Source organism: Dermacentor silvarum, chromosome 4 (assembly GCF_013339745.2).
Source record: "Dermacentor silvarum isolate Dsil-2018 chromosome 4, BIME_Dsil_1.4, whole genome shotgun sequence".
NCBI lineage: Eukaryota > Metazoa > Arthropoda > Arachnida > Ixodida > Ixodidae > Dermacentor > Dermacentor silvarum.
In genome coordinates this window covers 45,363,427-45,900,926 of record NC_051157.2, presented here as the reverse complement: position 1 = coordinate 45,900,926, position 537,500 = coordinate 45,363,427, and the positions used below count along the sequence as shown (strand labels likewise).

Sequence of the window (537,500 nt, the reverse complement as noted above, 5' to 3'; positions counted from 1 at the left end):
GCCATACTGCTACAGTCAGGCAAGGTAGTAGTAATGGCGGCGGTTCGCTGCCCTCGCCCGCTGCGCCGAGAAGGAAATCAGGATCGCGCGCGCGCGCGTGTCTTGCGGCGGCATTCAGGGAGGGGGGTACAGCGGTGGGGGGGTGGCCGGATCGGCCTGATAGAAGAGTGCACGCCCATACTGGCGCTCCCATTGGCTGCCAAAGAAGCCGCTGCTGCAACTTAGACGCCTCGCGGCTGGTGTGTTGCCGGACCGCGCCCAGTGTACGCGCTGCTTGCTCCTCGCCCCCAGGAGCGCGACCGCCGCTGCCGCCTTGCTGCCTCTCCAAAGCCAGCAGCGTCGCGTCGGCAACGACGACCACCGGCAACTTTCCCCCCCATTCAACGAGAAAGAGCGCGCGCGGCCGCGCAACGTTATCGTCCTCGAGCGTAACGCGTCTCCGAGGCGTCGGTCAACGGCTGAAACGCCGTCCGCTGCTGCCGCCCCCGTCGCCACGGGATGGCCGCCGCGCGTTCATGAACGCCAACGATACTCGCCGCGCGACGATCGCGATGAACTTTATGGCGCACGTGCTCCACGTGTTAGACTGACTCCTCCTCTCCCTCCTCCTCTTGTGATTGTAGTGCCGACATTTTCGTCACCTTCTCAACCAGCACTGCACACAACCTCACCACCTTTCCTGTTTCCTACGGTGCCTGTTGAACAGTGAAATACCTGCTGCCATTTGTGCTTCAGAACTGGCATTCTTGTCATTGGGTAACCACGCACCTTGCGAAGGAGTGCTGCTTCTGCTTGTCACAACGGCTGGCACCGTTTCGTGCTCGGGGAAACTGGTTGCCCTGTCCATTTGCGGCTGCGGTGCTCTCCTGAAGTGCAGCGGTCGCCGCAGTGACGTGACGTTGGATTTCGCGTGGCGAACGTGAAGGACTGTGCGCACCGCCTTTCAAGGACGTCCACCAGCTATGCTGGACCGCTGTGGATTTCAGCTTACACCAGGGATGAATAACTTCGTTGCCCCCGTGCTTCCAAGGGTGAGTGCCTCCAAACTCTATCCTGCAATGCCGTACTTATGCTTAATGCTTAATGTCGTGCTTTCGTACTTAATGTGCTTAGCAATGAAGGTGAAATCAAGAAGGCAACTAATATGTGTTTTATCAGTATGTATCTCACGACAAAGAAACAATTTCGAAACAATGCTTTCCCGCGACTTAAAAGCAATAAAGAGTTTACCCAAAGATTATAAACAATTTGCAAAAAAAAAGAAAAAAAAACACTGATGCACACTTATAATCACCAAAATATGAACACCATTCATTGGTAGCTGCGAGCTCCATCGTCACATATCCGTCTCGAAAAACCCTAGAATATTAAAACTTGTATTGAACTGACAGCTAAAAAATAATGTTTAAAACGTTTCCCACAGTGTGTGATGCTGTAGAGGTTACTGAAATCATTTTGCACAATAATATCCAATCACTTTACTTGCAATCACATAAATAGCTGAAATCTCACGGCACACTTTGCAACTACAATATGCTAGCTGTTTCCCCGCATCGATCATCGTAACATCAGGCACACTAATGCTGCCCCAAGTACGCTGCGCCATTTTTTCTTCGTTGGTTGCATTCGTCATCACTGAATGAAGCTGAAGACCGTCATTCAGATTTCCACGAAATATCGTTTTTCTGGTTGTTATGCTTGAGATCTGTAGTACAAGTTAGCTAAGAAATATCAGCTCTGCTTTGCGATACCAACGTTGCCCACTAGTCTCCGATTTATATTGTTAAAGATACACTGAAGCTCATGCGACACTGTCAAGAAATCAGTTATATGAACAGAAATGAAGCCAGGAACTTTCGATTCGATACAATCGTGTCAAGCTCATTTTGAAGATGGATGCTTCCTTTAAGTAGAGCAGAAACATCTTCTGGCTACAAAATCCGAAGTTACCAATTGCTTCGCATTGATACTTATTCAAATTCAATATTTCACTGTCGCATGCCGCCAATCCAGTATACAATACTGCATGCGGTACCGCCTGTACAAGCACTTTTCACATACGGCCAAGCTAATGGCCACGCTCTATGTTATTGTGGCCTTGTGCGTAATGATGCACACCACCCACTCTGCTGCACTATTGTGCAATACACTCATTGAAAAGCTATCTTAAGAGATTCGGAGGACGGCCCATCATGCAGCCTCATAAGTATACTACGTACACGTCCGAAAAAAAGTACATAGCGAAAACGAGCACCGATCTATGAATTAAAAGCTGGCGCAGATATATAAGATATAAACTGTAAATTCGTATGCCAACTTGCTCAGTTTTCTATTTTAATAGCTCCTGAAAAAACAATTGAGTAACACCACATATTGCCATTTAATATGTACAGGTTTCATGAATGAATGTAAAGAAATTGCCAGCTGTCTCTTACGTCTTATTTCGTTGGTTCTTGTGCTTAAGTTGTACTGTATGCTTATTCTGCGGGTGTGAACTGAGTGTTTGTCCCTCTGCTTATTGACTCCCTCTGCCACTTGTCTTCAATATGCCACCGAATCACAATGTCGTGACATTACGTAAAATTTGTGAGCACGTCTCGGTCGCATACCAAAGTCGCTAAATCTGCGCGCGTATATATATATAATAAATTACTGCACCAGTGCCGCCAGTTGAGGGATTTCTTCACACATATTGTATCAAGAAGAAACATGGGACCGCTTTTGGCAATTCACTACGAGTCGCTGTTGCATCTTCTGAAATGCGAACAGCTTGAACTAAGCGAATTTCTGCATGACGCATAAGGTGACCTCGAGTGGAAAGCAAACTTGTGATGACACACTCGTACTTACTTGGCTTAAACGCTGTTTAAGCAGCCTGAAGCCCCAAACCCTTGCGGTTAGCTTAAGGGGCTTAAAGCCCCAACGACGACTTTTCGACGACTTTTCGGCGTCGGCCGGCGTCGTCAAGAACAATGCGACACTGGGGGCCGTAGCGCCAGCGTCTATAGTTGTGTAAAAAGCGACTATTATGGTGGTTGTTGGAACAAAGAAAGGAACGGGAGAATCTGCTGACCGCACCCGTGACGACGGTCAACAAAAGTGGGCAGCCTGAAAATTTCTATAATCTCACTTCTGGCCGTTATTCAGAGAGAGTGTGACTGTAGAGAGGAAGAGGCGTAGAAAATAGCGCCTCTTTCTCTCTACAATATCTAGGAACAATGGCGAGTAGTGAAATTCCAGAAATTTGCAGGCTGCCTACTTTTGTTGACCGTCAGGTGTGGAGGCGCTTTTGAAGTGGACAAACCACTTGCCTTATCTTCCACCACCTCTCCCAGGCGGGTACGCCGATATCTGGCGATAGTCTCTAGGCAAGCACAGATCAGCATAGGAGAGAGAAAAAAAGCTTCGTTGTATGAAGTGGCTCGGTTGCTGGAGCTTTTTGCCCAGAAATAACAGAGCTTTAGTCTATGGTGCCCAAGTGCATGAGGGGCTCAAACCATCGGGCGCACAAAAGAACGTAAAGCCAGCACAAAAGGAGTGCAAAGGTCTCACTATGGGGTTGGCGTCCCCAATGTTTGTGTGTGGTTTTTGTACCCCTTTCTAAGGCTCTAGAATAGTCGCCTTTTCCACAATCAGACGCTAGCTGACGGCGACAATCCGTCGGAAGCTTGTTCCTCGTGGTTGGACCTTTAAAAAGAGTGGTTGTTTGCCAACTGCGACAAACTTTGCGAAGTGACGACTCTGGCATCGCTTGGCCGCATGCTTCGCATGAGCATCGTAAATTCATTGTTTGGACACATCCATAGAATGTGCTGAAAATTTCCTTTCAAGGACTTTAAAGGGACAAATTTCATGTATTTTCGCGCGATCCTCTGCACTATGCATAAGGCACCATACTTAAAGGTCTACGGTAAGCTGAAAGTTTTAGCATTCGTATACACCCAGCATAGATTTGTAAATCTAGCCAGTCTTCGGGTTTTCTGTGGTTGAAACGCTATCGAGCCGTTTTGCGATACTCTCCATATTCCTAATATCGGCTCCGGGAATCGACATTTTTCCTGAGTACACTCAGCCCGAAATACAATGTTTTGGTCCGGCTAAGCACCATCGTGAAGGTATACCCGTAGCATTATTTTCTGCAACCAAGGGGGGACCCCACCAGCTCCGACGAAAAAAAAAAGAAAGAAAGGGCATCAAACGGTGGGACTAAATAGTGTAGTCTCACAAATACAACAAGAAAAAAAAAGAAAACGGGGAGCCAACACTTATACGACCAATAAGTTTTCCGCCACCTAAAATGTCCGGGAAAGTGGCGCACAGAAGCAAGCACACGCCTCCAACTACGAACGATGCAGGTGCGCCTCCTGGTTTACCTTGGCGCTCGCAACGCGCACCCAGCGATCGATCGCCAAGCTGTGAGTGTTTCAGCGGTCGCTTCAAGGATTTGTTTGTGCGGAAACGAAAACAACGAACAAGAGAGAGACGTCTGGGGCTTCTGGGCGTAAGGAATGACCGGCATGCCAGCCACCGTGTTACTCCTCCACCGCTACCGCGCACTTTTCCCTCATCATTCGACGTCTTTGCAGGTGCGCGCCATCCGCTCTGGAGTCGAAGACGGGGATTCCCCGTTTCCGAGGCAAAGGCTGTAGACAAGAAGAGCTCGAACAGAAAGATACTTGCCGCATACAAGCGTGATTACACTATCGTTTACGTACCGTCGGCGCTTACTGGGATCCGTGGCAACAGACCGTTAACGGGGTGGGGTGATGGCATGCGAATGCAAGGGCAATATTGTTACTCGAAGCCGTTGCTCTTCTCTGTATGTCTGCTCTGGTAAAACGCAAGTGCCCGACACGAAAGTATACTAAACAGTAGGCTTAAAGTTTGCTGGTCCAGTTAATGGTTTATTAAGCTAGACGATTCAAATTGCAGTAGATAAAATTAATAAGCACCAATTCCCCATCATGAACATGACGAAGAGTGCGTTTTGAGTATCTACGTAAAGCATGCCTCGGGACACTCATTGTCACTACCGGAGGGCCAACCATTAACATCCAACATACAAACAGTAACAGTACAACGTATACCAGGTGTTCAAAACTAAGGCAGGTAGCATAATTCTTATCGTTAAGCTGGCTTATTCGAAGAGGCGGACATTAGTAGCATGAGATATCGAATCGAAACACACATTCAACTAAGTAACGAAACAATCGACTAATGAACTTCTTAGTTAATTACTTTACGACACATATTGCAATTTACGAATTGTAGCCGGTGAGTTTGCAAGACGCATCCACTTGAAATGAATTCCCAGGATGACACCACTTTCGAGATATTATTTCCCAAAGTGTGGCACCTTTATGCATTTGTTTATTCATTGGCATCTTCAGTGTCCCGTGACATTATTAAGCATGCTATTCGGTGCATTTTCATTGGCAAGTACAACGGTAGAACCAAACCAGCTACCAGATTATTCGTAACCTTGTTTGGTAGAGTCATTTTTTCGTGCGATAAATACTGTATTCAATAGCTGCCTAACTTCCCTCTGTGCATTTACTTTTTCTACATAAAGTGTGACAAAACGTGTACGTGCTGCGATTCCTGCGCTTCCAATGCGAATGCTCTAGATGTTTGATACTTGTGCTTGTTACTTGTGCATGTTACTTGCGCATGTTGTGTGGTGTCATTTGATGCATCACCAATTTCGCCTGCAGCAGCCAGACGTAAGGCTACGCAAACATCTTCATCCCTCATTAACGAGAGTGCCTCTCTCTCTAAGTGTGTGTACTACGTCATGAATTTTCTTTAATGCACACCTGCCGGAGTTCTCGGCCTCCAACACTGCAAGACCCCAAGTTTCGCGCTGCCATCCTTTTCACAGGGCATATAGATAGCGCGCAAGTTCATATCTAGTGAATTTCGCGCGTTTTCTGATCGCAAACGACAACTTCAGTTTGCTCTAGAACAATTTATATTATACTGCTACTCTCTGTCTTTTCTTGTTTCTTTCTTTTTGTTGCGTGAATAATTTATTAACGAGGAAAAACAGCGATTCAAGGCTAAGCTTCGCTTTCGCAGTTTCTCTAGCGCTAAAACTAATCAACTTCTTCACAAGTTTGCATCATCTACCAATCGCCCCTGCTTTGCACTTGCTATAAAAAAAGGAAAGGACAGAATAGAAAAGAACAGAAGTGTACATGGTATACGTATAATGCATCTTCAGGACGACCTGCTGCGCGTTTATGTTAAAAACGCAGTCGCTGTGCTCTTTCTCAGTAACTAGGCTCGAGGTGTTGCATGAACATTTGGCACCTCGAAGAATTGCCTAAGCGCAGGCGAACGATTATTCACAGCGGGGTGTCGATGACAGGGCATGCATATGCATACCTTGTCGCGTATGCATATCGCGCTCACAGTTTCTATACATGCTCCCTATTGCAAAAGTCACCGCTGGTCAACCTACTGCCACCACGTGCGTCCTTCAGAAGCCGGCAAAGTATTCTAGCTGCTACATTGATAAAGCGCACCGTCTGAAAAAGGGTGCCGTATTTATCGATATCTGGTCAGAAGGGTTTTTCATTCATTTATTTTTCATTCATTTATTTCATTTTCATTTATTTCATTCATTTATTTCATTCATTTATTTTTACAGCGAAGCTGTCTGTGCCTAGGCTGAAACACTCGTGGTCCGACCACAGAAACCCTCCGGCGGAAATAAACCTATAGAAAACCTATCGAAAACTCGCGTCTCGTTCCCTTGGTATACGCCAAAATTGCCGTGGAAGGGTAAGAATGTATGGCTTACATGACTGATAGGTCATGACATCAATAACTTCGCATGGTCGTCAGTTACGTCACGATTAACGATAATAAAATCATGTGTGGTGCATACCCGCATTGGATATGCGGATATGAGACAGGGACAAGAAAGAAAGAAAGAAAGAATGAATGAATGAATGAATGAATGAAGAAAGAAAGAAAGAAAGAATGAATGAAGAAAGAAAGAAGAAAGAGAGATGAAGAAAGAAAGAAAGACGTCATGAAGCATTTCATTGAAAACACATGCATTTTATCTTCAATATTCTGAGGTTATTAGAACGCGCAAAACAATATCAGTGCTCACAATCTGGAAGTGATGTATTTTCACTGGCACCGCTCTCTACAGGCAGGGCAGTGACGCCTGTGAGATGTCATTACAGGCCCTACACGGCGTGTTAAAAGGCCAGAAATTTAGGCACGCCCACTTTTGTCGCATCCGCGTATAGTATGTCCGATGAACTCAAACGTAACGCTAAACCTTGTTGTCGTTTCCTTTTTGTTTATTTTTTTTTGTCCTAGATACACAACAGTGCATTCTGTTAAATCGGACTTTAATGTCGCTTTGAAGTCAACTTTGATGGCGCTCAGCTCAAAATCAGTGCTTGTTTCGAAATTCGTTCCAAGTGAACGAACCTTGAGCACTCATTGGCTTAATTCCGCCAATCTAAATATGTGCCCGAAATGAATTAGCCCAAAATTTTATTAGTAAAGTAATGATAATTTCTTTATTATGCTTTTCAATTTCCTGGGTCAAGTAATGTTCGCCTCTTCGACCATTCCAACGCAAGAATTAGAACGTTGCCATCTACCACAAGCGATTCCTGAAAATTCTGGTAACTAAGCTTTAGCCAAGCTTTAAAAATATGCAAATACCACGTAGCAGGACAGAACCGAAGTAGAGTTGTTTGCCGTGGCTTGGAGATAGACAGATTGTTTTTTATTATTTTTGCATCCACCTAATTAGATAATTAGTCTTAAGTTATCAACTTCCCAAATATTATGATTGGATGAAAAGTGTCAATGCGAAAATAATAGAGCAACATGAAAGACTCCCAATACAGCTTTCTGTAGCTCAATACGTGCTACAGAGAAGCATTTTTCCGAGCGTGAAAGAAGCCCGCGAATACCCGGAAAGTTCTTTGAGCGGCTAGTCGCGCGGCAATTTAGCCTGTATTCGCGGGCTTGTTTCGGGCTCGGAAAAACACTTTTATGCAGCACTTATTGAGCAACAGAAAGCTGTATCAGGAGTCTTTCATGTTTCTCTACAATTTTCTCATTGACACTTTTGATCTATGATCATAATATTTGAGAAGTTGATTAATTAACTATAATTATGTAATTAGGCGCAGTGCAAAAAGTACTCTGAGTATCTCCAAGCGACGGCAAACAACATAATCTTGGTTCTGTCCAGCTACGTGGCATTTGCATATTTTTATTGTTTCGCTAAATTTACCTGGACACCCTGCACAAAGAGAAACGTTTAAGTGATAAGAAAGGCAGTGCGGTCTATCTGAGGTACGCACCTTCTAGCCAGTCACTCTACTCTGGGAAAACATGGAAAGAAAGAGGAACAAGATGCCTGGCGATGACGACAGAGCGAACCTATAGAGGTAAAACACATAACGGGCAGGTCCAGCGTAGAGGGTCCGGGCCCGTAAATCACGAAACTTCTCACAATGACGTATGCATGCTGGCACAGTTAAGCACTTGATACAATTTGGCTACTAAATCATGCCACTGGTACCGAGTTGTCATTCTAAGAATCCCCTACTCGCCCCCCCCCCCCCGCCCTTATACCCCCCCCCCCCCCCATCCAAACACACGTAAACCAACATGCTGGCGCAGTGGCGGCATCACCCTGAAATATTAGGTTCGCAAGTATGCAGCGCACGGACCCACGTCGTTGAATAAAACACTCGCCATCGTTGTTATTCCTATCCACGAAGCAAGCAAGCAAACATTCAAAGTGCCATGTTCCATACGATGTAGATGATTAGCGGGATGATGATGCATGATTTAAGCAAAAATAAAGCAGCTTACAGCTGCTTTATTTAATCAATTTGATACGCCGAATTGCAAACGTTAATCGCTGTACCATTTCAATTCAACCAATATAATTTTTATATGAAAGCAATATGGTTTCCATCATATCACTGTAGTTATACGTAACTTCGCTTCCTTTTTTTTTTTTCTTTCTTTCTCAATTTTGAAGCCATGTGCATTCAAGAAGACGGACATGGCCCATGGCTTGAAAAAGAGGTCCCGCACCTTTTCACGCTGTCTGATCCGTTGTTCCCACGTACAACCGCAAAAGAAGTGTGCCTCCGGGCAACAGGCGTGACCTTTTCATTTCCTTTCTGCTCACCTCGCGTGCAACGCGATAAGGGCGCCCAGTCGGCTCTGCCCGAAACCGAACAGCGCGAACACCCTATGCGGTTTCCCCGGAGTCTGAAGGAAGACATTTCGACATCTGGCGTTGCCGTCGACAGCAGATGACGTTTGGCTTCTAGTTGCGCAGTTCAGCTCGCGAAGGAACATCGAAGAAAAAAAAAACGAAAAAAACCGTAGAGGGTCAGGATCCTCCACAATGGCGCATCCTCCGTGTGGGCTCCCAAAACAAGAACATGACGATGCAAATTCTGACTGCGTTCTCGCTCACCCTGCGGGCTTTACACTGTATTTCTTTTTTTTTTATTCTCTCTTTCTATATAAGAGAAAGAGAGAGAGAATAACGTCGTGTGTGCAGTGGCAAAACGTATTCTAAAGTTCGTTGACCTCAGATTTAGTCGACGCAGTAAATTGTAGCTGGCATAAACGCGCAATATATATATTCTGGAAAACACGCATACAGAAGGCCAATCATTGAACAGTCTTATTGGAACTTACCTTTACCGCACGGTCTTTAATAATAGTATAGCTAAGAGTGATGATAATAATAAGAAGAAGGCAGTGTGTTTTGCAATGAGCGGTTAGGGTGTGGAGGCCATAACGAACGGTTTACGCCATTTTACATCGTCGTTCCTGTTCTCGGTGATTTGAAGTCAGAACGAGAGATTGTGGAAGCCTATTAATAAAAAAAGTCGCAGTTTCGCCCGAAAGGCGAAGCATCGATTGTGATAGCAAATTAGTAGACAGCTATACGAATTAAGGATAGTAGGCTTATCGGCCGCATAATCTTGTAAACGTTCGCTTACTAATTAAATTAACAAGCATTGTGTCACGCGCGCACCAGCAAACATGAACACATCTCACTCAATGACCGCGCACACGCGCTGTCCAAACGCTGGAGTGAGGAAGCGCGGCAGCAGCATCGAGCGAATTGACCTTCGTGCTGCCTCTCGCTTCAACGTGAACTAAGCGGCGAGAACAAAGCGCACACAAAGCTATCAGCACTCGGCGCATTCTGTCCCCATTGCAGATCGTTCTCAAGATAGGGCCCGTGCGGCCAAGCGCGGCTGCACCATACGCAGCCACCGTAAAGAAAAACGCCTCCCCCCCCTCCCTCCGGTGCCTTGCGAACGACGAAAGACGGCGCGCTTCCTCCCCGCTTTCCTCCATTGCGCGCGCAAGATTGAGCCACCATCGTCGGCTCACCCTCCCACACTTTCGCTCGCACATACAGCATACGGTGCGCGGAGACGATCTTATAGCCCTTGGACGGAACACCACGGCGACGACGACGACGGCAGAAATGCGCCTGGAGTGCCCATATAATTGTTATTGGAATAATAAAAAAGGCGACGCGTGTGTCAGCGAACCGTCCCTGCGTCTTCTATAGATAGTGAATATAACCTGCCGCAAAAATCTGGTACCATACCCCGATGAATTTCAAGCATCTGAGCAAGTCGCGCGCACATGTGCGCTAAACTAACCGTGGTTATCTTCTTTTTTTTTTTCGCTGTTTCATAATAAATTTCGGTTTGAAGCCGGCACTCGTCTTTTTTTCTTTTCGTCTGTCCTCGTTCTTCGGCGCTGTTCAGTTATTTCATCATGTCTTACAAGCGCGCCCAAGCTTCCGTGCTTTTAAAGAAGCAGTGACTTGGCGTTGAAATACTTGGCAGCGTGTGGGAACGTATGAATAGAGAGATAGAGAGATGCTCTTTATCTGAATTCGGAGAGGTTTCCCGGCGTATTCACCTACGTGCTACTCGGCAAGGGAACCGTAGAGGGAGGAGATAGACAATTGTTTGAAACTTTACGTGAGGTAATGATCTAGTGGTCGTCCCATATTAGCAACATATACAACGCTGTACCCGTGTTTGTCGCCATCCACCGAGACCTCTGATGGCAAAAGATTCTGGATCATGCAGCAAGCCTGCTGCAGTGCTCGTGAGGCTCATATATATAGGTAGCACTCAAAGACTGAGAGCAGCTTTTTGAAGTTTATTTAAAGCAACGCTTTTTTTGTACTAAGTGTGTAACGCAGGCATATACTTGTAAATAAGCGTAAAACGAAGTACAAATACCCCTTGCCGACCTTGAGGCTCTGAGGTGCCATAGATCATGTGGTCGTCAAGGGTCTCGATAGCAGCAACAGGCACAAATTCTATTACTTTACCATACACACGCCGCTTGTAGCAATGCTTGCAAGACCGGTTCAACAACAAGCTGAATAAGACGAAAATAAAGCTTAATGACAACAAAAATAACACGAAAAACAGTAAAATGACGACATTTTATGTACCGTATACCTGAATAAAAATGTTGATAGACGCAATAAACAATGGAAGTAAATCGTTTGCACGTAGTTGTGTGTAGATATATAAGTTGTACATTCGACATGCATGGTCACACCGCAGCATTAAGTCATATGTATGGTGTAAACATATGCACAGCATATATAAAATATACTTGTGAATGCGGTTCCGATAAAAGGTTGTTTTGTGGTTGGCGCATCATAGCCTCAATTGCTTTTTCGCCATAAAAGCCTACATAACTAACAAAAGGTTGCTGTATGACGATAATGTTTGTGACCTCCGAATTGATACTGCGTTTGAGCTTCAAGAACACCACATCTGAAGTTCAACCCGAAAGCACTTTGACCTTGACGAAAAGAGACTCGAAAACACCCTCTTATAGTGAAAACTGTACAACACTTGCATACAGATTCGTGGCGACGACATAAAATACTTGAAAATACAGTCATGGCGACAACCATAACACATTCGCAGTACAATCTAACGACATTCGGCAGTGAACTGGCAGTGTTACCGTGTCCCGCAATACAGCAGTTATGCAATCACACGCCGGGCGGCCAGTGCAAAACACACTACAGACGATGCCTCCTTGCTGTGGTACACTATAGTCGGGTACAACTTTAGAAGACAGGAGGAGGCCCCGCCCAGTTGACCGAAGCGCAGCAGCCAATTCCTCCGCGACTAAAGAAATAGTCCCACTCAAAAAAATGTGACTGCTTCTAAAACACGTATTTGTCGGTATAAATAAGATTTGTGTATCTTGACGAGTGGTTTGGTAAAACTCTCATGATGGAAATGCTACCGCACTTGCCGGATCGCGAGAGAAAAATAACTCCGTGCCTTCTACAACGCTGTGCGTCGTCTGCTACAGAGCAAGATCGACGGCACCGGGCGTAGCAGTCGCTGGCTTAATTGCATAAGATTCATATATACTTTTTGTGTGTTTGCACAACCTTATTTTTTTAGTGTGTTGGGCTTATTTTTAATTAATATTTTTTTCTTTTTATTTCGCGGTTGCGAACCTCCGATCTCGTGAGTTCGCGAACGATCGCGCGCGGCATTCCGTGCCAGTTTTCCGCCATGGAGCCCAGCGAGGTGACATCGGAACGCGATCCTTTATTGCCGAACGAGCCTTGTGTCGCCTCGATGACCACACCACCAAGGAGCCTCGGCAAGAACAAGAGCGGCCACATCCTGAACAGCGATTCACGCAACATGATCTTCCACTGCTACACGTTTTGGCGTAACAGGCAGCCTGAACGCAGCGTGGAGGACACGAGCAAGTTTGTCGCCGACATGCTTGGTGTAAGCGAAAGGACTGTGTTCAGGGTGAGGCAGGAAGTTAAAGCTTCGCATTTTTCGGGTGGCAAACTGACGACGCCCTCGCGAAAGCGCCCACGCAATGCGGAGAAGAGGAGACGCAGCGCGAAGTTTGACAGCTTCACGTTGTGCGCGCTGAGATCATGTGTGCACGATTTCTTTCGCCGCAACGAGATACCGACGGTCGAGAAGGTAACTACCGAGTTCTCGGAGCGTATGGAACTACCATCACTAAGGCGGTGTACTGTGCGTCGCCTGCTTGCCGAGATCGGCTTCAAGCACGAAAAGAGAAGCCGCAACTCGCTGCTTATCGACCGGGATGACATCACCGATTGGCGGAATCGCTACCTCCGTGACGTGGAGCGCTACCGGGCGGAAGGCCGAAAGATCTTCTACCTGGACGAGACATGGGTGACGGCAGGACACACTCGGTCGATCGTGTGGACAGACACCGTGGTGCAGAAGCGCGGACGCCTGTTCGCTCGAGCAAATGGCCTGACGACGGGTCTAAAACAACCTTCTGGGAAAGGTCAGCGCCTGATCGTGACGCACATCGGCAGCGAGGATGGTTTCGTCGACGGCTGCTTGGATATATTCCGAGGCCAAAAGACAGGCGACTACCACGAGGAAATGGACGGCAATCGCTTTGAGGGCTGGTTCAATGACGTTCTGCAGAAGTTGCCAGCTGGTAGCGTCATTGTTTTAGACAATGCACCTTACCATAGCCGGCGAGAAGAGAAATTGCCGACGACAGCCTGGAAGAAGGAAAAGATACAGGAGTGGCTCACAAGCAAGAACATCACTTACGGTGAAAGGATGATAAAGAAGCAGCTGCTTGAGCTGGTGGCATCTGTAAAGTCACGCTTTCTGAGCTACATCGTAGACAACACAGCTGTAAAGGCCGGTTGCATTGTACTCAGGCTCCCGCCGTACCACTGCGAATTTAATCCCATTGAGCTTGTGTGGGCCAAGGTCAAAAATGGCATCGCTGCGGACAACAGAGACTTCAAGCTGTCCACGGTCGACGTCATCTTGAGGGAGAAAATCAAGCAGGTAACGGCGGAAGACTGGAGGAAGAGCATTCAGCATGTGATGGACTTGGAGGCAAAGTTCAGACTTGACACGTCTGGGAGTGAGCACATTCAACCCATCATCATCCAGCTGGGTGAAGATGACACTGAAGAAAGCGACTCCGACTGCGAGCTGTCTGGCATTGAGCCACTCGATGAAGCATAAACGCTTCTTATTAACAAAAGAACAGCCCTTATTAGGGCTACCAAAATTTTGCCGGTGGGTTCGCAACAGCCAACCATCCATTCCGTGACCTCTCAAATAAATAAGCAGTTCCATTTATGGCATATTGCTTATAATAGAAGCTCAATTCTGATAAGCAACGTCCTGCACACATTGTGCTCGATTTAAGTGGCATAGAAACACATTTAAATGCTGGCATATCTGAATTGAAACACTATTGTTAACCCTGATTATCGTTGGCGGGCTCAAAATGCTCATTCGGGCAGCCATTCATGTGGTTGCATTGTTTATTTTGTTATCTGGCTCACACAAGTAATGCGATTAAGAGAACAAATATAAAACATCATTAGCTTAGAGAGGCCCAAAAGGCTCATTCAGGCAGCCACCGTCGAGTTTGACGTGCCCCATAGTGAAATAGCAGTAGTCAGAGCCCTCTTGATGGTTCTGTTAGCAGTCTGCACTGTAAATCACAGTCATGTCATAGCAAGTGGTGGTGAAATAGCAGCAGACAACACCACACTGCCACTGTCAGCAGCTTGAATGCCAAAGCACGTTCATGTGGTTGCATTGTTTATTTTGTTATCTGGCTCATACAAGTAATGTGATTAAGAGAACAAATATAAAACATCATTAGCTTAGAGAGGCCCAAAATGCTCATTCAGGCAGCCACCGTCAAGTTTGACGTGCCCCATAGTGAAATAGCAGTAGTCAGAGCCCTCTTGATGGTTCTGTTAGCAGTCTGCACTGTAAATCACAGTCATGTCATAGCAAGTGGTGGTGAAATAGCAGCAGACAACACCACACTGCCACTGTCAGCAGCTTGAATACCAAAGCACATTCATGTGGTTGCATTGTTTATTTTGTTTCTGGCTCACACAAGTAATGCGATTAAGAGAACAAATATAAAACATCATTAGCTTAGAGAGGCCCAAAATGCTCATTCAGGCAGCCACCGTCGAGTTTGACGTGCCCCATAGTGAAATAGCAGTAGTCAGAGCCCTCTTGATGGTTCTGTTAGCAGTCTGCACTGTAAATCACAGTCATGTCATAGCAAGTGGTGGTGAAATAGCAGCAGACAACACCACACTGCCACTGTCAGCAGCTTGAATACCAAAGCACATTCATGTGGTTGCATTGTTTATTTTGTTTCTGGCTCACACAAGTAATGCGATTAAGAGAACAAATATAAAACATCATTAGCTTAGAGAGGCCCAAAATGCTCATTCAGGCAGCCACCGTCGAGTTTGACGTGCCCCATAGTGAAATAGCAGTAGTCAGAGCCCTCTTGATGGTTCTGTTAGCAGTCTGCACTGTAAATCACAGTCATGTCATAGCAAGTGGTGGTGAAATAGCAGCAGACAACACCACACTGCCACTGTCAGCAGCTTGAATACCAAAGCACATTCATGTGGTTGCATTGTTTATTTTGTTTCTGGCTCACACAAGTAATGCGATTAAGAGAACAAATATAAAACATCATTAGCTTAGAGAGGCCCAAAATGCTCATTCAGGCAGCCACCGTCGAGTTTGACGTGCCCCATAGTGAAATAGCAGTAGTCAGAGCCCTCTTGATGGTACTGTTAGTAGTCTGCACTGTAAATCACAGTCATGTCATAGCAAGTGGTGGTGAAATAGCAGCAGACAACACCACACTGCCACTGTCAGCAGCTTGAATGCCAAAGCACATTCATGTGGTTGCATTGTTTATTTTGTTATCTGGCTCACACAAGTAATGCGATTAAGAGAACAAATATAAAACATCATTAGCTTAGAGAGGCCCAAACTGCTCATTCAGGCAGCCACCGTCAAGTTTGACGCGCCCCATAGTGAAATTAGTCTGAGCACGCTTTATGGTTAGCAGTCTGCACTGAAAATTGAAGTGTTGTCATAGCCAATTTTCAATTTATTAATCTGACTCGAGCAAGTAATGTGAATGCAAGCACAATTACTAACGTGATTAACTTTGCTAGCATTTTTTGTCATATTTACGTACCGGAAAAAAGTTGAACGTGTTTTAGTGAGTCACTTTGTTCATTACAAGCCGTAGGCAAAGTGACGGACAGATTCAGACAGTGATATTGGGGAATAAATGGTGAAAGTTGCAAAAGCTCTCACAGCACTGCTTCGCTGGACTCCATTCACTAGAAAACTGCATTTGTAATGATGAAAGCGTCATGACAGGAAATGATACCCCACTGCACAATGTTATATATGTGTACCACTACATGTGACGGGCAGCAAAACCATCTGTTTATAAAGACTGAATGCAACAACATAGCAAGGTGCTGTTTCACAATATGGCACCTTTTCATGTGCACTTCTGGTAAGCTACCGTATGCACTGATGCATAAACACATTAACAGGGGAAAGAGATGAAGTAACTGTGGAAGCCACGTGATGCTTTTAACATTTTGTATCTGTCAATGTTTCTGTTGTCACAGCTGATAGAACTTTCTTTGGTGCAAGTTGATTAATCACGTTGCAGCAACAGCACAAGAAGCAAGGTCAGAATAGTAGGAGAAAACAAAGCAAGGTGGCAGACTGAGGAGGCAAGGTAGACAAGAGAGAATAGCTTTAATGACATTGAAGAGACCAGCCCTGCTATTCACAGGACTTGGTGCTTTGAATGAGACGAGTTAATGGAATTGTCGAAAGTCGTGGCTGCAGCATGCTTACAAGAACAAATGCAAAAATAAAAGGATAGAAATAAGAACAAATACATACACGCACGGAAGAACTCACATATTCACACACATGAACACAAACGCGAAAACTAAGATCTAAAATACAAAAAAGGGCAAAATAACAAATATACACAAACACACAAGAAAACACGCACACACATTTAATGCAGACACGAGTAGAACTATTAGGAGTCAGTTCACAAGCAGCTGTGCCTACTTTGTCGTACTTCTTTTTAATGTACATATTGGCTCTGTTGCCTTCACTGTCATGGGAATTTTTTAGTAGCGACATATCACGACAAATCGCAAAGCTGTGTTGTGGGAAAGCAAGTCGAGCGCTGACAGCACAACTTATGCGCGATTGTGTCACAGCAGGCTTTCTACAGCTGGCGCGTGCAGTGAGCGAAGAGTTCTAAGCCACATAGCGACGCGAATTCATGCCAAGCTCCCTTGCAACGGCACCAGTGTATCAGTCATAATTTTAAATTAGCATTCAGGCTGACATTAAGGAAACAAACACTGCTTCCAAACGCCTGACCGTTAACAATCCAATGACATTCACTCAAGCAGCGCGTGTTAGTCACTGATTGTTAGCATTGGTGGAAAGCAATCAATCGACGGTGCTACACAACACTCGAACGACGCCGCTAGACGCTCGGCTATCTTATCACACTGCTGCCAACGATCGGTCGTTTGCACGCTGAGCTGGCAGCAACGAATCTTTGCGTTGGAGGTTGCTTTCACAAATCTTTTCTGTTTAGAAACTCGCAGGTTGGTTTCATCCGCGCACGCTTCTCATTTATCCTGATAATGGTTTTGCTCCATCACTTCACCACGTCCGACGAGAAACGCAGGGGCACAGTACACAAACACACCCGCCGCTCACAGTAGGTACCAGACTTTGGCGAACTCTCCTCGTCATAACTTCACTTAGGAGCAAAACAAAACACCACGGAACAAACACGTACGATGTTTGTTTGCAGCGGTATGCCGCCGCGGGATCTTGTTTCCACACGAAGCGCAGGGCAGCGCCACCGATGTTCGCTGCAATCTTTCTTCGCCGGCTCAAGGCTCAGAACAAACGCACGCGGCACAAATTGTGCATCGTAAGCTCACAATAATATTTCCGGCATGACAGACCACCACAAACCATTCGAATTCACTCTGACGAAGGGAGACGCACAGAGCTGACGCGACTCGGCCCAGTTCGAAGCGAGGGCGGCCATGTTAGGCATGTTCTCTGTCGGCGGGGACACCGGCCGTCCGGCTCATGACGTCACCTGAAGTGCGCGCCTATTGGTGCCGGCTCGTGTCCATCCGCCTTTGAGGGACAAATGCCGCTGTCTTCTAAAGTTGTATCCGACTATAATCTGGAATTACGGCGAGAAAGCTCGCACGATAAGCACGCAAATGACGTGCTCGGTTTCTCCAAGTCCTCGCAGGAAGTGGATACGTGCACGTCAGCTATATCGAGAATAGGAACGAAGATGCAATGAGGAAACAACTACATGCCTTCCTGTTCGCTTGAAATTAATTCGTGGATCACGCCCATTTCATTATACTCCACAGTCCGTGGTTTCCTATAGGTAAGGTTAACTGATGTCTAACTGAAGAGGTTGAACGCAGCATACATTCTGGCCGCGGCTGTGACAGGGATTGATGGCATATGGTAATGGACAGTGCGTCCACGGTCCCTTATAGCCTGCGAGAACACATAAGCAGCCCTCGAGCGGCACAATTTTCATGTTATCATGGTCGACTTTCTTTTCACCACTTATCTTTCTATCAGTGTGGTACTCAACGTCAGTGTCGTTCTTACGTGGTTCCGCGAACTTCGCTAATGAAGGGACGTGCACTTCGTGTTAGTGAAGCGAAATGCTATGGACATCAGCACCAAAAAAAAAGAAGAAAAAAATGAAAAAGAAGAGAGATGAAGTTCCAGAATTTTGACCCGATCGCGATTTCACATCAGTATATCTTGTTGTATGCGTCTTTTGCACATACCTTTCCCAGTCAAATCCTTGTCTTTATGAGTGATGATTTATAAATGAAGTCAGCACCAAAAACATCCCTCATAGATCGTAAATCGCACCAAATGAAGGGAGCATTACATTTAAGCCTCTCTGATAGGGAAAAAATTAAAAAAAAATTGTGAGGAAGAAGCCGCAATTGTCAGTCATTCGCAATGCGTCTGGCCGGGCCGGTATACAGTGTTCTTTTCAAGAAACGAAAGCCAAGGTTTCAAATCACAACCCTTCTCTCCCGAGGCAACCTTTTGCCATTGGTCGTTTACAAGTTTTACTGATATCACGTCCGTTATCAGGGTGGGCAAGCGCCTATTTTCACAAACTACTCTTGCGGATACGAACCTCTTTGTCAATACGGATTCGGAACCAGATCACGCGCTCGCCAGATGTGGCGACGAATCCCTAGAAAACATTTGCTTCGCGTTACGACGCGAAAGAGTAAGAGATCAAGACCGGACACGGTGTCGGGTCAAGATGGCTTACAGCTGCACGCACGCTCTTGATGCGCTAGCGGCCCTCATTAGGACACATCTATCGGGCAGGAGCGGAGGCCACACGCTTTCTTCCCTTTTCTGCATTTAGCACAAGCCGATACATTGCCGTGCCAGTGAACGATAAGACAGCAGAATCTGCTTAGCGAGGGGAGTTTCTCGCTGCACAAGGGGGCGTGTCGAGTGCGGGCGCTGCCTGACACGAAATGACATCCATCCATCTATCTCGGCGCCGCGTACCTAATGATCCCGCGAATGCGCACAGTGACTGCAGGGTAAGACCGCGCGAGAAATCCTCATGGGTTCGCCACACGCGACAGCTCCGGGGCAAACCACGCCCCGAGTGTCTTTCTCTTCGCTTCACGTAATTGGCGGTCCGCATGCTCCCGATCGCGGCCTCGAACTTTGCGGATCCGGGAGTCAGAGTGCATTCGTCAGTTTGTGGTATCGTTGACGCACCACGCAGCAATGTCTCAGATGGCGGTGGATGATACTTTTTTTTTTCTTGCGCAATTAAGATTTCCCTGATAACTGTGCCGTTCGCGTGAGCCAATGCGCAGCACGCGCCTGTCCCGCCTCGCTGTGATCTCGCAGAATTCCTGCAGCGTATATATACGCGGTACGTGGAGATGCATTTGTATAAAGTTGTGGTGTCGTTCACGAACGCTATAATCTAAAGCGGTTCTGCTGTATACAAACTATGTATATGGTGACGACGTGCGAGGCAGTGCCACAGACACTGTGACGTGTGCGACGCGACACGCGAACCAAACTGGGACACTTTTGTTTATTTGCGAAGTGTATGTAAGTGAAGTATCCTTACTATGTGCCTACTTACTATCTGCTTTCTATCTTCTCTATGATCCTCATTCACTGTGTTTTATACTCCTACTCCCCCACCTCCCTCAGCTAGCCGTCGTTCAGGGGTCAGTCCTATATAAATGATAAACACATACTTGTGCGGAAGTTAACTCCATTTTCGAGTGTTCTTGTCTGCCGGCCCAATTGAGTGCACCTGAGCACAAGTGAGCGTATATACTTCATTGGCGGGTGCACGGAAATTGGGTTAAGTATATGTGAGAACAAGTTAAGGACCTCACAAAGAGTGATGGAACGAAAAATGTTATGCGTAACGTTAAGAGACAGGAAGAGAGCGGTGTGGCTGAGTGAGCAAACGGTGATAGCCAATATTCTAATTGACATTAAGAGAAAAAAAATGGAGCTGGGCAGGCCGTGTAACGCGTAGGGTAGATAACCGATGGACCATTCGAGTTACGGAATGGGTGCCAAGATAAGGGAAGCGTAGTCGAGAACGGCAGAAAACTAGGTGGGGTGATGAAGTTAGGAAAATTTCAGGTGGCAATTGGAATCAGCTAGCGCAAGACAGGGGTAATTGGAAATCGCAGGGAGAGGCCTTCGTCCTGCAGTGGACATAAATATAGGCTGATGATGATATGTGAGAAGTTACTGTGCAGCCCAATGAGTTCCCAGCCTATACGAGCGCGTGTCTCCTTCTCTAACCCCGAAATGGCTGCCCATGGCTGTCCGCCCGGCCGATCGCATACGCGACCCACTCACCGTATCATAGAGATTATCTGCGGCGAATGCAAAGTTTGGGTGATCAGAAATGGCTCGCCGCTTCATGTGCGCTGTCTTCACGCGCGCATTGTGTTGGAGGTAGCGTAATCACAAGTTAAAGGTAAGCGGCAGCCCGCGCTGGTCGCGCGCTCATAAGCAGGTTGGAGCATATCTCACTATCTCCAAGTCCTATCCCTTTTGTACATACTGATGTTTTTTTTTTTTTCAAATAAATGTATTACTCCAAATTTTACCGTACAACGCTAGCCCTAATCGTCTTTATCGCTGTTGCAAGACACCTGTGTACGGAGTAATAGCAGAATTTGTTTATATAAAGGCAGTAAGATCGGACCGCGCTTGTGTGTTCTAACCTGCCAATCTGCACATGGGGAAAGGGGAACAAAATAGGGACGGAGGATGATGGCAAGAATAGGGGTGTGGTGAGGCTAGTCGTCAACGAAGCAGCATACTTAACGACTTGAAGCTAGTCCTTGCGTCGTGTAAAAATTGTATAGCATGGCCCATGTGCAGTTATTGTTGCATATCTCCGACTTCATTCTCAGGGCATCATTTGGGACTGGGTCCCAAAATGAAGTCCTCCGAGAACGGCACGGCGTCGATGTTTGTCAGAGAAGACACCTGAGACTGCGTTTTATCACTGGGGTAACTCAGGGCTCTTCAATTACGCCGCAAATAACGCGTTGTGACGCACTGCGGTGAAGTGTCTACCATGCGTTGCAATGTTCATGAAGAGGGTGAGAGGGAGGAAGACAGGGAAAGAGGAACAGGAAAATTAGGGCTAGTCATACTCCTGGCATGTTTCTCCACATGTTCAGGGAGAAAGATGCAACAGAAGAAAACAAATAGTCAAACAATAGAACTTAGTACACACAAAGGAACCAAGGACATTCGGAGGACGCGGTTGACTCCTTAGGCACAGAATTTTTTTTTTCTTTAGCGAATGCTGCCTTCGTATGGGATTATAGTTTGCTCACCTTATTTATATGCATTCGTTTAAATAACATTGCAGTGTTTATTATGCATATATCTCTGTGAAATGTTTTTTCTGTTCTTTTTGGTCAAGTCTTGTTCCCCCTTCGTAATGCCTTTATAACGATGTGGGCATGCTGTAAATAATTAACTAAAATGATTAAATTAAAAACTTAGCGTAACTTGCACTAGAGGCGCAATGCTAAAGAGACAGCGGAGCTGATGGGCGCCTAGCTAGTCCTGGCTTTTGGGCTATAGCTAAGCACTACCAAGTCATCCCCAGCATTTTCCGGATTTTATTGATTATTGATCGATTAATGATTATTTTTTTATTTTTTTATTTACGATACTGTTGGCCATAAGGCCGTTACAGGGTGGGTTTTAAGGCATCACAAAGAGAATTTCGGTGTTACAACAAAAGGTTATCAAAGATACAAACTGGGTGTTACAGCAGTAAAATACATCAATAATGTGTCAGTCATAGAAAACGGGTAAACACATAATTTGAACAGCAGTTATCAAAATAGAAGCTGGGTATTACAACAGTAAAGTACGTCAACGAAGTGTCCGTGGTAAAAAAAAAATAAATGAAATAACACGTAGAATGACAATTTGTACAGGAGTCTAGCACTTCGGCAATAAATTTTGTAGCCTCCAATTCATAAGAAAACTCTAATTCATAAAACAAACCATACATGGTATATGGTAGCAGTTAACACAAAAAAGGGGAAAAGAAGCATGTGTATTATGTACAAGAATGAAGGCAAACAATCATTCAGGTTTGTAATGATGTCATTAAACATTTTTCGAAGGTTTCAACTGAGGTGCACTGAATAACGGATGATGGCAGTGCGTTCCAGTCTTTTATGGTTCGGGGTAGGAATGAATTTGCATATGTGTCGATATGTAGCTGTGGCAAAACAAACGTCGAGTCATGTTGTTTCCTAAGAGTTCGCTTTTTTGCGGGAGCTAAGTAATCTGAAATATCGATGTTAAAATGGTGTTTAGAAAGCAAAAATAGGAATTTTAGTCTTGCCACTAGACGCCGCTGTGATAGAGGGGGTAGTTGAAGCTGATTTAACATCTCTGTTACCGAGTCGGCGGAGGAATATTTGGACAAAATAAACCGTGCAGCCTTTCTTTGTACCCTTTCGAGTTCGTTTATTAGACCCACTTGGAACGGATCCCATATAGTGCTTGCGTACTCTAACGTTGGCCTCACATAGGTTAGAAAAGCGGTTAATTTGACTGATTGAGGCGCAAGCTTCAACTTTCTGCGCAGAAACCAAAGCTTTTTTTCGGCAGTGCTCGTGATACTTGTGATGTGTGTTTTCCAGCTTATGTTCTTGCTGATAGTTATCCCTAGATATTTCAGTGTATCAACTGTAGCGAGTACTCGGGAGTTCACAAAGTATTTGTGATCCAGGACATTCTTTATCTTGTTTGATACCCTGAAGACAACTGTTTTTTGCTCGTTTATCTTCATTTTCCACTTTTCACACCATATTTCAATGGCAGCAAGAGCGTCACTCAGCGATTTTTGATCATTAACTTCGTTAATTTCCCGGTAAAGTAAACAGTCATCTGCGTACAAACGAACGGTGATGTCTTCACTAATACCGGAACTGATATCATTAATGTATGCCAAAAATAAAACAGGACCTAAAACAGACCCTTGCGGCACGCCTGAGCTCACAGCTAAGGTGCTCGATCTTGTGCCACTTATCTCTACATACTGCGTTCTACCGGACAGATATGCGAGGATCCATTCTAACAAATTGAGATCAATTCCCATTTGTGCCAATTTGCTGATTAACAGAGAGTGAACGACCCTGTCAAAGGCTTTAGAGAAGTCTAGGCAAATCGCATCAAGTTGTCTTTTGTTGTTCAAAGCACTAGAAAAGTCGTTGATGGTTTCCATTAGCTGCGTGGTAGTAGAAAGGCGTTGCCTAAACCCGTGTTGATTTGGAAAGAAGATTTTGTTATGTTCAAAGTAAGTGTATATGGATTTGGATATTATATGTTCGAGTAGTTTGCAGCAAACACAGGTCAAAGATATGGGACGATAATTTCCAATTTGCTGCTTGTCACCTGTCTTATGTATTGGGATTACTTTTGCCACTAGCCAATCGTCTGGAAGTTGTTTTTGAGCGATTGATGCAGTAAATATTATTTTCAAGTAGTGGGCTACCAATTCCGCATATCTTCGTAAAAATATGTTAGGTATTTCGTCCGGGCCAACAGATTTCTTTTCATCTATGTCTAAAATAAGAGACAAAATTCCTTCGTACGTAAGTGTTATGTCAGACATTGGTGTGCAATGGCTCTGATATCGAGGAAGAGGCAATGAACCCACTTCATCTGAGACAGCTATTGATTGGTTATCGATTGGCTATCGATGACTGACTAAGCTTAAGTAGTCCCAACCATGCTTTGCTAGACTTAGCTTCGCTAGTTCACAGGGGTATGCGCCATTGCGCTTGGACTCTTTCTGCAGTACCGCCAGGATCGGCCCACATTATTCAATCAACGAGCACGGTTTTACGGATAGCTTAAACAGCTTCGCTGTTAAAATTCTGCTTGATAAGAACATCTAGTTTATGGACCCCTTTTACAACTCCCGCGACAGCTTTGGAATCCCGGCCACCTTATCGCTATACCCAATACAGTCGACTTCCATTAACTGGTCTCTTGCAGGCCTGCAAGATTTGGTCGCTTTATAGGAAATGTCGGATTAGCAAACGGCGACAAAATGAATGAATGCAAATCTTTTTTATTGCTTTAAGTAGCCTTTGATGTATTTTTGTTTCCCTTGAATTAGCGGCGACTCAACTATCATGAGGCGAAGAGAGCCGATATGTTTAAAAGCTGCTTCAGTGTGACACGACGTGAAACAAGAGGGACGAATGGCCTCACGGGCGGAATGAGTGTCGGCCACTAAAAGAAAGAAAGAAAGAAAGAAAGAAAGAAAGAAAGAAAGAAAGAAAGAAAGAAAGAAAGGAATCTTCACGTCTAGGGAAGCAGTAGCATCGTATGCAGAATTTCTTGTGTTTTCAAGATTTTAGTAATCGCTGCTCCCAATAAATACATAAATAAGTAAAGAAAGAAAGAAAGAAAGAAAGGAATCTTCACGTCTAGGGAAGCAGTAGCATCGTATGCAGAATTTCTTGTGTTTTCAAGATTTTAGTAATCGCTGCTCCAATGAGGCAGCCCCTGTGGGGGTCGAATTAACCAAAGCGGCACGCTCGTGAGTTCGAACTCAACGATTTTTTTCTTCTATAGCAACGTATGGGTTTTTGCCGGGGCTTTCCAGTTCGTTCTAATTAAGCGAAAAGTCGAATAAGCCGAAGCCGAATTAACGGGAGCCGACTGTGTGTCCAAAGTAGGATTTGAAATTTGTCATGTGATTATTATCTGCTGTAAAGATCACTGTCATTGCAGTGCATCTCCAGACATCAAGTTTCCTCAGAACCCTATTCTTGCTGATAGAGCCTAAAATTTTCCAAGTCCGCAGTGGTCTGTGCACCTACATGAAGATTCCTGTATTTTTCTTTGTTTCTTCGTTTTTTTTTTTTCTGCAAGGTACAGCGCGTGTTGCAAGCAGACAGGATGCGAACCTTCTGAAAGGAAAACTGATTGCATGTGCGGTACTGAGGATGCGAGACAGCAGAAAAAAAGCTGGCGAAAACAAAGAAATCACCCCAATGCAGGCCTCCTGCTCAAGCGAGAAGACGTCGGTTACATGATATCCTCTTTTCAAAGTCCCGCACACGCTCGGTGTCTTATCGCCAAATACAGGATGAAGCCTATACCACCTGGCAGTCGCATCTCCTTGTTGACGAATTCTTAAAACAGAAGCTCTGCATTTTTTTTATTATTGTTTTTTTTTTGCGCTCTCGACGCGTGGCAGCCTTTAGAGAACTCAGGTAATTGGCCTCGCTTGGTTGGCCGACCGATCCTTGGCCACGTGATCGCTGGTAGCCACTCTGCGCTGTTACTCTCGGTCCAACTGAAGCTTACGAAATAGTTCCTCTAAGGCTCAAAAAATGTAGCAGATCCCACGCACTGTGGAAATCGATGTTATGCGAAGCACTTTGCAGGTACCTGGTTATCTCGTATCGTTTGGGCTTCTGCGAAGCAGACTTTTACGTTTTACAGAAAGTGATCGATTATAATTACGTCATTCCAAAATTTAAATGATTACAGCGGCCAACTACTGCCCCGCGGAAGTAGTCGAGCAATTACTAAAATTCATTACTTCTCGGCGAGGTGGTACGATGACGTTAGAGCGGCGTCCCCATCCGTTTCTTGTTGTAGCGTCTTTTCTGGCTTATGAACAAGAATGGCTTTTAATGCGATAAGCGTTCTTTGGGAACTTGGCTCAATTTTCGGTATAGGATGTCCGTTACTAACTTCTTTCACGCCAACTTGTGCAACTGGCTATATATGTGACACTGGGTATGCGCCCGAATATACAACTTGGGCCATTTGGATATGCGAAACTGGTCCTGTGACACTAGGTATGTGGACGTTCTCGGACAATCTTCCAGAACGGGTATGTATCAATGGGTGGGTGCTCGTATACACAGAGAAGCTGAACAAGAGGCAGGAAGTCAAGGAGTCGGCCCGAAACGCAGCCGAGTGTGGAGAAAGAAGTGAAGTCAGCAGAATGGGACCAGAGCGTGCATTGAGCGAGGAGCGTTGAAGATGTCGGTAACAGAAAAATGAAGTCGGCTACACAGAGGTAAAGAATTTGGCAATACGGTATGTCGATGTGTTGCTTCAACGCTAATCGCATAAACGTCGATATTCATTGTGAGATGGGTTCTGGCGGACATTTTTCAGGCAGTTTTAGAGATATCACTCGAACACAGCTCAACTTAGTTTCCTGTTTGGTGCCTCGATCTGTAAATGCCATCTAAAGCAGCGAGTAGCTGCCCCTACCGAATCCATGACAAGATCAATGACAACGCACGAAGACGGCGATTGTGAGGTCAAGGTCAACGACGGACAACCACGACGACGACACGACGTATCGCAAGTCACCAGTTTTGGATCAAACACAGGGCGCGGAAAGGTTCTTTATACTGTATGGTAAAAATGATGCTGTTCAACATGATACCTGCCACAGATTTTCCCCGAAAGTTCTAGTACAGATGTCGCTGTTCACCCGGGATACGAAGCAATTGTTAGAGCAGCCTGTATACAGTATATACGTCTTCTCCTTTTGTTTTTCTGAGACCTCACTGCGTGAGCGCTGGTCATAAACACTCCTCTCACGTCACCAAATCGCAGATGATCAGTTACCAGTGGCGCACTGACAGGGGGGGGGGGGGGGGGGGTTGTAAGCTCCCCCCCCCCCCCCCGAAGGCCGACTTAACCCCCCTCTTTTGTTTAACCCCTTTTCTTTCCTTGCGCATTTGAGCACTGCAACTAAGATGTAAGACGCGCAATCGTCTGCACACTCACAAAAAGCGTATTTTTTTACAATTTTCTGTGTAGAAATTGAAATTAGTGCTATTTAAATGGTATTGGCAAACTGTCAACCCCCCCCCCCCCCCCCCCCTGGCAGAGATCCTGGGTACGCTACTGTCAGTTACATAACACGCTGTCAGGTAAATCTCAGAGCGAGTTTCTTGAGTGTTATAGTTTGTTTTCCGTGAGGAAGTTCGCAGGCAACGTCACTCCTCGGACGAGAACTATATATATGACAGAACGAGAAACCCACGTAAGGGCTGCAGCCACAAAACGGGGAGTTTCCACCCCATTGTTCCCGTTCATGCACTGTTCGTCACCTGATAGCGAAGTGGGCTTGATTCGATGGAAGCCCCGAAGCGTCAAAGTGAGCATCCCAGCAGGGCGGCACGGTGCCTTCACTGGGGGCCGTTGTCGGCGTCGAACCTTTTGTTCCCACCCGGCCGCAACATGGCATGCGTGCGTGCGAACGGGGTTTAATTTTCTATTTAAAAAAAAAAAAGAAAGGAAAAGAACGCAGGCGGGCCACCAATGCCTCGCGCGCGCGATCGACACAAAGACTCGCCAAGCGTGAAACTGCACCGCCTCTGTTCGAACCAAATGAAGCGTGAAAAAACGCACGCCCCTTCGACGCCACCCGTGCCACCACGCCAGCCTGCTGCCTACACTAACCTCCCCGCAAGCGTTCTCGGTATACAATGCTCGCCGCCAAAGGAGCAGCAAGCGTCGGAAGAGACAAACCTTTCTACGAGGTTTATACTAGTATACACGCAAACACAAGTGTATAGCGCGTATTCTGAATATCCCAAGGCATTATTCTCTTCCTTCCTTTCTTCCTATTTTTTTTTCCCATCTCTCTTCCCCACTCTTCTTCGCCTCTTTCTTTTCATTTTCTCAATCAATCGACACGCAGACGCTGGTCGAGTTTCTTTTATTTTGTGCCCATTCCTCGCCTGGCGGTTCGATCTACAGAGCGGCGCCGGGGGAAACGCTATCCCCATTTCCCCATTTTTCGCCTGCAGGGAGGAAACAATCGGGCGTGGCGACAGACCTGTACGCCACAGAGTGGTTGTCGGGCGCTACACTATACATATAGGCAGCCCTTTCGCGAGCAAGGGGCGGTGTGTTAGGAGAATTGTATCGCCAATAGACTTCGCTCGGTCAAGTTTCCCGACTTTGCTGGCTTCGACAATGGGCTTTGATCAGTTTTCTGCTTTTTTTTTTTAGCCCGTCTCTTTCTTCCCTGTTTCTTTTCGTCTAAATCGACTTATACCACCCGAACTTCGCCGGTCTCGTGTCCACCTCACAAAAGAAGCATTAGCGCTCTTTTGTGATTTGGCCAGTTTTATTACCCGGCTGGTTGCTCGTGCAGAATGTCACAATGAACTTGGAAAGAAGAGTAATGTCCGCAAGAATAGTACACCATTCATCGAGCAACGTTCGTATTCGATCTACTGTACTCCTGAAAAAGAAAAAAAAAATGAGGAAGGCAGCGGAAATTCAGTAAGGCTAAGCCGGCCGCCATTATTAAAGTCTTAGCTGGCAATCATTATTTGGGAGGAGGGAAACATTTTTTTTTAACAGACCTGAGATTAGGCCCGAAAGTTTTTCATTCTGACAACGTTTTGTAACGCCCATGTACCCATGATGGCACTCGTCGCTCAAGCCAAATTCGAATCAAAGCTTTTTCTTCATAAGTGCTCGTCGGCATTGGCCGTCCGCATTTGCTAATAATGTGAGCTACATCAAATTTGGCTGAGTATGTGCTCTTTCTTACCCGGAGGTCTAGCGTAAGAACATTTTTCGTGTAATGGGCCCAGATTGACGCAGTCGAATTACAGCCGCTTAGACTTATCTACATGTACAGAAGAGTCACAGTCTTCCTGCCGTTCCGGTGCACCACTGATGATACCTCTGGTGAAAATTGAGCTTTTAAAGTAGTGCTATTAAATACCAAGACCCCTATTCACAAAATGAAATACTTTTCTTACGTAACCGCAGTCCGCCATTGGTCATCGCCGCGACGTCGTCCGTATCGGTGTCATGATTATCCTTATCATGAGTGGTGGTCTCCTTAGAGCCAGCCAATGAGGATATGGTCAGAAGTGCTCTTACGTAAGAGAGGTTTTGTTAATACATAGAAACCCAAATTTCTTAGAATGCGTCGTATATACATGCTGCCGGTTAAGACAACGACATCAAAACTAGGTATAAAGTTCGAAGTAGACGCGAACGCTAGCTGTAAACTACTGTTTTTTTTTCTGGTTTAACAGTAAGAACAGTCATGAGCCAGTCTACCATTAAAATGCTACAGAGCACATGCAGTTCGTCGAAATTATGAATCCTTACGTAAATCTTATAAATCCAGAAGTGGTCAAGATTCGTCCTCGATGATTGCTGTTTCGTGCGTGAATTTGAACTGCATCAAACTACCATAAATAAAGAAAGAGGCCACGAGGGCAGCTACCAGAAATGGGAGCCATGTCCGTTCCTCTCCTGTACAGCCACCTCGACTTCTTTTTTACCCGCCTGTCCGACAATATGACAGCAACCCAAAAATCACTGTCATCGCGTGTCTATCGAGTGACACCTCCGGTGACGAGAGGCACTGCGCAGTATTGCGTAATGGACAGCCAGCGTCAAAGACACGACATTTTTGTTAAATTTTGCTTATACTATACGACCCCTTATGCAACCTTCTAAGACGAGTCCGTTCACACGCATGCCATCCATCGCCTTGTTCTCGCAGAGTCAGAGATGGACGTTAGTTGACTGCATGACGTACTGCGCGAAAGAAAAATCAGATTAGCCATACCTAATGCGAGCGTTCATATCTGTTCTGCCTTTAAAAAGATCTTGAGATTTGAGAAAGTGGGAGCGGAGAGGACCATTGGTCATCGGGTCCGGTAACGGAACACGCGTGAAGCGGTCGCCGCAGCAGCCGTTCATTTGAATAGACGCACCCGTGTCGTCCGAAGCACGCGCCTGGCGATGTTATCGCCGCTGGTCACAAGGGACGCTGAAGTCTGGACACTTCGGGGAGTGCTTCTCAAAATACCCATTCGCATTTGACGCGAACCGAACGCCTTCGTAACAGGCTGCTGCCATTGTGTCGCGCTGAATTGATGCAAAGCCAGCTGCAGATTGAAAGACGTTGGAAATACTAAACTGCTTCTTAAGGGCTTCTGAAGTTATCTCTCTATTCGGCGTCGTCTTCAAACACATCAGGCCATTCGCCTGATCTGTTTCATACGCTGGCGGCTTTCGTCGAGCATGTTGCTCGTCGAAGTACTGTCAACAATTGCGCTCACATTGAACGCAACTCAACGAAGAAAATGGATTGAAATGAACTCCCTATTTGGGGGCCCTAGGCTTCGTCAATGTGTAAGAAGTGAAAGCCGCTTGAACTTCATTGTGAAATATTAACAACGTTACCCTTTCGCGTAATAATACATGTGATTATTGTCTGAGCCACTTCCGTTGTGTTTTTCGGAAGCCTATAGATGTGGCCAAGAGTGAGGTCGGTACCCAGTCCTGTATTGTCTGTCCGGTTTTGTTGTCAATATATGGTTCGTTTCATCGATGTTCCAGGAGGCCATCACATACTTTACCGTCTGCTTTCTTGTCAAACCCCAGAAATAAAAGAAACAAAAAGTATGAAGCTCCTGCTTTATTTCAAATGCGTTCGCGTTGTGCCCTTCTGGACGTTACTTATATGTCAGTGAGAACGTGTACTGACTCCCTGCTCTTTCTCTCGCTCTCTTTTGCTAAAACTTGGAGTATAGAAAGCTGTAAGTCAGAGTCATGGGCGAGGCCCGCACACAATGACTCCTCGCATTCTTCCACAATTTCTCTCGCTTACATTTCCACGCTCCGCGAGGATGCGCACGTATGCGCAAGCCATACCTTTCCATCTCTTTTTCCTCTCTCATTCTCTACCCAACCGGCAAGCTAGGAGCAACCGTCGGTCGCCTCTGTGAATCGCACCGGGAAAGGAACTGTTCCACGCGCGCGCCAAAATGAACGCTCCACAGAATTCCTTGGAAAGCAAAAAAAAAAAAATAATAATAAATCGAGAGACGGGCCAGTTCTCGAGGAGGCACTATAGACGGCAGTAGGCCGACCAGGCGTACGGCCCAGAAAGAGAGCGTTGAAAAAGACTCGGGTCCGAGGAGCGAGCAAGAAAGGACGCGGACCCGTGGCGGCCGAGGAAAAGAAAGAAGCGTTGAAACGTTTATACGCCGGGAACAACGGGCGCCGGCTCCAAAACAAATCGACTGTACTCCTCCTGCCCGGTGAAGAGTACGCGAAGCGCATGCAGAGGGAGATGGAGAGAGAGAGCATCTTCCTCAGTAAACAACAAAGCATCAGCCGCCAGCGCCTCGGACTGGCAGGGCAGGCCTGCAGCTTCGCTCGCACAGACCGTCACGAAGGGTCCGCGCGCCGCTGCCGGACTCCCTTCGGGGCTCTCATGGCGAAGAGTGTCGCGTACAGCGGCAGGTATGACGGCGAGGAAAAGGAGAGGAGAAAGAGGAAGGGAGAAACAAGATTTAGATTTCCTTCCAGAAGCCGGGGGTCCGTCCCGCGCAACCTCCGGCGAGGCTTGCGTGTGGAACGGTTATTAGGGAAGACCGGGACGCGCGCACGCGGGCACACAATGGCTAGCTGGCCAAACAATGCGCTGCTATATGGGTCCCTGGGAAACGGTGACGCGGCTCTGAAAAGAGGGAAGAAAGAAGGGAATAGAGAAAGAAAGGGGGTCCGGGAGAAACGGTGGGGCCGTGCAGGCCGAAAGGAGAGCAGAGAGGATATCGAAAGCACAAACCAAGAACGATGCGAGTAAAGAAACACCAAAATGCAGGGAAGAACGTGTAGGCAGCTTCCAACTCCTCTTTCGGGAGATAAAGGCCGAGAAAGAGAGGCTCGCATCGGCGACGTCCTCTCTTCCGGCGATAAATCCAGCGGGCCATCTTCGTATAGGGGCCCACGGCCGTTCAGGTCTCATCATTTCTTTTCGTTTCTTCCACTAAACTCGATCTAGAGACGTGGAGGACCACGCAGACCGGCTCATCTTCCTCTCAGCGACGTCTACGCGGGCGCACAAGAAGCGGACGATTTCTTTGTCGGGAGATTAGGGCATCGAGGGAAGAAAAAAAAAGGGAAGAAGCGCACCTTCCTCCTCACTCACGCAGTTGCTCTCAGAATGGTTGGCGAGAGAGCAAATGGCACCGTTTCCTCCACCGCCTTCCCCCACCGGTGTAAAAGCACGCGTGCGCGAGGAGCGCGAAAAGTGAAACTCAAATATTGGGCCGGCAGGCACAAGTATATAGTGCAGCAGCATGCAGAAGACCGAGACGGAGCAAGGTCACGATCAGCGCATTGCGTTTCGAAATTTATGGCTGCCGCATGCAGCCCGAGCCGCGCGACGACGATCAGCCTTCAACCGAGCCGATGCGGTTTTCTTTCAAGCCATGCCCCCGAGACGGAAGCTTTCGTTTGCTTTCGGCGCGTTAAGCGCGTTCCTCCCCACTGCCTTTCCACCCTGCAAGCTGAACCAAAATCCTCAGCGGAGGTGGTAGACGGTTCTGGCGCGTACACAGTTTGACTGGATGCGTAGCACCCCGCCGGCACGGCGAACAATTTGTCAGCGCCAATGGACCGGACGGATCTGGGTTTACGACGGCGGAACCACCTTCGTCGCCGTCGCCGCCGCCCGCACGGCATCCCTCTTCAAACAGGACACTTTGTGCGGGAAATAATGTTTAAACCCGCAAGACCCCCGAGTGTTTGCCGCAGGGGTTGCTCTGCGCGCGTGAGATGCTGTATACACCGAAGGAGATGACAGGTATATGGGAACTCCTTCCTGGAGTCACCACGGAGGAGACACAGGCGCGCGTGTTTTCGCGGTTTCGCGGGACCCATTCGTTGCGCGTGGAGCGTGTGTTGGTCCCGCGATGGGGCATCTGCGCGTACTTTAGGGAGACGGTAACTCACGCTTAGCGACGGTCAATTGCGCTCCGAAAGAGCGCGCGTAAACGGCGTCTGAGCGCGGACTCCATCTGTTCAACAGGCATTCGCAAACTCCGACGTGCGTGTGCACATGCGTTCCCGCAAAGGTGACCGTTTCCTCGCTTCCGCAAATTGACGACCAACTAAACGAACGCTTCCTCTGGAAATCCTGGCCATTCGTATAGTAGCGTAACGTACAGTAAGCTGAAGGCAAGAAGGATGAGGCTATACTTGTGTTATCATATGTGAGATAAACGCATATATAGGATAGCATATATATAGAATAAGGCACAATTTGAAAAGGAAAGAAATATTTGATGGCAATTGAAGTCACTGCAGTCTGATGATTCATTCCTGATGTGGAATTTGTTTGTCTTTATGGTGATTCTCTGGGTAAGGAGGCATATATAGGGCCTGAAATGATAGAGGGAAAGAGATAGAGCAGTTCTTTAGTGAAAGCTGAAGAGATCTGCCTGGTGTCTCGCCTAGCACTCTACTCAAGCTGAACGCCATGACGTATAAAATGACACGCAGAACACACCACACAATATACACAGCCACGGTACATCTAAGGCTATACAGTGTTTTTGACGCTATTTAGTCATGTTCAGGCAAGCTGAGGGCGTTTTCGTAATAAAGGGTGATACGTTCTTGAGGCGATGGTGGATGATCAAAGTTTTTCGTACGGCTCAAAGCGTGATCCATAACGTATGTGCAGTGTGGTTATTACGGAGGGCCTGTGGGAAGCTGAAGCGGCTGCGAAAGCTGATTAATCGATCCACTGTACCACAGTCGTGTTGCACGAACAGACCAGTAAAGTTTTCATAAGAAGCACTTTGTTCTTGTAATGTTCGGACAATGCGTATGATCACTCTGGTCAATCAGAACCCTGACCTGCGGAACTCGCATATTGTACCCTAAGGTCCGTACTACTACTACGAGTCAGTCCAGATAGCATCATGACAGAGCAAACAAAAGCTTGTTCGTGAATTCCACAGAAAAGTGTGGGTCCTTCAGAAATAGCTGCTTGATGCTTAACCAGGCAGTGCATTCAGCGGAAACATTGCCCTCTATGCCTTAGTGAGAGGAGTAGCCACTACTGTACGACATTACACAATACCCCAGATTCATCAGAATGCAGACAGTTTTTGTCGGCAATATGAACCGCACACTTCCGTTCAGAAATTTTGTTATTTCTTTACTTTACATATAAAGATTCTTGTTAGCACAAGGAACGTGTAAGCAGTGGGTAAGGGGATATAGACCGAAATCTCGAATGCTAAGTGCTCTCAGCTCCTTTGAAGAGCCTTTCGGCTTCCCTCCGAAGCAAAACTACATAACAGCGCTGTGAAAACGGCGCGAGCATGGCGCAGTCAGCACGTATTTCATTTTGGACGTCACGCAGCGCGCAAGATGAACGTCTCCCCGTTCCAGAAGTAGTCGAAGCCGTGTATATACGACGTGCCGCGAAGGCGTCGTTGCGTGTTGAATGCGCGCATGCCAGGGCGCTCATCGTCGTCGTGGGTGGGCCACGAGCTCCGGCGAACGCTCTTTTGTTCATCCGCCGTCTCAATTAGAGCCGCCTGACCGAGAAGTGTGCAACCAAGAGATGAATGCAAGGACGACGGCGACAAGGCGCGTCCTCTGTGCTCGGCGAGTTACGTATAGGTTCCTCGAGCATATTTGTTGCTTCTCAGCATATGCTGAAAAGCAACAGGGTGGCGGCTAAAATATTAATTTCGGAAGCGCATCGGGATATAAACTTACGCGCGTGCGTGCTTCACCGGTCTGAACATTGCACACGTGGTCGATCGTTTCGGCAACGTCATCGTTTCGCATGCTTGGGAACCGCCACATCGTGAGGTTTTATACAATCTTCGTATGAGAAAGAATGTGGGCACACCTCGGTACGAATTGCCGTCCACGCTTTAGAGAGAGAGAGATAGTCATGAGGGAAAGGCAGGGAGGTTAACCAGGCTGGGCCCGGTAGGCTACCCTGCACTGGGGAAGGGGGAATGGGGATTGAAAGAGGAGAAGGAAGAGAGAAGTTCACACTTCCAGCTTTACTGTACATAGTAAGAATAAAACTAGCGTACAGTTCTGGTGGGAAAACACATTTCTGCGCTCTCCCGCAAGGCAAGACGTATACCACAGGCTAATTCTATATTCAAGACATTCGCAGCGCCTTATGTCCTATAAGGTTTTCGTAGATCTCCTTCCCTACGAGCGTACATCGACGAGGCGCGTATAGGTTCCTTGGCATCTGAACTTTGCGTTTATTATAATTATGAGGTTTTACGTGCGCAAACCACGATCTGATTATGAGGCACGCCGTAGTGGGGGACTCCGGAATAATTTGGACCACCTGGGGTTCTTTAACGTGCACCTAAATCTATGTACATGGGTGTTGTTGCATTTATCCCCCATCGAAATGCGGCCACCGTGGCTGTGATTCGATCCCGCGACCTCGTGTTTAGCAGTCCAACACCCTTTGCGTTTATACATATAGCTATACTTGAACGCTTTTAGATCGCCTTATACTACTGGATTCTAAACCTTAGACTCCTAAGCCGCTCACATAACTCGCAAGTTCTATTCCAGGCAGCAGAACTAGAATACTATAGACGACCTTGGTAAGTACCCCGATCGTAACTTCGGATCGTCATTCCAAAATAAAACAAGATGGGGGCAGGCATGTCGCAATCGAGCAGAGTGAAAGAAAAGGATATGATGTGATCCCCCCAGACATATTTTCTCGGAATTCATACATCCACCCCGTCAGCAATAATTTTAGAAAAAGAAAATTACTCTACAGAAACAACTGTTGAGGTGAGCGCCGCAAACGGAGACCAACTCGTGCGCGAAACAATCGCCGCAGTGGGACGTCCCGTCTAGCGGCGGCTCTCTCGGGATTCCGGCCCCCGCGGCCGGGCGCTTGTCACACGGCGTTTAGTCAAATCGATCGTGGCACCGTTTCGCCATGGAGCGCACGTGCGCGTGGGTTGCCACTACACGCAGGCAGCGGTAGTAGCGAGCGACGGTATAGGGGGGAGTTTGGTTGGCTGGCTGCGCGCAGCGACGCGCGATGCGTGCCGATTGCCCCTGTGAACCACCTCCGCCGAAGCATCGGCGCGCCGACGGCACCAATGGCGAACCGCGTAGTCGGCGGCGGATTTCAGAAATGCGCATCGCATTATTACGCCAGGCCCGACGGTCGGGTCGATCGTTCGCGTTGCGGCGGGGAGCCAGAGCCGAGTCGAGAGCGGTGCGTATGTACGTACGCACACACGTATACACATACATATGCGCGGCAGGCATATGAACGTACACGTGACTCCTCCTGTCCGAGGAAGCTAGAGCTCCTCTCTCTCTCTCTCTCTCTCGCACCCGCACGCACAGACGCACGCACCAAGCCGAGCGCGAGTAATCTCCCTTGTCAGGGCGACATGGGATCCATTTAGGACCTTCCCAATTAGCATAACGAGTCCGGCGGCAGCGAGAGACTTGCGTTCGTTCGGCCGTCCGGGTCTGGCTAGCCTGCTGCCATCGGAGAGTCGCTGATGCTGCTGCTTGCTTGCTTGCTTGCTGCTGGCTCTTGTCGGGCTACAGCGCTGGAAACTTTGCGGGACTCCCGAAGGCAGGAGGTGGCATTACGCCTGTTTGCCGCTGCCTGCCTCTGCTGCTTCTCGGCCAAACTGGTTCTTGCGCTGTCCCTAATTGCCGTCCTTTTTTGGGTGTCTTTTTGTTTGAGCTGTCCCCCCCCCCTCCCCCCCTTCTCCTTCTCGCAGCGGGGCGTCTCGAACGAAAATTGAAAGCCCCGGCTCGCGGCTTAGCGATCGGTCTTGTGTGAAGCTGCTTATAAAGCTGCGCTTGTGGTCGCTGCTGCTGCTTCTGCTGTCGCCGTTGCTCGCTGCTGCTGTTGGCGCTCGGGACCGAGAAGAAAAGACCCTGGCTCGACGGCTGGGCGGTCATTTTCCCCCTTTTTGAGCACGAACGTCTAGGTGCGTGCGCGTGTCGATTTCCTTTTATCTCTGGCGCTTATCTCCTCGAGTCCGTAACCTCTTTGCACTCGAAAGAATATACTTCGAACACACGATGTTCGTGCGTGCGTGAGTGCGCGCGCGCCCTCTCTGCTTGCAGACTTCCCGGGGCGTTGGTCTTGTCGTGCGGTAAGTCGAGCGCGGCGCTCGAATGTATCACGCGAAGATCACGCAGTCAGTCATGTGTTTATGGAGCGCGAGGCCGTGGCCGCTTTCGGTGTTTGCCCCGTGCGCGTTTATCCTCATACTTGCTTTGTGTTTGTTTACTGGCAGGCACCCTGAACAAAGAGCGCGAAAGAAGTCCAGAATTCATTTGAGACAAAGTAATGGCCACCTGCTGCTAGTGCATGAGAAACCTCTGACGTTGTTTATCACTACTGGCGCGGCACTTATTGAAAGAAATCTGCGCATGGCATTCGCTGGAAACGTAATCATTACGTTTCTCTGCGCCAATTCATCACATTTCGCCACAACAATCGCCTACTATAACTAATCGACTCAGAAAGACCGGGTGCCTTATTCTGTAACGATCTCATCTCGTTTTCTTTTATTTTCGACCTTCGTTAATGGCGCTGACACAGTAAACTTTATGCACCTTTATACCCTATCGTTAATCCATGTAAGCTAACCAACTTTCAATATTGCTGATACTATGTCCGGCAAGGTGCAGAGTTAGAATGCCAAAACAGACCAAGAGAGAGGATAAAAAGGGAGAGAGGTTAACCGGAGTAACTCTCCGGTTGGCTACATTACACTAGGGGAAGGGATATAGGTTAGAAAAGATGGGAAAAGAAGAGAAGATACGAAAAGAATTCATTCGCCCAAAACACCATGAAGGTAACGGATAACGACTGCAGTCTTCATACAACAACGCTCATAAAAAAAAAAACCGGTGCTTCCGAAGCAACTCGGGCTGATATCGTCTAAGACCATGGCTACAGGGATTCTACTTTCCGTAAGGCGGTTGTCAAGTTTGTCGAACGTGGCGCAGAGCGCTGTTCTTTGTGAATGAAGAGACGAGAGACGAAAGAATTAAAAGAAGAAAAAAACTGGGAGGTTAACCAGGACAAAAATTCGATTTGTTACCCTACTCGGGAAGTGAGGAAGAGGGCGTGTCTCGAACGGTGGCAGCAACCACTGCAAGGGCGACAACAGGAGCAGGAAGCTGCAGAAATACAGCGTACAGTACGGGGTTAACACAAAGCTTACTGTGATGACGAGCTTCTCAACTGAAGACAATGCTTGTCGTTTGAAACTACCACTATTCGGAGTTATACATAATATATGCAGATAAAATAGCTGACTCAGAAGCAAGTACATCAGCATGCCTCGTTCCTACCATAATATTTAGTATAAAATATAAGCGTTTGCATTTGCATTCAATCTGTAGAACACAACACAATATAAAGATACGTACCCACGCGATTCCTTTCTTCATCCTGAAAACCTTTAGTAACAACACTTTAATTATCTAATGATATAAATAAATGCAAAATACAAATTTAAGCACTCGTACAGAAAGCCCATAAGTCACAGTTTTGCTATGATTTTTAGAACCTGCAATGAGAATACAGCCTTTCGCATATAACGTCAAATAATTATTATTTTGCAATAAGATTCTGTCAATGCACGTTAGGCTTGGGCAAATAGAGAGAAACGGGGGGAGTACGGGAGTACAACACCGGTGTTATGCTTCAGTGCTAAACACGTCTTTTGAAGTTTCGACATATAATGCGCTTTTTCTCTCGGCCGTTCGCTGGCTCGTTAGTTCGTTCGCTCACTCACTCACTCACTCACTCACTCACTCACTCACTCACTCACTCACTCACTCACTCACTCACTCACATACAATCATACACTCACTCGCTCGCTTACTCACATACAATCATACACTCATACACATACACTCACAGACTCACATACAATAATATACTCACATACAATCATGCACTCACACTCACTCACTCACTCACTCACTCACTCATTCGTAACGGCCTCACAACCATGATTGTAATCTTCGCGTGTGTTCCTTGTGCTTTGCGTCAAAGCAGCTGTTTTTGCCTTCAATGAACTGTTGCGACTTATACAGATCATCTTGTTCAGAAACGACCGCAAGTCATGGATCATAGCACGGTCATGGTTTGTCAGTAGAGGAGGTCACAGTTCGTCGCGTGCAGATAAAAAACAACTTAAGCGGTACATATACGCTTTTTTCTACAAGGGAAAGTTTGTAAACGCGGTTGTCAAATGACATCTTCAGTTAATGTATAATTATCTCCTAGATTCCTGCACATGATAATTAATGAGCGATTTGGCGTCTCGAAGTGGTAGTAAGGGGTAAGTGGATGTTTAGCTGTTTTTACAAAAGTATACCTAGTACAGTACCCATGAAGTTTACATGGAAACTTCATTGAAACTTTATGTGAACTTTATGCATTAGAGGGTTCTGGCGTTTATTCGCATTCGATTATATTATTTTATCTCGTTTATTTGTGACTTTAAACTGGCCTGTATGTTTGCTATGTACTGTTTGCCTAAGATATAAGGAGTAGTGGTCATCACCCATGCGTGATGATAACCTCTTCCACACACGCATTTATATAGTATACGGGGTGATCATTTATAAGTGTTACGGAATTTTAGAAATCCCCTGTCGGATATAACATAATCCTTGTCCTTGAGCTGGATTATTAGAGGAGGCGGACATTACTAGCACGAAAAATCGAAACAGATATTCAACTAATTAAAAAAGTCACTAATTAACCTCCTAATTAATTACTTTACGGCACATATTGCAATTCCCGCATTGCAGCCGGTGTGCATTGTAGCCGGGGAGTGGGGGGGTAAAGGAAATAGAACAGGGACATTGCATTTCCTCTGCCAACCAAGTGGCGCGCCTCGCGCTCTTCCTCTCGTAACGCAGTTTTATTCAGTTTTCACAGAGGAAGTGCACGTATCTGGCGCATTAAACGGACGCGAATCGAGCGGATACGCATCGACTCTCTGACCCTTTTCCTCCGTTGCCGTGCAGCCGTTGCCCAAAGTACGCGTCCCATTGTGGGTGCGGCCTGAGCTATTGACTGACTGCGTAAGGTGTAGATATGCCTTTAGTTATATACACTTGCATCCGCTCCGAAGCTCCTCTGTTAGTTTGTGCAACTCCTTCTCCGCCTCTAAATAAACACAGCGAAAGTGCTGCCTGTTAAAGCTCTTTTGAAGCATGCTCCAAGTTCGGTACTTTGGACAAAACTGCATGTAGGAATATACATATATCGCTGGTCAGATTCCTTTCTGAAACAAAAGGCAAAGCTGTACTGGCAGTAAACTTTCTGTAGTACTCGATTTTTACTTAGCAAGTTGCTCTTCGACAGTGTGCTTATGAAGACACGGACTTCATAAAATTAATTATAGCGCGCGTATACTACCTCCGTCCTAAGCGGAGAGAGATAAAGAAAGAAAGAAAGAAAGAAAGAAAGAAAGAAAGAAAGAAAGAAAGAAAGAAAGAAAGAAAGAAAGAAAGAAAGAAAGAAAGAAAGAAAGAAAGAAAGAACTGCAGGCAGTTGAGTCAGGTTGCTCCTGTCATTCCATACCCATTATTTAGAACATTGCCTCTTCAGCCATCTGTCGAGCTTCACCGCAATGCACCAGCGTAACAGTGTTTTGGTCAGGATGCACACTTGGCTATAACGCAGCAGAGAAGTCAATACTAAGTCCCGTAAATGCGTGTGTTAATAAAAGGAAGTGCCCTCTCGACGTTGCTAACTGAAAGTTGTTGAAATTCGGCCGATCTTTTTAAAAGACTGCCATTAAATTATGATGATGCATTGCGGTGAAGTTCGACATATGGCTGAAGGGGGAATGACCAAAATTTCGGGTCATGAGCGTACGCACGGCGGGGGAGGAACTGGGAAGAAAGAAAAGAAATGAAGAAAGAAAAGGCAGGAAAGTGTCAACTCGTATTTCTATAATGCGGATCCGATTGATGTAAACTGTGCATCCATAGGCGGTTGTACACTCCTGCGTTCTTTAAAAAGCGCAGCAGAGGTCAAGTAACCTTCTCTGTGAGGATGACGCTCGAAACGAAAGTCCCAATTTCTGATCTGCGTAAGCGCTGGGTTATGCATGGGCATGCACAATGCTAGCTTAAATTGCATTAACGGCTGTTTTAGAAACTTCTGAGCTAGCTTTCCGCAACATGTCACGCCCCTCAGAAGAAAAAAACTATAGCAGTACAAAAAGTACTCAAAGACGAGTTCCCACGAATATTTCACTAGTGGCGACACACAAGCCAAATGTTCACAAGCCAGAACACAAGCCCAATGCGGTCAGCTCACGTCTGATTTTGGAAGAGGCAACTATTATTTCAGGCCAACAAGCTCCTGCAACCGAGCCACCACGTACAATAAAGTGTTTCCTTCTCTCCTCTGCCGACGCGTTTTGCGAGCGGAGATGCACGATTGGCGCTGTACCTGCTAGATGTCGGCGTGCTTACCTGGAAGGATAGAGGAAGCAAAGGCAAATTGTGTTTGACAAAAAATTCATGGTTCATGATTTGTTACCCAACAACATTTGCCAATAAAGGCACGCAATTCAGCAATTTTTTTTTCATAAGTTTTATTGCAATTCGCGCAGCAATTATATATCCGCCGCCAGGGAGGTCTGTTGCCTTTTTCTTTAATGAACATATAAAATTATTTTTCATAATTTTGTGTCACCTGAAAAACTGAAAACCGATAGAAAAGCAGAGGGGCACGCACCTAGTGGTCCCACCTCATGTCAAGAACGTGAAGTGCATTCAGCCATATAACCCTATAGTACGCTAACGGCTTTGCAGTACCCAAAGGGACCTTTGCTCACCCACAGCGCCACTCCCTGTTGGTATATTTTTGTACGCGTTTTGCTTTCTTTTGTACACCTTCTTGCATCCTTTTGTAAAACCAGCCATTTGCATCCCCAACCTTCGTGTGCGCAAAATCAAAAACCCCCTAATATCTTTAACAGTCTCTTAACTAAAAGTGAACGTGTCGCATAAAGATTTCACTTAGCTACGTCACAATTTATTGGTAGCTGAAGTCGGCGTTTATTGTAGAAGTGAATAATTTCACGTCACTACCCACTGTGATTAATGCCGCCTGTTTGGGTGAGCTACATTTGGTTTGAAAAGGGTTACAAGTGAGCAGGTAATTTTTATTATTGTGTTTCGTTTGTCCTTGTGACATGTCTCGTGTGACATGTCTCGCGCGTAAAAGAGGAAATCGCCGTTTCGGATGTCATAGGAAGCGCAGTTTCAGAATTGCGATACCAGTTTTTTTCGGGCACTTGATGCACTGATGCACTTAGCGTTTCTCGCAAAAAAAGAAAAAGGCGAAAGATTGCCTAAATAAAAAAAAATAATTAGCGTAGCTTGGCCTGGAGGCGCAATGCTAAAGAGGCAGCGGAGCTGATGGGCACCTATAGGTAGTCCGGGCTATTGGGCTAGACTAAGCAGTACCAAGTCATCCCCAGCATTTTCCGGAATTTATTGATTATTGATCGATTATTGATTAGTTATTCATTGGCTATAGATTGGCTATCGCAAGGTATTGACCACGTATTTGGGCTAGGCTAAGCACTACCATGTCATCCCCAGCATTTGCTGGAATTTTCCGGTTGGCTAATGATTGGCTATCGATTGATTATCGATGACTGACTAAGCTTAAGTAGTCCCAACCATGCTTATCTAGACTTAGCCAGGCTCAGCTTCGCTAGTTCACAGGGGTCTGTGCCATTGAAGTTGGACACTTTCTGCACTGCCGCCAGGATCGGCCCACATTTTTGGATTCAGCAGGCACATTATACGCCCGGCTTAAACAGCTCCGCTGTTAGAAAGGCTTGTTCAAAGCTATCGCTGCGGAAACATTTCTTTTTCCAGAAGTGAAGCTTCGATTTGCGCAGTCAAGTCCACTAAGATCTGACTGCATAAACCTGATTGGCTTCCGACAAGGCATGTGGCTCAATACTCGTTCTTCACACATCCTCGAATAACTTTCGCGCAAAACTGCGGTGCTTGGCGGAATCAGTGCAAGAAAAAAAATTTTAAAAAGACGGACCATAACATTTCTCTCAGTAGCCCATATCCGCGCTATCATCTACGATTACAGTACGAGGAGCGTTCTGCTCTCTCAGACGCGTCTCCCACAAGATAACGTCATGATGTGCGCGCCTGACAATTGCTTTCCTTGCGCTTGACTTCTTTCATGCACGCCGCTCCTGGCAGACGTCAGGTTTCTGGCCAATGCTCGCTAAGTATATGGTAGGGACAAAAGCATCGTGAGGTAATAAAGTACGGCTTATAATTGCCATGTATGTAGCATGTTTGTAAGAGAGATAGCAAGAAGAGGCAAGGCAGGGAGCTCAACTAAACGAGCGTCCGGTTTGCTACCCTACACTGTAAACTGTGCGTTTTTTTAAAAGCACGTATGAGTTAATAGTTGAAAGCAGTCTGCGAAACGACCTGCTTCCTTGGTACACATCGATAATGGCGAACAACGACGCCACTATCTTCGCAAACCATGAAATAAAATAAAATCACAGCGTCGCATTGAAGACGAGAGACACCTCCACTTGCACGCGTGTGTGCGCATTTGTCAAGATACCTCGACGGCTGAACATCCGACGGAAGCAACACGCGAATGGAAGTATCCGCCCGAGTTGTGCGCCATGTCGCGATTGCCGGCGGGACGCGCTGGTCGCGCAATATAGTTCGCTAACGTCAGCGAAGCTGTTGAAAGGAAATAAAATAACAAAAAAGGTTAAGAAGTCACAGTGCAAGATATGATTATAAGAACTACGCTGTTCGGTCGCCAGAGGTCTGACGATCGAGCACGGTAGGTCTTAAAAACCTAATTGCACCATGTTAGGTAACTTTTTTTCTTTGAACAGCCTGGCTAACTTTTATCCGGGACACACTATATACAATAGTATACACTTTGCCGCCCACTGCCGCCACCGCGCAGCTAGTGATTCCTGCGTTACCCGGTTTGCTGTGACTCAGGAGATGCTCACACGGGAGAACGTACGAAGAGCACGCAGAGAGAAGAGAGAGAGAGAGGCTAGCGCAACCTCCTCCACCAATCGGATGCAACCTGCGGCACTAGTGAACGAGAGAGAGATAAAGAGAGAGAGAGAGAGAAAAGGCGCGAGGAAGAGGAGGAGGAGGACCGTTCTCAGTCATCCGACGGGCTTTCGGTGGGAGAGAGGAGGAGGAGGAGGAAGCGGCTGTAAAGAAAGAGGAAAGGCAAGCGGCAAGAGCGCCAGCGCGCGAGGGGGAGAGAAGACCGGAGAAGTCTCGGGACTCTCGCGAAGCAAACAAGAAAGGGCCATTCGCGCGTCGCGGGACGCGCTGCTAACATCTCCGGCGCGGCAGTTCGCGAGCGTGTGCGTGCGCATGTGCGTGTGTTTGCCATGATTTCCTATCTCGAGGGCCCACCGGACAGGAAAGAACACCGTGGTTTGAACTCGGCGCGGAACTCGTAAAAAAGAAGAGAGTCAATCGGCTGAGAACTGCGAACTCGCGGAGGAGCGATCGAACGGAGTACCGCTACAACCGAGCGTAAAAAAGGAACTCGGGGACGACAACGAGGAGGGCCCGCCTTCGGCCACGACGACGTTCGCATGCCGGCCGCCAATGGAGACGGCGACAGCGGTGTTAACGGATTGCCGACCCTGTGCGGAGGAAGTTCTGTGCGATGACGCTGTCTTCGAGGAGGACCAGATTGTGCCCGACTGCAACTCTCCCGTCAAGACCGTCTGTATGTTTAACCAAGACCTAGTGCCTACTCCGCCTGCAGCGGAGCATCGCTGGAAAGTGCAGGTACGTCGTATGGCGCGATAATTAGTCGCGGCGAAACCGTTAATTATCGTCGCGAAAATTGGCGATGCGGTCGGCGGAGCATTGGGAGAGAGGGTCGTGGTACGGCGGAATCCAGATCGGTAACGAGTTGCGTCGCGGCTACTGCTTTCCCACAGCGCAGCCGGTAAACGAACCCCGATCGTAATCATGCAAAGCACTGTAATTTTCGAAAGTGTGTAATTCGGAAGACGTGTAATAAAAATATATGCCAGCGCTGAGAATGCCTCTTCAAAAGTGAAGAGCTTCTTGGAACTGAGAACAGCATTTCTCATGGTTTATTTTATTTTTATTCTGCTTTATTCTTTGTTTTATTTACATTTACTTTTTTGTAGACATAATAAGTTTGTGTTTGTAGTATATGTGCGCGTATTTATGGGGAAATTTGTAGTTAACATTTTTTTACTGCGTTTTGGGACAGGTGGCCCTATAATGTAGCCTACCTTCCTATTGGTGCTCACTTTTAGATAACTGCTATGCAACACTACTACAAATAAACCACAAAATCGTGTGCCGCGCATATAGCAACGACTGCGCCGGGGAAGATATCGAACAGTTTGGACTCTTTGCGAATACTACACTCGTCACTAATCATGTTAGAGAAGAACCTACGCAAGCGGAATTTGCTGATGGGTGAGGTTTCGCAAAGCGTTGAGAATGAGTAGTGTGCCGATTTTCTCAGGCAGCCGGGTGTCGGCAATAAGCGGACCGCGTTCGATGGCCGTGTGCGTTGGTGTACAGAATTGGCCATGAGGCCTGGGTCCAAGAACATAGCAAGACCATTTTCTCATGTTCTTACGGGTCGTCCGGAATGCGCGGTTGTAATGACGCTGTTAGCGATACACGGGCGACATATGCATGTGGTCGCTGCAGTGTGCTCTAATGGGTCGATATTTCAGCTTTCGCGCGAGAAATATTGGATTAATGAATGACGTGAATTAGAAACGCACGCTATACCGGTTGCGCATGCTCAAGTATAATGTACCATATATTGCGCAGGTACTTTAAACCGACGTCAAAAAACTTCGATTCGTCATACCACACCTTTATAGGGTACTGCGGCGGTTTAACAAATACGGGGTGCACCTGTTTTGCTCACAACATTCTATCGTAGATGCAAATGTAAAACCTTGCACTCTTGTTCTATCATAACTTGTTACCCTCTGTTATTTTGCTATGTACGTTTAATAGCGTAACTTCTTTTTGTGCCCACGGACAAGACCGGAGCATGGATCTTACCCGGAGAATATTTAACTCCGTGGTGAACTTTATACGTGATTGATGTGCGGCATGAAAGAATTGTGCGTGAAGCGGTCTGCTTGGGGGGGGGGGGGGGGGGCTTTTGGTAGGACTGCATGCCTATCAAATCTAAATGTCATAGTCTAGCCAAAAGCCCTTTCTTTTTATTTCGCACAGATCATCTGACAGATCGAATCCAATCAAGGACTTACGTAGGGCCATGAAAGGTGGCTTGTATCAGGTGGCTTTAGCAGTAGCTGGCACTATACGACGTCGACATTGCCGAACATCAGCCATCACCAATCATTTGAGAGCTACGTGTTAACAAAAACGGTCACAAACGGCACGATTATCACTTTTTCAGGAGTGACAGGCACACTCGAATAAAATTGAAAATAACAAATGACTTATAATGCTTTATCTAAAAACAAAACTCTACACAAGCGTGACCAAGCAGCTCGGGCGCTAAGTTTCGTTTTTTCGCATCAATTATGCGTTAGGGAAACGCCCACCACAAGCAGTAATCACGTCGAAATAAAGAAAGATGGTTCGGTTTGTGAGGCCCAGACCAGGGGGGAGACGTTAACAGCTGACGTTTATTGTGCACCTGGTCTCCCGCGCTTCTTAAGCGCCGAGTTTCAGTTTCCCAGAGAAAAAGTGAGAAACTTTCTGGTGCTGCAGGGCCCAGGACAAGGAAACAAGTGCTTTCCGCGGGATTTGCAAACTTCTATGAGATCACGTCGTCAGTATATCTACAATCTTTATATGTCAGCAGCCACATACGTGCGCTAATTAAATATATCAATTATCGTATCGAACTAATTCGCGAGAGAAATTGGAAGGTATAACATATTTCCTGATGCGCACCGTCTCCGATAATACGGTTTCTAAAATACATACAAAAAGCTCTCGCGCTAGAATTGTTGGTACGTGGAGAACTTTCGGCCAATCCTGACGCTAGACATATCATTAGCAAAGGCGACCGGCCAATGACAAAGGAATACTTATGAACGAAAACATTCGTGTATTCGACCCCACATCTTTACCTTGAGCACTCTCAGGAGTTTTTGGCAGTCCTCAGTCGCAGTTCCGCCCGTGGAGCGGAGCATCGATTGCGATAGCAAATTAGTAGACAGCTATACGAAGTAAGATAGTAGTTTTATCGACCGTATAAACTCGTAAACATTCGCTTGCTAACGAAATTAACAAGCATGGTGTCAGGTGCGCAGCAGCAAACATGAACAGCAGCAGCGAGCGAATTGACTTTCGTGCTGCCTCTCGCTTCAACGCGAACTAAGCGTCGAAAGCACAGTGCACACGAAGCTATCAGCACTCAGCAGCGCACTCTGTCCCCATCGCAGATGGCTTTCAAGATAGGGCCCGCGCGGCCGCGCCACAAGCAGTCGCCGCCGTAGTGGAACGCCCCGTTCCCTCCTCTCCTTCTGGTGCGTTGCGCGCGACAGACGACGGCGCGCTTCCTCCCCGCTTTCCTCCCTTGCGCGCGCGAGATTGAGCCACCATCGTCGGCTCACCCTCGCACGCTTTTACTCGCACATACGGCGCGCGGCGACGATGTAGACTTTATACGGATCACGGCGACGCCGACGACCACGGCAGAAATGCGCCTGGAGTGTCCATATAATTGCTATCGCAATAAAACACGCGGTATATTGGTGATGGAGCTCGCTGTAATGATCATCATCACACCTTGGTGTCATTGAAAACTTGGGATAAAAGTATTTTTGTTTGAAATTTTGTTTACTTTGTAAATATTAACTCGGACCATGTGGAGTAGAGAGGTTGTATCTAAGAGGAAATTTTGGGAAGTCGACCGGATATGAGTTATATTACCGTTACTGGTGTAATGATTGCGTCCAACTGCATTTTATTTTTGCCTGATGGAGAGAAAGGGATGGAAAGGCAGGCAAGTTAACCACGTTGCACCTTGTTTGGACGGAAGGAAGGAAAGAGTGGAGAAGGAAAGGCAGGGAGGTTAACCAGTTCAGGACAACCGGTTTGCTACCCTACACATGGGAGCGGGGTGAGGGGGAATGAAAGATGGGGAGGAGAGAGAGAGAGAGAGAGAGCACATAACGTACACAGCACACACATCGTCAGTCGCAGTCCGTCACTCTTGCGTGGTACGTGACATCACTGTCATAGCCGCCTGTCCAAGCCGGGCTTGGCACCTTGTTTGGTATGCCTTATACAATATACAGGAGAGGGGCACGCGAGAAGAACAGGACATTCATAAAAAGTGATACGCGCGTACTCACAACAGCGTTCTCTGCGGATTTAATGACATTCGAAAAGCCGTAATGTCGTAATTGCACTCATGAATATTTCACGCTGCCGAGAGTCTAATGCGAATTCTTCCCCCAATAGTGCCGTTTCTCTACGTTGAACAACATTTTAAAAAGTGTATGGGTGCGAGTTGGATTCCGACAAACACTTTAATCGGTGTAATTACATTTACAGTGCACCTACTCCCCATCAGACCACAACCTCGCTACACATTCGTTTAGGACACATTCAAGGCACTATTGCACTATTTTCTGTACACGTCTCTTCGAACAGCATAAGCGCATTCCTAACATGAACGCTTCAGGCTTTTAGTGTTGTTGTGGTTTTTTTTCGGTCCTTTCTCTCCTTATTATCTTTTTGTCTACATTCACGAATTCTGAATCATCATGCTAAGTAGTATTTCGAAAGCCCCCATCTTATTTCCTGCAATAGACATACTTTGCAAGCGAGCGCGTCCAAAGCAGGCAGCCGATGGAGGAGGTAGCAATAACGGTCGACCGCTTTGTATGCTAAAACTCTTTAGTATATATCTCCGGCAACGCGATGATTAGTCGCGTTTTATTTGAGTTACTTGTGCATCAATAACGCTGACAGTACGACACATTCATAAGACCCAGGCAAGCAAACATGAATTTTTCTTATCGCGAAAAATATTAATGGTCAGTGTGGGCCCAAGTGCTGCCGCATTTTCGCGTCATTGCACCCCATAGCGTTATACAGGGTGCGTACATATCGTCTGGACACCTGGACATGCCTCTCTCCGTGGTAATGAAAGGCTAACGCGGTAGTCCGAGAGGTCACTACCGATCGCCAATGGAAGAGTTGTCCAGCCCAGACGACGCGCCAACAGAACCCACGAACTTCAATGAAGCTCTACAGCGTTACATACATAACAGTAGACACTTTCTTCGGTCATACCATTCCCTCAACAGAGTAGAAGCCGTAGCCCGTGGTGACAACCACAAACTAATTCACTCCTCTGTCTGTTTATCCTTCGCATCTTTCAAACTACACAACTGTCTCACCTGGGAATGCCCACAACCTCCTCTGACCAGCTCGCATAGATTTAACACTGAACTCATCACAAGCTTAGAGCGAGAAAAACGAAGATATGTCATTTTAAAGTTGTGACGGCACACCCCGACCATGGTTTCGGAAAGAAACCGAATTTGTTCGTTATTGAGACACGCAAACAGAAATCGAGAAGTGCACTAGAAAGTTTCCACTGCTAAGGAACTTTAAACTGCAGTCCTACATTTCAAGTTACATTCATAGGTGGAGAAGAACCCCCGATCCGCATACTCTTGCTCAAAAGAGTAAGCTTACAGGGCACCTGTAGTAATAATTTGGCGCATCCTCCTGTTTTGTTCACATAGCACACGTTCGTTTAGTTCTGTCCCCACTAAACTAGCAAATTAAAATCAACTTCGGAGGTCTGAGTGCTAAAACTACGATCTGATTATAAGATACGTCGAGGTGGGGCACTCCCGATTAACTTGACCAACTTGGGTTCTTTAAAAGAACGTGCACACAAATCTGAGTACACGAGCGTTTTTGCATTTCGCTCAAGTCGAAATGAAGTCGCCGCTGCCGGAATCGAACCCGTGACCATCGAGCGCAGTGCGATAGTCACTGGGCTACAGCGGTGGATGATGTCAAACGGCCGTCTATCGAAATAAATGCCGTAAGTCAGCAGCGTCGGGCGTAAGGTTGGCAGTTTAGGAAAGGGAGGAAAGATGTATCTTGCAATCGCCGCATGCGGCTGCTGGCTTGAGAGCCCTGGCGCAGACAGCACCAGTGCTCGCCTGAGCCTTTGATGGCGTATAATCTTTAGCCGCCCTTACTCGTCGAAGTTGGTCACTCGCTTGCGTTTTCGCGAACGCCCACGACGCTAAAAGGTCCCGTTCTCGATAGTAGGTCTGCTTCTGTCTGAGTGAGTGCGCACGCTTTCTCATCTGTGTCGCTGATAAGATGTTTATTTACTTAATCTAGCCCATCTGCATTTCATATGCGCATCGTGCGTCGCGGCGGAAACGCTTATCTATGCGCAGAGTGCCCCACGGTCCCCCTCCGCCACCAGCGGTTCCTCTAAGGGGTCTTGTTTGACACTCGCTGATAACGGTCGCGACGTTTGGGCACCCACTCGTCTCTCACTATCGCTCTGTTTTGGAGACGTTCTTGGCGAACCTGCTCCACACTAACCCCTATAGCTCGTACATTCGAGATGATAGGTGCCCTTAAGGTAATATAGTGAACTTAATGCCAGACTTTGCCTATATATGGTGCACATACTTCAACGACAAAGATACAAACTTCCTACATGCGTCCTGCGCTCGCCCGCACGTTGTACCCTTCACATTGGTGGCGGGAACCCAGTGTGCGCACAGGGTGTCATTATACAAGCGGTCTATTGGTTGCAACCCTACCCTATGTTAAGTCATTATGGTGATAGCTTCTAGCTTGTTCATCTTGTTTCTGTCGACAGCTTTTCATAAATCAATGCACAAGTCCCGTCAACCTGCCTTCGTGAGTTCACTCAATAGAGAGAGAAAGACTATGTATTGTTTGATCTCCTTGGAATTAAAAAAAATGATGAAAACAAGACACTCAATCAGTTATTCTGTCAGAACGACGCGAAAAGCAAAGTTGGAGTAACGAGAGAGCAACAGAAGAGAGCAGCATGAATTACGTGCGGAGGATCGTCCAGCCATAGAACCACCTAGAATCGTAATAACTGGTCCGATTCGTATAGCAATTTTCGGATGCGCACATAATTGCATAACGTGCGCCACTGCATGTATATAGGCAAACCGCCCAGTCAGAATTTCACCTCGATTGTGCCATCGTGTGGATAGACGGCATGCCAAGTGAACAATGCGCATGTCGCATCACATTGAATACATCCAGAAGCCTGCAATGTCATGTGAAATGCAGTGTAAATTAGCAAATATCGCAATGGTTGAATGATAATTCCCCAGATGTATTCTACACAGTAGTGTAATCCTACGATTCTCTCGAACAGTTGCAGCTCCTCAGATGAAGAACGTTGTATTTTAACTATAACGATATATCAGCGCCTGATACTGTGTATATTTCTTATAACACAGACAGCCGTCATTAGATCGGGTCTCACGACATGACGCTTTTTCACTCAACGTCACATAAATAACAAATTACTGTCATGTTACTTTGACTTTACTGCGCACAACCGTCACATATACACACCTTTCAAGACAAGAGGAGTAAGTTCTAGCAAAATTAATCCAAAGTAATCTAGCAGAATTATTCCATATTTTTGCCATCCTTCGCTGATTAACTCGTCTTGCCCGAATGGAAGATGGGCACCGTATTTGGCTGACCTCACTTAAGCTGTTATTTAAACAGTTTTTTTTTAACTCGTTCATTTAAACGGAACCTTTCTCTTTGTGTTTTTTTGTTGTTGCTGTTCGTTCGTTTTTAACGGAACCGACACGGAGAGCATAACTGTGACCTGCGCTAGCTGTTACATTGGAGAGAAATGCAAAGAAGCAGCAGTAGTACGCAATCTGTGTGGGAATGCAACGCCGAGGAGTCAAAGAAACACATTCCATCAGACAGTTGATACGCTGCGGCGTCAGCGACTCCTCTGCACCATTCGCTTTGTTCCTCTCATTAAGCGCGCCGTGATGGGAGCCATGATATAGCGGCTGCGCAAAGCGCTTACGCTCGCTTTGATAATGAACTTAAACAGATTGATTAATTACGTCGAAGTGGCGACAACTGGGACAGCGGAGAATAGCAGAAGCCTTTCTGGTGACGGTGACCCAGACAGCTCAGTTTGGACGCAGCACAATTAAACCCACTGCAAAGGCACGGGGTCAAAATTATTCCAGGTTACATTGAAGAGAATGGATGAGCAGAATTCCTGCCCACATTTTTCGCTAATGCACACATTTGTGCGAAAGCTTCTGCGAAAATTGAAGCGGAACATTATTTCCACCTCCTGAATGTTAACACTATAAGCGATTTGCATACCCATCACTCAAGGTAAAATTCCCACCAACCAACTATTTTTTTTCTTTACTCGTAGAGCTTCATTTGAGCGCACTCTACGATGCATCAACAAACTTGCGTAAGGAGCGCTTCCCGTGATCTTTATACGAGGGAAAGATAAGCTGTTAAGATTGCAGCTTCCTCCTGCACCTTTTCGCAAGTGTAAAATCGTCCCTTGCCCGGTGTCATCCTCTGTTCTGCGGAGTACATTTCACGGCCAAGAGGCATTAGTCATGTGTGGCAAGCGTGCGAAGTAGAAAAAAAAAAAAGAGGTGTCCTTGGAAGAGACTCGCGGAGGCAGTGGCCTCCGAGGCCAGAGCACGCCGACGGCAGGCATCGCGCACGGCATGTGGCCCTGCGCGTATAGCATGGTGGTTCGTCATTTCCAGACCGTTCACACGGTTCTCGCCGTGTCGCCAGACAAATCTGGCATTGAAAGACACGCGTTGTGACAGATCACGTGACGAGAGCGTCGTCGACCTGCCACGCAGCGTCTGTGAAACAAAGGAGGCACATTCCTTTCGGTACCGACAATGTTTGCTGCATACTGCAAGCCCTGGAGAAAGAGTATTTGCACTAGATTGCAGCTGTCGCTTGTAATTTGGTATACAGTAGCTAGTGAGAGAGATATATGTATATGGAAAGAGAAAGCTGTTTTAATTGAATCTGGAAATGTTAGCTTGGCCACAGGCCTGCATGCTTGACATGCTAGGTTCCTGTGATTAAAGAGTGTGTGCTTAAGAATCTGCAGGATGTTTCTTGTGAGAAAACTGGAACTCAAGCAGTTCTGTTACTGTGATTTTGTGGAAATTGTAATTTTTGCCAACTCATCGAATCGCCGCTTCTCCACAAAGAATAAAATGTTCAGTGATCAAAGCATCAAAACAAGTGGTAATGTGAAAAACGTTCCGGCAATAAAGCACACATGGCAAACGTGCTTTAACAGTGAACACCCGCAGTTCTCAAGCGACAGTAAATACTGAACTTTTGCCGACGACCGAGCCAGTAAAAAGAAAAGACAAGAAAAAAAAAAAACAAGGTAAAAGCTATAATGCCAGGAGGCGACGGCGCATAAGATATTCTGCACTCGATTAAGTATCGCTGCCTAAAATAACAAAAAAGAGGGGGGGGGGGGGGGGGGCAGAAGAATGGGCATTCATTGTCTCCCCTACAGTAAGCGAGATGTATTCCGTAGTGAAGAATTAGTACAGAGAGAGAAAGAGAGAGAAAAGGTAAAGGAAAGACAGGGAGGTTAACCAGAGGTAAAGCATTAGTACAGTTCACTGAGAAGGTCAGGTATCTACTAAATCCGAATTTATTTTCTCTCGTTGCCCATTCAAAAAGAGCCCGGAGGCCTTTGCAAATTGCACTGTCTCGTTAAAGTCCCAATATTAATTCACGACCCACCGCGACTACAGGCGATGCGCGTGACCGCAGCAATCTATCGCACTATACCGCAACAGACTTTCACTTTCTCTATTGCGCGAAGAAAGTGAAAATGCGACAAAGGCAGTGATCCACTTTTGCGGCTCTTTTTCTCTAGATATGTATATGGCCAAGAAACACGCAGAAAACAAAACTGAAAAGAAAATAGTATCGGGACTAAGTCTTATCTTGCCTCGTAACGGAAAAGACGCCGAGAAAATTAAAAAAAATGAAGAAGAGCAGAAGGAGAATAAGAAAGACCTCGAAGAGAAAGGTGCTGAGACCCCACGTAATGCCCAAGAAGGGAGCCACGGCCTCTCAAGACAGCTCACGGGGGCTCCCAACAGCGCCCGCCGAGATATTGTCAATTTCCGGGGAGCCGACGGAGACCGTAGACCCTCGGCGCAAGACCGTTGCATCGGTGGGGAGTTCGAGCAACGGTTCGCCGATTCTCACGCTGCCGGGCTGGGCCGTCGAGGCCCGGGCGAAGTCGACGAGGAGGAGGAGATAGGAACCTCAGAAGGAGACCTGTTGCCTGCCTCGATCGAGGCGCTCGCCTACATTACCCGAGCCATCTTCGTCCGGAGCACGTGAGCAGGGGAAGCTCGAGGGAGAAGAATGTAAAAAAAAAAAAAAAAAAAAAAGGGAAAGGAGAGAGGGGGGAACGAGATAGTGACCGTGCATAAATTTAAATCCCGACGCATATACGAGCTGTGTGCCGTGCGTGCGTGTGTACACACACTCGCGTGTGGAAGAAGCCGTTCCTCCGCTTGCGGCTCTGTTTGCGCCAAGAACAATGCCCCCTCCGCCGCTGCTTCAACTATGGCGCCCCTTCCTACCGGCTTGCCTGCGGTCCCCGCTGACGTGCCGTCGTTTCTTTCGCCTCTTTTTTTTCTTTTCTTCCTTTCTCCTTCTATGGGCGGCTTACCGCGCTCGCCGCGGTTTTATTATCCATCCTTTTTCTGCAAGTTTTACGGCTCGGATGAAACGCACCGACGCCGGAAGGAAAGGAAGCGGAGGCAACCGAGCTCACCTCGCGCTCCGAACGTCGAAGTAAAAGCGATAGAAACGGATTCGGCGGGCGTAGGTCGGGACCGGGTCGTGAGGTGGTTGTCTCGACACTGGCGAAGGCATCGGGGGGAGAGCAGACACCAGGCGACCGGGCGCTCGGCTACGACCTAGACATGAGGGAAGACTAGAACTCGGGCACCGTGCGAAGCGGTGGAAGGTGAAAGTAAGGTCGAAGAGCAATGCTCCGGGCTTTTTTTTTTTTTTTTTCGAGACAGGAAGGCGCAAACGCCAGGAGAAAACGTCACGGCGAACACCTGTCAGTTTCTTTTTCGGTGCTTTTGCGTAGCTATTCGGCTTCTTGGAACGACTGCTTTCTCTAAGACTGCGACGAGTTGCAAAGCGCCGACGAGAGAAATGCAAATGTGTGCCTCGTCTGCAGGCATGCGTAGTAAGATGATTATAGGTAACCAGTCAGAGATACTAGTCGGTACATGCTACTAGCGTGTACTATGGTTACTACTTGCGTCAAGCACACACGTCGTATCATGTGCGCCTGAGAGCCAATCGTGTAACTATGTATGTATACGCTGCAGTAACTACTTGCTCCTCGCCGTCTAAACGCCTCCGCTTTACTCTTATATAGCCCAAAAATGACTTCTCCGTCGATACACACGCGTCTTAATCCCTTCGTGCGTCAACTATCTTCCCCATTAACTTTTTCGCGTGGAGGAAGTCTCTCCAAAGACCATGGGCAGGGGTGAACCTTACACGTTCCCTACACATTCCGTAGACAGAGCTTGTGGTCCAACGCCCGCAGACCCCGTGATTGCGCCAAAGTGTTGTGCTCTGGCGGAGGATGAGGAGCAAATAAACTTATTGAGCATCAAAAACAACATACGCTGAGGCTTGTTTGAAATTACCGAAACCTTATGACATCAGAGTTGGAATTATTACCGCTCTACTGTAACAAATCTTTATTTGAATTTATCAATGGATTCCAATTAATATTCACGCCTGGCTGCCGCCGCCATTTCTATATTTTCGTCAGTATTGTTTTGCACCTGTGACGCATATGAGCAACATTCAATGTACACTGTTGCTGCGCTGCTGGGTAAGACTTTTCAGTGCGCAGTAAAGGCTTTTATTGACGTCTGGTGTTGTGTCCCTATTGCGCAGGAAAACCTTCGACCAGGACCAAACAACATTGGTTGGCAAGTTACCAGGCACCGGGACCCTGCGTGGCAGGGCAGATATCGGGTGAGTCATGCTGTATAACTGTAATAACAGCTTTGATTCGTGCTATAGGTGTCCGCTCCACCGAACTGCTTTAGTGTTCCTCGGTGCCGTAACCGTTACTTCAGACAATAAGTTAGAAAATAGTGCGACATACTTGTCAGGTGGCCATCGGAACAACCGAAAATTTTATTCGGTCGGCGGGATGGCGCAGTGCAGATTACACTGCACGGCAGAAATATTTCTGATAGGATGGTTATCGAAATGCGTGCAACTTGTACTATACGTCGCTTTACAGGGAACGTTATCTCTGGTCTCATTGTCATCGCAAGCGATAAACAAAGCGCATACGCCATAAGAGCGCGTTTGGCAGCACCAACGGCGTTGTTTATCATATATCGCGGTGTGAGACGCGACTGTCTGCAAGGTTAGGCGAACAAAAGGTCTATATCGCCTGGGCCACTTAGGTTCGAAGAGGACACGCTAAGCGAAGAGCACTCGCAACGATGCACTCGATTCGAATATCCCGTTATGTAACGTTGGCGCGACAACCGCTCCGCACGAACGCTGAGCGACGGGGAGGGGAAAAGGATGCGATGGAAACGTTCGCGATTTCAATGGAAATGGAACGCATCGCGACGTAATATGTCGAACGCGTGTATGTACAGGGGCCAACAAAGGCGCCGTTCCCGTTGTTGCGTAACCGGGTGTTTATACTTTCAGGACGGCGGGGTCGATGGAAGGTTGGTGGCCGCGAACAGCTGCGAAGCCCCGTTCTCTCTCTCTCTCTCTCTCTCTCTCGCTTTGATCGGCCGAGGAGGTTGTGGCAGTGTGATAAAAAGAGAGAGAGAAATAAGGAAAGGAAGAGAACAGAAAACAAACTCTACTTGAAGCGTAGTCGGTGGAATTGCTGTGCGCTAGAAGCTAGAACCGAACAGACCGTATATAGCATAGTACTCCCGTTTGGTTCTTGGAACATCGTTTTCTCCACCCGTCTCTTTCTCTCTCTCTTTCTCGCCTCGGCAAGAGAACGCATAAAAAAAGCTGCGCGCGCAGAAAAATTTCCGCTTGGCGCACGCAGCCTTCACTCTCAGTTTGTTTACGGCCTCTGGCTTTTTTGTGCCTCGACCCGCTTGCTTACGTTCTCTGCCCATTCATAAAAAAGAAGCTGCGACCACCATTTCTTTCTTTCTTTCTTTTCTTAAAGCCTTTTCACCTCCCCTGCGCTAGCGATCGACGCTGCGTTGTTCAACTGTGCCTTCAGCGTCTTCTCTCTCTTTTTTCTTGAACTCTAGATTTCGTGTTCCTCTCCTCCTCTTCTCCGCTGGGCGCCCTTTAAAGCTATGTCGTAACTTTTTCTTATCCGCTCGACCCTCAGCAATCCCCCGCCAGCTTGCGCTCTTTTTTATTTATTTTTTTTCCTCATGCTTCTCACTTTCCATTGAACAAGCGGCATGTTACTTCGGCAGACATTTTTTTGCTTCCTCCATATTTCCTCCTCCCTTGAGCACCACCCCGACGACTTCGCTGAAGAAAGCTACCTCAACGTAGAGCAGCAGCCTTAGGGGTCACAGACCACAGCGTGCGTTTCTTTATCTAGATTTTCCTTTTCTATCTCTCGCAATACGGCCGCCGTACCTGGCGGCCGTAATAGAAAAACAAAACAAAAACTCGCAGAAGGACAGTAATAGTAGTATAATATTGAAAAAAAAAAGAAGGGAGAAGTAGAAGCAGAACTGAGTCAAAACACAGTTCGCTGCCATGCATTGAGACGCCGGCCGGCCTCGGAGCAGAGACCGCACGTTCAGGTCTGCTGCGGCGAAGCGGGAGAGAGACCCCGTGACCCCGGAGGAACACAACATGTCTAGCGTGGAGTGAAAAGGTGCGGGGGGAGACCCGCGCTTGATATCGCGCCGCGGGACCACGTTCTGCATGCGGGGTCTCGTCCTGCTTCTAAATAAAATAAGAGAGAGAAACGGGCGATGAAAAGAAAGGGAGTCGCTTCGAGAGCGGGCGGTGCACCTCTCGTTGTGTCGGGGTTGCGCGGAGTACGCGGCGTCAGATGGCAGGCAGCGCGCGCCCCGCACGTGCACCTGACACGTCGCACTATAAAGCCTCCCCCGCGAGCCGCGTTGTCTCGGGGTCAGAGTCCCGAGTTGACCTCCGAGGTCAGGAGCCAAGGCGGCGACAAAGGGGACCCTAAACGCGCGCATAGACCCCCCCCCCCCCCCCCCACACACACACACACACACGCACATACCTCTGCCACCTCCTACGCCGGTCGCGACTCGCGCAGTCCGAGCGGGAAGCACGTTGTGACTCCGCGAAAGCCGCACGAATGCTGCTGTCGCTGAAGGTCGCGCTTTACGGATACTTTTTTATTCCGGTCAGCAAATTGCTTGTTGCGCTCGAAGTGTGGTTTCTGCGAAAGCCAGGTAATCATTATAGTGCAGCGCAAAGTACGACAGGTCTCATTAGTCGCTATGACCAGCAAATCATGCGGTAACTTGATCTAAAAAGCTGGAAAATCTATTTGTGTTGTCGCACCTAAATCTCCGAGCGTTATGGCGTAGAATTCTTCGGACTATGGCGACGTCGTTGCGAAAGACACGTGCCTTTGCAATCTTTGTAATGATTGATTGCTTGATTGATTGGTTGCTCGATCGATTGTTTGATTTACGGGCCTTCCGGATTGGGCTCCTAGGTGTCGGTGCTCCTGGATAATTGACAGAAATTCGTAACGTGAATCTTCCCTTCCAGCGGTCACTATAGCTGGAAACTGGCGATGAAACGGTGCTTCTCGAATATCTGCTATCACAGAAGTAGCAATTGGTAATGCAGTCGACGAAATTTAATGTACGAGCACATCACTCCAGTACCAGTACTGTTATTCGTGGCACAATTTTTTTGTAAGACATGTGTACGAGAACTAACAAGCGTCCGCGTGGTGACTCACTAGATTCGTGCTGAAAGGACTGGTCCTGCGATAAGACTAACGTGAGTTCACTTTGTTAACCCACAAAGCCCGAGCGCCATTGCACAATAAGGAAAATTAAAACTACTTGTTCACCTTGATTGCTCGCCATGGAAAGTACGTTCGCACTAACATAAAAAAAACAATGAAATGTTGTTTAGAAATATTTCGTGTAGTAATGAATTCGTAATTGGGTTTCTGGACTAGCAACAACTGAAACTTTGCTCCGTATCAAAAGCACTTTCCTGCTCTTAAATCAGAATGTTGAGGTATCAAACTCGGCGTATCAAAAATGATATGTTGGGCTTTGTGATGGTAAATTCAACAGTTGTGAGCGAGAGAGAGAGAGAGAGAGAGAGAGAGATGCACTCTTTAATGGATGCTTGAGATGTCTCCCTGACTTAGCACGCTCTCCAGATGGCAAGGTTGATACTCGAAATTACCCATTCATATGAGTATACACACGCACACAACATACACATGCGCGCGCACACTGTATAACACCGCGGGTAACCGCATGCGTAACACACTGAATTTCTTACCTGCAATGGCACTGACCAGATATTCACCATTTGGTCAAAAAGAAGTGATTCATTTACGTCACTGTCTGTGTCGTCATGTTGAATTTCGAACTTAGGAGTCCTAGAGTAACGGCGCACGCTCTACGAGTTGGTGGCGGAGTGGTAGAAAGTAAACGTTTCTGAGGTGTCTTGATTGTTTGTTGATTAAAGTATCAGCAGGTGGGAAAGTAGGGTATCGAAGGGCCGGCTATCTCGATCAAAAATAAACTCCAACGACTAAGGAATGTATGGAATATACAAAACAAACGAGAAATGAAAACAAAGGAAATCAAGGAAAGAGAAATAGCGGGACAACAGAGTATCACTTAACTCCGGCGTAGCTTGCTATACTCTAGTCTATATTAGTCTAGAGCGCGCTGAATCGGCTACGTGCAAGCGTCCAGTCACAGCGAGCGTTATACCGAAACAGCCTCGATTTGTACAGTCACGGCATAAAAAGCAAGAAAGTAATAAACAAAGTAACGTTGGTTTCTTTTTCGCTTAAATGTCTTCATCACTTCCTTCCCATCAGATCGAAGCCTCTGTGTCATCGGTTTCACATCTTACGCTGGAACAGGATACGAGAAATAAGTATATATCTAAAGAGTGAAGCGTAGACACTCGAGAACGATAAAATAAGAGAGAGCATTGTCCTCCCGTCTCCGCCGCTTCCCGGCGGCGGCGACGGCGCGGCTTGCGAGATCCGCGTTTCCCATGGTCGCAAACCGCGAGATGCACCGACGACGAGCAGCGCATCCTCCTCGGACGCGCGCATACAGCCTCCCAGAAACACGTGCGTCACATTTTCTCGCGGTTTCGTCTTTCTCGCCAAGACGAGGCCAACCGCTGGGTCTTTCTCGCGCGCGACGCCCCCCTTCCCCTCTGTGTCGTCCGAGCGCGGAACTATAATACTATAGGCTGACACACGAGAAGACACAGCTGCGAGTGTTGGGTTTCCGCTCTCCCATTGTTAGCGCCTATTCAAACTCTCTGCTTCGTTATTCTTTCCACATCCCCCCCCCCTCCCCCCCACCCCCCATCCTCCTTGGCCATCCACTCTCGAGCCATCCTTTTTAAAGGAACACTATAAAGAGACATTTAAAGTGTAGCTAGATTAGTGTGCTGCATTTTTGGAATAACGAAAGAGGACAGCAAAGATATTTGAAAGGAAGCTATAGGAGCCGCGCGACTAACGACGGAACGGAAGATGATAGCGGCATGTTTAAAGAGATGGGAATACAGGGCAGTACGAATAATGTACAGGAAACTCGGGAAGCTGATATATTTCAGCTGAGGTTAATAGGAAGAAAGGAAGTTGGCAATGCAATGTAGGGCGTCGAGCATTTTGACGGGCTAGTTGGTCCATTTTAAGAAATGTTTTGCTAATTTCGCAAGCCGGGAAAAGGACAGCACCACAAGGAGGCACACAGAAAGTTCGAGCGCAGTTATAACTGTCTTTGTGTGCCTTCTTGTGTGTTTCAGTTCCGGGCTTGAGGATTTAGCAAACATTCGTTTTAGTGCAATGCGTAAAGAAGATAGCCGCTGGTCTGTTAGAGCCGTGCAAAGTGTTCCAAGCGAAGCGAAACGAGCAGTGACTCAAGGAACAGAAGATGGCGGGGGAATATTCAGAAAGATAGGAAGACGGCTGTGCGAATATAAGAAAACGCTGGAAGTTGATGTATTATAAAATAATACGTAATAGAAGTGGATAGATGGAGGCCATAAATTGCGCAGACGATTTAACAGGAGGTCTGTAAGAGTAGTAATCCAGGCGCCAAAAGAAGTGAAACACAGTCGAGGCCGGCATGCAGTGTATTAGATGGAATGCTAAGATTAGGACCTTTGAAGACATTACAGTTGGTGCCAGCTGACATACACAGGAGAGAAGTATAAGCGGAGATTCCTGGGAGCGAGCTTCGGGCACTATTTGTGATGTCCCAGATTTGACAGTGTTCGCTCGGAGCTAAATTCTTACCAGTGAAAACTGACGGCAATACCTTAGAAAGTAAGCAGATGTTTGACCTGGAATCTTGTAAGAATGATGTCTCTGATAAAACGTCCCTAATGCAGAAATCTGGCTCGATATCATTGGCGTAACATTGATATAAGAAGACTGGTCCAGAATGAAAAGCAGTAGTTTGTTCTTAGATTACAGTAAATTGCATCCACTAATAATGGAAATTCTTCCGTCACAGGTGCGTAGATACAGTTTTGAAAGAAACTAGACAGAGAGGAAAAACTAGAAATATTCCAGACAGATTCGGTGTTTCTGTTCAGCGTTCTTTCCGGCTAAGCAGGAAGGAACAGTTAGCTTCTTGCGGCGCCACTCAAGCTTGCGCCCAGAAGGGAAATCAGCCGTATTTATTCGCGTCCTGTTTTCCCCTTCAAACGCCGTGCGCGTGGAGTTTCCGTGACGAGTAAACAAATACCACGTGCTTCTTGTCTCACGCGGTCGTATCTTCCTCGCGGTGATAAGGTCTCTTCGCCGGCGACTCGCCGATATCGACACCACGGGAGCACGTGAGAAAAAACGGGTGCCAACCTTGTTTGCGCGAGCCTTCTCGGTCGTGGCCAAGTCGGCAATAAAAACCTTCTGGCGATTACTTATGCGTCCTTCACACGCATATGCTATCGATATGCAACTCCCCTCGCGCAGCGGTGACCACTGGGTTGAAATGACCGCGAGTTAACGTAGAGAAATCAGTCACAGGGCATTCAAGATGAGATCGTCGAACGCTTTCATTTCTGCCTCGTAATGAACTTCCAGGGACGGCCAACGAACCGTAATTTCCTCCCGTCGACCCAAGTGTCCCACGTCTTTTGAGTGCAACCCCTTCGCCGGAAGGCAGGCAGGCAGGCAGACATGCGCCGGGGCGACAGAAGCAAGCGATGATGATGAGCACAGTGTTTCCGCTCTAGCATTTGCGCACGGCCGACCGGGAACCGCCAACCACCACCGCGGCCTCGCTTGTCTCGGCGCTATGATTGCCGCCACAATCCCCGCCGACGTCGTCGAAAGACGTCGGCGGCCACCAGATGCACGCGTCAGCGACTCGCCATATGGAGTCGGCCGCTGACGTCACCCGTCCGGCGCCATGAGCTTCGATTCCGAGAGGAGAACGTCGCCGCTTCCTATACAGGCCTGCCGCGGGCGCGAAGTGAAAGACGGAACGTCGTTATGCAAGTGGAAAAACGAGCCAGAAGAGATCGCGGAGGGGGAGGCACGAGGAAAACGGAACTACACGGACGCTTCCGGCTGAAGAAAGGCTTGTGAATGAAGAAGCCCCGGGCGGCTCGCGCAGAGAGAGAAAAAGTAAAAAAAAAAAAAAAAAAAGCCTTCGCTGCGCTTCGCACGCGCTGGGCGAGGTGATAAAATCCGCGCAGCGAGAGACGCACGCGAGTTGCGGAAAGGAAAAGGTCCCAGGAGACCGGAATGGCGCCGTTGGGTCCACCGACGGCCCGTGTCCCTCCCGGAGCGAAAGCGTCAGGATGACGAAGTGCCACTATAGCACCACCACCGCCACTGCTCGGAGACTCGTTGCGGCTCTAGTAAACTACGGGGCCTTTCCCTCCTGCTGCTTTCGTTCTTTTCTTTTTTTCTGCGCCGTGCGCGTACACACACTTCCTTCTTCCTGGCGGTTCCGCAGCGAGCTGCAATTTCCCGACGTGCTTGGCCACGTGTGTGCGTAGAGTAAAAATAAAGGAGAAAAAAGGCGATAGCGTGCGTACGTGCAAAGTAGAGGAACGCGCAAAAGGGGGAGAAAAGGCTTGTGCTTCGGCTTCGTTATACTGAGGAAAGTCTCCAGCCCGGGGAGCTCCGGGTGGGCAACACGCGAAGCTATTCGCGCAGCCCCGGTACACTCTTGTTGACCGAACGTGCTTATACACGGGGCATACGGCATCGGCGTTGTCCAGCGCGAACCGTGCTCGCTTCCCCCCTGCCGCCACCAAATACTCTCGCTGCCATTCACGAAACGACGGACAGAAGAACGCGGCTCGTTTACGTGTCCCTTCTTTTACTATACTGCCCCGTTTCTCCCCGCACTGTGCCCTGCTAGTGAAGTTCTGCACGTACCGTAAAGAACCGCGTGGCTTCCTGGAAAGCCATCCTCCCGTTTTACGTTTTCTTTTTTTCTGAGCGGGGCAACCCACAAACACACTGACCCTTTTTCCGTCCTTCGTCTTCCGCGCACAGCGGTATGCCCCCGGTGCCCGTCCGGGCAGAACGGACTGGGAGATCCATTGTCGCTTTCCGGTTCGTCTTTGCTTTCGCTCTCAGCGTTGCCATTGGCAGCAGCGCACAAGGTCAGCCGGGCCTGAAAGGGCTACGCGCTGTGCGGACTCCTGTGGCCGGCCGCTGCAGTGCCAGAGAGCCCTTTGTGCCCGTGCCGCGGCCTTGAACGACGGACAGCCGAGTGTGCCCTCTTCTTTTTTTGCTGTAAATACTTTCTTTCTTTTCGGGTCTTCAGCAGGGCCCCAGCTGGCCTCTGGGCAGCGCGGTTCTCCCTTTGTTCCGCCACCCGGCGAAACTGCCCCGGAATCTTTGGGGCAAACCGGACCCCGAGCCCGCTACGCCAGGTTTTGCAGCCAAAGTCTCGCGTACATTTGGTTTCACAGAGATCACCCTTTTGGGACAGCGGCGTGCCGGGTTTCGCCAGAGGAAACCCCTGCCCCACGCGTGATAAAGCGCGGAACACGCGGTGGAGCCTGCTCCGTTGAGAACGACTGACGCATCATTGATGTGATTGTGAAGAGACGAGTGCGCAAAAGAGTCCGATGAACATTCCCAAACTGCGGGGCCTTCTAAACGGCACTGTGTACTCCCATCGCATGAACGCCTTCTGTTGGGACGCGATTTGCTTCCCGTGATTCGAGAAGCAAGAGTATCCCGATTCGTAAAGCCCCTTGTATGCGATTGCTGCGGGATCGCGTGCTAGGATGGTCAGCGATCCAATTACCAATGGTTCTTATACGGATAAGGGACCCAATTCACCATGTATATTGTTCGTAAGGGCTGCTTGTGGTTTCCCGGCCGGCCTTAGGTAACTATAGGTTCAATATCGTTATTCGTCGACTCCCTTTTATGTTAGCCACTGTAGCGCACGAGGTGCTTCGTTAATTCAGCCCAATAAGTTTTGCGAATCCCTCTACGGTGTTTTCAACGACGGATACTTACAAGACGCTTCTGGAGGCGAATGCACTGCTGTTTTTACTGAGGAATCTGTTATCTATAAAATAGTTGAAGGAGGGAAAGGTAGACACTCTCTGGATCACGCGTTCTGCGTAATTGTCCTTCGCAGTATGATTTCACTCCATAAGTTCTTTGGGACAGAGAAGTTTGGACGAACTCTCCACAATGACACCTTCCGCATAAAGGAACTCAGAACATAGCTAATCTTTTCGTCTCTCTTCTGGGTCTTTCAAACACTTACGTCATGGCCCGTGGCCGATTTCTGTTTTATCCTCCATCTTACGCAGTAAAAGCTAATGACTGCTCCAGAACTGGTTCTCGGTGTAACCCTCCTCCGTATTTAATCTCGGCGCGACAGTTTTCTTGCGCACTGCGACCTTTCGTTGTTTTGCGAAGACACGCAGGGTCGCGCTCTTCCAAAATGCGTATCTGTTGTTACACGCGCTGCGCCAAATAACAACAAAAGAACGGAGAACTAGCGATCTGTCTCGTCTTGTCTCGTGTGCATTTCGGAAACGCGCACACCAGGGGTCCCTCTCTCTCCTCGCGTAACCCTCGACGCGCATACACGCGGGGCCGTGCTCTGGCCTTGACAGAAGCGCGGAGAATAAACCGCTTCAGAACCCTGAGAATAATAATGAGCTGAGGAAGGTTGCGATGGCAGAAGAGTAAGGAAAAGGGAAGAGAAAGATAGAAAGAATGAATGAATGCTCTCTGGCTATTTTCGCGGTAGGAGTGGGACGAACGGGTCAGCTTCGCGCTCACAGCCACCGGCGTGGCTTGTCTCGTAGCCGACAAACACACGCGCGCACGCACTCTCGAGGAGGCAGGCCCCCATGTAGCGCTGGTTGCGTGTCTCGAATGCGAAGTGCCTCTTCTCAAGACGAGGTGCTCTGGATTCAGGGAACGCGGCGGCGGTGGCTGCAGGCGCCGAAACAACGAGAGGGTATGCGAAAAGAATAAAAAAGATACCGAGCTCGAATGAACACGGCGTAAGAGAAGAAAGAATTGCTTTCCGAAGATGTGTCGCCTCCTCGATCAGCACTTTCAACGCACCATGTCAGGCGCTCGGGGGCTCTGCACCACCACTGCTTTGCGCTGAGCGGCCGCGTAAGCGATGGCGCGTTTCCGGTGTTTCGGCAATGGGAGGGAGGATATGAAAAGGGGGGGATGCGCGGGATAGAAGAGAACATCTTGCAAGGGCAGCGTTTAGTGGCGGCGGGTTTCTGGTGCTGAAGGCTGCAAACGAATTGGCGAGCAGTTGGAAACTGAACGGAAAGCAAAAACGAACTCAGAAGCGATTGTCGAGGGAACTTGTATCGGAGGCAACGTTTCCCGCTGCGTCGAATTAATGGCTCGGCATTTTTGGTTGTTTCGCGTTCGCCTTTCTGTTCTTTTCTTCTCTTCGTTTCTTCTTGTTGTCGCTCTTTTGAAATTGTCGTCCAAGAAGCAGCCGCGTTGCGACATCGGCTAATGTCTGCGGCTTTGGCTTCGGAAGCAGGCTCCTCAAGAGGCGCGAGAACAAAGTGCCGCGGCGTTGAGATTGAGTACGGAACGTGTGCCAAGCACTGTCACGTTGCGGACTCCGCCACGCGGCTATCAAATGCGGGAACGGAAAACGCAGAAGACAGCTTTCTTCGCCTGACTAAAGTATTGGCGTGAGCGCCAACACTGAAATAATATCCCCAGTCGATGCCATTTGCGGCCATAACTTCGGATAGCGCAAGCGGGACGAAAGACGAACAAATACACCGGAAAAGCCTTTCCGGCTCCCTTTGTTTGCAAGGTCGACGGTCACCTTTCTTTCATATTCGCGCCACAGCTTTGAATTTAAATACCTTATAAGTAGCACGTTCCTACTGATGATGCCATGAGACTGCCGAACGTTCTTGGCTCGAAGGTGACGCCCCACGTGCGCCTGCTTCATCCGTATACCCCCCTCCCCCAGTGCAGGGTAGTAAACCGGACGTGCGTTTGGTCAACCTCCCTGCCTTTCCTTTCTTCTTTTTCACTCTTTCTCTCTCTCTCTCTCTCTCTCTCTCTCTCTCTTTGGGTCCGAGAAGGTTGTTTGCATAGCCGCGCAAATCGCAATGGCTACATGAGACTCCAAAATATAGTTCTGGATGGAGATGCATAAAGGTGGCACCTCTTTCTGCCAGTGCTTGTCTGCGCTAGGCTTATACATCGCGCCATCATTCATTCATCGTCAGAAGCGGTATGCGAGGCTAGGGTCGGTAAAACCTAGCGATTCATTTCGTTCAGTTCCATGCTATTTGCTTATCGCCAACCGCTCACGACAAGCCGAACCTCACCTTAACGTAGGCGGAGCGGCGCTTGGACCCCTGACGAAGCGCCGGAAAGGAAACGAGTTGGAATTTAATCGTTACATTGTTTACAGCTTCCCAAACCCACCTTTGCTCTCGGTGCAAGAAACTTGTCTGCCTAGCGGCTTATCGCGTGGGCGTTGAGTGACTCTACAGTCGTAGTCAGGCGCTCATTCCTGCTTCTCGACGTTTTATTACCGGCTGCTGATTCATACCTACGAATTACGAATGTGCGAAGGCCAAGGACGTATGCCGCCAGCTTCGCCTGCTGAATTCAATATTCCCGCTTGCTACTCGTAGAACAGACCCAGCTTGAGCCATAGTGATAGCTTTTGTTTTCTTTTGTCTTTATTCTTTATCCCGTACAACATATTGCTTGAAGCTGTGGAAGAGAAGCGTGTAGGTGGTGCCACTGTCGGCACTAAGCGTTATATCGGGTGTTCTTATTTCTTTCTTCCTTCAGATTATGCAGAACTTTTCAAAATCGCTTGTGTGAGATAGCAAGTTGATGTGTATTACTCGAATCGAGGTGTACATTTAGATGCACGAAAAATTTAAATTTAGATTAAATGAATGAACGAAATTTGGCTAATTATGTTTTAACTAATTGCTTTACTGCACATATTGCAATAGATAACCTGAATTAGTGAGTTCGCAGGTCATATCCCCTTGGAACGAATTCGCAGGATGACACCAGTTTCGAGATATTCATTCCCAAAGCGTGCGGCGAAAAACATTGGCGTTCCAGTTGCTTTTGCGCTTCATTGCATACGACACGAAAAAATATAATAATAATAATAATTAAAGATTAAAGAAAGAAAAAAGTTACTGGAACAACAATGCGGATTTGCCGCAAGTTTGGTGCCACATATCTCGAAGACAGGTGCAATTATCACATTTGGTTCCAAGTGGATATGCCCAGCAAACTCATCGGCTGCAATTTGTTAATTGCGGCATGTGTCGTGAAATAATAAAATGAAACCTTATTATATCCTTAATTAGTCAAATAAGCCTTTTGATTTATTGTTCAAATGTTGTCTGTCTCTTTGAGGAGCCCAATTAAAATATTTATATAACTGCGCCATCTGCCACAGGAAATTAAAAAAACGCTCAGAACTCGCACTCAAAAACAGTCATGCAGTAGGCAGCTTGTAACTTCAACCGCAGGGCAAATACATTCCCCAAATGTCTCGGACTATACCCTAGCTTGTCCGATGCCATCCAAGCTCATAATGCTGAAAATTTCTTCATCCCGTCAGTCCCACCATTTCTGCTACCCTCAATTTCTGCATTTCTCTTCCCTTCGATCTCCGTTATGTTAAATTAATCGACCACCGGTTACCTGTCCTATGTATTACTTATGTCAGCTACGAGAGCCAGTTTTGATTCCTACTTTATACTTCATGTCTTAATGTTACGCCTATTATCTTCCATACAATCGCTCGTTATGCGGAAGTTTAGCTTCAGTTTCTTTATTTGCCTCCTAGTTTCTGCCCATAGGTTATGCTCACAGATTAATGCTGATAGAGACTACGAAATACAGCGAAGCAGTAACCATCACCGTCGTCGTCGTCATAATAAATCATCACCGGCTTGTTTAGAGTCCACCGCAGAATAAAGAAGGCGCCTTCCAGTGACCTCCAGTAACTCCCTTCCTACGTCAGTCGTCTCAATAGAGCTTACAAAATTTTCTAATCTCATCATCCTATCTAATCATTTGCCACCTTCGAGCGCGCGCTTTACCGAAACACAGCCGATCGGTAAACGGAAGCATCGAAGGGGGGCCGAGCTGTGTACGAAGGCGAAGCAGGATGTGGCAACGCCGTAACACGCAGACTTGCGCGTAAGCACGAACATAAGTGTGCAGCCTTTCTTGTTTAGCCTGACGCGGCGGCCCATCTTGTTGGTCGTCCACGCGTCGTCCGATGCAGGAAACGGCAGATGGGCCCGAGAACCCACGCGTGTCGCCACTTCTTGGAAGCTCGCGGTCGCTAAGCGCGTTCCGCGCGGTACAGGTCACCCAGGCTTACCCCTCTTCGGAGCCTGTTATGAGTATGCCCCTTCGAGGTCGTGTCCCCCGCCGTGTTGAACAAGCAGGACCGCCCACGCGACTGAACCGTAACGTTTGTTTGGCATGCCTAGCCTGCGCGCGCTTAGCAATCCTGCCTGCCGCTTCTTGCGGCATGATCAACTCGTTCTCTTTCTTCCGGTGCTCGCCGGCGTTGCCCCGGAGAAGCGTCGTGCCAGGTGTTATTTGACTCAATCGACGTGAGTCAGGGTGCACTTATATTGGCGTATAGCAGAGGCGGTCTCTCGCCGCTCGAAGCTCACTTTGGCTTCGGGCTATCTCCGCTGTGTGTGAGTCACTGATAGGAGGAGGAAGTTTGAAGGTCTGCCGCGTGTTTGCCGCAGTCAGATAACAACGTCTTCTCGCTGAGGTAGCTTCTGCCAGTTCGAGACCGGCGTTTATGATTGTTCGGGATTCGGTTGCGGCAAAGGACAGAGTTGTCTACTGAGAGGTTGGAGTGTGGCAATCTTGATTGGCCTTGTAAATAAACGACGGAAGCTGGAAGCGCGAACTTGGGGTTCTTGCGAGCTAGTAAAAGACCTTGTTCGCTCTCGGTCGTTACTGCAGCGACACAGCGAAATGCTCCGACCTAGAAGCGCTACCACTTGTGCCGTTTTCCGTTCGAGCTGGGTAACAATCGTGCACGCGCCACTTGGCTAGCCTTTAGAAAAATAATCCTAGATAGTCCACATGGTCTCTGCAGACTTATCGACTGCATTGCCTTCTCATAGACTGCTCTCCGTATGGCTATTTTAAAAGAAGGATATCGTGAGAGGCAGCGCGTGTATGACGCGTGGGCGCGATTCACAGCAGCCGCGGCAGACAGATCCGCTCATGCATGTTGCGCTTTGTTTGCATATATGGTATCGTTGGACGCGCTCGTCGCATACTATCGGTGAACAGCCGACTGCGCGCTACTCTAGCGCCATCTCGTAGCGATTGTCGCCACAGAACACGTCTTGCGGGGCACTACGCTTCTTTTCGCATGCTTTCGTCATACCCTCCCCCCCTTTCCACCTCATGGTTCCACTGTGCCCGCCTCCTTCGCTTTCCTGCTCGCGCTGTTATCGCTATCGCCGTCTTTCATCCCACGCTGCGCTCCGCGTTCTCCCTTTCATCCTTCGCTGTGCTCGTTCGCTAGGTTACGCCGAGGGACGCCGACGCTCAACGCAGGAACGGGCACCTGAGAGCTGTGCTCTAAAAAAAGCAATTATGAAGCGTTCCGCGGCAGCACTCTCCCTTGAGCAGTTCCGTTGCATCCTTATGATGCCCTGACAGTCGCGCTTTGTATCTATCTGCCTCATATCACATGAGGTGTTCATTTCAGACACTGCAGCCGCTAGACTGCGCTTGGTCGTAGGCTTAGTTAGCATCGTTGGCATCGTCACATGTAACGACGGCTGTGGTGTGATCATTTCGGTATGCACATCACGTGATCTCAACAATACCCACGACGCTGAACGACGCATGGCAGTCAGTGTCATATGCTGTCTCGGATTCGTATGTAAGTCGTCGGAACTATCATGAAGAAACCAGATTCAAATTTCACTGAATTGTGGACATGCTAACGTGCTCGTTAGCAGTAGCTTGATATTCGATGCCACAACCCAACGAATGCGACGACCTATATGCTACTTCGCGCAAGCAATCAGGAATTTATGTAAAGCTATTTTCTACCCCTTCATGAATTCGGCGAAGCTGTAATAAAGTTCAGAGGCACGATCGTTGAACGTAAAAAGCCTGCAGGTAGGTTTTGTTGAACAGAATTGTGGCGCATCGATAGGAACACAGACGACAGAAACAACACAGACAGGCGCAGGTTTCTGTCGTATCTGTTCTTAATGCTGCGCCACAATTCCTCTCAAGAAACCATGCACCAGTTAGCAAAACGACATGCTTCATTAAACAAGGCAGGGATCTACGGCTATAAATGAAAACGACCCGCAACGGACAGATAACGATAAAAAGCACTACCGCGAATATTTTATCGAATATTTTAACGAGCGTCACGTCGTGTGAGGCTGTAACATGAGCGCCATATGTGTTCCTTGTCGCAGGGTTCCGTCAAGCCAGACCTGGACCCGTACCTGGAGCGCGACTGGGCGCCGGTGCGGCTCTCCGACGCGGCAAGTGCACAGCAAAAGGCTCGCCGCGAGAGCGCCTCGCAAGTGGACGAGTTCTTTGAGGTCCACCAGGTCGAGCCCGCAGAGGACGGCGGCATGACGGCGTCGTTCGCCTCCATGTGCGCTTCCCCGTACCCTCCCTACATGGGCCGGTACCCTCACGCGCCGCCTCACATGAGGGCCGAGTACCGGCTCTACCATATGGCTGTGTCCAAGTCCGAGGACAACGTGTTCGCCAAACCCAACCCTCCCCAGCCGCAGCAGCCGCAGCAGCCGCAACCGCAGCCACAGCCGCAGCCACAACAGCAGCCACTGAGGCAGCAGCAGCAACAGCAGCAGCAGCAACAACATCTTCACCACCAGCCGCCTTCCGCGCCGCCGCTGGCCGACTCCTTCAACATCATCTGGGAAGACATCACGGCGAGCATGAACGCCCGGGAACCGGACACCTCGGCAACGGCTCCGCCGCCTCAGTCGAACTCCGTGGACATGGTGCCCGTCGTGAAGAGCGAGGGACCCGTGCTAGCGCCCTGTCAGTACGGACCCGTGATCAAGCAAGAGCTCGAGGCGTCGTGTTACCCTGGTGGCGGCTACTCTCCCCAGGCCGGTGCCGCGGCACCCCCGACCAACTTCAAGTTCATGGTCGGGGGACCGCACTTCTCTATGGCGCGAGTATCGTACATGCCTCCGACGCCACCGAACTCGGAGCCCGGAAGCCCGGCCACCGACGGAGGTCCGTTGAGCGGGTCGGCGTCGACGAGGAGGACACCGCCGCCGCCGTACCCGGCCGAGAGTCAACCGTCAATGCCCTCCGGCCACAGATCCACGCCCTCCGGCACCAGGTACAACAAGCGAAACAACCCCGAGCTGGAGAAGCGACGGATCCACCACTGCGAATACGAAGGTGAGTCGATGGGCCGCAGTTTGAGCTGGTTCGGCTTCTGTATATGCTCGGAGAATGTTGTCGCACAATATCAAAAGGCACGCAAAAGTGAAATGGTAACTACCTATAATAACTCTAGATGCGTGCATTACGCGCGTGTAATGGTGAACGATACGAAACCAACAGGCAGTAATGCCAAGGAACATGTTAGGAAATTAAAATGGTAAGGAAAAGGGAAGTGAAAGTATTATGTCTACATTTTAATTAAAAGAACAGTTATTTTCACATATACTTTCCTTGGCTTCATTGTCTGTTGTCTTCGTGTGGTTCTAACTATAAAAAATGGGCCATTCCGTTCCTTTTGTTTTTCTGGCTATAATTGTGAACAAATCAGTTTTATAATGAGTGACTTGTATGCCATAAAGGTCGCAAAAACTAAAGACTTGCCTGCGCCGCCTTGACATTTTCGCACCAGTTTCACGTCAGCTCACACATTTTGTTAGCGCCGGCTTCGCAATAGACAATAGAAGGGTATTACATGAGATTTTGAAAATGAAGAATCGCTCAACACGGTCACTTAATTCTGCCACGCAAGAATGGCTCACATACATAAAAATATTGTGAAACCTATGACGCCAGACTGACGCCGCCGATAACAATTTGGCCGTCAAATATATCAAGAAACGTTTAGCGTTCGTTTTTAAAAATGATATATACCTTCATCATCTAAGAAAAGTGGGAAGAGTTCGGAAAGAGCCACCTTCATGCTAATCATGAAAACGAACAAAAAAAATAGACGTCATACTAATGACTCTGGTGATTAGGACTGAGTAATTTGCGGTGAGAGCAACACATGTGCCTTGTTTTAGCGATTAAGCGAACACTCTTACTTGTCTTCAGAGCTCTACATTAACAGAACAGCTTCTGATACAGCGCGTGTGGTTTGCATATGCTTCGCGGAACAGTCAGTCATCTCTCGTTGAATATGTCCCCTCGTGAGAGAGATAAAATAGCGCAATACGTTCCTGCAGTGCCAAGGTACGCATGAACCCATTTGTATTGTCACCCGCAATCGCAAGAGTGCCCCGATAGCACACGTGCGCGCTTTCGGACTATCTGCTCGCACGACGCCAGCGCTGAAGATAAGGGCCGAAGAGACACAGGAGGCCGACTTAGATAGCAGACAACTATACACGTCGCGTGGTGCTGATGTATTCTGCGCGCCATTGACGGCAGTGAGTCAAACGTGAGAGCGGTGAGACGCGTGGTTGAGATGGCATTGGACTTCTCCGCTATAGTGTTACGACACAGGCTGACAGAAAACTGGCAAATACTGACGGATCTTGCCAATTTACTGTAGTACCGTCTGTAGAACTACTGCTGCCAATGAGCCAAAAGTAACGTTTATAGGGGCGCGTGCGAATATTCTAAACTTTCGAATAAAGAATCTAATATTGTCCTGTTTGATCCCTCCTTCGAATCGAATAGTCAATATTCGTAAATGCGAACATTTTTCGGATATTGCTTAATATATCACAATCGTCAACTGTGCTCAACGAAACATAAAGTTGGAGCGAAAGTATGGTAAATGCAATCCCCCCAGCCAGAGTAGGCATAAAACATGAAAAGTTGTGTAGTGGAGCAGGCTACGTCTCAAGGAGCCACATTTTACAGGCTAAACCGCGATAATTCACACTCTAGATAGTCCAGGGTATATGCAAACAAACTACATATTTTTTTTGTGATGCTCCGTTTGTGTTTTTAGTCTGCAACGTTTCGTAACGTCCAATGTGATGACAAAAAAAATTGTTAACGCTATTATTACAAGGGTGGGATCATTGTTCTGTAATAATGGCGGAAAAAGCTTTATATTATTATAAAATTATTCGAAAAGTGTTCGGTGTTCGATTTTACTAGCTTTTGGCACTATTCGACTCGATCGTATTAGAACGGATCTCAAAAATCGCTATTCGCACCCGTATTCGATGTACCCATTCTGGCTTTTTATCTTTTGTTCTGTATTTAAAAAAAAAGTTACCTCTGTTAAATTACCTGTTATCACGAATTATTTGCAACAGCTGTCGTTTAACTAAGAAAACACTGAAAAGCGAAGGTATGACGCGGACGGATACAAAAGCAGCTGATGTGTATCTAAGACAACCTTCGTTGTCCGAGAACACACCTATAAAACCCTGGCCTCCATTTATTTGAACTGCGCATTTATCTGTGTTTCTTGTGTTATATATTGTAAGAAATTTTAAAATAATCCCGATTATCTTTATCGGGTGGGAGTGAAGTGTACTTTACATGTAAGCGCGTTAAGACAAACGTGATCACTGATCACGTTCATCTCGAGTATACTGCTAGGCGGGCTACATGGTCGTGCCACCACAGAGAGAGAGCGAAGAAAAATTCTTTAAATGCCTTTGCTTCTTCTGTGGCCGACTGCTATAGCCTAAACCGTGGCAGGAGTGGAGCGACGAGTCGACAAACTTATGGCAGTAAACTAGGGCTACATTTTAGCGCGAACACGCGGAACGTCTCTTTGACGATCTCCTCCGCCGACAAGGTCATGAAACGGCACCCACGAAGCCCACATTACAGGACAGAGGGAAAAGAGGAGGTCGGTAGCCCGATGGGACACTTCCAAGCCGACGGAGAATAAAAGCGATAGTAGCGCATTCCGATGGTCGCGCGGTCCAACCGTTGCCATCCGCCCCTTCTTCGTTGGCGGCGGGCGAAAACGATCGGTCGCACACACGCGCGCGCCGTTCATTCCTCGCATATCTTGCGCCACCAATAACCGCCGCCAACACAGCCGTGCTCCCTGTACACCCAGCTAAAACAAAACCGCTTCTATAAAGACAAGCCGGCCACCTCTGGGAGCGCGACGTAATACAGAGCGTCGCAGTCTATACACCAAAGAGAACGTAAGATGCGGACGAAGGCGAACGAGCGGAAAAGAAGAAAGCAAAGGCAGCTTCTATCCGACGCCGATGGACGGGGATAGGAGGGAGGGTAGTGCTCGACTCAGAACATCCCCTCCCATCCCGCGACAGGACTGCAATTTGAACGTCGCAAATTGAGCTGGTCGCCGATAAGCATCAGCGTCATCGTCTTCTCTCGCCCTCCGGGCCCCAAATGCAGAGACAAAGCGGACACACGCGCACACTAGCCGGCCAAGCCGACACCGCGGCGTTCCGGAGGCGTCGCGGGGAACGTCGTCCCCGCCGACGGCCGGCCCCCGCTTCGTCCGCGGTCCGCCCAGACCGCGCGGCGAGCCCGCGCGACAAGCAAACAGCCAAAACATGGCCTCGGGCGAAACATCTGCGCCGTCAGAGGCCTCTCTTCAACCCCCCCTCCGATCGTATACGTTCGAGAGGCCGCTTACCTTTTTTTACTACCTGCCTTGCGCGCCCGCGCGCAGGGAAAGCGCGGTGCGTGTGTGAGCGTTGCGCGCAGCGACTACGTAAGGGGCCACGTCGCCCCCCCCCCCCCCCCCCCCTAGCCTCTTGCAGGCATGACTATACACGTCCTCACAAGCGAGATGCCCCCTTCGTTATTTCTCGATGCAAAGACAGCGTAACACCCCCCTCTCTCCTGCACCCCCGACAGAATATTCTGTGCCCTCGCATTCCAGAGGGCTCGGGGACTGAGATCGATTCGTGCTGCTGCTCCACCGACGGTCCTGAGCTGCACTGCATCGAAGACAGGCTGCTGGAGCAGCAGGCAGGGATGGTGAGGGGGATCACGTAAGGGGGGGGGGACGGGGGGGACGGTAGGTTGCGATGTCTACACGCGCATTCTTAGCAACCAGTTTTTCTCAATGAACATTTTTCTCTCTGCTCACCGCGGCCCGTTCTCCCCCCCACTCACCTTCGAGCGTGTACGCGCCAGCGAAGCCGACGATGAAATGAAATTGCCCCACGGGGGCTGTGACCGCGGCAGCACTCGCTCACTCTTTCGTCTTAGATTTTGTTTTATGCAAGAAAGAGCCAATGTTCTTGGACGTGTGTTTGTGTGCTTCATTGCGCCGGTCGCGAAAGTTAGAGTGCCTGCCGTTTCGGCGGAGAAAATGAGAGACGTAGGAGGTTGCATACTGGAAGACGGTTCACTGATTTTACTTTTCTTGCTTCTCTTTTTCTGCTCCCTTTAAGGTTGCTCCAAGGTGTACACCAAAAGCTCCCACCTAAAGGCTCACCAAAGGATACACACTGGTAAGCGCCCTTTCCTGACACATGGGTTGAGGTTGCAGCAGCTTGGTCCCGGTACACCGAACCACGGAGTAGATGCTGTTGGGTGGCTCACGTACTTAAGAGAGTATCAAGGCTTACTGCTGGTCTAGTTGGTTCATGGTATATAGTAAAATCAAAAGAGCGCAAGAATGGACACGGACAAAACTGAATAAAAGTGCTTGTGTTCAGTCTTGTCCATGTCCCTTTTTGCGCTACTTTAATCTTACTTTTTATGAGAGTATGGCAGCAGCATTATCTGGCCTCATTGATCGTGTAAGTAAAAAATGCACTGCGAGTTTTTCTCTTTTCTTGTTGTCAGGGAAGTTCATTAAGCCATGGCTAATTCCGCACAAGTTCTCAATACATGTCGCCAATGTACGAACTAGCCGCGCCACGTCTCGATTCAGCGTGACTTCGTTCTGACCCGCAATAACCGATCACGCGAGTATGCCGTGAACGGTAGAGATTCTGACGCTCAGCACTTGCGTAAAGCTAATCTAGACGTCCGGCCCCCGATTGAGGAAAGACGGAAGTTATAAAGCAGTGTCACGGTGTGGTCCACTGGCGTTTTCTCGTACCCCCCCCCCCCCCCCCCCCCGCGCCCTCCTCGTCGTGACTCTGACTAGCCGGTTCTGCTATATAGTGTATTTAAGCCGGTTGTTCACAGACGTAATATGTAACGTTATACCTCGGCAGCCAAAATGGCGCCATGAAATCCTTCACAATGGTCTAAAGAGATCCTTTTGTCCAGCGGTCGTTGTTCTCGTTGATCGATCCCCGGCGCGGACAGTCGAGCCATGGCTGGCCGACCCCTCTGTATACCAGTGGCGGATCGCCTTGACCGGCAGCCGTAAACGTTGCCCCCCCCCCATTGATGGCAGCGCTCCGGAAGTCATCGCGTCCATCTTCTCTCTCGGAGCGTTTGAGAAGACCAGGTTGCGCGTGCAGTGGGCAGCTCGCGCAGGCTCCAATGGCCAACTCGGCCACTAGGCAGCAGTGACAGGCGCGAGCGAGCTTGTGTTCCTGTGTGCCGCCCCATTTCACAATCTTACGGCTTATGATCCGCGCCGAGTTGACGTGCCGCGGGCCGGTCAGCCGGAAAGTGGCCTTAATCCCTATAGCAGGGCGCCCGTTCAGTATTTTTTTTTTTTTTATCGTGCTCTCCGTGACGCTTCCCTCGGCCACGCTCATAGAAAAGCATTACGCACGTGCTTTGCAAGCGAGCAGTCTTACTCTCTTGTTACTTAAGCCGGTGACGCGGCGTAAGCTAACACGGTGCAAAATGTGAAGGACAAGAAATAAACGCTTCCTCCGCATGCTGCCGTTTTCAGCGCCACTATTCCGCGGCTTAGCTGGAGTGACAAGTTTGTGCGACATATTTTACAGTGACAATGTGACGTAAAAAGCTTCCCCCTCACTGTCAAAAAAAGCAGGCAACCTTCGGCAGTCGCAGACGCACTTCAGACAATGTCTGGTAATGGTCCGGCACGCTGCGTCGCTGTATAACCTTCGCTGTGTCTTAACGCCAGCGCCTTGCATCGCTGCGCTCAAAGTATCTTAACTGGTTTGCTGGATATCATTATATAGATCTTAATACCAATGCGAACTTAAGGTCTTCCATAATGAGAAGAATCAAAGCGTGAAAGGAAGACGAGAACGACACAGGACAGGTCCTGGTATTTCCCGTCTCCCTTTCGCGTTTCGACTCTACACTCAGTATGCAATACCAGCTATGCATAGCCCACTCCAAAGCCTTGTTTACGGTTTTATTTGCGAGGCTGGCCGAATGTGTAGCCATGAACTGCTCGCATCGCTTGTGGAAAGTTCTGTTTGCTAAGATGCCTAGATGAGCTCTTCTCTTAGCTTCTTGCAAGTCCCGCTTTCTCACGGGAGCAGCAATCCGTCATGTACCACCCGGTGCCGAGAGGAATTAGAGGACTCTTCCTTTCCCAAACTATCTAGTCTCGATAAAGAAGTTGTCCTGGATAATGTGAGCTAGCAGCATGTCAGGGGAAGCAAAAGACAAGAGGTGGGAGATGATGGGAAAGGAAGCTGTGCATCGGGCACAACTGTATGGACTTCGTGAAAACCTTCGGCTCAGCGTGACTAACCGTTTCCTCAATTCGTGCTTCGAGAAAAGCGATGCTCTCTCATGTTCCTCTGGGTAAGCTGGTAATGACCGGATGGATTTGACTGGCGTGGTTCTCCAGCCATGGCTGCGAGCCGCCGATCTAAGAAGGGAGACCGCACTGTTTCTTTTTCTGGGTTTCTTCTTTCTTTTTGGAAGCTTACGTAAGAAAAGCGACCGGAGGCCGTAAAGATGCTGTGACCTTGACGGTTACGTTGTGGCAGCATCGGCGGGGGAACGCCGTGGGAGTTCCCCATGAGCGGTTCCGAGGGGACTGCACTTCCCTTTCGATTTTCTGCCGTCCATGCGCCGTAATTCTTCCTCGCTTTACGCGCGGTTACGCGCAATTCGCGCACGCCTTCGTCGGGGTCTTTCTCTCGGCCGGCGTCGCACTCGAAGAAAGGAAAGAGGGAGGAACTTGTTATTTCTCCCAATCTCGCCGACAAAGATCGGGGAGGGAAATAGCGATTGGGTGTTCATTGAGGGGAGCAGCTTCAAAGAAGGAACGGGGAGAAATCGCGGACACAAATTAAAGAGAGCAAAAAAAATAATAAAGGAACGCACGAGCACGAAGGACTCGCGCGGAGGCGAGTCGTCACGCCAGAGAAAGTCTCCAATCGGGCGTAAAACGGGGAGAGGGATAGGAAAGTGCGCGTAGAGGGGGGGTGAGGTAGAGATAGATACAGACCTAAGCGCACCGCATGTATCCCCGATAGAAACCACATTATTCCATTAGGGTTCCATTCTGCGTGGATGTCGTCGGGTCCAGTGCCTTCTGAGGTTGCGTCGCCAGCTTTCGTGGGTTTCGCGCGACCCGTTCTGTTGTCCGTTCTTTGAAAGAAACCTCAGGTTCTCCTCTCGCTTTTATTTTCTTATATGCGCGCTGCCCGAAAGAGGCGCGCACTTTCATTCTTTTCGGCCGGATCACTTTGCGGTTGGCACAGTAGTAAGATATACGACGTGCGTCGTTCTATGGGACTCGGCGGGATTGCGAGAGGAAAAGTAGAAAGTGCGAGACGGTAGCGATTGAATGGACGAGTGAAATCTCGGGTGAGAGGCGTGCTGGAAATGGAAGGTCCGCCTTGTCCTTTCGGACTTGTACAAAATGGACGCGAGATAGCCCTGCATTTGTCGACGGCAACGCGGGCTTGTAATGTACGGACAGGTGGCTATAGCCGCTCGCTCGTCCATGCACGATCCCCTGTTCGGTGTCTCAAATCTCACCGCATCTTATTGTGCTTCGCGAACGGCCGAAAGCTGTTGCTTCTTGTACGTACGCTCCTCTTTCTCTCTCTATTGAAAATAGTATCAACATTGGCGATGCGGTCGTCCACTTTCCATTTGAAATGGAATAATTTCTCTTGTTCCGCCGGTGGTTCAGGCGCGGGTAACATCTGTCTACGAACAAACGTAGCGTTACGTTTTCGCTTAATAGATTTTTCTGTCCGATTCAGTATTTTTATCTTAACAGCACTGCTGGAAATGTACGTCGCGACTTGTCTAAGTAACGACAACAATTCTTAGGCTATAGGAGTCGTGGATGTCGTCGGGCCCAGTGCCTTCTGAGGTTGGGTCGCCAACTTTCGTGGGTTTCGCGCGAACCGTTCTGTTGTCCACTGCAAAGCATTCCAGCAGCGTTTCAAGGCTTTTGGTTTCCGGGAATTGATACCGAACGGGCGCGCATTCCATACTCTCAATATAAAAGCAGAAAGAATGTGAAATTTACCACTCAGGTTTTTTTTTTTTTCGTATTTTGCTGCTGTAAATAAGATGCTTTAGTGGCGCGGGTGAGCCATGTGGTACTTATTTTTTTCCAGGAGCGCTCTTACTTGGGTGCCCTTTGCCTCTATATTGTCACAGAAAGTTGTCCGCCAGCTTCGAGTTTAACTCGGAAGTCATGTTGGAGTTACGTGTTTAGGAAATATTATGGAGCAGGAGGTCCCACCAAAGTTCGGGAAAAACTGACTTGGGCTAGCCTATACAGCCCGATTGGTCATACCTGCAAAACTAAAAGTGCGCTTTCTGTTCTTTCCTCTTTCTTTCTCCATCGCAGGAGAGAAGCCCTACCACTGCCACTGGCATGGGTGCGACTGGCGCTTCGCGCGCTCCGACGAGCTGACTCGCCACTACCGGAAGCACACGGGCTGCAAGCCGTTCAAGTGCCGCATCTGCGAGCGCACTTTCGCCCGATCTGACCACTTGGCGCTGCACATGAAGAGGCACCAGCCCAAGGTCAAGTGACCTTGGCGCGCCCCCCAAACTTCGTCTCGACACATATAGCCGGCAGAAACAAGTGAAACTGTGCTATGCCGCCCGGACGCGCGGTTTGAATCCAGCGTGCGCGCCGTCTGCTTGCCAAGCCCCACGTTTCAGCGTCGTGTGCCCGCCCGCCGCCTCAAGCACTTTTGTGAACTCTTGACCCGTGCCTTTTCGATGGACCTTTTGACAGAGACCAATCAGTGCTGCGTTCGATCCACGAGAACTCATTGTGTTGACTTTCATGTTGCCGAGCGCCTGCCTCTCGGATGACATTGGTGGTGGTGATCGTGCCGCCTCGCGGAACGGACACTAAAAAAAAAAAAAGCAAAAAAAAGGGACTATACTCCATCTTATACATAGCAAGCAACGCTGTGCCACCTGCGCAAGTAGTCCGGTTATAGAAGTCTTACTCCGCGCGTTTGGCAAAGTTCTTTTTAATGTGCTTCCTTTTTAAGGCAAAGAAGAACAAAAACTAAAACTTCATACAGTATTACAACCACAACTTGTAGACTCGAGTTTAAGTCAAGTTGCGCATTATTTGTGCGATTTCGTGTTTCCAGTATGTGTCACCCAGTGTCAGCCCTGTGGCTATGGCGTTGCGCTGCTAAGCTTTCGGCCTTCGCATCCGCATTTCGCTACCGGCGGAATGACCAAACGCTCGTGAACCTCGTATTTGAGCGCGCGTTAAAAAAATCCGCCGTGGTCAAAATTAATTCGGAGTCTTCCACTGCGCCGTGCCGCAGGTAATCGGACCGTGATTTCGGCTCGTAGAACCCAAGACATTAATGTTTTTGCCTCCGGTATGTGGCGTACTATGTGTTGCTCGCGAGGGCGAATGATGCGCTGTGGCCGCTGGTCGCACTAATCTGTCGCACCGCTCATTTTGTCGTGAATAGGATCTCCGAGGCATTCTATGTAATAGATACGTCATAGTTTGTTACACAAAAGTATGACTTAGCTTTTAACTCTTAATCTGTCTTTCTTACGTGGTGCGCAATTTTTGGGGCGCGGATGCGAACAGAGAGAAGTCTCTCTCTCGGCTTCCGAGCGTTGCTTGCTATGTATAACACGCAGTATGAAGCTCGTCAGTTGGAGAAAGTTGTTCCTGCCGTGGTTGCCCCCCACCGCGCGCTCCGGGCGTCAGCCTTTCCTGAGAATTCATCAAGTGCCATTACGTCGGTTGTTTCGTCGCACCGCGCGAGTTGTGTTTCGAGAAGAGCGCAGCGTCGCGTTTGTGTCGCGCGAGATGACGGACATACGTTACCCCCTGCCCCCCCCCCCCCCCCCTTCGTCGTTGTAATCAGTGTTTCGCGTCCTTTTAATCTATGTTGCTCTTTATTGTTGGTTTTTTATTGTTGTTGAAATGAGTCGCTAAATGCGTTCGATACGAATCAACCCTCCCCTTCCTCCTCCTCCTCTTCTTTTTTCGAGTATGATTGGACGTTTGAGGCTAATCACACTTTCAATGGAGCAGACAGCACGCTTCGGGCGCTGCTTGTGAGAGTCTATGTAATATTTGTAGGTGTGCAGCATTCTTGCACCTTTGGCGACGAGCCTCCGCTAAACTTCTCGAAGAAAGTGGAACAAGATCTGAAGAGTTTATTTACGATGGCGAATTTTTTATTCTCTTCAGGAAAGAGCCGTCGATTAAAGTAGACAAAAAGCGGCACGTATAGAAGGTCCCGAGCGCGCCTGATAGCGTGTTTTCCTCCAATTCTACAGATGGTGACGTTGAGAAAGAGCCCGTAAATGTTGCATGCTTTCAAATTTGCATCCACGGCTCTCTCGCCCGCTTTTGCAAACAAGTGATCTATTTATGGAAATTTTTATTCGTGCCATACTTCGTCAGTGTTGTTTTCAAGCCTGATATTAATTTATTGTTTACTTTACATTGCGATTTGCGAAAAAAGGTTTGTTTTGCTTACATCTGTCATCGAAAATGTCATTGAAAGAAGAGTCAGAAGAGTCATGTTTTTACCTGTGACGTACGTCTCCGCAGCACTGTTAACAGTCGTCCTCCCTTCCCATGAATCGAGATCGATTTTTTGACGTTATTGGAAGCGTTAGTGACTTCCGCAGACGGCTTTTCCACAACATTTGGTTGCCTAATGAATATACAGAATCAACATTTGCAGTTAGCGTCAACGGCTTTGAATTCAATTAACAAAGTAGCAGGTGCCACAGGACACTGGGCATAATGTGGGCCTGAGTATTTGGTCAAGGAAACCAAGGCAATCGAGAGAAACAATGAAATATCAACATTTAATTTTGGCTGTGTAATGCTGTGGAGACGTCGGAACCCCCCTTTTTTATTATTAATTCGTTGACAAGAGGGGAAAACTTCATTTTATTTGATGTTGTCTTCACCGCTATGAAAGCAAGGAGACATTAAGTCGGGAATACATATTCAACCTTTATCGAAACTGGTGCCTTTTTAAACCGTGGTACAAGCTGCCTTAAAAAAAAAAAAAAGAAAACGTACCCGTTTAACCGCGGTCTTTCTGACCCCGTGCATGTCAAGAAGTAAAGTGTACGCAGTAGACCTATGAAGTGACCCGTGAAACTTCTTATGCAGTGACGCAGATTACTAATATGTCACCTACCTGTTATCCACCATCGTGCCTGAATGTTCTTTATCATTGTAATTTAATTCTCATCTCTCGTTAAATGTACTTAAAAGAGGAAACGACAAGGAACATTGCAACTCGCCTGTTCCGTTGAGCATGTTGTTTCTGGACTCGCCGCGTACGCCCGTGGCAAGCTGGCAGCGGCGCGGACAGTTTCCTCGAAAGTGCTCAAAACGACCGGTGGTCGGAAGGTCTCTCCATCTGTTCCTGATGCTCAATTGTTCTTTTGTGCCATACTTTTTATGCTGTACATAGATTTACAGAGAAGAACAGAGATGATTGCGCGCAAGGCTGGGACGGCCAGCGAAGGCAGTGCTGCGCGGCCACGAAAAAAAAAAAAAAATGTGGGCACCAGTGCGTTGGCCAGACTATTCCCCTCTTGGCGACAAGTGTCGTGTTCGAATATTTGTTCGCCTCTCGAGGCGCATCGTCGCGAGTGCTGTAAAAATATGGCTTTATTCTGCGAGTGAAATAAACCAAAAGTGCCATTTTTTTTTCAAACATCTCGGTAGTCGTGTTACGATTCTTTCTCATCCCCCCCCCCCCCTTCTAAGGGGGGGGGGGGGGAGGGGGCGGGCGTCCTGCAGTTCGAGTTTTCGTGCAATAAAAATTGCAACGCAATACGAGAACCACACTGCAAAAAAAAAAAGTCGAAGTAAAGTAGAAAACAATTTGTGGTGACTTATAACGGTAAGTATGACAGAAATGCGTTAGGTTCGCACCTTTTATGAGGTCCCGGATCCATGATGTACAACTGACAGTGGTCCGACCACCAATAGTGCCATTAATATACGGGTTGTGCTTAGCTATCATGCACCTAGATCATGCACCATTTACGCGGCCACGTAGCTGGACAGAACCAAGGTAATGTCGTTCGCCGTCGCTTGGAAATACTCAGATTATTTTTGCAATCAGCCTAATTACATAATTAGTCTTCATTAATTCATCAACTTTTTAAATATCATAATTAGATGAAGAGTGTCAATGAGAAAATTCTAGAGCAACGTGAAAAGCTCCCGATACAGCTTTGTGTTGCTCAATATGTGTGCTACATAAGAATGTTTTCCGAGCGTAACAGAAGCACGCGAATACACGCAAAGTGCCTCGAGTGGCCAGTCGCGGGGCACTTTCTCTTTCTGTCTCTCTCTACCTCTACCTCTCCAATAGTAACAACTTCCACTTTCCTTCATTTTTTTTTCTAACATAAATTCAGTCAACTATTCGAAACAATTTATTTAGCAACATTGGAACCGCAGAGTTTACAAGTGACAGCTGCCTGTGACAGCCACAAAAATGGAGATGCAACATTTTCAAACAGCATGCAAGGTGAACAGCAGAATTATAATAGCTATAGAAACCTTCATCGAAAGTGAAAGCATAATTCTGCACGGGCACTGTCAAATGGCACTATTGTGAATCGTATTTCGGCAAGATATTGAGCCGCTTAAAAGAACCTTTCATCGCCTGATAGGAGTTCAAGTTCTCGGGGTCTAGTCAACTGCAAAGGGGTAATTTGAGATTTAGATGAGTCATAGGATGAAGAGGGTGACTTAATAATGGCAGTATAGCAATCACTGTTGCGCACGAATAATAATAATAATAATAATAATAATAATAATAATAATAATAATAATAATAATAATAATAATAATAATAATAATAATTGTAGTAGTATAGTGCTTCTAGAGAAAACATAATTGAGTTAGAGGGAGGCTGGTGACTGCCTTCATACCGCAGAAGAAAGAGGTAGCAAGAAGAATTGGTAGAGGAAAGAGATGATAGTGAACTTGTCCGATTTGCGGTGGCAGCAGGGATGACAAAAAAAAAAAAGAAACGAGAAAAAAAAAAGAACCATTGGCACTGTTTGGGTAGCCTTTTGGTAAATAAATATTGTAAATAATATTAGGTAAATAAATATTCGTGGATCCCTCGTATATGTGGGAAGCGGTGATAATCGGAGACTCCTTTGGTGTTCACGCAAAATGCAATACAAATCTACGAAAATGGAACGGCAGTGGCGCAAAGGCGATGCGACGTTGATGAAAATGTAAGGTGACAACGCAAACGCAACACAATGACGCAAACATTTCGATGTGGGCGCAACGTCCGTGTCAACGCGACACGAATTCACATCAAATTTATGAGATGCGGCGCACTTGTCCGTAGTGGTCTTGCGTTGCACGTCACATCCACGACTCGCGCAAGGACACTTTTTATTTACGCTACGCATCGTCAGTCAGGTCCCGGGTTTGATAATGGCCGAGCTCATCTGCCAAAGACCATGTTGCGGTAGCTTCCCAATGTCCAAATGCACGCCAGCAAACTGTAACTGTGCACTTCAAAGTCTGTAGATTTCTCCGTTCGCCTCAAAGGTTAGGCACATCTCGTGCAGCGAAACGAACATGTATGTATTCCATCAAACCAGCACACTATAGCTGGCGTAAATTAAAAACACACGTGCACGGATACACACCATGCACCCTTTCCGATTCGCGAATTAATTAAGCTATTGTTTCGTCCCCAAATGGTACGCGTTTGCGCTCACAGCCAGTGTGGGCACTAAAGCTTAGTCGAAGAAGCCTTGCAGGTAAACCAAGCTCTGTCTCGTTCCGAGCATCCAGAACACTTTTGCAGTATTGCTACAGTAAACAGTAACACTTACATTGATGACAATGCCTTCAAATGAGCTCTCGCGCTCCCGTTGGGCTGTTGTGGCAGTACGCCGCTTACGGTCTCAAGCTTGGCGCTTCTGAACGCTGCTAACTGCCAGAAATACATGGCAGCGTTCGTGTTCGTCATGGACGCGTGTACGACCGTGTTAAGCTGTTGTATATTTATTTTCAGAAAGTCATCAGGTCGTGCTACCAAACAGTCTACTTTTAGCAAAAAATCCACTAAGTGATGATGATGATGACGTGCTCGAAGTTATGTCTTTATAATGCCATCATCATCATCACCAGCAGCAGCAACTGCGCTTCCCTTCCCCTGTCCCCCATTCTGTAACTCTAAGTGTCCACCGGTTATCTGCCCTACGCATTGCATGGCCTGCCCAGCTCCCATTTCTTTCTCTTAATGTCAACTAGAATATCGGCCATCGCTGTTTGCTCTCCGATCCACACCGCTCTCTTCCTGTCTCTTAACGTTACGCCTAACATTTTCAAGCGAAGCTTGTCATAGGCACAGATATCGGTGGAGTCCGTGTACGCAAAAAACTATCATCATCAGCAATGGCTCTAGCGTCGTCGTCTTCTTCCACGGCTGCCACGTTGGCGGCCCTCAGCGCAACCGCGCGAAAACGCTCGTACCATTGCTCCCGCGTTCGTCGTCGTCGTCGTCTTCTACAGCTGGCACCGTTGCCGCTCATCATTCCAGCGTAGAATTTCCCTTCTCTTGTGTTTTAATGGGGAGGCCGCGTTTACGGAGGTATGAGCCATTCATTGTCTTACGTGACGGACAGATTTACTTATGAAGCAATTTAATTTTGAGGAATCGCAAGCGGAAATGGTGGGCGGCGAGCAAACTCGAGACATCGAACGCAAGCGTTTGTGGTTCGACAACAACTTGTCCCTCATCAGTGTGATCCGCTCCGACGAATTAACAGCGATACAAATATGAATGACTGAAGATATTCTAAGGCAGGATGAAGAACAAGGGCACATTCCAGTAAACCTAAAGTTGATGGCAAAGGGGACGGTTAGGTATACAAAGGGACAAGCTTCACTTATCATCCATCTTCACGGAGGGGAAGGGCCGACGAATTTTATTGCGATAGCAATTATATGGACACTTCAACCGGATTTCTGCCGTCGCCGTCGCCGTGAGGTTCCGTATAAAGTCCAAGGGCGATCAAATCGTCGCCGCGTGCCGTATGCGCGAGTGAAAGCGCGCGGGGGACGCGCGCTTTCACGGAGAGCGAACGCACGGCGGAAAGCAAACGCGACCATCGCGCGAAAGGCCGTGGGGGTATGGGAGGGAGGGAAAGAGGGAGACGGGGCGACGCTGTGCTGCTTCACCAAAGCTTATCTTGCAACCGGGCGCAAGCAGAACTGGCCACTCAATCTCCCACGCGAAAGCAAGAAAGCGGGAAGGCGGCGCGGAAGGGAGGGGGGGGGGGCAGCTTCTCCTTGCCAACAACTTCTCCTCTGCACAACTCCTCTGCACTTTGCCCGGCGGTGGCGGTCGCCCGCACCGTCTCTTATCTCCACACGGCTCGACCTTTGTATACGCTGTGCATTCACCGCTCAGTTTCCGTTGAAGCGATAGACCAGCGCGAACCTTCGCCCGCTGCGGCGGCTGCGCTTGCTGCCAGCGTTTTGACAGTCGTTGTCTGCGGTCATTCAGTGTGATCTATTCATGTTTGCTTGTGCACGCTGACACCATGCTTGTTAATTCAGTTAGTAAGCGAATGTGTCCAAGTTTATGCAGCCGATAAAACTACTATCCCTACTCCTAATAGCTCTCTACTAATTTGCTATCGCAATTGATGCTTCGCCTTTCGGCGAAACTGCGACATTTTTTCGTTCCATCGCTCTTTGCGCGGTCTTTAACTTGTCCTCGAGCTTCTTTGTTAACCTCCAAGTTTCTGCCCCATATGTTAGCACTGGTAGAATGCAATCATTGTACACTTTTCTATCCTTTTTTTTTCTTTCAACGACAGTGGTAAGTTTCCAGTCAGGATTTGTTAATGCCTGCCGCATGCACTCCAACCCATTCTTATAATTCTGTAAATTTCCTATCTGATTATCAGGGTCCCCTGTGAATAAATGACCTAGATATATGTACTCCTGCACAGACTCAAGAGGCTGAATGGCTTTATAATGTACAATTTATTATTTTAATGCGAAAGCATTATATATCTCATAAGGCGGAAAATCCGGCGTTGGCGTGGCCACGATGGTCAAGTCCAAGTGAGCCAATCGAGGCGGTTGATGACACCAGTTAAGGCAAAGTTAATTAAGGCAGGTGTAATTAAGATAGAGTTTATTACGGCACTCGAACCCACGACCATTGGTGGGAGTCGTACCCACGACCATCGGTGTTAATTAACGCGAAGTTAATCAAGGCAGCAGACATACTTAACTAAGGCACTCGAACCCACGACGTTTGGTGGGAGTCGAACCCACGACCTTCGATGTTAATTAAGGCATAGTTAATTAAGGTAGAGTTCATTACGGCACTTGTACCCACGAGCTTTGGTGTTAATTAAAGTGGAGATAATTAAGACACAGTTCATTAAGACATACTTAATTGAGCCACTCGAACGCACGACCTTTGGAGGGAGTCGAACCCATGACCTCTGGTGGTCGCAATGCTTTCGCGTTCATCCATGAAGGCATAACTAAGTGCCCCATGAATTTTTTTTTTCTTCAGGACGTCTTCTTTATTATTTCTTTTCATCTATAGACATTCTTCGGTGGCGAGTCAGTGGTTTGCCACTCGCTTTCAAAGGGGGCCACTCGCCCCCTTTGAAGGCGAGTGGCAAAGTGGCATATATACACTAAAGTGTATATATGTGTAAGAACGGCGGAGTGTGCTAGTCGGCTGAAACAAAGTCAGTGGTGTTGAGGAACACGCGAACTAGTCTGCGCTATTTTTTTTTCGTTTTGCAAAGTCCATTAATTAGTATAAACTAATTGCCTAACTTTTTAAGTATTGGCTTCAGCAAGAAACTGCCAATAAAAAAGTTGTAGATCCCATTAAAAAATAGCCGACTGAAGCGTTTGCAGCTAAGTATACCATTGATGAAGCTTCTTGTACTTGCCCGTAAAGAAAGCCCACGAAATATAAGAACAGCCGCTTGATAGCGCCACTTTTCCAGCTCCACCAGACGACCGATCAGGAAACGACATTGTTTGCATGCCTTTTTTTTTCGAGACTCACTCGCCTGCCAAGTCGCGATCGAGCGCCCAGAGCGAGCGGCGGTGATGAAGGTGTGTCGCGCTTCGACGTGACGAGTCATAAACATGCATATCTTTCGCTCCACTTGTGGAATGAAGCCCGACCATACACATACACAAAAAAAACGAAAAAAAAAGAACGCTCGGGCTTGAGTAAATGTTGATCGCAAAACTGTTTAATCGGGAAGGCAAATGCAATTGTCATGTTCTTCCATTCGTTCGCGATCACATCTTACTAGCGAGAGCTGCTAGTGCGTATCTTGCGGCCACCGGAAACGCGAAGCCCGTCCCAGACAGCGCTGCAGAGACAAGTGGATTTCGGTTCTTGATCGGTCGTCTGGGAGAGCTGAAATAGTGGTGCTATCACGCGCTTGTTTTTGTATTTCGCGGGCTTTCTTTAAAGGCAAGTACAAGAAGCTCCATCAATGGTGCTTAGTTGCAAAAACTTCAGTCGGCCATTTTTAAATGTGATCTACAACTTTTGTACGTAAATGTGATCAACAACGCCGCCTCGGCGACTGCTAGAGCATCCATAATTGATATCGCAATAAAACACCAGTCGTAAGTTTACAACAGTTTTCATAGATATGATAATAACGCTGAGGTAAGCTTTAGTTCCCCCGAAAAGCATGTCATGCAGACAATCAGGGTGCCCGTTTCGTGATGGCAAAACGCTTATATACTACTTACATGATACGTGGTCACATTAGCTGTACATGTTTGCTTTTTGTTGAAGCTTAACAATTATTTCATATTTACAAAGCGCAAGCAATTAGGAAAGCGTTCATCAGCTTTGCGGTACATTCTTGTTTTCGCGTGTGGTTTAGTAAGTGGAAGAAAGAACAGAGGAGAGACAGTGAAGCGCGCTTCACTGTCTCTCTGTGTTTTTTTTTCCGTACTAAACCCTGCACCAAAACAAGAATGTACAGCGTCTAAGCATCCAACTTGCCCAAGAAGTTCGTGTGGGTTCACTAGCCAGGTGCCTCTTACCCTAACCTTCTTGTTCCCAAGAAAAGGCTAATAACGGGACTGTTGTTCAAAATCTTCAGTTTCAACCGTTATGAGAGTGTCAGAAGCGAGAGGTACGCACGCAAGCACGCACAGATACACGTCGGTGCACCCTTAAACACACATACTACACGTGTCGCTTCATCGCACACACACGGACGTTAAAACAATAAACAAGAAATGAACACGAACCTTGCAACACAACCTAGAGCAATGTTCTTGTTCGTTTATTGTTTTTCGTGTTAATATCCGTGTGTGTACCACCTTTTGCAGCGCAACGATACGCCATACAGTCACGCAATACCAGCTATAGTTCCAGTCGAACCACTTCTGCTCTGTTATCTCGTTCAAAATACTTTTACACATATTTGCGATTCCCGTTTTGTTTCTTGTCCTTCTGGCTCAAGCACTAGATAAAGCTTTCCGGCTGCATCAACATTTGGCGCTCCTAAGAAACAACAACCATTCTTCCGCGGTCGTGTAGGGTAAGTCCCAACGCCCGCAACGCAGCTCCGTCTCCATTTCATAGCCATTCGGAGGGCAGTCATTATAGGCGAGGCAGTCGAGAAATTAAGAAGTGCGCCCCCCGTCTTGAGACGCAGCTGCAAGTGGTCTGCCAGCGAACCCAACCATCAGCTTCCCAGTTTCTCCTCAACGCAACACCAGCGACAGGCAACTATTTAACTTACGTTTTCATTTCTTTCGCTTCAGGTCGAGCCTCACCTTGACATTTCATTCACGCAGACGCTCGAACCTTACGCTTCGCTTTCGAGTCCGCGGGCACAATGGACGGCTGGCAGTGATCGTTCCTTGGTCCGCACGCCCACGTGCAAGACCCCCGCCGACATCCAATGCTGCCAGCAACGAATCACCGATTTTGATTTCTTTTTATTCATTTCCATTTTTTCTTTTTCAACGGCACGTTCCCAATCTGCAGCTCTGAGAGACAACCAGGCATACCGCGGCGTCTCGGGAGCTCCTCCTCCAAGTATTGCTTCATCGCACTACACGCGAGCGCTCGATGGTGCGCATGTGGACCAGTGAGTGACGCTAGCGCTCGTCATAGGAAAACGGATCCAACTGTTGTTGCGGAGAGGTTGCACGCTCTTTTTCACATAGCCGCTGCCAACGTACATGGCGAAGTAGGCCGGTTTAGGTATCTTCCAGCGAGATCCAGCCTCTTTTGGCCCATCATGCTACCGAAAGTATACCTGTATATGCTTTAGCAACGAGTATCTAAATTCCATAGTTTGGCAAAATATAATTAGGAAACTAGCTGCTTTGTAATAGGCCTGGACATTTTCTCCTTATACTTTCAGCACTTGATATGCTTTCCCTCGGCTAAGCTTTCCGTAAGGCCTTGAGATAGAGAAGTCTGTTAGCGTTGTAGCGCTATGGAAGATATATATGTCATCCAGATTCTGAAATCGTTGGCCTCCAATGAAACCGCACCGCTGATTGGAGGCACATTAAAAACATCACAAAGAAAGGATCTGAGGTATCATCTGGACAGCTTCGATTCCTCATTTCTACTTCTAACTGGCCTTTTTAGCTATCTTCTAATCACCTTTTGGGGTAATTCTAGCAACCCTGTCATATCACTTCCAACAGCATTGTGACCTAGGATTGTACGTTCGCGACAATCAGCATGCGTGCCACCGAGCCCGCGACGCTCGGCTGATAGCTGCACCTACGCAACGTAGACCTGCACGGCGTCTTCGCTGCATCACAGCACAATATGCTGTGAAGACGTGAAGAGAAGCAAAGTAAGGGACCCAAATGTATATGTGTGCAGCGAACAGCTATACTACCCGAGCGTGGGCGTTTGTTCGCTCTTTGAAGCGATTCACCGCCCCGCCGATGCTTGTGTTAACAGGGGCGCGCTGCTCAGCCAATTAGAGGGGATGCCTCGAGCTTCGCAGAGCCATGCGTAGTAGCTGAATGAGAAGAGGGCCTCCAGCACGGGGGGAGTGAGCGTCAGCATAGATCGGCGTACTCATGAGTACACTGGCTCAGACTCGCTCCACTCTGATTTCACATACGAGAATAGAGTGCGGCATGAAAGGTGTGATTGGGCGTGGGTATGAAAGGGAATGAGTGTCGGTGAGTGCTCGTGGACGTATAAGGAGTAGTGATTGACAGTAAACATGAGTATCAACGAAAGTCAATGAGACTGAGTCTGTGTGGACGGGAGAAGAAACCTGAGTGCCGGCGAGAGTTATTGGACGTGGGTAGATATGACATTTTGTGGGTGGCGATAAGTGTGAAGGAAAGCGAGCGTGGACTTCAATGAGACGGGGCGTGAGCATGATGGACTGCGGATGAGTGTGAGCATCTATAGACATGAGTGAGTCATGGCCCCGAAAAATATTGGTGAGTGAGCTTGAGTGAGCATCCACTTGTTATGCCGAACTAGAATGAGAGCGGATGGCTCTTCGGAAACGACAGGCAGAAGAAACTGGGGCGGTCGCAAAAGTGGAAATTACGAGTCATGTAATTGGTTGAATGCGCCCATCTGCACAGCTTGGCAAGCCGGGATTGAACTGGCACGGGGTGGCAAACAGGGCTTGATTAATTGGTTGATCGGTCAATCGATCGATTGACTCTACAGATGCCAAAGTCCCCATTGCTTACTCGACCGTCAGTATCGTAAAAACTTGAACAAGGTGATTGATTGATTGATTGATCAATCGATTGATTGATCGGCTGACTGATCAATCGATTGATTGATCGGCTGACTGGCTGATCAATCGATTGATCGATCGATTGGTTGATTTGTAACAGCTGCAGACATACAAAGTAGAAGCTGCCGGCTTCCTTGTGTCCTTCGAGCTTGTGTTTATATGTGCATGGTCGCAGCAGGAAATCTCACATCGTGACATCGCGCGGCGAGTGCTCGTTGTTGGAAAAACATCTATCTGCCCTGTGACGCGTTTTGCGAGGGTCTGCGTAGAATGAGGCTCGCCGCGTATTTTGACCATTCGGTCATCTTCAACCGCTAAATCGTGTTCACCAGCCCGAATGCTGAAGTCTTCGCTAAATCAACCACAGCCGGTGTAGCGGGAGTCATGAACGGGACGTTACGCGCTGGCTCTACTCACCACGCCGAGCATCACGCGTTCCACACAGACAGTGCGACTGCCTTTCCAGTCGCAAGCGCCGGAACAGTACTCCGTGCCTGTATAAACCGCTCGGTCCATAGGCAGCGGTGAAGTCACAAGGGGACAAGGAGGGAAGCCCCGTGGCGAGGAACGAGTTGCGCGGCGCCGCAAACGTGACAGCGACCATGTAGGAGCTTACGTGTTTTTGTGTCTCGTGACGCGATCGAACAGCGCGACGCGCGCCGTCCGGCCGCGACGGTTCGAAAGATCACGCGCTTCACGTCCACCGAGCACGCCGCTCGGACGCTCTGGCCTCTCTCTCTCTTTACGTCTTTTATTTAGCGATGATTCGCTTTCGATTCCGAGGCCTGCGAGAGTCGGCATCGCGCGCGGCGCTCACCCTGACAACTCAATTAAGTCGAGGCACCCGCGGCGTCGGTGACATCGGCGGCCTGCTGCCCACACAAGCCCGTCACAAATCGGGTCATTACCGGGTCGGTCCCGCCTCCCAGGGGCGAAAGGCGTGACTGCCGACGGCCGCAACAGCTGCCCCTTGGGGTTGACTGCGTGCCGAGACCCCGCCGACCGTAACCGCCAGTGGCCACGCGCGTGCGCTGCAGGGTCGCTCCTAATCAAACGTCCAGCCTCGCGGGACGCCGGGAAAGGCGGGCTGCGTTGTGAGTGGCTGCTTGCGCACGGTTACCTGTATAAGAGACACTGCCGCAAAAGAGAATGGATGTCAGCGAGCGAGCGAAAAAAAGAAGAATGTTGGTTCTTTTTTAAAAAGAAAGGTTCTTTCACAAAGAACAAGTCTTTCTGCGCGCACTCTATCTATACACTAAGGATGCCATTGAGGAAGTGTGTCCTCCCCTCTCTACCGCTCACATACACCATGGCACCAACTACATGCAGTGCAGCGAAACCAAGGTTCCGCCAACCAGAGAACCAGAAGAAACGGCGCCCTCTCTTGTCTTGCCGCTGAACTCCCTCTGTTTGATCGAGAGAGATTATAGTTGGAAATGGTGATGAGTGCACAGTGGCGCGTCACCCTTCCTCATTTCAAACACGCAACCTTCCGTCGCGATACTGATCGGCCGACACAAACCTTTTAGGCTTCGCTGCGTCGCGCGGGATTGAGCGCCGTGTGGATTTGCATCATGTTACGAGTATAAGACACAGCTGGAGGCAGGCGCGGATCCAGGGGGGATGTCCGGATGTCCTGACCCCCCCCTCAGATTTTTGCATCGCCCCCTCGCTGACAGGGGGATGGCCTTGTCGCAAAAAAAATGGCCACCAGCATTCTTCAAAAGTATTTTTCACCAGTACCCGTGGTATCAGCCATGTGGAAGTAAAGCTGGCTCGCTCACAAGCTTAGTTGTGTTCCGTAGGAGTGTGGTGTCGCGAAGTTGCCGTAGTTATTTTTTCTTATGAACACCTTGGACCTCCTGGCGCCTGCCGTGCCTTACTCGTCCCGTCGGTGGCGTCGAATGAATGAGGGGACGTCCCTTTTGCCAAGCACGCCAAGGTCCGCTTGAGCGCCTTCGCGCCTGATTAGTTTCCCCTTGGGGTGTCAACGGTTGCCTCATTGGCTGTCATCGGTTCCGCGACCTACCTGCTTAGTGAAAGAGATCTCTTGCTGAAGTGTTCATATATAAATAATACAACTAACAGCTAAACTAAGAACTACGCATAGGCAACTTTTTTTAACTGTAGCACTCATTGTGATCACAGTTACACGTTGACAATATCCAGTACCAGCACAGTACCGTTCGTACGCTACAAGTTTTTCATTGTAACTTCGCAGTTTTATTGTCGTACATTAAGCATAGGAGGCTCAAGCCCGCCGGATCTGTTTATCTGAGTGGGCGTTCTCGCGGAGCGGGGCGAAGCCTGGAGCCGCGGCTGCGAAGTGGGGGAGCGTTACGTCAGCGGCCAACGCCAGCGCGCGGGCCTAGGATGGCGTCGCGTGGTTTAAGAAACGGGAGCAGATGCGCGCCTTGTGTAAAAGGATGACGTCGCGTGGGAAACAAAACATGAAGACGCTGGCTCGCGCTCTCGCCTACTACGCCACATCGTTATTCTTGTAGGTGGTGTCGTGAGTCTTCATACGCGGTGATTCGCATATCGTAAACAACCAGCGTAGTGGTTGCTGCGTTGGAGCGGAGCGTTACGCCGGTATTCAAGAACGTTCCTCTAGTCAACACACCACCACGACTCAAGAGAGAAGATGGCACCGCCATCCCTCCACAGAAGTGGTCACTGAGCTTCATAATCATTCACTGGAATTCATGACAATTGTCGCGTCTTAATTCTCGATTATTCTGCGCAGTATGACAATTGAAATTTGGAGTCTGATATCTCGGAGCACGGACACGCTAGAATAACTCTTCCGACTGATACTGTGTAGAAACTCGACTGTCTCTAAGTTTTCAATACAAACATACCCACTTACTGCAGTCAACAAAAAATAATTGTTTAATTTTAGTTAATTGGGCTGCTCACAGCGATAATTATCATCTCACTTTGTGCACCCTTAGTCACATAACTTATTTGCACAGGTGGTCTTCGCGTGCCTCCCAGTGCCTAACTTTAAGAAAACCATAAAGCTTAGTTTTGAATACCCTGTATTATCAGGCGCAGCCGCCAAGCACATGGCTGTATTGGGTAACGTCCTTTTCCTATAAGCTCGGAGAAAACGATACCTGGCTTCGCTGCAGGTCTTCTTCCTCTTTCTGGGGTTTTACGTGCCAAAACCAGTTCTGATTATGAGGCACGCCGTAGTGGAAGGCTCCGGATTAATTTTGACCACCTGGGGTTCTTTAACCTGCACTACAACGCAAGAACACGGGCGTTTTTGCATTTCGCCTCCATCGAAATGTGGCCGCCGCGGCCGGGATTTGATCCCGCGATCTCGTGCTCAACGCCTGAGCTGACTGAGCCACCACGAAGGGCTACAGGTATTGCTTTAGCCGTATAAAACGCGGGTTTATCGTCAGGAAAAACGGTAAATTTCGGTAAATAAGAAAGGCTACTATCATCATCATCATTGACAGAAGCTGACCCCCCCCTCAGAAAAAACCTGGATCCGCCCCTGGCTGGAGGAGTCTGCCAACAAAGGACCGAATCAAACAATGAGGTTCGCACGCACACAAGCACGTCTCGTGGCTCATTCGTTTCCGTACCCCCGGGCTTATGTCAATAACTGACCGCACAATGGCCAATGTGTTAACTTATCACAAAACAGCTTGTTTATATCAGGAACATTGCGCATTCGGGATTCCAGGCCTGTAGGATAGCGATGGCTTTACCCTTCAACGAAATTTCACGGTTAAACGGCAATCTACAGGCAAAGTACTTTTCAAGTGAAGCTTTCTTTTGCCAGCCCTTCCCGACTTTCCTGACCGTGGCTGATAGGCGCTGCTGCTGTCTTGCCGAAGAGCTCATATGTCAAAAAAAGATAAAAGAAAAACGAAAATAAACGAAAGAAGGAAAAAAAAATCAACTACGTGGGCGATGGGGATCAAACCTTGTTCCCCCAGCACAAAAATCCATTAGGCCACAATCCCAGCCTAAGTATATTTCTATCATGACAACGCCAACTAGCTTTTTGAGACGATCGTCACGTGTGTCACACGGCGTAACACGGGCGCGATAGAGAACATGCGTGCCGGCCAAAGACGCCGGAATTAAATGGGCAAATTTATATCATTTGATTACCCACTTCACATATAGACTCCAGGGTGTGCGTTGTATCTGCATAATTTCGTCCCTTAAAAGAAACGTTTTCAGCAAACTTTGCTACCACGTATCCGCCGAACACCCGCATAAGCGTTCGCTGCTCTCTGCATATTATACACAGTAGTCAGCGCATTTACTTCAACCGTAACGTGCTTTTATTCCTTTCTCCCTTTCTTTCTTTCTTTCTTTCTTTCTATCTTTCTTTCTTTCTTTCTTTCTTTATTGCTTCCCCCGACTCTTTTTTTGTACTTTTTTTGTGAAGAGGAAGACTGCTCGCAATCATGAAAATAATTTAACAAAAAACGACAAAGACGAATAACACAGTAGACGCAGTGATAGAAGAAAAACGGAGAGGAAGCAACAAGATGGAGAAGTCCACGACGTGCATGCTGCTGAACGGTGTGTCCGAAAGTTGGGTGACCCCAATCCCACGTCAGCACCAGTATCACATGTCGCGGTCGTATACCTATAGGTGCACTTACGCGACCGAAATCTGTGAAGCGCTGACAGCGAAGACGCAATAGGCTGCAGGGAGACATTGAGCTGCAGCCGATGATAAAAGCAAGGGGAGGCAACGTGGTGAGTAGGTCGGTGGGGAACGTGGTATACGCCAGGGTGAGCGATCCGTCCGCACCAGCGTATTGGAGAGGGTTCCCCCCGTCTTATACCGTATTCGAAGACACGCTCGGACCGTCTCCAATGGCCCGCATTCAGTGAGCGATGGGACCGCGCAGCGGTGCAACGCATGGGCGTCGAAAGGCACCTTCCCGTGAAAGAGGAAGGTACGCCTCAGCAAAGCCGATTAACCGATCGATCAGCTTCCAATTAGCAGTACCCGTGGGGGCCGTGCAGGGCGATCCCACAGCTCGCCAGCCCCATCCGTCCCCCTCACTGAGCGCGATAAAGCACTGTTTCTATAAGCGGGCCGCTCTCCATCTTTTTTTTTTTTTTAATTATTTTTTGTCGCACGCCGAGTGAACAAACGCGAAGGCCGTCTGGCCACGTTCAGTTCTGTAGAAAGACGGGTCGGCCAATGAATAGCAACGCAACGCGCGCAGGTATACAGCTAAAAACGGCGGGGACGACGACGCGGCTGACAGAGACGCCCTGGAAGAACCGGAAGAGCAATCCGAGATCGGCTCGCATTAAATCCGTTCGATCACGCGCCCTGACAGCGGCCGCGTCCCTTCACAATGGGAGATATGCCCCTGGCTGAAGCCGCCGCCGCCGCCTCGTGTCTGCGTACGACGTGCGGGCCCTGGAACCGTTCAGAGCGGCGGCGGCGCTGAGTACAAAGGAAGCTCTCCTGAAAAACGCGTGTAAGTCGGATCGCCTCGGCATCCGCAACAACCGCGTCGCGTATACACAGTGTACACACACACGTACACATCTCGGCAAACGAAGCCGCCGCCGCCACTTCTGTTATACGGCGATGGTGAGCGGCTGTCGCGTCTTGGTCGGTCCACCGGCACGAAGACGCGCTGGGGGCTTCAATCGCCCGCGTTGAAGACGCATGCGCCGGCGCGATGCCGCGGGCCTGTCCCCGTGGTGCGCGCGACAGGTTTTTTGGTGACGCGCCGCCGACTTCCCCGCCTGATGGATCACTTCCTCGCGGGGAAGTACGGTATTCGGCACTACACTTACTTGCTGCCACAACAAGATTTTTTACGCTCGAGCATACCGCGGGACTCGAGTATTTTTTTTTTTTTTTTTTTTCATGACGACGATGACGACGACCCGAGGATGGATCGAGGGCGACGTGAAAGGACTTACTCACTGCTAGTCGTCACGTTTTTTTGTCCCGCGTGAAAACGCGTAGTACGACAGCTATGGGCTGTTTCGTGACGTTGTGTCACATTTTCGGTCCTCAGTATGGCCCGCGCTTTTCTTTTCTTTGGCGACGTTTATGGGGCAAAAGCTCCGAACGAGTGATGCACGAAGCGGAACGCGAATGGTTTATTCACGATTATTCATGTAGTAACATATTGCTGGGCTGCCGTCGAAGACGAAAACGCTGCCCACCACTGAGAAAACGACGATGAACCCTGACTTCAACCGACCTCCGCTGTGCCTATCATCGTAAGGGTAATGTGCAAATAGTTTCGCACACTTGCTTATCTTCGTGTAAGCTTACCCGCATGAACAACCAACACGCTTTCTGGCAGCGTCGTTATAGCCCTATACATGTACTTATCCAAACATCAATGGAGGCCAGATGTGCCTCTATATCGCTTGCGTTACTGGTGGACACCGGCCCTTCCTGCGACAATCACATAGGGCCTCTCTATGTGCTTCTTTAAGTCCCTTGGGCAGTAGACAATTTGCAGAAGGTCTCAGGGCCTTGGCCGCGGAGGCACTTGTAAGCAGAAAGCTTATCGAGTCGGTGTTGCCACATTTCCTGTAACGTGTAGGACTGGAGTCCCGTGAATCCACATAACTTTACTGCGAACACATGCGCATGAGCGCCTTTCTCCTTTTTTCATATCCTTTATTTACCTATATAGTTTCCATTCCCAGCATATAGGGTAGTCAGTGCGAGAAACATTCCTGGTTTCCCTCGATGCCTTCCGTTATATCTTTCTTTATCACAAAACGAATAAACGGCACAAACTATACGAAAGCAAGAGCAGGAGCAGCAGAACTCCACTTTAGAGTGCAGTCCTTAGGCGCCCGTTCCTGGGTTGAGCGTCGGCGTCCCTCGGCGTAACCGCGCGAATGCGCTCGGGCCCCTACTCGCGCGTTCGTCGTCGTCGTCGTCTTCCACAGCTGGCTCCGATGCCGCTCAACATGCCAGAGCTCCCATACTGCCCTTCCCTCTGCGAAGACGCTGACGGCACTGGCCCACTGCCAATTGGTGCGGTGATTTCGGTCTCAATTTCTTTGCGTCAATATATCGTTAAATGGAAACATTTATACAGCTGCGCTCAATTTTCATATTAGGAAGTATCGTAATCGTCGGACATCTTTCTTACAAAGCAGCGATCACATGCAGTATGCGAATTGGTACGTCAAGCGAGTAGTAGATGAGTATTACATGAAGTACGCGCAACGCACGTCATCCTTCAATCGAGAATTTGCATGTGAGTGGCAGCGAGTACTGGTCGAAATCAAGCGTCTCGCGTGTAAAACTAAAAATGCACGTAAACCATTGTAATTTCGAATAATCAAGAGTCAGAGACTGTCTATATTTTGTTTCTGCTCGTTCGCGTTTCTTTCCTGCGTAATGCTATACAGTGAATGACGGAGGCACGATTCAATTTGCTTTTCATTCTCGATTTGGTGGTTTCACCCGCAGCCTTGTTGTCACAAGTGAACAGCCCGTATATGGCACATATACATAGTCGTTCCCGCAGCTATGAATACGCTGGCCTCGCGCCAATGGACAAGCACGTCGCAGCGACATCGCAGCACGCGGTCGCGTCGGAACAGCGAGACGACGCCGACTCGCATTGCGTCGGGCTTGCTATATAGTTGTGGCGAAGGAGGGGGGAGGCAGTCCCGCACCTCGGGCTTTCTTTGGGACAAAGTGGCCATGCGGAAAAAAAAAAAAAGAGGAGGAGGCCGAGCTGTCGAGAATGTCCCGAATCGAGGATGGCCTCGCGTGTACGCCTCATCTGCATTTCAGATTCGCCCATCCGATGAAGACGGATGGACGGCGGCGCGACGCATGCAGCCTGCTTGCGGCGGCGTCTCTATTCGCAACGCTTCCGCGCCGTATGTCGCCGCCACGCGTCTTGTTTCTGGACTCGTATATGGGTGTACACGCAACGCCGTTTCCCAAGTCCACGTGCGGCGATCGCATTGCGCACTTCGACGGTTAAGTTGTGAGATGCAAAGTATAACTGTTGCCACACCTGCTTTCGAGCACGTAGAGTTAATGAAAGTTGCTTTTCTTGGAACTCTGCCCCGGCGGTCGTGTCATTGGAGCCATCATAAGGCAAATTCCTCTTGTCACAAAGTAGCGTCACGTTTTGACTATGATTTATCAGTAGTTTTCGATGATTACTTGCAATGGCTACACTGAGAACGCGTTATTACTTTGAGCCTTGTTTAAGCCATTGCAATAACTGCTCCATTTTTATGGCCCCTGTTGAGCTTAAGTTATGGGATTTTACGTGGCCAAACCACGATCTGATGATGAGGCACGCCGTAGTGGGGGGACCCCGGAATAATTTGGGCCACCTGGGATTTGTTAACTAGCACTTAAATCTAAGTAAATTGGCGTTTTCGCATTTCGCTCCCATCGAAATGCGGCCGCGTGGCCGCGATTTGATCCCGCGACCTCGTTCTTAGCGGCCCAACACCATATAGCTACTAAGCAACCACGGCGGCTGGTCCCTGTTGAGCTTTGGAAATTGCTGTAATTAGATATATCAACTATATACACTAATTACTGTTTTAGCTCTGGTGAACAATTATTCTTGTGGTCAACACCAATGCTTGTTCACATACAACAGGCACCAGCGGCTAAAAGCGCTAATGCTACGAAGTAAGACAGGTGAATGGAGTTTAATCTCTTCGGCATGTGAGTTTAAGTAATCATTACCTAGATATATTTTAATTATTGAATAACCATGGTCTTGTTTTGGGCTTCTCGATAACTAATAATTTTAATATATGTATAGCAACAGGGTTTTCATCATTTGGGCTAGACGAGCATCACACTTCACTCAGAAGCTTGCTTGGACTATGATGCGAAAGAGATTTAAAAAATGGGGAAAAAAAAGGCGAGGAATTCAGTAATAAACGATTCTGTAGAACTTCTGTGATTTATAGGGCACTCTGGATGTGCAGTATGTCATAAAAATTAGAATCTAAATTCTTTTACTTAACTGAAAACGAAGGCAGTATGTAGAACAATTATTTGTTTCCAGTACATACAAAATCGTACAGCAAAGCGTACAAGCAAACAAACAAACAAACAAACAAACAGAACTGCCTCGTTTTGCAGCTGCCCCAGATACAAATAGCCTCAGCGACAAGCGCACAATTTCGCGCACCTGGATAAGAAGCCACGATCCGGCTTGCTCCCGAATACATGAAAAGCATATAATATACACTGCGTGATGAAGCGTGCCGAGAGAGTGCTGCCCGCACCTGACGATCTTCAGCAGAGCTGTCAATGAGGCGCGTATGACAAACTACTTCGCGGAGATGGGGCTGATTACCGATCGGAAACGCAAGCCGCCGCACCAGCCACAACTCTCCCGTGTTTGTCGCCATATAACCCGCAAGGCCGCTTGCTTCTACTGGCACAACTGCGCTTGCCCGCACCACCTGCTTATGTTCAGGAAGAAGACGACTGCATGGCCGTTATGATGGGGCGAAAGCACCGCACGAACGCTTACTCTGACTGCGAGTGATTAACGAGCGAAAAACAAGAGCACGTGAACTTTTCGCGTCATGTTACATTTCAAGCGCATACATTTTTTTTTTTTTAAGATGCGGCCTTTCTCGGGCTGTGTGAGCTCGAGTTAAAGAACATGGACACTGTGCAATACACCTGAATATGGCAAACCATTTCTGTGGAAGCCCGCAAGGTGGAAGAAGGTTCGTGAAAGTTGAATATTGTCATCCAACCAACTGTTATGAAGCTACAAAGAAAATACACGGGTTTCTATTGTAGCTTTGTGTTACAGTCAATAACAATGACAATTTTCCCTTTAATCTGCAATACATCTTAGCCCTTTTATCCGCTATAATGTAGTTTGAGGCACAATTCTACATGCTCTTTAGTCTGTAAATACATCGAGTCTTAAGAAACAAGAAAAAAAAGTGGAGCGGTTTCATTACAGAATTTCTTGCACGCTTGCGCTTGTGATAACTATTCGGTGTACCACTGTTTCTTTGTACGGCATCAAGCAACAAACTACATGTTCCTTTATAACAGCATAAATGATAATTTTTTTTTCGAAGGTAAGAATGACGCGTGTATACTCAGGAGCAATAACATATATTCAGTCACCTTCCTGTTCATACAAGAAGGACTCTAAGAACGAAGGGAGTTCAGATTGCTCCTTTTGTGGGACTAACTCCTATAAGGGAGTAAATTAGGAGGAAGGGCTCTGCTCGTATTACATTTAACTCCCTTTTCTACAGTTCTGCTACTCCCCAAAGGGGTCCATCGACCCTTCCGAAGGAGTACGTTCACTCCACCTACGCTCAAGCGGAGTCAACGTACCCTTCGCCGGGCAGGTCGAGAAATCTTGAAGATTCCCGCACACGTAGGTACCCGCAAAGGTAGTAACTGCTCTGAGGACAAAGAATGCACTACCTTTGTTCTAAGATTGCGCGAATACGTATCGGCATCGACATGCAGGCGTCGGTCACCACCAGATCATGCACGGTACTTACTCGTGTTTCCGATGTGACATCAATACGCAACGACTCCCTCAACGCACAATGCGATCCACCGTTAAGTGCAACACCAAATTAGTATTTCGGAACTTATTGCAGCTCAACTTTCAGAGGGAAGTTTAAGCAATAAACTTGTTTACCATTAGAGGTCTACCTAACACGTTACATCGAGCAAATTTTTTTCCCGTGAAGTCGATAATACGTTATATTTATATGTCGGTTTGATTACTCATTAAGTGTTCGCTTTAACATGCCGCTGCTGCGGCCGTCTTGCCAGATAGCTCACATATATAACGAATCGGCTTATACGTAGCCAAATCTTAAATGCCCCTATAGTATATATATATATATATATATATATATATATATATCTGCCGGAGGCTGACTCTGTTCCATACGAAATTACGCAGTAAAACAAATGGTACCTAAAATATGCCTTCTTTCCCAGCGTGTGGCGCGTCTGCTCGTTCAGCTTCCTGACGAGTAAAATGGCCCGGTCCTGGAGCAGAGAGTGTAATAGTATACGGAGCTGAGCCCGGAGATGAGGTGATGAAAAGTGGACCCATCCCCAGAGTCTGCAATTCGTGGTCGCGTCTATCACGTGGGTAGCGTGGTCGGGGTTCCCGCGTTCTGGCTGCAACAAACAGGCTGCAGCACGCGTTGCAGAAGATACAGTTTCTAACCGTTTCACGTATAGTAAGTAATACAGATTAAAAAATGTCCGTTCGATATGTATATTTTTATCAGCTTAATATACTTAACTATACCACCACTATTTTTACGAAAGGCGCATCTGCGCTTGTCGTATCTTCGCAAATTTTCCTGTGTTGAATTTTTAATTGAGCTAAGGCCTTGGTGGTGCCGTTTAAGTGTTGTAGCCAGCTAACTGAGTGTTCAGTTTCATCTTGCACCCAAGAGTGAAATGGCGAAGACAAAGCTGATTGTTTCGAAGCTTTGCACCCGGTATCCCAGATAACCCTGCCCTTTGCGGCTAAACGTGAAGGAAGTGTACGTGGCAGTCCTTGAAGGGGTTGATAGTATGAATATACAAATTAATAAATGCCTCACGTACATCTATAAGGTAATAGAAACGCGGAACGTAGGCATCTGCGGCAGTATTAAACAAACTATTTGTTTTAACGTGCTCTTTATAAAGCCTATTCGGGCACAGATCGTTCGTGCTTGCCAACGAGTAGACAACCAAGGCACCGCTATGTGCAAGATCAGTCCGCTTGGATCTGCAGCACCACACACATATTCGCAGGGAAGTGGCTTTAATGGTCAAAGACGGAAATGCGAAACATAAACGTGGTAAGCGTTGCAAGCTCCAGTCAGTCCACCCGCGTGATGTCACTATTCAGAGAGAGAACGGTTCGAGTTATCTGGACCCTTTGTTTTGACAACAAGCGTCCGCGTTCTATTACCTCAATATAACAGTGATATCATGAGCACGTGTGGAGCGATAAGAATCGTTGAAACACACACGAAATACAAGAAATTCAGAACGGTTATCTTGGAGCCATCAGAAATGATTGTCAAAGCCAGCGATAGATTGTGGTGATTATAAATATGTATGACAATAAGCGTTAATGCGCACTGCACTGCACATATATACCTTAAGCTTAAATCAAGAACATTAATACGCAGAACGTTAGGCTAAGCACAATGTTTCGACTTCGCTGTTCTGATTCGACGTTTTGTTAAAGATAAATTTCCTCTTTATATTATTTTCGCCCTTCATCGTTGGCTGAAACGCTGTCGCGGCTGTTATCACTGGTATATCGGCCACTAAGCGTGTCACATGATTAAATATAAAGAAAAACAGTAGGAGGCTCAAACGAAAGAACTACTACAAATCAATGCCCGAGATCTAAATTTTAGCGTTCAGTTTTCATTTTCCCCAATGAACAGTATCGACCGATTGACATCGCCATTGCTAAACGCGTAATCTCGCTGTCCTATTGCGACGCCTATACTATACAGGGTGTTTCAGCAAACACTTTCAAAAAAAATTAATAACTGCCTGTGGCAGATAGCACAATTCTGGTTCATGAGCTGGTATACTCGAAGAAGCGGACATTACTTGCACAAAGAATTGAAATGCATAATCGACTAATTAACAAAAAATTATGAATTAAGTTTAACTAATTACCTTATGGCACATATTGCAATCTACAAATTCTAGTGGGTTAGACTGTAAGGCATGTCCACTTGAAAAGAATTGTGTGGATGATACCATTTACGAGGTATGCGTCGTAAAACTTGTGGTAAAAATGTACTGTCGTTCCACTTACTTTCTTTAAAAAAACGTCGTTTTGTGCATTGAAGCACGTAAGTAAGTGGAAGCACAAAAGTAAATGGAGCGGAGATAAATTTCTCCGCAAAGTTCGGTAATTAATATCGCGTAACTGGTGTGTCATCCTGGGAATTCGCCTTGCGAACTCCCCAGCTAGAACTTGTAAATTGCAACATGTAAATTGCAATAATCCATAAGGAATTAAATTAAGACACAAATAGTGAATTTTTGTTAAATAGTTTGTTATGCATTTCAATTTTGTGAGCAAGTAATGCCCGCCTCTTCGAGTAGACCAGCTCATGGACTCGAATTGAGCTATCTGCCACGTGCAATTTATAAAAATGCTTGAAAGTCTTCGCTGTAACACCCGGTTCCGGTATACTGGTCCTTCATAAGCTGAATAAACCACCTGTCGGGGACAGCGAAAAAAAAAAAAAACGATGCTTAACGACACGCGAGTAAAACAGAAAACACGGTATATACGTGACGTTGCAGCACAGGACGGCGCCTCAGTATCCTCGTATCCGTCCGTTCGTCCGCAGCGCGAAGCGTCCGGTATTCGCATACGGCGTAACCGCTTTCTTCAGAGGTAACAAATTACAGCCCTCGTTGTAAAGAAAGACAGGCGCACGCATGTTTCACCTGTCCGCCACAGGTCTCGGATGCACATCGCGCACGTATTTTTGTATATTCTCGTTTTCTTCACTCCCTAAACGCTCATCCGCGGTCGGGTCAATTGCGCAGCCCTTCGAAGCTCTCGGGGCATTCAGGCCCGCACGCTTAAACCTCACAGTCGCGAATATACGGGCTATCGTTATTCATAGGGGAATCGCCTCACAAAACGGTTCCTATCTCGAGGGTCATTTGCACTCGTCAAGAGGCAGCGTGCCTGGCGCTTCCACCGGTTTCCGTTCGCTCATTATTTTCTTTGTTCTTTTTATTCTTTTACTGCAAGCCAAATGCAGAGGCCATTTGCAGTATAATGAAAACGAACAGTGAGCCCCTGTCTATCGCACTGGCCCGCTTACCGCCCGGGCAGTGTCACAAGTGTTACAGTATAGCTCCCATGGCTTGCTCAGCGAATGCCATTCACGTTGCTCAGATTGAGTCACGATTATTGTTATTACTGAGAAGAAGAATCGTTTCTACAGGAAGCATGTAGCCCCACCTTGTCCGCGACGTCACGTGGTTGAAATTGGACAGAATCAGAAACCTTTGTCCCCCCTCCTAATTCGAAGGCCAATCACATTAGCAGCGGAAACCAGCGCTCAGAACAGAAGATGAAACAATTAATCGTGGTGATTGTCGCCCGGTATAATGCTTGATCACGTGACTAGAGTTTTCTATAGCCGGGGGTTAAATAGACGTGCAGCTAACCTGAGGCACACGGGAATGAGCAGTGCAGGTTGCGTTAAGAACTTGTGTGCATCGCGCAATATCAACATTTGTTCTAAGTTTCCGTGCCCTGAATAAGAACATGTCATATATTGGCGCCTCGCTGCAAGAACAAGCCTTTTATAGACCCATTATGACCGTTGTCATTCTCATATTTTCTGTATCGTCTGTAATTGTCGTCTGAAATTGTCAGCGTTCTGTGACGTCTACGATTGTTAGAAGCGAAAGTTCGGATAGCACAGGAACCAGGGAAAAGCCCATTTGTGTCGTAACCAGGTAGTACAAGTTGGAGCTGGTAGATGCGCTACATTGGTAGATGCGCTACAATGCGTACTGATACTAATCGGTATCGCACTGCATGCGCGCTCCGGAGCGCGCAAAAATTTATTCCTTGCTTTACGGGGAACCATGCTATCAAAGTTACTGTTTGTTGTGCCACGTACATGTCAAACAAATAAAACGCCCTGCTCGAGCCATAATCACAGTATGTTTCTTCTTCTAACGTACAATAGGCGGCGTGCTCGCCTTTTCTACTATGCGGAGTGGAGCTCTATAGTATAACATAAATGCCAATGCAGAACAACGCACGCAGCATCGACAAGTCCTCCGCCGAGCTCGAAAGCTGAACGAGCGACGTGGTTTGACTTTGATTCATGGTCTTTTTGCCAGTCCCGGATTTCGAGCGAAAAAGAGAAAGGCCCCACCGCAACGGGTCATTACAAAAGCCTTTCCGCAAGTTGCACGGGGCGCGCACGCGCGCGAATCGTATCGAGCGCCACCTCGTGGCATTCGGAGGTACTTAGGGCCATTAGAGGCGCACAAAAGACCCCTCATTACGACTAAAGAGGCTGGCGGCCGCTTAAAAGACCGCTTGTGCCCTCGAGTCTTACTCAGCGACGGAAAACCGCGGCGTCGGCGCGAGCCTGCAGTATGCAGCGGCCAGCCATCGAGTGTGCGGGTGAGTGAGTGAGTGAGTGAGGCTTGGGGAGGGAGATGCAGGCATGAATAACGCTCGACGGGCCGGCATCCATCGGTCCAGTATACCAGCGGTCAGTTCGAGGGGGCCGCCCGCCCACCGAAAAGATCGGTCTGTCTCGTGCTCTGGCATTAAACATTGATGCCCGTGTTTTCAAATGTGGGGGTGTAAGCGTAAGCTGCGCCGGGTCCTTTGTCTGGAGCCAGCCTCGGTAGCAGGCGACCGTGTGTAGTCGCCCGGGCTGTCTGACATGTGTAGCGGCACTGTTTGAAGGGAGCCCGTGTAGCTGTTCTTCGCACTTTTTTATTGTTTTTCTTTACTTCACCTTGTATCCCAGATAGCGAGTCAGAACGGAAGATCCGGTACGTGCAAGTAAGGCGCAGTGCAGAGGTCACGTCAAATACGGAGGGACGCGATCTGTGAAACGTCCGGCGATAAACAGAATAATAATCGCACTTTACAACGCTGTTTGGATAAGTGCCGCTAGCACTTTTGTTCCTCCGCTTGGATTACCTCTATCTTTTTTTTTTTTCTTGCTCTGTTCCGGTCTACAGCTCCAAAGGCGGTTCTGTTACACGGAGATATGCGCAATCACCAATTGAGGGCGTTCGGCTGAAGTCTTGGCGCCTTCGTACTCCCAAGAACATGCCTGGCGCTAGCCAAGCCATGTTTTGGAACCGCTTGAGCGTTCGCTGACAAGCGCAAGGAAAGAATGACGTTGCCAAGTGGTTGTTAGCGTGACATTGCGCCATAAGCACCTTCTTCCCACCGTGCATTTAGTTGTGCGCCAAAGTGCGTTGCAGTCTACCGTTGGTTCCTATGAGTTTCGACTCCGGCGTGACCTATGCTTGTCTGCGCGCCGCTTCGCGGTTAAAAGATCAACTTGTCCGGCCAAGCTTCATTCGTAAACGACTGGAAATGTTCCGAGCCCCTTTCTTGAAGGCTTCTACTACGACGTGACATGCAGCAAAACATGATCCCATCTCTAAACGGAATGACGCGGAGCAGCACGGTCTTCGTGTAATGTCAGTCGTTCCTCATCCTTTCTTCTCATTGTAAAAGGAGATATGCCAGAGGTATTTCACTTTTGTGATTGTTATTACCAGATACGTTGGCATTGGCGTCATGCAGAGTGGTGCCTGCTCCTTTTCCCTTAGTCATGCAAGACATATAGCACAGACTCATGCTCATTTCCTTCTTTATTTCTCTTTCTACCAAAAGCGCTGCTGTTCTTGCTTTTTTTTTTTTTGTCACTGCTACATGAATGTGTGAGAGTTTTGCTTTTTTCGTATCCATGTGTGTTCGGTTTTCCCTATTCCCTTTATTTCCATAAACAAATGTAAGACGATACTAAAGTTGTCTCTGTCATGTGTTTGGACAGGAGTGAAGGCTTGAAAAAAAGCATATCCGTGTCACTTAACTGAGTATGAGGACTGTCGTTGCTATAACGTTTCGAATTACAAATTTAGAGCACTTTCTTTAACTAGTGCCGATTCTACGGAAGGAACGCCTACACGACGACCTTCTTAACCACGTGACGACCGCTCATGTAACGGCAGCAACGCTCTCCACGATCAGGATTGGACACTATAAGGAGAGCGCCGTAAGTCATATATTTAAGCATCCAGTTTCCAGCTTCAATGAAACGCTCCTTCATCGACGCAACCATTTGTGCCATATCACTTCTTTTCCATCAGCTGAACTGTCATCCCTTAGTTGATCCATAAGGTCAAGGAAAAAAATGAAACATGGGAGGGCAGGATTACTTTTCCTTGCTTCACTAGTTCATTCATGTTACGCTAGGAAAGAGAACCAGTTGGTCACCACAAGGAAAGCTGTGATAATCACCCAAATTAATAATATCGGTCCAAAGAAGGTGAACGACGATGGTTAGGTTGATGATAATAGTGACAACGTCGGCACAGTGGCTCATCCGTCACGAACCAGCGATCAAAGATTTATCTTCTGGCGACTTCTTCCTCCTTAGAATAATTATGATAAACGGGATGGAGATGTTTGCGATAGACGCCACAGACTGATGAGTAGAGGCCGGATCTTTAGGCATTAAAAATGCTCATTTTAGGCGAAACAACGTTTTAGGCCTCCAACGTCGTAAATATAGGCGCAATATATCTTTACACTAAATGCAAATTACTTCAAACAAAGACGTGCGCGACCTGTATCGACGACAAAAAAACAAGAAATGTTATTGTGCATGATGGCACAAAGGCACCAACAGTTGAACATAGCCGTGCGATTGCCCCATAAAACTGCTGGACTAATAACGATCAATTCGCTTAATTCGACAAGCACACTGCTCATATTCATGTTTAACGGCCACTGTACTCGAGCGTCGCATATAGTGAAACAGGCATAAAAAAGAATACTTGAAAGTTCGGAATACTGGTTTTAAAAAACACTACTTTATGTCTGCCTGACGCAGTTAAATTAAGACACAACCAAAACAGATAAATAATAAATGCAAGAGAGACTACGATTTATTAAGAAATTAGCATGTTCTTACTTGAGGACTGTTAGGTACAACTCTGGCAATTTTCTCATATACAATGACATTAACCGAATTGTACAGGCAAAACGTCCCAACACTGCCAAATACACTTCCGCATATTTGAAGTGCACATGTTTGAAGAAATCTGTTTAGAGGGCACGCAGAACGTAGTCTAAGAATCACTGTGAAGATTGTGGGAACAATAGCAAACTACCACCATCTCCAGACTTTTTGATTCAAAATTGTGCCTCGTGTCACTGAGAATGATCGTGTACGCTGAGAAGGAACGCCCGACGGCGGTGAACACCTTAAAAAGTAAATTACAAACAAAACAAAAGCCGCATGCGCATCACAGTTTTCTTCCTTCTTTTGCTCTTCACTGTCCTTTCCCCTGACGGCTCTCCGCGGTTTCGCATTCGCCAACCGCTCGCGCCATGTCAGCGCGGCGGCGTATGCTGGCCGGCGCCTCCCATTTCAGTGCTGCTAGCAGTTGTTTTCCGGGAGTTAGTTGAACTAAAGGATTAGGTTGACCCCCGAGAGTTCCGAACAGTCAATGTTGCCCGGTAACATGAATAACGGTCTCTGACTGCCCTCGAAAGAGAAACTTGAGGCTAAATAGTGTTCATATAGGCGCCGATATTGAAAATAGGCATTTGTGGGCATTTATAGGCATTTAGGCACAAAAGCCGAAATAGGCATTTATAGGAACTATTAAAACACTATACAAGCCCTTCTTAACCTTTAATTCATGCTCATATATCAAAGTGGGGCGATAGGAGCGCAAGGAACAAAAAAGGCATTTGCCTAAAATCCGGTCTCTACCAGGGATGAGGTACCCACCATGGTGGCGTAGCAGCTTTGATGTTGCGCTGCTAAGCCCGAGGTCGCGGGTTCGAATCCAGGTCGCGGCGGCCACATTTCGATGGGGCGAAATGCAAGAACACCCGTGTACCATGCATTGGGTGCAGGGTAAGGAACCTCAGGGGTCAAAACTAATATGGAGTCCCCCACTATCGGCGTGCCTGATAATCAGACCGTGGTTTTGGCACGTAAAACCGCTAAATTTAGAATAGCCTGATGAGGTACCCGAAACAACCATGCATGTAAAAAGAAGAAAAAAATGTGAACAGTCGCACAAATTACGCCCGCTACCGCAGTGGTGCGGTATAACGGCGACGCATTGCGAGTGTAACTTGTCAGGGCTGCGCGCAGAGGCGAAGGAAGACCGTTTCGCTTCCTCTTCTCCTGCGGCGGCCCCGCACAATGATCTCCGCGGAGGAGGAGGGGAAGAGTGCACCGCGATCGAGCGCTCTTTGCCGACCGGTGCGACAAGCGCGGAACATTCCAAGAAGATGACGTCTGCGGCGACTCGCGCGCGGCCTGAGCGACGTACGCGGCGCAATCCACGCGACATCGCGGCGCGACCTTGAGCAACGTCCGGCGTCGACGGTCGCTGCGCGCGCCGCACCACGCGACTGTAGCCGCCGGAATCGCCGTCCCATAGCGCGTGGGACGACGTCGCCGTCCTGCTAACGGGACAAAGAAAAATAAAAAAAAGTTATGCGAGCATTAGCACAACTGGAGTGGCAGGAAGATACTGCCTGTGCGAAAGCTTTTATAAGGACAACCTAATAAACGTTATTTCCGCCTCATGTGGCCCGAATAACTTCTTCGGCTTGTGCTAACATAAAAAAGAAAAAAAAACGAAATGTAGAAAAATGAGAAGGTAGGATTGTGTTGAAACCTATCGGGCTCTCTATAGAGTCCCTCGAACGAAACATAATATACCTAAATGATGTATTTCTCGGGAGAATATGTGGCATGCTTTAGTAATCAAACCTCTTAAACCGCGCTTATACTAATACGTGGCTGATAAAGCGGGTGCTCGAAGGCGTCGACTGAAATAAATAAGCGAAGAAATGAGTTACCTCGAATAAAACAAAATAATAGACAATTATAAATGCATACTGAAAGAAAGAATCAAATAAAGGAAAGCAATACGGTTGAAATTATTCATAGAATGCGCAAGAACGTTAGGTCATAAACTTTCTCAAATGAGACCATCCTACACTACTTCCCCAGTATGATGGTCGCCGAAAATGTCCTACTGCTTCTGGCGCACGCAAATTTGCGTGTTTCAGGACGCTGCGTTTGTCAAGACTTGACGGTGATCAAACACACCGAAAATAATGAGCGCATTGTGCAAGCCCTACAGAGTGGGCCTGCTAAACAGGGTCTTCGCACGAAGTGTGACCTACGAGCGCGCGCGCAAGCGCGCTCTGTGACGCAGTCTCCACTCCGGACGCTCGCATGCTGCCAGCCAGAGGAAAATGCCTCGTGCCACTGCGCAGTTTATCGGCGACCCGCGCAGAGGGGTTTCCGCGATGCGAGTCCGACCCCGGTTCCGTTTCCGACGACTTGGGCAATCTCGCTTCCGTTATCACATTCTACGTGAGCCAGAGGTGTTCGCGCTTTACACGCCAGCAGCGGTGCGCGCACCGCTTCTTCTTCGACGGAGATACGGCGTCCCCGATAACGTGCGCCGGCAGGAAGCCCCGTACTGCACGCCAGTGTCATCTTCCGAGCGACAAAGCGCCTGCATGTACCGCTAGCTCAGTTCCGGCGTTTGCAGCTGCGCAAACGTTGCATCAGAAAATCTGAGACCCCCATCTATAGCCGCCCGCCGAGGACGCGCAGCTTCCCATTGGGACTTCGGCAAGGACGGCACCATGTGGAGGGTATAATATACAGGGTGTTTCATTTTAGCTGCACCAATTTTTTTTAAATTGCCTGTGGCAGGTAGCACAATTATAATCCTTGATCTAAACTACTTGATGAGGCGGCCATTACTTCCACGAGAAATCAAAACGACTAATTAATAATTAACATAATTACGCTAACTAACTTTTCAATCAATTATTTTACGGCAGATCTTTCAATCTACGAATTATAGCCGCCGAGCCGAGTTCGCCATGCATTTCGTCGGACACTGAAAATTAATATCTCGAAACTGGTTCAGTCCTGAGAATTCGTTCCAAGTGGATACGCCTTGCGAACTCAGCGGCGTTAATTCGTAGATTGACAGATGCGCCGTAGAATAATTAACTAAAAGTTAATTAGCGTAAATATGTTAATTATTAATTAGTCGTTTTGATTTCTCGTGGAAGTAATGGCCGCCTCATCAAGTAGTTCAGGTCAATGATTAAAATTGTGCTATCTGCCACAGGCAATTTTTAAAAAATTTGGTGCAGCTAAAGTGAAACACACTGTATAATGGTGGCGGACAACAACCTTACAATTTGGGTTCGCACCCTATTTTAACCGGCTCAACATTATTCCTGCCACAGTATCGACATCCTGTGCAGAATCTAAGATAAAAAATATTGTGTGATCTGAGGCGTATGCTGCAAATTATCCTATATGCGGCACATCGTACCAGACGAAGGGATTCGTTAAGGCTCTTGTCACGAATTCAATGGACGCCGTATGGCGGAGAAAGCTGGCGCGTGTTGGTCCCTGGCATATACGAGATGGTATGAAAAAGGTGCGAGACTAACTCCGTTCTGAAAAAAAGTAATTTATTTATGCACATTTGAACACTCTCACCTTCAAAATATAGTCCCCTTGCACAGCAGCGCAGCGCTCTCAGTGTTCCTGCCAATTTTGCGATTATGTCCCGAAAGTCTCTTTCCGGGACGAGTCGAGAACCTTTCTGCGGTTCCAGCTCCAATTCAGCGATCGCATCAAAATGGCAGCCTTTGAGCTAGGTTTCTAATTTTGGGAAGAGGGCGAAATAAGCGGGAACGAAAGCTGACGAATGGCCCGCTTTTTACGTCAAGGATAACCACTAGAGACGAAACTTAAGTGTACGGGTACGACCCTGAGATGAAGGAGCAGTCGTCGCAGTGGAAAAGCCTTACGTCTCCACTACCTACAAAAAGAAAAAAAAAAAAGGGAAGGAAAAAAAAAAAAGAGGCTAAGCATGCCAGCAGCTCGATAAAGTGCACGCTCATCTTGTTTTTCGACATTCACGGTATTGTGCACCAGGAATTCGTCCCGAATGGCTATACTATGAACAGTGAGTTTTAATGTCAAGTTTTAGGGAGTATGAGGGAGGCCGTTTGGAGGAAACAGCCCGATCTGCGGCGCACGATGAGCTGGATGCTGCCCGACGACAATACGCCCTGTCACAGACCACTTCACACTTGTAAGCAAGTTTATCGCCGGAAAAACATGATTTCTACAGTACTCGTCAGGTTTGGATTCCGCTTATTTCACTCTCCTTCAAAAAAAAAAAAGAAGAAGAAGAAGAAGAAGAAGAAGAAGAAGAAGAAGAAGAAGAAGAAGAAGAAACACACAGCTCAAGAGTCGCCATTTTGGCACAATTATCTTAACTAAGCTCGACTAGCAGAAGGGCGCTCCACTCCCTCTGGAAAGAAGACGTCCAGAACATATTCGCAAAGCGGCAGGAACATTGGGAGCACTGTATTGCTGCGTAAGGGGACTATTTCAAAGGTGAGCGTGCCTGAGTACGCTTATAAATAAATTACCTCCTTCAAGACAGCCAGTCTCGAAACTCATTGAAACCACCATGTATAAAGTGGCCTAGGCAGATTTTCTTTTTTTTTTTTTCATCCTTGTTCTGGTGTTAGTGGTACGAGCTGAGTCAAATCTATTGCATCACTCCGAGCAAGAAAGTGACGTCCCCTTCCAGGGAAGCTTGACATAAGTCGAGATACAGTGATAAGACACAGAGGTTATGACGCATCGTGTGTGTGCTGCTAATCTTGGCCCACCACCCTCTACGCGGCGCATATCACCGTTATACTGCTTGCTCAATTTGCTCCTAGACCCTGAGAGAGAGTACGATTTGCTCTTTAGATAACGATCGTGTGAATGCATTCGATTGCCTCGTCTGTATGTAACATCTGGAGAGATAATTTGTCACTTGACTCCTTAACAGTGTTATCAAGTATGTCATTTTCGCTCTTGGAACTTATGTGTGTTGCGTGTACTCTTCTGTCTTTGTTTATTTCAAGCCATTGCATTTGGTCCGGGTAATGTTGTATTGGACGAGAACGACCACCGGACCAGGCACGTCAACTTTAAAAAGAAAAGGGATGTAACGTACATTATGATTGGTTGACCGACAGCACACCGGACACAGCCTGTTGGTGACATAACTGTTTTGTCTTCTGCATCGTGATTCTTTTTTTAAGGAGCTGATCTCACGGTCGCGTGGTCCTTATGTGTATATGAAGAGACTTGTGTGGACCCCTTCACTCATGTGTAATGAGCGACCATCCTACAGTTACTGACTGTAATTTTGGTGCTTGTGCATGACCAGGCGTGGATCCAGGTTTCTTTCATAGCGGCGGTCCAATTTTGATATGGTGATTGATAATGATAATGATTATGATTATGATGATTAGTTTTTACGTGCTGGCGTGTTCTCTGTTTCAATAATCATTAAACATTTATTGTCTTTCCAGAGCAAAAGAACAGTAACAAATGAGAAGACGCACTTTATGAATTTGTTACGTGCCGTCCTCTGGCGCCTGCACGCACTAATTTGAACAGGCGGAGGGAGGCGGGGCATCCGGACATTCGGACATACAACTGCTGGTGCCCGTAGATGAGACAATCTTTGTGCGCTTGTGTTCGTGTGTGTCGTGTTTTTTTTTTTTTTTTTTGCAATTTCCTTCTTTCCTTTATTTATTTTTTTCCTTGAGTAACGAATTTGGTATTTCGGTATAACCGGCTCTGATGTAGCCTACCTTCCCACACTTCTACAGTTAAATTTAAATAAATCTGTTTTGTTGTTCTTGTGGTCGTCGTCGTTATTGTTGTTGATTAAACAATCAAATCTCCGAAAAATTGGCCACCGAATGGCCAGCTCATCCAAACCATTAAAAATAAATAGTAGTGGCTAAGGAATGCAGGCAAACAACAAAACCACCAAAATCAAAAAATGTCGCATAAAGCATCAATTGCGATAGCTAGTTTTGTTGTTAGCAGCTATATAAACTGGGACATGCAGCAGCACCAACAATGCGCAGAACTGGTGTCGACGGTCGTCGTCGTTATTGTTCGGAGGTTTTCGTCGAGCAGCGTGATTATTACGCATTTGGTGCCTAAGCTAAACGTCGCCTCCCCTCCCTCTCTCCCTCCCGCGGCCTTTCAAGTCGTTTGGTCTCAAATGTCATTGAATGCGATAGCAACACAGCAATGTCATACGAAGTAAGGTGATAGCAACAACACGCAGAACCGACGCCATAGCTCAAACCATTAAAAGTCCGACGAAGGCGCGTTTGCTATACGAGTCTAATAAGCGAGCACGGCGCAGAACGCGCGTTTGTTCTCCGCCGTGCGTTCACTCCCGTGAAAGACGCGCCCCTCGCGCCCTTTCAACATACATCGGCGCGCGGCGACGATTTCATCTCCAATTAAAATAAATAGTAGTGGCTAAGGAATGCAGGCAAACAACAAAACCACCAAAATAAAAAAAGCTGACATAAAGACAGCGGGAAAATAGGGAATCATTTAACTTAGGATTAGCCTCCTATACAATATACCGTACATATAGCCAGAGCGCGCTGTATCGGCGACATGCGAACGATCGACCAGCGGCAATATGCGTTACAAGAGCAGTCACTATCCGTACAGTCACGGCACGAAAACTGAGTTACTGAGCGCATTTGCGATCGATCGTCAAAGAGACTACAACAGGTCAGTATTTATCATAAAGTCACCGAGCATAGAGTTTGGACTCATTGTTCTTAAGACGAAATCATGGCTCACTTGAAAATTGGTCATTAAAGAATGTGGTATGCGCACGACGTCGGCAATACTGTGGTCTCTCTTTTCTTTTCATGTTGCTCCATTTGAAGCTTAACTTTTGCTGTCATTTGCGGTTCTCGCTCTCTCTAACTAAATGTGTGAGCAGGAAAGGTTGGCATTATGGGTGATACCCGCTACTCTTTGTCTCTTAGGCAAACACTACTTAACGAGGGTATAGGCTGGCTCAAACAAACGAGCAAACAATATTATTTTCATGTTGCGCCATCTGAAGCTTTCTTATTTGTTTTCTTCTATCCTCTTAATTAGTCGTGCAATGCTGTGCTTTCTTCACATATTTAATGTTTTTAAGTGATGCTTAATATGATAATTTAGTTTGATGTTCAGTGCGATGTTTTCCCATTTTTACCGTTCTTGATGTTTCCCGACTGCCCTTTTCTTCCTTGGAGATGAAATTAGAAAAAATTCATTTTACCTGATGCGTTTTTGAAACATGAAACGTTAATTTGAGTACACTCTCCTGCTCACAGCCTATAATAGGCAGGTAGAACCGTACAAATAAAATAAAAATACATGCCGTCTTATAGAGTCAGGGCGCTCAAGTCTATCTCGGAGCTACATAACGTGTGACTTCATGACCGTTGGTCTCGGTGTGCAATCTGCCGGCCATGTGATAAAACAGCACACAACCGGGAATGGACCTACATATGTGCCTTAAAATATCCAGGAACCTCGTTCCAGGTAATCCACATTCTGCGTAGCTGGCTGCCGGCGCTTACAGCACGTGCCGTAAAGAAAAAGCATCCTGGTTCCTTCTCTATAGGTGCATAGGAAATGGTGACGTTATCTGACACGTGTTATAAGTGCCGCCCTACCTTACTACGAAATCCCTTATCTGGCTTCCGCATCCTGTCCGACCTCCGGCCGCTTCTTCATCACGCCACTAGAACGGCTCGCTCCCTGTTAGGGCACCAACGACACAGTGTGTACAAAATTAACGCGTGTATGATGTCACCTTCTGGCAATGTTCCGCTCCTTTTTCGAATGCTTGATTCTGTTGTTTGGACCCGCTGCGGTAGCCCATGCAGGGGCTATGGCGTTGCGCTGCTGCACTCGAGGTCGGGGGTTCGATCCCGGCAGCGGCGGCCGCATTTCGAGGGGGGGCGAAATGCAAGGACGCTCGTGTACTCAGATTTAGGTGCACGTTAATGAACCCCACGTGATCGAAATTAATCCACTACGTCCTGCTTCACAATCGGATGGTCGCTCTGGCAAGTAAAACCCCGGAATCTAATTCTTCAATTTCTTGCCCCGCTCTCACTCGGGAAACCAGCAGCGAAACCAGCAGCGAAAGTCCAGCTGAACAAATGCTATCGCCTTAGAAAGAAAAACAGGAAAAAAAAGCTATTGAAACTTCCGTGTCCATGCACATGTAGTCGTCTTTGGAATTTGCATTTGACTAACGGCGTGCATACAGGAAGACAATCCAGGTTCCTGAGCTCCCACGTTGACCGCAGGAATGTCCCTACACTTCTGACGCTCTCCGCGTATATGTTAACTGCTCTTTCTGGCAAATTCCACGATGGAACGAGGAAGCTTTAGATATCATAAACGAAGACGGCCACACCCAATCCCACGGTCCAAGAAGCCAGGGCCTCTGGCTGTAATGCCAAACAAAAGGCTGCGGCCGGCCGCGACCAACATAACACCGTAACCTCTCCTCCGCGTGTCTCCCACAGTCGCTGAAGTGAAGGCAGGGAATTCACAATCGTATACCTACCTACAACCCCTGCCTATACGTGCGGCAACGAGCGGTCACCCTGCAGCGGGCTTTGATGATAGCCCGCTGCAGGGCGGGAATTAAAGGTGCGGCCGTATAGAAAGGGAATGTAACGAGGAAAGGGAGGCTCGGAACGAAAGGATAGTAGTGAGCAGAGACGTGGTGTCTCTGAAAAACGGCGCGAACCGACTTAAGGAAAGGTGCAAGCGGGGAAAATAAGGACAAAGAAGCAGATATATACTACAGATGTCACAGAAAACGACGGTCAATGAAAAGGCCAAGCGCGGGAAAGTCTCGTGCACAGAGTGAAGGTGGCATCCGGTTAGGAATGTAACTGACCACCATATCTCAAAACATTCCTTTACTCGGCACTCCATCACGACTCGGGAAAGGGGACGGCAACGCCGCAGGAGCGGGCACGGTGGTTCAATAACACGCGACGGCGATTCTTGGGCGAAAATGTTTTGAAATTTTGTGAAATTGACGGGTGACGGAATAGGGAAGGGGGGGGGGGGGTATGCTACCCCCCCACCCCTTCCCGTTGCTTAATTACGCGGCTCAATATTTGCGACGTTTTAAAGCCCACTTATACGTACTTCCTTTTGTTCCGTATTTGATAAAAGTGTGTGCAAAAGAAATTCTAAACTCTACGTAAACAACAACGTTTCTTCTTTTTTATATATATAAGAAGGAAGCAGCAATCCTGGTGGTGAGTCCTAACTACAGTGGTGTGAACAATGATGATGATCATGAGTGAGCTCCCTTTTAAGACAAGATGGTGGCATGTGCCACCACACTTCAGTATACTGCTTAGGCTCATATGCAGCTTTATTGTCATTATATACATTTATTTTTTTTTCGCTCTTTGCTGTCTGTAACAAAATACGACTGATGTGCCATCTCTTGCACGCATGCGAAACTGTCTTAGGCCTGACTACAGCACGATGAACACGCAGAAGAAAGCTCTAAAGACGGCCCGCGCTAAGAAATGACGCAGCTGTGTGTATTTACTTTGCCATTGGTTAGATCGTGCAGCAGTGTCATCCCACTAAAGTGCACTGCTCCTATGCATTCTTGCTGAACACGTGACTGGATTTTACGCCTAATACCACTCCTCCACTCGAAAGAGAAGTGTCCTCCAATGTAGGTCATTCTATAAAGAATTCCACAGCTACCTTATACATGTGTCATACAGCTGGTTTCAAAGGCCGCCGAGTGAATAGTTTATCGAGTCAACGGAGCACCCTACAACTCTATCGAAACCCCGATGACCTTTGAGTAACGGAAGCGGAAACATCGCGAACGGGCCCTCTTGCTCACAGTGTGCTCGTACTCACGTTTAGAAAGAAAAATGTGAACCAAAGTGCTCTAAAAATGTATAAACAATGTATAAACAATGTATCAAGACTTTTAAACAAAAATGAAATATATATATATTTTTTCTTGCTTTTGAGTGGATTTAATGTTATTGCACTTTTGGTGACATGAAAACGAATGATGATGATGATGCTTTAATGACATCCCCTTTGAAACAGGGCGGTGACAAATAGCCACGAAGCATGCTTGATTTAATCAGGTATATTATACATGTTTTCATCTAGCATTTTTGTATACATTTTATTAATCGACTGTTTTTTTTTTCTCAATATCTACCGTGTACCGCTACCTATCACTGTAAGAAATCAAATCAGGTCGTATCAATCTCTTTCCTGATTTTTTTTTCACCAATACTCTAAGCGTATCTTGCTTATCTCGACTGCTGACCGCTTGATGTCCACTTCCGTCCACTTTAAACCCAAGCGCTTCTGGAAGATGTACGTTACCTACTGTTCTCACTGGGTGAATCCCTTCACATTCCATTAGGATGTGCTGAGGGGTCTCCGGATCTTTGCTACAGCATACACATGCCTCATCTAGTTCCGAATATTTGCTCCGGTATGTTTTGGTCTTTAGGCAACCGGCTCGAGCTTCAAATAGCAAGGCACTGCCTTTTGTGTTATCGTACAGATTTTCCCTTTTAATTTCTTTCTTCTCATTCTTGTAAATCTTCATGGTTCTATTTGTTTCCATTCTTTGCATCAAATTCACTGTCTCTATTTCTCTCACTTTCTTTCTGATGACTCCTGGTTGTCTATTTTCAGTTTGAATTATCCTGTAATTGGTTGCCAACTTTCTTGACCTCTTTCTGTGTCCACTCATCCATAAATTCTGTGTCCACGCTTTTCAGGTACAGGTGATACTTGTGCACTTTAGCCGCCCATTTATTTTCATCCATGTTGCTGAGCCTTTCTTCAAAACTAATTTTGCTCTGTGCTTATCTGACTTCACAAGAGGCCCAACCCATGTCACCTTGCACTGCCTCATTTGTGGTTTCACCGTGGGCTCCCAAAGCCAACCGGCCTAGTGATCGTTGGTTAACTTCCAAACCCGACAAGATATTAGATTTTAAGCATAGAATGGTATTTTTGAACGTTAGCGCTGGCACCATTACTCCTTTCCAGATTCCACGCACCACCTGATGCTTATTGTGGCCAACAGTGCTCTGTGTTTCATTATTGCTGCATTTCGCTTCCCCTTTATTTTCAGATTATCTTGGTGGGTACTTGAGTAAGTATTTCCTTCGTTTATGTATACGCCGAGGTACTTATACTACTTGACTTTATGGGTATGACTTGCTGTTGAACTGACAGCACGTAATTACTCGCCTTTTCATTAAAGATCATAATTCCTGATTTCTCTGTGCTAAACTTAAAACCTAGATTTGTCACTGCGTTGCCACAGATATTCGCAAGTGTCTGTAAATCTCTTGTATTGTCCGCTAGTAGCTATATGTCGTCCGCATACATCGGCCCAGGGACCTTCTGTTGCAGGATAAATCAAACCCTAATTCACTGTTTTCCAGTCATCTTTCTATGCCCTTAACATAAAATAAAGATCCGCAGTGCCCCACAATTTTTGCGAGAAACGCCTGAACCACTCAACGACCTTTCAAAAGTGCCGTGTAGCAGCGCCCCAACTCCTTTCAGTCGATAGAGTTGTGGCGTTCGAAGGCCGTCGACTGAAAGGCCTTACAAGTGTGCCGGTGTGACACTGGTATTAATTATTCACAAGAAATGCGGAAAAATACATATCAAGAGACGATGGAGTCAGGCGAGGAGACACAATCTGTCCAATACTATTCACTACATGTCTAGAAGTATCCAAGCTGCTAGATAAGGAAGGATTGGGTGTGAGGATCAACCGGGAAAATCTCGGCAACCCGCGGTTTTCTTATGACATTGTCCTGTTCAGCAACACAGGAGATGAATCGCAACTTATCACTGAGGGCTTTAGCCGAATAAGTGTAAGAGAGTAGGGTTCAAGATTAATATATGGAAGACAAAGGTAATGTTCAATAGCCGGGCAACAGAAGCAGAATTCGGGACTGCATCTGCACTAGCTCGTTTATGCCAATTACTCATAGGGGACCCTGATCATGAGAAGGAAATTGACAGAATAAAAATGGGTTGGAGCGCATAGGGCAAGCATTATGAAGCTATGACGGGCAGCTTACCGCTATCTTTAAATAGAAAAGTGCACAATAATTGCGATTTTATGTTGATAACACATGGAGCAGAAACTCGGAGGTTGACAAAGAAGCTTGAGAAGAATTTACGGACAACGCGGGCAGTGTAACGAAAAATGTCAGGCGTAACGTTACGAGGCAGAAAGTCAGCGGTGTCGATTGGAAAGCGAACGAGGCTAGCAGATGCTCTACAGTAGAGATTAAGAGGGGAAAATGGAGCTAGAAAGGTAACGTAATGCGTGGATCATATAACCGATGGTCTATTAAAGTTACGTAATTGATGGGTGCCCAGACAAGGGAAGCGCAGTCGAGGATTTCAGAGAACTAGGCGGTGCCATGAAATTAGAAAATTTGCAGGCAGAATATGGGTGTCAGCTGGCGTAAGACATGGGTAATTGAAGATCGCTAGGGTCTGCGGTACACACAAATAGGCTGATGATGATGAGGACGATGGTGATGATGAGGACGACGACGACGATGATGATGCATAGTAAGCTATCAAGCTATCAGGTGATTAAGATGCTCGATTAGAACTGTGTTGTCAAAGGGCGTTTTCCTGTGATTACATTATTTGCTCTATTCTGCCTTACAATTCGTGATTGTACTGAGCGCATATAGTCCCTCCGTTTTGTACATAACTCTTTATAGTTAAAGTAGACGCTATATGTGCGCTGTAAATATATGGCTTTAGCAACGTCGAGCGAATAATCAGCGATAATCTGCATGTATTCCGGAGGAAAGTCGATCAGCTGCAATTTGTATTTCGTGCCTTCACGAATGCATGAACAATGTAATGCAGGAGAAAGCGTTGTTTACGGTTAATTGATTTAAGCTTCACGATAATATGTCAACACAGCATATTTGCAATTAAAGTTAGCCAAAAATGTTTGATTAGTGGAACCACGTTAGCATGGAAATCGCTTTATTATTGGCCCTACAACAAAGAATTCTCTTCGTCGAATCACTTGCACCAGATGGAAAAAGGCTCCAACTGTAGCCAACTCTGATTCGCCCACCTTTACACAGTCTAGCTTCATTTGGTTTATTTCAAGTCTGGTGCACCTTCGTATCCTGACACTGTCCTCTTGGGCGAAGTGTCACTGTGTGTCATTTCCGCGCCGTTACCTTGGGTGGGGAGCACACAAAAAACTATTCGATCGGTAGGACGATAAGTCGGGAAGAATGGCTGTTCCGACATTTAGATTCTGTTAAGAACTTGCTGGATCCAGTTGGTACAACTGAGTCATAGCTAAGCTGGACCTGACGGCACATACGGGCATGTGCTTCCCGCTTAATCGCACAGGTGCTGCTATAATCCGCTCGCACATAAATGAGCGAAGTACTGCACCTGCATGTGTTCTGCAGGAGTAAACAGAAGCTCACTGGAAGCTGGAGCTTAAAGTAATCAAGAGTAGTTGAACAAAAGAAATGTCGCTCAAGCCAGCGTTTCCACGTAAAGAACTTGTCTGCCCTGACGAAGACAAGTCCGCTTGTCGAAATGTTGGCTACAGCGTCATTCCTTGTTCAACCACTGTTGGTCGCTGCCGGACTGAATGTTTCACCTTCCCCATACGGCAGTTTGCATTTCCACATGCTACGTATAGTACGGCAGGCCTAAAGCTGTAATCAACGGTCGGCACTGTTGCGTGCACTGGCGCCCGCACCGGTTGCCTTCTTCTGCAAGGTTTCCCTCCCTCTTAACAAACAGGTAGTAAGAAGGAGAGGGAGAGAGTACACATCAAGAGAAGAAGGCGATGCAAAACAGAAAGGGGTTCAGTGTGGCGTTCTTCGCATTTTTCTTGACGTGCTGCCTCGCTCCGCCGAATACGGCGAGTGCGGGCGCAAGCAAAGCAAGGCGACAGTAAGAGAATGGGCGTCCATGGCAGGGAGGCTGTGCACCTTACGTAACTGCCACAGCGCTGACAAAGGCCTTCACGGTGGTGGCGCGCGGCCCGCGTGACTTGACGAGCGTCGCTCGGCCGGCCGGCCGGCCATGACGCGCAAGTGGCGTGGGTCGGTAGAGCTACGGCGCGCCATTAATCACGCGGCGTCTCTCGACCCGTCCACGCAACGTCGCGCAGCACAAAAGGGGTTGCGCGTTCGCGCGCGCTATCCCCCCTTCTTCCTCGCTCTCCCGAAGTCGACGTCAAAGGGAAGCTTTTCCTCAAACCTGAAAAGGGGAGGTCCCCGTCACTCTGCGAGCCAGCCCCAACCGTCAAAAGCTTGACACGCATCGCTCCGCGCACCTTTGCATCCAAAGAGATTGTTTTGCTTCCCTTTTCCTTTTTTTTCCTTTTTTCATGGCGCGCTTCTCTTTTCTCTTCGCACGAAGCCTTTTCCCTTTCCTCCTTTCGGTCCCATTTTCCGCGCCCGCTTTCACTTTTGATTACCCGGAACCAACCCACTCGCGCCGTACCTCCGTGGCCGCAACTTCACAGGCGCGCTTCCTTCAACACGTGCGGCGAGCGGCAGTATAGGGAAAGCGCGCGGCCGCGCCGGACCAGGAGAATTCAACGGACGAAGCCTTTTCCTTTCTACCTGCCGTCATCCCTCCCCCCTTTGGCCCTTTCTTTTTTCATTTCCCTCCCGAAAATAAACTATATCCGGAAGGTCCTTCTCGTGGCTTCGAAAATAGGGAGGAAAGAGGAAGAAAGAGGCGAACTGCTTTACATAAGGCGCTTCTCGCGTGGGCTTGGCTTTGATGTGGACAAGGAGGGCAGGCAGAAATGAAAGAGAAATAAGAAAAGGGGTTTTCCGCTCTGTGTTCCCGCGATGGGCGCCAAAAACGAAGCACGAGTTCGTTGGCCTCGTAACGACGAAAAGGTGTGGACAGTCATCAAAGCTGTGGTGTGTTTCTTTTTTATTCTTATCTTATTTTTCTAGTGTCGCGAACCGCGAGCATGTTTCCGGCTAGCGATGCAGTAAAGATCGCAGCAACATTTCAAATGCAGTTGTCGCCATGGTATCCGGTATATGCTCGACGTCTCAAGCTTGGTTTCAGACTTCGAGCAGACTTTCATCTTACAGCTGCACATAAGATCTACAGGAAGAGCTACAGGAAGGTAATCTAACTCTTAGTAAGAGGCCTATCAGTGCTTCCGTACTGCCAGCGATAGAGGGTAAATCTTCATTGTTTGTAGCTTCTTTGCCCAAGGTGTGATTTCATAAACGAATCTCCTAAGGCACTGCCTCATAAACTGTGCCACGGGCCATGTCTGCCAACCGTGCTCATAAAGCATCGTGCTGCGCTATCCTTTGCTTCCTGCTGTTTTCCGTGGTTCGGTGAGGTTTCCGACATGTCTGCCTTTTCTCCACATAGATCTCACGTGTCATAAATGCACTCCAAGTTTAATTTTTTTGCGTTTTCTCAGAGCCATTTTGCTAACACTTAATCAGTTGCGCTGGAAAAACCAGGGATACATCGCACCAGAAGTGACAGGTTTTGACGACCAAATCAGCGTTTCTGCGGCAGCAAAGTTTCTAAGAAAAAGGCGTAGTTTCGGCATCATAGCTTTCACTGCAACTCAATGTGGTGCTACAAACTGTGCTGAGACTTCGTCAGTGTCCTTCTGCGCATACCCGTAGAAATAGAAACAGAAGTTTGTGGCCGTATTCATAGTACTAGAAATGCATACCCTCTTTCCAAGCCTGTTCAAAAACGTAGATAGTAGCGTGATAAAAAAAATGTGGGCGAAGAACGAAATGGGTGCTACCAGAACTGAAGACAAAAAAAATGGATAACAGCGGTACTCGTCGCACGTGTTTTCTTTTTTTTTTTTTTCATCCACCTTTATAAGCGTATTCTCGTCTACTGGATCAGAATGAAACAAGTAGAAGAAAACAACGTCCTTTTGCCTGAAACTCCCGAAGTGGCTTCAACAAGAGCAATAATCTGAGATCTTAATCCCCTCTAAAGATAGCTTGTCTGCAGTGATTTTATTACGAACTCGATAGTGCTTACAGGGACAGTAACAAAACGCATGAAATGGACTTCGAGTTGCAGCATCCACCAAAGATCCTATCTTCATGCCTTCGGCGAAAGAAAATGTATATTAGCTAAGAGAACGAAGGCGACACATTCCCTTTCTTTCTTTCTTTCTTTCTTTCTTTCTTTCTTTCTTTTCTTTCTTTTTCTTTTTAATTTCGTGCCCATACTATTGCGACGTGAGCATTTTCACGGCATTTTCGCGAGCTTTGGTCATTTTCGCGCAGGATAAAGCTATACCGAACTCGCAAGGTTCAGCCTTGCTGTCCTGGAGGACGCAGTGTAATTCTCCTTTCTTGGTGATGAACTCTTAGTTCCGAACAGACGCTGTCGAAACCCGTGATTTCCCAGTGGTACTCGAGCATAAATTTGAATATCTGAATTTCACGCGGTGGTAAGGGCACGAAATTCAGGAAGAGAAACCTGACCTGCATTTTCTTCGCCAATTACAACAATCACTTTTCAAAGAATACTAGGAGCACTGTTATTATTGTACACTTAATTGTACTAGAACAGTTACTCCATGTTTCTCTTTTGTCCCCGTGTATCGATCGGCTCTGTTCCCACGCACGCACTGTGAGCGACCACCCTCATCTGTGGAACTTCTTTTCTTGCTAGAGATACGCGGAGGGGCTTCGACAAAGGAGAGCTCTGCCATGATTGACAGTGTCATCCACGAAGTCCATTCACGCAGTGTTCGACTTTCATCACGATCCGCGCATGACGTACATGTCCGGTGTCATAGCTATTCGAAAAAAAGAAAGAAAAGAAACGATATTGATGCCGAGGTGAAAGAAATCGCGAAAAGTGAAAGCAACGTAGACACCAACCACTGGCGCCACCCCCCCGTACCCTGGACTACACAGGTGTGGGCCCCTCCTCAACATTAGGGACGGCCGTCAGATATCGCCGCAGTGGTCGCACGTGGGCTTTCACACCGACCTCAGCTTCTTCTTTTTTTCTCTCTCTCTATCCAATCAAAATGCTAGCCACGCGGTTGCACGGACAATCTATTACATCATAAGCAGCTGCCGACACGAGCATCAGCGATGCTTCTTGCGAAGAGTGCATGCAAAGGAGGTTGGCCACACGAAAAAGGAACAAGCCAACAAAAAGCGAAGCAAAGGCGCGAAATATAAAGAAAAAGACGAGACCAGCGGATGTGCGCGACGGCGGAACGAAGCACTGTCTTTTCTCTCTCGTCTCTCAAAAGCTACGAAAGACCGCACACGGCTCGGGCCTTCGCAATCGGTGTGCCATGCGCTCCGCTCGCAACCGCTGGCAGAGAGATGATGCGCGCTGGCGAGCTGGCTAAGCTGACAACCGTCCAGACGCTTCTTTTCCTCGCTTTCTCTCTCTCTGCCCCCACCCTCGCCCTCTCTCTAGGCAAGACAGATTGGGCTTTTCTGCAGTGGGCGACGCTTCGACCGGCGACACAAGCGAAGATTGTCTGGGGGGCTTGCCTGCGCGCGTTCTAAAGCTGCATGTCGCTTCTTGTTCGCATTTTCCAATCTCTAGGCAGATAAGTGACACATCCTCTACGATACATCGACGTAGGTTTGAATTAAGCATCTGCATTTCTGCTAGATACGCTGGAAAACTTACTTACTTTACTTTCACTGTTCAGTCATAACTCTCAAGTTTTACCTTCTTTAACCAGCAATTTTCGCAAAAGTATGAACAATATGACACGGATGCATGACCTTTTTTTATATCTGTAGATGAGGCAGCAGGATACTCTCGTGGTCTGGTTTTCAGTATGTGCCTTAAATAAACGAAATCTGGGGTTTTAGCTGCCAGAACGACGGTCTGATTATGAGGCATGCCGTATAATGGGGTCCCCGTAATAATTTTGACCATCGGTGTTTCTTTAACGTTAGCCTATGCGGTTGATATACTTCTGCGTTGCCTGGATGATCAAGATTTCGTCGTACTGAACTACATACGAGTTGCACGTGGAAGTTCTACTTAGCCTACATGACGCTCTACTAATCACCTCGTGTCTTCTCTCTCTTTCTTTCTTTCACTCCCCTCTCACCCCTCCCACGTGTAGGGTAGCAAACTGGACGAAGTCTGGTTAACCTCCCTGCCTTTCCTTCCTCATCCCTTCTCTCTCTACTAATCCCAATGACGTGGCGCCGAAGAAGTCACACAAACATAGTCAAGCAAACGCGCAACATATGTACACTACGTAGTGAATAGAGTAAGCCTGCCCCAAGCGACCTACACGAGTAAAATAAGCGTCAGGGATCGTTACCAAACATGTCTCAATCGGCGCGCGGCTTACATGGTCTGCATTCCATGTTCATGCACTCAAGAGACAAGTAGCGCACTGCTAGAGATGTACCGTTATTCTTTCTTTAGTATATTGCCGTACGGCAATTAAGCTATTGCTGATCATCTGCTACATGGCGCTAATATTGTTAACGAACTATACACTATACACACGCGAACACTGCTACATTTCATCGGCGCTTAACATAGTAATTGTCACTGGAGATGGAGAACGCGCAAAGTCATCGTTGCGTCAGTCCGTCCTCATCTAGTTGTTATGCGCTCCACGGCGAAGACTCCGCGGCCCGTCAGACTTGCAACAGCCGCGTCAGAGACAAGCGCGCTCTGCTCACGGGGAAAGGCCCCTCACGGTTGTGAAAGGGGTCTTCGCGGCCCAACCTGACGAAGCTGACAAGACCCCTCGCGTTTTATATGTCGACGGCAGCGAACCAACCGCCACCAGCGGCTGACTGTTTGTTCATGCAGGGAACGCGCAGACGCGCTCATCTTCCGAGGCGAAGGACGAGCGCTGTGCGGTGCTCGCTCCATTACGGCTCGAGATGCGCTGCGTAGCTTATCCGCGAAAGGTATATGACTAAGCCGGGAGTGGTAGACGACGGCGCTATATACCTTGATGTTTAATGGCACAATGCGAGAAACCCAGAAGAAAAGTCCCATGTTTTGCCAACACGGGCATAATACGCCTTAGCACACAGGCGGTCCTTCGTACGCATCCAATTCCCTCCCGCGCAGGTGCTTGACAGGGCGGCAAGGGCACATCGCCACTTCATCTCGACGCCGGCACCTTGCCACATTGTACCGCTATATGCGGCTTGAAACTACCCACGCGGAAATTCGGCCTTGGAACCAAATTACTGTTTTGAATACTAATGCGTCGTTTGAGCCTCCCAAGCGGAGTGCGTCAAAGAGCAGCTGCCTTTATTTCATAGTTGCGTACACAAGTATCATGTTGTGCGTGAGTTCCGTTGTTCGTTGAAGCTGGCAGCGGAAGTGGTGATGGTAATGAACACGATGGTAATGAACACGATGCAGGCAGGGTAATTAATTTAGAGAGGGCTGTCTATACAACCATTCTACAGTCTACTCCTTTGCCGTTTTAGACTTGCGCGACAACCCAAAGATACATGACCCAAGGTCACTAACAAGCTTGTTTTATTTGTTATGTTTCTGCCAATCTACTTGAAAACGGGTTGTTTTCAGTAAGTTTGTGCGCAATAGCCGACAGAAAGTGTAAGGCCGTGAATGTATACGCTGTCTATGAACCTACATATTAAAACATTTATGGCCTGCCTGTGAACTGTTAAAATACATATTTCTGAGGATGTAAGTAAACGAGCTTAATGAAGCCTGCAGCGTACGAAAATTCGAAGATTAATCTCTGCGAAGGTGAACGAATTTCTATATTCAGGAACGCAATCGTAGGGGTGGTCCTAGAGGAACCGCCGGAGTAACTCAATGCCGAATTCAACAACGGTGTTCGAAGATCGCATTACCATAAACTTGTACTCACTCAGAGAAAGAGAAAAGTGGCAAAGTGCGCAGCTTTGCTATCCGAGAACGATACCGCTTATATAAGCTTCGTTCCGCATATTTTCGTCCTTTCAATGCTATTAACATATTCTTCCTTCTGCACGGGCCAAGCGATAAAAAAATATCAGAAAGGAGGGGATCAATAACAAGGCTCCTGCGTGAAGTATGCATAGGGACAATATATAAGAGTCCTGTTTATCAAACTTCGTATCGAACTTCTTACGCCTCACGGCAGCACAGCTCCCTCTTCGAACCCCACCACATTCCTTGATGTTTTGTGTTCTTTAAAGTATAATGCCCTGTACCTGGCCAGCTCTTCACTTTCTCGATATACATTGGCACACCACAGTGCGATGGACCCTAGAGGCCCAGACTTTGTCCGCTGGAAAAACCGCAACAATGGTTCCGGACCACACGCGTAGAACCTGGGGCTCACCGAGTGCGCGCGCGAAAGCCGCCGTGTTGAGAGCGACGATAAAAGGAGAGTGAGAAATAAGAAAAAAAAAGAAGCGTATAGGAAGAATAGAGACCCGAAAGAACGGAGAAGAGACCGCGCCATCTCAGCTGTGTTTTCGCGCGTCAGTGGATTTATGAGAGGGCCCGTATGAAATATTCATGGACGCGGCGCCGCACATTCTGCGGTCGCGGACGCCGCGTGCGAGGCTTAGGCGCACAATGTGCGCGCGCTTGCGACCAACTCACTTGATGCCGCTGCTTAGGCCGTGGACGCTGCTTCTTTGCGCAAGTCTCTTTTTCTCGCAAAGGAAAAAAAAATATGCGTAAAAGACGAGACCGTTCCGGAGTGCAGCCGTTTTTCCTGGAGATTTCGGACCAACCGAGCTCGCATATGCATGTTTAAGCATTTCGACAGAGTGCCCAGACAGCTCCTTCAGGCGTGTGGGAAAGAAGAAAAAGAAACGACAACATAGATCCCACCACTTAACCATCCAGGTGACCGCTGACGCCTTACGACCTCTATTAAAGGGAGTCTTTCGGTGTTATATAGTGGGAATGGTTCGAGGTATACACGCAGATGTGTGTCTTGAACCAAGTGCGAAACGACGCTCCGTGCGAGACAGCGCTGCGCGCGTTAGCCTCGACTTTCAGTAAAAAGTGGTGATAGATGAGCTAAGAGGAGTACACAAACTACAAGTACTCAACTTGGCGAGACGTCAAAGAATCTTAGCGAAACGCCGTGAGTGCGAGATCTCTGGTCGGACTCCACTGCAGGGCTTTCGTAGTATACGCTTGGCGCTCCGAGCCTCAGGAGAGTGAAAACTGCCATCTCTCTCCGTATCGTGGGTTTTAAAGCAGCCAAAGTTATTCAGAAGATTCAGCACGCTTCCTGACGACAAGTCTGAATACGCGCGAATTGGGGCTTCGAAACACCTGACGAATACATGTATACTAATGGTCGAAAATGAAACACGAATGTGCGTATTGGCACGATTTCCCGTCTTGCTGCAGGCTTCATTCATGGCATCCCGAGCGTCGCGTTCAACCAAAATTGTGTTTATTGCACATGGACATTACAAACTAGGCTCATCTGTCAAGGGCTGTCAAAGGCTCAGAAACAGTGCAGCTTTAAACGCAAAGTCTTAGGACGTCCTACCTCTGCTCATTCGCCCTGCCCTGTGTGTTTAGTAATGTTTGGTTCTGACGCGTTGAACTAAATAAATCAATTCGTTCTAAAACCGCGCTCAGCTTGCAATGAACGTATGGAGAGAAACGTGAACGCTATATATATTGCCACTGCGGCGCCGGTGATGTACTACACTGACGTCTAACCGCATGTTGAAAGTACATTAATACAGGACTCCGCGGGTCGAAACATGAACCACGTCAGATGCTAACACGGGAGAGCACATAAACCCGGAACCACGTACATGTGTTCTATTTCTCTTTTCTGTTCTCTCTCTCTCTCTATCTCTCTTTTTCTATAAGCTGTTCGGGCTTCGCTACAAGTCGATAGTGCCCGGCAGAGGGAAAATGTACATGAGTCGTTATGCACGTCGAAAGTGCAATAAAGAAGAAAAAAAAGGAAACGTTTATGCTTGCAGCGGTTACATTAGAACCTATAACCAATGGAGGACAACAATAAAGGACGTCGCAGGAAATAAAAATAGGAGAAAGAAAGTTCGGGCCAGTACGGCGTACGAGGACGCGCACCTGGGCACAGCCGACCAAAAAGGGGGTCGGGATCGACTGACCTCTGTCTCGGCCCAACCCACAACCGGAGGGGAAGGTCACAGCCGGGACCCACGGCAAACCGGGCGACTCAGGTGGACGCAAGAAGAAAACCTGTCCGACACTGTCCCCGCAGTGAGCTTGAAAGAGAGAGTGGACCGGTCGTTGTCGTCGGGGAAGATAACTGAAAAGAAAAAGAAACTAAATGTAACTAGACCAGACCAAAGAAATAGAGAGAGGTAACACTGGCTTTGGCCACGTGTCCGAAACCAGAAACATTATCGGGGCCGGAATGTCTTGTACATCAGCGTCTGTTCCTCTTTCTCTTTTCGTGGTCACAATGCTAAAAGCCCAGTGAAGGCCACCTTTTGAAGAACACTATGCACATGTAAGCACACCTTTACAACTCTTGCATGTTCCTTTTCTATTTCCACGGCCATCTCGAGTTCTGTCTGCGCGACGTAAAAGTAGGAAGAAGAACAGAATAGCCCCAGATGACACAGTTATAAAGCTTCAGCCACGCTATCCTTGCCTCTTTCATTGGCCACAATACAACCGTCAACAATGCACTTAATCCTCTGTCGTCCTCGCAAGCACGCATGTCCGTGCTTCTACGGGACAGCTGCTGTGTTTCAGCTGCACAAGATTAAATGACGTAATTAAGGGCCCCAATTCACAAAGTTCTCATTTCTTCATTGACAAACTTCGCTGAAAGCCGAATCAAAACCGTTATTTCGCACAACTTCTGGCATGCGTAACCTTCAATGTAATCCAGCCACGCTTCGAACATATAAGCATGGGTCGCTTCAAAGGCAGCGAGGACTACAACCAATGTTTGAGCTGCGCACCTTCTGACGACGGTGCGCAGGAGTAACCGCCACTCGTTCTCCCACACTCAATCACGGTCACCGGTCACGAGATGAACGGGTCTGCGCGCACTCACGCGCGCGGCAGCGCGTTGTGTACACATATGCTCCGGAATTTCGGGTGACCACTGCACGTCGAGAAGAGGCGCCAAGAGGCGAGTATACCCGAACAGCCGATGATGGGGAGGTCAATTGGCAGATCCATTCTGCCGCTGGTACGGAGGTACACTTGCCTCCTCATCTGGACTCGGCGGCACGGCGGGACACTGCCTGGCGCAGACAGCTACGAGGCGCTGCTACGGTTTACTGTGCAAACGTCGCGCATACTCGCTCTCTATTTCCCCTCACCCCGCGGCCGAGCGATGGCCTGTGTGCACAGCACGTAGCAGCCGTGAAGAGCTACGGCAGCCGAAGAAGCCATCGCAGCCATACAAGTGCCCCGGGGACCAACTCCTCATCGAGACGTTGCTAATCTGGCCCTTCAGAGTGCGCGCCCGGTGTTCGCATTCAGAGTTGCGCCGAGTGGCCGCGTTCTACTCGAGCTCTAAGGAACTCGTAAAGAGGCACCCCGCGGAGGACTCCTCCAAGTACGCGCCAGGTTGCATAGCTTGCTCCTGGACTGGACGTCTCGCGATTGTTCCGGTTTTACATCAGGGATTGCAAGCAAGCTTTCACTACGTGCACTGCCACTGCGTCGTTAAAACGTAATATAAAGAAGAATGAATACACTAGCCGATGGAAGGGGACAGTGCCTGACATATGAGCGGTGAGGCAGTGATCCCAGAGACGCACGAATCAAAGGTACAGGAGGCACGGGACCTCAAATTTAGTTTTTTTCATTAAAGTTCCTCTCTCTCTCGTCCTCAGCCATGCATTTCGCACGAAGAGCATTGGAATAAACATGTTTTCTAGTCTATCTTGCGAAAGTAGTTAATTGTAAACGATGACAATGACAGTACGTCTTTGTCACTTGAGCGGAAGCCTCCGATCAGCCTAGATGCCATGGCGCTCGGCTCTTATCGGCAGTCGCCTTCTTCGGCCCTGCGGCTCCCTTCTGTCAGTCCCTGCTTCTGGACGGACGGCGTAGTCTCCTGAAAGCCAATGTTTGCCGCACCATCTTCCCCTGTCCTTAATCAAAGCCGCGCTACGCGCGGTTCCCGTGTGAAACACCGGCTGTCAAGCTCGAGAGAAAGGGCTCGCTTCCCGTCGATGTTTAATTAAGAGGAGCACATGCAGTCGGCTGCGATGCACTTATGCAGACAGCTGTACCTCCACTACTTATCTTACAAGATTTATTGTTTGTTATTTATTCATGCAGATGCAATTAGTTGCTAAGACTTCGTAGCATATCAGCGATACTTGTATTTTTATGGAATGATCTCACTTACCGCGTGAGACAGAAATTACGAGAAAAAAAAAGACAATATCGGAGACCTAGTAAATGTCTCCGCGGTGGTATGGCCAGACGTCTGGCGTGTGTAATTAAAGTGTGTTCCTAATGGATTCATGTACATCAGAGGTTATTAGTTACATACGATTGTTTCGGTGGAATATGAGATTAAACAGCACATTTAGTATATAAAATGGTGTCTGCTATGTCTCATCAACTCGGGTGCAGTGGTAAAAAGGCAATATGGAACGTGACTTACTGAAGCAGCAACTTAACGGGGTCGTTTAATAGCGTTACAGCACACCGACTGAATGATGCCGTCGCCTAGCTGCTCAGATGTGACAGAAGTGAACCTGAATCTGAACCTGAATCTTAACAGAATCAGATGTGACGACCGATGCCACGATTGACGTTGCCGGGGTTGACCTTGTAAGTGTGGCAGACGTGTGCTTCGCTTTTACAACAGGTTTCTGCGTTGACGTCGCTTTGGAATGTTTCACGCATGGCAATAGCTCTCCAACATCCAAATGCTGCTGAAAGATCAGAGGAGCACATTCGATGACGCACGTAGGAGGTCTGGGAAACTGAGGGAACTCAGCCTGTCGCCACGCAGACAACCGCTCTCACCTAATGAGCTCCGACACCCCCGTCTGTATCAATTCGCCTCCTTGCAGTTTCGACAGCCGGTCTAATACCTTCCCAGGAGTCGGACAATACGCGGCTTCGCTCACCTTCGCAACGCAACGACGAATCGCGGAGGCGCCTCACAACATCCTCGTCGCCGTTTTCCCTGCTTCTTTGTTTCTTTGAAGTCAGCGGGTAATCAGCGGGGGCTTACAAGCTGAAAAGAGCGCGTTGCACATTCCCCGACGTAGTATAGTGCACGGGAAACAGTACGGTTCGCAATCAGCGGCGGCGGCGGCGGCGTGTGCGTTGGCAATAGAGCGGCCGCGGCGGAAACGCCGCCTCACTTTCACGTTAATTCGCCAGTCCCGCGCACGCTAAAGGGCCTCTCATTCGGTTCCTCGTTGTTGTTGTTTTTTTATATTCTCGCTTTATTTCGCTCTTTATTGTGTGTTCTTTTTTTCCTTCCTTTCAGCGCAGTTAAGGCGTGCACGCACAGCGGATCTCAAACGGCGCCGGCCGCAACGATCAGCCGGCCACTCCGCCCACAACAAGCGCTCCAGGCGAAACCGCGCGCGCGTTCGCGTGCGGTGCGGGCAGGCCCGACCCCTTGACCCCCGGCCGCGATGACCCGCAGACGAGACGGCGCGACGCACCGGCGCGAGCAAGCCATCGACGCCTCTGCCCTGTCTCTCTCTAAGACAAAGGGCTCTTCGACGGCCCGAGACGCGTCGTGGCGCCTGCCGTTCCATCGCTGGGGGCTCAATTTTGTTTCCTCCTCTCTCGCACTAACACTCACCTTCTGCACATGCTTCGAGCATGTAACAACATGAAGCAGACGCACGCACGCGCACACCCAGGATGTCTCCCCTTCCGCGCGCGAACAGGTGAACCTGTCGGGCTTGTGTTACATGGGTACACACATCGGCGTAGAACACTCAGTCCGTGCAAAGCACAGGCCATAGATTTACCCTCCTTGTTTTCTTTTTCCTTCCTCCCCTTGTTCGAGCTCCGAAGCGATCCTTGCCTTTCCATAAGGCACCGCTCGACGATCGTACACACAGGCGGGGCTGGCACGAGTACTGGCTTCCTGGAAACGGTGCTCGTTCGCGTGTAAAGATGGCAAACGGGAGATGAGATAACGTGAGAGTTTTTCTTTCTACTTCACTTCATTCTCTCTTTTCTTCCAGCACTCTGGCGAGAAGAGCGCACGCGCCCCTTAGTCGGCACGCGCGTTCACCTTTCTTCGTGTTCCCGGTCTTGCGGTATCACGTATATTCATACGCGTTACGAGCTCCGGCGTGCTGCAGGTTAGGAATGCGCTCGTTACAGTGCACATACGCGTATACACCGAAGCACCTTCTGTGAAACACGCAGTGACTGAAAGCCGTATTAATGGCGTCCGCTCGTGCTTAACACGAAGCGTGTGGAGATGAGATGAGATGGAAGAAGACAGCGTATACGTAAACTCGAGCTTTGCTGTGTGTAGCGAGCACCACGAGGACCGAGGGAGGTGCACCGCGGGTGGGATTACTCGAAAAATGAAAGCCTTGCGGGGCGATAGCGCGGGAAATTCCCCGCGGCGAAAGTTCTGCGAACCCGCGATAGAGGAGCCGCGAGGGACGGCCGCTGAGTTGGTGCCCTTCTTCGAAGTTCGTTATAAGCATACTGCACGGATTGGAATACCTCGGCTTTGAATCGCCGCGTTCTGCAGTTACTCAGCCAGTGCGGTCGGCAACGTCAATCCCGTATGCACTCGGAAGGAAAGGTCAACGATGTGAGCAACCAGGAAAGCGGAAACTCCTACAGACGTGAGGAGCAATTTCGATGGTCTGTTCCAGGAAATTGTGGAGGCGTGTGAGGCAGTTTTCAGCCGCAGGCATTATACCTTATGCAATGCGATGCTATACTATAGCGATGGGCTAGACGAAGGTTTGTGCTGAGTAAAGCGAGGAACTGGGCTAGTTTGTGATAATTCATGTTGAACTGCGCTGAGTGAAACTAATCACCGGTAAGTAACACCGCACGTGATTAGTTTCACTTGGCGCAGTTCAGAATGAAAGGTCTGTGTATGAAAGGTCAATTATTTTACGGCACATCTTGCAATCTACGAATTATAGCCACCGAGTTCACTAGGCGTATCCACTTGGAAAGAATTCTCAGGACTGAACCAGTTTCGAGATATTAATTTTCAAGGTCTCCAACGAAATGCAGTGGTGCTCCAGTTACTTTTATGCTTCAATGCATAAAACAGGGTTTCCCTCGAAAAGTTAACTGGAACGTAATTATGTTAATTATTGAATTAGGCGTTTTGATTTCTCGTGGATGTAATGGCCGCCTCATCGAGTAGTTTAGATCAAGGATCATAATTGTGCCATCTGCCACAGGTAATATTTAAAAATTTGGTGCAGCTAAAGTGAAACACTGTACGTAATGTAAATACTGTTCATACCGTACATACTGTGTACATAAACTTGCATTTAGCGATTTCTTTTGCATGCAGGTGCTTCTATTAATAAAGTTTTTTCCGTCCGTCCATCCTACATACACCATTGTAATTTAAATATCGCGCTGCACGCTAGGGCGAGGGCATGCTCCTGTAGCGGCGCTGATATCGGCCACAGCCCGGAGCGTGTCAGATGACGACGAGAAAGAAGGTACCACCTAGCCAAAGGCCGGCACAGTTGGCACGCCCGGGCTCTCTCCGCCGGTCCTAATACATTTTGCCGTGGTCTCCTGCAAGGGCCACATCCACAACCACGAATAGTGTAGCAGCTTCTGCGAGAGAAGCGCCTGTTCTAGAAATAATTCCAGAAAGCCAGTATACACCACTACCTATGGCAAATCATCAATACTCTAAGTAAGCATGCATTAAAGAAAGAGGCCCAAGAAAGTAATCTTTTTTAAACGCTTTGGGAAATTACTGTTGAAGACATCATCTTTGTAATAGTACCATCCGCACTTCGTGTCGTCGTCTTCGCTGTGCAGAACGTTTTTTTGAATAAAACGTCAGCTGAGCCATTGCTTTGCAAGTGTTACTGGTATATATCGATTAGCTTGTTCTAGAATTCACCCCATTTCCCCATATAGATACAGAGCTGTATTAGGGCCATCCCTTGCGCTAACTGCCAAACAATCGGCCACAAAAAGGGACCGCAGCATCCACTGGCCCACCAGTTCCAGCCCTAGCCGCCTTTCAACTACCAGCAGCCGTCAGCGCCATCTTCGGATGTTCCCTGCGCTTTCTTGCTATGACGTGTAAGACTGGTTGGAGAACTACGACCCAGTTAGCTCCTTCAAGTGGTGGGATAACGCCCCAGAAGTACTTTGCGTTGTCTTTTACGTCACAGAAGTCGCCATAACGTGGTTCCTGAAGCACGAGTGGGATTGCCCGGATTGGCCTTCCTTCATGGAGCAACATTGATAAATTTGTGGAACTCCCGCTGACTTTTCGGAGGTTGCGGAGAAACTTTCTGAGCACGCCCAGGATTATTTGGAGTCACAGTCGTCGCACACTGAAGACATTATCGCACTTTGCCACCATGTCGACAGTACGATGTCAGAACTGATCGAGTGCTCTATCCTCGCAAGAACATCGGGTCTACAATTTTGAACGTCATTGCTCCGTAATATCGCACTACTGTAGTCTAAATAATCTTTATGTTCCAGCGTCTCGATACCCAGGTGTCCCTTCGTTTACAAACCGAAACGGTTGACAACCGCCTCAACAGTAGTGTCGAGCTCCGAGCTTTGATTGGAGCTTTCATTTTTGAAAAACTGTAAGCGCTCGACTCGATCCCTCCCGACAGCGCTCCTGTCCAGTATGCTACTATACCGGCCTACGTGGCATCATTAAAGAGGAATTGTCTCCTGTGACCAGCTTCCATCAGTCAGCTTGTCCTTGCCTACCACTGTTTCTTACACCCTGATTGCTGCCCAACTTTACCTCCTCCAGTCTCATTATCTGTGCCTGTTCCCTGCCAGCTTGGGCCCTGCTTTCGATCCCATCCCATCCGTCTGACTGGAAGACGTACACCACAAGGTTCGGTCCTCTCCCTGAATATTTTCAACGTTACCATGGCCAACCTTCCATCCACAAAATTGCCCACAGAATTCCCCACGTGCAACATACCATCTACGCCGACGACGTGAGAGACTGGATAAACCAGGCCCGATGGGGAAATTCTACACATGCTCCAAGACTGACACAGTTCAAGCCTACTTTTCGGCACAAGACCATGTGTGCGCGGTTTACAAATCCAAACTTGTTCTTGTCCACCGCAAACGCCACAAAAGTGCCCCTGCATCCAATTATTTCAGCTCTAGACTTCTCTAAACTCCAATTCCAAATGTGGACCGTCTACGTATTCTTGACATACACATCAAATCCAATGGCAAGGCCATTTACACAATCTATCTGCTCCATCATCAAGTTGTACAGATCATACGCGTGATCAAATGCATCCCCAACAAAAAAACGAACACGTCTCGCTTTGTCCAAGCAATCATCGTTAGTTGCATCCTCTATCATCTCCCGTTCCATAACCATGCATACACACACCAAACCCTCTTATATGGATGCCACTCTCTGAACAGCCATCAGGAGTGAGCTCGGACTGCCTAGTTAAGATTGTTTTAAGCACATTTAAGCACAGGACAATCCAGTGGACCCACACGCCTGCACTGCACGCTTACACCCGCACACTCCTGTCTTGGAGTACACAGACCAATCGACGAGCTCATCGAAGCCCATCGCAATAACCAAGTCCACCGTCTCAACTAGTCAACGCAAGGCCGGTTCATCTTCTCACGACTCGACCTATACGACCCATCTAGCCCACGAGCTCCACGGCCCCACTCCCCACACCTGCATGTGGCCCTATCCATGGATTTGGTTACTGCGATTGGCTTCTTTCTGTTCAGCGATTGCGTTGTGTAGTCCCAGGGGGAGGAGGATAGTACAGGTATGCAGGGACAGTAGAGTACCGTCCTAATGGCCGTGTGGAGAGCGGCGCCCGTCGGAGAGGTTTTGGTGCGTTCGAGATTATGATAGGGGAGATGATAAGTGCAGGACAAACGATGAAGTCTCGGACGAGTCGAAGGGTGTCATTCTCGAGAAGGTCGCGCTTTCTGTTGGTGAGGCATTTAATCATGTGTGTAAAATGGGTAATTTGTTGACGGAGTAGGTGGATTGTATGAGTGATCTTGGCATTGAATTGGATGTCTATCCCGAGGACGTGCACATGGTTAACCTTTGGGACAAGAAAGTCGAGGAACCTGACGTTGATGTCGGATACAGGTGCGCCCTTGTGACGTTTGCGGCGGACAAGAAATTCAGATTTGTTTGCCGCTCACGCCGAGAGGCGGGCCTGAACCGTGTCAGCAACGGTTAGGAGCTCGCCTTGAATTTCTTCGTCCGAGCCCTGATTGATCCAGAGTATCAAGTCGTCATCATATAGGGCGTGTTGCACTTGGGGAAGTTTGAGTAGCGGGGAAAGCTTGGTCATGGTCACGCTGACGAATTAGGGGAGAGGACAGATATTTGTGCTGTGCCTTTTCGGGTGAGACGGATGGGATTGGATCGAAGGTTGCCTATAGTCTAATGGTGGCTGTGCGGTCGGAGAGGAATGCGCGAACGTAATTATAAATGCGTGCGTCGTAGTAGCAGGATGCCAGGGTCTTAAGAATAAGGTCGTGGCACGTACTGTTAAAGCTCCCTTTACATCCAGCGCAAGGATGTCGCGTTTTAGCTGCGCTGGGATTGTCGGTCACTCCTATTTTTCCTTGGAGGCGCACATCGTTCGTGGAGAGGTGCGGCCGGTAGCTCAAGAGTGTGTCGAGGAAGGACTGTGTCTTAGAGATATGATTGGGAAAGGTGGAGGATATGGGCGTTAAAGTATTTCCCCGGGCAGCAGGCCAGTGAAACGCGTCGGAGATTGTGAAGTGTAAGAGGTTTCTTTCGTTTGGTATCAGCATGATGTCCGATTGGCGCCACTCTTGCAGTAAGGTTCTGGCGGTCCGTGTTCGTTTTAGAGGGCTGTGAGATATTCGATCACTTGTTCGTCGAGATATCTAAGCAGTTTGTATCGAATGCTATCTGCACCATGTGTCGTTCTGCGTTGGATGTTGTGAAGAGCCGAGCGCAGCTCGGCTTCTGTAATGGCATAGTTGCAAGGTGTGGTGTGATGTGAACCAGCAAGCAACTCAGTGAGCCGACGCAGTGTTTGCTACCACTGTCATGGCCTCGTGCTGAGTGCCCGCTGTGGCGGCGGCTCGGGAGGGACGTTAGTTCAAAACCATAATAGCGCCGGTTACTCAGATTGGCACAGGCCTCCCTCGGCCCGACGCTCTGCTTTCTTCAAGGTTGAACAGTCCTGAGAAAGGAGCCGGAGCCATGCAAATCCCTTCGCACCCTATGGGAACAACAAAACCCATTAAAAGTGGGTCTGCGTCAGTAATCCTTGGTGAAAAATTACCATGTGGCATCCCAAAACACTTATTAGGTGAGGACGCCCTCGGGATGGGAACTCCTTTCTAAGCGTTGAGGTTCCGTAATTGCCGAGTACATGGCTGGGAGCGCGCTTGTACCTCTTTTACCGGTGGGTATACCCGACGGCAGCTCTATAGTCTGCCTCCCACCGCCGTGGCGGATGCTCTACAAGGCCGTCAGTAGTTGGACAAGGGGTGGCCTAGAACTATGCCTATAAATTTCCATAGGGCCCCATTTCGAAACGTGAACCCCCACAAGCCGCCGAGCATCAGGCCGGGGGAGATCTCTATTCATTAGAAAAAACGGTGGGTTTCCGGCGGTACCCGGATTCAAAACCAGTACCTCCCGCATTACAAGACGGATGCTCGATCACTAGGCTACCACTGTGGTTATTAAAATGATACCTGCCGGTGCCATGCCGGCAATTTCCCAATAGCTGCTGACCACCATAGTTATTTAGCGCGACGCATATCACACTGTCCTTGGGCCGCTCTTATTCTAAAAACATATTAATGACCTGCATTTTTTTCTAACCTTTAATATTTGTCCTTTCGCTGATGATTGTGTTCTTTACAACCCTTTCAATAACCTCAATGATGTTAATTCCTTCCAGCTAGGATCTCTTTCATATTCAAGGCTAATGTGCTATTAGGCTCATGTTCCTGAACACCAGTAGAAATGCACATATTGTTACGGGCCGCCTCCTTGCATTAAGGAAGATGACGACGATCGCCGAAAAACGCTGCGCGTTTTCAGCCATCTTGGCCATCTCTGCCAACAATCCCTGTACATAAATACTGTCCTCTTTTTTATCTATTTGACGCCCCGTCACACATTGGTGGAGGTGCGGGGTAGCGTCAGGATTGTAGGGGTGTGCCGCAGATAGTGGCTCAAAAGGGCTGCGATCAAGGTGGCGAGCTTGGCCAAAGGATGGAATTCGTGGAGAGAACGACCAGCGGTTGTGACAGTAGCGAGCAACGTGCCCGACAGGGCGGCAGTGAAAGCAGATAGGCCGATCGTCGATAGGCAGATAGTTCGCCAATCAGCAGGGTTTCGCGATCGTGGAGCGAACCGTGGGACCGTGAAAAGACTGCGTTCGCCACACCGGATGGCCTTTACCAATTCAAGGTTATACCTTTTGGATTGTGTAATGCCCCCGCGACCTTCGAGCGAATGATGGATTCTCTCCTTCGGGGCTATAAGTGGCCTACGTGTTTATGTTATCTAGATGACGTGATTGTCTTTTCGCCTACTTTTGAAGACCACCTATCCCGCCTGTCAGCCATTCTTGATGTGTTTCGCCGCGCTGGCCTACAACTTAACTCCTCCAAGTGTCGTTTCGCTCGGCGTCAGATCACCGTTCTTGGTCACCTTGTTAGTGCTAGCGGTGTCCAACCTGACCCCGACAAGGTGCGTGCCGTCCGAGACTTTCCTGTTCCTCGCTCAGTTAGCGATGTACGGAGCTTTGTCGGCTTGTGTTCCTAATTCTGCCGCTTTGTCAGGAATTTTGCCGACATTGCCCGGCCGCTTACTGACCTACTCAAGAAGGACAACTCTTTTTCCTGGGGTCGTGCACAAGCTGCCGCATTCACCACCCTTGTCAGTTTACTGACTTAACCACCCATTTTGGCGCATTATGACCCGTCGGCCCCTACAGAAGTTCGCACCGACGCTAGTGGCCACGGCATAGGTGCAGTACTCGCCCAACGCCAGAACGACCAGGACCGTGTCATTGCCTACGCCAGCCGCCTTCTCTCGTCATCGGAGCGGAACTATTCGATAACTGAGCGCGAATGCCTGGCTTTGGTCTGGGCTGTGGCAAAATTCCGCCCTTATTTGTACGGTCGAACGTTTTTCGTAGTCACGGACCACCATGCCCTTTGCTGGCTCTCGTCACTGAAGGATCCTACAGGAAGGCTTGGCCGCTGGGCGTTACGACTACAGGGGTACACCTTTGACGTGCTCTACAAATCTGGCCGGATGCACCAAGATGTTGACTGTTTATCCCGTTACCCTGTCGACCCGCCCGACACCGCCGATCGTGATACCGGTGACTTCGTCATGGCTATTGCAGATCTGGCCAACATACGCACTGAACAGCAAAGTGACGACACGTTACGATCTATAATTGACCGCCTCCATTCTCGTCAGCCCGACCCATCGCTTCGTCTGTTTGAGCTTCACGACGACATTCTTTACCTTCGTACCACTCCCGACGGCCCAGAGCTTCTGCTTGTTCTCCCCAAGCATCTTCGTGCTATACTGTTCTCCAAGAACTCCACGATGCTCCGACCGCTGGCCATCTTGGCGTATGCCGCACATACGATCGCGTGCGGCGCCGGTTTTTCTGGCCTGGCCTGTACCGATCTGTTCGACGCTACGTTGCTGCGTGACCTTTGTCAGCGACGTAAAGGGCCCTCACGGTTGCCTGCAGGCCTTCTGCATCCAATTCACATACCCCAGGAAGGAGCCATTCTACCGCGTCGGTCTCGACCTCCTCGGCCCATTTCCTTCGTCTGCTTCGGGGAACAAGTGTATCGCAGTTGCGACCGACTACGCTACGCGTTTTGCCATCACGCGAGCTTTGCCGACTAGTTGCGCCACTGACGTCGCCGATTTCCTCCTTCATGACGTCATCCTTCGTCATGGTGCTCCTCGGCAACTGCTCACAGACCGAGGCCGCTACTTCTTGTCGAAAGTTGTCGATGACCTCCTTCGTTCCTGTTCTGTGGAGCACAAGCTCACTACTGCGTACCACCCGCAGACCAACGGGCTCACCGAAAAGCTGAACCGCACCTTAACCGATATGCTGTCGATGTACGTGTCTGACGATCATCGGGACTGGGACAGCGTTTTGCCATACGTCACGTTCGCGTACAACTCCTCCCGTCACGACACTGCTGGTGTTTCGCCGTTTTACCTCCTGTATGGCCACCACCCTGCATTGCCTTTTGACACGCTCCTACCTGCTGTTCTACAACATACCACAGAGTATGCCCGCGATGCTGCCGCGCGAGCCCATCTGGCACGTCAGATCGCTCATGAACGACTCTCCGACTCACAATTATGCCAAAAGGACCGTTATGATCGACCGCAGCCACCGGCACCTCTGCTTTTCTCCGGGATCTCTTGTGCTTCTCTGGACTCCTTCTCGTCGCGTCGGTCTCTCCGAAAAGCTTTTATCGCGTTACACCGGACCTTACAAGGTTTTACGGCAACTTAGTGACGTGAACTATGAAATCACCCCACTGAACAGTAGCCTTTGCAAATAATTACGCCACCCGCTACGCCTTGACACGGGCTCTACTGACTGGTTGCGCCACGGACGTCGCAGACTTTCTTTTGCATCACGTTATCTTGCGTCATGGCGCTCCGCGACAGCTGCTTACTGATCGTGGTCGTAACTTTTTGTCGAAAGTTATCGCCGAAATTGTACGTTCCTGCTCCAATGCTGTCATGCAAGTGTATGCAAAATGTTCGATATTTTTTTCAAAGGTGTTTCGATTACTTGGTCCTTATACACATTCCACTGACCACCTCACATCATCCTCAAACCAATGGACTGACGGAATGGCTGAACCATACCCTCACAGATATGCTGTGAGGGTACGGACCACCATGACGGGGGCATTGCCCTTCCTTACATTACATTTGCCTATAATTCAGCACCAATACAATCATGCAGTCATTTTTTTGCCCGAACCGGCCCGAGTCTGGAATGACCTTCCGAGACAAACTGCACTCATCAGCGATACTGCGCACTTTAGGTCTGCTATCGAGTACTTGGTCTCATCTTTGTAAGTTGTAACGCCGTCATCATTTCCGCCCTTCATATGCCCGCCCCTCATGTAACGTTCCTTTGGGACCATTGAGGTATAAATACATAAACGAAAATTAATTAATTAATTAATCGCACTGTATGATGTCTAGGCGTGCTAACGTGATCGTTCGCGTAAGTCGAACAGAGAGCGAGCAGCTCACGGAGGGGAATTGTGGCCCTTTGGCTATGCGCGCCAGTTTGCTCTTTCGCGGCAGCTCACGACTGCGAGACGCCAAAGGCCCCGAGCAGCATTTCTCACAGGTTTAAGACCTGCGACACGGGATTCCGTGCGAGCCACTCGCACCCCTGGCAAGCACGGCCACGGTGCAGACGCGTGCGCGCTCGTTACCCTAACCACGCGGGCCGTGACCACAGCACTCTGGCGGCGGCAGCAGCAACAGCAGCGGCATTAGCAGAAGCAACAACGTGCGCAACGTGAAGAGGGAGGCTGGCCCACGGGTGACAACCTCTGACCTTCCCACCCGTAGCTTCCCGGCGTGGTGACCCCTCGACTAACGCGAGGGCACCGGAAACGAGAGGCACGCAGCACTACTAAACGGCGTCGACTCGGCTCGTTGCGGAGGCGATCTATTAATGGTCAACTCTGCAACCCTGCGGCCAAGACCTTTAAGCGCGCTCGGTCACGCCAACACCGTCACGGTTTCGTGTCCACGCACAAGAAGCGTGCCGCGCACGCCGCTGGTGGGTCCCAGGGTGAGAAAACACGCGCCACGTGGGTTCACTGTGCACCCCCCCCCCCCCTTTCCTCTCCCTCTCACCCTCCTGAATTCGTGGTTGTTTCATTCACAGGTCGGTGGGTGCGCATACTATGTCGTAGTATTACGCACGCGTCGTGCTCAGAACGAAAACATACGAAACATGCGGCGTGGGTGAACGAGCCTGGCCGCCGGCCGCTGGCTCAATTTAGCAGCAGCGAGCCGGCGTGGAATGTTAATGCCGTGGCGGATCACCTTCGGTATTCACGCACCGCCCCCGCAGACGAGGAAGTGCTTAGCACCCGGTGATGCGCGTGAATCGTTTAACTCGTCGCTGGTGATTAAAGGTGTTCGCGTCAAAGAATCCAAGAAGCCAAAGTTTGAAAAGTCACGTTTAATTTTAGCACTGCATGATTACGCGAAGTCTCTTCGTGCTTTCTGCACGGACGTTAGGGAGCGCGTCCGACTGTGAACTTACGAAAACCCGTCGCTCTCTACATTTGTTAACTTCGTTTACATGGCCTCGAGGGTTTTCCTTAGAACTATTTGAAAAGTGTACATCTTGCGACAGAGGTGAGAGGGGTGGGGTGGGGATTACACATGCGAATAAGGTTTTCTTTTTAATTTTTTTTCTCGATACGACCATTCTACTAGATTCAATTGCGCATTCAACAATCTTGCACTCTGGACACGTTATCGATAGAAATGCTTTAAGGCCAGCAGTGTAGCGCGTGAGTCGCATATCACTGCAACCAGTTGCATGGGCGGGACCTCAGGTGCGGGGTGAAAACCGGCTCAGCTGTCTCCGCAAAGGCACAGTTGGCTGCCAAAGGTAGCCGGCATGGGGCTACCAGAGTTGTGGAGTGGCAACTGATTCCAGAATCATCTCAGATTTTTAAACACCCGGAATGGAATGATGGCACTGAAATGATTGGAACGGAATGGGAGCCCGAGATTCCGGAATGGAGTTGGAATGGAATGGGCAAATAATCCTGAAACGCTAGATGTTGATTTTAGAGCGAGGCAACCAAATCGGCAAATCTGTCATTTAGGCTAAACTAGATTTGGCCAATATTGCATTTCTCCTACCGGTTCTTTCAGTGTGTACCTATCGGTGACTACCTCTGTTGTGGTAATTATAAACAACATGGTATTCTGCACATTCTACACCTCTGAAGACATAGACACCTTTCGGCGTTACAAGAATGAAGTGCCTTTAAATACAGCAACTTCTATTTGGCAAGAAATATCATTCGCTTTAGCAAGAACACACTTGACTTACAACCAAAGAATGGGAGCCAAATATGACGTTGCTAACAATAGTACACTGCACGAGTCCACGGTAATATAGAACGCGCACCGTGTTTTTTAGCACACTTTCGAGTATCCAGAAGGAACGATAACAGAAGTCCTATGCCATTTATTTAGTTATCGATTTCAAGTACCCTCAATCCCCGTATTAATATAGAAGGGAGTGGGTCGGATGGTGATTTGGGGTTGAATGGCGCACCAAGGTGTAGCCAAGTTCTCGCACAAGGGCCAAGCAGAATGGCAGTGACCCAGAATGCGCGAATACCGTTCGACAACGACTTATGCGGCATGTATGCAGGTAGAAATAATAGACGGTGGCGAGAAAGCCGGGAAAAGTGTCTCGTGCGTGCCCTTAGTGCTTCAATTGCGATATGAGTTTTGATGAGGTCGTCTCTAACGATGACGATAGTGGCCGCCGTTGACGCACTTTCGACATAGCAGCTGAGCCCGAATATTTCGAATCTTAAGTATAGGCATCTATTGCTTGCGTAAGTTAGTGCTGCCAAGCTGTAAAGTCGAGCAAAAAACACCGTGTATGTACTTGCATCATAGCGTTCAAATATATTCCTTAGCTGTCTACATGCGAAGAACCTGAAAAAGTGACACATGCATTTCAACCGCTTTTTAATGCGATTAGCATTCTTTGCCTTCAGGCATTTTGAGCCTGCCTAAAATGCCTGTCTATCTATCTATACTTCTATCTATCTTGATTACGATAGAATGACGTAGACGGGATGACGTCATTGACGTCATTCCGTCTACGTCATGCTATCGTAATCATGATGTCATGATTCACATGGAGTCAATGGTGTCAATGACGGTAGTGTAATAACGGCAGTAGGTTTACGTTATAATTCCGTAGACGGAATGACGCCACAGACGTCATTCCGTCTACGTCATTATGTCGTAATCATGGTGACATGATTTAATCGTGACTATGCCGCCGTTGTCATGTCATCGTCGTCACTGCGTGTCATAAGACAGTCGTTCTTATGCACCCGTTGTCGTATACTGTTGTGGTCATTCCGCCGTGGTTGTATCATCGTCCCCATTCCAGCTTTGTCATCCGGCTGTCGTCGTAATAACGCCATTGTCGTCAGACACTCGTCGTCATCCCATTGTCTTCATGCCGGAGTCGTCACGCTGTCCTCGTTATACCATCGTCGTGACACTACATTTCACGCGCGCCATCGACGTCATTCTGTCTTCGTCTTTTTATCGTCGGCCCTGCGTCGTCGGACAGTCGCCCTAAGCGCCGCGTCATGCCCATTGGCGACTTTGGCTAGCGACTGCCACAGCAATGCCCACTGATACTGGAGACAATGTATATCGTATAATAGCCGAACCTATAGGAAAGTCTCAGAATGACCATTGCAGACATTTAATAAATGCGACTTCAGCAATACGGCTTGAATGCTAATCACATTATACCATCGACAGACATCGTGAGATGGGTTCTGCCGTATTTTTTGCGTACGGCCCATGAAAGCTGCATGATCGAGAGGTGTCTATCAATTACAACACTTAAATATGAGTATGATCTGGTATACGGTATCGTTTGCACTGTACGTCATGGGCTTACCTGTAAACTCCACGAATGCGCATTCTACAAATTCACTTGTTGAGGCCTTTATTACGGACGTATTGTGTCGTCTGAATGGCAGCTTTCTGGAGCCTCACGCACAGCTGCATGCGTGTTGCTCCGGACACGCAAATACAGATGTCGTTCGCATATATTGGTAATGTAACGGCGCTAGGAAGGTGATCAAAGAGAGCAATCAGCGTGTGATTGAACATTGTAGGTATAATTCGAATAAATAGGTTTGCCCTTAGTTATCACAAAGAAATATCCAATAAACATCCCACCGGCCACCCCCACCACTTCGAGAGTAGCGAGGATCCATGGTCTAATTGGTAACGATGTCATACGCCCCCTTGATGCCGAAGAAACAAGGAGCGCCGATAAGTTTACAGCCTTTTTGGTGGTGAACGTAGGTGAACAGGCCAAAGACATTATCAATCGATGAGCGGCCACACCGAAAGCCTACCATTGTATCTGGGTAGACATTGTGCTTGTAGCACTCCATGTATCACTCCACGCGTCATGGAATTCTCCTGTCCAGCCCTATGTCCCATACACCTCGCTAATCCGATTGCGTGCCATCGAATGGAAGCTGCCACTGGGCCTTGCCGGGATTCAGTATAGCAAAAATAAGCGACTAGTCCTCCAGAAAGCGGGAAGCGTGCCGTCCAGCCAGCATTCATTGTATAGATCAAGTAGAATACCTCTCACCCGCTCACCAAGTGGCACTGTACAAAATTCCGTCATGTACCGGTGATGACGTACTTCCGCACAAAGTGATAGTGCCACCTTGAGTTCTCCTCGTGGTCTACGCTATGGGACAACTGGAAATATTAATAAATATCATCTAGCTTGATGTTTTATGTACGAAGCTACTATGCACTTCTGCAGCAATTAAGGCCCACTATACCGACACAATCACTGCACCAGGACGAAATCATGCGAATAGCAAGTGTCCATCCGTGCGACCATTTCATCCATCTCGTGTTCTAGGTTTTCGTCTGCACAAAGTCGTCTACACAACTGTCTTCATAACAGCCACCATATTGTATTAAAGAAACACGGCTGAGGCCCTATGAAGCGTTTTCTTCGCGTTCTTCGTGTAATATCGGTGTGCAGACACCAAATATCTAGAAATCACGTAAGTTTCTTGCTAAGAATATAGAACTTCAGGTGCCGCTATCTATAAGCTAAATGACGCTCATAAGCATAGAGTGCGACGCCCTTTTATAGCGTATCCCCCGAAGCGAACGACATAAATTCAAGAAAAGCAAACCGAAACCAAACACAAAAGGCCGTACGACAGAGACTCCCTCGAAAAGCTCTCCACGGACTCCGACACGATGCCTACGGCTTAGCGCCGTCGCGTGCTGCGCGACAACCACGACAAAATGCTTTACTCTCGATGCACAACAAACCGGACAGGCAGAGGACGCACGGAATGTGCCGTCCATGTCCTTCTCACTAAAGGTGAACTCTCGCCGCTCTGTCCTTCGCCACTGATTCATTCCCGTGCAACCTGTCAAAAAAAGACAAAGAAAACGTCAAACACTCTGCCTCTTCGTTCCTCCCAACTTCAATGTCAGCTCATAACAGCTTAAGAGACGAGCGCAATCCGAAAATAAAAAAATAAAAACAAAACGTAACTAAAGCAAGAGCCATTCCCGACAGGTTCCCTTCCATCGGACCGACGGCAACAGTGGTGCTAGCCGCACGCCGGCCGTCGCTTTGTGTATATACAGAGTGAAGCCGACACGCGGGCGCACGAGGTTGCAGCGGGGGGTGCGTGCGGGTGCTCGACAAAGCACGAAATGTCGCCGCCGAGGACGCGTCGCGCGCCCGGACGAAGAGTCCAAAAGCACGCACTGCAGCCGCCGCCGTCGTTGGCCAGTTACGGGAGGCGATGATGCGTCAGGGGAAGAGACGAGCCGACGGGCACACGCGTGGCTCGACATGCTTGCGGGGCTCAGTGGGGGCCGGCTGAGCAAGACGGATGAAGAGGTCAGGGGCCAGCCGATCTGGACTTCACGAAGCGACGCCGATTCCGCTGCCACGGCGCGCGTGTGTCGCTGCAGCACGCGCGCGCGACTGTATATTTGGCATGTACGCCATAGCATGGGCAGCCGTGCGCGTGAATGCGTTGTTGTTGGAGCAAAGAGGATGCAAAGCGAACTCTATGGCCACGAGAACGGAAAGGCATCTGTGAAATAGTGCGCAAATAAAAAGCTCAACTCAGGAAAGACGACCACACTTTCTTTTCGCTCTTTCTTGTGTAGCCTTTTCTATTTTCGAACTATTCACGAGTGAGCACGCCATTCATTGTCTTACGTGACGGGCAGATTTAATTTTGAACCAATTTCATTTTGAAGAATCGCAAGCGGCAATGCGACCACGGCGGACTGCGGCATACACCGTCGGTGACGTCGTTCTCTCCGTCGCAGCCGAACATGCGTGTAACCTCGCGAAGATACACGAAGACGTAACCAATAATTGAGAAAGACTTTAATGAACCGTCGGCATTAACCCAGTGATAAACACCGGTGCCACACGTTTCAGCTTCGCTGGTTAACCATCTGTACGGAGTGCTTGGGTGGTGATTTTTATTATTTGTTTTCTCTTTGTGTTCGTGGGGATGAGGAATGGGGAAAGAGACGCCGAAGAGAGAAACTTCATGCGCCCTTAAACTGTCCCAAAAACCTTTCGTCCCGCTGTATACTTTCTGAGAGTGGTTCGCGCTGCCCGGAGCCGTTTACAGATCACGTTAGTTCAGTTTTCAAGATGCCGGATAAAACCCATCACCAATTTGCGAACGATGAGCTCTTAGCAGAAATCCGACTTCACTGCTTCACACGGGTAACCCAGTGTACCCTGTTCGTGCCGTGAGAAAAAACACTCATCTACACAACCTGTAAAACTGTTCGCGGTACACTGTATATAACAACGTTCGTGCTGGAAACTACAATGAATAATCACCAGTGCACAGGAGCTGCTAATAACTTAGCCTGTAATACTATTAGCAAAATAACTGCAGTGGTCTACAGCATACGAGAAAAAAAAAGAATGTCGCAGTTTCGCCCGAAAGGCGAAGCATCAATTGCGATAGCAAATTAGTAGAGAGCTATTCGGAGTAGGGATAGTAGTTTTATCGGCTGCGTAAACTTGGAAAAATTCGCTTACTAACTGAATTTACAAGCGTGGTGTCAGCGCGCACAAGCAAACATGAATAGATCACACTCAATGACCACAGACAAGGACTGTCAAAACGCTCGCAGCAAGCGCAGCCGCCGCAGCGAGCGAAGGTTCGTGCGGTCTATCGCTTCAACGGAAACTGAGAGGAGAATGCACAGCGCGTACAAAGGTCAGAGCCGTGTGGAGATTGCTTTTAAGAGACGGTGCGGGCGACCGCCGCAGCCGGGCAAAGTACAGGCGCCTTTGTTGGCAGAGTAGAAGTTGCCCCCTCCCCTCCCTCCCGCGCTTCCGTCCCGCTTTCTTCCTTTCGCGTGGGAGATTGAGTGGCCAGTTCCCCTTGCGCCCGGTTGCAAGATACGTATTTGGTGCCGCAGCACAGCGTCGCCCCGCCTCCCTCCCTCCTATACCCCCACGGCCTTGCGCGCGACGGAAGTCGCGTTTGCTTTCCGCCATGCGTTCGCTCTCCGTGATAGCGCGCGTCCCCCGCGCGCTTTCACTCGCGCATACGGCTCGCGGCGACGAGTTTATCGCCCTTGGACTTTATACGGAACCTCACTGTGACGGCGACGCCGACGGCAGAAATCCGGTTGAAGTGTCCATATCGCAATAATAAAACAATAATTCATGGAACTTTCCCGTCAAAGCGTACTTATAGTTGCTGCGTTGATGTCCGCTCTAGGAACGACCACGTTTCACTTTACCAATAAGTCTGTGCCTATTTTAGCATCTAATTACGATTATATCACTAATTTTAGAACAATGAGTTTTTGTGAGTCTTACTTCCACTTCATTGGTTTTCTTATACCAAATTTTTTAATGTAACTGTGTTAGCTTGCCAATAAGAATAGCTTTGAGTATATGCACATTGAGCGTTAGTGTTACAAAGGAATACTTTACAGTATTAAAAAGCAAGTTTCAGCAGTCAATTGTGATTACAATAATCGTCCGGTCATCTCACTGTTCCGCAAATGCAATATTCTTTTTTGGCTCTATCTATTCCCTCCGTATCTCTTCTAGCCTACCCATGAGAACAATCTAAGATGTGACCCGCCGTGGCACAGATGTAATGCGTAGTAACGTATCTCGACGTCCCCCTTTAACAGAATCGCCCATAACACAAATATGCATGTGAAGTGTTTTAATCGCACACAATTTGGGTACAAATGCATACAACTCTTTAAATAATCCACTCGATCGTCACCAAGAAATCTATGACGATTTTTACTGATCGAATCAGAACTTCTTACTGCTTTCTAGAAAAGAGTGGACGTTTGCTTTTAATTTAATTGGAGCAAAAGCACTGAGCATAGGAAGAACACCTACGCCAAAGCACCTTGTCCCATGCTATTGGGTTGTTCGTCATGTATACCAGCTAGCCAGCATCAATGCCCTTGTTCAGGACACTTAACTACATAGTAAATTGCTTTGCTAATTAGGCTTTAATACCACGCTCAATCGATAAATTATAATAGATTTCAGCTACACTAACCATTAAAGCACCTAGGCCTGAAGCACCGAGTATGAACAACACGGAGTCGTACGACCACTTATATATATATGGCCATCACTATGGCAATGTCATCGCGGTGATCGTTAACATGAACGGCACATGCCCGAAAGCCGGCCAGTCGGCCGATGAGAAAACGTTCGTACGTTTTGTAAATATGGATTCTGATACGGTTTGTGGAACCGAACGACCGGTATGATTTTCCTCAACTACACTGCGCCTCAATCAATGCGTCAATCAGCACAACCGCGGTTCCGTCAACTTACACGAGAATGCCTATCGGGTTATTGGTAAACCTTTCCGTGGGCTCGCCATCTACTGCCGCGGAGACATCGTGACTCCGGGCTTGGCGGCATCCTCATAATTTAGCTTTCGTGACGCTTGGTCCGATTGCCGAGGGACTTCGAACTGTCGACTTCTTGCTTTTCCTCGTGCTCGGGGCCGCACACGAGATGCTCAAGGTTCTGGCAAGGCAAGTGGTGATGCGACAGGCACCGTCGGCAGTGACCGCTAAGTACCGTCGCAATGAGATAGACTCCAACGCGAAGCTTCACCGACGTACTTAAACTTGGGTCAAACGTATGCTCCATTCTAGGAACTTAGCCCTTTTGCGCCGCTGGCTTTCGCAGCACGTAGCACGGGGCCCATTATGTATTAGTAAGTAACAGGGCTTCGCATCTGAAGGCCACGGCTTGGCTACGATTGCGGAATAATTGTGGCCTCCTGTGATTCCCTATGGTGCACCCAAATCAATACACGAGCGTGAATGGCCTTCTTATATCCTCTTCCGCCCGCTTTCGTGGTGGCGACGGTCGGCGGTGGGTGGTTGGTGGTCGGACTGGCGATACAACGATGCTGAAGGAATGGGCGCGTACTCACGTGCAACTGAGTTGTGGGAAAGCGTGGTGGTGTCCGTCATGCGTGAATTCGTTCGTTCGTTCGATATCTGACCCGCGACCTAACACTCGGCAACCAACTTTCGTATAAACACTGAGCCATCATGGCGAGTATATTCATTCATTCTGCTGTGACAACAAGTGCTGCCAAATAGCCAACCTCTTCAATTCCTTACCAGATCTGTTCATGGGAATATTGCCGACACTTCTAGGTTATAATTTGTTTAAGTTCCAATTACCGCTTATTTCTTTTACGATGCCAAAGCTCTTCTTTATTTTTTATCTTTTATTTATTTATTTATGTATTTATTTATTATTATTTTTCATGGTTTACATGCGCGGTATAGACTTGCACTTGAATCACGCAAATAATACTAATTTTCTTTTTTACATTCATGTTAAGAACGCATGATCGTATACGCTTCGCCTAGCATTCGCCATGGTGAGTTGATAGCATTTTGGTGTATTGTAAAATACTGGTAGAGTATTTCAGAGCGGCGTAACCGTTACCGATGCCATTTACTACGTACGCGCAGTCAAGTGGTGGCAAGCGTGGTAGAACGATAACGCTGTGCTAATATACCCTAATGAGTCAGCGTAGCCTCCGAATTGGGAATTTCACGAGCGAGCCCCACAATCTGAAAAATTCTTTTTCTTCGTGATTTGTGAATGGCGTTAACAGCAGCAGGAGAGCGACCATTGTACACGAGTCACGCTCTATCGGGGAGGCTGCCCGCTACAAAACTTTTGTAGGACGGTCACGGGACGATCGTTCAAAGCGGCGCGCTGCGACATTTTGGCATTCAACCAGGACGATGGAAAAACGGCGCCGGCACTTCTTTCTCTGTCAAGCCAAGGTTGGTTGTCCCTTTCGGACGTGGCCAGCAATGCGCCAAGCAGGGTGCTTGCTTTCTTTGCCTGGTTTCGTTCTATGATGCGCAAGATGGGGTGGGTAGGGGGTAGGTGGTGGAGAGGGGTGAAGGAGGAGGGGGCAGGTGTGGGGGTGTGAGGCGAGGGAAAGAAAGCGAGTAAAGGGCCACGCAGAAGACAAGTCTTTTGTCGGTGTCTCGAGAATGCACCACCACAACTGTCGGAGACCACGACCGTTGCGACATCGGCGCGCTGCGAGCAACGATGTCGCCGTCGCAGCTCCAAGAAACAAGAGACCGATGCCGCCAACTCGGCGGGGAGCCTGCGCACGGCGTCTCTCGGCGAGCAAGCCATGTGGCTCACGCTGCCCTGCGTGGCCCTTGGGCTTCCTGTAGCAAGCACCGTGCCGAACGGCCGAAGGTAGCCAAGAAGCCCTCTCCCACATCCCTCCCCCCAAAACCTTGTCTCCTTTCCCCCACTCTTTGCCAGCGCGATGTCATTGTCGTGTGGCACGCGCTCGTTTTCGACTCGGACGCACAAAGGCGTGTCGCGGTAGGCGTACGGCTAAATGAGGTGTCCCACTCGTCCCCTATACATCTTTCTGTCTTCTCTTACACTCGCAAAGCGGTACGAAGGTAAAGAGAATATTTATTTATTTTTTCACGCCTCGCTTGCCGGCCCTCTGTCGCCGTTGTCCTGGGCGGCGCATTCCGGCTGGCGGTAAAAGCGACACTTTGAAGCGGTGTGTTGAGTGCCACAAAATTCCCCTACATTTCATTTGCTGCTTCTTGTCGCGCCTGTTGGCGATGAAAATAAGTTGGAAAGACTTTTCTTGGCCTCAGGGGTACCCATTAATTTTTGCGTCAAGGTCATATCTACTAATGTACACATACAGTCACCTGCTTTCGCGGAAATAGTACTGTAGTTAAGGTGAAACAGTTTTAACAACCCTGCGAAAGAAAAAAATGATTACGCCCTTTGTTGTTATTATGCCGGCGACACTGCGATATTTTGCTAATTGGACTAGACCTCGGAACAGTAGCTTCGCATATTCTGGGGTTTTTAATTCTGAGGTTTTACGTGCCAAAACCACGATTTGATAATGAGGCACGCCGTAAGGGGGGGGGGGGGGGGGGGCTATCTTTAGCACCAGGGGATCTTTAACGTGCCCCCGTGGCACGGGGCACGGCCGTTTTCGCATTTCGCCGCCATCGAAATGCGGCCGCCGCGGCCAAGATTTGATCCCGCGACCCTGTTCTTAGCCGCGCAACACCAGAAACGCTCGCGGCGGGTAGCTTCGCATATCACAGCATGCAGAAGCAGAAGGAATCAAAAGCGCCGTTGCGATCCCTAAAGGCAACAGGGCGGGGAGACCGTCTGTGACCCTGTGCTCAAAATTTTCGATACAGTTGGCGACTCCAGTGCACATCAACTCTTGACTCTCTGTTATTCTCTTTTCCTCACCTTACACCAGTGCAGGGTAGCCAACTGGGCTCAGTCCTGGTTAACCTCCATGTTTTATATTCATCCTCCATTTATCCTATTCTTCCTGCCTCACCGCTGTTGACTTCAAGCCGTTTACTGCGGCTTCTGCTGTAACCAGGCGGCCCCGACACCTTGAAGAGCTAAGAGGAAACAATTCTTGTTTCGGCAACACGATCTCAACCCCAAAACAACATATTAAGTGCGAAATCTGGCTCGCGCGCGAACGTTTATTGACGATAATAGTCAACATATTCGCCAATGCGTAGAACAGAAATGCGGTGTCTTGATCAGTAGTGTGGTATCCCGTAAATTTTATATGTCCGGCTTCATAGTAACGTTTCGCTAGAGTTGAAGCAAGCTATAGAAGGTATCGTCTGCGCTCAAGTCCGAGCAAACGTATACGACGCATCGAAGCAGATGGTCGCACGAGCGAGGACATCTGCGTTCGCATGATTACGCTCCTGGTCTGTAGGAACCTGTAAGTTCCGCTGCCATGCCACATTAATGTGAAACAATATATAGAATGCGTTGTACGTTTCCGCTGCGAAGGTGTCCAGAGGCAATACAGAACATGCGGGCTGCTTCCATGTTTTGTGCGCGAGACAATTAGTATAGCCTGTAATCGCACAAAGAAGCGAAACAGTGCACGGATTGATCAGTCGATGAGCGGACGACAGATGTCTTGCGAACTCAGGCGCTCTGCTATGAGTTGTCGGTGTTGTTCAATTTACAGTTGTATTCCTGCAGCGGTCATAAAAGCACATTTTCACGGAAAGGCAGCCCTGTGAGCCGATCGAGCGCCGCAAGCCGCAAAAGGAAGTGAACTTCGTTCCGCGCCAATTGACTTCAATGCTGAGTTCGGTCCATTAGCTCCATGCTCACAATAAGGATGAAACCAAGTATGTTCACCACCACTAAGCCCTAGACATCGAAAAAAGAAAAAAGCAGGAAAATAACGCGCGCATGTTACCTGCATAGGAGAAGAAAGAGGAAACAGAACCTGTGTCATAAAAAAAGGACGCTGAATATAGCACCCCGTTTCATGCAAGATAAAAAAAAAGCAGGATAGTATAGGCAGGGTGCAGACTAACTCTGAGACACAGTATACAGGCTCTAACACGTGACGTAGGAAGATGCGGAGAGGAGAAGGGGAGGAGAGATGTATACATATATGCGTGTACACCGATGCCACGGAAACACGGATAACACGACTCGCTTAGTCAAAGGGGCCGCGGAGAGAACGAAAGCAGCAAGTCATGGCGGGGGGAGGGGAGGAACCGAGTGAGCCTCTGACTGCGCGGATGCCCTTGGGTCGTTTGCATATCATTTGCATCCCTGCAAAAGGGAGAATTGCCCCGCGACAGGCTGAAAAAGGCCGCTCGTGGTCTTTTACGCCGAAGAGAGAGAGAGAGAGAGAGAGCCAGGTTTCCCTCGGCGCGCATATATATGTACGTGATATTACAATATTCATGCGACCATCGGAGCGAGTTTCGTCACTGATCTACCGACAGCTATACGTATACGCCACGAATGTCGCGAGCAGCGGCGGTGGCGGCAGCAGCGGCCTTTTGTTCTCGCAGACCCGTGGAGCGATGGTTCTTTCAATATACTGACTCCTTCGCGAGAAAGACATGCCCCAGCAGGCAAATAGAGCGTAGGTCCTGCCGCTTTCGCAAACCTGTCGAAGCGACTATGGTGGCTACATTAGTTTCGAGCGGGTCTGTGCCTTTGCTGCGGTTACAGAGAAAGATAGGTCATAAGACATCGGGGCGCGGATTCATATGCAAAGCAAAGATCAAGTCTTGAAAGAATGGTTTCAGTCGAACGTGGGAACCAGAGGAAGAAAAAAGCTTGCGACATGTGCAAGCATGCAGGGTGACTCAGCTTGTTAGCTTCCAATCGCGGAAAACCCGGTAAATCGATGACATCTACGACGTCCATCATCTCCGTACTTCATCAGTTGACCGGCGAGAAACGTTGCAATACATCCAATTGATCTGACTGACTGCTCTGACTTTGCAAAATGAATAGCGGACACAAATCATATTTTTTTATTGACGTGTTCGAAAGAGATCCCATGGTCAACGTTTCGGTGCAAATTATCTGTGAACACTCATCGTTCGAATGGTACGGACCATTCTAATCTCAATGTTCTTACGTCCTTTCCACGCCTTCGTCAAAATCATCTATATGGAAGGCTCCATAGCAATAGTGAGCAACATTTCTGTCTTCTTTCACTCAGGTAAAAAAAGAACTTCTAAATAGGGAAAAATTCGTGCTCTCTTGTCACGTAGCTGGCAGCACCGACGACACGCCGTCACTGATTACTGGAGTTGACATCCAAGAGCTCACACCTCAGTTTACGTGCGATTAGCATCGCACATGTCGTGACTACGGCTGAGAAGTACGGACACACCGCCGATACGTGTGCCAGATGCGTGTATTATGGTCGACGCAAAGAAACCATCGGCGGCGAGAAAAAAATGTAAAACTGAGCAAGAAAAGAAAACAGAAAGAAAGGCTCAATCTTTGAAATTCACCTTGTCTCTCCAAACGCGATCGTCACCGAAGCGAACACGGGGTCTTGGCAAACTTGAGGCGCAAGTCGGAGTGTTAAGAGGAGGCGCACAGAAAGAAGGGCATGACGGAGGAGGGGGGAGGGTTAAGGCAGCGCACCCATCGATCAAAGCATCTTTCACCGCGTCGCCTCGCGAGGCGATTCGCCCGAAAGCCGGGCAAACACGACGCAGACTGCTCGGTCGCACCAACGAGCGGCTGGCTAGAGAAAAAAAAAAAAAAAAAAGAGGAGGCCGCCGCGAATTTCACTGCCCCGCCGCCGTTGCCGTCGGTGCGGGGATGCAAGACGGATGGTTGCGTAACATCTGGAAACTGCCCATGAAGCCCCGCCGATCGGTCATGGCGCCGCGAGTGAGCAAAGCTTGGTGTGTGCGCTCACGGTTTTCACGTGTGACGCGATGTGTTGCTGCTCAGGCTGCGGCTGCTTGCCGCTTGCTCGGCGACCAGCGCACGGGGCCAACACGTCATGAATTTGCGATGTCGCAGGAGTCGGCTTTCTGTTGTTCCTTGGCTCCTTCTTATCCCGATCCCCTCTCCTCCACTGCCTGCCCCCACACCATTGTTGTTCCCGTTGTTACGCGGAGTTCATACGAGGACGAACACCGTGGTTACCGTGTTTTCTGCTCTCTAGTGCGTATACTTGCATGAATGTAGGCTGCATTCAGGTTGCAGATGCAGTCTATCGTATGGAGTTCAAACGTGAATCAAAGTTCGTTGTGACAGAGGGTGCCTATTAATACCGTCGTTTCGGAATGGGCGCTCAGGCGACTTCATGTACTGGTCTCACGCTAAATGAGATGTACTCAAATTGTGAGCAATCCCGGCATGCAAAGTTTATGAACAGAGCCCTCTCTGAATGTGATTTAGCACGCCGGTAAAATTAGGCTCGCCAGCTTATGTGCGCAAAGCTAAAGCTTTTACCAACTAAGATGTATTGGCAGAAAATTGAGATTGTCGCAGTACCTTGTGAAACATGTTCGATCATAGGGAACAGATCATAGGGAACACAAGGATCACATAAAACCAGAAGCTGCATGCATGACCTTTGCAATCTGTCCAAAAGACTATGCAGAGGATGTGTTGCACTGACCAACGACAAGGAATTATGGGTTGTACGCTGTGACATCCGCAACACGTCTTACGAAAGAGGTGGTTGAATGCTTGCAAGAATAGGCGGGTGGAGCTAGACGCTTGGTGACGGCATCATGAGCGGCGCGACAAGTATTCTCCTCATCCATTTCTCCCCTCCCCCCTAGTGCGGAGTGATATATATTAGCGACATGGCGAAACACGAGGAACGCATCGTGTCGACTCCCATATGTACTTTCCAGGTCAAGAGGAGAACGCTGGCGATAGTATATACCAACGAGGGGAAGTCGGAAGGAGGCCGTTGCGACAGCCAATCGTTGACGAAGCGCCCTCACGTGACGTCAGCGGCGTACTGTGCGCAATCTAGTGGCCCCGGTTGGCGGAAGGAAGAGCGTGTGTGCACACAGACGCGCGCACACATCCAATGGGGAAATCTGGGACACCATCGAAAGCACAGTTTTGCGTGTCTATGGGTGCCGCACCCCTGCGCGGCCTGCAGGGGTATGAGCCAGACGAGCGTAAATGAAAGGCTGCGTACTGTACATATGAATGCACTGTATATTTGTGCATTGCGCCGAGCCGATCGTTCATCTTGAGAGTTAAGCGGAGCTTTTGTGCCTGCCGTGAGCACAAAGCGAAACATGTCAGTCTGCCGCCTGGCTGACGCCGTCGCATTCACGTATATACGCAAGTTCATACGCTCACGCGAGACAGAGGGAAGCAGATTTTGCCTTCGAGGAAGATGACAAAAATATCGATGACGGCCGTGTTCAGACTGCGTAGCTGCATATGAGCCAGTATGTCGTGTGTCTATGAGCACTAACAGACGCTCGTTTAAAACGATCATGACAGTTCAGCCATCTAATTTCTAGCTCCGTTTTGTACATGAGACTTTCCCCTCGTATACTGAATGCAAACCCGATAGATTGGCCGAGTGCTGCATACATCAGGCCATGCAAAGCTCGGACAATAAAATGGCAACCACAGGCAACATTATTTCTCGCACGTATTTTAGGCGTCATCCGATATTCTGCGTGTCCGCTTAATTACGCCGCGCGACGACCACACTGCGTGCTAACATGGCCGAAACGCATGTACGTATTATGAATTCATCATATATTAACTGATAACTATATAAGGCACATTTTGCTTTGTATCACAGCCTCGTCAGCGTGTCGTGTCAAATAGAGAGGACGACGTCGATTAACTCCAGCACCGAAAATACGTCCGAAGTACGTTTCATGCGTTTGTTGTTGAACGCGGCACATTGTCCTGTATCTTTTTTTTCTCTCTCTCCTAGGCCACGATCCTGTTCTGGGGCGGTATTCTGTAAGAGTCTACCTAGTGGACTGTCCATTTCGGCGGCCGCTGATTCGCTGCTGCTTGATGTGCAGTAAGGTGCCAGCCGGTCGCCTTCCTGCACGTCAAGCAGCAGCCAATCATCGACAGCCGAAATGAACAGTCCACTATAGGTAGACTCTTACAGAATACCGCCCCTGTTCAACCATGTTCTACCGCAAATGGAAACAGGGACGCCTTTCTGAAACAGAAACGACGGTAAAAGTAGCGATGGATTGGAAAACTCGGATTGGACGGATAAAAATGTCTCCGTGGCCCTTTCCCAAGTAATACAAAAAGCCGGGCCAATGCATATTCAACGAGGGACTAGCCCCATCTCATACATACACGTTCGCGTATACCACTTCCTGTTTTACTTGCGCTAATCTCAAGCACAACAGACACACAGTGCAGCTACATTTATAAGCAGCAGATGAACTGTCGCCCTTGCGGAACGCCGAAAATAGTGCTCGCCGTTTCATCGCGAAACCCCCGTGGACGTCGAGATATATAGGAAAGTGACAAGGCGCACGCCGTCAATTTATGCGCATATTCCACGCGCGAGAACGTGCCGCGTGGCGCCGATCAGGTATTCTCGCACAGCCCCCGAGTCGGTCTAACCACGACTATTAGCCGCAACGGAAGGCAAGCGTGACGAACGTCTAGGGAATATCATTTACGCTCGTCGCTTTCAAGAGGGCGTACGCAAATGGCGTGGATATACACACGGAGCACGTGCAGCTATACGGCCGTTCGCTGCACGCCTGGGCGAGCTCACCGCATGCCCACAATTACAAACTGGCCGGCTTTGTGTGCGGACAGAGCTTGAGTGCTGCACGGTGATTATTTCATCGGCCTCATTCGCTACCGGTCGAATAAGACCTCGATAACCGGCCGCCTCATCAGATACGACGCAGCTACCAGGTTGTGCAGCGCAGTGTCAATAAGAGAGATTGATAGAGCGCGAGCTCGAAGAGCGAACGTAGTGATTTCGCCTTTCCTGATCATATAGTGCCTAAAGGGTCACTGAAGTAAAACACACACTTAAGCTATAGGCCGGTAGATAACACTTCTAGAATGACAAATAGGTAACTTTTACCTACTTTGGAGGCCCCGCATGTCATGTCAGAAAACGGGGACGTAAAAACGGGAAAAGCAAGTGGCGACTCCGCCTTGAGATTTCAGCACCAGCACCACGTGACACTAAAGGGGATGAAAACCGAGGATGGATATGTCATAGTGAAGTTTGCGTAACACCGCGGTTGCCAGAAGAACAATGCTATGAAAGGAGGAAACGAAAACGTAGTTCGCGATAAGTGATAAACACATGCACATAGCACACACACTCTCTCTTTCTTCGAGCGAAGTGCGTACTGCGTCTTCATATCGTCAGTTCTTCACGTTTATGTCATGGTAACAGTGCACATGTGAAGTTTCACTTCGACGTGGAAAACCAATCGGTTCTTTTACAAGTATTGCTAACGGAGGGTGGGTAACCCTTTGTTATTTAAATAATAGCAAGGAAAAAGTGTTATCTCCGTTCAATGTAGTGGCACAGAATGAACAATGAACGGAATATGCTTATCCCAGTTCGGCATGGACTTAGAAAGCGATACTCGGTAATTCAATTAGTGTCGGTAGTTTCAGGGTGTATGCTTGAGCATTTCCTGCATATACTGGTTCAGTTTGCTTTAATAAAACATTTCTTGGTGGCCTAGATTTGCGGCTGGCTGTTCGCCGCGTATTAATATGTAAGCACCAAGCCTTCACAGAACTAAAAAAATTCTCGCTGGCTTTGTTTTCAGTTTTCAAAGTTAGAAACAGAGCCATTTTTTCGATATTCGGTGAAAGTCGGCTTAGTGAGGCTTGAGTGCTCGATTCTATACTCAGAATTAAGCTAGCAATCTGCAGCGATATCGCTGTTCTAAAAATAAATATCCTTCCTTGACAACACATTCGACTGATGCGCTCAGAAGAGTTAGCGCTTATTTCATTGAGCGAGACTGATGAAAAGGGGGCGGGACAATAATTATCTGTATGTTTCTGTGCGCATTGCACTTATATTTTACTGTTTGCACTATAATGAGTTCATGTAACAACAAGTATAGGTATATGTGATCCATTTTTCTAGTGAAATATTGAGTTGCTATGATCGCAAGCTTATACTGAATTCTCTTCGTCACTTTACATGCTTATCACTTCTTGGTATAACATGACTCCTGTATTATTAAACGGGTGTTTCTTCACTCGTGACTCCACCTGGGACTCCAAAAAAAAGGTGACAGTCGCCTTACTCCTCCATCGAAACGTCACTGCTCTTCAAGAGCGCTCATCGACAGCTAGAATGCAGTAACCAGGCTCTCTCAGCGGCCACTCGAGTCACCGGAGTGGTGGCGTTTTTCTTGAGCAACTCCTCATAACAAGAATCTCTAAAGAGCGTTACTGAAGCCCAGTGTCTATTTCAACCGAGAGGCGGCGCCATTATACGATCGGTGTTTAGGAAATTGGCAGCGACATCACAAAGAAGACGATGCAGAAAACTGGAGCAAGGGTGCCGCGAAACAGCTTTCCGGGGTTCAGACCCGGAGCTTCTCCACAGAGTATAAATATATTTAAAGGGTTAAATACACCATAAAGTTTTAAATAACAAGCTTGTTGGCATATGCAGACACCCAGTTCCATAGAAGATGCTCACATCATCATCGTCGTCATCATCATTATCATGACCATCATCAGGAAGAAGAGAAAGTTTCCAGTCGAGAACCACTTCGGACAATGCGAGGATGAATCTTCCACATACACAGACCCCAACTTTAAGTTCTATTGAAGTATCGCGAACGACAGTTGAGTATGGAAGGCATTGCGAGACCAGGCTCAGATTTCATGGCTAGGCGCAGTCCTCCCATTAACCAACCCAAACTACACATGGCGTCCCGCTTTGCGCCGACCCGACGATTCTGCACGAGAAACGAGGCAATCACGGGCACAGAACCGCTGTACGAATCGATAGCTATCATCGGGACTGACCATGTCTTGGACTGCCTACTCTGGCAATAAATCACTGCAGACCGGATGGAAATTCTATGGCCATTTCTATATACCACTTATCCCTCACTGCGAAATGAGAGCGATCCCGATCAACACGTATACCTATGTGTCTTTATAAATATGTGCTGCGACTACGGGCTATATGAATCAGCAAGAACGTGTCTTAATAGCTCCGCATCGACGCTCAGAAGGATAGTGGGCCGGTTCGCCGATTCTCTGATCCTCACATGCATTCGTAACGAGGGTAGATGATTTGTCGGTTCTCGCGCTCTGGCCGCTCACTGCAGCCCACGAGGTAGCAGCCAAGTATGTGTGTAATGAACGTTATGCGCGCGAAAAGCTTAATACACTTGAGGCCAGATCACCACCTCTTGATTTTATGAGATCCGTGTAACCTGCCACCGTGGCTGAGTGGCTGTTACATTCCGCTGCTCATTATGAGGTTGTGTACCGTGTTTTCCGCGCTCAAGTTGCGGCGGGACGCAAAAATTTCCGTACAGTATAGAAGCCCATGGGGGGCAAAAGAGCGGAAGGTGGTCACGCTTAATCTATATACGTCAATCTCCGCGGTATCCAGTGACGTGGTAGCGGTGGTGGAGGCCAGTTGCTCGTCCTGACTTTGAGAAACCTCCCACTGAAGGCAACATTGAGGGCACTTGCAAGCCCACATCCGCACATCATTTCTTGGGACACTGTGGCACGCCATCTGCCAGGGACCTCGTCTAACCGTTACGAATGCAGGTCGCTCACCGCACCACAACTGTAGCGCCGCCCTCAAGAATAACTGTACCAACAAGGCAAAGACGTACCAAGTAAATAGGAAGAGGAGGCGAGAAACGAATAAAGGGCGCAGAGAAGGTTAGTGGGGAATGGAATGAGAGCAAGGTAGTGTTCAACACAGTCTAACGACCTTGCTGCGTTGGCAGGGCGTTCACACGGGGTTTACCACTACGTTGTTCAATTACACGTAGACAAGGACATGTTACTCCAGATAAGCATGACGAAAAAAATTTATAAGCACTCACGCACGCATCTAAGCGGAAACATGAACCCGGAGCTGCTTACATTATGACAGCACTCGGACAACTGCCGCAGTTGCTTCTGATGCCGTATAGCTGCGGCATCTCTGCTTCTTTTTTTTTTCTTTTTTTTAGCAAGAATTCTTGGTTTTCCTACATCACAAGAACACCAAAGGTTACAGGACTAAATGTACTCATGGTACATAATGTGCTCCGCACCGCGACAAAATGCAAGCAGAGCGGATAAAACACAACAGTTAAAATGGCATAACATTCTAACGGGGTAAGCAAGAAAATTATAAAAAAACAGTTATTAAATAAAAAAGTTAATTCGCAAATTATATATAACAAAGAGTGCAACACTTAGTAAGTAAAATGCAAAGTACAAGCTATATGACCCTTTTAAACAAAAGCAATTTCTTCATAACACATTTTAAATGTAATCAGAAAAACTTCGTCAATGTGATTTAGTAAATTACTTTCGCTGTTAAGGAGGTGTGGAATTTGGTCGTTTGATATTTGAGTGCTATAGTTGGTCCAACCCGTTGGATTTTGTAATGTATTCTTAAGTTACATGTTTTGCTTTGAGAACGTACTGCTCCTGAAATGTGCTGCACTGAAGAATGCCGCAAGCGAGGCTCTGGACTAAGGGCCTTTTCACCACACCACCCAACATAAAAATAAAAATTTTTTCTCTCTCTCTCTCTCTCCAGAAATGTTTCGTGATTTTCCCTAATTCTTTTTTACATGTACGTTGTGAGGTTCGATTCATGAAATGTTTCTAGCGTTAGTAGCTTTAGTTTCTGTCTTGATCACTTAGTATACTTTCGTTCTATCCGAGATTTTCTAGAACTCGGACGGATTCCTTTTGCAGTGTGATTGAACTATTGATGTTAGCATACCTGCCAACTGTCCCGACTTTTTCCTAAGATGTACGAATTTGGGCTCGTTCTGCGATTTTTTCGTGAAGTTTTATGCAAAATAGGTTCTGTTCGCGAAAACGTTTTATAAAGTTGTTGAAGGATGGGGCAGCGTAAGATTGCAACATGGGCATACAAAGAAACACTGCCCTCGTGACCTTCTAGAATGGGCGGCGCACGCTGACAAATCTATAGGAGGTTGTGTTTTGTGCAAGTTTATTCATACACGTTCCTGAAAGTTACGAACGCTGAAAATGTCTTATCTATACGATGCGTTGCTTTTCAGATATATCTGATGCTCCTAGCTTCCCGCTAAATAAAGTGCGTATGTATCCCACAAAAGATGCATACTCAGGGTACCCCCTCGTCTGTCATGGCCACAGACTTGTTACGAATTCTAACGTTCACAGGTTGCTGGTACTAGTAGTAGTCGTTGTGCCCCATACAAGTTAGCAGTACTGTAAGTGAGATTGTACAAGCGCCACATAAGCACTGCGTTTAAACTTGTCAGGTATGAGATTTTTAACACTCCAGAGAAAGCCAATTTAACGAGATAATTTGATTTTTAGGTAATTAACGTGTTCGTTCCATAGCAGATGTTGGGAAAAAGACCAAGAAACTTGAAGGAAGAAGTGTGCCGATTTTTCTATTACGAAAGCAAATACTTTATTTTCCGAAAATGTGAACATTTCTTGCTCTAAAAATTATGTATCGCGTCTTTTCAATGTTCATTGAGATTTTATTTGTATAACCATTTCGATAGGTCGCAGAGCGAATTGTTCGCCACTGCTGCCAGTCTAGTTAGGCTAGATCTTATGGGGAAAAAACAAACAAAAAACATTAGTGTCATCGGCGCGAATTAGTATTATTTTTTCGGTGCAAGGAATGTTACATATATCATTCATGCACAGTAAAAAGAGTATTGGTCCAAATACAGGCCCTTCATGCACACTACTTTCAATTGTGTGTGCTAGGTACAAATGAATTCAACGACACAAATTCTTTCCTGTTCGTGACGTAGCTTTTAATTACATTATAAGCGTGCCCTCTGATGCCATGGCATGGAATTTTGTTTAGTGAAACCTCGTTACAGAATTGAACGCTTTTAAAATGTCTAAAAATATTCGTATTGTACATAACTTCTTTTCAATGTCTTCTTCAGCTTCTCTTTAAAATTTATTAATGCCGACTCCGCTGACTTGTTCTGATGCGATAGCGTTAAGGGCCCCGTGTCGCAGAAAATGCGGTGTCGGCGGCGTTGTCCGTTAGATAAAAATCACTGCGAACCACATGTCCCGAACCACGCATCCCGAACTACGCAGGCCCTCCGCGTGGCGCATAGGCGTTACTGAACTAATTGAATTTCTCAATGTGAAACGCTTCAGAAAATTCGTACGACTCACACAAAACCTACAGACATGATGAGGTCGGATTGTACTTTGAATATACGAGAAAACATAATTGTGTTACGCGGAACTCAAACACAAAGCCCTTTTCCCGCTGAAGTTTGATGTCCCTAGTAGGAGCGGCGCGACTCGCTCGGTTCCTTGCAACACCATCCAGATTAGAGCACTGCACGGGCTCGGGTTTACCCGAAAGCCCAGGCCCGGCCCGGCCCGTGGGCCGGGCCGGGCCGGGTAGAGCAGTTTTTTCACGGGCTCGGGCCGGGCTCGGGCACGGCGTCTGCTTTTTGACTCGGGCCCGGGCCGGGCTCGGGTTTTTTGACGCGGGCCCGGGCCGGGCTCGGGCTTTCTGCGAGTTATTCTCGGGCTTCTCAACTCTGAAAAACATGTATTTTTCGATCTCGGGCTGGGTTCGGGCCGGTTTCGAGCCGGGCTCGGGCCGGGCTCAGGCATAAGATAAAGGGGTGGCGGGCCGGGCCGGGCGGGTAACGTAGATTATTTCCGGGCCCGGGCCGGGCCCGGGTCTCGCCATAAAAGTTTTGATCGGGCTCGGGCGGGCTGCCCAATGTAAAAAAAATCGGCCCGTGCAGTGCTCTAATCCAGATGGCGCTCGCCACCACACAACCGCGGCAGCGGCGGCGCCCGCCGCGGGGGAAGGGGGGGGGGGGGGGGGAGAGAAATAACCAGAAAGCTCACCTTCGTGCATAGCGTTCGCCGCCAGCGTTTCAAGGAAAACATTCCGGTTACATAGGCTGCAGTTGCCGGGAAGCGTAAGAAGCAGCCAGGGATCTTTGAATGCTATAATGTTCCACTCAAAGGCGAAGCTTAAGCGTCCTCCATATTTTTTTTCGGGAGGTTCAACGTAAATGACATGCGTTCTCTTGTTTCTAAATATTTTAGTAGGCTTGCGTACAGTGTGCGTACCGGAATATTTGGAAACGTGTTGAAGACTGACATCGACAGGTAATTACTCAGATTGTCATTACTGCCAGCTTTACCAATTACCGTTTGTTGTTGAACTCAGAATGATGATCACTTGAAAAAAATACATTTAAAATGAAGAACAGGTATTCCGCAGTATGATGTAGTTTATTATTCTTAGTGGTCACCTTATTACTTATTGTCATTCTCCAGTGTTAGGGTAGAGGGCTCAGAACACGCTGGTTCCAACTGACTTCTTTGCCTTTCCTTCCAGTAAATTATCTCTTTCCCTTTCTGTCACTCTCTCAGTGAAATGAAGCCGTAAAGCTTATTCTATAGGGAAAGAGTCAGGAATAAGAATGAATCGAAGAAACAAAGACAAGCTGACAGCTGCATGGCAACGACAAGGACGAGCGCAGTGTCGTCATCTTCATCGCTCTTTTGAGACAGGGCTCGAATACCTCCAGCATTTTTAAGAAACAAGATGAAGGAATTCAACGAGATAAAAAAAAAATGCGCTGCTGTCTTTCGGGGCTTCTGTGCTAAGACACTCCCACAGAGTCGCTGTATCGCTGTAAAGATGCATCGCTGTAGAGAAATGAATCCTCTAATCCAATCAATTTCATTGTTAATCTCACAGGTCACTGTTTTCTTTCGCTCATCCTCTCTTGTATAGAATTTTCAATGCTCGCTTTTCCTGGCTTGTTGCTCAGTTTTGCGCCGTTGACGCCAACCGCGGGGGGTTGCGGCGATCCCGGAGATAGTGCAATGTACAGTTCCCGTGGTGTTGTATTACGTGAAACTTGGTGCGTCATCATGCCGCTGGTTTTGTGCCATCGCCGTCACGCCGTCTTCTTCAAGTCATCTCACGCGATTGTCGTCATAAGCTGTAGTCATCCTATTCTCGTGATGCAGTCGTTGTCACGCCGTCGCCGACACGCCATGCATCGTCATACAGTGGTCGAAATCCCATTATTTTTATGCCGTCATCGTCGTAATACTTTCGGCTGTGCCTTTGTATGCTCAGAGAACCGGCGAGCGCTAGAGCATCGGAGAGGTATGTAGCTGTTTAAACGAGAACGCTATAGAACACCCATTACACTGGAATGTCATGGATGAAGCGGGACCGTCAAACCGGCGAGCGATTCGGTGAGCTCGAGATAGGGAGCTACAGCGCCTAGCCCGCAACACAGCTAACGCTTAAAGCTTCGCGTTACACCCCCGTATAGCCGCCCTGTGAGTTCTCTTTTATTTGATCATTAAGAGTGACTGTGCAAGAAAATACCTCTATATTCGAATTGCCTTTCATTTATTTGTCATAATTATATATTTATAATTTCATACCTCTAATGCATTCCTGAAATCCCCCCGACACATAATTGGCCAATCACCCTGAGTGGGTAGGTGTCATTGTCTTTAAGGTAATCATCATAATCATCATCAAGGAATGCTGGACAGAAGTAACATGTGCGCCGCAAAGTAATCATAAAAGCATTTGTGACACCCCCTGATACAAGAAGGCAGGACTTTGGTCCTAGTGCAATCCCTCGTAGTCATGCAACCTTGGCTTACCATAGCAAAACACGACCTTCAGGTCATCATGATAAGCACGAATACTACTTAACGTCATGTAGATAGTGACAACTTATCGACATTCTATACTGCATCGTTCAAAGTGATGCAAGGAAGAACTGGACGACAGACGACGTTGTCGCCGATCTGACTTCATTAAACGTGTCATCAAGCGCACGGCCGGCTCCTTTGCCTCGTACTACGGTGCTGACGAAGCACTGTTCTGCACTCTTCATCCGTAGTACCGTATACGCTGTACGTAGTGGTCGTCTGAATGGAGGCAACAATAAAACCGTTCCGCTAATGAACAATACCGCGCAAAGAGTGGGCGATACGTCACCGCCCCGCATTAACCACCACCACCGCGGCGGCAGCCGCCAAGTGACGGGAGAGAAACCCGCACCTCGAGACATGACGAGCAGGCTTCGCGCACGGTCGGCGTAAACTCGTCTCGCGGACTCCCGGAGCGCGCTCACAAAGTACGTCCGGTATACGGGCAACCTTCAGCGGCAATAGCGAGGCAAAAATGAACAAAGCGAAAACAGGAGCACGGGGAGGGCACGTCGTATGCCTCTTCGCAGCTTCAGTTGAGTTGGACGGACCGACCGAACGAGAATCAGAGAGAGAGCGGGTCCTATGAAAAGTTTGCCCGCGCGCCGAGAGGGTGTGTCCTGGATGGCTTGATCGACAAGGCATCCATCTATCCAGGCAGATCACTGCCGAGCAACACTGCTTCGTGAAGCAAAGTTAAAGGCTAAATGCGTGTGTGCGTTCGTGCTAGGTGTGTGCGCGTGCGAGTGTGTGTGCGTGTGTGTGTGTGTGTGCGTGTGCGTGTGTGTGTGTGCGTGTGGTGTGTGTGTGTGTGTGTGTTGTGTGTGTGTGTGGTGTGTGTGTGTGTGCGTGTGTGTGTGTGTGGTGTGTGTGTGTGTGTGTGTGTGTGTGTGTGTGTGTGTGTGTGTGTGTGTGTGTGTGTGTGTGTGTGTGTGTGTGTGCGTGCGTGCGTGCGTGCGTGCGTGCGTGCGTGCGTGCGTGCGTGCGTGCGTGCGTGCGTGCGTGCGCGCGCGTGCGCGTTCGTTCGTTTTTGGGGATAGGGGGAAGAAGTTACTCGGCCGCCATCGACCGCGTGAATGGCAGCCGCCAATTGAGGCGAGTACTTGATGCCGTCGTCGCGCCCGGCAGTGCAGCACCGCGTGGAGAGAGCGCCCCCTATAGACAACGCTACGTTCTCCCTCACTGCGCAGCTCGTTCCAGCACGCAAGGCTCTGTTGCCGCTGTCCTTTCTCGAAAGGGGCAGCGGGGACGGCAAGATATACGGCCTGCCTGCCCGCCTGCTTGCCTAGCTGCCAAGGCACCGGTCAATTTCCCTGGCCGCGATAAGGGCCGCGCGCAGTGACCGTCGACCACTGATCACGTCAGCGGCTGCGATATGTCCTCTGCCCTTGTCTATTTTATTCTACCGCTCTGGCGTGGGCACGAAAGATGTGAAAGTTCGACGACCTTCCGGGGTGGAAGGAAGCGTTGTTCGATGCTGCTCGAAAGCGAATGTGTGCTACTACATGGGGGGCCGCGTAGGCGGCGAGAACCACGACTTCCGTACCGTTGGCGATCATTTCTACCCAAACTTTCGATTCACTTCTCGCCCACGCGTCGGTAATATCTGAGTGGGTGAAAATCGCGCAGCTTCTGTACGGACGGCGCTATCGACAGCTTCGTGGAAGTCGTGGGCGCTTGAACACGAAGAAAGCGGGAGGCCCAGGCGACGATGGCAACATGGCGAGATTGGAATCGGGGACCAGTTTTGTGATGTCACTCCGCTTACTGAGATGAACTGTCTGCTCTGCGGACGGATTAAGTTAAGAAGGAATAAAATGGTGGCAGGTATATATTAGTTGTGTCGACATGTACGTAAAGCTGCGAGATGCTGAACTTGTCAAAGGAAACAAAGCAACTGCGCACGTGATTTCAGCTGATCCCGGGACACCCAGTCGGCCTCCCGTTGCATCCACGCTGCTCAAGATGCTTTGGAGAGGGAGACGAGCTCTCGCCTTCACGCTCCGAAGATTTACAGCGTCAAGAGGTTTACGAGGGTAAAAGGACCCGGCCGGGACTGAGCAACACCAGCGTCCCTAAAGGCTCAACTTGTTTTGCGAAGTGTTGTACACCCTAATGCCAATGCAGTTGACCTACGTCAGAGCAATTAAAAGAAAGAAAATACATGTTCACAATGCAGTATCAAAAGAAAAGTGAACTGAAAGCAGGGACAATCAAGTGTTGATAACTGCCAATGAAGAATTATTACAGCAACATCGCCCGGTTGACCTAACTGATACGGATCGAGAGTACTCACAGTGTTATCTCAAAACAGACTAACTTAAACATGGGAGTGACAGCGCTAGCAGGTAGTGTTACCCGCCGTGGTTGCTCAGTGGCTATGGTGTTGGGCTGCTGAGCACGAGGTCGCGGGATCGGATCCCGGCCACGGAGGCCGCATTTCGATGGGGGCGAAATGTGAAGACACCCGTGTACTTAGATTTAGGTGCACGTTATAGAACCCCAGGTGGTCCAAATTTCCGGAGTCCCCCACTACGCGTGCCTCATAATCAGATCGTCGTTTTGGCACGTAAAACCCCATAATTTTTAGCAGGTAGTGTTAATAAAAGGAACCATACCTGCTACTCCCATGAGTAGTGTAACTGCAACGCCACTTTCTTATTTTCGTTTTGTTTTTCTTATTTAGAACACTTAATGTCTATACGTAAATCTTCGTCTGTGGCAGGCAGAGAGAGGGAGCTCTTTATTTAAAAGCAGAGAGGCTCGCCGGCGTCGAAGTATTCGCCTGCATGCTACTCGGCAAGGGAGAAAATGTAGGAGAGAGATAGATCTTAGAAGAAAGAGGGCACAAGAAAGTTTTAAAAACAATAACCAATAACTAAAATAACACAGCTTGAAATCTTGATTTCACTTTTGGTCCAACTTGTCCGAGCATGAGTTATGTTGACTTTACTGCTGGCTTTTTATGCGATGTACATTAGACTCCGAATAACAGAGTTTCTAGAGGTAGCCTATTGATTCAAGGTAATCAAACAAGAAATCGAGTACTTGACGAGGCATTGATGGAGAGTGCCAGGATCTAATGTTTAAACGTTTTCATATGGATCACTTCAAGGGGCAGACATTACTTGCATGACAAATCGCAGCCTTTACTTATGTTTAGCTAATTAAATTTGATTGTTTTTCACTTTAAGACACATGCATGTTGAAAACCGAAAATTGAGGACCGGGCAACAATCTAGTAAAGTCACTTTAGCAGAAATCCTGGTACAGGCTCCAATTTCGAGATATTTTCACCCAAAATGATTTGCAAGTTACATTGCCGTTCTAGTAATTATATTCCAAAAAGTCTCCCTCGCACAGTTGGTCACAATTCTAGCTGGGTGTACAATGAATTTGGTAGCAGATTTTGGGGACGCTTATGCCGGTTTAGTAGTACTGATCTCACATTTTCTGCTAAATTTGCATGACTTCATTGCTACCCAGCTTCCACTCCGCAATTTCAAGATGCGCCTTAAGGTGAGAAATTAAAAAATAATTAGTTGTACCTTGTTATCGGTGAACTCAAAGTTGCGATTTGTGTTGCAAGTAATCTCTGTCTCTTCAAGTTTTGGACCCGTCAAGACGGAATGGACGCTTCTCATCATTGTAAAGCTAGCTTAATTACGAGCGAGGCAATTTGCCAAACTAATGCGGCACGCTCATTTTTGCAATCAGCGCGTACGAGCACAGTTTGTGAGTCTGATGGCATGCAGAGAGAGAAAGCAAGGAGAGAAAAAGTAGGGAGGTTAACCAGACGAGAGTCCAGTATGCTACCCCACACAGGGCCGGTAGGGAACACAGATAGGAAAAATAGAGAGTGAGCACTGTGCGTACGCTATACGACATGTGTCGTGACACAGCACGACTATAAACTGTCACTTATAAAAGTGAACTTCATAAACTACAGTGGCACAAGAATCCTGTCTGAGCGACGGTTTACTATACGGTCTCCAGAGAGATGCGCTGGACGTCGTATCGAGGGCAAGTGCACAACATGTCTTCGATGATTTCTTCAAATTCACAATAGTCGACCGTTGGTTCATCAGTAATTTCAATGCGGTAAGAATAAGCGTCTGTACATGCAATCCCAGCCGTAGGCGGTATAGCAATGTTGCATCGCCGCAGGAGAGACTATATATAGCTGGCACTTGCAGCCGTAACCGAAGGCCTATAGGGTACAAAGATATTACTTAGATACGTTCGGATAAATTCAGAAAGCTCGTGTCGGTTGTGTGAGCAAGCAAACGAAGTTATTTAGCTGCGTACGTTCTCGAATTCGAAGTGTCTGGGTGCGTTCGTGGGCAGACCGGGCAGCCTTGTCAGTGAAGTTGTTTCTGACATTGCCACAATGACGCGGAAGCTACTGAAAGATGATATCGCAGAAATGGCGGCCGTGATGAAACCATGTGCAAGAGACAAGGTCCCAACATGTGCAGTTATAGCACTTCGTCTTCATTCTAACAATACATAACCCGCGCCGTCATTAGTTAACAAATGCGCAATGCAGAGAAGCGCACTTGCGAATAAGGAAAATGACCTGCGCTATGTGTTACAGGCGATCGTTTCTTAAAGTCCGTTCTAAGTAGAAATAAAATATTAAGAAAGAAATAACCGTGGTATTTGAGCATTGCTGTCGTGCAATGCGTACGACATGACATATATCCGATGCGCAAAAGAAAAAAAGAAGGGACAGCAGCTATACGTTAGTCTAAAAGACATATGTAACATCAGAACAAGAAGATCTTCAGTGTGTAGGGAGTTCACCCAGTATCATCGATTTTCAATAAATCAATGACCCAGTTACGTATAATGTGCAACCAAAATCACGTTTCAATACACGTTTAGATAATAGTCTACGAAAAGATTGCCCAATCATGTCGTTATATTGGGATTAGCGCGCCGGGTGCCACTTATGCCTAAGTGCTCTGGCATCGGTTCGATTCCCGCTGACATCAGTTAGCAAAGTCCATTCTTTCTTTACTCTCTTGCGGAGTCGCATCGCGCAGGCACGGGACGAACAAACACATCTCTAAAAGACCGTACAACCACTAGCGCTGTAACGATATGTGGCCGGCGTCAATTCATGTCTTTCGGTAAATTCGTCTTCTGGCTGCATTTGCCTGCGTTTGTGTCACGAACGCGGCTTCAGAATCATGCGTCAGTGTCGTCCGGTCTCAGACTAACACCACTACGCAGCGTGAAAGTATAATGTTAGAATGTACGCGAAGTGAAGCTTTAAAGTAAAGCGATTAATTGAATGCTGTGAAGCTAATGGCAATGCGTAAAATTCATCTTGTACAGCGTTGCAATTTCATTTAATATTTACGTTCATCCACAACACAGGTCACAACTTTAATCTCGTGCCACTTTCGTTAATGCAATGCACCACTCACAAGTTGTGCCGAAATCCAAACACCAAACCATGCGGATGCACGATGTGAGACGACGAAATGTCAACGTAGTGGCTACGACAGAGTGAAGACGGTGGAACGATAACGACGAATGGCAACGAAGGAATTATCACAACGGAATGTAGGCGATGAAACAACGATGACGGCATGACCACGACGGCGTGTTTATGTTGGAGATTGCGTCCGCTCTTACGCACATCCCCTGCCGCCCCAGGCCACCTCGGTTAGCGCTATCCATGCCAGTCCGCACTATGTCCGGCACCGGCCAATCTGCAAGACAGCACCTTTGTATATATATCCACAAACATACCCGCAAGAGATACCGACCGACCCAGCAGCAGACAGCCACGCCAAACCTGGAAGCGTAGGCAAAAAAGCATACACTTTAACACTCCTAACTAATACAGGAGTTCGCATACACTAGCTATACAGGCGCTTGCATTAAGCACCCCACAGGGTACGCTTCCCCTTTCGCACAAATGCCGTTCGGTGAAGCGAGCCCGCAGTCCTCCGCGAAATGCGGCAGCGGGTCACGCGTCAGCTTTGCTTCATTAGAAGACGCCGTCGCGCGGCTTTCCTCAGCCATACCGCACGCGCGCCAGTAGAGAGTTCCAAACTGAAAGATACGAAGCAGCACCACGCTGTTATCCTCGAATTACAGCAGAAGGCGCGCACAGGGGCGATCACAGATTGCGGCGTCGAGGCGCTATATGTATACGAGTCGTGTGCTACGTAGGCCGTGTAAAGCCGCGCAGTAATCACTCCTCGCTTGCTCTCCTTATACCCGAATCCCGTACGTGAGGGCCTGTTATTACTCTTTCGAACCGATATCTCAAAGAAGAGGGGGGGAGCGGGTATATAAGGGGTCTGAGAGGGGGCCCCCGCACGCTGAGCGCGCGGCTGCGTGTTCAGAATTTATGCCCCAATTACCGTCCACTGCGTGTGCACTCGCGTATATACCGCCGAATCGGCGGCCGAGAGACGAGGCGTCGTTGGCCGCTTCTTAACGCGTCCGACAGCGGGCACTAAAGGAAACACAGAGGGAGAGAGAGAGAGAGAGTCAGCTTGCTCGCAATTCCAACGCAGCAACGTGAGGGGAAAAGAGATTTTTCCTTTTCGGGCCACTGGATCGTGATGATCAATTAATCTCCGGTCAGTCGTAAACGACGGAACGAGTCCAATGCGGCCGGTCTTCCACAGACTCGACGGCCCCTTTCTCGCCATCTTGCTTTCTTGTCCGTATATACACGCTCGATTCCTCGGCGATAGCGCTCTCCGCGTGTCTTTACGACTGCCGTAAAGAGGGGCAACAGCTCATTCTGCAGCGCCGCACTTGCTTCTGACGCGGCGCGCTTTTTCCCAGGGCATCCCCCGACCGTGTACACGGGCTTCACGGGAGATGCCTCGCGTGCCTGAACAGGACCTTGTGCGTAGGCAAATAACCTCGCCCGCCCCCGGTCAGCGAAATCGTCTGAGCGGCCAAATAACTTTTTTCTTTTCTATCTCTCTCTCTGTTTCCCGCGTGGACAGCTTTCGAGGCGAACGGTGAGTTGCGTGTGTCCTCGGAGTGGGGCGCCGCGGACGGATCGTGGCAAAGTGTCCGGACACGCAATGCTTTTTGATAGAAAAGGCGCCAGTGGCCTCGCAGCAAAGTGCGGTGCCATTAACTTACTTTCGCGTTTCGCCGATTTAGCCTTGCACGAGGGCATACATAGACAAAACACGTGGACTGCGTGTATATACCTTTAACTGTTGCTTCAGCCGATATCCTTATATACAGTGCTCCTACATCGCTCCTCCTATAAGAATGTGTAGGTTTCGCTTTCAGTGATATATCCATCTGGGCTAGCTGGTTCGCATGCAGAGATGATTTCCAGCGCAAATACGACATTCAACGGATGACGTGCAGCCTACACGATGTTCCAGGCAATTGCCTACATACAAGCGATCGTTGTCTCGTTGTTTCGGTGTTTCGCCGTATTTGCGCTGGAAATTAGCTTTTTTGTCGCAGTCCAGTTTAAGCGACCTAATTACCGCAATGTGAATACAAACTCGCTGAAAAGTTGACATCTGTCACAACTGAAAAAAAAAGAACATGAACAAAAGAAAGAAAGAAAGAAAGAAAGATAAAGAAACGGGCCTTCAGTAGCGCAAGTGCCGCTAATCTCAATGATGGATGGATGGATGGACGGAAAAAACTTTATTCAGGTCCTGTACAGGGTGTTGCCACCTGCCTGGCTAGTCCCATGTTGGGACCGGGAGGTCAAGCCTCCTAGCCCTATCACGGGCGTACTGGACTGCCAGGACTTGAGGGATATGATCGTGGGATTTAATCATTGTTGAAAACCGATCCCGGGAAATGCCAGGGCCGAGCGACCCACACTCCCAGAGCATATGTTCAAGTGTGCATATCTCCTTTTTGCATGTTTCCCCTCCATCCAAATGAATCGGCCAACAGCGTCGCCCGCAAACTTACAGACCGGGCCGTTTTTACATATAGCTTTGATTCTGCTTTATTGAAGAACTTACAGAGAGATACGCTCATGACATACAATGAAATTACAAAACATTACTACATGGGAAGAAGGGAGTTTGCACCGCCTCAAATTAGACAAAATGGAGCACGAGCAGTTACACTTATTCAATTACAAGCACAGTCATATTATTCACCTGCACAAATGAAGGCATGGTATAACATTGTAGACATGAATATTACATGCAAAGCATCTGAAAGGCTATGTATACTTTTACGTAGAAACCCTACGCGTCTTATCCATCGCTGGCAAACATGTTGAATGCATCTGCGGCTGCCCCCCATCCAAAGAACTTCATGCCATTCCTTTTCTTTAGTGTTAGGTGTCCAAGAAGTACTATCCATCCTTCTCGTGATCTCAAGCCTATAAGCGCCGTAGTGCAGGCCACTGCTCGCCATCTGTGGTGAAAGCAAACTAAATAAAATGAAGAAGAAAAGAAAAAGAAAGAAAGAAAAAACCTCAACGCAAACTTGCTCATCTCTTGACGTCTCGAACACAACGAGAGACGTGGCTCATTAAAGAAGGAAGAGCTCGTACAGAGGTAAGGGATCATAAAAACGTTAAAAGAATGAAAAAGAAAGAACGGGGTTGAACGCCGAAAAGACGCGAAGCAAACAAGAGCGCGACGGGACGAGCGGATACTTGAGCGGCGGAAAAGTGGCCGAGGACGCTTGCAGGGCCGCCGCTCCGGCGCGCTTGTTCCCACGGTCAGCGGCTCACCGCAGCAGAAGCCACGCAGAAGAAGCGGCTGCGACTTCGGCTTCGGCTTCGGAGGCGCTCCTCTTCAAGCCTGCGCGCGCTTCTTGACGCTCGCAGGAGCGAGCCCTACATCGCGGTGAGACTGCGTGTGCGGCGGCGCGCAAGAGACCTTCTCGCGACGAGTGATCGACGGGAAAGATCGGCGGCGGCTGACGACGACGTTGTGTATACGGTGCCGTACAGCGTAAAACAGCGCCAAAACACCGGTCTCATTTACTCCCACCGGCAATTCCGGTCGCGCCGCCTCGAGGCCCCTGACGCGCGTGACGTGACACGTGACGCACCCTCGAGGCTTGATTGTCAGATCAATAAGGATCCCCCATCCCCGGCCAACTCGAACCGACGAGAACCGCCCCCCCCCCCTCCCCCTCCCCTTGCCCCCTCGTCTTACGAGGCTCGCAACAAGCGGGTCACGCCGTCACGCGCAGGTATACACACAGACACGCGCGGACGAACGAACTAACAAACACATGTACACACTCTAGTGCGCGAGAGCCGCTGCGCTCCTGACTCAACGTGCGGTAAGAAAGCGTGCGCAAATGTGAGTACCCGAGTTCTCATTACGCTTTTATTTTTTTTTTTTTCTAGTTAGAGAAAAGAAAAATGAGCGCGAATGAGCGCGCCACGTATGGGAGGAATACATTTATTGCAGCTTATTTGAAAGCATCTTAGATTTCTAAGCGGAAGAAAAAGAAGAGGGCTCGGGACTAGAAACGAAGGAGGACAGCTGAACGCTTACGTGGAGTCTAGCCGCAACTGATAAAAAAAAAAGAAACAATGTATCGGCGTTTCCCGTTCTGAATGATGGAAATATCTTTTTTTTTTTGTTCAGTAAGCTTTCAGAAAAGTTACTCTGCGAGTCTTCAGTGAGCAATCTAGTAGATCTTAAAGCCTTTATATGCCTCCGCAATAATTGTTGCAAAGCTCTCATTCCTAGCTTTTGTTGTCATTTCCAGCTTTTAAGACCGATATATACAACTTAATGATCGTATATATTAAAGGAAATGGATGGAGGGCTCGCCGCCTTAGTCGCACCTACAGGATGTTTTGTCTGAATAAAGAATATTTGCGATGAAGTGACGAAGAACTCGAAAAAGTGACGCGACAGCTGGCGCATTATTATACGCAGTAAATGTTTCACTATTTGATGCGGGATAGGTTGCAGTAAACATTCGCTTGTGCTTGCGAGCTATCTAGATTCTTTGGAGAAGGAAACTTAAATCAAGACAGGGGCGATGACGCGCTCGAAGATGAAAGACGTCAAAGTTATTGATGTCGCTGTTGAAGGTGTCTCTGTGCTTGCCCTCATTGACACAGGTGCCGCCATATCTGTGATTGCCGAAAAACTATGCCGCTCAATACGAAAAGTGACGACGCCTTTCTTCGGTCCACTACTCCGCACGGCCACAGCACAGCACGTCCAGCCGGTGGCTGTGTGCACCGCCAGACTTGAAATTCAAGGAGTGCTCTACATCGTCGATTTCGTCGTTCTTCCCCACTGTTCCCACGATATTATTTTAGGTTGAGATTTTCTCTCTCGTCACCAAGCTGTCATTGATTGCTCCCGTGCAGAAGTCGCCTTCTCTTCGCTTTCGAGATTTATTCGAGATAAGAATTAATTTATCCTGGTCAATCAAGCGGCACTAGATTGTTGCCTCAATCTAGTGTGGAGAGCCTTCAGCCTTACTTATGCTTGATTACACATTACGACTTGAATAAACGAGCAGATATGGTTGTCAAAGAACGCTGCTATCAGGCAGTATTACAGGCTTTTGGTATTTGGTACATATTACAGGTCCTTCTGAAAGCCAGACAAGACAGAGGATCACAGGAAGATAAAGACTTGAATTAAGTGATTAACTGTGGTCGAACAAATTTGACGTCGAGCAAGGTTCCAGCGACATCCCTTGTTCGACCACTGTTGATCAAGCTATTATGAAGTACGTAGTGAACAGAAAGAGATGCCAGAGTACAATACTTAAATAGGACCTATTGGTATCACACCAACGAAATATGAATAGTTGTTTTTTTTTTTTGTTTTTCAATGTATAGCGGCGATCGGCGTAACTTCTTGCCTCCAAAGTGCCGACTCCTCGGCTCTCCAACTTTCAAACCGAGCTGACTCTTCCTCGCACTTTGTGCCTATATATAACGCCGAATACGGCTCATGTTAGGGCGTTTCTTTTTGCATCACGTCAACAAAATATTGGAACCGAATAATGTATCACCACATGAATTGCTTTACAAACTATAACGAGACGCCGTTTTCGCACATGGTTCGGCATTAAACGATCCCAGTGGGCGCCTCAACTACGTCCCAACTGGGATTACGTCCGCAGCTTGCGTAGTGGCTGCTTCCTCGACTTCAGGACGCACTACACTGAACGACACTACACCAACGAATTTCACTTCTGCTTATTTCCGTCGTACTTACTGTTCCCACACTTTTACAGGCACGCACAAATGGATTACAATTACCGACTTTCTTTCCCGCGCTCAGAACAACACGATGACACGGTTGCAGCCCGATCATTTCACTCGGCGCAAACGACAAGGACGGCGCATTCCTGAGGCATGTCGTGAAAGCGAAACGCGCGCACTTTCACAAATTGTTTGGCGCGCCGTTCCTCCCCGAAGCCATTCCACCGATCAGGACTGCAGTCTCCTCCCTCCGAGAGTTCTCGGACATTGCAGCGAGGAACCCATGGGCACAATTGAACTCTCCGCCTCGGTCACCCCACAGGGTCATCCACCATTACGGCCAGCGGGCAGCCGCCGTGCGGTCTTCCTATACTATTGCCCTGCTTGCTCCGTAGCGTTGTTGCTGCTTCCTTGCTTCGTCCGCAGGCAGAGCCCCGTTTTCAAAAGTGGCAATTGTTCTGTCGCAAAACGAAACAAAACAAGACCCGTAAATGCGCAATTTGTTAGCGCGCCATTTGTCTGGTGGGGAAGCAAAATCCAGCTAGGACGCAACGCAACGCCCCCCCCCCCCCCCCCCCCCCCCCCCCCCTTACACCCCAATGACTCAGCAGTGCCTGAGGGGCGAGACGATTGAGGATGAGGGGTTGAAACAATGTTGGGCGGACACGGGAGGAGACGATGGTCGGCCGCGTTGTTGCGGACACGCGGAGAAGTTGGGCCCAGTTTCATGCAACATCGCGGTATATCTGCGGCTGAGAAGCGTGGTCGGACGAGGCAATAACAGGTATGTAACACCGAAAAATGCCGTGCACCAAGTCACCGCGGCGCCCCTCCAAAAGTGGTGCCAGGCAACGAGAGAGCCGCTGCAACGACTGCTTCATTTCGGTCGACCACGTTCACCAAACCCGGCGGACTCCGCCCCTCGCTGCGAAACCACGTACACGGGGGGAGGCACGCGGACTGGGCCGTTGCTGTCCCTGTAATTCGCCGCTTCGCAAATAATTGATCCCCCACCGTGCTCGCACGCACACACACACAGACACGGACCAGGTGCAATTTTGGAGCCACTGCGCGGAGTCTTTCGACTGCGCTACACAGTTGCTCAGACTTGAAACCGAAACGAGAGCAAGCACGAAATGCTCACTTCGTTATTATGTTCTCTTTTTTTCCCTTTTTTTTTCATTATTTGAGTCCATCCGTCGGCCTGGCGCTTGCGGTCTGGTACTGCGAGTTCGAGAGGGTCGCCGCCCGAAGGTAGTATACACATGAAAAAAGATCACACCATGCCAAGAAATGTGCAAAAAAAGAAAACTAACAAAAGAAACATAACAGGATCGCTTGTTTCACGGGAATTCACCGACCGGAGCATTCTGAATCGTCGAGCACTGGCACTCAGACCGTTTACTGAAGTATTAAAGCCACTGTGTACGTGAGTTGAGTGGACTTCCAGGAGCGCTTTGAAGAGAGAGAGAGAGAGAAAAAATAGTAGATGAAAGGCAGAGGGGTTAACTAGACTAACCGTCTGGTTGGCAGTTTTGCACGAAGGAAAGCGGGGGGGGGGGGGGGGGGGGGGGGGAGTTTCAGGGGGATAAGGAAAGAGTAGGATTGTGAGGAGACAAGAAGCAACAGTATGAAAATAATCCGTCCGCACCAACGCAATAAGGCGCCTGACAAACTCTTAGATTCATTCGTATAGTCCTGGTACTTTTCATAAACACACCAGCGCTTTTATAACAACGCGGGCTGACGTCCGCTCCGACCAGAGTAAAAGGATTCTGCTTGCATTGAGGTGCCGGCTGTCCTGCCTGTCCAGCGTGGTGCAGAGCGTCCTTCCTTGCGCACTGAAACGAGAATGTTCACAGAAAAGGTGTTCGATCGTCTCTCAACACGAACAAACTTCACATTGCGGACTATTTATGGGTCATTCTGATGAGAAAGGAGTAGCCATTCGTGAATGCTAGCCCAAACCGCGTGCTCGAATTCCGGTAGATACTCCGGGCTCTGCAAGGCTTTTGCACCAGCCGCGGATAGCTTAGTGGCTATGGCGTTGGGCTGCTGAACTCCAGGTCGCCGGTTCTATCCCAGCCGCGCGCAAGGCCGTATATCGGCGAGGGCTAAATGTAAAAACGCTCGCGCGCTTAGAATTAAGTGTGCAATAAAGTACCCCGGGTGGTCAAATTTAATCCGGAGCCCCCAACTATACGGCGTGCCCCATAATCAGATCATGGTTTTGGCACGTAAAAAAAACAATTTCGTTAATTTAACGCTTTTCTACACTGTTATAGTTGCCCTACGCAAGATGGCCGACCACGCGTTCACGGCACGACTGAGCCGAAGGGTGGGCTTGCAAATAACGAGTATGTATCGACGAAGAGATGGTGGCAAGAATATAGGGGCACCCCTGCTCGTGCGCTCCTATACTTTATTTACACCTTTACGGCAACGTCCGCCATCTTGTTGCAGGGCATACTTTAGACGTGCGGAGGAGCGCGCTTACGGAATTTCGCATATTCCCTATTACAACGAAATCTTGGACCAGATGAAAAGCTTAGCTTCAGATAGTGTAAATATTGACTAAGCTCCATGCAAAATTTCGTATTTGAAATACAAGTATAGATGCGTCAAGAAAGGCTTGTAGATAGAGTCGTTTTTCATACCGAAACTGAAAAACAAAGAAAACAGCATGGCCACTACCGCTCGCGGCAAATGATGCAGGACCCGCAACATTCGGAACCAGCGCGATGCCTTGGCTTGAGGCCCGCAAGGTCAGGAGGTGTCCGATGCCTTAGAGTTTGCTACAAAAATTACTAACTCATGGCGCTAGTGTCTGTACGGGAGATTCAAGTATACGGAGGCACAGCCAGCATTGCAATGCACGCTAAACATCCGTAACCTCCCTAAGTTCAAACAAATCCATGCATTTTAATCATTCCATGGAATGGTGATAGTAAATGGACTTGTATGAACTTTGTCCTGTGAGCTTCAAACGGGTGTGTGTCGGCGAATGGATCGTTTTCAGCAAAATATTCCGATGTAAATGCGGCAATTCGGAAAAGGGTGATTCCATGTGAAACGTCCCAGACCCCAATAGCGACCATCGCCGATTATCTTGGGAAAAAAGAAGCTAGTTAGCTATTGTGTGAATGAGGTTTCACCGAATTATTTCTCACGAAAACCTATTTTTGGTGACGTAAGCGCTCTTTGATGTTTTCCCGAAGTGTGTAACTGAAGTTTGAAACTAGGTACAATGATAAATCTTATTTTCTAATATTCTATACTGGCGTGGTTTTTTTACAGTGACGTCATAGGTGAACACTTTATTAATTTTGACAAATATATCACGTGACTAACCGTCTGTCCGCATCAAAAAGCAGCGCCCTCAAACACGCTCCACTTGTGGACGATCTGTCCCGCCGCGCTGTCACAGGCGGGAGTCCGCGGGACGCCCCAGATAAAGCGCCAGCTCTGCCACTAACTGCTATGGAGCTTGTTTGAGGAAGCTGAGCTTGTTTGAGGAACTGCTGAGGGAGATATATAGAGACAACCGAGCATAAATTGTATGGGAAGGCGGCCGGAAATGCAGTGAAGTGGTGGAAATTCACCAAGGGGTGAAGTATATAAGGACATCCTCTGTTTCCGTTGTTGTTCACGCTCTATGTTAAGTGCACAGAAAGACGACTGGAAAACAATGAATTACGGTTTGATTTATCATACATTCATAATGGGCAAACGGTACAACAGAAGGTCCCCCGGACTGATGTGCTACTAGCGGACAATACAAGAGATTTACAGAGACTTGCGAAGATGTGTGGCCACGAACCGCCAAATCTAGGCCTTAAGTTTAGCACAAAGAAATCAAGCATTATAATCTCTAATGAAGAGACGAGTAATTACGTGGTGTCAGTACAACAGCAAGTCATACCCATAGTCAAGCAGTATAAGTACCTCGGCTTATACATAAACGAAGGAAAGACTTACTCAAGCACCCACCAGGATAACCTGAAAATAAAGAGGAAGCGGATTGCAGCACTAGTGAAACATAGAGCCCTTAGGGGCTACAATAAATATGAGGTGGTCTGTGGAATCTGGAAAAAGTAATGGTGCCAGCGCTAACGTTCGCAAACGCCATTCTGTGCTTAAAATCGGATATCTTGTCGGGGTTGGAAGTTAAACAAAGGTCGGTATGCCGGCTGGCTTTGGGAGCCCACGGTAAAACCACAAATGAGGCAGTGCAAGGTGACATGGGTTTGGGCCTCTTTTGAAGTCATAGAAGCACAGAGCAAAATTAGTTTTGAAGAAAGAATCAGGAACACAGATGAAAATAAATGGGCGGCTAAAGTGCACAAGTATCTGTACCTGAAAAGCGTGGACACAGAATGGAGGAAGAGGCCAAGGAAGTTGGCAACCAAGTACAGGATAATTGAAACTGTAAATAGACAAGCAGGAGTCATCAGAAAGAAAGATGAGAGAAATAGAGACAGTGAATTGGGTGCAAAGAACGGAAACCAAAAGGACCATGGAGATTTACAAGAATGAGAAGAAAGAAATTACAAGGGAAAATCTGTACGATAACACAAAGGGCAGTGCCTTGCTATTTGAGGCTCGAGCTGGTTGCCTAAGGACAAAAAAATACACGAGCAAATATTCCCAACGAGATGAGGCATGTGTGTGCTGCAGTAAAGATCCAGAGACCACTCAGCACATCCTAATGGAATGCGACGGGATCCACCCAGCGAGAACCGTAGGTAACGTACACCTTCCAGAAGCGTTGGGATTTTAAGTGGACTGAGGCATCAACCGCTCAGCAATCGAGATAAACAAGAGTCGTTTAGAGCATTGATGAAGAAAAAAGCAAGCAGTGAAGATATTTATACGACCGGATGCGTTACAAGCACAGATAGCATTACTAGGTAGATAGAGAAGTTTTGAGAAAGTGAAAAAAAGATTAAGGAGATGTATACAAAACTGCTGTAAAGAAAAACATGTATAGCATACTTTATTAACTCAAGCAGGCTAGTGACTATTTGCCAGAGCCTACTACTAAGTGGTTCGTTTGGAAAAGGAAAGGATGGCGCTATCTTCTGCAGCCCTTGAGGGAGCACGGCTCAGCGCCAGAGCCTTGTTTCAAAGGGGATGACACTACATCCTCCTCCTCCTCATCATCATCATCTTCATCATCATCATGGCGGACGTTGAGATGATCGCGACACTGCCGGGACTTGCACGACTGGAGGAGAAACGGAGTTATTTCCACTGTTGCTCTTCCGAGATGCATTTTATTGCGCAGGTAGCGAAGCGATAAGATTTTGTCATAAATGAAAAATGTTGAGTATGAATGCATCCACACTTAGCACTTATAAATACCGCACACAGCTTCCTGTCACTTCTCTATCACATAAGCATTGATGGGTGTTTATCGCAGAGCACAATATATTCACGCGTGCAGCCCATCAAAATGCGAGCAATACTTGAAGGCATGCTCAAATGTGTTTTCGGTGGCGCTGTACTCCGCTTCCTTTCAATGGTAACGTTTAGTTCAGTGACGGTGGAGGGGTGTCAAACTCGGTGCCTCTTGCCGCAGTGTATATGTACAGCCCTGAAACTGTAATGAAAACAAAATAAAAAAAGACAATGTACAATCTGGTCTCAATCGCGTAAGGAAACATCTTAGTTATAGAATTGTGTTTTGCACTTCGCGGCCGAAAGGAAAGACGGCTATGCAGGTACCCTCAAATTGATGACAATGTGCCTTCGTTGCCTGTCCGTCAAAAAAAGAAGAAAAGGCACTGTCATTAAACTGCGTTGGAAAATGTGGCCCGACTATTACTAACTGTGGTGTGAGCGCGCACAAACAAACATGAATAGATCACACTGAAGTGTACTGTCAAAATGTACGCTGCAGCGGGCGAAGGTACGTGCGGTCAGCCCTGAGCGGCGAACAGGTGCATGTAGAGCCGTGTGAAACGGTGCGGCGACACGAGCGCGGTTGTTGGCAGAGTAGAATGCCCCCCCCCCCCCCTCCCCCGCTCCCTACGGCGCTGGCTTCCCGCTTTGTTGCTTGCGCGTGGGAGAAGATAGCGCGCGTCCCCGCAATGTGAACATTTTATCTATACGGTCACGGCGACGGCGACGGCGACGCCGACGGCAGAAATCAATCGTCGCATTAATAAAAAAAAGGCAAGAAAGAAACAGGCTCGAAGAATAAGAAGTGCAGAGTTAGCCGAAGACAGAGTTGACACAGATCAGACTAGCCACGCCAGCATCCGTTGGCTGAACAATCCGACAAAACGTTGACCGGCAGTGAACAAAACTTATAGTTAATCAAAACGGTACTTTTAAAAAATCTTGCTCCTCTTCTACATTCTGATTTTCCTGCCTTTTAAGAATGCAAGAAAAATAAAAAAAAATGTGGTTGATCCCTCTTATATAGGAATCGGTATAGAACACGAAAGTGAAACGTGTCTTCACAGAAGTAGTGTAATGTTTATTGCACATTGATATATAATGTCTATTGGTGTTTTGTGGCTAAAGCGCCCTTAGGCGTTGATGCACCCACGCTGAGCACGTCTCCTCCATCACGCTATTCTGGTACGCTCCTCACGTAACTGACTAATACAACGCGCAAGACAAAGACAATGTGCGATTCAAATCAGCGCTTCGTTGCCTGTCAGAAACATCTAATTGCGGAGGCCACGCTCCGCTGTGCTGAAGAACGCCACCTAGGTGGCGTTGGTAATGCCAGCGTCCCTTCGAATGCTGGCATCGAGGCGTCTTAGCTGAGACCACCGAAGACTGTCGGTGCGCGTTAAGGCCGGAATACATGGAGCGAATAACCGGCGTCCGAGCGAAGAACTTCGTCGGGCGGCGAACGTCCGACGGCCGGCGTCAAGAAATTTTCCGTCCGCAGCCGATCTGCCTGTCCAAACATTTTCGTCGGGCGAACGCCGCCGCCGGAAGCGTCTAGCGCGCAGCGGTGGACGACAGCCAATCAGGAGGCACTAGTTCCGGTCGCAATGCATGCTGGTGTTTCGCGCGCGTGCGCCTTTTCGCGTCGTCTGCAATCGCGTTGGTGTTGCCGTGTCTGCATGTCTCTGCACCGATTGAGTAGTTCCTAGTATGATCTCTCAGGAATCGCGTTGTATTTGTACATCCCATATCCGCTGATCTGCGAGGAAACAGACAAGCAGTGCAAGCTCTCTACAACAACCTTCAACAGAAATCTTCTGATCTCAGAGGCCACATGCTGTCGTCATGTCTATCTCCCGACTTCCCCGATAGATGGCGCTGGCATCGGATAGCCATGGCTAGGTGGCGTATGCCACCACCCGGTTTAAAGGGTTCAGCCTCATCCATCCATCCATCCATCCATCTTTCGCTAGCTTAGACGCGTTCGAAACGAGAAGCGATCTCGAAAACTACTCAAGGTTATCCATAATACTCTGTCGTCGAAGCGGCCTGAGACTAAGCGAAAGCCGTTTACGCAGTCATTTGCTTCCAACTAAGTGAATTCTACAAGGACAACGCCAAATTCAGTTCGAAGCGGGCGGCCGGGACCGCCGCCAACACGGCGGCCAACGCGCGGCGGCGTTCGCCGCTGGCAGTGAACAAAACTTATAGTAAGTCAATACGGTCCTTTTAAAAATCTTGCTTCTCATCTACACTTCTGATTTTTCTGCCTTTTAAGAATGCAAGAAAAATAAAATACACAGCAGGCGCCGCAAATGACGCCGATTGAGTTATAATACTTAACGAGAAGCTTCAGACACCGGAATCATGCAACCGGCACTATGAACGCGGCCCTTTCATGATTCGTCCTATTATATGAAGCGGTAGCAAAGTGGACGATTGGGCGAGTCGGTTAATTAACGTTGAAGCTGGCGTTGTCGGTGCGCCATGATCAGAGACAAAAATTCAAGCAGGTATGTTATAAGTAACCCGACTCGCTCCATTAGGCTGTGAACGATGAACATACGAATGACATCAAATGACACCGCCTAACTGTTCTCTTCATTGCTCGTCAAATTTCTTCCCACATGCAGGGATAAGTCCAGCATGCTCTTACAGTTTTAGCCAAGCCCAATACGAGACTGTTTGTTATCAAAACTTTAAGCTCTTAGATTAGTCGTGGGTGAGACCTTCCGATTACAGATCATCTGTTTCAAAGAAGATCCCATCTTGAAGACACTGTAGCGGAGATAACGTCCTTTTCTTCTTCAACGAAGCATTACGAGTGAAACACATTAGTAAACCTGTTATACCTGTCACTAATTCGCAACTCTCACGGACAGTGGCGGCGCCACGCGGTTCCTTCGTGAACCAGCGACGCGATGATCGGCCTCAGCAGATCAGGCGACTGCTGCGCTTTCAGGCATAGAAAAAAGTGCGGGCAACTTGCCTATATCAATGCCTTTACAGAGTAGGACAAGTGCTAAATATTCAAAAAAAAAGAGCGATTGGTTCACGCGCTAAATCATCATAAAAAGAAAAGAGTTGTTAATGATCGAGGGAGACAGAAAGAAAGCCGTACGCTTCTGTTATTCGCAGAGTGCCTCAAGTGGATTCATCACAATAGGTCCGCGTTCAATATGCCCATCGCATTATATTCAGAGTTTCGAGCGCCTTGAAAAGTACGTTTCCTATAATTCCCTTCCTCGAGATCTCCCGCAGTCGCTGTATCCCCGTCTTTTTCTTTGGTTTCCTTCCTGACGACGCTATTTTTGTCATCCCTGCCTATCGTCGTCCTTTTCCTTGCATTTTTTTTTTCGTTAGTGAAAAGGTTAAATAAAAGTCTTCTCCATCTCCATTGATAAAATATTGTCCGTACAGTCTGCTCAATCACGTTCCTTGGTGAAAGGTTTCGAGCTCGCTATTCTGCCATTTGTCAGTCAATATATATATATATATATATATATATATATATATATATATATATTGCGTTTATCATACGTTTATCGAGTACGTTTATCTGATGCAAAATTGGGGTATTATACGTCGCTCTTAAATATACTACAAATTTACGAATAGAACTTTTACCCTGGTAAACATTGTAAGCTTTTATTTATTTATTTTATTGCGATAGCAATTATATGGACACTTCAACCGGATTTCTGCCGTCGGCGTCGCCGTCGCCGTGAGGTTCCCTATAGATAAAATCTTCGCCGCGTGCCGTATGCCCGAGCGGAAGCGTGCGGGGACGCGCGCTATCACGGAGAGCGAACGGACTCAATCTCCCACGCGCAAGCAAGGAAGCGGGAAGCCAGCGCCGGAGGGAGCGGGGGGGGGGGGGGGGGGGGGGGCGCACTTTCACTCTGCCAACAACCGCGCTCGTCGCTCGCTCGCACCGTCTCTTATCTCCACACGGCTCTGACCTTTATGCGCCGTGCATTCGCCGCTCAGTTTCCGTTGAAGCAATAGACCGCACGTACCTTCGCCGCTGCGGCGTATCCGCTTGCTGCCAGAGTTTTGACGGTCGTTGTCTGCAGTCATTCAGTGTGATCTATTCATGTTTGTTTGTGCGCGCTCACACACCGCTTGTTCATTCAGTTAGTAATAGTCGGGCCACATTTTCCAACGCACGCTACACATGCAATGCTGCCCGGATCGGCAGTGCAGCGCTACAGGTGTGTCCCTTCGCACGCGCTGCCCACGGGAAGCGCTTCTCATCAACACCACCGTTTCACACGCGCCTTCTCGTGGTCATCGAGTCTCTCTTCATGTCGGTCTACTTACGCCGCAGCACACCTGCTTACTTAATCAGCTCATGTTTACTACAATTCATATTGCTACCAAAGCCGCTCACCTTACTTCGTATGACATTGCTGTGTTGCTATCGCATTCATTGCTTCGCCCTTAGGGCGAAACTGTGACATTTTTTTAGAAGAGTACCCACAACACCTTTACGGCCTTACAGGAGGGGGGTGGCAACAAAGAAAAGTAGGAAGACGCGCAGGTGAATGCAATATACAGAAAAGACTAGCATTAGTAGTCTAAATAATTGCGGAAAATTTGCGGATCGTGCACCGTGAAAAGTGAAGTCCAGGAGTACGGTGCACGATCCACAAACGCTACAATGGCGCTTGTGCACGGGAAATCTTTGAGGCTGCTGCTATCGCAAGGAATTGTGCGTCTTGCGTCAGCACTCCGTCTTTGGCCTTGTCTGAGGCAGAAATAATATACCTTAACAATCGCAATAATTCGGGGGAAATCTAATCGGTGTCTCACTCTTTTTGGCCATGAGCAGTGACCTACCTTTCTTTTCTTTCTCTTTAGGTATATACATATGTTTATTTCTGAATAAAGAATTCAGTCGTCAGTCAGCGCTCGTGTATGTCTCCCTTCTTGTCCGTCGTGTTTTTTGCGCTGTTCTCCTGCTCCTGTTCTCCTGGCGCTGTTCACCTGTATGTACCGACTAGCCCAAGACTCTACGGTGTTGCAATTTATTTTCATCGAAGTTGTTTAGGGCTTTCATGCAGTGTCTCCAAGCCGATGCTTTCCCTAACGCAAGACACGCTAAAATGTGAAGAGTAATTAGCAAATATAAACCTCAGAGCCTGACTTCGTATTTTCTTACAACTTGTCTGCTTCAATTTTCTACCAGGGATCCCCAGACAGAAAAAGCATACTCAAGTATAGGTCCTACGTTTGACTCGTATAGTAGATCTTTTAGTATTCAAAGAAACATTTTTGCATTTTTTACGGAAGAATCCTAGTGTGCGAGAAGCCTTACATGTTATCTAATCAATGCGACGGCACTAGAAAAGTTGAGAAGTATACGCCAAGGTATTTGTAGTCTGTCTGTGATGACAGAGTCGATCATTTAATGTAGTAGGCGTGATTGAGGTGGGCCTCTTTCTTGCAAAGCATACGTGAACAGTTTTCGTCAAATTAATGGTCATTCCCCAAGTATCGTACCAATCAGAAAGCTTGTTCATATCATCTTGGCGGTTTAACGCAGTCATTCGAAGAAATATTGACATGATACAAAACGCAGTCATCTGCGAATGACCTCATATGAGTTGATATGTCATTACATATGTCGTTCATGTATAATAAAAACAAATGGAGTCCCAATACCGACCCCTGGGGAACGCCTGACGATACGTCCAACGTTCACTTGATGCAACACCATTCGACGCAGCATTTTGACGTCTCAAGTTCGAGTATTCGCCTATCCATTTAATGAGATAATTGTTTATATTATACCTTCTAAATTCAAGACCGAATCTCGCGGACCAGATTTGTGCACAGGCACCACATATGCCATTATCCAATCATCTAGTATCTGGTAACGTGCTTTCTTGCAAGTATTTCGTAAAAATGATATACAGGTAGATTGCCACAATTTGCGGACGTAACAGCGGTAGCGCACATTACAAACCATCAGGCCCCGTTGCTCTAGAAGAGTTCAATCGTTCTAATAGTGCTTTTATTCCCCGCTGATCAAATGCGGTGTTTTCCATTAGTTGCCTCCTCGTTTCACGCAAACTGTAAACTTACATACCAAATTTGTTCGCTTTAGATGCTCTAACAGATCGATTTACAAAACTGCAATATATATATATATATATATATATATATATATATATATATATTGCTCAGAGTTATGCATTTGTAAACTTATTGCTGAAATTTTTGTAAGAAGCATGATGTTCTAAATCGAACTTCTGCTGCCTAGAGTTGCTAAAATTTGATTTTCTCTCTCAAGTACAACAAATTTCATTCAAATCGGTCCAGCACTTGTCTCATGGGGAGATTTCTGCGTTTTACGTGTCGAGTAGTACTTGAATTAGGAAATCGGCACTTGGTTCCGAGCTAAAGCTTTCTTTTAACTAATACGGGAAGGAACGAACACTGAAGAGCAAGAATAATGCACCACCTGCACAGTTATCATTTTACTGAATGGGCGGTCCGCCGTATTTTGGCAATTTCTTATTGCCGCAATGTCAGCTTCGGGGCACCTTTAATTAAAAGTTCCCTGCGCAACGTTAACAGCTTCCTGTGACCGACAACAGCCGTTATTGACGATAACTGCTAGGCTTCAATGCTTCAAAGCTGGTCTTTCTTTGAATTTTCTTTGAAGTTTCTTTGAATTTTCATTTTTCAGGGACGCCGTAATGGAAGGCTCCGGATGAATGTTCAGCTCACACCTTACTAAAAGTATGCGAGCCTTTTTTGTGCGCCGTCACCATCGAAATTCCATCGCCGTGGCCCGGATTCAATCCCGTGACCGTTTTTGACCGTCTTTGTTGGCCGTTTTTTGTTCAGGAGAACGAAAAAGGCCACTGGGCCATCGAGCGCCTTCCGTTCCGGGCGTGGAGGGGCACCACCGCATGACTAGCAGTACACGGACAAATCTGCAAGACTCGATACAAGACGCTCTACCGCAGGCGTTTTCGACGCCTGCCAGCGAACGATGCCGGGTCGCCCGCAAAGAAAACACACTGACCACCGCGCGAGCGAACGCGCATGCACCTTGGTGGGTCCCCGAACCCGAAATGAGGGCGATAAATCAACGAAGAGCCGCAAATGGAAACGCGCGCAGGTTGACCAGCGCCGCGACAGCGGCCGAACTGGGCGAGCTGCGATAAATCTGTCCGTAACGACCCGCCGTAAAAAATGACACACGCATACACACGAGCAGGGCGGGGATGAGGACGATGCTCTAGCGCGTCGCTTGCCCGCCGACTAAAGACCACGAGCGGCCGGAGCGTTTCGCTGTCTGCCAAACTCGCTCACTTTGATGCCTTTCGTGCAAACGCGCGTGTTCGCGCGCGCCTGCGCCGTGTTCGACATACAAAAGGCGCACACAGGCCCATAAAGCAAGAGAGAAGTCTTCAGCGCCGACCATCAGGACGGCCGGATAGGTCTTGCATGCATCAACGCGGCCTGCCATGACGTCAGCGCAGTCGTCAACATCGGCCTTGCGTGCGAAACTGCGGAAAGCGCGAGGTAATCGAAGCGGCCAATGGTCCTGTCGATGTTTCCCGCGTTTGATCGCCGTTCGAGATTTGCAGTCGTCCGAGGGGAACCTAAAATAATGAAACTCTGGGGTGTTACGTGCCGAAACCACAATACGATTATGAGGCACGACGTATAGTGGGGGACTCCGGAGTAACTTTGACCACCTGGGTTCTTTAATGCGCAACCAGTGCACGGTACACGAGCGACTTTGCACTCCGCCCCCATCGGAATTCGGCCGCCACGACCGGGGTCGAACCCACGACCTCGAGATCGGCAGCGCAACGCCACAGCCGCTGGGTTATCGCGATATGTCAACACCGGCCAACCGAAATATCTGCTGGTCGAGGCTATCACGGCATTGCACGGCATCGGTTTGAGTGAAGTCGAATGAACTGTGCTCAGGTGGTAAAAAAAATCACAGCATATCCACGGGGTGAATGATGATGAGTGGGCGAAGCTCCGGAGAGAATCATCGGATCTCCCGCTTAAGGGGACGCTAGCACAAACGCGTTAGAAACGTGCAGTACTCTCTAGTAAGGGGGAGCGGCCACAGCGTCTTACGCAGCCATTTACACATGCCGGAACGTGCACCGCGTTTGCCGACGCCATCACATGACTGCTGAGAGAGTATACTCCCCGTATTCATAAACGCTCCTCGACTTGAACTTGATTTGCCACCGCTTTGGGCAGCGCGTTCGAAACGCGTTGAAGGTAAGGCGGAGAGGCCACAGCGTCTTACACCAGCTTCTTACACGGGCCGTAACGCGCTAGCACAAACGCGTTAGAAACGCGCTAGAAACGCGGCCTTTCGTTAATGTTGGGTATTTATTGCCATCGTGGTGCGTGTGTCCATGTCCGCTTCGTGGCGTAGTGGGCTAACGCCGCGCGCTCGGAAGCGAGGGGTCCCTGATTCGATTCCGCGCTACGGACACAACTTCAGGAATTTTTTTTCTCATTTTTCTCAGACTGGTTACACACTACTGGTTATACACTACTACTACGACGACGGGGACGGAACGGGTGCCGCTATAAGGAGCTTCGCCCCTAATAGAATGGCGTTATTGAATGAATAAAGCATCTTTATTAAATACGGGAAGGCTCTTCGGCCCCAAGGGTGTGGGCAACAAACTCAAAGGGATCACATACGACGATGGATGCCCGCCTCATTTGCAAACTATACCGGAGGGAGAGCAGGGTGTCTCGGGCTCCATTGTCGCTATTTGGGGTGACCCAGTGTACAAATGACGTGATAACTGGTCTCAAGTATTTTTTCCTGAGATGTCTGTATCCAGGACAGTCCTACAGCACGTGCCTCGCGGTAGGACGGGTGCCCGTTGTACACGTGGAGCCCAATATATATATATATATATATATATAGAGCTGGTCTACTCGAAGAGGCGGACATTACTTGCACAAAAAATTAAAATGCATATTCGACTAATCAACAAAAATTCACTAATTAAGTTTTTAACTAATTACCTGATGGCCCATATTGCAATTTACAAATTGTAGCCGTGGAGTTCGCAAGGCGGATCCACTTGGAATTAATTCTCAGGATGACACCACTTTCGAGATATTAATTCCCGAACTTTGCGGAGAAATGCATAGGCGTTCCAGTTAGATTCTTAACAAAACGTCGCTTTATGCATTGAAGTACAAAATTAACTGGAACGCCAATGCATTTCTCGGCAAAGTTCGGGAATTAATATCTCGAAACTGGTGTCATCCCGAGAATTCGTTCCAAGTGGATCCGCCTTGCAAACTCAACGGCTACAATTCGTAAATTGCAATATGGGCCATCAGGTAATTAGTTAAAAACTTAATTAGTGACTTTTTGTTAATCAATCGATTATGCATTTCAATTTCTTACGCAAGTATTGTCCATATATATATATATATATATATATATATATATATATATATATATATATATATACCTCAAAGAGGTGCGACGTAATACTACCGCATTTATCTCGCATGTACCGCTAAATTACCACTGTATTTTTATTCTTTAGTACGCCGGATTCAACAAGCAATCGACATGTCGAGCCAGCGCACGAGTTTCAAGGCTTTCGAGAATTAAAATTAATGCGTGTCGTCATATTTCGCAAGCCAGTTCGAGATGCGTGGGGCTTTTCGAAGTAGACTACAAGAGCCGCGGTAAAGCGGAAAGTCGTCGCGCCTTTAGCGAACAATCCAGAAATAAATTGTTGACCTCAAAGGTATCACGTCGCATCCGTGCACAGTGCAAATTTGGGTGCCTTGATTCCCGGTCAACCCGCGGAGAAACGGGAAGTAGCACTGTCATCTCGAAGTCGCTGCAATTCACTCAGGCCAAAAGCATCCTGAGTGGAGAGTAGTCTTCACCGCACGAGCCCTGTTATTTCAGAAGCGCACTTCCAGGAGGTTGAAGATTTTGAAAATACATTCGTTTACGTCGTGAGAGGAAACTAGTATGTGTAACTAAAGCACCTAAGCATAGAAGCCAGCAATGAACATGCGAGACAGGCGAGCGTACTTGCGACGACATGGCAGCACAGCGCATGCGCGATACCCTTGGTCGTGCGCTTCGACGCTTTTTGTTAGTAAACGTCGCTGATAACGGTGGGTTCGCACTTTCTACTCCAATTTCCCCGTGAGTTCGTAAACTACTGCCGAAAGTCGTGCCACATCTTTAGCGCCCATTGCTCAACTGCGATATCGGGGATCGAGCAGCATCGCAGCAAAAGCACTATACACCTATAGGTTTGCGCAACTTTCCCACACGGAGTCTTTTGTCATATATAAGCACTTGTTGGGGTACCGAATTGAAGACGTTTTTGAGACTTCTAAACCACGCATACATGCCACGGAAACACTGAGTGTTTGCTCGTATTTCTTCAAGTTGCAGGAACAATTAAGCACGCAATAGCACCCCCAGCTGCGCCAACACAGAAGGCGTGCTTCACCACAACACACGAAGGAGGTGACGATGGCGCCGAGGAAGCGCATACACAGCGAGCCGGTGTTTTTATTGGCTAGTAGCTCGACATGGTTCCGGACGACAGATTCGAAAATTTCAGAACCGAGCGGTCGAGCGAATGGAATGAGCGATCTATAGTCGAACGACGGCCCACCTAGACGCTTGTTGCATGGTCGTGTCGCGCGCGAAATCGCTCAAATGTGCTTTCCGCATAATTTCTTTCTCTTTCTGTCATGTCCATTAGAGTACTGGTTCTCATAAATTAGTACTATTGTTCTGAGGGACGACGTTTTTTGACAGTGCACTAAAATGCAAACAAACTGCCACAAAGAATAGAACCTCTAACTACGCACAGCTCTTCTTTGCTACTGGGATGCCGCGTTCTCTTCGCTACCTTCCAGAAGCGGCAGGTAACTTTTGGCGTTAGGTTTGCACGACGAAACCATCAACACATTTATTTGTGCGCCTGACAATAGCAGTCGTAATAGCCACAGTAATCTTCAGTTTCACGGTGTTAAAAGAAGCACGAGGAATGTTATCTGCCATTATAGGAACGGTATAGGAGAGAATATGGACATCGGCATCCCCATTGACAAGACATGACGACGGCCACGAGGCCATTGAACTTGCCAATATTATCTTTCCTCTGCGCCTCGTCTATTATACGTTGTGCTCTAGGACATAACTCTCGTTTTGTTAGGATTGCCGACAAAGCTCTACGGCCGCACTTGAACGGCCTGAGCCGAAGCGACCTCAGCTTCATTCAAATGAGGCTTATAGCGCCCGGCTCATCCGAAACAAAGTTGACATAATGACGGCTAACTTGAGAAGCCCCAAAGTGTATCAGCAAGCAGTTCGGTAAAGAAGTAAATTATTTATAACGTGCAACATTTATTTAATAGTGCCTTGCATACTTTCACGTCCCCAATCTTCCAGATGTCTCTTACCACTTCTGCCTAACCTTCTTTCTATGTTTATCGCAATGAAAACCGCACGGGTGGTCTGATGTGGAAGCCAGCATAGATCTTTCTGTACACCTACTGCCGCGCCACTAAGCTTTAATTTTATCACCACGACATGTTCCCTGAATCATCATCCAAAGATCCGCCTCCCGCACCACTTACCACGATGGGAGGTAACTCTCATTTGTCGTCTATGGCTCGGAGTAGCTTCAATCTCATCGGATAGGTCACAAGTCCAGAAAGTGAAGTTTTTGGGTGCAAAGAGACAATAGCGCACCTTCTGTGCGATTGTCGTCGTTTCAATGCACAGAGAATAGTCCTCACCACCACGCTCCACAAGATAGACATCCGTCCCCTTATGAAAGCCAGAATTCTTGGACCCTGGTCTCAGCCGATGCCGGCCCGAATTGCTTTAAAGAACTGTTATGCTTTTTAAAGGCAACGGTACTTTATGAAAAACTGCAGTGTGCGAATAGATGAGTTCTTTATTTTTATCGTTTTTTTTTCTTTTCTTCTCATAATTGCTGCCCTAATCAGCCCCCTATGCAGAGCAGCCAACCGGACAGCTATTCTGGTTAACCTCTCTGCCTTTCACCTCTTGTGTGTATTTTTTTATCTCTCTTGAACTTTATTATTAAATATAATCACCTAAGATCTCCCATAAATCTCCTGGGAGATGCAGGAACGCGATCACCATCTTGCGATCGTTTCTGTACTATGGCGACTGCGGTTGCTGAAAAACCTTGAGAGCTAAGCCCCACGATGTCTACATACAGCTTCGCAAACAGAAAGTATACTTGTCATTCGTCTGGTTTATAGGCGGCTCAAGCTCCCTTGCAGGCGTAACCTAGACTAAATAACAGGTCTACGTGAGTAGCCATATGCGGAACTGGACCGACTGCACCAACTAATTGACCTATACTAGTGCACATTCCGGCCTACATGCACATCTGCAGTAGAGCCTCGTACCCACTCTGGCACGATTTCCGTGGTCTACGTACGCTTTTCTGTTAACAGACGGTACGTCGGTTTCAGAGTAATACAACGTCGCAAACCTCCCAAGTACAGCGGCGAGGAAACCACAAACACGACGTTACAGCAGCCCCGTGCCGAGTCAAGGAAACCTATACCTTACCCAAACGACTAAGTAAACATGTGTAGCCTTAGAATCAGGATAAAGTCAAGTGATCAATTTATGATGCTTCCTCAGTGGCTAATCACGCCGAACGATCCCCCCCCCTCCCCCCTACGAGGACACCAGGAGAAATAAGCACGGCCATATAGGCATACTTGAGACCGCGTGTAAGCAGTCATGCGAGACATTATATAGATTGCCCAACCCGCTTGTTATCTAGGTGCGCCGCCAGCCAGTACAGTACTAATTTCTCGGCGATGAACTCGATTTACCTTATCCCAGAGCTCTCGTCGCGAAAACCAAGCATAATAGACTGCGCTGCCGCCCTGCAGACTCGTACCGCGAATATTCCTCGGTACGGTCGCCTTATACCCGATCGTTCGCGTATAGACCACCTTGCGGAATGCAGCTGCCTCTAAGTAAAGAAGAAGGTAACATGCACATACGTGAGCCCTTGGATTTGCACGCAACGCAGGTGCTCGCCCGTGGCATAATGACGCGCGGTGCGCGGAGCACTGCATTTTGCGTGTTCAACAAAAAGCCCACACGCGCGGGGCGAGCGCTTTCGCCACGGTATACTATAGGTTTGCCGCCGATCGCGTGCAGTGTCCCATTTCACGGTTATCAGTTACAGCGTTATCGGAGCGCGCCGTTGTCCTTGACGTTTCGGCGGCGACGGCGGTGGTGGCTGTGCGGCTAAAAGGCAGTGCGCGAAAGCACGGTAGCTCACCACCGCTGCGCCCACCACGTCGGCCACACGTCATCCGCGGAGCGAGCAACCTAGAGACGCGGGGCCTCGCCTCTCCATTAATTCATTGCGAGCCTGATTGCAAACAAAACGGCAGCCACCGGGCGTCTACGCGTTCGCCGAGATGAACACAAAACAAGCAGGAGGAGAAGGTTAGAAGAACAGAAGGAAGAAAGAAAAACGGGGCAGGGTAAACAAGGAACATAAGCACGCGGCTGTTTGCTAGCTGTGTGCGTGCACGGTGCTACGCGGTGGTACTACGTGGAAGACGGAAAGCCCCGCCCCAGCCGTTTTCGGGGGCAACTCTTCCTTCTTCATCTACCGATCCTGCGCGAGGCCCTGGACATATCTGCAGCCCGGGCCCGCCGCGAGCGAAAGACTGCAACGTTCGCGAGCACTGACCGAGGGCGAGCGAAGGGAAGCGAAAGAGCACAAACAACCGGCGACGGGGCCTAACCAGTCTTCCCGACATTCCCCTCGCGCTTGGTGCACCTGTAGATGTAGCGACCGAAGAACGAGCAGGCAGTGCGCGGTCGTATTAATCACGCCGATCCACACACGCACTACGCCGCTCGCTCTGCTCCCAAGGAACTTCGCCGGCGGCGAAGCGAGCGCCCCACCAGAGCGCGGTCGAGGAGCAGCACTGCTGCTGCTGCGGGCTTCTGCTGCTCGCCTTGCACGCGCTGCCACCGCAGATTAATCCGCAGACCACGTCGCCGAGGAGAAGTCGAGCACGCTTCGGTTATCCCTTCGCGCCCTGCCAAAGCCGCCCACTTCAATCAGGATCACGCTGTCGGGCCAGCTGGCTGTACAACACAAGCCGCTGCGCGCAGCGCTCGGCTAATAACCTCGGGGCTGCTGCCGCCGCCGCGTGCTTGCATGGCGGGCGAATCGGTGCGCGGCGCACTATCATTACAGGCGATGGAATGGGGGGGACCCCACGGAACGACTTCACGGCTCCTATTAACACGCTCGGCGCGCGCTCCTCCGATCGGTACGGTACGCAAGGGGTCCGTGAAACGCGGGCAGAGACCCCCAGCCCGCGGGCGCCGTCGTCGGCGGCGACGGCGAGGGTTCCACGGAATGACGGCCAGGTCGACGTACGCCGTGCGTGGGCTTCGCTAGCCAGAACAACATGACCCGCAAGGAGTCCAGGTCGATGCAAGGCGGATGCTATATGTGCTATATCGGAAAGCATATGGCAAGTATACACATACAATAGGCTCGCCGGGTGCTAAGAAGTATAAGCACGTACGTATTACAAGAACGGTGCACGGGATCGAGACATTATAGCAATGCTTCGGAACACATTGCATCCATGGTGTCGCCATCGGATGACTGCGCACGCAGCTATATACACGGAAAGTCCTGGTTGGAAGGCAGTCTGTTCAGTCTTTGAGCACCGGCATTCGGATTCGCTTGTTAGCAAGTATCAAGTGTCTAACGCAAGAAATGAGGAGAAATGCGATAGCGTCCCTGCGTCCATTCAGAGGATTTGCTCTGGATGAAGCTTCAGGTACTAAGCAACTCGACAAGCACCCCTTGAATAAAGTAATGTCGACTTTCTCTTTTTCAGAATACAATGCCAGAGGTAGGTTGTACCTACGGCATTGTACCTCCGGCATAAAAAAAAAAAGAATAGTTTGTACATTAGCAACAGCACGATAGAGCGGGAATATGTCACAATAAACGATGTCATAATATGAAAGCTAAGTCAATATGAACTGCGTCTGTGCCCGCATTGCGGCTCACGAAACGTGCAGACAAGACCAATGAAACCAACGCTTTACCCATACATTCAACCTCATTCCGCCAGCCCCGTCCACACAGCTCTAAATTCATTAACTCCGAGCGATGAAGAAATATCGAAACAACTCCCCCCAACATCTCTAATACTGCCGTCACATGCTCTCACATTCAATGACCATCGAAACCACAGGCCATTGAAATCCACGTGCTTAATTGGTTCCTTTATCCGAGCTCGAGGAAGGAAGCCAACCAGCCTCACGGATTTCAAGGATCTTTAATTTCAATAGCAATTGGAAAGCCAGCGAGTGACTGCGGATACACTGGAATGTAAAAGCGTTCCTAAAGCAACTGCTCACCGAAGGGATCGCCGGGGCGCTTCAACAAAGTTTAGTACGACGCAGTGACCTGTCCTACAGTCGTGTAGTGCGCGGGAGTGTAGGGTAAGAGTTCAGAGTTCCTGTTTGTGAACTACGGGCTTAAGCCCCAGAGTTGAAAGCGCCTTTCTTATTTCTACGCAGCCCTGTGATAAGCAACAGCCGCCATCATCATATCCATGCCCAGAAATTCTAAAGGTCGAAACGCTGGCGCCATCTATCGACCAATAAGCGCCCAGAAGCTCCTGCAACTCTAACCGGCCACATTTTCAATAATTAATAGATGAATTTCAGTAATTTCCAGATTACTGTGAAGAGAGTAATGTGTTCTATTTATATATGAAATCTGGCTCCGGTATTTCCTGCTGCTCTTGAAACATATGCAGTACATTGACTGGAACAAAGCGTTCGGTAGCACTGCTAAAAGTATGCTCAGCTACAGAAAATTGTCAAAGGCAATCCAGGAATATGCAAGCAGCCACAATAACTTCATTAGAATTTAATTGCACACTGAATATACTTAGGAAATGAAAAATCCGAAAAGATTGCGGTGAAGTATGCGCCATGTGCTAGAAGCTTCATCTCATCGCACAGAAGAACGTACGTGTGTTTTCATATTATTCAATACAGTATTCGGCTCGCAATGATCAATCGATCATCTTCGTATTTCAGTATTAAATAGGTTGGAGGTGCTGCCGTATTTGAAAAGTCGTCTGGATATCACAACGTCTCTAAACGCTGCGAACAGTACAAGTGCTCCTGAAATTCCACTTAACTGTTCAGCACCATTTGAAAAGATGCTCAAGAGCGTCAGGGACGATTTTAACCCGAACTGGGGTTAGTTAACAAGTTAGGAAGCACACTATTTTCCCATCATACACTGAGCCTACGTCAAGTGCAGTCATCACAATAGTCCAAATATTCTTGGAAGATCTCAAAGATTAAATTATGAAGCCGCTCGATGCTTTCGACATCGGCAGATGGCGCCTGAATAGACGTCCCAACTTGTTTCACATTAGTAACTGTTCATTACGTATTTTCATTTCAACGGCAAAAAAAAAAAAAAAATCTTGACCAGGAAGTTCAAAATACCCACCGAAGGTGCTTGGACTGAAGTGTTCTGTCCGCTGATAAAAGTCTTAGTCAACCTCAATCGTGCTTTCAAAAACATCGATTTGTCCCGTAAAATCGACCACAGGGACGTACACGCTGTCGACACGACTAGTGGGAGGCATAGACATAATAAACATGTGTAATCATGCACGATTCATTGTTTTGCGAGAACCATTTATTCAGACTGAGTACATCCGCGAAAGCAGCAAGACAACAAGCCTATCAAGTTTTTTTTTTTTTTTTCTTCACTTGTTATCTCTTGCAGAGCTTGCCTGAACTCTAGCAGCGTGGTATAAAGGTCCGAGCTGCGCTCACGACGCGTAGCTGCTCTGAAGCATTCGTAGCAAAACAAACGTAAGGCAAGGAGCCTGCAAAAACAAGGCAGCACGGTGCTGGTTGCTTGGCGCTGCTTGCACCATGACAGGGAACACCTGTGGTGAACAAATGACACAAATACGCAAACAATCAGAAAAGCACTTGCATTTCTAAATAAGAAGTGGCACTGGTCCATGCCCCCTTTCTATTCATTTCAGTCACTTTCGTACAAGATTGAATGTAGCTCCCCAAATCCTATTGGAAACAAATGATTGACGTCTATAGGGTTAGTACAAACACAAATGTTAGAAATGCACAGTAAACATTTGAACACCCTTTGGTGTGATAGTTTGCCACCTGAACGAGTAAGCTTGTGTTGCTACAAGCACCCTAATACGACAACACCCTCTACGTGGCTGGTCGGAACTAGGAGTGAAATGAATAAAGACAGCAAATGAATATTAAGCACTTCATCCTTTCCGCTGGCAGTTTACTTTTAAAACATTAATACATATATCGAATGAAATGACAAAGAATTTTTCCTTAAATAGGTCGCGAAATAAATGCGTCAAGTGGGATCCGAACTTACGATGAAAACACACTATCCACTGCGCCATACATCAGCCACGTTGCAGCACTGCAGATATTGGTTTCTATACTTACAATTTGTCCTGCAAAGGCCGCTATGTTCTCTTGCAACTCGTGCACTGTCCAAGCCCAGCAAGCCTCTCGATAACATTAGAGTTGGTCGTAAGTGGCCAAAAGCCCAACAGAGATTCGCCGTGAGCGCTGACAGCGGAATGACTCGTTGATACCGGAGGCATATCATCGAAATTGATCATTCGTTACATTTATTAAAAAAAAGTTACCCAATTAACACTCCCACGGATGCACATCTGTTTACTGTAGTAGAATCGGCTGCCGTCAGGGGACGCATACTCGCAACAACCAAATTGTTAGGTCGATCGCTACACACGCGATGAGCTACGCTCCAAAACCAAGAAAAACGGTCAAACCACTGGGCCAGGGCATCTCAGGCGCATCGCTAATCACTCGGCAATGTATACTCGCATGGCGTCTCCTGCAATGAAGATCAAAGGCGGGGTGCAGCGAGGACCAACGGCGATGCTTCCCGCCCCCTCATCTGGCGTGTCTATATAACACAAGCTAAACGCTGTTTCGCCCCGCTCCTTGCGTAGCGCCAGCGATTAGCCGGAGACAGCCTAACGGACCCGCGCATTTAAGCCAGAACTGAGAAAATCAAAAAGCGCCACGCGCCATGGCAGAAAGATACATTATACAGCTTACAGTAACCCCCCCCCCCCTTTTTTTTTTTCCCTTCCCCACTCATTCGAGTCTCTTTTTCTCGGGACGATCACGCCCGAGTCACGACCCTGCAACAGCGAAGGCGTCCTCTCCTCCCCCCCTACGCGAGCTGGGCCCTATTCGGCCCACGGGCCCGCCGCAATATCGCCGGAGGCCATCACGACTTCTTGGCGCGCCGGAGCACGGCGGAGCTCATCATCCGGAACTGGACACGTGCCGGCCACGCGCGGCACACACGCCTGCTGAACGCTGCGCAGGTTGGGCCCCGCATACCGGAAGTGACGTCCGCTCCCCCTTTTTTTGTCGACCCCAGCAACCCGGCTCCGGGAATGAGCCACCCACACCATACCACCCCCGTTATACGGAGTTCCTCTTCGTCTTCTTGTTCCCCTTTTTTTTTTTTTTTTTGCTTTTTTTTTTTCGTTTCGGACGCTTCATGTGGCAAAAGGGCCGGACCGGAACCTCGCTGTTAATACACGTTGCACCTGACTGACAAGAGAAGCCGGGAGCGCGATCACGGCGTGGCAACAGGTCGCTCGGGAGCAAGCAGGTGGCGATAATGAGGCGCGATCATCGTTATCCTGGGCAAATTGGTGCCGTTGAAATCTGTACAAGTATAGGAAAGCAGGCCATCAGCGAATTTCCCCTCATTTCGCCTGACAAAAAAAAAAAAAAGGATGCCGTTGAATCATAAGCTAAACAGCGACGCTATACTTAACAGTTAGTCTCTTAGCAAAAGTACCTAGCTGGCAGCGGTTGTACTTAGAAAGTGGTGTATATTCCTATCACGTACGGTAACTTTCCCTTTTTAAAACACCTATTTTGACATTTTGAGAAGCTACGTATTAAAAGTTACGCATAATGCTTATGCTTGGGTCTACGTAGCCCTTAGATTGAAGAGAAATTAGCCGAACTATATCATAACCTGTAGTCCCGCTTCACCATTTAATCAGAATTTTCCTCACAACAACGTAAATTGCGCGCCTATAGTTGTAAAAATTATCGCCACGAGAATTCAGGGACCACCCTCTCATTCGGCCACTTTCCAAGAGGAATGCCAATTTACGTGCGAGCCGTTCGGCTCGAACTGCAGCTGAATCGCGCATGACCAGAGAAGCTCGAGGAGAGCCAGATTTTCAGAGCCATTTCCACTTTTCTCAAGTTGTCGAATGAAATGACACCAGGATCAGCTGAAGCGTCACAACCGTAAGGAATTCGCTTCCGAAGGTAAGGCCTACAAGTAAACATTAGGGTACATCTGAACAAGCTGACCAGTCAAAAAACGGACAGCGCATACGAGAACCTCAATGAGCGGCAGCTTATATATAGGTACTCTTTAAAAAGAAGTATATGATCGTGGTGCTGAAAGCTGGACGACAAGAAAGAAACTTGAAACTACGGACAGCGCCAAAAGCGATGTCATGGAAGATGATAGACACATCATGAGAAGGTAGCAACAAGCCAGTATTATTTAGATATCAAGCGAGGTATACATGATATACTAGAGTAAGGCAGAAGTACAGTTCGGCTGGTCATACGATGAATAGAATAAATAACAGCAGGTCCATTAAGGCGACAGAATGAGTGTCAATTGAAAGAAAGCGAAATCTAAGGAGGTAAGGGATTTGAGGTAGTGACGACTGGGAAATAGGCTCGGCTCGGCTAATGAAGACGCGAACAACTGCTTAACACAAGGAGGCGCGGGCCTTGGTCCAGCAGCGGACTTCGAGGCTCGCGCTGACGGAAACTATATGACATACCAAGCTAGCGCCTTTCGTATACGACATGATGTAGGTCGCGCAAGCGGCCCCAAGTTCGTCCCCGTGACGAGGAAACAAAGCGGTATACAAGCAACGAACAGCGATACAAGCGAAAAAAGGGAAAGCTGCACTGTCACAATGCCCTGGACGCCGACGAAGCAGGTGACGACAACAGAATCGCCCGCGATGACAAACAGGGCAACACGATATGGCGCGTGCGAGACAGGCAGCCGGGCCTGCCACCCCCGCAGCCGTCGTCTCGCCTTTGATGGGGGGGCAGGGAGGGCCTCGCCCCAAGGGCTCAGATGCGCTGGCTCCTCGCACGAGGCGCAGATGGGGCGAGCCCGGTGCGCGTCCAGCGTCTGCCACCAGTGACCCAGATTTGCGACCAGGCGTGCAATATGGCAAGCAACAGCAGCGATGACGAGACGCACCATCGGCCAGCCTGGGCAGCCCGATGTACGACCTACACACACTGCGTGGTGCTGCTGCTGAAGAAGAACAGAACGTGCGCCCACGTGCGACGGCAACGTATACAAGTCAGCGACGCACCGACAGGCCGCGGAGACAGAGAGGGCGAAGCGGTAAAGAAAAAAAAAAGTAAGACCAGCGAGTGAAACCTCGAAAGCACAGAACGAGGGAAGATGGAAGGTGCTCTTCACAGTGGCGACAAAACTGCGCACTATCCGCGTTCCGCCGCACGGACGGCACCCGAGCCACCGGCGAAGCGCGGCCTAAAAAGCAAACAGAAATCGAAATTAAAGGAAGAGCGTTTTGCGCCAGGCCCAGAAGAAAAGGCAGACGGGACTGTGGGGAATAAGAAAAAAAAAAGGAAGCGGCGCGCCATCTCCTCCACTTTCTCCCATCGGCTTCCCCACAAGGCGACGACGGCCATTGTGGGACGAAGAAGAAAAAAATTGCAGTGGAGGCTTCTCCGCATGGACGAACCGGCCGCTGCCGCCGGACCGTGCGTGCAACAATGAAAACCTGGGTTGGGCCGCTCGACGAATGAGTTCCGGGTTCCGAAACGGAGGAGCTCGGGCGCTGAACGGGGGGAGAAAAAAAAATAAAAGAAAAAAAAAAGGCGAAAGTGTCGCAGCGAAATTCCTGCGCCCTCTCTTCACTCCCGTTTCCCTCTTTCCCTTCTTTTCATTCCCTTATAGAAGCGCCTTATCCCTACTTATTCTCGAATGTCTCTTTACATCCATTCCTTTCGTAACAGAGACCGGTGGACCGCGACCGCCGGACATTAGCCGCCACGGAAGAAGGTATATATAGAAAAAGCGTACACAGTGGACGGGTACCTTGCAGCACGCCGCTGGCGGTTAGCCCGTGAAAGGGCTGGGCTGCGCGCACGCAGAAACGGCCACGCGCGTATATGCGTTCGAACGGCGGTCGTTCTTTTGTCTCCGACACTACGCACGGTGGCACGCGGAAGAATCTCGCGCGGGGGCATTCCAATGACCAGTGGCGGCCTATAGCAGGCCGGGTTCCAACGCGTGACAACCGCCAAAGAGCCGCGATGTTTGAAAACAGGTGAACTGAAAGGGTCCGACCGCCAGCGTGGAATGTCATTTCACAAAACGCCCGGCGACCGCATAAAAGCCTACAAGCCATGCATTCGTTGAAGCCATGTATAAGCTCCTCTTTGTTTCGAGTGACCGCACCGAGCCACGCAGTTTTAAAGGCACCGGGCGTCTTCGTGCGGGCGAACGTCGAAACAAAAACAGCTCCCCGACCGACGGGCATTGTTCCAGCGCGAAGAAAAGATGCGCGCGAATGGATGAAAGACGGCGGCGCGACAAGGGCTTGTAATCTTCCAGCGGATGACGTTTCGTGCGGAGAATTGATTGCCTAGCACGACCGCCTAGCAAACGGACCTCAATCAAGATGCACGGCAGGACAATCCTGCCATGCGAAGGAAATGGCGCGCCATATACAAAACGACGCGTCCACTGATGTCTCAAACCAGTGGGAAAATCTGGCCGACTGCACAGTTCCTATTGTTCATTGAACCTGCACTTGTGCCCTAAGCAAGATACAGTAACATGCACAAGCTCGATCCAGAATCGATCCTTCAGAGCTTAAGTGTCCTATCGGTGCTCTTGAAATCATATATTTACTTCCACAAGTGGAGCACCAAGCCTCTCTTTCGTTAGCAGGTACGCAGATGTACACGGTTCCCTAGCAGTATGCAAAACACGCATCTTAACAATCAACGAAGTTACGTTTATTTCACGAAGTGATTAGTTCCACGGTTTCCGCGAAAACAAGCAGGCAACTTTAGTACGCAATCGAAGAAAACAATCTCTGTGTTCAGCAGAGGCCAGCGTAAGAGTAGTATACAATCCGAACAAGAACAATAGCAGCGAGAGGAAAGACACAAGCTGCCCCCCTCATTAACGAGGAGCGAAATCCACCGTTCGAGCTTCTTGTACTATACCACAGGCACTTTCCAGACCTGCTTTCCTCCACTAGCACGTAAGTCCACTCCACAGAGAAAAACTTGTCTGCTTTCCTAGCACTGAGGCTAGCAAGTTTAATCACTAATGCACAGACCACGCATGCATGTGCGACCTGCGCATAATCAAACAAAACTTTACCCACAATACGGACCTAACGTGCACGTCTTCAATTGATTAGTTTGTGTCGTAGACTGAATTGACGGATTTTGGGAGGCACCTCTCACGGGGATTCCTGACGACGAAATACGACGAAGTAAGCCTTCAGTTCATGAAGTGTGACGATGAAAATCACCCGTTGCTCTGTCTAGAATGATACTTTTGTGTTTTCCTCAGTAATCAAAGAGATGCCTACGAAACGCTGACGAAATCCAATTTGGTTTACACATATTATAGGGTAACTACACATCTGGCAACCTTGTAAATGAAACACTTGACACTCATCGCTTACGCACGGGCAATGCCTGCTGCTTAAGCACCAATGTTGGACAGGGCCACCGCGTTGAAGTTGATGTTTGTCGGATCACGAGCGATGTAGTCCTGGCACACCTTGGCAGCGTCCTGCGAAAGCAACAGAGAGAAAGAAAAGAAGAGGTTACACTCGCGTGTCTGTAGTGCGTTAAGGCAAGGCCACGGTAATCAAGAAGGCACGAGGTTTCCATGTCTTAAAATGCTGTTATCTTCATCATGCCAAGCCAGCCACAGCAACAACTTTCGGTTAACAAACAGCAATGTCAGACCAGCAGGTCGGCAACATTACGACCCCGCCAGCATGTTTTACCAACCGTATGAGGCACAGCCAACGAAAACATTCATAAAGGTAGGTTTGGACTACCAGGAGGCCACAGAAATGTCCCTGACATGTATCGAAGTCGAAAATGTCGTGAAAGTTGGCTTTGATGAAAAACGGCACCGAGAAAAAAAGAGAGAGAGAGAGAAAGCTTACATTGCCGTGATTACATATGTTATATATCAGTTATTGCGACAGACAATCACGTGCTTTGCACTTTTCCGTGCGTTAGGCGCGTTAACTTCTTGCTGGGAACGACAAATGCCGTACGTCGGCAGGATTTGTACTCCGTGCCGCTAGAAGCTTACGCGCTTGCACGTGAAGTCTTGTCATCGCAAAATAAATAAATAAATAAATAAATAAATAAATAAATAAATAAATAAATAAATAAATAAATAAATAAATAAATAAATAAATAAATAAATAAATAAAAGGAAGCCTCGTAACCCTGATATAAGATATTGCCATATGAAACACGATACCCTAATGTGCAAAAAACCCACAGGTTTCCATATATGTCATGAATTTCTTTTTTTTTTCTTTTTTTTTTTTCAATATGGGCTGGGCTGTCTGCGCAGCAAAGTCATCGTCCTCTACGCGTCGCTAAACTTCAAACGTCACCACTTTTTTTTTTAATGAAACGTATGCAATTAATAACACCGCACATTGCAGTATCAGGGTTCCTCGCCGGAAGAACGCAAATTAGACATAACAGCCGGGCGAACACTACAACCACAACCGCATCGATGGAGTTCTCTTGGAAATATTTTTCCCCGTATATGGGAGCACGACCGAAGCACCGACATTCCCCCTATCCAGTGATGGAAGCGACATTTTACTTTTTTGGAACAGATTTTGGAGCAGAAAAAATTCCACTTTGTAGCAGCCATAAGTGTTTTCGGAGGAGAAAAAAAATTGCTAGTTTCAGCAGCTATTGGTGTTTTCAGGGCAGATGACAAAATATGCCATACGACTCCTCGAGTTAAAAGCACGACCGAAGCGTCTTAAATATTTATTATGAAGCATATATTGCACATACAATAATCAACGCAAGTTGTAAGAAACAAACCATTAAGAAGATGGATGGTTATCAAACGCGCAGTAAAATGAGCTATATAGTATTTAAAATACCAGTACTTGTGGCAGAAATGAGATCAAACCGGCAAAGCTGAGCACGAATTTATAAAAGCAACTACAATCGCATATAACCACTGCCAAAGCACCAGTTGATAATCGGCCTCATATCGAAGTAATCTCACATTTCACCAAAATAGCCTGCATGTCAAGTTCAAAAATACCGCTAAATGAGCTATTTATTCAAATGCCATTCTTGTGGCAGAAATGAGGTCAAAGCCGATAAAGCTGAAGCATCACAATGTAAAAGTAATCAGTCAGATCTCAAAGTTGCCACAGCCGCAGTTGGTAATTAGTATGATATCGAACTTCCCAGCGCCGTCTCGGAGCAGGTTCGGAGCAGTTACTAACAAAAATGACAGTTTAGAGCAGCATATAGCAGCGTTTCTATTTTGGGGCAGTTTGGAGCAATTGGAGAAGCCCTTCCATCACTGCCCCTATATACACCAACCCACACCGGAACAGCGGGAGACCCAGCTCACCAGCCTCAACACTGATGATCAACGTCAGCTGGTGAAGAGGTAAAGGCAGTCAGGCAGGTCACATGGCTTCTTCGACTGAGGAGGCCAACCGCAAAGACGTTCAATCATCATCATCATCATCATCATCATCATCATCATCATCATCATCATCATCATCGCGCACTCGAGCCAAAACGCAGCGGCGATATGTTCGGCATGTCTCTCTGCGCCGGAGCAGCTAAATCCACAGCCGCTCTCGATACGCCTGAAGCGTACCGTTTAGCAGACTTCTCTTGAGAGCGCCAGAAACGGACACTGATGGACAAGTTCCGCAAGCGCTCGGTCGCAATGTCGCCGCAAGACACGCTTCCGAATGACAAAAATTCGCTTGAGCAAGTCTCCAGGCAAATCTTGCAATCACTCTAACCAAGCAAATCTCGGAGCGCTCTAGTTCGCTTAGACGGAACTAGTTAAATACGCCTAGTCGATCATACCATAACTAAGGTTGTCTTACAACTATAGTTTTGCCGTGTAAAAATACAGCCCATGCCAAATTTAAACTTCGCGCGAAGAACATTGTATGAGTCAAATCCCTAGGATATAGAGATTTGGCGCTGGTGCCATTTGTGAAAATCTAGAATATTACTTTAAGAACCCATCTAAATACTGCATTTGATTTATCCGGTGCGACCAGATTACAATATCTGCCGGTCCTTTCCTGCCGCATACAAGACACGTTCCAGTACGCACTATACTGTGGCCGTATGGGAGTGCATACCGCCCCAAACGGACCCTGGAAGCTTAAGCAAGAGAAAAAAAAATTACGTAAAAGTACATCGACAATTACATCGTCAAGTAAATTCATATATTCAGCCCTGCTTGCATACAAACGAGACGCTGTAAACACACGTATAGAAACAGCGAAATACACGTTTTTGTATTAACTTTTTTTATTACGGTCACATAAGTAGGCCCGCTTGCAAACATCGAATGAGAGAAAAAAAAAAACACGGTATTAGCATCCAGAGCAGTGGGCGCTTTAAACCAAGGCACCCTGGCGATCAATCTGCGAGAAGCGGACGAACACTCAGTGATATTCCAAGTCACGGGGGAAACAGAGAGGGAGGCGACAAAAAACGCAGAAATGGCCGAACGCGCACGAACTTAAGAGACAGCAAACAACCGTCCAACAGGAAGAGGAGCAGCAAGCCGACTTGCGCGCCCCCGTTAAGTGGAGGCTATCAATTTCCAACATTTATCCGAGGGACAGCAGGCTGACAAATTTTAATTACCGCCGCGCGCGAGAAAGCCACGAAGCAGACAACAACGACGACGACGCATGCAGCGCCACATTGCACCACACGGAGGAGGAGGAGAATGGACCAGAGGGGGGAGGAGGGGGGCGAAGCTGCAGGCGAAGCGACCGAGGCGAAGACAGGCGAGCGACTCTTGACTACACGACGTGAAAGGTCCGGCTATACAACTAAGCTCCTCGACCACTCGCGCGGTGTCATCAGTCACAAAAAAGAAGCGCCTTGCGCGCGCGCGCTCGCGGCAAATTACTCCTCCGCCGCGCCCGACACAGCCACGAAGAGATGGAACGGCAAAGACGAGAGAGAGAGAGCGTGAGGGAAAGAATCCGAGCCAGAGAAATAGCAGTTTTCCGGTCCATGCTCGCAATTTAGCATCAACGGCAGCAACTATAAAGCGCTGCGCGGCGGCCCTCCAAGCACCGGTGGCAGACAGACACGCAGAAGCGGCTAAATCGAACCCACCGAAGCTTCTGTTGCGTTCGGAGCATGCAAGAAAGCGCATACACGCCGTTTGCTACACATACGCACGCATACTATAGTGCAAAGCAGAAGAGGGAAGAAGCCACAGAAGCTGCAACAGCAGGAGCATCAAGGATAGAGGGCCGGACTGGGCGCAGCAGGTGCCTTTGCATCCGGGTGCGTGCCGCGCATGCGCAATTACGTGAGCCGCCGCTGCCGATGAAGCAGCCTTCTCCCTCCCCCCATATCTCTCCACCTTTCCCACTACTACACTACACAACTATACACTATACTGCTACTATAATACCGGCTCCTCTTCTACGCCGACTACTTCGAGCAAGCGATAAGCTTGCTTGCGCGCAGAACGGCCAAGAAACCAACGGCGTTGGGTTGAATGTGGAGTGCCATGCGAGCTCATGTATCGCCTTCTTCGTCTTCCGTTTCGGAGGCACGCACGCATAGACATACTATATACACGAGCGCGCACGCATTAGCAAACACGGCGCTTGGGTCGCTATGCGGACGCTCCGTGGCGGCCACGCATGCACCTCGCATGGAAGGTCCAGAGTCAAAGCAATTATTTAAATGTCGTCAGAGATGATTGCGCCGCCCGCGAAAACAAGATTTAAGAAAAAAAAAAGAAAACACAGCACCCAGCAACGAAGTTACGTGTCTTCCGCGGCCAGGCGGCTTTGGAGCGTACAGTTGCGTGTATCGTGTGGAATGTTTCGCGCTCTTTCACGACGACGTAAGAAAAGCTGCGCGAAGAATTACACAAGATGCGCGGCGAACGCTGCGGAAGTTTAAGTGTATAAGGCCAGACACAAGAAATAAAGGAAAAAATATTAAGAAAGCCCTGGCTACCATCAGGAATCACCGAGCAAATAACTTCAGCCCCCCCCCCCTCGGGGACCCTTGTTATACGTGCTAGCAGGGGCTAAAGAACTGCACATATCCGTGGGTGCACGAGAACGCTCGCACCGTAATTATAGACAATGAAGACGTATGCTTAATTGTGCCCGGCACGGCGTGCGCTTGCTTGCAGCACGGTATTATACCGGCTGCAGCGCGGTCGTCGGCTGGTGTTTTGCAGTACATTATACGAACGATACGGCGTATACAATTGCACACAACTGCCCCGTCAACCTTACTTCTCACTGTAAATAAGTGCTCAGTCTCACAGCCGGTGTCAGCTGTCGGCTGAATGCCCATAGAAATGAATATTTACGAACATCGGTCTTAGTTTTCCTCACTAAACACGCCGTGACAGACAGAAGCATGTCGCCAGTAACGCAGTTAGAACCACTTGCCACAGCACACACTGTGAACCGCAAAAACGTCGCAGCTATGTAGTATATGAAAGCTACACAGAACTAAATTGCGACCGAGGATCGACGCCATTTCCTCCTGCTCAAAAGCAAAAAGCACGCCACTACCCAAAAGCACGCCACTGCAAGCGAGATGCATCGCGCCATTGCTTCGCCAAGAAAAAAAATTAAATAAATAAAATGCCGCTGTGTGTGGAACCGATGCGCGCGACACCGCGGCCGCACGGTGAATTAACAATATGAACACTTTCCTTCTGAGCTCAAGCGTTCAGACGAAATGAGAGAGTAATGTCAACAGCCGCGCAAGGAAGCAATACTAGCCGCGGCGACAAACGCAGCCTCATAACAAGCAACCCAGTCCAGCATGAGCAAGAACATCGTCGCAGAACGGTCACGCGGGCCGAAGCTACGTAGCTAGCCACCGGCAAAAGGTCCCATTACATTTCATTACGCCGATACCGGGCGGAGGCGGCGGGAAAGGGAATTGTAGGGGGGGGGGGGGGGGGGAGTGAATGTAAGAAAACGACGGCAGTGCGTGCCGAGGCGAAGGCACGCCGCGCGGTATCAGCGTCGGTCACCGCATATGCGTATACGCAGCTATAATACAGCGGGAGTTGAGGCGGAAAATGAGCGGGAGACCGGCGGAGGACGATCCGCGCCCAGTGGAGCGAAACGATCGTGGCGGAGACGCGAAGCGCCATCGTCGATCGCCTCGGACACGAAAAGTCATGCGCGAGCATGCAAACGGACAAGAGAAAGCTGGAGACGACGACGAAAGAAGCAAAAGTATACTATATGCTGTGTACAGGCAAACGAGCGGAGAGCGCCCGAAAGCTTCACTCTTCGCCGGAACACGCTAGAAGAACAAGAACAAGAACAGCCAAAGAAGCCGGAGAAGCGCGCAGTCGGTGCCCTATGCGTTGACCCGCACTGTGGCGGCGGCAGTTCGTCCCGAGAAGAGCGCCCCGAGGCGATCCTCGGGCCGTTTTGATACGCTCGCCAGAAACATTGCGCCGGGTCTGCGCCCCCTCCTCGCGTATTCTCCCTTCCTTCTTATTCTCCCTTCATTATAAATACGGCGGCACTTATTGGCTGGCCGTCCGTCGGTGGCTCGCTCCACGGCACGCAGAAGCGGCAGCAAGCAAGCAGCCTCGCCTCCGGGGAACGTGCCGCCGCCGCTTCTGCTGATGCTGCTGCTACACATCGGCTACCATACGGCGCATCGCTGCTGCTGCTGCTGTTGCCAGATCCGGTTCGGATGACTACTCTCGACCCCCCCCCTAGTTCGCCCCTCCTCCGTCTATCCCCCCGCCTTCGAGAAACAACGCAATGCGCGGCCCCCCTTGGCCGTCTCATTTCTCGGTTTCCATCGCATCGCATGCCCTATACCGGGCAGAACAATAAAAAATACCCGGGACATTATACCGAGCGCGCGGTCACGTCGTTAAGGCTGCAGGCCCGTTCTACGCAACCCCTCGCTTTCGACCCTTTCGTCGACCCCCTGGTTCGGGATCGCGCGGCACAGTTTCTTTGTCTCCTTTAAAAAAAAAAAAGTTGCGTGAGTGCGTCTCGATGAACGGGGCCCGCTCGCATACTGCTTCTTTCTTGGGCGCATAGTATATCGTGCACCCATAAGGATGCGAGCTTCTGCGTAGGTCCTTTACTGTGCGCTGCGATCACGGTATCCTGTACGGGCACGAACTCTAGTCAATAAGAATTTAATCTGTGCCGAGACACTGAAAGGCAATGTACTGCGCCTATACAGAGACTTCCGCGCTCCCCAAACTGCACTTTCATAGTTCGATGAAACGGGATCTTAAGTGCTGGTGGAACAACGTGGAGTTACTACACGTGACGCCATCTATGATTTCGTGGCAGGGCGCGGAGTTCGTCATCTTGCTCGTTTCTTTACAAATTCAGCAACGTTCGCTGCTGAAGCGCGTAAAGCTCACAAAGCATACGCGGCGCGACGACCCACCCTTTCAATTTCCCTCATCTCACCTTGGCTCGACCGCGAAGTCCGAGAAATAATATAACGTTCGCGGTTTTAGAAAAGGCATCCCTAAGCTCTACACATTCTACCTTTATATGTATCATGGAGGTGGTCACCTTCACAGTTATAGGTGACCGCCACTGTTTCTTTAGATGAAAGAATGGTAAAAACCGCACGGACTTGGATGATTTTAATTATGTTTTATAGGGTCTGAAGGTAGCATTGATATTAATAGATTCCGCGTCCTGCGACAACTTGAAAATCACCGCACGGGGTCCTTGCGGTGCTTGTTATGAATACGATTCACAAGGACAATATACACCTAACTTCAGCGCGAAGGCTACACGTTATAACATGCTGTTAGGACCGATGAAAAAATGTCACAGTTTCGCCCTAAGGGCGAAGCAATGAATGCGATAGCAACACAGCAATGTCATACGAAGTAAGGTGAGCGGCCTTGGTAGCAATATAAATTGTAGTAAACATGAGCTGATTAAGTAAGCAGGTGTGCTGCGGCGTAAGTAGACCGACATGAAGAGAGACTCGATGACCACGAGAAGGCGCGTGTGAAACGGTGGTGTTGATGAGAAGCGCTTACCGTGGGCAGCGCGTGCGAAGGGACACACCTGTAGTGCTGCACTGCCGATCTGGGCAGCATTGCATGTGTAGCGTGCGTTGGAAAATGTGGCCCGACTATTACTAACTGAATGAACAAGCGTGGTGTGAGCGCGCACAAACAAACATGAATAGATCACACTGAATGACTGCAGTCAACGACTGTCAAAACGCTGGCAGCGAGCGTATGTACGTGCGGTCTATCGCTTCAACGGAAACTGAGCGGCGAATGCAGGGAGCATAAAGGTCAGAGCCGTGTGGAGATAAGAGACGGTGCGGTCGAACGAACAACGAGCGCGGTTGTTGGCAGCGTAGAAGTGAAACTTTTTGTTCAGCATTGAAACACAACTATGGCGTTACTATGGCAACCCGAACATCGGCTGCAAATTGTTTTCAACGAAAAATAATGCCAGGCGGAATAACCTGAGCTCTAAATTGAACACCTTTCGTCACAAGCGACCAGCAGTGTCAAACCTCTAAAATCCGAACGGGAGCGCTGATACGAGGAAAGTTAAATCTGGAACCAGCGTCCGGCCGCCGATATACAGAGAGAACGCGAGCCCGCACTCTGGCCTCTATATGCCTAGACGCCACAGAGACCGGCCAGCCTTTCTCACCTTTAAAGCATGAAATTATGACGAGAAGGTTACGCTATAACAAAGGTATCAATTGAATTGAATTCCGGAGTTTTACGTGCCAAAACCACGATTTCATTCTCTTAATTGGAACGAAGGTATGCACTTGTAGTAGCCAGTGGTTATATTTTGAAGCCATGTCCATATTTATCGATAGCTATTTTGCTAACTATAATCTACGAACATTCTCTCTGAAGTGCTTCGACGGAAAGATTACACATATCCTCCTGCGCCAAATTTCTTCCACGTTTGGCTTGGATCAGCTAGAACTTGCGCCAATAAGAGAATGGTACAATTAAGTCTACGCTTTCTTCTGTAACATCCCCGCAGAGCAATGTAGTAAAGTCAAACACTTCGCCTTGAGCAGAAACTTCCGTGCGATCACGCTAATCCTCCCTTTCTTTTTTCTTCTCATTCCGGTGACTTTGATCCTTCAGCCAGATAAGCGGCATGTATGTCAAAGATTCTAGACTTACTTAAAACTGGCCGAACAACGCTTGCCCAATGCGATTCTTTGTCCGCTGTCCTTATTAAAGCAATAGCTTTAAGGGTCCCGTTAGCGGATGGCGGCGTTGACCGTGAGCGAAAATTGTCTACCAATAACAGAGCGGCGCACGCCGCGTGGCGCCGCTCGGTTACTTGCAGCACCACCAGATGGCGCTCGCTTCCGCGCATCTGTGCCGCCAGTACGGGGGAAAGGAAAAAAAAAGAACCAGAAAGCTCGCCTTCGTGCATAGCCTCCACCGTGTACTAATCTTAAAGGCGAAGCTTGAGCGTTTCCAAAGTTCTTTTTTTTTTTTTGCACTCCTCGACGGAACACCGATGGCTTCCACAGCATCATGGCGCCTACATCACCAACGTAAACTCTAGGCCTCATCATCATCGTCAACATACCTCCACTACATATAAATATCATTTTTCACCATCATAAATCACTATCATCAGAGCTTAGCCCATCTGCAGGACAAAGGCCTTACGCAAAGATGCCGAATTGTCCTTGCCCTGCTTGGACCGAACGCACCTCAACCAGGGAAATTTCGAAATGTCACCGCCACAATTTACATACACCGATTTACATTTCCGCTTGAACGCTATTCGGACAAGAGTGGCAGATTCCACAATTTGCCCATTACTGCAAAGCTGTCCCATTACCCAAGCTGCCATCCCTCATGCTCGTGCAGCCAGGCATCGACATTCATGTCTCGAATTAATTTAATGTAATTAAGGCTGAGGTTTTACGTATCAAAACCACGATTTGATTACGAGGCACGCCATAGTAAGGGACTCCGGATTAATTTTGACCACCTAGGGTTCTTTACCGTCCACCCAATGCACGGTACACGGGCGCTTTCGCATTTCACCCCCATCGAAATGCGGCCGCCGCGGTCGGGATTCGATCCCGTGCCCCTCAGGCTTAGTAGCGCCACGCCTTAGCCACTACACCACCACGGTGGGCATTTATAAATGGAAGCCGAGCATTACGCAAAAGGCAAATGCGAGCCTCCGGCAGCACGTGCAAACTCGCAAAAGTGCCCACGTATACTTCCTCAAGTGAACCGCAGCAGGCGCCAAGCTGTCGGCGCGCAGTTAACCTGCATGCCCTCGAAAGATCCTCCAGCGCGCTCTCGAGTTCTTCCTCCCACCCCCTACATCCGACTTGGGCACAGGCTGCGGCCTTCCGAGTCCAGCAATCTTTTGTTCAATCTTGCCGCAACCCGTCATTCGCACAAGGCGACGCATAGGCGTACACGCCACCGTCTCGCTCATTATTCCGGCGGCGGCGACTCTTAGCTGCGCCGATGACCGCCGACCCCTCGACAGCGGAGCGTCGTTCCTCATAAAAAAATGCGCGAAAGGCACGGAAGAAAAAAAGTAAAAGAAAACAATTACCTCCACGTCTCGACACACCAAGAACGCACATTAAAAGGAACGTGTGTTACCGAAATTTGCACCAGACAGCCATCGCGGATGGCATAGAAAAAGCATAAAAAAAAATAAGAACTCCCTCACTTCTTTCTCCGGCAAGCTATACAACTTTCACAAGGGACGCACGCAGCAAGCGCGTTTTGGTAAGGGCCCGCATTTTCTTAACGTCTCTCCTATGAAAATGTGCGCAGGAGGGCGGAATAAAGGAGGCAAGAAAGAGATCGAGGACAGAAAAGTGAGGGGGAGGGTGGGCGTATAGGATCGCGGTGCATATACAGCCGCCACAACAACGACGGCGACGACGAAAAAGGACGGGACCCAGGCGCTCGCTTCTATCTGGCGCGCACGTCGTACGCACGCACGGGCCCCCGGGCGCTTAGACTGTCCGAGGCATATACAGCAACCCCCCCCCCCCCCCCCCCCCTCTTACTCTTCACCGGCATACAGAAGACACACGCACGCACAGAGAGCGGGCAGGCAGGAGGAGGCAGGGCGCGTGTAATGCCCCGCGCACTATATAGCTGGCATCGCGCGCGCGCGCGCGCGCGTCTCAGCCGCGGAGGCGTCCGTGGCACCTTCGCAACGGTGGGCGTGGCCCGAGACTCGACCAGAGATGACCTTGCCCGCCAAATAACAACCCCGAAAACGCGGCGGTGGCGGCCGGCGGCGCAACAAGTGGGAGGAAGGGGAGGGTGGCGAACCTCCGAAAAAACAAAAGGACCCCGCGGGATAGACAGATAGATGGATAAGCGAGGGAGCTGGGCAGCCGCAGAAGAGAGAAGCGGTCGGCTGCCCGCGCTGGACCGGCCAGCTGAAAGAAAACAGGTACAAACAGCCCCGAAAATAAGAACGCGATGAAGAGAGAGAGAGCAACGCGCCGACGGGCAGGCCGGTAGGAGGGCACCAAATTGGACGATGCGACCTCCGCGCATCCGGGTCGATACCGTTCCCGGCGGCTCGACCGGGCTCTGATTAGGAACCGACGCGTCCCCTTTCGGGGGCGAACACCAGTGAGAAGAGAGAGAGAAAGAGCGAGATGAAGAGTCGAGCAACGCGTGTTTCATGCAACCGAGAAAAGAAGATCCATGCACGCATGGTCATATATACGCGGCGAAACGCAGCCATAGCGCGCGCACGATGGCGCCGAAGCTCCTTCCCCCACCACCTGCGATAGGTCAGGAGATACACTTTTTTTTTTTTTTTTTTTTTTTGCGCCCGATCTTGTCGAGCCCGCCGTCTCGGTGTATACAGCTGCAGATATCTTGCAAAACTGCTGCATGCAGCGGCGGCGGCGGCGGCGGCAGCAGCAGCAGCAACAGGTCGCGCGATCCGATAGTCCGATGGATGGATGCGCTCACGCTCACGAGGCCGCCGCCCACCGCCGCATCTCGCCACGCGATCCCGCATCGCTCGAACACAGCATCACAGGCTGCAGACACGCGAACGCCTTATGCGGCTGTTACGTGTTGCGGGAAAGGAATGCTGCTTCGGCGTGCACGGGTTCATTCCGTGGCACGCACACTGGAGTGTAGAGATCGGCCATTTAGACCGCAGGTGTCCGTCATATCTCCCAGGCGTCAACGCAGCTGAGGTCAAAGAGCGCTGCATGCGAGGCTTTGCCCCGCCTATGTATACGGCTCGAAACGATCGAGCGCCTGCGAGACAACGCCTCGAAAAGAGTTCCGCATACTCGATCTCTATGACAATGCCCATATAGGATATTGCGTCTCGCCGAATTCCGAGTGGTTCGTGCCTTCTGACAATGCGATAACTCCTCTTCAGAGAACCCAAAAGTGTAAATTATCAACACAAAACAGAAATGCGAGGACGAGACAAATACCCCTAACTCGTCTATAAGAAATATACTGCAATTTACTCAACATTCTCCAGCGTAGTCGTACTGAAAACACAATACCGGCACGTTAGACTATCCGTTTTAAGATATATTCTGGCAGGCGAATGCACCTATCGCTTTTTTTTTATGTATATTTGCTTCCCAAGTATTTCGAGGCACCATAACGCTGATACATACTCAATTATAACCATCGAGTGGACAAGAATAAACACACCTCACCAGCGCCCCTAATTAAAGCGCGCCACGGCGCTCAATCAGAGCGTCGAAATGCGAAGCGCCAACGACGGCACCCTCGCCGGAGCAGTAGCCAAAGCATGGCGGCTTCTGAATGAAATCGTCTTTCGTGTATACGCACGACGCGGAGGGGTGTATACACGCCAGATTGCCGTGAACGCGGCGGCACGAGCGCTATCACGCCACCGGGGGCATCCGATGAGGCCCGCGGAGAAATCGTGACCGTACATCGTGGCGGCGAGCCAGAGGCAGCTGAGGGGCAAAAAGCGATGCTTCTGAATGGAGTCGCGTGGCACGGTGGGGACTGGGAGGGTCCCGTCACGACGCGCCGACACCCCCGGTTCGGCAGCGGCGATCGCAAGAGGCCCGCGTAATACGCTATAGGACTACTATATACGGGCAAGAAGACCACCCGGTTGCTGCTGCTGCTGGTCGCGGCTGCGTATATTAGTTGCATGGGCGTGACGCACGCGTCGCGCCCGGTGGACACGTGCCCATTCGCGAGGAGAGACGCGGGCAACGTGTGGCGACGAAGACGACGACCAGCGTCTCTGAAAGAGCGAAGCGCCGAAGGAAGACGCTGTTGCTTAATGAGAGGCTCGGGGCAACGATTCACTGAAACGACCGTGACGAAGACGACCTGCAAGGTTCGATTTATCTATAGCACGACGGGAAAAGTGCAGTCTTCGGCGAAAGATGCGAAGCCACTAAGACAGAAAGTTGGGCTAGATGGCTGCTTGAACGCATGGGCTAAAGTCGGAACTTGAAACAGACAGGACGAGCTAGCGCCGAATACGGTGTCATGTGGCGGACGTTACATCGCGGTTAGACAGGGCCTTGCGTCAACGATCGCCTGAAGGAACATAATGCGCAGGTGCCGTCTTGGATCACACCGTCCTGCGAATGATGTCAGTACACACCAATTCATCCGTAGGTCACCCTAGGTCACCGCGAACGACTACGGATGATGTGAGTGCGCATCACTTGTTGACAGCACACGTATAATTGGTAATTTGGATTTTTTAAAAAGTATCAGTTTCGCACGAAAGGCGAAGCATCGATTGCGCTCGAAAATTACTATAGTAGACAGCTATACGAAGTAAGGATAGTAGTTTTATCGGCCGTTTTAACTTGTAAACATTCACTAACTAAATTAACACGCATGGAGTCACGCGCTCACAAGCAAACATGAACACATCTCACTCGATGACCGCGGAAACTTGCTGTCAAAACGCTGGAGTGAGGAAGCGCGGCCGCAGCAGCGAGCGAATTGACCTTCGTGCTGCCTCTCGCTGCAACGCAAATTAAGCGACGAAACCACAGCGCACGTAAACGAGGCTATCAGCACTGTGCGCACTCTGTCCCATCGTAGATTGCTTTCAAAATAGGACCCGCGCGGCCGCGCCCATACGTAGCAGCCGCCGGAGTAGGACGTCCCCCCCCCCCCCCCCCCCCGGTGCATCGCGCGCGACGGAAGACTGCGCGCTTCCTCCCCGCTTTCCTCCCTTACGTGCGCGAGATTAAGCCGCCATTGTCGGCTCACCCTCGCACGCTTTCACTCGCCCATAAAGCCTACGGCGCGCGGCGACGATGTTATAGCCCTTGGACTTTATATGGAACATCACGGCGACGGCAGAAATACGCCTGGAGTGTCCATATAATTGTTATCGCAATAAAGAAAGTACAGAGAAGGTTAGGTTTACATGCATTTGAAACTGCATTTAACATAAAGGCGAGAGCTAGCAAGAGGGCAGCAAGAGGCTGTATGGTACGCCTGTGCAATGAGCATATATATATATATAGGTATATATACTCTTGATTGTGGCGCTGCTCTTGCTCCAGCGGCCGCCCTGTATATTTGCTGCCGTATTTGATCTTCAGCGCTCCCAATATTTCACACAACTCCGCAGCCGACCCGCCACTGGCAAAAGCTTTCGTCGACGCTCTGTGCTCTAGCCAGAGCTAAGCTAATGTGAGCCAGGGGAGCATGGCCAACAGAAATTCTGCAGCTCGGAGCGCCAAAAGCTACGCAGATTCCACCGTTACGCTCCACTACGCCCTCGATGAAGAAAGTGCAACGGCGTTTCGACAACAGCCAGTCGCAGCACGAGAGGTGGGTTACGCCCTACGAATGACTTATTCTTCGTCGAATCTGCTGCTGATTGTTTGCACGCGAGACACGACCTAATCACCATAAGGACTAAGAAGCGTGTTACTGGAAATTCGAGCAACAAAATATTTTGTTGTCTTCAAACATCGTTACAGAAGTCTGTACATCGTCCCTGATATTCGACAGGGATCGATGTCTTCAGCGGCCCTTGCATGTCGGCAGTGGCGCGCCCGAGCAGAACAGTCTAGGACGCCTCAATGGCCGCGCCGCGGTATCGAGGCACCCTATAACAGTCACCGTGGTGGTATCTTGTCGAACCACACTACCAGTCTTTGGTATCAAACCGGTCAAAGGGACACTGATGAAGGGGTATGTTCGCAGCGTTAATAAAATATACGCTTCCAAGAATAGCAAAACGGCCACTGTTAAATGACCTTTGACAAGCCGGAAAATACGCGTAAATAACCGGACAGGCGGCGACGCCGCCCTGGAGTTCCCGCACCAGCAACACGTGACCTCGTGGTTTTGGACAGTGTCTATTCGGCTCTATAGTTGACTCCTTTCTCGTTTTTTTTTTTTTTTTGGCCGTAAATATAGGAACTGCATTGCATTCTGAAGGAACCAATTAAAGGCTGAACCTAGGAAGTCTTGAGAAAGCTGAAGCGGCTTATAAGTGGGAGAAAGCGCTTTGAAATCCGTGACGTCACGCTGACGTATTGGTGACGGAGTTCTGGCACGAAATTCAATGAATGGTAGTTCAGCATTCATTTTCTACATTATTAATAACCTATTTTCCGCCAAAGGAATAAACATAGTTTTCAAAGAATGCTGCACCAGTCTAAATTGATATAATGTTGCTCTCTATTGTCCCTTTATCGTAACTTGCCTCACTGTTATGCATTTACTCTTCTCTTCTTTGTTTCATTCTTGAAAGAGAAGTTACTGAATTGCACTAAAAAAATGCTTGTTATACTTTAGACATAGCGAATAAATTCTATGCCTGCTACGAAAATTCGACAACAGGCGTCGAGTGGAAAACATCTGCTTATTCTATAACCCTATATCACGGCATGTGGATAACGCGCAAAGCACTGGTATTTATAAATATGGCACCTAGTACAACAGCTGGTAATTGCAGAATAAAACCCTATACATACAATTTACGCACCTCAATCGATGCAGGCGCACGGGTTCCTCAAAAATGTGCCGTCTCATTAGCAGATCCACGGCCAGAGCTTCGCGTTTGCAAACGAAGTATACGGAGTGATCATTCTTAAGTTGTCCGGAATTTTTAAAGATCGCCTGTGGCAGATAGCATAATTCTTGTCCTCAGCTGGATTATTCGAAGAGGCGGACATTAGTAGCACGAGAAATCGAAACACATATTCAACTAATCCATGAAAATTATCTAATTCATTTATTACGCAATTACTTTACGGCACATACTGCGATTCACGAATTGTAGCCGGTCAGTTTGCAAGACGTATTCACCTGAAGTGAATCTCCAGGATGACACCAGTTTCGAGATATTATTTCCCAAAGTGTGTGGGACTAAATACATGGGCGTTCCAGTTACTTTTGGTCTTCAATATATAAAACAGCGTTGTTTTTTTGTGTTTTTTTTGTTTTGTTTTTGTTAAAAAAGTGGAACATTGCTTTTTTTAACGGTGAGTTTCATGGTGCTTATCTCGAAACTGGTGTCCCTCTATAGAAATTCCTTCCATGCGGATACGCCTTGCAAACTCATCGGCTATAATTCGTAAATTTAGTTATGTATGTGCCGTAAAATAATTAAGAAGTTATTTAGTGAATTTATTTAATTAGTTAAATACGTGTTTAGGCTTCTTGTGCAGGTAATGTCCGCCTCTCTGAATAATATCCAGCTCAAGGACTAGAATTGTTTCCCAACGTTCACATGCAAACTGCAGATAAAGCTCTCTTGAATGATCAATATACGGGTTTCCTTTGTTCACAATACTGAATCTTCATAAAATGTGCGTGGAAAACCGGTTTGGTACATGTTTCTGAGTGTTTTCCATATAATTATATTATCTGCAACAGGAGAGTTTCGAAAATTCCGGAAAACTTAAAAATGCATCACACCGTATGTATATGGGGCCACGCAATCCTGTCAAGAGTCGCAGCCGGAGCTGCAGTCTCCTTAGGTGAAACTTTGGGTCGTGATTCTGCGGTCATGCGAGTCTGCGTTTTTTTTTTTTTTTCTTCACATACATAAGCCTTGCCAGCTACAACACATATGCAAAAGAGATTCCTGCAGGAGAGCAGTTCTTCAAAATATCCTCTAATCGCAAGTTGAGAACGTCATTCCTTCCCACTGAAAAGTTAGTATATAACGTGCCTTGCTACAGCTTATAGGGCCATGATGTGGTCCTCACGAAACTGCTCTCTCTGGGTGTTCAGTACGCTCCGAGGAGACTCAACACAAATTACGCTTTTACACTATGACCAAAGGAGGCCACTTTGGCGAAAAGCTGCAGGCGAATTCACTTTATGGGGCGCCGCTTCCAACGATGAGTCTTCGCGAAGACTCTCCCCTCGAGCGTATCGAGGCCAACTTCATAACCGGTCTGTATACACGAATTTACGTACGCCGCTTTTCAAGGCGGTAATTCGATCCCCCACGAAGACTGCAGCTCCGTATAGGCGCACTCGCCGACGTGTTATATTATGCACAAAGTCACGAGGAGCTGGAGACATGCACGAAAACACATGCCTCTTCCCATCAACCAAACCTTACATCACGGCTGATAAATCGCTCGCGCCAAAGCGCACAGTTTCGAAAGACTGCACGCACTACAGCCGACACCAGCAGAGAATAGCAGTACGCGCACGCGCACTAACACACCGGCAACCCTCGCGCACAACCACCACCACCACCACCGCATTTGATATACAAGCCAGATAGCACGTAAATATAGGATAGCACACGCGCTCGCATAGGGCCCCTTGCACTACAGCTGTTCCGTAAAATGCGAGGATATAAAACTAAAAGGGGGAAGAGACAGAAGCATGCCTTATCTCTTCGCTGCCCGAGCCGCTGACCCAGTTCGGGAGCCGATAAATGAAACGCGCTCAAAATGAAAGATCTTTAACGTGCCAATACGGCGCCGGCCGATGTATACAGCCCGTTCGCATATACTTTGTTACGCGAGAACACGGGAAGCTTACGAGGACGAAACATAAAAGCAACGCAGGGACGTTGCTTTCATTCTCTCTCTCTCTCTCTCTCTCTCTCTCTATTCACCTGTCTATAACACGCGCAGCGCCGGCAAGAGAAACAGAGACGGGGAGAAAATGACCGCAATTTTGATAAGCGGAGCGCAAAACCTAAACGCAATCAGGCGTTCACTACAATATTTTTTTTGCTTTCTTTCCTGCCGACGCAGAATGGAAATGAGTGAGACGGGTCGCGCATATTCTTCCGGCGATGCGGAACTAACAGGAATACACGTAAACGTATGCGCAAAGTTGCGTTTCAGGCGGCGCACTGCAAGCAAGCTGCCACCGTGCTCGAAAACCATGCGTGTATATACGCTGAAGCGGCGTGCCTCGGTAATTTACGTTCCACTGCGCGAAGCTATATGTAAGCCGTGATTATCGAGAGCCAGTTTTATAAGGCACGGGCGGTGCAGCGGGAGCGGATAGAAAATGCTATAGCGATCACGCGCCGACACGTATACGTATATACGACGTCCCCCAAGTTGTCCCTCAAATGGTGCGCAAATTACGGTAGATTTATCGCAAAGGGCGTTTGAAAAGCAGGCAATTAAAATATCGGTTGCCTGAACCACCCATATCGATGCGGCAGTTACGCCGCGAGCATGCAACTGGAAAGAGAATGCTTCCCGCTAAGGAAATTCGCTCAAATCTAAACGATGCGACACACCACGCTTTACCGCGGTGCATGGTTCCCCGCATCAAACTCTGCGTGCCTATTGCGCGTTACAAGCTAACATCAGCGGTAACAGTAGAGGTAACATGTTAATGCTGCTCTCTTCACCACGACGTTGTAGTGAACACACAAAGGAAACGTGAATGCGCCTGTCCATGCGTAAGCGTGTGTGTGTGTGTTGCGCGCCTGCAAATATATACACGTATGTTAGCGTGCGTGCGTGCGTGCGTGCGTGCGTGCGTGCGTGCGTGCGTGCGTGCGTGCGTGCGTGCGTGCGTGCGTGCGTAACGAATGTCGACCTTTCCTTCGAAAAAAAATTATTTTCGTCGATCTTTTCTTCGCGTTCTCTCTCTCTCGAAAAATAATATCTCTTGCAGATAACCACAAGTTTACCCTTCTTTGAGCTTTAAAATGAAGTGGAGATAGCCGGAAAGTAAAACGACCGTTCTAAGAAAGTTACTCCTTGTCATCGTTATTCTAAGAAAGTTACTCCCCATAATGGAACACAAAAGAGGAACACGAGGTTAAGCTATATTAGTCAGTTGCGCTTCTGCAATAACGAAACCGCTGCTCTTACCATGAGAGAAGCTTCGTTAAGTCATATATAACGCAAGAACTAGAAGACAGTTGGTGATGCCGCCTTAAGTTCCCGAACCAGCTCGCAGTGCGACAGTGAGTCCACTTAATCGTTAATCGGTCAAGCAAGAGTGCGTTTTATCATAGAAGAACCAAAGACCATAGAAATTTATATCGACATGCAACAAGATTGGAGAGTTTTTTCCAAGCGCAAAATTGTCCAAATACGAGATTTCAACGCAGTGGTCGAACGAGAGATGTCGCTGGAGCCAATGTTTCGGCAAGTGAACCCTGATGAAGACAAGTGCCCTAGTCAAAACCAAGGAGGTTATAAAAAGAAATACTGGAGTGGCAGCCCTCACAGATTGTTACCAGCAGAGCCAGCGCTTGCCCTTATACTTCACCCTTGAACCCTTGAAAGCGTTCTGAACTACACGGAGAACAAACCCGGAGAACTACACGGAGAACAGGTTCAACTGCTCTTGATCTGTTTAATATAAATTTTAGACTAATTGGAAAATTCCAAAATGTTGTTTCGGGTTAAATTATTGCCATATGCTGAATAGTGACACCCTGATATCCCATAGAAGTTGCCCAGACCTTCAAGCTTCAACCTAAAACCAGCGACACAGACAGGCACATCGAGAAGCATCTGTAGGGCAAAATTGGCCTTGTGAATTAAAGTCATTGGAAGTGAGAAGAAAACGCTTCCTGTTCTCCGCCAAATGCCAACGTTAATCGATTCCTATGGTAAGATGGCGGCGGCCGGCTTCACCTTCAGGACGTCATCTCCACTCCAGGAGTTTTTTTTTTTTAAGACCTCCTTGGTCAGAACATTGGCTATATACCGCGACATTCCTTGTTCGATCATGTTTAGATCACTTCCACGTATGCGTTTTCCTGCGATTCTCTGTCTCGTTTGGTCAAATTCATGACGCCGCACTAATGCTGCGGCGCGGAGGTTACGGCATAATATTAAAAAAAAAACTGGAAATTTAGCTCTATCTTGTCAAGCATAACAAACCTTCTTTACCACAAATTCATCAGAACTAGGACATTGAAAATATACTTCATGCACCAGTCTACGCTGACGAGGCTACAAGCGGAGTCACTTGGTATAATACTTCACGCTAAAGGGTCCGTGCCGTCTTCACGTTCACTTATTACGTGGATCCGTGTCCATCAGAGATATGAACAGCGCGCTCTAACAAGCATGTCTATACGCGAAATTAGCGTTAACGACACACAAGGGAAAAATTAAAGCTTGTATAGCTTCCCACACATGACCTTGCGCGATGTTCGATCGTTATCGCTCAGGTTTACTTTGCGGTTTCGTCCAACGCAGCTTTTCAGTAATTTCGAATTCTACAGACGAGCATCTGTAGTGCTGACAATACGCAATTCCTTCGTCGCCATATGCCCCCTTCAGCATACTTTCACCAATTCAGGGAACCAGAAGCTATACACCAGATGTATTTCGGCCGTTACGATCATTACCCGCCAGCCCATTCGCTCTTATTTCGCCAGTGTTTTCGCAGCATACGTAGTATTATACTTGGCATAGGTTTTCGCGAGATGTACAACACATTCGGGTGAAGTCAGGCACAAATACTCTATATGGTAATCTACATTATTGTAATTCCAGAAACATTAGCGCGAATAACGTATCACTAAGTATTATTAGTGAAAAGGTCTGCTTCTAAGTTTACTTTTTCTTATAGTCTAGGACTTGGCGAAAACAGGACACAGACGTCGACCAAGATGATTTTTTTTTTTTTTCCCCGAACTGACGTTTCGGCCTCTACAAGGGAGCCTTGTTCACAGTCTAGGACTTATTCGAGACTTCACAAAATCAGATTTTAAAACATCTGCAGCGAATTTCGCTGAGGTGCCCAGATGCAATTATATTTATCTTCATCAGGGCTGGGCAAAGATACTTTGCAAATGTATCATGATACGATACAAGATACTCGGGCAACAGGTATTCGAGATACAGATACAAGATAATACCGCAATTATTGTATGCGATACGATATTTTACATTTGTCTCTTAAGATACTTCGATACATTCGCAAATGTCTTATTATAGATCAATATAATGTAGCAGCAAGCGCGTATGCACAAAAATGTTTGCTTGCAAATTCCTTAACTCCGACCAACCTTGTTCCGTTAGTATCTCAAAATTTTTGTCTCTTTTGCTCAAAGTATAACACTTTCATTTCGAAACAAATCATTGGGGTTGCTTCAGCTGCTTAACATTAAAGCTCTTTATACGCTGCGCTGTAAGCGGTTCTTGCTTGTCGCTTTTGCAATTGATTAGAGTCACCGCTCTGCTTGCCGACCAGCTAGCGGGTCGCCATCTAATTACAAGAACGACAACAAGAAGCCTCTGCACGATGGCGCAAATACCACTGAGGAGTTATCCATAAAACAGAAGGTCAAGAAAGAAGGTCGGCTGCAGACGTTCGCGCGCTTGTTTTTGTCGAGACGGCGCGAGCGCCCCCACGTGACTCTGCTCCACTAATAGGGACGCGCTGACCTCATCGCCCGCCCTCGCTGGAGGGCTCTGGCGGAAAGATAAAAGAATGTCGCTGCCTTAGTTTTATTCAGGTGGCTTAGCGGCAGCAGTACTAGCTTGAGAAGCGGAGTTCGGCCAACGTTTTAGTGTCGCACGGTGGTGTTGCGATAGCAGTATCTTGCATCTTAAGATACATGATACATTCTTTCATGTATCGTAAATCTATAGATACTGATACACGTCTTGTCAGACGTATCATGATACAGATACAAGACACCCAAAGAGCATCTACGATAGTATCTAGGCTACATGTATCTTCGATACTGCCCAGCGCTGATCATCACGAACGTACACGCCGTACCAGACTTCCCAAATGTTCACGCAAGAAGGCCACATTAAAACAGAAGCCAGTTTCTACTATCTCGGGTGTATGTGGCGCAATCGACAGGAGGGAGATCTTGAAAACAAATCTAAAACGTTATAAAAAATTCAGCGCTTTGTTCCACGACTAGCAACGTTCAAGCCCACAATAGGAAACAAAAAGGAAAGGAAGGAGAGGAAGAGAGAAAGAAACGGAATTTAAGAACGGACGCCTGTTTCTCGTAATTTACTTCGCTTAAGTGTATTAATTACAAAACTAAAATTAGAGTGTGGTCAGCCCTTCAATTACAGCCGCAACAATTTTCCTTCATTTTTTTTTCTTTTTCTGCAGCTTGAAATTTTTATTTCGTAAGCTTTTTTTTCTTTTTTTTCTTCCAGAAGAAACGTACCGGGCCCACAGTTAAGACGTCGTTACGATGGCTCCAAACGCCCCCGTCTGAGCGCTCATAAATACTACAGACTGAGCCGATAAGAACCCCAACTGAAGTTGCGCTAGTGGAGATCACATCGGAGATACTTGTAACTAATGGCAGCTCAGCGAAGTAGTTAACCCCAGACCATGGCACGAAGTATCAAAACGATCCCTTCCTCGATCGTGGGAGCCAGAGATTCTCGATACGGTCGATAGACCAAGAAGGACGGGCACTTTCCAATGTTCGTCGGCCGCTTTTGCAGGTCGCCGCTGACACATGAATCGACTCAATCGCTCATTGTAAGAGTAGCGCGGACCAGTGGCTAAAGAGCGCGACCGCAGCAGCGGCTTATCTAGCGCTGAATTACACAACAAAACAAAGATACTTACCTCTTCAACGAAACAGATCAACTGCGCCTACACACCGTGGGGCAACTAGTCGTGTGCCGCGAAAGTGAGAATAGGGAGTATATATATTCAGGTGACGTAGTGTGATGCCATTTTCTTTGTCCTATTCACGCCTTCCACTGGGCTACTGGAGATAACCAGATCGAGATAAAGCACGCCTTTTTTTTTTTTTTTTTACCGTTCTGCCTGTACACCAATACGGCGGCCTTGAATAACGTCAGTATATACGGACCCACAAAGCACATACGAACGCCGCAGCACATAAAGCACAGCTGCTGCCATAAAGAAATCGCAGACCTCCACTCGGCACGTATAACAAGCCTCAACTGTATCCTGCCATATAGGAACAAGACCCAAAAGTTAGATGGTCGAGAGGCGCGCTCGAGGCCGCATATACGATGCACCGTATACAAGCTACGGGACACGGGAACAAGAAAAAAAAAAAAAAAAAGGGGGGGGGGGGGGGACGAGGGGCCAGCACAGGGCCCGTCATGTAAGTACGTGGCCCGCACGTCTCCTCGGTCAACGGCGTCGTCGCACACACGTCTTCCAGACGCGTCAGCGATGGGCGCGCGTCGCCGCCGATCGGGGTGCGTTGCTCTGGTCCATGCGCGCGCGTGCGCGCCATATAGACGCACAAACTGCCACATACCGCGAGCGCGCACTTTCGAAAGCGCACGCACGTCGACGGGACGTCGAGAGTGAGGAGGAGCGTCTTTCTATATAACATAGCCAGGCAGCCAAGCCGCGGGGGCGATCATTATTATTCTACATTTTCTTTCGCGTGTTACGCTGTCCATTGGCAGCTCGGCAGTCGCTTCTTCCTGCGGACGTTAACGCAGTAGACCTTGTGAGAGAGAGAAGGCTAGAGGAGGGGAAAGTGGCGGTGGTGATGGCGGTAGTATGGAGGGGGGGGGGGGGGGGGGGGGTTGACCAAATCTCGCCCAGTTCGTAGAGGCGGCGGCCGCAGCAGCAGCAGTGGCAAGCACCGCGTGGACGACGGCCGAGCTCACCCGGGCGAAAGAAAGAGCGCGGGGCTGAGGACTCATGCGGTGCGGCCAAATGGTTTCACCGCGGGGCGCCACCTCCAAGGGCGACCCCGCACCACCGCCGCCACATCGGATGCTGCGCTTCTTCACAGCGCTGCCACCGCCACTACCGACAACAACCGCCGCTGTTGTTACTGCTGCTGCTACGATGACGCCGCCGTCGTCGTTGTCCCGCCGCAAGAAGCCACAGAAACCACGTGCCAACCGCTCGGGTTCATCAAAGTCGCTCGGACATGATAGGGAGCCGCGCCGCTGCCTTAAAGCGATGGTGCGGCGAGGACCGCGTCCGCTTATATATATATATAAAGCACAAACGTATACGTATGAATACTATATACATGCACGGGAACACTTATTCTCTACGGTCGCAGGCACTCCCCTCAAAAGTGCACTGGCACAACTTTACGGGGATGAAATCGAACGCCCGCCGCTTTTACCCGACCGCATTCTCGAGGACATCGCGGCCGAGATTCACGAGAGGAAAGACGGATGGTCTTTTGCGTGCAGCGAGTATAATCACGACGAAACGAGAACCACCACGTCGGCAGGAGAGCAATTAGGATCGCAGCTGAAAGAGTAAAAGGCGGAAGCAACGCCGGTCTAAGAAAAGGCCGCATAAAACCACACGCAGGATGATCGCAAACCTATGGGGAGATACCAGAAAACGATAGCGGGAACAGAAAAGAAAAATATCTACAGAAACCATCCACCACTACAGTAAAGATGGACATTAACTGCAGTACAAGACGATCAACGGCGCGGCGGGATAACGGCTCGGGTAGGCACAGTCGGTTTACGAAGCTATACTTAAATAGCCAACGCCAAGCTTCCCCGACTGCGCGCATACCACGCGCAATACCTGCATCACATTCAGCTCTATAGTGATCAAGTCGATCAAACTCATCGATGACCTGATAACGCAGGAGGCTCCACGGTGATCACTTTCTACGTTGTACGTCTCTACAAGTACAGAGATAATTATCGAGCTCAACTGCTTCTTGCTGAAAAACGCAGTAAGCAGTAAGGAAAAGGCTATCAGGCGACGGAGGTTCTCCTTGAAAAAAGAAAAAGCGTAGCTTGGCCAACTAATATAGTGACAGCGACTCGGTGTACTATAGAGAGGCTGGAAGTGGAGCTCCCGACATATTACACGGCATAGTCGCTGATACTTTCCGAATACGACATACAAAGCGTAAATTTGGATGTACGCGCCGACCTCCGGTCGCAGAAACAGACAAAACAAGGCCTAAATTTGTCAACATATACTTCGAACCAACCAGTCTCGCAGTGTAATCTTTGATTACGACATTTTATAAGCTTCACAGTGGCACCACCGCAGAAATCGGAATTCGCGAGTAAACAAACAAAGAAGAGAAACTGCCGAATATACGCTGTTGATCACTTAGGATCCTTCGCTTTTGTCGATAACATCTACTAATAACCGCGACGTGAGTTTCATGCGCATTATGACCACTTCCAACTTCATGTAAAAGTTCAGGCGTAATTGTGATGCGAGCCATCGCCCATGAACGCTTGCTAGAAGTTGTGCGCATCTCCAAGTATATATATGCAGCGAACATTAAAACAAAAAAAGAATATGGAGTATCAGGGCGCAGCACTAATCGAAGCGCATTTAAGTCGGAGGCGCGCTCAAAAATAGAGGAAGTAAAGACTTTACTCGTCTAAGCAGCCACTATCCTCCTGAGACCCGAACACAGCTAAGGGACAAATTGCTCTTCAAGCTGGTTTTTATTGTCTGCTGGCATGTTACGAATATGAAAAACATTTTTTAATTTAAATATCATGAATAGATGCCAAAAGCGGCATCTCCATGTAGAAGAACCAACCAACCCCCTTTGTTTGCTATAGTAAAACTGCATTTCACTGCCTAAACGCAGAGATAAAGATTGAACTACGTGTAGTACATTGCCATGTTGCTGCTGCTTCTTGAATATTCACGCAATATCAAAGAATTCGAAACACAACACACTTTAAAGGTGCTTTCCACCGTCTGTGACAACACGGAAGTATAGATCAGTTTCGAATTTCTCGAAAGCGAATGGCAAGAATATGAGTAAAGCTCTTCTGTATAGTTCCACATGCATCGGACTTCAAGAATTACTTTGAGTAATCACTGTCGAGTGAAATCTGACAAAATACAAAAAAAAGGCCAGGCCAATGTGCGATATATTGCAGAAGGAGTCTTAGGAGGCTATAGCTGTGTCCACTGTCATTCGAGCCATCACTGCGATCTCCACGCGAGCTGCATTCCGTTGCTCTGCATCGAGAGGTTCTTTTATGTACGTGAAGCCAACGCGAGAAGACTGCGTCACAAGTCGGTGCTAAACTGCGAGACCCGACAGCGCTTTAAAGTGACGCTAAAAAGCAACACTAAATCATTCTAGACTGACAAAGCACTCTTTCGAAACTCTATTTTCGTTAATTTTATCATCACCATTATCATCATCATCAGCCTGTATTTATGTCCACTGCAGGACGAAGGCCTCTCCCTGCGAATTTTATGGTACGAAGTAATTACTAAAAATGTTTCGCCTGTGGGGCGAAACATTGATTGAGATGGAAAATTATCAGACAGCTATACGGAGTAAGGTTGTTTTATCAGCTGCACAAACTGCTGTAAACATCCGCTTACTAATTAAATTAGCAAGCATGTTGTCACGCGCGCACGTGCAAATACGAACGCATCTCACTCGACGACCGCGGACACTCACTGGCTGTCGGAAGGCTGCCGTGATGACAAGCGGCCGCCGCGGCGAGCGAATTCTCCTTCGTGCTGCGTCTCACTTCAAAGCCAAATAGGCGCGCGAAAACACAGCGTACACGAAGCCATCAGCTATCTTAGGACGGCTAGCCTTCGAACCCAGCGCAGACGCAGATTGCCGCCAAGGTGGGACGCGCGCGGCCGCGCTCAGCAGCCGCCGGAGTAGAAGAGGCGAGGCGCGCTAACCTGTCCCTCCCCACCCCCCGCCTCCTAGCGCACGCACATCTCCCCGCTCCCCACTTCTAGCACGTGATAAGACTGCGTGCATCCTTCCAGCCTTCCTCCCTTACGAGCGCGAGGCGACACCGCCGCATCAAGCCGCCATCGTTCTCGGCTCACCCTCGCACGCATTTGGCTCGCACCTACGGCATACGGCGCGCGATGTTATCGCACTTGAACGTTTACAGAACATCACGGCGACGCCGACGGCGGCAACTCGCCTGGAGTGTTCATATAATTGCTATCACAGATCAAAGTAGTGTTTCTTTTCAACCATACCGGGATAATAAGTCAGTGCGACGTCATGGATTTCAAAGCATCTTTTCGTATTTGGGTCGTTATCTGTGGCTCGGTAAAGGTGTTTGAAGGTTGCCGAGTGCAGTCATAATATGACTGTGTTAGGATACTGTGCAGTCGATTTCTTACCGATAAAAAAAGAAACCAACTAGGACCGAGCAGACGCCAGTCAAAATCCAATGACGTCACGGCGAGTTGGTGGCGGAACTTGAAGGCGGCTCGCCACCCGACTTTTTAACGCAATAGCGTTTAAGGCCCCGTGTCGCAGAAAATCCGGCGTCAGCAACCGGCGTGCGATCGCGGGTGGCCGAGAAAATCATCCAACCACATCGACCGCGCAGGCCCTCCACGTGGTGCAAGGTTTTGGTGAACAAAAATTGAATTTTTCACAGTGAACTCCGTCAGAAAAATGGTAAAATACGACTTTACCATTCGGCGTCGGATTGGCCGTCGGATTGTTTCCCAATCGGAGTCGGATTGTAATTTGAATGTACGAGAAAACCTAATTCTGCTACGGGGAAACTCAAACACAAACCCTTTTTCCAGCATTTCTACCAGACCTGCGCGCGTCGGGGCAATAGAAAACAATTAATAAAATAATAATAAAAGGTGCTAGGGTCTTCACATTTTAATATAAGACCACTTATACTGCCCCTGGAAAAACGTCTTTCCAGCAATGCATTTCAATTTAAAAGTGAAGCCGACTTTAAGAGGATCGGTGTAAGTTTGGTCTTTGTAAGCTGGCTTTCCCACGTTCAGTGTTGCAGTGAATGAAGCCTACTTGCCGTATGCGAACGATGCGATGCGAACGGGTCCCGATAACGCTATCGCGTTCTACTTTAAAGGCGAAACTTAAGCGTCCTCCAATTTTTTTGGTATTGTAGAAGGACAATTTTACTACTACAGGTCAAATTACCTTTAACTTTAGTGGTCTTCTACCCTGAACACGTTTCTGACGGACCGAGCTCTGCAGCGGATGCATGCAGGCTTTGCGTCGAAGCGGGGCGACGGAGTCCGCTGTATTACGGCGTCTGCATATTTTTTCACTGGCTGCTTCGATTAACCGTGAACACGCGCCCGGTCGACTATATGTACCATATGCATGTCTACATGCGTAAACTTTGTCGGTAAGGGCTGTGTGTGAAGGTCGACCGGCGCAGGCAATTTCTGACATCAGCCAGACCACGGCCATCACCGCGCACACGGTAATCTTGATCGCAGTCGCTCGTCTCATCGTGCACTATACGATCGCGCAAACCAGAGGGTTCAAGTACAAATGCACAACTTCGAAACTGCCAGCTCTGCTCATTATGGAGTTCTAAAAACTGAGAACCCAAATTTGAGACGCTATCATCCAGGCGCGTACGAATGAATTGGGGTTTTGCGCATACGCAATGCGGTTTGCTTGGAAACACTATTTCTGAACCATAGGCGCATCTGGGAGAGTCGTTTGCAGGATTCGTCTCGTTAGTGATCTTTAAGTAGCAATGTAATTTCGCGCGCACGCGCGCGCGAATATATTATCTTAAATGTGCGTGCGCGCGGAGACGGAAGGGCGGAGAGAGAAGTTGAGCGTAAAGACGTTGCAGCGTCCTATTAGTACTTCTTGTCCAAACCGTTCAAGAATGTAACTTATTGTCTGCAGGTGTGGCACGACGGGCCGATGCGCCAGTTCGCATCACGTGTAGCGGTATACGTGAGCCCAGGTTATATAACGCTTCTTCACGCCGGGGTGCAGCAGCGGGCTTCGAACGAACGAACGAACGAACCAAGAATAATGAATGGTGCGACGGGATATGCGCGTCGCGAAGCGCTCGCAAGGCGACGATCGGTGCCTTCTAATGAACTGGAGCGAACGAGACGACGACGCTGCTTCGCTCGTTAAAAAAAAAAACGGGCGCGTGACGGCGCACACACGCGGCGACGTTTCGGACGCCGCTGCAACGCCTCCGGCCGCGTAGGAACGTATACACAACAAGCACGCGTGTCTCGTACTTCCTGTCCGCAGTCACACTCTCCCCCAAGCCCAATTGGCGCTCAGCGAGAGACAAGAGAGAGGGAGAGAGGCCCTACTTTCAATTACGCAGAGACAGTTCCGCCGGTCTCGTCGTGCGCGGTGGTGCTCCCGAAAACGCGAGACGAAATGACCTGTCTAGAGAGGAAAACGAGAGAGAGAGAGAGAACAAAAAGGACGCAAGGAGAAGCGCACCGCGTGACACTTATCCGGGAGTAGTATAGTAGTTAAAGCATGACCTGTCGAAAGCACGGAACTCATTTTTCACCCCGTTAAGGAGATGCGCGCGCAGCGCGGAGGTGAAAATTGGAAGGGCCGAGGAAAACGCGAAAAAAAAAGAAAAGAGAAAGAAAGAAAGGCAAAGACGGAGTCGAAAAAGGGCATGCGTTATGCGGCGAAATGCTACTTCGCCATGAAAATGAAATGTTCTGTTCTAAATTATATGTTTTTCTTTCGTCTCCCACCAAATCTTTGTTTTCTTTTTCAGAGATGGACGACGAATGACTTGTGGAACGCTCTCCGTTAATTACATATACGAAGAGCGTGCCAAACGAAGTTTGACTGCCTGACAGTCTCGGAGCATCATTTAAAAAAACAACGAAAAGAAGAAAGAAAAACGTTTCCACCTAAGAGCTCCCTGCGGGAAGTCGGCAAGAGCGCGCACGGCGCTTCCACGAACGGCTGTGTCTATACTTATAAGGTAGTGTGCCACTTGAGAAAGCCTTAGAAATGCCATACTGCGACAGGCAGCGATCGAGAAAAAGAACGACAATTTCCTAAGGCACTTCGGTATTAACCTGTACGCTTTCTGTATACATGCCCCCGTTGCTACTATGCATCACCATGCACGAGCAGCGAACGACCCGCGAAAACAGTCTTTTTTTTTTTATCTCTCTCTCAGCTACAAGCGCAACCTCTAGCTGCTTTAGAACGCCGCATAGCATCCACGTTCACCTCCTGCCGTCGTCATACAAAGACGGTATTGCCGCTCGACACCCACCTGACGCGCACATTCACGGGACGGGCGACAGTGAGAAAATATCGAATGAACGGGTGGGTGCAAGCGCGGACGCGACAGACAGGGCCCGCTCCAGCAGACGTGTACGTATGTGCCCATTACTGTATAGCTTCGGACAGCGCTACAGCAAGTAAAACGAGCAAAGCGTAGAGATAGAGACACTATACGACTGGGTGCGAAATAAAACGAAGCAAGGAACGGGGGTAGTCGAGGCCGATCGACGGGACATTTAACTGCGGCGCTTTTCAAAACGCCCACGGCACCTCCCCCCCCGGCTTTCTCGTTCCCAACCCCTTCCTTCGCCTCCGCACTTAGTATATAGCGTGCCGCGCAAAGTATTAGACGCAGCCGCCACTCGGACATACACGCACGGAAGCATTCGGTTGCACTACACCGCGTGGGCGATGGAAATCAAACCCACGTCCATTCGAAGCCGCTCCAGCAGCAGAGGCCGCGGACGGGCGGCGTGGCATGCGGGCGCTCGGGAACGCAGACAAGGCACGTAGTACAAAGCGGGCAAGTCGGCGGCCATCCGACGACGAAGACCGCGCCGCCGAATCTCGAAGGCATGCATGCATGCACGTGCTCCTTCTTCACGGGCGTCCGAAATCCCATTAGCAGAAACGCTTTCCAATTACCCACCCGAGAGCGGAACGGTTGAAGGAAGAAAAATGGCAGCTGCAGCGGCGGCGGCAGCAGCAGCAACATCGCGCGTTGTTATCGTCGTCGAGGAAATCGGGAACACGACGGTCGCTCACGCAGACGTGTGCCGGAATTTCTATAGACGCGCCGCAAGACGCGAAACGTGCGTGTCTGCGAAACGAGAGACAGGCGGCAAGCGGTTGGCCCGTCTGTATATACTTGTGCGCGACTGCCCGGCCCATGCAGAAACAATCGGGGGAATGAACGAAATGAGATGTCAGTATACAATAAACTGAGACCTCTGGCAATTATCGGAGAACGTTTTTCTCTCCCCAAAGTGACGCGCATTGGCTCAGCACTAATCACGGCATTGTGTTATAGCTGGTCGACTTTTAACAGCGAAGCTGTTTAAGCCAGCCGTAATTTGTGGTGCGTGCCAAGAAACTGACGTGCCGTAGCCATGGCAACCCGGAGGAGGAGAATGAGAAGAAGATGTCGGCAAGCAGCAGCGTCCTTGGCACTGGGCCAACCTTGGCTAACCTGCCTGCGTTTGTGGCATGGCAGGAGCGCTGTCGCTCGTAGGCGCCGACGCGTCCAGCGCTATTCACGCGAAATGTCGCGAAAGGGAAGGTACCTCCGAAAATGTTCGCTCGAGAATACCTTCCTACATGCGTAGTTAAATTAAACCAAGTTAAGACCTAGCAGCAACCAAGTTAATACCTAGCAGTAGCAGCCAGTAAGCTTCGCTGTGCCTAAGCTAGCTTTGCCCGACCGAGTGCAAACTTGCCTGATTTCTTAAAAGCGAGGTTGTGATATACCCCGTCCTGTCCCTTCCCGTCATCGTCCTGTTTATTTGATCCGACGCGTGCATATAACCGACAGGTTTTGGCTTGGTCAAACGCCATTCCCATAAACGAGTGGATGAAACTGCTCACAGCCCTTTTTGTTAAAGGAGTTCGCTGTGCAAAACAACAAGCTGCCGTGAAAAGCTGGAATGTTTCGCGGTCGTCAAGTCTGCAAGTGAGCGGCGTATCCCACACTTGAGTGTGGTGCTTATCAAGTGTGGTGCCTAAACAGTGTACCCGCTATAACCCTATAGCTGGACGCATATAGGCTGCAAATTAACCTGGCTGCTTTCCGCATTCAAGAAGCTTTTCGGTTTGGCGTATAAACAACAAAAGCAAACCATAACCACAAGAATTTAGGGCAGAAAGAAGTCGCGCCATATACTGCACCAAAGCATGAAAAAAAAAAAAAAACCCTGCAGCATGTGGTGCAACGGTCACCAACTCGTACATGCAAACCAGGAAGAGATATATAACGCGGAAAGTGCAACGACTCCGCGACGGGAGCAAGCTACCTGTATAATCGCCGGCAACAATTAGCCACAGATATACCATGCCCTTGCGCATACGATCAGATAACAGCGGCTGTGGCAGTTTAGGCCCCTGATAGAAGACATCCGCGCGACGCGGTCCGCCACGCGCACACACCGCGGGGCACCGTTCGGCGCGGCTCTTTCATTTTGCATTTAATCAGTGCCACGCGGGAACCGCGCACAAGCCCACTTGGTGATGGATTACGCCTATATAACAAGCACCGATGCGCGCGCAAGCCAAGTCCAGTAGCGCTATAGGAAGAAAGGGCCGCATACAAGGAGACCGATTTGAGAGACAGAAAAATAAAATACTCGCGCCGATATAGATAGCTCGTGCGCCCCAAACTGCGGTCCGCTGAAAGGCACGTTGTTTTGAGATGCCAGGAAATAACGGCACGGAGAGAACGCGAGGGAGGATGGGAGACTAAGAAAAAACAAAAGAAGGCTGTTACAGGCCAAAACGGCCATGCGCTTCGCATCGAAGATTTCAATCAAACACGCATGCCCTATACCACCGCAGAACCGGGAAAAAGACGAGACGAAGCCACCGCCATGCGCCAGCTCTCCATGTACACGAATATATGCGTGAGCGGGCGCACACTACACCCGCCGACGCACACGCACAATGCAAACAAGCAAGCAGCCGCGAAGGTATACTAACACGCAAGTACACACACACACGCACACACAGACACACGCACGCTCGCGCAGCTTCGGAGCGCGAGAAATGGGTGGCGCTATATAGAGAGCCGCCGGCACTGGTTGCTCCCGATGCTGCTTCTGCATGCGCGAGCTGCGGCGCGACGTTATCGGCTTCGAGGTTGCGGCAGCGAGGAGGGGGGAAATGAAGAACCGCCGGAAAAGCCACGACGGGGCCTGCAATTAGCGCGCGCTTCATTTCGCCCTCGCCACCCGCCTCCGACGAGGAATCCCAAGCAGCCGCGCAGTCGCCTGCGTGTATATGCCTGCGCGGCGCGCACCGAACGTGCACGCACCAACGTAGGAGGAGGACGAGGAGGACGCTTCCCGGTTGGCCCGCCGACGCTTATCGCGACTCGGTCATCGCGAGAATTATGGCGTCGGTGACTATACCCCCACACTCCTGAACCCCCGCTCTCTTTTTTGCTCCACCGTTTAGCCGCCCGTCACAGAAAGATGCCCGAGGGCTGCTGCTGCTGCTGCTGCTGTGGCCAATACCCGCGCGCAGATCGCGCTGCGTGTGATGCATGCCCCGCACGGAGTGTACACAGCCTCAGCTATAATACTACACAGATCGTGGTCACTTCGCGAGAAGGAAAAAAGCGGGTGGGAGAGAGAGAGAGATAGAGAGAATACTCGTTTTCTTCCGCATTGGAGCATGCAACGCAATCGGCGATCAACGATCGCGAGGTCTATCCGTTTTCTCGGACCCTTTCTTTTGATGCTCGCGCGAGCGGTCGCGCCAATTTAAGAGCGCGGCCGACGCTGCTAACCCGCCTGCTGGCGCGCAAGCGCGCATGTCTGCATTGTGTGTACAGAGCTGTAGAGCTATTGACATTAGAGGAGTTGGCGCTGTTGCTCGTTCCTTATCGAACGGGACTCCGTCGGGTGCGCGCGCAAAATTCGTTAGGGGGAGAAATATATAGCCCGCGCTATCGACGCGGCCAATACACTACTCCCGCGTGCTTCTTGACGAATAGCTCCCTGGCCGGAGGTGATTATACGGCTGGCCCCCTTTATATAGCCGAAGAGAAGGAGAGATGGCCATCGCAGTGACGGTAGATCTTGGGACTAAAGGCACGCGCTTAATTACAACGTGCCGTTGCGGGCCGCGATGTAGACGGACAGTAGAACCTGTGGCTAGAAAGGTGCAAGCTAGATAGAACACGGTTACACGGGTACCGGTAGCTCTGCATCTGGCCTATACCGAAGGAAGCTTCCAGCAGACTTGGGAGGCGGCAAGGAGAAAACAAGCACAAGCCGGCGCTAGTTAATAAGCGCTTGCCGATCGAGTGCTGGGTCCTCCAAATAGCAAAGATACGCGGACGTTCGTTCCCCACTGCCCCACGGTTGTGACCAGCAAAGTTAAACACGTCGGAATGATCGTAGCAGAAAGAAAAAAAAATAATCATGGCCGGCTGCTCGCAAGCTTCGTGGATTCGCTGCTTGTTGCACAGTTCTCATACGCCTATCGATTGAAGTTGGCTTTCTGATTGCACACGTCGATGGTTTGCCGGCAGCAGGTGCCGTAAGTGCGTCCTGCATCATACCTAGAAATTTTAAGCACTGCCCCTGCGGCCATCTGGCGAACTTCTCCGCAATGCACAAGCGCAGCTCATAAAATTATATTTCATAAGGCCGCCCGCATTTCAACAACTTTCAGTTAGCAACGTCGAAAACGTACACCCTTCTAACAACATGCGTATTTACGGCACCTATTCGTAACTTTGCTGTGGCGTTAAAGCAGTGTTTTAATCATGACTAAAATTCTATACTATAACGCAGCAATGACGCTGAAACTAAGTGTCGTAAATACGCATGTTAATAAACGGACGCATGCTCTCAACGTTGCTAAGTAAAAGTCGTTGAAATTGCGGTGGCCTTGTGAAATATAATTTTGTGGAAATGCTGCCCATTGAGTAACGCTGGTGCACTGCGGTGAAGTTCGACAGACATCCGAAGGGGCAATGCCCAAAATTCCTGGACATGCATATATGACCCACTGACAAGATGTACAGTGGAACATCACTGCCCCTCGTCCACCTTTCGCGACGACATATAGCTTATACAGTGCTCGACCGAGGACGCCCATCGCAATAGACGACCGGCCAGCGACAGAAGCCGTCTATAATCGAACGGCCGATTCCAGTGTGTTGTAGTCGAACAAGTCAATGGAACACCTGAATCACAAACCGCCTCAACGTCATGAACCACGGTGGCCAGTACAAACACTCTGCGCTTCTACTATCATAAACAGACATGCAGCAACATCCGCGTGAAATTTCACCGTAGACCCATGAATGTCAGTTACGCGAGATCATTGAAAGACAAGTTCTCTTTTGCGGTTCTTAAAATTCCGAAGCGGCACATGAGTTGACAGACGCCGTAGTGGTAGGCTTCGAGTTAATTATGGCTACTGGGATTTTTTTTTTCACAGGCCAAGAAAGCTCGGTACAGAGTTGTCATGGCATTTAATTTCAAGAGCAAGAACGCCCCCGAGAACAGGGATCGAACCCACAACCTCGCGCTTAGCCTAGACAGATGAGATTCGCTGTACATCGCGAACGGAGTGGCCCATGGCTGGGCGTATACGTGTGGCAGGCTCATTTCACGTGTATCGGTGATGGCCGTCTACATATATGCAAGAAGTACTATTTCTTGCTGCACATTTTACATAAAATCCACCCGTACGTATCCAACCATGGTCTAACCCGATAACAATGACATCACTGTGCCTGATCAACTGGTCCAACGGCCCTTGAGAATATCGTGCATCGCCGCGCCAGAAATAGACGCCCGGCTTTCGCGGGTCGATCGCAGTTTAAACAATGCGAGAACAACACCAATATTAGCACCTCCATTTCCCTCGGCTTCATTGCCTGTTGGCTTTATATGGCCGTGATTAACAAAAATCGAGCCCCTCTGTTTACTTCTCGTTTTAGAGGATAGGGTAATTATCGTGCTGACGAATGCTCGCTGTTACACGAGGACCCCACTGAACAGTGGTTGACTGCTTGAAATCAATAGTGCAAGCCTTGTGCACTGATTTACTTTTACCCATGTATACGGTACATATGCAGTCGGCGTCAAACGTTTGCGGACGGCGAGATCCGAGATAATTAAGCTGAATATTGCCGGCAGCCTGAGCACGCAGCGCGCTTGGTGTTCGGATTTCCAGCTCACACTATGGCATACGCGAACAACACGCAGCGCCGCACGATCTTACTATACTGGCTATATGGAAACCGCTCAGAAATTCAAGGTTCCCTCAGATACCGCGCTTCGAGAACTTTTGACGCCGACTGTACTTCCAGGAACCACTATAAGCAATATCAGAGTGAACATACACAATCCCAACGAAAGTCTATAAGAAAAGGAGCCAGCGAGCATCGAGCACGTGCATATTTCGCTTTATCGCGCGGCAGAGAGGCGGGAAACTACGCCAGCACGATCGGACCCAAACTGCAAACCCACTGTGAACACTGCGCGACCGCCAAAGTGCATGTATTTATACGAGAGCTTAAGCGCGAAGCATCTTTAAAAGATACACCACAGAGCAACATTAAATCAGTGTCTCGCACCGAAACCCTCAGTGATGCCACGTCAGCATCACGTGATATCCTTAGATATAATTAGGGCTCCGTGTTTTCGGTGTTTATTTTTCTTGAAAATCGGCGGGCGTTTATCGGAGTTTATATTTCTGGCGGAAATTCGGCGTTTATCGGAGTTTATTTCCCGTAAATCCCCAATTCTCCGAAATTCGGAGTTTTGCATTATTCTCAAAACCCGAAAATATTACATCAATTCATATCTGAATACTAAAATATCAAAACACACGAAGCACATTTTTTCCTAGAACGTTTGAATGGACAAAAGCGCATACGCACAAGCGAAATGATTGAACACAGAACACCTTTAATTTTGCGTATAACAGCCTTAGCTTAAAGCTTATTGTAAAACACGTAAGCATATACTTTGCGAGATTGCTGTCAGTGATCGAAGCGCGCTCCTTTCTATTGACGACTCTCGGCTTTGAAAACGCCCTTTCAACGTTAGCGCTAGAAACAGCAAGCGCCAGAAGACGCAGCGCGCAGCGAGAAAGCCCTGGCCACTCGACACTGTGAAGTCCCCAAAACGACGGGTGTTCAACAATGTTACGTATTTCATAGCACTGATAGTTCGCAAAATCATTAAGGAGCTGGCTCAAGTCGTCAGTTTCAAGAAGCACTAATTGAAAAATAGGCGCATAGGTTTCGACCTCGCAGGGAAGCTCATGCTTCACATTTGGGTTCACAATTTCTCTTGAGGGGGGCAGCGGCGGCAGCGGGCGGCGAAGCCCGGGGCCCGTATATTCGATGTTGTCTAGGCGCTGTCGCCAGGGGACCGTATATCAAGATGCCGTCGCGCGCTTCTGGCGCGCCTACATTCGTTGACCTGTTGACATCTCTCGCTTCGTGCGCGACAATGCCGTTATTAAGTGTGCGATGGCTGCGGTCTCCGAGATACTGTCGACGCGCGGTAAACTTTAAATCGGTCAAACTAGAAGTTGTACAAATGAGCGCTTAGAACTTGCCCTTTCGATAAAGACCGGAACCAGATCATATTGTCCCTTGAAATCGGAGTTTATCGGATAAATCCGAATTGTCAAAAATTTTACCAGCGAATGTTTATCGGATTTTTTCGGATAAAACCGAAAACACGGAGCCCTAGATATAATGAATTTCAAAGTCGTCTCTCGTATGTGGACCCCTTTTGGCGCGATAAATGTCTGCCAAAAATTGCTAGGTTAGGTCCTTGGTTTCTCCAGAACACAACGTAGTATTTTCTGGCCGACATGCAGTGACAACTATACACCCGAGTGAAAACTGTCAAAATCCATGACGTCACAGCCAGCTGGTGCGGAAACTTCACGGCGGTGTCAGCACCCATCTTTCGTATTTGAGTCTTTCCTGAAAGCCTCCTCTCCCGGGTGATTAAGAGCGGTCGTTTTTCTACTGCATAACCGCTATTGATAACACAGCTTCAAATCATGTTTCTATTTATAGTGCAAGTGGCATGGTGTAAGTACGCATGTGTGCACGGTGATATCATCCATGTTGTGATTGCTGCCGATATAAAACGGATCCGCGCATGTGTTCATTGTTGTCGTTTTTTCGGGACTACCGAATAACCTTGTTCTGAGGCCACTGAGGCCACTGAGGTCACAGCAGTGTCCATTCAAACAAATGCTTATCGCACGTATCTTGGGCGCAATACACTATATAGATACAGAGGCGAAGTTAGCGGTGCTCTGTCATCTAATGGGAGCTGGCGGAAGTTGCGAGTCCTCCATAGAACTCATGATTGCGCGCGATAACCCGAACAAAGTTTCGAAATTACTGAGAGTTGACGTTTCGATAGCTTCGATAACTGTGTACTCGGCCCCGGATTATGCCTACGACACGCCTCAGACAAAATTAAGGTTACTCTTAATATGCCTGAGATTCGCAACTCAACGTCTGACGACCTCTCAGAATCGCCTCCGCACTCGCCCGGTGTCGCGCATCCAACAACCGTCGCCATTTCATAGGACCCTATGGCCGCATATCCTCGATGGATCGCTTCCAAGGATACAACTTTATAGAGAATATATAACTTTCAGCGATCCCAGATTGGATAAGCCAGTCCAGTGAGACGCCACGCTGGGCATTACGTCATAGAAAAGTGAAAGTATCCGCGAAGCATAATCGACCAAGAACACGGGCCCTGCAATGGTCATCAAAGCGTCCATCCTGCACACGCAAAATCACGCGATGTATGAAATGGCACCCTTAATCGGTATTCAATTAACGATTAATGATGAAGTCTGACAAAGCACTATCAGTTGAATTACAAGAACTTGGTCAAGTAAGTAGCTGTACTGTACAGCGATAACCACATTCGAAATTTCCTTAATTCAGAGCAAAGGCACGGATAACTGACAATCTTGAAAACAAAGTATTTGCGCTCACGCATTGGTCCCCGATGCACAGTGTGCCGAAATGGTGCAATCGGCTGAGCGCCAGCCTCTAACTTGCAATGACGCAGTTGTAGCACTTGCTTACGTTTTTCTTCGTTTATACTCTTATTTGCCTAAATGACGTTTACCGCTGCCCCAGGAAATGTCTGTTACGCACCCACAAATTTCCACTATATTTACTGGCCATCGCATGTGAAACGAAAGGGAGCACGAAAGCTGGCTTCCCCGCATAAACACTGTTAGTGCGGAAAAGCCAGCCTTAAAGGTACTTGCCACGGACGTGCAGACAGAACCGCAGCGCGTGCAGACGTTTGCGCATGTAAGTTATAGCCTGCAAATACAAGACCTAAAGAATATTGGCGAAGTATTGACATCAACAAAAACAATGTAAGCAAGTCCCTGCTGTGATCACGCTAGTACATACAATCTAAGAAATATATTTCTAGGCAGGAACCAAGCAGCCTGCCCGCACCGTGCGACCGCGCCGTAGACAACACACACACTCGTGCGCGCGCGCGCGCACGAAAGGAAAAAAAAAAGGGGGGGGGGGGGGGGGGGGAATCAATGCCGGAGAAAGCAGGTTCAAACAGAACCACGACAGTCGACATGGATTTGCGGAGCTCCAACGTTCCTGCAATAACGTAATTCCTCCAGAAGAAACGACGCATTGTGAGCTGTTGTGTACATTGTTACAGAGCCGGCCGCAAACGTCGGCAGTGCTGCAGAACTCTTGCAATACGGCGTCAGCTATATATAACATAGGCACCCTTGTGTTCTCATCAGCAGCGCGATAGCAATCATGCACGAAAAGAGACGCGTTTCTGATGACAACGCAGAAAACGCCTATACTTCATGAAAAACATACCAGCGTGACCTTGCCTACAGTTTGCGCAGCGCCTGCACGTGGTTACATAAGCCACGTCTCAGATATAAGAGAGGGTTAATGGGACGGCGTCGGGTCACGCTCACAAAAGGCGCCGCGAGGGAGCCTAAGTAAAGGCTGCAACGACATCCCTATCAAAAGGCGTATATTTAGGCCCCGCAGCCCACCGCAGCCATAACAATAAGCAGACAGATGAAGTGCGGACGAATGCGCTGACTAGCCTGTTTTGTTTAGAACGGGAGCCGCCGCCGTTTTATTATGCGCGCAGCAAGCTGGCGCGCCCTTATACGTGGACCTCGGCGCGGTGGCCGCCCACCATGCAAAGCTGGAATGACGGCGGCCACTCTGAATCCGTACGCTTCTCTCTAAGCAGTTCAGGGCAGCAAGTGCGCAAGTAGAAATGCCACATCACTGCAGCATTTGGACCGCAGTACACCAGTTAATGGAACCGCCACCGCCGTACCGCGCAAGGAACACACAAACGAGGATAGCGCAGACGCGGGAAGTGATCGATTGGCCAGTGCAGCTAGCACCGCTATCGGTTGGTGCGAGCCTATTTTTACCGAAGATGAACAACTTGCGGAACCGGAAGAGTACACGGCAAGACAGTGGTCACAGCGCTATGACCGAAGCTCCTGCAGCCGACAGAGAAAGTCAGAGTGGAACCGCTAGATGTAGAGCGGAGACAGCTTCAAGGAGAACACATAAAGGCCGAACACTGCGCCCGCGCCAGGGGCGAAGTGCACGTTACGCACACACGTTATTCGAACGAAGTTCTTTTCGCTCAAGAAGGCATCGAAACTCAAACGATGCTTTACCACTCATGATTAGCACAGCCCGATGGAAAGCGCGCGCCCCGCAAAGAGGACACCGCAAACTGCATCGTATGTCAAACAAGCGTCATTTGCTCCGCCAGTGGAACGTACCCGCGTTATACGCAGACACCATTACATGACATCGAATCCGCTCGCTGCGCCCCCACAGAGCCTTCTTTCTAATCTCGCTCAACACGAATTGTACAGACGCGGAGGCAAAGAACACGTATACGCGGGTACAGCAGAGTGGCTGCTGCCCACGCCTAATCTTCGTTATTGAGCTGCCGCTGCAGTCACACGCACTCCTCACCCGCTCGAGCACTTGCCTCGAACAGAAACCAAACCCGTAGGAGCACACACATACACGATGCAGCTGTTTATTCGCAACTCACGTATCAGGACTGATACAGCGTTGCCCCCTTCCCATACAGATACAACCCGTGCTCGGGTCGATTATAATAGCAGTATAATGAGCGGCGCGCGTAACAAGAGTTACGAGACACACACACACACACACACACAGGCAAGCACATAGTTCGTCCGGGGGTATTTTCGGGTTGCCATTATTATCTAAGAGACTACGGGAACCCGGCGGCAAGTACTATACAGGGCCGTCGAATACAACGACGCCCTCACCGTGCCGTAAGTCCGCGGCGCGCGGACGCGAAACAAAATGCGCGCACCGCGTCGACCGACCGGCTTCAGGAGGCTCAGGAGCGCAGGGCACGTAATGAACGGCGCGGCATCCATAAGTCGGCGGCGGCACACAGCGGGCACGCATAAAGCGCAACAACCTACCGTCACCCCCCCACCCCCCCCCCCCTCTCCCCTCCCTTGGTAAGGCTCTCAGAGAAGTGCTGGAAAAGAGGATTCGTGACCCCGGCGCGCACACCGCACAACAACATCCGAGGCGAACGAGCAGCGTTCATTTTGACCCGGCCACGTAATTTTCCTTTTCCTTCGCCGCTGCTGCCGCTACAACAATCCGCCATCCCCCCAATCCTCCCCCCTCCTCCTCTCTGTTCACATCCTCAGAGGTGATTACGCCGATGCTGCCGTTTACGCTGCTGGCATCAGCAGCCGAAGACCCCGTGCGGCGAACGGGAGAGGATGAGCGGACCCGAAGAGGGGGAGACGAGACCGGCCGCGTGGGAGTCTCGTCCACCATTGCGCGAGCGCGGCAAGCGAGCGAACGTAGTAGCGACTGAGCACTGTGGGGCCACAGCAATTGAACGAAGTCGCAAGCGGGTGGGGGGGTGGCGGCTGGGCGGCCGAAACCCATTGGCGGACGGGGCGCACGCCCTCACGTGCGGCTCGGCCAATGAGCAACGCGTACTAAAGAAAAACAAAACAAAAATCGTGCTGGGAGAAGGCTACGCGGGCCTCGATCGATCGGGCCGACAGATTTGATCTCCCCGCGCGCGGACTGAGACTCCTGCAGAGCGAGCCGGCTATAAAAACGCGCCGCCAGCAACAAGCATGCCTACCCTCCTCCTCCTCCTTGCCCAAACGATTGCGTGTTCCTTCGCTCTCGATAAACAGGGGGGAAAGGGAAGTAGACCCATCGCACGAGCATCCCTCGCGCGCAATAGAGGCCGAGTGGTCGACACCAATTTCCTTCGCGACTCACTCTCCCCCCCCCCCCTTTTTTTTTTCCTCTCCACAAAATCGGACGCAGAATCGGCCATCCAGTCGACCCCTCCTGCCATCTATCCACCCGTGGAGACTGCGGTGGTTTGCCGCAGGAAAGGTACGAGGCGCACCGGCTGCACGCTATGGCACGCAGACCGCTCGCCTAAGGTGCCAGCTGCTGAGAGAAGCTCGGCAATTCGAAACGTAGAAATAATAGAGGAATGGAGTCGTCGCGTCGCAACAGGGCCAGTAGACCAGCAGCGCTTCAGGACACAGAATAAAGCCCTTACACTTTCGTAAGAACGCGCCCACTCAGTAAAAGAAGAACTGGTTGGGTTATAAGCAATGTTTGCAACAAACGACACTTTAGCCTTTAGAAAGAACGAAGAGGACCACAGTGGAGAGGACGATCCACGAATGCGAACAAGAGAGGTTAGTCCCATCGGCGACGCAGTACGAAGGCAACAACACGACTGGACGGTACAATGTCGTTGAAAGTGACTTCAAGATGGTAAGAGTGGCGTCACAACCTATAGAAATTGAAATGTAATAATACGCATAGGCAATTATCAGGCACAGCCGCCAAAGGCACGTCAAACACTTAGCGATACATACGAGGGACCGCTTGCCTACACTACAGGGAGGTCATGTGGGAAAAGTGAGCGCGACTGCCCGACAACACCGAAATGCAACTTCATTTAGAAAAATAGGAGAATAATCACCGTCTCCTGGCAGCAGTTGCAAAGTAAAAAAAAAGAAAGAAAATGTAAATAGAAACATTAGCGAACATCGGAGCTCGGCGAGGATCGAAACGCAGCACGTAGGCTACACCTTCCGACACAGCTTGGCTACTCTGCATAACACGTATTCCAAAAGTTCCCATTTGCGACGTGTTCGATTACCTATGGAAGCAATGCTATACACGGGTAATCAAATGAACAAGAAGGCAAATAAGCATACTGAACAAAAACATATGCCACTTAGCTTAAAAGTCGTTCAAATTAAATAAAAAATAAATGAAAGACACTAAGAACAGAAGGGTCATTAAAGTTCGGCCACACCAAACTACATATAGGGCTTGAGAACACATGAAACGAGCGCATGCGCGATGCTTTTTTGGGTATGGCAGGATATGTTCGGACTGGATAAAAGTCCTGCTCCGTTTGTATCAGTTTCTTCCAGATATAGGATGTCTAAAGGGATACAAGACGGAAACAACGATGTTATAGCTGAGGACGCTGGCTTTCGATGTCAGTTATTTTTACCGAAAATTTCTCGCTTACGCCTGCAATAATGTATTTCTAGTAAAAGCAGATTCGCGGTGTTTGATTACCGGAGTATCAGAGCACGAGTGCAACTTCGCCCGTAATTCTTTCCGACCTGCCAACAATTTTCGTTCGACCATTTATGCTCACAGTGTAGCAGGCGTGTTTCATGCATGCGTGACGCACTGAGGCGGCATATGTACGGCTTTAGGAGGCGTCGGAGCGCCACCATCTGTTAACAAGAGCGTATTAGGTAGGTCTGAAGATAGCATCGATGTTATCGAAATTTTGCAGGCGCGGGGCGTCAGGTGACGCATGCTGTAACATGACGCCTGGCGCCGCAAGTTACATATATATTGTTCGCTCCTGCACATTCTACTCCGACTGATGTAAACTTTAGACCTCATATTGCTTCTTGCCTTATATTACCGTATTAGCTTAGTTAACCCTGGTCTCCCTGGTTCCTTCTTTCTCGGGTTACCTTAAACTAGTTTCCTTACGAGTGACGTCAGCAAGCGATGCACGTACGATTATCAATACAGTTAGTTGCAAGTTCAGCGCTCATCTGCGTCTCCTTGTTTTGTTTCACCTTATCGTGTCAAGCGCTGGTCGTCATAACGCACAACGAACTATAGCCACAAAGGTACACCTTACAACGACTCTCAACAGCAGTCGAAGAAGCGCGATACATGCAACGGCACCTTACGTATATATAACGCGCGCTGTCATCCAGACACGCACCGTGTGCGAAGCTATGCCCACTGCCACTGTACACTCCGAAACTATATTTACGCCCTTAAGAGTGCTGAATTGTCCCACTGTTAACACCGTTACCCATAAGGCTTTATAAAGTTTACTGCACACGACAGCACCTCAATTATACATCTGCGATGAGAGAAGCCGTACTTGAAAGCCTGGTGTTAACTCACGCCACCTGGTGCGCACCGAAATACCTAACACAAGAACTTGACAGCGGTAGCTATTAAAAGTTTATTTCATGCATCTTTCGGGTTGCCTATCGCGGATACCATCATATAATGCCACTTGCCACAAAAGCTCGCCAAAAAGAAAACTTCGTTTGTCCCCATCAAAGAAACTATATTACCCCTTACCAAGGTAGGACGAGCCAAACCAAGCACCCTTTATGCACCCATAAGGGTGTTAAAATGCCTAGTGCGTATAGCGGGGCCAACATGGAGCTGCTTGGGCCGCCGCTGCCGCCGCCTTGCTCGCCTAAAGCGCCATTACTCACGACGAGCGAAGCACTGCATGCAGCGGTGGCGGACTGAGCGAGACGGTAGCGCACGGGAGCCGCCTGCAGGAGCGATCGGCCGTCGCCGTCTTAAGATAACAGATCAGCAACGGCATGCGGCGCCGCCTGTGAAGGTTGTGTGCATACGCCACAAGCGCGGGGGTCACGACGCGTCGATAGGGAGCCTGGCGGGATACGTGACACACGAACACGCGCCGCGTGGCAAATGCGGGGTCACGACCACGACGACCCCCGGGGTCAGCGGTGAGGGCATCGCCGCCGCCGCCACTATATACCACAACCAGCGTGCGCGAAAGACGGCAGCAGTCACGATCTTTCAGACAGCGCTGCAATCGCTACCCTGCAGGGCCGAGGGGTAGTATATATGTATACGCCGCGCAGCATATACGAAGGCCGCGGAGATGTCGTGATCGTGCGATCAACGCCTTGATCGCTCGCTGTATATAGAGTCTCACTATGCAGTATCCTTCACAGTGGATACGTCAATATTAGCGTTTATTTATTTATTTATTTATTTATTTATTTATTTATTTATTTATTTATTTACTTACTTACTTATCACAGTACCCACAGCGCCATTTCTGGCATTACAGTGGGGGGGGGGGGGGGGGGGGGGGGGGGGTGAAGAAGGAAAAGGTGCACGAAGTACTACCTACCGCGCAGAGGCGGCGAAAAAAAAAAACATTGAGATAGGAAAAACACAAAATTATTAAACATAAAAATTTCACAGAAAGGAAGAAAATGAGTCATTCGATGTTACGGCCACTATCTCCTCAGGCAATTTGTTCCAGTCAGAAATTGTTTTGGGAAAGAAAGACATTTTGAAGAGGTCAGTCCGGCACCTGTATTCTTTAACTTCGAGCGAATGGTCTCTTCGGACGGACACATAATCAGGGCTAAATATATATTGGGTTCGGTCAATTCCAGTTCTTGAATGAAATATGTTATGAAAAAAAATTTTAACCGATGAACTTCCCTACGTTTTTTCCCTATGCGGGCGTTAAAAAAGTATAGAAAAAAAGCCGAGCCTCTTCGGGTTTTGTTAAACTGATTTCACGTATAAAATGTAAGAACGAAATAAAAAAAATGACAGACGATTACGATACTTCCTAATGCGAAATTTGAGCGCAGCTGTATACGTGTTTTCATTTCGCGATATATTGGCTGGCGCGGACAATCTGTCTCGTGCGGCACGTTGCAAACGGAGCGAAGTGTGGCACGACTGCCTCCCTAAGGGGAGATCGCGAGAGGCAGCGCGTGGATGACACGTGGGCTCGATTCACAGTAGCCACCGCAGACAGACCTCCGTTCAAGCAGCGCTTTGTTTCCATATATGGTATCCGTGGACGTGCTCGCCGCATACCTTATCGTTGGCGTCATCGGTGAACAGACGACGCGCGCTACCCTGGTGCCATCTCGTAGCCATCGTCGCCGCAGAGCCCGTCTTGCGCGGCCCTACGCTTTTCTCATGATTTCGCTATACCCCCTCCTCCGCTTTCCTCCTCGCCCTCTCTTCGCTATCGCCGTCTTTCATCCCCGCTGCGCTTCGCGCTCGCTCTTTCATGCTTCGCAGTGCTCGTTCGCTCGGTTACGAGGGACGCCGACGCAGAAACGGGCGCCTAAGAGCTGCGCACGTAAAAAAAAAGTACTCTAAAAGACTAAATTCATGGCGTTATGAAACTGCCTCCTCCTTCGTTTTTGTTTTCCTTGTTCTAGAAGTTTTGTTAGGCTTTTGGTGTGTCTCCAGCGCCGTTGCATGCCACACTTTGCGTATATAATTCAGACACACGCAGTGCGTTTTTTTTTTTTTTTTTTTTTTTGCAGTATACATTCGCCAAAGCCGACGTCGGCCGCGGGAGATGTTTCTGACACCGGATCGCGCGACGACATCGCGCCAAGCGCGTGCGTTGAAGCTCATTTGCCGATCAGCTTAGTATACATCGGGCACGGTTCCTTCGCATCCACCAATTTGATGCGAAACAACCATGTCCAGGCTAACCGTTTCATGTCTATATTGCGTGGCGGCAAGAAAACGCTGTACGGCTGCTTTCAACTGCCAGCCTGAAACCAAATTTTCATCACCACGACTCTTAATTTCGCAGCAGAGATTGCTTTTGTGGCGAGCTGCTGCCATGGTCACATACAATACGTCGCTGCTGTTCCCGTGGAATCGCGCCACGCAGATGCAAAACACGTCGCATGCAGGCGGCGACAGACGGCGAACTCAGTTAAAAAGAAAAGTTTGACGCTGGGAATTCTTTGTATCTGTGTGTTTTGTTAAAATATATAAGTAGGACATTAGGCAAAATAATAACAAGAGCTTGGTGGCGCAACCCACCAACCCACGCTCATAGCATCCATCCATCCATTTATCCGTGTTGTTGAGCGCTTTCAGCTCTCAAAAGGAGCTTAAGGCATGCCGTTGAATGTGTGCACGTCATCCGCTAAACCCCCTCCCTTCCTCCTTCCCCCAGCGTTTAATGACAACAATCTTAAAGTCCGTGCTTTGTGGTCAGGTAACGCCATAGTCGCCATGTTTTGAACATCACTACGATGGACGCAGCTAGACGAAAACAACTTGGCCTTACTTTTTGTGGGCAAACCGAGCAAGTAAACGCGACAAGTGTTATATTGCACGATCCGGGCTATAAAGTGCGACCCTGCTGCGAAATATTAGCAAATTAAATGCAGCTGAAAGCACAAAATCTTTTTTTATATAAGCTTTTATAGGGAAAAGCAGATTCCTATAGAACGCTATACTTCAGTATACGTAATACTGCTAGTGCGTCTCTGCCTTTGCTCGATCAATCAGTTGTCGCTATATATACTCAAAGCTCATTTGGAATCTGCGATCATCTAAATACATCGACGTCCGTTTCAACGATGAAATGGGAAATCCAATAGCAACGCTGTCCATAAAAAAAGCCCGCTCCGAGCAAGTATATATAGAGCGGAGTCCGATACGGCAAAAACAATCTGTAGACGCGCTGCCGCTGCGCCTCTCACACATATATATTGATCTATTTAGAAGATATGACCCAATTCAACGGAGAAAAAAAAAAGAGAGAGAGAAGTGCGTACAGCGGGCCAGTTGGCCAAAAAGGGCTCGACGCTTCGCGGAGAAAGTATCGGCTGCAATGGCGGCGGCAACAACAATGCGCAACCGACAAGAAATACGGAGGGAAGGAGGTCGCGCGCGGCGGCGGCGGCGTGAATGACACGCACTCACACACACACACACACACCCCGCCCGCTCTCTAATTAAACGGCCGCCCCGCCACGCCCACCATTCAGTTTAGCTTCGAGGGCTCCGTCTCTATTTGCACACAGGCGACGAGGAAGAGCGCAAAGGGCGGAACGGCAAGGAGCTAGGGGCGCGACTGCGCGTTCACGCACTCTGAACGAACAAAACAAGAAACCTTCACGGACACTTTACAGGAAAATGAAAATTAAAAGAAAGAAGAACAAGAGAAAAACACGCCACTCTACAATTAAGGCACCTTTAGGGCGTGAAAGACGCTTAAAATGAAAGAAAGTGACATTCGTTTAAGCCTACCAAGGTCTGACTGTTAACTAAAGCAAGATTACCATTAAATGTAGCCGGGTGAGGTCTCTACATATTCCTACTCCATACGCAGTCATCTAATTCCGTTTGTCTTCACCGACAATCATACGGAACGTCTATAGGGCCGGTATTTTGTAGCGAGTACTTATGACTTATTCTATACTAGTCTTATCATCCACCGCTCACGGCCGGCTGATTCCGTTGATAACGCGAGCGGACCGTCGCTCTGACCACTGACAAAGCTCGATAAGCGCGAAAAGGCAATATCCCCGGAAAGGCATCGCTACAAAATACCGGCCCAGAATTGATTCAGTAGACGTTTAATTCAGTAGACCTTCAAAATTTCGAATAGCTTCAGTAAGAATAGTAGACAAACCACTCGGAATGGCATCATGACCAACGCGCCAGAAGATGAAGAAACGGAATACGACGAGTGGTCAACTTTTGTTGTCTTCGTTTTTCCTTTTCTTATGTTTCACTCTCACTCTCTCTTGTCTTAACGTGTTTAGTCATCCGGCGCGTTGGTACCAATAACAAATCTTCATCAGCTAGTACAAGTTATTTCACAAGCCGATATTTCACATGAATCTAGTAGAAGTTTCATTAGCTTTCACCAGCTAGTAATTTTCAGTTCTATATTTCAATAAGGAATTACAGGGCTCGATAAAGCGTGTATAGGTCTAAGGATGCAGTCGAGAATCTGTTTTCGTAAGGTTTCCAAACACGAACGAAATTCAAAGAAATAAAATCTGTCTAGACATTCGAAAACGACCGATACGATTTACGAAACGCGTTCACACCGACCCTACGCGAAAAGATGCCGCCGGAACGCCGCGTTACGCGAACAGCGAAATCTCTCTTGGCTACACAACTGGTAGCGCCATCTATCGTGTCTTGAACGAATAGTTCTCGCCATTACGGCCGCATTGTATCAAAACGCGCGCGCGTAATCTAGTCTCGGCATAACATAATGTACATAGTTGCGACCGACTTTAGGACACGACAGTTGCTACCCGCAGGAACAGAACAAGCGCAGACGAAGCCAACGAATTCGGTCGCCAAAACACGTAACTGTGTGCACCATTGAAGAGCGAAACTTACAAAAGCGGAATGCATTAATAGACGTTAGCACTGCATGCAAGATATACCTTCAGAACTCTAACGCCTATATTTCAAGCGAGCAGTTCCTCGCTAGTTTGTTAGTCAATGGCCCAAATATAAGGAAAGCATGCATGGTATACAGTGTTGAATACTTCCGATAAACAATGCACGGTATGTCGTTAACAGTACTGATGTCTGCTGATAACACCCCCAGGCGGCAGACATTTACTTTCTGTTAGACATGGAGTATCTGTAAGTTTACATTATAAGAGAGTATCTGGACGCAGGCAACAAAATGTGATGAGAACGCGTGCGCTACAGAACGAGCGTGGAATCGCCGACGGTCAATGAAACCGACACATAAGCAGCGCGTTATTTTGAAAGGGGAAAATTGTCATCCACTGTAGAGTTCTTCGTCCACCTTGCGGTTTTCCGCAGAACTTATTTTCCGTACTGCAATTGGTTGGTTTGGCTACAGGTGCAATCAGTTCACGTTGCGGCTGCGTATCGAGAAAACGAATGAGAAAATGGCACGCATGGATCGCTCGCGTGATTCTATTTCCGAGACCCTTAGGCCACCGTATTTGAATTGCAAGCAACTGCCGAGTTAGAGCCATGGAATGGCGACGCAACTGCCGGATCCAGCGCCGGTGGTGGTATGTGTACTGGGTATATACCGGCTCTCGCGTCAGTCCGGCACATAGCTCATTACCGCGCGGTCTGCTGGGGCCGGTCGCCGCTGTCTCCGCGCGCGGTTCAAGCCTGCCACCAAGTTATAGGTTCTTACACGAGCGACCTATAGTATGTATAAGCCGAAGACATTGAAGGCTCCGTTTCCTGTCAGGGGTGTGGGGTACACGAAAGGAGGGGGGGGGGGGGGGGGTAGGGGGGTATAGACGATGTGTGGATGAAGGTTCGGAACGATCTGATGCATCTTTTCGTTTCAGCCTATACGCCGACGGCCCGCGAGCCAATTTCGTCGGGGGGCGCCCGGGGCAGCGAGGGGGCCATCCATCTCGGGGGCACCTGCGCGCTCTCTCTCTTTCCCGGTCGTGTGCGTACGTACACGGGCTGCGTGAGCTACGCTATGCGCGCGCCACAGCGCATAGTATACACCGCTGCATGCTTGCGCAAATCGCCCTGCTCCTTCGCCCCCCTACTGGTCCTTTATTAATGGACGCCGACAATGACCCCGCGGGTCTTGGCTGCCCTGCCATGCCCTCGCGCGTCGTAACCCCCCCCCCTCTCTCTCTCTCTCCTTTTCTCATTTGTTTTAGTTTATTTATTTCCACTCCATTGCATATAAAGAATCAAGCTGCAGCCAATATATGGAGCATAAAGCCCGCGCACGCCTAGCTAGGCGAAACAAATTGGCACCGAGACACGCATACACTGCGTACAGTTTTTGCCTGTCCAGCGCGAAGAAAAAATTCGTAAGCTGCCCGCGGTGCATACCGCTACGAGATGAAGGAAGAGCGAAATCCGGCGTTCTGGTCATGTGCAGAAGGCCTATGCGAGAAGAAGAGAGTGGGTGAGCGGATGTCGTTGCGATAGCACTCAGTCTCCGGCTGCAAATAACTGGCTTATTCGCCGTATATAAGATCGAGAGAGACCGGTGCAGTTCGTACACGAAGTCTCGGGCAGTTACAAGTCACGCAGCCGCCAAATTTGGTGCCAACACTAGACAGTGTCGTTCACGCAGCCACCATATTTGGTGCCAACACTAGACAGTGTCGTTCGCAGTCGAAGGTCGTCTCATACTCATCACGACGGACCACTCTGTTCAGTACAGTTTGGAGCCTTTTTATCCATGCAGGGAATCAAGTTTTAAAAAGGCTAAATCACAGCGATCTCATTTCAACTGCGAATGTTAAACGCAAGACGTTGACTCATTACCAATTAGGTCGTAATTTGCGAAGATCGCGTGGGCGATCGGCCAACTAAAATTTATAACTGCGCTCTACTGCATTTCGGAATGACTGCGCGCAACGCCGGTATAGACCGTAACTGCCGGCCACAATTTTGCAGCCATCCACATACTCATCAGTCTCACGTTCACACACCAGTCACGTTGCACAAAGGCACAGCGCGAGAGGAGAGACGAAGATCTCCCTTTGCACTAATATTCTTACGAAAGCTATACATAAATCATCTTGACTAGGGAGTTTACACGCGACCGGGCTTCATACGGAGGAATATCCAGCACGCCCTTTGGTGTTCAGACAGCGAAATGAAGCAACGGCTACGGTCAGCTGACAAAAACGCGCGCACAGAGAAAAGCGCAGTCAGTGGAGAGGCCCAACGAGCCAATAGCTAGTTTTACTCTTTACAGACATACTGGGCTACGGAAAACGTGGACGGCAGTAACAAAGATGGCAGCGACATTTTGTGACGATTTGTACAACAACAACACGTGGTACATTTCTGTGTTACCATGGGTGCTCTCGTCGAAACAATATAAAACAGAAGGGACTGCACGTTGTCATTGTGTCAGTGCCGATGCCTTACACCAGCAGGTACGCAGAATATGGTCAGTTTCTGCAGTCTCTCTGCGTCCTCTCTTGTTATTCTCTGCGCCACCAAACCGGCTGCTCACGTTCATGCTCCCTATAACCCAGCATTTTGTGAACGGTAATTAAATAAACGGACAAGCTAATACTCTACTGACATCGCACTCTCGCGTTTTGTGTGTTTCGTCAGCTCGCCGCAACCGTCAGACAGAACCTCAACAGAAGCAGTTTCAAGCTCCTATATAGGGTGAACTTTCTGCACTCGAATAAGCTTGTCTGCCCATGGTGTCTTTCTTTTAGAGAGCAGCTCTTAGGCGCCCTGTGGCGAGCGTCGGCGTCGTACCTCGTAACCGAGCGAACGAGCACAGCGAAAGATGGCGAACGCAGAGCGCAGCGGGCGATATAAGACCGCGAGAGCGAAGAGAGCGCGAGGAGAAAAGCGGAGGAGGAAGGTATGGCGAAAGCGTGAGAAGCGTAGTGCCGCGCAAGACTGACTATGGCGACGATGACTATGAGATGGCGCCAGAGTTACGCGCGTCGTTAGGGTACACTGTAGTTAGGGTGCCTCAATGCGCTCGCTCCCCTTCGCGCCGTTCGCGGGGCGCGCGCATCGAGGCACTCTACGCGTCGTCTGCTTACTAAAGCGCTGCATGAGCGGAGGTATGTCTGCGGCGACTGATGTGAATAGCGCCCACGGGTCAGCCACGGCTGCCTCTCGCGATATCCCGATTAGCGAGGCAGTCGCGCCACACTTCGCTCCGTTTGGAACATGGCCCACGAGACAGATTGTCCGCGACATCCAATATATCGCAAAATTAAAACACGTATAGAGCTGCGCTCAAATTTTGCATTAGGGAGTATCGTAAATGTCGGTGAATTTTTTTTTCTCTTTTTATAGAGTGACTGCAGTTATAATAGCTCGAAACCGGATTTGTTGTGTCCGTTGGTCATCCATCCTTTCCGTTACGCCGACGAAGATGGTCATCATCGTGTCGTCAAAAAAGTCGACGTTTCACCCGAAAGGCGAAGCATCGATTGCGATAGCAAATTAGTAGAGAGCTATACGAAGCAATGACAGTAGTTTAATGGGCCGTATAAAGTTGTAAACATTCGCTTACTAACTAAATAGACAAGCACGGTGTCTGTCACGCGCGCACAGGTAAACATGAACACATTTCGCTCGATGATCGCGGAAACTCGCTGTGAAAACGCCGGAGTGAGAAAGCGCGCCAGCAGCAGCGGGCAAATTGACCTTCGCACTGTCTCTCGTCTCGCTTCAACGCGAACTGAACGTCGAAAGCACAGCGCATACGAAGCTACCGGCACTCGGCGCATGCACTTTGTTCCCATCGCAGATCGCTTTAAAGATGAGGCCCCAGCGGGCGCGCACTTCGCCCACATCGCAGATCGCTTTCGAGATACGGCGCCCGCGCGGCCGCACTGTGAGCAGCAGCCGACGGGGCAGAACGCACCCCCCTCCCTCCCTCTCCGTCGCCTCGCCTCCGTGCACGCACGCGCTTTCGGTCTGCCTTCCTGCCTTCCTCCCTCGCGTGCGTTACATTGAGCCGCGATTGCCGCGGCTCACCCTCGTACGCTTGAAATCGTACACGGCCACTTGAAATCGAACTGAAGTACCTGCGTCAATGTTGGGAACTGAAAATTTGTTAGCGGTCTTCTGCTCAACAGAGGCTCTCAGAGTGGTGGTGTTCGTGCATGTATTACGGAAATCCCAACGGACAATACTTTTGCGGACAAGGAAGACGTTCTTGTCAAGATGGCGGTGCACGCGATGATGAGAACCTGCTGCTGCTGTAGTAAATGAGTTCAGAGCCGAAGCAATCACTGAATTCTACCAATTTCCTTTTCTCCCTCTCTCCATTGGTTTTTTTTTTTTTTTGAAGAACGTTTCCAGTAACTGAAATGTTAGTTCAAGTGATAAAGTATGACTAAATGCTTCCCCTCTTCCTCACGCTTCTGCTTGGCTAAATTAAGCAGAAAGTAAGTGATAAGGGTGACGTCTAATATACTTGCGCCCAATGCTTGCTCACCGACACCGACTCTTACTCCGCAAGCGGCCAAGACACCATCGGTAACACATTTGCGACGCTCAATCGAAACACCTGCGTGCCACAAAGTGTCCGCGCAACCGCCGACGTAACCTTCCTCGATTCGATAAACAAGTTCGCGCGCGAGACGAAGCGAGAATGTCGGATGCGACATAAAGAAAACATCGACGGGAACAACCCTTACTTAACCGCCGCAGTCGTCATTAATTATCAGCGAGTCATGTATGTCGCATGGACGGCGATGACCACGGCTCCAGCTGGCACCTAATTTAAAGAAGGAACTGTGTTCACATTATAAGCGCGCAGATATTAGCCGGACCCAGCCATTTCCACGTGCCGCATATGCTTGTGGTTCTCGCAGCGTTAGTCCTTTCACCCGAACCCGACGATTCGATACCGTGAGAAAGAAAAAGAAGACGAAAGAAAGAAAAAAAAAAGAAAAACTTACCCGTGCGGCATGCTGCATCGCGCGGTAATTAACTGAGCCACTATATAGTAGTTCATACACGACCCCCCGAACCATACGTATGGGCTACGAGGGTAGTCGCGTAAGGGCTTTAGATAGATTACTTTTGACCACCCGGGGTGCATAGCCTTCGTCAGAATCTCAGAATTGTATACGCTGGCAAGTTTTCACGATTCGCTCCCACCGGAATGCGGCCGCTGCGGCTAGGAATCAAAGCGGTGACCACGCGCTCTGCAGCACGACGCCACTGCGGCTAATCGACCACGGCAGACTGCTACTTAACGTCATGGAGGATGTTGATGCGTCGTACAAACCGAAATTAACACGAGGTAACGAAAGGGTGAGCACAACTTTCTCATTAACTATGTGTAACTACAGTGACTTTTGCTCGGTGCGGAAGTACTACTATACAGAATCCCCCCAGGTAAAAAAAACTGAAGCATCAAACCTGCTCTGGAAGAAAAATAAGAGAACATATTTAAAGAAGAGGAAACGGTGGCCACAGCAGCGCGCGCTTCACGGCCACCGGTCACAACGTCTGTGTCACCCAAATCATCGTCGCCAAATGGATTCCTTCATTTGGCCGAGAAGGTAGCACGGCCTTTATTGTCATGAAATTGCCGTCTGGCTACTGCAACTAATCAGACCTCACTTACGACCCCCTTATACTTTTAGAATGGTGTCGGCAGTCATTTTTGCAATGAAAAATGCGATAGCGACCCGGACGCGACTTTACAATAGCTAGTAGGTACAGGGGGGCGTCACTGCGGGCCGCGTGACTTCCGCTTAACACGTGTTGACCCGGACATACATTTCCACCGCGTAATATATGGTTTATATCAAATGTATCGCCTTACCACTATTTCAGCGCTAATTTGAGATCACATTTCTACGAAAGCCCGCGGAATACTCTTTTATCAAAGAATGCTTCTTTATCAAAGAATGCTTCTCGGAAAGGTTTAAGAAATTCCACATTCGGTTCTAATTAGGTGCACCCCCTTAACAGTGAACCGGAGTGCACGCACGGTGAACCGCACAGCTTTGTTATGAAACCAACAATACAGGTGTCCATAAAGCTAGCGGGTGGTCACTAGCTCTATCCGCACGAATAGCATCCGCTTCGCCGCTGACGATTGCTGACGGCGCGGTTTAGCTTGCGATCTGAAAGCCAACGGTTGAAGCCAACGCAACAGTGAGAGAGAATCAAGCGTGAAGCAGCTTCCAAATTTTGGGCAAAATCGATTACCTTCCCCAAAACAAATCTGGAATATGAAAGGAAGGCGGACCGACGCAGTCGGAAGGAGAGAAAACCCCCGTGAGAAAGCAACCGTATAGAATACGACGAAGTATGAAGAAGACGAGGACACAACTAACAACGCAGTGCCACAACACGCTCTTCTAAAAGGCAAAAAAAAAAAAAAAAAAAAAAAAAGGGACGGCACCGCGGCACGTAGTCAGAGACACTCCGGGGTGCTGAAACAAATGGCGTTCTGCGCGGCGGGCGACTACCGGTCTGGTAGCGAAAGCGCGCGCGCGCGCGCGCACCTAGCACCCAGCAGACACGTCTATCCTATATAGTGCCACGCCTTCGGCCAAGAAAAGGGGCGCTTGCTCACAGCCGCACCTCCGGCACAACATCGCAGCAAAGTGCCGCCGCCGTTGTCGGCGACGACGACCGCGTGGGAGAAGAAACGACGAGAGCGCCCAAGAGGTGACGTGACGAATGTCTTTGCATACCCCCCCCACCTTCAACCGCCAGACCCGCTTATACACTGCAGTGTTGAGAGGTGCACGCGGGAAGAAAGTCGGGGCACATCACTCGTCACTCAATCACCGGCTCTCTCTGCGGGGTCGCGCCGCGAAACTGGACTAATGCGCACGGGACTCACACGATGTGTAGCAGCTTGGCAATATTTGCCCCCCCCCCCCCCCCCCCGTTTGTCATTCCGAGCGAGAAAAGTACCTCGTTTTCCGTGAGAGTGTTGCCACAGCTACTGATTTATCAGTAGGTCTGCCCATTTTTTTCTCGTATCGTTAGTGACTCGGTGATTAAGCTTCGAAATCTACTGACATTTGGCGTGTACCAGAAAAATACAGTAGCAAAATCTGTGTAAAAACTTTCTACATTTTCTACTACTGCTACTTTTCAGTAGATTGCTGCTTAAGCGCAGTCAATTTTCACTGTGCACAAGCAACCAGTGATGTGTGTGCTTTTTTCACTTTTGACCCTAAAACTATAGTCCAAAACACACTGAACACTCCAGGCTTTAAATACCATATGTCACATGAATCTCTCCAAAACAGTATTGAAGGTTGGAACAAGGTGCTTTTTTTTTAATAGTTATTGTTTTCCAGGTTCCCCGTGCGCCATGTGGTTTTGGAAACCATGCACAATGTCAGAAATTTCCAAGGTCATTGTATTGTGTAACTGCTTCGCAGGTGGCACGTTGTAGAACTAAAGCTAATAAGGATGTGTGAATAGTAATTTTTGAGACCGAATCGAATACAAATCAAATAGGGCCAATAGTCGATCTTTACATCTCAGTATATTTACAGCTTTAGCAAGTTTCTGTCATTAAGCTGCACATTATGAAGTGTTACTTAGTAAAAGCTCAAATGGAACATTAGAAGCAAACAAATTTATTCTGATAGTCATGGTTCATTGGCAAGTGCAGAAACTAGCTGTACAGCTGGAAAATTTTGGATCGTTGAATGCTGCATAAGTAACTTCTCGTAATTTATGTCTACTATGGCCACTGTAATAAAATTTATTGCACAGTTGGCAATATAATTACAGTGGAACCTCGTTGTTACAATTCTATGTAATGCTTTTTTTTTTTTTTACCGGTGATACGAATTGGTTGGATAATACGTTGGATGAAACGATTTTCGGATAATACACTTTATTTTCCAGTGCCCGTGAAAATCGGATCAACGAGGTTCCACTGTATTCGAAAACTATGAGAAAAATATGCGTATTTACGAATAGTGAGTACTTAATTGAAAGACTGAATCAGATAAGGCAATATTCAATTCATTATTTAAAGTTTCGAATATTTGCACAACCCCTCAAAAATAAGCACTGGATATGTGCCAACAAAAACTTCATTTAAAATAGCTCTTTTGATAGCATTAAAAAATAGATATCAATTTCTACTGATTAAAGCAAAAATCGACCTTTTTTTTATGGTCTGTGACAACACTGGAAAAAGAGCCTCATCTGTTCGTTTGCAGGATGCAAAACAAATCATGCCATACTTGAAAGAAAGGCATTTCTTTCAATATTTCCGCAAATGGAAAGGGGAAAGAATATGGCCTTGCACAAATGCATAATAATGCAGCAAGTGGTATTACAAATTCGCACTTGGACTTGGCTGCATAAATTTAAAGGTACACTAAAGAGAAAGACTAAATTATTTCAAAACTTGCCATCCCTGTAAACCCAATCCCTTCCTGCTCGGAAGACTGCAGTCAAGAGTGGATGCCATAACCACTACAGAGTTGAATAAATGCATTTTCTCTCCCTGTTATGAGAGATCTGTACAAACTCCTTAGTATAGGTATAAATCAAGAACGGCAAGACTGGTTGTGTTAACTTTGCTCGACATGTGCGTGTATTAAGCTTTCTTGAAATAACTAGGCATCATGACAAAATTTACTTACTGTCACGAAGGATGGATGCGGCAAAAAGTTACTGCTGTACTTTTCCTTGAATTAACCTAGAACTTAAACTGCAAGAGGTAATGGCACGCCACGTTGACGTTTTTACCAACAGATGAGAGACTTACCTGGTGACCGTACGGTCTATGCGACAGTGTGCAGTTGACACACAGTGGCACAATGGACAGGCACAACCTTTGCTTGCCTTTGCACTTCCATAGGAATTGTTTACTTTACAAAATAATGACTGCTATATAAAGTCAAGCTGCAAGTTTACAGCAGCCCATGTGCGAGCAACTGTGGCGCCTGTGCGAGCAAGCTAAGCCTCAGAAATGGCAAGAATCCCAGTCAGTGTTGCTTTAGGTTGCCTTTGATACAGTATTCGATTTGAGAGAGCTTCAAATGTGCTCTTTCATCTCTAATTCCTGTTATTATTATTAGTGCAATGTGTTATTACTGCAATGCGAACAAGTCGTTTCCAGCAAGAACCAAAATCAAGTCTCCGTGGCCATGTCACGTTCCCACAAAAAATATTTCCTTCACAACTTCACATCCTCTGTCCTTTAAGCATGAATGTTCCTAAAAGCACGATACAACTTTGGTCTGAACATTTAAAAAAATGGACACAGAAGGAAGTTTTTTCCTCTTTTTTTGGTTTTTTCTCAACTAAATAGGAAAATGCATACATAGCAGACAGTGAAAGAGCAGAACAGCATATATCAAGTGCCAGATAGATCATAAGCTACAATAAGCATGCTGATAAGGTGGCAGCTAAGAAGGATGTGAGAGCATGATGAAAAAAAGAAAAACAAAGAAAGAGTAAATGCTGAAATTTCTTGCTTCTTTTTATGTCATACGTAAAGTACCTGAGCAGTGGTTTTTTCCTGGCTAAAAGCAGCTTGCTGCCAAGATTATCAGTAAACAAACAACCGCATATGCCCACAGTAAAACATTAAATATTTAACACTAAGAAAGGTACACTGTCAACTCCACGCTAAAACCCCGCTCTATACAGTTGACGTTATGGCAAACAAGCAATAACCACCACCGACACACAGAGCATTTGCGCAATGCAGTGAAGGCAATGCATGGGGAGGCATACCGTGATCTAACGAGGTCAAGTAGGCTTCCAGGAAAATTATGAAAGGAAGAAAATTCAATATTGAGACATGGAAGAGAAGGAATGACTACAACATGGTGACAAAACCCCACTCGTATGATAGGTGGTGGCGAAAAACCTCGGGTAAACCAAATCTCCCAGATTCCTCAGAGTGCCACTACGGAACCACCACCCACAGTGTCGTAGGAGCAGCCATTCGGCAGACTGAAAGGGGGCTGCCAGCCCCCAACCCCATGCCTTTATTTGTGACATCCAGGTTCCTGTAACCTTGGAATTTATGTTATTGTCTTGGTTTATTCTTTCTTTCAAACATGACAATGCCCTTTTTAAGCAAGAATCATGCTGCCCTGTTTAGCATTTAGGGTGGACAAAGAAGCCCAGTAGTAGTAGTAAACAACTTTATTTCGGAAAACCGTCGGTTTCCTACGAGGAGATGGCTGTCGGGCCTTGCCTGGTCGCCACCTCCTCAGCCCAGTAGTAGTAGTAAACAACTTTATTTTGGAAAACCGTCGGTTTCCTACGAGGAGATGGCTGTCAGGCCTTGCCTGGTCGCCACCTCCTCAGCGCATTTGATGGCGCGGAGCTGGGCGTCCAGGCTTGTAGTCATTAGGGTTCTGTCCCAGCCTTAATTCGACGGTGACTGTCCTAGGAAGTATGTTATCTGCCGTCTCTGTTTATTCTTTCCTTCAAACATGACAATGCCCTTTTTAAGCAAAAATCAAGCTGCCCTGCTAAGCATTTAAGGTGGGCAAAGAAGCCCACTATAAAAGAAAAATCACCTAAGCTATAATTTTGGCTTTGTTCCATGGTTTAAATCGCTTGGCGGACGAGATGGCGCCATGGAAGGGAATGATAATTAAAAATAAACCTATTTCATAGTTGACAGAACAAAAGCGGCAAACAAACAAACTTATGCTATGAATTGCAAAGGAAGCCTTATAAGAGGTTCACTAATAATTTACAACATTCAGTTGCATCGTTGATAATCTAAGACGTTTAAAAAAACAGTGGTGGAACAAACACTCACCACCAAGAAAGTCTGAGCGCTTGTAGGACCACAGTTGAAAGGGAATGGCTTGCGTCCATCTAGAGATGAAAATGAACAAACAAGAAAGCACATGTTAAAAGGTCAATGAGAAAACGTGCCTGTGAGAACTCTTGTTTGGATAACATGATACGCACATAATATGTGGTCTTCTGAGCCTTTCTTTTATACAAAGTCAAAAGTAAAAGTTGTGTTTTTAACAGCAAAGCTGCTTGAGCCAGCCATAATTTGTGGTTTGTGATTCGTATCAAGAAACTATCAAGAAATAAAAGAAAATAAACTTTCTTGCCCAGGCGGAATTCGAACCCGCATACCCACGGTCCCAAGGCGAGCGTCGTAACCACTAGGCTATACAGCCATGCTTTCAGTTATGCAAACCATATGATTGCGTTCGAGCGTCGTCGTATTCGTCCACAGCTGGCGCGTTCACACGCTCGTGATCTGCAAGGTGAAGAGGGTTTGCGCACTACGCTCGGGAGAGAGAGAAGAGATAAAATGAGAGCGAAAGAGAGAGAAACACGCATTCACGAAGTGGATCTGCTGGAACGCGTTGTCGGTATTGCAACGTGGTGGAACACGGTGTCGGTGCTGCAAGCTGCACTATGCAATGCGCAGTGACAGCCTTAAGTCCGAGACTCGCGAGAAGAAATTATCATCATCATGAGTAATAAAATAAAACGTTATCACGCACGTCCAGAAAATGCTGGGCTACGATCGTCCAGCTTCGCTGTTTCAAGCGTTTTTTATAGGAATTGCGCTTAGCTATCAACATAGCACCAGAGCTTTCCAGTACTTTCAATGGACACGAAACGACTCAAAGCTACGGAAGCACTTCCTATTGCCGCGACGCTATCTATGCCCAACCACGCTGACGACGAAGACGACGACCTCAAGCGTGCAAGCGAGGTGCTAGAGAAGAAGTTTGAACTGAGCGCTTTGTCCTAATTGCCTCAATTAAATACCGCTCTTCGCTCTTGTCTCCAGTGAGCCGTGACACTGGTGGAGGTGCTGGGTCTCGCATCCTCGCCTAATGATTGGGACGACTCCTGCGAGTAGCCCTGCATCCAGCCCTTCAAGACATCATCCATGTGTCGAGACAGCTGTGCACCGCGCAAGCCGCCGCCTGCAAAGTCTGTGCCCAGAATTCGGTCTCTTGCAAGGAAGTTTGTCAGCGACCGCACCGACTCAGGAAATGGCGCTTGCAAGTACAACACAGGTGACTGTTCAAAACAATCTAGTCCCCACAAGCTTCCACGGTGACACGTATGAAGACGCCGAAGACTGGCTGGACCAGTACGAACGTGTAGCTAGGGTCAATCAGTGGCGTCCGGACCAGAAGCTTTCCAATGTGTACTTCGCTCCTTGAAGGTAGCACAAGGACGTGGTTTCAAAACCGCGAGGCACATCTGACAACGTGGGACGAATTTTGCCGTCGGCTAATTGATATCTTCGGAAGCACTGATCGCCGAGATAATGCACAACGCCTTCTCGAGTTGCGCATTCAGAAACCCAACGAAAGTGTTCCCATGTTTGCCGAGGACATGTCTCGTTTGTTTTGCCGCGCGCATCCCAACATGCCTGATTCGAAGAAGCTGAGCCATCTCATGCGCGGCATCAAAGAACCGCTATTCGCTGGTCTCGTGCGCAACCCGCCAACAACAGTAGAAGAATTTATTAAGGAAGCCACAGCAATCGAGCAGGCGCTCCAGCAGCGTTGCCGGCAATACGAACGCCTGACTAACGATGCACCTGCAGGAGCCACAGTACTGGCAGTGACAGACGAGACCTCGCTACATCAACTAATCAGAGACATTGTGCGCGAGGAGATTGCGAAGCAAACTGAGACACCGAAGGAGTTTACTGTTGCTTCAGTCGCTGATGTTGTCCGCCAAGAAATCCGGCAAGCATTTGCATCTCATGAGCCACTCCCAGAACCGTGTCCCAAGCCGCGCTTCAAGCCACGCGCATATAGCTACGCAGACGCTGTCTGTTGCCCGCTTTCTACGGTGCCAGTACAGCAGTACCACCAGCGGCCACCTATTGCTGCTGCCTGGATACAGAGAGAGCATTTCAGGCGACCCCAGCTTCGCAGGACCGACGTACGGCGCACTGCTGATCGCCGACCATTGTGCTTTCACTGTGGTGAACCAGGGCACATTTATCGTTTTTGCCCTCATCGCCAGGGTGGCATCCAGGAAATGTCACCTGCTACTCCGTGACAGTTTCCAAAGAGATATCCACGCTTCGACGACAGTATCACTCAGGAACAAGGCAGTTCAGCTAATATCCGGTCGCGCGCGCGCCGTCTCCGTTACGCTATTCTTCGCCGAACCATCGCAGTTTCGCCGACGTGGTAAGAGGCCGCTCTCCAAGCCCACGGTGGGGAAACTGAAATCAGCGACCTCCGGGGGGAAGATTGCAAGTCGTCGAACCGCCGAAAATCCCCCATTATTACTGAGAAACGAGCAGAGCAATCTGGAGAAACGGAACACCGACGAATTTGTGAATGCCGACCTACTCTTAACGATTTATGGACACGACGTGACAGCTTTAGTTGATACTGGCGCAGACTTTTCGATAATGAGTGAGCAGTTGGCAGACCGGCTTAAGAAAGTCAAAACACAATGGACGGGCCCTCATATTCGAAATTCCGGGGGCCAGATAATGTTAATTACAGGAAAATGCACTACACACACTCCAGATAGGAAATACAGCTTTTGTCGCCTCTTATGATTTTAAAAGTGCTGCAGATCACTCATCCTTGCAATGGACTTCTTGCGGGAGTACGGCGCCGTGGTTAACATACGGGATGGCGAGATAACCTTATCAAATAGTATAGACACGAGCCACGACGAAGAGCGGCCACGTACATCGTTACGTGTCGCCGCCGTATGCATACCACCACTATCATGCAGTCTTGTCTCCGTCAGTTGCGGAGAACAGTTTAACAAGGACGGTGTAGCCGAACAATTAACTGCACTTCTGTTCCATCAAGGTGCTGCCATCGCTCGGGGTATCGTCAGCCTAATCGGTGGTCCACTGACAAACTTTACCGATGAACGCCGGCACATCAGTAAAGGCACCGCTATGGCATACTCTGACGAAATTGACCACGTTCAATACTGCTTTGCTGTAAAAGAGGAATCAACCACCGATACGATGCCACATGCACCCGTCGTCGACGCTGACCCAGGTTTAGTGCCGTAACAGAAACAAAGTCACGGGGAACTGGTTCTCTACAACGTCCCGAGTGCGTCAAACACCACTGACGAAACACCGCATTATTACGGAGGAAACAGCAGTACCCATCTGGCAGCATCCGTATCGCGTGGCTGAGAAAGAGCGTGAAGCAATACAGCAGCAAATCAAGAAAATGCTAGATGATGTCATCCATCCATCAAAAAGTCCTTGGGCGTCGCCGTGGTACTCGTTAAGAAGAAGGATGGTAGCCTGCAGTTTTGTATCGATTATCGCAAGCTCAATCAGATTACGAAAAAAGATTTGTATCCCTTACCACGCATCGACGATTCCCTCGACAGGCTACGGCATGCACGGTACTTCTCGTCGATGGACTTAAAAAGTGGATACTGGCAAATAGAGGTCGATGAGCGGGATCGCGAAAAGACTGCTTTTGTGACGCCTGATAGGCTGTATGAATTCAAAGTTCTACCTTTTGGTTAGTGCTCCGCCCCAGCCACGTTTCAAAGGCTAATGGATACCGTTCTCTCAGGCCTAAGTGGAAGACTTGCTTAGTGTACCTAGATGATGCGATTGTTTATTCTGCCACATTTGATGAACATCTCAGACGGCTACGGTTAGTTCTTCAAGCCATACGGTCTGCTAGGCTTACTTTAAAACCTGAAAAGTGTCACTTTGGCTATGAAGAACTACAGTTTTTGGGCCACGTTGTAAGCCACACAGGTGTCAGACCTGATCCTGAGAAAATCGCAGCTGTCGCAAAGTTTTCAAGGCCTACGGACAAGAAGGCAGTCAGACGCTTCTTGGGCCTATGCGCATATTACCGGCGATTTATTGCGGGTTTTGCACGCATCGCCTCACCGCTCACCTGCCTAACCAGAGAAGATGTCGCGTTTGTGTGGCGCGAGGAGCAGGAGGCGGCATTTAACGAGTTGCAGCACCGTCTACAAACTCCACCTGTTCTTGCCCACTTTGACGTGGATGCGCCCACAATGATCCATACCGATGCCAGCAACGTGTGTCTAGGCGCCGTCCTTGTTCAGCGGCAAGGCGGCGCTGAGCGAGTCATCGCTTACGTGAGTAGAACACTGTCACGTGCCGAGTCGAACTACTCCACCACAGAGAAGGAATGCTTGGCTGTAGTATGGGCAGTTACCAAGTTCCGCCCGTACATATACGGCCGCCCATTTCAAGTCATAAGTGACCACCATACTCTCTTCTCTGTTGGTTGACCAACATGGAAGATCCATCTGCACGTTTGGCACGCTGGAGCCTACGGCTTCAAGAGTACGACATGACAGTGGTCTATAAATCGGGAAGGCAGCACTTAGATGCTGACTGCCTTTCCAGATCGCCGATCGAGTCGTCAAGTGGAGATGATGACAAATCCACAGGCTTTTTAGGAGTTGTTGATGCGGCCACCACCTCTCAACAACAACAAGAGGATCAGGAGTTCGCTTCTCTAATTGATTTCTTAGAAGGCTGCACCACAAACAAGCCTGGATTGTTCTCAAGGGACCTGTCATCATTCTGCATACACAACAGCGTCCTTTTTAGAAAGAACTTCTTTTCAACAGGGAACAGATATCTACTAGTCGTCCCTAAAACTCTCCGCAATGAAATATTGCAGGCCTGTCACGATGAAGCTACCTCAGGCCACCTAGGGTACACAAGAACATTAGCACGGATCAAAGAGAAGTATTACTGGCCACGGATCGCAGCACAGGGAAGCACTACGTTCGAACGTGCCTTAACTGCCAGCGACGAAAAATGCCACCTGCGAAACCTGCCAGACTATTGCATCCCGTTCCAGTGCCGGAAACGCCGTTTGCAAAAATTGGGATGGACCTTTTGGGCCCATTCCCAATATCTGCCGCCGGAAATAAGTGGATCATAGTTGCGACAGACTACCTCATGCGATATGCAGGAACCAAGGCACTTCTGAGCAGCACAGCAGCCGAGGCCACACAGTTCTTCATTGAAAACGTCGTCCTGAGGCACGGTACTCTAGCGGTCATCGTAATCGACAGGGGAACTACGTTCACCGCTAAACTTTTGTGAACTGTACTAACGCTCAGAACTGTACTAACGGAGCGCCTCAACAAGACTCTCGCAGACATGCTGTGCATGTATGTCGATGTGGAGCACAAGAACTGGGACCAAATATTACCCTACATCACGTTTGCTTATAATACGGCTCGGCAAGAAACAACAAGAATGACACCATTCAGTCTCCTCCACGGTCGAGAAGTGACTACAATGTTGGATGCTATGCTGCCTCATGATTCCAGCGATTCCGAGAGTGACGGCGCAGATTTTACAAAGCGCGCCGAAGAAGCAAGACAGCTCGCGCGCGTTCGCATAACTAGCCAGCAAGACCGAAATGCCCGACGTTACAATCAACACCATCGATCTGTCGTCTACCATCCCGGCCAAAGAGTCTGGATTTGGACTCTAGTACGGCACCGGGGCCTCGCGAAGAAACTTCTACGCCGATACTTCGGACCATACAAGGTTCTACGACGCCTTAGCAACGTCAACTATGAAGTCGTTCCTGACAGCCCATCCTACTCGAGGCGCCGTAAGAACCTGCCTGAGACTGTGCACATGGTGCGCATGAAACCTTATTTTTCTGAATCACATGGGTACTCTCTGGTTTGCTGATCACCGGGTGCTACCCGCCGAGCATCGGGACAATGCTCCTTCTGAAGGGGGGCAAATGCCGCAACGCTATCTATGCCCAACCACGCTGACGACGAAGATGACGACCTCGAGCGTGCAAGCGAGGTGCTAGAGAAGAAGTTTGAGCTGAGGGTTTTGTCCTAATTGTCTCAATTAAATACCGCTCTTTGCTCTTCTCTCCAGTGAGCCGTGACAATATGATGGCTAGGGTTGACTGCGCTGCAGAGTTTGTGACAGCAGGACAGGACAGCAATAGTGAAGCCAATAGAGGAGGCAACTACCATTGACAGAGTTTTGCAGCTCTAGCTGTTATGTACAATACCCTTCAGCTGCATTTGCAGTGTCATCACCATGGTACTGTCCCAGAAACTCTGTGCGGTCATTTTCTAGATATTTCTATCTTGCATTTTACACATTACATTTCCAAAACTATTGTCATTGCTCAGACTGCTTTTTTATTTTTGCTTAACTAGTTTTCTTTAAGAAATGTGAAATATTTGCAGCACCAGGCAAAACACTTTCTCATTCCGTGTATGTGCCTCTCAGGCTAGTGTGGATATTATGCTGAGCCAAAACGTTTCACCCATATGGCAAAGCAGGACAGTGATAGTCAGCACAATATTACACACATTATGGCAGCATTTTGTGGAGCTTGAGCTGCAGTAAACATTTGAAGTGGCACATGCAAAATCTAGGAGAAGATTTTTTTAAATTTGAGGACGCTTAAGCTCCAGCATTTAAGTGAGGAACGCGATAGCATTCAAAGATCCCCGACTGCTTCTCACGCTTCCCGGCAACTGCAGCTTATGTAACTGTAATGTTTACCAGGAAACGCTGGCCGCAAACGCTATGCACGAAGGCAAGCTTCCTGGTAGAAACGCGGCCTCTTGCGTGGGCCGATCGCGGAGGTAGTGCATAGCCGCGGCAAAAAAATTGCATCCATTTTCAGGTTTCTGTTATTTTTTCACACTTTAATATTCCAGTCTGAGAAGATTTACATAAGAGGCATGCACTGTCCGTGGTTTGTTTCATGCCATTTGTTTGTGGGCTGTCAGTCTCAAATTCCGAGGAATAACTTTGTCAAATATGTAAGACAAGGTATGAGCAACTTTAGTGATAGAATGATGTGGCAATATAACCCACGTATACCGCATGTCATATAGCAAGGCGTGGCATATACATATACCTAAATATATATGGCAATTTTCGCTCGCAGGATGCCAACGCTGGCGCCAATGCCGACGCCAGATTTTTTGCGACACGGGGCCTTTAACGCTATCGCAGTTAAAACTGTGTGTTGCTCAATCCTTTTTGTCAGTAAGAACATGCAGACCCAACAGACAATAAAGACCTGGAATGCATAGGGAAAATCAACTGTTTAAATGAAATGCAGAAAGGATGGAAAGGTAAGTGAAAGCGTAGAAAAACACAGTGGGAGCCAAGGCCATATAAAACGGCTGTACTGCGGCGAATATTTCAAATACAGTTGACTTCCGTTAATTCGACCCCGACGGTATCGACAAAATTGATTTAATTATCCAGCAGGTCGAATTAAACAAGATGCAGAAAAAACACCAAAACACACCACTGATTCATTTGGCGGTATTTTCTCAAGCTTAACACGTCTTCGAATCAAACGCGCGGAAGTTTTCCGGGTCTAAAGTAGAAAACTAACATAGAAATTATTTAAAGCTCCTAAGTAAAGAAAAAATCTAACGCGCCCCCGATTTTATAGAATGGTGGATGGTTTATTAAATTCAACTTCGCCACAATACAGCCATGCTATGCGGTAAAACATACAAAAGACGCGAATACAGTTTTGGTTTCGTATTTGATTGCATCGCGCAAGCAACTAGCGGCCCAATTTCCTCGGAAAACAAAAGGTGCCCGTTAGAATCTGGTGAATACCGTAATCAGACATTGTGGGCTAGTGTTATTGCTTAAAATCTTCCTAGGGCGGGCCGAAAATAGGCATTTTCTTTATAGATGATGTGTGTTCAACGCACTCACTGTCCGCTAAGCTCCGCCGAAACAGATGCTGCCACTAAAGGGGTCATTATTAGAGTCATAATATGGGTCAGGCGCGTGCATGCAGACTCATCAAGTGCGAATTATCCAACGAATGCCAATTTTAGGATTGAACTAGCAAACATATGGATAGGGGCGAAATGCATAGGCGCCGACCAGGATCTTTGGTCACGATCGAATTAACCGCCAGGAAGTCTTCTGTAGTAAAAGTGTCCTTCGAATCGAATATTCGAAGTTTCTGATATTCGCACACCACTACTTACAAGTGATTCTGATATGTCGGTCGTGGAACCTCTGAAGAAATTAGTGATATTGCCAGTAACGACTGTAGGGACGTAAAGTAATAACTCTAAATGATAAAAGTGGCAGAAGCTTTGTTTCAGTTTTCAGTGACTCAGTGATATTAGAAAAATTACACTCAGAATCCCTTGTGGGAGTTATCTAAACGATGCGTAAGCATATGCTACCAATCTCCTGCTGTTTCGTCATTGTATGCTGCTGTGTTTGGTACAATTGCGAGAAACACCCCAAAAGAATCGTGAAACGGAGAAGCATAGTTGCAACACCAAAATGTTAACGGAGACCAGCATGAGACGACGAAGAGGCGAGTAGTAGCAATGTTCACTCATGTTATATTATAATGGTGCGTTTAAATGATGTCGCTGCTTCGTGGAAGATGAGCACTGGCTGATGCATGCTGTAGTACGTGACGTAATTGAACAGTGTCCCGTGTGGTAGACCTCATACGTAAACATTGTCGATGGCATTGCCATCTCTTGATGCGAACCATTATCAACCGTGATCAACCGTACTCCAGCGGCGGCTGCGTATGGCGCGACCAAGCAGGCCCTACCTTGAAAGAGATCTGCAATGGGGACAGAGTGCTGATAGCTTCGTGTGCGCTGTGCTCTCGCAACTTAGTTCGTGTTGAAGCAAGAGGCAGCACGAACGTCAATTCGCTCACTGCTGCAGACCGTATCTAGAAAGCAACTGTCTTAAGTGACGGACAGACGGGTTGCCTCGTTGGGTAGGCATAGAAATGCTTACGCATTTAAAATTGAGCAGAAACCATTGGATGATGATAGTCAAAGTTGAGCGATAGCTTGTTCGTAGATCTGCTAAGATACGTTACTGAGACAATTATTGTTAGCTTTGTTGGTGGCTATGAGGCTTGTGGGGGCTGTTATGTATCATGTCAGAGTGGACTCGGCCAGCAGTCCACTCCACCTTACCGTGCGACGAATGAGCTGATGTATTCATTTTCCCTGCAGTTATTCTTATACCATGCGATATGTTTTGACCAGCATCTCATGAAGCACTGCACGAGCTGCAAAGTGCTTTTTTTCAGAGGGAGGAGGAGGGGGCCCTGGGTTTATGTGCCAATGCTTCAACATAGTGTGACAGGTTTGACAAAGGGATGCGCTGTATGGTGGCTTAGCAAGCTTCCTTTCATGACAATGACGGCTTCTTGGTATCATAGAAGAGTAATTAGCTAATAAAGGTCAAATTATTTTTCTCTCAAGTGTCCCTTTAAAACACACAAAGCACAGTACACGAATGTTTTTGCATCCTGCCCCCTTTAGAATGAGTTTCTGTGATCTGAACTGGCATATCCAACATGATATGGCCAATAGCCAGCGGAAGGATTGCACTTGTAGTGGCTCACTGGGTGGTGTAAAATAAAATTTCTTGTTGGCCCCCACAAGACTGTCAATACCGCACTTTTTCCACACCACACAATCGGCCAGCATAGAAGCAGTGAACATAATACCGACGATGCGACTGCTCACCCAAGTCATAGAGGTGGCCATCAACATTTGCCAAGCAAATGAAGTGCAGGTCCACATCTGTGTCAGCACTTGGTGCCTGGAAAGAAGTTATTTAGAATTAAATTTCTTCACAAGGGGATGAGAACTTGTAGTGGCTGCATGGTATACAGTATTTCAGAAAATGCATACGAAATTCATTATATCGAGAGGAGGTGTGATAATAGGCGATTTCCACAGGATAACTTTTACCACAGAGGCATACAGGCAATTAAGAAATTTAGAATGATTACCTTCTCACCCAAAAGAGTCAGACAATTGATCCTAATGCAAGATTCGAAGTCTGTTGTCTGAGTAGTACAGAACCGGTTCTAGACATGAAAAAAGCTAATGCTGCTAATTCTTGCAGTGTAATAAATTCTGTCTAATTTCATTCAGAAAACTGAAACAGAACTGCTGAAGATTACAAGTGTCAGTCACACCTTTAGCAGATGCCCATGAATGATGTCAATGTTTATGCCTGGCCAACGGGCAAGCATGGAGCGAGTGAGATTGTAGCCTGATAACGACACTAACTTTATGCTTCACCCTATATTATAGATTTGACCACATCTGGCTGTAGCGTTAAGGTATTATGCAAAACCAACAGCTGTTCGAACTATTAGCTTCAAGATATTCGACACTAATATTATTAGCTTCGACTTCGCTTCGAACCAACTAATTTATATTCGCGCAAGCCTAGATTGTACCGACACTTAATAAGGAGGATGAACTGTTCAGCCAGTTGGTCCGGTATATAATTGTTGAGAGCAATTAGAGCTAAAAAGGGCAAACATGTAAAAATGGGGACAAACACAAATATTCATGTTCGTACTGCTTTCTTTATGCGCTTCAATTATAATGCTAATTCCCCCGAACAGTATTGACCCGAGACACAAAAAAGTGGCCTTCACTAACCTGAGTTTGCCCTGCTCTAGCACACTCAGCATGGAGTTCGGCAATGTCCTAAAAGGCAATATGCATAGTTAAAGAACCTTTTGCTCAGAAAAGTAATCCACCACACATCACAGAGTTCACAAAGGTGTTCGAGATAATCAGTGCACAGCCAGGCAAGCTGATAACTGACAGCGTGGTATTACAGCAAGAACACAAATATATACTAGCAGCTAACGTATTGAACACAATTAGCACACAGCCCGAGTACATCCAGGGGAAATAAAATTGCCAAAAATAAGAAAACACTGATGCTAGGATGGCATTGGTAGAAATTCTTAGTCAATATATCAGGTACCTTTGGTCATTTTTATATGGAAACAAATGGCCAGATTATTAAAACTGTACAGTTCCTTAAAAAGCAGATTAAGGTATAAATGAACAGAAATCTACCAGACGTGAATGCGGCCAGCCCCATGAAAGCAGTTCAACAGCCTATAAACATGCAATAGGTCCTTTTCAACAACACTTTGCTGCGTTTCCAGTGCAATAGTACCAGCAGAATGGAATGGTTATCATTAATGCAGGGTTTACTAACAGGTAGATCAATAATAGGTAGGTACTAATAAGTAGATAGTAGATCGATTGTGCGTAATCTTCCATTTGCTATACACACAAAATGAAGGTACACTATACAGTCGACTTCTGGTGATTCGACTTTGAAAAAAGTCTACTTATCCGTCTAATTATCCAGTTAAAAATATATATATATTAAACTATGGGGTTTAATGTGCCAAAACCACCGTCTGATTATGAGGCACGCAGTAGTGGGGGACTACAGACTAATTTGGACCACCTAGGGTTTTTCAACGTGTACCTAAATGTAAGTGCACGGGTGTTTTCTGCATTTCCAGTGGGTTGAATGAAAAAGATGCAGGAAAAATGTGCAAGCACACTGCTGCTTTATTTGGCAGTGGTTACCTCATCCTGTTAACACGCAACGTAGCCATTTTAGCGACTCTGTTGCGAGATTTAGCATTCTTTGGGGGGGCCATTAAAGAGAATTTTCTTTTTAACGACCAGAAAGTTTTTTTAGCGAAATGACGGAAGACTTCGAGACAGTTAAACGACTTCAATGTTACCAAAGTTGCTTCAAAAATGGCCTTATAGAATGCATTTTATTATTCCAAAGCTCTAAATAAGTGGCCAGAATTAACTGTATGACTCTCAGACTATGACCACAATGAAGCAAGGGTGGTATTATTATTATTTATGATTGCTTTTTTTTTTTGTCTTTACAAAGGCGATTAGAATGGGTCTTGACGTTGCAGGTTCTGCACTTTCACTAAATAGTAGTATGTTCAACTGGTGGACATTAGCAGTCAATTTACCAAAACATGATGCAATAAATTTTATGTTGTAATTCAGAACTCAGTATGTGAGTAATAGGATAAATTGACTCTAGAAAGGGGTAACATACTGGAGAGGCTTGGCTCGTGAATCTGAATGCACCGCTTCCATTTCTCATGGCTTTCGAACAAATCAGTACCACACAGTTTTTTCAGGTGGATAAGAGGTTGCAACATTGTATATGACTTGTGTAATGTTCACATAATTGGCAACACTATCTTAACAACATGCGACCAAGCGTGTATAGCAAAGTTTCGTTTTGCGACTGCCAGGAAGTAGAAAATTTGCAAGGACATTGTGGACCAAGTGCGTTTTTAGAGACTTAGCAACAGTATTTAGTTAAAATTGAGCTTCTTTGTCTCACTCTTGCAATGCACTCTAAAAAAATTTGGCAGCACTGCTAATGCACCTCTGAACCTAACATGAACCCAGTTTTTATGAATTCGTGGTAGAAAGCAATGTACACCCAAATCTAACATACACTCAAGTATAATGTGCACCCAATTTTATAACAAAAAGAAACAGCAGCATGCCTTCAAATCTGGCAATCAGAAGTAAGGTGAAACCTGCAAAGTTTATCTTCACAGAATGGAAATAAATATACACATAATGTTCACCATCGTCAATCTCAGAGAAATTTTCAAAAGAAATGTCCCTAATTTCGCAAACATGGGAAAGCAGACTGCACTTCGCTCTGCAAGGCTGGCCATGCACAGCTGCTACGTACATTAGACACCTGCTAGTCCTCAAACTAACAAGAAGACTCGCTCATCAAAAGCTACAATGTAAGGACATTTTGAAGTGCTCCTGTCCTGTCATGGGAAACCTCCATTAAATGAAATGACTACCTACCTTACACTGCTCCAAGTGGGATCCCCTTTGGTCAGGGTTCATGGCTGAAGTAGCACTCACGAATTTCTGGATCACAGAGTCAGCTAAAAAGCAAAAAATAAGAAAGGTGCAAGGAGATTATGCACAACACGTAACAGAGAAAGTTTAGTTATTTATTTTTAATTTTATTGTTTTATACATATTGCCGATCACGTGGGGATTAGTGCAGGAAAAGCATAAACATAATTGAAACGTATTACAAAGCAAAATGAGTAATTATATAAAGCACAATTTTGTGCAACATGAATTGCACTTAAACCGCGACTAGAGTGTAGCAAACACATTAGCAATAAATATTATGTGAAGTAGTAAAAAAAAGTGTAATGAACATGGCTGTACAAAAGTGCAAGAAATTAAAAGACAGGCACACATAAAATGCAGTTCATATCTAACAGGAATGTAGGTTAACTAGTGACAGGAAATGATCAAAGTGCTTACTGCTACATGCGGGCATACTGCTCTACCCTTTAAATTGCCTGTGAAAGGTACAAGAAGTAGAGTGGTAAATATCTATGCAAAGCAGGTTATGGAAAAGTTGGTAGATCATTTTCTGGAGTGCAAGTTTCATATGTCAAGGCTGCTGAATTTGTTATACTTATTCTCACAAAGAAGACTTCTTTTACAAATCTCTACATGTGGTTTGTAAGTGACTAGAAACGATAATTAAGTGCTTTAGTTTGGCGTTGTTACGCCCCAGCAGCTAAACGGAATGGAAGCACGAATGCGCATGCGCCCTCCGCTTAGCCGCAAGCGGGCTAGCGAAGCGAGAAAAGCGGTCCGCTTACAAACTGCCTAAGCGGAGCGTCGCTGTCATCTTTCGCTAGCGAGGATGGTCGATGCACGCGCCCTCTCTCGCACGCGCATCAGGGCACCTTGCATCGAGGTAATAGTCGTGCGAGTGCGAATAACTTGTGCAATACACCTCCAACTGGTTCTTTAAGCAAATAAAGTGAAGTGAACAGCACAGCTAACAAAAACATTGCCAGCGTGTTGGCATCAGAAAGGATTGGATGGGATGCAGAATACAACCTCGCTGGCTATCACGTGGTGTTCACCAAGTCGACGTTTCATTTTCCACTGGATAAAGTGGACCGCTAATGCATTACAAATGCCCGTCTAGATACTTCATGAACATATAAGTTATAGATATATTCGTTTTACTTTGTAAAAGTGACAAAAGTTTTTTTTTTTCCACTATGCTGAATTTGGCCAGAGGGCACTGCAACTACGAAAGGTCCGCTGCGCTATGCTAAACGCATAACTAAAAACAGGAAAATCGCCCACCGCTCCGCTGTGGCTTAGCGGGGCAACTCAGAGTGGACTGTAAAGACACTCAACTAAAACACTCTAGTAATGCTAGCTATATATACAAATTTGACGGCATATAAGTCACACAGAGGCTGTCCAACAACATGGAAATTTAAACTCATTCAACCTCCATGCTTGTCTAACATTTCACATAGACAAGCATGGAGGTTGGATGAGTTTCAATTTCCATGTTGTTTCCCATGTCCCTTTTGCCTAGCCTACACTTGCTGCCAACTTTGCACGCAATGACCCGTGCGTATGTGATTGCGAGGCAGACATTTAAAATGCAATAACCACACATCACCTGATTTCCGCAGTCACACCAGTGACAAATTTAATTGACATTTCCTGACTGTAGAGGAGTGACTCCACAAAGCAACACTTTGTGGTCACTGAAACCAGGGAAAAATCTTTCCACAGACAACTGCAGATGCCAAAGCATTTGAGCTACGTATATCCACCTATTTCTGGTTGAATAGAAGCTTTTAGTTTCCAGTTTGATAGATCTGATTAGCATTCTGCTTGCATTACGCTGAGTGGTCCTGTCGACAATGAACAGGCATGGGCTTCAGCACGCACGAGCCAAAACATCATCAGGGCTCAACCCTTGACACTTGCACCTGCTCCCCCGTCGTGGAGAGGGGCAAGTACAAAGACCACAAAATATGACGAAGGCTACTCAACTGCAAGCTTGCATACCACAATCATAGATAGCTAAAATGTGTTTCCCATGAAACGAAGTCTATTCTCTGGCTATAAAGAAGAAAGTAATCAAGTCTGAATCTGCTTTTGTCGATGGCCTATTTCTTATCAGATGTAACTACAGATACTTTCCACGTTTGGAAAAATATTGCTTATGTGGACCGTCTGGCCAACACTATTAAATGGTCACCTGCTACTCCTGTATGGCTAATATGCAAGACTTATTCACTGAAAACACACTTGTGCTTTACTAAGAACTCGTAGAAAGGTAATCTCATGAGTAATCTGCAGAAAACAGCATCAAGTGCTTAACACATTCTAATATTTTTCATATGACTCCAGCTATTTTTTTGTCACGTCAGGTAAGTGGTTGTTTTAGATTACTCTATGACTCCCGTCTCGCATAAAGAGCAAGAGGTACACAAATGCATCAATAACTTTAGATAGGCTTGCAACAATAACCCAAAACTGAAAATGAATCGGGCAACTCGGAGATCTGCATATTGTGAAGTTGGTCATGACATTAAAGCACGCACAGGTTGGGAACAGGAGTGCTAGTAGCAACATTTTCGACACACTGTTCAGTTGCGAGTACGACGTGTTCTATTGCATGACTATACTTTGTGAAAAAATAAGGTTGCTTAATGAAAGTCACATTGCTGCCGAAACCTTTGTGCAAGCAGATAAGCCCAACACTCACTCATCACAATAAGACCAAGCACACAATCCTTAAAAACAGCCGCGCAATTTCTTGGCACAAGCTTCAGTGCTCTCATGGCTGACGAAGTTATGAGCGGCAAGCATGTAATGGCCAATATAAGTAAAAGCTCGATCATACGATCACGGATAATACAAATTTCCGGATGATACGAATTTTTTTGTGGTCCCGGCCGAGCCCCAATACTTTGCAACGTGCTAGAGAACGGTTGTTACGAACCGATTTTCGGCCTGCGTCGGTTGATACGAATAAACGCCGCCCCCACCGACGGCCGCGAAAGAGAACAGCGCGCAGTCACGCGCTTTCTCCCGTTCTCTTTTGGTGCGGAGGCGCGGACGCGGCGCCGGACAGCGCGGACTCCGCGACTGGGCGCGAAGAGTTTGAAGCGGTGGCGCTTTTGTACTTTTCCTCCTTTTCGGCGGCCGCCCATCGGACGGAGTGGCTGCTGTGCTTCGGGCCGCGTTCTTTGTGTTTGCGCCATTTCACCTAGTCGCAGCAAGCTATGTCTAACGAGATAGGATTGTCTACCGAGATAGAAGGACATTAGAGACTTTTTCTTCAAGAAATAAATGCTTTTTACGTACATGTGCCTGAGTGAGTTCACCTCTGACTCTTTAATTTAGCTACAGTCGAATCTCGTTAATTCGAACACGCTTATTTCGAACATACCGCGCACCGACAATGCTCTTAGCAGCGCGCCAAATCACGCGGCGGCGCCTCCGACCGGCATTGCTCCGACACCGCCGTAGAGCTAAAGCTCAGGAGAGACCCCTCAATGCCGCGCGCGAAGGAACGGAAAAAAAAAAAAAAACACGCGGCGGAAATGTCACCCTCTCTCAAATTGCAAGGTCGCCGTTTCTGCATCGCGCCGGAACAAGCGTGTACGTGCCGACTAGTGTGTTCTAGACAACCGTATTCTAGCACACACTAGTGCCGACGTCTCAGCCACGCGGATAAAATGGCAGTGAACCCTTCTCCTCTATGCTTCCTCTATTTTCTAGTCGCATGTTGACCTTGCACGCTGCGGCAGCAGCGCAGAGGGAAGCAGCGGCGGAGGCGCAGTCGGGCCAACGAAACTGCCCACGCCCGCACACGCTCGCTTCCCGATAACGGCAGAAAACGAAACTTCAGGGAGCGGCTAAAATAAGCTGGCGCCAGCACGGCGGCGGGTGCGCACGGAGATGTGCGCACGGAGTCGAAGGTGAGAAAGCTACGAGGGAGTTGAGAGGGAGGGAGGGAGGGAGGGCGAGGGGAGCCACAGAAGCGGCGGAGTTGACGCGGACAAATCCGCTTCCCTGCCGCCCTCACCTTCCACGGTCTCCGCGCGCACCCGCGTGCCTGCGCCGCCCGCTCCCTGAAGCTTCGTTTTCTGCCGTTATCGGGAAGCGACCGTTAGCTGGCCTGGGCAGTTTCGTGGCCCGCGCTTGCTATGCGCTTGCTCGCCGCGATATTTCACGACTCGCACCTATCGTGCATCGTGCTATGGTGCACGAATACTTCAAAAATACGTCCTTTTAATTCGAACAAATTTTCGGGCCCCTTCGAGTTCGAATTATCGAGATTCGACTGTAGTTTTAATTGTTTCGATGATACGAATTTCGGCTAATACGAATATTTTTCGTGACCCCGTGAGATTCGTATCATCGAGCTTTCACTGTAAATAATTAGTTCTAAGGCACAGATTGCAAGTGCGCAGATCTACCATTAAGATTAGTTTGTGGGAAAATAAAAACACTACCCAACTCTACCTCTCACAATGACTGGTGCACATGACCAAAGTTCCCATGAAAATGCGCAATTCTAAATTTTTTGTCATAGACCTAAATAAACTGCCGAAGTTGTCTTTAGAGGATACGCACAACTGTGCCTGAGAAGCTAAATGTTCCTCAATCAATCACAAATATACCCTAATTATTAACTTGCAAAGTGCTACAACTGGTGCCTGCTTACATCTGGTCTTAATCTGTGTAATGCATTATTTCTTTTTGGGTGAACTGAGTGGTTTTAATGCCCAAAAACTGTATCTGGGCTGCTATAATAGAGGACTGTGTGGATTTATTTTTACAAATATGGGTTTGTTTAGATGTGTCAAAGTGTCAAAATAGATATTCACTGCATACTGCCATTACAGGGATGCAGCTGTTACAAGTAAGGAATCAATCTCGCATTCATGTGCACTGCAACATAAGGTCATAGCCACTAAGTTTAAGCTTCGATTGGGTTATGTGAAATGCCTTGTAATTTCTTACAGAATTCATTCTGGACTAATCTTTCATAACAAAGTACTCCCAGAACAAAAACAATTTCCTTGTGTTCAGCAGTTTCATTCATTGTTTGAATCTGTAATGTGTTGTTATACCCTTTATGTACTAGTTCGAGAGCATAAATTAATTGCAGGTCTGACCATGACCATTAGTCTGACCATAAAAGATGCAATGTTGACGTAGTTGGGATGACTATGTTGTAGGGGTATTCTTGAATATTCATTTTTTCTTGCTAAACGAAGGCCCTAGAGCTCTATCCCTAGAAATAACAGTGACAAGCCTCAGAGCGCCGTAAATAATTTAGTAGCTTTTCTACAGCCAGCTTCGGTTTGGTTTCCCAGGAGGATACTATGTCGTGACATCACAACAGAGTATGAGGTCACGTGGAAGCAGGACATTAGGGCACTTTGACACTTGCTCCGGCTTGCTCGGTCGTTCGCTATGCTGCTACTTCGGCCCTCACAATGAGTAGCAGCACATGAGGTGACTGAGCCAGCCAGAGCAAGTGTCAAAATGTCACAGTGTGTCCTGTTCCCACATTCTGTGCCGTGATGTCCCGATACAGTACCCTCCTGGAAACAAAACCGAAATTGGCTGAGGAAAAACCCTTCTATTAAATTAATTTATAGCGCTCTGAGGCTTGTCTTTTTTTTTTTTTTTTTCAAGTGTTTAAAGCTCTACAACCTTCATTTCACTTAAGGAACTAACAGTCAAAAATATCATGCAAGTACCCTCTAAAGTGGTTAATGTGCGCTATTTAAGTGCAACAAAGTGAAGTTAATGAAAGGTTTCAGAGTTGTCCAGTATTCAGTTATGTTACTCATGATGAACTGCATCCTGTAACCAAGGTTTCTTTTTGGTGTCTGACTTTATATGCTGTACTTGAGCATGTGTCCTTCCCGCTGTGATATACCATATGATATTGGCAGTATTACTAAATAAATCAATACATTGTGATGTACTGTTGACTTTTTAATTACATACTGCCAACCAGTGAACTTTAAAAGTGGCAAGATCCCATTAACACCACACCGAGGGGGTGTAGAAAGTGGAAGATAGCACATATTTTTTTAACAGATTGCCTGAGCACACTTTTCTTAGGGATACACACGCATTTTATTAACAATGATATACCGGGTGTTCGAAACTAAGCTTGACGGAATTTTTAAAAATCACCTGTAGCAGGTAACATAATTCATATCGTTATTCGAAGAGGCGGACATTAGTAGCACGAGAAATCAAAACACATATTCAACTAATTAACAAAAATTGACTAGTGAACGTCTTAATTACTTTACAACACATATTGCAATTTACGAATTGTAGCCGGTGAGTTTGTAAGACGTATCCACTTGAAATGAATTTCCAGGATGACAGTAGTTTCGAGATATTATTTCCCAAAGTGTGGGACAAAATACATGGGCAATCCAGTTACTTTTGTGCTTCAATGTATAAAACAGCATTTTGGTAAAAAAAGTAAGTGGAACAACAGTGCATTTTTACGGCGAGTTTGATGGCGCATATCTCCAAACTGGCGTCATTCTGGAAATTCATTCCAAGTGGATACGCCTGACAAACTCACCCACTAAAATTCGTAAATTGCAATATGTGTCGTAAAGTAATTAACTAGGAATTTAATTAGTAAATTTTTGTTAATTAGTCTAATATGTGTTTTCATTTCGCATGCTACTAATTTCCGCCTCATCGAATAAGCCAGCTCAATGATAAGAATTACGCTACCTGCCATAGGCGATTTCTAAAAATTCTGTAAAGCTTAATTTTAAACATCCGGTATCTTTAGATGCAGCACACAAGCAGCAACAAACTTGAAACAGCAAAGACCGACAAGCAACACATTGCTTTTGAATTTCAGTGCGGCTTTCAGCGACGTTGCTCTTGCCAATGCCACCTATATCAGGAACTTGTCGGTATAAACTTGCTCAAAGCAAGTAGTACCCCTCTTGCATCCTTTCAATTGCAGAATACTTTCAACAGAAAGTTCAAAAACCAGCAAGCGAAACTTTTGCAAGGCCAGAATTTACTTTTCGTAAAACTTTACACAACATTCGTAAAACCATAAAGTGAGCCTAAATTCATAAACTTTGTGGAAAATTCGACAAAGTTGGCAGATATGCAACTAGGGTGTACCCTGCACAACAGGTTTGAAAATGGACAGTAATGAACGCAGCTGTACTCACATGCAATCTGAACCTGATTTGAGCTGTTGGTCAGCGCATGGAGCAAAGCCATGGCACCGCAGGCATTTTTGATTGTCTGCTTCATGAAGTAAACGTTGTCACTGACCACCTGGCCAGCACTGCCAATCTGCTGGCTCTTCTGCTCAACAAAGTTGGTGTACTGCATGAAAGAAAAGGCTCAAAATAAATATATTCCAATCTTCATTTCACATAAAACAGCCTGCACAAAAAAATGTTAGACAGTCAATGAACAGAACAGGCAACACAGAAAGCAAAGAGCCAGTGGTCTAAGACCTTAATCCCACAAGGCATTTTTTCAGCCATTAGTCCAGCACTTCATTTCACAGTAAACATCCAGCACACTATTTAGTACTCCAAGATCAACATGTTCCTTTTACGATTCAGGGATATGATTGACTCAATCATAAACTTTTAAGTATCCCTGTTTTCAGACGCACAAGCTTGCCAATGTGACCGATAACATTCGGCTAGTGTTGAATAATAAGGAACCAACTGTTACATTTCCATACCTGATAATTAGGGCACCACTTCACTGCCATAACTTGCATGCTTCACAAAAACTGAACAGTTCATCATTTGTAGTGCAATGTGCCAACCATGAAGCAAAATAAGGCACCAAAAAGTATGGATGAAAGGGTACCAGGGCTTCAACCAGCTACCACCACAAGCTGGTAAACTCAAGAGTCAACTCTTTCAGTCGACTCACTCAATCCGCTACCCGTGTTGCGTCTGAGTGAGCCCCTACCCTACAAGGTGAAAGTATGAGTAAGTCAAAGTGATTCCGCATCAGCACGAGTCTTAGTATCAGTGAATTGGAGCTAGTATGAGTCTGAGTAATGAGTATAAGTCTGAATCACATGTAATTCAAATTGTTTTTGAGTCTACTGGACTCCATACGAGGCTGTGTCAACATGATCCTCAGTAGCCATGGTTCCGTTTGAACCAGTAAACCGAGTGAGGAGATACAAATAAAGGAGGTGAATCCATTAAATTGAATTCTGCAGATGCAAGGTACCACGTCATATGGCAAAATTGTTCAGGACTTTTTTAAATATGCAGATTTTATTTAGAAAGCGCCTAAAGCTTCTAAACTGGTTGACATTATGTGGGCTCCTTACACCTAGAGTGTCGAAGTTTTGCTGTGGCATAGTTCTCAGGCATGTGCATTTTCATTGACATGTTTGTGCCACGGAGGATTTTTCAATTGAAAGGGAACAATGTTCTTTTAAGCTGAATTGCAGAACACATCAGCTATATGCACAACACAATTGAAAATGAATGCAATTAAGTGCATTGGTTTCTGCCACATGTTTTTTCGTCTAATCAAAGATCTCTGGAAGAACAAAAAAGTAAGCTGAAAGATGCACAGCTATGCATATTCATTCAGGACAACCTAACCTCGATAGCAGGCAACTCCTGAAAACAAGAAAGATTGGGTGCCAGAAAACAGTGTTAAGTTCGCATGGGAAAGTGCTTGTCCAAAAATGTGATGGAGCATGCGCAGTGCATGTGAAATCTTTGGATGATTTTACCCGGTTGCAGCTAAACTGCTGAGTGGCAAATTATGTTCATTCAAGAATGGATTGCACAATGGATGAGCATGAGTATTACATGCTAAGTGGTATAAGCAGTGTGGTGTCTGAGGATCGCATGCACTAACCATGTCTTCATTTAAATACTAGGTCGGTAAAAAATGAAATGTTCTGCCTCGAGGAATATGTTGGTGAAATTTTTATTACGTTTTCTACCATTATGCTTAAAGAAACATTGAGTACTGGTGAACATTACATCTTTAAACTGACAGGTTATCAGACAAATCTTAACAGAATAAATGGTCGCGGAGGTGGAGTTTATAAGCTAATTGAAGCAGTGCCAGATACTTGATCACTTTTGCACTCGCACGCCTGACAAAAAAATACTTTCCTTACTGATGAACGATACATTATTTACTTTCTGTTACCCGGCCACCAAATGACACTTCTTCAAGTTTGTTGGAGTTCTAAAACCAATTTCTTGGAAGTATTGCCAATGCAAAGTAAGTATTAATATCTTCAGGATATTTTAATATTGATATAGGTAGCAACAATGCAATTATGACAAATTTTATAAACACAATACTATTATCGAACGGATTCTTTAATGTCCTGTGTTCAGAAAAACACAACATGCGCACATGTGTATCCATGGTCATTTCTTATCAGTCCTTTACAGATTCAGCTTCTTTTGTGAAACAATAATAAAAACTAACTGAGATGTAATTCTTAGAACAAGTAATGCTGAACCAAGGGTATGACTAATTCCTCGCAACATTTAAGTATGTGTACGAGATGCACTTTCCTGTAAAAGTACGTAAAAGAAATCGAAATATTTGTAAGCCATGGATCGCACCTGAGCTACGCAACGAGAGTAAAAGAAAGGACCAGTTATAACGAAGTTTTATAGCTTCTCATAGTCCAAACAACCCAAGTGTTTTCAAAGACTACAGAAATAAATTAACTAAAAAGTTCTGGTTAGCAAGAAAAGAAAACAGTTCATCTTTTTTAGATATTAAAACAACATGACGTGAGGTGTTGTGGAACCGATTGAATACGTTACAGAATCAAAATGACACACAGATGTCAATAGCAAGCAACTTTGGAGTGTTCGGTTGGCCAACACTTTCAACAATTTTCTTACGAATGTGGCTATTGACACAGCCTCGTCTAATGTATCAGATTATTCAGAACAAAATGAGAAGTCTCTGTTCTTTCACAGGCACCTGGTTCCTGTTTCAGCACATTCTTTAGGCTCGTCAAGCAATGGTTGTCAGATCAGGGAGCATGCAGAAGCCTCCTCATCATACTTGATTATTTCATTCTATCAGCATTTCTGGGCAAGCAAGGTGGTCTAGTGTGCATTCAGCTGGCACTGGAGCCTCCACATGCATTCTTAAGTTCCTGTACAGTGATGTAAAGTAATGTGGGATGTTGCACAATATTGTACAGTAATGAATAAGGGCACTTGAACAGGCAGTGCTGCATTAGACAGCTAGTCAAGCTTTGGTCGAAGGTTGGTCTGTAATCAACTGCGTGCTTTTGTGTGGATGAAAACCTTACATGACAAAAAGTATTGGTCGTAATAATTTGTGCACACACTGTCGAAGTGCTGATGGATAAAAGAAACCCACAGGGGTTAAAGTAAAGTTGCGGTCGATATTACTCGAACACAATTATCAAAATAACAAGCACTCACGAGCGTCTACTGTTGTTTCAGACATCGTTAAAACAGCCTTCTGATCAGAACAATGACAACCCAAGAGAAGCTTCTGTCTTCACTGTTGTTGTCATTTAAAAATTATCTCACCGAATCAATTGAAGCGCACAATTTCGGGTCTTTTTACTGAAAGAGTGCTAGGAACACCGGAGGCAAACCTCGACGATACCTCCAGTCTAAGTATTATTTTTCCAGACTCCCAAATCTGCAAAAAATTTTCATATCTGACAAACAGCTAAAGTTCAGTCATCATTTCAGAGGGTGTATGATGTTGCTAGTAGATGAATTCCAACAGAAATGTATAACAACACATAGAAAAACTGTCAATCAAATTGATCAATTTCTATAGGTGCAGTAACGAAAGAGTTAACCTATTATGTATTAGTCCGGCGTGCCACAATGTTTTCTATCCTGCAAAAAATATATATAATGCAGAAACTATTCATTCGGTATGCTTATAATACCCCTTTTGGGACACCAATTGCCAATTTATTTATCAGTGCTCATGTCATTAAAATCCACCAGTTGTACCACTATAGATAGAGTGAGATTTAAAAAGAAAAAGTATTTGACAGCGATTTCTTGCTTAGAAAAGAAATAACAGGGTTATGAGACAAGGAAAGGCGAAATATGGAAGGTACCAACTGTGTGTTTAAACTCAGGAATGCAACACATGTGCTATATGTTTTCATGCCTTCTCAATCATTATGAATCTATCAATTTTGGTTTGTTTTCCTGTGCTTCAAGCAAGTTATGCTTGAAATTTATTAATGTAAGAGCATAATTTGATAGTAAAGATACATTCTGCATCATATGATTATATTTGGTACCTTGTTACTTTAATGATGTGATCTTCAATTATGTCTGTGCTGCTTTGAACCTTTGTAATGGGGGCAGCGGGCTCCTCAAGCTGCCGAATCGCAGCTTTCCTCCGCTGCTACTCTGTCTGTTTTTTGAAATATACGAAATAAAATTATTGGCTGACTGATATAATTAAAAATTAAGTTATGGGGTTTTACATGCCAAAACCACGATCTGATTATGAGGCATGCCATATTGGGGGACTCCGGAAACGTGGACCACCTGGGGTTCTTTAATGTGCACCTAAATCTAAGTACACGGGTGTTTTCGCATTTCGCCCCCACCAAAATGCAGCCGCCGTGGCAGGGATTCAATCCCACAACCTCGTGCTCAGCAGCCGCTGATTGATATAATAACTACCTCCTTCATCATAAATAATACGTCCCATGAGCAGTGATTGCAGCTTCCAATAACAGCAGAAAACTATGAGGGTCTTCTCGTGAAATTTCAAAAATCATGCATGCAATTGAATGTTTAGGGATGTTGATGCATGTTGCTCCAGCAATGTTCTTCAACAACGTTGCGGCACAGCGAAGTGGCAGGAACCTTTGAGCAACATTGACTCAACGCCACACACATCTCTAGAGCATTCTGGAAGCAACGCAAACGGAGCAGGACCGCACTAGAGCGGACCCTTGCACTATCACAAGGTTGGGTTTCTTTTTTTTTTTCAAATGTAAATCATTCATTATGTTTGCTGAAATGGAGACCTTTATTTCAGCCGACTGAAAGATGTGATTCCTATGTATGGGGCCTTTATTCAAATCCTTGATGTCAGCACATTGTTTTGCAGTCTGAATACCAGCGCTCCAGTCGGTTCTATGTGCTTTGCGACAACGGTTAGACACATAAAAAGAAAACTGGTCTGACAACGTCAAGAATGCTATCTGCATTAGAGGAAGCAATTTGACAAGCGATACAACAATCTAGACTTCCAAGAAGCTTCACTGGCTCACGAGGTTAACACCGCCGCAGTTCTAATTCCCGCAAGTATTACGGCAGCTGGCATAGCACCCACACTTTTTCTGAGTACATTCCCTGCCTCCACACAGGTTAATACCATTTAGTACTGTTTTCTCTAACTGCAGCCAGGACCGACTAGTTACCAGCAGACAGGCGCCGAGGCATGACAAATGCCTAGGAGCACCAGTAGCTTTGTTGCCCCCCCCCCCCAGCTGTATTTCCTTCTCTTCTCATCCCTCTCTTTGCTATTTATTCTGTTTGCAGGACGCACGCACACACACACACAGACAGACCCCCTTGTCTTAATGTTTCAAGGCTGCATCTGTGACTACAGTGAAACCTCATTGATACAATTCTGGATTATTTTTTTCCCCCGATAATACAATTTGGTTAGATAATACGTTGGATGATACGATTTTCGAATGATGCACTTTATTTTCCGGTTCCTGTGAAGATCGTTTTAACGAGGCTCCACTGTACGTACTTCTTGGCTTTCAAAGGTGGCAGTATCATTTCCACTAACGAACACCATTCATCATTTTGTTTGTTGAACCCTAGTTAGCTTACAAGCATTTAAGTCAAGTATGCAGAGATGATACTGGAATTTACAGCACCTAGTGCAGCCCTTCATTGTGCAAAGGCCGTCCACTATCCTAGGTGAAAAATAATAATTGAAACTATATGATTTTAACAGTACTCACCCTGTTTGCACCGATACATAAAATATGTTGCGCCTGCAGCGAATTAGTGCAACCTACTGATTGTGACAACACTGCATATAGATTTGTTCTTAACCAAACAAGCACCCTTACCAATAGCTAGTGATTCATAATCCGAGTGAGCTATGTGCTTATGAACCCGAGTCCACAATCCCAAGTTTGAATCGGTGGATCTAAGTGAGCCCAAGTGAGTACGAGTCCACGAGCCCTTAAGCCTGAGTAAGGCGGCCCAAGTGATATTGGCTAGTCTGCATGTTGTGGGATCTGGCGAGTTTGAGTAAGCCCTAAGCTAAATATTTATCATGAGTGTGAGCCCAAGTGAGTTTTATTCATCTTGCCAAACTATATTTCACACATCACTGAAATTTCTAACACTGCTGGTCAAAGCAGCTGAATTCACAATTGCAACCTGACAATTTTTGACAAATGCAACCAGTCTTTCTAGCAGATGTTGCTGGTTGTCTGCCCAAACAATGCATGGTCTCTCCTAGTTAGATGAATTGAGAAAGTATGACACAAGATGGTCCACAGGGATAGCAGAGTGAACTTGGAAGGCTATTATGACTGAATAAATTCAGCTTCTGACCTGTGGAACACTGGTTTTGGTCGAAATTGAAACTGTGACTGTTTAGCTGTCTGCCGTTAAAGGAATTAAGTGACAAGTTTCATTTGCAGGCACAATTCAAGTTTTCCAAAACTTTTTTCTTCCTCCATTAATGTACGGCCCCTTTGACAACAAACACATCTGCTCTCCTCCTCATGTCCCCAGCCTCGCAATTGCAGGATTTCTGTTGTGACAATGGCAGCGACCTTAACTGACTTCCAAATGACGATTTACAACAACAATGACAATTCTCTGCTCACAGACGTCCCTGCCTGCGGCAGTCTAATGCAATTACGCGAAGTCGCCGCTAGTCTGACAGTCAACTTAAGGTGATAGCAATGAATTTAAATATAATAAGCAGATGCCGACCCCCATGTTCAAACCATTGCTGTTTATAGCTTCAGCGTCTGAAACACGTTACGCGAAATACCAAATTACGAAATATTACGAGTATTACGAAATATCAAATACCTCGTGCTGCGAAAGCAACAACCACGTAGCTATCTGCCTATTACAAGAAGGTAAGTACAAACTGGAAAAACAGGATACCGAACAAAAAATTTTGACATGCTGGTCAGTGTCTGCGCCTTTAGCACGCAATAACTACCTGACAAGGAGAACTCCATGACTTAAAGCACATGCACACTTAGAATCAATACTTCGTTAACGCAGTTACTATGGTGACGCTTACTTTGTCAGTGATAGGGAAGAGAAACAACAGGGCGGCCACTGGTTGCGGCACCATGGCCAGAAGCTCATTGTCGAATCCCATCACATCGACGAACGACCAGTTTGCCGGCAGTCCTAACTTGTGAGCAAACTGCAAGAGAAGCAAAAGCAAAGACCCACACGTCGCTGCAAATCAATGGGAGACGCAGTGAGGTAACCACCCAAGAACCAGCAAATCGATTCAAGCTAGCAAGGCCTTAGCAGGCTAAGCGAGAAGAAAACTTTTACGGCATTATTAGCCAAAGTGTATAAAAGCTCCGAGTTTCCCATTACTCATCCTGCACCCAGCACAGCACCGGGCACTCCCGTCTTCGTACCTTTGTAATCAGCTGAAATGAAAGAGACGCGGAAAGCTCAGAGACGCGCATTGTATCAAAGTAGTGTACACGTTAGTACAGAAAGCATTGCATTCATACCTCGGGATTGCTCTCCAAAGGAATCCATTTAGTTGCACTAGCCATAGCGTAGTGGTGGTAAGGCAGTAGACTGCTAAACAAGTAAGTGCAAAAAATCGGCAGACGTCAGATGCCAAAGCCCACCGTTCCAATTCGATTCTGCTAAATGAAGGCAGACGCCGGTTACCGGTGGCTACTCGTGGCTGGTGGCTTCGGCTCGTGACGCACATCGGCTGGCACTGTACTTACATTTCCTTTCAGTACTTTCAGTTTCATTTTCGGTGTTTGTCACACTGGAAGTAATTAAAAGATGAAAAGTGCGCACAACCTACGCAACAATGGACTAAATAAAGAAAAAATCAAGCCATAAATAATGAAACGTTACGTAACTGAAGCATAGCAAAAATTTTATAGGGCTTATTCGCAAAAAAGAAAAAAAGAACGGTCAGCCCATCCACTGGAGTGGAGATGGATGACCAGCGAAGCTGTACTATGGTGGGAATTATGTATTTCCAATTATGACTATTAAGATGTGATGGTGTAATTGGTGGTTATTTGAACTATTAAAGAATGAGAATTATATATATATATATATATATATATATATATATATATATATAGTAGTAACTGGATTTTTCAATGGGCCAAGCGTATTTAGGAAAATCAGAAGCACAACTTCGCGGTTATCTTAGGTTTAATATTTTCCCAACAGTTTCGGTCGGTGGACCGACCTTTTTCAAGGGATACAGGAAAATCTTGCAACAGTCTTTTTATATCTTCAGGCAGAGAAAGAAGGCGCCAAAAAAAGGGTGAGAAAGGAGAGATAGAGAGATATATGACAAAGTTGAACATGCAAAAAAAAAAAAAAAAGGATGGAGAGTTAAAGGAAAGACCCCAAGACCTGGTCGTGCCAGACAAAGCAGAGGGCAAGCTCGCTGTTAAGCGTGTTTCACATGCACAATTGACGGACACGCCTGTCACGTTAAGTTGAACATGCAAAAAACAAAAAAAAGGAGGGAGAGTTAAAAGAAAGACACCAAGACCTGGTCGTGCCTGACAAAGCAAAGGGCAAGGTCGCTGTTAAGCGTGTTTCACATGCACAATTGACGGACACAATATATATATATATATATATATATATATATATATATATATATATGTGTGTGTGTGTGTGTGTGTGTGTGTGTGTGTGTGTGTGTGTGTGTGTGTGTGTGTGTGTGTGTGTGTGTGTGTGTGTGTGTGTGTGTGTGTGTGTGTGTGTGTGTGTGTGTGTGTGTGTGTGTGATGCGGTGGTTTTCCTTTATTTAGTGACCACAGTCAGGGACCATGGCCTTATGGTCGTTACGGTTCACCGCCATAGGGTGTACGGCAAAGGTTGGCAGGTTCTTCATAACAATGCCTCCTTTACTAGTAAAGGTGGCATTGTTCATAAACACGTCACCAACGCCGCGCGCGTTCGGTGCGAACGCGGGCGGCGTTGGGTTCGAGACCATTTCTGCGGCAAATGCCGCGTGCCGCGAGATGAAGAACCAATCAAGAGCGACGAGGGTGACGTCACGGAGCCATCACAACCGGACCGCCGCCGGTCCGCGCCGGGTTTTCAATCGACGATCGTCGTCTGCATGAAACAACGAGCGCTCGTGGTGTTGCTCGCGCGTTCGGAAAGCGCGGGAGATCTTATCGCGCTGCCGCGCGGCGAGATGCGCTTGCCACGGTGGCCTCGCGGCAAGGCGCTGACGCGCGGCAACTTGCCGCTCGCGGCATGACGCACGCGTTTTTGCTAAAGCCCCTATAGTTTTTGCCGCTAGTGACCGCTAGTGATTGCATGTGACATGTATTTATGCCTTAATAATAAATTCCTTTCTCACCTTTTATATAATTGCGATAGCAATTATGGACACTCCAAGCGGATTTCTGCCGTCGCCGGGAGGTTCCGTATAAAGTCCAAGGGCAATAACATCATCGCCGCACGCCGTATGTGTGAGTGAAAGCACGCGATGGAAAGCGCGCGAGGGACGCGCGCTTTCACGGAGAGCGAACGCACGGCGGAGAGCAAACGCGATGGTCGCGCGAAAGGCCGTGGGGTAATGGAAGGGAGGGGGGCGACGTCGTTCCCCTTGCGCACCAACGGCGCAAGGGGAACGTTAAGGACCCCGTGTCCCCGCTTTCCTCCCAAAGGAGAAAAGCGAGAACGCAACGCGAGAGGGAGGGGGTGCGTCTTCTACTCTGCCCGCAACTGCGCACTTGTACTTTGAGCGGCTGCGGCCGGTCTCCCGCACCGTATCTTGAAAGCGATCTGGAGACGACTCATAGCTTCGTATGCGCTGTGCTTTCGCCGCTCAGTTTTCGTTGAAGCGATAGACCCCACGAACCATCACTCGCTGCTGCAGCTGCGCTTGCTCACGCCAGCGTTTTGACAGCGGTTGGCTGCGGTCATCGAGTGGGATCGTTGAGTGTTTGCTTGTGACACCATGTCTGTTAATTCAGTTGGTAAGCGAATGTGTCCAAGTTTATACAACCAATAAGACGACTATCTTTACTCCCTATAGCTATCTACTAATTTGCGATGGCAATTGATGCTTCGCCTCTCGGGCGAAACTGAGATTTTTTTAATGCCACTCGGTGATTGCGCGTGCATTGCGGCCGCAGTGTCGGCTTTCATTCTACTATGTTATTGTACTGTTTAAAAAATAAATTATGGGGTTTTAATTGTCAAAACCACGATCTGATCATGAGGCCCGCCTTAGTGGGGAACTCCGGAAATTTGGACCACCTGGGGTTCTTTAACGTGCGCCTCAATCTAAGTACATGGGTGTTTTCGCATTTCGCCCCCGTCGAAATGTGGCCGCCGTGGCCGGGATTTGATCCTGCGACCTCGTGCTTAGCAGCCCAACACACTGTACGGTTTCCTTTGGAGAACGAATATTTTTCTCGTTCTTCAAGCAGCACGTATGTCTCGTGTGTATTGTTACGCATATAGTTTTCCATCAGTAGGTCTTGCGAAACGCAGACGGAGAAACATATACGTAACCTTCCTACTTGTCGCTTCAAAAAAAAAAAAAAAAAAAAAAACATATCTTTCTCATCCGGCGCCTTGTGCTCAGATTTACGGGAAGTATTGTTATAGAAAAAAATGAAAACAGCAGCGCAACATTCCATTCACGTTTCCACCGTCCTCGCGTACCAGAATGTGGAGTAATTGGTACGGGGTCATTTCTTGCGGTCAGACCTCGAGCGCCGAGAACAGTTTTAGTTATTGTGTATCCTAACCTTTGGCTATAAGCCGTAAGTAGATTTTTTTTTCAGTCGATACTTAACAAGAAAGAAAGAAAAAGAAAGAAAGCCGGCGCGGTAGCCTAAATAGTGGCTATATAGTGATCGCTATAGTAGTGGCCACTATAGTGGTTATATAGTGGGATACGGCGTTGCGCGGCTAAACTGGAGCTCGCGGGTTCAATCCAGGTCGCGGAATTCGATGGAAACGAAATCGAAAAACACTCGTGTACTTCTATTTAGGCGTACGTTAAGGAACCCCAGGTGATGAGAACTAAACAGGGTGCCTCATAATGATATCGTGGGTTTGCTACGTAAAACCCAAGCATTTGTTCAAATTAAAACAAAATGGGGGGGGGGGGGGAGAGTGTAAACAAAATAAATTATTCTCCCGTCTGATTTCTGAGAGAAACATGTTACGCTTATTCTATATTTTGTACATAAATATAACGACGTTCCAAACTGTATGTCCGCTCAACTGAGCATCTTGTATAATATAAACGGCTGCTTTCAGTTATCCGGCGCACTATCATAACGACAATGATGAAGCAATTAAAGGAACCGCATACATCAAATGTGTAGATCTGCTGCGTTCGTTGAAGAAGATAAGTGTGGTACCACATGGGGCACCCAGTTTTAATGGGTTGCAAACAGCGAGACTGTCAAAAAAGGTTACCTTGCCTGAATCAAGTTAGCAGATTTACAGGCTGCCCCAAAACGGGGCGTTTATATGGAATGGCAGCTAGGAACTTGTTCAGCAGGACTTATTAACACCCGTGCGTTAATTCTCTCAGGAACTGCGCCTCTGCGCAACACACACACACACACACACACACACACACACACACACACACACACACACACACACACACACACACACACACACACGCACACGCACACACACACGCACGCACGCACGCACGCACACACGCACACACACACGCACACACACACACACACACACACACACACACACACACACACACACACACACACACACACAGTGACACGCACACACAATCACAACAAAACAAAACGTCATTTATGCTTACAACATGACAAAACTTCATTTATCACTAAACAAAACGTCGTTTTATGCATTAAAGCACAAAAGTAACTGGGATGTCAATGCATTTATCCGCAAAGTTTGTGAATTAATATCACGAAACTGGCGTCATCTGATAATTCGGTCCAAGTGGAACTCCACGGCTATTGTAGAATTTTTTAATTGCAGTATGACTGCAAACCACTACTGACCGTGACTGAAAAGCGCTTAGTGGTCAGCGAAGCGGTCACTGCACGCACGTAAGTATTTCACTTGATCGACTGTGCGAATAATTTATTTTTTTCGTTACTGTTATTCTTGAAAGTATGATGCTATTGTCCGCGCGTACCCATGCGAATACCATTTTTTACGTTCTAACTTGCGCGGGCTCATTTAGCGCGTTTCTACTCCATGCACAGTTAGCGCATTACGGTTCCCGAACTCTAGCACTGGCGCTAGGCCGCGCTGATGAGGGTGACACGTTCGTTTTTGCATTCTCTTGCTGCCCAAGCACACAGACAACGCTCAGAGATGGGTGAGCTCGATGCAGCACCACACTGTTGAAATTATTAACTTTATGGGCAGGGCGGGCGCATGGTGCGTGTGAACGCAGAGACAATGTTTTGGTGGTCTGCACACATCTTCCATAGGACACGATTTTTCCAGATCGTTGCGAAGTGTATTTACCGACTAGTTCTCTCGCAGAGTGCTTCAATTTGTGTTATACCGGTGTCACGCGGTCATTTTGATAGCGATCGAGACCGATCTGGATCAGAATGTTCGACCGCGATTGGCTCCCTTCCGCAGATTGAGCAAAGAAGCCAATCGCGACCAAGAAATTCGACCCAGATCGGCCTCGATCACGATAAAAAGTGCGCCGTGTGGCCCCCGTATTAGGCAGTGGAATGAAGTCGTGTTTGAAAGAATAACAAATGTAGCCTCTGCTACTACATACGAGAAAATATTGCATCGAAGAGCTGACAATTCTCGCAACCTACTTGGGACATGTGCCGAAAAAAGTTTACCAAAATGCGTTATTTTACTGATGTGTGCATTGGTTCACATTAGACTGAAATGCCAAGTCCTCAGGTGATGCAGGAAACCGGCAAAACGTTAACATATCACATCGGCAGTGGTCTCGCGGAGTGCTGTGTTGTGGACACACTATACTCCTCAAAATCGTTATTTTCCGCTGGTTGTTTGTGCACCCATAAACTGCACAGTGCTGGCCTGTAGCCTTTTGATGAGTATATATGCCATTATTTACGAGCGTAAGTCATTCGTGACAAAAATAAACGGAAACATCGAAGGAAAGCTACCACTCCGCAATGCAAGCACAAGGCAAGCTCACAGTCCAGACCGAACAGGCAACACTGACACATACTCTCCACGCCAGACCGTCGGAAGCGCCCTCGTGAAAACGTCTATAGGAATCGGTATAGAACACGAAAGTGAAACGTGTCTTCACAGAAGTAGTGTAATGTTTATTGCACATTGATATATAATGTCTATTGGTGTTTTGTGGCTAAAGCACCCTTAGGCGTTGATGCACCCACGCTGACGCCTGGTGGCACGTCTCCTCCATCACGACTACCAACGTCGATGACCATGAGCAACCGTCGTGCATATGGAAGCTGCACTACGCTGCACACGCTAGCACAACGCGAAAGACGAAGCACGTAACTGACACACTAATACAACGCGCAAGACAAAGCACGTAACTGAATCGTCACCGAGTCAAATCAGCGCGTACAGCGCGTCGTAATTGCAGCCTTCGCGATCAACTTCAGAAACATTTTCAGAGCTAATTGCGGAGGCCACGCTCCGCTGTGCTGAGTACGGTGAACGCCACCTAGTAGTGCTTCTGCGAGAACGCGTTGGTAGTGCTTCTTGATGCCAGCGTCCCTTCGAATGCTGGCATCGAGGCGTCGCAGTGCTGAGACCACCGAAGCGTTCACCTGTCGGTGCGCGTTAGTGTCATAATGCAGTACTTCTCTTTTCTGCTCGTAGGCGGCGGCACCGCCCCGAGCAAGAGCGCGGGTACACGGAGGAGTGTTAGATATATAAGGCGCGTCTGTGTAGCTCTCTGCAAATGCGTTTGTGGCGCAATGGGTTAAACGCTCGGCGATCTATCGTCGCGGACCGAGAGGTCGTGGGTTCGATTTCCAAATTTTGAATGTTTGTGGAACTTTTTCTTCTGGTTTCTTTCTTTGTATTATGTTCGTGTATGTTCGTGTGACGTATTTCCGTGACGGAAATACGTCAGTGAAGTCTTGGTGGACCCCGGCATAAAACACTTTCGTGTTAAAAAATTCATAAATCGCGAGACTCTGAGCGTTTCACCATAGAGATTTCATTGGCCTTACACGTATGACGTAATCCGATATTTGCTTTATTGAAACAAATTGTGCATTCCGATGTATTTCGCTAAGTAGTGCGTTAGAGGGCATGAAAGGAGCGCATCATAAAACAGTGAATACAATATACTCTCGACACACTGCTGAAGGACACCATACGGGCACAAATAAAATTAAAGGAGATTTGGGCTGCACGTTTCTAAAAAGCCAAGTCGCATATGCCCACCTAGATATTACAACGTATACATATAATGCAAATAATTAAGAAGGTGAACGTATAGAAGAAGATCAACGTATCAAATTGTATAATGTACAGCGCGTTGCACTGAATTAGGGGGGGAGGCCTCGGATCTCCGACTTCATTGTACACGTACAGCTGTTGCTCTGTTCAGCTATGCACTCGCTTTTCTCAGAGCATTTATTGACTACGCGTAATTGAATGCAGCCAGAACATATCCTGCCGGTGGGCAGCGAACAGGCGCGGTTCACGCAGGCCGCGGGGCCCGGTCTTCGTCGCACTGCTTGTGGTCGTCGCCGCGCTGCGAGGCAGCGACCGACCCTGAGCAGTCGAAATTGCTTGAGTCCGGCAGGAAGGATTGCTCGGAGCCGGTGTCCTCGAACGAATAGAAAGGCGACATCAGCGGAGTCGGGGTCTCGTGCCTACCGCTGCCGCCGCCTGGTCGGTCCGGGACGGCGCCTTCCGCGCCAGCGTCCTTGTCGGCACCAGGGCGAGCCAGCGCAGGCGCCAGCCGGCCAGAGCCGCCGAGCCTCATCATCTTGCGGGCTGTGCCGCACGCGACTTCGGCACCTTCGATGCCGGGGCTCGCCGGCGGTGCCTGCAGGCGCGAGCCCGACAAGGAGCGGCAGAGGCTCGAGCGGCGCCTCGCCTTGCGCCACTGCGAAGGCGCCTCCGGCTCGGAGCCCGCCGTCGCGTCTGCGGCGTCGTACGTGAACGACTCCGGTGGCGGCTCCAGGGGCACCACGGTGGTGAGCGAGTCGTCGAACGAGACGGCCCGCATCGACGAAGTCGTCCTTGCAGGGCTTGGAACGTCTCCGGGCGCAATGGGCTCCATAGGGGCGGCCACTCGGGGCGGCGGCTGCAAGATGGCGTTGTAGATGGACTCGAAGCTGGGTTCGTCCAGGGCCGTGGCCAACAGAAGCTGTCGGCTCCTGTGGTCAGCTCTGATCGCCGCTCTGCCTTGCGGCGAGGCAGTGCCGACGGCCTGCTGCCCCGGATGCACGCTCCGGATCACGCCACCTGGAAGGCGAATGGCTACGGAGCAATCGGACAGAAAGAGGACGTGTTGCGACGGCAGTGGCGCGGCGAAATGAACCGTCGGCTCCGTCGCCCTGGCCACTGCTGCCTCAGCGGCCCCCCTTTTCGCACCCGAACTTTCTTGCTCCAGTCGGCGCTCGTGGTTTGCGGCCTTGGCTGCTGACGTGGTGAGGCTCGGGCGCTGGGGCTTCCGGAGAGCATCCGAGCATTTACCTCCTGCCACCGCTTCAGCAAGAGACGGCTCTCGCGAAATCCCGACTGCAGCTGCCGTCGAACGTGTCTTCTCGGACACCGGCTCATCGGCACCGGATTTGTGGCTGGTGTTCAAATCCGGCGCCCGCTTGTCCTCGGGCTGAGTTTCCAGCACTACACCTTGGCGCTCTGCTCCGCCCTCGGCAGGCGTAGCCGCGGCCGAGGAAAGTGCTCTCAGCGAGGACGCGTCGGCAGCCTTAGAAAAGTCGACTACAATAAAGTTCCCTAGGCCAACCTCCGGGTGCTGCAGCAAGATCAAGTCGCTGAGCTTGAGCGGCTGCTCGAAATTGTTATCGTCAGACGCCAGCGTGTCGGCGTCCCTTCCCGAGGAAACGGTGCTCCTACGGAGCAAGAGCTCCAGTGTGGACTCGCAGCTTTCCCGAGTCAGCTCGCCGGACGTACTCATGCTGTACGGAGCTTCGCGGGCCACCGGAGAAGCCGTCGTATCGGGCTGCACATGGTCCTCGATCTTGAAGAGCACGTACTGCGTCTCGTCGAAGGTGGTCGCCGACTTGGCCATGGGACGATGCCCCGCGTGCTGACGCAGGTAGTGCTTGTTGCCCAGCATGACTACCTTCTTGACGTCCTCCGTCCATGGACGGTCCGTGGCCACGCGAGGGCCGACGTCGCGTCTCCGAGTCTTCCTGAGCTGGGGACAGCCAGAACGACCCGCTGGCTCCGGCAGTAGCTGCGCCTGAACGCCACACTCCGTCAACGATGACGCGGGTTGCCGCGAGCTCTCAGTCTGCACCGCCGACGAGGACGTCAGCCGGGGCAGCGGCATGCCTAGCACGACGCCGCCGTCGCCCGTCTCGTGGGTCGCTGCCGCCACGCTGTGCTCCAGCCTTGGAAGGTCGGCCAGGTCGGTTAGGCGGTGCACCGCGTTGCAGCTGGAGTTGGAGGAGACGAACGAAAGCGACATGGATTCGGACGGTGGCACCGAGCCTTCGTCCGAGTCGCAGAATTTGAGCTGCGCCCTCGGTGTCTCCTTGGACGCCTCGTCGCTTTCGATCGAAGTCGTCGTCGTCACTACCTTGGACGAAACCGGGACCTTGCCGGCTGGCGTGGCTGCAGTGGATGCGACGCGGCCCGACATATCGGCCACGTCTCCGCTCGCGACGGTTATCCCGGAGTCCGTCCCGGAGGTTCCTTTTGACGAACCCTCGATGGCTGCTTCATCGAGGTTCTCGTCATTCATGGCCGACTGGGTCGAGCTTTGTGGAGCGCTGGTTGAAGAGGATTTGTCGAGCGCTCTTTCGGGGCCCTGAACGCCAGCTGAGAGAGAAAAAAAAAAACACGAATTCGCAAGGAACATTTTCATCCGGTTGAAATAAAAGACGCGAACGCGAATACTTTCTGTCGTGTGCGAAACATTAAACGGCCGACAAATTAAAGGGTCGGAAATGTTTTTCTATCAAGTCACAGTTTCTATGCGATTTCTAGACCGCACATGGATTGGTGGCATGGTTCAGGCTGAGTTCAGACTCGAGCACATATTGTGCAGAAATAATTTCGATATGTATATAGTTGACTTCAACTTACTTGTCGCGTCGTCTTTGAACATGCTGGTCATCTCGCTCTCCATGCTGGCGAGGACTTCCGCGAACGGCCTCTCGGCGAAGTGTACCGGAGGCTGTAGCTGCTTCGCCATGTACTCCTGGTACGGCTTTTGCGCTGAAAGCGACGGTGTAGTCTCTGACGGAGTGGAGGACGCCGAGGGTTTCTTTCGGAGCACGCTTCGGATACCACCGACGTCCGAGAAAGTCAGCGAAATGTCCCTAGCTCCACTGGTATTTCCGACCAGTTCGGTCAGCCCTAATGATGCCCCACTCTTAGGCGGCCTTTGTGCAGCGTAAGCGGCCCCAATAGGGACCCAGCCGCGACAGTCTTGAGGCACGCTTACTGGTATCGGCTCTGGGGTTCTCCCGCCTATCCTGTCACTGCCGTACTTTGCATCGTCGGCGCTGCTCTCTCTGACTGTCGTCTGCAGGGACGACTGCTCTGCAGGCGTGACCTCTTCTTGTGACTTCATTTTACTGATCGTGCTTTCTGTGGTCTGGTTCAGAGAAGGCCGATCAGCCTCTAAGGGTGTCTTTTGCTTCTCGTTATCGAGCTCTTTACCAGACGCTGCTTCTATCAGCTCTGGTGTCTCCGGCTCTGCTGTCTTGCGCACAACTTCCTCCATGCTAAGCAGTTTTTGCTTAATGGTCGGCTCCTGCGAAAGTTCCGCCATGCTGTCGTCAGGCTGGACTGGCAAAGCAGATTTCTGAGTTACTGACTTCTGATTAACTTTGCCGGTAATGACGTTAGCGAACTGCTGAAAGCAGGTTCCCACAGAACTCACTTCGGCGGGTTCTGTGATCACCGAGCCCTTTTTCATCGCGCCGTAGGCGCTGCGAGAGCGTTTCGCCCTGTCCCGCTTGCGCTTGAGCGGCCGCTGAGCAGAGCTGATCGCGCTGTCTTCGGATGACGAAGTATGCTCCAAGTTGTCGTGTTTTCTTATGAGCCTAGAAAGTAGGCGAGCCAATTCACCGACTTCTTCGATGTTGAGGTGGTCACTTTGCTTCTGCTGCATTTTCCCCGCGCCAGCGTCGACAAGCTCGTCTTCCAGCCTTTCTTTTTGAGTGGTTGTCTTACAGCCAGCGATTTCCGGTGAGCTCACACAAGCATTCGTACCCATGGGAACAGTCAGCCCGGGACGCTTGTTGATGATGCTGTTTTCTGAAAGTGGTTTTGCAGCATCTAACTCGGTCAGTACGCTAGCAGTGTTCGGTTCCGGATACTGCATTTGCACTTTGTCTCCCTTTTTATCGAAATGCGTGCTGGCAGGGAAAACTGCGATTGGTATCCGACTTTGCCGAGTCACGTTGATCTCGACCTTGTCGGCTTGAGCAGCGGGTGCAGGTAAGACTGTGTTCGTTTTGTTTGGTTCTGTTCTGCCATCATTGCCGGAACTTGTTAAAACAGGTGGCGAGGATGCGCGCCTCCTCTTCGCGTTGTGCGCGCCCGCGTTCAACGAGCTTTTGTCCGGCATTGCGCTGAAGTGGCCTTTCTTATCGGCTAACTGTAATGGAGGCTGGGCTTCTGCAGTGCCATGATCCCGGTCCAGCTGCGAGGTATTGTCAGCTCCCGCAGCTTTTTCGATCGCCTTCGCCGGTCCTGATTCCCGGTGCTCGATGTCAGCAATCTGCTTTTTTGCTGCTTTGGTTGACACGGTGAACCCGTGAACAGGAACACTGGTGCCGAATGTCACTCCTGGGTGAATGAATGACTCATTAAAGCGTCATACGTTAAGAAAGTGCTCACCTGACTCAATATTCTACAGTTGAATACATGTGCGATAACTATACTGCAACGTGTCTTATAGGTACACATGTACAAAATGGGGTATGTCTTTAGGCGGGGAGAAAAATGCACACAATGTGGCCAGCCGAGTGTTGTATGCTTATTGCAGTGCGCATACGTGCACTCGTGTCTATATGAGGAGCCACTTACAACTGAAACCCGGTCACTGTCTAGAAAACAGCCAAAATGACTATGCGGCTCTGTGCGAAAAGAGGCAAGCAAATGTAACAAGTCATTTTGACTCTGGCAAGTAAAAGTTGGCAGCAAACGAAAGCAGAGCTCGGATATTGCGGTGTTGGCATACACAGGGAAGCGCAGCAATAAGCATGGCTAGAGACGCTATAGCTAAGTATACCTTTCGCCTGCGAACTCATCCGACTCGGACAATGCTAAAAATTATGGCAGAACCCATCTCACGATGACTGTCAACGGTAATGCGATTAGCATTCAAGCAATGTGGCGGCACACAGTATTGCTGAACTAACGTTTTTGTTTTAATATCTGCGATGGTCCTTCTGAGACTTTCCTTGCTTCGGCTATATATACGATATACACTATCCTGGTATCAGCCCACATTGCTGTGGCACTGGCTTGCCAAAATCGCCACTGAGCATGACGAATGTATGTCGACGACGCAGTGCCGACGATACGGAATGATGAAGACAGAATTACGTCGATGGAAATGCAAAGGAGGTATGACAACGACGGCTTGACGACAACGAGATGACGATTCTCAAATGACGACGATGGTACAACGAGGACAGCGTGACGACGCCCGCGGCATGAAGACAATGGATTGACGAAGACGGTATGATGACAACCAGATGACAAAAGTGGAACGGATAACGATGGCACCCACCACGACGGAATGATGGTACGACAACCAAGGGGGCCGGCATCGGGCATGGAATGAACAAGGCGGCATCCCAGTCATAAGCGTGACGACAGTGCCATGACGATCGACGAATGTATGATGACGATGGCCTGACAACGACGGCACGACGAGAGTCGAACGACAAATCTGAAATGACAGCGATGCAACGACTACGGCGGCATCACGACTATGAGCACATACCTTGTGGCCCGAGCTATTAGACAACTTAAACCACTTGATTAGTGTTGTAGGCGTGACGACTACAGCACGACGAGAGTCAAATGACGACGATGGAATGACCATGACGGCACCCCGACCATGATCACAAACCCAGTCGCCCTAGCTGGAAGACAACTTGGGTTGCTGATAGATAGATAGATAGATAGATAGATAGATAGATAGATAGATAGATAGATAGATAGATAGATAGATAGATAGATAGATAGATAGATAGATAGATAGATAGATAGATAGATAGATAGATAGATAGATAGATAGATAGATAGATAGATAGATAGATAGATAGATAGATAGATAGATAGATAGATAGATAGATAGATAGATAGATAGATAGATAGATAGATAGGCATTGAATGATACCTGGATTGCGCCCGGTTCCTCTGCCTCCAGCTGATATGCGGCCGTGCACACTAGCCCTACGAGATTCTGTTAGGACCGCTTCCATGTTGGTCTTAGCAAATAAGCCAAAGCCAGCCTCTTCGTATTCGCAAGAACCGCGCTTTCAGCAATGACAGAAATATCTCACCAGTAGTCGGCGGTTCGGCGTCTCGCTGCGCCTTGGCGACCGTCGCCGCCTTCTGTGGAGCAGCTTCCGCCGGAGTGCCTTGAGCGACGTCGCACTGAACGGCACCAGCAGTGACACGCGTTGGTTCGGCGGACGCCGAACGCATCGCCGACGTCATTCCACAGAGGTCGTCGCTGAACCGAGCCTTGAGACTGAGCCGGCGCTTGAGGTCCTTCATGAATGAGTCGTCCGTGGACTCCGACGGAGGAAGCTCTCGCCTCCGCAGCGACACTATGGGCGGGGGGCTTGGGGCCGTTCCGAGGGATCTGGGAAGCCACAGCACAGCAGGATACGCCAGAGGGCCTTAGACCCTTTCTTGTGCTGTTTTAGTATACATACCTCATCCAAGCGTTTGTCTACGCGCTCGCCTATGCTCAGTGCCGGTCGAGAGATCTGATGCGCAGCAAATGGCATTAACAAAGCGAAGTAAATTCTGCGCGACGCTAGCTTCCAGTGCATATATCACTGAGCTGGACCTTAAAGAAGGTATGGGGCTTCCCGTCCAATAATGACACTATGGCTACACACTTTGCATCTCTATATCGCAGCTAACGACATATCCCTTGCGCGGTAGTGTGAAGAACCTAGTATACGTAGCCTTCTTATATATATATATATATATATATATATATATATATATATATATATATATATATATATATATATATACATACTTCAGGACTGACTACGTTTAGCGTACCTACCTTCGTTTGTGCGTTTCGATGGTCACCACGACCTGCTGCTTGTCGAGGACCCTTTGCATCTGCTCGTCCTTGGGCCGAAGCGTGTGCATTGGGGATGAGCAGCTGCAGTCGGGTTCGTTGTAGCCGAGCTCGACACCTAAAAAATGAAGTCATAATCTGGTGAGTAGATGCATTCCTCGCAGGCACACACTGGATAGATTCCGGATCACTGTAGCATTCTTTTAGGATAAATGTGCTGCGCTACAGAAGCATAAAGTTCGATTTATAATTAGAGCCTGCCTGGTTTCTGAGGTTATTGTGTGAGTTGTTCTCTGTTATGTGTTCTTTTTTAGCGTGGGCCGGCCTTCTTTTATTGTTTGCACCTTTAATATTTCAGCCTGAGAAGATTTAGCATAAAATGCATGCGCTGTCGATGTTTTATTTCATGACAATTGTCTAAGGGCTGTCACTCTCAATATTCCGATGAATAAATTTGTAAAGAATGCAAGACAAAGTGTGAGCAACTTTAGCGGTAAAATATATTTGGAGGGCCTGCGTGGTTGGTGATGATTTTCTCGGGTGCGGGCGGCAATGCCGACGCCGACACCGGATTTTCTGCGACACGGGGCCCTAAACGCTATCGCGTTAAAAATAGAATCACGAAGTTTACAAATTAATAGATCTGCAACAAGAACAGCTATCGCGGTACTGTAAACGGCATCCATTAGATCATCCAAAGCGGACAAATTCTACATGTTAAATAATATCTTCATATTATATATAATAATTTGATAGTATATATTATAATAATACATACATGCGTACGCACGCATGTCTGTGTGTCGCGTATTTGAGTGCCTTGTATGGACGAAAAGATCGAAAAAGAGGACAGGTTGAGCGTTTGCTTACCTTGTAATGAATGTTTACGTCTAAGAATCCAAGTTGTTATCTTACGGAAAAGCGCAGGGGGGGGGGGGGGGGGGATTAAGACGACTTGGCACGGCTATTGGGTCGATCGGTATCTGTATGCATCTATATGCATCCGCCTGATTTGGTGTTTGTATTTCGACGTAGCTTATGAACGGTGCCGTCCATAAATATAAAAATTGCCCGATAATTATTTTTTGCGGCACACAAACATAAATATTGCATGAGATTACACATTGCATATGGAATGAAAATAAACTGAGTTGCTGTACGCTCGTTATATGTAGAACTTGGTTAACCGCCCGCTTCACTAAAAAATTGGAGTACGTTTAAGCTTCGCCTTTAAGAGTGGAACGCGATAGCGTTATCGGGCCCCGTTCGCATCGTATTTTTCTTTTAGTATGCTTCACTGCATACCAGAACGTGGGAAAGCCTGCTTACAAAGACCAAGCATACTTCACTTTTAAAGAGAAATGCATTGCTGGGAAGACGTTTTTCCAGGGGCAATATAAGTCGTCTTATACTAAAATGTGAGGGTCCTAGCACCTTTTTTATTACTTTATTAATTGCTTGCTATTGCCCCGACGGGCGCGCGTGTCCAAAACGCATTAAGCAGGCGAAGTCCCAATTCGACCTGCCGAGGCTGCGACGCCATCTGGATAGCATTTTCGCAAGTAAACTACCCGAGCGCGCCGTTTTTGGTATGGTAGAAATGCTAGAAAAGGGGTTTGTGTTTTCCTCGTAACGGAATTATGTTTTCTCGTACATTCAAATTACAATCCGACGATACCATGTCTGTAGGTTGTGGTTAAGTCGTATACTTTACCATTTTTATGACGGATTTCACTGTGAGAAATTCAATTTTTGTTCACCAAAACCTTAGACCACGTGGAGGGCCTGCGCGGTCGGGGTGGTTCGGGATGATTTTCTCCGCCATGGACGCAGACATCCACGCCGACGCCAGATTTTCTGCGACACGGGGCCCTTAACGCTATCGCGTTAACACTTCGCTTCGCATGTATTCCAACATGTCCGTTGAATGTGCATTTCTTTTATTTATGGACGATTAACTGTAGTCCGAAGCATATATGTGCACTGCGACGTCACGGGGAGCTCGTGCGAAAACATGAAAGTGGTGTCGGCACCCGCTTTCTACTTTCGCGTCCTTTCTATCTTCCCCAGCCTCCGCGCTCACGCTACGAGACTGACAACCCTAAACGCTATTCCAAAACTGCGACCCCGCCACTTAAGAGTGAAATTTTAGGGAATTGTATATCAACGAACGCACACCATTTGCGAAATACTGGATATGCACGCTGGTGATGGTGACGCGATCTTGAAACGCTGGATTCGACTATGGCACACAAGACAAATTTCGATGGCTATGTTCTACATAGCAGATCGTGTAAACGCGTCGGCCGGACAATGATCACTAACCTATACGGAAATACATTGTGGCACAACAGGGCGTAGTGCGGTGCTGCTATCAGCAATGGTATACCTTATAGTGTTACAGAATATGGCTAGCCATATACAGGGACACCTGCCGGCGCTCCGGTATATAAACGAGAACGGTACATGACAAATCGGGTGTGCGTATGATTGGCGAATGTCATGTCCTTGAGCTTCACGTCGTCGATAAATTCGGCCTCACTCTGCGATTTCCTATGGCCTCCTGGTTAACTCACATGGTATAGCAACCGCGCACCGAAAGGCGCTGGTGCTGTGCCCGGACAAAGGCGAATTTTTCTTAGTATTCTCTGGGGAATCCGTATGGGTTTCCTTAGTAGCTTCATGGTACTCTCTGTTGGATGAGAATTTTTTTTTCGTGGATCGGTAATAGTATACGGAAAGGTTATTTCGGCGTCCCACAACGCTCTATATGTGCAAAGCGTCGCGTAAGAGCAAAGGCCTACCTGTCCTTCGCTCGGCCAGGATGGGCAGGTGTCGTCCCCCCTTGCATGTCCGGTACCGCGGCGTGGCAAGCGGGTCTCTTTCCGGCTTGTCGGCGACGGAGCTGCCGCTGGAGTGCAGCTGCTCGTCGTCCTCGGAAGAGGAAACTTCGGCCTCTTGCACCGTCGGCAAACCCGCGATCTGCAACCACCCAGCTGACGAGTGCGCTCAAGTGCTATGTTCCGCGAAGTCTGGCCATCCAGAAGATGTGACACAACAATGTATAAAGTTCCGTGGCGATGTAGCGGTAAATGCGCGCACCTCCTTGAGGTCCCGGATCCATGATTTAAACCGCGTTCACCACAAGTGTGTGCGTGAGTGTCGTAATGGTTTCAGTGTCGGTATCAGATTCTGTGCTGGAGGGCCTGTGTTCAAATCGTGCCGTCGGACAATTTTAATAATGGTTGTTTAATTATGTATATTTCATATATTACTTATAATTCGTATTTATAACGCAGTACTTTCTTAAAAATGATCACTTTGCAATGTCAAGAAGCCATTTAAAGCCAGAAGGACGAAGTTTATAGGCAAATCCATGTACTATACCCATCATTCCCAAACTGGCTGAACTGCCCTTCTTGCGGCTCAGTAGACACTATAGCGCCACAGGTCTATCCAGTAATATTAGGAAACTTTATGGATGTGCCTCACTCACAAGCAACAATTGAAATATGTGCCGTAAAGTGATTAATTAAAAAGCTAATTAGTGTATTTACGTTGATTATTCGATTACGCATTTCGATTTCTCGTAGAAGTAATGACCGCCTCATCGAGTAATTTAGTTTACGGGTTCGAATTGTGCACACCTTGCGACCCTTGGCAGCACTGATGTAACGGGGCGGATGACGAGGTGGCAACGACGGCTCCCGCAAGTGCGAGCCACGCTGGACAACGCGCGCCTGTCTCCTCGACTCCCCGTGGGCCTCGCTGCCTTCATCGTCCCCCGCCGAGTATACCTCCTCGTTGTCGACGTCCGGCCAGGGCGCGTCCTTGGCCAGAATGCACGTCGTCGAAGACGTGGTCGAGGCGTCTGCGTTGCGCTTCCGTTTGCGCTTCGAGCGGCGGCTGCTGCTGCTGCTGTTGTTGGAGCTGCTGCCGCTGGAACTGCCACGCTCGCGCACCATCCTGCATGCGTCGCGAACGCATATACTTTCGGTTTCGCACCTTCGGAGTAGCAGCTATAGCTTTACAGGGCAAGCACGTGTCCCGCCTTCAACGCGCCTGCCAACACTATTGTTTTGCAGTAGACCACTCTTTTATAAATAGATTTTGTTTACGCGTTGTCGAGACCAGAGGCTTGATAGACATTCGAAGGCATCGAATAACACGAAACCCATCGTCGCAAGAAATGTGACGCGAATGGAGCAAAGATGCAGTGCATCCGTGGTGCAGTTTGAACGAGTGTAATCGCCGACTATACAGCGCGCGCATTTGAAATACATAAGCTAAATGAAGCAATGGAGGCAGGGGCTGCCTGTGACGAAACAACACGAAATGGGTCCGGAAGCTCCGAGATCTTTATTCGTTCAGAACACCGCCGTGTCCTATATATAGGCAGATGAAGTTTGCACATCTAGAACTTAAAAAAAAAAAAAAAACGTAGCTTAGCTCGCAGAGTTTTCAAGCACAACTGTAGCTTGGTGTATGAATAGAGGGCATATAGCATGAAGGCCGGGTGCTATATGTGAATTGGCGACCTTGAAAAAGTCCCAGGGTTGCCCGAGTTCAATCTGTTAAGGTCGGCCACAAAAACCTGCAAAACGCGAAACTCGTGGCGACTGTAGCAGCTTTCGCGGCGACGTAAAATAGCTTGTTTAGCTCACCCGTACATCTGACGTCTCGCTCAAAGGCACACGTATACAGTCGGCGTCACCTGTGTGTGTAGGGTGCGGGAACAGCGGCTGCCGGGGCGCTCCGGAGGCAGCCAGCGACGTCTAACGCTATAGTTGCTGGGTCCGACGTCTAGCGGTAGCTGCTGGGCACGTTTGGGCCCAGCAACTACCGTTAGACGTCGCTGTTTGGGCCCAGCAACTACCGTTAGACGTCGCTGTAGGCTGACGCCGACTAAAGCCCCTTAACGCCGACTATACACCGTGGTTGTGCGGTGCAGCGGAATTATAGGCGGGCTTGCTGGTTTCGTTTCATCTATAGCGTAAACTGCAAATGCAAGTTACCTTAACTACTCATTAGCGAGCACGCGAGCAAGCATAAGTAAGCTTCGACAAACTGTTTGGATCATCTGAATAGTGAACTCTGTGTGGAAACCGCAGACATGCTGAATTTCATGCTTACTTTTGATACGCATATCCAGCAACAAGGAGCAGCAAAGCCAAGGCCAGCATCACGCTAAGGGCGATGGTAAAGATGTCGCCTCCTTGACTCGAAGCTGTAATGATATGTGCGCAGTTGCAGTGCAATACTCAAAACACCTCGAAGTGAAAATCAACAAGCACACGCTATAGTATAAGGCAATCGTTAAAAGACGCGAAATGGTCCAAAAATGAAACGCGATCACCTTCCCCACGCATGCCATGTCGCACTGTGGTTGGCGGGTCATCGACTATATGCGGTGGATAATGCTATTCAGATTACGTCATACCGGGTTCAAAATGTTCGGCTTTTAGCCAAGGTACGTCATGAAACATCCACCGGAAATTTTTGCAAATCCGATTAAAATCGATAAAATACTTTGTCACATGCCGGACCATGCAGTTGCACCATGACTCCCCCTTAATACAATATCGTCGTCTTTGGAAGCTTCAACGCTGATGATAATCCGATGGTATAAAGATGGATGCGTCGACCACCCTGGCCTATAGCTCGCGGCGCGAAAATCCTTGAAGGACACTCACGCAGCAGGCAGTGTCTCGCTGGTGTCAACTCGAACGGGTGCGAGCAGTTGCAGAAGGAGTTGATGCACAGCACGTTCGGGTTGCCGAAGCTGCACTCCTGGTTGCTGACGCACGCTTCGTTGAGGTTTTTGGCTGCAACGTTCACAAGCGCGCGCATTCAGACAATAGAGTCCTTGCGTTGTTGGGTTTAGTTTCGGGTTTAGTGTCAAGGAAAAGAGAAGTGAATCGCATTGTAAGCGAAAGGCTGACATTTCTTTCGCTACCGCCAAGGCGCAGATTAAATCATCCAGAACGAACGAATTAACTCGCATTTGAGACCAAAAATATCGTAGCCTATAACGTCCGTAAGGGGTGTCACTCTTCGATCAATGCAGTAAAACACTGCCGCAGGCTGGCAGCACAATTTCCTAAATCGTGGGACGTCGGGATTTGTAACATTTGTAAAATCGAGGGCAAGCTCGTTATTTTTACTGTTCTAAAAAATGATCGTCAAAAGATCGGTAAGTGGGCTAAAAATCACTGCTGATTCGCTTTCGAGACGATATACGAGTATACGGTATGAAATCCTTTAGTATATAGAGCACCACCAAGACCCGTATTCTCACCTCGGACGCACTTCTGGACGCCACCCTCATTGATGTAGACGGGTGTCGATGAAGTGCAGGCACACTTTGGCGCGCGGTTCTCGTTGCTGCAAACGCGCATGACACGTACTCTCAGTCAGGAACTGGACTTCGCCGTATCTAAAATATAGTTCACTATTCTCGGGTGGCTGTTTTATTGCGATAGCAATTATATGGGCACTCCAAGCGTATTCCTGCCGTCGGCGTTGTCATCGCCGTCGCCGTGAAGTTCCGTATAAAGTCCAAGGGCGATAAAATCGTCACCGCGCGCCATATCCTGTATGTGTGAGTGAACGCGCACGAGGGACGCGCGCTTTCACGGAGAGCGAACGCACGGAGGAGAGCAATCGTGACGTCTTTCGTCGCGCGAAAGGCCGTGGGGGGATGGGAGGGAGGGGGCGACGTTGTGCTGCGGTACCAACTGCGTACCTTGCGACCGGCGTAAGGGGAACTGGCGACTCAATCTCGCACGCTAAGGAAGAAAGCGGGAAGGCAGCGCGGGAGGGCGGGGGTGCAGCTTCTACATCTGCCAGCAACTGCGTACTTGTACTTTGCGCGGATGCGGGCGGTCGCGCGCACCGTATCTTGAAAGCGATCTGCACACGGCTCCTACCTTCGTATGCGCTGTGATTTCGCCGATCAGTTTTCGTTTCACGTACGCCAGCGTTTTGACAGCGGTTGTCTACGGCCATCCAGTGTGACCTACACATGTTTGCTTGTGCGCGCTGGCATCATGCTTGTTAATTCAGTTAGTAAGCGAATATGTCCAAGTTAATACAGCCGATAAATCTACTATCCTTACTCCGTATAACTATCTACTAATTTGCTATCGCAATTAACGATTGTCCTTTCGAGCGAAACTGCGACTTTTTTAACTTAACATTAGTTCACAGAACAATTATCATAGCTACTATAAATAGCGCTCTGCGCAGCAAATTGATATGAGAAAATATGCGAGCGTCACCTTGCAGAAGTGAAGCGACCGGCCCCTAACGGCCCGCCACAAGGATCGCAGAAATAATATGAACCCGTTTATCTTTAATCGCATTGGCGCGTTCGCGAACCGCAGTGGCTTTCTCGTTCCTGTATAACTGCAGGAACGAGAAAGATTCATGCGTTTCACTCACATTACAACTACAATGATAACCTTCCGGGGTCCAGTAGGAGGCAGTATAACGGCTACTATATTGACGTGCGCCCAGCAGGAATAAAAAAAAAAAAGAAAAACACGCACACACATATCGGCAGTGATCCAGAAGCTATAGCACTCCGCTATGAAAACCTTAGAAATTCGTAGCACCCTTAGCAATCTTTCTTAAAGCCTTCGAATTTCGTCAGTTAAGTCACTCAGAGGCAAAATTTAAAGACGGTTGACACATTCGTCTAAAATATAGGGACAGTGGCGTAGCCAGGAATTTATTTCGGCTATTGGGAGGGACGTGCTCGGTTACGCCCTACCCCACTGGGGTATACGGTGTAGTCCTACCCCAGGTTACGCCCCTGAAAGAGTTGCAGTGGACGCACCTGATGCAGGCGAGACCGAGAAGTGCGTTGCACTGTCCTTCGTGCGAGCAATCCGAACCGAAGCCGAGGGGCAATGCAGTCCCTGGTGTCCCGTTGGACGCGTTGGTGGTGCTCAGTGGTTTAGCAACCAATGTCGCCGCAGTAAAGTCTGTTCGGCGAGCGATAACAAAACAAAAGAGGCATCATCAAAAAGATGTTTCCATAAATTATATTGCAGTGGTTTCATATCATATCGACATTCGTACCACTGGGTCAGTTTCCGCAGTTGCGCGATCGATTCTTGACCACAGCCACATCATTAAAGAGGGCGGAAAGGTAAAAAAAAAAAAAGAAAAAAAGAAAAAAAAACGAATAAAGGCCAACGCTATAGGGCGTCTTAATTATGGTGTACGTTGTGATGTCACGAGGTCAACGCTAATCGGATGATGATGATTATCAATGGATTTTATTGGCGCAAGGGCCAGATTCGGTAAGGTGGCGATGTGGGCTTGTTGGTCGGTCATCATGGTATGGTATTTGGATCCGTGTTTTTTTTTTTTTTTTGCGCTATCTAAATATCATTCCATGCTAATCGGTATTTCTCCAAGCACCTCCCATAGCCATTGAAGAGAATCTAAAACATTAAGTTTTTCCAACAAAGCCCCATGGCTAACTTGAAAGAGATTCCTGTATTCTCAACAATGGCCAAATGTCAGTATGGATCTCAACAATGGCCAAATAGAGTACAAGAACGGCAAGCAGCATCTGCGCGCAAGGTCCATTGCTGCCAGAGGCGTTTTTCGAGCGAACCTGCGACTATTTTTTTTTTTTTTCTTTTTTAAGTGCGAAGCACTTTAGGTGCCCGGGCTGTCAGCGTCTATCGCGTGATCACGCTCAAAAACAAGTGCTCAAAACAGGGTCAAAACAAGTGCAGAATTGACCAAAACCGGTTCAGAATAAACTAATATGATCCAGAATAATTTGAAAGACAGAAATAATCAAGCATTAAGCGCATTAATTAACAGAAATTCGTTAAAATCGCTTCTAACTATCATCAGCAAAGGCTTTGGCTCCATGTGCGTGGTGGTTTGGCTCCATCCCACCAGTTGTTGCTTACTACAGGTGTCAAAACGGATGGATTGCTAAACAAAACATAAACACAGGATAAAACAGGATAAACACAAGGGAAACACCGGCGAATCCCTGCTCCGCACTTCCCCAGCTTTCACGTTGAGTGGAACTGCATTACCGCCGTTTTTCTTTTCTTTTTTTTTCTTTTTTTGCAGTGGCAAGCACACTGCTGTTAAACGGGCCACTGCAGCATCGCAACGTCCTGCTTTGTTTCCCATAACTTTTTGCCGATTAGCCTATCGACCATGTTAAGCTCCTGGCCTGCTAAGGCGAACGTTTAGTATGCGTTGGATGAGGTAGAGCCAACCTGAACCACTCAATTGTAGCCAGAGGAAGTTAATCATCTTAGCTTGGTTTGAAGATTAGCCCTGAACGTACCGTCATGCACTAAGAAGCTGCACCGTCATAGGAAGTATTCGAGCAACGCATGATCACGTGCACCAACCCCGCGCTTTCTTTAAATCGTCTCTACACCGCAAATTTACCGGCAAGTTCACGTGTCAGGCTAAGGGAGCATGATCAGGGCATGCACGCATGGATTCGGGTCCTTTTCATGCACATCTAAATATGGTTTGTTTCAAAGTAATGTCGCACTGGAGTGAAAGCTATATACGATCGAGTCGTGCTCTGGCGCTCGAGGTATGACAGACGACGCTCAGACTACGGGCTTTAGGGACACGTGCACGTTTGCACAGTCGCGCCACTGAATGGCTGACGCCAGTTTATATTCGTTAATCCTATAGCGTCCCATTAATCCATATCACGGAGTTCAGCGGGCTAATAGGCAGACAAAGCTTCTCAAATTAAGCGTTGTTCATACCTGGATCAGAGCTCTTGGTACTGCTGGGAACGTCGGTGTGATCGTGCATGTCGTGGACGATACCGAAGTGATCTCTGGCACTGGTAAAAAAGTGTAGGCGTTTTTAGGCTGGCTGAGCATCGCGATGTACGGGGCATGCACGTGCACGTATGGCCAGAGAACCTTGTTGTTGTTGTTAGAACGTTTATTAAAATAATCATAAAAAGCTTCCGCCCCCAGGAAGTGGATCCATCAGGGCGGGGAGAGGGTTAAATGAGGAGGTTAGTTCAAATATTATTCATCATTTTTTACTCTTGTAAAAATTGAATTAACGACAGGAATATGAGGCGCCGTTGAAGTGCTCGATAGCTAAAGGTGGCGTCTGTTAAATTCGGAGCCAGGGCCGCAGAAATTGTGTTGTATACTGCTTGGAAACAGAGACTGGGAGGCGGGTTGTAGTATTAGTAAATTACTAACGTATTTCCGCCATTTTGTCGCCTGCTCTGTCTTGTACACCGTTGAGACTATAGCAAGTATGTCAGCAAGAGCAATTTTCAATTTAGCCTGCATTACCATTATTTTCACTTTAGTTCCGAGTGCTATGCTAATTTCGTCCACGCTTCATACGGTGCCGATAAACACTTGCCAGAAAGCACAGGCATGTGCTTTCATTTTCGACAGTGAGGTCACGAGCATAGGTCTATGGTCAATCATCCCGCTCTAGAAGACGCCTGATTTGCGTTCATCGCCTTTTGAAAAGCATCCACGGTTTTCAATAGGAACTTCATTCTACCACTTCACTGCACGAGACGCGTTTGAGAAGTACATAACGAGAGGTATATATATGACAAGTGAGGCTCACTCCATGGCTTCCAGCTGGCCGACCACTAGCTGCAGGAATGCGCAGAAGACCACACCAGTCGAGAAAAGAAGCGACCCTCGAGGCGCCATGCTCGGTTCCACGCTGACGGTATCTGGAAGCTTTCTCGAAGCCCGACGCCCCGGACTCCTTGCGGGAAGAACACCGAACCGTGGCCGCAGATGTAGGCCGAACGAGGCGTCTGTCACGCGGCGCGCTCTGCGCGTGCACTTATGGCTTTCTTTGTCTTCACTTCTCATTCAGAATTTTTTTGTGTACTTTTTTCTTTCTCTTCTGTCATCTGTCAAGCAAGGTGCATGCTGATATCTTTACCATGCTTCCTATAGTCTTCATTCGTGACGCGTTATTAACCTTCGCTATTATTAGTATAACTATCTTTATTCATGCGGTTCAGGCCACCACGCGTATTGAAATGAAAGTCGCAGAATGCGAAACTTATTGGGACTTTAGGATCATCAGATAACAACAACACGTGATTTGGCATGCTTTTCGGGCACGACCTAAGGAATGTGTTATACCATATGATGTCATTACAGTTCAGTCCAATTTGGATGCGCATGTTTCGGTACTCACTTCTTCAGCTGTGTACTGTAGCATTGTGTGCTTACATGTCTCATGCTTACGTGTTTAATACACGTGCATACAGATGTTACCGCGCCAATTGTCCAGTCCACGCTTTCCTTATTTAGCTTTTTTAAGGGTATACTATTTTATTGATCTTATCATGATCACTGCATCGTATCACGATTATCACCAACAATTAAAATTCTAGCTTCAGACCTAATTGCTCTATAGATTAGAGCCCCGGCGCAAAGATATATAAACACATTCAGGTCCATTGTGAAGCTGCAGCTTGTACTGCACCTGTCTTTTCATTTAGTACACTGCGGCAGTATGCCGACGTATCAAATTCAGAAATAAGTTGCACTTATTTAGCAATCAGTTGATAAGTGTAGCCTCAAACATGTCGCCCATGGAATTAATGCACGCCTTTCGATAGCCTGTTGCGCTTTTCTTTCGTGTACGAATGAACTATCAAGTGAAAGGGTGAATAAATTATTGTCAACTGGTTTATTTATTTATTTATTTATTTATTTATTTATTTATTTATTTATTTATTTATTTATTTATTTATTTATTTATTTATTTATTTTCGGCGCCCCTAAGCAACATGTGGCATACGATCGAGAGACGCTGTAGTGGAGGATCCCCCGATTCATTTTGACCACCCCGGCTCCAGCCACATTTTCCTTTTCTTTTTTTTTTTTTGCCTTTTCCCAATAAAGTTTTTACCCGGGGTTCTTTAGTGGTAATAAATTTTATCCATCACAAGAACAGGCGACGTCTTCACCCAAGGCGGGCGGCGTCCTCCGTCCAGGAAACCATGGGCCCTGTCCATGCGCCGCGCCCTGTCCACCAGGCTCGCCTGGTCCTCAGGGTCGGGGCTGACCAGCCTGGGCCTCCCACTGCTCGACGGTTGGTTTCTTGGTGGGATGTACGTCAGTGCCGTCACATTCCCATATACCATGTTGTAGATGGTGTCGGCCACCTTGCATTGCTAGCATTCCTTTTTATAGCTCGTTGGGTATACATTCTGTTTAGGAGCATGGGATCTGGAAAGGAGTTATTCTGAAGTCTCCTGAAGTCGACCGCTATCGTCTCTGCTCAGCCTGGGGTGTGGTGAAGGATATCGTCTTCTGTTCAGTCGGTAGTGCATGAGTATGTCCGAGTGCTCCTTGGGGACGACGTCCGGCCTCCGATAGACAATGTCCGACGGGGTCGCTCGTAGAGTGTGTATACTCGAGCCGCTCGTGCGTCGGGGTCCAGACGACGTGTATTTCCGGTGGGTGCTTGAGCTTCGTAATCATGCCCAGGGCCGACTTTGATATTCGACCCTTTTGAACATTCCTGCACGCAGCTTGAAAGTCCATGAGTATTACGGCTCGTTCTTATACAGTAGGTCGTGGCCACCAGCACGACGGCCACCTCTTCCGCCGAGTCCGTGTCATTTGTCCTGATCGTCGATGCCGTCATCTCTTCTCCCTTACAGTTCACAACGCTGATCGTATACGCGTGTTTCTTTTGGTACTTGGTCACGTCCGTAAAACTCGCGTCGAGGTCGCTGCAGCGGGCTTTCTCAAGTCCCTTAGATCTGGCTTCTCTTCTTCGTCTGTTGTGTTCAGGGTGCATGTTTCCGGGTACCACCGCCACCCTGATAGAGTCCCTCAGACGCAACGGGATCCTCTTAATTCATTTTTTTCGCTACCCTCTAGTCCTTCCACCGTTCCGCGTAATCCAGTCTCCTGAGCGTAGCTCTACCCGCCTCAGTGAGCTTGAGGCGCTCAATTTGGTTCGCCTTGTGCGCTTCCGGAAGCTCCTGCCAGGTATTGTGAATCCCCAGTTGGAGCATCTTCTTCGTCGAAGCGGTATCGAGGACGCCCAGCGCCACCTTGTACGTCCTGCGAATTAGTACGTTCAGTTTTGCTTTTCCGTGTTCGTTATAGCCCCAGGTGAGGGGTGTCATAAGTCACTCTGCCTAACACCAGCGCCTGTATCAGTCTCAGCGTGTCCTGCCGTGTCATGCGTGTCACGCATGCTTCCTGCTCGCCACTCTCCGGACCAGGTGAGCGACCTGCGTGATCGTCTTCCGGAGTTTTTGGACCGTCACGGAGCCCGCCCCATCCTTTCGCAGGACGAGACCGAGGGCTCCCAGATTGTCGACTTTGATTATATCTTGGTTCACTTAAGCGTTATGGCTGGTTCCGGCATCTCGTGCGGAGGTCGGCCCTTCGTTCTTCCTCTCAGTACCAAGAGAACCCGACTTGTGCACCCGACTTCTCTTGTGCGCAAAAGAGTCTGCAGCCTATCAGGCGCTGCGATTGGTTCAAGGAACGGATTCACTCATTTGAGAGAATGAAAGATGGGCGATGCGTGTTACGATGACATGCACGAAAAGAAGCCGCATCTGTGACGAACGCGCAAGGCCCCGTGCCAACAGTGTGCCAAGGCCCGATAATGACGCCGTGTATGTCAGCGTCCTAATCGATGGTTGATTGATGGTAATCGATGGTCTGCATAGGCTGTGCTTCCTTGGAACGCGCCGCAGCTTACTGACTAGGCCTCTGCCTGACCTCTTTGCAGATAGACGTTGCCGGCACGACGGAAGTGTCGAAGTGCGATACACGCACAGATCATGCCACCAGCCATCGTAATTGGAAGGACTTGCAATACGGAGGGGAAAAAATGGTTCCGGCGCCGAAAGCACCTCGAACGGAGATGGGGTAAGTGAGCTAATTAGACGTGCCACGCGACCCGCTTTATCTTTTCCGGACGGCGCGTGCAGGAAGCTAAGCACTTCCTCTCTTTAAGCGACATCATTATTTGTTGACATGGTGGATGCGCGGTCCACTGTTTGGAACTCCGTTTTATCGACTGCTGCTTTAGTAATAACGGGCTCGTCAACCTAAGGAGGTGGAAAGTAAACAATCCAATATGCAAGAGTATCTGTGAAATACTATACACTCTGAACCAGAATAGCTATAGAGACCATATTCACAAGTTGCTCTTACGCAGAATACTTCGCACGAACAAATTCTAGCCAATCCTATTGCTGGGCACATTATCAGGGAAGGCAACCGACCAATTTTAATATTCACTTGTACGAACGAAAAGCTTTGTGAATTCGGCCCCGGAATTTTTTGGGCGCTGTAACGCCTTCTTACACTCTATAAATATTCAAGAAGGATATAAAAATAAAGGTACGAAAATATAAGCAAATAAAGCAACAATCAAAACGTTAGCAGCAGACCGCAGATTTGTCACGCTTCAGAGCTCTAATATAACTTTTTTAAACATATACTATAGTATATACATGAATGATGAAGGACTCATCGTCATTTTTATGCTGAAGACCTTTATTTACGCGTCACGCTGGATTTCAACTCCCCATCATGAGAATATGTGTGTGATGAAAGGTGATACGATGAGATGTCATTACGCGCATTGCACATACTCTACAACTTCAAATACACACGCAGGTATTTATATATACAGTCCCAAACTAGCGTATATATATAGTCATACAAACAAAAAAGGACCAAGGAAGTCAGTTCGAGCCGTCACTCTGTTTTCAAATGAAGACGAAGAAGCGCCATGTATGACCGTGCATACACAGTGCATGCGAGGCGCCTCTTTGCTCAACTCTCCTCAGTTCCACCAGGTGCGCGCCTTCACAGTCCAGCGGCGATCACGACGCCAGCCATCGGCTGCTGCTCTTGAAGCCAAAGTTAATTAATGTTCTGCCAACAGTATCGTACGTCAGTGCGGTACTACAAGTGCCACGAGAAGAGCCAGAACAGTCCAACCGCCACACGGCCGCAGTGGTTCCTGGGATGCACGAGACAGTCCGCTAAGCCGTGCTAGTACCTTCTCGCGCATCTCGCGCCTCGACGACTTGATCAGTCTGCAGGTTCCGTTTGCCGGCACAGGCTCGACTTCGCTCATCCTCAGTCCGTCCAGCGGAGGCGGACCAGCGCAGATGCTCGAATTGATCACCGCGGATCCTTCGAAGACGCCGCCGCCACCAGATTTCCGTATCCACAGCCACGACGCGTTGCACGAGCACAGAAACGAGTTATTCGCGAACTTCACGGCCGGCCCCGATGGGAGCGCACTTTCTTTTACTGTCCGGATGACGTTTCGGGCGAACGTGACGTTCTTCGCCGAAGACAGGTGTGCCAGCGCTCCGGTCCCGGCTAGATCGATTCGATTGTTCTCGAAGATGACGTTCGTCGCGTTGGCGCCTCCCAGCAGGAGCAGGCTCCCGCGCTCTCGGAGCTCGGTGAACGTGGAGTCTCGAATGACGACCTCGGTTGCGTTGGTGGCCGACAGGGGGGCCCCGCTCACGTTGCCGAAGGAACAGTTCGACACCTCGACCGTGCTCACCGAGTCGAACACGAGTGAGCCGTTCTGCGCCTGGTCCACGACCGTGTTGGAGAGCCGGAACGATTTGCCCTTGGCAAACAGCAGCGCCATGGAGTGGACCTGCACGCGTCCATTCGCAGGCCACGCTCACGTTATAAGGTTAATTACATTACAGACTATTCACGCTCATTAGCATAGCTGTAAGCGAAGAAATCAACTGCAGCTTCCGTATGAAGACAATTGAAGAGCACCAAACGCGACATAATCAACATTGGCACTACACCCAAGGGAAACGAGCAATTCAATGGGTTTTGCAATGTGACACGCAATGTTACACGTTCACGGATTTATAAATGACGCATAGGTGGTCCAAAATGTCAACGCTGAACGTTTCTGGGTTGCTATATGTGCGCACAGCAGGAACTTGAACAAAAATTTATTCACTCTGGCTCCTCGCTGAACCACGGTTCGTGCGAAACGTGCGACAATGGGCATCTCGGATCGAGTAAAGTCAAAACTGTTTTTTATTCAGGACAGACCACATGTCGTGTGTGCGATGAGTTGTGCCTTTAATCAACATCTCAATAATATCGTGAGCGATATAAAAAAAAATAGCCACAAAACACCAATTTCTCAACCGAAATGCGTTTTGTTTTGTTTCGCTTGAACATGCGGTTTGCGTCAAGATGGAAAACTGAGCGAATTGGTAGACGTTCATGTCCCGTGTACTTTTCTTGTCCTGCGTCCAACTGCGAGCGCTGCACAAACTTCACCATGAATATAATTGTTTATTTTTGCTGTTTATTAAGTGCGGAATTGTTATTGGTATTCTTAATATCCTTAAACCTTTGGGTTGTTCTATGGGTTGTTTGGGTTGATTCGCGGTCTACTTTTTCTTCGCCTTAATCCTGCCACATGTTCAGAGAAGGAAGGCAACGTAAGCACAGTATGCTTGGAATTCCTTTTTTTTATCTTTTTCGTTGTACTATATGTTTATTCCCCAAGATTATCCGCCTGTCACTGAGCACATAGATTTTCCAATTTAATCCGCAAACTTAAGCATATGCTTGAGTCCCATGCAGCATGCGTGTGAAATTAAATATGCCCGTTACTGAACGTGCCTATACATGGATTTTCGAATTTACACCTCGCTAAGTTTGGAGATATCAACAAAGTACTGGACGTCGAGTACCTTATTTTACTTTTTTTTTTAACTTTAGAACTTTTTCTAACGCTTATTTGACACAAATAAGGCACAGAAAGATTAGACAAAAGTATATAACTATTTGCGCGCTGATTTTTGTCCTGCCGTCCACGGCATCGCTACGTATCTGGCATGCGCATGCACTAACCTGTCCCAGGCGCGAGTTGCGGATGGCTAGCTGCTGGACGTCCGTGAATCCTGCCAGCGCTGCAGGCGGTAGCTCGGCCGCGGTCACGTTGTCCATCTCCAGCAGCTCGGTGCCGCGTAGCCCGTGCAGAGCCAGGTGCTCCAAGGTGAGGTTGCGCACGTCACGAAGCCGCATGGTGCGCACCGCGGACACCTTCTCGAAGGCCATCGAGCGGACCACCAGCTGGTCGATGTCGCTCAGCGAGAACTGCACGCCACGGAAAACCGAGTTGGGGATTTGTTGCCACGTGCTATAGTTTAAATCAATGTGGCATATAGCTGGTGGCGGCTCGAATGAATGAGAGCTATCGTGCGGTTCACTTCTGTCACGAGTTTTGCGGACTATGTATATATGTCAGCTGTTGCATTAGGAATTACGCGACTGCGGTTTTACTACACCTTGGAGGCTGCTGGATGCTGCTGTGTACTGTATGACATGTTGCCGCCGTATATGCCATGTTGCCGCCGTATATATATGGCGTTCGGGTGCTGAGCACGAGGTCAGGGTTCGATTCCGCATTTCGATGTATGCAAAGCACCACAAGTGGTCAAAAATAATCCGGAGCCCTTGACAACGCGGCGTCTCTCGTAGCTCCAGAGTTGATTTTTGGACGTTAAGCCCCATGATATAGTGAATCGACCTTTTCAAAATTAGCTATTAAAATGAGATTGCCAACAGAATTAAACCTTCAAGTTCTCCACTTCGCATCGCGTGTGCTTCAAATATGTTGCACAGATACGAATGAAATTATGTTGAGCGTCCGTCTGGCAAGATGCCTCATTGGAGCAACGGACATCCCGTCTGCGCTGGCTCGGCTATTTTAATTAAACGCTTCAGTTTCCCTATATGTCCCACTCATTCCTTTAACTTTCTCGATTTCGAGCTATGCCATCACTCTTACGGGCGTCTCCTAAGTATACTTTTCCGGAAGAATAAAAAAGAAATAGATGACACTTTCAAAACAAAGTAGGTGGGATACAACGAGTATGCAGACCTCTTCGAGCGACAGAGTGGCCACCAGGTACGGCGGCACGTGCACGACTCCGCAGTGCCTCACGCTGATGTACTCCACGTCCGGCTCGAACAGCGCGAACAGGTCGAGCGCCTCGTCTCCCAGAGGGCATGTGCAATCCACGCGCTCGTCGACGCAGCTGCACAGCTCCAGGCTCGGGCACGAGAAAGGTCCGCTCGACGCGTCCACCGCGCCGATGGTCCACGCAACCGCCGCGATCACCAAGGGCGCCCACATCTTCGAAGCACGACCTCTGTCGAGTCTCGGTGGCGCGTGTGATGACTTCCCGAGTTGTTTGCCGACTACGCAGGCATGCCCGGGGACCGGACGCGGCGTTCTCCAACCGAACCGCCGAGCTCGTTAAATTCGTACCGCCCGCGCCAGCGTTGAAAAGCCCCCCCCTTTCCCTTCCGGAACTGCTCGGCTGTTCAAGGGCTCGAAGTCGAGGCTATCTTAGCTCACGCACAGATCTGATCAGACTAATGTAAAGAGGCGGCTATATAAGCCTATTCGGGGAAAGGGAATGAGACTAAGATGGGGCTAAGTATGGCTCCGATAAAACCCTCGCACTCGTGTGCTGTGACCGTAAGACGACGTCCCTCAGCCGCCCCCTCGGACTTACTTTCGCCTTCCAATTGTGTTCGTGCGCCGTCCAACATAGTACTTTTTTTGTTGTTGTTGCTTATTCCCTGCTAGCGTTATATACCGGGTGTTTCAGCGAACACCATCAAAAATTTCCAAAGGTTGCCTGTGGCAGATAGCACAATTGTATTCATGAGCTGGTCTACTCGAAGAGGCGGACATCACTTGCACAAAAAATTGAAATGCATAATCGACTACTTAACAAAAATTTACTAATGAAGTTTTTAACTAATTACATCATGGCCCATATTGCAATTTACGAATTCTAGCCGTGGAGTTCGCAAGGCGGATCCACTTGGAACGAATTCTCAGGATGACGCCAGTTTCGAGATATTAATTCCCGAACTTTGCGGAGAAATGCATTGGCGTTCCAGTTACTTTTGTGCTTCAATGCATAAAACAACGTTTTGTTAAGACAGTAACTGAAGGAGTAACTGGACCGCCCCGGAGCGTTGTGACCGACGAAAGACAGAGCGCTTCCTTCCCGCTTTCTTCCCTTGCGTGCGCCTGAGCCGCGATTGCCGGCTCACGCTCGCACGCTTTCACTCGCACATACAGCACACGGCGCGCGTCGACGATCGACGCGCGCCCTTGGACTTTATACGGAACCTTACGGCGACGCCGACGGCAGATATGCGCCTGGAGTGTCCATGTAATTGCTATCGCAATAAAAGAAACTGCGCTTTGCGGATCTAAAGAATTTGACTAGCTGGTATAATCGCAACGGCATCATGCAAGGTTTCATAGGATTCGGGATCGAGTATACGACGGCGCTATGTCCATCACGCCGCAGTGCACGGCGTATAATTGTGTCATTTAATTCCACCGCAGACCAGATAATGTCCTTGGCCGTATTCTTGAGTAAACGCTTTCGCGGGATACTCAATTTGGCGCTATGTCACGTACAGCACGACCCCTCACCGTAGAGCAACGGGCAACCCGTCAACTGACTCAGCCTCACCGTTCAACGCACACGAAATTTGATGTGGACGAAAGTGATCATGCACTTTCAACAGTTCTATTGCATGGGGGCGGTGCCCCCCAGCCCTGAGGGTCGACACCCCTTTTACTATATATAGAAAAAAGTAAATTAAGCCTTGGTGTCGCAGTGGCAAAAAAAAAAAAAAAAAAAACTGTCAGCCCTTCCCCTGGGGTGGATATGGAAGACCAGCGAAGCTGTACTATGTTGGGAATTATGTATTTCCAATTATGACTATTAAGATGTGATGGTGTAATTGGTTATTTGAACTATTAAAGCATCAGAAATATATATGATTCGGTGGTTTTCATTTATTTAACGACCACAGGAACCATGGCCTTATGGTCTCCACGGTACACCGACATAGGGTGTACGGCAAAGGTTGGCACGTTCTTCATAAACACGTCACCAATGGTGCGTTCGGTGCGAACGCGGGCAAAACGCCGCCTCCGTCGACAACAGTTGTGCGCGTTGTTTGTGTGACCGCACACAATCGCTGTCAAAACGCTGGCTACGTGACGGAACGGCTAAACGCCGTTGTCGACACTGGGAGAGGCGGGCTAGAGCCCAGAGAGAGTCGGCGGCAGAGGCCGGCAGGGCTGCGCGCATGCGCCGCAGTGGGAGAGCGGCGGTGTAAGAATAAGCAAGAGAGGTGCTGACACCACAGAACGCCCTGACACTCTCCCCACAACGCGCGCGAAAGCGCCGCCCGCTCGAGACCAGGGGCGCGATCTTGTACGCGTTCCAAAATGGAACGGAGGCGTTCCGTTCCATCGAGCCGCACACGATTGGTCAATTTCAACCGCGACGTTCAAATTGACCAATCGTGTGCGGCTCGATGGAACGGAACGCCTCTGTTCCATTTTGGAACGCGTACGCGCGTACAAGATCGCGCCCCAGATTATGTTCGGCCACGGCCGGGCTCGACTGGCGCGCGCGCTCGCTTCAAGAAGCGAGCGCGCGCACCAGTCGAGCCCGGCCGTGGTTCGGCTCGGTTACAGCTTGGTCGGCGCCGTCATAGAGGGCACTGTGGAATGCGGTCCCAGCGGTCTATGACAGAGCACTGTCATGACAGAGCACTGTGGGGCCTATGACAGAGCATTGCGGGGCTACAATAAGTATGAGGTTGTGCGTGGAATCTGGAAAGGAGTAATGGTGCCAGCGCTAACATTCGCAAATGCCATTATATGCTTAAAATCGGATATATTGGCGGGTTTGGAAGTTAACCAAAGATCAGTAGGCCGGTTGGCTTTGTGCAGGGTGACGTGGGTTGGGCCTCTTTTGAAGTCAGAGATGCACAGAGAAAAATTAGTTTTGAAGAAAGGCTCAGGAACATGGATGAAAATAAATGGGCGGCTAAAGTGCACAAGTATCTCTACATGAAAAGCGTAGACACAGAATGGAGGAAGAGGTCAAGGAAGTTGGCAAACAAGTACAGGATAATCGAAACTGCAAATAGACAACCAGGAGTCATCAGAAAGAAAGTGAGAGAAATAGAGACCGTGAATTGGATGCAAAGAATGGAAACAAAAAGGACAATGGAGATTTACAAGAATGAGAAGAAAATTAGAAGGGAAAATCTGTACGATAACACAAAGGGCAGTGCCTTGCTATTTGAGGCTCGAGCCGGTTGCCTAAGGACAAAAACATATCGGAACAAATATTCGGAACTAGATGAGACATGTGCATGCTGCAGTAAAGATCCAGAAACCACTCAGCACATCCTGATGGAATGCGACGGGATCCACCCAGCGAGAACCGTAGGTAACGTGCAACTCCCAGAAGCGCTTGGTTTCAAAGTGGAAGGAAACATAAACAGATCAGCCGTAGAGATCAGCAAGAGACGATTGGAGTACTGGTGGAAAAAAAGCAGGGAAAAGATGGATACGACCTGGGGTGCGATCTTGTACGCGTTCCCGGAGTTCCATCTAGCCGCACACGATTGCTCAATTTTGAGCCGCACATGATTGGTCAATTTGAACCGTGACGTTGACCAAGCTCGATGGAACGGACCGCCTCCGTTCCATTTTGGAACGCGTACAAGATCGCACCCCTGATCTCTTAAAATCATCGAGTAAATTTTTGAAAAAGAAAAATAATAATGAGAGGTGTACAAAAAGCTAGATAAAGCATGTATAGTATACCTGATTAAATCAAGCAGGCTAGGTGACTATTTGTCGCCGCCCCGTTTCAAAGGGGATGCCAATAAATCATCATCATCATCATCATCACCAGCCTCGGAGGCAAGGCGCGTGCTGCCGCTGCTCCGTTTTCCTGCTTGCATGTGCGGCCGCGCTGTTTTGAAGGCACGCTTTTTGTTCGCGTGCGTTTCATGAGCTTGTGCTTGGGTATTGTCGCCAAGGGCCCTCGACAAAAGTGGCAGCGGCCTTCTGAGAGGCGTTTGAAATGGGTAGAAAATGCTGAGGGGAGTTTGAAATGAGTAGAAAATGCTTCGTTCCGAACTGTAATTCTGGATACCGTACTTGTGCGGAGCGAGTGCCTTTATTCAAAGCGCCGTCCGACAGCGGTCGTCTAAAGCAGTGGACTATGCCTACCGACTATGTCTGCGCCAAGCATTTTTCGAGGATACGATATCGACGGCATATTACGCGGAGCTTGATTAAAGGGTGCTACTTGACGCGCCGAAGAGCCCTGTTCTGTCTGCAAATGCAGTTCCCACCTTATTTCCGAACTGTCCAAAGAACCTCACACGGTCAACTAAACCTCGAAAGCCGCTGCGGAAGAGAGAACCTCCTGTGTGCCACAGTAGTTCGTGCAAATTTTGCTGCATGTACGATATATACAGGGTGTTTCAGCGAACACTTTCAAAAATTCTTAAAGGCTGCCTGTGGCAGATAGCACAATTCTAGTTCATGAGCTGGCCGCCTCTTTCGAGTAGACCAGCTCATTAACTAGAATTGGGCTATCTGCTACAGGCAACCTTAAATAAATTTTGAAAGTGTTCGCTGAAACACCCTGTATACTGAGTGTCTTAACTATCATGCACCAAGATTTAAAAACATGCAAATGTCACGTAGCTGGACACTCTTCAACAGATCAAGCCCTTCTCAGGTAAACTGGATATCGGTAGCTTCCCACAGTTCCCTAAACCTAAATATTCTGATGTCCCCATCTATGCCCTCCTACAACAGTTTCAGGAAGAAAATCGTGTTCTGCACAAACAAATTCTCGTCCTCCAAACCCCTTCTCATGTACAACTACTACTCCCCCATCTCAACCTGCTATTGATAAACAACCAACTATAACCCCTCCCCCTGTCGGCCAGAATGGCGATCATACCTTAATCATGGACACTTCTCCACCTCCCCCTACCACTACTGGCACAAAGCATAAATCTGTTGGTGGGAGAGATATTTGGGAGGAACACGATAGGCTAATTCGTAAACTGGCTGCACACATTCAAAACTCTAACAATCGCTTGAGGCCCTTGAGAAACGCATGGATGCCGTACAACCCAAGCTTGAGTCCATTACTACTAGCGTTCATAACCTCAGTACACATATAAACTCTAAATTTATCCAGGCTGACGAACGACTTACCTAGATCGATGAGCGGTTCAATCAAATTATCGAAAGACTCGATCGACTGCATGGCCACTTCCCCTAAGCGCTCCAAAATAGTTGTGTGGCAGTGGAACTGCAGGGGCTGTTCCAAAAACAAGGCCAGTCTGCAACAATACATAGCCAATCTCACACAACCCCCCGCAGTCATTGGTTTACAAGAAGTGCATGGTTACATTAAATTCCCTCGATACAACACATTCCAATGCAGAAGATGCAAACGTCCCAATACCGCGATCCTAGCACAAAAGCGCTTGACCTTGACCCATTTCGAGGGTATCGACATTGATCACGATTTCATAGAAATACTTCCTAAAAAGGCTAGACAGGCTCCCCTTTAAATCCTTAACATTCACAGCAGTCCCAACAAACACCACCCCTTTACTACCGTTTTTGCTCGTGCTAAACAGTCTGAAACAATACATCACTCAGTGTTGGCGATTCAAAATCGCCTCACTGTTGGCGATTTCAGCTCTCCAAATCAGCTATGGGGTCACACTACATCCACACCTAAATGACTAGCTTTATGGACCCACATTCAGGATCATTAACTCACCCTCCACAATGACTTCGACACATCTACCCACTTAGGAAATCGTGCCTCCAAAGATATATCCCCAGATCTCACCCTTGCATCTCGGGTTAACTTAACTAAATGGAAAAACCTTCAAATCAATTTTGGTAGTGATCACTACGTCTTGCAGATTTCTGTTACTTTCTCTCACAAGCCCTTTATCACTCGACCTCCCAAACTTACAGATTGGGACAAATTTCAGAAAACTCATGCAAATAATGCTCCCATTTCCATACTTGATCTACAGCAATGGATCAGTCAACTGCAAAAACAGAAGTTGACAATCATACTATAACTATGCCACCTGATGCTCCCTTTCAAACAGCTGATGCTGAACACATGTGGCAAGCGAAGGAATCGCTATTAAAGCGGTGGAAAAGACACCGCCGCAATCACAGGCTTCACATCCATGTAGCTAGACTTGATCATGACATCCAAGCATATATGCGACTCAACTATAGTCAATCAACAATGGCTTGCAAAATGCAGTTTTGATATTCTTCCTCTTCACCGTCTATCAAAACACCCAATCAGAGACTGCCTAGCACAGCTTTGTTGCCATAAATTTATTCACCATAATATAACAATGTCTGTATTTTTTTGTACACAGATCAAGGCTTCCTGATGTGGAATACAAAAAATGTTCTTGTACACACATGCATTCAGAGCCAAGACCAGACAACGGAAAGAAATGTCAGCTTCGGAGAATACAATAATATTAACTTGTTAATAATAAAACTATGCACATGGAAATGCCAATGTTGCAAAAAAGGCTGCAGGCAATAGTTTTTCTGCAGGCAATAGTTTAGCCTAAAAGGCTGGTGGCGGACTGTAGATTTGTAATTTTCAGTGAATATAGCTGTTTATATGACAATTTTAAAATAAAATTCCATATATGCTTACTAACCATGCAAAGCAGTTTGCTTGTAAATTAAAATTACTATCAATGGTCTATAATTGAAAAAGCAATTAACACTATAGAACAACAGGAATTGCTAAGCATTTTCATCATATGAGAAACATAACAAGTGCACTTTTGATTTCCTCACTGCCTTACAAAAGGAACACAAAGGGTCACTAGCATCACAATGTATAAATTCTCTCTTGAGAGATTAGAAATTGCGCGGACAAACATGAATATATCATGCAAGCTGTTTGGCCTGAAAAACCAACAACCCGTATCTGGGCTAACTTAACAAACCAGCAATGCATTACAACCAGCGATATGTGCACACCATAACTGCCAAGAAATCAAGGACTAGGTTCACAGTGAGCCTTTAGTGTTCTACACCATTAATAATAATAAAAAAAAAAAACATTTTGAGGGCTTTACAAAATACAACCATGGTACATGCAGAAGTGTAGAATTGTTCCCCAAGTTCATAAAAAACACACTGAGATATACTACAAATGTTTTTTTACACGCAAGCTGTGCTACCATCATGTGTTTGAAAAACCAGCAGCAGCTCATTTTGATGGCTCTATGGAGCAAGATCCTGCAAAAATGCGAAGAGGCCTGCATAAATCTCAAACTTACACCAGCAAGAAAAGGAAAAAGAATGCTAAGCTTCATTTTAAACTAAGAGTAAACATTATCAAACAAAAATGTCAGCATGTCAGATGAGCTGGCTTGCAAATGTGTCTTACATCTGTTGCAAAGTCTCTTATCACTTAATGTTTCATAGAACCTCAAAGCTGGCAATCAAGAGGACCTCTATGACTTTCCGCATTCATCATTTGCAATGTGCACTAGCCTTTCAACACCATCGGTATAAAGGAATGCACGAGTCCATGAACAACAAGGCATATCATTGTCTAGACCACGTCATCATCAATAGCAACATAAGCAGACTACTGCTCTTTGTTCTAAACCCAGTGCACTTGATATCAAACAATATAGTACAAGATATACAAACACAAAGCAAGTTTCCCCATGTGTTGCAGTGTTGAGGCACATTGCTAAAGCAAAACAGGTTGCATATTTGGTGCATCTTGCCCTCATTATTACAAGTGCATGCTCAAAAATGAAGGTACATGTGGTGCTAATTTGCTTCAAGGAAAGCACAACTACAGTAATATCTCAATTCATTGCCCACCTTCCTGTTACTCACAAAATATGAGTTTCCCAAATAATTCCTCCAAATGTACTAAGATATCACTCACCCTTTCCCAAGCATCAATGGTACTGCAGACCACATAATGCCATTGCGTATTTGTGCACATAACGAGTTTATCTTTACTTGTCTATGCCTTCGTGAATGCACTCATCTCGAAGTGGCACATTGTAAGCACATGCCGCTGGAAAACGTTTACAAAGACTGCCTGTTAATGGCTCATGTAGTTACTTGCCCTTCAGTTACTCGTTTTCCTTGCTTTTACACTGAGACGTTGCCATGGCAGCTAGGGACATGGGGGTGCAATGACTCGGGATATTGCACTCAATGCACAAAAGTGGGCATTGGTTATGCGACTGTTTAATGCAGGTGATTTGTTCTCTTGATAACATGAGACAGTAAGCCATGACATGTTCATGCAACATGCTAAGGTGCACACATTTTTAAATTTCTACAAGACCCAGTGAAAAATCCAAAACCCGCACAAATGCTTTGGGTAACTTCCGTTGCACGAAGAGGTGTGGCAATAGGGTGCATAAAATAACACAATGCAGGGAGGAAACAAAACTAAACAGTCTTGACATGTCTTGTCCATTAGTATTGGCTTAAGGATATCTTTTACACATGTTGTCCATTATTTTGCACAGGAGATACTGAATTGGGGTATCACAGCACAGCAGAGCAGTGGCATCACGTGCCCTGTTCAAAGCTCGCTACTGCCGCTTCTTGGCCACTCGAGTTGTCTTGGCCTGCTGTTGCCTCTTGTTGCCTCCCGTGAAGAGCGTGGTCATCATTTCCGACAGCTCAGGCATGTCATATTTCGGCATCTGCATCTGGTGCATCTCCTGTGAATACAAAAATTCAGGAGTCTCAGTCAGCAATGAGAAGAAAGGTCTGGGCACCTCTCTGTAAAAGTGGTCAATCAGTGAAATGGCAGTGGCGGGAATTCTGCACCAATAGACCGATTTCACCATGTTCAGAGAGCACACGCATCTGTCCTACTACTAGCACCACAATGTGGCATCGGTCCACTACGCCAACCTGTGCTATTTTATCAAGGTCACTACATGCTGGAATAAGCAGTGGCTTCTAGCGGAAGCTGTGCTTAAATGTATGTCTTTACCCGCCACGATGGCTCAGTCAGCTAAGGCATTGCGCTGCTGAGCACGAGATCACGGGATCTAATCCTGGCCGCGGCGGCCGCATTTCGATGGAGGCGAAATGCAAAGACGCCCGTGTGCTGTGTAGTGCAAGTTAAAGAACCCCAGGTGGTCAAAATTAATCCAGAGCCCTCCACTACGGCGTGCCACATAATCAGAACTGGTTTTGGCACGTAAAACCCCGGAATCAATCAAATCAAATGTATGTCTTTAAAGGAGCACAGTAAAAACCTAGAGGCACAAGTTACAGCTTAGTTTGACAGAATGTAGGGTCTGCCTATTGTGCACACAAAAATATTTCGTGCGCCCCACAAACATCAAGTCATCATGTGCCTTCTTGCCATTTATGGCACCCACGCCCTGCAAATTTGCCAGCATCGCAGAACCAGATAGGCACAGATGATTGAAGCGCCACCATTACATCAACCACAGGCCATAAAAAATTCCCGTAACATGAATTTGGCGCAAGCAACACTCTAAAGACATAAACTGATGCCGTCGGAGATAGTACAATTGGTCATCACTTATTCTGCAACTGCATGTAGTAGATTAGTTGTCTTGCTGCTTGGCCTACCATATCATATGGCACAACCACAGAGTGAGTTGTTTGGTTCTAACTGGCAGACCAGCATGTTATATAGAAAGTTGATTGGGACTTGGAACACTGCGTTCTTTCTATATTTTTGTTAGCAGTCATAACTAGTCTTAACTTGATTCTCAGCCTAATGCTTTGGCTTGATAGAACGTATGCAGAGCTAGTAATTTTCCTGGCAGGGTCAATGTGCCACACAAACAAAGAACGAAAAATTTGAAAGCTTGAGGCAGGGGAAGCAGAGTGCTAGCATGACATGCAGCTTCAATGCACTATTACGTCTAAGGTACATGGAGGCGATAATATGCTGTTTCAGATAGTAAATTTCCCTTTTCAGCAAAAGGGCACTTGTTACCGGGGAAAAAAAAAAAAAACTTTGTTTGGCCTTCTTGAAGAGCTAGAACTGACATTGAAGCTAGATGTTTGAAAGTGTTCACTGAAATGCATTCATAAATTTATGAAATGATACTACCGTAGCATGTGATAGCCTCTTTAGAGAATATATAGAGCAGTGCTGTATTCAGAGCACCCCCCCCCCCCCAAAATTGCAACCATGCAAAAGGATGCAAAATGTGGAGATCAGAAACAGCTGAGCACACAGGAGTTCATAAATTATTGGGATGCTATTATTATTCAATTTTGTTTAGTCACGCTAAGCACATATCAAAGTGATATCTGAATGAGTGTTCAAGCGTACTCTTTCTCTGTAGAGGCAAAGCAAGAGACTAGTACAGTCAAAACGACTGAATGGTATTGCTGTATCAGGTAAATTGCAGCACTGTATATAATGGGGAATTGTCCTTATAATTAAACATCACAAACACTAATGAGTTAGTGCATGCTGCTCTCATTCAATGACATAAAATGAGGCTTGCCAATGGGTGGGACAATGCTCTTGACATATAGCTCAATGATGCAAGCCTTAGGCACCTATACTTCTCTTTTGTACTTTTACCTTTTTTCAACTTAACGTAATCTTGACAGAGTACTCTGGTGCTTAAAGAAGGAGAAGAAGCAATGTGTAGACTGCACTTCCTAGTGTGCTCAGGCCCTTACACATCCTCATCTACCAACATTTTCAAGGTCAAGGCATGGTTAAAGATACAACCAAGCACGAGCAGTTATGGCAGCAGTAAAGCACTGTCTGCCGTTAAAGGTTAACATTCAGGGTGACGAGTTATTTTGGAAACTATAGTCCTATCTCACAAGTCCTTTGCAGCACTGTGGAAGTTGCAGGACTCCCCAGCCAATAGGACGGCCGCATGCTCCCTCGAGATGTGTTCATCCACACCACATCATCTGCTCAGCGGCTGCTCAATTCATGGTATACGACATGAATGTGCGAAGGTCCTAACAAGTCACGTATTGCTATAACGGATCATGTACCAAGCAACAACCAAACTCTCTAATCCCTGCCATTAATCAGACAGTTACACCTGGAACTATATTCTGCTGCGCAAGGATATTACCTGTGTACGCCTCGTACCTTTGGCAGAGCTGCAAACAACCTGTGAGATGGAGTATGGGGCTTTACATCTACCTCAGAAATAACTACAGCGAGCAGTAAATGATGCACCCCAGTTATATTTTTATTGCATTTACGCTTGCGACATGAACTTGTGTAATAACCAAACTTCCCAACTCTGAGCAAAAATCTCGCACCAAGAATATTTCAGTTTTTATTCACGTATAAGTTGCACTATTGAGTTTTGAGAGGTTGCGTCTTCTCTCTCGAAATAAAGCAATGAAACCAGCTTATCAGTGCCACACTGTAGCCATAGTAATAAGCTGAGAAACTTTATTTCGAATGTTGGTCCACTCATCCTGTGAGCTTACACAATAGCTTTGTGTTTTAAGATGAATAGCTTAACAGCTGAAAGAAATCTGTTTTAAGAATTTATAAACCCTTTGTGTTACAGTCGTGTAATAGCTACATTTTGACTTCATGTGTAAATCTGCTTGTGGATTTACATGACAGACCAAATCTATAATTCAGTCCACAGATTGAGCACAACATGACTCAGCAGCATGAAATCAAGCTCAATACAGGCAGCCTGCAGCACTTCTTGGAGAGCATGATTAGGTGCCACTCAGCCTCGTAAGGCTCGGTCCACAGACTGAATCAGCAATATAATCCATTCTGTGAATCCACTCTATATGTTATGTAAATTTGTTCTTGTTTATTTCACCCTGTGCTTATATATCTATTTGTGTTGAAAGCTTTGAGGAAAAATCAAAGCAGGAGATCAGCTCGTCATAGGCGCTTAGACACCCAAATTCTGTCACGGTTCTTACCCTTTGAGTCTCCGGGTCAGCTGCATTCATCAGTTTCGGCAAGACCATGATGAGGAGTAGAGGAACCACCATCATGAGAACCTGGCAAACAAAAACCAGAGGTGCAAAAACAGGCAGTCAGACAAGGAAACATAAATTTACTCAAAAAGCATTCAGTGACATGCATTTCTATACTAACAAAGAAGCTATTGCGCTTAGTGCTGCTTTGTTCTTCCTCAAAGTTTGAAAACAAGATTGCATTTTTTGTCCCCATCAATAAAAAAAAAAAAAAAGGATCAACCAAGTGTCAACGCTAAAGACAAAGTCGAAGTACATGCTGGTTCAAATGATTAAATGTTGATTATATCTCTCTATTCTGTCACTTTCTGGCTCTTTTTCATATTCATTATTCACTCAATTCGTACCATATTCATATCATATTTCACACGCAAGTACATCGACCTTGTCTTGTTTAGCATGGCCACTTGGTTGACCCTTTCTTTTTTCAGCATTTGACACTCTAGAATGCGCCCCTCACCTCAGTTTGCTTGTTGCTCTTTCACACTACCAAGAGGCATAGGGCCTATTAGCTCCAAAAGTTAGCGCTTGTTCAAAACACACTCAAGGCTCGAGGAATGCACTTGCTTGCGCATCTGGCCACTCTCAGCTTTTCCTGCTACTCCAACCCAGCTCTCCTCCATCCCAAACTCGGGCACTTCATGCCATCTGGCGAAGGGCACGGCAGTTAAGTTAGATGGCATTTGGCAGCGGCACGGCAGAAGGTTACAGCAACACAGGCACTCGCATCGCACCCCACTTAAGGCTAGTTATACTCGTTTTTGATTATATCACTAGTTGCTGCCTATTGGTATGTGTCCTCAGCATGGAAAGGAATCATTTGATACCATTTTCATGTTCATTCGAAATCTACAAGTCACCTAACTGACCATTTTTTTTTTCTGGAAGTGGCTACAAGATAGCCAGATCTGACATACGCCAACCTCATGTGAAATCAGCTAAGACCACCTTTACCACAAAATATTTTGTTTTGTTATTTGCTTGGTTTGCCTGTACATTAGTTGTCTGCTAACAGTAAAGTCATCCACAACCTAGCAGTAGCCTGCTTCTTCGATGCCAAGGTATGCATACTATTAATGTTGCTTTTCATTTTTTCTGCGATTAACGAAGTTAGCGAAGGTGCCAAGCATGTACTAGTGAATGATGTGATCCAAAAAGTGCAATCTTGTGGTAAAATTTGAGCAAGATCAATGCAGTAGTAAGTACAAAATTTTCTTTTTAAGTTTTTACATAAAAACTGTGGTCACTGTACATTACAGTAGAGGGATGAGAGCTTGTTTTGTAACACTAACACACCATGGAACAATCATATTGTTAACTTTAATTAATTTGACAAATGCTGTTCCAAGATGGCAACTTGTACAACTTACACTGCATTTGATTGATTATATCTAGCTTTCCCTTCTCCCACCTGCCAACATCGCACATTAAATTTATAGGTACTGGTTCCAAGGTCATTACAGAGTAAATACTATTTATCTGGGAAATGTAGAATGAAATTTGCTCTGAAACTTTTTAAAGAGCTTTAGCTCCATATTTGTATATCCAATATACAAACAATGCAGCAGTATTGATGCATACAAAATGCCAGAACATTAGAAACATAGACGATGACAACAATGCTGGTAGTGATATCTTGTGACGCAGAGTTCAACCACAAGTAAGAAATGTTTCTTGATTGCAGAGCCAATCGTTTAGTCAATACAATTGAAGATTGTATTGCTGCTAATGCCCTTATGCTAACAGCTAAGCAGAATGTGGTCAAATATTGTATTAGTTCTATGTGCTCTTGTTCAACGTGGTGACCAACCGCAGGCAAACAAGAGAAGCCTCAGCCTGGAGCCAATATTTCGACAAGAGGACCTGTCTTTATCAACAGCCTGACATGCTTGCACCGGAAATGCCACTCATGCATGTCTCTGCTATTCCATAAACAGTAATACATGTAGGGAGAGACTAAATCTTTGCAATGCTGATATTTCACTCAAAGTGCAAGCACAATTTGTCTCAATGACTGCATTTGTCAAGGTGTTGCTTATGATCTACACACTTGCAAAGGATGTCTAGCTTTTTTTTAGGTTTCAAACTAAATACTTGTGTAAGAAATGTGACAAAGATTGACAACAGTGGAAGACATACTGAACTAAAATTAATTGGCAGATTACAACATGCATTAAATTGGCCTAAATCACTGATTAGTACAAATAGTGTAAGCTACTACACAAGGCTGTAAGCTGGAAAGGCACTCACAGGAATATGTGTGCTATGCTCAAAAAATATTGTTTACCCCTGCTACTGCCCATTCAATAATCGTCATTTTGCCTACAAAAATATGAGCCACTCGTCTCTGATCTTGAATCTTCTACAAAAAAGTGTTTCGAGATCTCTTTCAACATGCATGTATTTAAAATTGGTGTTTCCTATGTTTCCATGCAGTGTGCAGAATTTTATACTAATGTGCAGATTGCATGATGTGTGCAAATGAGTGTGCAACTTAATAAAAAGCATAAATTCAAGTTGTTTTCTCACTTCAAGTGCATCATTAAACTTCTTGCACCATTAAATGGCAAAAACAAATTTCACATTGTGTGCACTTTAGAGCAGCAATTATATAAAGGCCCGGGCTGCTGATAACTTGAGGAACCAATGGAGGCGATTCGCGGGGCAGCACCCAAAGGTTTGAGAGTTTCAACGTATATCCGTATTAATGGCTTCGGTGAATACGAAAACCAACTGTTTGTCCTCGCCAATGCTGTGCTTTCAGCGACGTGCAAAATAACGGTTTATCAAAAGTGGTTTTCGACAAAGTTGACAAACCACTTAAAACATTTTTGCGGGCACATTACACACTACATAGGGTGTCTTACCATAGGGTTCAGGAGGAAGTCGGTGATCCTCCATGTCTCCCGAACTTGGAAATACTGGAAGGGACCGCGACTCTTCAGTTTCAGCGGGTACGCAAGAGTCTGTATCAAGTTTGACTGGATGTAGTTGACTCGACGTGCCCGGAACTTCCCCTTGGAGTTGATGTCGACACGTACCGGCTCGTACACATGGTCAGGATTAGCCACTTCGACGACGTACGACCCAGGAGACAGATTGTGCACTGAAAAGCTGCCGTCGCTCCTACGAAGTGATCAGACGGTTGAAGAGACGAAACCAGTTAGCGCTTGATGTAGGATGGACAGGAATGCTGTAAGATACCTTGCCTGGAGTTACTCACCTCAAGAAACCGAGTTGTTCCCCTCCGTTCACAAGAATTCGTGTGGATGTTAGCCATTCGGATGTGGCGATTTCAGGAGGCACCACTTTGCCTTCGATCACATGCTTCTCTTGTACAACGTCCTCATCGCTGGCCACTATGTTGGCACCACTTATTAGAAAAACAAGCTGAAATAACAGCGTGCAAGCGCACCGTAGGTAGGCTGGCTTTAAAGAATGAAGCCGCATATTTGATTTGATTTTGCCTAGGACACAGATCGGTCAAGGAAGCAGGCCACCATTCAATCGTAAGCTGACGCAAAACATCCTGCGACCTCGCGCCACCTAGCGATTTTACTGATGGTGGTTAACGCTAAAACCGAAAGAAAACCAAAACCTTTAAGCAGTAATTTACTCGAACCAAAAAAAGATAGGAAATTTCTTTTCACTTTGTGAATGTAAATTCTGCAGTCGCATGAAGTAAGGCAGTAATGGGTAATTTATGCATTCTTATTTTATGTGTATTCTTTTCGTCTATGACGTCGCTAACAACATGGCAGTGGCCGCTCGTTCGTGATGTGTGTTGATAACTGTCTCGCTTAATTTGGTCATGTTCGATCTCTTTGCGTGCTGATGAAGCCAGTGCTGTGACCTGCGGTGACAAGTCGTGAGGAGGAGTGCCGGGGCCTTCGGTTTTGATAACCAATGATGGTGGTGTCCTGAAAAGCGAGTGTCAAATGACCATGGTGACGGATAGGTTAGGCCTTGGGCTGTGCTGAGTGGCCGAAACACCCGTGCTTTAGTCGCCCGAAGTCGGAACTCGCCGTGCATCTTGCCTGAAAGTAATGCTGGCTCCCTTTTCTCGTCGTCCCTTATTGATTGTGTTTCGTGCTGGGATCGTTCGTCTTGTTTCGTCGCGTTTCGAGAGAAATCTGCGCGCACGAGGCATTGTGTTGTCTACAGTAGACGGCTGCTTTTCTCACGCTGTTGGCGAGAGCAGTGTGCAGTGCACGTCCTTCTTTAAAAAAGAACTAGCGGGTAAACCTCGGGTGATGTTTCTTCCTAGCGGTAGCGCAGGACTTGTGCATGGGGTTTGGCGAGGCGTGTATGTCCTCTTTGATCCGTCAGTGTCACTGAGTGACCATTAGGAGCAGGGGGTGCCGCGAGTGCCTACTCCCGAGAATTGTTTATTCAGCACAGTAATATCAACGGCTGCTGACTTGCAACTGCGTGACCTTTTTGCGTGATTTCTTTTTCTTTTTGTGAATTGAACTTGCCAGTATAACGAACAAGTAGGCTGATTGTTCCGACGATGTGAAGCGACAAGCAAGGTGTGGGCACTCATGCGCGTACTGGGCGTGTGTGCATTTGCACTTCGCAAGGCGACCTGCAGTGTGTGGCGCAGCCTACGGCGTCATTTCGACGACTTTCTGCGTCTTCGTTACCCTGTGTGAGAACCACATGCCGTTCGCCGTGTTTTCTTCGAGCACGTGTTCGCCGTGTAGTGCTCGCATGGTTGGGTGTCGGGAGATTCTGGCGCAAGCCAGTGACGAAATGCCTACCGTTAGCACTCGGAAGTGATGGCTTTTGAGCCAGATTCTTCTTTCGTGTTTTTTTTTTTTCGTTCTATCTTTCGTGGGAAGTGTGTATTAGGCCACCAGTAAGCGACGCACTTTGACCTGTGCACATGTGTGGCTACCTTTGCACGACGTATGCACAAGCTCCCTTGGCTTTAAAATGTTATGTAAAAATAACACGGAGTTGCTATTGTACCAAGCATGAAAGTTTCTTTTACGCGTGTCCATGCATAGGCATGTTTCATGGGCACATGTTTGAAAATTGGTTATCCCAGACCATCATTTGCCTATGCAGAGACAACAGTTTTGACGAACTAGCTTTGCAGCTATGCATTTTAATACAAACAGGTCAACGAAAGTAGAGGTCTTATTCTGAAATTATGTTCTGTTCTTGTTCAGTGAAATTCATTGTTATAATTGCAGTGCTAGCTAAACATTTGTCAAGGGAAAAGCACTTGTGCATGATTTTTAAAGCTACAGTTTAGCATAAAACAGGCTTTTTTAGGCGCAACTGTTGTTAAAGCCCTGTGTTAGTGCTTTGCTTTGTTAGACCTGATGTTATAGTTTGAGTAGGCATGAGCAACACGCAGCAGTGTCAGTTCATGATGGAAGTTCATGACTGAGGTCATCAAAAAAAAAGAAAAAAAATGTGCATTTACTATTACTCCTCAATGAATTTTATTTACCAGGTACTTCTAGCTGGCTACCTGAGCTGAAAGCTGGATACACAGCTTGACAGGGAGGCCCAGGTAGTCGCTACAAGGCAGGTAGATCAAAACAAAGTTAATTACAATACAAAGGAACAGCCAGTATTGTCATATGAAAACTTGACAATAACACAAACAGCAACCTGAAAAATCTTAAAACATTTTTGTCATCATCTGCAATGTTGTGGTATTCTTACTGAGCTAAGATAATGCACTTCTCATGTGTTTGTCTTGCAGACTGACTGTTATCAGGCATTGTTTTGGAAACAAAAGCATTTCAGACAGCGCTTAATAAGAGTTGTATGAGAGTGAAGGAGACAGTTAGCCAACAAATGTAATTGTCAGTATGAATTGTTGCCAAATACATACTGCTTTCGTCTTCACCTGGCTGCAAAGGCACCCCGCAAGTCATTTAGCGTGTTGTTCTTAGTTCATGACCAAAGTATGTGAAATCACTGGTACAAGGGGGGTATTAAGAATTAAGCACTTGACCAGATGAGTTCTGCAAAGACCCATGAGATTGAAGTTTAATTCCTTGCGGTCATGGGGGGGGGGGGGGGGGCAATTACTCAGTTCGTGGTCGTTACAGTCAGGAGCCATTTTGCGCATTTAGATGCCATGCAGAAATAGTGCGTAAGTAAACGAAAACTCACGTTAAGTTAATTATTTCAGAAAACTTGCTTATTCCTGTGGCTCTCGACAGTAACCACTGACCACTGTGTGATTTGACCACTGTGTGATAGCACTCGAAGCACTCTCCTAGGTGGAGGCCAGGATTTCCACTGCAGGTGTGCACTCATAGTCCTTGTCTTTTGAAGTGCTTTCATACAAGGACGTTTGGTGACTATCTGATGGCAAAATATATTTATCCGCAGTACCAAAATCTTCTGAATCACTGAACTTGGGTGAATATCGTCCATAAAATGTACGAGTAGAAAACGCAGCCATCCTGTCGGTGCTTCACACCACAGATCGCTCGCAAACACCTTCAAGCATTAAGGAAAAAAAAAAAAAGTGCTGCCCTTGTCTGGAGAAATTGCGAAGTGCACTTATTATTTGAAAAAGTTATTGAAAGCTGGCACCACCAACCTAAATAACCAGCAAACGCAAAGCCCGCGCTAGTTGGGTGCTCCCCGACATCTGACAGGAATGGCACAAGGGCCGTAAAGTGTTAATGAAAGTGAAGTAGCATGAAGGCTCTGGAGGGCATGCACCAAAGGGGCTATCATGTTGCGCTGTTGACGCTGTGGTTGCCGGTTTGATTCTCTTCTGCATTCTGATTGGGGGCAAATGCAATAGCTTGTGTACCTTGCTTTGGATGCATATTAAGACAGTACTGGCAAATCTTTTTGAAGTTGTAGACGACGGTTTGAAAAGTATCATGCTTAGTAAGTATGAAGGTTAGCAAACATTACAATATCTTAATTTGATCTTATGTTTTGTCTCGAAATACTGGACCTAGCGTCACATTTATCAAGATATCATGAAACAAAATCTGATGTCATGTAGGTATGTAGGTAGATAGGCAAGGTATGATGACGTTGCTTATAAAAGGAAACCAGTGAGTTGCACACGTTTCTTCTGACTGCGCTTGCAGGTGGCAGGCGCAGTGATAACAAAAAACGGAATGAGCCGGTGTATCATAATGGATCCATTTCCTGGTTATCACTACCAAAACTGCTTCGCAGAAACCATTATAGTAAATTATTTAGGGCTTACCGGTATTAATTTTCTAGGGTTCAAGGGCTTGGAGCTATATTTAAGACACACACACAAAAAAATCAGAATGTCGCGTCAATATTTCTGTAAAGAAACCCTATCGGTCGAAGCTAGCCTAGAGCCTCCTACCACAGCACCTCTCATACAGTGTCAGTTTTCGCATATTCATTGCCATCAGTCCAACGTTTATACGGCCTCTTCAGAAATAAAGCACTTGAAAATGCTCTGAAGAAAACTTATGCTGGTTTCTCAGAAAAACCTTTTCAGGCTCACTACTCTGCTGAAGTCATAACACGTTGCTCCTGACTCCATTTTGTGGCTTGTTCCTGACAGCCCCATCTTTCTGCATTCTAGATGCTTCTCTGAGACTGCGGACGTGGGCGGGCCCATGTCTGCGGAGGAACGTCAAACCGAGGGGAATGATGCCATGGTGGACATCAACACCTCCTCACTCGACGACCTGGCAAGGGTCGTCGGCCTGGGGAGGACAGCTGCCGAGGCCATTGTGGCAGCTCGAAGGGTCAGTGCTATGTCTGCTTGCAACTTGTGCGCCAAGTGCCATATTTTGTGGTTTTGCACTGTCAAGAAGGAATGCTGTGACGTACATCTTTCGTCTGATGATCCAAGAAACATTGGAGAGTTTGATATATGCGAAATGGGGGGTCTTTACGTACCCAAAGTGCCACGCCCTACTTGCATTCTTTTGTAACCCTTTTGTGTTGATATATTTCTTACATTCTTTTGTAAGGCCGGTGGTTTGAGTCCCCTAACTTTGGATGAGCAATATCTAAAGCTCCCTATTACTTATCTTCCATTTGATGCCGAGTTGTTCCATTTACGGCAATAGCATTTCATGATCAACATAGTATGGCAAATGTTTCGGTGTTTTTTGTCTTTTAAGAGAAAGATTGTGCCATAATTTGTTTGATTGATTACCATCGGAGAAACTTTTCACTGACGTGTAACATAATGTCTGGAGTGAAACCTCACTGGAGCAGTGTGCAATCTATTGGTACATTCAAGAATTTATGACATGAAAACAATGTTGGTGGAAGGTCTACCATTTCTTATGACGCATTTGCCGGGGTGGGACTCATGCGCCAAACTGCTCCAAACACAGAAAATTGACCGATATTGCGCCAGAATGGGTTCGGCATGTGTGCTCTGGCAGTGGCCGCGAACAGCGAGCAGATTGTCTCCGAAAAAGAATGCGGCCGATCACATTCCTCAGTCCACGTGACGGCGCTTCTACTATGCGCTTTGTGTTGGTTTATTCTCTGTTTCATTGTGGTTTCACGAAGTGCGCTGCCATGTTTCATTATACCACCAAAATTCGGATTGGCCTGCTCCAAAATGAAATTTACTCTGCTCCAAGCTGCTCCAAAATGAAATATTGTCTTTGCCAAACTGCTCCAAAACACAATTTTACTTGCTCCGAAAATTGCTCCAAAATGACTTTGGTCAATCCCACCCCTGCCTTTGCTTCCACTAAGTTAACCCCTCAATGCACTACAAAAGGGATAACTTTGAAAGCGACTTACTGAGAAAATGGACCCAGTACTGAGTGAGTTGAGTGAACTGGTGCCTATATCGGCTCGAAAAGCCTGCTTCTGGCTGCTCTCAGATTGTAACATGATTTCTCCAGGCAGGTCACAGTGTTCTGAGAATAAGTAATTGACTTTACAAGCACAGTAGAACCTCACTGATACATGTATTGACACTGTTCTGCGGTAGTTTTGGGGCTTGTCACAGCCTTGATGCTTGCTTGATAGCATGTTATCATACAATATAATGTGTCCATAACTGCAGTTTCAGCCATGTAGCCTTAAATTTATGCTTAACAGGACTTTGAAGACATTCTGAAAGAAGTAAACATACTAAGTTTGTTGGCCCATGTGTTCATGCACATCTGTTCAAATATTACCTCTCTATACAGCTAGGAGAACATACAACCTTGCTGGTAAAGTTTGCTGGTAATGGCAATGAGAATGCTTAGCTCTTGTCATCCCCACTCTATAAAAATGAAACACTGACAAAAGTTTATCCACAAAACACCTGCAAAGATGTCGGCCAAAGCACACTTGTCAGTAAAACAGTCGATCACCAAATCAAGGGGTTAACGAATTACCAAGCAGTCGGAGTTCATCTGGAGTCCTCTGCCATGGCATGTATGAACCTCTTATTCAATTGTTGTATGTTCACAGCTGCAGGGAGGTTTCAACCGATTGGACGACTTGTTGGCAGTGCCTGGAGTGGATGCGGCATTGCTGCAGGAGCTCCAGCTCAGCCTGACATGCACTCCGAAGGAGAATCTGCCCGAGGACACTCGGGGAACCAGGTCAGTTGGCAGGCTTCTATCTTGCATGTCATTCACCATTCTTGCTTGCTTGGCTTTAGAAGTGTAAAATATATTAGTCACTTTAATATGAGCTCTGTTGAGCATAATTTCCTAATAAACTGAACAGTTTCTGCACCCTTTTAGTTTTTCACAGATGCAGTGCATTTTAAGATTAATTTCCAATAATACAAGCCTATTCCTACTGTCTCTTCAAGTTCACCTTGACCTTGCACTAAGGATTTGATTCATTTTGTCCTCCCTTTGGTCTTTAAAACTTGAATAACATGAGCATTTTTTCGGTCCGCTCTCATTGAAATGATGCTACCACGGCCTGGAATCAAGTGTGATGCTCACGCAATGCTGATGTTCCAATGCTCAACAGTGGAATGTAATAGCTGCCGGGACAAGTCACGAAACCCTCTAAATTATGAAATCCCACTCATGTACAGTCTCCCGCATTTTTAACTACAGCGTGAGCCTCCATCATGCATCATTTTAGCGTCTTTAAGCGGCTATAATCAGAGACCGGCCGAAGTACTCTCAGGCGCACTAAGCAATCTCCTGTGCAAGAGTCGTCTAATGCGATGTTCCCTTCAGGAGGACACACGACCATATTATAGTGTTCTCACTCGATATAGTTAAAAATGCGGGATGCTGTACATTGTCAAACAGTTAATACATTCTTTTTCTTGCTGTTGTGCATGCATCATAGTTTTTATTGAACGGTGGCACTTTCGGATTTGGCTGGCCCACTGAGAGTGGCATGTGACAGGCTTGACCTTGTGTTCAGGTGGGGCAGCGGGAGCAGCAGCAGCTGTGGCAGCAGAGAGGAGCTGGCGGCTCCTTCAGAGGCCGAGGCAACATCTTTGGCAACTTCGGTGAACAGATTACTCCATTCAGAGGGGCTTCCCACAAGTGATGATGACGAAGGTAGCTGCTCCTCCACTGAAGGCATGGCTGAAGGCGAGGATGAGCAGGCAGCAACTGCTACAGCAGGCGTGAGTAGCATCTTGCCTATCCCCTTCAGTCACAAAACATGATGGGCTGAAAATAAATGTGTCAAAGTTACATAATTTTATTTCAAGGCGCTGCAGGCTCCATTGAAGGACAGTCAAGGTGGTAGTATATCCTTTGAAGAAGTTGGGGTCATTTACCAAGCCAAGGGGGAAAAAACAGACATTTTGGGGTGCCGGTACAGGTTCCCTGGTCACAGTGACCAAGGGGTATATGGGTTCCAAAAATGTGCGTGTTTTTTTTTTTTGGCTTGACTGGGTCACTGACCGCAACTTCTTTATCGTTATGTTAGCTGATGAAATTTTTGTTGAAACCTTGACTACAGAATATCCTTTGTGTACTTCCTAGTGAGTCATCATCGTTACAGAGTAAATCTCAATTTAGTGTACAGATCGCCATTGGTCTTTCTTGAAAAGATTTCAATCACCTGGCTCACACGTAAGTTAATTATTGGCTTCAGGCATTACAATGAAGGAAAAAGCTGTTGCTTCACCTTTGGTGACTAAATATGCACAACTACGTCCCATCAAACATAGTTGTGCATATTTAGTAAAGCTGTCATGTGTAGTAATAACCTATAGGTTGAAGTGAAATGGGAGCCACATGGATAAGCAGAGGGTTCTGTTGACCTGCAACTCCAATGTCCGTGGTTTCTTCTGTGCTGCTACTGGACAGAACTGACAAAAAATTCCATACACACATAGGCACATTGAGACTAAAAGAGATATGTTGCAGATTGTACACTGTCCTTCATGGTAAACAGAATCTGTAGGCTAGCAGCAACTCTATCATTTGCTGTACAGTAGATAAGTTCAACAATTCAAATGGTGCAGCACTGCAAAATTGTAGTTACAAGTATGACCTCTCTTATCAGTTTATCTTGTACCATAATACGCTGTGTTGCATTTACTTAGCACCTGGAATCAAGTATGTGATGCTGATTCAGTGCTACTGTTGCAATGCTCAGCAGTGGAATGTCATAGTCTCTGAGTTGCCTTGACTACTTTCTCCGCAGAAACATTACTACAAAATGACATGCACATCTCAAATTGTCTTGGCATTACAATCGAGAGTGCATTAGAATTGTGTAACTACAGTATACTAGTACAGTACACTTGCGTTAATTCAACTCCAGTTAATTTAATCCTGACCGAAGGTCTCTGCTGGCGCCCATGCATTTATATGGGCCCAAACGTTTGTTATTTCTATCCTAAAATTTGCATTCAGCGGATAGCTTGAACTTGATCAGTCATCACACGCATCCCTGACCCCTATGGTGATCCCAATAACAACTCCATTAGTGGCAGTGTCCGTCTCAGGGACAGAGCTTTGAACACATGTCATCTCCTGTCAAAAACGCCTATTTTTGGCCCACGCTAGGAAGAATTTCAAGCATTAATGGTACCTCAGAATGTCTGATTATGGTATTTATCCAATTCTAATGCATTCCTCTAGTTTTCCAATGAAATTGGGCAAAAATTTGCCTGCACAGTGCACTCAGATACGAAACCAAAACTGCCTTCACATCGTTTGCACGCTTTACCGCATAACACACTGTATTGCGGCAAAGCTGACTTTAAGAACCGAGCGGCGAAGCTGAGTTTAGAAAACTGGGTACTATTCTAAAAAACCTGAGTGAACGTTATATTTCTACTTTGTTTAGGAGATTTAATGTAATTTCTATGTTGGTTTTGTACCTTGGATACATCAAAAGCGGGCGCACATTTGATTCGGGGGCATGTTAGATTCGGGCAAATACTGCCAGATGAATCAGCGGTGTGTTTCGACATTGTTTCTACATCTTGTTTAATTCGATCAATTTCTTTGGTCCCATCGGGGTCAAATTAATGGAAGTCAACTGTATACCGCTCCTGCACCACCTCTTTCTGCATTCATGCCTTGGCATTTATATATTGCTTGTAATGAGTCATTGCTGTTAAATTAACTATTGTCATTTTTACTTTTTAACACTATGGGAACGGATTGCATGTGTATGTGTAGAAAGAGCTAGGTTTCCATCGCCTTGTCTGGCTGAGCCAGTAGAAGCTGTATATTACATCTATTATTTACGACATGTCTAGCAACTAGCTTAAAGTGAGATTAATTTTACTGGGAAAATAAAACTGAAAATTAAAAAGAGAAAATGTATACTGGGAGAAGCAACCTTTCACCTTCAGGTTGAAATCCAGCCTTCAGCCCAGGCACAGAACGTGCTGGCACATCTATTCTTACTCATCGGCGCCACACTTCTCATGTATCAATCTTTTTACACTGTATTTACCTGTCATTCTGGCCGTGCACGTCTTGAGAGAAATATGAATCCTTTCTTTGATAGAGCAATGACTTGGAATAGAAGTATCAAATATCACTGCTCTTGGTTAGGCATGCTGAAGTGAATGGGGGTTTTGGTTCTTCCATCAGAAGCTGCTTCATTGAATGCTTTCTTTTTTTTTTTTTTTCTGTCAGCATGAAAATGGCAGAACTTGAAGCATGTGTCAAATTAACAGTTATCTGTCCAGTTCTTGTAAATAGCGCTGCTTTTCTGATCTTCCACATATATTGAAAGTGATATTCTGCTCTAGCTACAATGTTGAAAAGGCAGGGGAAGGTGAACATCATAAAGTTGTTAGTGCATTGTGTCGAAAGCATATTGCAAATGTGTTGTGCAGGGTCAGCTGAAGCGCAAGCGAGAGGAAGTGAAACGGCCAGGAGGCAAGAAGCCATGCGGGTGGGAGACAAGCTACACGACTGCAAGTGAGGGACCTGCTGCTGCCAGCACTGCTACTTCTGCTGTGACACCAGCAGAAAACCGAGACATTGTGCCCACGCCGGCTCGGCGCACAAGACACCCATCTACGCTAGTTCAACCACCAAAGCTTGATGCCTGGCTCAACACTTTCCAGGTGAGGTTTGGAAAGTCAAATGCCACTGTCGTGACAGTAATATGGCCATTCCTTCAGGTCAAGCCATTTGATCTGTTGAAAAGTTCTGGTGCCAAGTGGTTTTTTTTTTTTTGGTTCCTGCATGCACTTCGTGTAGCTCAATTGTTACTGCATCGCATGCATCAAGCAAAAGTTGTGGATTTGGCTTCCAGCAACAGCCAGTTCTCCTTTATTCTGCAGTCATTTCCCTTTATCTTATCACTTCTGCATTTCAACTAGAAAGTACACATAATTTTCCCTATGCTTTCCTTAGCTTCATTGTCTGTTGACTATATGTTTGTTGCTGGCAAAAATTGAGCCCCTCAATTTTTTTAATTCTTCTCACTTGTTCTTGGAGTAGTAACTCATTGGTATTTTCTTACCCTCATCCTCAAACTAATGCATTTGGTCAGTCCTTCATTTTGTTTAGTAGTTGTAACACTTTGCTTGGTAATGATTGACATTAAAGGGAGATGCGGATCGAAAAACCACAATTTTTTCCTAAAGAAATCTATATTGTGTTTTGTTGTTTTGTATTCTTCCAAGCCTTCTCTTTTACGTATTAAAAATCAAAGATGAGAATCAATTAGAAGTTAGCAAAAAATGCAAGAAGCACTCGCCGTGGCTCGTGAAAGTGTGAATTTACCCGAATTTCGCACACACGGCATTTCGCTCTGTGGCGTTGCTTGCTCTTGAATTTTCGTGGTGATGTAGGCCTAACCCTCTTCTCCCACAGCCCACATCGGCAGAGCCGCATTCTTGCTGAAAATACTGAAAAGAAAATTGTTTCCCCACCGAAGTCTAGTGTTGCGACTTGTTTAATCTTCCGAATGTGTTTTCCCAGTTCTTCATTTTGTAGCATTTTTAAAGTTTGTGCACTAAAATTTGTGTACTTTATGTAGTCTGATCATAAGGAAATTTGGCATGCTTCTGCTTTAACATGTCCTGAATTCAAAGAAACAACTTTCAGAGCCTTCTACAAACATATTCAGTAAGATAATTTTAAAGATTCTTTGTTGAGAATGGTAAAACTGAAACTCGGCGTTGGAATTTTTTTCTTGACTATAACAAAAATATTGCACTACATTTTTTTGCTTTATTGAAATCTACTATTTATAGGCAGAAATATGAGCTATTTTTTAGTGTTTTCTTGTGCTCACTGTTATCGCCTAAGATTGCACAAAAATGCACTGTATTTACAAATGCATGGTGTGCAAAACATTAACCAAATGAGCTATCAAAAAACTAAAGGCAGATTTGAAAAGAGGAGCGCGAACTCTGTAAATGGCTCAAGTTTAATTGAGCTGTCGCAAATATTAAAAAAAAAAGCTTTTTCCAAGTAGCATCTCCCATAAATGTGAGAGATTCAACACCTCTGAAGATGATACTGCTAATTTCTACAGCTTAATAAATTCCCGCCAGTTTCGCCCAGAGAACTAGGAACTGAACTGCCAAATAGCGCAACTGTCACATCCTTAACGGATGCCCATAAGTGACATGTCTCTCTATGCTTCATTGTCCGTTTTTCTGGGTGAAACTGCCCGGGATTCATTAGGCTGTAGAAATTAGCAGCATAAGCTTTTTGCATGTCAGGAAACAGTTATGAAGTCCTCAGATGGTGGGCTTCAAATTTTACTTCAGAATCAGTAGTTTGGCTCTTTAGGTTAAGCAGGTAGCCTAATTATTCCTTGACTAGCCAGAGTAATTTTTAAATGTATGCCTCTGTGCTAAAAGCAATCCCAAGAAAAACGTCTAATATTGCATCCTTTTTATTTTTAGGGAATTTCGAACGCATTTTCTGAAACCCGCTGTAGAAGGGTCTTGTCACACTTGCTGTGTTGCAAGAGTCCTGCGTGCATGTGGCTTAAAATGGGGGGGGGCAAGAAAGTCTCAGTTTCACCCGAAAGACGGAACATCGATTGCGATAGCAAATTAGTAGACAGCTATACGAAGTAAGGATATTAGTTTTATCGGCGGCATAAAGTTGTAAACTTTCGCTTACTAACTAAATTAACAAGCACGGTGTCATGTGCGCACAGCTAAACATGAACACATGTTACTCAATGACCGCAGAAACTTGCTCTAAAAATGCTGGAGTGAGCAAGCGTGGCGACAGCAGCAAGCGAATTGGCCTTCGTGCTGTCTCTCGCTTCAGCATGAAGTAAACGTCGAAAGCACAGCACATATGAAGCTGCCGGCACTGGCCGAACATTGTCGACATCACAGATCGCTTTGAAGATAAGGCCCGCGCGGGTGTGAGCTTTGTCCACAGCACAGATCGCTTTCAAAATACAGTGCCCACGTGGGCACCGTAAGCAGCAGTCGCTGGAGCAGAAACGCACCCCTCGTGCCTCGTGCGAGTAAGAAGCTGCCCTGCCTTCCTCGATTGAGGAAGTTGGGGTTGAGTCGCGATCGTCGGCTGTCCCTCACAAGCTTTCACTCACACATACAGCGTATGGCACGTGGGAACGATGTTATCCTGTTTGGACTTCATACGAAGCTTCACAGCGACAGCAGAAATGCACTTGGTTTTTCACGGGACTGTATAAAAAAATGTAAGAACCGAGAAACAGGAAAAATTGAGAAATGAGAGTAGTGTTAAACTGCACACAATTTTATTTTAATTCTTACGTGTTAAAAAAAAGTCGTAACTTCGCCCGAAAGCCGAAGTATCGATTGTGATTAGCAAATTAGTAGACAGCTATACAAAGTAACGATAGTAGTTCTATCGTCCGTGTAAACTTGTAAACATTCGCTTATTAACTATATTAACAAGCATGGTGTCAGCGCGCACAGGCAAACATGAACACATCACACTCCATAAGTGCAGACACGCGCTGTCAAATGCTGGCGTGAGGAGCGCCGCTGCTGCAGCGAGCGAAGTGACCTTTGTGCTGTTGTCTATCGCTTCAACGCAAACTGAGTGCCGAGAACACACAGCACGCACAAAGCTACGAGCCGCGACGCACCTACTACCTAGACGTTGCCTGCGCGCCGCCGCGCAGTACACAGTTGATACTAGAGTACAATGCCGTTCACTATCCCTCCCTCCTCGCTCCCTCGCCAGTGCCTCGAGCGCAACGGAAGAAGGCGCGCTGCCTTCCTGCTTTTCTTTCTTGCACGCGCGAGATTCGTCGGCTCCCCTCGCACGCTTTCACTTGCACATACAGCATACGGCGCGCGGCGACGGCGTTATCGCCCTTTGATTTTATACGGAACATCTGTGCGCCATAACTAATTTTAGGGCCACAACGTGTCATAGACACCATCTTTAGATAGCAAATACGGATCTCAAAGGCCATACTTTTCCTGGCAGAAACCGAAAATACACGTCATAGGCGACCCCGGCACTTTGGGTGGCCAATGCCATCGTCAAGCCACCAAGCCAAGCGACATGAAAGTCAAAATGGCCACTCGGGCCTGGCGCGGGGTGGCAGTTCGCAACGTATGATGCTGGCAACGGTCCCCCCAGTTACGACCACCGTGGTTGTGACGCAACAGCGGGGTTACCAATGCATTGGGTTCTATGGGAACTGTGCCGGGACCCGCCGAAAACAACGTAACAGCCGGGAAAACGCAGCATTGGGGAACGTAACAGCGGGGTTCTACTGTAGTTGCTATCACAATAAAATATGACTGTGTTCCCACGGTTCATTCTAAGAAGTGTGAATAATGAACAGTACGCGAATGCTTTGGTTCGGTTGGGTGCTAGTGTAGTTTATGCCTTCTCCATTTTTCATTACTTTTGCAGGGCAACCCTCACTCCTGAGCTTGTTGCTTGACAAATACGCTGAATGGCAATTGGTGCGGAGCCAAATGTCCCTGAGTTAATGAGAATTTCATGCTGTATTATAAACAGATTGGTGAGATCTAACTGCCGTTTGAATTACTCAATTTTCCGAATTACCGAACGTCAAATAAACAAGCTTTTACTGTAACAGCTTGATAGTCTATTTTTTACTGTTGGCAACATAATTTCAATGCTCCTTCATGTTAAAGAAACTTGCTATAAATACATCTGCATATTATTTGATACTCGGCATTTAGTATTCGTATTCGATTCATGTTTGAAAATTGATACTTGCACACCCTCTTTGGCCACACAATAAATGGTCGAAGATGCTCTTACTGGATGGAACACTGCTTTGTTCTGTTTGCAGTCATGGAGTCATTCCGAGCGGCTTGTAGCGCTCGACCAACTGATTGAAGGTTGCGAACCAGGCCAAGTGCGTCACATGATGAACGTCATCGAGCCGCAATTCCAAAGGGATTTTATCTCCCTTCTGCCCAAAGAGGTACGTGAAGCTCATTTACTTCAATTCAGAACCTGCAGATGTGTGAGAAATATACTCGTATGAGGCATTGTGCAGTGTACAGCCTCACGTTTCTGTGCTGACATGCCGTTTTCTTGGCTTTATGTTCTGAGTACATGGTCACGGTGTTCCTTGTCAAAGCACAGCTACTGACAGAATTTATTAGAGCTATGTTCAATGTCCTTCAGCTTTCATACCTTATTTGTACATTGACTGACTGCATGGGTGTGGGGGAAAATTGCGTGGCTTGTGATTAGTGCAATGTACGTGGGCTGCAAGCCAACCATAGTGGGCCGTGTGCTTGAAGATATGTTATGGATATTAGAACATAAGATAAAATATGATATAAAAATGGTATATTATGGTGCATAATGCAAAAGAACACAACATGCATTTGTTGTAATGTGCATGTTTGCACGTACAGTCGCTGATCCATTTTTCGGATGCTTGAATTTGATGACTGCCACCAGCTCCGTAGAACCAATGTAAAGCGGTAGCTGAATTTTTGGACGCTGCATGGTGTGCCGCCCAATTTTTCCAATTGATCTGCATGTACGGTGTGACAAACATGCGGTCATGAACAAAGTTGCCGTCAGTCAAGCTGCAACCCGTTCCTGCGTTTTCGTTATTGAATCAATTTTTTGGGTTGCCATGTGGTGAACAGCTCTTGTGATGAGTGCTTCGTTGACTCAACACCATACCACAACCTTGGTTGCCGAGTCCTTATGAAGAGATGCTGGTTAAACCAAGCTGGCGAAGCAAGCTCGCTCTTGGTATGCTAGTATCTGCAGACATTTAATGTCGGGTCTGAGATCATGTTCACGAGCTGTGCTGACGGCTGCACACATGAAGTGGACTTAAGGTTTGTGGGTGATTAGCCGGCAACTAACGCAAACATCTACCAAGTTAGTATGTGTGCTTACTGGGCAGAACAGTGCAAGTTCCGAGTTCGTGTAGTGTATTGCAAAGGAAATTTGTGTAACACAGCCTAAACTGATAAGGATTCTCGCTTCATGCTAAACGGTGGCAGTGTTGAAAGAACAGAAAAATGAAAAAATAGCAACAGCTGAGTTCCAAACTCAGCTGTTTGTGTGGAACTGTCAGCCGTGCTACACAGGAGATTCTTGCGACAATGTTTACAGCTTATTAAGGGAGTCCCACTTATGTGTAGCGACGTGGACCGAAGTTGGATGCTGATCGAACTGATAGTGTTCGGAGTCACAGTCGCATGTGCGATATCTGCACTTTGTGACAGTGGGTGAACGCAAACACACACGGGGCATCGGCCATCATGAAATTTCAAGTAGATATTGTTTCAGTGACGTACAGCATAAAGCAAGAGTACAAACTGGTTTTCCGTTGAGCTGGCATTATAAAAAACTAAGAAATTGATTTTCCGGTTTACATTAGTCATCTTCTGACTGCCTGATTATTTCGGCATTCTGGCAGGCTTGCATTGGTGCCTGAAAAATTGGTTGGTGGCTGTATTTGTACCCTTGTTGGGGCAACAGGAAATGGGTGTAGATTGAGTCTTCTTGCCCTTGGTTCACAGTTGGCACTGTATGTGCTGTCATTCCTGGAGCCTCGAGACCTGCTGCGCGCTGCACAGACATGCCACTATTGGCGCATCCTGGCAGAAGACAACCTGCTGTGGCGTGAGAAGTGCCGTGAGGCTGGGCTTGAGGATGTGCAGGAGGTGCTCGGCCGGCGACTGTCATCCTGTGCTTCGTCTCCACCCTCTCCCAACTCTGCGGCTCCTATACCGTGGAAGCTGGCATTCATGCGGCACCACTACGTTGAGATGAACTGGCGCTGCAAACCTATACGAGAGCCCAAGGTAGGCCTGCCACTCTGGAACATGCGTATTCAAGAGGGTTAGCCGCTGGGCTAGTTGGTTTGTGGTATTTAGAATGAAAAAAATTTAAACTAATGGGGTAAAGAAGAAGGCAGACAACTTTGCAATGTTTTGATTCTAAATACTGGGGTTGTCATTCTACTCAACCTCAAGGGAAAGCTCATCACTGTCATCAGTCTTCAGATGATGCTGCGCATGTGATTCATCAATGTGTGCACAGGTACTCGATGTTTGCACACTGCCATTGCAGCATGCCGCATTTTACGCGAGCATAATCAAGTGATGGGTGGGATGTCAAGAGAGCTAGACTTGTGGGGGTGAAAGTACGGCTGCCCAGCGAGAAAAAGGAGCCACGGGAGGCTGGTAGCCATGAAGCGGCCTCCCCTATAATTGCAGCTAGTCCTACCTTTTGTAACACTGGCAAACTAGTCAGGCACCCACAGCTGTTGCTCGGTGGCTATGACTTCGTGCTGTTGAGTACGAGGTTACGAGTTTAATTCCTGGCCGGCACAGCCTGGTGGGGGTGGAATGTAAAATGCTCAGTACTATGCTTTGGTTAACTCTGTTAAGGGGGGAGGCTACCCTTGAGACCCAACTTTTTTAACAGCAGAGAGAGAGAAAGAAAGAAAGACAAGGAGGTTAGCCAGTGTAAATACTGGCTTGCTACCCTGTACTGGGGAAAGGGGTAAAGGGAATAAAAGGTGATAGAAGCTGTTCTTAAAGAGCATGCACCAGCGATGACGGCTGCCGTGACGCAGGAGCAGAGCCATAGAGGTCACGTGGCCCGCTTGCTGGGAAGAGAGGAGCCAACCAATCGGAGCGCGCGCCAGGGAGGAGGAGGAGAGGCGCTGGGGTATAAAAGCTGGCGTTCGTGGGTGTTGGTGTTCCTAGCGCGTTCCTCACGACGTGAGCAAGCTCTTGCTGGCGCTCACGTCGGGCGGCTTCTTCCTTGAGACTATAAGCAGTATAAGGTGTTTGCACCGCACGCTTTTCGTACGATGGAGCCAAGCAGCCGCGGATGCACAGCTTCGCTGTTCGACCATCTTCATGGAGTGGAAGGGGCGGTAATTTTTTAAAGATGTGGATGAAGCTTCCAGGGTATGTTCACACCACTAAAATTAGAGGAACTGCTAAGTTTCATAGAGCTATGTTTTTTAGTTGCAGAGTTAGAGGGGTCTAACGAGGTAAGTTAAATGCATTCCTGAGGAAAAATCTAGAGAAATCCCAGGACGCAGTAGGAAGCTGAAATTCTTTGTGATGGTTCCTTGATAAATATCCCAGGACTTAACAAAGCCCTTTTTTTTTATTTCCCCTTCAAAAAATTTTAACACAATTTTGAATTTCATGTTGCCTTCAACGACCACGGTTATTATTAATTCACAACACTGTATTTGAAAAGAAAGAAGATTGTCACACCCTGGCAAATTCATTCAGGAACAGAATAAAGTAAACAGCATGCAAATTTAACAAGCGGTTCCTGAGATAGTTTTCCTCAGCACCACTACCAGCAAAAAAAAATCCATTCTGAGAAAACGGGCTTTGAAAGTTCGACACCGCGGGTCAGGAAATGCGTCCGCAAATGGATGGTGGATGATCCGTTCAGGCTTGATTGGTGCCAGTTCAAAACAGGTGCTGGGTCCGGTGATCTCGGAAACACTTAAAGCAGTTGATATGCTTGAGACTCCAGACACACTCAGTGCGATGGATTCTCCACAGGCGACAGCTGACGGCACAGTCCCGTCACTGCAAGCGTCGACGCAGTCAGCACTCACAGCAGCTTTGAATCTCTCTGCTCGGAGTGCACTTCCGTGCACCAAACTTCTTCACTGTCTCGGGATTCGTTGCCAGCATCGCGTGTGACCAAGAAGCTGAAGGCCACGAAAGTAATCAAAGAAAGATGAAAAAATAATCTTAAAGATAGTGCAAGCGAAGAACAGCTCACCAGCAAACGTCTGCCGAAGCAGATGGAGCGCGGAGCAGTAAGGAGAGCAGACCTGGCCGTCCACTCAGCGGCCAATGGCAACCTCACCACGGCCAATGGCAGCCGTGCTCTAGTGCGCGGGATTTGAATACGCTGCTCTGGCCAATCAACGTTTCGCATCTTACCGCAGGAAAACGCCGATGGATCCCATGGATTTTTCTTATGTGGAAGGGGCTGCAAAATTTTACGAATAATCGACAAATCAGAAAAAGCAAATTTGATTCATAAAAAAAAAATTATTTTGTTGAATTTGAGAGTCAGCGATGAAAGATACAGTTTCATGCCGTGTCGACGATATATTCACATCGGCGGTATGAAGCGAAGCCAGCCACGCTTTCGCATTCACATTACTACAGGCGCTCATAGTGCCGCCTGTAGTAAGACGATGCTGTCATGAAAAGCGCTGGCAGCGGGGAGCGTGTTCTTCGTATGCCTCTCGCTTCAACGCATCTAGATTTCTAGATTCTTCAACGCATCTAGATTTCTAGATTCTTCAACGCATCTAGATTTCTAGATTCTTCAACGCATCCAAGTTGCTAGATTATGCAACCGCCAGCAATAAACATGTGGGAAGACAGCGCACGATACCACACTATCTCGGTTCACCCAGTCTGCACATGCAGCAGATTACCTCTAAAACAGGATGCACGAGCTGCATATGCACTCAGTCATGCTGACAGCCATGGGCAGCCACAGCAGTGCTGGGAAAGGAGACGCGTGCCAACAGGCCGACCACTCTAGCTCTTGCCCTCGCGTGCGTTTGATCGCATTACCGCAAGCTCGCCACCATCCTTCTCGGCTCATCCTCGCACGCTTTCACTTGCACATAAGGCGTACAGCACTTGGGGCGTGATAAGATATTGTTGCATTTGGACTTTATACGAAACATGACAATGCTCTGCTATGGCGGTCACTCTTGGTTGCTCAGCGCATGATTTGAGAGGTGCGTTCGCAAGCAGCCCATGTATTTCAACCATTTGACCAACGCAAAATGTGAAATTTCTGTTGGAAAATTTCCATTTATTGTCTCGCTATTCCTTCGCGGCGGCAGTGATATTTTGTTGTAGTGAAATCTATAAACACACTTTGCTATACAGTAAAAGCTAATTAATTCGAATTCTGTGGGGATGCTACGAAAATTCGAATTATACAAAGTGCGAACTAATGAAAGTCAGAGAAAATTGCGCATGTACATTCCGATGTACGTAGCGTGAGCACGCACGCCCACACGCTACGTTACATTGGCTGGAGCGACGTCTACAGCTCGACGCACTGGCGTAGCCAACGTGCCCGACATCGAGATGTCTCTTGCTCCATCCGCGCATTCTTCGCGCCGACTGCTCCGACCCACAATGCATTGCGCAAAAAAGAAAGGGTGCCCATGCCGCTTCGCCGACGGCGCTCGTATCAAAGCATAGAGAGGATGGCATTTCAGCTGACGCGGCGCAAGTGGCGCTGCAAGACTGGCCACAAGCGAAGCTCGCCCACGTGCCGAAAACGTCGCACTATAAACACGCTTTGGCTATAACCGCATCTTGTATAATCCGACGTTCTCGGCACATGGACGAGCATCGCTTGTGGCCTGTCACGCTACGCAACTTGCACGTTTAGAGTCAAGGTGCTTCTATAGTCCAACATTTTCGGCGCGCGCAGTCAGCTGCTCTCTTTGGAGCATGCTCAGAACTAATCCCCAACCTGCGCGCCGCTTTAAACGGCTGTCTGCAACTGTCGGCGGAGCGGCGTGGGTGCTTTAAGATCCGCGCGGCGACACCAGTGTGGCCAACACGCTCCCGCGCACTAACACTCTCCCCATCTACAAAGGTGCGGAGTTCGAATTATTGGTAGCAGTGTGGATTTCAGTGGGAATTAGCTGGATGCATTACATATTTCTTTCAATGCGTTCTGCGGCAACTTTTTCTAATTATTCAAATTTCAAATTGACGAGTTGTGAATTAACGAGCTTTTACTGTAAGATACATTGTTCTATGGACTAGAAGTTATAAAATGTTAAATACTTTGTTGTATCAAGAATTTCGTTACATTCAAGTTCATTATATCAAGTTTAACTATTTGAGGCATTAAAATCCCACAAATTGATTAAAACCAGTCAGGCCAACATGTTCTTGTGAAGTGCCTGATGTTATCTCTTCAGTAACGTGGCTATTGGTCTTGCAGGTGCTGCGGGGTCATGAGGATCACGTCATCACATGTCTGCAGTTCTCGGGCAACCGCATTGTGAGCGGCTCGGACGACAACACCCTGAAGGTTTGGTCGGCGACGTCGGGGCGTTGCCTGCGCACACTCATTGGTCACACGGGCGGTGTGTGGTCCTCACAAATGGCCGGCTCCCTGGTAGTGAGTGGCTCAACTGACCGCACACTGCGTGTCTGGAATGCCGACACGGGCATGTGCCTGCACACTCTGTACGGGCACACGTCGACAGTGCGGTGCATGCACCTGTATGGAAACAAGTGAGTGTCTGTAGCTTTCCGTCTCTCGCATGGTATGGCAGACATATTCTGAGCTCGAGGCCAGGGGTGGGTGGGTATCAAGCATGGCTGTATGCAGCCGCCACAGCCAGCTGCAGCGGCTGCATTTGATGGGGTATGACACGTATGGTAGTACAGTTGCCATCTCGGAGACAGCAAACTGTAAAGTGCATTGTAATTTTGATTGGAGCCTTGTCACTTCCTTGGCAGTGTGGTAGTCAAAATGTTTTTAATGTGGGTGCGAAACCTCCCTTCTTGTTAGTCACCATCTTGGGAGGCAGAAAAACTGGATGGGGTTCCATGGCGAGGGCGCAGTTAAAAGTACATCAGCAGCTGTGATTCTTGGATATGTTCCATGAGGGAGCCTAAGATGAATTCTTTGTGTAGTGGTTCCCTGCTCGGCCTTGTCCATTGTGGAAAATTCGCTGGCCTAATGATGTGGGATGCTTCAGAATGCTTTTCTCTCGATTCCTCGTGAGCTCTGGATAATCCCATGATTATGTAGGATTTGTCATTGAATAACAAGAGTGTTTACCCTGTTTCGCCCAATGAATTTCTGGGCCAAAGTTTAACTTTTTTACGGGCTTCTGGTTTAATAAAGCTAGTTTGATAAAATGTAGCTTCAACATTCTACTTTAAAGTTTGATGCAGCTCATCGTCAGTTTCATCAGTTTTTTTTTTTGTGGTTGTTGCTTACTAAGGCTGGCTAATCTTTCAATGTTCTGCTCACAAGTTATGCAATTCACAAATGGTTTCCTCCTTTTCGTTCGGCCAGGGTGGTGAGTGGATCTCGCGACGCAACATTGCGAGTTTGGGACCTTGAAACTGGAGAGTGCCTGCACGTGCTCGTGGGTCATGTTGCAGCTGTGCGGTGTGTTCAGTACAATGGCCGCCTGGTAGTTAGTGGAGCATACGACTACATGGTCAAAGTATGGGACCCCCGGAGAGAGGAATGCCTCCACACATTGCAGGTGAGCATGTTTCCTTTATACAGGTGCAATCTTTCATTTGAGCGAAGGTATGAAGTAACAGCGTGTAATGAACAAAGACGAGAAAGGAACGAAGACCACAGGACAAGCGCTGACTGCCAGCTGAATGTTTATTACAAGAAAACCAGCCTTTTTATACATACTCAAAATACATGCGTACATCAAACACTCGCTAATCACAATGCCAATCTTTCTTTCAGGAAGTTTATTTCTTTCTCTGATAGTAGAAGAGAAGGCGAACTGACACAATTGTCACCTTCGATGCTGATCCAAAAGGCCTCTAAAATTTCTCTTTCCTTCTTAGATTTTCCTTTTCCTATAAATTTCGTTTTATTAAACATCGGAGCGCATGCGTGTTTCTTACAATGGTCAGCTAAATGGCTACCATATCCGTTCTTTACGTTATTACAGTGTTGACGAGCACGATCATTGAAACATTGTCCAGTTTGACCTATGTAAACTTTTCCACAATTCAAGGGAATCTGATACACTACATTGCAATACTGCAATGTCAATTACCAGACAGCCGCCACATCTGCCACTGCGTTTCCTGTCAAAGTTTAGAAATGCCCCTTTGGTATCACCACCGATGTGTATTGCCATTGCGCCATCGCATACTTGTGCAAATGAGCCAGAATTTTTTCAGCGCTTTAGAAAAATGAAAGCAAAAACCTCGGTAGTGCATATTTTGGCCCACATTTACTGCAGTGTCAAATTTATTTTGTTATTGGGAGCGATGGCGTACATCAATGGCAAATTTCAGGAGATGCAAATAATGTACTTGGTGTACTACCGTTTAGGGCACAGTTATGCAGTGTTCCCGCCAGATACATATTAATCAAGTTTCAGTGTAATTTAAAAACATGGTTAATAGCAAAAATGAAATCAATACCGATTGAGGCAGTTTTTGTGTGTTCATGAGGTTTCTAACTAAAGAACACAAAACTGCATAATTGACTATCAAAAGTTCTGCAATTCTTGTTTTGAACCCCGGTTACTCCTTTTGCAGCTTTTTCTTGTACTGTCTCTGTTAAAGGAGAGACAGTTCTTAGAAACAGGAAAATCTTGATAGGTTGATCTTTTCTTTAATTTACGGCTGTAGGTAGTAAAAGTACCGTGTAGCAATGTGATAATAGTCTTTTGGTGTTTTGTGTTAGTGACGTGTTTGGACTTCTACATTTGCAGGGTCACACAAACCGGGTGTACTCGCTACAGTTTGACGGGGTACACGTTGTCAGTGGTTCCCTGGACACATCAATCCGAGTGTGGGATGTGGAAACTGGTGCCTGCCGCCACCAGCTCATGGGTCACCAGTCACTTACATCAGGCATGGAGCTGCGAAACAACATTCTTGTCTCTGGCAACGCTGACTCAACGGTCAAAGTCTGGGACATCCTTACTGGCCAGTGCCTGCAAACTCTGGCTGGTGGGTAGTCTTTCACAGCATTTGAAGCCTTAGGTTTCAAGATACTGCACGACTTGAAAAAAAGAACAAAGTTTTTTGCAGATGTATGTTGATCTGAGCAAGGGATGCATCAAAGTCAGCGAAGCTGTATAAAATTCTTAGTGATGATTCGTCGCCAATGCCCTGGTCATGCTGTCGCTTCGGAGCTCCCAGCCTACCTCCCTCCCATGCAGCTTGTGTTGCTGGATGACTCTGTCAGCTTTTACCGCCACAGCCTTACAAACTCCTTCCTAGCTGACCTCGAACTTGGAGCCAGTAAAATGTGATGTGAGAAACAACAGCAAAAAAAAAAAAAAGCACATAGTTATCCATTCCAGTGAGGCAAAGACAGAAAGTAACATTTATCTCTCCCATCGTCCTTCCACTCCTCCGAACACAAATGGGTTGCGCCCATAGCTTTACACCCACCACCCTCCGAAACGCAAATGGACCACATCAACTGCACTGATAGCGCTGGCTGCAATTGCTTGCTGGCCACTCATACTGCACAGTTTCGTCGACAAATTACTACGGGTGTTGCACGGCGCACTTTTGATTGCGATCAAGCCCAATCCGGATCTAATTTCTCGGTCGTGATTGACTCCTTTGCACAAGCTGCGCGAGGGAGCCAATCGCAGTCAAGAATTTTGATCCGGATCGGGCTTGATCGCCATCAAAAGTGAGCCGTGTCACACTGCTCGTTTGACTCACCGCCGAAGCGGAAGATTGCTGACACACGTGTGTCAAGAACAGGTGCCCTCTCAAGTGTCTCCCCACCTTCAGCCCTCTCCCCCCTTCCTCCTTTCTTACGATGGTTAAAAGCTGCACACCACCACCTCTGAAGAATACCCCCTGAAGGAGCCGAATTGGCTTCGAAATGTCGGGCAAATAAATTCCCTTATTTGGTTGGAGCCACTCTCGAAGTCTTAATCAATTTTCCCAAACAGACAGGTAATTCTGTCGAAATGTTTAGCTTCAAGATGTTTGAATGATCTGAAGCTGAATTAAAATATTCTGCAGAACCCACCTTACGATGAATTTCGATGGTAATTCACTCAGCATCGAAGCAGTATAGCGACGTAACATATTTCTATCGTTGAAATGCCTTATGTGTGAGACGTTTACTTCAACTATGCGCTGTCTAGTGGCAGCGGCGCAAAGCCTGTTGGTGACCTCTGAAATTCATGACGCGCCGGTGCGTGTCCTGAGACATGGATCATGCAGCAGCGGCGCTCCTCTCCCATGCTTTTGATGTAAAAGCATCAAATGGCCCTTTGTGCGAAAAAGCTAGCGGCTTCTGTAGCAGCAAAACGGCACCTAATTTCTCATTGGCTGCGATGCCAGGTCACGAGCGCGCCTTGCGCACTCCTGCCGCTGGCTCGCGCTTGCTGGCTCAAACCTCGACGGAGCAGAGTGGGCGAAAGGTATCACCTGCTGCCGCTATAGCATGCCAGGTGTTGTGTGAGGGGAGAGAGCATCACTGCCATTCCACGTCATCCTCGCCTTCGGAAGCCTGCGTTCTAACTGCACCTCGGTAAGGCCAAATCAAACTGTGCCAAGCCTCTCAATCTGCTCGCTTGCCCGCGAGGAGTTCATAACTCGAAGGATCGCTCGGCGGCATTCAATTGGACATTAATGCTTTCGCATCACAACTCGAGTAAGAAGTGCTTAGGTGCCCTCGGATTTTTCTCTAGACACGCTGCACCATCTAGTGGTGCTGACGAGATGCGTGGCGCACCGGTGCGTGCGAACGCTGAGAATTGTATATGCCACTGAGTGGCGTATACACAGTGCTCCATGTCAGCATGAAAGAGATTCATTTAAGAGTGGTGCATACCCATGTCAAATACCTAGTCCTGCATCCCCAGTGACCCACGTCATATGTCGGCGTCAGCGGTTCATTGAAGAGCGGCACATGGGTACGCAGTGCTGCATACCCAATGGCGTAAGTTAATCTGACGGTTGGTTTCAAACCCTGTTCTCTCAGCCCAAGAGCCCTACGCTCTACCCATTCGATGGACCACCCAGAGGTCCAGGTTTGCGGGAAAACGGTTAGACATTGATAGACCACGCACGTGCACACACACAGTTAGCCCGCGCCGGAAAGTGCATGAAGTAGCCTAAGAATGCTAATAGCATTGACATAATCCATAACAAGTAATTTTATGCCCCCCATACACTTGTGTTTGTTCCCAGTGGAGCTGCGCCATATGTAAGTGCAAGGGGAATGATTGGCCACCACTGGCTTTGGTTGTGGCGGGAAGAGAGGGGGGTGTCCCCCTTATCGTAAGAGTTCCCTACAAAAATTGTTAGGTGGAACTCTGGCACTAATGTCTATGGGAGCTGCAAACATGCTGGTTCAGCCAGCACAGGAACGATGCTTGGATTTGCCTAAATGTGTTCTGTCTTCAAATGGATTTGTGGCTTTGCAAGTGGAACGTTTTCAACAAAATATTGCATTATAGATGCAACAGTTTGCAATGATAATGCATGTGTGCAGAGCCTTAATTGCCTTCTGCTTTTAGACAAATGGGATTGCTTCAAAATTTAGGCCGAGAAAAAGCAGATAAAGCGTAGCAACTGAAGCCACAAAAACCTCCAAAACCACCAGCACGAAAATCCTACAAATCCATATTTCATGGTAACTGAGTGATAGCAGCGCCAGAGATTCCAGTAATACAGTTGAACCTGCTTATAACGAACCTCCATATAACGAATTCCTGGATATAACGAAGTTTTTCTATTCCCCGCCGTTACTCCATAGAAGCACACGTATTTGAGACCTCTACGTAGCAAAGTGGCAGCGGGAGGCTCCCTCGAAATAATGAATTTTCCCCGCCGACAACCTAGAGATTTCGCCCCAAATTTTGTCATTTTTGCGCGAGCAGCAACCGGAAGCACCTTCTCCGCCACGACGGCATGCGAAGCGGCGGCGGCGTGCTTGGCACGCTTGAATTCACGGCGACTGTGAGGCGAGAGTGAACGCACGTGTGCGCGAGCATGCGCGAGGCAGGCGTGACCTTTCCCCCTCCTTTCATTCAAACCTGATCCCGCCGCATGCTGCAGCTGGCCTAGCCCGCCAAGCCGACCTTTTGCGCCGCGCCGCGGGCTCGCTGGACGATGATGGAGCGGCATTATGTTCATTGATGTACCAACGGTCAGTGCTGCTGTCCATCATGAACCAACAACAAAGCAAACTCACACAGTTTTTTACCGCGAAATAAATGTTTTGGGTGAGCTCTTCCGTCTGTTCCCCTTTTGCTTACTTACCGTATTTACTCGAATCTAACGCGCACTTTTTTTTTTTTTTTTTCCGATAAAACGGGTCCAAAAATTGACTGCGCGTTAGACTCTGGTATGACCCCAAATTTGCGCTACCATATCGCCATCGGCGTTTCAATATGACCGCCTCCTATGCACTTCGAGCATAGCTCCCGTAGCTTCGACCATGTGCTGTAGTACGTGTGCTTAGGCATTAGTCTACCAATTTAGTTAAACAGCGAATGTTTACAAGTTTATACGGCCGATAAAACTACTATCCTTGCTTCGTATAGCTGTCTGCTAATTTGCTGTCGCAATCGATGCTTCGCCTTTCGGGCGAAACTGGGACTTTTTTGTTCATTGCAACTTTAGTGTATTGGGAGTAAATCTTGAGTGATAGTTGTAGTATTTGTGTAGGAAAGCATGAGGTGCGCGGTACTGTAAAAGATTTTTTTTCCTCTCTTTTGGTCACGGAAAATGGGTGCACATTACAATCGAGGGCGTGTTAGAATCGAGTAAATACGGTAAGCGTTTCTTCGAATTTTCGTGCCAAACCTGCATATAACGAAATCCTCTTTATAACGAAGTTTTTCAAGAATTTGTCAATTTCGTTATATCCAGGTTTAACTATTTGTAGGAAACTGTGCCTCACATGGGCATAACCAAGGATGTGAATGCGAAATTGTACCCTGAAATTTAGATATGCAGGTTTAGTGATTCTACGACCAATGTTCTAAGGTATGATCTGGAAACTTTATACTATCTCGAATCTCACTGCAATTTCCACCACACGAACCTGTCCCAACAAGCGGCAGTGCCATTTTGAAATCAGAGTTGCCATTTCTGAGGCTACTTTGCCCATGCTAAGGCATCTTCACCAATAAAGAAAGTTCCAGCAGAGCCCATCTCGTGATTAATGTCGAGTAGCATTGAAGCCATGTAGCGACACCATATTGCCAACGTGGAAAGGCATCATGCATGCAGTCAGGCTCCTCTCTCATGTTTCCCGCTGGACATGTTGAGCCATCTAGCACACGAAGTCCACGCATGCCACTTGTGTGAATATAACGTATATTTAGACAAGATTGCCTGATTATAGTATATGATGCAGGTTCGATTCCAACCAGTACCAGATAAACTTTAAAGCATTTTTTTGTCATTGAAGAGTGGCACATACCCAATGACTCAAGTTGGTGTCAAAAGAGGTTCATTGATGAGCTGCAGTTACCCAGTGTCACCTACTCGGTGATCCAAGTTGGTCCGACGGTTGATTTCGAACCCAGTTCCCTCAGCACAGCAGTCTCGTGCTCTACTCATTAAGACCATGGGCCCAAGTTGGTGTAAAAAGGGCTAGAGACACAGATAGACATGTGAAAATGCATGAAGTATCCTAATGCTAATCGGATTAAAATTTGTATTACCAGCTGTGGACACGATGGGAACCAGACACATGCAATTTTTCCTTATTCTGATAGTGCTTCGCAATCTGATATGGCATGGTCTCTTTTGTCTTCATTTCTGCACACACATGCACATATATATATATATATATATACACACACATACATACATGCAGGGTGTCCAAAATATTAAAAATATGCAAATGCCACGTAGCTGGACAGAAACCAAGGTAATGCTGTTTGCCGTCGCTTGGAGATACTCGGAGTTTTTTTTTGCATTCCGCCTAATTAGATAATTAGTCGTATTAGTGTCAATGAGAAAATTTTAGAGCAACATGAGAAACTGCCAATAGAGCTTTCTGTTGCAGAATTCGTGCTGCATAAAGTTTTTCCGAGTGTGAAAGATGCCCGCGAATACACGCGAACTACCTCAAACGGCCAGTTGCGCAGCAGTTCCAGGGTAAAGACAACATCCGAGTCGCTGTCAGACAAATTTCATGTCGTCACTAACACTGCTTTCTGTACTGCTCCAAGAAGCACCTCTTTTTCTTGAAGAATCGCCGCCACCGGCATTCTTCTTTTGAAGCGGCATTATGAAATGACTGTTGCCAGGCCTAAAACACGCACGAAAGGCACGAAATCCGGTTTTTCATAGACAACTACTGCCATCTAGGGTTGAAAATTGCAAGCAAAGCAATTGACGACCGTGATAAGTCTTTGGCGGCGGAAGGAGTGGAAAATCGGGCCGGACGAGTGTGATGAGTACAGCTCAGGGTTGGCGGCTAAAGGGTTAAAAACCCCATGTGGTGAAAATTAATCCGTAGTCCCTCACTACGACGTGCCTCATAATCAAATCATGCTTTTGGTACGTAAAACCCCAGAATTTAATTTATTTAATTAGTTAACCATTCGGAAAAATAATCATTGAGTGACAGACAAATACTTTTGATTTGACATGACAACCCATGGGCTGTCGGTTGGGTATTGAGAGGGTTAGGGTACATTTCCTCTATTTCTGAATTAGTCACCATTGATAAAATTAAACATTAAAAATACATTTTAATGGCACTGAAAACCTATTTTAATGACCTAGTTTATTGTGGCACAGCGAAAAGAGCTCACTCTTGGTAGTGTTTGCACCTGTAGCGGTTACTTACAAAAACGCAAGCATATTATGTAAGAATTTGTAAGAATTTTTCGATCTGGGCAGCCTCTCCAGCAACGCCGAGAAGTGAGAGGGATGCCGATAGCCTGTCTCGCAAATTGTGAAAGCCGCCCATAGTTCTGCATTCATAGGAGTGAGTGCAACTGTGGTTAACCACCTACATTTTGACCTTTTGAACCACTCTTGAAAATAAAAAGCTGGTACAATAACCTTGCATTGTTTTACAGACATGTTTTATATTTGTGCCGCGTTTTTTCCCAAGTACACGCCTGCCTATGTCATGGCTGGCAGGCCCCCGGCGTCATTATTCTGTTGATAGATGAGCCAAGACAACTCATCGAAAATGAGGCCGAAGGCAGTGCCACTTTTCTACTCACGACAAACGAACGCTTATCTACACATTGTAAGTTAAAAAAAAACAATAGAAAAAAAGTGTACTGCATTTCATTACTAATAAATAGACCAGGAACTGCGTACACTATTAGAAGGTCACATGATAGGTACTTATGCATCTTGATGTTTGTGATGCATGAGGTGCCAAAGGTCATTTTTCTCAACTTTTAGTGAAGAATTAAAAACATAAATCCACGTTTATTGAGAATAACGGGGCTCGTTTTAGCCAATACGATAGCAAATCTTTCCATCAGAGGGGTATTATCTCGATTCATATTCTGAGCGGTTGTCTGTTCATTCTTCGCATACTAAAATCAGACAGCTAGCAGGGAAGTTTAAGGACACACACTCACTTTCCAGGAACACAGTCTGTTTTCCTTGTTCATTAATATTATATTTGCCCAAATAAATTCACTTCTAATCTATTGCTGTTGAAATTGCAGCCAGGAAAGATGGGCCTCAGTGACACTGGTTTTTTGAACTCCCATTTCAGGAGCCCACAAGCACCAGAGTGCGGTGACATGCCTCCAGTTTAACTCCAAGTTTGTGGTCACCTCATCAGACGATGGTACTGTGAAACTGTGGGACTTGCGCACGGGTGAATTCCTGCGCAACCTCGTGGCCCTGGAGTCTGGTGGATCGGGGGGCGTCGTATGGCGCCTTCGTGCTTCCTCAACCAAGCTAGTGTGCGCAGTGGGCTCGCGAAATGGCACGGAGGAGACGAAGCTGCTCGTGCTGGACTTTGATGAGCCTAAGTGACAAGCTGTTGACTGCAGCATGTTACCTCCCAACATCCCCGACAAGTGCCAAAGGAAACAGGCCGCATGTACTTCGCGTGTGTGCCAGTCAAGGGCTCCTTGCCATAGGAGCTTGCCAAGCCCCACTCCCTCACTGCCCCAGCTTCTTAAGTCTGGGAAGAGTGTGTCATGGCAGCAAGACTTTTTATTGTGGTGCCTCTGCTGCAGTGCTCCCTCAACTTTCATTTGTCTTTTCTTCCTTTTTTCTGAGAAACAGTCTCCGGAAGAACTGTTGTGGTGCAGTGCTGCGACCAAGAAGCGTGATGTGCCTGCCTATTGCGCGCTCTTGCCAGTACAGAACTTATTTCACTCAGTGACATTTTACCATTACTTTTTTTTCCCCCTGTGCAAGAGATCATGGACCCGAACAGTGTTCATGTCTAATAGTAGTCCCGGTCGGCAGCAAGTCTTTTGTGCCATTACTGCTCAAGCTTTGTGTCGAGGCCACTGCGATTAGTTGGCGGCAAGCGTTGTCATGTAGCCTAGGTGCAGGGGTGCGGCCCTGCCTTATACAGTAAAGCATCATGCCCTGAAGTTGCATTTTATTTTCCCTCCCTTGGACATGGGGGAACACCTCCTATATTTATTTGATTTGGGCAAGGTGCCGTCCCTTTTGACAACTGTGGCGGAAGTGCCTCAGCACCTGAGAACAATTAGTGGGGCTTTCTCTTTTTTTTTTTTCTGAGTCCTTAGAAATGATGAAGGTGCATGTTTTATCTCTCCCTCTCCCTACCCCCACCCAATTTCTTTTTTTCCCCTCAAGAGCTCCTGGAAAACACGCTTCTTGAAAGTACATACCTTTTGTTTCCTTTCTTGGCAAGCCGTACAGTAGCCCCTGTGTGTCTGTTTTCTTAAGACTTGTGTATGGACTTGTAAGATGTCGGGTTGGTGGTATTTTGCCAGTGGACTTAGTTTTAGGGGGTTCAGCTCATCATACTGGGTGCACTAACTTAAGAGGAATCGGCGCAGGGCGCCATTACTTTTGACTGCCATGCTTTTCGCTGTACATTTTTTTTGTTCTGCGGACTAATTATCCCTTTTCTTTGCGTTGTACATTGCTGTATATTCTCTGCTGTCTGCAGGTTTGTTTTATAGTTGTTGACTGAAGGCAAAGTAAAACTAATTGTTTCACCTGTACTGCTTGAAAATTGCTCAATTCAAGCCGTGGTGTGCATGGCTTGATTCTCTGACTTCACACTGGAACATTGAGACACTTACTTTTGTTTACTTCATGCTGAATTTACACTGCCACCATTGAATTAGCATTTGAAAGTTACTTTTGGTTCTGTGCTAAAACATTTGAGGAGAGAGACTGGCGTGTATTTGACATTGCATTATCAGAAACGGTAACAAGTAGGCATATTTCCGAAACTCCTGTAACATTGTAGACAACGACCTTTTCCCCATGCATGTGCGTGAGATTGCAAAACACCTACAATATCTCAAAAATGTGCACCGCCCGCCACCGTGCTGAAGGCTATCTTGAAATGTAGCGGAGCAAAGCATTTCCCGATTTCGAGCAGTTACTTTCAGTTTTTTAGACTGCTTCAAGCAGCGCTACATCTTGCATGTAAGCTGTTGGCAGATAAGATCAAGCATGGCGTGATTTCGCTGTCTGGCCAGCAATCGTGTGTGCAAGTGCAAGGCTAGGACGGCTAGAGCGGGGAGCGCCCGAAGGAAAACGTTATCGTTCAAGTGGTGAGGAGGTTCGGACGACCAGACGCAGGCACTATCTGCGTAGCCGGCGGCGGTCAAATCAAGGCCGGGCGAAACCTTCCGTCTCGTCCAACGAAGAAGCTAAGCCAGTCGAGACGCGTCCTCCGAGGAATACGACTGAAGGTAGGTGAACATTCATTTATGTAGGCAGTAACAGGTTGCCATTACGATCCGACTTGTGCTGCTGTTTGACCGCAGGCAGGAAGGTGAGGCACGTTACAAAAAGCTTTATTTTTTTAGTCTACGCTTTGCCGACGCGTACTAAATGAGATCTTGCAGCTGTCGTTACAAGAGGTCTGAAATGCGATATCTTTATTTGCTGCTATCGCTTATCTGTCGCGTAATAAAATAGTTCCCGGGAAGAAAAAGAAAAAAATATTGCCCAAACCAAACGAACACGTTAGGCGATGCTTCATTGGAAGTGCAGTGGAAACCAGCAACAGCGAAACAATTGAGCGCATGTGTCGTTTCGGAGAGCCGTGAACCATAAATTAGCCCGCCTACATTTAATCATTTAATACCGGAGTGGCAGCGACCCCATTGGGCGGCCATGGTCGCGTCAGACACGTGACTGCATTCCTCACAAGGATGGCAGACGAGGGGCGGTTTGAGGGGTGTGCTCGCGGCTTCTTGCAGCGCTGCTCTTGGGGTATGCTTTGCGGCGAGTCGTATTTCGGTGTCATCAAGTCGTGCTGAGCTGACGGGAGGGCTCTTCGTGGGCAGCTGCGTCGTCAACGGTCTGTTCTGCAACAAGAAAGCCGTCCGTAAAGCTCACGATGCCACCGGCAAAAGGAGACGGGATGCGGGGCCTGGCCGTGTTTATTTCCGACATCCGCAACTGCAAGAGCAAGGAAGCTGAAACGAAGCGAATCAACAAAGAATTAGCCAACATTCGGTCAAAGTTCAAGGGCGACAAGACGCTGGACGGCTACCAGAAGAAGAAGTACATCTGCAAGTTGCTGTTCATATTCCTTCTAGGGCACGACATAGATTTTGGTCACATGGAGGCGGTGAACCTCCTCAGTTCGAACAAATACTCCGAAAAGCAGATAGGATACCTTTTCATCCTGGTGCTTATGAATGCCAAAGACGAACTCATGCGCCTTATCGTGCAGTCCATCAAGAACGACCTGGCGTCTCGCAACCCCGTTCACGCCAACCTCGCTCTTCAGTGCGTCGCCAACATGGGCAACCTGGAGATGGCCGAAGCGTTTGGCCGCGACATTCCCAAACTATTGGTGTCTCCTGACACCATGGACCAAGTCAAGCAGAGCGCCGCGCTGTGCCTCCTGCGCCTTCTCCGCACCCTGCCCGATGTCGTGCCTGGGGGCGAGTGGACTTCGCGCATCATCCACCTACTCAACGACCAGCACCTGGGCGTCGTCACAGCCTCTGTCAGCCTTATCGACGCGCTGGTCAAGAAAAACCCGGAGGAGTACAAGGGATGCATACCGCTTGCCGTGTCGCGGCTGAGTCGCATCGTGAACGCCTCATACACGGACCTACAGGACTACACCTACTATTTCGTGCCGGCGCCTTGGCTGTGCATGAAGCTGCTGCGGCTGCTGCAGAACTACCCGCCTCCCGAGGAGCCTAGCGTGCGTGGTAGGCTCAACGAGTGCCTCGAGTCTTTGCTCAACAAGGCGCAGGAACCGGCAAAGTCGAAGAAAGTGCAACACTCGAACGCTCGCCACGCTGTGCTGTTCGAAGCCATCTCGCTTATTCTGCATATGGATCGGCTTGGAGCGCTGCCTGAGCCACACCTCCTCATTCGCGCTTGCAACCAGCTCGGCCATTTCCTGCAACACCGAGAGACCAACTTGCGTTACATGGCGCTGGAAGGGCTCTGTCTTTTAGCCACATCAGATTCGTCGCATGAAGCCGTCAAGAAACACCAGGAGACCGTGGTAGCTGCTTTGAAGATGGAGCGAGACGTCAGCGTCCGTCAGAAGGCGGTGGATTTGCTTTACGCCATGTGCGATCGCACCAATGCACAGCTCATTGTAGGCGAGATGTTGAGCTACCTCGAGACTGCGGACTATGCCATTCGTGAGGAGATGGTGCTTAAGGTAGCCATCCTTGCTGAGAAGTATGCATCAGACTATGCATGGTATGTTGACGTAGTGCTCAATCTCATTCGTGTGGCAGGTGATCACGTCAGCGAAGAAGTTTGGTACCGTGTCGTTCAGATTGTAGCCAATCGGGAGGATGTCCAGGGTTATGCAGCCAAAGTTTGCTTCCAGGCACTTCAGGCACCAGCCTGCCACGAAAATATGGTCAAAGTAGCTGGCTATGTTCTTGGAGAGTTTGGCAACCTCGTAGCCGGAGACCAGCGCTCTGCACCAGCAGTTCAGTTCCGCCTGCTTCATTCCAAGTACCACCTGTGTAGCGCTCCAACACGTGCCCTTTTGTTGACCACCTACATTAAGTTTATTAATCTTTTTCCCGAAATAAAGGCTGAAATCCAAGAGGTGCTGCAAAGTGACAACAATCTTCGCTGTGCCGATGCTGAGCTGCAGCAGCGCTCGGTTGAATATCTTGGTCTGAGTCGTATTGCTTCACCTGACGTGCTTGCCACTGTGCTGGAAGAAATGCCACCTTTTCCTGAGAGAGAGTCTTTTATACTTGCGATGCTGAAGCGTAGAAAGCCTGGTCTTAAAGAAACTACATGTGAAACTGCTCCACCGCCAACACCACCGCGATCTGTGGAGAGCAGTGCAAAGTTGCCCGTGACCAATGGAGGAGGTGTGGAGGCTGACCTCTTGGGACTTACAATGCAGCCTTCTGAGGAGCAACCCCAACCTGTCGCTGCACCTATTAGTGCTGAGGATGGTCTTCGAAAAATGGTGTTGCGCAATGCTGGTGTCCTGTTCGAGAATGACATCATTCAAGTTGGCGTCAGAGCCGAGTTCAAGCAGAACCTTGGCCGTCTTAGCCTCTTCTATGGCAACAAGAGCACCTTTCAGCTGCAGGGTGTGACATCAACTGTGTCCTGCCGTGGCGACCAAGCAACCAAGCTTTTTGTGCAGGCCAAACCAGTCGAGAAAGTAATCGATGCTGGCTCCCAAATTCAACAGATTGTTAGTGTAGAATGCCTTCAAGAGTTCCAAGAACCTCCAGAACTGTTGGTTCATTTTCTTTATGTTGGTAGTGCTCAGTCTGTGTCCCTTAAGCTTCCCGTCTTTCTAAACAAATTTTTCGAGCCAACAGTCATGACTGCTGAAAGCTTTTTTGCTCGTTGGAAAAACCTTTCAGGGCCACAACAAGAAGAACAAAAAGTCTTTCGGGCACGGTTTCCCATGGAAGCTGCTGCCATCAGAACAAAGTTGGAAGGTTTTGGCATGCAGCTGCTTGAAGCTATCGACCCAAACCCCAACAACTACGTCTGTGCCGGTATTGTGTGTACGCGCGGCCAACAGGTTGGGTGCCTTATGCGGCTGGAGCCCAATCTAGAAGCTCGCATGTTTCGTCTGACTGTTCGTGCCAGCAAAAGCCATGTTGCAAAAATAATGGTTGACCTTTTGTACGAGCATTTGTAACAGCACCACTCATTGTGCCCACTGTTGGCTAAGAGAAATATACATATTCTTTATAATATATGCTGCTGATCATTTTTCACAAATAAGATGCTCCAAGGTGCCTTGTTAGCAAATAAATCTCTTTTGTTACAGTTTTGCTTCTAATTGTGTGTTCCTGCTGCTGGCGAAGCACGCTGAAGCATTGAGGGCCTGAAATGCAATTAAAATGTGCTGTTTGGTGGCTGTTGCGTCAATTGCTGAACTATTGTGGAGATGCCTTGATGCTTCACCATGTGTGGCAGCTGGCAGGCACAGCCCCCAGTTGGACAGCCATGGTTAGACAGCGCAGGTTGTAGGCAGTGCCCTTGGTGTACCAAACATAGGCTTGATAATGCTTCTTATTGTTAAATGGTTGTTTCCATATCTTGAAGCTGTGCCCTGCAGCTGTAAACTGATTGTACACTTGAATCTGTCCGTGCATAGTGTGAAAAGAGCCCCCTAAAACATATGTTGAACTGCAAAATTTTGTGAACCTTGAGTTGGTCACCAACTAGATCAGCCTTAGTGCTGTGCTCTTGACATGCTAAATGGTTTACCTGAAATAAACCTTTAGAAATATAATCGAGAAGCTTAGCAAATACATGCAAGCACTGACAATTGCTAGCTGGTAGCTTTGCCATGGCTGCAGTAGACGGACGTTTACAGTGTGCCTTTTAATTTTGACGTGGCATAGAGATGGCATTGTGAGGACGTGTGGCACAGCAGTAAGCTGTGAGTGGATTGATTACCGTAAAACAATTGTAAGGGACAACTTAATGACGGGCCATGCACACAACTACCCCTTTGCTCAATGCTCAATGTCACTTTCTCATGTGCCATCATTTCTTTACATTATTGCAAGTAGTTTATGACGAAATCGGAGGCTGAGTGGCCTGATGTGGGCCTGATGACCCTACTTCTGTCAGACTTTCCATGCAGTTGTCATGGTCACATGTGGTATGTCGTAGAACACGAGTCAATGGGCAAGGTAAGCCCCGTCAAGGAGAGCTGCAAGGCTTATTATGTACAGTGTACGCACTCAAATTTGGAGACCACGGCATCAGCTAGAAAAAAAAGTTATCTTCTAGCACAGCCGTGCAACGCGAAATATCCTTAATTCATGACGCTGGTCAAACAGGTGCACTTGGGTAGCACCACTTGATTTCGGCCTTTATGCCTAGGCTGCAAAGGAAGAAAAAAATGTAGTGGCACCTCTGGTCCCCAAACTTTTGCTCACGACTATACACGTATTTTGCAGAGAGAAGCCAGCTAACAAACACGCACGGAGTAAAATGGTAACAATTACCTCTCCTTCTGTCTTTGTAGGCTGGTTGCTTTTAGCAAAATATTGCACGCGCATGTAAAGCAAAGAGGGATACCTGCACAAAGCACTTTATGGCCTGCGGCCGTCCCCTTCCCAGGCAGAAACCATGGCTATTCTACGCTTCTACCAGTCGCCTGCCCTTTCGGACAGTGCTCTGAAGGGCAAGCTAGCTGCAATCAATGGGGCCCTTGGTCAAGACGTTGCCGAAGAGCTGCTGACTGAATACTGCTTCTATGTTCAAGTGCAAGGTCAGAAAGCGCTTGATCAAGAGCAACTAAAGCGCCTTATTTGGCTCCTTACACCTGGCTTTAAGATTCACCTTGACCAGCATACAAGCCTGCAAGAACAAAAAACGCCAGCAAGCCTTCTTGTTGAAATTGGCCCAAGGTGAGGTGAAATGATTTTACCTTCGGGATCCTGCTTAATGGCTGGTTGCTATGTGGCTTACTAAGTAAAAACATGTACCATCGTTTCTTCGCTCTGTGTCCCATCTTAATATTTTTTTCCAGTAGGCTGTACAGTATCAATCAGTATGAGCTGCAACACAGTGCCTGTAGTCAAAGGGGCCCCAAGACTGCAGTGGTGCCAAAATGTGAAAAGTGTGTTTAATAAATACAAGTAATTGGAATGGTATTTAGTTCTTCGATATTTTATATGTCGGTGGTTGCCAGGAAGTCTTGGGGCCCCTTCGACCTCGTGCGCAGTGTTCCAGCTCATATTGAATGAGCATGTACTTTAACTGATTTGTCAGCAAGTGTGTGCACTTTTGTTTGGCAACCTTAAACCAGCAGTAATTAGGGTTAGGTTCTGTAAAGTAACTTGTTAAAAATATTGTGAATATAACGAAGAAAGCTTTAGGGTGAAAACGTCGACTAGTATTACTGGTTTAAGGTTGGAAGTGCAATTCCTCGTTGGTTCTTTTCAGTTCATGCAGGCCCGAACCATTCCAAGCTGTAAAAACAAGACAGATCTGTTGTTCCCATTTGGAAATCTTAATCTGGATTGCCTAAAATAACAAGCATCAAGCTTTAGGCTGCAGTCAAGCTACAGCCTTGTATATATTTATGCGTATTGGCTCCTGTTTGTAGTTTCTTTTGCTGGAATTCCTTTATCTCTTTAAGCAAAGCTTTATAGGCTCACAAGTTTCGGTGGTGGGGGGGGGGGGGGGGGGTGTCACGCTGAAAAGTGGGCCGATCCTGGTGATAATGCAGAAAGAGTCCAAGCTCAGTGGCACATACCAGGAACAAAAAAGAAAGAGAGAGAGAAAGATAGAAAGAAACAGAGAGAAAGAAAATCACCAGCCCTTCCTCTGTCGAGTAAATGGGGGTAAGCGAAGGTTGTCCTGTGTGTACTTGACCTTCCCTTTCCTACTACTTTTCGTTCCCTTTCCTTTTACTTTTGTTTCCCTTTCATGCAACTTTTACTTCCGTTGTGTTGTACGTTTCCTTCCCTCGATGCATACATTTAATAAATGTTTGTTTTATTACCATGACATGTCATGAACTTTACATTACCCTGACGAAGGTCAGATACACGACAAGCTTCGCTTACCCCCATTTTCTTGACAGGGGATGGGCTGGTCAATTTGTTTAATAGGTGCATAACCCTTAGTGCTTAATTCATATTTTATTTATTTGCAATTCATGCCAATTTATACCAGATTACATCTTTTAATTAGCTCATTTGTTGCCATGTGCTTGTGAAAATGAGGAATTATTACTGAAATAACGATTATGGCCAGCATCTGAAACTAATGGCTTATTTTTACTCATCCAGTTCACTGCTTTTATTGCTAGTGTGTAGGTGTCCCAGTGTGTATTTTTTATTCTTTTTCGACAAGGGAATACTGTACCCCCTTAATTAAATGCATAGCCAAGCCTTCACATACCTGGGCCGCGATTTTGTAGCGATGCCTTATGACTTATTCTATACTAGTTTTATCATCCACCGCTCACGGCCGGCTGATCCTGTTGATAACGCGAGCGGACCGTCGCTCTGACCACTGACAAATCGCGAAAAGGCATCACTACAAAATATCGGCCGTGTACTCTCACAGCCTAAACCTTTTTAACGTTTCAGCCTAGAACCGATATGTATAAATGCAGTATTTTTTTTTTTTTTTTTGCTCTTTAAGTTGGAATGTTGGAATGCTCTGCCTGGATATGGGTTGCTTTTCCCCGTTCCTGCAATAGCCGCAGTGGAACTGCAGTGTGTGTGTGTGCATAAACAAACACACACAAACAAACATAACTACATAGCCAGTTGAAGAAGACAAATGAAGAATGTCTTCTGACTGCTTCCTGAACGAAGAAAGCTGCAGTTTAGAGCCAATGTTTCGACAATGTTACGTCCTGATGAAGACATGTCCCTTTGTCAAAACATTGCTTTGAGGATGAGGAGCCACTGTTGATCTTATACAGTTGAACCTCTCGCATCCAGCATAGAAATACCCTTATGATATCGCACATTTGTTATACACACAAATTCGTTGCATGCTGATATTGACGAGAAACACTCAAGATTTACTTTGTTATATTCGATAATTCGTTATATCCAAGTTCATTATATCGAGGTGTGACTGTATAGCCATCTTGCAGCTTTAGTTGAGCAGCTGCATGCAGCTCTTGCAATAACACTGTGAAATGTTTCATTGGAGGCTAGAATAGTGCTGTTTGTCATAAATTTTGTTGCATGGAAGCAGCTCAATAATATGTAGCTTTGGATATCGGCAGCTGGTAAGTGAATAATGGTGTTCCCATTCCTAGGTATTTTTATGATCATTATAATTTGGTTGCCACCAAGGTGAAAGCTTTTAAGGAATGTTGAAGGTTTTCTGCACCCAAGACTTAGTGCAAAATTGCATTTCATGCATCCATGCTATAATAACTTAAGCATATACTTCTCGCTTATAATTAGCGCTTTGCTATAGCGAACACGTCCTATGGGGCCGTAATATTTGTTAAAAGCGGCCCAAGTCTATATTATGCCATGTGGCTGTGCATGCAGTAAACAAAAAAATTATATAACATTGTCATTTTCCTTCCTTTCTTCCAGGCTCAACTTCTCTACGCCTTCTTCAACACAGTCTGTGGCCATCTGCCAAACAATTGGGCTTGACTGCATCGATCGCATAGAGCGTTCTACATGCTATCTGATAAAGTTTAAGGATGGTTATGTGCCCTCAAGAAAGGATGAGGACAAGGTATGAGCCTCACACTAATTAATCCAAAATTTCTTTTTTCAGGCAGTCATTATATGTGAACCAGATGGTCACAAACTGAAGGCGATATAAGGACTGTTTAAGAGAATTCAAATTCAGGTACACAGCATGAATAAAGGAACATACACACACCAGACAATGCCCTATTTGCCAGAAATTCATATGGAAACCCAGAGTTGCTAACAAAAGTCCTGTGTGGTTATGCTTTAACCATCTTGATAATGAAAAAAAATATTTGTCGCAGTTTCACCCGAAAGACGAAGCATCAATTGCGATAGCAAATTAGTAGAGAGCTATACGGAGTAAGGATAGTTTTATCAGCTGTATAAACTTGTACATGCAGCAGCACCAGCAACGCGCAGAACTGTTGTCGACGCCATCGGCGTTTTGCCCGCGTTCGCACCGAATGCGTGCGGCGTTGGTGACTTGCCGGTGCCTCTGGGGGCAGCTCGGAGGTTTTCGACGAGATCAGAATGGGACACTCGTCGAGCAGTGTCTGAAATGTTACCCACCTTTTCGCTTGGAGGTTTTCGACGAGATCAGAATGAGACACTCGTCGAGCAGTGTCGGAAATCTTACCCACCTTCTTGCCTCGCAACGTTTTTATATAAATACGCATTTGGTGCCGCAGCTAAACGGCACCTCCCCTCCCTCCCGTCCCCCCACGGCCTTTCGCGCGACGGAAGAAGTCGCGTTTGCTCTCTATATATGGTGATTGTAAAAGAGGAAAGAGACGCCTAATTCTGCAGCCCTTCAGGGAGCACGGCGCAGAATGCGCGTTTGGTCTCCGACGTGCGTTCGCTCCCCGTGAAAGCGCACGTTCCTCGCGCCTTTCACTCGCACATACAGCGTCCGGAGCGCGGCGACGATTTCATCGCTGTTAACGTCATACAGAACCTCACAGCGACGGCGACGCCGACGGCAGAAATTCGCTTTGGAGTGTCCATATAATTGCAATAAAACTAGATGGTTAACAATACTACCAATCTTCAATGGAAGGACTACAATGACCATCCCTGTGGCATGTTTGGCCATGTGTTCTGAGGAAAGCTAACAATTACAGCTTTACAGCTTTACACATGTTTTCGTCAAGGGTAAAAAACTAAAATGTATCTAGGTCTATGATAAATGTGTTGTATAATATGCTGTAAGATGGGCTGTTTGACGTGGCATACAGATTAAGTTCTGCACATATTTCCAGCCTTTTTTGAATATCATGACATCAGGCACAAAAGCACTTTGGTGCATGCATTGCTGCCTATGGGTGACTGAATTTGCATGTTTCTCAGCATCTCCTAATCTTTAGTAGCCCTAAAGTCTTCTTTTATCTGCATTATCTATGCTGTACACAGTAGATAACAACACAATTTAGCAGATAGCGTATTGTACGAGCACTTTCTTATCCTACCTTAAGCCGAACCATTTTCCTTCCTGCGGTGCACATCGCGCAGTGCAAGTGTGCTTAGTTCCAACTTTCACTATTTGTTTTCAGTCAGAAGCACTAGTTTGGCTGATTGGTGTTGATGCTTCATTTTAATTCAAATGCAACAAAATATACAAAGCACAAGGAAGGTTCTGCATCTATGCTTCTTATCAGCTTTGTGGTGTCCAATATGCGCTGCAGCCAGCTTGGATAACAGGAATTTTGCTGACTACTAAACTTGCAGATTAAAGCACGTTCTCGTTCTATGACCAGGTCGTTGATGTGCTGCATGATCGCATGACAGAAACTCGTTACCTGACTCCCGTGACAACGTTTGAGCTGCCTGCCAGCACTCACTCCTGGGAAGAGGTCGACATACTGCAGCATGGGAGGCGAGCCCTAGAGCGGGTTAGCGCCGAACTAGGTAAAACGCATGCATCATTGTTTTTGTCTAGCATTGAAGTGTACTAAAGATACTAAATCAGACTACATTGGTGGATAACACTTCAGGTCAGTCTAATTGCCATGAGTGGAGGCTTGATCATAAAGGACAGAGAGCATGCAAAAGTGAAAGATTGGTGGCAATGCCCCTTTGACATTCCTGCGCTTGCTTCCTGTGACATCATAGCCTTTGAAAGCACCTCCTAGGCACTAGGCAATTGTTTATTATCAATGTAATGGTTAATTACCAAGATGAAGCAATTTATTACAACTGACAATTAACAATCAATTGTTAATTGTTAAAAGCCTAGACGGACAGCCTCGGCAGCTTTTACAAACAATGAAATTGCCCATATACATGAGTATAGTATACGCATTCAAGACTGAGACTATTAGCACCATGGTATAAATAAATTAAAGCAACATGGTGCCCATAGTTGAAGGGGCTCCAAGGCTGCATGGCGGCGCAAGCATGCAAAAAATTTAGAACTATACACCGTTGCAATTACTGCTATTTTGTAAATTAATTTTTCGTGTGTTGGCACTGCCATGCAGCTTTGGAGCACCTTCGACCATGGGCATCGTGTTGCAACTCATATTGAATGTGACTGCACCTCCAGGGTACACTGCGTTCGCTTGGTTCAGGCCTCTGAACAGGGAAAATACCCGAGACACGTAGCTGTATTCGCATGCGTGTGGTCGGCTGTGTTCAAGTAGAAGCCAATTGCTTTTCCAAATAAGTTTTCATGGCTCTAGTGGTAGCTGTGAGGCATTTAATAGTGAATGATAAAGTATAATTGATGAATGTAACTTTTTGTTGCAAGGGCTCTCGTTTGATAACTGGGACTTGGATTTCTACACGGACTTGTTCAAGAACAAGCTCAAAAGGAACCCAACCACTGTAGAGTGCTTCGACCTAGCTCAGTCCAACAGGTATGAGGCATATATACACAAACATATGCACATATTGTTCATAAAATCTTTTCATTTCTTTTTGTACCAAGTTAGAGAAAGCATCACCTGTGTTCATTCACTGCTCAAGGTTACTTGGAATGCACTGCCGCCATTTTGTTAACATCTGTCACTATAACTACCATATTTCTACATTTGGGTTATATTGAAATGATAAGATAGACTTGCCTACTAAGTAATTACATTCCTTTTTGAAGCATATATACATTTGAAACATGCATCTACATTTATAAAATATGTATGTAGAGTTTTAATCTAAATGGTCATTGCATGCTGAGCTGCCCTCTCAGTTCCGGCATGTTGACTTAATGATGGTGAACAATTTACTTCATCTCAGAGAGCAGGGCACTTGGATGGTATGAGTATAGTTTACCTTTGTAGTGCAGAATGTGCACCGCTACTCCATCAGTGACACTGAGAGCTGTCAAACATCAGAAACACCGATATGTTAATGACAATGCTTTTGCAACTAACATGTGCAGTGAGCACAGTCGGCACTGGTTCTTCAAAGGCCGACTGGTGGTGGATGGAAAGGAGGTACCTCATTCACTCTTCTCTCTCATTACGGCCACCCAGAACACCAGCAACGACAACAATGTCATCAAGTTCTCTGACAACAGCAGGTAACACGTTGGCTAAGCTCTTCTCATGCACAGTAGTGCCCTTTCACAATGGACAATTTGGTTCCCAGCCAAGACTGTATACACATAAACAGTATTCCACAATAATGAGTATTACCTGCCACATCAGCTCAGTGGCTTTGCATGGTGTTCTGCTGCCGAGTATGAGGTCGTGGATTCGATTCTCAGCTCTAAGGTGACATTTTGATGTGGGCAAATGCGAAAGTGTCGATTTACTTTGGTTTAGGTTTATGTTAATGAAACGCGAAGTGTTAAAGTTAATCCGGAGCCCTCTACCACGACATCCCTCATAGCCCCCATGTTGTCTCGGGACATTAAACTCCATCATTTGATGGACCCTCGTACATTATATTGCACAGTGGCTTCAATCATAGTAAAGGTTCATTCAGAAATGATTACTTTCATACCGTATTCGTACCGAATATGAAATCAGATGCCCGCGGAAGTGATGGAGGTCATTTAATTTCTTGACTCCAGCTTTTGTGAAAACTGACACTGATTTGGCAGAAGCCATTGTGTTGTCACAGTGGATTAAAAACAGCCTTTAAGTGTGTTTTGAAAACCACAAAATGACACAAAAATGCAGGATGCAGCACAAACATGGCAATTCCCACCACTCAGTGTTGCATTTTTGTCTCTCTGTTAATTCGGACGAAAGCAGTTATTACCATATCGAACAGGAAGAGATGGTCACTTTGTCCACATACACGGAGGTCCTGCTTCTGGCATCTAACTGGGATACTTAAGTGAAAAAAAAAAATATTGTTTTTTACATTTGTAACATCCCAGTCAGTATTAGAAATCGACTTGTAAAGCGATTGTGCCCTTAAACTGTTTTTGTGTCTCAGAAGGTTAATAAACAGCTAACAACTTTTATTGAGTAAAAGGGCATTGCCAAAAGGTAATTATGGATTGAGTTGGCTCAAATGGCCCATACCTCTTAAATTCAGATGTTTTATGCTTTGCTGTTAAAAGCTCTATTGCTTTTAAAGTCTTCCATGTTGCAATAGAGCCAGCTCTAGGTTTAACATTATTGTTTACACTATTGTTCACACTCAGGAATTCAGAAGTGCTATATTCTCACTATCTTTGAAAACTGTTCCGCACTCCATGCACAGCATTTGCACAACTTTTACCCTGCCTAATAATAATTAGCCAAATAATTAGGTATGTCGTATAGCTGTGGGAACTTGACTGTGTTGTTTGCATCCATGAGCTGCAGCGTTCATATATCCTGAATAAACAGTGCTTTGCATGCTGCTGCAATGGTTTAATTACTTTGAAACGGCAGAAAGTACTACTACAGAATATTTTGGAAAACTGCTGGTTAGTTTGTGTGTGTCATGGCTTGATTTCAGCTCTTTACACACACATTCCTTCCCAAGTTAGCATTTGTTGAGCTTTATTCAAAGCAGAATACACATTGTAATTACTTGGCAAGACTCTTTCAATCGATCTGACGTTTTACTTTTTTGACAATTTTTTTTAGCTAATAAGATTGCAAATGTAGATCTTACTCCTAACAAATATGCAGTCTAGGCCTGCATGAAATTAAAACTAGGCCATACATTTATGCACCGGTAAATATTATATTTGATTCCCAGAGGTAAATCATGTTTATAATAATGAATTGCCATATTTGCATGTATGTAACACAAGTTTTTTTCCCAGAATTTTGAGCCTCAGAAGGCGCCTCGCGTTATATTTGGGTTTGCGACATGTATAGCCATAATACTGCAGTGGAATCTCGTTGATCCGATCTCCTTGGAAACTGAAAAATAAAATGTATCAGAAAATCGTATTATCCAAAGCAAGCTCCAAAAAGTATGAAAATATGCATACTTGGTGACAAACTCAATTGCAAAGGTTCCTGTGGCGTCGAGTAATACTGCTCAGTATAGCATGTTATGCGGAGCAGCATCACTTGACGCCACACGAACCGTAGCCAACGCACTTTTATTCAGCAACCTTGAAATAGCTCGTCAGTTTGCGCTGAACGTTTTTTTTTTTTTTTGTAATGTCTGTAACAAAATTTATTCTGGAAGTTAAAAAAGCTGCCGTTTCTTCAGTCAACTGACCAGCAGTGCACCGCCAGTCGATGTGGTCACACTGCCACAGCAACGTTTCGCTGCCACCAGCACGTCGCGTGCGTTTTTTCTCCAGTGTGACTCAGGCTTAACATGTTTGTGCGGGTTGTTGGAATGGTATTTAAGCTAGTACACTGGAATATAAAGCTATGAGTTTTAGAAATACCACTTCTGCAGTCGTATTATCCAATTTCAGGTGAAAATGCGATGGCAATAACTGAATGATAATAGTACATTGCTCCTGTGGAACGTTGGCTGGGAAAGGAGAGAAAAACGAATGTATTATCTCGAAAAATTGTCATGCTGTCACGTATCAACAAGATTCCACTGTATACTTTATTGCTTTGTCAGAGAGACTGAAAGTTTCCTCTCACGTTTTATTTGCAGTCGGGTTATCTATGTGCAAATACGGTAACTGTAATAAGCACCGACCTAAGGACTTCAACTGTGAAAACAAAGCTGCCGTGTAATTTTTCTCTGTAGAATTGTCGCTGTGGTCAGATGAATGTCGTTAGTAGTTTTGATCATGTACTGTGGAATCATCTTTTTTATATTGTCATGTATTTCTATTTTAAGTTCAAAGCAGTATGTTAGTGAGCTGGCTGAATTTATTGGCATACAGCTTCACTACTAGTTAAGTATTTATCATTAAGCAATAGTATCTGAGGAATAATTTTTGTCCTGTTCTGTGCTCTGTGCAGTGCCATTCGGGGCTATAAAGTTAAGGCCCTGCAGCCTAAAGACACAACAGCAGGGAGTGCATTTAATGTGTGTGAAGCGCAGCGTCACATCATATTCACCGCTGAAACACACAACTTCCCTACTGGTAAGTTAATTCCTCATAGTGTTTTGAGCCTCTTAATTTCTATTCATATCAGACATGTACGCAGGGGTTCAATGTCAGGAGGAAGATAGCCCATTGTAATATAGCATTGCAGCATCGATAGCAGGTTGATTTTGATATGTAGGCCCTGTAGACTAATCATTCATTAAAACATACCTGCTTGATGTCACCTTTGTAGTTAAAGTAGATGAAATCCTTGAATATGTTATGCTAGGTTTAATACAAATGAGGTTCCCTTAAGTGCGGACAAACAATTGTATGTGTGCTATCAGCTCCCAAAGTTTACCATTCCTTTTTCGGTGGCGGCAGTTGTTACTGCCACCATACGTATGTTGTTACTGTTTCAGAGACCTTGTAGGCTAAGTGGGAAATTTTAATTTCAATGGGAACATACATCACACATTTTTAAGGACTTTCAATGTCTGTCTCTTTTCATGCAGTGTCACTGATCTATTTGTAAGAGACAAAAGGTTAACAGGGCACAGGTTCTATGAAAGGGCAGTATTTCACACAATCTGAACAGCTACATGCAAAACATGCCACGTTCATCGCATATAATATCCGAGACTGCAACTTGGAATACAGTCTAACATTATTATAACTAGAGGCCGGATCTTTAGGCATTAAAAAAATGCGTTTTAGGCGCCAAAAATAGGCAGGCAAATCAATGTTTTAGGCCTCCAACGCCGTAAATATAGGCACAATAAATTTTTACATAAATGCAAATAATTTCAAACAAAGACATGCGCGACCTATATTTACGACAGGAAAAGAAGAAATGTTATTGTTTGTGATGGCACAAAGGCGCCAACAGTTGAACATAGCCGTGCAATTGTCCCATAAAACTGCTGGACTAATGACGATCATTGGGCGTAATTCAACAAGCACACTGCTCATATTCATGTTGAATGGCCACTGTACTCGAGCGTTGCATAAAGTGTAACAAGCATGAAAAAGAATACTTGAAAGCTGGGAATACTGATAAGAAAAAAATCCCTACTTTATGTCTGCCTGACGCAATTAAATTAAGACACAACAGAAACAGACAAATAAAATGTCGCAGTTTCACCCGAAAGGCAAGCATCGATTGCGATAGCAAATTAGTAGAGAGCTATTCGGAGTAGGGATAGTAGTTTTATCGGCTGCATGAACTTGGACGCATTGGCTTACTAACTGAATTAACAATCATGGTGTCAGCGCGCACAAGCAAACATGAAAAGATCACACTGAATGACCACAGCCAACGACTGTCAAAATGCTGGCAGCAAGCGCAGGTTCACGCGGTCTATCGCTTCAACGGAAACTGAGCGGCGAATGCACAGCGCATACAAAGGTCAGAGCCATGTGGAGATAAGAGACGGTGCGGGCGACGGGCACCGCCGGGCAAACTTCAAAGGAGAAGTTGTTGGCAGAGGAGAAGCTGCCCCCCCTTCCCTCCCCCCTTCTTCCCGCTTTGTTGCTTTCGCGAGGGAGATTGAGTGGCAAGATACGCCTTTGGCGCAGGAGCACAGCACCGCCCTGCCTCCCTCCCTCCCATACCCCCACGCGACGGTCGCGTTTGCTTTCCGCCGAGCGTTCGCTCTCCGTGATAGCGCGCGTCCCCCGCACGCTTTTGCTCACGCATACGGCGCGCTGCGATGATTTTATCGCCCTTGGAATCTATACGGAACCTCACAGCGACGGCGACGCCGACGGCAGAAATCCGGTTGAAGTGTCCATATAATTGCTATCGCAATAATAATAAATGCAAGAGAGACTACAATTTATTCAGAAATTAACATGTTCTTACGTAAGGACTGTTAGGTACAACTCTGGCAATTTTCTCATATACAATGACATTATCGGAATTGTACAGCCAAAACGCCCCAACACTGCCAAATACACTTCCGCCCACTTGAAGTCCACGTATTTGAAGAAATCTGTTTGGAGAGCACGCAGAACGTAGTCTAAGAATCACTGTGAAGATTGTGGAAACAATAGCAAACTACCACCATCTCCAGATTTCTCGATTCAAAATTGTTCCTCTTGTCACTGTGAATGATCTTGTACGCTGAGAAGGAACGCTCGACGGCAGTGAACACCTTAAAAAGTAAATTACAAACAAAACAAAAGCCGCGTGCACATCACATTTTTGTTCTTTATTTTGCTCTTTACTCTCCTTTCCCCTGACGGCTCTCCGTGGTTTCGCATTCGCCAACCGCAGCGCGTCCCATTTCACTGCTGCTAGCGATTGTTTTCCGAAAGTTGGTTGAACTAGATGACTAAGTTGAACCCCATAGACTTCCGAACAGTCAATATTGCCCGGTAACATGAATAACGGCCTCTAACTGCACTTGAAAGCGAAACTTGAGGCTAAATAGTGTTCATATAGGCGCCGATATTGAAAATAGGCATTTATAGGCATTTCAGCACAAACGCCAAAATAGGCATTAATAGGCACTATAAAACACTATAGAAGCCCTTCTTAACCTCTAATTCATGCTCATATATCAAAGTGGGGCGATAGGAGCGCAAGGAACAAAAAAGGCATTTGCCTAAAATCCGGTCTCTAATTATAACAAAGTCTCATTCTACAAGGGTACTGGTTTCGGCTAGTTGGTAACAATTCATGATAAATGTTATTTGCGCTCGTGCTCAGCATGCTCTCGTGCCACTGCTCCCGCGTTCATCGTCGTCGTCTTCTTCCACAGCTGGCTGCGTTGCCGGTCATCATTCCAGCGTAGAATTTCACTTCGCTTCTGACGTTGTAATGGGGAGGCCGCGTTTACGGGGGTATGAGCCATTGCTTAAGCGAGTATGAGCCATTCATTGTCTTATGTAACGGACAGATTAAATTTTGAAGTAATTTAATTTGAAGAATCGCAAGCGGCAATGGCGGACGAATTCTGCTAACCACGCCACCGAGCAAACTCGAGACATCGAACGCAAGCGACAACGGCCGACTGCGGGCATACCGTCAGTGACGTCGTTCTCTCTGTCGCAGCTGAACGTGTGTGTAACCTCATTAAGAAACACAAAGATGTAACCAATAATTGAGAAATACTTTAATGAACTGTCGGGATTAAACCAGTGATAAAGACCGGGGACGCACGTTTCAGCTTCGGTGGTTAACCATCTGTACGGAGTGCTTGGGCGGTGATTTTTTTGCATAGTGTGTCTGTCGTTTCCTAGTCCTCGTTGGAAGTGGTGCACAGACAACATTTCTCATTCTACAAAAAAATACCTTCGTTATGTCCTATGTTTGTTAGAAGCATATATTCGTTACCTGCTGATATTGGCAAGAAACATGTTAGCTTTACTTTGTTATATCCGATAATTAATTTTATTTGTGTTCGTTATATCAAGTTTTGACTGTACTATACCTGACTACATGCTGGGGCTACATAGAAAATCAGATCCCACGCTGAACCCTTTTATTGAGCTTCTGTTGTTAAATGTTTCATTCTCTGTCTGTAGCATATGCAGTAGATACAAGAGATAATTTCTTTATTTTGCATTTCATTATTTTTTTTTATTGTGCTTTATTCTGCATATCACACTCCATAGGTGATGTGTAGCCTACATGTCATAAACTCAGTGATGAGTGGATATCTTCTAAAACCACTGAACTGTCCCGAACAAGAAAACAACATTGCTGAGAGTGCATTTAATTAGTCATTTAGAACATTTTCTGACAGCTTTTTTGTCATGTGAACATAATTTACACGCTATAGCTTGTGAGCGAAACTTACTGCTAACTTAAACGTAATTTATTTCGGTTATGTAAAATGTGATGCAAAAATGATATATCCACTTTTAAAATTAACTGTTAGATCAGAGCTTGAATAAAGAAGATTTATGTACCAAAATTACTGCGTTGTTATTTTCTTGTCTCAAGCTGGCAGTGTATTTGGATTCCCCTAACTTTGAATCATCTTTTGTCATGCAAGGCAACTATATACTATATTCCAGGTGTTGCACCATTCAGTGGTGCCACTACAGGAACTGGTGGACGAATTCGTGATGTTCACGCTGCTGGCCGTGGAGCACATGAGATTGCAGCTACTGCTGGTTACTGCTTTGGCAACCTTCATATTCCTGGTCAGTATAGTAATATACTATAAAATTTTGGTTGCTGATACTAAATAAGGACACATTTAATTTTGGTGTAAAATACTGAAACTAGTGAGACGATACTGAACAGCTGAGAAGCTGGCCGTGGTATGGGAAAATGTGTGCTAATATAAAGCTTTTACAAAAAGGTCTGTTCTCTTCAAATTAACACCTGTGCAAGAACGTGTAATATGTAACATATTGTTGCACGGACGCGTTAGTGAGGAAAACGATGACCGGTGAACGTGCTTCGAAAGCACACCCATTAGCGTTCGGCGTTCACTCGTGCCGAGCGATTTATTTACCATCAACAAAAGGGCCGTTTCGGAACTGTGGCCATCAGGTTCTGCCGGCACTTCTGTAAGTTCAGCCACCGATAAATACACATGTTCCCGGACGAAGGTTAATTTCAAGCCACGGGCTCAGTACCACGGGCTCCGTAGAACAGTTTACGATCCACAAGCCAGCGCGTCCGCCTTTGATCGATACCACACAATGTGGAACCAACACATTCTTCTTCATACAGTTCATGTGCGTCGGTTCTACGGTAGCATCGAAGCTGTCAGAATCGGCACCGCAACAGACAATGGGAGCACAAACGGTAGATGATGCAAGTACGACCGTATCGCCACAAACACACAGTGTAGTTTCATGATCTACGGGGTTCTCCAGGAGTCCTGACGGCATCCTACAACTTATGAATACCTTTTCTGTGCGGCAGTCGACAGTGGCACCACACTCCTGTAAGAAGTCCATGCCGAGAATAACATCATGGGTTGACTGAGGAATAATCACAAACTCTGTCGTAATAACATGGCCTCCCAAAAACACGTCAACACTACACAAACCAATAGGTCGCAACGGTTCGCCACTCACTCCACAGAACTTTGAAGCATCGTCCCATTTGAACATGACCTTTCGCCCTAACACGTCTTTAAAAGAGACACTCATAACCGAAATTGTTGCGCCTGTGTCCACCAGAGCCATCACAGGCATATTATCCACAAAAACGCGCACTTTGTTTTTAAGCATCAACACAGGAGGTATTTCTGTCAGTAGCACATCTCCAGCGACCTCACCTCCATCGGCCGCGCTGGCTAGTTTTCCGGTGACGAAGAGGACGTGGTGCGACGTAGCGGTGATGGAGAATGGGAAGCACGAGGACGTGGTGGGGGCGTCAAACTCCTGTCAGATGCCGGGGAGCGATTCCGGGAGCTGCGCGGCCAGTACTAGTAGCCAGACGATGCATGTGCTGGCCATGGGACTCCATGCAGCCGTTCGGAGGGCCGTGAAAACTGTGAGGGCTGGCCATACCACGTGGTCATATGCTGGTTACAAAACCGCAATATATGACCCAGGACACCGCAAGAATAACATACCGGGGGAGGTCGAAACCTTGGTTGTTCGTCGATGAAGCGAATGTTGTCATTTTCTCTTGTGTATTGGGTTGGTTCATGACGATACATTGGGGGTTGAGAAGGCGTGCACTGTGCGCGTCGGTCATAGCGTGGAGTCGGAGAGTGTGTTGTCATCCGAGACTGGTGGGGCTGCGCTGTACTCTACGGCCACTGCGCTAACCATTGGTTGCCAAGGGGCCGAATGTGGGGCAGTCATAGCCTCACGCGACGTGTACATGCCATGGTGGTCAGCTGTTGAACGCGACATCTCTTCGCGGCGGGAAAGTTCCTCGCGGACAATCTGTCGGATGGTCGAAGGAAGGTCGAGGCAAGGGCTCGTATCCACACTGGCAACCGTCGTAACGTTTGCCAACCGACCAAACTTTGGCATAATCCGACGCATCTTGAGCGTTTCAAAAGTTCTGCAATGCCGAATGACGTCGGACACAGAACTTAGGCTTTCTTTACCGATTATAAAATTGTACACGTCCTCAGCCACTCCTTTCAGCAAATGTCTGACTTTACCTTCTTCTGACATGCGAGCACTGACCACCTTGCACAGCTTTAAAACTTCTTCAATATATGTGGCGCATGTCTCACCTGGTAGCTGCTGCCCATTGTGATAATGTCTGCTCAGCATGCTTCTTTTTGGCGACTGAGACCCCAAAACACACCTTGAGCTCTTCAATAAAAAGTTCCCACGTCGTAAGCGCGTCCTCGTGGTTCTCGTACCACATGTGTGCGCTATCGGTGAGGGAGAACACCACATTGGTGAGCTGAGTGGTTGAATCCCACCCGTTGGACTTGCTCACTCGTTTGTAGTGGACGAGCCACTTGTCGGCATCTTCTCCCGCTTTTCCTCTGAAAGTGGGTGGAACTCGGTAGTACTACAGTGGACTGCTCGGCGCTGCCCTCAGAGCGGCTCCTTCTTCAGGCATGTCGAAGATGGTCACGGCAGATGGCGGGAGGCCGGCTAGTCGACGGCTTCGACTAAGCTGCAGCAGTGACGATTCTGTTGTTGTGAGCGCTTACCCATCACTTCCACCACTTTGTTACGCGCGAAGGAGACCATTTGTCACCCTTATGGATGAAGGGGCCGTTTATTGTAGGTCGCGAAGGGTGAGCGCAAGAGCGGCCAGCTGGTTGATGAACCCAGAGTCGTCCTCTTCCTCTTTTCCAAACTGGGACCGCAAGCACGTTCACCGGTCATCGTTTTCCTCACTAACGCGTCCGTTAAACGATATGATCGTGATTCATTCGTAGTTAAGTTCACTGTTTTCTTAACCTCTTTCTAATCTACTCCTGCGTTTCTCATATACTGTTCTGCAAGTGTGTATGGGCGTACAATACTTTCGACTTTCATTAGTTTGTGATCAGTTAATCTGACCCGCCTTGTAGTTTGACCACGTTTGAAAGTTCCAGAAGGTCTCCATGCCTTTTAGATACTTCTGATTTGAACATCAAATAATTTGAGTCAATTCTGCATCTCCGAATTAATCAATCAACTTTACCATGCGAATACTTATAAGTTAACTAGTACTGTGCTGCGTTTTATTAAAGGGGCCCTGAACCACCCCTAGGATTTGGTGAAATAACGTAGCCTGCGGGTAGCATACGCTGCTGTGAATATCTCAGCCAAGTTTTGCTGTCATACGCGATGCATAAAGCACCAAGTCACCTTTCTCTCAAATGCTCTCGTTTCAACAGAAGCCATGATCCTCACTCTTTTCTGTGTGCTTTATTTCGTAATGAAGCACATTCCTATGTGCGGCTGCTTTTGGTTGCTGCGGTTGGCCGTACCGTGGCCGCCGCGAGGTATTGCCACGAGTCCACTGGCTAAGCGCACTGCAACTCGCTGAGCATAACCACGTTTGGCTTACGTTTAGCGTGTCATAGGCACCAGAATCGGAAGTCGTGGCATCTACGGTAACATCCAAAATTCAATTTGAACTGCGCGCCACGGTGACATTTCGAAAGCGGAGCGTTGTGGCCCCGCCCCATTCCGCCGTAGCCTTTGCAGTGCAAGGCATTGAAGAAGTAACGGGAGCACAGCGGAGGCCGTTTTTGATTTCCAATAACTCCGCTTCTGCTGAGCACATTGAAGTACGTGTTGCAGCAAAGTATTTCTGAAATAGCCTATTTTCGCTTCAAATTCCTTTCTCCACTTTAATAAAAAGTGGTTCAGGGCCCATTTATGAAGAAGCTTGTTGGAATAATACATGGAGGATTAGGAGCAGCTGTTTCACCTCATTCCAAAAAAAAAAAAAGGAAAGGAAAGGCAACAGTATTAAATTTTGACCACTTTATGTTTATTTCCAAGTTTTGGAAGAGGTGGGCTTGCACATTCTTACCATCCACAGCTGTTGCCTTATATTAAAATGTGTATAACAGCTAACAGAGTGTTTCTGCAACTTCCAGTTCTCACTTCATTCATTTCTTGTTGTCACTGCACTTGTACTTTGTCCATCCAGGATATGACCTACCCTGGGAAGAACCTCAGGAGTACCCTATTAACTTTGCCCCGCCCTTGGAAATTGCCGTGGAAGCTAGTAATGGAGCATCTGACTATGGCAACAAGTTTGGCGAGCCTGTGCTTTCTGGCTTCTCGCGTTCCTTCGGAATGGTGCTCCCCAGTGGAGAACGGCGAGAATGGATCAAGCCCATCATGTTTTCTGGTGGCATTGGCAGCATTGACGGTGACCAGATTACCAAGGACAAGCCTGAAAAGGGTAAATTTATAAACGTCATCTAACTCTGTGATGCCTACCATCTCCTAGTACCACTATTTACACATAGCCAATTGAATCCAGCACGTGCACCGGATCTGATAGTCAACTTCACCACCTCATTGCAGCAAAATGAGCTGCTGAGAGCATAGATTGTTGTGGCCACTGATCGACGTGACCTTAGCCAAAAGGGAGGAAGCTGACCTTTCCTGATGGTGCTCTGGTGCACTAGTGACATCATAGTGCGCTTGATGACAGACATAAAGGATGTCTACAGAGTGTGGTAATGTAAATGAAAAACAACCTTCTTTGCCCCACAGTTCCATCTTATTTAAGAAAGGACCAAGACCTACTACGAAAGCAGGCACTTTTAGATTGTCTTCTGCAAGTTTTTTTCTGAAAAATAAATATTCCAAAGCCTCTAAAAGCATTCTTCTGAGAATATGGAATACTGTAGTGCTTCCTAGCGCCAGAAAGTACATCAACAAAATCTGAAATACACATACTACAAATTGCTGGAAATTTCTGGAGCTTTGAGATACAGCAGTATGATGTGGTAGTTGCCTTCAGAGTTGGGGTATAGCACATCTGAGCATATCTTTTCATGGCAGTGCTGTAAAGCTAACCTTCTTTCTTATGCACAGCCAGTGAACACTGAAGACAGGGAAAGGGAAAATGATATTTATTTATTTAAATGTTCATCGATTGGTACAATGGGGTAAATTTGTGTTTTTCATATTCTTAACAAAGGAAAAGAAAATTAAACTGGAAGAAAAGTGGGAGCTGAACCCACAGCCTTCGTGTGATATGTGTGCTGCTTTATCAGTTGAACTGCAGCGACCGAAGCTTCTCTCTAGCCCCATTCTTGGGTACTTAAGCTCTATACCACCAGAATTAACCATGAATTTGAAGTAACAAGGCAGAACACCCCTTCTTACTTGCTTGAGATTTTGATATGTGATCATGGAATAACCAAACACTAAATGCACTTTAGCCCCAAAAGTATTATTATTATTATTTGGTTTGTACACATATAACACAAGGACACGAAGGAAATAGGGAGGGAGCAAGCTGACAACTGCCACCGACAGGGTCACAACGCCTGCCTACTCTTTCAGGAGGAGGGAATAGAGGAAATGAAAACATGAGGAAAGAAAAAAAGGAAATAAAGAAATGACGGAGACACAGACAGAACAAAACAAAATACAAATAATGTATATAAACGGGAGGCCAAGTCAGCGTCCTTCAGAAAAGTTAGCAGCGCTCGATGAGCCTGGTCACGTCGGGAAGCGCACCCCCTTGGAAATAGGCAATCGTCAAGGGTCGCACATTGCAGTCCAATAAGTCCATATTCCTTAATTAGCAATGTGCGCTGCGCAACGAATGCGGGACACTCTAAAACGAGATGTTCAAGTGTCTCACAAGAGCCACAAAACATACACGACGGGCTGTCCACACGTCCTTGTCGGTATAGGCATTCGCGCACCAACACAGACCCACCCCTTAACTTATATAGCAGTGCTCTAGCACGACGGGGCAAGCCACGACCACGAACACGGGGAGGGAACGATCCGTCTGCAACACGGCCAAAAGTAAACATATGAGAATGAATCATACCAGTGTCATACGCACTCGCAAATGTGGAAAGGAAGATGCACCTTTTAGCTTTTTCATGTGTTTGCATTTCATTGAGGCATGATAACCGAGGATTGTGTAGCCTAGCCTTAGGAATGTTGACTTCAGTGTCTGTTGACTTCACATGACAGTCGCGAGACAATGTTTCGCAAGGTGAGCCTATGTCCTGCGTTCTTGCAGGCATGCTTGTGGTCAAGATCGGTGGCCCCGTGTACCGCATCGGAGTTGGTGGTGGCGCAGCGTCCTCAGTGACTGTTCAGGGAGACCAAGAGGCAGAACTAGACTTTGGCGCCGTGCAGCGTGGAGATGCTGAGATGGAGCAGAAGTTGCACCGCCTGGTGCGGGCTTGCGTGGAGCGTGGAGCAGCCAAGAACCCCATACGGAGCATTCATGACCAGGGTGCTGGAGGAAATGGTCAGTCCGGCCTTTTTTTTTTGGAATGGGGACTGGTTGATATCAATAGTACAGTGACAGGAGGGACGCTTCATTCAAGTATGCAGCAAAAATATATTGGGCACTTTTTTTCATCTAAGCGTACAAAATAAGACTGCCTCTGTCACGTTGTGCAATTTCGCCACTTCGGCTGATTATTTGCAGAGGTGAGCATTATGTGCATGACAAATTGCAATGTTAGTTATATAATGTTTAATTGTATACATTTTAAATACCATATTTGCACATAAATAATGTGACCATAAGTATAACGCAAGAAGAGACTCTCAATCTCTTAGAAATGTATATTTATACGAGGCCTGTTAGAAAAGTATCCGACCTTTTTTTTTTTTTTTTTCGAACACCTGATGGATATGAAACAAGCGTGCTACCATCAGCCAATCTCGAACCTTCGTGCGCATGCGCGAATTTTTTCCCGCCTGCCGATAGCGTCAGGCGCTGGGACGCAGCGTTTGAGTGAGGTAGTGCGCAGGTTTTTTTATTGCAAGTAAAATGACGGAGCGACTGGAGCAGCGCTACTGCATCAAATTTTGACAGACACTGGGCGACAGCCAAGTGGAAACCATTCGGAAGATTCAGACCGCTTTCGGTGACGATGCTATGAGCAGCACACAGATTAAGGAGTGGTACAATTGGTTTAAAGATGGCCACACATCAGTGGAGAGTGAGCCACGCTCCGGTCGGCCATGAACATGCCGAAATGACCAGGTCATTGCCGAAGTGAACGCTGTGGTGATGCGGGACCGTCGTGTGACTTTCCGAGAAATTGCAGAAGAGGTGGGCATCAGCACTTTTTCTGCACATTCCAGTATGACCGAAGATTTGGCCATGAAGAGAGTTGCGGCAAAATTCGTGCTGAAGCTGCTCACGGTGGAGCAAAAGCAACTTCGTGTTGAAGTCCACAAACAGTGACCCCGACTTCAACACCATAATCACTGGTGACGAGTCTTGGGTGTACGGCTACGACCCGGAAATCAAATCCCAGTCATCACAGTGAAAGCATTCCACTTCACCAAGACCAAAGAAGGCCCGCCAAGTGCGCAGCAACGTCAAAGTGATGCTGACTGCTTTCCTTGACTCCCGAGTACGCACCACAGGGTCAAACAATCACCAAAGAGTACTACAGAGATGTCCTCCATCGCCTACGTGATGCTGTGCGGCGCAAGAGACCGGAGTTGTGGTCAACAGGAAATTCACGCATCCATCACGACAATGCTCCTACACATTCCTCGCACTTGATTCAGACTTTTTTGGCGAAAAACCAGACTCCTGTAGTTCAACAGGCTCCTTACTCTCCTGATATGGCCCCCTGCGACTTCTGGCTGTTTCCCAAAATCAAGAGGCCATTGAAAGGAGTGCGATTTCAGACAAGAGGGGACATTATATCTGCAACGACAGCTGAGCTAAACTCCATTCCAAAAGAGGCCTTCTCAGAGTGCTTCCAACAATGGCAGCACCGCTGGGAGAAGTGTGTGGAATCCCAAGGAGACTACTTTGAGGGTGATTAGGTTTCCAACGCTCCAGTTCTGCCAGTTTTTTTTCTTCGGCCAAAGGTCGGATGCTTTTCTAACAGACCTTGTATATATATGTATATATATACACCGGGTGTGTTTTTTAAATCACCTGTGCCAGATAGCAGAATTCTAATCCTTGAGTTGGATTTCTCAGACAGGCGGGCACTATTTTCATGAGAAAATGAAATACCTAATCGACTAATTAATAAATGTTCACTAATTAAGTGCTTAACTGATTACCTTATGGCACATATTGCAATTTACGAATTGTAGCTGGGAAGTTCGCAAGGCGGATCCAGTTGGGACGAATTCTCAGGATGACACCAGTTTTGAGATATTAATTCCCGAACTTTGCAAAGAAATGCATTGGCGGTCCTGTTACTTTTGTGCTTCAATGCATATAACGGCATTTTGTTAAAGTAGTAAGTGGAATGACAGTGCATTTTTACCATAAGTTTGATGGTGCATATCTGAAAAGTGATGTCATCCAGAGAGTTCTTTTTAAGTGGATATGCCTCACAGTCTCATGAGCTACAATTTATAATTTGCAATATGTGGCATAAGGTAATTAGTTATAACCTAATTAGTGAACTTTTAAAAAATTAGTATGGTATTATGCATTTCGATTTCTCGTTCAAGTACTAATGCCCGCCTCTTCAGGTAGACCAGCTCAAGGACTAGAATTGTGCTATCTGCTACCGGCAACTTATAGATATTATTAATGCCTTCGCAGAAACACCTGGTGTACGTATATAAATACATATATTGCTATAATAACGCGAAGTGATTCCACAAGAAAACGGAAAGCGACGCATTAAAGTGAATGCCTGCAGGGTGCTTACTGCGAACTGCCATCGCAAAATACAGTGAGAGGACGAGTGCACACACGGTTTACTCATTGTCACTGCTGACATCTTTGCCATTGTTGAAGAGTACAGTGTCATCCTCCATGCCACCAAAATTATTGGAGAGGTAACACTTCAGAACTGTGCTCGGAGCACAATTGAATGCGGCTCCGTACGCGGTAGTGATCGCAGTGGTGACTAGTGGTTTAGCTCACTCCAGTTTGAAGCGCAGACAAAAAAAAGAGAAAACATTATATTTGTGTCATGGACATGAATATAACATGAGACATGTCCTGAGGCCACAAATTCCAGGAAGAAATATCTTGTTATATTTGTGCAAATACAGTACTCACTCTAGAGCACATGTTACAATTGTAAAATTAAAGTCAGAACAGTTATGACAGAGTCCATTTGGCAGAAGCCATTAGTACTAACACCATTATTTAGATATGTTAGTACTCAAAATGTGCTATGAAAGACATTGGAATTCCAGTTAAATAATTTATTTCTTAGCATATATTTTTTGGAAAGGATGTCTCAAATAAGTGTCACTCTATATACCTTCCAAACCACCTGGTTACAGTTCTGCAGTTGCAATTTGTGCCCCAACATAAATAACTCCAGTTAAAATTACCAGAACTTTGACAATTAGCTCACTGCATGAGCATTGTGATTTGTCATGCAAGTGACTGCTTCTTCAAGTAATTGACATGGGAAGACAAAATCATGTTATCTGCCACAAATGATCTCTTTAAAATCTGTAAAGAAAGAATGTCATGCTATTGTGAGCATCGTTTCAAACATAATTGAAGGCAGTTTTTCATGTTCATTACTACATGCAAAAAAAAAAAAAAAAAAGAACTTGTGCTATAGTAGTTATGCAGACACTGTATCTCTTTAGCGGCTTTATGCTGATCTGCACTTTCAGAGTTGGGAATTTATCACAAATCCCTTTGTCGTTATAGCTAGTCTTGCAATATTTAGCAAAGTGATACATATTGTGCCACTTGTAGCTGTTTATAAATATTGTTATAAATTACTGCTGTGGACTGTGGAGCACAAGGTCACAAGTTCAGTTCCCAGCTGTGGCCACTGCATTTCAATAGGAGAACGAGGGATGCCACATTCCAGTGGGGATGAAATGCAAAAGTACCTATGTACTTGTATTTAGATGCACATGAAGAACCCCAGGTGGTCGAAATCAATCCAGAGCCCCCAACCTACTGCGATATCCCTCATAGTGCAGCTTCAAGTTGTTAAACCCCGTAATTTGAATTACTGCTGCGTACACCTGATGCGCATGATGGTAGTAGTTTTGTGTAGATGTACCCATCACCAGGAGGTCTGACTTCTTCCTCGATGAGGGATGCTGACTTTGCCATGCTCTGTTCTCAAAATGTTTACTGGTTGTGCTTCTGTGCACTAATTTTGTATGAAGCATTAGAATAGTGGCAGTGAATGCATTTGCTTGCACTATAGCTAAACACAAGCTTTTGCACGTGTCAGGCAATGTGCTGAAGGAGATAGTGGAGCCTGCTGGAGCTGTCATCTGGACCAAGAACTTTCAGCTTGGTGACCCCACCATTACTACTATGGAGCTGTGGGGTGCGGAGTACCAGGAGAGTGACGCCATTTTGGTGCGGCCGGAGGACAAGGACACACTACTGCGCATCTCAGCACGAGAACGTTGCCCCGTTAGCATTGTCGGTGAAGTGACGGGAGATGGTCGCATCGTCCTCAAGGAAGATGGCGCCCCTGGTAAAAGGGACCCTGTTGACCTCGACTTGGAGTCTGTTCTTGGAGACATGCCACGCAAGGTGCGCAGCATCATATTACATTCAATTGTACATTGTACTAGAATTAAACTAACATAATGTATCAGCTATGATTGCACCATCTATAAAAGTGTCGCACAAATCTATTTAGCAGTTGTTAGTCACATACCTTGTATTGAGTGGCTCTAGTCACCTTTTCTTTGGTAATCATGTTAAGTGTGCTTCTGCTCTTTTGATTACGAGAAGCTAGATAGCCTGAATGCAACTTCCAGTTAAAAGTGTCACACAAATTTTTGCAGCAATTTAATTTTAAGGACTTGACCTGTCTGGAAAGATGTTGTAGTTGCACAAAGGACTACTGTGTTGCATGAATATTTTACTGTCTTCGATGCTGTTCCAGTAGACACAGGTCTTCCTGCTTTAGGTTTGTGTGACCCATATGATGAGGTCAAACTTGGGTGGTTATGACATCATTGTACGATTCGGCAAATCATTCTGCAGATCTACGCGTTGCAGTAAAGTACATGAAAGGGAAAGATTATCATCCACCTGAATTGTAACACGAAGCTACAAAGGAAACCCATACGGGTTTCTTCAGAAACAAAGCCTTGCAGTGGAAGAAAATTCGTCCTGGTCCGGGATTCGGACCCGTGACCAACGCCTTTCCGAGACATTTTTTTTTCCATTGCGAGGATTTGTTTCTGAGAAACCCGTATGGGTTTTGTTTGTAGCTTCGTGTTACAATTAAGGTGGATGCCAATTTTCCCCTTTCATGTACTTTCATCCACCTTGTGGGTTTCCACAGAATGAATTGCCAAATTCAATGTGCCAGTGCCTCAAGTTGTCGATTAATATGCCCTCGCTCTGAAATCTGCTAGCTTTCTAGTTAGCTCAGACGGTGGAGCAACCACCCCAGAAAGGTGTTGGTCCTGGGTTAAAATCTCAGACCAGGACGAATTTTTCTTCCACTGCGAGGTCTTGTTTCTGAGAAACCCATATGGGTTTCCTTTATAGCTTCGTGCTACAACTCGGGTAGATGACAATTTTTCTCTTTCATTGTAGGATTTGTATTCAATTGCTCGAACTTCTGCCTCATTATTTCTCTTTCTATCACAGGTCTTTAAATTGAACACAGAAACACCAATTTTGAAGCCTCTAAGCTTGCCCCCGGGCCTTCAGGTCACTGAAGCACTTCAACGAGTACTACGTCTGCCATCTGTGGCCAGCAAGCGTTTTCTCACTAACAAGGCAAGTCAGCTATACTGTTTGTTGTTTTGCCACTTGTATAATGGATGACGTGAAAAGAATGCTCATAAGCATTGGCATTTTGTTTGTTACCTTAAAGGTGTCTCCACTGATGCACTTGTAAAAGCTTTTATTTCTGTGATATTCTCAGGTTGACCGTTGCGTCACGGGACTTGTAGCTCAGCAACAGTGTGTTGGACCTCTGCACACACCACTCGCTGATGTGGCTGTGGTGTCTCTCTCGTACTTCGACAAGGTGAATATATATTTCTGTGCTTCTTTCAATTGCAAATGTTGACGCACTAAGTATATTGTCTACCCATGCCTAAATGACGTCACTCTCTTTGTGAAGCGTGCAACTAAAATTCATGTTTCCATTTCTTGGTGCTAGTGCAGCCAAACACATATTAAGTATCCTTGTTTCATTCTGGTAACCTGGCTTACTTGTTTCTGTGTCTTTGTATAATGAAATGCTCAATCAGATATAAGCCCACAACAGGATGAAGGTCTGTCCCAGTGATTTCTAGTCATGCCTGACTTTATCCCGTGCCTGCAAATTTCATGATCTCATTACTTCGCCCTGGTGCCACCCTAGTGTTTTCCTTCCCTTGACATGCTGCTTTCTCATAGCTGCTTGTGGTGTATTAAGTTGGTCCTAGAAGCCACTATATGCACAGTTGTCTCTATACACTTGCCTTTTGTTGGGGTAGTCATACTGTGTTTGCAACTGTGCTGTGTTGCAGGTTGGATCTGCAACTGCCATTGGAGAGCAGCCAATAAAGGGCCTTCTGAGCCCTGCTGCAGGAGCCAGGATGTCCGTGGCCGAGGCAGTGACAAACCTTATGTTTGCTCAGGTGACATCACTTCAGGTAAGCCACGAGTTCGCATACCACCTGAGCACTGCTTACCATATATTTTGGTAAAACAGTGCCACATTTTCTTTGTGATGTTTTATTTTTGTTATTGGGTCTCCCCTTCTCCCCCGCAGTTTCTTATACATGTTACCTCCACCTCTATATGGGACACACATGCAATATCAGATTGTCGTTACGAGCGAGAAGAGGCAACCAGGGGGCTTGATCTTATTTTTAGTAACGACCATATGAAGCCAAGGAAGACATTTGGCCGAGTTGGTACAGTTCCAGGATAAAGTGAAGGTAGCGCGAATAAACTTGGGGGATATTCTTAAGTAAAGGAAAATGGAAATAAAAGTGTAATAAAAGACAAATCTTAGCTGGTGCATGCCGAACCCATGAATTTCAAATGATGCATATACGTATATTGCTCTATCAATTGAGTTACGGCAATGGCTGACCCTCTATCCACTTCCATGAGCATTTATACAATCTGTTAATAACCCAGCCCCGAGAATGTCAGCCAGCACCATCTGTATCCATGGTGGCTGAAAGGAAAAACAATGGAGTGCCGGTAAATTTTCTCCAACTTGAAGACGCAATTGTTTCCCAACAGCTACTTTGTTTAACAAATTTAAAGGCTATATGCAACATGCATGGCAGAAATGGGCACTTCAGATAAAAAATAAGTTCACACTTTTACCAAATTTGTTTGGGAGCTTATTTCCTTCAGTCCAATTTGTGTTCTCATCCATTCCATCTACTTGGCAGACGTTCTTGCAACATTTCTGGGTTCTCGATGAAGGGAGAACTGGAAAACTTGCGAATGTGTGCAGGTGTAACTGGCAGTTGGCAACATAACGAAAAAGCCAGTTGTGCATATTGAAAATTTGACAAGTGGCTATCCTGGACATGTCAGATTAGGACCTGCTATATGGAGTTGCCTAGCTACTGAGTTCATGCATTTGCTACAATACAATGCTGCATAACTTTCTTCGCAGGATGTCAAGTGCAGTGGCAACTGGATGTGGGCAGCTAAGCTCCCCGGGGAAGGTGCTGCCCTGCACGAAGCCTGTCAGGCTATGTGCCGCTCCATGGCTACTCTGGGCATTGCTGTGGATGGTGGCAAAGACTCGCTCAGCATGGCTGCACGTGTGGGCAAGGACACTGTCAAGGCTCCTGGTAAGCTGTGAATTTGAAGCACTTAATGGACCGGTATACTTTAGGAAACAGTTCAGTACAAACTTGAAAAGCATGAAGGTTTAGGATAGTAGATCACGCATCTTTAACGAAAGCAGCGCAACAACAGGGATGGAAGGAAGAAACAGATGCTGCACGGCGCAGGAGTGTTGTCTCTGTATGTTTTTGTAATATTGTGCATGTATTATATATGTGAATATGTCTGTTATTACTGTCTTGTGACTCATGCATTCTTGCGCTAGCAAAATGTGTCTGCAACGCACAATATTCTCAGTAGAGGACGAGTCATTACATAATCAATGCATGACATAAATTGCTCTTCATCGTGTATTTATGTATGCTATGTGTACTTCAACTTGAATTATTTGTTGAATCCTAGTTTTCTAGTACATTTTTGTCCATCTGTATAGAATGGTCACATGTGCTTGTAGTTACTGCCATCTGTAGCTTTTCCTCCAGTTCTGCCATAATGTTTCTTTCTTGCAGGAGCCATTGTCGTGTCCACCTATGCACCATGCCCCGATATCACAGCTACGGTGACCCCCGACTTGAAGCTTCCATGTGTAGGAAAGGAAGGTAAATGACACCTTAAAACATTGTTACATGACTGGGAATGCAGACCCAGTGGCGCACCGATGGGGTCTGCATTCCCATGGGGTCTGCACCTGCATCATAAGAGAGACCTGAAAGGTTCTTGGAAACCGAGTGGGCGTATGCAACCTTAACCCCTCCCCCCCCCCCCCCCCCCCGAAAAAAAAAATCCTGGCTATGCGGCTAGCTGTGCATTTACAGTGATCACTTTTCATTGTCTTGAACTAAGTGTGAACTACATAGGTGATCACCAATATTAATTTTTTTGCAGTTGCAATGAAATGGGTGCTAAACATTTATTTTGTTTCTATAGGGCTACTACTTTATGTCAGTCTGAATGCTGGAAAGAAGCGCCTGGGAGGTACAGCCTTTGCTCAATGCTTTAAGCAGCTCGGAGATGACGTGCCTGACTTAGAGGAGCCTGTCAAACTTCGCGAAGCCTTTGCTGCCACACAGGAACTGCTGAAGGGTATGTTGACCAGCTTCCTCAAGTAGGCATTGTAGATTGCACATCAAACAGTGGAGGATGATATTCTGGTTGTGATTGGGAGGTAGAAGTAATCCAGACCTTGTAATGTGTGGAATAGATAAACAATGGTTTAGCGGAGTAACAAGATAGGTGTCAAGGATAGGGAAATGCGGTCGGGAGTGACAGAGGATTAAATGCAGCGATGAGATTAAGAAACCTGCAGCCATAGGGGGGATTTGCCTGATGCATGTCAGTGCTAATGCAGAGATCTTCGAGTTTGGTCTTCATGCCTCTGTGACCACTGCATGAAAAGAGCTGTTCTGTCAGTATCATAGCATCACTCACGTAATGTGATATATATATTGTTTGATGGCTCTCTTCAGTACATTGCAGTTGGCTTATATATGTAGCAATAAAAGTTATAATGCTAACTGATTATACTGATGGAATTTATTTGCCTCCACCCCTAATTGTATATTGAAATTGTGTATAATTAGCCCAGGCAGTGCTCAGCATCTGTACAAGTAGACTGCAACTTTTAAAGGCTCGCACTTTTTTTTCGTGCTCAGTGTTTAGTGCACAAAGGAACACATCTATAAACTAATAAAAGCTAGAGACCACACAGTTTTATTTTGCTTATTTTACCGGGTACCTGGGGTCATCACCTTTTAAAAGGCATTACAGCAGGGGGGATGCATCAAGTTAATTAGTAACAAGTCTTTTTAGCCATTCAAACGATGAAAAAAAAAGGCATCATTTGATCCAATACTATAAACATCTTGTGCAAGAGGTTTTCAATCTTGAATTGTACGAACAAAAGAATAACGAACAGTATCTTCCCTAAAAGGAATTTCACCCACTAGTTAAATTTCACTTGTTCAGTTGACAAATGACTTTCTTAGATCTCCAAGAGTTCATGGTGATTATTGTTAAGTTTATTATGTCTCTACCATATTGTTTTACCATATGCTCGTAATTTAAAAAAGTTTTTCAGACATGACACTTTTCATCTGTGTTTTGAATGTCATAGGTGCTGTTGCCTTTTGCAGGTGGTCTGTTGAAGGCTGGCCATGATATCAGTGATGGTGGTCTCATAACTTGCCTCCTGGAAATGGCGTTCGCGGGAAATTGTGGCCTGGACGTAAATGTGCCCACAGGAGGTGCTGGTAACGTCCTTGAGGCTCTCTTTCATGAGGAAGTTGGCTGGCTGCTCGAGACTGATCCGGTTAATGAAAAGCGCATTGTTGATGCCTACCAGAGGGTGGGGGTGTACTGTGTTCCCATTGGCCACAGCAAAGTCTTCGGTCCTCAAGCCAAGGTAAAAAAGCCCAAGCACAAGATATTCTGCAAAGGCTTTTCATTTCAAACTAGAGGTGGTACTAGTGTATCTTTTTACTATGAAAAAAATAAACTAGCCCTGTAAATTCTGTCCAAACATGCAACTTTTTAATCAGATTGAGTCATGAAATAAAGGTGCCATGTTGATAACTTGTATAAAGAAAAAAATAGAGAGAGAGATTATAAATGCTTGCTGCTAAAACATACAGCCAAATCACAACAGCTCAAAGTAAAGGTATTACAGAAAAATTTTCATTAAGCTCTCTAAATAGCTGTAGTGTGGTTACTCAATAGGTGTGGCTATAATAGCCAATAGTGCCATACCACACATATTTATCACAATGGAGGGAACATATATCATAGCTGCAAATATTTGTGACCCTTGTAACCAAGCGGCAATTTTTTACTTCTTTACATGAGACTGCATTAGTGTGAGGAGCTTTTTTTTTTGGTGATACTATATACAGTACGCGGCAATTAAAATGTGATAATTGGCTCGCATGGAGGATGGCCCTTTTTGCACCATCAGTGAGTGCTGGGTGATTGCTGGGGGGCCAGATGCAGTCACAATGTGTAACAAACGCCCTGACTTTCATAGTACACCATAATTCATCAGCTTGGGTTCTCCATTGCCCACCTGTGGAGCAATAAGCAATGGCCGCCATGCTGGTCGATTATCGCATTTGAATCGCTGAGCATTACACGATGACCAGTACTCTTGTTTTCTCAAGAAATGACTACTGCAACACGTTTAAAGATAAATTTGTGTTTATAGCTGCAGAACTTTCTTGGTGATACACTTATTGGACGTAAGTGGGAACATTTGAACTTCCACAGTATGGTACATGTTAAGTAATGAAACTTATTGTTTCTGTCATAGAATAAAGAACCAACTTTGGTTTCTATGCTGCAGAATATATTCTTAGCCAAATGTAGTGTGTAATACTGATATAATCTGAGCGAAATGGAAAATGTTTTTGCCAGCTCAATAGCAATGTGTGTTCTAAAAACAGTGTACTGGGACTTCAGAGACTACAAACTCCATTACAGGTATCTGTGAAGGTTGATGGTACAGAGGTGATCTGTGGAAAGGTGTGTGAGCTGCGTGACAACTGGGAGGAGACTAGCTACAAGTTAGAGCTTCGTCAGTGCGATCCTAAGTGCGCCACTCAAGAAAGGCAGGGGCTTTTGAAACGCACAGTGCCTCCATACAGGCTGACTTACAGCCTGCAGATTCCACGACGCAACCCTGGCAAGTATTGAAATTTCCCAATACCTTGCCGTTTCCTTTCTTTCATCATTAAGTATAGGCAAGATGAATAATCTGCAACTGTTGACATACCAATGGTGTCCTTTTGTACACCTTAGCTCTGTGATGAACTTCATTTCTATTTACTCATTCATTTTATCTGTTGTACTTGAAGTGGCCGTCGTTTCTTTGTTGAGTATTCTTTCAATCAAACCTGAACATCATTCATTTATCCATTGTACTTGAAGTGTACATTGTTTATTTTTTGTATATTATTCTTATCAAACCTGCACATACTGTGTTCACATAACCCATTACAAATATTTAATCACTGAATTCATCTTGGCCCTCAGACCCAAAGATGAGGGTTGCTGTGCTTCGGGAGGAAGGTGTGAACAGTGACAGGGAGATGGCTGCGTCATTCTACATGGCGGGCTTTGAAGCCTGGGATGTCACCATGACTGACCTCCTGGAGGGAGTTGTCACGCTGGATGGCTTCCGAGGCCTTGTCTTCCCTGGCGGTTTTAGTTATGCTGATGTGCTTGGCTCTGCTAGAGGTAGGATTTTGTTTTACCTTTCTATCTTGTTGTGTGCCCCCTTTAACGTTTCCAAGACAAAAGACAATGAGAGAGAAAACAAGAATAATTGGAAGATGACCACTTCATCTGCCTTAATTCTAGCCATTTTAGAATGTCGACCTTGAGACAAGACCAGCTGGCCTCAGTGCCAGTGAGCTGTTACGGAAGGCCTTGTGCATAAATAAAACATTTCAAGTGACTCTATTTCGCAGCACAGCAAATTTGATTTGTTTTCTGTGCGGCATTGCAACGTTAGCACACTAAGGTAATGCCACTGTACAGGTTGATATGTAACATTGAACTTTGTTAATGCAGTTGTACTGTTACGTTAGTTTCCAATGTGGTGGGTCATTTCAGCCTAGTAAAATCATTTATATAAGAGCAGAGTACATGATCACATGAAATCTTGCAGGCAATCTTAATGAAAGTCATGTATACCCTGTGCCTGTCACTCCAAATGGAAACTGTCTGGCTCTGGTTTTAACTGCAGGCACCAAACATATTTGCCCTCAGGGGATCGCGCCACACTAAAAACAAAAAATGTATGTCAAAGAATATTCTTGTTCTTTTGCAACGTGTACATATGATGCGCACTTCTGGTGTTTTTGCTGGCATTATATGGCTGAACATGATGTCATATAAGTTTGATTCCTGGCTTCGGGGGCTCCCTTTCGATGTGGGTAGAATGCAAAAATACCCATGTACTAAGATTGTGTGCACAGAAAAAAAAAAACACCAGGTGGTCAAAATTGATTTGTAGTTCTTCAATACAGCTTCCCTCATTGACCACATTGCAGCTTTGAAACGTTAAGCCACAATTATTATTATTGGGAAAAGCTGCCGGAGAAGATGAAATAACAGTCAATTTAATCAAAGATGGAGATATCATGCTTGAAAAGCTTGTGACCCTTTATACGCAATGCCTCATGACTTCAAGTGTACCAGAAAGCTGGAAGAACGCCAACGTTATACTCATACATAAGAAGGGAGACGTTAAAGAATTGAAGAATTATAGACCCATTAGCTTGCTTTCAGTATTGTATAAAATATTCATCAAGATAATTTCATATAAAATCAGGGCAACACTTGACTTCAGCCGACCAAGAGAACAGGCTGGCTTCAGGAAGGGATATTCTACGACGGATCATATCCATGTCATCAATCAGGTAATAGAGAAATCTGCAGAGTACATACAATCAACATCTCTATATGGTTTTCATAGATTATGAAAAAGCATTTGATTCAGTAGAGATACCAGCAGTCATAGAGGCATTGTGTAATCATGGAGTACAGGAGGCATACGTGAATATCTTGGCAAATTGCACAGCAACCTTGGTTCTCTACAAGAAAAGTAGAAAGATACCTATCAAGAAAGGGGTCAGGCAAGAAGACACAATCTCTCCAATGCTATTCACTGCATGCTTAGAAGAAGTATTCAAGCTCTTAGACTGGGAAGGCTTAGGAGTGAGAATCAACGGCGAATATCTCAACAACCTTCGGTTTGCAGATGACATTGTCCTATTCAGCAACAATGCAGACGAATTACAGCTAATGATTGAGGGCCTTAACCGAGAAAGTGTAAGAGTGGGGTTGAAGATTAACATGCAGAAGACAAGGATAATGTTAAATAGCCTGGCAAGAGAACATGAATTCAGGATCGCCAGTCAGCCTCTAGAGTCTGTAAAGGAGTATGTTTATCTAGGTCTATTACTCACAGGGGACCCTGATCATGAGAAAGAAATTTACAGAAGAATAAAATTGGGTTGGAGTGCATACGGCAGGCATTGCCAAATCCTGACTGGGAGCTTACCACTGTCGTTGAAAAGAAAAGTGTACAACCATTGCATTCTACCGGTGCCAACATATGGGGCAGAAACCTGGAGGTTAACAAAGAAGCTCGAGAACACGTTAATGACCGCACAAAAAGCGATCGAACGAAAAATGTTAGGCCTAACGTTAAGAGGCAGGAACAGAGCAGTGTGGATCAGAGAGCAAACGGGGATAGCCGACATTCTAATTGACATTAAGAGGGAAAAAATGGAGCTGGGCAGGCCATATAATGCGTAGGATAGATAGCTGGTGGACCGTTAGAGTTACAGAATGGATACCAAGAGAAGGGAAGTGCAGTCGAGGACGGCAGAAAACTAGGTGGGGTGATGAAGTTAGGAAATTTGCAGGCGCAAGCTGGAATCAGCTAGCGCAAGACAGGAGTAATTGGAGATCACAGGGAGAGGCCTTTGTCCTGCAGTGGACATAAATATAGGCTGATGATGATGATTATTATTACATTTCGAACCTTCCTTTTGCACAAAATAACTATAATATAACAATGCAGCCATTTAAAATGAGGGTCACTTCTTGCTTGAAGCTCACCTAGCTTGTATACACAGCCAATCTTTCGTCTCATTGTACCTGTTCCCTCGTGCATATATAGTAATGTCAATTTTCATGCATAAGAGCATTAGAGCTAGGTGTGCGAATATTTGAAAGTTCTGAATAATGAACACAATATTGTCAAATTTGATTTGAGGACTGAATCAAGTAGCCGCAATTTGTAAATATGAATATTTTTTAATAGTCTTTGAATATTTTAAACTGTCAAGTGAGGGTGATCAAATGAAAGATTGGAGCAAAAGTGCAATACATTTGGAGATTGGAGCGAAACTACAGATTGGAGCTAAAGTGCAATACATACAGCACGAGGAGTTACACAGTGAAGCTTCTTATACGTCGCTCAAGGAGCCAGGCTTTTCTAGCTAAACTGCTATCATTCACATTCATCGAAGAGTCCTGATTATGCAAATCAAATTGTGTTATTTATTTATGCTGCTTTAATTGTGCTTTTAATATATAGCAACACTTCATAATTTGCATTGTAATTGCAGAAGCTTGTTAATGCTGTGATGTGAACGTTGTTTCATATTGTTGATGAAAATGGCTGTTCACTGCTTAAAACTTATTACAAATCTATTCAATATAATATTTGATTCACTTCCGGCACCATAAGGTTTGTATGTGATCTGAAAAATAACTACATTCGCACACCCCTAAAAAGCCTTTCTGGAGATTTTGCTGGATGAAGACAAGCTAATGGATATGAAACCCACTGATTGCCAAACTGTGCATATTCTTGAAGTACTCTGCCTTAGTGGACTGTGATTACACTGCTTGGTTTAAGGTTTTTGTTAACTCCTTTGCTTTGTGTACTTGTCTCATTTATACTGTAAAAGAGCTTAAGGGCATAATGGAGGGTTGAAAAAAGCCATATCTGAGCCCCTCCTCTGAATCTCCCACATCCTAAAGTATGTTATCCTCCCTATGCAAAAGATACACTTCTTGTTTTCTTTATCTGGTTGTGAAACATGACCGAGTTCCAGACCAGACCGTTTTTTCGCCTCGTGTTGTTAATAGTGGGCGGTTCAATTCCACGTTGTAGCTTTTGCGTGTCGGGTACAGATATGACTGTTTATCTTTTCTGAAGCTCGGGAGTCAAGCGTGTGCCCGAGTGTAAGTGCATTTCCACATAGCTTTTCTTTGAGTACTGATAGCCTACTGATAACCTATTGAGGTGAATGACAGTTATTCAGGGCAGCTGCAAAAGAAAAAAGAAGTGTGCACTTGGTTGAGTAGGCATTAAAGTTGCATTAATGAACTTGAATGCCACACCCTTATGCTATACCCTTATGCTACTCCTGCAGATTTACTACAAATTGCTTGTGTCCTCATGAATGCATTGGTGGTACTTGTGACACATTTTAATGCCTTAATTCGAGATATTTATTGAAGTACATTTTCCCTAGCTATTGCTAGTTTTAAAAATATGGCCATTGCACTGAGCAGCACCAGTAATTGTTACTAACAGCTCCTGGAAACACTTTATATATGTCACTTTTACAGCTTAAATATGACAAAGGCACGATATAGTGGAAACTGTGCACTTCTTGCAGTGCTTTTTTGCTTCAAGCATTAAATCATATTTTCAAGCTGCACAGTTTCTTTAAAGGGACACTAAAGGAAAGTATTAAGTCAAGCTAGATCGACAGAGTATTGATCTAGAAGTCATTTTCTGTTTGCCTAAGAGATTGCCGTTGAAGGTCGCACTACTGCTTCTTAATTTGAGCCGCCCGCACCAAAGCAGAGGACTTGACATGATCTCCACGTGACTGCCCTCTGTGCTATTGTTATGTCCTTTGTAGACTCTTTATTTAGCTCTATATACGAAGTGTACTTGATGGGTGTAGGTGTTCAGCTTGGGTGAGTCACTCCGTGGCTCCGCTTAGGTTCAGGCCGCAGCCGTCAATTGCCACACGTTGCCGCCTCAGCTGTTGTAAACAGAGAAAAGTGATGCCGTTCGCAGTGGCACCGCTCTCTGTGAATTGGAGTTGCTGATGCCACACATGAGGTACCATAGTCGACAACAGATGGTGCTACTATTTTAATCTTTTTATCGCTTACAAAAGCTGTTTTCATTATGAATGAAGAATTCGTTATTACAGAAGCATAATCTGTCAGTCTAGCTCGACTTAATATTTGCGTTTTGTGTCCCTTTAATGTAAACTTCTGATTGTCTGTAAAATTACGCAGCTATAAATATTAAATAATCAATGCACTTGAATATGAGTTCCTAAGGCTCTGGATGCACAAGCCCCCCCCCCCTTTTTTTTATTACTTCTGCTTATGATGCTGTTTATGTAATAACCCCACTGTAAAGAACTACATACTAACAGAACATATCACTGTTGAAATAATTTCCATTATGTTCCTCTGCGCATGTCATGGCTTGAATGGTCGTGTGATGTAGGAGAGCTTTTGTGACATTTGGTGCAAACACATGGAGGCACCAGGCCAACATAGCCTCCCTCCAAACTAATTTTAGAGCGCAGCTCTTAGACACCCATTCCTATGGCGAGCATCGGCGTCCTACCCCGTAATCGAGCAAATGAGCACAGCGAAAGATGAGAGCGAACGTGGAGGAGTACGTTTATCTAGGTCAATTGCTCACAGCGGACCCTGATCATGAGAAGGAAATTTACAGAAGAATAAAACTGGGTTGGAGTGCGTACGGCAGGGGTTACCAAATCCTGACTGGGAGCTTACCACTGTCGTTGAAAAGAAAAGTGTACAATCATTGCATTCTACCACTGCTAACATATGAGGCAGAAACTTGGAGTATAACAAAGAAGCTCGAGAACAAGTTAAGGACCGCTTAAAGAGCGATGGAACGAAAAATGTTAGGCCTAACGTTAAGAGACAGGAAGAGAGCAGTGTGGATGAGAGAGCAAACGGGGATAGCTGATATTCTAGTTCACATTAAGAGGAGAAAATGGAGCTGGGCAGGCCATGTAATGCATAGGATGGATAACCGGTGGAGCATTAGAGTTGCAGAATGGATACCAAGAGAAGGGAAGCGCAGTCGAGGACGGCAGAAAACTAGGTGGGGAGATGAAGTTAGGAAATTTGCAGGCGTAAGTTGGAATCGGCTAGCACAAAACAGGGGTAATTGGAGATCACAGGGAGAGGCCTTCGTCCTGCAGTGGACATAAATATAGGCTGGTGATGATATACCTGACTTTCGTCAATGTAAATGCTCAACATCTCCTGGCTATACATGCCAGGAGATGTTGAGCTGCTGAAAAGTTCAGTGTTATGAATTTAGAAGTGTTGCGACTTGTTTGCTGCATTGAAATTCCATTTTCGGACACAGGTTGGGCTGCGAGTCTCATGTTCCACGAGAAGCTGGCTGCACAGCTGGCTGCTTTCAAGAACAATCCTCTCACATTCAGCTTGGGAATCTGCAACGGTTGTCAACTGATGGCCTTGCTGGGTTGGGTGGCCCCGTACACTTCTTGTAAGCCCTTAGATGCCTTACTTATTGTTATTAATTCTTTTATTCCTTACTGCAAGTGGCAGTGTCAAAGTTATTGACAACCTAGACCTAATAAGCTACAAGAACAAAGAAGCATTTTGTTGAATTGAGAAAGCATTTTGTTTATGGCTATTTTGCACAACTGTGCAATTTACTTGTCAATTAGACTAATCACTAGTTTTGTTAAATTCAAGTTTAACTGTACCTTATTGGATTAGTAACTAGCTGGTCTCTTTTCCTCTAGCAGCCACTATTTGTTCCTGTTGAAATGAGCTGGTTTTGTTTGAGATAACTTAATAGACGAACAATTTTCATGAGTGAGTGAAATAGATTTTCTGAGCGATACAAATTTTAAAACAATGCAACAGGATGATAGAGGATGATTTAGGCACACATGTGCCTGTGTGTGTGTCAGTTCTCTGTGCCTCATCATTGACCTTGTCCTAAGCACCTGTTTAATATCACTCATAAATATGAACCAACTAGCCGAAACAAGGATTCTGAACTGGATGAACTGATCAGAGGCGCCTCCTTGATTGGATTCATTAATTACGGTACTTCTACCTTAGACGAAGGTACTAAACTTATATCAGCACTTTTATTTTATTTTCCTTCCCTGCTCCATTATGCCAGCATCCGGATCAGTTGAGCCCGGAACCCAGCTTCTACACAACAAGTCTGGACGTTTCGAGTGTCGTTTCAGCACGGTGAAGATTGAGTCATCTCCAGCTGTCATGCTCAAGGGGATGGAAGGTTCCATACTAGGGGTCTGGGTTGCACATGGAGAAGGTAAATATCTTAAGTTCAGCTGTACTGGAGATAACCGTGCACGTGATAATTTTGAATGCTTTGGTAAAGGCTGTCTTTGCAACCACTGTGGTGGCTCAGCACCTATGGCATTCTTATGTTGAGCACAAGGTCACACAGGTTCAGTTCCTGATATCACAGGGGCTGCCTTGCACTCCAATGGGGCCAAAATCCTAAAACACCCATGCACTTATATTTAGGTGCAAGTTAAAGCTCCCCGGGTGGTTCAAATAAAGCTGCAGCCTCCACTTAGTGTTTTTTTATAGCCCATGTGTCTTTGGGGACACTAAATTCCATAATTAGATTTCTTTTTTTTTTTTCAGTAGTCCGTCATGCACCGTGCATGGATGCAATCTTCCTGAGCCCGCATCTTTTTAGTTGTAACTATAAAATGTTGGGATTAATGAAAAGTGATTTGTTCTTGCTGAAAAGATCAAAATTTGTGAAATGACTAGCTGCCGGTAATTTTTGAAGCTTTTCTTGAAGTTGCAGCTAGGTAGACATGCCAAACTGCATAGCTGCCATGTGACAGTTGACACAAATAAATGGAATATGTGTTCAACTCATAATCAACAGCTGGCCGCATGTTTTTGAGAGTTAAATAGCTATGTGAAAATGTAGACCCATAACATGGTGAACAGGACTGATAAGGCCTGCAGATGTTTTGTGTGCATTTACTTGGCTTGGCTTGCAGAAAAGCATCAATGCACTTTGCTGCAAGTTTGTGAGGAGAGGTCTTGAAATTGGTGCTGGTATCGTATCATACCTATTAAGTGGATATGTTATGAGCACTGACTGCACTTGGTTTCACTATTGCAACATGTTCTCTGGAATAATTAAGTAGCGATCATTAATTAAGTTAATCAAAATGATAATGAGTGACTTTCATGCAATTTCTGATGTGCACTAGTGCAAATAATCTAATCGGAACAGTCTGTATCACACAACATGAGGTTGCCTGCTCTATTTGTCAGTCTGACTTTCTTCATGCCAGCTGTCCGAGTATCCGCTTACATGCTATAGGCACATATGAAACATTTCCGGCAGTATAAAATTACCTTATTTGCATTGCCAAGTGAACAGCTTGACAGCATTGTTTTTTATACTAAACCCGTCAGTTTGATTCATAATCCTGCTTATTTTTGGGGGGGGCACCTGTTGTATACCATCTCATTTTCACCATTTGCTCTTCATTGTAAAGCAGCACTTTATATTGCCAATGGAACAGATTGTGACCCAGTTGGCTCCAAAAGCTATACGACACTCCGATGCACAAGCTCTCTTTCCTATCCACAGCTGCTGTATAGTGCATTCCATCAAAATGAAAGTAACTGTACATGACGTAGATAAAAGATGACATAAAGTTGCACATTTCGCATTGCCAACTGGACAGCTGGAATAGAACTGCACCTGTAGACGAGGTTGGCTTGTCTCATGGCTACGTTCCCCCTGCGACAGCAGCCATGTGGTATCTCGCACCGAGACGAAAGTACCTGTATGTGACACAAATAAAATGTCCTTTGCAGGTCGATTTGAGTTCCGGCAGGATGCCTTACTAGAGCAACTGGAGGCACAGCAGCTGGTGGGTATGCGCTACGTGGATGACGCGGGCCATGCAACCGAGGAGTACCCTCTCAACCCGAACGGAAGCCCACGGGGCGTTGCTGCTCTCTGCTCAAAAGATGGCCGACACCTGGCCGTCATGCCCCATCCAGAGCGCTGCTCCCTCCCTTGGCAGTGGGCCTATGTGCCACAGGAGTGGCAGGGAGGCCAAGGATTCCACATCTCACCCTGGGCCAAGCTCTTTGCAAATGCTTACGACTGGTGCATCAAGACCAAGGCTCACTAGCAGTTCCAGAAATGTGTAGTAGCAGTGGTGGACATGGCAGCTCTGCCACTCACAAACACACAGCATTCTCAGGGCAGCTTACACATCAGCCACTTCAGAAATGTCGCATCACATTTTGCTACTTCTGCTCTTTTTTCTCCCTCCTGCTGGAACACGTGGTATTTCTTGTAGGAATGTTTTCTTTTGCTCAGTATGACTGTAGTGCATTTACAAACATCCTGGCATTTATCTCTGCCGATTCCCCTGCTGTTATTCTGCAATGGTGAACTGCCCCAACAAAGCTGCAAGGGGGAGGTTATGCTCACTCTACCTTCGTGTTCCCCACATTACAAAAGAGATCTCGAATCTTAATCTTTCTTTTGTTGTAGTAACAAAACTTTATAACACTTGTCTCAGCCCTTTAGTATACTTGTTTGCCATTTTTGGGGGGATTCAATACTTTTGTCCAGAAATTTACAAGATGACGCAATATGTTCTATGCAAATTGAACAAAGGATGGCTGCATGCTGCAGTCATCCTTTGCATGTGGTGCTTTTTTTTTTTTTTTTTTTTTAAGTGAAGCCTTATTGTCTTACTTCACAAACAGCTCAAAGCAGTAAGTTCACTGAAAAGTCACATATCACAGCCGCTTACATAGAGTTCATGTTTATGCTTTTTTTATATATTAACTGTTCTTGCGGTGCCTGAACTGCGTCAAAATAAGGTTTTCAGTAGCGACTACAATAAAAGTTTTAGAATCGGAAGTATTTAACATCCCTAACTGATGCCATGAGTAATTTGAATTCTGATGACATTGCAGAGGAATTTGTAACGTACAAAAAAAAAAAAAAGGGAATTACTGCTGTTAAACTTAGAATAATTGTTGAGCAAGTTCAACATTTTTTTTTTTTTTTTTGCTATGTTAACAATTGTTGCTTTAGTGCCATTGCTAGCAGATGTGATATCAGGCCACAGAGCCCTCTTCAGCATATGACCAGCGGCATCTTTGCAGATGAACGTCCAACATGCTGCTGCATACATCAAGACAAAGCGTGCTTACAATAAATAAAGCACTAGTGTGCCCACACTATGAAATTATGAAAAAGTTAAAATAAAGTTGTTTCTGCATGAATGCTTTGTATATTCAATAGATTGGTTCAAGTTTCAGCACACAAGCATGCACTTATGATCATGAAAACAATGCACCTACTGTTTGGTTACCATGAAAGCCACCAGAAAAGCTAAATGATTTTCTATAGGATGTAGTGTGCTGGCAAAAACAATGGCACACAGCTTTTTTTGCACCAGTTGTGTGCCAAACAAACCTTTTTATTTCGTGCTGATTGCATGTACAGGTAAACATAACAGGCTAAGAAAATGATCTTGGGCCAGATACACAAGATTTCTCTTATGCAAGTGCAATCCACGATTTTCTTGATCGCTGCCTTTTGTTTTGCCACCTTGTTAGCTATTTTATTGCCCAGTACATAAGCATCAGACAATTTCAAGGTGCACTTACATAAAAGAAGTCCTCAATATGGGTCCTTAACTCCTTTGTACAGGTAAAAATAAAATAAGGAAGCCTGTATGGCACTGTGCCAACATTCATTTGTTCTTCATTAGTTCAACAGCATGCATCACAATCCACGGCGTTTGCTATCCAAGCAAGGTCAGCATTTGCCCCATGCTAATATCTGCACAAGTGTTCTTTCAACTCGTAAAAGAGGCAGATTTACTATGTAATAAAACCATCACAAACAATGGAAGACAACGAAGTAAAGAGACGAAAAGGGCATCAAGCTGCTCCAAGTCTACTTCATTTGCTATGTTCTTTCCTTTGTGCCACTTTTCTCATCATAAATCATACACCAACTAGCCGAGTAGGAAGTCCTTTGCAGATTTCTTTGTCGCTTGCTTGTGCAGCCTGAACGCAGATGGTGTGCATGCAAACACTGGTTGCATGTCTGCATATCATCATTTGATGATTAGGCTGGCTTCTCTTGCCAGCTATGGTACTTCTGGTCCTAACAGAACAAAAGTGGTCGTAAAGCATAGTTTAAATGTACACATATTAGTGCAATATTACATCACTTGCAACACCATAATTTCTTAAGCTCTTCAGTGACGTCATTTCAATTTTGTCGCCTTAAAGGTGACAAAATCTGTGCAAAACGTTGGTTCGGCCTAGCTGGACGGACAAAATGCACTAGTGCTTGTGCCTGTTGTTTTGTGTTTTGGAGTCTGTCCTATTTTACGCTAAAAATATATGTTAAGCAAGAACTGAGTCGTGTTGGCGATTGTGAAGGAACTAATCACTGTGCTGAAAACTTGTTTTCCACACTACCAAAGCACTGGCTGTAAATTTTTCCATGCAATTTTTTTTAATATCTTTCTCGGAGCAATGGTCATTACATGCAGCAGCACTTCTTGGCAATTTTATATCCTGTCTATACTCTCTCTGTGCTCAAGGCGCACTGTCAATTTATGACTTCAATGGTCAGTAAAAAAGAACAGTGACGTAGAACAGGCCCTAGTGCTGTTATAGCTCCTTAATTTCATCTTGGCTTTCCAAGCAATCAGTGTGACGTTTCTGTTGGTAAATACAAAAATGTGTGAAGACATTATTGCGGTGTGGCACAGCTGCTGTTGTGGTGAAGGAGAACACCATGTCAATTCATCACATTTAGTGCACAGGCATCTTTCTTGTGCACTGTGCTCAAGGCACTGAGTAAGGTGTAATTAACTTTGACAGTTGAGACAGTAATGGTCATTACAGAAAATGCCAGGACATCAGTTAACGAAGTACCATGCTGCTTCAACCATGTGTGCTTGTTTTCCACTAGTTTGAGCATGTGCACTGCCTTCTGCCAGGGTTCTCCTCAATGTGCGACGCCAGCATGCACTTCCCGCAGACATTAAAGGGCCACCTCAACACTTTTTGACCACAGCAAGAAATGTTTTGCAAGTTGTAGACAATACTGCTTTGAACATGCGTACCTGACCATATTCCCCTGTATGCGGCAGAAAGACCACAATCTGGCACAAAAGATCGCTTGTGCTTTCTTGTAGTTTTTCGAGGTCTCCTCTACATGTCCCTCACATGATGTCAGAGACCCATGCAACAGCCAATAGATGCCAGCTGTTGGGAAATTGTTCATTATCATAAGTTACTCCCCTGTGAAAGCTTACACATAACCCCTTCAGACTTCATTAGAAGTGCGTCCCACCAGTCTGTCACTGCACCTTTATCACTTTCAGACACCTTTGTCAGATGCCAACCTTGAAGGGTACCATAAGTGCACCGCAAAGGAAACATCTGAAAGGAGTAATAGGCAAAGCATTCCTACCAACAGCCTCAGCTAAGAGAAAACTCTGGGTCAAAATGAAATAGGGAAAGTAAGCATTGCATTTCTTATCTCCATTATTAGGTCCCTCAAGAATTTCTGCACGTATCTATTTCTTGGAAGGCATCACACTTCTTCCAGCGATTTCTCAGTTCTGAAGAGTAGTTGCTGCAGGGCTTCATTAATGCAAGATCCTTTCATTCAGGGAAAATGCAGATTCTGTTTGATCTCCTTGCTACAGTATTTTGGGCGACTTGCAGAGTCCTTGCTCCGAATAAGGAAACTTTTTGCTAGCTGATGATGGAAAACGACAGGAAAAAGCCTACAGAAACAGCCATGTGCTCCTTATCTTGTCCGTTAAAGATGTTTTCTTTAGATTCTATGCCTTGAAACGGGTTTGCACTACAAATACAATATGAAACATTTCTGTCCTGTGCATTTCAGCAGCCAGTACATTTGTCCTGGCTGCTTGTTTCCTTCTCTCAACAGTGAGAAAAAGATGTGAGAAATGTAGGTGCTTGTAGTGTGTGCAATCAGTGTTACAAGAAATGCTGCAAAAGTACGCTCCAGGCATTTATTTGCAAAACTTCAGAGAAGTTTTGATATACATAGAACACCCAGTCATCTAATGTAGCAACCAGGCTAGCAGCCACACAATGACTAAAGAAAACAAAACTCTGCTCCAGTAATGTGTCTTGAGTACTTGAGCAAAACAAAACTCTCAGCTTGCACGCAAACGGGCCGGCCAGCTGTGCGATGCATTCCGACTATGGTGCAGCGACTACCGTGAACTTGAATGCCCAGAAATTGGCCACGGGTAGAAATCTCTACATAGGTCTCGGTGCACACTACTCTTCTCTCTATAAACCTTTGCTGCATCATGGTGCTCAGATCAATTCATCCTAAAGAGGTAAACATTCTTGTGCCATTCCTGGAGTGCAAGATTGCATGCATGCAATGAGTTGGCTGGTTGTGCTTTGTTCCTATCAGGCATGCTTCTTTGGACAGGACATAAACGTCCCTTCTTTTTTTCGTTCTCTCTCTCTCGCTTATTTTAAATTCGAGCCGTGCATGGGCTGGCCAGCCAGCCCAGCATCTTTGGCGCCTACTTTTAGTGCTGTGGATGCCAGTTTAGCATGGCGTGATGCACCTATGTGCAATTCTAGTTAAGACAACACTAAAAGCAGCATATAACAAATAACTTAGTGCACAAAAACAATCATTCTTAGATTAGTAAAAAAAAAATTAAAAGCGACATGGAGGCTCACAACATGTGAACAAGCACGATAGACCAGGTCATCTGGAAAGCTCATACATTGATGGGGCGTTCAAGCTGCTTAGAGACTACATAGAAGCGGTGCTTCTTGCCAAAGCAGCCCCAGAGAACGGCCACATTTTCAATGGCCACATTGAACGGTATGGTGGATAGGGCTCCCAGCAGACAGAGGAAGAAGCGCACAGGTCCCATGCGGTACAAGCTGAAGGACTTGATGACACCAAAGATGTACATGTACAGATTCATGGCCCCCACGAAGGCACACAGGAAGTTGAGCAACGCGGGGCAGGGGATGGGACAGAAGGCTGCGAGGATAAGGTTGGACGTACTCAGTGGAATCGTTGCCCATGAGTAGAGAGCGAGAGCCAGGAACAACTTGTGGCGCAGAGGAATGGTGCTGCTGTGAACCACAAGGAAGATGCCTTGGAGCCAGCGCTTGCGCTGCTGCAGGAAGTCCCAGAAGGAAAAAGGGCTCTTTTCCCACATTTCGCCAGGAATGAAGTCAAACGTGTAGCCCTCACGGTATGCCACCATGCTGAAGAAGCAGTCCTCAGCAATGGAGCCATCCGGGCCATGGTCAAAGGAAACCTTGCGCTCGGCACCTGCCCGAGTCACAACGTACGAGCCTTTCCAGCTAAACAGGGGCCTGTGGAAGGCCCAGAACTGGAAGCGCAGCTTACCCATGTCATCAGCCACACGGAAGCTATCAGCAAGGGTAGTAACCCAGTTGACCACACGTTCATTGGCATATGTGATGAGGCCTTGGCCAAAGGCATGTTTGCCATCCAGGGCAAAGTTGAGGATGCCTCGCACAGAGTCTTCTGTCATTAGGGTCTCTTCGTCTAAGTGCACAATCCAGTCGTCATCACCCAGGATGCTTACATCGTCTTCAAGGCAGTATTGCAGAGCCCGTGCCTTGAACAGGGCACCGCTTTTGGGTCGGTAGGAGGACGGCACTACCACTTCACGAATGCGGGGGTGTTTGGTCAGTCCAAGGGGCTTGTCTGTGACGATTTCCACGATAAAGTTCTCCAAACCAACTTCAGCACAGGTTTCAATGTTCCGCGCGACGTTGGTCCGCACAAGATCTGGGTAGTCGCCACGCGTAACAACGCGTATGCAGATGAAGGGCGCCAGCAGGGGCGAGCCTTTGAGACGCACTTTCTCCGGAAAAGCGTTGTACAGCAGCAAGCCTAAGCAGTTGCAAATGCACTGAGGCAGCGCTAACACCGTCAGTAGCCGCATCAGGTACAGCACGATTGTCAAGGGCCAGCCATACTGCTCCAAGGGGTCCAGATCATCGTAACTGAACTTCCAGAGGTGGATGCCTCCCGTGAACACCTCGAAGGCCAGTATCAGCCCCACGCAGAGGCAACAGTGCAGCAAATGCTTGGCACGACTGCTCAGCTGCATCTTGGGGAAACGGGCTGCCACCGGTCGGCTGCGATCTGCGACGTGTGCCACTTTAGTAACAAGAAGCAACGGCAGGAACAACACAGTGTATTGAAAGGCAAGCTTACAAAGCTGTAACCTTGATTTCGGCATTATCCCCTCGGAGCTTGTTTACGTGCAGATAAAGGTAAGTGCTCGAGTCCCTCCAAAGCTGCACGTACGAAGCATCTTTGCTCCATGCAGAAGGTTCCTAGCAAGCAGCTGAGTGTTGCAAGCACCACGGCGTAATCTTTTTAGGGACGATACTATCGTGCAGCGCAAACAAAAGTCGGGCACAGGAGTTTCCTCTTACGTGAGCTAAGGTAAAGTCTGCTGTGGGGTCAATTTACGTAAAAGCGTAGCAGCGTAAGACAACCTGCTGATTCTAGCAAATCGGCTGTTTACGGAAAAAGTGAAGGAAAGTGACTCGACCATTACACCAAAACGCGGTAAAGGCGTGTTGGATGGGCGTTACCCTTTAGCGATGCTGAAGTTCGCGCTAACTAAAGCTCAAGGAAGTTACCAGCATATGAAGCCGCACATTATATGTTCATGCGAATGTGTACTTACAAAAGACGGTTTCGGCGACTAGACGCAGAGGCCAGCCCTGAAGATTTGTTAAGTTGACGAGCGTTGAGCAGCCATGGCTGGCCGGCCCGCAAGGCTTCACGGGCCAGGGGAGGAGAAAAGGAGGGATGGAGGAAAGCGTGAAGGGGGAGAGAAAAACTTGATGCAAAACTTGATACCTAATGATGATGCTGATAATCACAAAAAAAATAAAAATAATACGACACACATGTGCAACTTGGAAAGCATATAGTTAATGCTCATTATTGTTGTGGTAAAACTCTATATGATTGTAGTACAATACAAACTCGAGTTAATTCCAAGACGAGAATGGTGCACTTTTCAGAAAAAGGAAGTGAAACTGGTGTAACAGGAAAGCGGCGGCTTGTGGTGACTACTGCTGGATGACTGCTGCTGATTCATCGCGTTGCTGGTGTTACTCAGCCCTCCACAAGCTCATATCGTGGCATTTTCACCGCGCATTAATTGCGATTACAAATTTAGCAGTCGACCTGGCGACCTCGCTCTTCGCCCGCACATTTGTCGTCAACTCTTTGTACGCGGATGGCGACGCTGTCGTCGTCTTTTGGGATACCACGTTGCCGGTCATTCGTAACTAGGGTTTTCTTAGATATTCTGTCAAGCTAAGTATATATATATAGTTTCAAAAGCAGTAGTATACGATCTGAAAAGTTGCGCTTCCCGTATGCAAAAGCATTGACAACATAAAATTGTAGACTAAAATGAGGGAAAGGCACAAACATTGAACTTTGGGCATCTTGGCATGTTTAAGTCGATCAGTAGATTTTGTGGACGGCAGTAAACTAAGGAGAAATAAGAATATTGCTGTCCAAAAGCTCATTGTCCGAGCCGCCGTCACTGGTGTCGGGACTTTTATGCCCTACCACTGATGGTTTACCTCTGAAAATGAGCTTCACATAAATGCCTGCCGAGTATGGTAAATAAACATTGATAACATAATGAGTGTCTCATGCCTAGCTGTAATGCAAAACCGGTGGTGCAAAGAAAAGCTTCAAGCATCAAATACAATATTAAGGACCTCTGCATTTCTGTGCCGCCAATAAACATGGAGGCCTAGCAGATGTCCAAATAATAAAAATTAATACGACACAAATGTGCAACTTGGGAAGCAGTATAATTAATGCTCGTTATTGTGGTACGAACTCAACGTTAAGAGTTAACTCCCAAGGCGTAAATGGTGCACTTCTCGGAAAAAAAGAAGTGAAACTTGTGCAACAGGAAAGCAGCACAAAATCACATGTTCATTTTTTTAGCAGCAAGCCAACATTTCTAGCTGCAACAACCAGACCTTGTTCTGTACCCAAGAGTGCAACTCTATTGAATCAGTTTGAAGTACGGACTATAGCTCATATCCCATTTTGACATAAATGGGGCATTTTTTAAATGGGACATAAATGGTATATATATATATTTTTTTGTCAAAATCGAGGATGGATACTTAGTTTCAAGAGCATAAAGCAGCAGCTCATAGGCCAGATCATTACAGATGTAATGTTCACATTCTCAAGGAAGGCGTAAAAGATATTTGCAGTGCAACTAACTGCTAAGAGAGAGAACAACATTCAAATAGAATCAGCGCTGAACACACAATTACATTCACACTTGGAAGTGATCAAGTAATGTTCCTAGTGTTAGACCTACTATTAGACGCTGACAGCGTTACGTTAAGGAAAAAAAGAAAAGAAAATTAGTTGGGATAAGAAACATGCGAAGCCCTCAGACTTGTCCTATTGGAGCGTTTCTTTTTTGTGCAGCATTTTATCAGCTGTGCTGCCTGTGCATAGCGTGTACTTTTTCAGAGCAAGACAACAAGTTTTATTCCAAGCGGTGAAACTCTGTTCCAACGCTGTGTTGCAATTTGTTTCATGAAACTACGCCATATTGCATGTCATATGCATTTGGGAGATACAGCCATGAGAGCCATTATTCTGTACTCTTAATCACGAGTAGTACCAAATTGGTTCTAGAGCAGAAAAGCACTACTTTTGGGTGCAGGTTTTGTGCATCTCCCTTCTGCAATCGCTTACTTGTTAAGTGATAGTACTTGCAATGCATCAGTGCCCATAAACTCTCGCATCATTGCCAGCAGAAAATTGCACTATTTCATCCTATGTCATCTGCTACAATGATGAAAAATACTTGCCAGAGTAAAAATTATTTTCAGGAACAGTGCACACACTCAGAATTGCTGGCTTTCATCTCGGCTTGCCCAAACCCAAAGCTGCTTCCCAATAATTGCTTGGCATGCTTGAATTCGAATCATACCACAGCCTGGTATAATTATAAGAATCAAAGGAATTATCTTGTACATACAGTGCTCGACCTCACCCCCATAACAAGGAAATTGATTGGTACTTATACTGATTGGTACTTCAAGTTTCAATAAAGCAGCAGGAAACATGCAGGTTTTGCAAAGAAAGCTTGCTAAACCGACAGCCCTGAGTGTTTCACAATCAAATTGCACAGACCTACACCTACCTTGCTGTAATAAGGCATTGATTGACGCACACAAGTTACTCTGTACATGGCAACAATTTTATTTTAACATTGTGAATGTAAAACATTCCAGCAGCTGTCCAGTGAACACCTGCCGAGATGGGTGCACGACATGGCGTTGCCAGTGTGATCACAACCATACCTGTGACTCGTAAAACGGCATGCACTCGGCTTTTTCAAGGAGTTTGTGTGCCTGAGTGTAAGAATGGGATTTACAGCTAACAGTGCTTGACACTGGGGAGGGGTAAAGAAAAAAAAAAAAAAGTGGGAAGAACTTTTGAGCCCTTGTATCCACAAGGTAAAGGAGAGACGACAATTATGGAATGCAAAAGTGTGACATGAAATGTGCTGATGCGATGTTTCATTTGGCACCTTCGTGCATCAGCTGCCGCTCGCATTGTGTGTGTGTGTGTGTGTGTGTATGCGCGTCATTTTTAAAGTTTGGCAATGCGCAATCTGTACATTACTAGCTTGCCAAAGTATGAATGCCAACAAGGCAAAATGAGAATATTATATTAGTTTTCCTTGTAAACAGCATTAAATATATTACAACTAGATCTCGCTCACATGGCTTAGTGGTGTAAAGACAGGAGTACATGGGTAATGCTCAAACAAATGTCCATATTATAAGAAGCCAACAAAGCATGGGGCAAAAAAAAAAAAAAAAGAATAAATTATTTGCCAAACAACAAAAGTGCTGCAAGAAAGATAACAAATACAGCAAGCAGAATGACTTGTGGAAACTTGTTCACTGCAAGATGCAACATAGGCATTGCACTTGGTTATATCTATGCACACATGCATAAAAAAATTCTCCAACAAGCACATTGGATTTTACAAACAGCATATCTCCCTTATCTATCAAATATGAAAAGTGTGTCACTAACCTTGGTAAAATATGCCTTTTAATGTGCAACAGAAGTGGAGTGACCAGACACAATATTTAGCTGCAAGTGTCCTGTGAACACAAGCTAATTCTTTTAGGTGTTGTTTCTTTGGATCAATCACTTGGACTCCTGTAATGCTGTTTCCATATCCAAAACTTTCTTAAAACATTCCCCTTTACTTTCAAACTGTATGAAGCTAAAATGTAAAATCCACATTCAACGAATACTTAACAAATGCGTACCATCAAGACCTTGCCAAAATAATGAAACTACCTTTTGTCACTGGCACAGCTCTTTATGGGATTGAAGTTTCATTACACGCTCATGGTCCACTAGTTTTGATTTCAATTTGCACACTTCAGAGCCGGCTGTTCTAACTGTTCTACACTACCAACCCCCTTTAGAAACGAAAGGAGAAAAAAAAAAAAAAAAGGAATATGCAGGCTTTGGTCCAACTAGCAATGGTATATGTTGGGTTTGTCCAAAAAGTTTTGATGTTATACCAATAACCCAAGTGGCATGCCTTTTAAAAGAAAAATGCACATGAACCAGCATCCGACTCTCAGCCTGACAGTATCTAGGATACTTCAATAATTGTGCCCTTTTGCACTCAAACAAAACAATCTCTCATATGCACTCAGCATCCTAAAACAAAAAAGGAGGCAGTGTAAATGTGGCTGCAAAAAATTATGAAAAGGAGAAGAAGCTTAACTGCAGACTCCAGCATTCTACTATTGTGCCTTCACCAGCAAAGATACCAATGCCAGAAACTATAGAGGATTTTATAACACTACCTAGAGGGAAATGTGGTGCTACTATCCATACAAGAGACAGGAATGCCAGGATATAGAATGTTCAGCTTGTCTTGAAGCATAATCATGCCAGTGCAAATAAAAGCTTCCTTAGGATTAACAACAAAATTAACAAGTCTTAGTTTTTCAGAAATATAATGCTACTCATTGCTTGCCCACATATAATTAAGAAATGAAGGTAACAGACACACATGATTGACACTGCACTGCATTCAGTAAAGACGTTCTCGTCGTTCCTTCAATTTGTCAACAGAAAGATGGTAGTGTCGGCATTTCATGTCACTGCTGTGGAGATGCTCAACTTCCTCGCAACCCCTGATGTTTGTCTTCCCTGCACAATTCTTGCATTTCTTGACGTTCTGCTTAACGCATGACATGCTCAATGGTGGGAACCACTGTTTTTTTAATAATAAATTGCCTACAGTCATGCAACAAAACCAGCACCTCACACACTGCTTTAGTAGGGAACTGAACTATCATGACAGATGCAACATTGGTCACCATCCTTGTCTACAAAATGTCCCGACTCTCCGAGAAAGATGACATTCTGAAGTCCTCGAATTTGTCACTCTCGTGCACGCTACAGCACCACTTTTCCCTCCAGGCAATTCTAAGAATGTCTCTGCCAGAAAAGAACAAATGAGGCACCAAAATATGCCCCTAACAGACATTGTGGTACATACAGCAAGGCATTTTCATAAAATTTCTATAACACAGTGATGAACAGAACAAGGCACTGAACATTAGTGACAACTAAACATGCACCTTAAAATGAGTACGAGGCATCTCAAGATTCAAGACTCCATGGTAAACATCACTGCAAACAAATGCAAACAAACATGACAGTCCAGGACTGAGCGGTAATAGTACCCAACACTGGAAATAAGCGTGGCAGTCAACGCTTGAAGTAAGGAAACAATAAATACAGCAAGTAAAAGCAAAATAAAACTACCGTTTCTCTGGTGCTCTACTGGGTCATTCAAACACCAAGATTTCTGAAAGGTTATTTACACAGTACGCATTTACAAGCACCAGCATTTGGTCTCCATATGTGTGTGTATGTGTGCTAAGTAAAAGGGCAATGTCAGGTGCATCTTCGAAGGAGGTGCAGTTAAAACACCCCAAGATTCGTCAATATTGTGACCACTATGTACAGGGAAGGTTCTATGTTACAGAAACATCTTTTTTTTCTTTTCAGCATAACCCTGAAGTCCTTCTACGAGGAAAAAAAAAAAGACTCGCACTCTGTTTTTCAAGCTCCTTATTGCTCTCATCTTCGCATTCCACATGGAAGAATACAACAGAGAGCACAAACTGTGCTTAAATTATGCATTAAATGCAATACGGCATCACGCGTTGAGAGGGTAATCGGGGGGCACCACTACATTCACTTGATAGTAGTGCTGGCTGCTTCAGCATGGGTCACACATGTCAAGAAAATTTATGTCACTGATAAGCAGTCAATGTACGAGCTCTCAACAAAAGGTTTTTCTATGAACGAATTGAAAAATTCTGGAAGTCGGCTGGCCCGCAGGACTTTGCTTCAGTACCCACACCACAGCATCTACACAGCCAGTGATGGCATTCTCATTTTACTTATGGAAAAGAGTGCAGCTGCGGATCCTGTTGTTGGTTAAAAGTGAGCTGTAAAGGATAGTTGACTTCTACATTCTGTTTATCAGCCATTGTAAAGCTAGCATTCTTGCAATGCCATTTTCAAACCTAATTGCAGCACACACACTTTTCAAATCGGCAGATACCTGTAGAAGCCACTGTGTGTTTTGTGTTTAAGTTGTACAAGGCAGTTGTTCCATGCAACTGTCAAGTACTGACATGCATGGCTTGTATTTTGTCTTCATATGAGTGACAACCAGTGCCATCATTAGTCACACAGGATTTATGCTTGGGAGAATCCTTAAGATGTTGAATATCAAAGCGTTTCTTTAACTAAATACATATGGTAACATTCGTTTGAGCCATGTCATTCAAGCACAACACAATACCGGCTACTGAGTCTTGTAATCTTGACTTTTGGGTCATTTGAGCTTGCAAGAACGTTTCACCGTAAACACATTTCAAAACACTCAAAATCAAACTAGAAAGTTCTCAAATGAGCACATTCAATATGGTTACCACAGCCAGACAACTCAAATGAAAGCTGCATTTACTGGGTTGTCGCCTGCTTATGCACAGCTTTGGGACGTGTGCTTCTTGTGTAAATGATCGCCTTTCATCTCCAGGTGGCAAATGCACGCAGCAAACATATGGAGATTGTGTGTTGGAAAGGAGCAACTTAAAAATAAAGCATGCACTGCCAGATATACAGCCTTGATTCAGGAGATAGCATAAGAATGACTAAATCTTTCTCCAATTTTTTTCAACTAGCACTTCCCACAGATGGCCTTGTTCCTTTATGACGTAATTCATTGCCTACTATACCTGCTGTACAGTGACCTAGTCATAATTTTTCATCCTCTCTCTCTGCTTGAGTTGACAAAATGTTGCTCTATATTCATCATAAGATTATATTTGGGACTGTCGCGTGCTTATCGTGCCTCAGTGATGGTAGAACTAATATTTACTTTTATGCTTACAACAACCATGGCACCGCTGAGTGAGATACTGCACTTGGTAGCCATGGCAATGACTCAGACAAGAAACTGTTGATTTACTATCACTGCACTGATAATGTCACACAGCAAGTGTGTCTGTGAACTGCAGGCACATAAAGCTGATACCCAAAACGCAACGAAATATAGGAACATGCAACATTGCTCATTTGGTAAAGCAAAAATGAGTGAGCAAGAAATATGAGAGCTTTGTAGGCATGACTACACAAAACACTGTTATTGGAATGAAAAGGAAAAAAGCGAACAGAAACTCACACAAAAGAAGTGAACTGAATGAGTGCTGGACTTCTTCCCGTCCACTTTTTTCCGCTGTGTAAGCATCTGTTCGCTGATTCCCCGTTCATTCACAAGCACGTACCAACTCACATAACAAGAGACCATTCTTTTTGGAAATTATTTGACATTTTGTGACCTCAACATGCTAAAGAAACAGAGATGGCGGGTGAGGTGTCGGAGGGGGGCAGCAAACAACTGGAAGAAACACCGGAATATTAGGAAGACAGCAAAACCACGAGGCAAACGATAAAATGAACAACATCAACACTACGTTCAGAAACATTTTAACTTCCAAGAACACAAAGTAAGCATTTTGGAGGAAGGAAGGAAAGAAACACCCACTCTAAAAACCTCAAACAGATGCTTTTTGTTCGATGACTTGCCTCCAAAATGCATATCACTTTGCGTCAAAGGACTTCCAAGGCACCCAATAAGCAGCTGCAACACTTGGCCGTACGATGGGTCTCTCATAGCACCTATAGCACTCCGAACCTCCAGACCAACTGTTCTCTAACTTGCAGCTATTTCTCACGGGCTCAGCTGATCACACGTGGTATTGTTTATGAGGCTCCAAGAGACAGTGCTGTTTGCCTGAACCTAATGACATTAGAAGATACATAGAGCAAGACATATAGAACTGTGGTGGTGATTGCAATATACTCTGTCGGTGGAGCTCTCCGGGATATCAGAGCCTACATCCACAAGACTTTGGGACAGACAGAATCCTGTACTTTCACAGACAATTTGAAGGACTTGAGATGCCTACCAAAAGGTGTATCTATGGAGTGGTCTTCCCAGACTTGCTTCTCTGGGCACTCTTACAGGCTTATGGGTATGCACAAGTCACACGTTGAATTCCACTAGTTAATTTGGAATAGTCCACTAAATCCTAAAGCAAGCCTTTGGATTTCACAAATCTGAATGTGCCAGAGGAAAACAAACTACTCTGCACTGGTCTGTCGTGGAAGGTACCATGTGCAGCCTGTTCCGGAAACACCAATTGCCATTTTGTCTATGTGTTTGCGATTATTAAAACACCAGGGTGGTTTCTGTGCCAATACTTCTGTCATCTGCTTTACTTGCAATACAGTCCAACCTCAATACAGCAAACATAGATATAACAATGTAAAGTTATGTTTTAACATCGATATGAGCGTGTAATAAATGTATGCTTATAACGAATATTGGATAAAGTGAACGCATTCTCAAGTCAGATGCGACATTGTTATTGGCCACGAGATCGAGCACAGTCGCTGCCTGGCGGGCACTGGCTGAACCACGGATAATATGGATTGTGCCATGCATCTTCTGTTAGGCCCTGTATGTTAGGCCCTTCTGTACTGATCACTCCGCAATCTCTGAGATACCATGAAACACGACCGGGGTGGCGTGAACATCACTCAGCAGTAGAAAAAAAGAATACCATATTTACTCGGATCTAATGCGCACTCGATTGTAACACGCATCCGCTTTCCGTGACCCCCCGCCCCCCCCAAAAAAGTCCTTTACAGTACCGCGCACCTCATGCTTTCATACAGAAATCCAACTTTCTTTCATTTGGAAAAACAGAGATTTACTCCCGATGCACTAAAATTGCGATGAATAAGAAAAGTCGCAGTTTCGGCTGAAAGGTTAAGCATCGATTGCAATAGCAAATTAGTAGATTCTTATACGAAGTAAGAATAGCAGTTTTATCGGCCGTATAAACTTGCAAACATTCGCTTACTAAATAAATGAACAAGCACGGTGTCACGCGCGCACAAGCAAACATGAACACATCTCACTCGTTGACCGCGGAAACTCGGTGTCAAAACGCTGGAATGACGAAAGCGCGGCGAGCGAATTGACCTTCGTGCTAGCATGCCTCTCGCTTCAACGCGACCTTCAAGCGGCGAAAACACAGCGCGCGGCGGACTTTCCCCGTCGCAGATTGCTTTCAAGACAGGGCCAAGGCGATCGTATCACCGAAGTGGATCGTTGCAGAATACGTCCTGCTTCAGTGCACTGCAACCCTTCCGCGTTGCTAATTTGCTGGCAAAAATCCTCTCCTTCCGTTCGCGCCAGTCCTGCACGCAAGTTTCGGATTCTCCGAACGCGCGTGATACGGCCCGATTTCCGTCCGTCTCAGCACACTTGATCACTTTCCTTTTAAATGCGGCATCATTATGAACTCGGCACTTCATGCCGATAGAGAAGACGCACAAAACGGGAAGACAGACGGTAGGCTAATGCATAAGCACGTGTACTGCAGCACATGGAGGAAGCTATGGCAGCTAGGCTACAGTGTAGCTAGGCTCAAAGCGCGTGCGAGGGGGCCATTTTTAAATGCCGACGGCTATATGGTAATGCAGATTTAGGCTCGTACTCGATTTTAACGCGCACGCAATTTTTGGACCTGTTTTATCTAAAGAAAGAAAGTGCGCGTCAGATTCGAGTAAATATGGTACATGCACTCACATCAAATCACTTTCTTTTTTATATGGTATACTAACTGAGCACTGCATTGGCAAGCGATGCACTCATCAAGCAAAAAGAAAGCACAGAGTTGCATCTCAATGCTTACACAAAGCACTAAAACCATATGGACTCATCCCTCGTCAGGTGGAAATGATGTACCTTTGAACTGCCAGCTAATTGCCCTGATAGTAAAGCAAGCAAGGGTGCTTCACCGCATAGAGAGATTATCCAGATTGACCAGTGAAACTTATTCCAGATTAACTGGCGGAATACAAATTTTCCAGTCTGAAGAGGGAAAAAAAGTGCTCCAGGTCGATTTGAGAACCACTGATCCAGACAGTGAAGAGTCAGTCCGCTGTCAGTCTGAAAACCTTAAAACCGCACTGGGTGCTATGAGAGACTCACTGGATGGGCCCAGAAACTATTGCAGTCGCACATTTAGTGTCGTGCAGATCTCTGACACAGTGCTCTCCATCCTTCCCAAACAAAATATAATCAGTCAGCCCTTGTGCTGCTGACTCTGTGTTATGACCAGCGGTTGTGCTGTCTTCCCACAAAGTGATGTGCCAACTATCCCAACTCGGTACTGCAAAACCACCGGAAGACACCAGAAGATTTGTCAGCGACTGCCCTGCCGCCTGTACCAGAATCAAGGTCCTTGATGTGTGTGCCTAGGAAGTGAGATTGCAGGTAGATGAACAGATGAGGTGCAGGTGGGGTGTCTCAGAAGCTCTCAACAAAGCTGCCAGGGAAGAGTCCAGTCTTTCCCGTCCTCTGCAGGGTGCCTTTGAACCAGCCATCCTCCCGCTTCTTGTGCACGTACACGACGTCTCCCTGCTTGAGCTCCAGCTCATACTCGCTGTTCGGAGGGTAAGGCACGATGCAGCGAAACCTGGACAAAAGAAACTGCATGATCCCTTGCACTCGAATGTCAATACTACAGCAAACAAACACTACAAATTAGGGGTGTGCGAATATTCAAATATCACCGAATAGAATTGAATAGTGAATGTTCGAATAATTTGATTTGTGAATCGAATATTTACTAGTCAATTTTTTGCTTCGATATATTCAGTATAAAGACCCGCGCAGTGCCACATGGAGGCCCTTGCGCACGATGCTGCCCAAGCAAGTGTTTTACTTCGTTTTCGGCACAAAAGGAGTGCCGAGCGCGCTGCAGATGGGCCACCCTGGCTGACGTCGTTGTGGACCTTGTACCATAACTGCGAGGGCTCCCCGACATCGGCCCAATGCGGGGATCGCACACACAGCGCCCAAACGCCGCAATTCTCAGAATGGTGCTGTGTAAGCTGGGTCCGCTTTTGTTGGTACAAGGTAGGGCCAAGTTGGCAGGACTGATCGAAATGATAACACGACACGAACAGAGGGAACAGCAACAAAAGCAGCATGCATTTTGTCAAAATCGGGCTGATTAGCCGCCGACAAGCACGCGGATCATGTTCGATGTGCGGCGATCCCGTGACAGCTTGCAGCTTGTTACAACATAGGCCACACTGCCTAGGCCATTAGGCCTAGTCAGCACTGCTTAGTTGGGTGTCGGTGACTAAAGTTATGGTTTGGTGCCAAATCAATGCAGATCTATTCGCAGCAATCGCGCAGCACTTCGAAAGCTGACAAACTGCCTCGCAAACGAAAGTGAGTGTACAGGATGAAAACAAAGTTGTTCACGGCATCTTTGCGACACACCGTACAGTGGCCTCTCATTCCCGACGCCATTTTTATATGTGCATCTGTCTCTGTTAGTAGCTTCTAGTAACCCTTCACAAGACTAGCTTTGCGTTTATACGGCGGGGGCAAAAGTGTCATGACCTGGTGGCATGCATTTGCGCAGATGGTGGATTGAACGAAAAGGGAGGGGGGGACAAACTTCTTTCCAGGGAGGTCTCTCTATCCATATATCCATGTTGTAGTGACGATAAAGAATAAAACTGCCAAAAGCGCTAGTTAAAAATGCAACTTATTATGTGAACCCAGCAAAACAAGCAACTCTCGGAGCACAATGATAGTGGAGAGCACAGCCGTCAGTTGTAGAAATCTGGGGTGCGATCGCGCAAACAGCTCGCTTTTCCGTTCCTTCGCTTGCCTTCTCTGGATTGATCAGAATTGTGATTGTGTAAGCGGCCGTCAGAGACAGCGGGGCGGTACTACAGATTTCCCACATTGTGACGTAGCAGTCAAACCGAACGTGCGGAAAGCGAGCTGTTTGCGCGGTCGCAGCCCTGATCTTCAAGTCAAGTGCGTTGGCTATTTATACATGACTCAATGTACATTTCAGGATAATTACTGGTGCTTGCATTTGTTGTAGAAGGTACACCACTATTCACGTTGTGCGCACAATCTTATCAGACAAGACTCTTTCGCTATAGAATCGGCGACAACATTAAGGAAATTTTGGATATATGTGGGCGTGTCTTCCGCAGAGACAGTAACTTTGTAACAGTGGCTAGCCGGTGAAGAAGGGTCACCATAAAAAGATAAACAATGCACGCATGTCAATGTGAGTTAAACAGTAGGCTAGCGAAGACAGTTTGAGGCATATGATAGGGACAATGAATATGACAAACTGAGTTCTTTCTGAGAAACCCATATGGGTTTCCTTTGTAGCTTTGTGCTGCACTAGGGTGGATGACCATTTCCCCTTTCACAAAGAGCCAATGTGCCAACAAACCTTTCCCTGACAAGAGGAGCAGGCTGCTTGGGCCTCGCCTTGAGGCTGTCGGTTCCATCCAGGGAGCTGGTCTTCTTGTGCAGTGCCTGCTGGTTGCCTAAAACCTCACTCGGACACGAGCCAGATCTGCGGGTAGGAATCCGGAGTGAATTGTCACAAGCTTGTCGTACAGTGCAAGCTATGGTGAGATAATGGCGAAATGTACCTGTGTGATAAGTTACTGATCTCAAATGTGACATTTCCTTTCCAATTTTCTGACTGTACTTCTTGTTGCAAGTCCTGTTTGTTTACCCAATCAATATATTGCAGTCAGCACAATAAACCTGATGGTTGGCACTGAGCGCTCAGTAACAGTGCATTTTACTCTGCGTGCCACCCTTGCGCCATTTATTCAATTACTTACAAGCTTGTGCTAATTTTTGCATTTTGCTGCTATAGTTGATTCCTTTATGTCTCTTACTGCACAGCACTCAGTTGCCCTTCAGGACAGGAAAGCACATTTTTTTAGAAGCTTGCCCAACACTACACACATACCTTTACAGGGATACATACGTACATTATTATTAAAGATCATTTAACACTCTGAGGGTCACAATTTTTTCGTGAAATGAGTCCACCCAGGGTCACATTTGTTTATTCCCGATTAGGTTTCTTCAGAATGACTTATTTTGAGGGAAAAGAAACAAAACAAAAAAACAAGGAAATAATTTTTTAGGTGATAAAAAGTCGTCAGAATGATTTAATGCATGGCTTTAGACAGTGGAATCTCGTTGATATGATCTTCACGGGAACCGCAAAATAAAGCAGATAATCCGAAAATCGTATCATCCAACGTATTATCCAACAAAACCGTATTATAGTGTAGAACTGCTTATAACGTAAGTCGCTGGAGTCGCGAATATCCGCTCTATAAGTGGTACCGCACTATAACTAAAGCAACAATTTTCAAGGCCCGCCCATATGCAAAACGTGCACCGAGCCGCCACGCTTATGCGACAGTCGAGGAATGCGGCTAGAACGTTTGCATTCAATTTACAGTCGAATCTCGTTAATTCGAACCAAATCACACCGCGGCGCCTCCGACCGGCATTGCTCCGCCACCGCCATAGAGTAAAAGCTTAGGAGAGACCCCTCAATGTCGCATGTGAACAAAAAAAGAAAAAACGCGGCGGAAATTTCTCCCTCTCTCAAATGGCAAGGTCACCGATTCTGCGTTGCGCCGGAACATGCGTGTACGTGCCGACGTCTCAGCCACGCTACCGTAGCCACGCGTAGAAAATGGCAGTGAACCCTTCTTTCTCCTTTATGCTTCCTCTACTTTCTAGTCACGTGTTGACCTTGCACGCTGCGGCTACGGCGCAGAGCGAAGCAGCGGCGCTGTCCCACGCCGGCAAACGCCCGCTTCCCGATAACGGCAGAAAACAAAACTTCGGGGAGCTGGCGCCGGGCCGCGACTTTCAGCGGAGACCAGTGCCTCAAAAGTCCCTAAGCGATTATGTCCCTAGCAGCTGAGCGTGGCTCCTACGTGCATAGGGAGCGAATCGTTTAGGGCGCGTTGAATGTCGGGCGGTGTCTGGACCACGGCGGCCGCACTTTATTATTGTAGTGTTTGTTCTAGTAGCGGAAATCCTTGCAGTAGTGGTGGTGTGGCATGATGGCTTTTGATCTTGGTGAACTGTGGTGGTGTAAACAAGCAGATTTACAGGGTGCGAGAGAGAAACGATGATATTCCTAAATAAACGCATCACTGTTTTGATGATCCAAATATAATCTCACTATCAGGGAGGGAGCAGTCTACCTGACCGGAGCAGTATTTCTTTATTTGGGGTGTTGCTACGCTGCGCTCCGCAACACCCCAACGACCGCCGCTTCATCGGCGCCCGGCATCGGCGCCCGGCACTGCGGCTTCCGCCGCAGCCCCGGGGTACAAACGCGAGCAGTACCGCTTGCTTACACCACCACAGTTCACCGAGATCAAAAGCCGTCATGCCACACCACCACTACTGCAAGGATTTCCGCCACTAGAACAAACGCTACAATAATAAAGCGCGACCGGCGTGGGCCAGACACCGCCAGACATTCAATGTGCCCTAAACGATTCGCTCGCACGTAGGAGCTGCGCTCGGCAAGGTCGCTGCACCCGGTCCCGGAGATAAGAGAGCCACGCTCAGCGGAGACCAGTGCTTCAAAAGTCCCTCAGCGATTATGTCTCTAGGAGCTCCACGATTGCCATAACACCACGTGTTAAGTGGAAGTCTCCGCTGTACCTACTAGCAATTGTAAAGTTACCGCCGGGGGGCCGGCTGGAGCGGCGGCGCCTGCACGGCGGCGGACGCACACGGTGGCAGTCGAAAGTGAGGGAGCTACGAGGGAGGGCGAGGGAAGCCACTGAAGCGGCGGAGTTGCCGAGGCGAAATCCGCTTTCCTGCCGCCCTCCTCCCTCACATTCCATGGTCTCGGCGTGCGCGCTTCGCCGTGCCGTGCCGGCGCCGCCCGCTCCCTGAAGTTTCGTTTACTGCCGTTATCGTGAAGCGAGCGTTGGCCGGCGTTGGCAGTTTCGTGGCCCTCACTCTCTATGCACGCCGTGATAATTCACGACTCGCACTCAAGATTCTGGTTTCAGCCTCACTAGCTGTTCGCTCGCACCATGTGCCCTTCTCCTCCACTTCGTCTCTTTTTCTTCCTCAAGCACTCCTTGGGGCGCCCGTTTGAGGGGAGCGTTCACCATCTCCGCTGACTTCCGTACTTCCAGGCAGCCGCACTGTAACCGGTATTTCATTTCCCGCAACTGCACTATAAGCGATACGTGTATACATGGAGTGCTATGGGAAAATTAACGGGAGTCTGAAAAGACCACACTATATCCGGTCCTGCACTATAAGCGGTTACGTTATCAATGGTCTATACTGTATCAGGAAAAAAAAAAGTATCCCAAAAAAGTATTATGCAGAATCGTATCAACGAGATAAGACTTCCAAAGGAAGGTTGATGGATGGATATGCGAAACCTTTTGACGAACAGAATTAATTTTTTTTCAGGGAACTTGATGCAACATTCATAAAATCATAGAACGATTCCAAATTCGTTAACCTGAAGAAAAATTCTGGAGGCTTGGCACGTATGCACTGAGCATGGAAGTGTGGAACTTTGCACTTGCACCCTTTGAGGGTCAAAGACATAAATATACGGTGGCGTCTGTATGTAAAAAAAATGCACCAATTTTTCCTCTCTCTGTTGCCCAGCAAGTGCTGCCACCCTAGGGTGTGTGGATACAAGGAATCTTTTTTTTTTTTAGCTCCGTAGTCTCGTTTTTCATTCCATGGCTTCCTTATGCTGCCGTTTCGGCGACAACTTGTGCAGGTGCACGGCGGTTAGTTTTGGTGTTGTCTCGTGGGCTGTTATTTTTTCTTGTGCTCGTAAAAAACTGATGTCTATCTGGTTTATACTCTCTCAAAAGGTCACCGCTAGATGCTCGCTCGTTTATTGCTCAAAAGGATGTGATTACATCTGTTCACTGGCGGGCGCTGGTACATACAAATGATGCCTTCGTATAAGAACGATGCTGCTCTGCCTGCATTTCTTTTCTCGAGACTCTCGAAAACTGATTGCCCCTTGTTGGCAATGGGACAAAGTATTGCTGCTAGGTTCCGACTCGTTTGGTTTTTCTGATGGACGCACAAGTTTTCTTGCGTGTGCTCACATACAGGTTCAATTATGCTATAGGCATGCGCGCTGGCTGCACTGCCGCAATTAAGTCGAGCGGCGATTCCTCTGATGCGGACTACTGCCCAAGTGCCCCGAAACGGAATACATCTATTTCAATGCATTTACTTTTTTTATTCTTATTGTAAGGATTTATGCAAGCAAATCTGTATTAATGAATAAACAATGAAAGTTTACCTACGAAAAAATTTTTTGTCACTTTATGGTCACTAAGTAATCGCAGTAATTTTTTATTTAATCGAAATAGGTCAGCCTGAAGATTTTAAACCTGCAATAAGAAAAATTCGACCCTGTGGGCTCACATATGGCAAAAAACAACTCGGAGGCATAGCTTGGCAGTATGCTCATAAAGCATTATGTGTGCAGGTTAATTCATGAACACTTCAGGATGCTGTACACAAGCAAGAGCTGTCACCTGATGTGCACGACAGGCACAGCACTGGGTGGCTGCAGAGAGGGCTGGCCCGATGCTGCTGAGCTGTCCACGAAACTCGGGTTGTCACAGGAAAAATTGGGTGGAGGAGGTGAGCGCGATCTGCGCTTGGCTGTGAGTCGCTTCATCAGGCTTATCTTCTCCTTCTCCTTGCGCTCCTTCTGCTGGAAAAGTGCACATAATCCACATTCAGCAAAACATCTGGCTGCCATATGAGGCCAAATAAGTCAAATTCAAAGGGCCTCACAATACAGCAGCAATTACATTTACTGCAGAGGAAGTACGCTCATAAAGACCTCGGACATGGAATAATTCAACAAGGGAAATCTGCCAGTGCACCTTTTGGGCTCTTGATAGGAGTACTGATGAATATTTTCGGAAGTGTACAAAATCTGCAACATACTTCTTGCATGTACAGTTAAACCTGCTTATAACGAACCTCCATATAACGAATTCCTGGATATAACTAAGTTTTTCTATTCCCCGCCGTTACTCCATAGAAGCACATGTATTTGAGACCTCTACGTAACGAAGTGGCAGCGGGAGACCCCCTCGATATAACGAATTTTTCCCTCCAACAACCTAGAGATTTTGCCCCAAATTTTGTCATTTTTGCGCGAGCAGCAACCGGAAGCACCTCCGCCGCGACGGAATGCGAAGCGAGCGCACGTATGCGAGGCGGGCCTGCATCCCTCGACCTAGCGATCTTGCCGCCACGGGCGTGACCTTTCCCTCTCCCTTCATTCAAACCTGATCCTGCCGCTTCCTGCAGCTCGCCTAGCCCGCCAAGCCGGCACTCTCTCCTTTTCCAGTTGATGTTGCCGACGCGCTGGTACACGCTGTGACACATCACACTCGATGAGCGCGGACACGCGCTGTCAAACACTGGCGGCGTGTGGAAACGCCTCTGGAGAAGTGAGCGAAGTGACCTTCGTGCTGTTGTCTATCGCTTCAACGGAAACTGAGCACCGAGAACACACAGCACGCACAAAGCTACGAGCCGTCCGACGCACCTACACTGCTAGACTCTCAGATCGCTTTCAAGATACGGCCCGCGCGACCGCGCGCCGCCGCGTAGTATGCAGTTGATGCCAGAGTGCAGTACAACGCCGCCCCGCTATCTCTCCCCCCTCGCTCCCTCGCCGGTGCCTCTAGCACAACGGAAGAAGGCGCGCTTCCTCCCTGCTTTTTTTGCACGCGCGAGATTTAGACGCGGTCCTCGGCTCCCCTCGTATGTTTTCACTCGCACATACAGCATACGGCATGTGGAGACTGCGTTTATCGCCCTTGGACTAAATTATACGGAATATCTATGAGCCAAAACCAAGTTAGGAGCCACAACGCATCATAGACACCATCTTTAAATAGCAAATACGGATCTCAAGGGCCATACTTTTGCTGGCGGAAACCTGAAAATACATCATAGTTGTCGCCCCCGGCACTCTGGGCGGCCAATGCTATCGTCAAGCCACCAAGCCAAGCGACATGAAAAGTCAAAATGGCCACTCGGGCCGGCGCGGGTGGCAATTCGCAACGTATGATGCGGGAACGGTCCCACAGTTGCGACGCAACAGCGGGGTTACCAATGCATTGGGTTCTTTGGGAGCTGTGTCGGGACCGGCCGAAAACGATCGACGTAACAGCTGGGAAAATGCAGCCCCAGGGAACGTAACAGCGGGGTTCTACTGTAACACTATACGACGCTACGACGCCATCATGACGCACGCTCTTCGTTTCCGATGCCTCGCGCTTGTGCGAAATGACACGCGTCCACGCATCCGGTACCTGGTGTGACATTCCAAGGATGAGTGCTTCGACGAAAACGAAAAACGGGTGCGCGTTACAATTGAGGGTGCGTTAGAATCGAGTAAATACGGTAAGCGTTTCTTTTTCGAATTTTCGTGCCGAACCTGCATATAACGAAATCCATTTTATAACGGAAGTTTTTTGGGAATTTGTCAATTTCGTTATATCCAGGTTTAACTGTACATGACACATGGGAAGTACGAACGGTGGAAGATAACTTATTTTATACTAAAGACTCTCTCCAAATGACTCTAGGGTCGCTGACATAACTGTAATGACACGACGTGGGGCAAAATTTGCCGACGTGTAGCAATATGGCTAGGTAAAATGATGCTGATTGTAAAAAATAAACAAGAGTGCTATGCATATTTCTTTTGGCTGCAGTTGCAGCGATCAAAGAAATTGAGTGAGCCAAAGTATTACAAGGTCATGAAGTGTATCCATCTCCTTTGGCGCCCCCTTATGCTGTTTTCCTCGCATGGCTCTTGCATCTCCTGTAATCCGGCTCCACGCGTAGCTAAGCGCCACCGCCAGTTGGTGTAATCACACAATGTATGACAGATGGTGTGAGTGTTGCGCTTCTAACACCACTTAATGGCGGTTTACTCAGGGTGCAAAAGAGAGTAGCCTCTTCCTTATTTGGCTTGGCGTCTGCTGTGTACGCGGATGTTTGGAGCACCCGTCGTGGGCCTATCCTGAGAAAGGCTTCTGAGCACGACACCGGGATGGACGAACATGCTCAACCGAAAAGCGCCACCGTTCGCATGACTGCACTCGCGAATCATTAGGCATTGCTGTCCAGGATAGGGGCAAACATATTCGCTCGATATCCTGTCGTGGTGAGTTGGACTTCCTCGATTCGTTAGCATCCAACAGAGTGTTCTACTAGGTAGTAATTCGGCTAGCTGGCATGGTGCATGAAAGGTGCAATAAATGCCCTTGTGAATGTTTGCTCTACTGCGTTGATATTCCTTTGTCCCAAGAGCACGTTTGAGATCCACAGTACTGAAACAGAAACAGGTTCATAGAAACAAGTACAGTTAAACTCCGATATAACGAATTGGGTAAAATTGGCACTTTATTTCATTGAATCAAAATTATTTATATTGAAATTGAACCTTTTATGCAAATAAGAAGTCTTTGCCAGTTTCTCTTGAGGTTATGCTACCTCCAGAGCTAAACACGTGGGAAGACAGCACCCATGAAGACAAGGCCAGATCGGCTCATCCAGCCTGTGCATCCACTGCAGATTAATTCAACCATAATGTTAAATTAAAAATCAAATTATGGGGTTTTACGTGCCAAAACCACAATCTGATTATGAGGCATGCCGTAGTGGGGGAATCCGGAATAATTTGTACCACCTGGGATTCTTTAACGTGCACCTAAATCCAAGTACACTGGTGTTTTCGCATTTCGCCGCCATTGAAATGCGGCCGCCGTGGCTGGGATTCGATCCCGCAACCTCGTGCTCAGCAGCCCAACACCACAGCCACCGAGCAACCACGCGGGTCCACTATACGGGCCCCCCAGCCACATATGCACTCAGCTGCACTGACAGCCATGCAGCTGGGCTAGAAGAGGAGACACGAGGGCTAGAAGAGGAGGGCGCTCTACCTAGTGATACTAGAGCGCCCGCCTCAGCTGTGGGAGGTTGTGGGTTCGATTCTCACCATCGCCGGGCACCCACTGGTTCAAATGGGTACACGCATACCTTGGCCTGGCGTTCGGCTTTTTCAGGGGTGATATGCTTGGGAAAGGAGCCTGGGCTCTAAATTCCCGTCAAAACTCTCGTGATGACTAAAAAAATAGTAATGTTTGGGCAACTCCCATGGTGGCCATTTCCCATGTGGCACCCCAAATGCACCTATTGAGGTGGGGACATCATCTGGTTGGAGACAAAAACCCCTTTCCAAGTGTTGAGGTCCCATAATGGCTGAGCACAAGGCCAGGAGCGCACTTGTTATATCTATTTTACTGGTAGGTACTCGGCGGCAGCACTTGCCTACTACAGCCGCGGCAGATGCTCTTCAACAAGGCCGTCTGTGGTTGGGACCATCTCACAACCTTTGTCCCACTCCTACCCTCCCCCCAAAGCACGCGCATCGCACAATTAGAACACAGACTCACAGTGCGCAGTGTAAACAAGATGTTCATCACCTTTTCCAGGCGCATCGCTGAAGCAGATGGAGCCAGGGCACCGGAGGAGGCGGCGGTGGCAGATGAGCTGGAGCAGCCGGGCGTATTGGGTGTGGCCACCCCACCAGTACTGCTGGCCTGGGTGCTGCCACTGCCAGCGCCCACAGAGGTCGTGACGGCAACAGCGGGGTTGCGAGTGGGCGTGGCACAAGCAGGCACCCACGGGGAGGCACCGCTGCCTGACCCGTAAGAAGAAACCGAGGAGGGAGGCCACGCGAGCAACCAATGGCCGCCAGTGGGGCCAGTGCTCCCCGAGGAAGCCTGGGAAGAAGCAGGGCTCCCTGTGGTGACAGCCACTGCCTTAGCCACGCCCAGCTGCTGCACCTGCAGGGCCACAGGGCCATGGCTCACCTGCAGGCCGGTTCGCAAAGCACTTGTACTTCAGGGTTGCCGCTTCCGTCACTTGTGTGCTAAATGCAGTAAAATCTTTAAAAATTATTCAATTCTGGAGTTTTATGTGCCATAGCCACATTCTGATTATGAGGCACAACATAGCCTCCTATATACTTCATGCCTGCTCATCGGCGCCGAGAACGCAGAGAACCGGTCGTCGTGCCTAGTGCCGTCACTCACCACCAGTTGGCTGTGCTACCCCAGAATAGAAATACAGGACGCTCTACGGCGACGTGCGCTGTAGCATAACTATATCTCACGCTATTTTTTTTTACCGGTGCCGATTCTATTGTTTTACAACATCTGCGGGCGTTTAACGCCGACACAGAAGCGTACAGGCCGCTGCGCATTGCTTCTTCAAAAAGAAAAGAACGATAAAAGGAAAACCACAGCTGTTATCTGTACTTGTATGAAGCTTCATTTTCCTTCTGCTTATGCATGTTTACATACATGCTTACATATGTTTTGTATGTCAGTGTGGAAAAAAAAAAATAATGTCGGCTCTAATAACTGCACAACAAAAGCTTTTATTGCCATCGTTTGGATGTAAAGTTTGTGGAGCTTTCGTGACAGGGGCTTCTGTGAAAAAAGTTTTGCGATGTGGTTCTTGTCCGTTAGCTTCAGCGCAAAATTAGTGAATAGAGGGCGGAATAACTTTGTTACTATGATCTCAAACAGCTTCTCGTGATGTTTAGGCACTGAACAATTCAATAGTTCACGCTCTCGCAGCACTTGAGCAGCATTCACGGCAGTCTCCCTCAGCGGCTGCGTAAAATTTCTTAGCTTAGCGAGCACTACTTCAACCTACTTGTGCAAAGAGTTCAGCACAACTACGAGTTCGTCTGACCGATACAGCAGACGGCTTCTGTCTTGAAGCCTAATCAGAGAATCTGATGGCGCCGAGGGCTTGGGCTTTGTCAACAAACTGAGGCATTCTTTGCAAGACAACCGCTCATTAACAGCTTAACAGCTCTCGATAGGTATCCGCCAACCATCGCTAGTGCTGCACATTCTGGCGAACGAAGCGTTTCTTTGCGCCGGGTGATGTGGTTGAACAGCGCTGCTGTTGCCTCTTTGGGGAAATTTTTTGGATGGTTCTGGCGTAGTGCTTACGCTCAGTTGCCGGCGTAGCGACGAGCGTGTGCTATCTTCCGTGTCCATCACGTTGCTGTTTGTCGATGTTGACGCAATGCCTGTCTTCAGAGACTTTTCTGTTCCGCACAAAACTGCCCGTGAGTCTGTCTGATCGTTGCTTCCAGCTGACCTCCTCAACCACCCAAAAAAAGATTAATTGGCGTCAGACGAGAGCTTTCTAGTCAGAACAAATCGAAAGTGCATCTCTCTCAGCAAGCATCTGATGCATTCCACGTTTGACACATTCAAACTTGGAGCCACTTCTCTGGAAGTTCTTCATCGCTCGAAATTTCATGAAATGAGATGCCCGGAACCTTTCTCTTGCTGTATGAGGTGCATCCAGGTCCACAACAATACACCACACTACTGGGTATCAACTCGCAAAGGCTAGCGCCCTATCAAACCACTTAAAGTAGCACAACTCACTCGTGACCACAATGTCTTCTTTTCGGCCAGAAGGCTCTCATTTGCGCTGCTGCTAGACGTCCTCAATACGGAACCGACAGTGTCACCACAGCCACAGTCCTTCAATACCCTGCCGCAGCTTACCGCGTCAATCCAAGGCAGAAGGAAAGTTTCTTTCCCAGCCGTAGACTGCTGCAGAAAGGTGATCTCCCAGCAAACCAGCGTACCGTCGGCAGGCGAGGCGAATTAATATTGTCTCGATTTGACACTAATGGAGACGCACACATGCAATTTTTCCCGCCTTTAACCATGCACGGCGGCTAGCGAACTATTCTTAACTATTCTGGGGTAGCAGCGCCCCTAGCGGGCGACCTGCGAGGAGGTCAGGAGAGGAGGTTGAACGGCGCTCCCGGAGTGATTGCGCGGGCGCAGAAAGTATATAGGAGGCTATGGGCACACCATAGTGGGTAACTCCAGATTTACTTCGACCACCTAGGTTTTAAACACTTCATGCGGACATGAGCGTCTTTGCATTTCACTCGCATTGAAATGTGGCCAGGCCGGCCGGGAATCATACCCACAACCTTGAGCTCAGCAACACAACGCCATAGCCGCTAAGCTACAGCGGCAGGTACAGCAGCAGAATCTTGTTAATGCATTCCCTGCTAGCAGGGTATCGAACCAAAACTGAACCGAAAACCCCATTATTTTTTGCACAAACTAAAACTGAAGTGGAATGTTACAATTTTATTTTTTCACTTTCGAACGAAACCGATCAGAAGAAATAACTGTTTTCGGGTCATGTTGGCCACCTTTCGATATTTTATCCATGCATTGCCTGCTGTTACGACTCTAATTCTGAAGCAACAATTTAGTGTGGTGTGTGACTCATGCCTTGGGTATGTGGGAGTGGCATGACACCTACTGGCCTGCCAGCCCCAACTGCAGTAGGAAACTCAACTAGGTGTGACCATTGTGTTTGGTGTGACGTGGTGCATACCGTAAAAACCCGCGCATAATACGAGGTTTTTTTCTAAATTTTACCATGTAAAATTTCTGCTTCATATTATATGCGGATCCCAAAGTTTTCAGCGTAAAATTTGCAGTTCCGGGTTCGTTTTTGCTCACTGCTATCATCATCAAGACTCGTAGCAGAGTATGCGTCATCTTGCGGTGGCGTCAGTAGGCTGCTGCTGCTTTCAACGGGCACCATTTTGACCCCGCTAAGAATCGGCGCGTTCGCTAGTCTATCTCGCACGATGTCGGGACCACATAAGTAGTACCCAGCTGCCTTTAAAAGGAAAGTTATTTTAGCTGCCGAGGCCATCGGAAATTGCGCCTCAGGGCGGCACTTCAGCGTCACCGTGGGGAGCGTTCACAGCTCGGATGACATCCCAGTTGCAAAGTTGCAATGGCGGCAGATAAGCGCATTTGGCCTTGGCAACGCCGTCACTTCGGTGGCAGTGGCTCCCCTCGTCATCCCTCTCAACTCCCTCGTAGCTCCCTCCACCTTCGACTGGCTCCGCGCGCCCGCCGCCACTCCCATCGGCGTGGCGCCAACTTAGCCCTTTCCGTGAAGTTTCGTTTTCTGCCGTTGTCGGGAAGTTGGCCGAGACGTCGGCTCGTACAAGCATGTTCCAGCGCGACGGTGATACAGTGGCTAGAATAGGTTTTAGCCACTGTAACGGTGAAACGACGACCTTGCTATTTGAGAGTGAAATTGCCGCCGCGCATTTTTTTTTTCCCTTTTTTTTCTCTGCGTGGCCTTGAGGGGTCTATCCTAAGCTTTTGTGTTGTGGCGGTGTCGGAGCAATGCCGGTCGGAGGCGCCGCCGCTTGATTTGGAGTGCTGCTGAGGGCATTGTCAGTGCGCCATATGTTCGAATTAACCGTCGCAAATGCTTTCGCGTTCGAATTACCGGGCATTTTCGCCCATAACAATACACATAACTTTGACGGGACCACAGTGTCAGTTCAAATTAAGCGTGTTCGAATTAACGAGATTAGATTATCAATGCTTTCTGTGGGTTTTCCTCGCTCGCATTATATGCGGGTGAAAACTTTTTTTCTCCTTATTGCTATCCCCAAATAACACCTCGTATTATATGCGGGTCCGTATTATACGCGGGTTTTTATGGTAGTTGAACGCTGAGCCACGGCTTCGCCCATCTGCAAGAAACCTACTGAAGTTGCGTCACCGGGAAGAAAGGATGTCCTGTTGACGAGCTTATCTTTTGGGGGTGACAATTACAAGACAGAAGATGGAAGAATGTGCCATTTCCTCAAGTAATGCGTAAAGCACCGGCCATGTGGAGCGCTGATGACTTTTTCGCTCTCTGGACGTGTTTTTGTTTTGTCAACAGTGCAGATACATGAGAGATACACCGCGATTTCCTGACGTGCTTGCGCATGCGTGAGTAGCGTGAGAAAAATGTGCGGACTGCGCCCTAGGTGACTGGCCACGGTCGTCCAGGGTCGAAGGATCAGGCAGTGTTGAGACGCTCTCCCTATGTCCATAAATTTTTGCCACCTTGGTTTTGATGCCTTTTATACGCGCCGTTCTGGAAAGTTTCTACAATCTTACTAGATACAATAGCCTGTTGGCTTGCGCCTCTTGAATGATTCAATAGGCAGGGTCAGAAAATCATAAATGCACTGAAATGTGGTCGTTATGATTAATAGCTTGTTAGAACAATGAGCAAACCTAAAGGTAGCCTGATAAACCACGCAATATGTTTCTATGCACTGTACTGACACTGTGTGAAGATAGTGTCGTGCGTGCCGCGTGGCCAATGAGGTGCGCACTTAGGAAATGGAGGAGCAGCTTATGCATGGATAATTTCAAATAAAATACCTTTTTTACCCCAAATATTTGGACACAAATGAAAAAATGCCGCACTTATACAAGAATATGCAGTAAATAAAGAAGTAAACACCCTACCGGTGGTTTGTGTCCCAAGGGACTTGGGGTCGTGGTAAGTGGAGTCCTCTGTGGGGGAGCCACCAGGGCCCACTCAGCAAGCAGGGGGCTGGAGCCCTGCCCACCGAGAAAGGGAGGTGGTCCACCAGGAACCATAGGTACCTGCTGCGGTGCACACAACCGCGGGCGAGGTGAGCTGGGGGCAGGAATTCGTGTTCCCATCTGCTGCTGCTGCTGTTGTGGCTGCTGTTGTGGTAGGGGAAGCAGTGCCGACGAAAAGCCACCACTCGATGACCTGAAGAGGGCAAAACCACAAAGTGATGCCTTTTTTGTTTTTGTTTTTTGGTGGGGCGGGACATCACCTACGCTGCTAAGCATATAGAAATTTAGTCAAGTCCACAAGTGACAGGACAGGACGTGACTTTTTCACAATTTTCTTCACTTGTCACGTAAGTTTGCTTTTCCACCGTTTACATTCAATTCATTCACTAGATACATATATGACTGATTGATTGATGGCTGACTTACTGGGTTTAGCAACCCAAACCAATACCTGGGCTATGAAAGACGCTGTAGCAGAGTACGCTATATTAATATTGAGCATTTACATCTTTTAGACATGCAGCTTTCTGCATTACACCTTCACTGATACGCAGCCTGTCATGGCCAGAACCACGCTTGATGTTCAGCCAAATTGAGCACACCAAATTACCGAAAAGTGCGAACTATTTGACTCACATTCAAAATTGCAGGTAATTACACACCACTAGCCAGAAGCAACAGGATTGTGCAAGATGCCTTACTTGGCTGGCTGAACGTAGTTTCCGGGAAAAACTCCCGAGAGGCCCGTGCGCAGTGAGGTGCCTTTGAACCAGCCATCCTGGCACTTCTCTGTCACTGAGTAAAGCTCATTCTTGCGTAGTTCCAGCTCATCTTCTTTTTGTGGTTTGTAGCTGTACAGGGCCACATAACTGCAAGAAAGAAGAAAATAATTAAAAGAAATATTGGAAGCCTATAACATCAAAACAGTAGGAGATAGGTGGTGAACACCTGGTTGTTGACTCTCACAAACAAATGGAGACTGTCTACCTTGAGGTCAGCCTGTGTACCAAAGTTTTATGATGGCTTGTTTATCATGAAAAGTCGAAGTTGCATTTCTGCATTAGAATACTGTGAATTCTATGAAATATGTTTGTTTTCTAGAAAGTGAAGAATCAGTTGGACTAACATCATATCCTGTGTTCCTGAGTGCTTTGTCCTGTACTGTTTTAGTATGTTACCAATGTCCAAATCCTGGAATAAGCATAATCAGTGCAACTCTTTTCCCTGCTAGAAAAGAGCAATACACCAATGTGTGCTTTCTAATAAAGTTGAGCCTTGTAACAACGAAGTCGTGTCTGAAACAAAAATACCTTCGTTATATCCAATGGTTACTACAGTTGAACCCGGATATATCGAACTCGGGTATAACGAATTATTGTGTGAAATCAACAGGTGTACAATCCCCTTGAAAATGTTTGTATAAAATTTTTATTGTATATATCGAATTATTGATATATCATACTATTTCGCGATCCCCTTCGAGATCGATGTATCCGGGTTCGATTGTATAAGTGTATATTCGTTGCACACCAAGATTGGTGAGAACTTAAAAAAATTCCCATCTTTGTATCCCCGTTCGTTTTATTAAGGTTTCATTGTACTACTTACGAATTGTACATGTTCTTGTTGTGAACACACAGACATGACCAGAACAGGGAGTCACGAGCAAAAAATGACAAAAGCAGGGCCATCTCCGACTGCCATACAGGGCTGACCACATCCTCTCACTTTTAAAATTTTAGCACATTCGATCCCGGATATATCAAACTTGACGGAGTTTGTGAATTAGTTCATTATATTGATCATTCAAAATATAAAATAAGCCTTAACCTGAAGCTTATCTGAGATCTCCGCACGTCTCGCGGAGAGCTTCCTAGGATCGTGAAAAGCAGACTTACTGATTTGCTTCTCCAACAAACAAAAGTTGACTTACTTTTTACTTACGAACGTTGAGCATAACAAATCACAGAGGAAGGTTGCATTATTATCCGACCTAAAAATATACAGTTAGGAGATGAGACAAAGCACAGAGAATTTTAATGTTGAAACCCTTAAAATTTAACTATGTAGCAAGAAAATAGCAACAGTGCCCAAATCATTTAAGCTGCAGCCAGATCTGCTGATAGTGCAAGGAACTCAATCAACTACAACCATTTGAAACTTTGCAAAATGCTTTAACCAGAACTTCTTAGTTGTGCAAGCCTGGTAGAGTATCCAAAGTCTGTTACAGTATATTTTTTAAACACTTGATGAACAATAATGACAGTACTAAGTTTGGGAGATGTGCCTTCTTTTGAGCATGCAGAATACAGACACATATGCAGCACACACAAGGACAGACAGAAAGAAAGAGGCTAACAGGTAGACTGACCAACAGTCCAACTGACAGACACATCAGCTGGTGTGAAATAATATGGCAGAATGGAAAGCTATCCCTCTTACAAGGATGCAATAGTGGCATGTTGTGCTGGCTGCAATGGCTGCTGCTGAGTCAAAGGTGCCAGCAGGGTGGCTGGCTGTTCCGGCGGTGGCAAAGGTATTCCTGGCGGATTTAGAGAAGACGTATCTCGTTCCTTGCGTCCACTGTGTCGACGCACCACCCGTGCAGACGACGGCTCACCTGATGACCCTTGAGATGTCACAGGGGCCGGCTGCATCAGGCAAGTATGCAAGACGTCAAGGCAAGTCAAAGACGTAAGCTATGATTGAATTGCACTTCCTTGCTCTATTTTGTGACCTCCACCATAAGGTTGACTAAACAAAGCAAGAAACTATGTGCTGTATAAAGAAGGAACAGGCTGCTGCAGCAGTGCTGGGCATGACTAGGTGTACAGTGGCCAAGTGTACAATTACACAGGCAAAGCACAAACTATTTTCATTAACCATTTAATGCTGCAGTCATGGTATCCGTAGTCCTTCTTGTAGTGTGTTATGCTTATGTATGAGGTAATGTTTTGACAGCTGGCTGCAATGCTGCTTACGATTCTCTAGAGTGGCTCATGGCAGAAGTCCCCACATGCATTATCAGAATCCACTGGGTGCAGGCACAAGGTCAGAACCACTACAATGACCTTCTGGACCAAAATGCTTGCTCTTCCTGTCATCTGAAATCCCCCCCAATTTTTCTTCTTTCTGACTTCTTGTCTGTCTTCACCACTTAAGAATCTCACCTCCAGCAAGAAATATGTGCCATAACCCTAAAAATAATCCCATGCTCCCTTGCAATCTTCCTTGAGTGGAAAGAGCTTCTCTGGGGACCTCGGGACAAAGCGGCCCTTACACCTGTCGTCAGTTGTGCCTGGCGTCTACCATCTGAAAACAATGTCCAATAGCCGAAGTGCTCTGTGCCTGCATCTTCAGCACATTGCCATTGCATTAACGCCAACTCTCCCAAATTTTTTGTGAAGTTTATGAATTTGGGCCAGTTATACGATTTTACTAATGTTATTTGAACTTTTATGAAAGAAAGAAATCAGGGGTTTGGAAAGCCGCAGGAGAGAGAAAGACAGCAAGCGATTTACTATGTGATAGTGCAAGTTACCTGTTGCATGAAGTGTAATATTTGGCTCTGTTCATGGCAGCATCTTTAAGTTAAGAACTGATTAACCTGACTATGAACGACAGTTAACGACAGTTTCATAAGTCACTCTTGCTGAATCTGTACGAGACAGGGCCGCACATATTTAATTTCATTCACTCATTATGCCATGTGACAACACATGCAAAATAAACAAGAGCACCATTATTATAAGCATCCATTTGCTTGGCCCTTTCTATCAGCACCCTTCTTCCACTTTTATAAATATGCAGCTTTTCCACATGCAACTTCGTCCGCAAGGTGGAAATGTCAAAACAGAGTGAAACATCACACGCAGTCAAATTCACCTTCGACAATGCTGTGGGAATCCTGCTTGGGGAGGCTGCCTGCCCCTGGGGCGGTGAGCTGGGCTGTGATGTGACCTCAGTGCCTGTGTTCAGCACCTCCATCGAATGCCGATGGGGAGCCTGAGGCTGGAGAAGTGCGGACAAGGTGGGTAAGTCATCGACTCGCATGTAAAGGTGCCAAACAATGTTTCCTATGATATGCATAAGGTGAAGAGAGCGTACAGAGGACAAAAAGGGGTCATCTGCTGTTGTGTGGCATTGATGTTATCCCGCTGTGCAGCCATAAGAATACAGTGGAGCCCCACTGACATGTTCCTCACTGTTGTGTTTTCCAGGATACTGCATCATGCCTTGAAGGTCCGACCATAAACCCCATTGACTCATTTACTATGTTCCCATTAGATATGTCTCCATTCTGTAACGTTCCCACAGGTTACGTTAGTTCTGAACGAGGTGATTATGTAAATTTAGCGGGCAGATGAAAATTTGCTCTCAGAAGTTGCAACAAGCCAGGCGCTGCACAACCACTGGGAGAAAACATGCACAGAGCACTTGGCGAAGCACCCGAGATAAGTGTGTATTGGTGAAAACCTACCGGGAACTACGCACACTAGGTGAAATCCGCCGAGTCAGCTTCGCCACAATAGAGCCGTGTTATGTGGTGAAGTATATAAAGAATGGAAATGGGCCACCGTCACGGAACAATACCCGCGTACACGCTCTGTCCCCAGTCACGGTATGAGCGCCGAGACGTACAACTGTGTTGGCAGCCATTCAGAGATGTTTCTGATGTTGCTGTGATGATTTGCGGCCTTCCTCACTTCTACACTTTTCTTTTTCACGGTCCCTTAAAAAACGTTTCATTGGGGTTTTACTGTACAACAATGAAACTTGACTTCAGAATGACCAAGGAGAATGAGGGGAACCAAGGGGCTAGATTGTTTTTTGCAAGTAATAACCACATGAAGAGAACACACGAACAAAAGCATAGGGGCAGCTGACCATTCTTATAGTTTACATGTAGAAATTGTAAGGAAAGGGAAAATAAAAGTGACTGAAAATTGAACTTGCCACTAGTGGGAGCCAAATCCCATACTGTATTACACATGCGATGCTCTACCAACTGAGTTATGGTGCCAGCTGTCCCCCCTTGATCACTTTCAGGGGCAGTTCTACTGTTGAAATTGATTAAATTATCCAACAAGTCAATAAAAAAAAGAAGAAGAAGAGGCAGAAAGAACATTTCAGCACATTGCTTCTTTTTATGCAGCAGTGTTTACCTCATACCACAATTACCTTGAACACAGTTCTGAGCAGAAAAATTTTCCCTGACATCTCTTTTTAAAGAATGAAAGTAACAGCCACTTTATCTGCAATGTAACATCTTTAAAAAATCAAGAAAGAAAGAAAATGGCGTGAAGTGCCCAAACTGTCCTAGGCATTGCACACTTACATGTCACAGACTACAGTCAAGTCTGCAGCCTTTTATTATAACTGAAACCAAAGTGTTTCGAAGAGAGATATCAAGCAGAGCCAAAGATCTGACATTCTCACACAGGCCCCGAATGAAAGGAACATTGGGCACTAACATTGCTTCCATTGCTTGAAGCTGGCGGGTTGAGGGCGGAGAGTGAGTGGCGCTTCTCTCTGGGCTGGCATGCTGGCAGTGGAGGTGATGTGGATGGCGGTGTGCCAGGGCTCGGGGATGAAGATGCGGGAGATGTTGTGCTTGACTGAGATTCGCCAGCTGCATCATGTGAAACATGAAGCGAGACCACCCAAGACAAAAGTATGAGAACGTTTCAAAGAGTAACAGTAAATGCTGTACTTTCATGCATCCAACCAGTCCCTGTACCATAATCTCGCTTTTTGAACGTTCGCTTGCATTCTCGTGATTCTCTGGTGCCGCGCTTTTGTCAGTGGACAACTGCTCGGCAAGGTGAGAGTGCCAATTGAACACTGCCTACTCAGCGACGTAGGAGACAAAGCGAACGTTCGGTAAGCGAGATGCCTGCGCAACCTCGCCCCCCGCAGACATATCTAAACACTTGGAAAACAAGGGAAAAAAAAATTCCGCACACAACTTGCACACATCACTCCATAAAACAAAGCTTAAAACTTCATAAAAGCAAACCGTCCCAAATATTAATGACATGAAGCAAAGCTTACTTTACTATTCAGTCACCACTACTCCTATTGCTGGTCTGTGTTGAAACGTTGTATGGCTTCACCGTAATGAGGATTTTTCCTCTAGACATGGCTTCACAGCACATGTGAGGCCACGCACAAAGGCAAAATTTGATAACATGCAGCAACTTAGTTTTGTGTGCCACTTCTTAAAATTTCTGATGTGGATTATATGTGCTAAAAGATATAGTAGATTTCATCTATGGACGAGTAACATTAAATTCCTGCCCACTGAATATACCAGAGATCCCAAAACCAGTGCCAAATGTCATCTAAGGACTTCATACTTTACAGTGCACAGACATTTCTTTAAACACTGGATATTGTCAATGTTCTCCCCAGTGTATAACCCTGTCGGGTTATACAAAAGATGTTTCTTTTGTTTCAGAGGCAAAACAAGCCTTGTTTCACGAGTGGTTTGTGCTCTTCTGTTTGCTATAACGTCATGAAAAATGCTGCCGGCCAGTGCTGAAGTAGTTGGGATGCTATGGCACAGTTCACAGACTGTTGGCAAGCTTAAATTATTGCAGCAGTATTCCCAAGGAAATATGCAACTTTTAGGTAAACTTTCTGATGTAAACCTTCCACGTGATCAGAGAAGAACTTGCCTGATGGAGTGCTACCAGCTGGAATGACTGTTTGGCTTGGTGCTTCAGAATTCGGCGTTGGAGGGGCAACTCTCGAAGGACCCACTTGAACACTGCAGGGGTAGCATTAAAGATCGAAATTACTGGTGCTCTCGACCTTGATGAAGGATTGCAAGTGTGCAATTACAACTTACTTGTTAGACAGTTTCATTAGTGCCTTTCCAGCGGCATTCATCTGCGTATGCACGCAGACACAAAGAAACATGAGTAATCATCACAGTCAACCTCTCATCTTTTTCCCCTGACAAACCAAGAGTAGCAAAGAGTTACATTAAATGATCAGGATTATAATATGCAATCTTGCTGTAACATCTGAGCAAAAGCCAAGCAGCGGAAAGCACAAAATCTTTAACAGCATTTTAAAATATGAAAATGTAGTCAATGTATAAATACAGGTGTGCAGACAAGAAAAGGAAGACAGTAGGCCCATGCAACAAAAAATAAATACAGCCCCTCAACAAACTATCACTTGCCAAATATCATTAATGTTTGTGTAAAAAACCAGCATAGATGTCTCAAACTTATGACTATAAATGACGGGCAGGTACCGAGAAAGCATGCACAGAACAGCAACAATGCATGCTGCAACTCACCTCAACAAACGATATTGGGAAGATACCAATTCGGTCCCCCAGCTTTCCTTCAGCCCAATTTTCGTCCACCCTCCGAATCACCGTAATCACATCACCCTGGAAGGCATTCCAAAGGCGTTAGGTTACAGAAAATACTCGTTACAAAGGCACGAGAAAGATGTACATATATGTAACATTATGTTAGCCATGGCAGTAGCACACTAGAGGAAATTGCATCCATTAGACTTAATGGGAACACTTTCAGTATGACACCAAAATCAACCAAGAAAACGCAACACTGCCTCCTCTTTTTTACTATTTCTCAGTGATTGGCTGGCAACATGCCAGAATCGCATCAGTATGAAGCTAAAAAAGCTAAATATATATATCGCAAAGACATGTCTCTTGCTCTTTTTTGAAGGAATTCATCAGTTGAAGATTTAATTGTGTAGTACAGTTAAACCTCCATATAACGAAATTCTCGATATCACCAAGTGTTTAACTTTTTATAACTTCTCGTCCCATAGAACACCATGTATCTAGAATCTCAATAAAACGAAGTGTGTTTATACACAATTTCAATATAACGAAATTTCACTGCCCTCAAAAACGCACACCAAGACAATAAATGGAAACTTCCTCGGATGCAGATGGTCAAATGGTTGAATTAAGCAGCTGCTTGCGAATGCACTTCTCATATTGCGTGCCACACCACAAAGAGCAACTGTTGAAACGAAGCAGCATTATCTTCTGTATAAAATGCAAGTGCGATAAGATCCTATTGTGTCCCATGCTGTATGCTTTGGGTGGGAGTGAAGGCATACGAGGGCGTTTCATGAAGGATGGTGGCTTGACTATGGGCTGGCACCATAGAAAAATAGTTGAATGAGTCTTTGAGGTGCCTCTCCAAGCTGATAGAAATGGCGAAGACACTGCCAAGGAGCTACCAGGGCCAGTAGGCATTCACACATGATGAAGTTGATAATACCCCGAATGCTTTGGTAATTTTTCCCAACTTCAGGGCACTGAATAATTTTTTAACAAACTCAGTTAAATGTCAGTATCAGTGACCACACAGGTTTGCAGTGCCGGCAAGCAAGAATTACTTAATAGTTTGAACAAAAGTGCATAAAGCAACAGATAGTATCATGCAAATACAACAAATGTATCTTAACATCTGCCGTTTGGTTGTAATAATACTATTTCATTTATTGTTTTGTGCCGTGAATATTCAGGAGCGCCAGCAATAGTAGATAGCTAATTACTGCTAATTAGGCTCTGACAGCACCAGCCAAACTGATCGAATTATCCAGCGGGTCAAATAAAACAAGAGGCAGAAAAAAAAAGAAAAAAAAAAGCACCAAAACACTGCTGATTTATTTGGCAGTATTTGCACAATTATAACACCCTAGAATTGAATGCACACTCACTTTTTATGGGTTCAAAGTAGAAAACTATCAATGAAATTCAGGCTCCTAAACAAAGTAGAAATCTAATGTGCACTTCATTTTTAGCAAGATGTGGAATGCAATGGATTCTAGCAATAACAAGAGGATGAAACCAGAGAAGTTTCACTTGAGAGAATGGAAATTTATTTACACACAATGTATATCACTATCACTTTATCACTGTCTATGAACCGCAACACATCATCCCCTGTAAGGTTAACTGCACATTTGATATTCCGTATTTATCAAACAACTTTGCAACTGCAAACAGGATGGTGGCCCACGTCCATACTAATCATTCTGCTAGTTCATCCTGCTTGTTCTCAGGAACACCAAAAACATGTGATGTGGCTTCTTTCCACTACCTTAGCATGTAAAATAACTTATCCTTTGAATGGACCTTAGTGATCAAAGACCGAAAGAGCTGCGTTGTCATCGTTGAGAAGCCACTAAAGCATGGAAACTGTTCTCGCTTGCCACCACATTCCCCTCTTGAAGCCCATTGTCATTGTGCTCTATTCTTTGCCTCTGCAGCATGTGAAACATACGTTAAAGTGCCATTTGGAATGTTTCCTAAAGCTACCAACTCAAACTATCCTTGTCATCAAAACCTTTTGTACCTTCCAGCATAGCCAACTCATGTGGAGCTTCCCGTAAATGAGAGAGAGAGAACTTAAAGGAACAACAGCTCTCCTTGAGAGTCCCCAAACCCACTTTTCTTGTATAAAAGAAATTTGCTATAACCCTCAGCACCATCTTAAGAATTTGGCCAAAGACCTCGTAACCATTCATATTGTGTAGTTACATGGCACTAACCTCGCTGTCATACTATATTAAAAGAGTTCACTGGGCTGATTCTTGCAGCAGAAATATTAAGGCCAAGATAACCAAGACGAGTCCTACACATTGTACTTATTTTAAGTGCTCTAAACTGTTTGGCAACCTTGCCATGATTTTTGAGTAAACAGCACTAAACATGGGAGGACACAGAACAAGAGAACACAGGACACTGTAGTGACTACAAACTGAAAGGTTTATTGCATGGAAGGTCGTTCATACTCCTTAAAACGGGAAGAAGAAAATAATAAAAACAGACAGATAGCAGTAAATCACTCAATGGTTGAAGCACAACGACTTGCTTATCACAAAGGTAGGCGATTTCTCTAACACTGAGCCCAACAAAAGGAATGCTGACACGTGACGGCCCACTCCGATGAATAGCAAATGGCTAAAAAAATGTCCCACGTATGCTGCCCGTGATACAGTTCTGTGTACCTTATTTAGCGATGTTTGCTCCAAACCATCTACCAACTAGTTCAGCTAGTCACATTATTGCTTTCCACGATGCAGTACCCCAATGACAGTGATCTTATTTACACCAAAAAAAGCATGAGGCAGTACACACTCATAGCCAGCAGGGGCTAACAAGAGGAGAGAGAGGGGGATGCACACCTTGAGGAATGTCAGGCAATCCTTCTCGTCGTTGTCACCCATGCGGAAGTCGTAGAGGGCTTTGCACTGAGGGATATGAGATGGCAGGGGCACCACCACTTGGACATAGCTGGCTGGCACAAAGCCTTGTTTGCCGCCTAGCTCCCCGTGGAACCAGTTCTGGTCCACTCGCTTGCGCAGAACTATTATGTCCCCCTTGCGGAATGCCAAGTCCCTGCAAGATCACAGTTTCATTTAAACAACTATGGCTTAAACTGAAGCTTCTTTTTTCTCCTACAATTCAAGGACTACTACTACTACAGCAGGCCTTGTACGTGGATGGCAATACATGGCACTCCTCAATAAAGAAGGGTAGTGGTTTGGGCTAGTTGGTTTTGCATAATGTTAAGTGGTGCAGCGTGGGACAGGACAAAGGGACAGCAAAGCATTTGTCCTCGTCTTTTCTGTATACCTGACGATGTCCTCAAAAGTCAACAAATCTAAGGCAATTTCCCTGTACACAGCCATCTCAAAAGAGCAAAACGTTTCAATTTGCAAATTGTATTATTGGTTAATTTATTATTATACATGAAAACAAGCTTAGCAATGCATAACAACGCATAATAGCAGTTACAATTTTTGCAAACATGAAATACAAAAAGAGTTACCATAGTCAATTACTGTATTGGAGCCTCCTGTCAAGGTTCAATGTTGATAGGAATAACTATGTAGCAGCAAAAGAAATAAAAATCAACCCAATAATATTGCTCTTGGTATAAAAGAGTAGAACAAGGAACAACAAAAAACACATTGAGGACAAAGCTTATTTTGACAAGGCACAGTAAAGACAGTAATGAAAAATAAGTTCATGAACACCACTAATGAACGCAGGCCTTTTTCGAAGACCTTGTTCGGTGGCCAAATTTATTATCCTGGCCCAGAGGATGAACACGCTGGCTCTTGATCTCTTGGTCATATATGAAGTTCAATGAATATCAGCTGAACAGTTGCTTTTAAACTGCACCATAAAGTGTAACGACTGAAACTTAATGGTAATCTAATTCAGGCATCTCCAAACTTTTTGCTTTGGGTGATGCAACTGCAGTGAAAATGTAGCGAGTATTCCTTGTGCTCCTGATTGGACACCAATACTAAATAGTCATACAATGTTCATATGCCATACTCGCAACTCAAAATTATAAGAATTTTATGCCCCAAACTTCAAGAAAAAAATTAGAGGATGCTTAGGCTCCGCCTTTAGAAGTGGAACGCGATAGCATTCAAATATCCCTGACTGCTTCTCATGCTTCCCGGCAACTGCAGTTTATGTAACCGTGACATTTACCAGGAAACGCTGGCAGCAAATGCCATGCATGAAGGCAAGCTTTCTGGTATAAATGCGGCCTCATGCGTGGGCCGATCCCGGAGGTAGTGCACAGCCGCGCAAAAAAAAAATTACATAATTTTTAGGTTTCTGTTATTGTTTCGCACTTTCAATATTTCAGTTTGACAAGATTTAACATAAAAGGCATGCGCTGTCGGCGTTTTGTTTCATGACATTTGTTTGTAGGCCTGTCACTCTCAAAATTCCGAGGAATAACTTTCTAAAGAATGTAAGACAAGGTATGAGCAACTTTAGTGAGAGAATGGTGTGGCAATAGAACCCGTATATAGCGCATGTCATATACCAAGGCGTCACATATACATACACCTAAATATATACGGGAATTTTCGCTCACGGGATGCCGACACCGGATTTTCTGCGACACAGGGCCCTTAACACTTTCACAAAAATAAACAGCGCAACTAGCTCAAAGTAAGATTGTGCTTGTGAATATGCACCAAAGCTACATCTGAGTGTGAAAGATGCGTGAAGAGAAATTGAAGGCCAAGCTTCCATTTCATTATTTTGCGTCAAAACCACAGCGCCGGTATGTCAGTGTGACGTCATGGCCTTTCTGGTGCAGCAAATGCTTTCAAAGCTTGTTAAATTCAGTTTTTGACTCTCTTACAAGACAATGCAGCCCATCTTTATTGAATAAAAATTAACTAGGCTTGAGCAGATGGCATCACAACACACGCCGTCACAGCTGGCTGGTGTGGGAACTTGCCTTGGCACCATCTTCTCTGGCTAATCATAATAGTCTCCTGCTACAGTAAGAGTGTTTTTTTTTTGTTTTTGTTTTTTGTATTGGAGATGCACAATTTAGAACTCTTCAGTGTTCCTTTAATACTAGCTGAAATTTTGCATTCTATCCCCTTTTAGCTGATGCAGCTGTCCTGGCCGGGGAAGGTTTGTTCTACAACATTACCAATCAAAAGAAAAAACAAAACTCAATGTTATCTATAGAACCCGCCACAGTGGCTCAGTGACTTAAATGTTTTGCTACTGAGCACGAGGGTGCAGGTCCTACTGCTGGCAGCAGCGGCCATATTTCAAAGGGAATAAAATGGAAAAGCACATGTGTGTCACGCTTTGGCTACTTGCTAAAGAACCCCAGGGGGTCAAACTTAATCAGGCGCCCTCCACTATGACATCCCCATTAACCCACTGTGCAGCTTTGGGACATGAACCCCCTCAATGCAATTTTTGTTTTATCACGGAATTTTTCAATACTCCAAGATCAGTTTCGGTGCACCCCACCCTAATGCCTGTTTGCCCGAGAGTCTACTAGGCACTCACCCTGGGTCCTTGGCATCATAGGAGTAGAGGGCTTTGGCACAGGGCATTTGCGGCACCAGTTGCTTGACAAGAGTGCGCACCCCATCGCCACGACCTGAGGTGGTGTCCCCCCGAGGACCAGCTGACAAGGGCTGGCTGGCCAGCAGGGGCCTCACATGGCCAATGAGGGAGGAACTGCCCAGGAGGGCGCCCGAAGGGGACCGGCTACCGCCACTGCTGCTGCCGCCACCAAGTCGGGGGTTGTTCTTGATGCCCTCCAGAAGACGGACCAGAAGGATGTTGAGCGGGAGCTCATCCACTGAGCACTCCACCTGCAATGCAAAAGCGTAAGTTAAACGAGTACAGAAGACTTCCGTTCATTAGATTTTTCGGCTAATTTGATCCCGACCGAAGGTCCCGGCCAGTGCTCATGAATTTCTAAGGGCCCAAGCTTATTTTGATCATAAAATTGGCCTTTGCCGGATAATTCCAACTTGACCAGTCAGCACGCATGTGCCCGACCCCTGAGGTGACCCCAATAGCGCCCCTTTAAGTGGCACCGTCTGTTTTGGCGAAGCTTAAGGTACAGTGAATCTGTTGAACACACGTCAATAATCTCCTGTCAAGTTCGCCCATCCTTGTCCTGCCCTAGGAAGATTTTTAAGCCACAACCATAGCTCACAATGTCTCATTACGGTATTTATGCAATTCTAACGCGTCTTTTTTTTTTCTTCAAGAAAGTTGGGTCGCCTGCATGGTGCAATCGGATATGAAACCAAAACCGCCTTCGCAGCGTTCGTATGCTTTACCGCATAACACGAGTGTAATGCAGCGAAGCTGACTTTAATAAGCCAGCCGCTATTGTGCAACACATATTAGAACCTTGCCAATTTTTCTTGCTAAAAAATCGGGTGCACATTAGATATCTACCTTGGACACATTCAAAGTGGGCGCACATTTGATTAAGGGGCATGTTAGACTTGAATTGGCAGTGTGTTTTGGCGTTTTTTCTGCATCTTGTTTAATTAGACTCGCCGGATAATTCGATCAATTTCGTTGGTACCATCAGGGTTGAATTACCGAAAGTTGACTGCATTGACATAACGTTTTGAATGTCTTATCTTGTTGAGTGTGTTACATGAATTTCTAACACCCTAAACCCCAGAAATAATACTGGCAAACATCAGAGTACTCTAAATAATTAACTATAATACTTGTTTTATGAACCAGTTTCAGCACCCAGGAGGTGGATGTGCGTCATGACTAATTACCTCACCAAGTTCCTGCAATCGCTGCAGCTGCCACATGCAAGCACCGCCTGAAGAAACGTGTGCAGCACTTTTATTTCTTATGAGCAATGCCACCATCTCTAACGTCATTGCTATACGATATCAACGAATTTTGTTCTCTGCCGTGAAATCACGATAATGTTGATGGCACTAGGTCCGGCATTTTGAGACCAACTTTAGTTTAACATTTAAAAATATCTTTAACCAAGCACCGGCATGCTTGGTAGACATCATCTTTTTACGTGCAAGAAGTACATAATTTATACAACTTTAAAATTATGTGTCAGTACTCTTTTAACCCTTCAGCCTCCAAGCCAATTTGTGCCAACATCACGAAGGACAGGCCACACTTGTCCTTGTCCCAATTTCCTTTGCTTGGGGTGGACAAAAGATGCATGTTTGCTCATCCCACTGCGAAGTGATGGCTTTGGGCACTGAGTATATCATTTTGACCCATGCATTGAAATAGTATTATAGAAGACCTTTATGCATTGCGAGAAAAACTGTTTAACATCCATAATCAATCGTAAGTCCATAATCATAACTGCGCAATTCTATCCAATGCGTAAAAAAATAATTTTAACCAAGCACCGTCATGCTTGGTAGACATCTTTTTACGTGCAAGAAGTATATGGAAACAGCGTGTACCCGTTTCACGATTGCCTTGTCATTGCTTCGTAGGCGGGTTCGAAGGTTGCACATCACACAGCCACCAGATACCTTCGTCTAGTTACTTAAGGAAAATGAGTTTTAAATGCGGACACCTTTGGTGTAGTGAGGTGCGTGCTGACATGTGTGTGATCAGACATGTAATGTGCTTTTACTAGGAGTGTACTCCCATATACAAAGGCAGATGCGCTAATATGTAAAATAAACCCGTTTCTCGTTTCCTTCAACCTCCCGACATCATCTCCTCATCTACAGGAAACTAGAAGAGGAGCCATAGATACAGACGACGGCATGGTTCCGCTTTGCCAGCTTAGTGCGACACCCAGTATAGCGCAGGCCAGCTACCATGTTTTAGGCACCCCGGCCGCATAGGCAAGCAACCCTCTGAGTGATGCCAGAGTCCGAACCACGAACCCCAGAACCGGACCACAACAACTCCATGTCTTTCTCTTCATATCAAGTTGTCATTTTGACACAATTCTTTTTCAATCAATACGAATTAAATATGGGTTGTAACAGCAGCGAAGCAATTAGGAGGCTGGCCACATTTGAAAATTTTTATGCTGGAATATACAAAAACCCAAGAATTTTAGATAAGACAAAGAATGTGGTATTTTCCCTTAGGGCTCATTCACACTGGCGATTTGCAGAGATCACGCAACCAAGTTGCTCGCTAAGTGAGTGGTCGCAAGTGATTGCTTTTGTCAAAAAGCTGCTGTTTTGGGTCAGTCGCTCCCTGCTCGATTTTTTAGTTGCGTGACTGCAGTCGCAACGCTTCTGGACCAATAAGATACACATGAACAGGATGCCTGTATACGCTGATGCTTATTTTACGTGGTGAAAGCGATACAAGCAGACGTGAGAAGCATCAATCGTGAGAATTTTCGGTGCGGTCACTGGCAGGTTGTACTTGCTGGTGTGAATAGTCACCATGAGTCGCGTTTTGGTCCCTAGTCGCAACCGGTCATGCGACCTCTTCAAGATGCTGCTGTGAATGAGACCCATGCTCTTTTTCTTTTGCATGTTTCTGCATGAATACTAACTAAAGCATTTTGCGCTTTCGAGACAGCGTCACATGCACAGAAACTTAAGCTGAAGCTACACGAAGCAGTGAGCTAAACTAAACTATTAATAAAGGAAGTAAGCACAACACAGCAACGACAAGAAGCATCCTGGTATCATGAAGCCTGTGAAATAGGCTGTGTCACAGCCTTACCAGTATCCGGCATTCCGGACAACGAAGTTCCTTGTGCGAGTGAACGATCTCATCCAGGCAGCGCCTGCAGAAGGTGTGCTGGCAAGGAAGTACCTTGCTTGTGCTGTCTAGCTGCTCAAGACAGACAGAGCACTCGAGCAGGTCCGTCAGGAACGCCTCATCCATGCCGACGCTTCACCACACCTGGGCTATTGCAAGGCATGAAAAACACCGGACAGTGATCAAGACGAGCTGTTCTAGCATTTACACAGCAACTTTTTTCGAAGTTGAAATGAATAAATTGCCTGTCGACCTACCATAGGCAGCTCTTTAGCGCTGCTGACAGAGGAGCCCGCGCGTCTTAACGACAGATACTCATAGCGATGTACGTACTACGCTAAAAAACAGAATCTCGTGCGCTCGCTATCCTATTTCAGAGAGCGAGCTTGCAGTGCGTATTGTCACGTCGGATGACAGCTTTCGGATCACAAGCGACAGCGAAGTTATAGGCGCCCCGCATTTGCATAATTGGTCGCATTCTTCGCGAACCGTGTGCGGCCATACAGCCGTTGCGCGTTGCTGTAAAACGAAATGGGTGGAAATAGAAGACGTGAGTGCATTTCAGAGCTTACAAGGCGCTAAGTTAACGCAACGACTGTAATCAACAGCCCGTACTACATACAGAACTTGCAGCCACAAATTACAGGTAGGCCTATCGGGAGCCGCAGGTGCGATCAATAAACGCAACAAAAAGAATGCTTCTACTTTCGTAGCGACCACCGCGTTGTTCCATATGAGCAAGATCACCCGCAATTCTACAAAAAATACATTAATGGCAGTATCGAGGCTGTGAAGCGCCCACTCACCTTTAAACATGATCGTGCTCTTTGACCGCAGAGCTATCTCCATCCTTTTTTTTTTTTTTTTTCTTCTTCACATAGCGCGATCAATGCAGCAACACACACTCGACGATATGTAGAGTCCGCATCACTAATGAATACAGCGCACAGTGCTCACAAGTCGATCTCACAGCAGACTGTACGTTTCCATGACAAAATAACGCGGTCGCCAGTCAGGCAGGAACTACCCCAACCATCCGGAGGCCTCTGCCCACATTTTGGACTTGCCGAACCGAGACCACCGAGACCCACACGCACACTACCACAACGAAACAAATGCCAAGGGCAACGATAGCTATTTCTTACTTATCAAGAACTAGAGAAAAATGGCGCGAAAATACCATTCGCCGTAGCAAACGGTATCAGATTCCCGTAATACCGCAGTTTTAAGACAAGTGAATGACAAATGCATAAGCGGATGTGATGTCTAAAGCACGGGGGCGCGGGGGTGGCGAGGGTAGGTCATTTCCGGCTCATGGTTTATCATGGCGAAGGAGTCGTGATGGGTGTCCGTTATTGAACTCATTGAACTTCTCGTGTATACGTTATTATTTTTTTTTTAGTTTATTTAGATTCACATTGTCGCATGTCGCTGGAAACGGACAGACCATGTAACGAAACTCAGCCGGTACTGCGCTTCAACCGTGCTGCCAGCTTGTAAGCTTTTAACATTATTATTTCTTTCAAATATGGTCCATGCATCGGGGGTCTCAGTCTCAGGTGGTTGTTGAAACACGACGTCAGTAGTTAGGAGCATCTATCAAGAAACCTTACCGCCTTTCTCTGTAGATATTGCGATACTTTAAGGATACATAGTAGCCATTTATTCATTCATGTATTCTGAGTCGTGCAGTTTCTGTCTGCATTCAAAGGTTAGCGACACTTGTGTGTACTTTCTCATAAATAAGAGCGGTATCTGTATGGGGAGCTGGTCCGACGTTCCGATGCGCTGTTGCTATCAAAGAGAAGTCGTTTCACACGTTTCACACGTTTCAAATCACAGAACCAATCCGTAGAAACGCGCGATGTAGCTTGTAGCTCAAGCAACACGAAACTGAAGGCTCCGAATGCACTTCTTTGTTTTTGTTCGGATAACAGATACGTGAAGCGCCGTCATGAGCTGGTTGCGAGCCAGCCTGCGTCGAAGCAGGCCACCCATACTACGCAATGTGGAGCCCGAGACTGTCATCGAGGCCTTCAGGATGCACTGGCTTCGTGCCCTCGAAGTCATCGAGAAGTCGAGGTAGGTCGCCGCAACTCACCTTCTGTGGCTCTGTGGAACCAGATTTCGCCTTGTTGTAAGATTGCAAAGTGAGTGTTGTTCATCACGCATTCCCATGCATTTTAAACTCCGCCGTCGCATTATCCAACTACGCTTGTCCCGTCTAACGCGCTTCATGGGACTCAAATATCCACCTGAGTAGGCACTGACCCCGCATTTTGAGGTAGCTGTTGACAGCTATCCAATGAAATCATACCGCGTCGTAATGCCCGCTCAGAATCCACTGTAAAACAGCCTTGGCCTTGTTTCTGAGTTTGCCACGTTAGTTTATTTGGCATTGGTATTGCACAAATCACTGAATGACATGGGGTATGTTTTGCATACCCCCGCCACTGTTAAAGGGACTCGATGGACCCTGTGTGTTGTCGTACCTTAATTATTATGACCTAGCTTCAAATAATGTAGTGCCAGCTGTTTTTTTTCTTTTATTTAGCTGTAACGAATACGATCGTATGTCGTATATATCGCACATGTATTTATCTAGGCAGAGGAATTCATTTGACCACATACCAAAAAATGCAGACCTTGACTTATTTATCTGTGTGGTAAACACTGAAATGGTTCCAAAGACCAGTTTCTCGTGTACAGACTGAATAACATTTACTTAGAGGTTTCCAGGAGTTTTGAAGAAAGGCCAAAGGCAACCCACAGAGACAAGTTTAAATAAGACAGGCCATTGACAAACATTATCCATCAAGGGGGCTAGCGAAACAGGCTCAGGCACTTGTGTCAGCCTGGAGATACATTTGCTGCTTTGATTCAAAAGTAATATGCAGGGTTAATTTATTTGGAACCATGGCTTGAGCCTACTGCCTTCAATTTGCCTTGGTGTTAATGCCGTGATTTTGGGTATGCAGCATTGTCTATTTCATCGATTGATTGCATATACCGTTACTGGAATTTGTAAAGCATCTACAGATTTGACCCCAACAGATTTAAATATAACTTGCTTTTACTTGCCTTGACCCCAGCACAGCATCTGATTGCCTATGCAGGTTTTGTCTCGAAAACAAGAATAAACAAGCTTGATGAGGTCCCTAAGGCAACCTCTTCATGTAACCAGTGAAAAGGTTAACAAGTGCTTCAGTGACTGAAATTTAGAGAACCAAAGTTTTTGACACCATGGTGGCAAGAGCCTGAATAGACAGTGGGCTAAGATACAAGAAGGGGGGGGGGGGGGGGACGGCACCTTTCTGGTATCCATCTGGTTCCTGAGTTGCCTAAGCTCGCGATAGATTTCTGAAATGCAGGGGAGCAAAATCCTTATGTGTATGTGCATGCTAAGATGCCACTTCCGGCATTGCAGTCACTTGTAAATACCTTCACTGTGCTCTAATGTGCACCATTTACACACACTATACTAGTGTGCTTTCGTCTGTACATAACCTCTATCCAGTGCAGAGTATTCTACAATTATTCTATATCTTAATAGGCTTGTGGTGAAGAATTTTGCAACTATGCTGAGGTAGACCACATGTTTCTGGGTATAATGTTCATGCATTTTCTGTGGTCACACTTGTTAAACAAAGTCTGAAAATTTAATAATATTTAAGAGAAATGTACAACCTATCAACTACGGTGGTACTGCAATGTTCTAGTAGATGCTTTAGACACAAGTGTGACATCTGTTTTTGCTGTGGAGTTAGAACTTCAAACTGTAATCCATAGTGAAATATTTAGCGCGTACAATCGACAAGGACACAGTGAAGGGGGACACACGAGCGCTTACTCACAACTGTTTATTTTCGGAAAGATACAGAACATAAATACCCCAACTATCTGCACTGAGCATGTGCAACAAGAGTCATCAGTATAAACAGAAACAGATTAAAAATGTTCAACCAGTATTCAAAAATGCAAATTCTTTGTCAGTAATTGCAACTGATGGTTGACTATGCATTTTTCAGCACACTTTTTGATATGGAACGCTTCTATTATTTCACATGTTAGTTTGTCTTTATCTGAAAAAAATGTCAGTGTCAAAAAATACCGGATCACAATGACATAGATTACAGTGGTTCGACAAGCGTGAATGATTTTCTTTGCCGAGAGAACGTTCATGTTCTTTTAGATGGGTGTTTATGCACCGTCCGGTTGTACCTTGAGTGAGTGAGGGAAACAACTTTATTTAGACCAGCGGATTGAGGCCTGGGCCTAGGCCGCGCCAGGGGCGGTAGAGAGACCCTGTCTCCCGGCCACCTCTCGAGCTTGCTGGATGGCCCATAGTTGATCTTGCAGATCTGAGCTGATCAGTGCGGCTTTCCACCACGCCCCAACCTGTTCTGGGGATATTCATCCTGAACATGTGCTCAATCCCATAGAATGTGTTCTAGGGTGGCGTGTTCTGACCTACATAATTTGCACAAGTCATCTGGGTATAGTTCGGGGTAGATGCGATGTAGGTGCACCGGGTTGGGGAAGGTTCTAGTTTGAAGTCGCCTCCAGTCAACCGCCTGAGATCTGTCTAATTTGGAGCTAGGAGGTGGGAATACGTCCATTATTTTTCCCATGGGCTAAAGAATGTTGCTAGCCGGTATGGCATTGAAGTGGTTTTCAGCACACCTAACAAGGTGCAAAAACTGTGCCAAGCTATTTCAAAAAAGTTTGACAATAGGGTAAAAAAATGCAGAATAGGTGTTGTGTACCAGCTTCCGTTAACCTGTGGCAACGTGTACATAGGACAAACCGGTCGGTGCATAAACACCCGTCTAAAAGAACATGAACGTCCTCTCGGTAAAGAAAATCATTCACACTTGTCGAACCACTGTAATCTATGTCATTGTGATCCGGTATTTTTTGAAACTGACATTTTGTTTTCAGATAAAAACAAACTAACTCGTGTAATAACAGAAGCGTTCCATATCAAAAAGTGCGCTGAAAAATGCATAAGTCAATTGCAATTACAGACAAAGAATTTGCATTTTTGAATACTGGTTGAGCATTTTTAAGCTGTTTTTAATCTGTTTCTGTTTATACTGATGACTCTTGTTGCACATGCTCAGTGTAGATAGCTGGGGTATTTAGGTTCTGTATCTTTCCGAAAATAAACAGTTGTGAGTAAGCGTTTGTGTGTCCCCCTTCACTGTGTCCTTGTTGATTGTGCGCGCTAAATATTTCACTATGGATTACAGTTTGAAGTTCTAACTCCACAGCAAAAGCAGATGTCACACTTGTGTCTAAAGCATCTACTAGAACATTGTAGTACCACCATAGTTGATAGGTTGTACATTTCTCTTAAATGCTATACCAACAAGTTATAAATGGGTCTTTTGCAAGACTTATGTAGAGTAGAAGTTTCACCTAAGCTATAGATTCCTCCACTTTCAGTACTAGCAGCAGCTGCAGTTTGCAATATTCTGATGGCAATAAAATAAGTTATGCTTGTAATAGTTACTAGGATTTACCCCTTTTTATGTAGATACAGTAAGTTTCGTTCAAATCAGTTCAGTAAACTATAAGAGCATTTCTGTATTTCGCATGTATTTGAGTGAGGAAACAGGAGCTTGTGTTATGCTAATAAAAAATGCTCTGGACGCCCTACTGGCAAGGCATATTTGGTTACTTAACGTTTACTCCTCCTGTATACGTATTTCCCTACAAGATATTCTTAAAATTACCGGGTGCGTCAAAAGTTTTTGGACAGCGCCAGTTTCAGACAGTCTGAAAGAGGTAACTATTTTTATTTCAGGTATTTTTTTGTCTATGATTTCTTTATTATGTACACTTTGTACAGTAAGTGAGATTTAGGGCTGTTTATTTTTCAGAAAAATGGTGAAATCATATTGCTCAGCGATTCTGAATTTTTCCCGCAGTGGCAGTATTCTGCGATCTCGAAAAGACTTTGTGTGCAGAGGTCGATAGTGTATTATACCATAAATTGATTCTTTGAACTTGGGACTATGAGTGACAGAAAAATAAGTGGGTGGCCTGAAACTGCCGTCAATTAAAAAAAAATGTGAAACGCATTTGAGAACGCATCCGACTCAAAACACGGTGAAGCATACTCGATGCAGCGAAAGACCTGAAAATTACTGAGATAATGTTATACGAATGTGTCGTAATGTCTTGGGCATGACGAGCTAGCTACAAGGTGCAAAAGTTTCATGCACTGACAGGGAAAGTGACAAACGTATGGCTGCAAATTTGCCGAAAGCTCATGCGGCACTTTGTCATGGCATGTCATTGCAGCATTTGTGTTCTTTGATGAGAAAATTTTCACAATAGAGCAAAGCACAAACAAGCAAAATGACAGGACTGTGTCTTTGAAGTGTCCAGGAGCCACTTCAGCAACACAGAATTGTGCAGAGGTCCGGTCATCCAAAGCAACTAATGGTCTGGGCAGTCATCAAATTTGATGGAAAGACAGAACTTGTTTTCATTTCAGAAGGGACGAAACTGAACAAGGAAAATTATCTGGAGGCCATCCTGAAAAACAAATGTTACCTCGGGACCACGAAAAAAATGTGGAAATAAAACATTTGTCTTTCAGGAAGATCCTGCGCCCTTCCAAATAGCCGAGACAGTGCAGGAGTAGTGCAGAAACATGTTTCCTGACTTCATTGCTGCACATAATTGGCTGTCAAACTCGCCTGACCTCAATCTAATGTCCTATGCCGTTCTGGGTTATTTGAAGGGCAAGGCCTGGAGCACCACCTTGCCGCAATCTACAGTCCCTCAAACATTCACTCGTGAAGGAATGGTCAAAATTTCTGACGACTACTTGCTTGCTGTGGTGGACGTATGCCCCAATCATCTGAAGGCTTGTGTTGCGGCTAAAGGGGGAATCTTTTGAATATGACATGCATATATTGTTGTTTTGTTTGTGTAGAATGCCTAGCCATAATACCTTTCCTCTTTCAAAAATTCTATATTTTTTATGACTGAATAAAGCTGTTCAACAACTTTTGACGCACGTGGTATGTGTATTGGCAGTCAGAAAATTCTGCATGAGGCTCTATTTTGTACCAACAGTAAGCAAGATAAGACAAGCTTTCTTTGCACTTTTGCAGTGGTGGCACAGTCGTGCCCACTGCTGATGACATCACAGGTGTGCTCAACCATTTGGACCAGATGGTCAACTTTCTAATTGACGAGGCCACAAGCACTGAAGCATCCATACCAAATGGAGGAATGTCCCCATCATCTGTGGGGCCCATACTGGACTACATGCTTATGGAAGGTGTTCTGGATCGGCTGTTCCAGTGGTCCCTGTACACTGGGGAGTTCCTTTCAAACCTCAAGTTGGAGCAACTGAGGATATACGAGGTGTGAAATTTAAGCAGACTTCCATTTTTTTGTGCTGTCAGTTATTTTTGGCCAGCTTAAATGCCTTGGAAAGCTGTGAAATTTACAGGTGTCTGCAGCAGTCTTTGTGATCCTTTACCTTCTGTTGATATCTGCAGTGGCTGAACATTAGATATTACTGAAGTTCACATTTTAACAAAGGGACTTGCCTCCATCAGGGCCTTCTGTAAAGTCTGTTTCCTGTGCTCTAGTTCAATAAAGGGGCCATGACACCATATTTTTGAACTTAAATTATGCATTGCATGTTAAACGGTACATGTCCCACAGTAAGCTGGAAAAATTTGAGTGCATTCGGTACAGTAGAAAATTTGTATTTGAATTTTTAATGTTGCAATGAACCATAAAGGCAGTCTGGCAACACTGACTGCTGATGAAATGAATGGGCACCCCCGGAAATGGCTCCCTCAGCTAAAAGAAGCTGGTCTCGAAGGCCATGCTCTTGTATACTGCAAACAGCCGAAGTGATTGCAGCAGCTGGAAATATGTCATGGCCACCATGCATTGTTTCGTTCTTGCATGGTGCATCTCTGTGGTTTGCTGCTGCTTTTTATCGCGCAAGTGAAGGAATTGCGGGCACAATTAAGCGGCGAATGCCATTGAGTGCTAGAGTGTGCAGAGAAAGGCGTCTATTGTTGTGTCGAACTGTTCCAAAGCAGACGACACAGAGGTGGCCCCTTAGTACCACATGTCATACAGCCGTGCCAAAATGGCGGTCGCTGTTGGTGGGAGGAGTTGAGAGGCAGCGATTTCAAATTGAAATTAGGGGTTAAAATATGTGCTGATAGCCCAGTTTTTTTGTGTGTATAACCATATTGGACCCTCTACTCTCAGTTACAGATATAAACTGAGAACTGTTAGACGAGCGTGTCATGGCAACTTTAAGTGTAACTAGGCCATGTCTTGGTCTTTCTTGCAGTCTGTCAGAAAACAGAAGAGCTTGGGCAGGTTGAGGTCCATCTAGTATCATTTGAGGAGGGACAGGTTTATACGCATACCATCAAGGCTCCATGACTGTTTGCAAGATGTGCATGCTAGGTTTCTCCATGGCCTGATATTTAATATTTAGTGCTTTTCCTTCCCTCCTTTTTTTTCTTTTTTTTTTAATGGATTGATTTCTTGCTTCATTTTTCGGAGATAACCTATTCAGTTTTCGTATTTCTGTTTCACATGCACAGGCTGCAGTGGCTGTGATTTTTGCTATTGCTAGAAACTTCAAATGGGAGAGTGAAATACTGTGTGGTGGTAGGGTTATTGATTTTGTCTTGATGGAAACAAGATGGAACAATTTAAGAACTGTTGTCTCAAAACTCTTTCATGCTCAAACTCCTTCTTTATCAAAATGTTGCAGGCCACCATGATGTGTTAGACTGTTGTTGCTTCCCTTTTACACACGTGTGTAATCTCACAGGGAAGTCCGCCATCTCTTAACATTTAAAAATCGCTCAGACAAATGAGTCAACTGCTCATTTGCCATGCCTGCAATGTCGCATTCTTGAAATTGTGAGCACAGTTGCACTGTGTGAAAGGAGCCAAGCACCACCATGTTGTGAGATCCTTGCAAAGACTTGGCGTTAACTGCCTAATGCCTGGAAGTTTATTGCCACTTGTGGTATTGTGTGTTCTCAACTCATTCGGCCGTCAAATGTGTACTCTCACTCTCAAGTTAGCAGTTATGGCTGCAAATGAAAAATGCATTTCTGAAGTAAACTGAAATAATTCTCCATAAGATATGCCTTTTTTTTAATGATATTATGATTGGAAAATAACCTTTCTGCATTCACCACAGCTATCACCATCGTAACACTTAAAGGCATACAGACATGTATTCTTGAGCTTGTAAAAGATCTACCGCATGTTTCCCATTCATAAAAGGACCATACTTGGCCAGTATGAAGGACGAGAAACATAAAGATATCTTAACTTGATACTAAATTTAGCCTTGAAATGCAGTAACCTGGTGTCATTGATGTCATTGTGATGTCATTACAAAGAGAAAAAGTATCTGATTTCATGTAGCAGTAAGGCCAAGTATTATGGCGCTCCTAACAAACACTAATAAGCGAGAGTGTGGCATGCATTTCCTCTGTGTGCACTCACATGTGGCAGCTGCAGCTTTTGCAGAAACAGAGCAAGCCAGTGTATTTTAACGTCATGGTGCATCCACCTCCTATACCGAAAGCAAAACTGGTTTGTATAGAAACAAATAATGTAGTAAATTATTCAAGGGGCTCTGACGCCTGCCAGTATTTTTTGTAGGCTTTAGAGGGTTTGGACTAGTGCTTGCAAAAATGTCCGTCAGACCGGCTTATCCGGTTTAATCAGCGGAAAGTCACTCCGGTCTCTAACACCGTTTATCCGGATTTCAAGGAACAGATATTTAGGATATTCGATTTAAATAACCGGTTAGTCAGATATTCGAATGTTCGGGAATGAATATTTGGTTTTTAAAAAAAAAAGGGAAAGGTAAGGAGGTTAACCAGAGCAGATATCAGGTTTGCATGAGCGGTTCTAAAAATAACTACAAATATATACTAAATATAAGAGAGACAGAGAGGTAATTTCGGCACAAGTACAGAAGGACAAATATCCGGCTATCTGAATATCTGGATACTATTAACAGAATAACCAACCGAATAACCTATCACTCCAATTATCCGGTTTTCAAGTTTGAATAACCGGATAACCGTTTTTTTCAGCAATACCGGTTTGATGTTGCTGCACTAGTTTGTACCTTCACGTAAGGCAAAAGAAAAGACAAGTCAGTAACGTTATGTCAGTACTCCTCTGATCTCATTAATGACGCGCATGTAACAGCAGCATAAATTGGTGCACACAGGTTCTCGTGAGTCACTCCCATCATGAGCTGCTGCTGCAGCAGCCCTTCCTGCGGCCCCTGCTGCATCTGCTGGCCTCGTGCACCGATTGTGCCCCACTTGAGGTCGAGAAGCGCCTGGTGGTGTTGCTCAACACGCTCTGTGTCAGCCTCTCTCAGCATCCAGACCTGCTGGAGGTCTTCTTCAGTGCCAGCTCCAACCAAGGGCCCGCCAGGTGTGTCTCTTTTTTGAGAGGACAGACTGTGGCTTCTCTTTCAGTGTACCGTACCCCTTCCCTAAAGTACAGTTGCCCTCAGTGATGAATGTGTTGGGCACACTGTGTGCACCACTCAAATATTGCCGGAGCCCAGGAAGCAAGGTGTGCGGAACTTATTAAAAAATTCACTTAATAATGAGTGTAAGTCTTTACACTGTTTACATTCCAACACGAGAATACTTTTTTTTTGTACTCATCCCAAGCTGGTGCAGAGAGCATTAGCAAGCGCTACTGCATTTATTTATTTATTTATTTTACCCTCAAGGCTTTTACAGTAAAACACCATAGAGGGGAGGGGCACAGAAAGAACACTTACAAATTTCATAAGGAGCACTTTACAGAAAACGTAAAAAAAAAATAAAATAAAGAGAGATGATAGCATGTGTCATAAGGTACGTGAAATGGTGAAGATAGTGACATACACGTCATCACGGTATGCACGCATCCACGCATAAAAGAAAAAAATATGAAGGCAAGAAAAAAATGCAATAAGAAAGAAAAGCAAGACATCAAAAGGACCTGCTAAGTTCTTCACGGAATCTGTCAGGGTTGGTAATATTTGCGGCTGAGGTGCGCAGGTGATTCCAATCACGGCAAGTTTTGGGTAAAAAAAAGAATGGGAATATGTTACAGTGTATCGTCGAGAAATATGAACTTTGCATGCAATGATGATCGAGGTGTGATGATATCAAAGTAGCGGGCTGTATCTTGTTCGATTTTTAAGTATGTGATTGTGATAATATATCTAATGGAAAAGGCAGAGGCGGGATAATTTTCTGCGCATGATAAGTGAAGGGAGATTAAGGATATTTTTTATGCTAGTTACACTGGATGTTCGATGATAGTTCGGCTGTATGAAATGTGCTGAGCAATTTTGAACTGCTTCGAGCATGATGCCTGACGTTTTCAACCAGGTGCCCATGTATGTTAGAAACAATCTAGAACAGATTAGGGCATTACTAAGGGAGCTCTTAGGTACTATTATATATACTTAGGTACTATCCTGAGTACGATTTAAAGGTTGTTAATAAGAAAGTTATACAATTACCAGACCTGCTGCTTTGCCAGGATTGTTCCAATGCCATGTACTACTCATTTATTTATAATCAATTTAGCCAAAGTCAAATTTTCTTGCAGTTGGCCTCTAAGGCCTTAACCATTTAGTTGTGCCGATTATCTTTGTAGAGTCGCAGAGTGTATTAGGGTGAGTTAGCAGGCAGTTGCTGCTCGCAAGAATTGCTGGCCTTAAGATTAATCTCTCATCCTTGTAAGCTAGCCACTTAGAAAAAGATTTTTTTTTTTTTTTGCAAGCCATAAATATCTGCTTGGCTTGAATAGTTCCTGTTGTCACCATGTTCACAAAGTGCAGCATAGTGTCGGAGATTATGCTCTACGTTTCACACAATGCTGTTGTGGAGTGGCAACTTCAGCATTCGCCGGGAAATATATCCTCCACAGATATTTTTTTTTTTTTTAAACACAGCTTTAACATTTTTTTGTGTGTGTGCATTGCTAATGGACAAACCTTTTCAACAAGTTTTGATATTCTGCTTACATGACCTTGTTTAAGCCATTCCATTTTTCCTACATTGTCAACAGCTTTCTTTGCCTTGACTATTTCAAGCCCTCGGGTGGTAAGGGTTACCTTTTTCTTTTGTGTGGGCTTTTTTTCTTTCATGGTATCCATCATCCTAGTTCGACTCTGCGATTCCACTTTTGCACGACCGGCGAATGTTTCGACAACTTGCCCGCTCCAATGCTCACAGGGACTCCTACAGGGGGGTAAGGTCGCTCACCAGAGCAGCAATACCATGTTCTGTGTGGGCTTCAATCCATGCCATGTATGCCTTGTTCATTGTGAGCATTGTCACTTCGTGCTCTTTGGAATGTCACAAACCGAATTCAGAGGCTTTCTTGTGTGTTGTCGTTCCGCTGAAGGATTCACTCTCTTCAGTAGGGTGTGTAGCAGCAAAATGTCGTTGTTTGACATGCTGTGTCTTCATATTTTTTTGTGTCTGTATGCTTCAGTGCAAAGCGTTGCTGTTAGGACTTTTCTCTTGCTTTATTTTTTACCTAGGTTTGCGCGTGGTTTCTTTTTTAAGTTTTGTTTTAGGTGTATGATTTTTTTTTTTTTTTTAGAAAAGTGTAAGCACAATTTATGAGATGTCTGCCCTCTCTATTAGGGTGCATAACTGTGATGTTTCACCTGCCTTCCTTAAGCAGAAGCACTAAAGCTCTTCCGGAGTCATTTTTGTAAGTTTGGCTGTGCAACTCTTTGTCATTTTTTAAACGCTTACCCTGTCTTAAAAGTTATACCATGTATAGCACAAACACTTATTCACTTCCAGTAACCAGTAATCTTGCTCAGCACATTCAGGTGATCCGTATCACCTTGTGCAGTCTTCTCTAGCTCTTTTTTATGCATGTTAATACAAGGGGACGTCAAAAAGTAAAGGGACTTTTGAGAAAAGGTACATTTATTCTAATGATAGAATCACCGCATCAATGACTTCTGCATTGGTTGCAAATCTTCTTCCCCTGGGCACTTTCTTCAATGGTCCAAACATATGAAAATCGCTTGGAGCCAGGTCTGGACTGTATGGTGGGTGTTCCAGCAATTCGAATCCCAACTCCTTTATTGTTCCGTTTGGCACAATGTGGCCGAGCGTTATCTTGCTGCAGGATGACACCTTTTTGCAGTTTTCCACGACGTTTGGATTTGATTACAGGTTTCAGTTTAGTTCGCAACACATCACAATAGTTCTCACTGTTCACAGTTTCGCCTCTTGGGGTGAAATGAACGGCTACCACACTCCATGTCCCAGAATAGTGTTAGCATAATCTTACCAGCTGATGGTTGACGTTTAAATTTCTTAACTTCTGGGGATGATAAGTGTTTTCAAACCATGTTCGCAGCCTTACTTTTCGGTTCGTGATGATGTGCTCAAGTTTCATCTACAGTAACAATTTGCTGTAAAAATTCATCTCCCTCGCGATGATAAGGGCCAAATGTTTACGAGAGATGTCCAACCTTTGTACCTTATGCTGCGCTGACAACTCTTTCGGGACCCACCTTGCACACACTTTCAGAAAATTTAGCCTGTTGTGTAAGATGAAATTTGCTGAACCATGACTGATATGTAAAGTATTGGCGATTTCGTCCTCTGTGATTCGTCTGTTTTCTATCTCCATACCCTCAACGACTTTCAAATTGTCCTCAGTCCTTGATGTCAATGGCCTCCCTGATCTTTCCTCGTCACATAAAGAAGTTCTTCCCTGTTTGAAACGCTCTATCCATTCGTAGATCTTGCTTCGCGATAAACAACTGTCACCATACTGCGCTTGCATTTGACGAATGATTTCCGCAGGTTTAGCACCTTCCGCAAACAAAAAGTGAATCACTGCCCTCATTTCCTCCTTGGTGCAGATCCACAATAGAGCTTCCATGTTGTCTGCTACACTCTGACTAACGCGAGAATAAGAGTGACACGTTCCATAGAAGTGTTACAGACGACACTAATTCAGCGCTGGATACTAGCAGTGTTACCAAACCCTAGTGCGAGAAATTGCAAAAGTCCCTTTTACTTTTTGTCTTCCCCTCGTAATAATAATAATAATAATAATAATAATAATAATATAGTGCAAGCTTCTTGAAGGAAGGACACTTCTTTGGCTGCATGCTGAACTGTTCGGAAACCTGCACTTGATTTTCGTTACGTTCAGTGCATCTCTGCTTACTTTTGATAAGATGGAGTTTTCCAAGTATCCTTTGTCTCAAGGTCAGTGGTTGTTGGGAACACCTTATGAAGGGCTGCTGAATTAATGATTGTATACAGCCGTGGGCTTCTGTCATAGTCCTACAACATGAATGATTTTGTACTTATCCTACAATAGTATATATTGCAGCTACTACTATCAGATATGGAACCTGCAGCTGTATTCATCACAAGTTCATAGCAGCATCGCAGCAATTAAAACAAGCCATTGTTTGTGCGTGACGTATATTTGTTGTGTCCTGCAGGCAACACATTTGTGTCAATCACTTGCTGCCTAAATGAAGTGAATGTGCAGCACGATTGTACGTTTAAAGACTTTGCAGTTATTTCTTTTTCTCCGTAAAAGGGTATTGCCAAGTAATTGCAGACAAAAAAAAAAATTGACCTCGTATGAGTTGCATTTAATAAACATAGACTAACCAAAGTAGCGCCGCCTGAAAGTGTTGATGCATATTCGAAATTTCTGCATAGTGACTAGCGTGTGATGTCACAAGTGTTCTCCTACCGCTTAGTGTTTCATGCCTTGTGGCATGTTTACCTATCATCATTTCCACATTCTTTGAGCACATTAGACTTAGACTAACTGTATAGCATTTATTTTTTCTCGCAGATATCCGCAGGGCACTGAGCCAGCTGTGATGTCATATTGTGTCAGCTAAACTACACAATGTTGAATCGCATATCCAACAGGATTGAGTTTTATAAAAGTTCTGGCTGTCCACTGATGCCTTACAAAAAACCCGTCAGTTTTGCCTTAAATGTAAAACATCAAGATGCAAGAGGTCACTACTTGTTGCACTACTATTCATACTTGTTATGCTGTAAAAGACAGCAAATAATATGAAGGAATGACGCTCTTTCCTCTTTTGTCATTTCTTCATATTGTTTCATGTCTTTTTTGCCATAACAAGATGAAATACGTAGAAATGTCATAATAAATATATTACCATCGAATAATGACTTTGAATGGGGCCCTGAATAGGCTTACATTACACTCAGTTGACAGCCGAGTGTCTCAGGGAGCAACTGTGTTCCTCCTGTGCATTTACCCATTTCAGTTCTTTTTCTAAGCACTACGCATTTCTATCATTCAAGGCTTCTTGGAGATATGGGAGTGTACAGGAGACCTGCAGCTGTGATGGCCTCTTCCCTCGCTCTAAATGATGTAGACAAATGATAGTAATGGAAGTCAGTTACAAAGTTTCGTGCACACTTGCTAGAAATAGTGTAGCAGGTATTGAACACAACTAAAAAAAAGCTGCCCAATTTGTTGCACAGGTGTTGTGATGTCGCAGAGTCCACACAGAATGGGTACAGAGTCTTTATAAGTTCATCACAGGTTAACTGCATAATATATAAGGATACAAAAGGGTTCAATAAGGTGCAACCACTGGAAACACTTCAGCACTAAGTGTTGTAATAGCCATGTAATTATGTCAGCATAGTTGATGAGCAGAGCAATTCAGCATCACAGCCAGGGAAGAAGTCTGGCTGAGGAATTGAAAAGTTACAAGCCTGTTTATGACCACTTTAAGAGCTTGAGAGAATAACGTGATGTAACTGAGACCAGCAGCTGCAAGTGCCTTGCCATGTTATAAGAGATGTAGTGCAGTAACAAACGTACGTGTATGAGGTTGCTACAGGGCTGTTTCGAATTGCTGCAGGTTTCTCATCTTCTCCCTGCTGATTCCTTTTGTTCATCGAGAAGGTGCTATTGGCCAGCAGGCTCGAGATGCGCTACTCCTATGCATGGCTCTGTCACAAAAAAATGAAAGCATTGGTCTCTACATTGCAGAGAACTCAAACTTCTGCCCGGTAAGCATAATTAACACGTGACTGAAAACTACATGTTTTGAAGCTGCCCTGCACTGAGTGCCAACACTCGCTTATACGAGGGAAAGCACAAGGGAATTTAAGTGTCTAATTGTGGGAGCAAGTATGCAGTAGAATCTTGGTAAGCATGAATTCCTTAAGCGGAACAACAATGTTACGATTGGTTGGTTTCACATTAAGGCAACGCAAAAGAGTTTGTTAAATGGAACCAAGTTTTTTCCCACTTCAGGTAAACAAGACTAAAAAAAATATTACTGAATATGAAACTGAGTGGCCAATCCCATTGGCGTCACAACAGACATCACTAGAGAGTATTAGTGTGTCCGGTATTCTGGTAATCACAAGCAGACTGGGCGTTTTACCGGATGAGCAGAGGCGCAAATGTGAACGGCCTACACAGTGCAGTCACCTGGTGGCGCAAAGCTCAACCAGACAAACACAGCTGATATTGCAGTAACCAAGTCTATTTTACTTTGCTGCTGGTGTAAATTTGTGGCAGCAACACAATTAAGCCGCTGCCGAAAATTTTCACCAGCAGTGAAGTAGAATACACTTGGTTACTGCAATATTAGCTCTGTGTTGGTCTGGTTGAGCTCTGCACCACCAGAGAGCTGGCATCATGCAGGCAGGTAATGTTTGCGCTTCTGCTCATGCGGTAAAACGGCCAGTCCACTAGCGTTTACCAGATTACCGGACACGCTAAAACTCCCTACTGGTTGCACCTTTCCTTTTCGGGTTTTCTCGTTAGTTCTCTACATTTTGGGCAAGGCGGTTTTCGCTGGCTTTTGTTGGTGCCGTGGCTTGCTTTGGTTGTGTTGTGTGGCTGCTTTGTGTTGGCAGTGTCAGTGAGCTGTGAGCTTGCTTAGTGTTTGTGATGGTGGCACAGAAACACTTGCACAATGCACTCATGCTGGAGACAAACTATGATGTTGGGCTGCTGAGCACAAGGTCGCGGGATCGAATCCCGGCCACGGCGGCCGCATTTCGATGGGGGCGAAATGCGAAAACACCCATGTGCTTAGATTTAGGTGCACGTTAAAGAACCCCAGATGGTCCAAATTTCCGGAGTCCCCCACTACGGCGTGCCTCATAATTAGATCATGGTTTTGGCATGTAAAATCCCATAATTTAATTTTTTTCATGCTGGAGACGAAGATCAAACTTATCGATTAGTTAGAGAGTGGTTGCTTCAACTAAAACGGTTCCTTTTCTAGATTACTCTTGTGACTATTGTTCTCCTTGCTATGTTTCTTGCCTCTGACTCTGGACCAGTGGCTGCATGCAAGTAGAAACTTTGTAAGAAGTTTTGTAATCAGATCTGTAATCAGATAGAGTACAATAAAATATCCTATGTACGTTTGAGCTCAATCTCTTGGTAAATGGAACTCCTGGGACACTTGTGCCTGGTCTGTTGAGGTTCAGTTTAACGAGAGTCTACTGTTGAGCCACAGTGTTCAATGTGCATGCATTAAAATCAATAGTATTTTGTTGTTGTTGTCACTTTCCGCTTGTTTTTTCTTGTATGTTACTTGTGTAGCAGATTCTGCCTATGGTGAAATAATTTTGTTAGGACTCAAAACATGAAATAATTTTGTTAGGACAAATCAAGAAGACAAACTACACAGCACTGACCTGCAGCTAACCATCCATCTTCTTGCTTTGCCATGTGCTTTTGCACTGTTTTTACTCCAACATACACCAGCTAGCCTGTATCAATGCCCTTGTTCATTAACGTTGGTAGCTCCATTTACATGTGTGTTGCATCATGTCAGCATTCTGAACAGTGGAAATGAAGCTTCGTGTTGGAAAATGCTTGTAGCACTGTAAACAGTGAGAAAAGGTAGCGTTGGAGGTACTGTAAAGTTTTGTAATACCTTCATATTGATAAACAGGGATTAAAAGATGTTGCAAATCAGATAAATTTTGTAAGCTTGTAGGAACCACGTGTGCCACCGTTTTCAATTAAAGTAGACCCTCAATTTCTGTGCTCCTGCATTTGTGATCTCGTGTGGTGGTAGTTGCATATGTGAAAAGCTATACTGACAACTGCCGTGGATTCCGCTCCTTTTCATGAGAACTGTTGCAGTTCTTCATAGCAGGCATCTTCACTTGTTCGGCAAATGTTTGCGTTTAATGCTGCTCTACCTTTTGTTTTATGAATTCTCTTTACAGGTCTTGGCCACCGGGTTGAGTGGCCTCTACTCAGTGCTACCGCGAAAGCTGACAATAGTTGCGGATGACTGGTACCGCCTCACTCATGAGGACATTCAGGAGTTCCCAGAGCTCACCATGTTCCTCAACTCCCTAGAGTTCTGCAATGCAGTGATTCAGGTACAGCTCTGTCTGCAAGCCGCCATGGTCTTCAGTAACACTTGTGGCCTTTGGTGAGGGTGTTGGTGCTGGTTCTGCAGATGTCAAAGCAGGCCTAAGCAATGTGGTGGTGATTTGCTGAATTTATTTTGAGAAGGAAATCCTCTTGTAAACGGTTTGGATGGAACATTGCGGTAGCTAGTTTGGTATGAGCAAACGCACGCGGAGAGCAAGCAACCGCGATGTCTTCCGTCGCGTGAAAGCCCGTAGAGGGGTGGGAGGGGGGGGGGGGGCGTTGTGCTTCGGCACCTACAACTACGTATTTTTTGTGCTCTGGCAACTACGTATTTTGCGACTGAGCGCAAGGGGGCACTGGCGACTCAATCTTGCGCTTGAAAAGAGGAAAGCGGGAAGGCAGCGTGGGAGGGACGGGGTGCGGTTTCTACTCAGCCAGCAACTTCGTATTTGTACTTCGCGCAGCCGTGGGCGGTCACACGCGCCGTATCTTAAAAGCGATCTGCAGACGGCTCATAGCTTTGTGCGCGCTGTGCTTTCGCTGTTCAGTTTCTGTTGAAGCGATAGACTGCATGAAGACCAATAGACCGCATGACCGGTAGCCACCTTCGCTCGCTGCTGCTGCCATGCTTGCTCAAGCCAGCGTTTCGACAGCGCGTGTCTGTGGTCATCGAGTGTGATGTGTCCATGTTTGCTTTTGCGCGCTGAATCATGCTTGTTAATTCAGTTAGTAAACAAATGTTTCCAAAACAATTACCATTAGTCCGTATAGCTGTCTACTAATTAGTTATCGTAACTGATGCTTTGCCTCTCGTGCGAAACTGTCTTTTATTAAGCAAGTTTAAATAGCTCATCAGTTTTTGCTGAACTTTCTTTTTTTTTTTTTTTTTTTTTTGAAAGTCCGTAAACAATTTTTTTTTAAAGTTACAAAACGAGGCCAAGAATTCCGAAACAAAGGAACACCATAGAGCAGCGTGACACAAAGAGCGATACGACTGGCGGATGAGGGCAGGCGCTTTGTTTAGCCACGTTACCGCATGAAGATCTCGCCTGAAAAACCAACCGAAACAAGCGCGAGCAGATGATACTGACGCGAGCAGACGATACTACAAGTGCGAAAATAGCAGTCGAGCGGGTCCGCATGACACCTTGTTTCCCGCGTGTACGTCATTGAAGGGACAGCTTTCATTGGTCTGCTTTGCTCGCAGTTCATTTGCCGCCAGCGCGCGCGGCAATTTAAATCGGTCCAGGACCGATCCCCCTACGGCACGAAAAACCTGCTTCGCGGCAGCTTTTGTGGCGCGCGTTTTGCCACTGCCGGCGCACAGCGCGCATTTTTCTGCTGGTGTCGCCGACCCTTAACATGTTGTTTGTGGGTCGTTGGAATGTAATTTAATCTAGTACACCTGAATATAAAGCTACGAGTTTCAGAAATACCAGTTTGCAGTCGTATCATCCAATTTCAGGTGAAAACGCAATGGTATCAACCACATGAAAATATGCTGCTTCTATGGAGCATTGGCCGGTAAAAGAAAAAAAAAAAAGTATCATCCCAAAAAACATATTATGCAGAATCGTATCAATGAGGTCCACTGTATAGAGGAGCCTTGTGCAAAATTTTACGTTTAAAATCCGAGGGAGTGTGTCGCAACAAAATCGTAAATGATAGTGGTTTTTGATACTGAAACTGAAAAAAACATCGCTATTGCCGCTTGCCTGGAAGTGACACAATATGCATGGCTCTTCAGCATGACCTCCACAATCTTGAAGGCCAAGCTGCTGCGTAGCGTAAATACCGCAGCTGCCATGGGGTGACAAGCGCTCTCCCCATCTGGGACACTCGGACTACCGCGCATTCTGATTGGTCTTTGCACACGGCAGCTGCCAGTGCTGCGCCATAGTGTTATGGCGCAATACTACAGCATAGCTGAGCAGTTAAAGCTACGATAAACGGAATACAGAGATAATATATCAGTAAAAGAGAACATCATACAAATAAATAATCAGTTAATCAAGGGAACGTGTGTCAAAACAAGCACAGCAAGAACAGTGCTTTGATTGCAACCTTAAAATGTTGGAACATACACAAGAAGCTTGCATTTAAGCAGTGATAATGGACGGTTACCTTTAAATACTGCATGGAATCCTGTTCTATAACTCAGTTGCCGCAAAAGTACAGTGGTCTGCCATAGTTCATGCACACTGACAGTAAAAGAAAGTTCGTTAAGTGCGACCTGGTAGTGTTTGAATTTAATATTTTGAACGCATAAAAGGGAAGATTGCGATTAAGCGATATGTAAATCGCTACTTCAAGTTTGTGGAACTGTGGTTATGTGACACTCTCACCAGCTGTCCTAGAGTGTTCACTTGTGTGTGTCTCTCTTTGTGCAAATTTTTTGAAGGTGTCTCATGCAATGGTTCAAGAGCAGCTTCTAGAGTACATCTACCAGGGATTCCTCATACCGGTCATGGGGCCTGCTCTGCACCAGGTCTGTGCATAGTCTTTGTGAAACAGAATGCTGCCTGAACATGTTTGGTGAGAGCAAGAAGGCCTGCATGCTGTAGTGCTTTACTTTTTCTTTTTTGGCTCTAGTCATTTGTCTTGCTCTGTGTTTATTCATAGTGTTGCACATGTAAGTTTGTGAATAGCCTTGAAGTGAAAGTGTTTCCTCAGGCCCAACTATGATTTTTTTTCTCTTCAAATACATGTCAAGTGCAGAAATTATGTCGTTCGGAAGTTACAGAACTGATTTGAATGAAGTTTGCTGCATTTGAGACATAAAGGGTAAACTGTATAGACAGCTGGAGCAGCATTTTAATTTAGAGTGTCAAAGCTTTCAACATAAAGTTGCTGAACAGTGAATATATATATATATATATATATTTTGACACACCAAGTTTGCACTTAAAGGAAAGCATTTGAAGGCATGAAGGAGATATCAAAGTGCAAGATTACACAGTAGCACACACTGCGCACCACTGCCGTCGCGGTAGGGAGCTCGGTGCATTAAGTCAACATCCTATCTCTGTGGTCAAGACATCTTGTTTGTTTTCTTGCTGCTGATAAACGAAGAGGTGGAATTTGAACCCCTTAGCTCAAAGGAGTAAAGACCTAGTGCCGAAGTGTTTCATAGTACTGTGTTACTAGATGTGGTAAAATTTTTTCTTGCTCTCAGTCTAAGACAGAAGTCGCGTTTTGCAACTTGTAGATCTTAATGTAATGCTGTTAGAACATACATGGCAGTTGGTTTGGCTATTGTCATCTTGTAGTGGTTCTTTAACAGGGACCAATCACCGTTATCGATCAGCATTCTGTACCATGTGTCTCAGCAAAGTTGGAAAAAACGTTTTAAAGACAAGTACAGTCTACGTTAAAAATAGGCAGCTTCATTTGTGAAATGTGGTTTGCTGCTGCAGTTTTCAGAAATAACATGATCACACAAATTGGTGTATTAAAATTCACACGAAGATGTTAATTGGTTTATTTAGGATTCATAGAACGGTGTCTCAGCTAACATGGAGCAGTCTTATTTAAAAAGTGAAGCCTTCTATAGAGATGAAACCAAATGGATGTTGTTAATAGCTTGCTAAAGGAGCCCTGAGTATTTGTTGAGTTTTACTTAATTAAATAATTAGTACTGAGTAATTAAGTTACTTTTTTAATGATTAACTCATACACACTATGTCAGTACTAGGTCTTCAGTACGCATTTGCAAGCATCACTTTTATTTGTCTTGAGCACACTACCCTTCATGTCTTTTTTCTCCATGATGCACACCACAGCAGGGCTGCTCTCAAACTCGTTGCCGCATTATTTGAAATATCGCTTTATTCAATGTTTTTTTGTGTTCCCATGTTTAAGACTCTTTTTAGCTTCTCCACTTTAGCAAATTATCGCTTATAACCAAGTCAGTTTCTCGTCCTAATGACTTAGTTACAATGAGGGTTTACTGCAATTCTACCAGTGAATAAGCTTAGCTGGCTTGTAAGTATGACATGTCATCTTTCTTCAATTTGTCCGCTGTTTGGGTTCGTCTGATGTGGCAACAAAAGCTTGTGCCAGGGTTTCTTATATATACTTGACATTAGCAGGTTGCTTATCATTATCACGAACTGTTGGAAGCTCATGACCGAGATTGGATGTGGCGCTTACCACCAACAGATACTTAGTGGCCACACCAAGTTTAAATGTCCCATCAACTTCATGAAACAGGTGTGTTACGTGTAAATCTCTTTTAGGTCATTGGCAGCATGTTTGAAACCAGCTTTCCTGTGGCATGCGAGTGGCTAGCCACGTCGACTTTTAAAGAAATTGTTACTATCTTCTGAATGTGGTAAAACAAGCTACACAAGAGTTAGCTCATCACAAACTGAATGATATGGTTTCAAATGTTCTTTGAAAACTTCTATTTGTAATAGCGGTTGTAAAGTAAATAAGTAAATAGTTAATTACTCAATCATTACTATTGATTTAATGAAGAACAAAAAATAATAGTGGCTTTTCAGGTGGATGCTAACAACATAGAGTTGGTTTCATTCGCATTGAAGACCTTGTTCCTTTAAAATACTTGCTGCATCTTAGCTAGCAGTCTGCAGAACTGTTAGAAATGAAGCCATAGGAATGTCTGTTTATTAGGTGTGCTTAGACTAGCGTGCATTTTGATATGTTTTTCTCCACACTGGCATTCCACAATTTTTTTAAAAGCCTTCCTTATGGCTGTTTGGACAAAAATGCATTTATCACAGCAAACTTAATGTACAGTATAGAAACTTTTGCTAGTCTCAGGATTCCTGGCAAATGGGTATGCCTTGAAAACAAACCAGCTCCATTTCGGTAATGGCAACATGTGCCCCAAGCCAACTGAAAAAGAAAGTATTTAATAAATTTCTAGCTGCTAATTTGAACCTGTGAACTTATCACTTCAGGGGCACTTCATGGCATGCCCTTGACTTTATATCTTTGCTAAAACAAATGGTACATTTAAGTGCTTTTTGTAATATTTGGTGTGTTCTAACAGTGGAACTTTATTTGAACAAATTACACAACTATGATTAGGTGTTCAGTTAAGTAATTAATTTTCTGGCAAATCAAAGTGTTCCGGTTCGCGTAGAGCCAATAATTTTTTTTTTTTCTTGTGTACAGAACGTTACTGTGCTTTGAACATACATGGGGCCCTGTGTACTGGCAAGCTTGTGGCATCTTTGCTTGAAGTGTTGTCTTGCAATGTCTGCATTTCTTTGTGTGTTTTTGCCCTTTCTGACTTGGCTGTATTATCCTTGGTTGGTGTTGGCCTGGTTTACAAGTTTTCTTAGCTAGAAGAGACTTAGCAAACCATTCAATATATAAAATGTCATAAAGCAATTGCATACACTTTAAGGGAGGCATTGGGGTTGTGGTTATTTTGTATAGAAGCACATACAGAAATCAAATATAACAGCCTCTACTCTCTGCAGTTAGGAATCTGGATTTATATTGCGATTTAATTCCTAAATATTGTAACAATATGGTAATAGCTCATTGGTTTTTTTGGGAAGGAAATAAGTTGTACAAACTCCTATTCAAATATTTTCCAGGAGCCTATACATGCTGTTTACCATTAAGCACAATATACAGCAATGTGAATTCAAGGTTTGCTGGTGGATTGCACTTTTGGAACTGAAAATAGGTCAGCTTTACTCTGAGCCAGAAAGGGCTTAAAAATCTAAGGCAGTTGGGATTTGAAATTGCCTCATCATCTATGGTGGGTAGGTTTCTGCAGCGTCAGGCAAAGACGAGTTAATTGTGTATTAATATAAAAAAATAATTAGGACACATTATAAAAATAAATGAAAACTCAGTCTCACTACCCGCATGGACTTTTGCTGCAGAAAAAGGACATGCTTCAATATAGTACCGCAAAAAATTTGTGGCATCACTAAGAAGTTGCAGGAGCCACAGTCTCACGTGAAGCTCCGAGAGAGAGGACTGGCCTTTGTTTTCTCACCTAAAAAGCAATTCTTTTCCACTGGAGGAACACAAAGGTGGCTATGAAGGGGTAATCTACCAATACTATCTGTAAACTTAATTCTGTGTTTCTGACAAGTTTTCCTTTTAAAAAATGAGCGTGTGACTTCTAGGAAGGATTTGCTGCTTTATAATTACAAATAGAGACATTTTTAAAAATAAGTTAGTTAGGTACCAGGTTTTGAATTGGAGTTTGGATGTAATTTTTTTATTGTAAGCAAACTATGTACAGTATATAATTCCATGCTAAGGTCAATAAAGGGAAATATGGCTCCACATGCACTTTTAGTATGATGGTTAAAACATGGTAATGATGGTCATTGATGGTCAAAGCCAGAAAACTGCAAAGTTTTCTGGCTTTGAACATCCTCGCTTACATTGACCCCCTTGAAGCTAATTTGTTATTCAGATGCAGCGGCACGTGCACAGACGATTGTTGCGATTTACTGATTTGCAGGAAGTTGCCTCACAATATAATTTAACTGTGCACATAAAATACTTCACTTCTCTGGTGTTATGTTGCAAGGCAAGCACACAACACAAAAAGCACTTCAAAGAACTATAACAGAAGCTACAATTCTCTTTTCTCTTTTAATGGTGCCTTGCCAAATTGCTAAAACCTTTGTGTGTTACCTACGGTTCTCATCAGGAACGAATGGTTGCAGCGCCATATTATCCTCTGGTAACCTTAGTGTGAAATTGTACGGTGTATAAGCAGGGCATGTTTTAAGGTGCAGGTGTCAGTGGTAGCTGGCAGTGGTGGTGGTAAACTGTTGATGATTAAACAATGCACACCGTTCTTTCAATCTAATTGGTCTCTGCCCGTCCCTCTCTTCTTTCACTTTTGTTCTTTTCTCCACCGCTCTCTGTCGCCCCTCCCCCCTCGCCTACAACGCAAAAATTGGCATGGATGCTCAGGATACTGCGGATATAGATGTTGACACTCTTGAGGGCTGCACCATATTTGCGGTCAGTACCCTGTCGGGAATCATGTTGTGTTTCTACGCACGTTTTGCCTCCTCAGAGGAGGAGGAATGCAGGCATGCTGAAGGAGGCTGTGCACCTGTACATAACAGATCAGTGCTGAACTTGCATGATGCATTTCTTGCTTTGTTGTCCTTAGTGTGAGTGCTAACTTAAGAGCAAGCAGCAATTATTTTCATGCTATACATGAAGTAAAGGGATAGGGGCAGGAAGTTTTCAGAGAAGGTAGCATGCAAGGAGTGAAAGGTTTTTCGCAGCCTAGTTTTTTTATTTATTTATTTATTTTTTTGATAATAAAAGGCGAGGTTTGTGTACTGAAGAACCAGTAATGAACTGTTCATGGTGCTATTGTGAGCAGAAGTTTCCAGGATGCACAATCAAGAGCCGAGGTGCACCTTCACACACCACCTGCAATCAGTGCGTCTGTTTTCAGGGCTACAGAAGAGTGCATTCATGCCTGGTTGAAGGCATGCATGTTTTCCTGCTATTTTGCAATGTGAAGCTTGCCTCAACGCTTTTTACTGTGTGCTGTTTTAGCAGCTGATAAGTAGCAGCATCTGCTGTGGTTATATAAACTAAAGACATCGCTTCTCTCCATTATTGTGCCCTCTACCGCTAGTCTTTGCAGTTCTTTGTGCACATATTTCTAAAACAATTTTCTAAGTGTGCTTAGAATACTGTGTGAAACCACTACAAGAATTCTCACTGAGAAATAAGATGAACTATAGAAAACAGACATAGTTAAGTATTGCATGTCCAAATAACTAATGTGCAAACACCACAAATGCTGTAAAAGCACATAAAAAATTTTAGAACTTGGGGTATGCCACTCGTTGGCTTGAGCAGTTGTCGAATACCTTTTAATTAATTCTAAATTCTTTACAAAATAAAATGTGTCAGAAGAAGAGTACGTATGAACTCATCATGGGTGTCTAACCTAAAAAGACAGCATTAAAAATTGGAATTCATACTTTTTGTTTCTTGCAGAGATCCTGCATGAACAAAATTCGAGAAGTTTTTAAAATGTGCTTATATTTTTTTGTGAATCTAGGAAAGACATTTCTCTGAAAAAGTTTCTCTTGAAGTCTGCTAAGAAAATCTGCTATTTACTAAAAGGACATTCTTGTTTCTTGTTTAAAGCAAACTAAACTTGTTTAGTCTAAAATCTAGGTTTAGTGGGAGTGTGGGATACATACATACCTTTTATGGTGTTGAAAGCAAGTAGGCCATCAACAAATACCATGCAGTATGCCTCGTTTGCTGTTGATGCATCTTGGAAACAAATGTTCATGAAAGTGTCTAGAGCTTTCTAACTAGTCTCTTTTTTTTTTCTCTCACAAATTTGAAAGATAGGACTTGTGGGTTCTCACATGTGCTCTTGGGACAAAGGAACGACAACACAGTAGTGCAAACAATCAAAAGGGATTCATAGCATTCATAGCATTCAAAAAATTCTCGCCTTGCATTTTGTGAAAAATTTTCTTTGGAATCATTTCTCGAAGAAAAGGGAAGATGTTATGGCCTTTTTTGTACATTTAATCAGCAAGTCAGGCCTAGCCTAAAACATAGCACTACTTATCTTACTTATATTTTTCTTAAATTGACACCCAAATGATTAAGAACAGAGTAGTGCGTGCATCCAAAGTTACGCCGCTATGGGGTCTTAAAAATTGCAGCGCTTTGCCAGCAGATAAATCTACAGTGCCGCTTTAATAGCCTCAAGTTCAACTTCTACTTATTTATCTTCACACTTCAGGCAAGCAGCCTTTGGAGCACATCGCTAGCATCCCTTAGGTCGATAAATACTTGATAAATACATGATCGTCCAAGTTCCTTTGTCTTTTTTTTTTTTTTTCTCTCTGCTGCTCTTGTTATGCTTGCCCTTACCTTTTGTTCTAGCATATTTTCTGCAGTGTCTTATGTTTTGGCTGCCTTGTTGCCTGCTTAGCATGATTTTTTTGCTCGTGTCTCCTGCTGAAATGAACAAAACATAGCTTTGTCGGTCAAGAATTTGGGTTGGGCTGCCATGCTGTGCAAACATTAATAGCAATTTTAGTTCCGAGCACAGAACATTTAGACTGGAGTCTCTCGCGTGTGCACTGTGCTTCAAGGAGTGTCTCTGCTTGATTCAAAGAGCATTCAATATTTTACCATGAAGATGCTAGCCTTTGTCCCGAGTTTTTTCTAGAGAACCTTGTAAAACTTGTGTGGAAGGCTGGTTCCACTTTTGTAACCACCTGGCACAAAGACTAACACTCTTGCCTAACACAGCTATTTCTAACAGCATGCTAGAGCTCCCTTTAGTTGTCAAGTGGTGTCTACTTTGATATTGTGCTTTGTCGTGATTGTTACTGGGTTTACAACCTATACAGTTAAGAAATGGTGACAGAAAGTGTGATGTCTTTGAGATTGTGCATTATTGCATGGATGACATACTGTAGTGGCACAAAATTAGGAACCCTGCAAGTGCAGGCACTGTTTTGTCATTTAGAGATTGTATTTCAAGCGGGGGGGTTTTAAATGTACTGAATATTTCCATTATTCAATTCTAAGTGGACTTAGTTAGGACTTAGTTCAAGAGCCCATGATTTGGAGTAAAGGTGGTGCTTGATATGGGTTATAATATGGCACGTCAAGATTGGCCATTTGGGATTATTGCATAATGAAGATCTTTAGAATGCAAATAAGTTATATAACCAGGCTAGGAGAGCCCCAGAGCCCCTTAAGTAGTGTAGACATTGCGAATACGAATCCGCTGCTTGTAGAGCATGTTGCTACACTCTCAGCCTCTGCACTGTAGGGAACACATTATGTACCCTCTACGTCATTAGGGAGCTTAGAAATAGCAGTGCGTAATTATCCATCATAGCAGCGTGCATGTTAGCATTGATGGGAAGGTACAGCTGTATTCAAGGGAACAGATCTCAGTCAATCTCGATGCCTCATTGTTACTTTGTTATTCCAAAAATTTTCGCCGGAGATTGTGTAGGTGGTGCATTGTTCTGGCTGAAACCCACTTTAGGGACTCTTCAGATGCTCTCAATGTTGATCAGGGCATTTCTTTATTTTATTTATTTATTTTTTTCATTTGCATCGATGTTAGATAACGTCACAGAGGTGAAGACATAATGTGGACAGTTCCCAGAAATCAATATGCATGCATAGTATTGTGTCATGGGAACATGTATAATGCTGGCATGTTAAGCGTAACTTTCACTGAACGTACTTCCATCTTTTGTTTTTCTTTCCTCAATTGGATCAACAGAACACACTGGAGGAAATAGTCACTGCAACGGCATACCTGGACCTCTTTTTGAGGACAGTCACAGAGCCCCAGCTACTGTTGGTGTTCTTCAAGTTCCTGATTACCGAGAGCTATGAAAGCCACAGGATTCTCAACACACTCATAAACCGCATTGGAGGACACTCTCGAGTATGTTCTGTGTTGTGATCATTGTGAAGTTTTTGGGTTTGTTTGGAAGCACACTGTTTTTGGTGGTAGCTGTCTACATACATATAACCATGGTGCTTAAATCGGCTGCACCTAAACTTATGCATGATCAAGCAATTGTCAGTTTGCTGAACATCACAGCTGCAAGGAATGCTTGCCGAAAAGTGACTTCCATTGAAAACCTCCTCCACTTTTGCCTAGCAGGGACTGCCTTTACATCTCTTCTTTATTGTTGTGACACTGGTAATTCATTTGCATGAATTATATGTTATGCCTGAGGGCAAGCTCTCGAAATTTAAATAGAACAAAAAAAAAAGTATAATCAAGTTATCTACACTTTCTGCGGGTGGTTGTATACTTCGTTTTTTTTTGACAGTATGTCATGGTTTCATCTGCATGCCACCATTTATTTCATATGGGGAAAATGATCTCTGAACTTGACTGAGTGGCTGTGACATTACACTGCTGAGAATGAGGTTGTATGTTCAGTTCTCCACGACTGGTGGATGCGTTTCGATGGGTGTGGAACGTAAATTCACTGATCTGCCAAGCTTTAGATGGATATTAAAGGACGCCAGATGGTCACAATTAATCCGGAGCCCTCAACTCTAATGTCTCTCGTAGCGGCTACCATATAGACTCGTATAAAGGCCATTCCCGTGTGAGGACTGCACCCCCAACTTGGCAGCCCAAAATTTGGAGAGAAAAAAATTTTCATTGGAGAAGCAATCGCATTCAGTGCCCGAATGTTGCGCCGTGCATTGGCAAATTTTTGCATGCTGTGTACTACCACGTGCCTCTGCTAGATGGCGACAGCTGCAAGTTCACCCTTAAGGCAATGGTACATCCGGAGATCTGGGGTTGGCATTAGTCGCTGGCTGCGCCGGCACCATTTTGACCTAGAGGTTCGGTCCCGTGTACGGGCTGCACCTTGTCAAAATAGTGAAAAAAAAAAAAGTGCGGTCCTTACACAAGCCTATACGGTATGTTGTCTTGGGATGTTAAGCTCAGTTGATCAATCGGTTATTCAATCCACATAATGCAGGCTTCATGCAGAGCACATTGACAGCATTAACTGCATTTTCAGAAGTAGTGCAGGTCTAATTTGTGAGACGCCACGTTTGTTTCTCTGTGAGCACAGAATTGGCACTAAACTGGGGTGAGCTATTTCACGAACTGCAGGGTAGAATGGGTGGACATTGGTTTCGTTATAGTATGGTATAATAAAACAGAAACTTCACTTTCTTATTTGTTTTAATGGTCAGTCTTCACACATTCTTTATGCTTTAATGTTGCCAATAATTTACCATGTGCCACTCAATGGCATTGCTGCATATTTGCCTGCTCCAGTGTGTTTCTGTCCTTTTCCAGCTGTGCTTGGTGACGATGGCACTTTTTAGAACACTGCTCGATTTTAACTGCGAAGACATCATGTTGGAGCTTGTGCTCAAGTGAGTGCCTCTTTTCATTACAAAACTGCGAGCTTTAGCCAGCTCTGTTGATGTTATGTAGAAATTGGTGTCCTCCCTACAAGCATTGTTATTTCAATAAAAGTGTGCATTTAAAATTTAGTGCTTTTGTACAGGGTCGTCCACGCTTAGTACGAACATGCGGAGGAGCGCCAGCACACACGGCGCGGCCGCACATCGAAGCTAATCGGCGTAGCCGCGCAGGGGCTTAGAGGTGGGGCTTCGTGTCGTCTGCTAAAGTGCGGGAGCGCGCAGTGTTTTAGGAGATGACACCTGACACGAAGCCCTACCTCCAAGCCTCTGTGCACCTGCGCTGCTTAGCTTCGATGTGCGGCCACGCCGTGTGCGCTGGCGCTCTGCGGAGCAGGTCAATGCTGCGCCGTGTTCATAATAAGAGTGGACGACCCTCTACACCTCTATTTACACAACACTGCTTAGGTACTACTCTAAGGGCCCTAAATCATATGCAGCTAAAAACTTCGGTCTGCACTGAAGGTTTTGACGTGGTTTCTTAGGTACATTATTTATTTAATGTTATTTAAAAAACCAGATTAAGACCAAACCACAGGCATTTAGAGCCATAAAACAGCTTCACTCTCTCCCCCCTGCACCCTCCTATCATTGCACACTGCATGGCCTCCTGATTGCTGCAGCCTTTAAAAGATGCGAGAGCTGAGTTGTCGCAGCATTTTTTTTTTTTTTCCATTTCTTTTCTCTCTATTGTCAATGGCACATCTGACTGGTTGTTTCAGTGTGATCTGACAGTGCTTCAAACACCATGTAAGACAGCAACTAAACTTTCATTCAAGCATAAGTAGGCTTCAGTGGCAATAATGAAACCATATTATCACTACTATCGTATTTGCTCGCATAATGAAAGCACACCCTGCTTTTCCAATCAAAAAGCGAGTTTCTTTTCTTTTCCTGGCACAATGATCGCAGCCCGAACTTGCTGCTGTGAAGTAGGAGACATATGGTACGATTCAGCATCCGATACGGCATCCGACGTGCTGTATCAGACATCCGGCGTGTGACAAAAGTAGGAGATACACAGTACGATTCAGCATCAGATACGGTGTCCGATGCACGTGAATGGCAGCTGGAACTGATGCATTTTGCCATGACATAGCGCCTGATTAGAAGCCGAATCATACCGTGTCCCCTACTATTGATGCACGCCAGAAGTCTGATCCGGCGCTGCGGCACGGCAAAACGGCATGGATCCGGCTGCCATTCTGGCGTGTCCAATACCTTATGGCTGGAGGTGGTCGCGACAAAAAAATTGTCTCAAAACATTACCCCGCATAATGAACAAAATCCCCTCTGTCCCCCCTCAATATCGAGCAAATGTTCGGGAAAAAAAAGTGGGTTAATTATGGGAGTAAATACGGTATATAATATAGCTGCACAGCTCTTTTGAGTAACTTCTGTGGCAGTCAGAGTTCTCTAAAATGACCAGTGGAATGTGTCAAAAGATTCGCTCCTGCCTGTAATAGTTCTTTGCTGTTTATCTATGCCCCTGCAAAATTTCTCGCAAGCAAAGGCAAAGTGCTTTCTCTGCAGATGTTGTCAGAATGGCATTGCTGCTGGAGATACGGCATTGGCTTTTGCTTTAAACTTGTGGGCACCTCGCTGTTCATCAAGCGGCAATATGTTGCCTAAATGGTGATGACAGATGCCATGCACACTTCACCGTTTTTAATCAGTGGCCTGTAGTGCTAGCGATATGCAATTGGCATATGCCCATGCTGGAGGTGTACATGCATCTACATATGACAGACCCACTGTGTCTTTTATATTTTTTTCTCAACTAGGTACCTGGTTCCCTGTTCCCACGTGATGGTGAGCCAGAGGAGTCGCGTCTGTGACATCGATCTTTACAGCTGTGCCGCTGAAAAGTTTCTCTCCCTCATTCCTGCTTGCTGTACTGGCATAAGTGCCGAGGAGGCCCAGCTACCGCTCCTGCGTGATGGATTTCCCGTGGAGAGAGTGATGCACGGTGGAAGCCTCCAGATACGCAGCCGCCGCCCCCGCCGCTCTTTCTCAGGGGTCCTGGGCAGCTACGAATCAGGAGACATGCCACGGTCCTTCACTGCTGTGCTCAACGGCACCCAGCAGCCTCCGTCAGTGGCACATACTGGCTATCACTTGTACCTCGCGGATGCGCGTCAAGGGGTGCGCCTTACTAGGCGGGCATGCTCAGGTTGGTCCTCGTCTTACGATGAGGCATCATCATCGGTGGATCTCAATGGGGCCGCAGTTGCTCTGGACACTAAGACAGAAGATGCCTCTGCTGAGGAGAGCTCGGTGTCTGCGGGGGACTCTGGAATCTTTGTAACGCGAGAAGCTGCCAATAAGGGTGGCTTCGAGGCATTTGGAAGCCCCAACATCGGCCCATTCCTGAGCATCTTGTTGGCCCGGCTGGAGATGATGCCACAGAACAGCGTCTACATCAACCTACAGCTGACGGCACTCATTGCACGGCTGGCCCTGTACCCTCAGCCCTTGCTGCGATCGTTCCTCCTGAGCCATTCACTTGTGTTTCAGCCAAGTGTCCGGTCACTTTTTCAGGTGGGCCTTGTTCAGTCACCCTTGTTCATATTAAATTAGCACTCCAAAATGTGGGAATGACGTGCCTCTTGGCTGTACCATTGCTCTTGTGCACTGCACTATTCTTTCCTTTAATATAATAAAGTAGCTGAGTGTTTGCCTGATTCAGCGTGCTTATAAAAAATGAGAGACTAAGAAATTTAGTTAAAGGAAAAACATGACGCAGAGGCAACATGTCAAACTGCTAGTCAGTTTCTGACTTTTCTTAGTTCTTACCTTTTTTGTAATATAGCGATTGATGATGAAGGTACATGTTCTTGTTTTTTTGTTTGTTTGTTTTGTGGGGGGGGGGGGGGGGCGTTAGGGACAGGGATAGCCAAAGAGTGCCGAAGGGTATAGAAAATATGAATCAGCAGTGAGTTCTTCTGGGACTTGTTTGTCTGGGTGAAGATTTGCAACATTGTATGTTGCAAATCCTTTGTATGTAGCTGTCTTGTATGTAGGGCTAATGCCTGCTTTGCTGCTTTTTTATGGATGTGTCCAGGCCTCAAAGCACTTGAGTAAAGCAAATGTGCACGTAAAATTTTTTATAAACCTTAGAAAAAAAAAGCATGATATATCAGGTAGAAAGCTATTCCTGATGCCATTCAATGACGTAGAGGTTGAGATCACATCTGAACCTTAGCAAAGCACAAGTGGATTTCAATGTGGCATGGTGAGTGTCCACAAACCTGTGAGACAGGTAAATAACTTTAATGTTACCCATTTGCTGGAGCAGTGTTGTGGTTCACCAAAAGAACCAGGAAGTGATTGGTAGTTTCTAATTTCTTCTGTTTGATAGTTTTTCAGAACGTCCCAAAAATATTATTTAGAGCGTAAAAATAATTACACATAGTGAAGGTTACTTTATTGAACAGATTTCACGACCCACAGGCTAGAAAGTGTTTTATTTGTGCACTATAACATATGCAACGAAACAAGTTAGTTGTGAATGTCAAACACTTAATTGCTTCAAAGAAACTCCCTAAGGCCGGCACTCAGCGCAGCAATGATTCCTATGATGGCTGAAGGATGTACCATATACATAATTGCAATCTTGGTATGATATTCGACATTTGGTCCCTGCTGTGTGACTTGGTGTTTGCCACAGGCATAAACGTACAACAAAAATGTGACAAATGTGGTCTAAGGCTTTTATAAACGCTGTGCATAACTTTCCTTAAATTGGCAGATTAATTTCGCCATCGGAATTTATTTCAAAGAAAGCCTTCACACATTACATACACATGTAGACAACCTCTGAGAATGTTTCACATTGGAACAGATAGCAAAATACTGCATTGCTGCATCATCTTTATTGACATCTGATCTGGGCATTTCTCTTAAGCGCTCATGAACATGTGGCCACGAACAAATATCAACTTCAGTGAGCTGATGCCAATGGGCATACAGTGACTTGCATTTTTCTCTTACGGGGAAGCTTTGGATCGGGCCCAACTCCAATGCTGCCTTTATGCTTTTCTGAGATAACCCCTGCGCCGATTTTAATGAAATTTGTTGCATTTGAGAGAGAAAGTTATATTCTAGTGACTGTTAGAAGCAGAATTTTGATTTAGGGCCTACACTTCTTTTCCAAAAATTGCAGAAAATCGGTAAGCTTGAAAAAAAATGGAAGCACTAAGGTTACAGAACTGTAACTCAACAGCAAGAACAGATATTGCAGTTCTGTAAACTGCATCTGTGAGAACATCCGAAGTGGACAGATTTGATATTGTAATTTATATATTACATGAATTTGTTACAATGTTTACTAGGGTCTTGCAAAAGTCCTACTCGCATATTAGTGGTGTATCTAAGAGTCATGTATAACACATCAATTTTGTCTGCTTTAGATGTACTATTGTATGCAAGTAACAGAATTTTGCTACCATTTTTCATTGCTGAGTTAGAGTTGTACACTTGATAATTTCGTGTTCTAAAAATTTGCCATTTTTAAGCTTTCTTTATAGCAAAATCAACAGCCTAAATAAAAACCCGCTCCCAGCAGTTATTAGATTTTACCTTTTTCTTTTAAATGCAGCAAACGTCATCAAATTTGGTGCAGTGCTTGCTGAGAAAACGATTTCTCCTTTCCCATGTATTTGGATAGGAGCCCCTGAGCTAAAGCTTCCTCAAAAATCTTCTGAAAAAGCTTTTGCGCTTATTACTGCTTTGTATTTGGTAAAATTTTCCATCAAGATCACGCTTCGTAATCTGGATCATTCAGTATAACAGTTGGCACTGTCATTTGCCTGGTTTGTCAAGAAAATAAAATTAGCACACCTTTGCCACAGAGTTCTTGCTTTGCCATACTGCAGATGTTGGGAGTGACACAGTAACATCATAGCCACTATGTTTAGGACATCACTCACTGTGAGGGGCACAGATGAAGGCAACTTCACGTTTTGTTTTTTGAAAAACCAGGCTATTAACAGTGTCATGTGCTAAACTGAATGATCAGGACCGTAAAATGTGATCTGAAAAATTTGAACAAACGGCTGTGATAAGTGCAGATCCCTGCAATCTACAAGTGTTTCTTCCATGTTACTGTAGCGTAAAAAATGAGGCAATAGGCATATTTTTGTGTGTTCTACATGTGCTGGTACAGCGAAGGTTTCATGCTGCTTCGTGTTTCTGCATGCTTGTCTGTTTCTGCCTTAGCTGGAGTAAAAAAATGTCGCAGTTTCAGCCGAAAGGCGAAGCATCAATTGCAATAGCAAATTAGTAGAGAGCTATTCGGAGTAGGGATAGTAGTTTTATCGGCTGCATAAACTTGGACACATTCGCTTACTAACTGAATTGACAAGCGTGGTGCCAGCGCGCACAAGCAGACATGAATAGATCACACTGAATGACCGCAGACAACGACTGTCAAAACGCTGGCAGCAAGCGCAGCTGCCGCAGCGGGCAAAGGTTCGTGCGGTCTATCGCTTCAACGGAAACTGAGCGGCGAATGCACAGCGCATACAAAGGTCAGAGCCGTGTGGAGATAAGAGACGGTACGGGCGACCGCCACATCCGGGCAAAGTACGAGTGCAGTTGTTGGCAGAGCCGAAGCTGCGCACCCCCCCCCCTCCCTCCCGCGCTGCCTTCCCGCTTTCTTGCTTTCGCGTGGGAGATTGAGTGGCGAGTTCCCCTTGCGCCCGGTTGCAAGATACGCCTTTGGTGCCGCCGCACAGCGTCGCCCCGCCTCCCTCCCTCCCATACCCCCACGGCCTTTCGCACGACGGTCGCGTTTGCTTTCCGCCATGCGTTCGCTCTCCGTGATAGTGCGCGTTGAGGCACTCCCTGACCACTGCAGCTGAGGCACATGGATTTCACAAGGCTTTGCTTTGCTTTGAAAACCTGTGAATAAAAATCGGAGTTCAGTTCTTGAAAGTAGTTTTCAACCTGTGAAGAAAACCCTAAGCCTCGCATGGAAGCGAGCAGCAAAAAATTTTTTAGACTTTTACAACAGTTTGTGAAACTGCAGTTTCACGGGTGTCTGGCTGGTGCCGAGCTGCATTTCTCATCTCTTCGTCGTCTGAAGCACAAAAGTGGGACAAGGCACAGTGCCATCGGGGCAGTAGGGACAGAAGGATGTGTCCCACAGATTGCTTGGTCATGTCTGCCATTTTGATTAAAACTCCATTCAATGCATTTTGTCATTTTCTGGGCTGTGCTGGAGCCCTTGTGAATAATTTTCTTAGATATGGCACAAACAAAATGAAGATAACTTTATGTAGGCTTTTATTTTTTGCTGTCTTCGGTATGTGCAGGTTCTTGGCTCTCTGAAGCACAAAGTGGACAGCTACTCCTACACACTGCACAACTTTGATGAGCTGCTTGCAAGGGCTAGGATCTTTTTTGCTGTCAGGGAAGAGAGGCTACTGGCAGACACGCCTCACAGGCTATATGGTGACCAAACTGCAGTGCGTCGAAGCCAGAGCTTTGCTGCAGAGTTCTCTAGAGGTAAGAGGACGATCGTTCAGAGTTGATGAACAGCAGAGCTTTGTGCTTTTTTTTTGGCAACTTGTGCGTGAAATTCCCTTTTAGCAGCAAGTGTTCCTAACTGCGTAATGGTGCTGTTCACAGGGGAGTCAAAACGGAGAAGCCTTGGAAGTTTCTTTCGAAGAACAGGCCTGCCAAAGACAAACCCTGTTCTCGTTGAAACAGGTGGTGAGGAGAAAAGCTACAGGTGTGTTTAGAATTTTTCTTATCAACATCTTGCTTCGAACTTGGCTTCTGATAATGTTACTTTTTGACTGTGCTCTCTTATGTTCCCTGGTACGCTTGTTGGAAACATTAAAAACAGCATTCCTCAGCCCTTGTTCACAGCATGTGGCTGCATTTTCAGTGCAATCAAACCTCAATATAGCAAACGTGGATATAACAAAATATGAGATATAATAAATTAAATCTAAAATTTGGTTGGCTATGCTTTATTTAGGTGAGTATTCTACTACTGTAACAAAACTGAAAATGCAAGAATCGGGAGAGTATCATTCATGCGAAGCAATGATTTGCTCACTCAACAGCTTAAAGTATGTTTTCTGATGGCAAAAATGTTAAACACTCAGCAGAAGCAACTTGAAATGGCACATTCTGGTCATGCATGCGCATTTTGACAAATGGCTTGGTTTTGTCCGTTCTGTAGCTCGTGTTGATATTGGTGATCACTAATTGCACAGTTGCATATTAACGACGATGCAAAGCAAGTTCACGATTTAGCGTTTTGCAGGTGCCAGGTAGTGGTCCATTACTGGTCCACGTGCTGGCCACATATGCTTGCATTTATTTCACATAGGCCCGCGTTTAACATTTATTTTTCCAGTATCAGCGTGTATACTTATAACAAATGTAGTATGTAACAAAGATAATTTCTTCTCAGATGTGGCTCCGTTATAACAATGTTCAACTAAATCTTTATATTTGGAAGTAAACTCTGCAGGAAAGTAGTACACAATTATTTTGTGCCCTTTCAGGTTCATAGCAAGGCCATACCCAAGTGAGTTCACAGAAGAAGGTACCAGACTGGAGTCCATCAAAACTCAAAATGCGGTGTTGGCAGCTGTGGTGCTGGAGGAGTTCCTGAAGGAGCTCGCTGCCATCAGCCAAGAGCACGCCATCCAGCAGCTTGCCTCATGACATCGTGTGACATGACATACCCATTGTCATTGGGGTGGATTCCTCCACAATGAACCAGCACCGAGATTCTTTGTATAGCGTTTGTGCAAGCTCCATTGTGTGTGTGTGTGCGTGCATGCATGCTTCCTGTACCATACTGATGCTAGGTCTGTATAGATAGAGTATTTTATGGCGAGAGCCTCATTGTTGTGAGTTAGCGTCTGGGTTCTGTGGTTTTTAATTTCAATGCTGTTTGGTGTGCATCACATCTTCAGAGAGCCCCCAGAAGAGTTGAATGAGAGAATGGCAGTGCTAGCCACCTTGGCATTCCCCTGGCAATTCTGAAACGTTAGGAGCCTTCTTCATTTGGCCAGCATAGTTTTAAGAGCTTTGTTTTTCCTGCACTCAAGAATCGGCAAGGTAAAGAGGATAGTACAAAAGATAACATTGTAAATATGCAGTGTTGCAGGAAAGATGCAGCGTTTTGTTGCAGGGAACTGCAAAATTTAGATCTGCTAGTGGAAGCCATAGTGAACTGCATAATGGTGTAGGGGAAGGTGCAATGTTGTTGACCTGTTTGTTGTCCTTCCCAACAGCAAACTGGCATAGTTTGCAGTTTGCGTTTCAATGTAGCTCTGAAAACTTGTGCAGAAGCTAGCACTGCCACCGTCCTTGGTGTTCTGGCATCTTCTGGTTATGTAGTACCACCATTGTCACCACCATCATCATTTAGCGGTCAGTTTTGAAGCAATGGGCGTGCACAATGAGTTATATTTTCCTGTGCAGCTTCAGATTTTTAGTGTTGAATACGAAGTTTTATGTCTTTTTTTTTTTTCTTGTTGTTTGCTTTCAAAGCTTAGAATACAGCTGCTTGTATTTGAGGAGTCCTCTCAGAGTTGGGCTTTACTAGCACTTTTTTATCAGCAAACTACATATTATTGTGACATTATGTACACTATCCTTAATGCACTAGAATTTCTTCCGACAGGTCTTGACTGTCTCTTCTTCTTCTTTTCTATGCAGTCACTATTTCAAGGGCCAAGATCTCAGTAATGTTCAAATGCTTTAATGTTTCAATGTTTCGACTGCATGCCAAGAATTCTTGGCCCCTTATTTACTTTTTTTAGCAGCACTGTCACACTTGTTGGCTTTCAGGGTTATATGTTCTGCAAAGCATCAAAATGCTTGTGCCAGATAAATGAAATATGTGAGTAGCTGGTTATAAATGTGCCAGTCATTAATTGTAGCAATGCTCATAATTTTGTGGGTCAAGTGTTCTTCAAACTGCACTGCAGTTCCTGAATTAGACCTACCATTAATGTTTTAATGCGTGCAAATGTATTGTCCAAGGGCCATAATTCCTTTCCTTCAATCCTGTCCTTTTCTTATCATCTGTCATGCAAAGTGGCCAAACTCAGCATGGCAGTGGTGAAAGATAATGGTGAAAGGTCGAAAGAATGGATAAAGAAAAGAAACATTACAAAGTCTAGGCCCTGTTTGCAAGGCCACTTATTTTACGTCATTTCGGACATGGATGTCACAAGTCATTACCATAAATGCTCTTTTGCATGTAAGCTACTGAAACTGCACTTGCCTTTTCTGGGTAACAGGAATTGCATAAGCTGTACATTTTTGCTTCTAAAAAAAAAAAAAAAAAAAACTTAGAAAGAAAAGAACAGCACATGGCAAATATACAAATTCCACCATTGCAGCTGGATTCCATGGTTAGGTGTATTAGCATACCATTAGGAGCAACCTGTTGTTGACAACTTGAATAAATTTTAGTAACTAATAGTTAAGGTTATATTTGTGGCAAGGCTGTACGTTAACATCTGTGTCACTAAATTTTGCCATGTGCCTGCCCCATTTTGCAAATAAGCACCAAATTCTCTTATATGGACATGTCATGTAAGCGGGGCAACATTTGTGTTGCAGCATGTGACACATTATCACAATGCATTGGAGCTGACAGTTATTAAATTTTCATTGGCAGGCCAGCTAAAAGAATGAACACAGCTGGTCTGGCATGTCAAATTCAGGAAGGGCATCAGTCGGAAGAGAGAAATATGCAGGCAGTGTATTCTATTGGTCCCAACCTGTGGGGCTGAAACTTGGGAGAATAGCAAAGAAGCTAGAGAAGGGACTAAGGACTGCGTGACAAGTGACAGAACGAGAAACGGCAAGACATCTGTATCGATTCGAGAGAAAACAAGTGTAGCTGACATTCTGTGCTTTGTTTCATACGTAGCAGGCAACAACACCGCAGATGTTAAAGAGACTTTTCGCGCCATCTGCATACATGACCAAAAAAAATAGTGTGTGCCACATGAAAGCCCCAAACATAGCCATGGTATGTGATTTGGCATGAAGTCGCCTTTATAATTTGCAGCTACAATTGGGAAGAAATTATTATGTAAAAGACATAAAATATATGGATCTGTTCACTTTAAAACAAGCGGAATGACTCGGTATGACCGAACTCTTTGCACAGCCTCCACAGTGCACTGCTTGCATTTGCGACCAAATAGTGCAACACATACTGGTAGCAAATGTGTGCAAAATGATGTGATTGTAGAATTCTGATTGTAGAAATGTATAACACTGTGATTTGACACAGAATTAGGCATAAGGTCGCAGGTTTGATTCCTGGCTGTGGTAGTCGTATTTCATTGGTGATTAAATGCAAAAATGCCCGTATATACTTTGGTTTAGGTGCACATTAAAGTATACCACGTGTACAAAGTTAATCCGGAGCCCTCCACTGCAATGTCTCGTAGCCCCAGTGTTGATTTGGGAGTGTAGTGGTCATCACTAGGTGGTAGCTAAAGATGAAGGAAAAGAAGTGAGGTGGCACAGAAATATGTGCAGGAGCAACATCATCACATGGTTCCAGTAAAAATGTTCCATGCCGATTCTCGGTTCTCATCTCTGCCTTGCCCTGTCATAGCTACAGGACGTTAAACCACATGAATCAATCAAATCAACGCAGTAATAGTTCCATCTGCTGTACTTCTAATATATGAAAGAGCAGTTCAGAATAAGACATAGCAGATAAAGCATAGCACTATGAAACCTGCAGAGTGATACAGTTCTACAGCTGCACTACTTCAGTAGCTTAGGCAGCATTGCTTGCCAAGTGTGAAACAGGGAATGGTTGAAATTAAGATAAAGATGTGGAGTTAGGCCGGTTGCCTAATGCTTAGAGCAGATAACCGGTGGTCTGTTATGAGTTACAGAACTGATGTTGAGGAAAAGTAAACATAGTCAAGTGTGACAGAGCATTAAGTGGATTGATGAGTTTAGGACATATGCAGGCATAAGGTGGGTTTTGTTGACACACAGCAAAGGTGATTGGAGACCTCTTGGAGGCACCATATGCTAAACTCAGTCATTGAAAAGGCTAACTTGACCACCTATCAATCTTTCTGTATTTATAATTGAGTGTGCTGTGCTACGCATAGCTGTGCCTTTAACATTGTCAGTGGAGGTGTTAGCAGACATTGTTTCTCCATCTTCACAGTGTTTCACAATTCTAAAACACTGCACATCTCATGCATGAATGTGTCATAACCGCTGAAGCACTCTTACTGCTGGATTTGCTTTGTAGTGGGTGTTTTACCTGTCGAATTGCTCACAAGCAGGTGTTCTGAAGTGTAGAATATTTTAATGGTAAGTTCTGTTTTAAATAAATGACAAGCAGTTGACAATACTGTTTAAGTGGTAGCTGTTGTGGTATAGCTTTGTTCTATTATGACTTGGGGACTATATTTTTCTCCTTGTAAAGAAACGCAGTATAGTTCAGAAATGTGTACAGTGCAGCTGTTTGTGTGAAAACACAAGCAACAAGTTATTTTGCTGTGATGGTTGGATGGCAGGCGTCATTACATATGTTACCATAGGAGTGCGCGAAACTAACAAGATAGCTCAATTTGTGTCATCATGCTTGTCACGATTTGACAAGTATGGCTAGTAGCATGTTTAGTTGGGCTAGTTGGTTAAGTTCCATACTGCAAACAGCATGAAAGGTGGGTGGGCGAGATGACAGCACGCACTGTTATAACGCTTTGCATGCACTCCCATTTCATGCCTTTCAGCTGCTTGCATCATGCTGCCTTGCTGATATCTGTGACTACGATAATTGCTTTCATATAGGTTTTCTTTAGTGTTCAGATTTTCCGTTCCATTATGTTTTGCAGAGTGCATGCAAAACCTTCAATAGTCAATCTAAGCCTGTGTCATCTCGCTTGTCCGTGTCTTTCATGCTGTTCACAGTATAAAGTATGGCTACTTCTGTTTGCAATGTAAAATATATGTAGAAATCTACAGTGTGTGCAAGCCTATTGTACATAGAGGTTAGATTGCCCATTTTCCCCTCTGCATTCCCAAACGTTAAAAAAATTGTGATATATTGAAAGATGAGTTGTTATTGAGATATACAAGGCAAATTCTGCATCACTTCTCTAAGCCCTGATTGTTCATATTATGAAAGCAGTTTTTGATAGTTTTGCAATTCCTAGGAGCTATTTATTTAGGCGATGTCTGCCATTTTCTTTATATACTTTGTTGGATCAAGTTGGCTTATCACGTTGCTGGCAGAATTTTATTTCCGTTTCCTCCGTGCTTCTTTAAGCTTTCTAGCAGCTCAACTACCAGCTGTTGCCATGAGAACAATTGTAAAGCTTCTCTGGGTAGAGGTCACGGGATCGCTAATCCTGCTAGCAGTCTAGACACAAACAGCACTTAGTGGTATTTGGAGTCAGTGTCATGATAACAGGAGAACCCGAGAAATCAATAAACACAAAAAATAAAAACACCCAGTTGCCTCTATGCTTGATAAGTTAGCTGACTGCTTGGTTCAGCTCATGGAGTTTTATGTAACAATTACAATTTTATGTTGTCTGTGGGAACCATCAGTACAGCAGTTCATCAGAATGATGGGTAGCGTATGGCTCATTAGTAGAGTCAGTCTTCACCGTCCTCGTGTGTCTGCTTACATTATTCTTTTTGAAGCTAGTTTGTTGTCGCAGAGTCAACACACTGCAGTGATAAACCTCTTGAAACAATCTTTAGCTGCTTTCAGAGTTACTCCCGGTGAGCGTGTTTCTAGTTTTACCCAGATTTAGAAACACAGATGCATGTACTTTGTTTTGACATGCTGAAAACTGTCGGATAATCAAACAGTTCTCAGCTTCGAAGCATTTAGCTGCTGTGAAAGAAAATTTGCAATGCAAGGGAAACATGATTTGAACATAATAAAAGCCTTAAGAGAATTCTCAACCAAGTAAAATCAAACCACTGTCCATGGTTGATGCCCCCTGATGATAATTGGAATTCTGTGGTTCTGCCCACCTGCCGAACTTGGTGAGATATACAAAGTGGTATATCCCTGCAGACTGTTTGCAACAGCCTTTGTTGTACATAGTGTTCAAGAATTTGTTGCATTAAGTAGCACAAGGCAACTTTTTCTTTGTTTTCATAAGAGCATATGCAATGTGTGTGTGCTTGCACACTTGCTGTAGGCACATATGTAAATTTTGTGATGCCTCAGCTGTGTTTTTACTTGCTCCACCTCTTGGCTTGGATATGTGCTAGTTGCTTTAGCGGTTTTTAGAGTTGGCCACACCATTACTTTTCTCTGGTTGGATTTGCACAAGGCACCATGTGCCAAGGTTCATCAACATTGGGTATTTTGTTGCAGCATGCAAACAGTGTAGATAAGCTGCTCATTCACACATGGATCTAATAAAGGCATACGAACACCAGTGTCCCTTTGCTTACTGCAGCTGAATGCTGTTCAGTCAGTTATGTGCAAGCCTTCAAGCACAACATGGGCTTCTGGTGTAGTAGTATTCACTGTTACACTTCACACTTAAGGTGCAAACAACATGCAACTCTAATAAATGAAGCCTTATAAGGGCACATAACCACCAAGTCACCTCTAAAGCTTTGAAACTTAATGGCAATGTGTTGGCAAGCTATATTAAGCAAGCAGATCCTCAAGCAACATACGTCATCAGAAATCACAATTTTTTAATTTATTTTTTTAACATCAGCATATTTTATCTATACAATACTTTACCTGCTTGAAAAATCACAGCGGCTGCTCAGCAACACTGATCAGCAGATTTCTGAGACAAAATGAATCTTTGCAATAAAAACAATAATCAATTTATTTTTTTTTCTCAACTCAACATCAGCATATAATATCACTATTAATAATCCTGAGTTGCTTCTTGAGAAACATCTCTCCCTCACTTGACCAGGTTGCCACAGATGATGCCAAGAAAGACCAGAAAGCCTATCTGTCGATTAGAAACAAATTTCTTGGCGCAGTCACCGGCGTCGTCCAAGTTGAGCGTGTGGATCTGAAAAATTGCATAGTGTGTGATAATTCAGCAAAGCAGTCTACGTACGCGTTCAGACGAGTTTGATCGACATGTATCTGAAAGTTGTGTCTGCTTATGCTTGCTTGAAGAAAGTGTGATCTGAACGCACTACACAAAGGGGATATGGGCCTGTATTTGTTACTTTCAATTTACTTTTCAATTGTTATGCGTCACATCAAGTGGAAGCTCTAAGTGATAAAAGCAGCAAAATAGCATCCATGCCGTGTCTTAGCTAATTATGAATGGCAAAAACAAAATAAAAGATATGGATCGTTACAAATATGGCCTCTGTAGTGGTCTCTGACAACTCTGGTCATGCTCATGTTGGGGTACTTACCATCTGAGCCAGTTTCTGGACCCCTTTAATCACATCACCTTACTTGCCACTTTGAATTTTCAGCTGGATTTATAGGTGACGCAGGAAAGCAAAAAAGATTGGAGGATGGTCATCTATGACGACTAGGAAAAAATAAATTGGTTTTGCATTGGGGCTAGTACCATCTTGTTGCCCTTTGTGTCGACAAACATAAGTAGCCATTTTAGAGTCTTCTGTGCGCAAGAACTATCTGTTCAGTAGCCTTTTTCCTCCTCCATCCCATCATGCTGAATCGCCAACTGGCTGCGTGCATACAAACCTCCCTGCCTTTCCTTGCTTTCGGTCTCACATCCCAGCAGACTTGGATATAAATAAATAAACAGGCATATGTTGCATGTCTCCTTACCAGGTAAAGCAACCTCGCAATATATTGACAGCTTTAGCATGGTGAAGTCCTAGCATAGGCTTAGGAACATTAGGAACAGCGTCTTTGGCTGAGTTGTCGTGACAAAGTGTTTAACTAAAGAAAAGTGAACTGTTATTGCAGTGATTGACTATATCCCACTTACCTGCTGGCACAAACATATTGGTACTGACATGATAATCATGAAGTTATTTTCATATGGCTTTTTTTTTTTTTTTGGAACAGAAAAGGGTGTATTACAATTTTTCTCTTTTGTGAAATTTACGTATTTCCACAGAACTAAATTGCCTATTAAGAAGGGAGGTGCACAGCACAAGGATATTTCCAGCATGTCATCCTTGACTACAGCATCACACAATGTTATCACCAGCACTGCTGTCTCATCGGATACATCCTCTGACATTCTAGTATAAGTCTAAACCATGCTAATGTATAGGGTAGTGAAAAAAATGTGACACCGGTAACCAATGGCGTGCTTCCCAGTATGTGCCAGAAGACTGCGATTAACTTTTTTTTTTTTCGCATGTGCAATGTATGCAGGCATGCAAACAAACAGGAATTTGCTTTCCAGAAGAGTAAGTGACCTTAGAGTTGATTTCTTAATAAGACAGCAAGACAAACCTGGCGAGCAAGGTGTGCTCCCGTTGCTGCAGCAGCAAGGTAAAAAGGCCAGGATTGCCCTGAAGCCAAGCCAGCCAGAACCAGATTGCTAACCATGCTTGCAGAGAACATCCACAGATATCTCTTTGTTTTGTCACCAAACTTAAGGGCAGTAGATTTCATTCCGATAACAGCATCGTCCTGTTTGTCCTGTAATAAAGAGAATGTATGCAAGACTAAGTGTGATTATTTTACGAGGGTGGCAAAAATGCATTAGCAGTAAAACGGCATCATAGAAAGACTGACTAGACAAGCTCATGAAAGCTATGCACAGCTGCCTGAAGCTGAACCAAATTTTCTGAAGCCTATGCAGAAGAGGGCGCAAAACTGCCTCTGCTCGATCGATAGGAAAAGCTGGTGGAGTGGCTAATTAATGAAGTTTCGTAATTCAAAAATCAAAATGTGGGGTGTAACATCCCAAAGCAATACATAGGCTATGAGAGATGCTGCAGTGGGGCACTCAGGATTAATTTCAACCACCTGGAATACTTTCACACACACCTAAATCTAAATACATACACAAGCGTTTTTTGCATTCCACCCCCACTGGAATGTAGCTGCTGTGGCTGGGAATCGGACACGCCTCTCCACACTCGGCAACACAATGCCATAGCCAATGACACAGTGCTGCAGGTCAGCTTCATAATTACACAGAGTACATATTGAAGTTGCAAAAGCGACATCAACGTGTGCTCGTATGGAAATGACATGGCAATCGTGGAATTAGCACCAGCTTCAAGGCATCTCGCAGCATGTCGCACAGAACACTGCCATTCAAGTCCCTCGGTACATATGAAACATATTCCAGAAAAATATTATGTGGCATGCCGACATATTTTGTTGCATATATGCCTTGCAAATGGCTACCACAAAACGAATAAACATGGCTTTAGCATTATTTACGAAATTGTAAAACGTGCTCTTAGTGATTACAACAAATACAATTAATGACAAGCAGCTAGCTGACAAACTGTCGTCATTTTTTGCGAAAGCACTGGCAACCTCAATAGATAACCAAAACAAAGAAATGATATTCTGCCATCAGCCATAGAGGATCTAAAAAAAACTAGGTCAGCTAAAAAAAGGCCTGCCTGTTTACAGCTGCAAGTACTGTAAAACCAAGCAACCATGAAAGGTAATCAGCACATATAGAGTCAGCCAAAAACCAAACAAGCACTGCAGGTTGCAGTAGCTTATAATGGTGCATGCATTACTATGTGACTATGTGCAATGGGACATTGGCATGCAAACATCAGAGTAACATGCTGTAGCCACAAGAGCATGCAACATGATCTGAAATATCCCGACAGCTCCGCAGTTTCTTGCAAACACCAATGAAAGTTTTTTTAAACTGGCTCCTACAGCACGTGCGACATGCATAATTTTTATTTTCGCTGTAATGCGTGAGCTAGGTGCATCATCATTAGCAGTCTATATTTATGTCCACTGCAGGACAAAGGCCTCTCCCAGCTATATCCAATTGCTTGTCTAAGCCTGCAAATTTCCTATCTCACTACACCATCTAAACAACAGCTGTCATTGACCGAGTTTCCCCTTTCCATGGCACCAACTCTTTTTTTACCTTTACAAACCACCAGCTATCAGCTCTATGCATTACATGACCTACTGAACCCCATTACTTTCTTAACATCAATAAATTATCAGATGCATAGTATGTTTGCTTTGCAATCCATTCTGCCACATTCCTATATCTCTTTACATTATGCGTACCATTTTTCATTCCGTTGCTTGTTGTGCTATCTTTAGCTTCCCTCAAGCTACATTGTTATCCTCATAGTTACAGCCCCATAAATTAGCATTAGTAGAATGCACTAGCTAGCTGCACAAAATTTCACAATCATGTGTAACAATTTTTTTGGTGCCATATGATAAAGTTAAAAAGAGGGATCCACCCCAAACAATGTTATTAAAAGAAGGCACTTCAGACTGACGAGCGATAAGAACAATGTCTTCAAAAAGAACGATGAGTTGTGCAGTGTTTGTTTATAGCCTGAGCATTCAAACTCACCTGATGCGCATAGATTGTGTCATAGATGAGTGTCCAAGACATAGCTGCGGCATACAGAGGAAGGACTGCTGACCAATCACACGAACCTTTCACTGCTGCCCAGCCCATGAGAGCACCCCAGTTGATTGTCAGACCTGTTGAAAGACAAGGGTGCAGCATTACTTGCGCAGCCTAGAATTTGAAATGCCAGCCAGAATTTCAAATGCCAGTTCAGGTGGCCACTCCACGTGTGCTTCCAGCAATCACTACAGGGAATTTTTTACACTATTTTCTTACTGCTGCATACACCATAGCATAAAAAGCAATGCCTTAACCAACACCTAAAGCAATATTCTTGGCTGATATGGAAGGTTATTTCCCTAAATCATACATTTGTTTTTGTTGAGAACTAGCCCTGCAATATGTCCCTTTATGCTTCACTTAATTTATGGTTACGTTTAAAGTGTCAAAATGTGAATAACTGCTATCAAGAGAGCCTATGTAGGAAGTATGTAATCAATCGATCAAATGAATCAAAAGATTTTATTTCCAACATAATAGACGGGGGTCACCCTAGGCAAAACGCGGCAAAATGCAGATTGAAGGTGCCTGGGGGCACGTAAACAAGGCAGCATACAGAAAAATTCATAGATAACATGCACAAAAAAAAATAGCATACATAACAAACAAAAACGTTTAAACTAGAATAGAAAATGTAATGACATAAAATGCTGATAAACATAACCAATGTATACATTTAACATGTGTGGATGTTACTAGAAATAACAAACTTAATAATGACATCATATAGTTTTAGCAAAGTGATAATTGTTAAAGACAAATAATAATAAGAAGAAGAAGCCAAAAACTCATATGGTACTTGAATACGTAATGCAAAAAAAAAAACAAAAAAAACAAGGCAATCAGGTACAATGAAATGAAAGTGTAGGGGTAAGAAATATATGGGAGAAAGAGAGATAGGACGTTATTAATTTTAAAAAATATGTACATATATTAAAAGAAATTAAAAGAAATGAATGGGAGCGCTCAGTATGGTTCTGAAATGAAGCATTCGCACAACTGTTTTTTAGAAACACTGTTAAAATTGATCCCGTGCTGATGACATCATTCGCACAACTGTTTTTTAGAAACACTGTTAAAATTGATCCCGTGCTGATGACATTTGTTCAAAAATATGGGACATTGAGAGCCAGTGAGTCTTTGCCATAAGATGTGCGCCATCGCGGTACCAACCATCTCTCGTGGCCTCTAGTTCGAGGATCACCTATTTGTTTTTCCAGCCAGGAATTACCATTCAAAAATTTTTTACTGTTTTTGTTTGAAAAGAAAAAGAAGTGCAATAGGCGGTACTGATAAATCAGCATGGCGTTTTTAACTTGATAGCGGAGGAAGAATTCTCTGGTAGAATGGGCATATGAAACGTTAGCAATGCATTGTATCGCTTTCTTCTGTAGCAAAAAAATTCTACGCAGATTTGTCAGAGTAGTTGTTCCCCACACAAGTGTGCAAAACGTTTTGCAAAAAGTTTACGTGAGCGTCAAACAGTGCGTTATATGTCTGCATTTTGACCTTGCTAGGAAACAAACGGCGGCACCACGATAGCACTCCCGTAGCTGAAGAATGTGACATAGCAAGATAGTTAGTCAATGTGAGCTGTGTATGTCATATCAGCAGAAAAGATGACGCCTAGCGATTTATGCTTTTGTACAATCCTGATTGGAGTCCTGCCAAGACACAGGTCTGCTGGTAGAAGGGTGTGTTTGTTTTTGTCCCTAAATAAGACGGCTTTAGTTTTGCAAGCGTTGATTTTAAAAAAGTTATTGCTCGACCGCTTCCAAAGATCTGAAAGCACTCTTTGAGCTTTCGTGAAAACTTCATTTATCTCCCGGCCGGTTACGAACAGACTTGTGTCATCTGCGTACATTACAATGTAAATTTCATTACTTACTTAACAGTTGTTTGCGTACACATTAAAGTGGTCCCAGGAGGCTTCCCTGTGGAACTCCTGAGGCAACATCTTTAAAAGAGGACGTGTAATTACCAATTGTGACACACTGCTGGTGATCATTCAAATAGGTCTCAAACAAAGAATAAGCTACTCCATGTATACTATAGCAGTACAATATCTTTAAAAGAGTATTGTGGTTTAAATAATCAAAGGCTTTTATGTAATCTATAAAAACACCAAGAGTTACTTTGTTTTCTTTGATATTGCAAAAAATTATTTCTTGCTGTGTTAATAACGCTGTTTTCATTTATTTTCCCCAGCAAAATTTATGCTGGCAATCGTAAATTATGTTGTGTTTGGTAAAGAAGTTGTTTAAACGGAAAAGAATTAGTTTTTTCAAGACCCCTCCAAAATACTGGGAGGATTGATATGGGTCTATAGTTAGTAACCTGGTTCCTTTTACCGCCTTTATATGTAGCAGTTACTTTTGCACGTTTCATCACAGTTGGGTAAACAACCAGTTGCTAATACCCAATTAAATATATGCACGAGGTGATGGGAAATGATATCAATAACATATTTCACAGGTCCGATCTGTATATTATCAACGTCTACAGCTTTACTATTCTTGTAGACACATGAACACCTCACAAATTTCGAGCTCATCTGCGGGCTCAATGAAAATACTTTCTTTACGAGAATTATGGTGATGTCAAGGGAACAGTGTGATGGCTTTACCATATTTACAAAGTGAGAATTGAAGTGCTCAGCCAAAGCAGATCCTGAAAGCAGTTTGTTATCAATTGTTAGTTCTGTTATCCTATCATTGCTGTTTCAGCGCTTCATAACTTGATTGATCACTTCTCATGCTTTTTCAGGGTACTGTGCAATAAATCAGAGATGTCATCGTAATACAACATGTTTGCCTTTCTTAGCTCCAAGTTTAATTAATTACGGTACTTTTTAAATGCTGCTAGCTGGCACAGTTTTCTTCATGACAAAAATTGTTTAAGAAGTTTATATTTCTTGTTCATCAATTTGATGTGTAATAAGGCTAGCAGCAGTCTTTAGTGTGCGGTTCTATGCCATAGTACATATAAGACAAGTTTATTGATTTCATATATATATTAAACACTATCACCGAAATCAATAAATTTGCTAGAAAAAAGAAAAGCTATTCTCACCCAACGTGACTTGTGGCCAGTAGGTTACCCTCTTCATGATGGGATACAATGTGACCAGAGTGACAGAACTTGCCCCAAGGACTATTCTATAAGGATATAGGAAAACCACACTTAATAGCACAGTCAAGGGCATTATCACATAAAAAAAAGAACACATAAAGGATATAATAATGTGAAGTACATCTGGACATGTCTTTGAGCCACTGGAAGATAGCAGATTTTAACATCCTCCTGGCCGACCAAAAAAATGTGCTGTACTTGTTGCTCGTTGAAGTTCTTGCACTAGGGGCTTTTCCAGTAAATTGCTGTAATTGTGTTGGTCGTATTAAGGTGCTGCAAGAAAAAATTTCAACTTTGCAAGAATGTTGCCATCTTTGCCTGGGAAAAGTTCTGTTATCTTGGTGATTTTCCAGAGTTTTTCATCGCTTACGACATCTCCAAGATTTATTATTACCAAGAATTATTATTAATCAATCAAGCTCATTTTGGTCTTGCTCAACAAGTACTGTCAATTGTCATCCTAAAGAACATGGGCCATCATGTAACGACATCAATGTCCTTCTGGCTGCAATAAGCTAACTCACTTGCACAGTGCCAGACGTATCTGTGCAATCCCTCTTGCTTTTCCTGACTGGGCCCTGAATGCATACAAGGGCTCTATTTTGAATTATCTACACCGCAGTACGTGTAGTACAACAAAACAGTATATGTAGTAATGAATTCTGTCTACTCGGGAGTATAACGGCAATATTACTTCCTCAGACAGGATTTTATTGTCCACATCATTTTGGCATAACTATTGGCACACTTCTATGATTACAATGTGTACATCACGTAATATACCAACAGTACTTGTGCCGCTCTGTTCCATTTAAAACCTCATGAATTGCAGTCAATGACAATGCAGGATTAATGCTGTATGACCAATCATCTAACAATATCCATGAGACATATATGATTGATCCATTTATTTATGCCCCAGTGCAATCGACATAGAATGTTAGTCTCACAATTCCAAGAGTTAGGTACACATATGTCTAAAACATGCTGCAAAGTAGATAGAGCATTGCAATGTTATGGAAACGTTGCAGTGCACGTGGCATGCACATTTCAGGCATGTGTATCTGGGCAATATAAATCACTTTAGCAGTTTGAAAAATAATATTAGTAGTGTATCATTGGCTTCAGTTTCGTTGGTTGTTTCTGCCTGCTATAAACATGTTCTAAGTGTTCAACTGTGCATCTGTTGCGATGATGAATTTATGTTGCTTCCCACAATACATGTGGGTAGTCAAAGCTTTGACAAAAGTAATACAATGTGTTGTGTTTTCCTGCAAAATGCACAGGTATGATGTCTGTTTCTAACCTCTTACACGCCAACTTGGGTGACTGGATATGTGCCTCTAGATATGTGCCTGAATAGACAATTTGGGAATCGGCAACTTGGGCCATTGGGTGTGTGCAACTGAACATGTGACACAAGGTATGTGAACATTCTTGGCCAATCCTCCAAAATGGGTAGGTGCCCGGATAGACAAACAGAACAAGCGGCAAGAACTGAAGAAGTCGGCAACAGAAAATTGAAGGAGTCAGCCACGGAGAACTGAAATAGTCAGCATCACAAGCAGCCAAATATGGAGAAAGCAGTGAACAGAATGGTACCAGAGCGTACAGTGAGCGAGAAGCATTGAGCTACAGAGAAATGAAAATGTCAATAACCCAAAATTGAAGTTGGCTACACAGAAGTGAAGAATTTGGCAGCACGGTATGCCGCTACATTGCTTGCTTCATTGCTTCAATGCCAATCGCACAAACGTTGACATTCATTGCGAGATGGGTTCTGCCGGAGTTCTTAGAGCGATAGCTCTACTACTCCAGGTAAAAACCCAGAAAACGCCTGGTTCCGTAAATCTGACCTTCAAACTCAGCCAAGGTCAAACTGGGAATCAGCCTGCCACTATCGGCGGCTGCTGTATATGCTGCGTGGGCGCCCATATCTTCAAAGCGGTCTGTGATGTGTACAAAGTGCGCCGAGTGCTGATAGCTTCGCTGCGCTGTGCTTTCGACATTTAGTTTGCGTTGAAGCGAGACGCAGCATGAAGGTCAATTCGCTCGCTGCTGCTGCCGCACCAAGCAGCATCTGTGTGTTGTCTTGTGTTGCAATTGTAGATGCGGTAGTTGCTGACAGCGCTGAGCAGCATCTGTGTCCTTTCCCAAAGCAAGCAAAACTGTGCTATTGCTTGACAAACTTGGGTTAACTGCGTTCAACCATGGCAAATTTTTTTGGTTTTTTCGTGGTAAATGTTGCTTGTATTACATTGTGATCACGAAACAATAGAACATGCTGCCCAGTTTCATTAAAACAGCTGTTTCCATCAGAGCAATGTGTATACAAATAAGAAAAGAGAAGTATTGACATTCATAACAAGTAAACAAATGTTCCACCAACATCCTCACTGTCCATCACCAGCATCCAAGGTATGTTCTTCATATATTGGGTGATCATTTTTCAGTGCATGGCACATGGATTTTTGGATGTTCCGATTTCTAGACGATTTGGGTGTTTAATGAATACACGTAATCTCCACATAGTAGGTATTCTAGACATTCAAACATTCAATGGGTGTTGGTGGTTTATTTGGTGCCAATAAAACAAGCAACCCGTACAGCTCCGCAATAAAATCAGTAGTGTGATGTAACACAGTATTCACTCTCATTATAGATGCGACAAATACTACAAATACACCAGAAAGGTCTACATACGTGTACCAGTTTAGCTGCAACAGTATGAGCGTGGACAAAGCAAGCTGGCCACCAGTAAGGACAAGAGCATCGAACATTGATAGTTCACCACTTGCAAGAGGTCGATCTTTAGTACGCTCCACCTGCAAGCAAGAGCCATTCCTGAGAAAACAATGCCAAAAGGTTGAACCATTCAAGATAGTCATGGCTATGTGTGAATCTGCACCTTTCTGTCTATGTCCCGGTCCCACATGTCATTTATAGTGCAACCAGCACCTCTCATCAGGACTGCTCCAGCAGCGTACATCGCTAGAAGCTTAAGATCAGGTAGACAGCCCGGGTCTGCTGCTAGACCAATGCTCCACGCCCCTGGCAACATCACCAGCCAGGTTCCTGAAGGTGAAAGAAAAGCAAGACGAGGAATAAAGGAGGATTTAGCATGAATAGAGAGAATCCACTCGAGATCTACGCCTTTCATCGTACATTTCGGCCAGACGATTTGTAACGTCTTCTGAGCACTTACCGATCGGTTTGTCCAAGCGCATGAGTCGTAAGTAAGGCTGCAGCCTATCCGGCGCCGCTTGGACGAGTCGTTCAGGAAACGTGCGATGAACGGTGAAAGCTTTGTGAACGCCCAAGGACTGCGGCGCGTCTATTCTGCTGGAAGACTTGCACCTTGCACCAAAACGGTCCCTCGAGGTGAAACCTACACGACTGGGAACTAAACACAACACTGGGGCCGTCGACTTCAGATGAGAGCAGCAGGCATGGGCGTGCAAAAAACACGCAAAAACGCTGCCGGCCCGCTTCCCAAACACCACGGCACTCATGATGGATTCGCTAGCAGTCACTCCTGACTGGAAGGGAATACTGTTATTTGTAAAACAGCAACTACAAGTAACGGGTTCACATGAGCCATATGCTCTGGAAGACGCACCAACACGTGCGCGAAGCAACGAAACCACAAGGTCGTCGACACAACGCTTTTGGGGCTAAACGTCCGGTCCTCATACCGTGGATTCAAGCGGAACCGTTCCGCTCACTGCAGTACTACTCTCGGCATTGTGTGTGCATACAGAGAGAATTTGAAGGGCACACGGGGCGAGCGACGCTGCGGTATCACCCCCAGTCGCTGCGCTCGATGAATGCCGTCCCGAGTAGTCGCGTGTAGTCACTTTTTCCTCTTGGCTAGCGTTACGTATTACCGGTATTACCGCGATGCATAACATGAATAGATAAACACCAAGGACAGGTTACAGCCGCCTCTAACTGAGGAGGCTTTTCCATATCTGTACAGCCGCGCTATTGCATAAACGAGGAAGATAGTTGCGCAGGGCGCGCAAGGCGCAGGCGCACGCGGGACCTTGCTCTAAAAGGCGTTGCTGTCGTCATACCAACAAGCCAAGACGAAGGTCGAAGGCGGCGTAGCTAGACAAGTTCCGGTTTCGCTCTTGCAGCAGTGAGAGCAAGTGTAGCCTCTTCTTTTGGGCACTTTTCTTCTTTTGATCGTTACCCGCAGACATACGCAGTATTTATTAAAGCAAATACGCTCGCTTGACTCATATTAAGTGCTGTCAATCATTTCACATGTACGAAATATATTGTTTTGATGGGCATTGTAGCGGCAGTGAGCGCAAGTGTAGGCTCTTCTTTTGGGCACTTTCGATCGTTACCCGCAGACATAAGCAGTATTTATTCGAGAAAGTACGCTTGATTGGCTCATTTAAAGTGCTGTCAATCATTTCACATGTACGAAATATATTGTTTTGATTGGGCATTGGAGCGGTGGAATTCGCTGTCGCGTTTCATGTCTTTTATATATATATATATATATATATATATATATATATATATATATATATATACGCTAAAATGACAGAAAATAATTGCGTTCTATATATTGCAAGTGCAGTGACCTATCATATGTACTATCGCGCTCAGTATGAGCTACAACGCGCGGCCCCAAATTTGTACTGAGCGCGATAATACAGCTGCGTCTCCTATGGAATAGCCTAGAAAGACCATGGAGCAATAGCTATATCTGTCAAGCTGTTTCGAAAGTTATTATACGATGTTTCAATCATTTCTGCAATGAATCGACTTAGTGCGACCACACGAAGAAAAATAATTTTGAAAGGAAAACGCAATAATTTACAGAAAAAAAAAAAAAAAAAACTCCGCCTCCATTCCACCCTGTGAAAGTGGATCTACAGCGAAGGTGGTGCGGACGTTCGACAAGTACCACCACACCATGCTAGACGACATTACACAAGCATCACCACGTGCACAAGCGACGTGCGTCACGCGCGCACGCACGTGTGTGGAAGTGCGCGCGGGCACATCCTCACTCTTCCCCCTATGCCGTCCGCCAAGCATTAAAGTAAATTAATGTTTAAATGTAAATTTCGTCAGAAAATGCGTAAAGTACGACTTACACACAAGCTGCAGACATGATAGCTTCGGATTGTAACACGAATATACGAGAAAACATAATTCTGTAGCGCGGAAACTGAAAAACAAAGTCCTTAAGTCTTCCAGCTGCCGTTTGATAGGTCCGTCCTCATTCTTGTATAGTCCCTCCGCCTGGCGCAAGTATGTTATTGAACTAATTGAATTTTGCAAAGTAAACTGCGTATAAAGTGTGTAAAGTACGACTTACACACAACCTATAGAGGACGTGAGTGCATCTTAGAATATACGAGAAAACTTAATTCTTTTACGCGGAAACTCAAACACAATTAAAACCCTTCTTCCAGCTGCCGTTTCTGGGTGAGCACGCCATGAAATCTTCGCTGTAAAAGGCACAAATGTAGAATAATTTAATTGGTCGTGTATAAGTTTTTTGATAGAAGTCTGCGGCGACCTTGCGCAAGCAATAAAGTCCACAGCTGCGAGGATCAACAGCTGCACTCTATTTTCACTGGACGACAGTTCAGAGTCGTGTCAATTGCGGTGGGTTGAGGAGGATTTTTTCTCTTCCTTCTGCAGTAGCCGGAAGTCCACAAACTCTTAAATTACGCTGTTTCTTCTTTCTGGGGTTTTACGTGCCAAAACCAGTTCTGATTATGAGGCACGCCGTAGTGGAGGGCTCCGGATTAATTTTGACCACCTGGGGTTATTTAACGTGCGCAACGCCTTAGCTAACTGAGCCACCGCGGCGGGGAATTACGCTGTACGTAGATTGATTAACTGTGGGGTTCGAAAACTGCGACCTGCTACGCCACGTTTGCGAAGCGATAACTTGCATGTTGTCTTCCCTTTTATGGAACCTAAACGCGGTTCCAAACGTGTCTGCACTTATGTAGCCGGCTCCTTTAAATCTGGCTTCTCCACTGTAAGAATGCCTGTGGGGAGAAGCGCGCTTCATGTAATTCTGTAAGCTGTTATGGCAACGTTGCGCGTACTGTCCAATGGGCAATGACCGTTATACGGCCCTTTCTATGTGTCAGCTGTGGGTGCTAGTTCATACGAGCCTCACATGAGGGGGTGTCACCTGTCAACGGTGGTAACGGTAACGATATAACGCTAACGCTATGCTAAAACGTCACAAGTAGTACTGGTTAAAAAGTATTAAAAATGAAGGAGTGTTATTTTGATTGCCGTCATTATCGTAATTATTGTAAGCGAGTTAGTGGCCGAGATCTTAACTATTGTGAGCTAGTTAGTGGCTGAGATCTCGGCCAATCACGATAACACACCTTCGTTTTCAATTATTTTTAACCTGCACTTCTTGTGACGTTTCAGCATAGAGTTAGCGTTATATCGTTACCGTTTTCGCCATTGGCAGGTGACACTTCTCATCTGGGGCTCGTATGAACTAGCGCGCACGGCTGGCACTTAACAAGGGCCGTGTAACGGTAAGCAGTAACTGTATACTAGAACGTTCTGTTACCTCCTCTCACCAAGTCCTCAATCATGGCTACCTGCCTCTCGCTATCTTCAGCCAACCGGACTAACCTCAAATAATTTACCAATTTCCGAACTCTTGAATTTGCCGAGGTCTACCGACACGCGTCACAACTTTCAAAAAAGCCGCCAATCCCGCCTGTCCTCGGCGAGCAATTCCAGACGGCGCTAGCTGCCTGCACGGTTTCTTCGACGCGCCCTCCATGCTGTTCTAGTTGCGCGCTCTCATTCGGTTACCTTGAGGAGCTGTCAGGTCACTGGAACTCCGTTTTATGGCGCGACTTTCCAGCGGTTGAACTAGGCGGCCTTCGCGTTTCTCCGACATAGTTTGAACGGTTGCGACAAGCAGGCCGATGCGGTCTTGCCGCTATCTTGGACGGCAGTAATGGCTCGCGATCTGCGCACCCCCCGATCCACACATGTGTTTGAGATACAACTGATTACTGATGTAACCACGATTCATCGAGACGCATCCAAACATACAGCGAATTTCACAGTCCTTCCTTCACTTTTTCGAATCTACAACTCATCTTCCATTCTGCTAGTGAGCACCAACCATAACATGCACTGTGCTAGTGAGCACAGTGCATGTAGTGCACTGTGCTCTGACCAAGGAGTTTGCATTCCACTCTCGGGCTTATATATCATGGCTTATCGGTGATTAAAGCTCACTTACACAATTGTTCTCGGTATGAAGCGAAGGAAACAATCCGAAGTCAGCCTCCAATGCGACTGGACGGGGCAGCTGCTACCCTGGTGCGCTTCATGCGTACGTACCGGCATTATATCTTGAGCTGTCACACGACATGTCACACGTGTTCGCTTGTCCTAGCGTTCGCATCAGTTGACTTTTTTTATTTTTTTTAGAAATTCGGCAGAACCCACCGGTTGTGCGGTTAGCTAGCATTGAACCAATAGAGCGAGACAGCGTATTGCCGCCGTCGAAACGAGTTATGATATGATCATATTAGGCGTGTACGCACTCCAGCGGGATTACTCTTTCGCGCTTCCCTAACACCCGGCGCCATCTAGCCCCGCCGCCGCGAAGCTTGCGCGTCGCCTCCGAAATGCATGGCGCGCCGTTGCGTGCGAACGCTGAGACACGCGTTATGCGGCTACCGCGGGCTTCTCTCTCGCGCTTCTTTGTGGACGCGAGGAACCCTTTTGACGTGAGTTCGATTCCGCTCAGCATCGGATCAATTTAAGGGATTTGTTTCGTCATTGTGGAGTGGCACATTCCCAGTGGCACATACCTATAGTCACCCAAATTGGCGTCAAAGACGTTCGTTGAAGAGCGGCACACACCTACAACTTGGGCCACTGTTAAGTGGCCCAAGTTGGCATCAAACAGGTTCACTGGAGACCAGCACAGACCGAGTGGCACATATCCAGTGCTCCAAGTCGCCGAGCAGCGGTACCTACCCAGTCCCGCATCTGCATTGACCCATGTCGTCGTGAAAGTGGTTCGTTGAAGAGCGGCACGTATACGCGAGGGATACGCGAGAAATAGCTCGCGTTGCACAGCACATAGAGTTCAAGACACACCACCGCATATTACATGAAAGTGCGAAGTCTGCCTCCCATTCGTCGGGCAGTATATAATGACCTTTCGTGCCTTCGAATTCGTCCCACGGTAATTATAAGGCGGCTTCGGCGCAGAGCCACTTTTGGGAAGTTTTTCTCCATCCCAGAAATCACTCTACGTTTAACGCCCTTATTGGCGCACACATAGATGCACGTAGCACGTTTTTCTTCCCGTGTACTTTCAACCAAAATGGCAGTATATACAGCGTGCAACACCTCTGACATAGTCACAGGCCCGTTTCCAGGGGGAGAAATAGAAAAATTCTCTTATCCGCAGTTTCCTTCTATTAAAACCAGCACAAAGAAGAAGAAGAAGAAGAAGAAGAAGAAGAAGAAGAAGAAGAAGAAGAAGAAGAAGAAGAAGAAGAAGAAGAAGAAGAAGAAGAAGAAGAAGAAAATAAAAACAAGGCAGTGCCAGTAACTCCAAGGCTCTACATCTACATCTACAAACAAGGCAGGGACACGCACATGACGTGGAGTTTAGGATTTGCGCACGACCTTTCGGATCTTATATACAGCGTCTTACGTCCAAGCGACGGCACACCCGTGAGACCTTCAGGAGAGGTTGCCTGTGAAAGAATCGTTTGCGCATTTAAGACATAGCTTCCTCCTGCTTTGTGCGGACGGTCGTCTGGCAATTCGCCAGTGGGCTCTCACATTTTTCTTTCATGAATTACACAAGCCGCACACTTTTCTCCCGGCGGCGAGCGTCCCGGTGCGATTTTGTACATCAGTAAAATTTGTCTCTCTCTTTCTCTCTCTGGAATCTTCTGTATACGTAAGGTGAGGAGACAGAGAGAGAGAAAGCTTGTCGATTCTTGGTGTGCTGACTGTCACCCATTTCATCGCGAAAAAAAAAGAGAGAAAGAAAAAAATACAGTAAAAAATGAATAAGATACCATTGTGGTTCTTGTTGCTCGTTGCAGTGATAGTTTGGTCAAAGTAAGTGCCTGTAAAATATAGAGGCTCGTAGGCTTTCGTGCAGAAGAAAAAGAAGAGGCTTTGTGTTGGCAGGGATGTCTTTGATGCTGTTTGTGCTTTCATACAATCAACTAAACGAATAAGTTTTTAAGACGATAGTCTTTCTTGGGGAACTTAAACGCTGAAAATTTGGTCTGTCTGTCTGTCTGTTTGTCTGTCTGTCACCCGATTCAGCCACCCGGCCAAAGTTGGACCACTTGCTTACCGCCCACACTACTTAAACTGGTACGGCTGTTCATACTTGTGAACGTTATCGATCACAAAGTAAATATTACGCATATCTGAGGCGCAACATCACTAGGTAAATATTAGGAGGTGTGTTCCTTTAATAGAAAATACATAGATACGTAACTCTAAAGACCCTAGTTTCTTAAGCTGCGCTGAAAATGCCATGCTATGCGCGCCGACGAACGACGTTCCCCGACTGCGCGCCGACGAGCGCCCTCTGCCATGGAGGAAGGAAACCCTCTGCACAAGCTCATGTTTCCCGATGTATTGCCAGATGGCGTCCATGTCTCACGCAGCGCCTCCTCAATTTTATCAATGCCAGCCAGATGCGGCCGATTCAGCATAAAGGAAGCGCTGTCTGAGGCAGGGCAAAACATAAATGGCCGCTTGATGAAATAATGCGGTAAAATGAAATCTGTTCAAACAAACCTCCATTGCATTTATCATGCCAGGACGGAAATGGTACGAGAACAGCATCACGGGTGGCCGCGGATCAGACCAGCACTCATGTAGTACGGCCGGCAGAAGACTATCGTCTCTCGACGACATTTGCAGCGAAGCACGCAGATACGCGGCAATTTTTTTGAATATTTCCTTTTATTTTTTTTAAATTTCTCCTTCCATTTTTTTTCCTTTTTAATCGAATATGTAAAACTTCAAAACATTTAGTAAAAGTTCAGGCAGACAATTCTTGGCCAATTCCCCAGTGTGGGTACGAGCCATAGTGTGAGGCCATCATCATCATCACCAACGGCGATCGACACCAACCACAGCCGGACTGGACTGCACGCGCGTAGTTACAGTGCACTAGTACACTGTAGCGTAGTCCAGTCCGGCCGTGCACCAACCACGGCCGGACTCGACTCTTCTCCACGCTCGGAGGGTGGAGTCGAGTCCGGCCGTGCACCAACGTAGATCGCCTACTGATCTCCACTAGGGGGAGAGTGGAGGTCAGTGAGCTTAAATTATCAAGGCGCTTTAAGTGAGGTCGCCGGTCTCCGTTCTGGCGCCGTTTCTGGCGCCGTTTCTGTCCGTTCCGTCGTGAAATAGGCAGGATGGCAGCCCCCAGCAGCAACTTTAGCAAACAACTTTTGCAAACTCCGCTACTTTTGCAAACAACTCTTGCAAATAGTAAAAACAATGTACAGCAATGAACAATGTAGAGCATGTAGCACAGAAAATAATTAGAGAAACAATTTTTTCGCGTTGGCAAGGTAAAAATTTTAAGAGTCACGTTACAGGAAAGAGAAGGGAGGAAGACCCAAAGATTGGAAGCCAGTCTCCGAAAGCAGCATCAGTCTTCACACTTGTGACGGAGGGGTGATACCCAGGGTCGACGTCATTCGGGTCCTGGGCATGTTTGTTGAATTCAACGGCGGGAACGGAACGGCTCTCCGCAAGACCATCGCAAAGACGGACAACGCTTTCCGCCTCATTCGCAGAATCGCAAACAGACACAGAGGCATGAAGGAAGCCAATCTCCTCAGCCTGATCAACGCCTTCGTATTATGCCACTTCACGTACACGATTTCTATGCACAACTGGCTCAGAGCGGAGCGAGACAAGCTCAATGCTCTCATCCGCAAAGTAGTCAAAAGGGCTCCCGGGCCCATACGGAATATCTCCTCAAGCTGGGGGTACACAACACCACCGAGGAGATTGCCGAAGCCCAAGAACGCGCGCAACTCGCTCGCCTGACCACCACAGCGGCAGGTAAACGCATCCTCGAAGAGCTGGGTTACCCTCCTGTGGTATCTTCGAGGGTCAGTACCCCGATCCCTAGGTGCATTCGAGACAAGTTCGAAGTGGCCCCCGTGCCTCGAAACGTTCATCCCGTCCGCAACGAGGGCAGACGCAAGGCGAGAGCAGTAGCGATTCTCAAACAGATCAAGCAACAAGGCACCAGCGCACGCTTCGTCGACGCCGCGGAGTACAGCGATGGAAAGACCTTTGCCGTCGTCGTAGTCAACTCCAGCGGCAAGCTTTCCAATAGCGCTTCAATTCGCACTTCAGACCCCGAAGTCGCCGAGCAAGCCGCCATCGCCCTCGCCCTGCTAGACGGTCGTGGGTCTGAGATCTACAGCGATTCCAAAACGGCAGTTAGGGCTTTTCAGAAGGGTCGCATCGCCGAGCAAGCTGCTCGTCTTCTTAGCGTCTCCAATCCGGATGCTCTCTAACATCATTCAATTCACTGGTTTCCCGCTCACGTAGGGTCGGGTCGGTTGAGGGTGCTCCCCCGAACCTCAATGAGTCTGCTCACGAGGCTGCGCGCGACCTCACCGACCGCGCTTCCTCTGTGAGGAGAGCCGACACCCCTTACCCCTACGGCCACAGGGATGCTCCCGCTACTCACAACGAGGTAACAAAATTTTTCTACATGTCCAGAAGGGTCTTTCCACCCCCTCACCCCAAATTGAATAGGGCGCAAGCTGTTTCGCTTAGACTTTTACAGACCGGCACATATCCGTGTCTGGCAGTTCTGCACGAAGTTTACCCAGACGTATATCGCGACGACGCCTGCTCGTCCTGCGGGCAGACCTCCACTCTAGCACACATGCTCTGGGAGTGCGGGTCGAGATACCCCAAGTTCAGCAAGGATGAGTGGGACTCGCTACTGCGTAGCCCCGCTCTAGACAAGCAAATCCTGGCTGTCCGGCGTGCCCGCGACCGGGCCGGTGGGCTAGACCTGCCGGTCCCGACGGGGGACTAGCCGGGTGCGCGACGAGTTCGCGTCCTCGCCGGACCTCTAATAAGAGTTATTTCACGCAGGCGATAAATCATCCAAACGGAAGTGACCTGATTGAACATGGAAAGTGCCGTGTGAGCGCAGCCACCACCGTTCCGTTCCCACGGCCGTTACGGCGTTCTACTGCCGTTTGCGATGACGGCCGTTGCAAGCGCCCGTACGTAACAGGTGTATGACTGACGAATGTTGTTATATATATATATATATTGTAAGGGCGTTTATTAGGCACCAGCTGTTTGGGCTGTCCGTTGTTTAAGGTCCGAGCTATAAGCACGAGCGGCGTTTCTCGAGGAAAGCGCAGGAGGGATCGACCCACTAGAAATGGCTGGAGAGCGTGACCCGATATGGCGTTCGTATTCTTCCTTACAATCCTTACAATATATATATATATATATATATATATTATACAGCCCGGTAACTTCAAATTGCACAGGAGTCGTATACGTATACGTCCATTATTTGGCCTCGAACGAACGTTGAAACACAGTCACCACGAACAAGAGCGGACCAAGACGGCGGTTTGTTTCTTTAGAACAGCTCAGACTCATGAGACAGATAGCGGAATCTGGACTCTTCAGGTGGCTTACAGAAGAGGCGGACATTATCTGCACACAAATTCGAAATATTCAGTTAGGTAAGTAACAAACTTAAACAATCAACTGTTTAATTATTAAAGCAGGCATTTTTATTAAAGTTTGCACTGAGAGCACACATGTTGTGGGATACATACGCACATCATTCAAGATTATTTATCAAAAGACTATATAGGAACAACACTAGAAACTTAAAATCAATCTACTGTTTTTTTTTTTTTTTTTTTTTTTTTTTTTTTTTTTTTTTTTTTTTTACCACAGTCACTTTTTCAGCGACATTGGTGCTGCCACCTTCACATGCTTCAGGATCTTGGCTAAATAAACTTGCTCGAAGCAAGTACCCCACTATAGTGTAGCGTTTTCTGCTACCACAAAAGGGTCACAAAGCTACAAAGGTACCATGAAACTTTCTTTATCGTATATATATGTATATCCACGTCTTTTTGCAATCGTGCGCAGCCGGGCCCGTCTTTCAACGCCTCTAAAACTTTTCTCAAACAAAATATATTTTTCGCAAAAATTGACGCAACATTCGTAAAACCGTAGAACGAGCGAAAATTCGTGAAGAGTAATTCGGGAGGGGTTTGTAGGATATAAAAATACATTCGAAATGGAAATCTCCTTGCACGCGCTCGCGCATACTGTCGCCAATCCAGCCGCCCCTCGCCTATAGCTTCACCTGCAGGTCGCACCACAGTTCAGAGGTTGTGAGTCAAGTAATAATCCTTTCACATGCACAGCCTTAATCACGATTAAGCAGACTGGGGTTACTGCTAATTGCACTCATTGATATATATATATATATATATATATATATATATATATATATACGCAAAACTGTCGCACGACTGGCCGCTCGAGGCGGTTTGCATGTATTTGCAGGGAACCTTTCACACTCGGAAAAACGCTTTTATGTAGCGTGTGTTGAGCAACAGAAATCTGTATCGGGAGTTTCTCATGTTGCTCTACAATCTTCTCATTGACAATTTTCATCTATCTATAATAATTGAGAAGTTGATTAATGAATTAGGACGAATTATCTAATTAGGCGGAATGCAAAAAATAATCTGAGTATCTCCAAGCGACGGCAAACAACATTACCTTGGCAAACAACATTACAACATTACCAGTCCATCTAGGTCGCATTTGCCTATATTTAGAGTTTGGCTCAAGTTACCTGAGACACAGGCCTATATAGTATATATATATATATATATTGGAAGTAGCGAAAGAAACGCAAAGAGAACAGGTGACATATACATATAAAGAATCTTGTTCGTTTCCTTCAATATTCGAGCATGGATGTGCTTCCCTTCATTTGAGCAGCTTGAAAATAAGCAAAAAGTAAAAGGTATCCTGCAATGTTCCCAGATAGCTTACAATGGGCATTCGAAGCAACTCGGAAATGTTCGTTGGCAATTTTTGGAGCCGTCTTTTCCGCAACGTTTGTCATATTTCTGAGCGCATAGAGCAATAAGGTGAGCTATAGAGAGAGAGAGAAAAAAAAAAGCACCCACATGCTTGGGTGATTGTCCGTATGATTGCGTATGCATGCGGAGTCATCATACGTGTATGAATTGATGTGTGTTTATGTATGACTCAATTGCATGTAACTTTTCCCATCGCCAGACCAAGTTCAAATAATTGCATATAAACCCCCATATATTTGACAATTTTATGAAATCGAGTATCAAGTTCTCGAATAGTATACTTCGATTGTAACACAAATACTTCATTCGAAACTTCGCATACGAATGGGATTGCGAATGTCAATGGAAGCGGAATAGTTTTGAGGGGCTATTCGACAATCGACGCCTGTATATATTTCGAGTATTCGCATTCGGCTAAATTCGAAAATTACTCTGCTCGAACATGTCAAAAACCTTCCCTCCACCCACCTTTTTTTTTTTTTTTTTTTTTGCGATTTTCATCGTGCGCCCATGCCACGGGTGCGGAGTGCGTTATTAATGATTCCGAATTTGCAAAAAATACGGTAAAACTAACTTAATTTTCAGCAGACAGAACTGTTGTATTCATGAAAACTGCTTCTTGGCTAGTCGGTATTTTCTGAAATACAGATTTGCCGCTAAGATGGAGACACACACCAACAGGGAAGACACATTGACGACGCACTGGCGGCCGCCAGTGCCGTCAGTGCGTCTTCCCTTTTGTGTGTGTGTGTCCCTTCTTAAACGGGAAATATGTCTTTCAGAATTGTGTATGAATAGGCTGAAAGCCGTGACGGCGGCAATAGCTAGCGGAAGCAGCATGTACCGCGCGTTGA

At 46.5% G+C, this 537,500-nt stretch overlaps 12 protein-coding genes across 24 annotated transcripts; 5 read left to right on the top strand and 7 right to left on the bottom strand.

Moving 5' to 3' along the window:
- Nucleotides 1-337: 337 nt before the first annotated feature.
- Nucleotides 338-84,385, top strand: LOC119449948 (Krueppel-like factor 5). 2 transcript variants are annotated; one of them, XM_037713252.2, is made up of 5 exons: nucleotides 338-1,031; nucleotides 56,460-56,540; nucleotides 71,691-72,660; nucleotides 76,797-76,856; nucleotides 81,056-84,385. In XM_037713252.2, exons 1-5 carry the CDS (start codon nucleotides 963-965, stop codon nucleotides 81,241-81,243), a joined length of 1,368 nt encoding a protein of 455 aa, XP_037569180.1. In that variant the 5' UTR covers nucleotides 338-962; the 3' UTR covers nucleotides 81,244-84,385. The 2 variants fall into 2 exon arrangements, with proteins under 2 accessions (XP_037569180.1, XP_037569178.1); XM_037713250.2 differs by lacking the exon at nucleotides 338-1,031 and adding an exon at nucleotides 44,735-45,236.
- A 120,931-nt stretch (nucleotides 84,386-205,316) lies between these two features.
- LOC119449946 (ubiquitin carboxyl-terminal hydrolase isozyme L3-like) lies at nucleotides 205,317-299,420 on the bottom strand. 2 transcript variants are annotated; one of them, XM_037713249.2, is made up of 10 exons: nucleotides 299,244-299,420; nucleotides 299,145-299,156; nucleotides 298,790-298,918; nucleotides 291,679-291,838; nucleotides 284,450-284,532; nucleotides 282,212-282,259; nucleotides 281,279-281,354; nucleotides 271,563-271,621; nucleotides 211,474-211,583; nucleotides 205,317-205,590 (listed from the first exon to the last, which is right to left on the bottom strand). In XM_037713249.2, the coding sequence occupies exons 1-9, from the start codon at nucleotides 299,286-299,288 to the stop codon at nucleotides 211,494-211,496; spliced, it is 702 nt and encodes a 233-aa protein (XP_037569177.1). In that variant the 5' UTR covers nucleotides 299,289-299,420; the 3' UTR covers nucleotides 205,317-205,590; nucleotides 211,474-211,493. The 2 variants fall into 2 exon arrangements, with proteins under 2 accessions (XP_037569177.1, XP_037569176.1); XM_037713248.2 differs by having other exon boundaries at nucleotides 211,478-211,583.
- A 6,570-nt stretch (nucleotides 299,421-305,990) lies between these two features.
- On the bottom strand, nucleotides 305,991-323,978 carry LOC119449945 (uncharacterized). Its single transcript, XM_049666423.1, has 12 exons — nucleotides 323,783-323,978; nucleotides 322,942-323,021; nucleotides 321,012-321,159; nucleotides 319,470-319,555; nucleotides 318,865-318,996; nucleotides 318,305-318,398; nucleotides 316,800-317,137; nucleotides 315,976-316,167; nucleotides 313,154-313,289; nucleotides 312,411-312,715; nucleotides 308,968-310,680; nucleotides 305,991-308,700 (listed from the first exon to the last, which is right to left on the bottom strand). The coding sequence occupies exons 1-12, from the start codon at nucleotides 323,869-323,871 to the stop codon at nucleotides 306,383-306,385; spliced, it is 5,631 nt and encodes a 1,876-aa protein (XP_049522380.1). The 5' UTR covers nucleotides 323,872-323,978; the 3' UTR covers nucleotides 305,991-306,382.
- A 3,718-nt stretch (nucleotides 323,979-327,696) lies between these two features.
- LOC119449943 (uncharacterized) lies at nucleotides 327,697-331,503 on the bottom strand. Its single transcript, XM_037713245.2, has 3 exons — nucleotides 331,109-331,503; nucleotides 330,076-330,321; nucleotides 327,697-328,843 (listed from the first exon to the last, which is right to left on the bottom strand). The coding sequence occupies exons 1-3, from the start codon at nucleotides 331,361-331,363 to the stop codon at nucleotides 328,118-328,120; spliced, it is 1,227 nt and encodes a 408-aa protein (XP_037569173.1). The 5' UTR covers nucleotides 331,364-331,503; the 3' UTR covers nucleotides 327,697-328,117.
- A 5,950-nt stretch (nucleotides 331,504-337,453) lies between these two features.
- On the bottom strand, nucleotides 337,454-346,653 carry LOC119449944 (ER membrane protein complex subunit 7). The gene is made up of 4 exons (XM_037713246.2): nucleotides 346,344-346,653; nucleotides 345,988-346,246; nucleotides 343,064-343,144; nucleotides 337,454-339,861 (listed from the first exon to the last, which is right to left on the bottom strand). The coding sequence occupies exons 1-4, from the start codon at nucleotides 346,568-346,570 to the stop codon at nucleotides 339,730-339,732; spliced, it is 699 nt and encodes a 232-aa protein (XP_037569174.1). The 5' UTR covers nucleotides 346,571-346,653; the 3' UTR covers nucleotides 337,454-339,729.
- A 209-nt stretch (nucleotides 346,654-346,862) lies between these two features.
- On the top strand, nucleotides 346,863-377,821 carry LOC119449942 (F-box/WD repeat-containing protein 7). Of its 2 annotated transcripts, none has more exons than XM_037713244.2 (11): nucleotides 346,863-347,163; nucleotides 350,679-350,844; nucleotides 352,529-352,662; nucleotides 353,453-353,660; nucleotides 356,346-356,579; nucleotides 360,758-360,892; nucleotides 362,463-362,747; nucleotides 366,922-367,217; nucleotides 368,011-368,206; nucleotides 369,410-369,650; nucleotides 376,381-377,821. In XM_037713244.2, the coding sequence occupies exons 2-11, from the start codon at nucleotides 350,713-350,715 to the stop codon at nucleotides 376,644-376,646; spliced, it is 2,127 nt and encodes a 708-aa protein (XP_037569172.1). In that variant the 5' UTR covers nucleotides 346,863-347,163; nucleotides 350,679-350,712; the 3' UTR covers nucleotides 376,647-377,821. The 2 variants fall into 2 exon arrangements, with proteins under 2 accessions (XP_037569172.1, XP_049521493.1); XM_049665536.1 differs by lacking the exon at nucleotides 346,863-347,163 and adding an exon at nucleotides 347,263-347,771.
- A 550-nt stretch (nucleotides 377,822-378,371) lies between these two features.
- LOC119449939 (phosphoribosylformylglycinamidine synthase-like) lies at nucleotides 378,372-424,503 on the top strand. 4 transcript variants are annotated; one of them, XM_037713237.2, is made up of 23 exons: nucleotides 378,372-378,523; nucleotides 383,379-383,668; nucleotides 386,336-386,483; nucleotides 388,198-388,348; nucleotides 389,190-389,298; nucleotides 389,820-389,960; nucleotides 392,767-392,891; nucleotides 396,861-396,989; nucleotides 400,870-401,127; nucleotides 402,940-403,173; nucleotides 407,078-407,388; nucleotides 408,463-408,594; nucleotides 408,743-408,847; nucleotides 409,335-409,460; nucleotides 410,447-410,627; nucleotides 411,132-411,221; nucleotides 411,550-411,705; nucleotides 412,755-413,023; nucleotides 414,094-414,295; nucleotides 414,646-414,849; nucleotides 420,575-420,718; nucleotides 421,370-421,525; nucleotides 423,070-424,503. In XM_037713237.2, the coding sequence occupies exons 2-23, from the start codon at nucleotides 383,388-383,390 to the stop codon at nucleotides 423,390-423,392; spliced, it is 3,975 nt and encodes a 1,324-aa protein (XP_037569165.1). In that variant the 5' UTR covers nucleotides 378,372-378,523; nucleotides 383,379-383,387; the 3' UTR covers nucleotides 423,393-424,503. The 4 variants fall into 4 exon arrangements, with proteins under 4 accessions (XP_037569165.1, XP_049521489.1, XP_049521488.1 ...); XM_049665532.1 differs by having other exon boundaries at nucleotides 378,376-378,523; nucleotides 383,383-383,668; XM_049665531.1 differs by having other exon boundaries at nucleotides 378,386-378,523; nucleotides 383,284-383,668.
- LOC119449940 (AP-2 complex subunit alpha) lies at nucleotides 378,814-382,070 on the top strand. The gene has a single exon (XM_037713239.2). It carries the CDS (start codon nucleotides 379,177-379,179, stop codon nucleotides 381,937-381,939), a length of 2,763 nt encoding a protein of 920 aa, XP_037569167.1. The 5' UTR covers nucleotides 378,814-379,176; the 3' UTR covers nucleotides 381,940-382,070.
- Nucleotides 424,504-427,275: 2,772 nt separating the features above from the next.
- Nucleotides 427,276-430,148, bottom strand: LOC119449941 (beta-1,4-mannosyltransferase egh). Its single transcript, XM_037713242.2, has 2 exons — nucleotides 429,993-430,148; nucleotides 427,276-429,439 (listed from the first exon to the last, which is right to left on the bottom strand). Exon 2 carries the CDS (start codon nucleotides 429,402-429,404, stop codon nucleotides 428,025-428,027), a length of 1,380 nt encoding a protein of 459 aa, XP_037569170.1. The 5' UTR covers nucleotides 429,405-429,439; nucleotides 429,993-430,148; the 3' UTR covers nucleotides 427,276-428,024.
- A 2,402-nt stretch (nucleotides 430,149-432,550) lies between these two features.
- Nucleotides 432,551-472,697, bottom strand: LOC119449935 (E3 ubiquitin-protein ligase SH3RF3). 3 transcript variants are annotated; one of them, XM_037713230.2, is made up of 17 exons: nucleotides 472,244-472,697; nucleotides 471,399-471,586; nucleotides 468,246-468,556; nucleotides 465,584-465,797; nucleotides 462,705-462,800; nucleotides 462,246-462,286; nucleotides 462,073-462,164; nucleotides 460,867-461,024; nucleotides 459,278-459,403; nucleotides 458,013-458,043; nucleotides 457,835-457,934; nucleotides 456,094-456,261; nucleotides 455,312-455,585; nucleotides 450,401-450,790; nucleotides 446,417-446,598; nucleotides 442,279-442,404; nucleotides 432,551-440,481 (listed from the first exon to the last, which is right to left on the bottom strand). In XM_037713230.2, the coding sequence occupies exons 2-17, from the start codon at nucleotides 471,561-471,563 to the stop codon at nucleotides 440,313-440,315; spliced, it is 2,643 nt and encodes an 880-aa protein (XP_037569158.1). In that variant the 5' UTR covers nucleotides 471,564-471,586; nucleotides 472,244-472,697; the 3' UTR covers nucleotides 432,551-440,312. The 3 variants fall into 3 exon arrangements, with proteins under 3 accessions (XP_037569158.1, XP_037569156.1, XP_037569157.1); XM_037713228.2 differs by having other exon boundaries at nucleotides 457,835-458,043; XM_037713229.2 differs by having other exon boundaries at nucleotides 446,417-446,595; nucleotides 457,835-458,043.
- A 63-nt stretch (nucleotides 472,698-472,760) lies between these two features.
- LOC119449936 (FHF complex subunit HOOK interacting protein 1B-like) lies at nucleotides 472,761-515,252 on the top strand. 5 transcript variants are annotated; one of them, XM_037713231.2, is made up of 15 exons: nucleotides 472,761-472,933; nucleotides 473,375-473,519; nucleotides 478,568-478,823; nucleotides 481,699-481,910; nucleotides 483,648-483,734; nucleotides 487,393-487,543; nucleotides 489,734-489,892; nucleotides 492,289-492,375; nucleotides 496,809-496,859; nucleotides 500,140-500,307; nucleotides 501,697-501,776; nucleotides 503,609-504,365; nucleotides 508,142-508,334; nucleotides 508,458-508,560; nucleotides 509,348-515,252. In XM_037713231.2, exons 2-15 carry the CDS (start codon nucleotides 473,392-473,394, stop codon nucleotides 509,508-509,510), a joined length of 2,595 nt encoding a protein of 864 aa, XP_037569159.1. In that variant the 5' UTR covers nucleotides 472,761-472,933; nucleotides 473,375-473,391; the 3' UTR covers nucleotides 509,511-515,252. The 5 variants fall into 5 exon arrangements, with proteins under 5 accessions (XP_037569159.1, XP_037569162.1, XP_037569161.1 ...); XM_037713232.2 differs by lacking the exon at nucleotides 472,761-472,933 and adding an exon at nucleotides 472,990-473,148; XM_037713234.2 differs by lacking the exon at nucleotides 483,648-483,734.
- A 382-nt stretch (nucleotides 515,253-515,634) lies between these two features.
- Nucleotides 515,635-526,564, bottom strand: LOC119449938 (4-hydroxybenzoate polyprenyltransferase, mitochondrial-like). The gene is made up of 7 exons (XM_037713236.2): nucleotides 525,702-526,564; nucleotides 525,405-525,571; nucleotides 525,200-525,321; nucleotides 522,437-522,522; nucleotides 519,305-519,438; nucleotides 517,237-517,425; nucleotides 515,635-515,854 (listed from the first exon to the last, which is right to left on the bottom strand). The coding sequence occupies exons 1-7, from the start codon at nucleotides 526,006-526,008 to the stop codon at nucleotides 515,741-515,743; spliced, it is 1,119 nt and encodes a 372-aa protein (XP_037569164.1). The 5' UTR covers nucleotides 526,009-526,564; the 3' UTR covers nucleotides 515,635-515,740.
- Nucleotides 526,565-537,500: the final 10,936 nt, after the last annotated feature.

Coding starts and splice junctions, on each gene's coding strand:
- LOC119449945 (XM_049666423.1), bottom strand. CDS start 323,871: ATGGCGCCTCGAGGGTCGCTTCTTTTCTCGACTGGTGTGGTCTTCTGC. Junction 319,556..321,011: donor CTCGGTCTCGCCTGCATCAG/GTGCGTCCACTG, acceptor GCGCGTTTGCAG/CAACGAGAACCGCGCGCCAA. Junction 313,290..315,975: donor CCTGGCCGAGCGAAGGACAG/GTAGGCCTTTGC, acceptor TTCATTTTTTAG/GTGTCGAGCTCGGCTACAAC.
- LOC119449936 (XM_037713231.2), top strand. CDS start 473,392: ATGAGCTGGTTGCGAGCCAGCCTGCGTCGAAGCAGGCCACCCATACTA. Junction 478,824..481,698: donor AGCAACTGAGGATATACGAG/GTGTGAAATTTA, acceptor TGGTGCACACAG/GTTCTCGTGAGTCACTCCCA. Junction 481,911..483,647: donor TCCAACCAAGGGCCCGCCAG/GTGTGTCTCTTT, acceptor CCATCATCCTAG/TTCGACTCTGCGATTCCACT.
- LOC119449939 (XM_037713237.2), top strand. CDS start 383,388: ATGGCTATTCTACGCTTCTACCAGTCGCCTGCCCTTTCGGACAGTGCT. Junction 413,024..414,093: donor TCTTCGGTCCTCAAGCCAAG/GTAAAAAAGCCC, acceptor ACTCCATTACAG/GTATCTGTGAAGGTTGATGG. Junction 420,719..421,369: donor GGTGGCCCCGTACACTTCTT/GTAAGCCCTTAG, acceptor CCATTATGCCAG/CATCCGGATCAGTTGAGCCC.
- LOC119449943 (XM_037713245.2), bottom strand. CDS start 331,363: ATGTGGGCGCCCTTGGTGATCGCGGCGGTTGCGTGGACCATCGGCGCG. Junction 330,322..331,108: donor CCACTCTGTCGCTCGAAGAG/GTCTGCATACTC, acceptor CGTGGCGTGCAG/TTCTCGCTGAGCGACATCGA. Junction 328,844..330,075: donor GCAACTCGCGCCTGGGACAG/GTTAGTGCATGC, acceptor GGACGCGTGCAG/GTCCACTCCATGGCGCTGCT.
- LOC119449938 (XM_037713236.2), bottom strand. CDS start 526,008: ATGAGTGCCGTGGTGTTTGGGAAGCGGGCCGGCAGCGTTTTTGCGTGT. Junction 519,439..522,436: donor CTGGCCACAAGTCACGTTGG/GTGAGAATAGCT, acceptor GTCTTTCAACAG/GTCTGACAATCAACTGGGGT. Junction 517,426..519,304: donor ACACAATCTATGCGCATCAG/GTGAGTTTGAAT, acceptor TCTTTATTACAG/GACAAACAGGACGATGCTGT.
- LOC119449940 (XM_037713239.2), top strand. CDS start 379,177: ATGCCACCGGCAAAAGGAGACGGGATGCGGGGCCTGGCCGTGTTTATT.
- LOC119449941 (XM_037713242.2), bottom strand. CDS start 429,404: ATGCAGCTGAGCAGTCGTGCCAAGCATTTGCTGCACTGTTGCCTCTGC.
- LOC119449935 (XM_037713228.2), bottom strand. CDS start 471,563: ATGGATGAGGCGTTCCTGACGGACCTGCTCGAGTGCTCTGTCTGTCTT. Junction 468,557..471,398: donor GTCCGGAATGCCGGATACTG/GTAAGGCTGTGA, acceptor TTTGCATTGCAG/GTGGAGTGCTCAGTGGATGA. Junction 458,044..459,277: donor TTCCCACAGCATTGTCGAAG/GTGAATTTGACT, acceptor TGCCTGATGCAG/CCGGCCCCTGTGACATCTCA.
- LOC119449948 (XM_037713250.2), top strand. CDS start 45,051: ATGGAGACGGCGACAGCGGTGTTAACGGATTGCCGACCCTGTGCGGAG. Junction 45,237..56,459: donor AGCATCGCTGGAAAGTGCAG/GTACGTCGTATG, acceptor CCTATTGCGCAG/GAAAACCTTCGACCAGGACC. Junction 76,857..81,055: donor TCACCAAAGGATACACACTG/GTAAGCGCCCTT, acceptor TCTCCATCGCAG/GAGAGAAGCCCTACCACTGC.
- LOC119449946 (XM_037713249.2), bottom strand. CDS start 299,288: ATGGCTAGTGCAACTAAATGGATTCCTTTGGAGAGCAATCCCGAG. Junction 291,839..298,789: donor TCTTCCCTATCACTGACAAA/GTAAGCGTCACC, acceptor TCTTTCATGCAG/TACACCAACTTTGTTGAGCA. Junction 284,533..291,678: donor AAATCAGGTTCAGATTGCAT/GTGAGTACAGCT, acceptor TTTGCTTTTTAG/CTGACTCTGTGATCCAGAAA.
- LOC119449942 (XM_049665536.1), top strand. CDS start 347,665: ATGCGCGTACTGGGCGTGTGTGCATTTGCACTTCGCAAGGCGACCTGC. Junction 347,772..350,678: donor CTGCGTCTTCGTTACCCTGT/GTGAGAACCACA, acceptor TCTGCATTCTAG/ATGCTTCTCTGAGACTGCGG. Junction 369,651..376,380: donor GTGCCTGCAAACTCTGGCTG/GTGGGTAGTCTT, acceptor CTCCCATTTCAG/GAGCCCACAAGCACCAGAGT.
- LOC119449944 (XM_037713246.2), bottom strand. CDS start 346,570: ATGCGGCTTCATTCTTTAAAGCCAGCCTACCTACGGTGCGCTTGCACG. Junction 346,247..346,343: donor GAACAACTCGGTTTCTTGAG/GTGAGTAACTCC, acceptor ATCACTTCGTAG/GAGCGACGGCAGCTTTTCAG. Junction 343,145..345,987: donor ACTTCCTCCTGAACCCTATG/GTAAGACACCCT, acceptor TTTGTTTGCCAG/GTTCTCATGATGGTGGTTCC.